Source organism: Metarhizium acridum (assembly GCF_019434415.1).
Source record: "Metarhizium acridum strain ARSEF 324 chromosome Unknown scaffold_1, whole genome shotgun sequence".
NCBI lineage: Eukaryota > Fungi > Ascomycota > Sordariomycetes > Hypocreales > Clavicipitaceae > Metarhizium > Metarhizium acridum.
The window spans coordinates 454,881-879,233 of record NW_027094015.1 but is presented as its reverse complement, the minus strand read 5'-3'; the positions used below and the strand labels follow the sequence as shown (position 1 = coordinate 879,233).

At 45.4% G+C, this 424,353-nt stretch overlaps 114 protein-coding genes and 1 non-coding gene across 128 annotated transcripts; 52 read left to right on the top strand and 63 right to left on the bottom strand.

Annotated features, from left to right (window-relative positions):
• Positions 1 to 34,234: 34,234 nt before the first annotated feature.
• On the bottom strand, positions 34,235 to 35,557 carry J3458_000214 (uncharacterized protein). The gene is made up of 2 exons (XM_066116011.1): positions 35,549 to 35,557; positions 34,235 to 35,469 (listed from the first exon to the last, which is right to left on the bottom strand). Exon 2 carries the CDS (start codon positions 34,719 to 34,721, stop codon positions 34,332 to 34,334), a length of 390 nt encoding a protein of 129 aa, XP_065977892.1. The 5' UTR covers positions 34,722 to 35,469; positions 35,549 to 35,557; the 3' UTR covers positions 34,235 to 34,331.
• Positions 35,558 to 37,543: 1,986 nt separating this feature from the next.
• Positions 37,544 to 41,936, top strand: YAT1_1 (carnitine O-acetyltransferase yat1). Its single transcript, XM_007813827.2, has 4 exons — positions 37,544 to 38,280; positions 39,133 to 39,540; positions 39,624 to 41,609; positions 41,665 to 41,936. Exons 2-4 carry the CDS (start codon positions 39,279 to 39,281, stop codon positions 41,814 to 41,816), a joined length of 2,400 nt encoding a protein of 799 aa, XP_007812018.2. The 5' UTR covers positions 37,544 to 38,280; positions 39,133 to 39,278; the 3' UTR covers positions 41,817 to 41,936.
• A 133-nt stretch (positions 41,937 to 42,069) lies between these two features.
• Positions 42,070 to 45,424, bottom strand: J3458_000212 (uncharacterized protein). Its single transcript, XM_007813826.2, has 2 exons — positions 43,500 to 45,424; positions 42,070 to 43,392 (listed from the first exon to the last, which is right to left on the bottom strand). The coding sequence occupies exons 1-2, from the start codon at positions 43,946 to 43,948 to the stop codon at positions 42,522 to 42,524; spliced, it is 1,320 nt and encodes a 439-aa protein (XP_007812017.2). The 5' UTR covers positions 43,949 to 45,424; the 3' UTR covers positions 42,070 to 42,521.
• A 213-nt stretch (positions 45,425 to 45,637) lies between these two features.
• On the top strand, positions 45,638 to 47,360 carry rhp57_1 (DNA repair protein rhp57; the record flags this gene model as incomplete). The annotated part of the gene is made up of 1 exon (XM_007813825.2): positions 45,638 to 47,360. The coding sequence occupies exon 1, from the start codon at positions 45,912 to 45,914 to the stop codon at positions 47,358 to 47,360; it is 1,449 nt and encodes a 482-aa protein (XP_007812016.2). The 5' UTR covers positions 45,638 to 45,911.
• On the bottom strand, positions 45,638 to 51,329 carry rpc2_1 (DNA-directed RNA polymerase III complex subunit Rpc2). Its single transcript, XM_007813824.2, has 4 exons — positions 51,145 to 51,329; positions 51,084 to 51,096; positions 50,910 to 51,011; positions 45,638 to 50,835 (listed from the first exon to the last, which is right to left on the bottom strand). The coding sequence occupies exons 1-4, from the start codon at positions 51,269 to 51,271 to the stop codon at positions 47,604 to 47,606; spliced, it is 3,474 nt and encodes a 1,157-aa protein (XP_007812015.1). The 5' UTR covers positions 51,272 to 51,329; the 3' UTR covers positions 45,638 to 47,603.
• A 5,659-nt stretch (positions 51,330 to 56,988) lies between these two features.
• On the top strand, positions 56,989 to 63,790 carry J3458_000209 (uncharacterized protein). Its single transcript, XM_066116010.1, has 4 exons — positions 56,989 to 57,641; positions 58,015 to 58,189; positions 58,792 to 59,656; positions 59,714 to 63,790. Exons 1-4 carry the CDS (start codon positions 57,265 to 57,267, stop codon positions 61,057 to 61,059), a joined length of 2,763 nt encoding a protein of 920 aa, XP_065977890.1. The 5' UTR covers positions 56,989 to 57,264; the 3' UTR covers positions 61,060 to 63,790.
• Positions 62,222 to 63,789, bottom strand: RPL15. Of its 2 annotated transcripts, XM_007813822.2 has the most exons (4): positions 63,732 to 63,789; positions 63,531 to 63,622; positions 63,051 to 63,207; positions 62,222 to 62,874 (listed from the first exon to the last, which is right to left on the bottom strand). In XM_007813822.2, the coding sequence occupies exons 2-4, from the start codon at positions 63,615 to 63,617 to the stop codon at positions 62,507 to 62,509; spliced, it is 612 nt and encodes a 203-aa protein (XP_007812013.1). In that variant the 5' UTR covers positions 63,618 to 63,622; positions 63,732 to 63,789; the 3' UTR covers positions 62,222 to 62,506. The 2 variants fall into 2 exon arrangements, with proteins under 2 accessions (XP_007812013.1, XP_065977891.1); XM_066116009.1 differs by having other exon boundaries at positions 63,531 to 63,789.
• Positions 63,791 to 64,232: 442 nt separating the features above from the next.
• rpl15 (Belongs to the eukaryotic ribosomal protein eL15) lies at positions 64,233 to 64,893 on the bottom strand (the record flags this gene model as incomplete). The annotated part of the gene is made up of 2 exons (XM_066116008.1): positions 64,233 to 64,710; positions 64,760 to 64,893. 2 exons carry the CDS (start codon positions 64,891 to 64,893, stop codon positions 64,233 to 64,235), a joined length of 612 nt encoding a protein of 203 aa, XP_065977889.1.
• Positions 64,894 to 64,937: 44 nt separating this feature from the next.
• J3458_000206 (uncharacterized protein) lies at positions 64,938 to 65,211 on the bottom strand (the record flags this gene model as incomplete). Its single annotated transcript, XM_066116007.1, has 2 exons — positions 64,938 to 65,095; positions 65,172 to 65,211. 2 exons carry the CDS (start codon positions 65,209 to 65,211, stop codon positions 64,938 to 64,940), a joined length of 198 nt encoding a protein of 65 aa, XP_065977888.1.
• Positions 65,212 to 65,466: 255 nt separating this feature from the next.
• Positions 65,467 to 71,143, bottom strand: J3458_000205 (uncharacterized protein). The gene is made up of 3 exons (XM_066116006.1): positions 67,526 to 71,143; positions 66,823 to 67,474; positions 65,467 to 66,749 (listed from the first exon to the last, which is right to left on the bottom strand). Exons 1-3 carry the CDS (start codon positions 68,898 to 68,900, stop codon positions 66,158 to 66,160), a joined length of 2,619 nt encoding a protein of 872 aa, XP_065977887.1. The 5' UTR covers positions 68,901 to 71,143; the 3' UTR covers positions 65,467 to 66,157.
• A 1,901-nt stretch (positions 71,144 to 73,044) lies between these two features.
• Positions 73,045 to 73,389, bottom strand: J3458_000204 (uncharacterized protein; the record flags this gene model as incomplete). The annotated part of the gene is made up of 1 exon (XM_066116005.1): positions 73,045 to 73,389. One exon carries the CDS (start codon positions 73,387 to 73,389, stop codon positions 73,045 to 73,047), a length of 345 nt encoding a protein of 114 aa, XP_065977886.1.
• Positions 73,390 to 75,748: 2,359 nt separating this feature from the next.
• J3458_000203 (uncharacterized protein) lies at positions 75,749 to 77,047 on the bottom strand. 2 transcript variants are annotated; one of them, XM_007813820.2, is made up of 2 exons: positions 76,069 to 77,047; positions 75,749 to 75,971 (listed from the first exon to the last, which is right to left on the bottom strand). In XM_007813820.2, exons 1-2 carry the CDS (start codon positions 76,651 to 76,653, stop codon positions 75,861 to 75,863), a joined length of 696 nt encoding a protein of 231 aa, XP_007812011.2. In that variant the 5' UTR covers positions 76,654 to 77,047; the 3' UTR covers positions 75,749 to 75,860. The 2 variants fall into 2 exon arrangements, with proteins under 2 accessions (XP_007812011.2, XP_065977885.1); XM_066116004.1 differs by having other exon boundaries at positions 75,749 to 77,047.
• A 314-nt stretch (positions 77,048 to 77,361) lies between these two features.
• On the top strand, positions 77,362 to 78,162 carry J3458_000202 (uncharacterized protein; the record flags this gene model as incomplete). The annotated part of the gene is made up of 2 exons (XM_007813819.1): positions 77,362 to 77,576; positions 77,640 to 78,162. 2 exons carry the CDS (start codon positions 77,362 to 77,364, stop codon positions 78,160 to 78,162), a joined length of 738 nt encoding a protein of 245 aa, XP_007812010.1.
• Positions 78,163 to 80,733: 2,571 nt separating this feature from the next.
• J3458_000201 (uncharacterized protein) lies at positions 80,734 to 81,321 on the top strand (the record flags this gene model as incomplete). Its single annotated transcript, XM_066116003.1, has 1 exon — positions 80,734 to 81,321. The coding sequence occupies one exon, from the start codon at positions 80,734 to 80,736 to the stop codon at positions 81,319 to 81,321; it is 588 nt and encodes a 195-aa protein (XP_065977884.1).
• A 3,772-nt stretch (positions 81,322 to 85,093) lies between these two features.
• On the top strand, positions 85,094 to 88,318 carry J3458_000200 (uncharacterized protein; the record flags this gene model as incomplete). The annotated part of the gene is made up of 7 exons (XM_066116002.1): positions 85,094 to 85,528; positions 85,614 to 85,669; positions 86,006 to 86,486; positions 86,679 to 87,006; positions 87,093 to 87,302; positions 87,364 to 87,564; positions 87,642 to 88,318. 7 exons carry the CDS (start codon positions 85,094 to 85,096, stop codon positions 88,316 to 88,318), a joined length of 2,388 nt encoding a protein of 795 aa, XP_065977883.1.
• Positions 88,319 to 88,403: 85 nt separating this feature from the next.
• On the top strand, positions 88,404 to 89,271 carry J3458_000199 (uncharacterized protein; the record flags this gene model as incomplete). The annotated part of the gene is made up of 2 exons (XM_066116001.1): positions 88,404 to 89,120; positions 89,182 to 89,271. The coding sequence occupies 2 exons, from the start codon at positions 88,404 to 88,406 to the stop codon at positions 89,269 to 89,271; spliced, it is 807 nt and encodes a 268-aa protein (XP_065977882.1).
• Positions 89,272 to 89,431: 160 nt separating this feature from the next.
• On the top strand, positions 89,432 to 89,770 carry J3458_000198 (uncharacterized protein; the record flags this gene model as incomplete). The annotated part of the gene is made up of 1 exon (XM_066116000.1): positions 89,432 to 89,770. The coding sequence occupies one exon, from the start codon at positions 89,432 to 89,434 to the stop codon at positions 89,768 to 89,770; it is 339 nt and encodes a 112-aa protein (XP_065977881.1).
• A 404-nt stretch (positions 89,771 to 90,174) lies between these two features.
• Positions 90,175 to 90,919, top strand: J3458_000197 (uncharacterized protein; the record flags this gene model as incomplete). The annotated part of the gene is made up of 2 exons (XM_066115999.1): positions 90,175 to 90,471; positions 90,683 to 90,919. 2 exons carry the CDS (start codon positions 90,175 to 90,177, stop codon positions 90,917 to 90,919), a joined length of 534 nt encoding a protein of 177 aa, XP_065977880.1.
• A 457-nt stretch (positions 90,920 to 91,376) lies between these two features.
• Positions 91,377 to 91,601, bottom strand: J3458_000196 (uncharacterized protein; the record flags this gene model as incomplete). Its single annotated transcript, XM_066115998.1, has 1 exon — positions 91,377 to 91,601. One exon carries the CDS (start codon positions 91,599 to 91,601, stop codon positions 91,377 to 91,379), a length of 225 nt encoding a protein of 74 aa, XP_065977879.1.
• Positions 91,602 to 92,265: 664 nt separating this feature from the next.
• MRPS5 (mitochondrial 37S ribosomal protein uS5m) lies at positions 92,266 to 94,006 on the top strand. The gene is made up of 2 exons (XM_007813816.2): positions 92,266 to 93,643; positions 93,733 to 94,006. Exons 1-2 carry the CDS (start codon positions 92,359 to 92,361, stop codon positions 93,951 to 93,953), a joined length of 1,506 nt encoding a protein of 501 aa, XP_007812007.2. The 5' UTR covers positions 92,266 to 92,358; the 3' UTR covers positions 93,954 to 94,006.
• A 269-nt stretch (positions 94,007 to 94,275) lies between these two features.
• On the bottom strand, positions 94,276 to 94,652 carry J3458_000194 (uncharacterized protein; the record flags this gene model as incomplete). The annotated part of the gene is made up of 2 exons (XM_007813815.2): positions 94,276 to 94,449; positions 94,560 to 94,652. 2 exons carry the CDS (start codon positions 94,650 to 94,652, stop codon positions 94,276 to 94,278), a joined length of 267 nt encoding a protein of 88 aa, XP_007812006.2.
• A 621-nt stretch (positions 94,653 to 95,273) lies between these two features.
• On the bottom strand, positions 95,274 to 101,349 carry J3458_000193 (uncharacterized protein; the record flags this gene model as incomplete). The annotated part of the gene is made up of 4 exons (XM_066115997.1): positions 95,274 to 96,370; positions 96,423 to 99,225; positions 99,275 to 101,087; positions 101,243 to 101,349. 4 exons carry the CDS (start codon positions 101,347 to 101,349, stop codon positions 95,274 to 95,276), a joined length of 5,820 nt encoding a protein of 1,939 aa, XP_065977878.1.
• Positions 101,350 to 102,864: 1,515 nt separating this feature from the next.
• YHM1 (high copy suppressor of abf2) lies at positions 102,865 to 104,959 on the bottom strand. The gene is made up of 7 exons (XM_066115996.1): positions 104,605 to 104,959; positions 104,465 to 104,502; positions 104,354 to 104,395; positions 103,996 to 104,243; positions 103,718 to 103,895; positions 103,394 to 103,648; positions 102,865 to 103,305 (listed from the first exon to the last, which is right to left on the bottom strand). The coding sequence occupies exons 1-7, from the start codon at positions 104,669 to 104,671 to the stop codon at positions 103,216 to 103,218; spliced, it is 918 nt and encodes a 305-aa protein (XP_065977877.1). The 5' UTR covers positions 104,672 to 104,959; the 3' UTR covers positions 102,865 to 103,215.
• A 224-nt stretch (positions 104,960 to 105,183) lies between these two features.
• RPC82 (RNA polymerase III subunit C82) lies at positions 105,184 to 107,972 on the bottom strand. Of its 2 annotated transcripts, XM_007813812.2 has the most exons (4): positions 107,741 to 107,972; positions 107,602 to 107,664; positions 106,817 to 107,521; positions 105,184 to 106,727 (listed from the first exon to the last, which is right to left on the bottom strand). In XM_007813812.2, the coding sequence occupies exons 1-4, from the start codon at positions 107,747 to 107,749 to the stop codon at positions 105,543 to 105,545; spliced, it is 1,962 nt and encodes a 653-aa protein (XP_007812003.2). In that variant the 5' UTR covers positions 107,750 to 107,972; the 3' UTR covers positions 105,184 to 105,542. The 2 variants fall into 2 exon arrangements, with proteins under 2 accessions (XP_007812003.2, XP_065977876.1); XM_066115995.1 differs by having other exon boundaries at positions 105,202 to 106,727; positions 106,817 to 107,972.
• Positions 107,973 to 109,213: 1,241 nt separating this feature from the next.
• On the top strand, positions 109,214 to 111,339 carry QCR2 (ubiquinol-cytochrome c reductase core subunit 1). Its single transcript, XM_066115994.1, has 4 exons — positions 109,214 to 109,529; positions 109,602 to 109,776; positions 109,837 to 110,681; positions 110,757 to 111,339. Exons 1-4 carry the CDS (start codon positions 109,272 to 109,274, stop codon positions 110,850 to 110,852), a joined length of 1,374 nt encoding a protein of 457 aa, XP_065977875.1. The 5' UTR covers positions 109,214 to 109,271; the 3' UTR covers positions 110,853 to 111,339.
• Positions 111,340 to 112,735: 1,396 nt separating this feature from the next.
• Positions 112,736 to 115,463, top strand: PBP1 (poly(A)-binding protein binding protein; the record flags this gene model as incomplete). The annotated part of the gene is made up of 3 exons (XM_066115993.1): positions 112,736 to 112,808; positions 112,870 to 113,242; positions 113,306 to 115,463. The coding sequence occupies 3 exons, from the start codon at positions 112,736 to 112,738 to the stop codon at positions 115,461 to 115,463; spliced, it is 2,604 nt and encodes an 867-aa protein (XP_065977874.1).
• Positions 115,464 to 115,990: 527 nt separating this feature from the next.
• Positions 115,991 to 116,317, top strand: J3458_000188 (uncharacterized protein; the record flags this gene model as incomplete). The annotated part of the gene is made up of 1 exon (XM_066115992.1): positions 115,991 to 116,317. One exon carries the CDS (start codon positions 115,991 to 115,993, stop codon positions 116,315 to 116,317), a length of 327 nt encoding a protein of 108 aa, XP_065977873.1.
• A 1,049-nt stretch (positions 116,318 to 117,366) lies between these two features.
• On the top strand, positions 117,367 to 117,693 carry J3458_000187 (uncharacterized protein; the record flags this gene model as incomplete). The annotated part of the gene is made up of 1 exon (XM_066115991.1): positions 117,367 to 117,693. The coding sequence occupies one exon, from the start codon at positions 117,367 to 117,369 to the stop codon at positions 117,691 to 117,693; it is 327 nt and encodes a 108-aa protein (XP_065977872.1).
• Positions 117,694 to 117,922: 229 nt separating this feature from the next.
• J3458_000186 (uncharacterized protein) lies at positions 117,923 to 119,591 on the top strand. Its single transcript, XM_007813809.2, has one exon. It carries the CDS (start codon positions 118,119 to 118,121, stop codon positions 119,037 to 119,039), a length of 921 nt encoding a protein of 306 aa, XP_007812000.2. The 5' UTR covers positions 117,923 to 118,118; the 3' UTR covers positions 119,040 to 119,591.
• Positions 119,580 to 123,554, top strand: J3458_000185 (uncharacterized protein). Its single transcript, XM_007813808.2, has 3 exons — positions 119,580 to 120,755; positions 120,832 to 121,143; positions 121,251 to 123,554. The coding sequence occupies exons 1-3, from the start codon at positions 119,994 to 119,996 to the stop codon at positions 121,830 to 121,832; spliced, it is 1,656 nt and encodes a 551-aa protein (XP_007811999.2). The 5' UTR covers positions 119,580 to 119,993; the 3' UTR covers positions 121,833 to 123,554.
• J3458_000184 (uncharacterized protein) lies at positions 122,178 to 122,987 on the bottom strand (the record flags this gene model as incomplete). The annotated part of the gene is made up of 2 exons (XM_007813807.2): positions 122,178 to 122,576; positions 122,664 to 122,987. The coding sequence occupies 2 exons, from the start codon at positions 122,985 to 122,987 to the stop codon at positions 122,178 to 122,180; spliced, it is 723 nt and encodes a 240-aa protein (XP_007811998.2).
• A 13-nt stretch (positions 123,555 to 123,567) lies between the features above and the next one.
• TUB1_1 (alpha-tubulin) lies at positions 123,568 to 126,154 on the top strand. Of its 2 annotated transcripts, XM_007813806.2 has the most exons (7): positions 123,568 to 124,196; positions 124,298 to 124,338; positions 124,407 to 124,433; positions 124,511 to 124,586; positions 124,666 to 125,196; positions 125,265 to 125,688; positions 125,755 to 126,154. In XM_007813806.2, exons 1-7 carry the CDS (start codon positions 124,172 to 124,174, stop codon positions 125,978 to 125,980), a joined length of 1,350 nt encoding a protein of 449 aa, XP_007811997.1. In that variant the 5' UTR covers positions 123,568 to 124,171; the 3' UTR covers positions 125,981 to 126,154. The 2 variants fall into 2 exon arrangements, with proteins under 2 accessions (XP_007811997.1, XP_065977871.1); XM_066115990.1 differs by having other exon boundaries at positions 124,139 to 124,338.
• Positions 126,155 to 126,333: 179 nt separating this feature from the next.
• Positions 126,334 to 127,922, top strand: J3458_000182 (uncharacterized protein). Its single transcript, XM_007813805.2, has 2 exons — positions 126,334 to 126,642; positions 126,738 to 127,922. The coding sequence occupies exons 1-2, from the start codon at positions 126,355 to 126,357 to the stop codon at positions 127,584 to 127,586; spliced, it is 1,137 nt and encodes a 378-aa protein (XP_007811996.2). The 5' UTR covers positions 126,334 to 126,354; the 3' UTR covers positions 127,587 to 127,922.
• Positions 127,923 to 128,123: 201 nt separating this feature from the next.
• VMA2 (Vacuolar ATP synthase subunit B) lies at positions 128,124 to 130,502 on the top strand. The gene is made up of 7 exons (XM_007813804.2): positions 128,124 to 128,446; positions 128,505 to 128,589; positions 128,643 to 128,662; positions 128,720 to 128,755; positions 128,817 to 128,978; positions 129,034 to 129,359; positions 129,434 to 130,502. The coding sequence occupies exons 1-7, from the start codon at positions 128,348 to 128,350 to the stop codon at positions 130,239 to 130,241; spliced, it is 1,536 nt and encodes a 511-aa protein (XP_007811995.1). The 5' UTR covers positions 128,124 to 128,347; the 3' UTR covers positions 130,242 to 130,502.
• A 1,111-nt stretch (positions 130,503 to 131,613) lies between these two features.
• On the top strand, positions 131,614 to 133,431 carry J3458_000180 (uncharacterized protein). The gene is made up of 2 exons (XM_066115989.1): positions 131,614 to 132,807; positions 132,868 to 133,431. Exons 1-2 carry the CDS (start codon positions 131,949 to 131,951, stop codon positions 133,275 to 133,277), a joined length of 1,269 nt encoding a protein of 422 aa, XP_065977870.1. The 5' UTR covers positions 131,614 to 131,948; the 3' UTR covers positions 133,278 to 133,431.
• Positions 133,432 to 133,496: 65 nt separating this feature from the next.
• Positions 133,497 to 135,231, top strand: DPH1 (Diphthamide biosynthesis protein 1). 2 transcript variants are annotated; one of them, XM_066115987.1, is made up of 2 exons: positions 133,497 to 133,952; positions 134,018 to 135,231. In XM_066115987.1, the coding sequence occupies exons 1-2, from the start codon at positions 133,736 to 133,738 to the stop codon at positions 135,163 to 135,165; spliced, it is 1,365 nt and encodes a 454-aa protein (XP_065977868.1). In that variant the 5' UTR covers positions 133,497 to 133,735; the 3' UTR covers positions 135,166 to 135,231. The 2 variants fall into 2 exon arrangements, with proteins under 2 accessions (XP_065977868.1, XP_065977869.1); XM_066115988.1 differs by having other exon boundaries at positions 133,591 to 135,222.
• A 181-nt stretch (positions 135,232 to 135,412) lies between these two features.
• Positions 135,413 to 136,418, top strand: J3458_000178 (uncharacterized protein; the record flags this gene model as incomplete). Its single annotated transcript, XM_007813801.2, has 1 exon — positions 135,413 to 136,418. The coding sequence occupies exon 1, from the start codon at positions 135,516 to 135,518 to the stop codon at positions 136,416 to 136,418; it is 903 nt and encodes a 300-aa protein (XP_007811992.2). The 5' UTR covers positions 135,413 to 135,515.
• A 151-nt stretch (positions 136,419 to 136,569) lies between these two features.
• Positions 136,570 to 136,911, top strand: J3458_000177 (uncharacterized protein; the record flags this gene model as incomplete). Its single annotated transcript, XM_066115986.1, has 1 exon — positions 136,570 to 136,911. The coding sequence occupies one exon, from the start codon at positions 136,570 to 136,572 to the stop codon at positions 136,909 to 136,911; it is 342 nt and encodes a 113-aa protein (XP_065977867.1).
• Positions 136,912 to 137,364: 453 nt separating this feature from the next.
• Positions 137,365 to 139,361, top strand: RPS6 (40S ribosomal protein S6). Its single transcript, XM_066115985.1, has 5 exons — positions 137,365 to 137,631; positions 137,841 to 137,927; positions 138,089 to 138,451; positions 138,763 to 138,930; positions 138,997 to 139,361. The coding sequence occupies exons 1-5, from the start codon at positions 137,626 to 137,628 to the stop codon at positions 139,090 to 139,092; spliced, it is 720 nt and encodes a 239-aa protein (XP_065977866.1). The 5' UTR covers positions 137,365 to 137,625; the 3' UTR covers positions 139,093 to 139,361.
• TOM1_1 (E3 ubiquitin-protein ligase tom1) lies at positions 139,316 to 152,994 on the bottom strand. 2 transcript variants are annotated; one of them, XM_066115983.1, is made up of 7 exons: positions 152,380 to 152,986; positions 144,690 to 152,270; positions 144,543 to 144,605; positions 144,296 to 144,472; positions 140,525 to 144,238; positions 140,114 to 140,458; positions 139,316 to 140,041 (listed from the first exon to the last, which is right to left on the bottom strand). In XM_066115983.1, the coding sequence occupies exons 2-7, from the start codon at positions 151,951 to 151,953 to the stop codon at positions 139,947 to 139,949; spliced, it is 11,658 nt and encodes a 3,885-aa protein (XP_065977864.1). In that variant the 5' UTR covers positions 151,954 to 152,270; positions 152,380 to 152,986; the 3' UTR covers positions 139,316 to 139,946. The 2 variants fall into 2 exon arrangements, with proteins under 2 accessions (XP_065977864.1, XP_065977865.1); XM_066115984.1 differs by having other exon boundaries at positions 144,543 to 152,301; positions 152,380 to 152,994.
• Positions 152,995 to 153,326: 332 nt separating this feature from the next.
• On the top strand, positions 153,327 to 154,551 carry J3458_000174 (uncharacterized protein; the record flags this gene model as incomplete). The annotated part of the gene is made up of 3 exons (XM_066115982.1): positions 153,327 to 153,746; positions 153,845 to 153,901; positions 154,015 to 154,551. The coding sequence occupies exon 3, from the start codon at positions 154,141 to 154,143 to the stop codon at positions 154,549 to 154,551; it is 411 nt and encodes a 136-aa protein (XP_065977863.1). The 5' UTR covers positions 153,327 to 153,746; positions 153,845 to 153,901; positions 154,015 to 154,140.
• A 1,292-nt stretch (positions 154,552 to 155,843) lies between these two features.
• J3458_000173 (uncharacterized protein) lies at positions 155,844 to 161,525 on the top strand. 2 transcript variants are annotated; one of them, XM_007813797.2, is made up of 5 exons: positions 155,844 to 156,372; positions 156,502 to 156,841; positions 156,898 to 158,117; positions 158,190 to 159,278; positions 159,358 to 160,101. In XM_007813797.2, exons 1-5 carry the CDS (start codon positions 156,283 to 156,285, stop codon positions 159,439 to 159,441), a joined length of 2,823 nt encoding a protein of 940 aa, XP_007811988.2. In that variant the 5' UTR covers positions 155,844 to 156,282; the 3' UTR covers positions 159,442 to 160,101. The 2 variants fall into 2 exon arrangements, with proteins under 2 accessions (XP_007811988.2, XP_065977862.1); XM_066115981.1 differs by lacking the exon at positions 155,844 to 156,372 and having other exon boundaries at positions 156,424 to 158,117; positions 159,358 to 161,525.
• Positions 159,823 to 161,533, bottom strand: RPS8A_1 (40S ribosomal protein eS8). The gene is made up of 3 exons (XM_007813796.2): positions 161,439 to 161,533; positions 161,125 to 161,199; positions 159,823 to 160,998 (listed from the first exon to the last, which is right to left on the bottom strand). Exons 2-3 carry the CDS (start codon positions 161,186 to 161,188, stop codon positions 160,442 to 160,444), a joined length of 621 nt encoding a protein of 206 aa, XP_007811987.1. The 5' UTR covers positions 161,189 to 161,199; positions 161,439 to 161,533; the 3' UTR covers positions 159,823 to 160,441.
• Positions 161,534 to 161,801: 268 nt separating this feature from the next.
• J3458_000171 (uncharacterized protein) lies at positions 161,802 to 164,587 on the bottom strand. Its single transcript, XM_066115980.1, has 2 exons — positions 163,133 to 164,587; positions 161,802 to 163,067 (listed from the first exon to the last, which is right to left on the bottom strand). The coding sequence occupies exons 1-2, from the start codon at positions 164,198 to 164,200 to the stop codon at positions 162,027 to 162,029; spliced, it is 2,109 nt and encodes a 702-aa protein (XP_065977861.1). The 5' UTR covers positions 164,201 to 164,587; the 3' UTR covers positions 161,802 to 162,026.
• Positions 164,588 to 165,672: 1,085 nt separating this feature from the next.
• Positions 165,673 to 166,751, top strand: TSC13_1 (3-oxo-5a-steroid 4- dehydrogenase; the record flags this gene model as incomplete). The annotated part of the gene is made up of 3 exons (XM_007813794.1): positions 165,673 to 165,706; positions 165,793 to 166,017; positions 166,087 to 166,751. 3 exons carry the CDS (start codon positions 165,673 to 165,675, stop codon positions 166,749 to 166,751), a joined length of 924 nt encoding a protein of 307 aa, XP_007811985.1.
• A 495-nt stretch (positions 166,752 to 167,246) lies between these two features.
• On the bottom strand, positions 167,247 to 168,074 carry J3458_000169 (uncharacterized protein; the record flags this gene model as incomplete). Its single annotated transcript, XM_066115979.1, has 1 exon — positions 167,247 to 168,074. The coding sequence occupies one exon, from the start codon at positions 168,072 to 168,074 to the stop codon at positions 167,247 to 167,249; it is 828 nt and encodes a 275-aa protein (XP_065977860.1).
• A 568-nt stretch (positions 168,075 to 168,642) lies between these two features.
• J3458_000168 (uncharacterized protein) lies at positions 168,643 to 168,990 on the bottom strand (the record flags this gene model as incomplete). Its single annotated transcript, XM_066115978.1, has 1 exon — positions 168,643 to 168,990. One exon carries the CDS (start codon positions 168,988 to 168,990, stop codon positions 168,643 to 168,645), a length of 348 nt encoding a protein of 115 aa, XP_065977859.1.
• A 178-nt stretch (positions 168,991 to 169,168) lies between these two features.
• On the bottom strand, positions 169,169 to 172,210 carry SOG2_1 (RAM signaling network component; the record flags this gene model as incomplete). Its single annotated transcript, XM_066115977.1, has 3 exons — positions 169,169 to 171,550; positions 171,627 to 171,738; positions 171,819 to 172,210. 3 exons carry the CDS (start codon positions 172,208 to 172,210, stop codon positions 169,169 to 169,171), a joined length of 2,886 nt encoding a protein of 961 aa, XP_065977858.1.
• A 22,939-nt stretch (positions 172,211 to 195,149) lies between these two features.
• On the bottom strand, positions 195,150 to 195,425 carry J3458_000166 (uncharacterized protein; the record flags this gene model as incomplete). Its single annotated transcript, XM_007817575.2, has 2 exons — positions 195,150 to 195,286; positions 195,335 to 195,425. The coding sequence occupies 2 exons, from the start codon at positions 195,423 to 195,425 to the stop codon at positions 195,150 to 195,152; spliced, it is 228 nt and encodes a 75-aa protein (XP_007815766.1).
• Positions 195,426 to 197,850: 2,425 nt separating this feature from the next.
• J3458_000165 (uncharacterized protein) lies at positions 197,851 to 198,408 on the bottom strand (the record flags this gene model as incomplete). The annotated part of the gene is made up of 1 exon (XM_007817576.1): positions 197,851 to 198,408. The coding sequence occupies one exon, from the start codon at positions 198,406 to 198,408 to the stop codon at positions 197,851 to 197,853; it is 558 nt and encodes a 185-aa protein (XP_007815767.1).
• Positions 198,409 to 199,339: 931 nt separating this feature from the next.
• On the bottom strand, positions 199,340 to 199,648 carry J3458_000164 (uncharacterized protein; the record flags this gene model as incomplete). The annotated part of the gene is made up of 1 exon (XM_066115976.1): positions 199,340 to 199,648. The coding sequence occupies one exon, from the start codon at positions 199,646 to 199,648 to the stop codon at positions 199,340 to 199,342; it is 309 nt and encodes a 102-aa protein (XP_065977857.1).
• Positions 199,649 to 199,763: 115 nt separating this feature from the next.
• J3458_000163 (uncharacterized protein) lies at positions 199,764 to 200,438 on the bottom strand (the record flags this gene model as incomplete). The annotated part of the gene is made up of 1 exon (XM_007817577.2): positions 199,764 to 200,438. One exon carries the CDS (start codon positions 200,436 to 200,438, stop codon positions 199,764 to 199,766), a length of 675 nt encoding a protein of 224 aa, XP_007815768.1.
• A 2,171-nt stretch (positions 200,439 to 202,609) lies between these two features.
• J3458_000162 (uncharacterized protein) lies at positions 202,610 to 205,400 on the top strand (the record flags this gene model as incomplete). Its single annotated transcript, XM_007817578.2, has 2 exons — positions 202,610 to 204,823; positions 204,919 to 205,400. The coding sequence occupies 2 exons, from the start codon at positions 202,610 to 202,612 to the stop codon at positions 205,102 to 205,104; spliced, it is 2,400 nt and encodes a 799-aa protein (XP_007815769.2). The 3' UTR covers positions 205,105 to 205,400.
• Positions 205,401 to 205,831: 431 nt separating this feature from the next.
• On the top strand, positions 205,832 to 205,903 carry J3458_000161. Its single transcript has one exon. It is a non-coding gene; the product is annotated as a tRNA-Met (tRNA).
• Positions 205,904 to 206,693: 790 nt separating this feature from the next.
• Positions 206,694 to 207,510, top strand: COA1_1 (cytochrome oxidase assembly protein 1; the record flags this gene model as incomplete). The annotated part of the gene is made up of 2 exons (XM_007817579.2): positions 206,694 to 206,946; positions 207,023 to 207,510. 2 exons carry the CDS (start codon positions 206,694 to 206,696, stop codon positions 207,508 to 207,510), a joined length of 741 nt encoding a protein of 246 aa, XP_007815770.2.
• Positions 207,511 to 207,774: 264 nt separating this feature from the next.
• On the bottom strand, positions 207,775 to 208,788 carry J3458_000159 (uncharacterized protein; the record flags this gene model as incomplete). Its single annotated transcript, XM_066115975.1, has 1 exon — positions 207,775 to 208,788. One exon carries the CDS (start codon positions 208,786 to 208,788, stop codon positions 207,775 to 207,777), a length of 1,014 nt encoding a protein of 337 aa, XP_065977856.1.
• A 337-nt stretch (positions 208,789 to 209,125) lies between these two features.
• J3458_000158 (uncharacterized protein) lies at positions 209,126 to 209,988 on the bottom strand (the record flags this gene model as incomplete). Its single annotated transcript, XM_066115974.1, has 2 exons — positions 209,126 to 209,549; positions 209,729 to 209,988. 2 exons carry the CDS (start codon positions 209,986 to 209,988, stop codon positions 209,126 to 209,128), a joined length of 684 nt encoding a protein of 227 aa, XP_065977855.1.
• Positions 209,989 to 210,203: 215 nt separating this feature from the next.
• J3458_000157 (uncharacterized protein) lies at positions 210,204 to 212,293 on the bottom strand. Its single transcript, XM_066115973.1, has one exon. The coding sequence runs from the start codon at positions 211,565 to 211,567 to the stop codon at positions 210,644 to 210,646; it is 924 nt and encodes a 307-aa protein (XP_065977854.1). The 5' UTR covers positions 211,568 to 212,293; the 3' UTR covers positions 210,204 to 210,643.
• On the bottom strand, positions 211,622 to 213,619 carry J3458_000156 (uncharacterized protein; the record flags this gene model as incomplete). The annotated part of the gene is made up of 1 exon (XM_007817580.2): positions 211,622 to 213,619. One exon carries the CDS (start codon positions 213,617 to 213,619, stop codon positions 211,622 to 211,624), a length of 1,998 nt encoding a protein of 665 aa, XP_007815771.2.
• A 294-nt stretch (positions 213,620 to 213,913) lies between these two features.
• SPC25_1 (kinetochore-associated Ndc80 complex subunit spc25) lies at positions 213,914 to 214,764 on the top strand (the record flags this gene model as incomplete). The annotated part of the gene is made up of 2 exons (XM_066115972.1): positions 213,914 to 214,142; positions 214,217 to 214,764. 2 exons carry the CDS (start codon positions 213,914 to 213,916, stop codon positions 214,762 to 214,764), a joined length of 777 nt encoding a protein of 258 aa, XP_065977853.1.
• Positions 214,765 to 214,994: 230 nt separating this feature from the next.
• On the bottom strand, positions 214,995 to 218,071 carry J3458_000153 (uncharacterized protein). The gene is made up of 2 exons (XM_066115970.1): positions 216,728 to 218,071; positions 214,995 to 216,670 (listed from the first exon to the last, which is right to left on the bottom strand). Exons 1-2 carry the CDS (start codon positions 217,793 to 217,795, stop codon positions 215,822 to 215,824), a joined length of 1,917 nt encoding a protein of 638 aa, XP_065977851.1. The 5' UTR covers positions 217,796 to 218,071; the 3' UTR covers positions 214,995 to 215,821.
• Positions 215,122 to 215,475, top strand: J3458_000154 (uncharacterized protein; the record flags this gene model as incomplete). Its single annotated transcript, XM_066115971.1, has 3 exons — positions 215,122 to 215,211; positions 215,270 to 215,347; positions 215,407 to 215,475. The coding sequence occupies 3 exons, from the start codon at positions 215,122 to 215,124 to the stop codon at positions 215,473 to 215,475; spliced, it is 237 nt and encodes a 78-aa protein (XP_065977852.1).
• A 1,879-nt stretch (positions 218,072 to 219,950) lies between the features above and the next one.
• Positions 219,951 to 220,772, top strand: PMT2_2 (Protein O-mannosyltransferase 2; the record flags this gene model as incomplete). Its single annotated transcript, XM_066115969.1, has 4 exons — positions 219,951 to 220,085; positions 220,158 to 220,291; positions 220,365 to 220,617; positions 220,671 to 220,772. The coding sequence occupies 4 exons, from the start codon at positions 219,951 to 219,953 to the stop codon at positions 220,770 to 220,772; spliced, it is 624 nt and encodes a 207-aa protein (XP_065977850.1).
• Positions 220,773 to 221,112: 340 nt separating this feature from the next.
• PMT2_1 (Protein O-mannosyltransferase 2) lies at positions 221,113 to 222,393 on the top strand (the record flags this gene model as incomplete). Its single annotated transcript, XM_066115968.1, has 1 exon — positions 221,113 to 222,393. The coding sequence occupies one exon, from the start codon at positions 221,113 to 221,115 to the stop codon at positions 222,391 to 222,393; it is 1,281 nt and encodes a 426-aa protein (XP_065977849.1).
• Positions 222,394 to 222,950: 557 nt separating this feature from the next.
• Positions 222,951 to 223,727, bottom strand: J3458_000150 (uncharacterized protein; the record flags this gene model as incomplete). The annotated part of the gene is made up of 1 exon (XM_007817584.2): positions 222,951 to 223,727. The coding sequence occupies one exon, from the start codon at positions 223,725 to 223,727 to the stop codon at positions 222,951 to 222,953; it is 777 nt and encodes a 258-aa protein (XP_007815775.1).
• Positions 223,728 to 224,565: 838 nt separating this feature from the next.
• Positions 224,566 to 225,455, bottom strand: J3458_000149 (uncharacterized protein; the record flags this gene model as incomplete). The annotated part of the gene is made up of 2 exons (XM_007817585.2): positions 224,566 to 224,778; positions 224,862 to 225,455. The coding sequence occupies 2 exons, from the start codon at positions 225,453 to 225,455 to the stop codon at positions 224,566 to 224,568; spliced, it is 807 nt and encodes a 268-aa protein (XP_007815776.2).
• Positions 225,456 to 226,571: 1,116 nt separating this feature from the next.
• On the top strand, positions 226,572 to 226,895 carry J3458_000148 (uncharacterized protein; the record flags this gene model as incomplete). The annotated part of the gene is made up of 1 exon (XM_066115967.1): positions 226,572 to 226,895. One exon carries the CDS (start codon positions 226,572 to 226,574, stop codon positions 226,893 to 226,895), a length of 324 nt encoding a protein of 107 aa, XP_065977848.1.
• Positions 226,896 to 226,945: 50 nt separating this feature from the next.
• J3458_000147 (uncharacterized protein) lies at positions 226,946 to 229,317 on the top strand (the record flags this gene model as incomplete). Its single annotated transcript, XM_066115966.1, has 2 exons — positions 226,946 to 226,958; positions 227,021 to 229,317. 2 exons carry the CDS (start codon positions 226,946 to 226,948, stop codon positions 229,315 to 229,317), a joined length of 2,310 nt encoding a protein of 769 aa, XP_065977847.1.
• A 1,015-nt stretch (positions 229,318 to 230,332) lies between these two features.
• On the top strand, positions 230,333 to 230,908 carry J3458_000146 (uncharacterized protein; the record flags this gene model as incomplete). The annotated part of the gene is made up of 2 exons (XM_007817587.2): positions 230,333 to 230,430; positions 230,509 to 230,908. 2 exons carry the CDS (start codon positions 230,333 to 230,335, stop codon positions 230,906 to 230,908), a joined length of 498 nt encoding a protein of 165 aa, XP_007815778.2.
• Positions 230,909 to 230,987: 79 nt separating this feature from the next.
• J3458_000144 (uncharacterized protein) lies at positions 230,988 to 232,876 on the bottom strand. Its single transcript, XM_007817588.2, has 4 exons — positions 232,867 to 232,876; positions 232,222 to 232,787; positions 232,042 to 232,134; positions 230,988 to 231,984 (listed from the first exon to the last, which is right to left on the bottom strand). Exons 2-4 carry the CDS (start codon positions 232,643 to 232,645, stop codon positions 231,791 to 231,793), a joined length of 711 nt encoding a protein of 236 aa, XP_007815779.1. The 5' UTR covers positions 232,646 to 232,787; positions 232,867 to 232,876; the 3' UTR covers positions 230,988 to 231,790.
• Positions 231,050 to 231,429, top strand: J3458_000145 (uncharacterized protein; the record flags this gene model as incomplete). Its single annotated transcript, XM_066115965.1, has 2 exons — positions 231,050 to 231,311; positions 231,371 to 231,429. 2 exons carry the CDS (start codon positions 231,050 to 231,052, stop codon positions 231,427 to 231,429), a joined length of 321 nt encoding a protein of 106 aa, XP_065977846.1.
• A 342-nt stretch (positions 232,877 to 233,218) lies between the features above and the next one.
• MET15_1 (o-acetylhomoserine) lies at positions 233,219 to 234,843 on the bottom strand (the record flags this gene model as incomplete). Its single annotated transcript, XM_007817589.2, has 6 exons — positions 233,219 to 233,317; positions 233,368 to 233,431; positions 233,494 to 234,449; positions 234,509 to 234,592; positions 234,656 to 234,710; positions 234,797 to 234,843. The coding sequence occupies 6 exons, from the start codon at positions 234,841 to 234,843 to the stop codon at positions 233,219 to 233,221; spliced, it is 1,305 nt and encodes a 434-aa protein (XP_007815780.2).
• Positions 234,844 to 239,147: 4,304 nt separating this feature from the next.
• J3458_000142 (uncharacterized protein) lies at positions 239,148 to 239,674 on the bottom strand (the record flags this gene model as incomplete). The annotated part of the gene is made up of 2 exons (XM_066115964.1): positions 239,148 to 239,533; positions 239,596 to 239,674. 2 exons carry the CDS (start codon positions 239,672 to 239,674, stop codon positions 239,148 to 239,150), a joined length of 465 nt encoding a protein of 154 aa, XP_065977845.1.
• Positions 239,675 to 242,348: 2,674 nt separating this feature from the next.
• Positions 242,349 to 245,267, top strand: FAA2_1 (medium-chain fatty acid-CoA ligase faa2). The gene is made up of 3 exons (XM_007817591.2): positions 242,349 to 243,110; positions 243,172 to 244,756; positions 244,822 to 245,267. The coding sequence occupies exons 1-3, from the start codon at positions 242,684 to 242,686 to the stop codon at positions 244,925 to 244,927; spliced, it is 2,118 nt and encodes a 705-aa protein (XP_007815782.2). The 5' UTR covers positions 242,349 to 242,683; the 3' UTR covers positions 244,928 to 245,267.
• A 16,028-nt stretch (positions 245,268 to 261,295) lies between these two features.
• Positions 261,296 to 264,944, top strand: J3458_000140 (uncharacterized protein). Its single transcript, XM_007808170.2, has 3 exons — positions 261,296 to 261,794; positions 261,874 to 262,008; positions 262,066 to 264,944. Exons 1-3 carry the CDS (start codon positions 261,507 to 261,509, stop codon positions 264,700 to 264,702), a joined length of 3,060 nt encoding a protein of 1,019 aa, XP_007806361.2. The 5' UTR covers positions 261,296 to 261,506; the 3' UTR covers positions 264,703 to 264,944.
• On the bottom strand, positions 264,945 to 267,131 carry YHM2_1 (Mitochondrial DNA replication protein yhm2). The gene is made up of 3 exons (XM_007808171.2): positions 266,121 to 267,131; positions 265,315 to 265,987; positions 264,945 to 265,259 (listed from the first exon to the last, which is right to left on the bottom strand). The coding sequence occupies exons 1-3, from the start codon at positions 266,344 to 266,346 to the stop codon at positions 265,205 to 265,207; spliced, it is 954 nt and encodes a 317-aa protein (XP_007806362.1). The 5' UTR covers positions 266,347 to 267,131; the 3' UTR covers positions 264,945 to 265,204.
• Positions 267,132 to 268,000: 869 nt separating this feature from the next.
• CIT1_1 (citrate (Si)-synthase) lies at positions 268,001 to 270,054 on the bottom strand (the record flags this gene model as incomplete). Its single annotated transcript, XM_066115963.1, has 6 exons — positions 268,001 to 268,016; positions 268,287 to 268,581; positions 268,666 to 269,409; positions 269,478 to 269,671; positions 269,806 to 269,873; positions 269,938 to 270,054. The coding sequence occupies 6 exons, from the start codon at positions 270,052 to 270,054 to the stop codon at positions 268,001 to 268,003; spliced, it is 1,434 nt and encodes a 477-aa protein (XP_065977844.1).
• A 439-nt stretch (positions 270,055 to 270,493) lies between these two features.
• On the top strand, positions 270,494 to 270,990 carry J3458_022424 (uncharacterized protein). The gene has a single exon (XM_066123010.1). It carries the CDS (start codon positions 270,536 to 270,538, stop codon positions 270,848 to 270,850), a length of 315 nt encoding a protein of 104 aa, XP_065977843.1. The 5' UTR covers positions 270,494 to 270,535; the 3' UTR covers positions 270,851 to 270,990.
• A 939-nt stretch (positions 270,991 to 271,929) lies between these two features.
• Positions 271,930 to 272,277, bottom strand: J3458_000137 (uncharacterized protein; the record flags this gene model as incomplete). Its single annotated transcript, XM_066115962.1, has 1 exon — positions 271,930 to 272,277. One exon carries the CDS (start codon positions 272,275 to 272,277, stop codon positions 271,930 to 271,932), a length of 348 nt encoding a protein of 115 aa, XP_065977842.1.
• A 938-nt stretch (positions 272,278 to 273,215) lies between these two features.
• On the top strand, positions 273,216 to 277,576 carry J3458_000136 (uncharacterized protein). 2 transcript variants are annotated; one of them, XM_066115960.1, is made up of 5 exons: positions 273,216 to 274,018; positions 274,100 to 274,345; positions 274,608 to 274,707; positions 274,842 to 275,847; positions 275,921 to 277,576. In XM_066115960.1, exons 1-5 carry the CDS (start codon positions 273,899 to 273,901, stop codon positions 276,282 to 276,284), a joined length of 1,836 nt encoding a protein of 611 aa, XP_065977840.1. In that variant the 5' UTR covers positions 273,216 to 273,898; the 3' UTR covers positions 276,285 to 277,576. The 2 variants fall into 2 exon arrangements, with proteins under 2 accessions (XP_065977840.1, XP_065977841.1); XM_066115961.1 differs by having other exon boundaries at positions 274,842 to 276,105.
• A 1,172-nt stretch (positions 277,577 to 278,748) lies between these two features.
• Positions 278,749 to 281,634, bottom strand: J3458_000135 (uncharacterized protein; the record flags this gene model as incomplete). The annotated part of the gene is made up of 1 exon (XM_066115959.1): positions 278,749 to 281,634. The coding sequence occupies one exon, from the start codon at positions 281,632 to 281,634 to the stop codon at positions 281,293 to 281,295; it is 342 nt and encodes a 113-aa protein (XP_065977839.1). The 3' UTR covers positions 278,749 to 281,292.
• Positions 281,635 to 283,220: 1,586 nt separating this feature from the next.
• On the bottom strand, positions 283,221 to 283,520 carry J3458_000134 (uncharacterized protein; the record flags this gene model as incomplete). The annotated part of the gene is made up of 1 exon (XM_066115958.1): positions 283,221 to 283,520. One exon carries the CDS (start codon positions 283,518 to 283,520, stop codon positions 283,221 to 283,223), a length of 300 nt encoding a protein of 99 aa, XP_065977838.1.
• Positions 283,521 to 283,866: 346 nt separating this feature from the next.
• On the bottom strand, positions 283,867 to 287,088 carry J3458_000133 (uncharacterized protein; the record flags this gene model as incomplete). The annotated part of the gene is made up of 2 exons (XM_066115957.1): positions 283,867 to 286,109; positions 286,160 to 287,088. The coding sequence occupies 2 exons, from the start codon at positions 287,086 to 287,088 to the stop codon at positions 285,395 to 285,397; spliced, it is 1,644 nt and encodes a 547-aa protein (XP_065977837.1). The 3' UTR covers positions 283,867 to 285,394.
• Positions 287,089 to 288,887: 1,799 nt separating this feature from the next.
• PMA1 (plasma membrane H+-ATPase) lies at positions 288,888 to 293,441 on the top strand. The gene is made up of 4 exons (XM_007808175.2): positions 288,888 to 289,699; positions 290,470 to 290,700; positions 291,048 to 293,145; positions 293,217 to 293,441. The coding sequence occupies exons 1-4, from the start codon at positions 289,295 to 289,297 to the stop codon at positions 293,261 to 293,263; spliced, it is 2,781 nt and encodes a 926-aa protein (XP_007806366.1). The 5' UTR covers positions 288,888 to 289,294; the 3' UTR covers positions 293,264 to 293,441.
• Positions 293,442 to 293,850: 409 nt separating this feature from the next.
• On the top strand, positions 293,851 to 296,890 carry J3458_000131 (uncharacterized protein). The gene is made up of 5 exons (XM_007808176.2): positions 293,851 to 294,097; positions 294,442 to 294,828; positions 294,939 to 294,993; positions 295,074 to 295,297; positions 295,445 to 296,890. The coding sequence occupies exons 1-5, from the start codon at positions 294,073 to 294,075 to the stop codon at positions 296,182 to 296,184; spliced, it is 1,431 nt and encodes a 476-aa protein (XP_007806367.1). The 5' UTR covers positions 293,851 to 294,072; the 3' UTR covers positions 296,185 to 296,890.
• Positions 295,949 to 299,769, bottom strand: NIC96_2 (nuclear pore complex subunit). The gene is made up of 3 exons (XM_007808177.2): positions 298,965 to 299,769; positions 298,653 to 298,859; positions 295,949 to 298,550 (listed from the first exon to the last, which is right to left on the bottom strand). Exons 1-3 carry the CDS (start codon positions 299,218 to 299,220, stop codon positions 297,292 to 297,294), a joined length of 1,722 nt encoding a protein of 573 aa, XP_007806368.2. The 5' UTR covers positions 299,221 to 299,769; the 3' UTR covers positions 295,949 to 297,291.
• Positions 299,770 to 299,824: 55 nt separating this feature from the next.
• On the bottom strand, positions 299,825 to 304,028 carry NIC96_1 (nuclear pore complex subunit). The gene is made up of 2 exons (XM_066115956.1): positions 300,696 to 304,028; positions 299,825 to 300,619 (listed from the first exon to the last, which is right to left on the bottom strand). The coding sequence occupies exons 1-2, from the start codon at positions 303,843 to 303,845 to the stop codon at positions 300,299 to 300,301; spliced, it is 3,471 nt and encodes a 1,156-aa protein (XP_065977836.1). The 5' UTR covers positions 303,846 to 304,028; the 3' UTR covers positions 299,825 to 300,298.
• Positions 304,029 to 304,200: 172 nt separating this feature from the next.
• J3458_000127 (uncharacterized protein) lies at positions 304,201 to 307,413 on the bottom strand. 3 transcript variants are annotated; one of them, XM_066115955.1, is made up of 5 exons: positions 306,800 to 307,413; positions 306,578 to 306,696; positions 306,278 to 306,403; positions 305,645 to 306,214; positions 304,201 to 305,588 (listed from the first exon to the last, which is right to left on the bottom strand). In XM_066115955.1, the coding sequence occupies exons 2-5, from the start codon at positions 306,647 to 306,649 to the stop codon at positions 304,512 to 304,514; spliced, it is 1,845 nt and encodes a 614-aa protein (XP_065977835.1). In that variant the 5' UTR covers positions 306,650 to 306,696; positions 306,800 to 307,413; the 3' UTR covers positions 304,201 to 304,511. The 3 variants fall into 3 exon arrangements, with proteins under 3 accessions (XP_065977835.1, XP_065977833.1, XP_065977834.1); XM_066115953.1 differs by having other exon boundaries at positions 306,578 to 306,593; XM_066115954.1 differs by having other exon boundaries at positions 306,278 to 307,413.
• An 837-nt stretch (positions 307,414 to 308,250) lies between these two features.
• Positions 308,251 to 311,968, bottom strand: J3458_000126 (uncharacterized protein). The gene is made up of 4 exons (XM_066115952.1): positions 309,877 to 311,968; positions 309,598 to 309,779; positions 308,640 to 309,529; positions 308,251 to 308,553 (listed from the first exon to the last, which is right to left on the bottom strand). Exons 1-4 carry the CDS (start codon positions 310,331 to 310,333, stop codon positions 308,463 to 308,465), a joined length of 1,620 nt encoding a protein of 539 aa, XP_065977832.1. The 5' UTR covers positions 310,334 to 311,968; the 3' UTR covers positions 308,251 to 308,462.
• Positions 311,969 to 312,093: 125 nt separating this feature from the next.
• On the bottom strand, positions 312,094 to 315,502 carry VTC2 (Phosphate metabolism transcription protein). 2 transcript variants are annotated; one of them, XM_066115951.1, is made up of 3 exons: positions 314,499 to 315,502; positions 312,827 to 314,424; positions 312,094 to 312,751 (listed from the first exon to the last, which is right to left on the bottom strand). In XM_066115951.1, the coding sequence occupies exons 1-3, from the start codon at positions 315,142 to 315,144 to the stop codon at positions 312,680 to 312,682; spliced, it is 2,316 nt and encodes a 771-aa protein (XP_065977831.1). In that variant the 5' UTR covers positions 315,145 to 315,502; the 3' UTR covers positions 312,094 to 312,679. The 2 variants fall into 2 exon arrangements, with proteins under 2 accessions (XP_065977831.1, XP_065977830.1); XM_066115950.1 differs by having other exon boundaries at positions 312,411 to 312,751; positions 312,827 to 315,502.
• Positions 315,503 to 316,631: 1,129 nt separating this feature from the next.
• Positions 316,632 to 318,201, bottom strand: GLT1_2 (glutamate synthase [NADH]; the record flags this gene model as incomplete). The annotated part of the gene is made up of 2 exons (XM_066115949.1): positions 316,632 to 316,767; positions 316,829 to 318,201. 2 exons carry the CDS (start codon positions 318,199 to 318,201, stop codon positions 316,632 to 316,634), a joined length of 1,509 nt encoding a protein of 502 aa, XP_065977829.1.
• Positions 318,202 to 318,520: 319 nt separating this feature from the next.
• On the bottom strand, positions 318,521 to 323,160 carry GLT1_1 (glutamate synthase [NADH]; the record flags this gene model as incomplete). Its single annotated transcript, XM_007808181.2, has 3 exons — positions 318,521 to 322,815; positions 322,885 to 322,925; positions 322,988 to 323,160. The coding sequence occupies 3 exons, from the start codon at positions 323,158 to 323,160 to the stop codon at positions 318,521 to 318,523; spliced, it is 4,509 nt and encodes a 1,502-aa protein (XP_007806372.2).
• A 5,524-nt stretch (positions 323,161 to 328,684) lies between these two features.
• Positions 328,685 to 329,589, top strand: J3458_000122 (uncharacterized protein; the record flags this gene model as incomplete). Its single annotated transcript, XM_007808182.2, has 2 exons — positions 328,685 to 328,720; positions 328,783 to 329,589. The coding sequence occupies 2 exons, from the start codon at positions 328,685 to 328,687 to the stop codon at positions 329,587 to 329,589; spliced, it is 843 nt and encodes a 280-aa protein (XP_007806373.2).
• An 868-nt stretch (positions 329,590 to 330,457) lies between these two features.
• BET1 (protein transport protein bet1) lies at positions 330,458 to 331,130 on the bottom strand (the record flags this gene model as incomplete). Its single annotated transcript, XM_007808183.2, has 3 exons — positions 330,458 to 330,664; positions 330,732 to 331,008; positions 331,120 to 331,130. 3 exons carry the CDS (start codon positions 331,128 to 331,130, stop codon positions 330,458 to 330,460), a joined length of 495 nt encoding a protein of 164 aa, XP_007806374.2.
• A 966-nt stretch (positions 331,131 to 332,096) lies between these two features.
• On the bottom strand, positions 332,097 to 332,261 carry CHZ1 (Histone H2A.Z-specific chaperone; the record flags this gene model as incomplete). Its single annotated transcript, XM_007808184.2, has 1 exon — positions 332,097 to 332,261. The coding sequence occupies one exon, from the start codon at positions 332,259 to 332,261 to the stop codon at positions 332,097 to 332,099; it is 165 nt and encodes a 54-aa protein (XP_007806375.2).
• Positions 332,262 to 332,443: 182 nt separating this feature from the next.
• Positions 332,444 to 332,599, bottom strand: chz1 (Chz1p; the record flags this gene model as incomplete). The annotated part of the gene is made up of 1 exon (XM_066115948.1): positions 332,444 to 332,599. The coding sequence occupies one exon, from the start codon at positions 332,597 to 332,599 to the stop codon at positions 332,444 to 332,446; it is 156 nt and encodes a 51-aa protein (XP_065977828.1).
• A 953-nt stretch (positions 332,600 to 333,552) lies between these two features.
• On the bottom strand, positions 333,553 to 334,002 carry J3458_000118 (uncharacterized protein; the record flags this gene model as incomplete). The annotated part of the gene is made up of 1 exon (XM_007808185.2): positions 333,553 to 334,002. The coding sequence occupies one exon, from the start codon at positions 334,000 to 334,002 to the stop codon at positions 333,553 to 333,555; it is 450 nt and encodes a 149-aa protein (XP_007806376.2).
• Positions 334,003 to 334,242: 240 nt separating this feature from the next.
• Positions 334,243 to 334,743, bottom strand: J3458_000117 (uncharacterized protein; the record flags this gene model as incomplete). Its single annotated transcript, XM_066115947.1, has 1 exon — positions 334,243 to 334,743. The coding sequence occupies one exon, from the start codon at positions 334,741 to 334,743 to the stop codon at positions 334,243 to 334,245; it is 501 nt and encodes a 166-aa protein (XP_065977827.1).
• Positions 334,744 to 335,137: 394 nt separating this feature from the next.
• J3458_000116 (uncharacterized protein) lies at positions 335,138 to 336,670 on the bottom strand (the record flags this gene model as incomplete). Its single annotated transcript, XM_066115946.1, has 1 exon — positions 335,138 to 336,670. One exon carries the CDS (start codon positions 336,668 to 336,670, stop codon positions 335,138 to 335,140), a length of 1,533 nt encoding a protein of 510 aa, XP_065977826.1.
• A 942-nt stretch (positions 336,671 to 337,612) lies between these two features.
• Positions 337,613 to 340,639, bottom strand: PHO80 (Pho80p cyclin). Its single transcript, XM_007808186.2, has 2 exons — positions 338,723 to 340,639; positions 337,613 to 338,597 (listed from the first exon to the last, which is right to left on the bottom strand). The coding sequence occupies exons 1-2, from the start codon at positions 339,409 to 339,411 to the stop codon at positions 338,120 to 338,122; spliced, it is 1,167 nt and encodes a 388-aa protein (XP_007806377.1). The 5' UTR covers positions 339,412 to 340,639; the 3' UTR covers positions 337,613 to 338,119.
• Positions 340,640 to 342,724: 2,085 nt separating this feature from the next.
• Positions 342,725 to 348,569, top strand: J3458_000114 (uncharacterized protein). The gene is made up of 3 exons (XM_007808187.2): positions 342,725 to 343,242; positions 343,344 to 345,079; positions 345,140 to 348,569. The coding sequence occupies exons 1-3, from the start codon at positions 342,948 to 342,950 to the stop codon at positions 346,133 to 346,135; spliced, it is 3,027 nt and encodes a 1,008-aa protein (XP_007806378.2). The 5' UTR covers positions 342,725 to 342,947; the 3' UTR covers positions 346,136 to 348,569.
• A 9,502-nt stretch (positions 348,570 to 358,071) lies between these two features.
• On the top strand, positions 358,072 to 361,740 carry VEL1 (velum formation- protein). Of its 2 annotated transcripts, XM_066115945.1 has the most exons (3): positions 358,072 to 358,719; positions 358,947 to 359,156; positions 359,334 to 361,740. In XM_066115945.1, exons 2-3 carry the CDS (start codon positions 359,003 to 359,005, stop codon positions 360,734 to 360,736), a joined length of 1,557 nt encoding a protein of 518 aa, XP_065977825.1. In that variant the 5' UTR covers positions 358,072 to 358,719; positions 358,947 to 359,002; the 3' UTR covers positions 360,737 to 361,740. The 2 variants fall into 2 exon arrangements, with proteins under 2 accessions (XP_065977825.1, XP_065977824.1); XM_066115944.1 differs by lacking the exon at positions 358,072 to 358,719 and having other exon boundaries at positions 359,145 to 361,668.
• Positions 361,741 to 362,102: 362 nt separating this feature from the next.
• J3458_000112 (uncharacterized protein) lies at positions 362,103 to 364,056 on the top strand. Its single transcript, XM_007808189.2, has one exon. It carries the CDS (start codon positions 362,406 to 362,408, stop codon positions 363,312 to 363,314), a length of 909 nt encoding a protein of 302 aa, XP_007806380.2. The 5' UTR covers positions 362,103 to 362,405; the 3' UTR covers positions 363,315 to 364,056.
• On the bottom strand, positions 363,447 to 363,845 carry J3458_000111 (uncharacterized protein; the record flags this gene model as incomplete). Its single annotated transcript, XM_066115943.1, has 1 exon — positions 363,447 to 363,845. The coding sequence occupies one exon, from the start codon at positions 363,843 to 363,845 to the stop codon at positions 363,447 to 363,449; it is 399 nt and encodes a 132-aa protein (XP_065977823.1).
• Positions 364,057 to 364,646: 590 nt separating the features above from the next.
• On the bottom strand, positions 364,647 to 364,988 carry J3458_000110 (uncharacterized protein; the record flags this gene model as incomplete). Its single annotated transcript, XM_007808190.2, has 1 exon — positions 364,647 to 364,988. One exon carries the CDS (start codon positions 364,986 to 364,988, stop codon positions 364,647 to 364,649), a length of 342 nt encoding a protein of 113 aa, XP_007806381.2.
• Positions 364,989 to 365,580: 592 nt separating this feature from the next.
• SPT23_1 (SPT3 Dosage dependent suppressor of Ty-induced promoter mutations-like protein) lies at positions 365,581 to 371,813 on the bottom strand. The gene is made up of 3 exons (XM_007808191.2): positions 370,284 to 371,813; positions 366,803 to 370,201; positions 365,581 to 366,744 (listed from the first exon to the last, which is right to left on the bottom strand). The coding sequence occupies exons 1-3, from the start codon at positions 370,941 to 370,943 to the stop codon at positions 366,586 to 366,588; spliced, it is 4,218 nt and encodes a 1,405-aa protein (XP_007806382.2). The 5' UTR covers positions 370,944 to 371,813; the 3' UTR covers positions 365,581 to 366,585.
• A 2,224-nt stretch (positions 371,814 to 374,037) lies between these two features.
• On the bottom strand, positions 374,038 to 376,304 carry J3458_000108 (uncharacterized protein; the record flags this gene model as incomplete). Its single annotated transcript, XM_066115942.1, has 3 exons — positions 374,038 to 374,547; positions 374,653 to 375,845; positions 376,148 to 376,304. 3 exons carry the CDS (start codon positions 376,302 to 376,304, stop codon positions 374,038 to 374,040), a joined length of 1,860 nt encoding a protein of 619 aa, XP_065977822.1.
• A 2,378-nt stretch (positions 376,305 to 378,682) lies between these two features.
• On the bottom strand, positions 378,683 to 380,496 carry J3458_022423 (uncharacterized protein). Its single transcript, XM_007808193.2, has 2 exons — positions 379,923 to 380,496; positions 378,683 to 379,842 (listed from the first exon to the last, which is right to left on the bottom strand). The coding sequence occupies exons 1-2, from the start codon at positions 380,089 to 380,091 to the stop codon at positions 379,004 to 379,006; spliced, it is 1,008 nt and encodes a 335-aa protein (XP_007806384.2). The 5' UTR covers positions 380,092 to 380,496; the 3' UTR covers positions 378,683 to 379,003.
• Positions 380,497 to 381,213: 717 nt separating this feature from the next.
• Positions 381,214 to 383,932, bottom strand: J3458_000107 (uncharacterized protein). The gene is made up of 2 exons (XM_007808194.2): positions 382,531 to 383,932; positions 381,214 to 382,437 (listed from the first exon to the last, which is right to left on the bottom strand). The coding sequence occupies exons 1-2, from the start codon at positions 382,800 to 382,802 to the stop codon at positions 381,408 to 381,410; spliced, it is 1,302 nt and encodes a 433-aa protein (XP_007806385.1). The 5' UTR covers positions 382,803 to 383,932; the 3' UTR covers positions 381,214 to 381,407.
• A 742-nt stretch (positions 383,933 to 384,674) lies between these two features.
• Positions 384,675 to 386,394, top strand: J3458_000106 (uncharacterized protein). The gene is made up of 3 exons (XM_066115941.1): positions 384,675 to 385,270; positions 385,329 to 385,798; positions 385,863 to 386,394. Exons 2-3 carry the CDS (start codon positions 385,731 to 385,733, stop codon positions 386,140 to 386,142), a joined length of 348 nt encoding a protein of 115 aa, XP_065977821.1. The 5' UTR covers positions 384,675 to 385,270; positions 385,329 to 385,730; the 3' UTR covers positions 386,143 to 386,394.
• A 1,341-nt stretch (positions 386,395 to 387,735) lies between these two features.
• Positions 387,736 to 391,572, top strand: PFK26_1 (6-phosphofructo-2-kinase). 2 transcript variants are annotated; one of them, XM_066115940.1, is made up of 4 exons: positions 387,736 to 388,243; positions 388,585 to 388,918; positions 389,082 to 389,934; positions 389,995 to 391,572. In XM_066115940.1, exons 1-4 carry the CDS (start codon positions 388,213 to 388,215, stop codon positions 390,850 to 390,852), a joined length of 2,076 nt encoding a protein of 691 aa, XP_065977820.1. In that variant the 5' UTR covers positions 387,736 to 388,212; the 3' UTR covers positions 390,853 to 391,572. The 2 variants fall into 2 exon arrangements, with proteins under 2 accessions (XP_065977820.1, XP_065977819.1); XM_066115939.1 differs by having other exon boundaries at positions 387,736 to 388,918.
• Positions 391,573 to 391,613: 41 nt separating this feature from the next.
• sof1_1 (Protein sof1) lies at positions 391,614 to 393,247 on the bottom strand. Its single transcript, XM_007808196.2, has one exon. The coding sequence runs from the start codon at positions 393,204 to 393,206 to the stop codon at positions 391,866 to 391,868; it is 1,341 nt and encodes a 446-aa protein (XP_007806387.1). The 5' UTR covers positions 393,207 to 393,247; the 3' UTR covers positions 391,614 to 391,865.
• A 324-nt stretch (positions 393,248 to 393,571) lies between these two features.
• Positions 393,572 to 394,788, top strand: rpb3_1 (RNA polymerase II subunit 3; the record flags this gene model as incomplete). The annotated part of the gene is made up of 3 exons (XM_066115938.1): positions 393,572 to 393,643; positions 393,737 to 394,305; positions 394,365 to 394,788. 3 exons carry the CDS (start codon positions 393,572 to 393,574, stop codon positions 394,786 to 394,788), a joined length of 1,065 nt encoding a protein of 354 aa, XP_065977818.1.
• A 499-nt stretch (positions 394,789 to 395,287) lies between these two features.
• Positions 395,288 to 396,453, bottom strand: DIC1_1 (Mitochondrial dicarboxylate transporter; the record flags this gene model as incomplete). The annotated part of the gene is made up of 4 exons (XM_066115937.1): positions 395,288 to 395,372; positions 395,437 to 396,137; positions 396,213 to 396,217; positions 396,291 to 396,453. The coding sequence occupies 4 exons, from the start codon at positions 396,451 to 396,453 to the stop codon at positions 395,288 to 395,290; spliced, it is 954 nt and encodes a 317-aa protein (XP_065977817.1).
• Positions 396,454 to 397,299: 846 nt separating this feature from the next.
• On the top strand, positions 397,300 to 398,834 carry MSF1_1 (phenylalanyl-tRNA synthetase alpha subunit, mitochondrial; the record flags this gene model as incomplete). Its single annotated transcript, XM_066115936.1, has 2 exons — positions 397,300 to 397,414; positions 397,483 to 398,834. The coding sequence occupies 2 exons, from the start codon at positions 397,300 to 397,302 to the stop codon at positions 398,832 to 398,834; spliced, it is 1,467 nt and encodes a 488-aa protein (XP_065977816.1).
• Positions 398,835 to 424,353: the final 25,519 nt, after the last annotated feature.

Here is a 424,353-nt window from a genome sequence, read left to right as displayed (position 1 = left end):
ATAATTACTATATACGTTATAGCTACTAGCGCGTTTATATTTTATATTATATATATTTTAATAATAGGGTTAAATTTATAATTTACCTTAAATAGTAATATCTTTATATTATTAATCTTAAAGCTATTATAAGCTTATTATACTAATAATAGCTATTTTACCTAATTATTCTATTAGTAGTTAATATAGCTTTATAAATATTATTTAAGTATTTAATTTAAGATTTTTATTTGCTTATTTAATTATAAGTGAAATGCTATTAATAAGCTTTATTTAATCTTTATAGTTTTTATAAGATATTTTTAAAAGTTTAAGGTAAATAATTTATTATAATTTAATATAAGCTTTATTAGTAATTTATATTATATAATAACTATTATAAAGAATATATACGCTAAGTTCTTAGTATTACTTAATTTCTTATATAAAATATAATAAGTATATTTTATAAGTTTATTTATAATAACTAAAATACTATTATAAGCTACTTCTATTATAGGTTCTTTTAACTTTAATAGTTTAATAATAAAGTCTATTATAATAGTTTATTATACTCTTTTAGGTAGTAATATTAGTTATAATTCTTTATATAATACGTGTTATATTAATTTTACTTTATTATACGTATCGTATTTCTTAATAACTTCTTATATTATTTTTCTACTTTTTAGAAAGTTATATAATCTTCTTAGCCTATTAATTATTTTTCTTACACCTTAATATTTATATAATAGGTACTTATATATTTCCTTAATAAGCTACTCTTAAAGTATATTAAAATATATTACTATTTATTATATAAGAAGATCTTACCCAGACCTCTAAATGTATTGTATTTTTTGTAGTTTTTACTATACTGTATTGTATTGTATTATATTGTAATATATTACAATACATTACAGGATACGAATACCTATAAATGTATTATAAGGCTATAAAATATCTAATATTATAAATAAATGCTTATATAAGCATATTATATATTAAAATAAAGCTAAAAATCACGTGATTTTAGATCTTTAAAAATTAACCTTAAAATGTGGATATTAAGCGAGATATTAAGCTTTAAAGTTATGTCTTAAAATAAAAAGTAAGTAAAGCGGGGCGAATTTTCAATTGCTTATAACTTTTTAACATAATAACTTAAAGTAATAAAAAGTGAAGCATTTTAAAGAGCTAATTTAGCTCTTTTTAATGATATAAAATTTTCCCTTATAACCCTTATAATTAGCCTTATAATCTTTAGTTTAAGAAAACAGGGGTTTTTTTTACTTATAATACATTTATAGGTATTTTAGTTATGTAATGTAATGTATTTAAATACGATACACGAAAATACAATACAATACAAAATACAATACATAATACACTTGTATTTACTATATTTGTAAGAGCTCTAATCTTACCTTTCTTAAATAAATGCGTTTTTATTTCCTAATTATTTAGGTAGCTATTATTCTTAATATATAATGTAATTTATTATATTTATATTTTATTTAACTTAACTTACTAGGTTATATTAATTTCTTAAGTGTTTAATATAAGATTCTTATTCTTAATAGCGCGTAATAAGGGTATATTACTTACTTACTTATTTAATTTTAAGTTCTCTTTTTAGTTAAGCGTATTTACTCTTTTATTTTTAAATTCTTTATAGTATATAATCTTAAAGTTATAATTTATAAGGGTTTTATATTATTTAATTTATCGTTTATTTAAATTCTTTATAATTAAGAATAATATAAGATTCTTATAGTTAATATAAACCTTAATTTAATACTTTACTTTTATAAGATAATATCTTTATTCTTTAAAGCACTTAATAATAGCTATAAGTTCTTTATTATAAATCCTATAATTAAGTTTAGGTTTATAGAGTTTCTTTAAAAAGAATATAATTAAGTGTAATCTTTCTTAGTTATCTTATTATTTAAGCTATTTGCTTAATATAAAGTTTAAGGCGTTTATTTTAAGCTTATAAGATTTATCTTAATTAAGTGCTTTTAATATAGGTTTTAATATAATTAAATCTTTTATTTTCTAGAATACTATAGCTTTTAGTTTATTTTATTAAAAGCTAACTTCTTTTTTTATTAAGTTTATAAAAGGTTATAAGATATTTTTATATTCGCTTAAAAATTTATGGTAAAAGTTTATAAATACTATAAATTCTTTAACTTTCTTTAAATTCTTTAATATAAGCTATTTCTTAATAGTTTTAATTTTATTTAAGCTTATTTATATTTCTTTATATATAAGTATATACCTTAAAAAGTATATAATATTCTAGTAGAACTAGTATTTTAAGGCTTTAACTAAGAGTTTATTATTTTATAAAGTTTATAGTACTTTATATACGTGTTATTTGTATTTTTTAAGGGTATTTAAGTAAATAAAAATATTATTAAGGTATATAATTATAAATACTTTTAATTGTTTTTATAAGATTATATTAATTATTCTTTAAAAGGTTATTAATACGTTAGTAAACCTAAAAGGTATTATTAAATATTTATAGTATTCTTTACTAGTTTAAAATACTATTATTTACTTATAGCCTTCTTTTATTTATATAAGGTTATAAGCTTCTTTTAGGTTAAGTATAATAAACTATTTAGCTTTTTTAATCTTATCTTTAATTTCTATTATAAGTAATAATAAATATTAATTCTAAATTATAATCTTATTTAAGTGTTAATAATTAATATATAATTATAGTTTTCTATTCTTCTTTAATACTTATAAAATTAAGTATTTTATTAAAGACTTTAATAATCTTATATATCCCTTTTATAGTATATTTTTTAAATACTTCTTAAGTGCTTTATCTTACTTAAGGTTCTAAGAATAAATTTTATTAAATATTAATTTAATATTAAGCTAAAGTTTAATCTTATAGTTCTAGCGTAAATACTCTAATAATCTTATTTTTAGCTCTTTATTAAATAGCTTATTATACTTTAAGTATTTCTTAAAAATCTCCGTTATTTTAGCTTTTAACTCTCTAGTAATTACATATATTTTTAAAGGCCTATTATAGTTTAAATAAGGTGCCTTTTATAGGCTACTCTTAGCTTTATAACTATATTCTAGTAAATCCTATTAAAGTTAGCTAATTCTTTAATTAACTCGTAAATTACTTACTTATAATTAAGGTATTCTTAATATAATATTATATTTTAAGATTATTATAATATTTAATATAACCTAGTATTTTATACCTTATATATTAACGAGAAGTTATATTACTTTTATATTAATTACTTTTTAGCTATACTTTACTGTAATTTCTTTTATAATTATAAGTTAATAGGGCTTATCTTTAAGTATTTAAGGTAATTATAATCTATTAATAAGATTTAATAAAATAAAATTTTCTTATACTTTACTATTAATTATTACCTAAATCTTTTATTTTATTATAGTTATATTAATTATAAGGTATATTATACTATTAATATTTATAGTATATAAAGACCTATTAAATCTCCGTTAAAAAATTAATTTTAATTATAATAATAGCTATTATTTCCTAATTTATTAATTCTATTCTTATATTATTCTTTAACGCGTTATTTTAAGCGTTATTATTAATAGTTATCTTTTAACGTATTATTAAAGCTTTCTTAATAATTACTTAATTTACTATTTATATTAATTAAACTTAAGCTAAGTGAGTTACTTATAATTATATAGTTTCTATTCTTCTTATATTATAAGGTTATAGTTTAGGTAATATATACGTTATTCTTAGTATAATATAATTTTCCGTTTAATATCTTTAAATTAATCTATTATAATTTCTGTTATATTATAAGGGTTCTCTTCTCTTATTATTCTTATAGAAACTATTTACTTCCTTACTTACTATTAAGGTACGTATAGTAATTATTATTATAATAAAAGGTTAATTAAGAAGTTTATATTTAACTTTAAGTTTATTTTTCTTAATCCAATAATTCTCTTTCTCTTAGATTAGCTCTAATAAAGATTCGCTTTTTAGTAAGAGTATTTAATATTTCTAAAAGTTATTAGGTATTAATTAAGTTTTAAATTTCTAATCTTTATTTAAACTAATATTATTTATTAATGTAAGGTTTTCTTTTTTACTTATTATATTAAGATTTCACGTAGGTAAGTCTTCTTAGTTTATAGTATAAAGTTTCTTACCTTTAGGAATTAGCTTTATAGCTTTTTTAAAGCTTTATATTTATTTATAAAGTGTTTAGTTTTACTATAATTATAATAAGTTTTCCCCTTTTTCTTATTTATAGCGTTAAGTTCTATAAGTTTAACGTAATATTTATATATAATAAAGGTTTATTATAATTTATTATTATTAACTTTATTATACTTAATATAAGATTAATAATTCTTATTATCTTTTCTTAACGTTATTTATATAAACGATTATTTACCTTAATAACTATTTTAATAAAGTTATTAAATAACTTAAGGTAATCTTCTTAATAAATATTATTCTTTACTTCTTCTTTAAGTCCTTAATAAAAAACTTTTATTTTAGGTTTAATATTTTAATTAAGTTCTATTATAATACGTTTAAACTTCTTAGTATAATAAGCTATAAATCTAGTTTACTTAAGTTAAGTAAGTTATTATATAGCTTTCTTATACTTATTAGAATTTTTAAATGTAATAAAAAGTTATTTCTTAAAGGTTTTATAATTAAAGAAGATATAAATAACTTTTACTTTAGCTTTAATATTATACTTAAAATATACGTAAAGAGTTAACTTTTATTATTTTATTACCTTTTTAATTAAAAGGTTATTAATATAAAGAATTTATAACTTAAGCGTCTTATAAATTTTCTTATTAACTTAAAAGTAAACTTAAGCTTATATAAGAAAGTTTCTTATATTACCCTTATAATTATTATATAGTTTTAATTTAAAAAATTTTAATATATTATAAGTATTTATAAAGGTTATAAGTGTAGTTCTATAAATTACTATAAGTTTCTCTTTTTACTTATTAATCTTTTTATAAAGGTTATTTTATTATTTAAGAAGCTATTAATTTTACTTCTTTATTTTAATAATCTTATTATAAAGATACTTTATTATCTCCTTAAAGTTAATAGTCTTTTTACTTAAAGTAAATATCTTAAAAGTTATTACTACTTAAAGTTTTAAGGTAACTTATTAAATAGAATTATTTAAAATATAATAATAGCTTAGATTTTAAGGTATAATCAGAGTATTAGAAGTAGTGTAGTTTTATAGTTTTTAGTGAATTTTAGTATAGTGTAGTGTAGTGTAGTTTTACTACACTACATTACATTTTAAACATTAGTGTAATATATAGTGTTAATTAATTTATAAGCTATTATTAGCTAATATAATTAGTAAGCTAAAATAGAGCTAAATTTACTTACTAATATTAGTATTAGTAAGCAGGGATTAGCTAGCTTAGATAAGCTAAAAACAGGGATTAAAAAACTAATAAAAATATAAAAATAAGAGAAAGTATAAGGGAAATTTAAGGGATTTATATTAGGTAAGTAGATATTATTTTATATTATAATTATAATTAAAATTTACTTAATTTAATAAAGGAAAAAAATCCTATTATTTACATATAAATATTTTATAAAAAAAGAGATTTAACTTATTACCCTATAACTTAAATATAAAAATATTAAATATAAATTTATATAAAATATAAATTTAAATAACTCTTTATATAGTTAACTTTAAATATTATTTTTTAAACTTTTATAAAGCTAAAATTTTGCTCTTTTACATAAAATAAAAAATAATAATAAAAAAACCCTTTTAATATTAAATTAAGTATTAGAATTATAAATATTTTCCTTCTCTTCTTCTTCTTCTATATCCTTACTAATATCTATATAATTAAACTTAGAAATATCCTTATTTTTATTAGAATTAGTTAAAACTTTATTCTAATCTTCTTCTTCCTCTTCTTCTTCCTCTTCTTCTTCTATTTTCTTCTGAATTTCCACTAGAATATAAAAATAAATTATAATATCTCTTATTTTCCACCCTTTTATTCTTATTTTTAACCTAGTTTTTTAATAATAAAATAATTCAAATATTTTCATATAATAAAGCAGTTCTTCGCTTGATAATAATATTAGTTCCCTGGTTAAAATTCCCTTCTATAGCTCCTAAAGTAGCTAGAATAGCTAAATATTTTCAAGCTATTATAGAAAGAATTAGGAAAGATTTAGTGGAATTAGCCTACTAAATAAATATATCTTGCTATTAAAAGTTAGCTTATAATTATAAATGTATAAATAATATTATAAAAGATTATAAAAGATTAAAAATACCGTATCTTCTTTAAAATTAAGCTTTAAATAACTAGAAATCTCATTTTTTCTAGTTTTTTTAATAGCTTTAGTTTTTTGCTTTAGAAATAAGTTATTAAATAAGCTAGGCTTTTTTAAAGCCTAATATTATTATAAGAAGCTAAATTAGCTAGTTATTATAAATTAACTTCAATTCGAGTATTATTCGTATTTTTAATTGATTTTTTAGAATTAGAAGAAATTTCTTCTAATTTTATATAAGGAATTGCTTTATTTTTAGGGTCTTTTATATATTTGTAATAGGTTCTATTATATAATTAGTTATTAAGAAATTTAAAATATATATTATATATAATAAATTATAACTTACTCTTTATATTTAGCTTTTAAGTCTCTTAATAGTTAATTAATAGTATTAGAATTAATACTTAATTGATTTTAATTGATTATAAATTAAGCCTAGGGTCTAATATAATAGCAAATAAATAAGGCTTTTATAAATTATAATTACTATTAATATTCTTAGGAAAATAGTAATTTAATTTATATAAGCCTTTTTTTAAAGCTAAAATAAAGACCTTAGCTAATAGATTATAAGTATTTAACTATAAAATAGTTAGTAATTTAAAATAAAATTATAAATATTATAAATATTATAAAACTTACATTTTTAAGCTAACTTTTTTAATCTTTTAATATATCTTAAAGTAAAGTATAAATTCTTATTAGAAAAAAACATACTAAACTTATAGTATTATAAGATTAGCTTTATAATTATGTTATAGGCTAATTAAAAATCTCTAAAATACTTGTTAAAGTATTTAAATTAGCCTATTCTTACGTAGTTTAGCTAGCATCTTTAAAAGCTACTAAATTCGTTTTTTTCTGTAATATTTTAATAGGTTCTACTAATAAAATAGCTATATGAAGCATTTTATAGGTTAAATTCTATCTTATTGCGTTTACTAATATAAGTAAAGTTAGTTATTAATACTTATTATAACTTATTAATATTAATAATAATATTTATAAGCTTTTAAAGCTTTAAATAATATTTATAATATAGAATTAATAACTTACTTAATAGTATTTTTATAAGATTACTATTTTTAGTAATAAATCCTTTATCTTTAGCTTCTTTTAAAGCTTTTAACTATTATAAATAAAGTTATTAGTTATTTTTAATAAGAATAGCTATTCTTTTAACTTTTCTAATAATTCCTATTTTATAATTAGCTTAAATTATATAAAATAACTTAAAATAAGTAATATAATAAATACCTGGAATTAAATTATTAAATTTTATTCTTTTTTTAGTAGATAAATCGTTGAATTCTTTGGTAGAATAATGTAAAAATTCGCTATTTATATAATCTTTAATATTTTCGGTATTTATTATTTCGTTAATAAATATAAATATTATATCTTTAGCTACTATATTTAAAATATAGGCTGTACAACGAATATCTAAAGGCTTTTTATGCCTTTTAGAATATAAGTTTAAAAAAGAAGATAAAAAGGTATTATTATTAGAACCGTTATCTCTAGTAAAGCTATAATTAAAAAGTTAGTAAATTAATATTATTTTATATATAAACTACTAACCTTATAATGTTTTTAGGGTTTATATTATATTTAGTTAATAATTCATTGAAAATTGAATTAATTAAATAACCGGTATAGCTAGTAGGTAAATATTCAAATCCTAAATATATAATTAGCTTTTAAATTATAATAATAATAATAATAATAATATAAATATAAGAATACTTACCAATTAAATAATATTCTAAGTTAAATTAGGGGTTTAACCAATTAGCTATAGCCCCTAAATATAATTTAGAATTAATAGAAGTCCAAATATTAAGTTAAATAGATATAAAACCTATTTTATTAACTTGATTTTAAATTTTATTTATTATATTCTTTTTTATATTAGAATGTAATATTTTCATATGAGATATAAGGCCTTTATAATGAAAAAAGCTAATATTATAACTAAAATAACTTAATATTAGTATAATATATAAGTTATATTATATATTAATATAACTTACTTGTAATAATAACTTAAAAGCTTTTTAAAGCTTTTACTAGTTATAGTAGTAAAAGATAGGTTATTTCAAAGCATAAATTTAAGAGCTAATATAAGAGTAGTATCCGTAGAAAATCTATTACTACTACTAGTAATAGTATTATTTCTAGGTCTTTTATTGCTTCTTAAAAAGCTAGAAAAGCTAGATTCGGTTAAAAAGTCTGAAATTAAAGGTAATTCTGTAATAGTAGGGACTATTTATAAGTATATTAGTAAATTATAAATTTATAATATTATAAATATATAAATTAATAATATAATAAGATATAAAATAATAAAAGAAGTAACTTACTAGTTATTTTATCGTTTTCTTCGGCTTTTAATACTGTAATAGTAGAATGTTTTTTCCTATAATATACTAAACTATTAAAGGACTAAAAACGGTTAGCTAGGCATGTAAAAGTAAAGTTATAGCTTAGCTAGCTGTAAAAAAAGGTGATTTCTCGTGGTTTTTCTAAATTAACTACTAAAACCTTATAAGAAAAAAGGTTATGTTAAATAATATATAATTTTATGCGAAATTAATAGCTCTTATTATTTGTATAGTCTTTTTTAGTTAAAGTTTACTAAGAAAAGCTTAAATTATTCGTAATAATAAGAGGTGTAATTCCAAGAGAATTTTAATCTATTATAAAGGTAGGTTTTAAATAATAAAAAGTTTTTATAAGATAGCTTAAATTTAAGGCTATTTAATAATAAAAAAAGTTTAAATAAAAGTTAAGTATTCGTAGAGTTATAAGGGTAAGAAGATTAATGTAGAAAAGAGAGGTTCTAAACTTTAAAGCGGGAGAATACAGTTAATATATAGAATAAATTTATAATACAAATGGTTTTAGAAACCTTAGAATTTAGGCATTTTTTTAATGTCTAACTTACCCCTTAAACATGCATATTCGTGTGGAAAATAATAGAATAGTTTTACGAGAAAATGTAACTATAGTAAAATAGTTAAAAAAGCCGGTGTGCTTACAATATATTAAAGGCGTTATATTGTGTGATAATATGCTGTTTTATCACTTAAAACATGCATATGTAGCTTACAGGAAACCTTTATATCTTAAAACTTTAACCGAATATAACTCCTAGAATACTAGACTTATAATTATATAACTAGTATTAGATTAAAGGGCTTTTTAAGGGCTATCAATTAGTTATAAGCTTATAAATTCTAGTTAAGTATTCGTAGAGATATTAGGAAATAGAAATTATAGCGTTTTTTATTAAAGTAGGGTAAAACGTTATAGCGTTTTACCCTAGTTAACTTACCCTACTAAATACCGCGGCTATTATCTTTATAATTAATGGGTGAAATTAAGTGAGGTTAATATTTTTAAATAGCTAAGATTATAGGCTTTAAAATGATACTACTCTTATTTTTAAACTCCTTTGTTTCATAAAGTTATATTAGTTTTAATATATAGAATAAAAAAAACTTAAGAATAAAGTTTTTAATATTTATATTAATCTTTATATATATAGAATTAATTATATTAAATATATATTTAAGCTTATAAAATACTTTATAATATATAAATTAATAATATATATAATTTTACTTTAATATAAATAATATATATTAATTAAATTAAAAAATATATATAATTATATATAAAATAATTTATATAAATTTTATTAAATATATATTAGATACAGTTATACGTTTTATATTAATAAGCTATTAAGATAACTTATATAAAATATAAAAATACTTATTACTTATTTTTATAGATTTATTTTAATTAAATAAAATATAAATAAAAACTAAAAATATTTTAAAATATTATTTACATATAATTAAGGTAAAAAAAAAATATTTTAAATTTTTATATTAATTACATATATTATATATATATAAATAACATTTAAAAAGCATTTATTTCTTATTAAATACTTAAAATAAATTAAGTTAATATCTTTATTTTTAGAATTCTTTAAACTTTAATATCTTACTTATTAATTAACTTATAAAGGATATTTTTATAGCATTATAATAAGCTAAAGTTATAGTATTTTATGGTTATTTTTATAAGCTTATAAGTCTACTTTTAAAGCCCTTATAATTACATATTACACTATAAATGTAGTTGTAGTGTAGTTAAACTACACTAAAACTATAAAAACTACACTACACTAAAAACTACACTAAAAAACTACATGTAGTGTAGTTTTTTTGTTAATGCTCTAGGTATAATAGATTTATTTCTTAAAAAGTAAGTTAAGTTAAATGCTATAAAGTAGCTTTTAAGTAGTATTATAATAAGGCTATTAAAAGTATAACTCTTAATAGTAAAACTATTACTTAAATTAATTAATAAAGAATTAAATTACCTAATTATAATAAAATATCTTCTCCTTAAGTACTCGTTTATTTCTCTATTATAATCTTAAATTAATTAGCTTAACTATTAATCCCTTTAAACCTTAATTAATTAACTTAAGGTTTAATTAGTTTAATTCTTTTTAATTAATACGTTTAAATATTAATCTCTTTAATTACCTTTTAGGTTACGTAGCTAATTACGTGCTTTTACCTTCTTCTTATACCTATAGGTTATACTTATCCTAGCTAGTGCGGTCCCGTCCCGTCTCTCATATAGTGTTATTCGTAACACCGTAGACTTAGGGAAGAATTTCTTAGTAAAAATATTAGCCTTCTTAATATACTTTATAGCTAATTACTTTATAGAATCGTTTAAGTCGCCTTAATATAGTAGTAGGAGGTTAGTCTACTCTAAGGGGGTGTAACTTTAAAGTCTCGCTTATCTTTCTAGTTTTTAAAGGCTTTCTTTAACTAATAATACCTTTCTTAAAGCGTTCTATTATATGCTTCTTCTTTCTTTAATTATAGTTTAGGTTTAAGCCTTCTTTACCTCGTAGTAAAGTTACTAGTTAAGCTTTATATATCTTTTAACCTAAGCTCTCTTTACTTTACGCGCGACTACTATTACCTTAATTACGCGGCTAGTTTACTAGGATTTCCCTTTAGGTTTACTCTTTCTCTTCTTTAAGGCTATTATTAGAATAAACCTAGGATATAAGACGATTAGGTAAGGAATTAGAAAAGAACTCTATTCTTAGGTCTCCTAATAATATAAGACTAAAACTTATTTAAATTATCTAATATTTAAACTAATTCTTTTATACTTATTTATTAAGGGTTCTAGCCCTAATTCGTGCTTGCTTCTCACGTAATAATACTTATAGGATTTAAACTAGAATTAGTGGGGATTTATACCCTATTTTAGGATATAAGCGGACCTAATTCGGTCCCTTTTTACAGGTAACTCCCTATATACGATACCCGATTCGGTTTCTCTTTATAGGTAACTCTATATACGCGTTATAATTATCCCTCTCTTTTAGTATAATCGTCCCTAATTATCGTTAATATAAGTGGGCTTTAAAGGTGTATTATTCTCATTAAAACCTAATAGGAAAAAGAGTAATAATACTATTCTCTTTAAGTTCTTATAGTTTTATTTCTATTCTTATATTTTAAGGCGTTATTTTAGGATCTTATACCTCTATTTTATTAGGTTATAATTATTACCCTTAATTAATTAATTGTAACGTTTACCCCGCTAATACGTGTTACTCTTATGTAACGGTGGCTTAGGTTCTAAGGCATAGTAGGTCTATTTCTTAGAAAGTAAGTTAGGTTAAATGCTATAGAGTAGCTTTTTAAGTAGTATTATAATAAGGCTATTAAGAGTATAACTCTTAATAGTAAGACTATTACTTAAATTAATTAATAGAGAACTAGACTATTTAATTATAGGAATACTTTCTTCTTAAGTATTCGTTTATCTCTTTATTATAGTTCTAAATTAATTAGCTTAACTATTAATCCCTTTAAACCTTAATTAACTAGCTTAAGGTTTAGTTAGTTTAATCCTTTTTAATTAATATATTTAAATATTAACCTCTTTAATCGCCTCTTAGGTTACGTGGCTAGTCACGTGCCCTTACCTTCTTCTTATACCTACGAGTCGTGCCTATCTTAGCTAGTGCGGTCTCGTCCCGTGTCTTGTATAGTATTATTCGTAATATTATACCCCTCTTTTATTAGTCTTATTCTTAAGGCTATTAAAATAGGCCGGCTTAAGTGTTATACGTTTTCTTTCTTCTATTATTATATGCTATTATATTAACTAATCGTATCTTAAAATAACGGTTTAAAGCTTTATTTACTTCTTTCCTTTACTAAAATAACCTTCTTTCTATAATAATTAATAATTTATCTTTATTCTTTATAAAGGCTTACGCTTATTATACTTATATAGAACTTCCTTAATATAAAGCCTCTATTTCTAATTTAAGTTATTATATAAAGTGTATAATAGATAAGTAAGGGAATTATAATATTATAAGGGTAACCCCTTAATAGCTTTATAGTATTACGAATTAATATTATAAGCTTAAAAGGGAGCTTAAAGAAGCTAAGAAGCGTGCCTTAGCTAAGAATTAAAAGGTCTTACGTTTATAAAAATAAAAGAAATTATAGTTTAAGAAAATAATACGTGTAATTACACGTAATATTAATAACGTTAAAAAGTTAAAACATGTAAAACGTAAGAAAGTAAAATAGCTTTAAAAGACTATAAGGGTTCTTTTTACTCCTTCTAAGAATTTAAATTCTATTTTAATTCGTTTCTTAAATGCTAAATTTAATATTAAGTTATTAAACGATACTTAAAAGATTAATTAGAATACGTTTCTTAGAAATAAAACTATTTAAGTAACGTTAAGTAATTCGTAAGATTTTTAGCTAATTTCTAGGTGTTTTTAGAGTTTAAATATCCTTTTTATTTAATAAGATAATAATAATTCTTTGTGTCTTCCCGTACTTTAAGTATTCGTTTAACTTTATATTCGTTAATATCTTTTATTATAATATTTATAGTAATTATAAATTTATCTAGTGCTTTCTCTAATAGTAATATATAAAATATAAGATAAATTCTTATTTTATTTAATAATAATAGTTTATAGTTAATATTTAAGATTTTTCGTTTAATAAGAAATAATTTAATCTTCTTTTAATTAAGTTTATTACTAGGTCGCTTAGTTTTAATGTTTTTATAAATAAGGTATACTTTATATCCCTTCTCTAGAATTAGCGCTAGTAATCTCTTTCTATTCGTATAGTATTTTATTTAGTTCTATAAAAATATCTATTCCTATTATAAGTGTTTCTATATTTCTATTATAATTACTATATACGTTATAGCTATTAGCGCGTTTACATTCTATATCGCATATATTTTAATAATAGAGTTAAATCCGTAATTTACCCTAAATAGTAATATCTTTATATTATTAATTTTAAAGCTATTATAAGCCTATTATACTAGTAGTAGCTACTTTACCTAATTATTCTATTAGTAGTTAATATAACTTTATAAATATTATTTAAGTATTTAGTTTAAGATTTCTATTTATTCATTTAATTATAGGTGGAATACTATTCATAAGCTTTATTTAATCTTTATAGTTTCTATAAGGTATTTTTAAAAGTTTAAGGTAAATAATTTATTACGATCTAATATAAGCTTTATTAGTAATTTATATTATATAATAACTATTTTAAAGAATATATACACTAAGTTCTTAGTATTACTTAATTTCTTATATAGAATATAATAGGCGTATTTTATAAGTTTATTTATAATAATTAAAATACTATTATAAGTTACTCCTATTATAGGTTCTTTTAACTTTAATAGTTTAATAATAAAGTCTATTATAATAGTTTACTATACTCTTTTAAGTAGTAATATTAATTGTAATTCTCTATATAATGCGTATTACACTAATTTTACTTTATTACACGTATTATATTTCTTAATAACTTCTTATACTATTTTTCTACTTTCTAGGAAGTTATATAATCTTCTTAGCCTATTAATCGTTTTCCTTACACTCTAATATTCGTATAATAGGTGCTTATATATTTTCTTAATAAGCTATTCTTAAAGTATACTAGAAATATACTACCGTTTATTATATAAGAAGGTTTTACCTTTCTTAAATAAATGCGTTTTCGTTTCCTAATTATTTAAATAGCTGTTATTATTAATATATAATATAATTTAATATATTTATATTTTATTTAGCTTAACTTACCAGGTTATATTAATTTCTTAGGTACCTAGTATAAGGTTCCTATTTTTAATAGCGTGTAATAAGGGTATATTACTTACTTACTTATTTAATTTTAAGTCCTCTCTTTAGCTAAGCGCGTTTACTTTTCTATTTTTAGATTCTTTATAATATATAATTTTAAAGTTATAATCTATAAGGGTTTTATACCATTTAATCTATTATTTATTTAAATTCTTTATAATTAAAAATAATATAAGATTCTTATAGTTAATATAAACCTTAATTTAATGCTTTACTTTTATAAGATAATATCTCTATTCTTTAAAGCACTTAATAATAGCTATAAGTTCTTTATTATAAATCCTATAATTAAGTTTAGGTTCATAGAGTTTCTTTAAGAAGAATATAACTAGGTGTAATTTTCCTTAATTATCTCGTTATTTAAGCTATTCGCCTAGTGTAAAGTTTAAGGCGTTTATTTTAAGCTTATAAGGTTTATTTTAATTAAGTGCTTTTAATATAGGTTTTAACGTAACTAAATCTTTTATCTTTTAAAATACTATAGCTTCTAGTTTATTCTATTAAAAGCTAACTTCTTTCTTTATTAGGTTTATAAGAGGTTATAAAATATCTTTATATTCGCTTAAGAACTTATAGTAAAAGTTTATAAATACTATAAATCCTTTAACTTCTTTTAGATTCTTTAGTGTAAGCTATTTCTTAATAGTTTTAATTTTATTTAAGCTTATTTATATTTCTTTATATATAAGTACGTACCCTAAAAAGTGCATAGTATTCTAATAGAACTAGTATTTCAAGGCTTTAATTAAGAGTTTATTATTCTATAAAGTTTATAGTACCTTATATATATATCGTTTATATTCCTTAAAGGTATTTAAATAAATAAGAATATTATTAAGGTATATAACTATAAATACTTCTAGTTATTTCCGTAAGATTATATTAATTATTCTTTAAAAGGTTACTAATACGTTAGTAAGCTTAAAAGGCATTACTAAATATTTATAATATCCTTTACTAGTTTAAAATGCTATTATTTACTTATAGCCTTCTTTTATTCGTATAAGGTTATAGGCTTCTTTTAAGTTAAGTGTAGTAAACTATTTAGCTTTTTTAACTTTATCTTTAATTTCTATTATAAGCGGTAACAGGTATTAATTCTTAATTATAATCTTATTTAAGTATTAGTAATTAATATATAATTATAGTTTCCCGTTCTTCTTTAATACCTATAGAATTAGGTATTCTACTAGGGACTTTAATAGTCTTATATATCCCTTTTATAATATATCCTCTAAATACTTCTTAAGCGCCTTATTTTACTTAGGGTTCTAAGAATAAATCTTATTAAACGTTAATTTAATACTAGGCTAGAGTTTAATCTTATAGTCTTAGCGTAAATGCTTTAATAGTCCTATTTTTAGCTCTTTATTAAATAGCTTACTATACTTTAAGTATTTCTTAGAAATCTCCGTTATCTTAGCTTTTAGCTCTTTAATAATTACATATATTTTTAAAGGCTTATTATAGTTTAAATAAGGTACTCTTTATAAGCTACTCTTAGCTTTATAACCGTATCCTAGTAAATTCTATTAAAGTTAACTAGTTCTTTAATTAACTTATAGATTACTCGCTTATAACTAGGGTATCCCTAATATAATATTATGTTTTAAGATTACTATAATATCTAATATAACTTAGTATTTCGTACCTTATATATTAACTAAAAGCTACGTAACTTTTATATTAACTACTTCTTAGCTATACTTTACTATAGTTCCTTTTATAATTATAAGTTAATAGAGCTTATCTTTAGGTATTTAAGGTAATTATAATCTATTAACGAGATTTAGCGAGATAAAATTTTCTTATACTCTACTATTAATTATTACCTAAATCCTTTATCTTATTATAGTTATATTAATTATAAGGTATACTATACTACTAATATTTATAGTATATAAAGACCTATTAAATCTTTGTTAAGAAATCGATTTTAATTGTAATAACGGCTATTATTTCCTAATTTATTAATCCTATTCTTATATCGTTTTTTAGCGCGTTATTTTAAGCGCTATTATTAGCGGTTATCTTTTAATATATTATTAAAGCTTTCTTAATAATCGCTTAATCTACTATTTATATTAATTAAACTTAAGCTAAGCAAGTTACTTATAGTTATATAGTTCCCTTTCTCCTTATATTATAAGGTTATAGCTTAGGTAGTATATACGTTATTCTTAGTATAGTATAACTTTTCGTTTAATATCTTTAAATTAGTTTATTATAATTTTAGTTATATTATAAGAGTTATTCTTCTTCTCTTTTATTCTTATAGAAACTATCCGTTACCTTACTTACTATTAAGGTACGTATAGTAATTATTATTATAATAAAAGGTTTAATTAAGGAGTTTATATTTAATTTTAAGTTTATCTTTCTTAGTTAAATAATTCTCTTCTTCTTAGATTTATTCTAGTAAAGGTTTACTTTTTAGTAAGAGTATTTAATATTTCTAAAAGTTATTAGGTATTAGTTAGGTTTTAAATTTCTAATCTTTATTTAAACTAATATTATTTATTAATATAAGGCTTTCTTTATTACTTATTATATTAAGATTTCGCGTGGGTAAGTTTTCTTAGTTTATAGTATAAAGCTTTTTACCTTTAAAAATTAGCTTCTATAGCTTCTTTAAAGCTTTACATTTATTTATAAAGTATTTAGTCTTACTATAATTATAATAAGTCTTCCCCTTTTTCTTATTCGTGGTATTAAGTTCTATAGGTTTAGCGTAATACCCGTATACTATTAATATTTAGCGTAGCTTACTATTATTAGGTTTATTAAACCTAGTATATAATTTAAATTTCCTATAACTTTTTTCGTAATATTACTTATATAAACGGTTATTTACCTTAATAACTATTTTAATAAAGTTATTAAATAACTTAAAATAATCTTCTTAATAAATATTATTCTTTACTTCTTCTTTAAGTTCTTAATAAAAGACTTTTATTTTAGGTTTAGTATTTTAATTAAGTTTTATTATAATACATTTAAACTCTCTAGCGTAATAAGTTATAGATTTGGTTTACTTAAGTTAAGTAAGCTATTATATAGCTTCTTTATACTTATTAGGGTTTTTAAATATAGTAAGAAGTTATTCTTTGAAGGTTTTATAATTAAAGAAAATGTAAATAACTTTTACTTTAACTTTAACGCTATGCTTAAAATATACGTAAAGGGTTAGCTTCTACTATTCTATTACTTTTTTAGTTAAGAGATTACTAATATAAAGAATCTATAACTTAAGTATTATATAGATTTTTTCGTTAACTTATAGGTAAGCTTAAGCTTATATAAGAAAGTTTCTTATATTACCCTTATAACTATTATATAATTTAAGCTTAAGGAATTTTAGTATATTATTATTATTAATAAAGAATATAAGTGTAAGATTTTAAACTACTATAAGTTCCTCTTCTTATACCTTAAGTTTCTCGTAGAGATTATTTTATTAGTTAAGAAGCTATTAATTCTACTTCTTAAGCTTAGTAATCTTATTATAAAGGTACTTTATTATCTTCCTAAGGTTAATAGTCTTTCCACTTAAAGTAAATATCTTAGAAGTTATTACTACTTAAAGTTTTAAGGTAACTTACTAAATAGAATTAATTAAAATGTAATAGTAGCTTAAATTCTAAGGTATAATAGGTTTATTTCTTAGGAAGTAAGTTAAGTTAAATACTATAAAGTAGCTTTTTAAGTAGTATTATAATCAGAGCTCTTACAAATATAGTAAATACAAGTGTATTGTGTATTGTATTTTGTATTGTATTGTATTTTCGTGTATTGTATTTAAATACATTACATTACATAACTAAAATACCTATAAATGTATTATAAGTAAAAAAAACCCCTGTTTTCTTAAACTAAAGATTATAAGGCTAATTATAAGGGTTATAAGGGAAAATTTTATATCATTAAAAAGAGCTAAATTAGCTCTTTAAAATGCTCCACTTTTTATTACTATAAGTTATTATCTTAAAAAGTTATAAGCAATTGAAAATTCGCCCCGCTTTACTTACTTTTTATTTTAAGACATAACTTTAAAGCTTAATATCTCGCTTAATATCCACATTTTAAGGTTAATTTTTAAAGATCTAAAATCACGTGATTTTTAGCTTTATTTTAATATATAATATGCTTATATAAGCATTTATTTATAATATTAGATATTTTATAGCCTTATAATACATTTATAGGTATTCGTATCCTGTAATGTATTGTAATATATTACAATACAATACAATACAATACAGTATAGTAAAAACTACAAAAAATACAATACATTTAGAGGTCTGATTATAATAAGGCTATTAAGAGTATAACTCTTAATAGTAAGACTATTACTTAGATTAATTAATAGAGAACTAGACTATTTAACTATAGAAATACTTTCTCCTTAAGTATTCGTTTATCTCTTTATTATAGTCTTAAATTAATTAGCTTAACTATTAATCCCTTTAAACCTTAATTAACTAGCTTAAGGTTCGGTTAGTTTAATCCTTCTTAGTTAATATGTTTAAACATTAACCTCTTTAATCGCCTCTTAGGTCACGTGGCTAGTCACGTGCCCTTGCCTTCTTCTTATGCCTATAGGTCGTGCCTATTCTAGCCAGTGCGGTCCCGTCCCGTGTCTTGTACAGTGTCGTTCGTAACATCTTACTCGTTTTCATTCTTAATAGAGCTCTTAATTAAGGTCTAGTATTTTTTAGGGAAGAGCTTTATAGGTTCTTTCCTTTATCTTAGTAGGTGTAATTACCTTAAGGGCTAACTCGTAGATTTAAGGTAAGAGTAATTATAAGTTTATTTTAGTATAAATTTTTAGTCTTATCCCTTATTTTTTTCTTTCTTATTTTAGCCTTATCTCTCTTCTCTTTCTCCCCTAGTAGCTTTATTTCTTATTATTTAAGTATAAATTCTTTTTCTAGCTCTCGTTTATTTTATATTTTTATTATACTCGGCTACTACCTAATATTTACGCTTATAATTCGTATACGTTCCCTAGCTTATAAACTATAGTAATACTTATTAGGCCTAAATTTTAAATATACACTTAATATAGTGCTTTATTTACATTTTCTTTTAGTATAATAAAGCGCTAACATTATAAGTTATATTTTTAACTTAAAGTTATATTAACGTTATAGCTAATTAATCGTTTTATTATTAGATTAATAATAGTTTATTTAAGTGTATTAAACTAAAATGTATTTTATTATAATTAGTAAAACTTTAGCGTAAAATACAAATATATATTTATTAATTTTAACCGTTTTTAGCTTAAATCTTACTACTATTATTATTAGGTTCCCTATATTAACTCTTATTACTTCTAGTTATATTTTATTCTACTCTTTTAATTATTATATTTAAATACAGCTATTTTAATTTATATAATATAATATACTATTAAGGGCCTTCTTATAGCACCTTAACTTAGCTTTCTTTACGCTCTTCTTTACCTTCCCTAATACGTACTTTTACATTTTAACTTTTACTTTAAATTACAGTTAATTTAAGTGTAAGTTACGTCTTTATACCCTCGTGCTTAAAAAAGCGCGTTTAGTTTAATAGTAATACGTATTAATATTCCCCGCTTATTTCGTAGGTATATATTTTTTAATAAGGCGAATTTAACCTAGTATTAAATTACCTTTTTAAATAATTCTATTAAATAGGGTAAGTAATTTATTATTATTCTCTTAGGTTTTAATTTTAACGTGATTTTCTAGAGAATATTATAATTATTATAAATACTATATTATTCTCTAAGCTATTAACTACTATACCTACGGTTCTATTAGCTTAAACTTTAACTTATAACCCCTTTAAAACTCTAACTAAACGTAAGGCCTTAAAGGGAAATATTATTAAAGTATTTAATACTAAATTAAAATAGGTTTTCGCTTAAAAGACTTTACGTTAACTTAACTTTACGCCTATTAACGTTATTACTTAAGTTTAAGCGATTTAAATAGTAAGAGGTAAGTTTAGCTTACCTTATAAAAGTGGTAGCGTAACGTTAAAGATTTAGGCTTACGTTAAAGCTTAATAAAAAGATTCTAATATACGTGGTAATAATTAATAGTATTACTATTATATAACCTAATACTTAGGTAAGTATTTACCTAAAATTAACTTTAATTTTAACTTTACTCCCTTAACTAAGATTAAGCTATATTATATTCGCTTTATTAAGAGGGTTAAGAATAATTATAATTATTATACCTTTTAGGGAGGTCTTTATATTCGCGTAAGTATTAAATTTAATTTCTTCTTAATTCTATTATTAATTAAAGATAAATATTACGTAGTCTTATAGCTAGGGATTTATTTAACCTAATCTAAGTCTTAGAGTTTATTTAAGCTACCTTTTTAAAGAAATAGCTTATAAGTGATTTTAATTATAATTATAATATACGTATAAAAATCTTTACCCTTTTACTTTAACTTATATTTAAGTTCCTATTAACCTAAAAGGCTTATTAGAGTAGTTATAGCTTATTTCTAGATAGTAAATTACGTAATACTATAGGTAATTCTTAGGTTTACACTTCCTTAAAATTATTTTTAACTTAAATTATAGGGTCTTCTTATTTATATAAAGAAGGCTAATAAAATTAGGTTTAAATTAAAAAAGCAATTTCTACTTTTAGTTAATATTATATATATAAGATTTAAATTCGATTTCTCTAGAATTTCCTTACTAATCTTTCTTATTTTAAAGTGCTAAGTATCATTTTAAATATACCTTTAAGCGTATTTCTTATCTTCTTTCTAAGAATATTTATTACTACCTTTAATATACTACCTTAATTAATTTTTATAATAGCCTATTTCTATACTTAAAGGGGTTTAAAGGTGCTAAGAAGGCTTAATAGGTTATAAAGACGTTTCTAATTAAGCTAAAATAGAATAGTATTACTAAGAGTTCTAAGAAGAAGAAGGCTTATAAGAGTACTAATTCTAATACTAAGGCCTAATTATCTAGTACCTAGTTTCTTCGTTTTAGGTCTAATATAGCCTAAAATATTTAACCTATTTTAGAGAGAGATAGGCTTTAATACTACACTTCTTACTTATATTATTTAGCTAATTTAATTAACATTTATTTCTTATACTTTTCTAAGCTAACCTCTCTTTTAAAGTTCTTACGTAATTTTATTTCTTTTTATAACTAAGAGTAACGTAATATAATTACGTATAATATTAGGCGTATTTATAAGGTCTTTACTATTAAGCTATTAGTTATACTTATATAGCTATCCCTTTTACTTTATAAGGTAATATAATTAAGCTCTCTTTTAAATATAATTCTTAATACTTTCTACCTTTTATTCGTTCTTATCGTCTTTTAGCTCTAGTATTAAGAGTGTTTTTAACTCGTTTATAATGCCCTTACACTAATACTATTATTCTAATAGGCTTACGTAAAAGACGTTATAAAGTTTCTTATATTAAGTTAAAAGTGCTAGATAATATACTTATTATTTAACTTAGTTAAGAATTTAAAAAGAGCTAATATACTTTAGAATTAATTTATTCTTTTTATACTTAAATCTTATATTCTTAGTTTAAAGTAGTATTAGACTTTTATTTTAAAATTATATTAGTTTATATTTATTATTATAGTATTTTACCTAAAATACTACCACTTACTTCTAATATTCTTTTATTTTTTATCTTACTTAAAGCATTTTTTTAACTTAATTTCTTGCTTTTAATACTCTCTCTCTCGTAATATTATCCCTAATATTATAATATATATAAGGCTTAAACCCTATTAGAAGTTAATTTAATAAGGTATTAATTATTAAATTAATAGTATTATTACACGCGAACTATACTATAAGTAATAGAAGTAATTAATATAATTAATTCTCCGTTATAAAAGCTTAAAGATAATATTCTAGTATCTAATTAACGCGTTTCGTTTATTCGTTTATTTAAGGGTAATACGCGGTAAAAAGTTATCTTTAAATCTTTACTAAATAACATAAATTCAACTAAAAATAACTAGTAAATAAAGATTCTCTATTAAATATAATTCTAGTAGGAATATTATAATTATATTTAACCCGTTTATAAAATAGCGTTATTAGTTTACTAGCTATAATCGTGTCTAATACTAGGTAAAATAGCAAGTACTTTATATAATAGTCTACTATTACTAGAATAGCATTAACGTTTTATTTATAATACTAGGTCTCTAATAATCCCGTTATAAAGTCTATTAATAATTTAGCCTATAAGCCTTAAGAAATTAATAGTAATTCTAGTTTACTATAAGGCTAGTGCCTTTACACTATAATTCTTTAATATACTATATAAGACTTCACGTAATCTTTTACATTTACATTTATATATATTTAATAGAACTTTCTTTTTAATAGCTTAATTATTCTTTTTATATTAAAGTGCCTAGCTAATAGGTTATTATAGTATAGCTTAAGTAATTCTTAAATAATAGCCTTATTTAACGGAACCTATATATATTATTAATATATTAAGATTCCTTAATTATTTAAGTGCTATTTATTAGCTAAATCTTAATTAAGATAAATCCTTATACATTTAGCTTTTATCTAAGAATCTCTTTTTTACGTATTTAAGATTATATCCCTTAGAGGTATATTCACGTTCGTTTTATAAGGGTCTTCTTATCTTATAGTATCCTAGATTTTCTTTTAAAGTAAGGGTAATTATAACCTACCTCTTAGTTTTAGGTTAAATTAGCAGCTTAAAGGGAGTAAATCCCCTTATAAAGGTATCTTATTACGCCTACTAGATTTTATAAAGACTTATAAACTTTCTTTTAGTAAAGGCTTTTTATTACGTCTCTTTTAATTAAATACTTTATTTAAAAATAATAAATTATATTTTTATACCTAAATAAATCTAATAAGCGCTTTATTTACTTACGTTATCTTTACACGAATTCCTTTAAGAATCGTAGGATTTTCACGTAATCTCTCCGCGTAATCTAGCTATTTTAATAGTATATTAGTAGGGTTTCTTTTCCTTACTTAATACTTAATTATAAAGTTAAAAGGGGTTAAGTATAAATACTATTAAAACTATCTCTTATTTAACTACTTATTACTTATAAACGTTTACAGGTTATAGTAGTCTATTAAGACCTTAATTAGCTTTATTATACCGTTTATATAATATTATTAATATTTAAATACGTTCTTAATTACTAGTATCTTCTAATTAAGCGTGTTATAACGGGTCTTTATATCTTATAATTTTCGTAACTAAAAGGTAATAAGATATTATTTCCTATTATCTTTAAATTATAATAAAATCGCTGTAATTATAAAGATTAATGTATTCGTTTTAATTTAAGTTTACTAATTAAAATTAAAATACTATAATAATAGAGCTTTTATAAAGGCGTTCTTTAAGGTATAAAACGCCTTTATTTCCTCTTAATTAAATTTTATACTCTCTAGTTTTCGCTTATTTTTACTCCCTTTTAATAAAGCTATTAGTAGAGCTATTACGTAAGAGTATACTTTAATAAAGTATTAATAAAAGTTATAAAACCCTAAGAATACTTATATATTATAGTAACTTTTAGGTTTTAGCTAAGACGTAATAGTTTTAATTTAAGTAGAATTTATAGAGATCCCTTTTACTAATAAGATAAACCCTAAAAATTCCACTTAAAGTTAAAAGAATTCGCACTTAAATAATTTAGCGTATAACCCTACGTTTCTTATTTATTTTAATACTTATACTAGGTGTTTTTTATATTTCTTTTTTATCTTAAAGAATATTAAGATATTATTAAGGTATATAATATAAATAATATTATTTAGGCCTTATAACGCTTAATTTATATAACTTTAAAATATAGTAGGTACGTTAATTAACCTAAAAGGTATTACTAAGTATTTAAAATACCTATATTATATTTAAAAAGCGGTTTTCTATTTATCCCCTTCCTTAATTTTAATCTAATAGTAAGCTTTCTTAATATTTAATTTTAAGAATACCTTAACTCCTTATATTTAATCTAGTATCTTAGTAATTAAGAGGAGTAAATATTAGTTCTTAATATTAACTTTATTTAATCTCTAATAGTTTACGTAAAGGTAAAGCATCCCATCCTTTTTTAGTATAAATAAGATTAGTACCTTTACTAGGCTTTTAAAGTATTAAATTTAGCCTACCTTTAGGTTTTTATCTAAATAATTTTATAACGTTACTAGCTTCTTTAATAAGAGCGGGTATATAGGTTTATATAAAGGCGATTCTCCTTTTATTAGGTTAATTATATAATTAATTAAGTGGTATAATAATAGTTCTCTTACCTTCTTATCTTTAAAAACGTTAGTATATTCCTATAATACTAGTAGTAAAGGCGTTACTTTTAAAAAGGGTTTAATACTATTTTCTTATAGTAGTATTACCTCTTTTACTTTAAATATAGTAAAAACGTATACACGATTCTACGCTTCCCTTTTAAACTTATATATTAGAATTACCTTATATTTACTTTTCTTTATATTATACTACTATTATTATAACCTTATATTTATAGTAATATTCTTATTCTTAAGAGCTAATATTCTAAGTAAAAGAAGATTCTTACCTATATTTAATACTATATAATAAATTTAAGTGAACTTTCTCTATTTCCCTTATAAATTTATAAGAGCTAAAGGTACCTTTTATACTTCTAGCTTTTATAAATAAATATTACTAGGTATCTTAAGGCTTAATAGAATCTTATTTAAGCGGTATAGTCTTATACATTATATTAAAGTAATACTAATTAAGTTCACTTTAACCCTAGTATTTAGGGTTACTTTAATAAGTATTAATTTTTATTCTTAAATTATAGCTTATATTATAAGGCTAGCTTTAACCCGAATATAGTTTTTATTAGTTATAAACTAGATATTATTTACGATTAATTCTCTTTTTTTACGGTATTCTTCTTATTTTCCCCCTTTTTATCTTAAGTTTTTATATTATTAATCTTTTCCCTCTTAAGGTATTTATTTTAAAGATATTTATTATTACTATACTTTTAACAGGTAAAATTCTTTTTCTCTTTACTATTAGCCTTCTTTTTATCTTCGTTTTAAAATAAGTTTTAGCGTGAAAAACACTTCTAATTAAGTTTTAAGAATCTTTCTTAATTACTTTCTCTTTTAAGGGAAGAGTTTCTAGGGTTTCTTTAAGACGCTTTAAAGGGCCTTTTATTTAGGTTCTTATTCTAGGGCCGCTTATTATTTTACTTGCCTTTTATACTATCCTAAAAACAGGTAATAAGAGCTATAATTTCCTTTTAAGTTTCTAGTATACTTAATATATATATCTTAATATAGTTTTAAAGGTAAGGGTAAAGTTTTATAAAGAAGCTAAGTACTTATTACGCCTTTAAGACGTAAGAAAAGGGCTTTTTTAACGAGTTTAGGTATAGGTAAAAGTCTTAAGAAAATTAATCTTCCCTTTAGTATATACCTTTTAACTATTATACTATAATTATATTTTAATTAGCGGAATCTTAAATAAGATTTAAGGTTTATACTTTAAATTTTTTCTAGTTAATATTTACGTTTAAATTATACGCCTTTACTTTCTTAATATATTAATTCTATTAAAAATAACATTTATTTTCTATTTATATAATCGTATATAAGATTTAAAAGTAATTCTTCTTAAACTTTCTTAGAGTACCCTTAAAAGTATATTAAAGGTTATTTAGCTAATTATCTCTCTTTCTTTAATTTATATTAAGGGATAACTTAAAGAGGTTCTTAATTTAAATCTTTAAACTTTAATTTTCTTTTAAGAAGAAAAAGTCTTATTATTTTAAGAACCTTCTCTTATTATTTAAGGATAAGTCTTAAAGTAACTTTTACTTTAAAGCTTTAAGTTCCTAAATTTACTTAAGTTTACGTAAGTGCTTCTCTAGTTACGCCTTTTACGTAATTATAGTAAAGTACTTAATAAGAGTTAAAAGGGTAAATAATTTACGCGTAAGGGATATAATAGGTATCTCTTCTTTTAATATATTACTATATAACGTATAGCTTTATTCTTAAGTTCTTATTATCTTTTTAAAGGTAATTATATAAAGAAGTTTTAGAAATTATTAAGATAAACCTAAGATATAAAATAATTAAGTAAGAAATTAAAAAAGAACTTTATTCTTAGATCTTTTAATAATATAAGACTAAAACTTATTTAAATTATTTAATATTTAAATTAATCCTTTTATACTTATTTATTAAGGGTTTTAGCCCTAATTTATACTCGCTTCTCACGTAATAATACTTATAGAATTTAAACTAGAATTAGTAGGGATTTATACCCCGTTTTAGAATATAAGCAAACCTAATTTAGTCCCTCTTTACAGGTAACTCCCTATACGCGGTGCCCGATTCGGTCCCTCTTTATAGGTAACTCCGTGTGCGCGTTACAGCTATTAATTAAGCGATTTCTTATAGTTACTTAATAAGCTAATCTATATATTTATTAATCTTTTAGCGGTTTTAAATTAATGCTAGAGCTATCTTTAAGTCAAAGTAGTATTATATTTTTACGGCTATTAGGTTATCTTTTATCTTCTTTTATATGTATCTTAGTAGTAAGGTATCTAATATAAGCTTCTTCTCTTTAGGGTTAACACTAATTAACTGTAAAATATAATTAAATTCAACTATATTTAGCGCGCTTAAGTATACTACTTTAAGGCTTCTTATAGCCTACGCTAGGTCTATAGTATTATCCCTATAACTATAGTATTATTAGGTGGGTTTCTTATATAGTGTAATAAGTGTAAGTTACTATTACTTCGTTATTTATAAAAGTCTCTTTACTCTATTGAATATTCTATTATAAGCGTTCTATAACGGGTGTTTTTAGTTAAAATTACCGATAAAAAAGCTCTAATTTAAAGGCTTTATTATCTCTAGTTCCGCTAATAGTATTTACTAGTTAAGGCCTAGTAGCTTTAAATAAAGTGAAAAAATATTAATACCTTTAAGCGTTACGTAGCTTTAATTCTTTTCTCCTTAGGCCTTTTATATATTAAGGCTATACCTTTTATTAATATATATAGCGTTTCTTTCTTTATAGTATACTAGGTAATATTTATTAAGCCTTAAGTTAAGGGGCTAGCTATACCTTATTATTTCCTATTTTTATATTATTATTAGGTTAATATTAAGGCTATATTATAATCAGACCTCTAAATGTATTGTATTTTTTGTATTTTTTACTATACTGTATTGTATTGTATTATAATGTAATATATTACAATACATTATAAGATTAGAATACCTATAAATGTATTATAAGGCTATAAAATATTTAATATTATAAATAAATGCTTATATAAGCATATTATATATTAAAATAAAGCTAAAAATCACGTGATTTTGAATCTTTTAAATATAACCTTAAAATGTGGATATTAAGCGAGATATTAAGCTTTAAAGTTATGTCTTAAAATAAAAAGTAAGTAAAGCGGGGCGAATTTTCAATTGCTTATAACTTTTAATGTAGTAACTGATAATAGTAAAAAGTGGGTCATTTTAAAGAGCTGATTTAGCTCTTTTAAATGATATAAAATTTTTTCTTATAACCCTTATAATTAGCCTTATAATTTTAAGTTAAAAAAACAAGGGTCTTTTTTCCTTAAAATACATTTATAGGTATTTTACTAATGTAATGTAATGTATTTAAATACAATACACGAAAATACAATATAATACAAAATACAATACACAATACACTTGTATTTACTATATTCGTAAGAGCTCTAATTATAATGCTATATATATAAGTGTATTTTTCTTATTAATATTCTAATAAAGGATTTTTATTATTATTAGGTGAAGAGTTAAATAATTATAATTAGTACTTCTATTAGGGGGGTACTAGCTAAAAGGTAGCTAGTATACTATAATATTTCGTTTAATTAGGACTTAGTAGCGTTATAGTAGTTATAGCTTTCTAGTAAATACTCTCTTTTCTTTATAGAAGGTTAGTTTTCCGCTAAGAATAGATTACTCTTAGCTCTTAGTTTTAAGCGGTATTTATTATTATAGTGTAGCTTAATAAACCTTATTAGGCGTTTTATATATACTTCTTTAGCTTTATTCTAATATTTCTTTAATATAAGGTAAAGGTAAAACTAGGTTAAATGCGCTTTAAAGTAAAGAATATACTTTTCTTTAATATTTAATATAATAATAGAGTAGCTTTCTTCTTTATCTTTATATTAGGTAGTAGTATACTAGCTATACCTTAATATTACCTTATAGTATTTAATAATATAGCCTATCTCGTAATAATTATAATATTAGCGTAGGTTAAGGGTTCTATTATAGGGTTTAATATTAAATATCTTAGCCTTATATATAAGTCTAGTTTAATATAGCTTATTCGCTTACTTTATCCCTTTAACTTTTAGAATTAAAACCGTTTATATTATAGTATTACTTTAAAGGTAACGCGTTATAACGCGTATAATCTTCGCGTTATTTTCCTTATTAAGGTTAATTATAAGGTCTTTTTTTCTAATATATTAAATAAGAAAGGCCTTTATTATAATACTAAGAATTCTTATGTAAATTATCGCTTTTAGCCTAAAGGTAGCTTAGGTTTAATTCGTATTTTTCTTAAAGGAGAAGGCGTTATCTTAAAATATAATAACTATATCTCTATTAGGTAATTTACGCGTAATTACTATTATATTACTTTTTAAAGCTTAGTTTATAGCCTTTATTATATCTTTAATAGTTTAGTTTTAAAGTGCTTTTATAATTATAATATCTTTAATAATAATTTTATAATGCTAGCAGTTAAGGACAACTAAAAGGGGAGGTTCTTAGGTTTACGCCTTAGCTAAGCTAGCTATAACGCTTACCTAAATTCTCTATTAGGTAGTATTATAAAGTGCTTCTTATACTATAGCTATAACCGTATTATAAAGTTACGCTTTCGTAATTAAGGTGTTATTAGTAATAGCCGTAACTTTAACGCGGTATTATACCGCTTTCTAGGTAGTATACTCCTTAAATAGTTTTTATACACGCTCTAGTAAAGCTACTAGAATAAGACTAATTAATTTATTATAAATAGCGCGTTTTTTATTATTAAGTTTATCTTAAATCGCGTTTAGCTTAAGGTTACGTAGTGCCTATTTCGTAAACTATTCTTTACCTACGTTTAGGTAGTAATAGCTCTATATAAGCCCCCTTTCTTCTTCGTTTATTACTATTAGCATTACATTCTCCGCACCACCCCTATCGCGGCCTTAATACGGTATTATAGTAAGAGGTAGTTAAGTGTAAGGAATTTAAATCTTAGGTTGTTTTCCGTTTTAAAGGCGATCTTAAGCTAGCGTTACGGTGTAACGGTAGCTTAGGTTCTAAGGCATAGTAGGTCTATTTCTTAGAAAGTAAGTTAAGTTAAATGCTATAAAGTAGCTTTTAAGTAGTATTATAATAAGGTTATTAAGAGTATAACTCTTAATAGTAAAACTATTACTTAAATTAATTAATAGAGAATTAAATTACTTAATTATAGCGGAATACCTTCTTCTTAAGTACTTGTTTATTTCTTTATTATAGTCTTAAATTAATTAGCTTAACTATTAATCCCTTTAAACCTTAATTAATTAGCTTAAGGTTTAATTAATTTAATTCTCTTTAATTAATACGTTTAAATACTAACCTCTTTAATTACCTTTTAAGTTACGTAGCTAATTATATACTCTTACCTTTTTCTTATATTTATAAGTTATACTTATTTTAGTTAATATAGTCCTATCTTATCTCTTATATAATATTATTTATAATATTATACCTCTTCTTTATTAGTTTTATTCTTAAAGCTATTAAAATAGGCCGATTAAGTATTATACGTTTTTCTTCTTTTATTATTATATACTATTATATTAATTAATCGTATCTTAAAATAATAGTTTAAAGCTTTATTTACTTTTTCTCTTTACTAGAATAATCTTTTTTCTACGATAATTAATAATCTATTTTTATCTCTTATAAAGGCTTATACTTACTATACTTATATAAAATTTTCCTAATATAAAGCCTTTATTTTTAATTTAAGTTATTATATAAAGTATATAATAAATAAGTAAGGGAATTATAATATTATAAGAGTAACCCCTTAATAGCTTTATAGTATTATAAATTAATATTATAAGCTTAAAAGGGAGCTTAAAAAAGCTAAGAAGCGTGCCTTAACTAAGAATTAAAAGGTTTTACGTTAATAAAAATAAAAGAAATTATAGTTTAAGAAAATAATACGTGTAATTACGCGTAATATTAATAATATTAAAGAGTTAAAGTATATAAAACGTGAAAAAGCAGAATAGCTTTAAAAGATTATAAGGGTTCTTTTTACTTCTTTTAAGAATCTAGATTTTACTTTAGTTTATTTCTTAAATACTAAGTTTAATATTAAGTTATTAGGTAATACTTAAAAGATTAATTAAAATGCGTTTCTTAAAAATAAAACTATTTAAGTAATATTAAGTAATTCGTAAGGTTTTTAACTAGTTTTTAGGTATTTTTAGAGTTTAAATATCCCTTTTATTTAATAAGATAATAATAATTCTTTATATTCCCTTATACTTTAAGTATTCGTTTAACTTTATATTTATTAATATTCTTTATTATAATATTCGTAGTAATTATAGATTTATTTAATGCTTTCTTTAATAATAATATATAAAATATAAAATAAATTCTTATTCTATTAAATAATAATAGTTTATAGTTAGTATTTAAGATTTTTCGTTTAATAAGAAATAATTTAATCTTCTTTTAATTAAGTTTATTATTAGGTTACTTAATTTTAATATTTTTATAAATAAGGTATACTTTATATTTCTCCTTTAAAATTAACGCTAATAATCTCTTTTTATTCGCGTAATATTTTATTTAATTTTATAAAAATATTTATTTCTATTATAAGTATTTTTATATTTCTATTATAATTATTATATACGTTATAGCTATTAGCGCGTTTATATTTTATATTATATATATTTTAATAATAGAGTTAAATCTATAATTTACCCTAAATAGTAATATCTTTATATTATTAATCTTAGAGCTATTATCAGAGCTCTTACGAATATAGTAAATACAAGTGTATTGTATATTGTATTTTATATTGTATTGTATTTTCGTGTATTGTATTTAAATACATTACATTACATTAGTAAAATACCTATAAATGTATTTTAAGGAAAAAAGACCCTTGTTTTTTTAACTTAAAATTATAAGGCTAATTATAAGGGTTATAAGAAAAAATTTTATATTATTTAAAAGAGCTAAATCAGCTCTTTAAAATGACCCACTTTTACTATTATAAGTTACTACATTAAAAAGTTATAAGCAATTGAAAATTCGCCCCGCTTTACTTACTTTTTATTTTAAGACATAACTTTAAAGCTTAATATCTCGCTTAATATCCACATTTTAAGGTTAATTTTAAAAGATTTAAAATCACGTGATTTTTAGCTTTATTTTAATATATAATATGCTTATATAAGCATTTATTTATAATATTAAATATTTTATAGCCTTATAATACATTTATAGGTATTCTAATCTTGTAATGTATTGTAATATATTACATTACAATACAATACAATACAGTATAGTAAAAAATACAAAAAATACAATATATTTAGAGGTCTAATAATAGGTTTATTTCTTAAAAAGTAAATTAAGTTAAATACTATAAAGTAGCTTTTAAGTAGTATTATAATAAGGCTATTAAGAGTATAACTCTTAATAGTAAAACTATTACTTAAATTAATTAATAGAGAATTAAATTACTTAATTATAACGAAATACCTTCTTCTTAAGTACTCATTTATTTCTTTATTATAATTTTAAATTAATTAGCTTAACTATTAATCCCTTTAAACCTTAATTAATTAGCTTAAGATTTAATTAGTTTAATTCTTTTTAATTAATACGTTTAAATATTAATCTCTTTAATTACCTTTTAAGTTACGTAATTAATTACGTACCCTTACCTTCTTCTTATACCTATAAGTTATACCTATTCTAGTTAGTATAGTCCCGTCCCGTCTCTCGTATAGTGTTATTCGTAACACGCGGTATAAGAGCGAGAGTAAATGTTTTTTTTTGTATTATAATAATATAATAAAAATATATTATTTTATATTTATATTAATATTATTATAAAAGTATTAAAATTTTTATATTTTTTAAAAAATTAAATATTTAATTTATAATAATATATAAAATTATAATTTTAATATTTTATAATATAATATAATTTTATATAATTAATATAATTTATTATTATATTATAATATTTTATTTATTTTTATTTTATTTATTATATATATATTTTATATAAGGTAGCTCGTCTTGGTAAGTAGCTCGTCTTGCTGTCTAGCACCAGTGGCAGTGGAAGTGCCAGAGCATTGGAAGTAGTGTAGTTTTGTAGTTTTGTAGTTTTTGTAGTTTCAAATATAAAAAATTATATTAAATCTAATAAAATACTTATAGAATTATAAGTTTTACGAATAACTAGCATAAATCTAAAATTATAAGCTTATAATAAAAAAAGTGGGTCCTTATATACTATTATAAGCCTAAAACTTTAAAAACTACATTTTGTAGTTTTTATAGTGTAGTGTAGTGTAGTAAGTTTTTAGAAAACTATATAATCTAGTTTTTAAGCTTACAAAAAGCTAAAGGGACCCACTTTTTTAAATAAGCTGATTGGCTATAATATTAGCTATTTTATGTATTTATTATTATAATTCAAGTATTTTATTAGATTTATTATTAATTATTTAAGCTTTTTTAAAAAATGAAAATGTAGTTTTCTTGTCAATGCTCTGAGCACCACCTTTAGGTGGTGAGTGAAACGAGACGCCTAAAATAGTGGGGCGGGCACGAGTACTCCGTATTGTAGAATTGACTTTAGTCCGCCCTGGATTCTGCACATACTACGGAGGTGCGCCTCAAAGGTCTCGCCGGCTGGGTCATGTGCTGATAATGATTAATCCCTGCAAGTACTTCCTGGTACAAGAGCACTATAATTTAACCGCTGAATAAATCTTCTCTTGGCGAAGAAGATCACTATTAAAGGTTAATATTAGAAGGTAATATCGCTAAACTCCAGGGACGTCTTAGTGGGAGTGGAAAAGCTATTATGTACTCCATGTATTCACCTTTAATGTTGTTATAGGTGCTAAGCCACAGGCAAGACTTTTTATCCCTGTACAAAATCGGTAAGGAGTAACGACAATTTTACACGCATAATAGCGGGACTGCATTAATATGCTCACTTCGTCATCTCCCAGAAGGTGGGTAACTATCGCTGTCTTCCTAGGTATCTATTGGGCATATGTTCGTGGAATGGTATCTGGTACAAAAACATTGAACCCATGTGCATGTGATGAGGCTGGGGTCTCCAACAACCCTGCAACTTCACATGTCAACGGTTCGTTTGCGAGAGCGCCCGTGGATAATAGATAATACTAGTTATTTGGCGCGACAACCTTGAGAGCCTGTTGTTTATCAATTAATCGTACCATTAGAACATTAGTAGCCGTTGGTCCTCGGCCAACTGCCGCCGAGTCAACAATTGCAGACATGTGGCTCCCGACACCAGTGTGTACGATAATTCTCTCAATTTGGTATTAAAACCGGTCTTGCCTCTTCCAAGCCCGATTGGTTCCGCCGTTCCGTACGTATGTCAATTGATCTCACCAACTTGACCTTTGCAGCTTAGTTTTGATGCCCCAAGGCACCCTGACTGAGCTGAATCGCCGAACCCAAACACGATATCCGCATTCTCCCTCCCCGATTCCATATTACTGTACTGATGTAAGAACTGTGGCAAGCCAATGTATGCTTGGGGTCCGTCGAAGCTTAATGGTAGGTCGAATGCATCTTGGACCGGACGATGATAGTAGCCCAATTCGGATTCTGCCAAGTCTGCGCATTCGTGTAGAGTATTTACACCCAAGCTTAGGAGCGCCACCGGAGGAACATGCTGGAGAAGCGTTGCATCCGACTCTGGCTGAATATCTTCGTTGGATATGCTGAGTTTCTTTTTTGATTGGTCGATGTCTTGACTAGCCATGCGATATACGGCCAGGGTGTTGAGAACGTACCCTAGCCTTTGGGGAATGTTAATAAGATGGCAATGAACGGCTCATCGTCGGTCAAGCCCGATGCGCTTTCCGTGCATGGCAGTGTTGATCGCAGCTCAATCCCTACGGCTTTCATAATGGCCAATGCCGAAGCATGCTTTGTGAGTCGTCAGTTTTGTTCGTGAAGCAAGAGGCAGCGCGATGAAATCTCACCAATGCTTTCGCCAGAGCTTGAAACAGAATCAATTTTCGAGAATCCTTAAATTCATGCACACCCCTTCAATTTCCATATTGCGGACGATGCCATCACCATGTCCCCGCTAATGCACCAAACCTCTTACTCGTTTTTGCTCGACAACGCGAAGCGCTCTGTATCCGGAAGCCCACAGAGTCCCTGATATAATGCCTGCTTGAAAACATTCGTGACTGCCATATAATTATCAAAGTAAGCGTTCTCAACTCCTTCAATAGAGTCAGCCTTTCCAGGTAGAAATTGGGAGGGCCTCAGATGCCGAATAGCGTAGGCCCCCCCACGCGAGTGAGGTCACGCGTGATCCGATGATAGATAAGCTGGAGAAGCATCGACGCAACGTACTGGTTGGAGACCTTGAGCTATTGAATACCAGATCTATTGTCCTACAGGCTCCTAAGGAGGCAATCTGCCGAGACTTGGAGACTGGCAAGCAAGAGAAAGTTCGGAATCGTGTGACCAGGATGGCTTGTTTTACGATCCCATGTCTATGTCGAGTTAACATTGTCATGCATTGTGGTGAGCTGCTCGAACAGAGTTGTACCACAGGCTTGGGATGAAACGCACTTGAGGACATTCTTGCGCAACTCAGTACGAGACTGAAAAGCGCTGTGATATCAAGCTCCCCGTTTTGAGAGATGTATTGCTCATCCAACGAAAACGCAGGTGCTGCAGTGATCTCTGCAGTTCCAGCGTGACGTTAGTCTCTTCGGACGGTAATCTGATTTCGATATTCTCGGCATCAATCCCGGTCGACTCATCTACACTACTGCCCGACCTAGAAATCTATGACATAGACGCTCTAGGTGATCCCATGGTAGGATCCGAGAAATGCTGCTCCCACCATCTGCAACTCAAGCTTTGGCTGGACCGTCATCAGCATTTAGTTGAAGGCCTCGAACAGGGAGGACTAAAGGACCAGTGATGACGAAGGTGGATGCCAATGCACACACCATTGGCACTACCACAATATTGTTACGTCCTCTTGAGGCTAATATTCGAAGCATTGCATCCACAAAGGGGGGTGGGTAAAGCCAAAAAGCCGAAAGGGGCGTATGAGTCTGAAACGAGTTGAGGTAGACGCATAGTGTCCTTTCACATGGCAGAGGTGTAGCAGAAAGATTCGGGGACGCGACGGCCGCCATCAAGTCCAAGATCAGAGGCTTTTCGTCGAGAGAGATCGTCCCACCAGGTCATCGAGTCTGTCGTCTCGCCGACTCTCTGCTCTCAACGGTTCCAGGGAACATCACAGCCATTCGTTGGGTCAGCTGCTGACTTCCAGCGTCTATTATCCCTCTTCCGAATGTATTATATTGCCCGTCTTCAATCGACTTATTCCTCTTCGAACAGTCCAACTTGAAGGCGTCGCGATACTTAAAGTAGCTGTACATACAGATGGTCGCAGGCCGAGAGTTTGCAATCTTGCGCAATTATTGCAGCCATGAGAACATTCGTCCCATCTCTCATGTCTCACGGCATGGACTTTGATGACTTCGGCTCGATATCACCGTAACTATTCACTTCACCAGCGCAATATTCCCAAAGGTGGCGCTAGGATATGGCGCCGGGTGAGGGTCGTTGGGCGGTACAGCTTCCAGATGGTTAACATATCAGAGCAATTCTGTTGATGAAGCCATGGAGTCAGCTCATACTGCTGCTTCTCGAAGAGTGTATGGGACAAGAGATGTATAAGTTAGGGTGCATGGGGAGAATCACCGGAGTATCACCCAGCACGCGATTTCATCCCGAACTCGCCTCAGCGCCAAATGGCCCCAACTTCAACTTTAAACTCCACTTAGCAGTCGAATTTTGACGCAACTATTCGAGATCCTTGGGTGTAGCAATCGATGATATCCGCCATGGTATGCCTCTAAGCCGACGTCTCGGTGAGACGAGAGCGTGAAAAAATCGCTAAATAGCCGAACCAACATTGAACAGTCCGAGTTTCCTCGGCTGGAACATGGAATCTTCTGCTGCCTTTGATTGGCCACGCGCCACATGGCTGTTCATGCTAACGAACTGGGGCCCCGGAATTGATAAATCCATGAAAATGAGCAACTGAGCAACATGTCTCGGCACAGAGCACGTAACTAGTATTCATCTACTCAAGCATTACGATATACGCATATGTGCATACTACTATATCCGTATATTCCCTTGGCGGGCCGAGGCTATGAACGCCATCATCTTCAGATAGTACGCGCACCGCTTCCTTAAACGGGAGCCAGGTTCACTCTCAATACGGAGTACAAGCTCGGAGAGATGGAATCATGCAGAGCGCAATGCCATGTCATAATTTGTAGTGGGTCACGTCATCGGAACATCAACGGTGCTGTCGGGCAGAAGGGGAAACTGTGGAACAGTGGAACAGTTGACCCCAAGCGCCGGACTGTGGTGGACTAGCGAACATGGGCAAGCATCAATGGCACATGGTTCGCCAGCACATGTCAACTGGTGCTTGATGACTGAGCAAAACTGGGCTTCAAATAACTAGTAGAACTCTGGGGGAAGGCAGCATCGGGTGACCATTCAATGTTGCTTAATTGGTTCATGGTTTACTGGCTAGCCTTCCCCGCTGGCTGCGTCCGCAAGGAAGGAGCAACCCACACGAGGTGCCCACTTTCGATCCCGTCGAGATTCCCTGCATCACATCTTGACCTCAACCGAAGTTCCCCTTCGTCCGAGAGGCACACCAACGGCACCCCAAGGGCCTCGCAGCAGCTCCGATGCCCCATCTCCAATCCTACGGGGGCGATACCGTCATCATTTTGCCTTTTCCCATCCTTGCCGAAGAACTGTAAGATGCAAGCATACTAATTACCTGGCAACGTAGGGCAGGTGAGGACGGCAGGACAGGAGAGGACAGTACTATGAGTACTACGTTGCGGTCCATACATCCATGTTGCATGTGAGTGAAATCTCAGCTGCACCATCTCCATCATCACCGAGACACCCTCGACATGAGCAACACCGTCAATCAGCCGCTCTTCGCACCTCTCCGCTGACACCTGTTCATCCATTCGCCGGTACATACGAGCAGTTGGGGCTGAGACTTTTGCTTCCACGCCCGTCATTTTATACGGGCTCATGTGCCTTGCGCGCCCAGATGCACCACACGCAACACAGTCAAACTCCAGCCTCCTTCTCTGCCTCAACTAACAGGCCAACGACTTAGACTCCTTGGCAAGGGACTTCTTTTGCTTTCTTCACCAAGAACCTGTCAAGCTTGCCCACCCGGCACCCTGTCAGCAATTTTGACAACCTACACTCTGGTGACACCTCGCAACCGACCACCTACAGTAAGTGGTGGCTCACATGAACCTGTTTTGCCTCACATCTCTGGGCTTTGCGGTTTTAATTTTATTTCGGCATTGGATTTTCCACGTCTTTCTTTCAAGGACAAAAATCACTTCACACATCTTGCATTCCCTGTTTTCTGCTTGCCAGCGCGCCCACAGCAACGAACGTCGTGCTCGCTGGTCCTTGGCCCACACCAGAACCTGCGGCTCCGGACACACGGAAGACAGCCCAAGATTGTTGCTAGTAACATCTATCATCCTGAATAATTCCCGCTATGCCCCTTACGCCTAGGCCCTACCAAGCTTTCCCCGGCCTCCACAAACGCTTCGTGCCTGCTCTGGAAGTCTCCAGTCCCCCGGTCGGCCCGCATGTTCGAGGGATAAGAGATCATACTTCTTTCGGTGTCGGCACCGAAGCCGATGCTGCAAATTCGTTACAACCGTTGCACAATTACAAATTTACATTGGTGCCCGTATCCCGGTTGGATGCGGGGATCCATGGTCCTTGACTTGCTGGCTGCCGGCCTCTTCCTCGTTCATACTACATGCATGTCCACGTTGTTCCGTTTCATGGACTTTTATATGAGTTCCCTGCCCTCCTGCTCCTGGCCATAACTTTTCTCTCTTCCTCATTAGCCTTGTTTTCTCATCACTGCTATTAGTATACCCGAGTTAATGCTCATTCCTCGCATTTCTTCATGTCTCAAGCGTGATATGCCATCCTACTATCTTCAGGACTGTCACTACTTCTACCGCACTGCCTTGCGCGGCCTCAACATTAGCACCAGTGTTTCACCACTATACTCTTAACCGGAAGACAGTGCTATAACTAACACATCATGATCGCCAAAGTAAAACGGGTCTTCAGCCCACCGAACTCTTTGGCAGAGAGGCTGGCCGAGCCTCTTCTCGATCCTGCCACACCTCGCAAGCTCCCGGAGTCACCCCCGTCCGTCGCAGCTCAGCTGCCTTCGAACTGGTCAGCCGCTTACACAAGAATGCCTATGGACAGCAACGGGGAGAGCCATCGTGATGGTGGCATTACCTTTGCTGCCCAGGACAAGCTTCCCAAGCTTCCTATTCCTAACCTCTCTAGTACTTGCGAAAAGTACTTGGAGGCGTTGCGGCCGCTTCAGACACCTAGGGAACGGGCAGAGACGGAACATGCCGTGAGAGACTTTCTCTCAACTGATGGGCCAGAGCTACAGGAGAAGCTACAAAGATATGCTCAGGGTAAAACGAGTTACATCGAGCAATTTTGTAAGTGACGATAGTAGAGATATTGGAATCAACACCCATCTCATGTGTGTGCATCGGGCGCCGTTTTCTGATTAGAAACATAGGGTACGATTCATACCTAAACTTCGACAATCCTGTGGTCCTCAACTTGAATCCCTTCTTCCTTCTTGAAGATGATCCAACACCAGCACGCAACAACCAAGTCACCCGTGCCGCGTCCTTAGTGGTATCAGCCCTTGAATTCATCCGAGCAGTTCGCAAGGAAGAACTTCCACCCGATACAATCAAAGGGAAGCCCCTATGCATGTATCAGTTCTCACGACTTTTTGGAACAGCCCGAGTGCCGACAGAGAATGGGTGCCAAATTGTGCAGGATCCCGAGGCCAAACACATTGTTGTCATTTGCCATGGCCAGATCTACTGGTTTGATGTTCTGGATGACAACTCCGACGTTATCATGACAGAGAAGGACATTGCCATCAACTTGCAAACTATCACGGAAGATGCTGCACAGACTCCTATCCAGGAGGCTGCCAAGGGTGCATTGGGTGTGCTCAGCACAGAGAACCGCAAAATCTGGTCTGGTTTGAGAGATGTCCTGACAAAAGACCATGGGTCAAACAATGCCGACTGTCTGAATATTGTAGACTCAGCTTTGTTTGCCCTCTGTCTAGACTACACGGAACCCCCTGATGTTGCTGCCCTGTGTCAGAACATGCTCTGCGGCACTAGTGAAGTGAAGAATGGCGTGCAGATTGGCACTTGCACCAATCGCTGGTACGACAAGTTGCAAATTATTGTGTGTAAAAATGGAAGCGCCGGTATTAACTTTGAACACACTGGAGTCGACGGCCACACAGTTCTACGATTTGCCAGTGACGTATATACGGACACCATTCTACGATTTGCCCGCACCATCAACGGGCAAGCTCCCACCCTCTGGACATCAACCAGTCCCGATCCCTCCAAGCGAGACCCTGAAAGCTTCGGAGATGTCAACACCACCCCCCGCAAGTTAGAGTGGGATATGATTCCCGAGTTAAGCATTGCAGTGCGCTTTGCCGAGACGAGGCTAGCAGATCTCATTGAACAGAACGAATTCCAGTGCCTCGATTTCAGCTCTTACGGCAAAAATTTTATCACCTCCATGGGATTCTCGCCAGATGCATTTGTCCAAATGGCCTTCCAGGCAGCCTACTACGGTCTCTACGGCCGCGTCGAGAGCACGTACGAACCGGCAATGACAAAATTCTATCTCCACGGCCGTACGGAAGCGGTTCGCACTGTTTCTCAAGATTCAGTCAACTTCGTACAGACCTTCTGGGCAGATAATCCTATCGAACAAAAAATTGAAGCTTTGAAAAAGGCCTGCCAGAAACATGTCAGTCGCACAAGAGAGTGCCTCAAGGCCGAGGGTTGCGATCGCCACCTATATGCCCTCTTTTGTGTATGGCAGAAATTTGTCAATGACGAAACCGAGAGTGGTATGAGCAGCATTGGTCAATCTAGCCCAACAGATGGCTATTCACCTGTCGGGAGCCCCGGAGGAGATTCGTCCGGATCTATGGATCAAGTTGTCGAAGTCAAGCCTAACAGGGAGCGTGGTAATAGTACAAACTCTAGATCACGAGACGCTCACCCGTTGCCTTTAATTTTCGCTGATGGCGGTTGGGACAAATTAAACACTACTGTTCTATCAACTTCAAATTGCGGCAATCCTTCCCTTCGTCAATTTGGCTTTGGTCCAACCTCTGGCGACGGATTTGGAATAGGATACATTATCAAAGACGATAGCATTTCTATTTGTGTATCCAGCAAGCACCGCCAGACGAAGCGCTTCGTCGACACCTTGGAAAGCTACCTCCTCGAAATTAGACGCATTTTGAGAATCACCAACCGCAAGAGCTCAACTGCAAAATCCAGCCGCGCACGAGAAGCAGAGGCCGCTAGACCAAAGCAAATGAGTAGATTAAAGTCGCGCGGGAGACTGATTGCCACTGACAGTGCGGTAAAGGGTCCTTCCAAACCAGAATCCGCGAGTCAATCGGAGGAGAGTCCCATTGTCAGCGATGATGACGAGTTGGGCGGATGTAAGTTCCCGTTTCCACATGTGGATTTCTTTACACTAGACGCTAACGTTTGCAGACGGCTTCTTCGATGCTGGCATGTTATTGCAAGCTTTGAAAGCGAGAGACAGGGCGGCAGATCCGGTAGAGAGCGCTAAGGCTTCGGAGAGGGCGGCAGTGCAGGCAAGGAGGAGGGACGTAGGTAAGAAGTTGAGATTGACGACGGAATAGGGAATTGCATAGTTTAATATTGCCGAGTACTTGTATTGGATGGATATTCGTTGATGGTTGTGGGTGTGTCAGATGAATAGAGATGAGCTTAGTGCACAATTCAATGATACAAAGGAGCGCAAACAAGCAAGCTACGAATATTTTGTCAGTGAAATTGTTCCCGTGTTGTCAATCTATGGTTCGGCACTGCCTAGGTAGTTTAGACGTATGCGAATGCCACAAATGAGTTGCACATGTTATGGCAGCAGATCGTGGAAATTATACTAGAACTAATTGCGTCGGCTCAGATTTTCTTTACATCTCCTCGTAATCATGTAAATTTCATATGAATATACAGTAGGTCTCAATCTCTTGTAACATATCCAAATGATCGTGCAGGCACTACGTCAGGTAAGGGCCCAGTAACAGTAGCATAATATACCTGGCCATGCCCAAGCCAGAGAACCGCAACAAACACACGATATGTATATATATGTATATACAGAGAGAGAGAGAGAGAGAGAGAGAGAGAGAGAGAGAGAGAGAGAGAGAGAGAGAGAGAGAGAGAGAGAGAGAGAGAGAGAGACGAATAAATTTAGATTATGCCAAAAACAAATCTACCCAAACTCCAATCCAATGAATGAATCAATGCCCTTGTAAACATCCCACCAACAAAACATTACTATTCCTTTCCCTTGTGTCCGCTTTCACCCTCGTCAATCAAGATTATGCCAATTCATGCATCTGACCACGATGATTCTCGCTAGTCTGGGCAGTGACTTCGTGCACAACTTCCTGAGGCTGCGGCTGCGGCTGTGGTTGCGATTGAGGTTGAGTCTGAGATTGTCCTTGAATAGGCGGTGTGCCCCCCATGGGTTGGAAGCCAGCTGGCTGCTGCTGAACCGGCGCCGTCGTTCCGTACGAGTTTGTCCAAGTCGGTGCCGGACTCGTGGCCAAATGGCTCATTCGAGGGTCCGTCGTGTGCGATTGCGTCGGTGAGCTGGGATCGACAGCGCCGCCAGGCGAGTAGTAGCCGACAGGAGGAGAAGGCGTGTTCTGGGGGTACGACTGTTGAGGAGGATATCCCTGAGGGGGAGGACCGCCGTAGTAGGATTGTGTCATGGGGGCGCCGGGAATAGCGTTTGGTGGCATGGGGGAATGGTCGGTCGAAGTGGTTTGCGACTTGCCGCTATTCTTCTTATTCCTGCGGAGGAAGAAAACAAGCGCGAGAAGACCGATGGCGATGGCGGCCACACCACCGACCACACCACCCACGATGGCACCAACGGGGGTCTTGCTGCCGCTGTCCCCTCCTCCTCCACCGCCGTCGTTGTTGTTACGGTTACTGCCAGTTTGAGTAGCTGAAGCCGATGCACTGGCGTCTGCACCCGTGGCGGTTGGGACACCGAGGGTGGCAGTACTGGGAAGCGTGCTGGAAAAAGTCTGGACAAAGCGAGAGTAGCTTCTGATTTCAGTTTGCCCAGCATAGGTGGTGTAGGCACCCTGAGCTGTTGAGTAGCTGACTGAGTTGCACCAGTAGTCGGTGATATTGCCAGGGAAGGCGATTGTATTGCAGTAGGGGTAAACCTTGTTCGTGCTGTTTGTTCTCGTGTTAGACATGGACACAATATCATGACAGTAGGTTTGTATAACCCGCACATACAGCCACGTGTTAGACTGAAAGACTGAATGGATGGAACTTACCACTTGACTATCTGTGTGTTTTCAGCACACAGATGATCGCAAGAGCTCGACTGGTACATGTTGTAATCGACGCATGCGAATCTGAAGTTGAATGCAACGCTATTATAGCACATGATCATTCCTGAGAAAGTTTTCTGAGCCTGCACGAGACCGCAAGTAGCTCCAAGACCACAGGTATACGGAACAGCGTAGCTGCCAGAGATCCAACCACAGGTATTGTCCGGGGCAATCATCACGGTCAGCGGCGTCTGAGTCGAAGTGGCTCGCCCGAACAGATGTTTGGGCTCGAATCTATCCCAACCAGGCGGGGGAGTAGGTCTTGGAGACATTCCATCGTCGGCCAAAGTAACAGATGCCGTGGCTCTGGCTTGTTTGGGAACCAGATTTCGAGCCTCGACACCTGTTGAGAGGGCCGCAACGGCACTCATCAACGCCGAGTTCGCCTTCATGATGGCTAGCTGTCGCTCTGGGAAAAGGGTTTTGATGTCGTGTAAGAGAATCGAAACCGCTAGAGACTCTGGCAGCGACACCGCAAACAGCCACTTGCTCCAACCACAATTGTGATGAAAAGGGGGGAAAACACAATCGAAGGAGGATTCCTTCTCCCACCGACAGACAGAACGAGGCTGGCGCTGCAAACAGTCTTATTGAATTGAGCTGGGAGTCGGGGCTCGTGGCCCATGGACCTTCTCCCGGGCACCATGCCCCCGACGGGACGGAATAGTAACGTATTCCTCTACAGATATTGGCAGAGCGTCTCCGTCTGGCCTGCCTGGCGCTCGACAGCCGCAGCATCCCCCCGGCGCAGGTCGTGTCCAGTCAGCCTTAAACTAGTGCTTGTTGTAGTGTGAGCAACACAACAAGATTGGCCTATTGAACATTCCGTGGCCCCTTGGTTCAAGTTGCATGGGGCTCGAGGTTGAAAGGAGCCATAGGTAGCCCTGCATCTGGCTGTGGCTTGCAGAAGCTGAATGCGAAATGGACCACGTCGCGCGCCGAGACCAAGTCGCTAATAATTGCTTCTTGACATGGCCATCTCGAGAGGTGGTCTTGTCTATTTGCTAGACTTTGTTCCACGGCCGTTGTCTGCCCAGCGCGCCGTCCATGACGAGAAGAAAATAGAAAACATCGTATGCAGCCTGAGCTACGCGTTCGACGCCCGCGCAACGGCGGACCAATGGTTTGTCGTGTTGGCGCAGCGAGACATTTAGCCGGCCTGTGGCGAGCTTCTTCAGCTACTACTTCTTTATTGCTGTTGTGTGACAAGCTTTGGCATCTTTGGCATAATCCTCGTCGTCATGGAGCATGGAAACAATTCCTCGTGTCGAGCAAGGGGGCCGAAATTGCACGTGGGGAGTGTGCGCCAAAAAGACGTCGTTAGTAGCTCCTTCGAGATTGTATCGTCGCGTTGGATACGAGACTCGGTCCATCGTCATCTCAGGGCACCAGTGGTACAGCAGGTAGTCTGCGCCTTAGCCGTACTGGTGAGCCAGGAGCAGGACTTGGTTGGATATCGTGAGACGCCTTGCCGGTTCGACTCCACGTGCAAGGCAAGTTGCCATCGATATCGAGGCACAAAGACCCCAGCGCCCCCCACGAAGAAGCATCACAGACTTTCCGGAGACGGATGGCAAGATGGGACGAAAGCTGACCTGGCACCCGGGGTAACACCAGCTGATCAGCACAGACTGGTGGCGGCCGGGTTGTCAGCATTGCACGAGGGTCCAAAAAGGATGCAGAAGATCCTAGCTCTTGGATGCTTTAGCCTGGAATTACTGACCAATTGAACAGTGTATTGTGAAGAAGAGAAACTGGTAAATTTGGACGTCAAAGAGCATGACATGTCGCGGTACAGGGTAGCTAGGATTTCTTGGGTTGCCCATGATGTTTGCGAATTTACTGGTGGTGCCAAATAATAAACGCTCTTTTTACAGTGTACGGGGGAAAGGAGAGTGTACAAATTAATGGAAGTCGTTCATGCAACATGACCGACATCTTGGTCTGTACAGTTTTGTACACCCAATTCATACTCGGGTTCTCGAGTCTTGACAGCGGAGGGTGCAGAATTAAATGTGGGGTCGCCATTGGGAACGACGTTCACAAAAACGTCACCAACGGCTCCTTCACCTCACTGCCGACGCGTCTACAACACCCGCACATCTTGCAATTAGGCCTCTCGATCCACGCCAAACTCCAATGCCATGGTCGACAGCTACGTCTAATGTCATCTCCTCGATGCGCCCCTATCCTCGAGACTAGGTTGCGTCTCTTCCGTCAACCTTGAGCCTATCATCTTACACGAACGCTTCACGCGCGCATGTACATCCTTTAGCATCAGACAAGGGTAAATCGGCCCTGGACATTCTTCAGCTCTCGTTTCTTCCCAATTGTCCTCTTTCACAAGCCTCACTGATGACCGACCTCCTCCATATCCTCCCCTCCTTCCGTACTGCTCCCTTCGGGGCATTGCTCCCCATCATCGAGCAACACGCTCTTTCGACAACAGACCTTCTGGCTCTCCACCCTGCAGATATATCTAAACAAACGAATTTGCCGCTACTGGATCTGAAACGACTCATTGCCACAATCCAAGTCTCTCTATCAGACGATCTCGTGCCACGCCACCCCCTACAGCAAATCGTGAGCTCCGCACCAGGACACGACCATTCTCACGACGAACAACAGCCCTCAGAGTCAAACAGCCAAGATGCCAGTAAATTGCCAACCACAGAACCCCAGGCAACTGCAGAGGAGACTGTGCAGAAAGGAAATCTCTCGTCGCCCTCGTTCATAAGCACCCTTTGTCCTCAAATAGACGCCGCCCTCAACTCGGGCATCCCAACCTCGTCCATCACAGAAATCACGGGCGAATCTGGCGCCGGCAAGACCCAATTCCTCCTGTCACTGTGCCTCGCCGTCCAACTCCCGCCACCCCATGGCCTTGGTAAGCAGGCCCTCTACATATCTACCGAATCAAGCCTCGCGACCAAACGCCTCTCTCAGATCCTCGCGTCAAATCCTCTCCTCCAGGATATCGATTTCGCGGACCGCCCGTCTCTGGACAACATCCTCAGCACAGTCACACCAGACCTGGAATCACAAGACCACATCCTGGAGTACCAAGTCCCCGTGCTACTGTCAAGACACAACATAGGCCTACTAGTGATTGACTCCGTGGCGGCCAACTACCGGGCCGAGTTTGAAAGGGCCGGCTCCTCGTACGGCTCTAACATGGCCGCACGCAGTGCCGAACTCGTCCGCCTGGGCGCGCTGCTGCGAGACTTGGCAAGGAGGCATGACATCGCCGTCGTCGTAGCGAACCAAGTATCCGACCGCTTTTCCTCGCCTGCACCTCTACCGCCGACAATGTCCTACAGGAGTTCTGTTGCCACGCAGGAAAGCCCCCTCGCGTCAAGAAGCATGCCGCCGCCCCCTCCGCAATCTACGCTCGCCAGCACGCCGTCATCCTCTGCACCGTTCTCCTTCTCGGACAACACACCGCCCACACATCCTGCGTTACGACTAGATCACCAGCAGCGTTGGTTTACAGGCTGGGGGGACGACCCTCGCTCGTCGCATTCTCTGAAAACACCAAGCTTGGGGCTCGTCTGGTCCTCGCAGATAGGGTGCAGGATAGCATTGTTCAAGAGGCCCGTGTATGGACGGCCACGGCAGATTGCGGCGCCCATAGAGGCCGATGATGACGATATTGATAGGGGAGCCACATTGAGGAATTGGCGGAGGTGGATGAAGGTTGTGTTTGCGGGACATGTTGCCGCTTCGGGTCAAGGGGTGACGGGGGCCAAAGAGTTTGAGGTTACGACGGGTGGCATTGCATATGTACCAGGGAAGAAAGAGTAGATGATTGGATCGCGACTTTGATAAGATATATAATATATATTGTGACATGGTCATAGGGAATTGGAGCTCTTGCGCCCTACCAAGACTCAAAAACACACACTACATTGGCCGAAGGGAGCGCTCCACGCCAAGATATCCACGCTTATACGGATCACGGTTATAAACATGCCATTATTACAACCAGTCACCATTTACCCAGAACCCATGTAAAAGTTACAAATCCCTCCCTTCTCTCTACATCCATCAACGAGGGTGGGGAAACTCATCTTCCAACTGAAGACGGACACCAACATTCATGCTAATCAACTCCTGAACAAGAAGCTTCGCCGCGTACGGCATCTGCATCTGCGTGACTTGCCTCGTGCTCTTACAAGTATTACAGTAGCCCTTGTATCCAAAAAGACCGCACTGCTGGCAAATATCGAGTGTGACACCGTCTGAGCTCAACATGAGACGCTCCAGTAGGAGCTGCGAGGCACCATACGCGATTAGGCAATCACGCTCCATTTCTCCGAGACGCAGCCCACCGTCACGCGATCGACCTTCTGTAGGCTGCCTCGTCAAAATGGCCCTGGGCCCGCGGGATCGAGAATGCATCTTGTCCTGGACCATGTGCTTCAAACGCTGATAGTAGATGGGGCCGTTGAAAATGTATGCTTCCAGCGGCTCCCCAGTCAGACCTGACGTGAAGTAATCTTTGCCTTCCCAGGAGAAGCCGTAGTCGAGGAGCACCTGGCTCATGTCCTTGACTGGATGTGACCTAAATGCATCGCCGAAGCCATAGTCTGGCCGGCCATCGATGATTGAAGCCTTGCCTGTTAAACATTCCAGCAGTTTACCCACCGTCATTCGAGACGGGAAACCGTGAGGGTTCATGATGATGTCCGGGCAAAGCCCATTGTCGGCAAATGGCATATCCTCCTGGTCCACGATAATACCAACGACACCCTTTTGGCCGTGGCGAGATGAAAATTTGTCTCCCAATTCCGGACGACGGGTTTGACGGGTCTGCACCTTGATGACAGTGGTATCCTTCTCTGTTTGAGAAATCATAACCTTGTCAATGTAGGCAGGATCGGGAATTCGATACGAGATAGCAGAGTCCCGGTACTCGCTTGGTCCGCGATCAAGCCCAATGCCTGTCGTCGTCAGGTCCAGAGGGGTTTCTTTCTTGACCATGACCTCTCCGCTCTTGACTCGGTAGCCAACTGTGGCTAACCCGTCGTCGTCCAGAGCCTCGTACTTCTCCTCGCGGCGTGTCGTGCCGCCATTAACCTGATTGACTGGATCGCCAATACGCTCCCGTCTGCCATTCGGGTACTTCTGCAGCTCCGTAGTGTACTTGCGGAAGACCTGGCAGCGTCCGAATCCTCTGTCGATTGAAGCCTTGTTCAAAACCAGAGCATCTTCAATATCGTACCCAGAGTACGACATGACGACGACTGTGGCATTCTGACCAGCAGGGAGTTTGTCGTAATGCACAAGCTGGATGGTCTTGGTGATGACCATGGGCCGCTGTGGATAAACCAGAGTATAAAGCAGCGTATCGATGCGGTTGAATTGATTGTACGCAATTGCTCCAATAGCTTGCTTACCCATGGCACATTGGTATGTGTTTCTGGGAGATTGGTTATGATGTGGGAATGGAATCAAACCGGCCACAGCTCCAAGGAGGGTGAATGGCTCAATCTCCAAATGAGTCGTGCTTTGCGTTATTTGATTTTCGTATATGGTAACGAGCGCGTCTTGCTCCTCGTTGACATCCAGGTACTCGACGATGCCCCTTGTCAAAAAGTCATCAAATGTAACTTTGCCTAAATGCAACAACTTCAGGTGCTCATCCTTGAGCTTTTGCTTTCCGTTCTTGACAATAATATATGGCCGGCAGATGCGCCCTTCGTCTGTCGCAATGTGGACGGCATTAAAATGGGAGTTGAGGTTAATGCTGACGAATGGTGATATCCAGCCTCGTCGACGCATAGCGCGAAATCTCGAGGCAAACCTCTTGGGGTACCGAGTAAGAGCAAAAGGTGTACCATTTACGTGAATAACCCAGGAGCCCTCCCGGTGCATTTCGGCACCTGAAAAGTTCCGGATAGGTTCAACGCCCGTGTCTAGTGTGAATATCCACCGTTTCACCGGAGCCTCGTCGACATTGGTTGTGATATGTGTCATGAGAGCCAAGTTCTTGACCAAACCACATGCTTCACCTTCGGGGGTATCTGAAGGGCACAGCATACCCCATTGTGATGGCTGAAGAGCACGAGGGCCAGAAACCTTGCGCGTCTTCTCAAACTGGGAGCTGATTCGGGTCATCATACCCAGGGCACTGATATAACTCAGTCGACTCAGCACGTGCGTGACACCGGCTCTGTTCATGTTGAACCGCTTCACGCTCCAGTTGCCTGTTTGGATTGCGCGGTTAATTCCCATTCCGATATTGTTGGCGTGGTTGCTGATCATGTGAACTGCATCGAGGGGGACCGCGCGATTATTCTTTTTCAGGAATTTGTCAATGGACATCTTGACTTCGCCCATGAATCGCTTGAATAAATCTTCGAAGAGTAGAGACAGGAGCTGACCCGCCAACTCCAATCGCTTATTACCGACAAAATCTCTGTCGTCGACGAGCTTGGAATCCTGTGAAGCCATCAAGACTCGTCGTGTCATCATGGCCACGTAAATTGCTTTAGGATAAAAGTCCAGACCTTCGATGGGAACATGAGCGATGATGAGGTTGGCCAAGGCATCAAGACCCTCTTCGACGTTGTTCCGACGGACCTGGGGTCCAAACATGGCTTTACGCGATCCCATCTTTACCCTTGCGCCAATGTATTCGAGAGCCTGGTGTTGTGTGAAGACTCCAGCTCTGGTTGCCTCATCAAAATTGATAACAAACTCATCCTGATATCGACCATCTGAGCCAGCAACAAGTTGCATGATTTCATAGTCGGACAACCCCCCCAGAGCCTTGAGAATAATGACAATCGGAATACCCTCCACGAGGACGTTGTGCGTCATGACGATCCTGTCCTTCTTGAGGGTAACGTACGTCTTTGACTTTCGTTCGTGGGTTGAGCTGGTTACCGATGCGGATATAATGTTGTTCTTTTCGTCGGCCTCGACAATGACTCGATTTTTGCTCAGCTGCTCTTGAATCAAAATGACCTTTTCTGTGCCGTTGATGACGAAGTAGCCGCCAGGATCAAGAGGGCACTCGTTCATTGCCTCCATCTGCGCGTTGTTGGCACCACTCAGGCGGCACCTGGAGCTTTTCAGCATCACAGGCATGCGACCCAGAGGCACATTTCTCCGTATAATTCGTTGCTTATCTCGAATGTATGCGATATCGACAACAATAGGAGCGGCATAAGTCATGTCTCGTAGCCGACACTCCATAGGAGTTACCTCGGATCGAGATTTGGCGTCGTTATGGTCCTGGCGACGAGGGCGATCGACGCGAATATCTGTAAATCTATAGCAAACAAGTGTGTCCTCTTAGCCTTGTTTCCTGTGAGAGCATGACAGTTGGCTTGAACGTAGACGTACTCTAACCAAAAATTGCTGTCGACATCGCTGCGAATGGTGCGATTGGCGCGGACGATATCCTTGATCTCCTGCTCCACGAAGAAGTTGTACGAGTCAATATGCCTAGTACGCAATCGAGGTTAACACTTTTCTCTCCAGAAATTGAGCCGCGTCGAGGTATGGAATTCCGCATACTGTTTTACAAGGCCTTGGAGAATGTCAGTCTAAGTTTGCAAGGCTGATTTGGGTTACTCACCCTTCACTTTGAGAAAGGCAGGGAGAAGCTGGAACTTGTCGTCCCTGGTGTTTACGGGATCCGTAAGCTTCTTGCCATTGTAGAAGGGCTCCAAGAGGGCCTCGAAGCCATCGTCCACCAGTGGCATCGTGTCCTTCACCGTATTCGTCACCGCAGAGAATTCATTTACGAGCTTGGGGGCCGGCGTTTAGTAATGCAAGTTTGGTCAAGCGGCAGCTTCCTGACGCAGTGCGGACCTCCGGATGCTTTCTCAACACTTTTTTTTTTTTGCGACGCCGAACGGTCGCCCCAGTGTGATGCAGAAAAGTCCTGCCCCGCGGGGCCGAGTAGGGGAAAAGTGGATACTACCGCAGGCGAATACAGGAATGTCAAGCTCCGTCAAGCTCTATGGTGGGGGACGACTGGCAAGTATTATGGCAACATTGTGAAGTATTTGACTGCAATTTGGCGCTGGGCTACGGCTGATTCATTAGAAGTCAGAGGGTACTCACAGAAGTGACTGGACGAGACCACTTGAACACGGAGCAATCGATAGGCCTGGAAGCAGAAGCACTTTGTCCAGCTCCGATAAGATAAGCCGCCTGCATTATGTACCTGATCTGTCCTAGGTACCTCTAGGTAGTAGTCTACGAACTCGCACTCCCGACCCTTCAACTGTTTTCTAAGTTGGCTAACGGCGACCTTGTCGGACTAAGTTACACATCGACATGACAGGTTGGGAGGAGAGTCTTTGAGTGGACTTGCAAATTCTGTGGCCAAGATGCATTCGGCGGCGGTCTGCCGATTAGAGCAACAAGGCTGCCACATAACCAACGTATCAGCAGCTTCATCACCCAGCGACCGTTCCAGTGCAGCCAGCCTCATGTCCAAAGCGAAAAGAAAAAGTACTCACACCCACAACCCCGCACCCTGAACAAAGCAGCTTGCTGTGTGCGACTCGAGTTTGCGCAGTACGGAGTACATGATATGTATGTATGCGCTGGTCCACGTCACCTTCATAACCCCGATCGTTCAATATGCAGGCATGTGTGGTGCCGTCATACAAGAAGACAAAAAAGGTCCTTGAATAGAGCTTCCAGCTTGTCAGAAAAGGCGCCAGCTCGATTGATGCTTGAGCATAGTGTACTGCAGTCAAGCAAGTTGAAAGCACCGTTGTCAGCAATAACCCCCAAGAGCCTCCGAAGGCAGCTATACTGTGCTCCCATCGAGGGGAGCCAAAATTATTTCAGTTGGCTTCATCCGCATCCACAACTCAAATCCGATCTAGGCAATCACCCGTGTGAGACGGTGTCAAAAGTGTCAAAACCTCCCCGAATCATGGCAATGTACATCAACACCATGGCAATGTACCTTTGGTCGAAGAGAAGGTTCCCCGCTCTCACACGGAACCATCCCAGCGGCGTGGCTTTTGGCGGGATCTGCACCAGGAAACTCCCTCTGTCCCTCAAATGGAATGGCAGATGGCTGATGCAGGTCAAGACACAAGACGACAGAAAAAGAATCGGCCATGGAGGGGCGGAAGGACGGAACGTCATTGTGGTGTGTGTCCAGATGGGTGTGGTGTCCGGATATCGGCCTCAAGTGCATCTTGGCCTCTCGTCTCTCAGCATTGAACCCCACATGGTCGCTGGCCAAATTCAACGACTACTGGATCACTCCACTCTTCGCAAGCCATGCAAAATGTCGGTGAGCAATACTGCGGACAGGCCACGGCCGTTTAAAAAGTGGCCGAACTGGTAGCTGGCAGAGGGGCCGACGCGGCAAACAGATACATATGACGGAAATCTAGACTTGGGCAGCCTTTGGTTGGGATCTTAGCAAGCAAATATCAAAGAGGGTGCCACAGAAAAGAGGGAGGTCGGTAGACTTACACGACAACGATGTCCTGCATGTGCCCTAAGCGGCAGGGTGTATTTTGTACAGATAGATAGATGTACAGGGAGTGCAGGAACAGATGCGGAACTTTCAAACCTTTAGTGGCCAGGGTTTGCACGGCTCTGCTCCTCAGAAAGGGCCTGAGGAGGAGGTGAAGAAGAAGAACAGAAGAAGAAGGTGGCGGAAGTCATCTTGCTGCGTCTGTGGCCGGCTGGTGTGAAAGAGTGAGTAGGTGATGGATTCTGGTGTGGTTGACAATAGGGCCGTCAAGAATTCATGTGGGTTCCAATGTTGAGTCGAGAGGTCAACAAAAAAAAAAACAAAAAAAAAGGCAACGCCGCAGCATTGCGGGGGTCCCATCGGGCCCAGCCAGCCTCTGAGGTCCCGTCTTTTTCGGTCTGGTCCGTTTCTGTCTTCTCGTTAACTCGTCTCGGTGGAGCTCTGGCATCAACTCCGTTTATTGTTGCCAACATTGAAGCACCTTGGCCACCTGACTCAAACCTCACTCAAGCCGCTGGGCTTCACCACTAACCGAATGCTTGTCTCTACCCTTGAGCCATTCAGTAACCAAGTATGACAGGCTTGGCAATGGTAGCTAATCATAAAGTCTAATTAACCGCACGGCGAACTTATCAGATAAAGTGGTTTGACAGAGGTGACTACCTCCCGGCCTGCACACCATCTCTGTGCGAGTTCCGACTTCCGACTTCTGACTTCTGGCTGTGAGGCAGCCCTCTGCTTTACCTACTGGTGCATACAAACTGTGTGCCTATTACTTTTTGGACGTCATGGTATTTGCATTTGTCCAGTCACCTAGGCGGAAGGAAACGCGTACTAGTTGCATATCCCGTTGGACGTGATAAGGTGCCGCCGCTGTAATAGCCCCATTTCTCTGTATTACTAAGGAGATACCTCTTTAGTAATAAAACTGGCCGTGTTAAAGGTCAAAAGGTGACAGGTGTAAAGTACCTTTTATAATAACTTAAATACATTTATTTTTATATAATTTTAAATAAGACTACGTACCTTTTTATTTAAGCTTTTTAATTGGTTAAAACCCTAGTCCGATACAAGAGTGGCACCTCATCACATTCAAAGGGATGGAGTTGCCCGCATCGTTCTTGACAACAGGAACTTGACATACTTGCTTGATTGAGACCCAGCCAACCCCTCTTCTGCTTCAACTCTTCTGCCGCAACTGATACGGGTCCAACGTGGGATTGAAATGTTGAGGCGAACGGCGGAACAACAAACGTTCGACCTGCCGACTTTCCAAGTATTTGCCGCAACATCTTGAGTTACAACGGTCAAGGATTTTACGGCCCCTTTCCAAGACCCTCTCCACTCTTTCCCGCCACCGCTTGCTGAGGTCATGTTACGGAGAGTATCGTGGTTGTACCCACTTAGATGTTCATGCAGACCTTGCTAGGCTAAGACTATATGTACATTCACTCTGATACGGAGTATGGAGTAGTATCCATGGATTTTGACCCCAAGCACTTAAAAAGCTATCTCCACCACATTGAGTCTGGAATGATGTAGTTCGTTTGCCATGACGAAAGCATGGTGTGGAACATGCAGGGTCCTGTTCAACTGATGTGCAGGTGCTTTCCCTACGTACACGTAACAACGAAGTTAGAGACCGTGAAATGTGACGTTGGCCTTGCACCACAAAACTGCTGTCTCCTGGTCTGAACGTCAAGGCTCTGTTTCAAAAACTCACGTGAGTATCGACAGAACTCCCACATCCGGATTCTGCGCGAGCCTAACTACGGAGTAATCCGTACTACAAAGTCGCTAGTTGGCGAAGCCCTCCAGTTGGCAGAGGGTTAGAAACCCAACCTTTGGGAGCAACCGACTCATCTGCCAACGGTGCCAACTGACCCGGCCTAGCTCTCCGACGAGTCCCGATTACCGATATTTGCAGAGGAGACAGAAAGAAGAGTTCTATCCATAAGAACTCTATACCCCGTACTTGGCGAACAAGGCAAAAAACACAACAGCCTTATGTGAATTGAAAATATGGGAACCTCGCCAAGGACAGGGTCGATATATTCCGTAGAGTGGTTCTTCTTGCGCTCGGAATAGGCGCCCACGAAGTCAACTTCGTGTGGCCTCAAAGCTAATGCCTAGCTGGCTGGTTTACGGTCTTCGTTGGCTTGCAAGCATACGTGACGTGCTGTGCGCTTGATACCCCCCTTTTTGATTTCGAGAAAAAGGACGCGCCAGTACACCAGATCAAGAGTGCATTTTGAAATATTAGTCGTCTGTACGACTTGTTCCGGCCAACTTGCCACCAGTCAGTCGGTCTTGTATGCCACCGATGGCATTTCACCGAAACCTGGCTGAGCCCTGCCCTCCCTAGCGCCTACCTGGGTAGGTACCTTTTAGCTAGGGCCAAGTACTGCCCGTACCGAGTCAAGTACTCCGTACCCTCAAAGTTGCTTCCTCCAGACCTGACGTTATAGGTGCAGAACTCTGTGCCTGATGGCGCAGCCTCCGGCTAGCAGAGACTCGATTAGGATCCCTCCACTCGCCCCATGCCCAAGAGTAGTATCCCCTCATGCCCCCCACTCCCTTGCGCCTGAAGCTGGGCTTCGTGACCCCGAGAGACACTGATGGACGATGTCTGAGACCCTAGCAAGCTTCGTTGGCGTCCGGTGCTCTGCCCTGACTGAGTGGCTCCCATGTACGGAGCACTTTTAGCCAGGTATGTATTATGCATTTGTCTGTGTTCTTTGTCGCCTGCTAGGTTTTCCTTCTTGTCTGGGGCTTTTTTTTGTGTTTCTTCTCTCTCTCGCCAAATTATTCTGTGGAGGGCTTCGGCAGCTTTGCTCGGAGCTCTCACAACTGGCATTTCGGGTTGCGACGCCTAAACTTCCTTTCACTATTCGTCTGAGTCGTCTTCAAATTTTGATTTTGTTTCCATTTTCCCCGCCGTACAAGATCTCACCAGCGTACCTTCGTTCCCGAGGATTGAGCAAACAAGGTAAGTACACTTAATTAAACGAGAGATTGCCCACTATCAATGTTACCACCCAGTCCTGTCATGTCGACCGTCCTCTTAAGGACTAAGCTCGCCTCCCAGGAGACCGTGCAAAAGGATTCTATTTCGGGGATATCAAAGGCAGCAGGCTCATTTCCCGTTCTTTCTTTCTCTCTCTCTGTTTTTTTTCTCAACATTTCGAGAACTTTACCCCTCGCGAAGCACAGGAATGATCGTTTGTCCTTAACTTCGGATGATGCTCATGGCTAGTGTCTTGGGTTGTCATGGCCTTGTGCTAGAGCTGGCGTTGGTTCCATCAACTCCCGACTTGGGGTGGATTGGTGCGCAAGTGCGGTACAAATCAGCGACGGTGTGAAAGACCAACCACCGCTAACTAGGCAGCACCCGAGCCGGGGCGTTTCGCGCTTGTGCCTGCCCCTGTTCACCATGGTGGTTTGGCCTAGACCCATGCGCCCATCAAATAATAGCATATGCACAGGGACTCCAGAGAGTGCGCGCCCGTTCATCCTGGCACCCCGCCTCCCAACGTGCTCCTCGTCGGATTTGCTTCTCGCTCTCGGCTTGCGACTTGGGCTGACCATTCCTGCTCTCTTTCCATGTCTGCAGGTGTATAGAAACCGATTTCGCTCTGCCAATCCGGCGTGTACGAGTCCCGCGTTTGCCGCTCACCATGGATGACGTACGCTTTCGTTCGCAGCACTCGCCGCGGAACGAAGCGTCGATGGCCAGTTTCGTCTCGCCTCCTCGCAACGGCGGTCGTATCCCCCAGCAAACCTCCCATGATCAACGGGGCAACATGCCACGAAGATTCACAACCGATTCTAGTCGAGTGCCGACTCTTTCGTCAATGACTGCAGCGTTGACCTCGCCTCCAAGAGGCCTTGGGTTGGATTCCACCCCAGACTACAATAACGTGAGTCTCTGCTGCTTTTCGCCGCCCATGCCATCTAGTCTCATGCTTCGTTCATTCTGCTATTTAGCTCGTGATGTCTGAGTTCATCTGCTAATCTAGTCGGTTATAGGCCTTGCACAAAGTGCAGCTTGTACGTAACCCTTGGACAACAGCACGTCCACCGCAGAAAATATCAAGCCATGTTTGACGCTGCTGGGCTGCTTGTGTAGCGCTCGCTGTTCTCCTTTCTTGAAACGAACCATCACTGAATATTTGTCCACAGATAGAGCAAAAGAAACTTGAGTATGAGAGGATTCGTGAACAGAGGAGGCGCTTCGAGTTGGAGATGCAAAGGCTTGATCAGCAGCAGCGCCGCGAAGCCCAAGAGTTGGCTCAGATGGAGGAGGAAATTCGAATTGCAGGACATCAGTCCGAACCGACAACACCTCCAGAATACCGGGATAATTCGGGTTTCCCATCTATCTTCTCGCGGCCAAACCGTTATTCGACTTCCAGCCTTGCGTCTCCCCCGGGCTTCAACCGTCCAGCTCGATCTGGATCACAGTTAACATCCCCACCATCTGGGTTGACGCAGCAAAGATATGGGTTTGATGAGAGAGCAATGCCCTCTCGCTCGGACCCGAATACGAGGCGTAACAGTGACGACGAAGAAAAAGAAGAGGCCGTGCGACAGGACCCGACTAGTCATAGGTCCACAAATGCGTAAGTAACCATAACTTCCAGAATATGTCTTGCGTTGGCATAGTCGCCCCGAGTTCAACCAAGATTTTTTGCTTTATAACTCTGGGCATCATTGTTGTTATACATTTGTCATCCGTTTTCTGCCTCGAGTGAGGTGATTCTCATGAATGCAAGTGCCCAGTCTATGCGTGGTTGCACCAGCCGGGCAACAGTGTCTCTGCTTGTCTGCAATTTGTAATCGGCTCGCTCCTGGCAATTCGTGTGTTGGGGCCATGATGTGCAATCGCCCACCGGGAGGCATACGTGGCACTCAACATACCTGTTGATTTAAGGCATCTATTCAGTGGACCATTCTCTTCTCGTCTTATGTGCTAATGCAATGATTTTGGGTCAGCTTGCATCGATACTCAATGCCCGTTACAAGGTCGCGTAACGGATTGTACGATATGAACCTTGACCAAACCAATACAACCCGTTTCCTATTTGGAGACGACGAGCCCAAGTCACTGCCTCGTGGCCGCACACCGGACGACAACTTCCCCACCCTCGTGCGTCGAGAGGATCAAATGGTAAGTGAAGGCAACCGTGGTTTTAAAATATTGCGTGTTCGCGAAGGACTTGCTGTCGGTGGCTGCGCAACCTGAGCGAAGAGGTGAGGCTTCGAGGCAGTTCGACAGGGCTCAGCCAGCATTTTAATGTAGAAACAGGGAGAATCAGCTGTTTACGAGCTCCTGGAGGTCTGAGGGTAGAAGAGGGAAAGGCGGCACACGACAACTGGCAACCCACAAGAGACAGCCGGCAACAGCTGGACAGCGGCAGCGGCAGCGGCAGCGGTAGGTACTTGCACTTAGATTTGCAGTTGCTCGCAATTGCTCATCATTCGAGTACTTTCGTGAGGGTGCTCAACATTTGGAGCGCCCAACTGCTTTGACTCAGCGTCAACCTGCCTGCTGCACCAGTCGGAGCCGCACGGCCTCACCAATTCCTCACCTCGCCTCTACTCTACGGTTGCCTCCTTCATAGTCGCTGTCGTGCCCTCACCGCGCAGTTTGTGCTTGCTTCTGCCTATCCCCCAGCAGCTCAAGAAATCCCTGTGACCATCCTGTGTATTTTTTTTTTCTCGTCCTTTTTATTGCTGCCTTGTTTTCTGACGTTTTGCGCTCTCTTTCAGCTTTCTGCATCTTCAGCTGCACTCGATCTTGCCTTGTCCCCGTCACCCAATCCTGAAAAGTCCAACGGCTGGAATCGTGTTAACCGTCATCGGCACCAACAGAGCATGTCAGCGATCAACGGATCATCGTCTAGCAAATCCAACGAAGTCATCACTATCGGTAATCGACCTCAGTCTTTACGTCATTCTCTTGATCTCAAGTACATCTCAGAGAGCCCAGCAGAGCCTTCATCTGTCGCTATGTCACCCCAGAGCAGCCATATGGCATCCCCTCCTCGCCTTCAGAGCTCTTTCTCAGCCAACGATGTGCCTACTGTTAAGAACACGTCCGGGTCGTCTATATTGTCAGGCAATGCCAATAATCACGCTCAGCAACACTTCCACAATCATAATGCCAACATGGGCCGGATCCCAGCTGGTGCAATGCCCTCACGTCATAATCGTGAGCTGTCGAGTGACAACAGCATGAATAATGGCCGCGAGCAGTCTAATGGCTTTCAGTCTATCCAGTCCGCTCTGCAGGCGAGTGCTGCACCCTTTGGCCCGAGTCTTACCACCGCAGTACAAGTTAGCTCGGCTACCGCCATTTCTGGCCCTTCGACCACGGCTACAGCCAACTCTTTTAGCACCTTTTATACACCAAATGGATATGGCTCCAATGCGACTGGTTCAAGTGGCAGCTTCGGCATGCCAATGCTTACGGCAGGGATGCAGCAGATGAGCATGAACGGTGTTAACGGGGCCACCTTGTATCCTGCTCAGAACTACACTGGATATGGCTCATTGTCATACAATCAGGGTGCTGGTCAGCCGCGAGACAGCCAAGCCCGCGTTATCCAACATCGGCGTCAGCTCGACAATGAAGGTATGTAGCTGTACTTGCAAATGGGTTGGCCTCCAATTATTGACGATCTTCCTATAGCCATGTCTCGCTATCAAAACATGCCTCTTGAATCCTTCCGAGGACAAATTTATGAACTGTGCAAGGACCAACACGGCTGCCGCTATCTCCAAAAGAAGTTAGAGGAACGCAATCCCGAACAGGTTCATATGATTTGGCTCGAGACCAACCAACATGTCATCGAGCTCATGACGGACCCCTTTGGTAATTATTTGTGCCAAAAGCTCCTCGAGTTCTGCAATGACGATGAGCGCACTGTTTTGATTCAGAATGCATCGCAGGATATGGTGCGTATTGCGCTCAACCAGCATGGAACACGAGCACTGCAAAAGATGATTGAATACGTTAGCACCCCTCAGCAGGTGCATCTTATCATTGAGGCTCTACGATTTCGCGTTGTTGAGCTTATTCAGGATCTCAATGGCAATCACGTTATCCAGAAGTGCCTGAACAAGCTTACATCGCTCGATGCCCAGTTCATTTTCGATGCTGTTGGCAACAACTGCGTCGAGGTAGGCACCCACAGACACGGTTGCTGTGTGCTGCAACGCTGCATCGATCACGCCTCTGGTGAGCAGAAGCCTTGGCTAGTCGGACGTATCACAGAACACGCACGTATCCTCGTGCAGGATCCTTTCGGCAACTATGTTGTTCAGTATATCATTGATCTCAATGAGCCAAGTTTCACAGAGCCCATGGTTGCCATGTTCCAAGGCTGCATCAGCCAACTTTCACGGCACAAGTTCAGTTCCAATGTCATCGAGAAGTGTTTGCGGTGCTCCCAGGCGCCATCCAAGGACATGATTGTTGAAGAGCTGCTTGCACCCCAGGAGATGGAGCGGCTACTTCGTGACTCCTTCGCCAACTACGTTATTCAAACCGCTCTTGAATTTGCCACGCCTCACCAGAAGTACCGTCTAGTTGAATCGATTCGACCCATTCTGCCACAGATCCGTACAACGCCTTATGGCCGCCGCATTCAAGCAAAGATTTCAGCTTATGATAACCGCGGAAGTGCAGCCTCCAGTGGTCAGGTTACACCTGCAGATAATACCCAAGGCCAGATCCCTCTCCGTCAGGGCCATAACCGTGGCATGTCAGGAAATGCTCCAATGTTGCCGAGCAATGGCATCACAAATGGAGGATTGACTGGGCTTGGAGCCAACCAAGGTGTTCGTCAGGGCGTGGCATCGTATCCTAACAGCTCTGTCCTGACAGTTCCTCCTCCATCCGGGTCAGCCCCTGTTCAGCAACCTCAAAGCCAGCAGCAACAGTCTCAGTTCAACCAAAGAGCACCAGGTAGTTTCACACCGTCACATTCTGCAAATGCGTCTGTGGATGCCAGCGGCGAGACTCGCTGGGTGTAAAATCTTGATTTCTTTCCTATCGCATCGCCATCTACACACGATCCACTTGTACCAACACGCGCCATACTCAAAAGTTCTTTTTGGTTCGTGTCCCTGGATGGCACACAGCCTCTCACGCAGCACGCTGATGAAACTGCCATGACTTAACGACTCTTTTTATTGTGCATCGTGTTTCATCGTCCGTAAATACAGCACGAGAACGCCATTGCCTTATTACTAGCTCAGCCTCCGATCTACACAGCACATACAATAGTGTGCTCTTTGTGTACATTACAAAGGAAGGGTGTTACAGAAAAAAAGGAAGAAGAAAAAAGAGAAACAGAAGAAAAACTCACTGACCGGCCTTGCCAGCACTGGCAACAGCAAAAGGTCATGTCCTGTATGCGTACCCTGATCGCCACGACGAAAGAGCTTCATCGATAGAGATGACTACCAATTCTTGCGGACCTGTCATATTTCGAGGTTTTTTTAAACATTTTCCCCCTTGTCATTTTTGTTATTCTATTTCACTTTTTTTTTTTTTTTTTTTGCACCATCTGTTGTGATTTCTACCATCAAGTTGCGTCTGGTGATTTGTTTCGATTCGGACTTGGTGGGTGACGACTACTCGTATTGCACATGAAGAACCGAGAGGAGAGCAGACAGGAATATCCCCGCGTTTCTTGCATGGCTTCTATGACTGCCTCATGATTGTATAGCCGCTCCATTCTCCTCTTCACTTTCTTGAATCGCCGGATCTGGGGCTTTGGCTGGATTGGTGAGAGGAGGGAAATGGATCATGGGACTGGACGGGCAGTTGGATGGTTGGGGAGGCTTTGCTTTGTTTGTTATGCATGACCCTTTGTATGATCTCGAGAGGCTCTTTCGGAAAATAAAATAAATACATGGCTTTTGCTCTTGTTGCTCTGTGTCAATTGCCCCACGAGGTGTATTGCCGTAATCAGCAAGCATAAAAGCGTACCTTTACCGCCAGTTCATGTAGATTGTAGAAAATTCTGTTCACGGTGGAGCCATAAGATCATGTCTCCTGCACCCGTCAATCCTAGACATCATAGACAACTCGGAACGACGCCAAGAGCAGAAGTGTCATGATTTGTTTTTCTTGGATATCCGGTTCTCCTATCCTGTTGGTTGCCTCGGTCGATTGGCATCCTCTCGAGAGTAAAGCGCCTTAGGCAAGCAACATCGACATCACAGAGGACAGGTAAGAAATTATCGTCATTATGGGAATCATTTCCATTCCAACATTGTTTTGTTTTGTATGATAAGCTACCAAGTCATAATGGCCCTTTTTTCCATCCTTGAGCCCCGTTGACCGATGATTCCAAGCAATAGCAACCACGCAATGCCAAAAACCACGCCCCAAACAGCCTCCCCAAGCTCCCTCGTTCCGTCACGCACGCCAATTTTCCATTCAGCGACACTATGCGATACACGGACGGGACATTTATCGGTAGCGCCACAGGGAAGTGGTGTTGTGACGCAGCCAGGTCTTTCTGCGGCCGGCCTGGGTCTTGTTGTACCGGTGGCCCTTGTTGAGGCCACGGGACTTCTTCCCGGTAGCAGTGAGACCACGAGCCTCGCGGTGCTTGTGAACGGGGTTGACGATCCAGTTGATGCGAGGGTCGATGCGGATGGCCTTGTGCTGGGGGTCGACGAGGATGACCTCGTAGTACTTGTAGGTGGAGTCCTGGTTGATCCAGTACGAGTTGAGGACGCGCAAGTTGGCGCAGCGGCGGCCGACACGCTCCTCGGCGGTGGCCTTGAGGGATCGCTGGTACTTCAGCTGGTTCACACCCTGGTTGGTGGGCTTGCCTGTTTGGATAATTAGCGCGAATGTTATCGAACCGCAGCGCCCGGTTGCCAAGAAATAGAGACGGGCAAGTAGAGTGCGGTGGGACAGGACAGTCGGGAGAATGCATATGCGTCTCTGCACAGCTCATGGTGCGAACCCCCCCGGTTTCTTCGACCTCAACTTATTTTGTACGTACCATAGGTGGCACCCTTGGGGACAGGGCGCTTGCGGCCGCCGCGGCGAACGCGAACGCGGTAAATGACATAGCCCTGCTTGGCCTTGTATCCGAGGCGGCGGGCCTTGTCGGGGCGCGAAGGGCGAGAGGCGCGGTGAATTACGTTCAACTGACGGTACTATATTACGCACTCTCAGCAAAAGTTCAACGAGTGTATAGCACAGATCGAGCGGCCGGATATTTCGAGTCTCTCTCTTCTCTCTCATTGCAGCAAGGAATGAAACTCCATCGGACATCCTTTGTTCCTCGCCGTTGCCAATCAAAGATGCGTAATTCTTTGTTTCCATGATTCGTTATCGAAGAGAAACTCAGCAAGGTTCGATGGCGGACGAAAACAAATCCCTGAATGAAGTTCGAGTAGGAGGAATAGAGAGACTTTGACTCCGTTTCGCTCGTCCACGATATGCCATTGAATGTTTTTGTAATTTGGACTCAACGTACTTCCCAGCAGCGCACTCGAAGAAGGAAGCGCATCACATCGGACTGCTTCTTCTTCTGAAGTTCCTCGACGTATTTGAGGGCACCCATCTTGGCTGTTCGAGTAGCAACAACGTTAGCTCAAATTCAAATTTGTATTTGCTCCCGAAGAGTATTCTAGTGTAGAAGGAATGCTGCCACCAGGAGAGTATTGGGATGACGAACCGATTTGTGAGGCAAGATTCCTGCGGTGGGTTAGTAGTAGTGGGAGCAGAGAGTCGAAATTTCGTTCGAGGAAACTTTCACAATATCCCAGGGCTGAGTGGAATTGAAAATTGAGAAGCAGTTTGTGTGGGCTAAGCGATGCGCTAGTCTGCTTTCAGGGTTAGCTGGTCACGTATTGCCCCGCAATGCCCTGGGTTTCTAACATGCACGTATTGACTGTTACGCTGATGAGTCAGCTCCCCAAGTGGGTGTTCTGGGGTTCAACGTTCCATAAAATTGCCGTCTGCAGTTGATCAAACTGCAGCCAAGGAAGGGTGTGTTACACTAGGAAGCCATCTCGACTTTCTTGATGTGATCTTTGTGTCTTCTAGTGTGGCAAGCTGGAACTGAGATGGCTCTCTAAGTTGACACTGGGTTGTCGTTTTTTTCAACACTATTATAGAACTCTTTTATTGAAGCATGAAACCCAATCTTCACGAGTAAATGCCAAGGCGCAGCCCTTTATGGCAGAAAAACAGCAAGTCCAAACAAGGTTTGTAAAATGCCCTCAGTAGTATTACCCCAAGTTCCGCCCATCTTTTGTGGCCACGTTTCTTGCAGTAATTCTGCGGCAATGTGGTCAATATCATCATTTCCGATATTTGTGGAAATCCTGGAGGCGTTCGGAATAATGTTTTGTTCAGCATATTTCATAGAGTGTCCCATGAGGCTTGCGCTAAGCAATTGCAAATCCATGCCATCTTGCTTCCACCGTACCCAGGAGGGCATCCTAATATCGCTCTCATGCTTGCTCAGTTCTTCGTAATCCTTCATTAAAACACGAAATCCGTCCAAGGTACGCATTGCTTTATGGTAAGGATCGTTTGCAATCCCGGACGTCTGTCCCGGGTAGGGGCTACATGTATGAGGCAATATCGAAATATCATCTGGGAAATTCTTGGTCATCAATTCCTTTATAGTTGGTAGTTGATGCAGGGAACTAAGAAATATTAGCATGTGTTTGAACTAGGTTGGTATAAATCTCTTACGATGCGTGGCAAATAATGCGGGTCTTGATTTGGGCCTGAAGGTCGCGAGCTGTGTTCTCCAAATCCCGCCTCGCATCCTGGGTATTTATTTTAGCCTTTTTAGCTACCCGGGAATAAGTTCCACTAGAAAACATAGGAGAATTCAGCAAAAAATAAACATCAGGAGCATTTATAGCCGTTAGAAAAACCTCGTTTGCAAAGGAAGCAAAGCTTCACCGTCCTGCGACAGCGTTGTCCGCGGGTTCTTGCCTCCAGTACACTTGAGCAATGATGGAAGAGAGGTTGAAGCATCCTGTTCCAAATCGCTGCCTGCTACAGCAGTGTCTTCAATTTCGTCTGGAAACAGATTAGTGTTCAAAATTCCGTATATAGTGACATACTTGAGCAAATTGGCGGCAGGGCTGAGACGCACCATGCTTGAGTAGCTTTCGTTTTCTTGTCAGAGGCGCCATTGCAGTCCTGGAAGATACGGTTTTCCAGCACTAGCTACCCCCGTAGCATATCAAAGGATAGCAGTTGAGGGTTTCTTAGGGTCTGAGTAGGTTGCAACATACAAGAGAAGATCGGAAGGCTGCGATAGATAAAGGAGAATAGAGGGAAGTTCACGGAAGGAGCTACCTCGCCATCCCAACAGCTGTCCAGGCAGCGTCTGACAGCTGGCAATGATCGCAACTCACACCACAATATTGGAAAAGGGAGACACTTTATACCAAGTAGTTGAACTAACATGAATGAATGTTTCCAGAGCGGACAGGGAAGTAACTAAACTGAAACGCCTTTCAATTTGTATGTACTCATAAATCATTGAAGTTGCTCTTAAGTTCTAAAACAAGCCCAAAAGCCACCTAATGCCCAGGAACCACGGTAGCAGAATAACAAAATATGATGTAACAAAAACTTGGAAGAGGACGGAAAAGAGTAAATCAAGAACAAGCATATCGCCCAAGGAGCCCAAAATTCGTTCGTACATGACCTCCGCCTTACCCAAGTCATGTCTGTCCCCTATTCGTTGCATATTAGTTACAGCGTGAGTCACCCTTTTTTTGTTTTTACTCAAGCATCTTTCTGTCTATGTCCGAACCTCAGCCTCTCTGGTGCGTGCAAGCAAGGAACCGTTGCCTTTTCTCTCTCCGGGCCATTGTTCCCCTGTCTTTCTTGATATAAACGCCAAATATCACATTCCCAGAATACTGTAAAAAGGAAAATAAAAAAAGCGGCCTAGTAAACTTGATGAAAAAGAAAATGTGGCAACTGTAAACAAGAGAATTGACCGCACAATTCAGCCAGCTACAATTCCTGAGCACTCTTGGCGATCAGCTGCCACCAGTGGTGCCTGTGTGCGTAATATATTCCTTGCCATTGCTTCCTTTTGTTTCCCTTTTGTTCGGTGAGCAATGATCAATGGGTGTTGAGGGAGAGACCCTGGAACGCGGTGTTCCAGTCGTTTTGTGCAGTTATGGGTGACACGCCTGCTGCGTGTGGAGTTGGACTGGGGAGATTCTGCGCTCCGGGAAAGCGCTGGCGAAGGGACTGGAAGTCTCCTTGCTGGCCAAATCCAGTTGGGAATCCATCTGCACCTGGGGAGAGGCTTGGAGCGTATGGAGCAGACGTGCCGCGGGCATTACCAAATACACCACCTCCATACGCATAGTTGTTCGGTGGATATGCTGACGTTGGTGGAACATTTCGATCACTACCAAAGGGCTGCGCAAATGTTGGACGATATCCCCGGCCGAAAGCTTGTGGCTGCTGCTGGTCTTGGCCTTGAGGATTCTGACGTTTTTCGCCTCCGGAGGCACGCCCGACACCTACAGCACCAGGACCAATTCCACTTGGTGCCTGAATGCCTAGGGTTGGGCTGGCGAATGAAGCCGGGTTGATAGCAGACATCCAGATCCTGGTCTTGTAGATTTTGAAGAGGTCTGTAACGAGAGAATTGAAGTTGATGTAAGAGTCAGCGAAGTAGTAGAATGTAAGCTTCTTCCAGTCCCTGTAATTTATAGTTAGCAAGCCTTCTTCCGTGTAGCCTTTGCCTCCGAGGATGAGGGGTGTCCAGAACCCACATTTGAAATTCCGCATCAAGGATTTCCATATTGAGGCCGTGCTCCTTGACCTTTTGCATACAAACTCGTTTTGCCTTGGCTTCCTGACCTTCTTTATCGCGTAGAGCTTGCATCTCGTGATTCTGTGCAAGGCGCTTAATAAGTTTTGGTCGAAGCTCTCCGGCGTTTGGCTCTTGTAGATGATGTTGAGTGGGCGGTCCCATGCCGCCGACAGCGCTGCCCTGAAGGACACTAGATGATGCCATCAAACCTCCGCCAGAGCCCTCTTGAGCTGCAGCAGCCCCTTGTGAATACATCATGAGCCACTTGTAGTGCTCCTCAGCGTAGTGCTCTTTTAGCTCCTTGGCAGTTTGCCAGTCAACGTTGTCCATGGCGACTGTCCCTAAATCGGTGCCTCGATCTGCCTCGACAATGACCAGGTCACCAGGCTTGACTGTGAGGCCCGTACCCTCCTGAATGTAGAACACGTCGGCTCTGACACACTTGAACAGAACCACGTGAAGGAGTTGGTTGTGCCTGGGCTGCGCCATACCGAAAACATTGCGGTGAGGAGAAGGCGGACGGTTGGTGAAATGGTTCTGAAGACCAAAATGTGGTGCATAGGGATTGCTAAAAGGAGGCTGCATTGTGCTTGGCAAGCCGGCCAATATTTCTGTCGCTGAACTCAGTAATTGCTCGTGGGAGTCTAACAAGAGTGACTTACGGTTATTGATGTTTGCCATCCCAGTGCCATCTCCGAATCCAGCGGGGAACCCCTGGGAAGACTGTCCCTCGCCCGCCCCAGGAGCATCGAGAGCAGATACTGAATCAGCCATGGAGCTGACAGAGCCTTGTCGAGTTGGCATATTGGCAAATGAATGGCGTCGGCTCTGTGAGATATCTCCACTGAAGAGTCCCGGAGAGCTCGACCACAGGGCAGCCTTTTTAAGGTTCATGTTATCCGCTTTTCGGTTGTCCAGACCCAGGGGAGTGCGGAATGCATTCGCTCCGTATTCACTCATACGCCGACACGAGGCTCGCCTGCCCAGCGAATCGATTGAATCAGTAGCCTCGTCCAGTTCATCAACCGCAAAATCCGACTCTTCTGGGACAGTCTCATATCCATTTCCGAGAAAGGATGCACCAGTGGAGGCACGAGGCCGGATACGGGAGTTGTTATATTGTTGCTGGCGTAGCATTGCATTTTCGCGGGTGAGCATTTCGATAGTTTTGGATTCGGACATCTGGTGGAATGAGCCTTGAAGGGATTCAGACGTACTTTCATCATCATCATCTTCCACTTCTTTGACCTTTCCAAGCATTGAACCATCATTTGCCATCTCACTCAGCATGCTAGGTCGAGAAGGTCGGTGCTGTAGGGCCGGGTGACGTGCTCGCCCCAAGATAGCAGATGAGCTCATTCCACCTGGTGGTGCCGTCTCGGGGTCCATCTGGCCAACTGAATATGATTGAGATCGGTAAGTTTTGGGAGTGGGGTGTAACGGAATAGCAAATGGGATTTGGGAGTTAGACGTGGAATCTCGAGAGCTTGGAGAAACTTGGTTTAAACCAGAGTCTGATCCAAAGAAGGAATTACTGCCTGCCCCTGGTGGAATTATAGAGGTTGGCGACGGAAGAACTTCGCTTAGCCTTGACGACGCATCCTTTCGGTCGGCATTCCAAATGCCGGCCCCCCAAGAAAACGCTGATGAGTTGGCTGAGCGGCCAACTGAGGAGACTGAATGAGAACCCCAAGGGCCGCTGCCAGCCTCAGCTGATGGAGTGCTGGGATGTGACCCTGTTGGAGACATGGAACTGCTTGCAAACGAGCCTTTACGGGGTCGATTTAACGGCTGAGAGGTATCGTTGAGCCACGAGGATCGACGGACGGGCTTGTGAGTTTGAACAGGGGCAGCCTGAGATGCTTCGTTGCGGTGTTCTCCTTCGTCATCCGAGCTTGCTAGTGCCTCTGAGTCAGGAGTTGATGTCCGGGCCTGAACTTTTTCCAAGAGCAGACTCTGGGTTGTAGCTGCCCCAGGAGGAAACGATCCTTGGCCAAGTTTCGACGGGGTCCCAGATTTGACGGGGTTGGAGCTCATGATGTCTCACGTCCCACAGGATATGCACCCCAAATGTCCAAAACAGCACTATATCGCAATCCAAAAGCCGCCAGGCGAGATTTTGAACACGGGCAGGAAAGTGCGTATGTTATTGAGCGACAAACAATGAAGAAGCCTTTTGCCTTGTACAGTTAGCAAACATTCCCCAGATGTAGCATTTTTGTAAACAGCAAAAACATGTTGTTCCCTGACGAGTAACCCTTCTCAATCGCAAAAGTACCAGCGCCGACATAGACTTACATTGGTGCTGGGATGCAGGAAACTTACGTTGGCAATAACAATGAAACAAGAAAATCTTTGTTGTATCTAATGCGTGACAAGAAGCTCTAGGTCGTCAATGGTCTGATGAAATTCCGGACTCAGAAGCGTCTTGTCTTGAGACCAATTCCAGTGCAAACGGGTAGTGATGAGTTGTATCTATCGGCACCTCGATGTCGATGGAAGTAATACAGGTTGTCGTATGTCGTCAAGGAAGATTAAGAATGAGATGTAGAGGGTATACCAAATTCTAAACCAGTGCGAGTCTAACCCAGAGCCCAAAAAAGGAAAACAAATTCAAGAATAAGAATAAGTTCAAAATCCAGTGCAAAAGAGCGTACCCATTCGCAGCGGAGGATTTATTCGCAGGATATGATGCGTTTCGGTGCTGCGTGAAGTGTGGTCCTACTTGATGCCCATGGTGGGATGCCAGGAGGCACGCAGTAGAGGTGCGATGCGGCTCTAGCTGTCGCGAAAAGCAGCAGGTGTCGCTAGACTGTCAAGCCTGCCTCGAAATCACGAAGAGTCGACAACGACGATTGAGCACGGCCCAATAGCTTCCCGAGAAGACTTGAGGCTTTAGGTTTCCGGGCAGCAGAGACACGCGTACGGCTTCTGAAATTTTGCACGCGGTGGCAAGTGGCGAGCGGGAGATGGTGGAGAGGTATTGTCTGGGCCGCTAGCGAGACGTCCGCAGGGCTAATTCGGGATGAGAGGATTCTTCTCTAGAAAGAAGAGCAGACGGGAAAGGACAAGCGTCGTCGCGGGTCTGATGCTATCGTACTCGTGTTCGAAATGTATTGAAGTCTGAGCCAGAAATTGAGCGCCACAATTGAGCAGTACTCTCAAAGCTGGCAGGTGGTGATGATCCAGGTCAAGAGTGGAGGAAGTGGCAGGTGACCAGGTGACCAGAGCGCGAGACACTTGTACAGCTAGGCGTGCGCGGTCTGGTGCGCCTCAGTAGTCTAGAGTCAAAGAAGACTGTGTTATCTCTCTCTCTCTTTCTCTCAGTTTTTTCCCGCTCTTTCTTTCCCTTTCCTCCCTTTTTATCGGCTGCCTTCTTTTTTTCTAGACCGCGTGCGAAATCTCTCACGACACCAATGTTTGCAGAGCCCTTATCGACAACAGAATTGGCTGCTTGTGAGATGATGGGCTTCAAGTCACAGTAAGTTTGGAGCTATTGCTGAGCTTCTGGGCAAAGCCTCAGAACCACGGACAGGAAATGCCAGTCCCTAACAGGTACCTGGGGGAGGCGCAAGAGCAAAGTCGTACCTGGCTACACGGTGCAACTTGGCTCTCCGCCTGGCGATGTGAGCGATGTGTTGGAGAAGGTGTGAAGTAGGCCCTTTGCGATGGTCGCAGCGTGAGGCCTTGGTCCTAGAACCAGGTGGTGTGTTTGAATGTGGCGTGGGGTCTCGTGTGTTGGCAGGCTTCCCGGTGAGCCTTTGTGTCCTTTGCGCGGTAACCTGGCAACCTTGTAAGTCTTGTAGTCTCGCAGTCTCGCAGTCTCGTAGTCTTGCCGTGTCTGACAAAGAAGCAACAGCAGCTTGACGAGAGCAGGTAGGCTGAGTCGGGGAGCTTGGCGATCCGGTAAGACTGGCCGCTACGGAGGGCGAAAGCTCAAATGCGCACGCGGGTGGGAAGAAGGGGGGCCTCTGGTGCGGCTGGTGCTGGTTGCTGGGTGCTGGTGTAGGGTCGATCAAGTATCGTATACTCCGTAATAGTCAGGGTGTCCCTCCGTAGTTACATATGGAGGGGCGCTTCGGCGTCTTGCTCAGCGTTGGTTGGGTGATTCTGGTTCGAGGCACGATCGGATGGGACCAACGGCTTGCGAACACCACCGCTGGAGCACCAGGCAAATGCGATCAGAATGATCAATGCAAGCAGGTGAGCTGCAACTGTGAGCTGGCCAACAGCACCAGTGGGATAGCAGGGTATGATATGCTTTTCGGAGCTGTCCTAAGAGGGGGATGCAATATGTATCTGGAGGCACCAACTTAGACGACGGGCCCTGCAAGTGGCCAGGAAATTAAGACGAGGAAAAGGAGACATGGGACGTGGGACGTGGGACGTGGGGAGGGGGGCGCCAGGCAAGGCAAGGCATTGACATGGCATGGCATGGCATGGTATGGGAGGCGGACGGGACAGGTATTAGTTAGACAGATGCAGACGCGGGGGAGGCTGTCCCAAATGGTCAAGCTCGACGGCGGCGCTACGATGCCGTCCGCGAGGGTGGGGATGGAATACGTACCCAGTACTGGGTACTCTCCATTCTTTAGGAGATTCCTGCGCTAGCTCAATGTCAGTCCAGCAAAACATGCAACACTCACTCTGCCGAGTACACCAGACACATTGGAGAGTTCCTAGGTACTTGGCCGACAGTGTAGCAGTATGGGGCTCTCGCGGTGAATGTGGATGCTTGGGTGGTCCCAACCTAGAGTGTGGATGCAAATAGTAGAACTGTCAAACTGGACGTGGATCAGCCTCTCTTTCTGCTCTTCGAAGTTGACGACTGTTTGTCAACGAATCACCAGCATGAGGGCACGACGACGCACAAATGAAAATGGATTATGGGTGAAATGGTGGGCAGCCGCGGGAGGCCACTTCGACTTGAGCTATGCCGATGGCCAAGAAGCGACGAGTGCGGCACATATGGTAAAGCACATTGGGCCTGCAGCTTATATCCCGTGAATTGACGAGAGCACCTAGCCTTGCCGAGTTCCTGTCGTGCTTGGTGTACCTCTCTACGGAGTCTGGTGCGCAGTTGCACGCACAGTCCCCGGACACCTCTCTCTTCATCATGGCCGGCTGGATACTAGGAACTGGCACTGGGATTGAGAACCAGGTAGAATGGGAGCTGTGCTGTTAAATCTCACCGTCAACAAGTTCCATCTCTTTGACGAATCCCAGGACTTGGCATCGGGTCAAGGCAGAGAGACTGGTGTGGATATGGAGGAAATGTGGCGCTGGCAAGTGGATGTCAGGGGACCATCCCACCCCCAGCTTGAAGGTTCTCGTCCTTGCGTTCTCAACCCATGTCTCCATGTCTGCAAAGCCACTCGGAGCTCAATTGGTGGCTTGCAACTGAACGCCCCCAGCTCGCAGGACAGCCTTGGAGGCGCTTGGCCAAGCGCACATGCAGCGGATTGGCTTCTGGGGTTACCTTTGGCCTGACTTGCCTGGGGTATGGAGCCATGCTCGTTTTACCTTGTCTGTACCGTCAATCATGCCATTGTATATCACAGTGCGTGTTGTGTGTGGACTTGCGAGATTTGAGACGAGATTTCGGTTGAGGGTTGCAGCCTTGGACCCTCCTCTACTCATCCTACACACAAATCGCCCTCCTCCAACCTCTCCTCAAATTGTGCCATTGTATTGGCCAATGGCTAGTAGTTTTGGCAAGCTTGCAAAAACACGGCAACGAGCACGCTTTCTGTTCCATGTGTGCCAATCGGAACGTGTGCTACTCTGGTAGTCAGGTCGTAGCGCATGGGCGGTCAGGCAGTGTAGGTCTAGGGGCATTGCGGACGGGACATCGAACCAAGTGTACGCAAACAAGCGCCGTCTATGAGCATTTCTAGTAGTTAGAATCAAGGCAGTTAACTGCATTGATGACGGTACGGTCGGGGCAATCAATGGGTTTGCCTCGCGGTCCAGGATGTGAAGAACAACCAGTTGACATCTTATCCCGGGCAGCGCCTTCCCAGACTACGGAATACCCACGACGTACGTAGGCAGATACATAATAGCTAAGCACCTACAACATCGAAAGCCCACCAGACATGAATCTACATATTCTTGGCCTGTGTTTGAAGAGCTCTCTCACTGGGCTCTGTTCTGCCTCCACATTTTCTAGCACCCAACCTCAAACTTTTGGATACTCTCCGACGCTGCAATCATTCACTGGACCTCGCGCTTGCTTTTTACTAAGCAAAATTTGGTGATGTGTGAATTGCGAAAGCTCCCGCGAGACCCTTGGACTCCACACCAAGTACGCCAACACAGCAGTCTCTTTTCGCGTCAAAAATAGCTGCGCTATGAACCGAGCCGGATTATCACCGGGGCCGAAGTATGAAGGCGGCTGGGCTGAAATTGTGCTGCTTTCATCTGTCGTCGTGGGGCGGTAGCTTTCCCCCATGACAACTGCCCATGTTTTTAACAGCAACCCCCTCTCCTCTTGGTGGAGTGTGGCAAATCCATGTTCATCCATAGCACGAGACTGATTCCAAACTCTCCCGACACTTTCGTCATGGCTAGCATGAAAACATTGCTTGTATCGACATCCAGTGAATCCGGATCTGGCACGGAGTACTTGAACTCTGTTGTTCGTCAGCCACAAAGGATAAACAATGCCATCTGTGACAGGACCTGCTTGTCTGGAGCAATGTGCTGTGCTTATTCAGCTGTGGCATGCCGTGATGTAGACTATTATTGTGGTGTGCAGATAGATGATGGCTATGCGATCATGAATCTCATTCGCGGCAGACTTTACATGACCGTTAGTTTCTCGCTCCAGTTGGTTATTATTGAATGGGGCCCGTCTTTTAAGTTTGTTACGAGAAGGACACAACTTGCATATCACGCAGAATTTGTTCGACATCGCAATCAGATGGGGCATCATGACCCACAACAGCTTTACGTCTCCTTACAGCCCCTTTCCTTGGTCTCGGTAATTCACTTTCGTGGCCAAGGTTGGTCAAATGCAGTTGAATGCGTTGCCCAGGTGCGGCTGGATGAGTGCACACAACCATCGACGATCGCCCTGCATTGCTGAAGAGCTCGTTTGTAGAAGCTGACGGGAACTCGGGACGTTGCACAACGCCTGCCACGGGTCTCTGACTGGTATGCCATTGAACATTGAACCTCCATCTCGATATTGCGTACTCGACACGACGTCTTGCTGTACAGTATGGCCACACGTGCGGGTGATCTATCGGGTAATACATTGCTAAGCAAAATGGCGCGTATGGTGGTTGTTATCAGACGATTTTTGTATCCATAGAGAGAGCTGTGAGCACATTGATCTTTTGGGTGAGGACTCGATATGCACCATTTGCTCTGATGCGGTCCAACCTTGAACGACGTTGTGAGTACTGAGCTTCAACAACACCGGACTCCATGTCGAGGTTCAATGTTGCCACCCCGCAATTGACCAACTCCGCAACCCCGCTCGGTCTGGTGGCTTGAAGTCACCTGGTGTACTCTGTACTGCCCGTTGAGGTCAATTAGCGTCTATGGTCTGGGGCTTTGAGGAAGTGGGTGGGCATTGTCCTGCGAACTCTGGAAGCAAACTCATTTGATTCGTGCCGGTCTTGATTGGGGACTGAGAGTCTGCTAAGCACCAAGGGCCAGAGAACCGGCTCGGTGCCGTCGATTGCTGGTGACCAACCATAAAGGTCGTGGCCATTCGGCGAACCGCTCCGGTGTAGTTGCTACTATCCGCGTCAGAAGTCGCATCGGACTGGTTTTAAGGCCCGGCTCTGATATTGCGACTCGATCCTACGGTCACATCATTCATGAAAATCAACTCGGGAGTTCTGCCAGTCAGCAGAGGCAGATGCATAGTCGATCACTAGGTCAGTTTCGAGACGCAAGGACCGTGCCGTCAGGTATGACCATGTGACGAATTTGTTGGCTTGTTAGGTACCTGGTAGGTACGGAGGACCTGTCTCCGTTGACATGGGTATGGAACGACTTTTGAGCTGGGACATTCTGAGCTGGGACATTCTGAGCTGCGGAAGGTTGATTGCCGTGACGAGGGGCAATTTGCTCAGCAGTAGCCTTATCATTTGACAGCAACATAAGGGGGAGTCATGCTGGTGTGCCCGCTGCCTAGTACCTACCTAGGTACCTAGGTACTTAAGTAGTATCAGTATTTTTGAGCACCTGTTTGGTACATTTAGGTAGACACGCTTGACCGGCAGGGGCGAAAAAAAAAGGGTCCTTGATTTAAAAGCTAAATCAGGTACCAGCGTATGACCCAGGTTGCCACTATAAACAGTTATGTACTCCGTACGGAGGGACAACATTGAACTACCTACTCCGTGCATGTACCGAGTAGTAGGCAGATATCTTGATACAGACTGCAACATCGCTTGGCGCTATCCCTTGTCCAGGCCATTGAACCACCTTCTTAAGGGTCGGGTAATTTTAAAGGACCAACGAACGGGACTGTCGCATTACCCCGGATTTTCCAAAGCCACTCCTTCATACGCCTGGCACGTGCGGAACGGTACTTCCACACATAAAGGGGATCCAGAAAAAGCTAGCCGCAGCTTCTGAGCCGATAATCATGTCCGGTGGCAGCACAGTGACCCTATTCGGGGTTGGCTGCAACTGCGCGCACCTAGAGAACAACTGCCGCATGACTACGTGTATTTGCATCATGTACCCATGCATGTGCGCGCCATGTTATCGCAATTCACATTTGATATCAGGGAGTTGCATGGACGGGAAGCTTGCTTATCATGTGCAAAACAGGGTCGTGTCACGCGTCAAGTTGTCGTCAGCGACACACCACCACACCGCAAACACAGCATATGGAGGATATGATTACAGCTACTTCAAATGCAGTGTCATTATACATCCTATCGTAGTATATGTCTCCTTGTGTTGCCACTCGAGGCGAGTATGCTCTAATATACATGGGAAACCCTGTCTACAATCCCTACTCCTCCCTTGTCACTGTGCAGCCTTTTGGTGCTTTAGCTTCTCTTCAAACTTGGCAAACTCTTCCATGGCAATTTCTTCCTCTTGGTCCAGAATTTGATGGACGCCCTTTACTTCCTCGATCTGTGGGACAAAAAACAATGCATTAGCCATTAGCCATCTCGTATTGACCAGTAGAACCACCCATTAGGTAGACGGGGATCGGGGTAATACAACTCACGTAGTGCATCAACATGCCCTCAATGCCATTCTTGAGCGTAACCGTACTCGAATCACAGGTTCTACACGCCCCGCGCAGCTTTAACTTGACATAACCGTCATCAAATCCTCTGTACTCGATATCTCCGCCGTCCTCCTGGATAGCAGGTCTAATCCTCGTCTCTAATAGCTCCTTGATCATACCGACAACCTCGCTGTCATTTTCGTTGTATGCCAAGCTATCCTCTTCGATGTCCTCGTCACCTTCCTTGCGCTCGGCGACACTGACAATGGTCTCCCCTGAGGTAATTGCCTCGGTAATCAAGGCAAAGATCTCTGGCCGGATATGGGCCCAGTTCGCATCTCCTGCCTTGGTGACAGTAATGAAGTCTGCGCCATAGAAGACGGACGTGATGCCATCGATGTTCATGAGCTTGGCGGCAAGGGGGGACGGATACGGTGGTGAGATGGTCGATCGGGGGTTAAGGTATTCGATGAACGGAGTGTTGATCTCTTCGGGAACAACGCGGTGGTTGGGCAGGAACTTTAGAGCGTCTGGGTTCGGCGTGTTTTCTGTCTGGATAAAGATGCTCCGGGTGCCGCCCATGGCAAGGCCTGGTAGAGCGATGCGCCGGGGGACGACCGGCCGCGAGGATACATTGATGTGAAAACCTGGGCTTAGTAGAGAAGGTGATCTTCCTGCGGTGTGCGTGCTAAGCAGGCGTGTCCAGCGCGGCGAGGGTCGTGATGAGCGTAGGGCGCAGGGATATGATCCTCGGCGCGGCAGAGGATGGCAGCGCAGACATTTTGCGCCCGGGTTGAATTTGTTGGTTCCTGGCCCGAAGCAAAAGAGAAAATCTGTGTGACTTGGTATAAAATTAGGGGAAAAGGCAATGTAGTCGTGTCGAAGCAATGCGTATATGGCGGAAGGAAGAATTATTCATCGGGGATCGTCGAAAGCCGGTCGCCGACCGTTTGGTGAAGAAACTAATGACCTAATGGCCGATTCCGGCTACTCGCGACTCTTGCAGGCATTAGTAATTGCAGCTCCGTGACGCACCGAACAGACCTGCCCGTGGGTCCTGCCAGTTTTTCCTTCCGCCCCCAAATGCACAAACAGCTCAAGGGCCTCATGCCCCACCTGCTCTTGGTTTTTTTGCCTTCTCGCAAACTGATAAGACAATTCGTTTGGCCGATAACTGCCCCGTTTTTGAAATGCCGCCATAATTGCAAGTACTCTCTTCAAGGGTCCATCATCAGAATCTAGCTGCATCAACCCTTTGACCTCACAGATTCAGGTCATTCACAGCATAAGATGGAGCGAGTGCCATCTGTGGCCACTGAGCCACGTATCGAACCGTCAGAGGAAAGAACGCAGGACCCGCAAGCAGCTTCCAAAGCTAGCACCAACGAGAGCTCCCAGCTGCGTGCCCAGCCAACTGCTCGACAAGCTGCAAAAGGCGTCACCATCTGCGGAGTTTGTGAAAAGGTGGCATCAAAATACAAATGCCCTCGGTGCTACTTGCCGTAGTAAGAGCGTTCATTTCTCCAGCTGAATACGTGTCACGGGATACACTTCTAATCTCATCTCAGCTGCTCTGTTGCCTGCAACAAAATTCACAAAGAAAACCATCCTCCGGATCCCGAGCCACAGCTAATTGCGAAACCTGAAAGTCCACAGCCACCGATCAATAGGTCTCCTGTCACTCTGTCGGACCCCGCCAATCCCTTCCGCGCACTTGATACATCAGAGCACCTGCAACGGTTATTTCGCAAGTACCCAGGCCTCACACAGCAATTACTCGACATCCATGCCGCCACACAACCTCCGCAAGAAGCTCCCGATAAAAGAATACCAGCCTCACTCATGCAAGGTGTACCAAAGAAAAGCAATTGGAACCATGACATTGGCATCAAGAATGGCAAGGAAGCCCTGCGAAGAGCTCGTATGGCGGATGGCGAAGCAGGCGAAGGTATTCGAGAGTACACCGAGTTGATTTTGCATCTTATTAATGCACGGGATGACAAAGACAAGGTTACAGCAATGCTACAGCAGCAGGCGTCCCAGGAAGACACTAAGTTGATTGAACAATTGATGGCACAAGAAAGACGGTGAGACGTTAGTTGTCATGCGTGACAACTACACGGCCGAAGAAAAAGATGAAAATTTGAGTATGCATTATATTTGTCGTGTTCTCGTCCTAAGCCAGTGCTATTCCGGACTTGGAAGCACTGCTTGACATCATATCATATCACCATTGTACAAAAGGGTATGTAGCTTCTCTCCTCCCCAGTATTTCATATCAGAACTAGCGTTTAAATCGTGAAAAGAAAACGCTAATAGGAGACTTCGATGACAGATTGTGAGGTGACTTTTCATCTGTAGGGAATAGCGGTTTATCATCTTTGGAATGTCGTCCGAAGCTTCCCAAACGACCCCGTAGAATCCACCTGGATTCTAGTTTCCGCAACTTAGGTTGCGACTGTTGCGGAGTGTTAATGGCTTTCATGGCCTTTACCTCATCGCTTTGGGTCCAGTCGACTCTGTGTTCACCTGGAGCCCCAGTAGCGACAGGCTTTGTCGGTGAGAACAACGCACCAGCCAACTCGAAAATGTCTATGGGGGGAGCGTCATTCCGCCCTAAGATGCTGCCGGTGCTCCTCCTTCTGGAATCCTTCACTTGATCCCGGTCTTCTCTCGACCTCGAATTAGTATGAAATGAATTGCGATTGAACAAATTATGGGAAAACTCATCGGCTTCGAAAGTCGGCGGTAAGGGCTGATAGGCTTGATTTCGCTCATACTGCCGCTCCCGCATGCTCTGTGTTCTCCTCAGCGCCTTAGCTTGTTCGCAGGGCGGGGCTGTAGGGGTTTTTGTTCTCATTTCTCGACTACCATTCGGGCCGTCGAGATGAAATTTCACGGCGACTTTGGACAACTTGTGTACTGGACCCTTCTCGGTGGGGGGTTCAATCGTTGTAGTTAAGGTAAATTGAGAGGCTGCAACCTGAGGGACATGACGGTAACTAGGCGAATGCTTTTGTTCCTCCTCACCACCTTTTTTGCTTGAGCTGTTCGACTTTTTGGAACTTGGCCGGTATAACTTGTCTTTTGGTGGCGATTCAACTTGTTGTGCTGACTTTGTCTCAGACTTTGGTCTCGGTGAGGAGTCCAATTTGTCGCCATGTTTACCTGCTGGTGGCGTAATATCTTTGCTCTCATGCTGCTTGCAAGAAGGCGAAAGATGCAGCCAGTTGTCCAGCCTCAGCCCGGGCTCGCCGCTTTCTTTCCGAGTGTGCCTTTTGCTCTGCAAGCACAACAAACAGCCTTCTCGTCAACTCTTCGGCGTCGACAGGTTGAGACTGAACTAGCCTTGGCCTTGTTTTCGAAGATCTTTTGATTCCATTGTATTTCGACTTTCGCGGCTATCCTGTGATCGGTTGGGTAAACCATAGTGACCAGCATATTGGTGTTTAGCCCGTGCAATTGCCGGGGTTGGACGCCCGGATGAAGGTCGAACATAATCGAAGACGAAAACAACTATAGTCCAATATAGAAGATAAAAGTCAAAACTTCGAAATCCGTGTTTGCAAATCAGTCGCGCACACTGCGGAATATTATCGAGTATTAGAGGCGCCTCGTCCTAGAGCGATATATATAGACGCGGAAAAGGAACACTACTCTCAGTCTTTCCCTTTTGGGCGGCACTGCGATGCGGGATCCTTGAGGTGGATCGCCCTGCAGTTTACGGTTTACCTGAAGTTAAATGCCAGCTCGAGCTACGCACCGTCCTGACGATACTGCTATAGACTCAAGGCTGGTACAAATAACGCAGAACTGCAGGAAAACAAACAGGTCGCAAAGTTTAGTTCGAGACCGCTGTCGAACTGTGCATCCTTTCTGCCGAGACGGGAGGTACAAGGTATTAAGGCCCAAGGTCGCATTGTAAAATTCATGGTCCTTAGTACCACTCGCGGCCAAGGACACCAAGGGCGCCTCGAGCGCCGACACGATCCAGTTGAGTGGACTGAAAACACAGACTGGGGCGGATGCCAAGAATGGCATGGTCTTAGGCAGAGGCCGACTCCGAACCTGGTCTGCTACTCCATGTTCCGGGTGGGCGTGGACTGATGACACGCGATTAGGCGACCATGCCAATCCTGCATGCAAGGCGTAACGCTGAGCGGGACGTCATTTGGCCATTTCTTAACCCTTGCCTCCCTTCGCATTCTTCCTCTCTCCACCAACACGTCCTCAAGAGGGGAAATAGGCAAAGCAGCCACTGCGGGCCAAAGTTGCTTTGACGCTAAGAATGTGTTTGCTCAGGCCATGTCTTGAAGGCCAGTGCCCAGGAAAGTCAGGAGTGTCAAGCTTTTGAGGAGGTAGCAAGAGGAGCCTCTATCCAAGCTACTGAACTGGTTGGTCAGGGAGCTGTTGCTACGCACGGAAAACATTGAACGGTGAAGTGCCCACTGGTTCGGCAACATGTGGATATTTGGCTCTCCCCAGCCGTCCACCAATCGCTGGTGCAGACCTTAGACCTTGTCGACTAGCTCCCCGGTCCAGGCCCCGGACTCCAGGGCTGGTCGGTTCTGCAACCCGCTGCATAGCGAGTCGAATAAGGTCACTTAAGCATGAAAACAACAGGGCCTGTCTCTTCGTACTTCTGCCACACACACACATTGGATGGATGAAGCCAAGAAGCCCACCAAGAAGAGAGTGCTTTACCACGGCCTGCACTGCTACAGAAGAGGAGACAAAGAAGGGTGCCAGCATCATTTTCTTTGGTCAGAGCAAAGTGATTCAACCTCTTCGCCAAAACAGCAGGTGCCAATAATGATCGAGGGCATCGTACGTGTGCACCAGCTCTTCAGAACAAAAACCACACGTCAGGTTGCAGTGAGCCTGAACGAACCACGGTCCGCAAGAAGAACAAGATCTCATCCTCGGCACATCTACCGTCCCCATGTTTTTGTTGGTAAGTTGGGTGTCTGGTGTGGCTCAACATGTACATTGGACCGAGTCACAGGTGTAGATTACGGTGACGACGGTGGGTGTAAAAGGATCTACCCTCTTGCACTGCATGGTTTACCTGACCCAACATCTAAGATGGCGGATTCGAAATTAAAAGTCGAGAATCTCAGAATTGCAGATGAAGATGGCGTCGCTTATGGACAACGTCGACTAACCTTGAGGGACAGAATTGGGAAAGGGTTGCTTATTCAAAGTTTTCCAGTCCGCGCACAAAGCAAAGCTTCTAAGCGTACTGAGTAGGAGTACTAGACTCGGAACCTCTGGGGAACGCTGACAGCCGAGCAAAGAGTCAGACGTGTTTCATAGACGGCATGAGTATGAATAGTAGTCGCAATGTTCGTTTGTTTTTGTTGTTGTCTTGGCGACGGCATATACAGCTGTATAGCGTCCATTCTTTGCGCACATGCATGTGGCATGGACGGATGGTGCTGAGTCTTATTAGAGGGTTCGGCCGCTGCACAAGCGGCATATTCTCGTGGGGTTCGTGTAAATCTTCTATTGGCTATTGAATGTAAAGTGTGGGCAATTAGAAAGACAGATGAATAACTACATCCGGTTGGAGGGTGAATGATGTCTGGCCTCGCCGAGGTCTCCTAGTATCGCATAATGCAACCAGCTCTAGACACTCTCCAAAACGCCAAAGGCAAGTATCCCAATGTGTTTGCAGCCCGCCGCGTACTTCCTAACAGTACCAGAAGGTTATACATGTAATCCCTATTGTAAACAGGTGACAAGATCTTGAGCCCCGAGAGTCGTATGTCAAGATGGAGTGATATAGCAGTAGTAATGTGGTCCATGTCTATGAAGTGGTGTTGCGTAATGGTTTTGTCCCCTCAAACATCCGGTATAGCCGTCACCAGGACTATGAACACGGAGTAAATTTGACGTGTAGCGGCACAAAACCGTCCGTTTAGCATGGCAATGCTAATAGGATTGCCGATACATGATCCCAGTCATCTCACTCTGCTCCATTCGTGTGAATCAGGACCTAGCATGTGCGGCCTGGATGCAATGTGTGTGCAGTCAGTTGCGACATCTTGTTTTATTTGGCCAAAACATTATGGGGCCACGGGTAGACATTTGCACCTGAATTACTCGACTGGTGAGCCCGAGGATCCTGCTCAAGTATATATTGCATGCAGCAGCGGCGATGGCTCAGCTTTCCCGACCTGGTAATGTAAATGCCTTGATAAGTGATTGTTGGTTGATTTCATGACTCCTGGGCCAGGCCGTGGTGTAGGGCTCTTTGAAACATGCACTTGCTGGCTGTAGAAATTGGTTCATGTCGAAGTGTTGCGGGATGCAGCGACTTTGACGGCGTGAATGGCTATCTTTCTTGATCAACAATAACAGAACATGCAGAATACATGAGCAACTGGTAGCTTGAAGAGGCCTTTTGCCAGTTCTTCTTCAAATACCTGCAGTCTCCGGACTTGAATGGTTCTGTATCGGCCCAATTAGTTGGTGGGCTGGCTTTGTCGTGTCTGTAGGCTGACTGTGAACAATGTTGCGCATGAACGGTATGAACAAGGGAGAAGCTTAGAATCCGAAGACAGCATTGAAGGGTTACTTCTGCTTTTTGCAGCACGCCTATTCCTTATATTGGTCTCGTGTAAGCGGTCTTGGTAAGAAGGAATGTCAACGCTTGAAAATACATGGCCTTTGGGGGTTGCGGTCTCCTTAATTTGCCGATTTGATATAGTCTTCTGGGGCTTCTTATGCGAAGAGGCGGGCGGCATTGGACACAATCACCCTATAAATAAATCTATAAAGTTGCAGGACTTGGGAAATGGAGGAAATAAGCAGGGCCGTTGAAGCAGGGCTCGTATACGGGACACTACACAATTTTTACCCGGTCTTATGGATAATTACAAATTACAGTCTGTGGCAGAATACACTTGCCCAATAAGAAGCGTACATCAATATACTATTAGTATATTTTAGTATGGAGAGCGATTGCTAGTTACCTGGAGTAGTCAGATACATTTTGCCTCCCACTGTATACGCCGTGGACTTCATTCAGACCAATGTGCTAAATACCCTGCTGTCATTGCATTATTTGGCAAGGCGGTGATCAACATTTGAGCAAACATAAAATCTACTCTTAAATGGCTTCGATTGTGGTCTGAAATTTGTATAAAGAAGCCGCTGGCGCCGATTAACTCAACACGTCAGACATATTGCGATTGCCACTTACATCATGCATCTATACTAGCGGCGCGTGGGAATAACTTGATGCCAGGCCTCTGCAAATTCTTCTCGACTGGTCTATCTTGACTTAGATGATGGAGTTGGACTCGTCTACCTTACTTTAATAGAGCTACTCGTTGGGCTATTCGATTACTAGCGCTTAAGGCGCGCTCGGATAGGCAATTTTGTTGAGTCCAAGGCAAAATGCGAGTCGTGTATTCTGCAGAAGGCCAACCACAGACACGGGTACAGCCGTGCTGGTAGAAGTTGAGAATCGGCAGCCGCATATGCGAGATGCTGTGAGACGGGTCCATCGTAGAGGATGTGTGTCAACTTAAAGGCGAAGATTTGGGGGGGGTTCAGAGATTCAGCCATAAACGAATATTCTGTGAGAAGTACAGGAATCAGTGAAAAGAGCTGGTTCTTTTGAGAATGCCTGGATGCGCACGCCTCTGTGGTTGGAAGTTCCAAGATTGACTGGCTTGAACGTTTAACCAGACATTTATTTTTGACCAGAGGAGTCTCGCACCTGTCTTGGGAGTTCGGACAACCAACAGCCAGGCTATACTCCGTTCAGTTGGAGGCGAAGGGGATTTGACTTGGACTTGACGGTACCACCATGTTGAGCGTTATCATATACAACGGAGCATAATAGCAGCATAAACTTGGCTACGGAAGACTGTGTATTGCCAGAGACTATAACTCCACCGTGGGAGGCAAGATGGTCCTCGGTTAATTGGGAGAATTATGTGGCCTGACCCTGAGCTGACAGGAGGACACGGAAGGGCGCTGTCGGCTGTCAAGTTGTCAAGTTTGACGGGGTGGCCATGACGTGGGGATGTTCCATGCTCGATGCGGATCATGACGTGAAATGACACCACAGACCGACTTTTTATTAGGCTCGTGAGCCGGGTGGAACACTTTCTTCATCTCGCCAGAGACAGCCGGATGGGGAAGTTTGAGAGGCCTCTCTGGACGAAATCCATGGCGGAAAATGGCGCTGGCCAAGACGACTGCTATTAATAACAGCGTTTTCTGTTGGGTTTGTGTGCTCTGAGCGGAATCCTCCGTAGCCAACAGTTTTAGAGTTGAATTGCCAGTCCCACACACTCAGATGAGAGGACGTCTACTCGTTCATGCATGAACTCGGGCACAAGCTGCCCAAGGACTCTGTAGAAGATCTTTTTATAGCTGACGGGGAAGGCAACAGGATTTTGGACGACAAACCCCATACACCTTCTGCCTCATCTGTGCTCATGCTCAGACTGCGAAATTCGGCATCAACTCGGGGATATACAAACAAAGCATCAACGGCCATGGCAGAGAGCTTCGAACTCGGACGCCGTGCACCGCTGTGTTTTGTTGCGCCTGCAGTATTGTATTATTCCGTCGAGACTCGCTTGGACGACCCGAGGCTGCTGAACCAACATCGAGGGGCCCGCCAACGGCAATCTACCCATTTCTCAAGCATGGTCACACCATGAGGAAATTGATGAACATGCGGACGATGAAGACCATCACTCACTGATATTTCGCCAAGGGGCATCTCGACGGGTCCGTAACACGGTTTATTGAAGGTCAGTAACGGTGGTGATGCAGTCTTGCTGTTCTCGCCGCCTCGGGCTAAGCCTGCGTACGCCCATGCGCACTGCAGGCAATGCTCGAAAATTGAGCCGCACAATTGACCACATGCATTGACCATTGGCCTTGGACTGCCACGAGTCGCACCACGACTGCACCCGCCGCGCCATTGCCGGGGCAGTTGCGACGTGCATTTGATCTTCCGCATTCAATGTTCTGACACTTGATCATTTCCCCGGCGATGCGGCAACATCGTCAATTCTGTGCCCGGGCCAGATGCTTTCCTCCCACCTTCAACCGCACAGCTCTTTTTCTCAGTTGCCCGCCCAGCCAACCACCAGGCGAAGACTCAACATTGAACGATTTAAACCGAGCCGGAAGCCCCGAGAGTCCCGTTCGCACCCGCGGTCCTGTGGCTGTTTGGGAACGGCACGCACCATCTGACGGAGCATGCCATGCCCCGCTGCATCACCAAGTCCCCTCGGCTCAATTCGGTTGGTTATACGGATTACGGACGAGTTCTGCCATTGGCATCTTTGAACGCAGCAGCCAGCTTTATCCAGCTCCAAGTTGTGCAGAGCTGACGCTGTGCGTGCGCTTCGCCTATCAAGGTACGGGAGTACTTCTTACGTACCCCGTGCCTTTGCACCTTGCAGTCCGTCCAGCCAGCACCAGAGTCCGTCCACCAATCGATTATTCCCTGCATCACCAGAAAATCCCCAGGTTTTCCATTTGAATCATTTTCATTGACCAGCGTACAGCGTACAGAGTACAACCGTAACCGCCGAATCTCCTCCCAAAGGGGTGTGGATATTAAGTGAGTGGCTCTCGTCCAGGCCGGCCCTTAGTGTCTTCGTGGCTGTCATCGACTATTGAGGTTTTCCCCCAACGGGCGACGGATGGTCACAGACGGCAACTTGTCCAATAACTCCTCAGCTGGCGCATGCATCTGCTCCGTAGTTACTCCCGAGCTGGATACCTGTATCTGTGAAACTTGGGAGCTTCAGACACATCGTCTCCGACAGTGCCTCGCAACATTGCGGCTGCTTGCCAACCTCATGTCCCCGACCTCGTCGCCATCGCGCCGATAGGCTGCGACCGACAACCAACATTTGCATACAATGACTTCAAAAAGCTCTAACACTTTTAGTAGTCGGAAGAATCGTAGGGTATCTGACGATAGCCCCGCGTCCTTGTCCAAACGCTTCTCTGACGCTACGGCTTCGACCCGGTCGACCCTGTCCACGACGACGCCGACGACGGCCAATACCGGCCGTAGCAGCAAGCGACGACAATCTAGAACCACTACGCGAGACTCGTCTCAGACAGACGTCAGCAGCAGTGTCTTCTCTCGAAGCTCCAACTCGACCGGCCTGACCGCCGTCTCGAGCTCAGCAAGTGCTCTTTTCCCCGTCGAGACTGCTGGTGCGGGTGACCGCGACTCTTTCGTCTCCATCGTCGACGACCCTTTCTTTCAGCGCTTCGATCCCGCCAACACCGCCCACGCTGAGCGTGAGGCGTTCGACGAGGGCACCTCGGCCGAGCCACACAGCGATAGCGATGACAACAACGAGACTCAGCATTGGCCACCTCCTCGTCGAGAATCTTTGACTATTGGGCCCTCACAGTACTGGGTAAGAATAGATTCTGTCCTGTCTTCAATGTTGCCCCACTTTAGCTCTCAGATTCCTTTCAAGCCCCCGGCTCCCACCACGGGGCACACAGGGGTGGATGGGTGGTTGCAGCTTGGGTGCGAGATATCAAGAGAATGCCTTCGGTGTCTCAAAGAAGATAATGTGCTGATATCTGTGCTCCCTTCCCCGCAGTCACACCATCCCATTTCCGCAATGGAGAGTTACAACATTGCCATTATCGGCGCCGACGCTGTAGGCAAGTCAACTTTTGTCCAGCGCGTGCTACGTCTGTCTCGCCCGCCAGTGACAAACACCTCCAGCGCACGCCAGGTGGTTGATTCCGTTACCCACATGGTCACACTGGTCGAGCTGGATCTTGAACATTTCGAGCTCAGCCCATCCCAGCCAATGCAATGGCCGAAACAAATTAACGGTCACATCGTTCCGCGAATGGATGCAGCGCTTATCCTGTACGATGTTACGACGGAGGAGTCCATTCGCCAACTGCCTCAAACTGTCGGTAAGCGACATCCGTGCTTCGCTCAAGATGACTTGTGATATAGTTCAAAAAAATATCGGGGGACTAATGGTGTAATGTGGTCTTAGCCGCTCTTACCAACTCGGGTCTACCCGCTATCCTTGGAGCATGTAAATGTGATAGCCCAGAGGACGACTGGGAGGTAAATGCGGACGAGTTGGCAAATTATCACCTGTTTAAGTCTTGTGTCGGCCAATACAAAATTTCGATCGATCGACCCGACATTTCTCAGGCATGTCTACAGGCGGTGATTCGGGCAGCTGTCGCGCATAGACGTGGTGTGTTCCTTGTATCTTGCGGTCGTTTTAAAATACGTTTGTGCTCACCACTGGCCCGCAGATGAGAATAATGAAACAGTTTCGAGGAGACGAGCGCAGTCTGCAGCCAACCTGGAAGCACCCGATCCATCAGCTGGCCGGCCACTGAGCGAACACAGCAAACACAGTAGAGCGAGCTCAGACTTCTCCATCCTCCGAACGTTACCCAACCAGCAATCCGGCGAAAACTACCGTACGCAAGCATCAAGAAGTCCCCGGCCAGGTAAGCTGGCCTTTGATTCGGCATTTTTCCTGCTATAAATGATTTTCCAAAACAAGGGCAAACTAACGCTTTCATAGGATTTCGTACTGACAAATCTGGATCCGACTCTTTTCTCGATATTGATGAATCCGATTCCGAATCTCACGGATACTCAGATGATATTCCTATACTTCAGCGTAATGACGATGTCATTATCGAAAAGCAACCGAAGCTTACGGGCGTCACGTTTGAGGAATTGGTAGACCGATTACTAGCCCCCCGACTTTCAAGAGTGGACAACAATTTTTCCGATATATTCCTCTGTTTATATCGAAAGTTTGCTGCCCCAGGAGAACTCTTCTCGGCCATCCTCGTACGGTTAGACAAGGCTCGAGACGATAAAGCGGCGCATTATCTCACCAGAACAGCAACTCAACTACGGATTATTGAGGTTGTAGCGAAATGGGTTTCACTGTATCCTGGTGATTTTGCTCGTCTCACAACGCGGCGCAATCTCGAAGATTTTATCAAGCACTTATCGACAGAGCCAATATTTGCTATTGCTGCACAACAAATGCGACGCAACCTTTATTTCAACGTTATTGAAGATGATGACACGGGTTGGGCGAATTCGGACAATTCCAGTGACGAGATTGCGAGCAAAATTCTGTCCAAAGACATGGACGAACTTTCTGCGGGAATCGGCGCGTTACAATTTAACGGCGAACCGGATAGTTTGGGAGGCTCAAGGAACCCTTCCACAGGACAGAGGTAGCAGGACGGGCACCCAATTTCAGTTCAATTCATTTGAGGAATATGAAAGAGAAGCCACATTATTGGAGCCATCAGATCACCTCCCGATGAATAAATTTCGATATCACATATTTATGGGCATCTCTGGTGACGACTTCGCCGACGAACTTACTCGTATTGATTGGATAATGTTCTCTTCGATACGAATCCGTGATTTTGTTCGGCATGTTAGCTTGTCAGCAGCACAGAAGGACAAGTGCAAGAGCTTGCAGAATGTGAACAGAATGATTAGTCACTTCAACCACATCGCCAAATGGGTGGCAAATATGATTTTACTGCGAGACAAAGCAAAACATCGGGCACAAATGCTGGAAAAGTTCATGAACATTGCGCTGGGACTGCGGCGGCTCAACAACTACAACGGCTTGGCCGCCGTGTTGGCCGGAATCAATGGAACTGCAATTCATCGCTTGGCACAAACTCGTGCTCTTGTGCCTGCAGATGTACAGAAACGGTTTGCACGGTTGGTCATCCTCATGGGAACGCAAAAGAGCCATTTTGCTTATAGGTTGGCGTGGGAAAACTCCCCGCTGCCGCGGATACCGTTCATTCCACTGCATCGGCGTGATCTTGTGTCAGCTGAAGAAGGCAGTAAGACATTTGTTGGACCAAACGATGACCGTATTAATTGGAAGAAATTTGAGGTGTTGGGAGAGGTGTTGCTGCCGATTATGAAGAGTCAGGGAACAGCGTACCCCAATCTGGCCAAGCATGAAACAGCGCGAGATTTGATCCTGGGGTGTCGCATGCCCACAGATGATGAGGTGAGCTTTGTAAACAATGTTTCGAGCCCGCGGTAGACCATATCTGACTTGTGCATTTCAGGAGATCTATCAACGTAGTCTGCAACTGGAGAGCAGCGCCTCTGGGCCAATAGAGCCGAGCAAGAAGAAATTTCCATGGTTTGCCAAGTAAGCTAGCACGTGAGGAGTTCAGGATGACAAGGGAAAGGAAGCGAGAGTTAGCGATTTGATATCTCTTTGTTTCTGGCCTCAGGTAGGCCATTTTGGGATGATTTTTATTCCTCTTTTGTTGCTTTAAAAGTTTGAGCATTGGATAGACTCCTTCAAGCAATATGAGACATGAAGACAACATGATTTCAGGTCCTGATACGTGGTATTCTACTTATTTTGTGGTATCCTCGTGCTGGCAGCCTGGCTGCATGAAAATCTGCCAACAAAGGGAGCTGCTGAGCCGGGACCGTTCCTTCCTCACAGACCCAAAGCAGGAGGCAGCTGGTCAGAATCTCCCCTATGCAATCGAATTCCGAACCCTTGAACTGCTGACGAACTTGAACCGTCAAAGCTCAATTATGCCTGGCTTTCCTGGCAAACCCCCTGTTTTGGGCCTTGCATTGTCGGCAGAATGCCACTTCATTCCATCTCTCTACCAGACTTTAGCATCGCCCACATGACTGAAAACATCAAACTCACAGTTACCGGGTGTTTGAAAATTGACATACCCCACTGTTGTAGAAGTGTGCGAACAAGCATCGAGCTCGAGGATCTGGTTCGTGCAGCCAATTTATGGATTGCGAGGACGGGCTCTTGCTATTTCAACATCGAGATATTAGTGGATGGATTCGGGGTACAAACAGAAGACCAGGTGAACCATATTCGAGACCTTGTGCTTGGATTTGAGGTTGCATGGACCCAGTCTCCATTGACAATGCACGCGATTACTTGCTAATCGGTGTAGGTTTTTGATCACTTGGGACTCCGACTTGTTACTGTCAACAGCTCGAACAGAAATCCGAATCGGATACGCTTGTCCATTCAGCATCCAGATCTTTCATCCGCTTTGGTACCTGATGCCGCAATGGTAGCAAGATTTCACTCTGTATTTTATTCAATCGACTTATTGAAGACTATGGAGGAAGGGAAGGCCCCGAAGAAAAAAGAAAAGGTGACCAAAGCCACAAGAGGTGCAGCTCGTCGTGGTTCGAAGACGGCGGGTGGCTTGAGAATGAGCGGCGATGTCGAATTTGACTGCTTGGCTTTGGACGACCAAAGAGCGGTTGACGACTTCATCAAAGGGATGAATCTAGACATTGCAGAGAGCGAAACTTCCCGAAGGCTAAAACGAAGGAGAAGTCGGCACAAAATCACCAGCGAGGTGATTTATTCTACTTGTACCAAAGAATTATTGGAGAGCTGCCTAGCAAATATAATGGTCGGGATCAAAAGATGCCCCAGGAATATGAAATTCATCGGTAGAAGCCCTGGTAAACCGCTCTCCCAGTTGGCTCCAGCAGTCTTTAATATACCATATCTACAGGTAAAGTCTTTTTCAAGAGGAAGGGAAATCAAACTAACCACAGCTTCAGGATATATCAGCCAGGAAGGACTCCTTGTTCGCAATTGCTACTTCTCTGGAGCGAATGAAGGCCGCAGAATCGCCGAGTCTTCGTAAAAAGGTGGAAGGATTGAAACTGGTCTCATACTTTCAGAGCGAGGATAACAGCTCTAAGGGAAATACCTATCGGGAAGATCTTGTTCGAAATGGTATTGAAAGCAGCCTTTGGAACCTGATGGCGTCTAACATACCGACTTCACGACATTAAGCGACGGCTCTGGCACACTCGGACGCGATAGAATGACAAGTGCAAAGACAAAGACATGCAAAGTTGGCCGCAATGCCCCGAATGAATGAACCAAACAAGAGATGTGTGGAGACTATTGTGTATATTTCAAGAGGTTCTAAGATTGCACTGAAACTTTCGATGCCAAAAGATAGCCATGATAATGAAACCGCAATATGAATTCAGACAAGCACTCTGCGAGCAATATGTTTGCGAGCAATACATTGTGGGTGTGCCACTCAAGGAGCTGATGTGTTTCAACGCCAACACAATATTAATGTTAAGAAAGTCCGCCCAAGACGAAATATAAATCAAATCAACGCCTAGCCCACCAGGGGAAGGTCGACCATATGCAATTGGCTGCCCAAACAATGAATGGCAAGTTGGGAAAAATCGGTGGAAAAAATACGAGTTGCTGACAAGATAAATAATGGTGTGCTTATTTTCGTCCCGCTCGGCCGCTGGCATTATCGCCGGCAGGCTTCTTCTTTTTCTTCTGCTCGGGCTTCAAAGTCGCGTAATGAATGTACCAAAGCAACAGACATTGCAAGCCAAGACCGACGAGAACGACGAGCAGGTCAGCGAAGAGGTACGGCTGATCATTGAGGACGGCGACAGCCTCCTTGGTGGCGCCGACCTTCTGGAGCCAGTCAAAGTTGGCCATTTTAACGTTTGACGAGTGAAGCCAATTCGCGGGGTTGTAGATTCGTTACTGTTTCGTAGGCTCCGCGAACCTGTAGCCGTGGATAGTTCGCAAGTGTAAGTGCGCCTGGCACATAGGAGACTTGCGGAGGTGAGGAGGACGGCGCGAGCAATGCAGTATTGGGGAAAGGACGCCGGAGGAAAGAAAAAGGACAAGAAGAATTTGGAAGAAACTCGGGTAGATGACGATATTAGAAAGGTATGAAATGCAAAAGAAGGAATGGTCGGGAGGGAGTAAAGTCTGGGCATAGTGGGATTATTGACAAATGTTGGTGGGCCGCAGACGAGGCCCCAGCACAGGAGGCTATCCTGAGACGGCCGTTTCATAGGATGCACCACGGAACTACGCATGCTTCACAAGAAGCCATGGTGCAAAGAGCGACACTTTTTGTGTGTGAAATTATATGTTACCTTTTTGAGTACATGGCAAGAAGGTGGCATTGCAGGCGTTCTGAGCACGCTGCAGATGCGAGTTCTCGTACGAGATGCCCACAAGCAAGATGGTGGTGGACCCGAGTGGTACACGTGAACCCCCACGTGTGTCTCTACCCCTGTTCGGAGACTAACTCGATTGGGCTGCGCAATTGAGGATTGTCCTTGGCCAGAAAAATCTCAAGCTCATGTGAGCGTCGACACGCATTGTTCACGATATACATACTCCCAACACTGCAGTTGACCAGCCTGCACACCGGGTCGTATCGGACGAACAGACCGTGGGCATGAGCGTGGCACGCCCGGCGCACAGCCTCCTGGGCAGGTGTATTGCCTCGACCCGATCCCGAGCTGGCTCTCCAACCGCGGCATCAGTTGTGCAATGCCAGCAATTCCACAGCTCGGCACCGCGCTTCAAGCGGCGGTCACGGTTTCGAAATGTCAAGGCCGAGGAAATGGGGCTTTTGAACCCCTCTGTGCTGTCAAAGTATCGCCAGGAGAAGTTCCCCGACTATACCAAGGAGGAGCTGGAGCTCCTGAAGCAAAAGTACACCCCCGAGCAGCTGGAGGCTCTTCGGGCCGGAGAGGAAGCCATCAACACAGATGACCTGGTTATCCAGGGCCGTCTCCGCGACGACCCCTACCGACCGAACTACATTGAGGACTTTACGGTGCTCGATCCGAGATATGATGTCAAGCCGAAGGTCGACGTCACTCCCAAAGAGCCGGAGTGGCTGAACCACAACGAATGGGTAGACCAGTACGGCTCGAAAATGTCACAAATGACGGCTAAAAAGACCAGTCACCAGCTCACGAGAGCCATGGTCCGCGCCCTGAGGAGGGTAAAGGAGAGCAGTGGCGCGGAATTAATAGACCTCACAGAGGACGAGCTCAAGGATCTTGAAAACGATCCTGAACTGCTCAAGAAGTATCTCACCGTAGAGGATGGGAAGCAGGAGCCGGATGCTAATGCATCAGGGCCGGACCTGTTGACGAGAGCGCAGGCTATGAAGCTCGACGAGGCAGTGGACGCAGAGTGGAAAAAGGAGCTGGACAAGCTATCGTCGATGACGGACGAGAGCGAAGTCGAGCCCTCCAACTTGGAGTTGCTGGCCGACGGTCCCGCTGGAGTCAACCGTGCCTACTCTGCCGAAGCTGCTGAGTTGGGCAAGGTCCCCGGCGTCGAGGGCCTGTACAAGTCGGCTGCGGATCCCGAGGACGAGGGCCAGGATGACGGCGGCCACTACCAGGAGATCAAGCGGCTCACAGGCATGACGCTCAAAGACATTCAGTCCATCTACCGCAAGGTGCTCGTCACGCGATGGGTCTCCAACCAGACCCGTCTGGGTAAAGTACGCAGCACATCGGTCGTGGCCATTGCGGGCAACGGCAACGGCCGCTTGGGTCTCGGCATCGCCAAGTCGACTGAGGCAGGCCTGGCCGCCGAGACGGCGCAGCTGCTTGCCATTCGCAACATGAAGCCCATCCGGCGCTACGAGAACCGCACCATTTTCGGCAACGCCAAGGCCAAGGTGTCCGGGACGGTTGTCGAGCTTTTCTCCCGACCACCTGGTATGTCTCTCCCCTGCCATGTCTCATGTTTTTATTCCTTTGGCCCAAGAGAGTCGAGTCGAGTGTGAACTAAAACCTTTTGATTGTAGGTTTCGGGCTTCGCGTCCCCCACCGCCTCTTTGAAATGTGCCGCGCCGCGGGCATCCACGATATCCACGGCCGCATGCCGCGGTCCAAGAACCCCATGAACTCGGTCAAGGCGGCGTACGAGGCGCTCACAAACCAGGTCGATCCCGAGGAGATTGCCATCGGCAGGGGCAAGAAGATGGTTGACGTGCGGAAAGTGTATTACGGGGGTGCTGTATACTAGAGGAGTCCCAGCCGAGCGTGGCGTGTCGTGTATACTAATTGTACATTTTATCCCCCCTAAACCAAATGTGCATCACGCAATGGCTGGAGAGAGCCACCGCGACACATGCTGCAGGCGTATTCAGAGCCGCCGCCATCATGATGCAGGGTATCATTTATGTCACTTACGCCCATCTATCCAGCCAGTCTGTTCCATGTCACGCATCCCATCTCCTCCCCTACCCTCCCGTCAAAACCGCGCCCCATCCCATCTCGCAGCAAAACACCAGCCAGTCGATCTGCAGCACTCGGCAAAGACAAAGAAAAAGCAAGCAAGGAACAAGTCACTCCTCCTCCTCCCTCCCGCCGCCCCAATCAATCTCCTGTTGCAGCACTATGCTGTACACGCTCGCCTTGAGCAGCGTAAACGCCAGGCTCGTCTTGCGCTCCAGGTCCCGCAGCCCATCCAGTATTTCCGTCGACGGCTTCGAAGCAAGGTCGTCCAGCACACTCGCCAACTACACACACCCGAAATCAGCTTTTCCGTCCACCGCCTTTCCTTCATCACGTCTGCCAGAAACGACCGGGGGGGGGGGGGGGGGGGGACAAAGGCGGCAGAGCCACACACCTGCTTCATATTGCCGGCCAGCCGTTCGTATTCCTCGAGGACCTCTTGCTCGAGGGGCGAGAGCTCAGGCGTGGAGAGGATAGTTTGCTCCATTGCGGGTGGTGAGCGTGCGCGGATGCTACCGGGTGACGGGCGCGCGACGGCGAGACGCGTTGGGGGGGGGGAGGTCTTTGGTGTAGAGTGGTTTCACTGCATCCCCACCACCACTTCCACTGAGTGGCCGTGATCCATCAACAAAAAGCCCACACAGTGCTCCGTACACGAACACGACTGTCATCAAATTCAACCCCGGATATTCCTCTAGCAAGTCTGCTCGGTATAGTACTCCGTTGGGCAGTAGGAAACACCAAACGCAGCAAGGTACTTCTCGGCAAAAAGCTCTATTGAAATCTCGATACATGACACTTGGCGTCACCAACGACAAATGACGCCAAACATGCTCCGTATAGAATAACTTCTCGCATACTCACCCCATTCCAAGCCGAGCCCATCCAAATAATACAATTATCTCATCAAGAAACTATGCACACGCTGTATTCACAGAAGACGCAAAGGTTGGGCACTTATCAATTGATACCTCCACAAGAAGACAAAACAAGAACGCTCAAAATTAACAATCTCTGTCCTGTAATCCGTACATCGTATCGAAAGAGTGCCGTGGGCCAAAACATCCCCAAATTGCACCTATATATCTATTGTTCACCGTCCTTGCCGCTACTGTTCATAAACAACCAGCCCGTTCTCGGCCCCGACATCCGTCCCAACTTGGCTCTCTGTCCAGTCGCTTTCCGTCCCATCGTACTCGCTATACCCGGCCTCCGATTCCGTGTATTGGCTCGACATGACCGTCGTGCCAACGCTACTTCTTCTCAGTGTCCCTGTATCACTGCCTTCACCGTCATCGTCCACCAGTGAGTCAAGTGCAGAGTTATCGTCGACTGTATACGCAACAGTGCTTGCCACTGGCGAGGGAGCTGCTGTATCTGGTTCATCAAGTTCCTCTACAGTCTCACCAACGCCAAGATTCTCCTTGTCTTCTTCCCCAAACCCCTTTGCCAAACCTCCGCCCCAACTTCGCTTCCGGAGAGCATTGCCAGCTGCTGTGCGTACGCTTTGGCTTCTCTTGACCAGAGCAGACGGCGAGCTGCTGTTCATCTGACTGAGCGACGCAATACGTCGCGCAGATCCGTTCTGTGAGGGAACCCCAAGGTTTCTTCTGGCGGCCAGAGCCATGTTGACGGCAGGACGGGACTTGGTACCGCCAGTTTCCCCATCTTCACCGACAGGCTTCTTAACGCGTTTCCGGTTCATGGCGTCACGTCCCTTGCTGCCCTTAGCCATCAATAGTACCCGAGAGTGGTCCATGACGCCCTCCACGATGCGTCGTTCCAGTCTCTCTGCGCGGTGTTCCATATCTGACAGCTCTTCCTTGCGCAGACGCAAGGCTGTCTCCAGAGAGGAAACATCGCCCGTCAATCGAGTCTTTTGTCTAATTAAGCTCTCCTGCTCTGTCCGCAGATTCAGAACACTGTTGCGAAGCCTCTCTTCTTCGTCCTGGAGGCTGAGAATAGCTGCTTCCACGTGTTCTCGCTCAGCAAGCTTGCGCTCCAATTCAATCACGGTATCCTGAAGAGTCTTTTCCCGATCCTCGTGGTCATTTTCGATTCGTTGTGTCTGGGAAGACAGGAACTGTGAGATCTCAGCAGCAGTGTTGACGACGGACTGATGGACCCTGTCCAATGTCTCCAGCTGGGCAAATGCTTGGGCTGTCGTGGTGCTATAATCTACGAGCTTGTCAAGCTTCTCATGGACTATGCTATCATCGTAGCGCTGTTCAACCAGTCTATCAAGCTTCTCATGAACTGGGCCAGTCGTCGTATCGCTGCTCGACCAGTCTATCGAGCCTCTCCTTGATCTCGGAATCGTCATACTTTTGTTCTGCAATGAGATTGAGCTTCTCCTGTACTGCTGTGTCGTCATACTTCTGTTCTGCAATGAGATTGAGCTTCTCCTGTACTGCTGTGTCGTCATACTTTTGTTCCGCAATGAGATTGAGCTTCTCCTGCACTGCCGAGTCGTCGTACTTCTCAGGAGGCGGAAGCATTGGTTGCTCGACGGGCTTTGCCTCAGCAATCTTGTCCCGAAGTTCAGTGGAGGCCGTTTTGGAGTGTTCAAAGTGCTCTCCAACCAGCAGGAGAATGTCTTTCACAACTGCCAGGATCTCGGGCTGGTGTTCCTTCATCTCACCCTGCAAGCTCTCGACAGCAGCGACAGCTTGTTGTACATGGTCACGAGTCTTCTGGTGTTCCGTTTTCCCCTCCGTCTCAATCTCGTCTGTACGGGTGGCGAGATCCTCGACCTTGGAGAAGACTGTCTTGGATGCTTCTTCCATCTTCTCCAAAGAGTCTGTGACAGTTGAGCCAAGGGTATCAATAAGAAGCTTTAAGTCCTCGGCAATAGCCTTGGTACCAACAACAGCAGCTTCGGTCTCGATTTCCCGAGCCTCGGTGGCTTCGCTTTTTTCGTTCAACGTGGCTTTGAACTCATCATACTTGGCATTCAGCTCCGTAATCTTGTCGTCAATCTTCGTACCAATACTGTCTACCGCCTCCTGAAGCTTCTCATTGGACTCCAGCCGGGCCCCAGCAACAACTTCCTTGTTCTCTTCAAACTGGGTCTTCATCGTTTCGAACATTTCCTTGACTTCGGCGCTGATGTTTTCATTCTTGTCGATTTTCTCTCCCATACCTTCGAGCAACTTTGTGACAGCATCAATTCCCGACGACCCATCTTCCAACTTACTCTTGATGGCTTCCTGGAACTCTTCCAACAAGGTCTTGACCGCCGTGACGCGATCGGCAACACCAACTATCTCCGCTTGACGGTCATCAAGTGCCTTGGTAGTCGATTCGGTATGTGCCTCGATCTTCTCTTTGGCTTCCTTCAGTAGCGTCTCCAAGTTGGACACGTCTTCCTTGTTGGAGATGCTGGCAAAATCAGTCGACGTCAAACCATCGAGTGCTGTCTTAATCTCCAGAACAACAGCTTCGACGGCCTCAAGACCAGTCTTGGTGGCCGTCTCTTCATCGGAGGACGGTGCCTTGTCGCTTCTTTCCTTTATTTCCTCCAGACCAAGGCTAAGTTGTGTAACAAGAGTCTCCAGCGCATTGAGGTCCTCCTTCTGTGAAATAGTGGCTAGCTGTTCGGTCATGGACGTCATAGTCTCACGCGTCTCTAGAATCAGAGTCTCAATGGCATCGAGGTGCTCCTTACGGACCGCCTGTTCACCCTCAACGAGATCGTCCAGACTGGCTTTGGTGTTCCGGAGAATAGTCTCAATAGCCTGGACATCGTCCTTGGAAGCGGCATCACTATTGGTAGCGTCACTGGCCTCATGCACTTCTTGAGCGGGCTCGGCAGCAGCAGGTGGCTCTCGAGTCGAGATTTCATTGACACCCTCCTGGACACTACGAAGCATTTCTTCCAGGCGAGCCAAATCATCTCGCTGAACAGTCTCCGTCTCTGGCTCCATTGCCTCAACTTTGATCCTGAGCTGAGTGATGAGGACTTCGAGATTCTTAATGTCATCTTGCTTCACCATGTCGGCAGGGATAATCGCTCGGCTGATATCTTCTTCTGTAGCAGTCGCAACAGCCGCAACAGCTCTTTCGTTGCTGCTGTCACGGAGGGTCTCAATATCTGACCTAACACCATCCAAACCGGACTTGAGCGCATCCAGAACCTCGTCGTTGGCAGTCAAGTCCACAGGTTTATTGATAACTCTTTCAAAGGCCGCGCGGAGGTCGTTCAGGCCATCCTGAATGGCATCCAAGATGTCGCCTGTCTCAGGTCGAGGCCGCAAGATTTCTTGTCGAAGGCTAGTCAATCCATTGTGAAGGGCTTCAAGGACTTCCTGATTATTGACACTAGGAGCTGTAGGGGCGGCTGCAGGGACCATAGAAGAGTTGACAACTTCGCGCAATCCCTCCAGCTGTGTTTGGAGCTCCTCGCGGGAGCTGTCGTTGGCCATGGATACAGCCCTGGAAACTTCCTTCTTGAACTCCTCCATGGTCCTTGACATGTTGTCCATAAACTCTTCGTGGCCAGCAACACCAGAAACCCTGTCGACGTAGCTTTCGATGGCGATGCGAAGATTTTCAAGTCCATCCTTGGTGGCGTCAAGAACTTGCTCAGTGTCTCGTCCATTTGCGGCCACATTGTCTTTGGCTTCCTCAGAGACAGCCTTAAATTCAAGCTTCATGTATTCCATAATGTCCTGAAGGCGAGAGACAATCTCATCAGTATTGGCGGGCACTGCCACAAGAGCATCGCCACGAGGAAGATCGAGCCCGCTAAGGCCCTCACGGACAGCTCGATGAACGTCATCGCGATGTGACTCAGAGGCGGCCTTGAATTCAAGCTTCATATACTCCATAATGTCCTGAAGGCGGGAGGCAATTTCATCATTGTTGCTAGGAGCCGCGATAAGGGCATCATTTCGAGGGAGATCAAGACCGCTGAGGCCTTCGCGCACGGCGTCAACGACATCACGGTGCGACAACTCGGCGCCAACGGCAGATGCGGCGACGGGGAATTCAAGTTCCTCAAGACAATCACGAACAGCATCAATGATTTCGTCTCGGGATAAGGAGGCTGGGGTTTCGACCTGGGGAGGGACAAAGTGCTTGAGCCCTTCCACAACGGCCTTCGAATACTTCTTCTCTGGTTGCAGCCTCAGGTCGTTCATCCCGAGGAGCATACTCCTGAAGGCCTTCTTTGAGGCAAGCCAAGACTTCATCTCGTTCAAGACCGAGCTGTTGCACTTCAATCTCGGGCTTGTAGTTTTCCCAAGCGTCTCTGACCGCCTCGATGACGTCTTCTCGGCTCAAGTCGGGTGTCTCATCGGTAGAGGCTTCGTTATCACGCAACGCAGCTCGCATGGCATTGTAGATTTCCTTATAATCAACCACCGTCTTTTGTGAAGACTGTGACTGGGCAGACTGGCGACGGTGTTCTCGCAAGACGTTATTGAGCTGTTCCTTCATTTGCTCCAAGCCTTCATCAATAACTCTGGAAACCTCGTCTTTACTAGGAGGCTCAGCCTCTTCAATTCCCCTGCTTCCGACCTTCTCCAACCTCTTGCCTAGTTCTCGCCCCATGCCTAGAACCTCACCCCTCAGTTCGCGCACTAGAGCTTTAACCTCTGCAGTCAAGCCACCACCCTGGGTGACACTGTCTTTGACGGATCGGATAATGTTCATAAGGTCTTCATTTACAAGCTCCGCGCCACGCCCAGATGGTGCAGATGATCTTCTATTCTCTCCATTGAAGAGGAGTCGGTCGACTCGTTGGGGCACAAGGCCACCCCTTTCCAGTTCCATGTCTTGAATGCCCAAACTCCCGCTTCCGGTTGCGCTTCCAAGTACGACAGCATTCTCTGATTGCGAACGAATGTACTCCGCCAGCTCGTCGACCTTGGCAGAGGTGGCTAGCCCAGAAAGCTTCTGGGACAACTGGGTAAGCAATCCAACCAGTGACTCTTGTCCTTCTTTAGTGCCGAGCCCATTCCAAATCTTCTCCAAAAGTATGAGTGAGGCAGATGTGTCGACTCCAGACAGAGAAGGTGTGCTGATGGAACCACGGTCAATTGACTCAGCAAAGCTCTTTGGTGATGGTATCCGGGGAAGTTGGAAGGCTCGTGAATGCGTGGGAGGTGAGCCAAAGGGCTTATTATCAAGATACGGGCCATTTAAGGAGGTGATACGACTGGATTGCTCGTTAATATTGCCCACAAGTTCTCTAAGGCTCCTCCTGACGTCCTCATCTCTGGACTTGGTCGCCTCCTTCAAGCTTAGTAAATCAGTAGCATTGTCCCGACTTCGCCGACTCAAAGCCGACATCTCCTTCTGCAGAGATGTCGCAATATTTGTGAGCGTAAGAAGTTGAGCGGATACATCATCCGAATAGGGAGGCTGCTTAGGCGTGGAGCCGTTTGTGATGTTAGACAGAGCAGGCTCTGCCTCTCTTGAAGAAGACTTGGTGCCCATATTTTGCAGAGCCAGCATAGTCGAGCTCTGCGGTGGCGTATTCTCGCCCAGTATGCTCTGGGGAAGCCGTCTGGCCGTCGGCCTCAAAATAGGCGTCAAGCTGGGTCCAGGAATCGGTGTTGAATTGGCAGAGTCTCTGTCAGACCTTGGCTCGGGTGGTAACTCTCGCGGTGTTGTGGGTGTTGCGGGTCTGAGGTCCGGTTTACTCCAGGTTCCTTCAATCATCAAGCTCAGGTCTCGTACAGAACCAGGTTGTAGCGACTGCAAACGGCGATGTGAAGCGCCCTTGACTAGGGCTCTCTCCGGTGATCCGTCGCCGCGCCTGACAACGGCACTGTTTTCCCGCGCCCGCTCGTTCAAGGCAGCATGCGCAGATTGAATGGCGCTCGACGTGCCGGCACGCGAGGTAAAGCCGGGCGACTGGGGATTGGGGTTCAATGGTAGAGGCGGCGGAGCTCGTTCTGGATCTGAGCTATCCCACCTACCGAGTGTTAGTCTCGCGTCGCCAAGGTGGACATGAAATTCTAAAAGAAGATGAACCTTCTTTGGAAAGAAAGAGGAAAGTGATGAAGCACGAAAGGGAAGGAGGGAATATTAATTTGGAAAGAAAGAAAAAAACAGGTCATAATTACGCACATAGGAACGAGAGCTCGCACGCCGTGGTCCGAAGAAGCAGAATGCTGGTGTTTTAGGTATCTCTCTCCATCTCGGGACGAATTCGAGTCCCAATCTGACAGTGACATATTCGAGGAATAACGGGTCCTCTGCTCCAAGAGACCCTTTATTCCGTGATGTTTTGTTGAGGAATGCGATGTGGACTGACGAGGAATGCGGACAGCAGCCGCTTACTCTTTTCGGGGTCGAATATGTCCACCAAGCATATGCAAAATTGGTATCGTGTAATGTAATCAAAACGGGGAAAAAAAAAACAGGACTCGCAAGAGGATAAAGTCAAAAATATCAAGGTCGTCTCTTCATAATCCTGTCTTGGTTCGCAAATCGATAATCAGAGGATGGATGCAGACTTGGGCACACCGGGGAGGAAGGAGCGGTAAATTGATCGCTTTGAAGGGCCATGGATTGTTGACGACGGCTGGGTAGCCCACCCAGTCATTGGGCTTCAAAGTAGGCGCCATGTTTACACATGGAGCTCTGACTGTTGCCGGGGCAACGGGCGGGAACGAGGGGTCATTGCCCAAGCCACGCGTGTAACACTCCATACGGCCTCGGCTGGGAGGTACACTTCAGAACTTTCATCTTTTTTTTTTCTTTTGTGAAAAGGATGCAGAAAATTTGTGTGACCCCGTGCACGCAGTTGTCGCGCGCCGATTTGCTACGAAGCTGCGGCTATTTATGACGTGGACGACGGACGGGAGCATGTTTGTCTTTGGGCTGGAGCTTGTCGACATGGAGTGGCGGAGAGGCAAGGACTCGATACCGTCCATTGTGCTCCATCTTGTATGTCATGTTGGTCCTAGGTGCTCGTACTCTTTGAGTTCTTTAGCGGCTCAATGACGTGAGTTGTGCAACGTGGAGGCCGCCTTATCCTTTGTTTACAATGGTGTTGTGTAGACTTTGTCTCCAGTGCATGAGACACTCCGCGGTCACGAAATCGTCTTGGCAATGTTTACCCAGAGGCACTGTCACGTAGAACCGTGGCCGCAGGAACATTCCAGATTCCGTCAAGTGACTGTCCTCTAATCAGAATTGCGGTGTGGCCCACTCCAAGTTCACAGCACTAAAAGTATGATGAATGGCTGTCGGAAGCCTGGCTTCTCTCCCAAGACTTTCTGACGCACCATGTTTGTTGTATGTTTATAAAGCAAGAAACTAAACACTTTGGACCAAAAAGTATACGGCTGGATTGCTTGTTGAGAACACGAAGCAGGCCGTGTAGTCTTGGGGAAATCTCCACATAGACCAGACGGTCAGCTTTGCGGAAGGTTGATAACGAAAAAGAAAAAGAAAATATAAATGGCCGCTTAGCGGCCCGAAAACATGCAAGTTTGAGTCGCCTTGCTTATGAGATCGGGGCGGCAATGTTCGCCATCCAGCATGAGTTCACTCCGAACCCTGATGGCACTTGTGATTGTGGCGGTATAAGCCTCGTATAAATCCTACCACTTTGCTCAGTCTTACCTATGTCTTTCCTCTTCTCTTTCCCTAGGTGCATCGAGCATATTGCCCAGTACAGAGGCGTGAGTCTCTGGAGTCCCCTTTATGCCCGTATTAAAAATGAGCAGAAGCACACGATTATACCCTTCCAGATATTTCAATTACAAAGTAGGCACAGACATTAAGATGGGTCTCTAGTGAGTGTTACATAGGCCTCGATAATCTCAATAGGCCATGATTTTTGGAGCTGAGTTATCTATCCACATTCGTAATTCCGAATCGTCCAACCCTCGCTCCATCTATTTGTAAATAGCCAAGAGCAGTAGTCTACCGTCATCAAATGCCAAACAAGCTTGTTTTTCCAACCCATCCAACTTTCCTCCGCCCAAAAAAATATATATATGTATATATATAAACTTCAGAATTCAGAAAAAATCCATTCCCATTACAAAACATTTCCAGATTGTAAAAGAGTAAGAGTGACATGCGGCCTATTACTTCTTGGAGAAGGCAACATCAAAAGCGGGAATGAGTGTCTGGGCAAGCCAGAAAGAGAAGACGAGCTTGGGACCGGTCATGAGCAGCTAATACAGATGTCAGCAATCGTTAGCGCTTTGGTAGAGAGCCAGCGGAATTCATGCATATGACACAGGCATCGAAGGGACCATTTACCTTGGGAACCAGGCCCTTGAAGAAGCTTGAGAAACCCTCTTTGCGAGCCATGTTGGCCAGGATGCGGAATCCACTCTCCGGGTTGTCAAAGTTGCGGTTCTGGATTCGAGTCTTGATGACATCGAGAGGAGCAGAGACAACAAGTGAAGCTGAAGCGCCGGCAATTGAAGCAACAAAGTTTTGGAACCACGTAGCCTTGTTGTAATCTTGGAGCTGGAACGCGTATTCCTTGGCAAAAGCAGAACCGCCAAAAAGCTGCAAAAGGCGCATCATCAGTCTACGAGCCAGGTGGCGCAAATAAAGATGACCCAAGACTCAACGTACCGCAAATGATCCGGGCGCATTACGGGCAGCCGTCCATCCCCAACCACGGTATAGCCCAAACCCTTCGTCAGCAACAATCTTGAGGACACCACGGCCCTTGAAGGCGTCGGGGTTTGTCTGGCGCTTGATCTTGAGGACATCGAGGGGTAGAAGGACGATTTCACCGATACCAATCAGACTGCAGCACAAACATGGTCAGTTTCTGTTATTTCTTTGCCTCTTCCGATGGCAAAAGTCATCCCAGCAACCTGGGAGATGTCGACCGGAGGTCCGCTCACCTGCCAGCAGTAGAATGCATAATGGCCTTGCCAGTCTTTTTGCCGAAAGCCGCCTCAAAGTCCTTTCCATAGTGTTTGGCCAAATAGTCGCGTGCAATAGGCTGACCGCCATACTTGTATATTCTTTGAAGGACTTTGTAACCGGCTGCGTAACCGAGACCCGGGAACAGCGAGATGAACTTTCGACCCAAAGGAGCGCTAGCCTTGTCCTTGAAAATAACCTGGTTCAACTGGCTCGCACTGGCAACCTGGGGGTTGTGAGAAATCGCATTGTCAGCTCGTCCGTGGCAAGTTTCTTTATCACCAGTGTAGGTGATATGCAGAGGTGCGCTGCATATTGTGTCAGAATTCTCCTTACTCGGGTCTGGTTGCTCATTAATCGCTTCGCAATCGTATCAACCTAGACAAATCATGTCAGCATGTTTCAGCAACTACCGTCTCTTTGCGAAGAGTCTGGATTTTGTCGTACAGGGTGAAAAATTGCCAACTCGGCGATACCAGCGGAGCCTGCGACCAGTCAGTATGCATCAGACCCTGAGTAAGCTCACAAAGCCTCGGGCACTCGAGTAGGGTGAGGACTTTGGAGCTTGCAAGTGGCGAATGGTGTACCTGAGCCAAGGAGTCTGGCCAAGTTGGACTCCTTTTCTCGGCCTGCATTTCCAGTCGGGGGCGACATTGTGAGAGATTCTGGGCGATGGGAATGCGAAGGGTCTCCCGCTGGCCGATTTAGTGGTTGAGGTTGTCACAATGAAGTGAAAGCAATGAGGAGAGAGAAGGGAAAAAAAGACGTCTCCGGGGAAACTGGGCTGCTGACGGATAGGGAAATTTTTTGAATGGCGTAGGCGTGCCTGGCGTGTGGTTCCCGAGATCGGGAGCTGGCGACAGCGGACGGTTGGGGTCGGTGCTTTGCCAGCTTTCAGTGCTCGCTCAACCTGGGGAATATTGGACCAGTTGACCCCTTGAGCCGACTTTTGACAGTTCCTGAGCTCAGGTGCTACCCTAGTGAGCTAGGTACCTAGGTACATATGTATGTACCTCTGGCCGGGTGGCCGGGTGAGGGGTCCAATCAGCGCTTGTACGTACGTACTGTATTGACCACATGTCAGTGATCGACGGTTGCGCCAGAGACGCGAGGCCCCGTTCTGGCTGCAAATGCATGGCGCAAGTAATTCGTCCCTCCATCATATGTTCATGTCCACTCCTCCTCGGCAATCTACGAGTTGGGGCCACCACTTTTAGGCTCACGCTGAAGGATTAATTACTAAGGAAGGAAGTGGCTAATAGTTCTATGTGACAATGTACTATAACCACTCCTCGCAAGACCACACGGAAATGGCGCGATGCATGTAGGCATGCCCAGCAAACCGACTACGACCCCAAACAACAAATTATCACACGATGCCCTCAAAATCTTCTCCACCCAAACATTGTTGAAGTGGCATATGGTACATAAGATATAGCCTACGCAAAGGGATATATATATCCATCCGTCTAGGGATAGTGGTCGTGGTGTAACAACGTCAAGCGTCACCCGCCCGCCGGTACCCTCAATAATCTCTAAACACTGCAACCATGTCGTCCAGCCGCATCACCTGGCCGAGCAGTTTTTGCTGGCCTTCCAAATGTCGGTTATATTTGTTATAATGCTCCGCAGTCATCACTTCTTCCTCTTTGCCCTTGACGTCCTTTCTCTCCACAAACGTGAGAATGTTGCGCTCCTTGTGCCGCTCCACATCCAACGTTTGTAGGCACCGTAACATACCCTTGTAGATATCATCCAACAATTGCGACTGAACTCTTTCGCCATCGAAAAACCAGAAAAACAAAGTTCGGTTGGCCAGTCTGCTGTTGTCCTTTGGCACCTCCTGAACATCCACCAGCCCTGCCATTTGCATCGCTAGCATTTTCCCTTGGACGTCACCTTTCTTCATGAGAGCAGCTGACGGGAGCATCTTCTCATCCAATTTCCCCTTCTCCCTCAGGATTCGTGTCAAACGAAGGCCATGTCGTCCGAACGACTGCTCAATATACGCGTCAAGCTCAGACTCACGGAGCCGGTCCATCAACAACTCAAAGTCCACGGTCCACTGACCCCGGCCCTGAGTTCCACAATGACGTACAAAACGATGCTTGCTCTCAGCCAGTAACAGAAGATGTTGCCGCAGTTGGTCCAGCCGACTGTCTTTAGCCATGGCCCCATCCTCGAATTTGACCTTGGTTGACCTGTCGCCGTTGGTATGTGTATGGCTCCCCTGGGCATCGATATCGTCCTCTGATCCCTCTTCTTCGCTTTCTTTGGCTGAGGCTGCGGCCGCGGCCGCAGCTGCAGCTCTAGCCAACCGTCCGCGAGGGACAGGAGCAGCCTTGACCTCTGGCTCGTCTTCTTCATCCGAGTCGCTGTCATAGGCATAAGGTCCCGATCTGATCTTCTCGGCACTGTCAAAGTCTATTTTGTCTTTTGGGGCCTTTCCGATACCGCCGAGAACCTTAACTTCGTCGCTCAAGTTTTCGTATATTTGCAATGTGGTGACGCTGGGCTGTGGTCCTTTGTTCTCTTCACCAACCAAAGGATCTGCTCGACATCTGGAGACCTTTGCTGTGAGTAAATCTAGCAGGGAGCGGTAAACATGGCCCGTAGTCTCGCCAAGCATATCTGCTGCAAAATCAGCCAATCTTTGATTGCGAAGCTCAACCAAGCACTTTTCATGATTAACTCGAACCACAACATTGGGCTGGTAGATATGGCGTTAGTAACTCTCTTGCTACACAATTTTAAAAAAGAAAGTGAGAAACAAAAAAATTGGAGTCGAGTTAGACGTACATTCAACTCGACATCATCATCAAAGGGGTCCGGGTGACTTGAGCCATTTTGTAGCTTCCTTCTCTTTGTAGAAGGTCCGGAAGTCTGATCTAGCTGCCGTTTCAGGGCCTTGCTCTGGTCACGGAATGTCTTGAAACGCTCCACAATCTGCATGTGCTGTTCTATTTTGTTCTTGCTCGCCTTTTCCCCAGGAGCTGTCTTTGTAACATCAGCTTCAATTTCCCGGTACACCTCAGCGGGATTGCGAAATGAATCGGGCCGAACGGTTTCCAATATTTCTGCCTGTATTAGTCGTGACAGTGCAGAGTTTAGATGGTCCTTGGACTCTATCAGGCCAGATGATGACTCATGTGATCCGTTCGTATGTCCATTGATCTTGGGAGCTCGAGACGTGAACGCGTGTGTAAGATCGGCTACTCTGGCATAGCCCAGTTGCATCAGGGTTTGAACGAGGTCTCTCTCGGCTGTACCGTATTGACTGTTGATGACCTCCAGTATTTTGCCAGATCGCACGAGGTTGTAGCAGGCATCCGAGTTGGCTTCATAGTTGGTTCCTCCCGTATCAGGGTCAGTATAGTGGTAAAGGAGATTCTGTTGAATCAAAACACCCAGGCCATTCCGGAGATGTCGTGGTCCGAGTGATACATGTTGAACGAGCTGTGCAAGTGTGCATCGGCCCTTGGTGAAGAGCGCGACCAAAATGCGCTGTTGGGGAAAGCGAAGATGAGTCAGCCCTGCGACAAGCACAGCACTGCAAAACCTGAAGTGGGTTGAGGAAAACCTACGGATGGGAGTTCGCCAAAAAGATCGTTGACTAGGAGAGCACAAAGCTCTGCGGCATGTTTGGTCTGTTGGTGAACATGTCAGCGTTGTCCCGCGACAGCCCATTTGACGACGCACGGCTGGAGCTCAGTGAAGACTAACGACAAGCATTGCTTTGCTCCTAGAGATGCTCTCACTATCTCTAGAGCTACCACTGTGACTACCTGTACGGCATTGAACTGTAATGTGTAATTTGATATAAAAAAAAAACGAGGCAGCCAAATTTAGTTGCGTTGAATTTCGCTTGTGACACGGGTAGATGAAAGGTAGCGTCGGGGTGCGGAAGGCTTTGTCAAAAAAAAAATCAGTCAATTGACGTGTTGCGGATTTGCCAATTTTTCCCAGGTGGTGAATGGAACGAACCTGTTACTGTGTAACTACTCCGTACTTCCGTACTCCGCACGAGAATGGGGTAATGTGGCTGAGCATCTAGGCTGTGGCGTCGTACGTGTATCGACTTGTTGCAAGCAACCAACCCTTTAAACAACCCCGATACCACGATTCGTCGGTGTTGCTGCTAGCTGCTCTAATTTGTAATTCAACCAAGTCTAGCGAAATCTCCGCGAAGGCGCCTATCACTTCAGTTGCATACTTCATATACCATCTTGGCTGCAAGAGGTACTCTAACAAACTACTCCGCATCGAAATATGTAGTTCTACATGCTCCAATACTCGTGTGTTAGTCTTCAGAACTCCCACAGAACTCAACAAACGCCACGCCAGCTAACCCAGCCAAGATCCTAGGCGTCGCCCAACCATCGGAGTAAGCTCACGTATATTTATCACCAATTCTGAGGATACAACGAACCAGGGACATCATCAGCAACGCCGAGGGCAGAGCTTACCTTCATCAAAGCAAGCTAGGCGCATGTTTCTATAGGGTAGCCGTTCTGGCCCTGGGTTCATGTCGTCGAATCAATGCCTCATTATTCGGCAAAAATGATATTGTGCCGGGCTTCAACCTGTGAGGTGTAGCTGGAAGCTGACGTAAGTACCCGTATACTGTGAGAACGATGTTGAGATACCGTACACGTCGGTTCCTGACAATGCAGTTTGGATTGTTAAGTAGATTCAAAAAGTACCAGGTAGGACACGGCACTGGGGTTGGAGCGCCCGAGTCAAGCCGTCATCGCAAGCAATACAAGCAATACACCAGACCACAATTGATATTAGTTTCATTGTGGTTTATTGTGCCAGTGGTTCAATCGAGCACCTGGCCACTTTAGGTACCTGAGACTTTCTTCATGTGGTTGGAGCTTTGAAGGCTGCTCCTCTCAATTTTGGAAAGTCCAAATCAGCACTACGATTTGGAAGTACCTACTCCGTACTCCGTAAGGTGACTGAGAATAAGGTACTTAGTAAAGACCAGTTTTACTCCGTACTTAAGTTAGGTAGGTATTTGGACGCGGTACTCCACCACCATCGGAACATGCATGGTGCTAGACTAATGCTTCGGCAACCAGTGGCAGGCTTAGAGTTGATCATCCAATCACGTGATCCCAAATCCTCCCCCGGGGCCGAAAATTAGACGGGAGCTGGTTCGTCGAACGAACGAGGCACTTCTTGTTGAGATCCAATTGCTTCAACACGACGGCCGAAGGATATCCAATTGCCTACGACCTAACCCTCGACAATGATCTCGAGATCATCTCTCGCCAAAAGTGCGCAGCAGGCCGTCCGTCGGTCCTGCAGCGTCCAGTCCTTGCAGCGCCGTGGGTTTGCTGCCGCTGCCGCGACGGGAGCCTTTCAGACGACGGATGTGTCCGGGTTGAAGGTTGCTTCAAGGGATGCTCATGGTCCGACTACCAAGCTTGTCGTTGTTGCTAAGGCTGGTACTCGATACCAGCCACTACCCGGCTTGACTGTCGGCCTCGAGGAGTTCGCCTTCAAGGCATGTCTTTCTGCGACGACCTGATACCCATGCCCAAAAATTGCACCCGAGCTAATTTGCCTGTGCTTTCAGAATACCCAACGACGATCTGCGCTCCGTATCACTCGTGAATCCGAACTTCTTGGCGGCCAATTGAATGCCTCTCATACCAGAGAGGCTCTTGTCCTTGAGGCCAGCTTCCTCCGCGAGGATCTACCTTACTTTGCCGAACTCCTCGCCGAAGTGGTCTCCATGACCAAGTACACCAGTGAGATCTTGGTCGCCGCGAATTACTCCTCAAAGTAATGTAGGCTAACACAAATTATAGCTCACGAGTTCCACGAAGATGTCGAGCGGGTTCTCCACCTCAAGCAGGCCGCACTCAACGCCAACGTTGCTGCTCTTGCCCTGGATAACGCTCACGCGGTTGCCTTCCACAGTGGCCTTGGTGCTTCAGTCTATCCCTCGTCCTCATCTCCCGTCCAGAAGTATCTCAACGAGGAGTACATTGCCAGCTACGCCGATGTCGTGTACTCTAAACCTAACATTGCAATTGTCGCCGACGGTGCCTCTACTGATGCCCTTACCAACTGGGTTGGCCAGTTCTTCGAGGACGTGCCTGCCAAATCTCTGAACGGCCAGACCCTCAAGACCGAGGCCTCAAAGTATCACGGTGGTGAACAGCGAACGAGTCATCCCGGCGGCAACGCCATGGTCATTGCTTTCCCTGGATCCGATGCTTCTGGCTCCAAGCCCGAGATTGCCGTTTTGGCTGCTCTGCTTGGTGGTCAGCCCACAATCAAGTGGTCCCCTGGCTTCAGCTTGCTCTCCAAGGCTACCGCTGGAACATCCGGTCTTTCTGTCTCTGCTTCGAGCCTGGCTTACTCTGATGCTGGTCTCTTGACCGTCCAGCTGTCCGGCACCGCTGCCTCTGTGCGCAAGGGTGCTGAGGAGACGGCCAAGGCCCTCAAGAGCATTGCCGACGGCACCGTCAGCAAGGAGGACGTCACCAAGGCCGTTGCTAATGCCAAGTTCGACATTCTGGAGAAGGCTCAGCTGCGCTCACCTAGCCTTTTACAGGCCGGGTCCGGCCTTGTCAACGGCGGCAAGGCTTCTGACCTTGCCGCTCTCGCCAAGGGAATTGATGGCGTCACTGCTGATAAACTGAAGACTGTAAGTTACGACTTGTTCTTGTATTACACTGTACAATGCTGCTAGGGAGAGAAACTGACGTCCATTGTGCTGCAGGCTGCCAAGACTCTCCTGGATGGCAAGGCTACTGTTTCCACTGTCGGTGACTTGTTTGTGCTGCCGTATGCTGAGGAGATTGGTCTTCGGGTATAACCGGAGTATTGCAGCAGTGGAAAGAGCTTGTACCAACAGATTTCAAAGTTGTCTAGAATGGGTGGGCCGGGGCTGCCGTATTTGTGAATATCTGTAGTAGAAATCCCCTTTGTTTACGTAGCGTTCCGACATGCTGTTCGGTGCCATGGTGATCCTGAATGTTCACGCCTGAAAGGTACACATCAGAATGGATGCGCCTGCATGTATGCCGACGTGTTTCGAGCCGGGCCTACTGCTCACACTAACATCCACGTTGTCTGGTGGCACAAGATATTGCATGCGAAGGGCGCTTTAGGCTTCTGGTGCTGTCATGTCATGCTACTAAAATGGCACCAACTTCCAACCACATTGAACATCGGTAGTCCGGGCGGTTGTTTGGGAAATCCACCGGCGGTTGGGTAGTGAAGAAGTACCTCACATAATCCCAACAATAAGTGCCCATGTATCAAACACCACCTACTTAAGTACCTAAAGTATACCAGTTGACAGTTACTAAGACCGGCGTCTGGTCATGTGGTGCTGTAATATTTTTGTCTGAGAGTTCATTGAGCGTCCAAAGCATGTACAAACATGCCGGGACATACTGTGACAAAGGCTCTATATTGTGAAAATGGTGCGAGACTCTGCTTAAAAGCAGGTCCCTATTGTTCAGCCGTCATTCTCGCGCAAGAAGACTCCGAGCCCTCCCCTTAGGACTGAACACTGTTCACACTTGGCCTGTTCTGGTACAGTGTAGGCCTCGTGTTTAGGGCACAGGACACTGTGTCTCATGCCTGGTTGGCTGCTGGTGCTGTGCCGCTGTACTCTGGACTACGCTACATACCACGTACTGAAATGCTAAATGTCTAGGTACTCAAGTACCTACCTAAAGACTTCCCCTAGCGGAGTACCTCCTGCCTCTACCCGCTCGCGCGTTTCGTCAGTATGGCTGCCCACTTACTTAAGTATCGGCTTGCGGCCCACCAACGCCTCATTGTAGTTTGGGCAAGTGTGACAGGGTAGGGGAAAACAAAGCCTCATCACCAACCTCCACAGACCAGATAACTTCTCCCTTTCTCGGCTTCAATTTTCCATCTTTCCATGTTCTCCTCGCCCATTGTATGGCAGTCATAGCACCGTCGAGCTGGACGGCACGCCGGAGACCCTTCCTCCTACCTTACTGTCTTTCGCTTTCCCTCTAGGTAAGCCACACGACCTCCTCTTTCTGCCGCGCCTTTTCCCCCGTCCTGGCGCTGCACCTACTTGACCAACGTTGTTCACTTGCTTTCTTTATTCCCAACCACGACGAGGCCTTTGAGTCTACCAAACAACGGCATCAGTCCGAGCGCCTTTGATTCACTCTTTGCTAATTTTTCCTATAATAGAAGCGGGGAAAGTCGTCGATAGCGAACCGTTTTTTGTCGTTTCTGGTTCTCGAGACGCTAGCCAAACCTCCATCCTGGACCCCGAGTTCGCGTGACACAGAGGTTCCTCATCACCATCCCGAGGTTCGTGTAGATTGTTTTCACGTTCATTGGCTCACTCTTTGGTCGTCTATTTGCATAGATGCCGCTGTGTGGTAACGTCCATGTGCGGTCAATTTCGACGTACAAGGTGCGATGATCATGGGACTCCGGCGGTTCTTTTAGCCCTCTGTGACATCGCTATATGAACTGCCACGTCTCCATCGTTGTCACTTTTTCGTGCCGACAACTAATCTTTTATTTCAGTAGAGCTTCTCCTAATTAGCCCTCCAAGCCATATCTTAGGATCGAGCGGTGCAAGATTACTCTCCTTCCAGGGACGAGCTGGAGAATTTCATTGGATGCTACATCGAGACCGCCTACGTTGGCCAGCACTGAAGTTGTATTAGCGATTGGAGCGTTTCATTCTTCTTTTTCGAAATGCCTGTCCCCAAGAAAGAGGGCGCGTTGAGTGGAGGTGGTGCCACCAGGGCGGATGGCCGCGGGCAAAATGGTATGCTGCATATACCATAACTCGTCTACCAGCAGATACTGACCTAGGTTTGAATGAGTAGGGAATCGATCAAACTTTCGCACAGACACAGCTATCTCCAACAGCCGCCTGGGAAACGAACGCACATTGCAGCCATGGGTTCCAGATGCGGCTGATGGTGTGGATGGCAGTCTGGAAGCTACAGCCACTAGTGGACACTGGGACCAGTTTGCGGCAAACGAGAAGCTGTTTGGCCTACGGACTGATTACGATGAGAGCTTATACACTACGGCCATCAACAAGAGCCACCCCCAATTCCGCGAGAGAGTGGCCGCTGCCGACAGGAAGGCCAAAGAAATCGAGCGTAGCGTTGCATCAACTGCCCATGTTGCTGAGGAGCGCGTAATGGACTATGCTGGTGGTACCGGTGCTGGGGGACAAAACGAAGAAGACAAGTATGTTTTAAGCTCTGTTACTATATCAAGTCACAAACGGGTTACTGACTACATTGACTACAGGTACAGTGGTGTTTCCCGCCAGGACTTCCCTCCCTTATCTGGAGGTAGCCGAGAAAACAGGTACACGCCTCCCGCAAAACGAGCACCTACATCTCAGTCGACCGTGAAAGGCGCACCTGTTGACCCGGCTATTATTTCATCACAACTCAAAGCTCCTGTCAAGAGACAGGCCGCTTCGACGGAGCAAACATGGTCACAAGCCTCAGAGGGGGTTAAGAATGGCGTTCCTGTGAGAGCAGAGCCTCCGAAGGCGTATACGCCCAAGACTACGGAAGAAACGCCTACGGAGTCCAAGCCTTCCCCTGCTTTGAACCTTCCTGCCGAATCTAAGACACCCGAAGCTAAACCCACGGAGAAGGTGACCACTACCGGTTCATCTTCTACTTCCTCCCGGAATGCGTCCTCCCAACCAAAGGAACCCACTCCAAGCGCTACAGCTACTGTCGAGCTTGACGTATTGAAAGAGTTCAAGAGCTTTGCGTCCCAGCAGCGCATCAATTTAGAGAAGGCTCGGAACAACAAGGCCCGAGCTGATAAGGAAGTCAAGTTGACCGAACTGAAGAAATTCGCTAGTAGTTTCAAGCTGTCAACCCCGGTCCCCACAGACCTTGTGTCGATTATTGCAAAAGACCCCGCAAAACAAAAGGAAATCCAAGCAAAGGCCATGAAAAATGCGGAGGAGATGGCTAAGACCAAGGCGGATTCTGGTATCAAGGATAAGGGCCAGTCCGTCAAGGACTCCGTAACGGCCAAGACTCCTGACACCAACACTTCTGCTAATCCAGGTGATGGTCGTTCGTCACGAAGTGCTGCGATACCACAGGCGTCTGGACCTGCTGGCAACGGTAGCAGGCATACTGCACCTCGCCAGCAATTTCCACAGCAGCCGTACCATGCCCAACCTTACCGGAACAACCGAGGTCCGCAACATGGCACCCCTCAGCAGCAGACCGGGAACCTTGCTCAAAGGCTTCGCAATGTCGAACAGCAAAGATATTCGCAGCCACCTGCCACTACGCCACATGGTCTCGGCCATGAAATGCGTGCTCCCCCTACCGGCCCATCTGGCAATGTCGATTCTGGCTTTAACAGGCGACTGAGCGGGGCTCCTGGTCAGATGGGCGCCAAGTTGAATCCCAACAGCCATGAATTTAGGCCTAGCCCCTTTGCTGCTGCCTTCAATCCCAATAGCCATGCCAGTGCTGGCTCTAGCCCACGGACTTCGGTCAACCATGTGGCTGAAAGTCCCGTTCCCTCCGCACCACAAACACCCGTTATCCGCCGTAAAACGAAGAAGGTGGATGTGAGTAAGTGCTTGATTCTGTCACACATCAAAACTGTGGCACCTCCCGCAGGTCGTAACTGGGACGACAATGGCGGATTACGTCCATCATTCGATACCTTACCAACTTGGCGACAGTTGAAGGATGATGAAAAGCCCGAATCGACCATGCATCTCACATATACGGAACACTTTGACCGACAGCCCTTCAACGGCCCCTCGCTGGCAGCGACCCCTAACCCCACACATGTTGTTCCTCAGATGCCACACCAACACCAGCTTCCATTTCACCTTCAGCATGGTGCTCATGGCTTGGGAACTCGACAGTCGCCACATATGGCACCTATGCAAATGCACGCACCACAGCATGGCCCGGTGGCCCTTCCGCCGTATGGTACTGAGGATCATCGGATGATGCCGTCTAACTCAGCTCAGTCGTTCGCCTCTCCGCGTATGGGCCAGCTTCCAGTTGCGTATCCCGGCCAAGTCCCATATCAGCAGCCGGTTTTCATGGGCCCAAGCAACCCACAAATGGGACAATACCGCAGTTTCTCCAACAATCCTCATTACGTGCCACCCCAGCAAAGCCAGATGGCAGGCCCCATGATCATGCAGCCGCAGTTCATTCATCCCCAAGGAATGGTTGCGGCTCCTCAGATGATGTACCATGGTGGTCATCCACAGTACATGCCGCCAACTGGGCCACCACAGCCAGGTCCAGGCGGTAGTGGCTATCCCAGCCCAGGACGCCCAACTGCGCCGGTCATGATGCATCAAGGCTCCCAACAGGGCCAGCCAGTGTATGGCATGAGCCCCAATGTGCAGTACAACCAGCCTGCATACGGTCCAGGGCAACCCAGTGGACCAAGTCAGTGACGACTTCTTCCATATTGCCCATTTTCGATGTTTTAACGCGTGGCATGGCGTGGCGCTGCTGGCCGACCTTTTCCTAGTCAGAGGCTACCACGGCTATGTGTAAGTAATATGGTTCTACTATCACGTTTTCCGTGATGAGCGAAGGAATCGTCAGCCGAGATTGCCGACAGGCATGAGCCGACTAGGTTAAGAGCTATCACATGTTATGGTCGGTTTTTACAGGATTACTCCGTTGGCCATTGCGAGAGCATCGGCTGATTCATCTAACAACTTGCGACATGATACAACGGAACTCGCTAAATGTTGCACCAGCTATATGCAACAGCAACACAAACAGTTTAGGGAATGTTTATCACAATCCAGGCGGCACTATTTTCATCTTTTATCTCAACTCTCTGGATTGCATGTGACGGAGGCTTTTCCCGATGAATCCTATCATTTGGTTGCGATATGGAGTATTGGTATACGCCATAGCAGGGCGCGGATAATATCCCTGCCTACTTTTGGGTAGAGCAGTTTTTTATCTGATGTATCTGTGGTTTGGCAGCTTCGCGGCGGCTTTTCTTGTAAAGTCGGCAGCGTGTCCCTTCTCATCACAAGCAATGGCAATGGCGACTTCTCGTTGCCTTGCTTGTACCTCTATCACGGGATGGGGCTTTGGTCTTGGACATTGGGCTGTGGAGGGTAGGGCAGGGGGTTTATATGAACAGCTTACCGCTCAATCAACTATTGTTTTGCTATCAGAAGTACATCTTATCGGGGTAAGGTTGGGAGTTGAACGCCTAGGCGCCAACGACCCCGGACGTGAACATGGAGATATTGGCTTCTGCAGCAGCTGGGTCAAGCTAGGATAGTTGTATGGTGGACGCGGTGAGTAGGCAACAGAGCAAGGGATTGATGACGGGTAGCTGGACCCTGGACCGGTAGACAGTAGTTGTACACTCAAGAGGGAAGTCGCATGAAGCTCTGAGGCTCCAACTCCCAGGCACAAGCATAGGCACAAGTTGAATGTGAAGCATATATATGAGAAACATTTAAGAGAGTGATGATGGGTGTCTGCTAAATTCTGGCAGTCTTTCTCGGAGATCGAGGTGACATGTAGCGGCTGACAATAAAGCGAGCCCTGTAAAACGCAGGGACATGGATGACGGGATAAAGGGACGATTCACTGGTTCCTGGTTCCTGGTTGCTGGTTGCTGGTTGGCGGTGGGCAGTAGGCTGGCCGGCGTTTCAAACCAGCAATTGATGGCGGCAGACGGCGGGTTAGCGGCGGCAAAGATAGGCGGCGCGGGACCGTTGATTGGATGGTGAGGAGTCTGCTTGGGGACCGGCTGACCTCCCCAAACATTGGCCCAAACACAATGTTGCCACAGGCGTTTGCGCCAAACATTTTGAACCAGTTGACACCTGATTGACTGGGAGGCGCAAGCCACCGCTGCAACTGTTCAGCGATTCAGCGACCACGGACGATGAGGATTGGAAGAAAGGAGTGCCCCTGCTTCCGCGGCTCGACCAACCAGATTTGCATACACGATGCGGCCGGCAAAATGCAACGCATCCGAACTTGTTCAATGTTGGCCGTGCCTGGCCTAGTGTTTCCAACCTGCCGTTAGACAGAGACCAAACATATCCACGCCGTGGTGTTGCTTGCATGGAATTGCCAAACACTTTCTTTTGGGTCTTGTCGGGCTTGGACAGAGCTTGTTCTCAGAAATGCGGAAACTTGGACCGTTTAGCGGCCATCTGGCGTCGTCGCCGGATTACGGCACGCAGCGTTGTTTGATTCGTCTCGGTGGGTGAGAGATTTCACGAGTCAGGCTATGGATATTGGTGAATATAGCCACTTTGATTTGTGTGTGTGTGTGTGTTTTTTTTTTTTTTTTTTTTTTTTTTTTTTCCCCTCATGTCCTCGGGACAAGGACAACAAGGATGGTACGCGATGTCCTCTTCAACAGACGCTGGATGTACTACAATGATCCACAAGATGCCCACAGGCCGCACGCCCCCTGGGGCCAAGCCTGTTGATCGTCTTTCCATCGACGAGCTCCTGGACAGCTCCTGGACAGCTCCTGGACCAGCAGTGCGAATACTCAAACGCCACGTCTCTTTCAAGACCCTTAGACGTCCGAAGTGCTGTCGTCGTGGGTCGACGATTGTCGTTGGTGATTCGGCGCAACGAGGGGTGTGGGAGGACAATAGACACTTCACGCCAAGTCCCACAGTTTGTTGATTGTCTGTCGTCGGTGTGAATAGTCAATGGCATTGAATTGGTTGTCCGTGCTTCGTTAACGGTTTTCCCCCTGACTGACCGTCCAACCCTGGTTCACATTTTTGCAGGACCAGACGGTTCACAGCACTTATTCACGCAGCCCCCCTTTGAGATAGTTATCAGAGGAATATAAAAGGTCGGCCGAGTCCTCGTCCACAATGGAAGCGTGATCACATTCATCTGCACCTCACAGCTCCCGGCACATAGGATCCTCAGTCTTTGACAGACTTTTTCTTCTCTTGTCTTCTCTTCTCTTGTCTATAAGTTTTCCACTTTGGCACCACGAGCTGGTTTCTCGTCAAATCCAAATTCAACACTCCTTCTCCCCTCAAGCTCAAGCATTTTGTTTTAGAGAGAAAAAAACAACCACCCCAAAAGTAGCCAACATGAAGACGTTTCCCGCTGTCATCGCCGCCATTATTGGACTTGCATCCTGTGGCTCAGCTCACATGCAGATGAAGGATCCTCCTCCTTTCCTCTCCAAGTACAACAAATTCACCCCCCAGGGGAAGGAGGACAATAGCATGACGAGTCCTCTCTCGGCCAGCGGCTCCGACTTCCCTTGCAAGGGACACCACAGTGTCTATGGCAGTCCTGAGGGCCAGTCTGTTGCGACTTGGACTCCAGGTCAGTCCTACAAAATGACCATCGTCGGCACTGCTTCCCACAACGGAGGCAGTTGTCAGGCGTCTCTTTCATTTGACAGCGGAAAGACGTGGAAAGTCATCCACTCGTACGTTGGAAACTGCCCTCTCCAGGGCGAGTCGAGCTTCGACTTTACTGTGCCTGCTGACACACCCGCCGGTAATGCCCTATTTGCCTGGTCTTGGTTCAACAACCTAGGCAACCGCGAAATGTACATGAACTGCGCCGCCGTGACCATTGGAGGCGGTGCCCCCAAGATCCGCAAGGCTCGTGGTGATACCACCCCCTTCAGCAGCCGGCCTGCCATGTTTACTGCCAACATCGGCAATGGTTGCTCAACCGCCGAGAGCAAGGACGTCGTCTTCCCCGACCCCGGCCCCGATCTCGATACGAAATCTGACAAGTCTGCTCCACCGGTTGGAAGTTGCGGCACTAAGGGATCCGGATCCGCATCTGCATCTGGATCCGCTTCTGCTCCCGCTCCGGCTGCCTCTGGGGCCGGCACAGCTCCTCTGAACAACAACAACAACAAGAACAACGCTGGAAACTCCAGTGCTCCTCCTGCTGGTGCCAGTACTCCTCCACCCGCACCGGTCGCTACTGCCGCAGCTACAAGTACACCTAAGCCGGTTGGTAGCGGAGGATCTTGCCGTGCCAAGTAAACAAAGGATGCTCCCATCAAGCGTTAGTCAGTTTGGCCTCGCAGGTCGAGCGTCGCAACCTAGGGTTGTGGTTTGAGATGTGTCGTTTTAAGCATATGCCTGCTTATAAGTTATTGGTGGGCGTAAAGACGTGCCATGTGTATAGAGCTGAGTGGAGTTCCGATACATGGTAAATAAACTTGTTTTGAAAGCAGCAGATGGTACCGTTTCTTCCCACCCCTGAACGAAGCTTCTCAAGATGTTCAACGCTGTAGACTAAGGATGCCACGAAATAAATATGCCTAGATATTGGCATCAACCCCATACAGTATTGCTGCATGCCCGATGAAGCTGACAAAGCTCCTAAAGTACTTACCCTATGTAAGTGCGTGCCTGGTGGCATAGTCACAAGTTCGACCAGCCTTTCCCAGACGCTGGGCACTTAGGCACGCATAGGCAGTCTGAGGCCATTTGGGCGAAAACGTCGATTATTAGTCGCTGGTCACAAATCTCTCAGTCCATGACCCATGGTGGGTTTGATGGACCGAGATGGACATGGAGCTGTAATGGCGGGACAGTTCGAAGTTCAAACTGTCGAACATGGAAGTCAGTGAGGCCGCCAATTGGCGGCTCCAGTCTAAGCTGAAGCCGGCCAGCCCCGCCGCGTTGGACTTCAATGCTAGGAGAAGGATTGCTAAGTCCAGAACATTAAACGGAGCGGCCACGGCGAGAATGTCAAAGCCGACCAAAAAACAATGGAACACGGCGCCGGCACCGCTCTGGGATTTTTTTATTTATTTTTTTTTTTTTTTTTTTATAATTTTCGCAGAGACAATAGGCGATAACCAGCAGGCTGAGTTGCATGTAGTGCAGACTTGCGGATGCCCAGAGCCTTGACCATCTCGACCCTCTCGACCCTCTCGAAGCCCATCGAAGCCCCTCCGACCAGCAATAGAACAGAGCCCAAACTTACATATGTATTATTACTACTGCCACCTGCGCGCTCCATCATTGCAGCCAAGTCCGACCAGAGTTCAAGCGAGCCCCTACCAGGCGCTCACTGCCAGGCCCAAAGGCTCTAGTCCTGCCTGCGTCGCCATATTAGCCTTCAACCCAGCAGTTTGCCCCCCACCACATTCCCAACTCTACTCCGTACCGAGTACAACTCTCCGCAACAACACCAAGCAGAACTGCTTGCGCTGTTTCGCTCGGGTCCAATTTCTTCTTCGTTCCCCTCTGTCTGGGATTGCGAACCCGCCCACCTCCCACCCCCCTTTCCCGCCATATCACTTATATTCCTCTCCAATCTCCCTGCCCCTCCCCCTCCCCCTCCCCCTCACCCTCATCCTCATCCCTCGCATCTCCAACGAAAACCAGACAGCCATCGTCAAAAAAGGGCCCATGGCTGGCCCAACTTCGCCGAGCAACGAGGGTCCCTCGTTTGCCCCTCCTCAACTTCCGCCCGGCTGGATTGCGCAATGGGACGGCGCCAGTAAAAAGTACTACTACGTGCAACTCGCCACGGGCGTGTCGCAATGGGAGATTCCCACCCAGGCCGCAAAGACCGGCACCACACCTGGACAGGCTGTTGACCATCCCTACGGCACGCCGCCGCCCGAGCTCATCACCCATCCCGATGGGTCGCAGACGGTCAAACATCCCGACGGTACCATGGAGCCGATAATGGCGGACGGAACCAGAGGCGTGGATGGTCCGTCCGGCGATCGAGGTCTTGGTGTAAGTAACCTCTTCCATCCCACCTTTGCTCATCCGCAGAGTAATGCTGACAGAGCTTTGCCGTTATGCATGACAGACCATGGCTATGAATGCCCTTCTTGGCGGCAAGAAGCAATCATCGGGCGGCAGCGGCATAGGAGGCTTGGCGAGCCAGTTTCTCGGCGGGAGTAGCGGCGGCGGCGGCGGCCACAGCGGTGGAAGCAGCGGCATAGCTGGGAAGCTAGCCGGGCAGCTCGCGTCAAACTTGTTCTCGCCGTCAGACAAGCCGGAGCCGCCGCAGAACTATCACGGCGGGCAGAATTCCAGCAAGCCCAGCCACCAGGGCGGCATTGCTGGCGCTGTATTTGGCGGCGTAGCTCACATGTTTGGCGGCAAGGAGTCCTCAGGCGTAAGTCTTTTGCAATGTTCATGAGAGCCGCTCAGGTGTGGGCGGGTTCTTGTTCCTCTCTTTGCGCTGGTGTGCTAACACGGAGATGGGCGCGGGGGGTTAAATAGAACCACAACTACGGATATTCCAACACCGGGGCTGGATCATACGCTGGCGGTGACGCGCCTACCTACCACCCGCCTGGGAGCTCGGCTCCCAGGCCGCCGTCCAACACATCTTCGACGCCGAACCAACAACACCACAGCCAGGGCTCTCAGGGCCACCAGAGCCAAGGCCACCAGTCGCAGGGCCATCAGTCCCAGAGTCATCAATCCCATGGGTCGCAATCGTACCCTCCTCCACCGCCGCCTCCTCAAGGCCACTCTCCAAACCAGCAATCGAATTACCAGAGTCAGCCGCCTCCTCATGACACCTACCAAGGCGCTTCATTTCCCGGCCAGCAGCAGCATAACCAGCCTACCTACGGCCAAAACTACCCCAGCAATTCGAGCAGTTCCGGTGGGCAATATGGAGGTCAGCATGGCGGCCCGGGGGGTTATTCTGGCGGGCAACATAGCTATGGTGGTCAGCAGCAACAGCATCAGGGATATGGTCAACCTCAACACCAGGGTGGTGGCTACAACCAGCAATATTCTGGCGGCCACCAGCCCTACCAAGGGCATCAACAGTATCAAAGCGGCCATTATTAACCGCTCGAACAGGAGGAGTGTTCATGGCACCACAGTTTGTCATCGGAACGGAAGCACATAATAACAAATTTTCGGACAGTATGGAGCCGGCATCTCTTTTGGACCTAGCATCGGTTTGAGTTCTGGCGAAGATGGCATCGGTAGACGGGAAATGAGTTACGACGGGTTCTTAATGCTCTTTGCATGCATGTGATATTTTTTTTGTGTATCTAGAATTGCGCATTTGATTTCATGACTCAAGTTCCTCATGCACGGGAACGCATGTAAGAAAGAAACAAACTGAGGCATTCATATCATCGCTGAACCCTTGTCTGACATAGTGTCTGAAAAATGAAGCAGCACTCTTCAATTCTGCTTCTTGGATGGGGTTTCCATCAAATCAGCTACAGATTGGAGGCTAGATGCGACCCATCGCGCTGCAAACCAGGTCACGATGCCGAGGAGACTTAGATAGCCTACTGTGGGCAGCAGCGACTTGGGAAGGACGTTGAAAAGAAACGGGTCTAGGATGAGATCGACCAGGACGGGTGGAGGGTTGGTCATAAGTTCCGCGTTGTCGGTGAAATAATCAGCCGCGGAGTGAATTTCGACAAGAAGCGAAGAGCTATCTGGAATGATAGTAGACTGCCTTGTTGTCTGGATATTTGGCCTCGACGCCGCGTAGGCACTCAGAGAGTGGAGGAGCTTGTCATTCTCTAGGACTGTATCTAGGGTGTAGGCTTCCATGTTGAAGCGAGTTGGTTCCTGATCGAGCATGAGACTGGGCCAGGGCTAATATAGCTTCTCATGATACAAAATGTAGATGATCTCTGGGTGATCGATTGTACTTACCAATGCTGACCAGCAGACTCTCAACTCGTATCTCTTATTCTCAGTCAGGTTTGTGAGCAGAATCCAGGACGACTGTCCCTGAAAACTCGTTTGCTCGGATGCAAAAATGCGATCCAAATTTGTCCGGACGGATAATTCATCCTGCGTCAGGGTGTTGATGTTGAGTGATGATAGTGCAGGGTTGTTGCTGCTGGCTGTGGCGGAGGGGGGAGGGCCGATGAATATAATTTTTTCAACATTCCCGACGACACACTTGACAAGTATGCATAGGAGGAGTATTATATAGACCAACGTCTTCACGGGGCTTGACGTGGGAGGCATCATGGCGGTGGTTCAGGACTCCAGGAGGTTGCGTTGATGTTACGAGCACAGCTTCCCATTGGTCAACCACTGCGAGTGAAGCTTCAGCTTCAGATTGATCACCACAGCCTCGAGTCAAGCTGCGACATATAAAGGCCAATCCGATTTGGTTGCATGTGCAGTGATGGGACAGCTTAGCTGATACTGTCTGGTGTTCCGTAAATGACCACACTGTCAACGAGACTCTGGAATGGAGGGGTTTTCCGGCTCCTAATCGATGAGCTCGAGGGTCACGAATGGGCACCGAAATTCAGGATTACGGCCGTCAGTGTATTGTTCCTTTCGATCAGCCTGGCGTGCTTGGGATCACAGGGAGTAACTGGTCGGATGTTTAATTAGTTGCCTTTCGGGCCCCATCAAGAACGGCTGCCTGTGTGGGATTGATGGGATGATCGAGCCGCTCACCACGGCAATGCAGCATCCAAGGTTGGGGTCCTCGCCATGGGTCTGGCCGGAAGAGTAGGAAGCGTGTCCCGGTCTGCTGTCTCGTACTGTATTACCCCGTCGAAACAACTTGGGCGTGGTTGCTTGGCCTCGGGTAGCGTGGCGGACGTGTGAACGAGGTGGATTCTCGTCAAATGAAGCAATACGTAAACAGTGCACAGAGTTTGCCATAGCGCCATCTGGGCAGGGGGTTTTGCGGGCCCGGGTTACGAATTGTAGCCATCCACAGGCCATCCGGGAAGCATCTGGAGCCACTCGAGCAGTCGATATCAGCCAAGCCGAAGACTGCACTTTGAGTGGTGAACTGCTCAGCCTAGAGCGGTGAGGGACGCCCAGTGTCAGGGACGCGGCAGCCAGAGACACCAGTTGACACTCGGGTATGGCGTAGTCAGTTTAGACGGTTGGCAGGGACCTCAGAGACGCGCTTACCTCTTCGAGCCACGACCAGGAAATCAACAAATCCCTGGACAGCAACGCATCTCCCTCGCTCCCTCGCCCCCTCCCCCCTGGACACCCAAATTTCCCCCACCTATTTTCCTTCGCCCGTCACGCACCGAGACTTCTTAACCTCACACGCACCGGATCCCGTGGACCAGAGAAGAAAAAAGAGCCTCGTCTCGGCTTCGACCCTTCCCACTGTCTCCTTTCGTCCTTTTCATACATACCCTTCTACCCAAACTTGTGTTGTTGTAATATTCGTCACCATGCGTGAGGTTATCAGCATCAACGGTAAGGAGCTTTAATGCCCCTCCTTTGGCCTTCCCACACGCGTCGCTGCTCACCGCATCGTTGCCCCGAGCTGTTTGGAGACGCTAACACTGCGAGCATAGTCGGCCAGGCTGGCTGTCAAATCGCCAATTCTTGCTGGGAGGTATGCTTGACTAATGATTCTTATCCCTTGATCCATGATAATGTTGCTAACTTGAATTTGGGCTGTAGCTCTACTGCCTCGAGCACGGTATTCAGGTAAATGACCGTTTGCCGTTGACAAATCTCCACCCACACCCGAACGATATGGCTAACGTCCACAATTGTTGTGACAGCCTGATGGCTATCTCACCGAGGAGCGCAAGGCTCAGGACCCGGATCAGGGCTTCAGCACTTTTTTCTCCGAGACGGGTACGGCCTCCCCCCTCTTTTTGTGATCTTGATGCTAGCCCCTGAGCCATGTTCAACGGCTAACACTCGCTCAATCTAGGTCAGGGCAAGTATGTACCTCGCGCCATCTACTGCGATCTCGAGCCCAATGTCGTCGATGAAGTCCGTACCGGTGCTTACCGCAATCTTTTCCACCCTGAAATGATGATCACTGGCAAGGAGGATGCTTCCAACAACTACGCTCGTGGCCACTACACCGTTGGCAAGGAGCTCATTGAGGGTGTCCTCGACAAGATTCGCCGCGTTGCCGATAACTGTGTTGGTCTTCAAGGCTTCCTCGTTTTCCACTCCTTCGGCGGTGGTACCGGTTCTGGTTTTGGTGCTCTTTTGATGGAGCGTCTGTCTGTCGACTATGGCAAGAAGAGCAAGCTGGAGTTCTGCGTTTACCCGGCGCCCCAGACTGCCACCTCGGTTGTCGAGCCATACAATTCGATTCTCACTACCCACACCACCCTTGAGCATTCTGATTGCTCTTTCATGGTCGACAACGAGGCCATCTACGATATTTGCCGCCGCAATCTGGGCTTAGAGCGCCCCAACTACGAGAACCTGAACCGCCTGATTGCCCAGGGTAAGCTTGATAACAGGCTCGGTTGACCTTGAAGGTGGGACAATGCTGATTTTTAATTTTTTTTGTAGTCGTTTCTTCAATCACGGCCTCTCTTCGTTTTGATGGTTCCCTCAACGTCGATTTGAACGAGTTCCAGACCAACTTGGTGCCCTATCCCAGAATTCACTTCCCTCTGGTCGCCTATGCCCCCGTCATCTCGGCTGCCAAGGCTGCTCATGAGGCCAACTCTGTGCAGGAGATCACCATGTCTTGCTTTGAGCCCAACAACCAGATGGTCAAGTGTGATCCCCGTCACGGCAAGTATATGGCTACCTGCCTGCTGTACCGCGGTGACGTCGTCCCTAACGACACCCACGCCGCTGTTGCCTCCCTTAAGACCAAGCGCACGATTCAGTTCGTTGACTGGTGCCCTACTGGTTTCAAACTTGGTATCTGCTACCAGGCTCCTGAGAACGTTCCTAACGGTGACTTGGCAAAGGTCAACCGCGCTGTGTAAGTCATCTACTCATCAATTATGCACTGACCAAAATTATGACCAAGGTTGCTAATATTATATAGCTGCATGCTGTCCAATACCACTGCCATCGCTGAAGCGTGGAGCTCTTTGTCTATGAAGTTTGATTTGATGCACTCCAAGCGTGCTTTCGTGCACTGGTACGTTGGTGAGGGCATGGAGGAAGGTGAATTCTCTGAGGCCCGTGAGGATTTGGCTGCTCTGGAGCGTGATTACGAGGAAGTTGCTGCCGACTCAATGGGTGAGGAGGAGCTTGAGGCCGAATACTAGACAGTGTTGCACGAAAGGAATGATTAAGCGCCAGTGGCCACTGTTTTCTAATTCTGGACTCATACCCTAGCCCCTTGAAGGGTTTATTTTTTCTTTATAAACTTATAAGCCAATCCAGCTGCTTTAATGTCCTAAAACTCTGTAGATTCAAAATGTAAGATGTCCATTATACCATGTTGAACTGTTTAAATGATACGGCTAGTCCCAGTTTCGGCCATTCCTGTAAGCTGTGAACTCGGTTTGACGCGGGGGTGGCTTCATTGCGGTCGGCTGATTGCCGGGCCGAGATGGAAGCCGACGCTACGCGACGACAGATGAAAGTCCAAGACGGCCGACGAGCTGGCTCTCCTCACGTCTCCTCATCCTTCCTTTTTATGAGCTTTGTACTGACCGCCAGCATGACTCTCATCCGATCAGTGGTTTGCAGGGCCTGCAGACGGTCTCAATTCCGGCTGCGACGGGGTTTTGCGACAGCCAACAGCCAACAGGCTACATCGAATAACAAGGTCAAGCTTGTCGAGGTTGGTCCTCGCGATGGATTACAAAATGAGAAGAAGGCAATTTCGCTTGCAACCAAAATTGATCTGATTGAGCGGTTAGCCAGGACTGGTGTTTCTACGATTGAGGCCGGGTCTTTTGTCTCGCCGAAATGGGTTCCTCAGGTGTGTTGATCGTTGTCGCAGGAGGGATGAGGTTTGAGGTTTTGGGGATTAGGAAGCGTACGCAGGGCGATTATGCTAACAGTGCTGCGGTATAGATGGCAAATTCGAGTGAAATTCTTGAGCACCTGCTTCAGAAGAAAGTACAAGCACCTGTTCCCATGACTTATTCCTTCCTGGTACCCAACACCAAGGGGCTCCAAAACTGTGCCGATATTCTGAAAGCCAACCCCGAAACCTTTTCCACCCAACTCGACCCTCGAGCCGATAGCAACGGCGAACCTAAGCCTGCAATGGAGGTCGCCGTATTTGCGGCAGCCACCGAGAGCTTCTCGCAAAAGAATCTCAACTGCGATATCCAGACGTCCTTGGAGCGATTCAAGGCTGTCATCCAGGACTCCAAGGCTCTAGGTCTTCGAGTTCGTGCATATATCTCTGTTGTTCTGGGGTGCCCCTTTGAAGGATTCGACGTTGACCCCCACAGGGTCGCTGAAGTCGCCACAGATCTTCTCGAGTCGGGAGCCGATGAAATTTCCCTGGGTGATACTACCGGCATGGGTACTGCGCCTCGCACCAGTGCCTTGCTGAGGTGCATGTCTGCTGCGGGCCTTCGCACCGAGGACATCGCCATGCACTTTCATGACACGTATGGACAGGCATTAGTCAACACTGCGGTGTCGTTGGAGCACGGTATTAGAACGTTCGACAGCAGCGTAGGTGGACTTGGCGGCTGTCCTTATAGCCCTGGCGCGACTGGTAATGTCGCCACGGAGAACATGGTATACTTTATGGAGACGCTGGGCATGGATACTGGCATTGACTTGGATGCCATGGCCGATATTGGGTCGTGGATTACGTCGGAGTTGGGCAAGCCGAATGATAGTACTGTTGGAAAAGCGGTGCTGGGGGCGAGGGCTAGAGCTACGGCCGAGGCTGCCAAGGCTTAAGGTTTGGAGGCATTGGGTAGATGGTACCGGGAGGGCATACCCATACTGGAAGACACATTGTGTGATCTCATGGCGTTTAGTCATCTGAACTCGAACTTGGAGTGTAGCCTCATGTGGTGGCCAGTAAGATTCACTTCTATTGCCCTCATGCAAGGGCCTTCAAAGGCTATATATGTAATGTGCGAACCTGACGATTATGTGATATATTGCTATGAAAAAGCTCTTTGTTCTTTGTCGCATTTCGCCCGCCATGTAGTCGCAATATCAAGCCCAAAGTCTCACACCTACACCACCACTTGAGGTTAACGTTGACTGATCTCGAATGCTCAATCTGGAGGGGCAGTTTCTGGGGAATTCACCAAGCTGCCAGTCATGTGATGCCACTAACGTCTGTGTGAACTCTCAGGTAGGCCAGCATCTTGAGAAGCAAGCCGGGCCCGCTTTCAAGCCAAATCCTCCGTGGGCGTGGGTCCTGTACTGGCTTCAGGTTGCTGCGGATGCTCCACTCGATGCCAAGCAAGCTCAACCTCCTCCAACCTCGTCTTGTCACAGTTTCATGGGTTCTTAATCAGTTCGCTTTCCGTCAAAGCTAAGGCCTCATCTCAACCGCAACAACTCGTCCCCCCTTCCAAGGAGAGCCGTTGTCACCACCAGAATTGGCTCAGCCGGCTTTTTCTTTCGTCTTCTGCGTACCCTAAGCTGACGCCTTTATCCTGCCGTACCCCCACTGGACTTTGCCATAGCTTCTTGCCGTCATCATCATGGGGGACCCTCGCGAGTCGTCGTCGTACTCGGTCGTGCCGCGAATCCGATACAACACTGTTGGCGGTGTCAACGGCCCGCTGGTCATTCTTGAGAATGTAGGAGGACCAAACAAGCTGGATAGCCGGCCGTTCATACTGACAATGGCGTCATTAGGTCAAATTCCCGAGATATAACGAGATTGTGTCGCTGACACTCCCTGATGGATCTGTGCGATCTGGTCAGGTTTTGGAGGCTCGAGGTTTGTCATCACATGTTGCTGCAGTGACGATTTTGCTAACGGCCTTTGGACAGGTGATCGAGCTGTCGTCCAGGTACGTGATGCACGAAGGGATGATCCGCCTTTGATGGTTGCTGACGCAATTCGATAGGTTTTTGAGGGTACTTCTGGTGTTGATGTTAAGAAAGTAGGCTGATGAAATTTTCCTCATGCGACGAATATCCACGATGGCTGACAGCTCTCCATAGACACGAGTTGAGTTCACTGGCCAGAGCTTGAAGCTTGGTGTCTCTGAGGATATGCTTGGTCGTATCTTTGACGGATCCGGACGTGCCATTGATAAAGGACCCAAAGTCTTGGCCGAAGAATACCTCGACATTAACGGAAGTCCCATCAACCCATACTCGAGAGTACGTGCATCCTATATTCTACGTTCCACAGGAGTCAAGTGCTCACAGTCGTCAGGAATATCCCGAGGAAATGATCTCTACCGGTATCTCTGCCATTGATACGATGAACTCGATTGCCCGAGGCCAAAAGATTCCTATCTTCTCCGCATCCGGTCTGCCACACAACGAGATTGCCGCCCAGATCTGTCGACAAGCCGGTCTGGTAAAGCAGCACGGCGTGACCAACAAGGGTGTTCACGACGCTCACGAAGAAAACTTCTCTATTGTTTTTGGTGCCATGGGTGTCAACTTGGAAACCGCTCGATTTTTCACACGCGACTTCGAGGAGAATGGCAGCTTGGAACGCACCACTTTGTTCCTTAACCTTGCAAACGATCCTACGTAGGTTCTGATTGCTATGTAAATGCCGCTTGCGTTGCCTGGGAATGTGCCTGCTGATAATTTTTGCCTTTTAGTATTGAACGTATCATTACACCTCGTCTTGCTCTTACGACAGCCGAATACTACGCCTACCAACTCGAGAAGCACGTCCTCGTCATCTTGACGGATTTGTCTGCATACTGCGATGCCCTCCGCGAGGTTTCAGCCGCTAGAGAAGAAGTTCCAGGGCGACGTGGTTTCCCCGGTTACATGTACACTGATTTGTCCACCATTTACGAACGTGCCGGCCGTGTTGAGGGACGTAATGGCTCCATTACTCAGATTCCTATTCTGACCATGCCCAACGACGATATCACTCACCCTATTCCTGATTTGACGGGATATATTACCGAGGGCCAGATTTTCGTTGACCGTCCTTTGCACAACCGTGGTATCTACCCGCCTATCAACGTGCTCCCGTCGCTGTCTCGTCTGATGAAGTCGGCTATTGGTGAGGGCATGACTCGCCGTGATCACGGTGATGTGTCCAATCAGCTGTATGCCAAGTATGCCATTGGCCGTGATGCTGCTGCCATGAAGGCAGTCGTTGGTGAAGAAGCGTTGTCTGCCGAAGACAAGCTGTCTCTGGAGTTCTTGGAGAAGTTTGAGCGTCAGTTTATCAGTCAAGGAGCCTACGAGTCACGCACTATTTTCGAGTCGTTGGATCTCGCATGGAGCTTGCTGCGTATCTACCCCAAGGATCTCCTGAACCGAATCCCGGCCAAGGTGTTGAACGAGTTCTACCAGCGTGCACAGAAAGATGCCAAGTCAAAGGGCAAGGCTCGAGAGGATGTGGCGACAAAGGACCAGCAACAGAGGGAGGAGAACTTGATTGACGCATAGGAATATGTTTGCGTCTGAAAGTGACGTTGTTTGCGGCAGATATATACATATCTATGCATGTTTTTTTTTTCTTTTTTGCTTGCGGCCAGTATAATAGACAAAGTATAAGGAGGGGCCAGAACATATGGTACAATGCAAGGTGGCAAAGCGCTGCCCTTGTTGCGTATGTGTATAAATGCGGCGGAGGGCAGCCTTGTTGTGCGATATTTGATATTAGTTCTGTGGGAGAAGGTAGCAATTTCATGGTTATTTGTATTAGAATATGAGTCTCAGTACGTGAATGTCCGGAGTAGCGGCTGCAGCAGTTGTGCCGATTGAAGCAGAAAGATGGCCCCTGGAATCAAGTGGCTATCTATGACGATGAAGGATGAAGGAGAAGAAACGAACACCCAATTGTGCAAGAGCGTCATAAAAACGCATGTTGAAGGTCGTAGCTCAATGTGTGATGCCATGGCACGTCCCCTCGGGTTAGTGTAAGCCGCGCGAGCAAGGGCCTAGGTACCTAGTAGGTAATGAAGCAAGTTGGTCGGTGGACTGGTTCGCACTTGCAGGTCCCAGTCATGATGATACTGTTGGTGTCGACAAGGCAGGCATGCGGAGTGCCGGTCATCTGGTCCATGGGCTTGTGTGGTGTTTTCGGGCCTACTTGGGTGCTGCAGCATGGCAAGGTGGCAAGGTCAAGATTGAAAGTCGTACGGAGTACGGAGTAGCCCGCTGCAGTTAGTTTCGTTGGTGGCGTAGTTGGGCGCGCCGCGCAGCTCAATTGCTGGCCTGGGTTGCTGAGTAGTTAGTACTCCGTACAGGTGCCAGCCTGCAAGGCGCTGGGGCCCAGAATTGCCCGAGTAACTTGGCTGGCTACGGCCTGTGTGCACTGGTGACAGACATGAGCTGTCATTCAATGGACGGGGTGTTGGCGGTGCAGCTGCGGATGAATGGCCAGCCAAGGAAGGATCTGGCAGCCCCATCCATCCCCGGTCTATTGCATGCACATACCCCGTACCCCGTACTCTGTAGTGGAGAGAAAAATGCCCGTTGTTGGAAAGTTTGGGGATGAATCTGAACGCTGATGGGTGCGGATATGTCTCTCTGCATCTCATTTGCTTGGAAAATTGGCACTTATTACTCTAGACGGGTGACATGATGCGGAGATGGGCTCTTTTACTTGTACTTTGCCCAAGTGCCAACCTCTTGGCAAGATGATCGGCGTCGCTACGTATTCCTGACCCAACGGGCCAATTAGTGCCCTTGACCCTAGGCGTAAACAGCGTCTCCTTCGGGTTGGTTTGTCGGGGTGCGTGATACCTACCTGCAGGGAGGGTTACATGAGGAGGAGAAAGCACGTTGCTGAGCGTTCTGATCTTGCAGATGGGAGGAGGAATTGACCAGCAGCACGGCATCGTGGGATGGGGGATCCGTCCATCAGCAGCGTTGCACTGGGCATTTTATAAACGCCCGTTGGGCCACCAATTCATCCAATTGTCTCAGTGTTTTAGTAGCTGTTTGTGCAACAACTCGTGCAAGTCCTTGAGTGGGACATTTTCGGTTCTTGTTTTTGTTGTTATTCCAGATCCAGAGCATTGCGAGACACGCGCATCTGAATCAGACCAGGCATCTGTCTGCTGCGCAAAGAGTTGCTGAGATAGTGACGGAGTCTTGACTGGCCACGAAATCAATTGGACTTGACTCTCAGCCCAGGAATTCGCTGCCATGAAGTCGACTTTGCAGTTCTTGGCATTCGCTGCGCTCGCGGTGCTGCCGTCAACATGCGCCGCCGACGCAGACGCCAACACCAACAACGAGCCAAAGCCTGACGAGGACGGCAAGTACTGGATCTATGGCGACGGCATCTCTGCCGCCTTTGTTGCCTACGGCGCCTCTGTTTCCAACTTCATGGTCAAGGACCAGTACGGAATTGAGCGCGACATCGTTGCTGGCTTCGACAACGCTTCCTACTACGGCATTGACAAGCAACACCCTCACTTTGGTGGTGTTCCCGGCCGCTATGCCAACCGCATCAAGAACAGCACCTTTGAAATCGACGGGAAGAAGTATCACGTCAAGGCGAATGAGAATCCCACCAAGAGCCACCCCGACGGTGTCGATACCCTCCACGGCGGCCCGGATGGCTGGGACTGGCGCAACTTCACCGTTGTTTCGCACTCCAACCGCAGCATTACCTTTTCCCTGGTTGACCCCGACGGCAAGGAAGGATTTCCCGGAGAGGTCGTGACTGTCGTAACGTACAGTCTGAACGGACGAGACTGGGATTTAAAGATGGTCGCCGAGGCGACGACTAAGAAGACGCCCATTATGCTGAGCAGCCACACGTACTGGAACCTGGATGGCTTTGCGAATAACCAAACGAGCAAGGTGTTCAACCATACGCTGCATATGCCGTATGCCGGTTTCCGTGTGGGCGTGGACAACATCCTCATCCCGACGGGCGAGTTGTTGCCAAACAAGAAGGGCGGCGTCAATGACTTCTGGAGCGAGCCCAAGCAGGTTGGAGCCTCGTTCGGGGACGAGGGTATTGTGAACAACTGCGGGTTCAACTGCACAGGCTACGGTGAGATTGATGAAACGAACAGACAGGCGTTATTCGTTGATGCTGACAATGTCCTCGCAGATAACTGCTTCATCAACAACCGCGGCGCCATCGGCCCCTACGACTGGCGCAAGCAAGGCCCCGTCACCACCTTGTCGTCCCCCTGGTCTGGCATCCAGCTCGATGTCTTCACTGACCAGGACGCCTTCCAGATATACTCGTGCAACGGGCAGAATGGCACCATGGCCCTCAAGAGGACGCAGGGCGTGACGGGGGACAACAAGGACAGGTTTCCTCGCACCATTCCCAAGTATGGATGTGTCGTGCTCGAGGTCCAGGATTACATTGACGGCATCAACAACCCTGAGTGGATGCGTGGAAAGAAGCAGATTTATGAGCCTGGCGGTGATCCGTATGTGTTACAGGCCAAGTACAGGTTTAGTTTGGTCTCTGATCATGAAAAGAAGAAGTGCAAGACTCCGTCGTCGTAGGTGGCGCGGGGAGGATGGGTTGGTTATAACTTATGGTATATACTTGCGCCGGTGGTGTGTTTGGTACTCGTTATGCTAATTAATGAACTGTGATATGAGGAATAGGCTGGTGTGACTTTATTTTTGTTGATTTCTCTTTTTTGAAAAAAAAAAAAAAAAGAAAAAAAGGAAAAAAAAATTAGTCTCCGTGCTCGGAAGTGTCACGCAGAAGATTTCAGAGGATTTACATTCACGGGGCGGCAGAGCAAGAGAAGCCACGGCTTTGATCACTAAGTTGGGTAACTGACACTCCAACCAATCGTAAAAGCGGAACCAAAAAACTCACACCTGCACCTGGTCACGCAAGAGTTGGCAACACCTATACGTGGACGATAAAAACGCCAATTTTGGGCGATATTAGATTTTGACGGAGGGTACACACAGAAAATTTCCCCAACAACCACTGAATTGTGTGCTCCATGGAAGACGACCGGGCGCAAGTCGACCTCGGCATCGCCGCAGACATTGAGGAAGCCCAACTCACCCAGGCTCATCAACCTGAACCCACAAGCGACTACACTCCTCAATCCACCACCAAGCAGCCCAAGAAACGATTCGTAGGCAGAAGGGCAGCCGCAGAGGCAGCAGCAAAGAATGGGACGACAGGCGCCGACGGCGAAAGCGGCGCCATTCAAGGTTCGTGGTTTGTCACCAGCAGACGCTATTGTGAATATTCATCAGTCTTGACGCAATTTCACCAGCCGCCAAGCCAAGACGAGCACCCCGTCTTTTGAACAGAGTCCCCAGGGAGATCCTCGATGATCCAAACCTCAAGGAAGCCATCGCCCTGCTCCCGGCCAACTACAGCTTTGAAATCCCCAAGACCATCCACAGGATCCGAACCTCGGGAGCCAAGAAGGTGGCTCTCCAGATGCCCGAAGGCCTCCTGCTCTTCGCCACCACCATCTCGGACATTCTCACGCAGTTTTGTCCTGACATTGAGACCCTCATCATGGGGGATGTCACCTACGGCGCATGCTGCATAGACGATTACACGGCGCGAGCCCTGGGGTGCGATCTGCTGGTACACTATGCGCACAGTTGTCTCATCCCCGTCGACGTGACCAAAATCAAGACGCTCTACGTCTTCGTCGACATCAGCATCGACACGGCGCACCTGCTGGCTTCCCTGGAGCGCAACTTCGCCACGGGCAAGACCATGGCCGTCGTGGGCACCATTCAGTTCAACGCCACCATCCACGGCGTGCGGAGCAATCTCGAAGCAGCAGGCTTCAAGGTGCTCGTCCCGCAAATCGCGCCCCTCAGCAAAGGTGAAATCCTGGGCTGCACATCCCCCCGGCTCAAGGACGAAGATGCCGTCGACATGATTCTGTACCTTGGCGATGGCCGCTTCCACCTGGAGAGCATCATGATCCACAATCCTTCGATACCGGCGTACAGGTACGATCCGTACTCGAGGAAGCTTACGCGTGAGACGTACGGCCACGATGAGATGCAGTCTCTTCGGCGGAGTGCGATTCACACGGCTAGAACGGCCAAGCGGTGGGGGCTTATATTGGGTTCGTTGGGCAGACAGGGAAATCCACATACCATGGCTCTTATTGAGAAGAGGCTCAAGGAGAAGGGCATACCGTGGGTGAACCTGCTGCTGAGTGAGATTTTCCCGGGGAAACTGGCCGTGATGAGTGACGTTGAGTGTTGGGTGCAAGTGGCTTGTCCACGGTTGAGTATTGACTGGGGGTATGCATTTCCACGGCCGTTGCTGACACCGTATGAGGCCTTGGTTGCGTTGGGGGTAAAGGAGGAGTGGGATAAGGGGAGTGTGTATCCGATGGATTATTATGGCAAGGAGGGCTTGGGGAGGGCGAGACCTTTAGAGGCAAGTTGAAAAGGGGAAAAAGAGAAAAATAATTTTTTTTTAGATCAAATAAACTAGCGAATGAATGAATCATCATCACGGTGCTCGTCCAAATATGCAATGGATGGGATGGGATGGAATGGGATGGATGCTCATGGCATTCACGTCCTGCAGTTGGGATGGTGACGCACCAAGTCGTTATGGCAGCGCATTCTCCTCGCGTCCAACTTTACCTCCTCCATCACTCGCACGATATTTACAGCACGACTGCCCGTATAATGTCAGCAAAACATGGTAATAAGAAGAAAGTAGCGTCGATATCGAAAAGGATCTCGTTACGATAGCAACTCGGCAGTAGCTCAAGGCCTCGTCAAGTTACAATGAACCGCGCCCGCGCCCCAGCACATCCCTTCGTCACCGCCGCCCAGCTGACAGATGTCGAATCCGTGGCCGAGGGCCTCGAATTCCTTGTCTACAAGGCGCAGTCACCACATTACGGTCCTGTAGCCCTCCGCATTCCCCAGCACAAAGTCTTCCAAAACGCCAATGACCCAAACAATGACTCCAGAGAGCTCCTCGCCCAAGAGCTAGGCATCTACAAACTCTTACACGGCGGCCCGGTCCCCGTACCTCGGGCATTTGAACTCCTCGAGACCAATGGCTATCCCGCCATGCTGAGCGAGTTCATCGAGGATGACGGAACTCAAGCATCGCCCGCCGAGGTGGGCCGTGTGGCCGCCCTAATACACACCTCCCACGTGCCAAAAGATTGGGATACTCAACTCGTAGCCATGGAGGACGGCGATGTTTTCACAGCCTTGGTCAATCGGATGGTCCGGCGATTTCAGCAATTCTTGAAACATGAACCCGCCTCCAAGAGCTGGGTTCCGGAAAGACATGTCCTGCAGGGGATTGCCGAGAAACTGCGACGGTTTCCTCTGCGTCTCTTACACATGGACCTTCGGGGCGTCAATCTCCGCGTGAGACGGGGCCGAATAGTGGCCGTTCTAGACTGGACCAACTGCCTGGTTGGGCCGACGGCCGTGGATTTGTACAGAATCATGGAGCTGGAGAAGCCCGGGAGCGAGTTTCTGGAGGCGTATTCTGATATTGTGCCGCTGCCGCAGGTTACGGCGGAGGAAGGGACCTTTTTGAGACTTGACGCGGCCTTGATGATAGCACTGGTGTTTATTTCAGAGGCCCCTGATGAAGCGTTGAGGGGACCGGCTGTCAAGAGGGTGCAAGAGTTGGCCGGCATGTTGCAATCACCACGGAGGGCCTAGACGCGGGATATGTCCCTAGAATAAATGCCATACAATCGTATATAAGGAAAGAAAAAAGATAGCAAAAACAGACCCCGCTATTTGGTTGCAAATACACCATGCCGTCTAAGACGCATTCGTCGTCCCCACGGGCTCCGGCCGGTTTGAAAACATGATCTTGTACTTGACAATCTCGACAACCTCCAAGTTCTCCCCTTCCTCCAGGTACGTCCCTGCCGAATTCTCTAGTACCCTGTTCTCGCGCCGACTGATGACGGCAATGGCCTTGGGCAGCTTCTTCATCCTCCCCCGTCAGGCGCTGGTGCTGGCCGACGTACATGTGGACGCGCTTCATCCACGCCGAACCCTCGGCGTCGGGTACGTAGTCCGGGAAGTCAATCCTGCCGATTTCGATGCCGCTGAGTGCTTGGCCGTCTTCGGACTGGGGCAGATTGATGGTGCCCTGAAGTTCGAGAAGGGCGAGGCCAGAAGGGGTCTGGATGAGAGGGGGTAGAGGATTGGATTTTGGTTGTAATGGTTTCGATGGGGGGTGAAGCTTTGCTGACATTATTGGTGGAATTTTCTCTATTTTGGAAGAGCGTGGTGGTGTGGGTTTGGGTCTTCCCTTGTTGTTGTCTATGCTTATAATTTGAAAGGCTTGGTGAGTTCTTGGGGTGGTGCACTGAGTGAGAGTAGGATAATGTCATGAAGTGTCGTTTGACTTGGGTGTGCGAAGAGCTTCGCGCGTGAGAAGACGGAACATGGTGGCATTGGAGTTTTGTGGCAGGGCGCACCACCGCCGCCGGAGACGTTGACTTGCGACGACAAAAGGAGGGGGACCATCTTTGTATGTCACTACATGCTTGCTAATCAACAGATATTTACGAACTACAAATTGAGCTTGATGTTGCTTCATTGCTAATATGACCGACCAAGACCAGAACTTAGACGGCGAGGTGGGGGAGAAAGAACATCGAATGTGGCGCAAACCGCTTCTTATGGCTAATGACTGTGGCAGAGAACCGCTTCTCAACCGAGCCCCGCTCGCAAATTATCATTGGCCACTTCTCTTTTTTCCACACACAGAAGAGGCAGAAGAGGGAACCCTAGCGGCACACACTTTCTCGAATTCGTTCGTCAATTTTTCCTGCTCTTCCATCCCTCTGCATCCATCACAGACTTCACACGCGCCAGGTCAAGTCAACTTGCACCATCCACAACTGGCAAGATGAAGGTACGAATCCGCATTCTCAGCTGCAAACGCAAAAGAAGCGACCTCGCCGACGATCAATGGGAAACACTGGCGTATCACACTGGCATTTCAACATGTCCAACACCTTGCACATGTCGAGAGAAACCATCATCGTCGCGCAGAGTCGAATCTTTGAATCGATCAAAGGAAAAAAAAAAAAAGAAATGGTTGGCTAACACGCTTCTGCACAGTTGAACATTTCCTACCCTGCCAATGGCAGCCAGAAGCTCATCGACATTGATGATGAGCGCAAGCTCGCCGTCTTCATGGAGAAGCGCGTACGTCCGAATCCCGAACCGTTCCACCCCTCGACCAAAAACCCGATGCTGTTCCCTCCACTTCGACTGTCCGAGAGATGCTGGACAACACGAAAGGGGGGAGACAGCCTCAGGCGGAGTCCCGAAGCAATCAAGCTTTTTGAGCTAACCATATGAAACAGATGGGCGCCGAAGTTGCTGGCGACTCTGTCGGCGACGAGTTCAAGGGCTACATCTTCCGCATCACTGGAGGAAACGACAAGCAGGGTTTCCCTATGAAGCAGGGTGTCATGCATCCCGGCCGTGTCCGCCTCCTGCTCTCCGAAGGCCACTCCTGCTACCGCCCTCGCCGCTCCGGCGAGCGCAAGAGAAAGTCGGTCCGCGGCTGCATCGTCGGCATGGACCTGTCCGTCCTGGCCCTCAGCATCGTCAAGCAAGGCGACAACGACATCCCCGGCCTGACCGACGTCGTCCACCCCAAGCGCCTGGGTCCCAAGCGTGCCACCAAGATCCGCAAGTTCTTTGGCCTCACCAAGGATGACGATGTATGTTACACCTCCTACGATCCATACTCGGTCATCGCCTACTCGGAGCTGCGGCGTTGGTTATGGCAGTCCGGGTAGAGAGTGAGATGAACAAGTCCGTGGGTATGAAGCTCTGAGGAGGATGGAAAGAAACGGGGACACAAAAAAACGCCATTAACGGGGAAACCAAAAATAATGGCGTTTTTTTTGTGTCCATGGGCAAAATTCCACCGTCCTCTGTTCTTCTCCCTCCCTCTGCTTTATACCCACCGGAACCAGAGTACAACAAAACTTGTGACTAGAGACTAATGTAGCACCCCTCCGGATAACAGGTCCGCAAGTACGTCATCCGCCGCGAGGTCCAGCCCAAGGGTGAGGGCAAGAAGCCTTACACCAAGGCCCCCAAGATTCAGAGACTGGTCACCCCCCAGCGTCTCCAGCACAAGCGCCATCGCGCTGCCCTCAAGCGCCGCCAGGCCGAGAAGGTCAAGGACGAGGCCGTAAGTTCTTTTTTCCATCTCGGCGCCCCGTTGTAAAGACTACAAATTTGACTAATGCCTCCATAGAACGAGTACGCCCAGATCCTTGCCAAGCGTGTCGCCGAGGCCAAGGCCCACAAGGCCGATGCCCGTAAGCGCCGCGCCTCTTCTATGCGCAAGTAAAAGCGGGTTGACATGGCTCTGGCGTTGCGTTTTCGTATAATGACAAAATAAAAAAGTGGAAAAATTCACCTTGGTTCCTGTGGGGAAATTTGCATGCATGCAGTTGGGAGTGAAGGTTTCTTACAATCAATATCCCTAGGGCGAGGGGGTTTTCATGTGGTTTTGAAAGTACCAGTCCTCACCAATTGATCACGAATGTATTAGAGAGCATTTTCTGACTTCATCAAAATGCATTCTTGATGCCACGTTCAAATTAACTCTTGTTCCAATCGTGTGACCGCATCTAATAGTACTTTGTATCTGTCTTTGTGATGATACTGGTCTGCATCGGCATCGACTGCCAAGATCCTCGTACATGGTAAATATGTCAACCGTCACTAGCCCAAGTGCTGGCCAATATCATCACATCACATTTTCCTCCGTCACGTCCCTGCTCAGCCCATGCATATAAAGTCCTATAAAGTAATATTTACTCTACTTGCGAATTTCCATACTCTACACGCTTTTGTTCCCCTTCATGTGACATCAATCTCTGAATGACCATTCCAGTGAGACCTGCACTTCTCCCTAGTCTGACCAATCCAGATACTTTGTGTAGCGGCAATCTCCATAGAGTCCAATCACCTGAAGGGCACTGGGCCGCCCGCTCATTAGCCACTCTCTAACCGATATGCACTACTCGGAAATGAAACCAACGGAAACCCCCAAAGGCAAAAGTACAAGACCAGCGAATCGTAAAGCCATGCGACCAGGGCCTGCTGATTTACACTTCCAACACCATGACGCCGTTGTTTGGTCTGACCACGCTATGCTTCGGCGTTCTTATTATGTTGTTGCGTCATCACATGCATTTTCTATGCAAATCCGAAATACTCGCTGCCTTGGGTAATGGCTTTGTGAAGTTGAGCTCGCAACATGTCATAGCTTTCGTACTCTGGGAGATCAAGTTCTGCAGCACTAGTCAGCTTACACAAACCGCAAAAATTTCCGGACCTTTGCACAATTGCTAATGGATACTTACGATTGAAGCAAGTGTGAGATGAGGGTAATCGATCCTTGTCACCATAATCTCGATGAATGTTGAAACGACTGATGCCATTCATGCCTTCGAGTTCCTTGAATCCGTTGAGGGGGACTTTGCTGGTACCGGTCACAAACTGAAGCAACTTGGCGCGTTCCTCTTTATCAAAGGACCTAACAGCTCGCCAAAACCATTGAATCTGTTGAGATGATGGTGTATAATTCTGATATTCCGTATTACTCTTCCAGTCATCAATGTCAATATCGGGAAGACCAGAAATGAGCAGCTCCAGTTCTTGCTCATTAAAAATGGAGATCAACTCGGCAGGAATGATATCATGGAAGCCTAAAACGAGATAAACGTGATTAGAAAAGAGACAAAAAAATCTATAAATGCCTCGAGAGATCCTACCTTGCAAAAATTTCTCCATCTGTTCCTTGACGGATGAGAGGAGCTTGTGTTCAACCACCAGTCGTACATATTCGTGCTTGTTGTCCTCAGTGACAGCAACGTCTCGGCCATTGGGAACAAGATCGAAAACATTCGTAACGCCAAATTCGTCGTCCTCAACTGAGAATGTCTCTGTGATGATGTCCGTAATGTCATTGTCCAGCATCCAGCAGAGTGACTTGTAATAGTCAGGATCAAAGGACTCCATATCCTTCACTGATACGGATTTACCCAAGATTCGCTTGTAAACTGCTCGGCTGAAGAAACAATCAAGCAGACGACCTTCGTAAAGGGCCTTGCCAATGATGCGTCCAATGAACTTGAAGAACATCAGATGCTCCGGGTTGATTCCACTGAGCTTGTTGGGGTGGAAAGTAGTACGATCTGACGACACAGGGGTGAAAAGCGCGTAGTTGGGGTCGAACATCTGTCGAGCGAGCACTTGGAACCACTCACGTGTGACACCACCCGCGTCAACGCCTTCCTCTCCATGGAAGCGAATGTTAAGCTTGCCGAATTTCATTTCGTCACCCGACTTGAAATAGAGTGATCGGAAGGAATCGTGGAATACGTGATCGCGACGGACTGACAGTTGCAGGGGAGGATAGGATGGGCGACTATTTTGGTTACTTCGCGAGTGAACACTGCGATTGAAGTAGTTCCGTTTATTGTCAAACTCCAAAACTTTGGGGTTCTTAACCAACAGCGCAAAGGTTCCAGACATGAGTTTTGGGTTATTGCGCACCAGTTCGTTCAGAATGCGTCGATGATCTTCCGTAAAGGCAAAGAACAAACTGGCAGTCCGGGCTTCTGGTGGTGGGCTAGAAAGAACCATGCCTCTGCTCGCCTGGCTCTGGGACAAGTCATCGCTTGCCGTCGTGTTCTTGCATACAACCATCAGGGATTCGATCAGTGGGAGTAAAATTGTAGCGACATTCAGCATATTCTCTCGCTCTCGAATCGCCTTTAGGCAGGCACTGAGTTTCTCCCACATAGCAGAGAATGTAGAGTTGTGGTAGAGAGAAGTGACTAGGTGCTGCTTGTCGTGCTCTTTAGACTCCTCCGTCTCGCCATCACCACCCTTCTTGCGGCCATCGAACAGATGATCCAATGCAGTTAGAACGCGGAGTAGCTTGTTTTGCTCAGATGCTCCTGGAGAAAACTTGGCAAGTGCAACGCCTTGGATTTCAGTACCAGAAGTGGCCCGTTCGATATGGGGAAGAAGGTCGTCTAGGTCTGAGACGATATTTTCACTCAGGAGACGGGCTTGCTTCACAAGCTCCTGTCCGAAAACGGCCTTTGCGCCCGGGATAGCCGACAAGTTTTTGATGGTGGAGATGGTGTTCTGAAATGTCTTGGAACTGCATTCTCTAGCAACGAATATTTTCACAACAAGAGTGAGGTTTTGTGGTGGAATGACTGGTGGCTGCAACTGTCTCTGCTTCTTCAATCCAGGTTCTTTCTTCTGTTGATGAGGCTCTCCCTCCGCAGCGTCGGCATTTTGTTCAGAAATTGGTACTTGCCCTGCGGGAGGCGCGGTAGAGGTACCTGCTTCAGGTTGTTGATGCTGTTCAGCCGAGGCAGACCGCTGCTCTCCTTCAGTAGCGACAGGAGCATCCTTTCTGACCTCCTCTGTGGTATCTTTGCGTTTGCGGTCGAGGCTAAGAAGTGGCAAAGTAACACGGTTCAGCAAATCGGCGAGATGTGTCATCACAACAGAGCTCTCAATGACAATCTCACGATCCAGCAAAGTCAAGAGAGAGTTGATTGCGTACTTGTGAGCCTTAGAGTCCTTAATCTTTCCTTTTCGGCTCAATGCCCTCTTAAGAGTAGACCCCACGACCTCGTGCTCGGTCAAGAATAACCATGGTATGTGTTGACTCCTCGTGCACAGGTCCACCAGAAGGTCCAAGCACTGCTGCACAATCAAGAGCGGCGAGGTTTCCGAGTTGGTCTGTTGAACATGTGTGGCGGTGGTTCCCAAGTTTGTCAGTGTTTTCTTAAGACTCTGAGGTGTTTTCTGGTCGGTTTCACGCTCCTTGTGCTTCCTTGCCTTTATCGATAGCTGCCCAAAGCTTCGTTCAACCGCGTTCATATCTGTGCTGCCTTCTTGAAGAATCTGGAGGATCGTGCTCACCACCTCGAGTCGGTTTTGGCGATTTTCGCAAACATCAGCAAAGACACTGAACAAGTAGTTTCGGATGGAACCTTGCTGAGCGATGAACATCAAGCGCAAAAGAGTCGCTACCCCAGATTTGTCCAGTATCTGTACTACTGCTCGGCGTTGAGCTTTACCTTCGCTGTTGTCACGGGCACCAGATTGAGGGGGTCCTTGTCCTGGTGTGACAATAGATCGTACGCCTTGATGCTGAGGCATCGGGGGGTGGTGTTGACTCAAAGCCCGCGCCTGGGCAGCCATCTCCGGTGTAAGCTGGTCCATTATGTCTTCGCCTTGGTCCATGAGAACTTGTTGACGAAGAGCAGGCGGAAAGGTGAGCAGAATACTAGCCGCGTCCATTTCAGCAGGAGGCGGCTGTCCAGATGGAACAGTTGCCTGGCGACGAGCCTCTTCCCGATTCCGTCTGCGTTCTTCCTGTCGTTCTTGCTGGGCGATTTCCTGTCGGAGTTCGTCAGGAAGAGCGTCAAGAAATTCTTGGAATACGTCTGTTGACTCTCCGGCTGCGGCCTCCTCGCGAGCTTGAGATCGCCGCTCACTGACTGTCTGAGCAATCACCTCTTCTCTGAATTCTTCAGGTAGGGCGGCCAGATACTCAGGATCAATGCCCAGCTCCGTAACGTCAACTTCTTCACCCCTGATAGTAGTCATGACACGGGGTTGTTCAGCGGCAGCGGACGCAGACCCTGGTTCTACTGCGGATTGAGGCTCGCTTGATGGCCCAGATGTCTCGATACCTTCCATCACTCCTCCGCTGGAACGATCCGGTTGCTCGTTTTCTGTGGTTTCTGCTGTGACCAAGCGTTCCCGCGCAAGTCGTTCCTGTTCTTCACGTTCCTTTTCCTCCTTTTCTCTAGCAGCCTTCTCTTCCGCCGCTTTCGCTTCCTGGGCAAGACGTTCTTCTTCCTCCCTTTTCTTTCGTTCCTCATCTGCACGTCTCTGATGCTCTGCTTCCTCGGCCTTGATCTTCTTCTCAAGCTCCATTGCAGCGGGAGTAAGCTGCGCGGTAATAATGTTGATGAGCTTAAACGCTTCAGTGGTGTGGTTGACCCCAAAAATCATTCTGGCCTCCTCCTGGTAGCGGTCCAAGGTTGATTCTGGGGTGAAGGAAACTGCTTGGTGAGGCTCCTGGGCTGTTGCGTCGCGCCGGTTATCAGTCCTTACCCACCGTGCCGGGCCAAGATCTCTAAATTCCCGTGGTGCACCAGGTCCAGTGATGTGGAAATGAAAAGCCTGTTGGCCATTTCCGCTCTGGCTCATCATTGGCAGAAATTCCATGAGTTCTCCCAACAAGCCCATAGGACCCTCCATGGAGTGGCGACCGGCGCCGAGCAAACCAGGCGGAATTCTTAAATCTAAAGCATGAGTTTGGCCAGGCCGAGGCAGGCCTTCGTTTGCTTGATCGCTGCGACGCAGGAGAGGATTGAGACCATCCTCCGCGTTAGATTGTGCCCCCGTAGATCTATGGTTTCGTGACGTAAAGTAGCTGCGGAACTCTCCTGCTGCAGAATTAGCAAGGGTTGTGATGGAAGCATGTATGTAGATCAAGAGCTTACCCAGTTGATCACGATGAGATCCACCGAGGAAACGGCCGGGAAATGAACTGCGGTTGTCCATTCGAGCCAATACGGGTCGTCTGTGGCCATCAACGAGGAGCATATTACGATGTCGGTCATCCATGTCAGGGTTGACAGCATCCCACCCCAACGATGGCATTGGGGGCAGTTGGTCATCTAAGGTAAGCCACGATTAGTATCAAGACCATGCTACTCAACTGCTATAAAGAACTCTTCACAAGCTTACCTGGATAGTCCTCGTCATAGATGTACTCCTCGTCATCAATATCTTCATCTTCGTCCTCATCTTCTATGGTTGTGCATATATTAGTAGCTGTATTTTCGCACCCGGGCTTGCTTGAAAAAGAAATGGAGGGGGGGGAGCTCAGCATACCACCATCTTCATGGTCATCGTCGAGATAATGGTCATCCAGACCTAGATCCGGATCATACCCTCCATCATCCCCCATAATAGCCCGAGCCATATTATCAAGCAAGTCGCCTGGGGCCATGCCATGCATATGAGCTTCTCCTTCTTCTTGGACCTCTGCGTCGTAGTCCAGGGCATCTTGGTCTGGGTCGTCATCCTCTTCAACATCGCTTTCGCTTTCCCAACCAGAGTCTCCATCCTCCTCGAGGGGGTTTCCATCCTCGTCAACTATTTCTACTCGGTCATCCACATCTTCCATATCAGCAGAGTCCATGTCGTCATCCTCTTCATCGTCGCTGTCTTCTTCGTCATCTTCATCTTCATCCATGATGACTTCAACCACGCCTGGTTCACCGTGAAGACCCTCAATTTCTCCCATGCCACCAAGTTCTTCGTCATCATCACTGATGTCATCCTCGCCATCGGTAATATCATCCTCACCGTAGTCCATCTCGTCGTCGTCATATTCATCGCCATACATGTCCTCATCGTCGTCTTCATCACCTTCATCGGACTCGTCATCTTCTCCTCGAGGTTCCAGCATTCCTAGTGCGGAATTACGATACAAGTCTGGAGTCTCTTCTCTATCATCGTCGTCCACATCGGATAGTGATGAAGATGATGCGAATTCCTCGTCACTGTGGTCACCGGCAGGATCTGCAGGTAAAATACTTGATTGGCTCAGTTCCTTTGCGGTGCCGGTTAGAACACGCAGAACACGGAGAATATATTTGATAGCCCGCTTCACGCCTGGATAGCTGAGGCTAATTTCGGCAATTGATGACGTGAGCTTGTCGACGTAGCCCTTTTCGTACATCAAGCGGCGGAGCTGCGCCTGTGAGCGGGACTGAAGACTGTCGCCGCCTCTTGCATTTGGATTTTGGTCCCTATCCCTCTCACCAATCATGTGATTCATGAGTTCGGCCAGGCACTGCATCCGGGAATATCGGGTTTCAAGAGGCTCCTCAGTGAGCGGCGCCTTCTCGTAAGCCTTCAATATTGTGTCAAGAACAAATTTTCGGACAAACAGCAAGTCAGGCTCGTCATCGTAGACAAACTTGTCGGCTCTACGGTCTGCAACCTTTTCATTAGTCTTAGACACGAGGGCCACCAGAACTTTTTGAGTCAGCGACGATGTCGCCGCCTTCTTCTTAGAAGCAATGGTGTCGGTAGTACCGTTGAGGTTCCCTTGGCACAGTAAATCGTAAATCAGATAGTTCAAGATGCTTGTTCGCGGCTTGATTGGGGTTGTGGTCGACAAGGGTGGCGCGCTACGCTTGAAGTTGATAAATTCGACCTTGGTTCGTGTGTAGCTCTGCAGGAGTTCTGCCAAACAGTTCAGCAAAAAACATCTGTAAACAAATATAGGATGCTCTTCTGCCTTGAACAAAGGTTTCGATTGTTTTTTATCCTTTCCGTCAGCTGCTGAGATATCTTTGGAGCTAGTATCTCGCAAGTTTGCCGCTCCAGTAGCCTCCCTGTTGAGGTCAGAAGGCGCAGATGGCTCCTTGTCATCTACTTCGCGATAGTTGACTAACTCGCATAGCAGGAAATGAATGACTCCATCGGGATTCTCTACGACTGGTCGCTTCATGTCATGGTGTGCCTTTGGGACGTCAGCCATTTCTTTGTCGGCAAGCTCTGTTGAGGGTTTTACGGTATCACTCGAAGATCCATCTGCGGTTGGCTTCTCCTCTTCAGTTTTGGAGTCGGATTGCTGGTCTTTCCAAGCCAAAGACTGCGATCGGTTCGAATCTCCGGATGGTGCTATCCATCTTTGAAATCGAAGCAGCTCGTTTGTCACTTCCACAAACAGATCCGGAGCGCGAAGGGCAACAGGTGCCATGGCTCGGAGGAAAGATGATACATCAGGGTGACCCCGTTGGTTCCTAAGTAGATTGGGAAAGTCCGCTTGAATCTCTGCGCGCATAATTTGTTTAATTATATCCTCATCTTCAATGACGTGCCTTAAGATGGTGATGATATGTGCAGTAAGCCTTGTTTGCTTCAGACGCTCAGAGCCGGAGCCAGAGAGCTGCTTGGCCATTAAGAATAATCGCTGCAGGTTCTTCTTCTCGCCCACGACCTTTGCGAGGCGTCGTTTCCGAGTCAGGATCAAAAGCACCCTCAGTACTGCAGTAGCCAGGATTTCCTCCTTGCCAATACGAGGCAGCAAGTCAAGTAGTGATTCCAGAATTTTGTTACAATTCTGATCACCAACCAGTGGCAGACCTAATCGAATGACAGGCTCAGAAACGGGATCTTCTAGAGACTTTGGCGGCTTCCATTGCACCGGGACCGGCCGTTCATCATGGCAGAGAAGAGCCTCCAGAACAAGCAAAATATAAGGAATCCAGGGTGGCAATTCGTCGGTGGACGACGAAAGTGGGACTTTCAAGAAGCCAACATACTCGTCTACCTTATCAGCGAGATTTTCCTTATTGTGCTCAAAGAAATTCTCGTCCTGGAGCAGCAGAGCCAAGAGGTGAGCGTAGGCCGCAATACATTTGCCATTTCGCCGCTTCTCATCCTCGTCCAGAGACAGAGATGAAAGAGCAAATGTGAGCGTGGAGGCAACCTCCTCCTGGGCTTCCTGATTCTGCCGTCGCAAAATGGTGGCAGATACCAAATCTGATACTTCAATGGCTGTCTCGGGATGGGTTCGAATCACGTCCAGACACTGGTCAATTAATTGTGCGCGGATCTTGGAACGCATGTGGTCCAGATCGTCCTTGACCACGTTGAAATTTACAACAAAGGTCATAGAAGGAATTTTGTCAGTCGCGTCATCTCTGTGATTGGATGACGTTACACCCGTAGCTTCCGATGAAATATCATTATCGGCCTGGATATTGCCGATATGTCGATCGACATATTCGACCATGTCATCAGCAGATATATCGGGGAGAGCATCCAAGATCATTTGGTCCGAGTCAGGGGCAGTAACCGTATTAGATTGATCTTCTTGGCCTGCTGACGATTCTTGTTGTAGAGCCGAGATGTCTGCATCCTCAGGAGGAATGGGATTTCGTGGCCCTGCGAGACCGTCTGTATGGGCGCGGCAATATTCGATAGCGGGTGCAGTGTTCCCATTGGCTCTGTAGACTGCTTCGTGAACAAGATCCTCCTCAAAACCTGTGTCTATGACCTCTTTCACCACGCCTTGAACAGAAGCCCAGTTAAATCTGGCATCAGTGTATTTAAAAAGCATCAAGGGCGCCTTGGCATCTTTGGGGATAGATTGGGGTTCGTGCTCAGCCGCACACACAATCTTGAGAATATCCAGTAGTCTCTTCACCGTGGCATCGGGAACCTTTTCGATGAAGTTGGACGTCCAAAGCTCCATGATGGCAGGCAGAATTGCCGCACGAAACTCAACCACAATCTGCTGGGCTACGTTTGGAATATTCTGTGACCGATCGGCCTGGCGATGAAGGTTGAAGTGATTGCTGCTTTCCGACAAGTACTTTCCGTTCACCAGGATATAGTAAAGATCAAGGACTTTCTTGAGTCCAAATGCCGCAACCTTGACTTTTGACGTTTCATCGGTGTTGCTATCTGGCCCTGCCTTGACAGAGGATGCCAAGATCCTGAGCATGTAATATAGCACGTCGAGGCCACCTTGCTCTTTGAACGCAAGCAGAACTGGCATGATAATCTGTACATTGGATCTGTCGCTTTGTCGGGGTGACGGGTGGTCAATTAGCATTTCATGAATGGTGTGGAGCATAATAATCCAATAATGGAAGACTTTAGATGTCGGCTCAGCCTGGCCAACTGACGGACCAAGATGCGATAAGACGGTGTCCGCCAAGGCCATCGCAATCTCCAACTGTCTAGGACGAGGGAATGGATCAAGATGGTTTTGCTCTCTCCTAGGCAAGAGAGCTTTGCCTAGAGATTGGAACAAGGGGAAGGAGGTGGGGATCATGGGATGCAAAAGTGTGTGCAAGATCTCGTAATTCATGAACCGGGCGCTCGAGCGTTCTTGTTCTGTAGGTTCAACGGGTGCAGAAGTGTCAGTGCCATCAGCAGAGGGCCAGCTTCTGGCAGCATCGCTGAGCACATCTGGAATTGAGGTTTCGTCGCTGCCCACAGCATCACGTCCCTCACTTGTGTTGGTCACGCCGAGAAAGCCCTGACGACGCAACGACCAATGCTGTGGTACAACGGAGAGCTCGCCTGCTTCCTCGGCCAAAATACCTCGCAACAAGGGTCCGATAGACTTTACGAGCTTCAAATAGTAATCATAAACGTTCACGGGGTAGAACTGCAGGGCATTAGACCTCGACGTGGTGAAACAGTCGGAAATGATCTTAATCAAATTTTGGGCGTTCAACAGTGCCTTAATCTTTTGCGTTGCTTGTAGAACAACCTTCGATTGCTCGGGATCATCGCTCCAGACATGCAAATCCGTAGCAAGGAAAGGGCCAAAGTATGGAGGGAGAGCCTCGGTCTTGGCTGCAAGAGGTTTCAACACATCGATGTTTGACTGCGCGCGGCGCAATAATGAAGGCAGACCCCGAACAGGGGAGTGCTCAACTAACTGGGCGATGACCTGATTAAGAACTCTGGCGGCAGATGAATCACCAAATGTTGCGTCAAGACTTGGTGACTCGCACAAGTCGAGAAGGAGCTCAATGCCACCTTTTCTCACAAAGTTCACCTTGAGCAGTGTATTGGACAAATAGCCGGTCAAAAAATTAGCCAGACCATGAATATATGGTGTAAGTGATTGCGCGGGAGCGAGTTTTTGAGGTTTCTTGTTCTTCTCGGTGATAGTCTCGTTGGTGGGAGCTGCGTCAGACATGTCCTCGTCTGCTTCTTCGGTGGCAGTACCTTGTCGATCAGGGGCAGACTCTACCGTTGGTGCTTTCATGAAGTGTTCGTTCGGATGAACAGTGACGACAGTCCCCTCTGCAGTGGTGACGTACAACCTAGCACCCCAGTCAGACTCCATTCCTCTCTCAATTCCCAGCCACCGTACTCTGGCAACCATGTCGATGACTGCATTGGAGATGGACGTCCGTAGCGGTGGATGGTGACGGGCAAGCTCATCAAAGTTGGCGCCGACATTGCCCGCCAAGTCGCTGTCTGCCTCCATGCACGATACATGCTGAGAGCTCTCAAAGATTTCAAGGTAGCTATCAAAGGCTCGAGAGGCGACAACCAGCTTCATGCCCACATTGTTCAGGCAGATAGAATTCAGGACCTGAGGAACAATATTGATCGCCTCTGAAGAGGCCAGAATACCCTCGGCAGGTTTGTTGCGCCTTGTGCGGCGAATATCATCGTCTGAGGGAGGATGCGGCCTGTCATCTTCGTCTGCAATTGAGGCGGCGGCAGCAGACGAATCTGGAGACTCAGCATCATCTTGGTCTTGTTGGTGTTGTTGTTCAGTTTGCTTCGACTCCCCGCCTTGTTGCTGCTCCGGCACTGGCTGACCGGTAATCGCCTCGAGGTATGTTTTGATCATGCCCGACTCAGATATGGCGGCAAAGCTCGTTGGGTCATTATTGATGAAATCACTCAGAATTGTGACTGAATTAGTCCACACCACTGACCCAAAACTCTGCTTATTAGCCATGATTTCTCGCAGACTGTGAAGCAGGTCCGACTTTTCTGCTAGATTTCTCAACAGGCGGTCTGTATTGCCACCATAGCTATAAGAATTTGACATGATGTGATGGACAAATTTGAGAAGCCATTTAAGCGTCTGCTGCTGGTAGTAAGGGATCTCGTAGTCGACCACCACAGACTGTTGGTCGGGCTTGACACCTTTAGATGATTGTAGCGAGGATTGAGCCTCTGTAACGGTGTCTACTAGCAGTTGTGCAACGGCGTCTAGGCCGCTCGCGTTGAAAAAGGCGGTGAATGCGTTTTGATACGTCCAAATAAGGCCATCTAGAAACGCCAACACCATCGAATGGTGCCGTTGAGCCACTTGAGACCGAATGTGGAGGATCTCAACCAGGATATCCATAAGACCGGCCGAAACCATTTCACTTCCAACGCGGGTGGCCATGGACAGATGCAAGGTCAAAGAAAAGAGATTGTTACGCCAGTCGTCTGCTTCGCTCGCCTGGTCACCAATGTCGGTCGCATCATCAACCTGCATGCCCGCTACAGCCTTTCTAATGACGTAGAGCAAAATTCCGTGGTTGACATTGGCGTTCAAGGCAGACAGAACATCTTGGCATCTCGCATGGAATCCCGAGACAGCCTCCAGGAGAGCCAGGGCAAACGTCTGAAGCCATAGCGGTATTTTTGAATGTCCGTCAGCCGAGGGGCGTATCAACTCCGCAAGTTGGTAGACAAGCTGGTATCTTCTGGTCTCGTCAATATCGTGGCGAAGAACCTTGTCAACAAAGTTTGACTCAGTATGGATGTAGGCCAGATTAGTAATCGCAAGTAACCGGATCGCGAGTATTTTCTGACGCGACTCGAGCGACTCAGTGAGTGCCTTTGCAACTCGGACTCGGTGAAAAAGTTCATATTTTGCAGATGACGGCATGTCATCGGGGCATCGCTTAACAAGGTCGTAAATAGATGAAGTGGAGACCACAGACTTGGGCAGTTCAAATGACTTTTGACCTGGGATGGCATGTTCCTCCGAAACAGCTGGAGTTCGCGGTAAAATAGGAGATGAGTCATCGGCACCGATATTTCGGGCTCGGGGAGTGTTCTGCTGGCTACCAACGGTATGGCTGCGGCGTAGGGGAGTCGGTGTTGAGGGGAGTGATGTTCGGCCAGTGTCATTTGACACGTCAACGCCGACATGGCTGTCTTGTGGATAGTACAGCACTTTCACGTCGCCCCATCCCTGCCACATTGCATCGTCACATGTAGCAATTGCAACCAGGTCGTTGGCATGGGTCGGAATCGAGTTTCTGCTACTACTCCCATGTGCCTTTTCCTTTCCCTTGGTCGAGACCGGGGTCATGGATGACGCAGGGTCAGTTAGATTTACTATTGGAGTTTTGACAAACGGTAGCGCAATTTGTTGGACTCGCTCGATGTCGATGTTGTAATGGTTTGCTAACAGTGCTGCGCTTATCTGCCTGGAAGCATTGCCGATCCTTTTGACGGAAGCTTGATACCGCTGAGCTAACTCTGAGCCCACCTCCAATGTTGAAATGAGAACAGACAAAGCGGTGCTGTTTAGAAGGTCGTTGAGGTGCGGGCTGCTGGCATAGATGCTGCGATTGCCGCAGTGCTCCAAGAGCATGCGAGTGAATAGCAGAACAGCCTCTATCAGCACCCTGTCACCATCGGCCGAGAAACCAAGTTCTTGAAGCTCCTCATATGTCCACTGTTTCTCGCTGCTGAATGTCGAATCTTTTGCACGGTTGAGGAGCACGTCGGTGGCGAAATCTCGAGACTGTGGACCCTCGTTCAGGGCATAAGTTTTGTTGAAATGCTCCAAGATACTATCAAATCGGTTGAGAAGCGGTATCCAGTGATACAAATCTCCACGTCCGAATGGCCATCTCGATGGGAATTTCGACAGGTGTCTCGGCAAGGATGGCAAATCTATGGTGGAGGCTGTTTCGACGTAGTTTTTCAGCCAAGGAGACTGGCAGAGACATGGGGTTAGAGAAGCCGCGTCAAGAGCGAGTCCAGACACTGGGTTGATTGAAGGAAAGAAGCTTACCAAAGTCTCTTTGTGCTTGGACTGCATCGTCTTGATGATTTTGCCCATGGTGAAGAGAGAGGCGGCAGAGCCGCGGAAGCACAAGCAAGCTCCCCCTCCACTACGATTTGGCTACGAGCCTGGACGACAATGCTGCTCTGCAAGGGCCCGGAGTGCCCTTTAACGGACAGCTCCGAATATCTCGCTCAACAGAACCCGTAGTCTGTGGTGTAATATTGACGGTGATACGGACAAGTGCCACTTTATCCCGTCAGGCAGCTGCTCGGCGAGGGGAGCAAGAAGCCGGCGGCAGCGGAGTCTAACGGACCAAAATATAACCGATAGTCCCTTTTAGCAGTACTATTATATTCGCGCCAAGCCTTTGAAACGAGGTATATCGAAGGCGGGACTAGTTTTTGGTTGGTGGCCGTCCGGTTGGTTTGGTAGATGAAGCTAGAGAGCGGGTGCAAGGACGGGTGCAGGACGTCCCAGATTAGCTTCCCCAAAACGTTAAACGACAATAGAGCGGATATAGAAACAGTAGATACAATCTACTACGCGGCCCTCAGCAATTCGATATAGGTTCTCCTAGATGCAAAGGGTGTGTCGGAGGGTTGAGGAGTAGCTGTGATGTTGGGTTGGAAAAAGATGGAGGAGTTCGGATGTCAAAAACGTCAGGTTCAGCAAGAGAGTGGGCCTCTGCGTAATAGGCTTCCGAGTCTTGCGGCTTGTGGTGGGCGTCAACTTGGTCCGATCATGGCTGCTTGCTTGGGGCACGCTAGTACCTAGTACTTGGTAAGTGCCTAGGTACCGATGTACTCTGTAGCTGGTAGGCTGCGGCAGGCGACATCAAATTGACACTTGAGGCAGCTACGACCTTAGGTACCTACCTACTCGTAGGTAGTAGCACTGTTGGGAGCGCTCGACTCTGAGCCTTAAATATCTGGTGCACTTTGACTGGCTGCATGCAAGAGTCCAATGACTACATGCAATTGAAGACATTTTGAACCAGGTACAGACGGTTGACATTGAGGGCCAAGAGCGTCCAAGTAGAGGCACCTACCGATTGACGTCTTCGGTAAGAAGCACCGTCATCGCATCAACGCTCACACTCCACCAGAAGTTCAACTGGTCTCTTGCTTCAGTTCCTGGTACTTGGTATAAACAAAGCAGCACAGTAAATGTTGCTAACATCTCCCGTTCAACAAATGCTTTAACTACTCCTGCGCTCCTCCTCCTGTGGCTGCCGTCCAGATAGCAGAACTCCTTCCCCCTACCACTTAGTCGCTGACGGATGACATTAGACACCTTTTCATTTCAGAAACCTTTTTTCGATACTCTTTTTTCTCTTCAGAAACTTTTTGAAAACGCATATCAGGGAGCTTGAGGTTCGTCCTCGCAATTCTCAACCTTTTCACTGGGTATATATATAATCTGTGGCAGAATATATATTTACCCATTGAGAAGCGTAGACTAATATACATAGTATATCATAATATAAAGTGAGATTGCCGGGTACCTAGCGTGATTAAATACTGCCTAGGTAGGTACTTTCTTTTCACCTCCCACTGTAAGGCTATCTCAGAATCCTGCCAGCCTTACAGTTTTCGCATCAAGTGTTTACTAATAAACTGTGGTACACCTCTTCAAAACAAGGCACCATGCCACCATTTTCAGATTCAGAAGCTGAACTCGCTTCCATTCGATCTGACATCGTGCTCTGCGAAAAGAGTTAGAGGAGGTATTTGAGCAGACTTGGATGAGACCGATTCCCCAAAGCGGATGCAGAAAATCGACGATCTTGAAGAACAGCAGAAAATAAGTGAGATACTGGAAACCTATTTCACTCATCAAGCTGAGTGGAAACAATTTCGGAGCAAAAATCCAGGAAGGGCTCCGACATTTCCGCTTCTGATTCCATCGAGGGCTGGTCTGAACATCAGGGATACCGGTGCTGGACAGCGCGATCCTCCAGGAGCTTGTGTCGTTGATTCCAACGGCGCTCGGCCAGGCTTGGCGTGCGAATGGAGAACATGTTCCTGGATCCTTATGAGCACGGTGCCATTGCCAGGCCCTCTTTTACGCTCCTGGTTGAGCAAAGAAAAATGGGCAAGTGGTGACATTGCGGCAGCCAATCAGCACACCGGATTTGAGGCTGTGGTCATGGTTACATTCCAAAGGCCTGCAGGGTGAGCACATGCGCATGGCCACCTACAACATACTTGATACAGTCTGGTATAAACTTGAGTTACTAGGATTGTATTTACTTTGGAGCACTCTCAATACGGCGGATCAACCACGTTCTCTAGGTATAGGCCCGTATATGTAATGTGGTTCTTGACGACACCGCCACCGTCACCAGTGCCAGAATAGCTCAAGTCAATGCGGCAGGTGCAACTTAAAAGTTAACAGCAGCAGAAACGGGACATCTGGAGCTTGGAGACTCCGAGAGACCCCGGCCAAATCTGCCTTTGGAAGCGGAATACTACAAATATCGAGCTGTCATGGTAAAATTGGACACGTTGACTTGGCTTTGACGACCTATGCCTCGCAACGTGTACACTAGTACTGGACGTCGTACATGGCAACATTGAAGTTAAATGTGCGGCTAAGCGGCGCTGTTTGGGATATCTTCCTCTCCGCACCTGGGGAATTATAGAGTTTTCTCCTGGACGGTTCCCCCTGACAATGTGGGCAAAGCAGAGTGGGAACATGTTGCTCCTCCTCAGTATTCAGAGGTTCACAGATGCATGTGGTAGTACGTAGCAGGACCAACAAACCGCTTGATTAGTGTACGCCAATTAAAGCAACATTTGAGCCTTTGAAGCGAAAGTCCCTGGCCCCGGTGAACAAAGTGGTGGACACGCGATACGAGCACAGGGCAGAGGGCACAGGGCTCAGAGCACGGATTGCATGCTGGAGCACCTGGAGAGCAATATTGAAGTTCATAGTTCATGGCAGAGCAATCCTGGGCACCAACACTGCCATCTATCAACCTCGCTTCACTGCCCGCCTTTCTGATGAATTGATGCCATGTTTATGAATGTCCGAACATTGAATGTTTATGTGGTCTGCCACAGGTGGGCCCACCAGCCGACCTCTGAAACCTGAACTTGGACCCGGAGCCCCATCCAAGACCCAGTCTGGCGCTGCGAGTCGAAGGGTCGAGGGTCGAAGTCAGCGGCCAGAGCTCCCCAGGGTGGGCCTGCCTCCATGATGCCCCAGCCACTTGAGCACATGTGCACCAGGTGCTGGTTGCTTAGTACTAGTAGTTAGTTACCACATACTATAGTCTGGCAGGTTCAATGTTGCCAGTGCTGTCTGGTATCTGCCAGGCGTCGGGAGCCCCTATCTCGCTTCCAACTAGGCCCAAGTGCCTGTTCCTGGGCTAGCAAGCTTGCGCATTCAATGCCAGCGGGAAACATTCAAGCCAGCCGCCGCGAGCCATTGCACACATGCACATTCCGCCAACTAACCGCGTGCGCCAAACTCCACCAAGTATCTCTTCGGTCTTCAATGTTCCACTTCCCGCTAAGAAACCAGGGGGACGAGACCAGTGCCAGTTTGCCAACTCACCAGCGCCCTCTTTATTACTCCCTTCTTCTTGCTTCTACTCTGTAACTACTTTTCCGCATTCTTGAGAATTTTGTTCCTTTTCTAGCCGTAATTGCGACGCTGCGCGGCACGCCCCTTCCTTACCATCCTTACTGTATGAGACGCAATAGCACCCAACCCAGGATAGTCGACAACTGAGCAGACAAACAACCTCATTTCCCCTTGCCCTAGGTTCGAAGTCACACGAGCAGTCGTCACCTCATTCGGTGCTGGTGGCCACGAGCGGAACTGCTCCAAACTACGAGCTATATATACTGACATATACAACCATCGCATCACGAAGGCGCCCTGCGCTTACGCACAAGTACAATGTCGTTGCAGGGCGGCGACGTTTCCTCTCCTAATCAGGAGGAACAGAAGCCAAGGCCCTCCTCGGCCGCCAGCTCGAGCCCAGATACGGTACGTCAGGGCTAAAAATTACTTGCTTATGCCTCTTGCTTCTGCCCGCAAGTTTTATAAATTAATTACGAGCCTCCATTCCCATACCGTCCCCTCTTGGGATGTTTGCTGACCTTCCATTGTTTGCAGGGCGGAGACGGGGACTCGTTCGAAGATGCTGTAGACAATGCAGATACTACTGCAGATACAGTTGATGCAGGCTCCGTACGCTCATTGACAAAGAGATCCGTTTCCCTTTCGAAAAGGGCTTCGCGACGAGACGGAGAAGATGAGGAGGATGAGGGAGGCGAGAAAAGCGACAAGGACGAGGAAGACAAGGGGACTGCCAGTGATGAAATGGTGGACTCTGGCAAGGCGGAAGTAAAGCCAGTCCCGCGCAGGACGTCTTCACCGGTTTCGCGTCGCATTTCCAACACATCGAACCTCGATAATGTGAACCTGGATGACGAGACACCTGCCAAGGCAGAAGGTGTGTTAAACAACTGACCCCTAAAGTTCTTGTCCACTAAACGAGTATCTTGGTAGCACCCCCAATCCCACCCGAAAAGGACCATGCCAGCAAGACCTTGTCTCTGAGCAGCATTACCAATGCTCTCCCATCTATGGCTTGGTCTCCTTCCGCCGAATCACCCTCGAAGAGCCCAGGCCCTTCATCCAATGCAGTCGCCGCTCCTCCACCGCAACCGGCTCCAAGCCCTCCTACCCGGAAACGCTCGTCTCCATTTTCCTGGTTTTCCACAAACAAGGATACCTCTACGTCTCCACCGGCTCAGCCTTCTGGGAGAAGAAACACCGCAAGCTCCATTGCTACCCTGACAAGCAACCCAGAAATGATGCTCAGTACGCTCACGGAGGAGAATCAAGTTACGAATGGCGTCAATGGTAACCATAGGAAGAGTCTCAAGGACAGGTTCAAAGTCCTGCGAATGCGTGAGGAAGCTGGTATACAGTTAATTCCTGGCGATGGTGACGGACAAGAGGATGCGCTTGGGCTGGTCAGCACAGACGGTAAGACTGTGTCCGGTGACAAGAGCCCAGTGCCTCCAGTGCCGAGTCCCAACCACGAATTGGCCCCTGGCACTGCATCTGGAGTCAATGCAGGGCCTTCAGCGATGCAGGAAGCCCAAGTAGACTGGGATCTTTGGCAGTCTGTCGTCTATGAAGGTCCGGCCGCGGTAGCCCGAACCAGTCCCGAGGAGTTGAACAGGGCCATTGCTACGGGCATTCCCAACGCTATTAGAGGAGTCATCTGGCAAGTCCTTGCGCAGAGCAAAAATGAACACCTTGAAACGCTGTACAAGGATCTTCTCACCCAAGGTACCGACAAGGACAAGCAGAATATCCGCAGCACAGCTACTAGTCCCACTCCCAGTGCCAGTGGCATCGTTGCCTACACGAATAGTGACGGCGTGAAGTCGTCTGCATCATCTATTCACTCGAATAAGTCGGCTGGCAATGGCAGCACGTCACCTAGGAGCGAGAAGAGCCAGGAGGCGATTGCAAAGGCACAGGCTGCATCAATCGCGGAGAAGCAAAAGAAACAGAAAGAACGGGCAGCCAAAATTCAGATCCTCGAGAAAACTATTCGACGTGACCTTGGGGCGAGAACGAGCTTTTCCAAGCATGCCGCTGCTGCGGGGCTTCAAGAAGGTCTGTTTGGCGTCTGCAAAGCGTATGCTCTCTACGACGATGGTGTTGGATACGCACAGGGCATGAATTTTTTGATCATGCCATTGCTGTTCAATGTAGGTAGAAACACCCCCGTCTAGCCAGACCACGGCGAGAACGTGACTGACACTGACACACTTCATATTTAGATGCCTGAGGACGAGGCATTCTGTCTGCTCGTTCGTTTGATGCACCAATATAAACTACGGGACTTGTTTATCAAGGATATGCCGGGATTGCACATGCTTTGCTACCAATTCGAGCGTTTGCTGGAAGATTTGGAGCCAGCACTGTACTGTCACCTACATCGCCGCGATGTGTCCCCACATCTTTATGCTACGCAGTGGTTTCTCACCTTATTCGCCTACCGCTTCCCGCTTCAGCTCGTTCTCCGTATTTACGACTTGATTCTGTCCGAAGGCCTGTCTGCTATTCTGCGATTCGGTATCGTGTTGATGCAAAAAAATGCTAGCACGCTACTGGGATTATCCGACATGCAACAACTTACATCATATTTGAAGGACAGGCTTTTTGATGTGTATATCGACAAGGATCCCAGCCAGGGCAGTATCCTCGAAAATGGATTCTTTGGGAGCTCCAGTTCCAGCATAGACAAGGAGGTGTATAGAGCGGACCAGCTTGTCCGAGATGCATGCGAAGTCAAGATTACGCCTGAAATATTGAAGATGTATACCGCGGAATGGGAGGAGAAAACTCAAGCTAGGAAGAAACAAGAAACAGAGTTGCAAGATCTGAAGATGGCTAAAGAGAACCTGACTGGCCAAGTGCGAAAGTTGGAAGAACGGATTCAGGCTCATGATGCCGAGCAAAAAGATCTCTGTAACAAGCTTGTTCATTGCACGGTGGAGAGCGATCAGTTGCGAGAGGAGCTGGAAACGCTACGGGCTGAGAACGAAGAGCTAGGGACCGAGAACGAAAGGCTGCGGAAAGAGAACGAAAGGCTGCGGAAAGAGAACGAAAGGCTACGGGATGAAAACGACACGCTACCGGGTGAGAACGACAGGCTGCGGGACGAGAACGAGGGCCTCCAGGGTCAGGTTAAGGAATTGAGGAATGTGATTCAGTTACAGCCTGAGGAGATCGAGAGGAAGTGGAAAATGGAGCGCAGCGAAATGGTGAAGAAAAATGCAGACGTCTACCAAGAAAACGTAGATTTGCAGAATGAATTGCATAGACTTGCAAAGGAGCTGGCGGATTGCAAGCTGCGCTATGCCCAGGTACGTCATTTGCAAACACTGAATGGCAACCACATTTGGTTTCTCACTGAACAACTAACATGTGCCTGTATCACTACAGATCAACGATGAACACGAAAACCTGAAAACCAAATGGACCGATATGGGTCGTCAATTTCGGCAAGGCCCGGAAGGTCGCACATAACACTGGCTCTTTTCTGCACATTTCTTCCACATTTTGTACTAGTGGAAAACAATGCGTACAAAATTTCTGTTCTTCCGTCTTTCTGCTTCTCCTGTTATTGGAAGCATTCGTGTACAAAAAAAAAATAGCTGTCATAAGCTACCGCATGGCGTTACAAGACCTCTCCTTGTTTACCTGGATACAAGGGGGTAGAGGAAGGAAACCATAGCTGACTTGATGTATGATGATATCGGCGGGCTTGCATACTATATTCTTGGTTCTTGGTGTATTGATGGATTTTTTTTGTGGCGGGCTGGAACTTGACATGACAACGATATGGAGCGGGTAATCACAACGATAGGATCAGTACTTTGTAGAAAAAGTGTCACAAGAGAATAAGCTACCGCACGTTGATATCGAACATGACTTATCATTGGTATTCGACCACCCGGTAGCGTTGAGCAACTTCAAAGGGTCGAATGCCTACCTAGACCCCATCCAGTCTAGCCAACACCTCGCCCTCTGGTACCTTGAGAGCCCGCGAAAACTGGACTAGTTGTGATCCTGATGCAGGAGAAAACAATGAAATATCAGTTGAATCTTGTGGGACATGCTAAATTCCCCGAAACACAGCAACACCTCGTCCACCGGGGTCGCAACTCTACCATGTGAAATTGTCTTCTCCACCTACTGCTGTGCGCATGGCCACATGGTCCAGGCATTCATGCGTCATGTACAACAGATAAGTGTAATTCAATTGTACAGTGACATTGCACAGTAAAAAAAAGGTTTCTTTTGTTTTCATTCCCTATGGACCCATTCCGATGCTTCATGTCAAGCTCTTCATGCCCTGAAAAAAAAAATGCCCAAGACAATTGAAAATCCCTTGAACACCATTCCCGTGAGGGGATTGATTTCTGGACACCAGCGGATGGGAGCCGCCATGCCGACTGGATCTCCAGCTTCCCGAGCACCACCCTTCCCCGTTCTCCTCGGCCGATGCACGCACAAAAAACACACTTTACTTGTGCAGCTTGCGCTGGTAGAAAGCAAGCTCCTCGCCCTCCAAGATGTAACCGTCGCAACGACCAGACTGACCGGGACGGCTGGAAATAATGGCGTACAGACGACCGGCCTCAAACTGCTTCTCAAGAACGGCGTCGACCTTGCCGCGGGCAGCAAAGCGCTCGGCCTGCTTCTTCTCGACGGCCTTGCTCTTCTTGGTCTCCTCCTCGACCTTGCCCTCCTTGGCGGCCTGGGCCTTCTGGCGTCTACGGCCGAGGGGCTGGCCGTAGTGCGCCTCGTACCATTGTCGGAAGGGGGCGGCGTCGACCTGGACGACGGCGCTGCGGGTCAGGGTGTTGGTACGGACGAGCTCGTTGTTGGAAGGGTGGTATGCGACCACGATGACACGCGTCTTGCGGGTGCAGCCCTCAGAGGCCCAGGCGAAGTTGCCCGAGTCGAGACGCAGGGCACGGTACTTGTGGTTCCCGCCGCGGGTGCGGACGGTGTGGATGCGCTTGGCGCCAATACGGGTGTTGGCACCCTGGCGGCCAGCTTCGAAAGCGCGCTTCTTCCCTGTTGAAAAGGTCAGAACGTATGTTTTTTATTGACGAGCAATATCATACGGGCTTTCGATTGTAGAGGCAAAAAAAGAACATGTATGTATATGTTGTTCAAGGGGTTATTATTGTCTGTACGCACGGTAGAAGGCACGCTTGGCACCGGAGGCGGAGCGCTTGTGGCGGGAGTCGCGAGAGATACCCATGATTGCGAGCTCTAAGAAAGCAGAGGGTTAGCGGATTGATATTGGACAGAGGCGTATATTGGCAGAGCACATCAGGAGCAGAGGTCGGTCGGTGATGCTCATCAAATGACGGAACCACACGCCGGGCCACCCCTTGGAAATTATTCGAATTTGAGCCATCGCTTCGAGTCCAAGACTTGTATTCGTCGTCGTTGTGGTTCATCACCGACCCCTCATCTCCTGTGCTGCGTGTGTCATTTGCCAGACTCACCTGATGATTATGCTGCTTCACCAGTGCAATCGAATTGGCGGCGGATGTGAGAGGAGGGAACTTTTTTTCGGCGGAGTGCTCGATGAGGGCTGAATTGGCAATCGAAAAATTGTGGTTGTGGGTTTTCGCTAGCCCCGAGGTACGTATCCGCCTCAGGGCTTCGGAAATTCACGTTCTTCCGGGACAGTAGCGAGAGATCGCGCCGTGGAAACTGACCTACGGAGCCAGGTTTAAACAGGGAAATTGTGGGCCGGTAAGCTGCAAAGTTGATTGGGCGCTTATGTGTTTCATGTTTCCAACGGGAAAGAATCGTCTCCATGATTCTACGATTTTATTCCTGAGGGGAGGGGGGGATTTTTGGTCGTGTTCCATTGCTTGATATTAGTCTATATAGAGAATTCATTGGTTACTCATGCTAGTGCTCTGCCCATGTCTCTCCTCGCTCTTTGTATCTCGCTCTTTTGTTGGCGCAAGCTCCCATTCTGCAGTATTACGAAACGGTTCTCGTCTTTCTTTGTTCACAATGAACAAAGTGCTGATCGTGTAGACAAAGCCTTGCTGTCGTTGAATGGCCGCTGATCAACCCGTTCATAAGCTATTCGAAACACCAAAGCCGTCTACAGCATCCAGTTCTTTCCCCATGTCTTCTATCGCCTTTTGTAGATAACTTGGCAGCTCCTCAAGAGCCAGTTCCGTCGCCTGCGGGAAAGGGGGCTCAGTGGGAGCACTGGGAGGGGATATAGAGGGAATGAATCGAGTGTCAACTTTCAATTGCCTCACCCCGCCAAAGTCTGTCCTGTCTGCCCAATAACTATGCTCGTTCTGATACGCCGCGTAGCCTTTGACATCGATTCTCAGCTTTGGGGGAGGAAGGTATCGCTCATGTGCACCCGGCCGTTTGTCGCGCACCTCCTTGAGCTCCGCCAAAGAAGGCCACCTTGCCCATTGAGCATCGTGGTGAGAGATGTGTTCTCTGAAGCAATTTCGCGACGCAAAAACCGTCGAGAGATTGTCTGGGAACTTTTTCCCTTGAAGAAACTGCACCATCTTTACGTGTTGCTCATCTGGGGCCTCGGCAATCGCTTTTCTACGCTCCCGTGCTGCCTCTAGCCGTCCCATTTTTTGTGAACACCGTCTCTTTTTCCCCTCTGCCATATCCACGCAAAACTGTAGCAGCTCGGTCGTGCTTTCTGGTAAAGACGGGGAGCGATCAGCCCTAATATGGCGTAAATTTTGTATCATCTTTCGAAACATCTTGAGCTTTTCAGTCAGCGGGCTCTCCCATCTGTTAGACTGGGACCATGACACTTCGCCTACTCTACTTGCAACGTCGAATTGCATGGGCCCTTTTATTGCGCTGAAGGCACCTTTATGCGACATCTTGTTGGCCATATTTGTAGGGGCTCCGTGTTCAGATATCGATCGCTTGATCGCTATGCCTGCATCTATAGATACGTTTCGGTGTATCTGTGGTTTTGAATGCAAACTTCTCAATATCGCTGGCACAGAATCTGTCCAGCCCTGTTTCTTGAGACGTGACATCTCGTCGTCACTCGCATAGGAGTCGAAATTCCGAATATAAATCTGACTAGATTCCGCTTGCTTCGAATGTTCGACAGCCGTGGTTTTCTGAATGGCGTGTCTTAGTATTCAACTATAAGTCTGCTGTGTTGAGGAGTACGAGGTACACTCACACGTTTTGCCTTTTCCGAAGTAACCGTCTGAAAGGATTGAGATTCCTTCGAATCGCAACTCCTCACCTTAGCTCTAAGTAGTGGCGCTTTATCTTGGGATGGTATTTTACATGGCTTAGAGGTACCTGGCGAAGCAGCATTTTGACAAACCCCGCGGGGCGGCAACTCGGACTCTTTATAGCATTGATGTTGGGGAATAGAATCTGCATCCGCATCAAGTGAACATTGTTGTCTAGCATTGTCAGTCGTATTGCCGATTTGTATTGCAAAGGCGTCGGAGAACAAAGGCACAACGCTTTCAGACCAAGGCGGGTATGATGATGTTGAGCATTCAGAGCTTTGTTGAGCATTTGATGAAAGGCAACTGCCGAAATCAAGATGCGAACAGTCGTTGTGCCGTAGGAATCCGTGAGTACTTTTGGCAGACACGGGCGGTTGTTTCAGGACACACTCTCTGCTCTTCCATGACTCTGGCTCTCCCATAACGTTTGAGGCTGTAGCTTGCAGTAAGTCTGAGCTAGATACGAGACTCTGTGATGAGATCTCTCGGTGAGGGTATGCATAGGGCTCACTGCTAGTCTTGTTGGCAATCCTCCGTCTAGGCTGGGTCCGAGTCTGGGTTTGTTCAATGTCAAAGATATGCCCGGACCCAGGTCTTGAATTTGCCGCCACAGTGTGAAATGCTTTATCTGCATATGCTAGGCTGGGAACAACTGGGCCGTATATAAAAGAGCCCGGATGGGGATGTGGAGATGTAGGACAAAAAGGCCCTGCGACTTCGACTGGGTTGTACCATAGAGGCATACTCCAGCCAGGCTGCGGAACGGCATGGTCTCTCAAGTGAATACCGGGATATAATGATGAGAAGCCACGGAATGGTGTCTGGCGAGGAGTTAAGGACTGATTAGGATGATTGTGTAAAGGAACAGTAGTCTGAATCGGGATCTGTTCTGATGGAAACCTCTCCAACGTGGGTCCATGATGGTCATCGTGCAAGGCCAATGTAGATGAAGATGACCCCAATATGGGAGTAGAAAGAGGAGTGAACTTGTTGGCACACGGATTCATTGTTGGGCTGTTCTTTCAAGGAGAATGTTGTACACCGAGTATTAGCAGTGTCCAGTATGAGTAAAAGAGCAGAAGGCAAGAAAGAAGGCGGATAAGACTTTTTGAGAATGTGAGGGTCTAGTTCGTCGAAGCAGCACAAACGAGAGCCCAGAATATGCCCAGAGGCTGATGATATGAATCAGAGAAGATTTGGTCAAGTGACTTGGCTTTCATGTTGATGTGCGGCGGCGTAGAGTCGGCGCTTAGACGGCAAAAGTTTGTTGGCACCGCTGGTCGGATTAATGGACGTTGAGGGCGCACAAAAAAAAGAGGGAAAACAGCGTTATGAATCCTGCGATTAAAGAGAAGCTCCGAATGACGGTACTGTTTCGTGAATCAAAGTATATGAAAAAAAAAAGCCCGTGACGCAGATCAGGGCAGCGGCTTGACAAGCTGAAGCAAAAGGAGCCCGAGGGTATTTAGCTGACAGCCGGGTTCCCAAGCAGCAAAAGCGAAGATGCGGCGATTCACAGAACCAATACATGAGTAAACGAAGAAAGCAAAGAGCTGACAGGCAGCCGACAAGGTGTTGGTTGGATTTGTTAGCACTTTGGAGCAGTGAATCGGCACCTGGCAGTTGAGTAAAGCCGTGGTCTATGTTTGGAGCTGCCCAACCTTGTCGAAACGTTATTGCTCACAAACAGACGCTTTTGGCTGAAGATGACCTGGCAGGCTACATAAGCCTACAGCCAGGAGTACATTTCCTGGCTGCGCGCATTGGCATATCCCATGTCGCAAGTTTCGGTTGCTGGATGTAATTATAGCCCAAGTCGAGGCTTGATGGCTACGGCACGGCGGACGGCGCATTGTTACACTCTCGTCACCAGCGTAAATCGAATAATGGCACTGGGTGTTTTTCGGCGTGTCAAATGGGATCTCGATTCCACCGTGTTGTAGGGTTTTATACAATGCTCGTCTTGAGGTGTAGGATGACGTGACAACTCTCTAGAAGTCGACACTGCAGCATCTGTTGACGTAAACTATTAATAGCCCTGGGGCCCCAGCCGCGAAAGGAATGCTAACGAGCTAGAGAGGCCATGCATTATGTAAAGCACGATCCTTGTTCGTGGGCAACTGACTTTTGCCAAAGATTGTCATGGTATAACTGTGACGCGCAAAGATATTGTGGTTGTAAATTCATGCATGTACACCCACCCCCCTTCGGGCCCTTCCCCCATCTTCGACAATGCCCAGGCGTGGTTGCACCTGCCGATAATGCCACAGTACTCCGTAGGCCGAGCATGGAAAGTGCAAGCACCAGACTGCACCGCACCTGCAGCGCAGTGCCTGGGAGACCCACAGCCATACCGCGTGGAGCGATGCAATGAGCAAGGGCCGGTCACATCCCATCACTTTTCCCAACAGCTTTCTTGTGATGGTGCTAGCGCATGTGTCTCCTTCACCCATTGCTAGAGACGAGGCATCTACCCACAATGGCTAACACGACACTCAAACTCACGAATCGCTGTACGTGTATTGTCTTGCAGTTCTTCTGGCCAACCCGCAAAACCAAGCCATTGGCACTTCTGCTAATCACCAATCCCCATGCCCAGCTCCGAAGCAGCCCATCAAGAGGCTTCCCACAACGGTTGACCTACCTGCCGATGCTACCGTCGACGACCTGAAGGCTCTGATCGCCAAAGAAGCCAAAATTTCCGACTTTAACCGTATTGGCATCTATGATCCCACTACCAAGAAGACCTTGAAGAACCGTAAAGCTCGCGTGGCAGACGAGCCAAACGTGACTGCCGCCAACGAAGTTCTGGTCAAGGATCTCGGTAAGTCGAACCTGCATCCACGCCAGGGAGTCGCTGAAAACAACGGCGTCTAACAGGCAATTCGCGCAGGCCCCCAGATTGGTTGGAGAACTGTCTTCGTCATCGAGTACTTTGGACCTATTTTGTTTCACGCCCTAGTTGTCGCCGCCCGTCCCTACATCTACAAGAATGGTGATGGCGACATGTCCACAACCCAGTGGCTGGCCTTTGGCATGATTGTGGCCCATTTCATCAAACGCGAGATCGAGACTCTCTTCGTTCACAAATTCTCCGCCAACACCATGCCGGTTTCCAACGTTTTCAAGAACAGTTTCTTCTACTGGGCTCTGTCCGGCCTTCTTTGCGCCGTGTCCATCTATAACCCCAACTCCCGTGCCGCTCGTGCCGATAAGCCTGCTTTCGACCTCGTTGGGCTTGCTCTTTACCTCTTTGGCGAGACTGGTAACGCCCTGGTCCACCTGTACCTGTCTTCTCTGCGCTCTGCCGGTGGGACTGAGCGCAAGATCCCCTCTGGTTACGGGTTCGCTATTGTCACATGCCCCAACTACATGTACGAAATTTTGTCTTGGGTCGGCATCATTGTTGCCAGTCGGGACTGGACGGTGGCGCTTTTCATCAGCATTGGCGCCGCGCAGATGTTTACCTGGGCCAAGGGTAAGGAGAGAGCATATCGCAAAGAGTTTGGTGACAAGTACAAGAAGAAGCGTTTTGTCATGTTGCCTGGGCTGTTGTAAGCCGACGACAGAACCTTCGAATAGAAAAACTGTTGCACAAACCAGCAACGAGGCATACTTTTGTTCACAAGAGCCTCAACTGCTGGGGCTGGGGCTCTAGCAGGCAACTAGAAACGGACAAACGCACATCGGATGCTGGGAAGCAGGGATATTAAGAAAACCTAGTATAGTAATGCCATCTGATGAGCGATGATGAGGATCAAGAGTTTGAGTTGGGGGAGAATGATTCAAAGTGAGGACGCCGTACGATATATACTAATGTAAATTGGCGGTTGTATTCAAGCTGCTCGTGTATCAATTTCCATACATACAAAACTTGCAACGCCTTTACATGCTAGTCACAAAACATCATTGCATTGCATTCATACCTCGTCAGATGGCCATAAAAATCATAGTCATGTCTCATAAGATGCCCAGGTGACATTAATCGTTCCCTCTTCCTCCCCCTCCCCATCGCCAAAATCAAGAGCCCAACATGCTCCCATCAACTTCCCTCTACGACTCCGTCGACAAGCTCGCCGTCTCGGAGCCCTTGGCCATCCCCGTGCCAGTACTCGAGTCCGGCTCCATCAAGCTCCTGCTCGCGTCCGACCAGGTGCTCCTCCCTCCGTCCTCGGCCTCGGGCTCCGTCGTCGCCATATCAACATCCGCACCCACCGCCAACCCTTCCCTCGCCCGCCCCTTGGCCTCCAAGCTCACCTTATTCCCATCCCGATGCAAACTATTCGCCAAATCAACATCCACATCCATTATGCCCTCCTCGCCATACTCCCCGTCGTCGTCGTCGTCGTCGTCGTCGTCGTCGCCGCCGCCGCTGCTCTCATCGCCCCCACACTCACTACAACTACAGCTCCCGCTCTGGCTCCCGCCATCCTGCCGATTCGCCAACCGCACCGTCTCCTCGAGCACCAGAAACCCTCTCTCCAGAACCTCAGCCCAGTTCTGCACGTTCCCCAGCTCCTTGACCTTTCTCGCCGCCGCGTCCGCCTCCCGGGCGAGCTTCTCCGTCTCGCGGCGCAGGCCATCCGTCGCCCGGACCACGTCGCGCTCCTGCTTGTCCAGCGCGGCGGCGTTGTCGTGCAGGATGCTCGCGCGCGACTGGAGCTCCGAGTCAATTAGGTTGCCCATGGAGGCGACGACGGCGGCGCGGGCCTCGGCGACATGGCGCTGGGTTTCCTGCGAGGGAAGCGTTTGCTGGAGCGGCGCGGGGGAGGCGTGCGCCGTGACGGCATGAGGCTGCGTCGGGGCGGCCGTGGACGGCGCGATGGAAAGCGATGTTGGTGGAGAGGCGTGGCGGGGTGGTGAGGATGCTGCCGTTGACATCTTGTGTGGAATTATTTTTTCTTTTTCTGCCTTTCTTTTCCCGCGGATGAATTGCTTGGGGTTTTATGTAGCCTTCTGCATGGCTGGGATATGCCGTGTTTTTTTTTTCTTTGCGACGCCGGGTAGATGGTTTTGTGAAGACAAACGGTTGGCCGGGGTGCGTTGATGGATGATGTGCGTGTGCTCGAACAACATGCGGCCCCTTGCGCCGGCCCGCACGTCATCGTGTGCACCTGATGCGACAGCAACAGACGTCGTTGGAGACTCTCGACTGAAAAAGAGTCTTGGCCAAAAAAGAGAGAGGGGGTGGGGTTAAGATTTTTCGCAGCTGCGTTTTGGGGAAACGAGCGGCCATGACCTGCATTAAATCGGTGAAGTGGACATGAGAACCAAAAGAGGGGGAGATGGGATAAGTTGAAATAACAAAACCCCAGATAATGGCAAGTGCTCTGCATGTATAAACCGGACCGATGCAATTTCATGACGTGCTAGTTGTTGGAGACGAATTTCTGACAATATATATATATACGTATATATATATTTATTTATTAACATAGCAACATGATGATTATTTGTACATGAGTTGTTGACCTCGTCGTCCTTCTTTTTTGCCCGTGTCCGTGCCTGATGCCTCACTTACAAAGTGATCTAGCATCTTCCTTTTTGTAAAGCCTTTGTATAGTTGCATTATAAGCTCCCTTCCCATTTCAGTTCCCCAAAGAAAATTCACGAGATAAACGCAGCCCCCTCCCTTGGAACGCCGGGATCGAAACGTCAAACATTGATGCCCTCCCTCAAGAATAAATACGGCATGACGGAAGAACACAGAACAAAAAAGAAATCGAATATCCTTGATTACATTGCCATGATTCGCGTCATCGTCGAGAGCACATTCTATAGCACACAGATTCCCCATAACGCCGGGCTATGCGGAATATTGAAAAGAGTGAAGCCGGATGGTTAAAAATTACCATCCCCAAAAAATCAAAAACTGGCCCAGAAAAGGTGGCCAGTCTGTTGAAAGTTGATCGTGTATCATTCCCAAACCATCATCGTGGTCGAGATTCTGATAATGTTTGTTGCCCATGATGTCGTTACAAAGCCAACCTCCCACCGTTTAGTCGAGAGAGCCCCAAGCCTCCATTTGGTGGGCTAAAGGGTGTTGAAATTGACGAGATTCCGTCCGAAGACATTGACGAAATAGACGAGAGGGAGTTGAACCCAGAATGACCTCGCGACATTGTGCCACTGCGAGACATGGATATTCCAGGGTTTGCCATGAGAGCATCCGCACGATCAAAAACGTTGCCATGGAATGCCGCGGCGAACGAGGCGCTATGCGGTGTTGTAGAAACGGTCGCCTGCATGGCAGGTCCAAGAGCAGCACTTTGCGGCGTAATCGGAACCTGGGTTGTCGGCGAGGCACTCTGAGAAAAGTGACCGCCCAAACTCCCATTAGGCCCAGAGGATCGCATGAGATGGTGCCAGGGTGATTGTACGATTATGTTGCCAGTTTCCTTCATGCATTGCTGAATGGGTCGCAATCGCATCCTTGTATCGGGCGGCAACGGAAGGCTATCGATGGACTTCTTGATCTTAGTGATCAAGGACCACCAAGAGTTGACAAAGTTGTTACACAAGGTCCAAAATCCGGGGTAGGAGCGTACACTTGGGTCGTTGAGTTTAATCAATGACAGTCTGTTGCGGAGGATTTCTGTCTGCTGTATGGTATAGCCACACATGGCAATTAAATGTTTCCAGTCCTGGACAAGTGCCATTGGGGCGCGGCGCTGCATGGCCGTCCTCAAATCACCCTGCAGCTGGCCATGGAAGCTTGGCAGCGTGCGGAGGACTATGTCAGTGGACTTTTGTAGTGATAAAAATACTTTGTCAAACTGTGCATCCTCTCCCGTGTAATCATTGGCAAGATCTCGGCTGCCCGTAGAAGAAAAGGATCCGCCTGACCGTGGTGTTGCCGAGGTGAGTTTGGCGGTCCGAGTTGAGCCATTGGCGTAGTGAATCGGGAGGTCTGTTGCAACGCGCAGGCCAGCAGGATTGTGAACGACGGTTCCATTACGATTGCGTAAAAGTCCAGTCCTATCTGCCGTCGGAGTCGCAAAAGGTTCCCGTTGAAATGGTTTTATCGTCTCGCTAGCGTCTGGCATGCTGCGATTCGATGATTGAGATCCTGGCCGCGAGGCACCGACAGTGGCTAAAGTTACACGAAGTTCCATGATACTATTGTAGAGTAACATCAAGAGCGTGCGGATATATCGCGCGTCTCCGTTGTTGACGAAGGTATCAATGTTCTCGGCCAGAAGGGTACAAACGTGGCCGTATGCGCTGACAAGGGTATGGCAGGCTCGGTGCACGTTTTCATTATCTACGGCAGAGTATTGGCCATTCTCTAGGAGCGTGGTGTCGTGTCTCTGCACCTCTTGTTCGAGCTCCTCAACATGCGAGTTGGTGTTGTAGAAGACGATCTCTAAGCTTGACCGTTTTGCTGATCCGTCACTTGTCAGGGTCATGAGCATCTGTATCATGGGGTGAATCTGAAAGACGGAGTAGAGAATGCCCTTGGCTGCTTCAATGATAGGGTCAAAGATCTTTGACTCTCGTCGACGTTCAGGAAGGACAGATAATCGGCGAACATAAATGGGTCGCTGGAGGTATGGGTCACTGGGTGTCGCCGGACTCTTGACACCCTGGGGTGTTCCTTGCATGGCAGAACCGTGGCTCAGGCCACGGTAGTGGCTAAAGCGATTATTTGCCTGCGTCTCATCTAGAGTGCCTAGCTCAGATGCCTTCCTGGATACGATTCCCATGCGTCGACTGCGGCCGTCCGGTCCTCGGTCAGACCGCAGCAATGTCTCGGAGTTGCTGCGAAGTCTCTCATTCACATTTCCAATAGTTAAAGGCATAACGCCCGGCCGACGCATCGCAGTGCTTTGTTGCGATAAGCCACGGTAATGCGACCTCGTCGGGATTGGGGGCGGACGGGATGCACCGTTAGGAGACCGCATATCAGGTACGTCGGCGCCATTAACCTTGATGGGAAATCGACCGCTCGCGGCTCGTCTCAAAGGGAACCGAGGTACGTCGATACCACCCTCGCTGGACTCATCACCAGTTGCATCGCTTTCCATCCGTCCCGTGATGGCATAATGCCGAAGAAACTTCTTAATTATGGCCGTTACGGCGACCTCGGTGACTTCGGTCTCTCTCACTATGCCATCATGCGGCGGGCTTCCGGATTGTGGTCGTATGGCGTCCTTAGGTGGGAAGCTAATGGGGTTGCCTTCGAATTTAAGCACTTGAAGAGATCCCATATCGGCGAGGCACAGTGGCAATTCACGAATTTGGTTCTTGGGCACAGACAAGACCTTGAGCGACGATAACCTTGCAATGTCTTGTGGCAGTATTCGAAGCTGATTCCGTCCGAGGTCGAGAATTTCGAGAGATGTCAAGTCACACAGCTAGACAGAGTTAGGATTTAGTTCAAAACGGAAAGCGAGCAGCCAGGGGCTTTAGGGAAGGAATAATAATCTTTACCGCTGTCGGGAACTCTTTGATTTGGTTGCCTCTGATATTTAGGTACCGCAAAGACGTGCATTCGGAAAATCGAGACGGTAAAGTTGACAGTTGGTTGTGCGACAAAGCAAGTCTAGAATGCCAGAAAAAAAAACAGTTCACGTCAGTCACAATTGGGGGTGCTTGACGCAGAAAGAGAAGCAAGATGCATACCGTTCTAGTTGATCCTTGACAATATCTATCACTTCTTCGGGTAGTTTTTGGATTCCCTTTCGACTCAGATCGACGGTGACGCCAGCCCTTAATGCAGTGCCGACAGCACCAGCCTCAGCAGCCTGACCCTCGCTCTCCAGGGCCGTCTGCATAGCCTCTCGAGCCAAGCCAATAACCTGAGCCGGGCTAGTGATGGGACTGGACGCCGACAAGGTCGCGTTGGAAGACGTATTTCGAAGACTTGGAATCGGGGGCGGCGGCGGGGGAGGACCATTTGAGGTGGCTGCGGAATTGGGAACAGGACGTCGGCCTTGAGCAGGATTGTCGGGCAATCCACGAACAGACGACGATGCTCCCGGATTGCCGGCAGGCATCCGCTCTAGCCACTCCATGGTGGAAAATAGAGCAGTGCTGGCACTTGCGAGAGAAGCGAGGGGGGTTGATGCTTCTCACGCGTATACGTCGCGGATGGGGAGAAGCGAGAGGTTGTCGGTCGACACGCCGACAAATAAATGGACAGCGCAGCAGTCGTATGGCCGTGTAGTCGTGTGATGTGCTGGACCTTGTGGTTCGGCGGTTTCCAGCAAAAAGGTTTCAGAGGCCCCTCGCGCAACCCAAGTCAGGGCCCTGAGGGTCTCAAACGTTGAAGCCAATATGCTGGGGTCGGGGGGTTGCTGCTGCTTCAAGCCGATGCTGGCTGCGACAGGATGCTGCGCGAAGCACACAGGTTCATGATGGTAGTGACAACAGCGGAAGGGGGGCTTCGAGTGGTCAATCCGCGAGGTGATTGTTGGGCGAGGAGGATTGATCACATTATCCGAGTCGACATGCCAGGTCGGGGGATGGAGAGGGAAGGCTGGGCTGGGATGGGTTGGGCCGTGTGTATGTATGTATGTATGGATGGATTGACCGTTTACGGTATTATATTAGACGGTGGACGGTGGACGGTGGACTGTGTGGACTGGACCCCAAGTGCTGTCTGGTGGGCTGTGGGCTGTGGATTGGTGGTGACAGGGGCCAGACTCGACTCGACTCGACCAGTCCGTCAATGGCAGGGAGCACTGCTGCCGACGTCTGGCCTGCAGAAGACTGACTGCTCATGTGGTCCTGCTCGACTTGGCTGTTTCTGAACAGCAACAGCCAGGGGCTATTATGGAGTACACAAAATCTCAGAGCCAGTTTGGTAATATTTGATGGCTGATGACTGATGGAAGGATGCAAAACTCTGGTTGGTGGTGGTCAGGCACACCGGTTGACCCCAGCCAGACAAGACCCTGCTTCTGCGCCGTTGAAGCCCTGCGCAGCCAAGCCAGCTTGTCGACATGGAGGAGTCTGTTGGTATTAATCGTGCCTCGCCCCACATTTAGTACTGGTTCGCAAGGCCTCACCAACTAAAGTTGGTGCTTATTAGCAACGCGGCCACATCAGTAACGCGGCCACGTATATGTAAAAATATTAATAAAAAATATAATAAATTAAATAATATTTATAATATATATTTATAAAATTATAAAAATTATAATTATAATTATAATATTTTTCTTTTTTTAAATACTTTAATAAATAATTAAAAAACATATTAAATATAAAAATATAAATATAAATATAAAAATAAAAAGCTTTTTTTAATATATAAATAAGTATAATTAATAAAATATTATTTTAAACGAAAGGAACCCAATCTATTACGACGGCGAACTACGGCCTAAGGCCGGACCTAGCCCAGAGCATTGACAAAAAAACTACACTACATGTAGTTTTTTAGTGTAGTTTTTAGTGTAGTGTAGTTTTTGTAGTTTTAGTGTAGTTTAACTACACTACAACTACATTTATAGTGTAATGTGTAATTATAAAGAGAAATTTTTAATTATAAATATAACGTTAATTATAAGACTTATAAGGTTATAATTATTATACCTTAATAGAGCTAATTTAGCTCTTTATAATGCACTAATTTTTATACGTATAGCTTATAAATTAAGCGAGTTATAATAGGTTAAATCTTAGCTAAAAATTAAGATCCACTTTTTTTAAATAAGAGACTAAAAGCTTAATATCTCGCTTAATATCCACATTTTAAGGTTAATTTTTAAAGATTTAAAATCACGTGATTTTTAGCTTTATTTTAATATATAATATGCTTATATAAGCTTTTTTTTAGTAAAACTTTTTTATAATAAAATTTAAAAATAAAAAAGTTAAGTAAGAAATATAAAATCTATTATAATATAAGAAATAATATATATAAAAAGAAAGTATAAAATATTATTTTATATGAAAAATTTTAAGGTATTTAAATATATTATTTATAACTTTAATATATTTCTTATAACTTTAATATTTAATATTTTATATTTAAGTTATAGGGTAATATTATAAATATTATTATTTTATAAGATATTTATATATAAATAATAGAAATTTTTAAATTTATTATATTAAATATATTTTACTTATAATAATAATATAAAATAATACTTGCTTACTTAATATAATTCCCTTATAATTCCCTTTTATTTTATTTTAATTTTATTTTTATTAGTTTTTTAATCCCTGTTTTTAGCTTATTTAAGCTAGCTAATCCCTGCTTACTAATATTAATATTAGTAAGCAAATGTAGCTCTATTTTAGATTACTAATTATATTAGCTAATAATAGCTTATAAATTAATTAACACTACACATTACACTAATTTTTAAAATGTAATGTAGTGTAGTAAAACTACACTATACTACACTACACTAAAATTCACTAAAAACTACAAAACTACACTACTTTCAATGCTCTGACCTAGCCTAATAGCGCGGTGATAGAAGAACTCGGTTAATAATACTAGGCTATATTATTCTCCTTTAAAGCATCCTTCCCCTTAAACGATAAATCTAGGCTTAAAGATAAGCTAATAGCGCTTCGCTTACTACTTAGCACCTTTATTAAATTGCTTACGCTTAGATTATAATTCTTAAGTGAGTATTAACTTTAATAAGGCTATAGATAATAATATAGGAAAATAACGGGGAAGACACACTAGAGATAAGCTAGTACTACTATTAGCTATAGTAGCCTTCTTTATAATAACGAGTAATTACCGTAATAAATTATTTATCTTCTCTTAGATAATACTTAAGGCTAATATTAACTTAGTAACGCGCTTTATAATAGCTAGTAACTCCTTTTAATTACTACTATTATAAGTAGCTAGGGCTAAGCTAATAGTAGCCTTACCCTTAAGCTTATTACGTAGTTTTTAAAGAATAGCTATATTAGCCTTTAATTAAGCTAAAAACTAAAACCAAATTAAAGCTAAAGTTAAGGGTATAATAGGGGTATACACTTAAGGCTTAAAAGTATTAATAAGCTTAGTAAGCTTATTTTAGAGTTAAGGTAAAATTAAATGGGTCTTAATATTAATAAAATCCTAAGAAGTATAGGTTAACATATAAGAATAATAAGATTATAAGCTAGGGTTAAATTAAACTTAACTTACCTTTAGGTAAAGATAATTATAAACCTAATAATTAAAGTAAGTAATAATACTAAATTCTATAAGAGTTAATAAAGCTAAGCTAAAGCTAAAGTATAAGAATAATCTTATTAAAGATAATATAATAAAGATAAGCTTAGCTCTTCTTTATATTAGTAATAACTTAAGCTATATAAGATAAGTATAGAATTTAATACTAAGCGTTAACCTATATAAATATTAATATAATATTAGGTTAGAGTAAAATAGGGGTACTTATAGTAACCTTTTACTTAATAGCCTTTTTCTTTTAGGTAAGTGTAAGTATCTTACCCTTAAAAGAGCTATTCTTTTATAGTTAAGTTAATATTACTATTAAATTAAAGTTAATTAATTAATTAAGACGTACCTTAAGAGTAACGTTAAGTATAACTATTTTAAAAACGATAAGCTTTTACGAAATATTAATAAAAAGATATTAAGATTAAGCTAAAGTTAAGTAAACGTATAAAGTAAAATAAACTAATATACGATTAAAAATAGCGAATAAGATAAGAGAGAGAGACGCTTAGTATTAAGCTAGCGTTAAATAAAAACTTACCTTAAATTAAAAAAAGCTTATAAAAGCTATATAAGACGAGAAAAAGCTTAAAAAAATAACGCGCGTTAACTAAATTCACCTAAGAAACGCTTAAAAAATAAGCTAATATAAGTATAGCTTTAATAAGCTTATAAAGAGAGCTAAAAGCTATTATAAGGCTAGCTTAATATTAAAGGCTATAAAAAGAGGTTATACGTATAAAAATTAAGGGTTTAAAGAAGAAAGAAAGAAAGGAAAATTAATAGCTTAATTTAAAGCTCTTATAAAGGCTATAATAAGCCTTAAATAGCTAATAATAGTTAGCTAAGCTTAATTAAATAGCCCTAAAAGCAAGGATAAAGTAAAGTTTATTATAATATATTAATTATACTAGAAATATTTAAGATATAGTATTATACTAGGCCTAAAATAATATAGTATAATATAACGCTTAAAGGAAACTACGTGATAGCCTTAAACACCTAAATACTAGAATAGTTACTTAATTAGCGTATTAAAGTTAACCTAAACTTAGCTTAAACCTTTACTATACACGCTTTAATAAACTATTACTAGAATAGCTAGCCTAATAAGTACCTTTAACCTATACGATTGTAACGCGCACACGGAGTTACCTATAAAGAGGGACCGAATCGGGCACCGCGTATAGGGAGTTACCTGTGAAGAGGGACTAAATCGGGTCCGCTTATATTCTAAAACGGGGTATAAATCCCTACTAATTCTAGTTTAAATCCTATAAGTATTATTACGTGAGAAGCGAGTATAAATTAAAGCTAAAACCCTTAATAAATAAGTATAAAAGAATTAATTTAAATATTAAATAATTTAAATAAGTTTTAGTCTTATATTATTAAAAGACCTAAGAATAAAGTTCTTTTCTAATTCCTTACCTAATTATCTTATATCCTAGGTTTATCCTAATCAGAGCATTGACAAGAAAACTACATTTTCATTTTTTAAAAAAGCTTAAATAATTAATAAATCTAATAAAATACTTGAATTATAATAATAAATACATAAAATAGCTAATATTATAGTTCATCAGCTTATTTAGAAAAGTGGGTCCCTTTAGCTTTTTGTAAGCTTAAAAACTAGATTATATAGTTTTCTAAAAACTTACTACACTACACTACACTATAAAAACTATAAAATGTAGTTTTTGAAGTTTTAGGCTTATAATAGTATATAAGGACCCACTTTTTTATTATAAGCTTATAATTTTAGATTTATGCTAGTTATTCGTAAAACTTATAATTCTATAAGTACTTTATTAGATTTAATATAATTTTTTATATTTGAAACTACAAAAACTACAAAACTACAAAACTACACTACTTCCAATACTCTGATCCTAATAATTCCTAAAACTTCTTTATATAATTACCTTTAAAAAGATAATAAGAACTTAAGGATAAAGCTATACGTTATATAGTAATATATTAGAAGAAGAGATATCTATTATATCCCTTACGCGTAAATTATTTACTCTCTTAACTCTTATTAAGTACTTTACTATAATTACGCGAGAGGCGTAGCTAAAGAAGCACTTACGTAAACTTAAGCGAATTTAAGAACTTAAAGCTTAAGAGTAAGAGTTACTTTAAAACTTATTCTTAAATAATAAGGGGAGGTTCTTAAAATAATAAGACTTCTTCTTCTTAAAAGAAGATTAGGGTTTAAAGATTTAAATTAAAAACCTCTTTAAGTTATCCCTTAATATAAATTAAAGAAAAAGAGATAATTAATTAAATAACCTTTAATACACTTTTAAGGGTACCTTAAGAAAGTTTAAGAAGAATTACTTTTAAATCTTATATATAATTATATAAATAAAAAATAAATATTATTTTTAATAGAATTAATATATTAAGAAAGTAAAGGCGCGTAATTTAAACGTGAATATTAATTAAAAAAAAATTTAAAGTATAAATCTTAAATCTTATTTAAGATTTTATTTATTAAAATATAATTATAATATAATAGTTAAAAGGTATATATTAAAGAGAAGACTAATCTCTCTAAGACTTTTACGTATACTTAAACTTATTAAAAAAGTACTTCCCTTACGTCTTAAAGGCGTAATAAGCACTTAACTTCTTCATAAAACTCTACCCTTACCTTTAAAACTATATTAAAATATATGTATTAAGTATACTAAAAACTTAAAAGAGAATTATAGCTCTTATTACCTGTTTTTAGAATAATATAAAAGGTAAGCGAAATAATAAGCGGCTCTAAAACGAGAACCTAAATAAAAGGCCCTTTAAGGTGCCTTAAAGAAACCTTAAGGACTCTTCTTTTAGGAGAGAAAGTAATTAAAAAAGGTTCTTAAAACCTAATTAAAGGCGTTTTTTACGTTAAAACTTATTCTAAAATAAAGATAAAAAGAAGGTTAATAGTAAAGAGAAAAAGAATTTTACCTACTAGAAGTATAATAGTAATAAATATCTTTAAATTAAATACCTTAAGAGGGGAAAGATTAATAATATAAAAACTTAAGATAAAAAGAGGGAAAACGAGAAGAACACCGTAAAAAAAGAGAACTAATTATAAATAATACCTAATTTATAACTAATAAAGACTATATTCGGGTAAAAGCTAGCCTTATAATATAAGCTATAATTTAAGAATAAAAATTAATACTTATTAAAGTAACTCTAAATACTAGGGCTAAAGTAAACTTAATTAATATTATCTTAATATAATATATAAAACTATACCGCTTAAATAAGATTCTATTAAGCCTTAAGGTACCTAATAATATTTATTTATAAAAGCTAAGAGTATAAAAGATACCCCTAGCTCTTATAAATTTACGAGGGAAATAAAGAAAGTTCACCTAAATCTATTATATAATACTAGATATAAGTGAGAATCTTCTCTTACTTAAAATACTAGCTCTTAAAAATAAGAATATTACTATAAATATAAGGTTATAATAATAATAGTATAATATAAAGAAGAGCGAATATAAGGTAATCCTAATATATAAGTTTAAAAGGGAAGCGTAAAATCGCGTATACGTTTTTACCGTATTTAAAGTAAAAGAGGTAATACTACTATAAGAAAATAGTACTAAACCCTTTTTAAAAGTAACGCTTTTATTACTAATATTACGGGAATATATTAACGTTTTTAAAGATAAAAAGGCGAGAGAACTACTATTATATTACCTAATTAATTATATAATTAACCTAGTAAAAGAAGAATTACCTTTATATAAACCTATATACCTGCTCTTATTAAAGGAGCTAGTAATATTACAAGACTATTTAAATAAAAACCTAAAGGTAGGCCGAATTTAATACTTTAAAAGCCTAGTAGGGGTATTAATTTTATTTATACTAAAAAAGAATAAGACGCTTTACCTTTACGTAAACTATTAAGAATTAAATAAAGTTAGTATTAAAAACTAATAGTTACTCCCCTTAATTACTAAGATATTAGACCGAATATAAGAAGCTAAGGTATTTTTAAAACTAAATATTAAGAAAGCTTATTATTAGATTAAAATTAAGGAAGAGAATAAATAAAAAACCGCTTTTTAAATATAATATAAGCATTTTAAATACTTAGTAATACCTTTTAAGTTAATTAACGCACCCACTACATTCTAAAGTTATATAAATTAAGCGTTATAAGGCTTAAATAATATTATTTATATTATATACCTTAATAATATCTTAATATTCTTTAAAACGAAGAAGAAATATAAAAAACACTTAATATAAGTGTTAAAACAAATAAGAAACGTAAGGTTATACGCTAAATTATTGAAGTGTAAATTCTTTTAACCCTAAGTGAAATTCCTAGGGTTTATTTTATTAGTAAAAGGGATCTCTATAGATTTTACCTAAATTAAAACTATTATATCTTAGCTAAAACCTAAAAGTTACTATAATATATAAGTATTCTTAGGGTTTTATAACTTCTATTAATACTTTATTAAAGTATACTCCCACGTAATAGCCTTATTAATAGCTTTACTAAAAGGGAGTAAAAACGAGTGAAAACTAAGAAGTATAGAACTTAATTAAGAGGAAATAAAGGCGTTTTACGCCTTAAAGAACGCCTTTATAAAAGCCCTATTATTATAGTATTTTAATTCTAATTAGTAAACCTAAATTAAAATAAATGCATTAATCTTTATAATCGCAGCGATTTTATCGTAATTTAAAGACGATAGAAAATAGCACCCTATTACCTTTTAGTCGCGAAAATTATAAGATATAAAGACCTATTATAGCACGTTTAATTAGGAGATACTAATAATTAAGAACGCATTTAAATATTAATAATATTATATAAATAATATAATAAAGCTAATTAAGGTTTTAATAGACTATTATAACCTATAAACATTTATAAGTAATAAGTAGCTAAATAGAAGATAGTTCTAATAATATTTATACTTAACCCCTTTTAACTTTATAATTAAGCACTAAGTAAGAAAAAGAAACCTTACTAATACGCTATTAAAATAGCTAAACTACGCGAAGAGACCGCGTAAAGATCCTATAATTTTTAAAGGAATTTATATAAAGATAACGTAAGTAAATAAAGCGCTTATTAGATTTATTTAAGTATAAAAATATAATTTATTATTTTTAAATAAAGCACCTAATTAAGAGAAATATAATGAAAAGCCTTTATTAAAAGAAAGTCTATAAGTTTCTATAGAATCTAATAAGCGTAATAAGATGCCTTTATAAGGGGATTTACCCCCTTTAAGCCGCTAATTTAACCTAGAACTAAGAGGTAGGTTATAACTACTCTTGCTTTAGAAGAAAATTTAAGATATTATAGAACGAGAAGACTCTTATAAAACGAACGTAAATATACCCTTAAGGGATATAATCTTAAATGCGTAAAAAAGAGATCCTTAAATAAAAGCTAAATGTATAAGGATTTATCTTAGTTAAGATTTAGCTAATAAATAGCACTTAAATAATTAAGGAATTTTAATATATTAATTACATGTATAGGTTCTATTAGATAAGGCTATTATTTAAGAATTACTTAGGCTATATTATAATAACCTATTAACTAGGCACTTTAATATAAAAAGAATAGCTAAGCTATTAAAAAGAAAGTTCTATTAAATACATATAAATATAAATGTAAAAGACTACGTAAAGTCTTATATAATATACTAAAGAATTATAGTATAAAGGCACTAGCCCTATAGTAAACTAGAATTACTATTAATTTCTTAAGGCCTATAGGCTAAATTATTAATAGACTTTATAACGGGATTATTAGAGACCCGATATTATAAATAAAACGTTAATATTATCCTAATAATAATAGACTATTATACGAAGTACTTACTATTCTACTATTACAAACTAAGGGTACCTAAAGCAGTTAGCCAGCGTTATAAGCCGCTAGCATACAGACAAGAATGGGGCCTAACGGGATCGCAGGTTACGTGAGGGGATTAAATAGGATTAGTTTAATTTAACTTAATAGATTAAAGGGGATTAACCTAATTTAATACGGGGAATTAACTAGGATCTATTTAATTTAGAACTATAATAGAGAGATAAACGAGTACTTAAGGAGAAGGTATTTCTATAGTTAAATAGTCTAGATCTTTATTAATTAATTTAAGTAATAGTTTTACTATTAAGAGTTATACTCTTAATAGCCTTATTATAATACTACGTAAAAGCTACTTTATAGCATTTAACTTAACTTACTTCTTAAGAAATAAACCTATTATACCTTAAAACCTAAGCTATTATTACATTTTAATTAATTCTATTTAGTAAGTTACCTTAAAACTTTAAGTAATAATAACTTTTAAGATATTTACTTTAAGCGAAAAGACTATTAACTTTAAGGAGATAATAAAGTACCTTTATAATAAGATTATTAAGCTTAAAAAGTAGAATTAATAGCTTTTTAACTAATAGAATAATCTCTACGAAAAACTTAAGGTATAAGAAGAGAAACTTATAGTAGTTTAAAATCTTACACTTATATTCTTTATTAATAATAATAATATACTAAAATTCCCTAAGCTTAAATCATAAAATAGTTATAAGGGTAATATAAGGAACTTTCTTATATAAGCCTAAGCTTACCTATAAGTTAACGAAAAAATTTATATAATACTTAAGTTATAGATTCTTTATATTAGTAACCTTTTAATTAAAAAAGTAATAGAATAGTAGAAGTTAACCCTTCACATATATCTTAAGTATAGCGTTAAAGCTAAAGTAAAAGTTATTTATATTTTCTTTAATTATAAAACCTTTAAAGAATAACTTCTTACTATATTTAAAAATTCTAATAAGTATAAAGAAGCTATATAATAGCTTACTTAACTTAAGTAAACCGGATTTATAGCTTATTATGCTAGGGAATTTAAACGCATTATAGTAAAACTTAACTAGAATATTAAACCTAAAATAAAAGTCTTTTATTAAGAACTTAAAGAAGAAGTGAAGAATAATATTTATTAAGAAAATTATCTTAAGTTATTTAATAACTTTATTAAAATAGTTATTAAGATAAATAACCGTTTATACGAGTAATATTACGAAAAAAGTCACAGGAAATTCAAATTATATACTAGGTTTAATAAACCTAATAATAGTAAGCTACGCTAAACATTAATAGTATACGGGTACTACGCTAAACCTATAAAACTTAACGCTGCGAATAAGAAAAAGGGGAAGACTTATTATAATTATAATAAGACTAAATACTTTATAAATAAATGTAAAGCCTTAAAAAAGCTATAAAAGCTAATTTTTAAAGGTAAGAAGCTTTATACTATAAATTAAAAAGACTTACCCACGCGAAATCTTAGTATAATAAGTAATAAAGAAAGCTTTACGTTAATAAATAATATTAATTTAAATAAAGATTAAGAATTTAAAACCTAATTAATACCTAATAACTTTTAAAAATACTAAATACCCTTACTAAAAAGTAAATCTTTACTAGAATAAATCTAAGAAAAAGAGAATTATTTAATTAAGAAAGATAAACCTAAAATTAAATATAAACTTCTTAATTAAACCTTTTATTACGATAATAATTACTATATACACCTTAATAGTAAGTAAAGTAGTAGATAGTTTCTACGAGAATAAAAGGGAAGGAGAATAACTCTTATAATATAACCGAAATTATAATAAATTAATTTAAAGATATTAAACGAGAAGTTATATTATACTAAGAATAACGTATATACTACCTAAGCTATAACCTTATAATATAAGAAGAAAGGGAACTATATAACTATAAGTAACTTACTTAGCTTAAGTTTAATTAATATAAATAGTAAATTAAGCGATTATTAAGAAAGCTTTAATAATGCGTTAAAGGATAATTGCTAATAATAACGCCTAAAATAACGCGCTAGAGAATAATATAAGAATAGAATTAATAAATTAGAAAATAATAGCTATTATTACAATTAAGACTAATTTCTTAACGGAGATCTAATAGGTCTTTATATACTATAAATATTAGTAATATAATACACCTTATAATTAATATAATTATAATAGAACGAAAGATTTAAGTAATAATTAATAGCGGAGTATAAGGAAATTTTATCTTACTAAATCTCGTTAATAGATTATAATTACCTTAAACACTTAAAGATAAGCCCTATTAACTTATAACTATAAAAGAAACTACGGTAAAGTATAGCTAAGAAGTAATTAACATAAAAGTTACGTAGCTTTTAGTTAATATATAAGGCATAAAACATTAAGTTATATTAAATATTATAATAATCTTAAAATATAATATTATATTAGGGATACCCTAGTTATAAGCAAGTAATTTATAAGTTAATTAAAGAACCAGCTAACTTTAATAGAATTTACTAGAATACGGTTATAAAGTAAAGAGTAGCCTATAAAGAGCACTTTATTTAAACTATAATAGGCCTCTAAGAATATACGTAATTACTAGAGAGCTTAAAGCTAAGATAATAGAGATTCTTAAGAAATACTTAAAGTATAGTAAGCTATTTAATAAAGAGCTAAAAATAAAACTATTAGAGTATTTATATTAGGATTATAAGATTAAACTTTAACTTAATATTAAATTAACGTTTAATAAAATTTATTCTTAAAACCTTAAGTAAGATAAGGCGCTTAAAAAGTATTTAAAGAATATACTATAAAAGGGATATATACGACTATTAAAGTCTTTAATAGGATACTTAATCTTATAGGTATTAAAGAAGAACGGGAAACTATAACTATATATTAATTACTAATACTTAAATAAGATTATAATTAAGAATTAATACCTATTACCACTTATAATAGAAATTAAAGATAAAGTTAAAAAAGCTAAATGGTTTACTATACTTAACTTAAAAGAAGCTTATAACCTTATATAAATAAAAGAAGGCTATAAGTAAATAATAGCATTTTAAACTAGTAAAGAATACTACGAATATCTAGTAATACCTTTTAGGCTTATTAATATACTAGTAACCTTTTAAAGAATAATTAATACGATCTTATAAAAATAACTAAGAGTATTTATAGTTATATACCTTAATAATATTCTTATTTACTTAAATACCCTTAAGGAATATAAATAATATATATATAAGGTATTATAAACTTTATAGAATAATAAACTCTTAATTAAAGCCTTAAAATACTAGTTCTACTAGAATACTATATACTTTTTAGGGTACGTGCTTATATATAAAGAAATATAAATAAGCTTAAATAAGATTAAAACTATTAAGAAATAGCTTATATTAAAGAATCTAAAGAAAGTTAAAGAATTTATAGTATTTATAAACTTTTACCGTAAATTCTTAAGCGAATATAAAGATATCTTATAATCTCTTATAAACCTAATAAAGAAAGAAGTTAGCTTTTAATAAAATAAATTAAAAGCTATAACATTTTAAAAGATAAAAGATTTAATTACGTTAAAACCTATATTAAAAGCACTTAATTAAAATAAACCTTATAAGCTTAAAATAAACGCCTTAAACTTTATATTAAGCGAATAGCTTAAATAACGAGATAATTAAGGAAGATTATACCTAGTTATATTCTTCTTAAAGAAACTCTATAAACCTAAACTTAATTATAGGATTTATAATAAAGAACTTATAGCTATTATTAAGTGCTTTAAAGAATAAAGATATTATCTTATAAGAGTAAAGTATTAAATTAAGGTTTATATTAACTATAAGAATCTTATATTATTCTTAATTATAAAGGATTTAAATAAACGATAGATTAAATAGTATAAAACCCTTACGAATTATAACTTTAAAATTATATACTATAAAGAATCTAAAAATAAAAGAGTAAACGCGCTTAATTAAAGAGAGAACTTAAAATTAAATAAGTAAGTAAGTAATATACCCTTATTACGCGCTATTAAGGATAAGAACCTTATACTAAGCACCTAAGAAATTAATATAACCTAGTAAGTTAAGCTAAATAAAACATAGATATATTAAATTATATTATACATTAATAATAATAGTTATTTAAATAATTAAGAAATGAAAACGCATTTATTTAAGGAAGGTAAAACCTTCTTATATAATAAATAGTAGTATATTCCTAGTATACTTTAAGAATAGCTTATTAAGAAAATATACGAGCACCTATTACACGAATATTAGGGTGTAAGGAAAACGATTAGTAGGCTAAGAAGATCGTATAACTTCCTAGAAAGTAAAAAAATAGTATAAGAAGTTATTAAGAAATGTAACACGTGTAATAAAGTAAAATTAACGTAACACGTATTATATAAAGAATTATAACTAATATTACCACTTAAAAGAGTATAGTAAACTATTATAATAGACTTTATCGTTAAACTATTAAAGTTAAAAGAACCTATAATAAAAGTAGCTTATAATAGTATCTTAATTATTATAGATAAACTCATAAAATACGCCTATTATATTCTATATAAGAAATTAAGTAATATTAAGGACTTAACGTATATATTCTTTAAAATAGTTATTATATAATATAAATTACTAATAAAGCTTATATTAGATTATAATAAATTATTTACCTTAAACTTTTAAAAATACCTTATAAAAACCATAAAGATTAAATAAAGCTTATTAACGGTATTCCACCTATAATTAAATAGGTAAATAGAAATCTTAAACTAAATACTTAAATAATATTTGTAAAGCTATATTAACTACTAATAGAATAATTAGGTAAAATGGCTACCACTAGTATAATAGGCTTATAATCAGACCTCTAAATGTATTGTATTTTTTGTATTTTTTACTATACTGTATTGTATTGTATTGTAATGTAATATATTACAATACATTACAAGATTAGAATACCTATAAATGTATTATAAGGCTATAAAATATCTAATATTATAAATAAATGCTTATATAAGCATATTATATATTAAAATAAAGCTAAAAATCACGTGATTTTAGATCTTTAAAAATTAACCTTAAAATGTGGATATTAAGCGAGATATTAAGCTTTAAAGTTATGTCTTAAAATAAAAAGTAAGTAAAGCGGGGCGAATTTTCAATTGCTTATAACTTTTTAATGTAGTAACTTATAATAGTAAAAAGTGGAGCATTTTAAAGAGCTGATTTAGCTCTTTTAAATGATATAAAATTTTTCCTTATAACCCTTATAATTAGCCTTATAATTTTAAGTTAAAAAAACAAGGGTCTTTTTTCCTTAAAATACATTTATAGGTATTTTACTAATGTAATGTAATGTATTTAAATACAATACACGAAAATACAATACAATACAAAATACAATACACAATACACTTGTATTTACTATATTTGTAAGAGCTCTGCTTATAATAGCTCTAAGATTAATAATATAAAGATATTACTATTTAAGGTAAATTATAGATTTAACCCTATTATTAAAACATATACGATACAGAGCATTGACAAAAAAACTACACTACATGTAGTTTTTTAGTGTAGTTTTTAGTGTAGTGTAGTTTTTGTAGTTTTAGTGTAGTTTAACTACACTACAACTACATTTATAGTGTAATGTGTAATTATAAAGAGAAATTTTTAATTATAAATATAACGTTAATTATAAGACTTATAAGGTTATAATTATTATACCTTAATAGAGCTAATTTAGCTCTTTATAATGCACTAATTTTTATACGTATAGCTTATAAATTAAGCGAGTTATAATAGGTTAAATCTTAGCTAAAAATTAAGATCCACTTTTTTTAAATAAGAGACTAAAAGCTTAATATCTCGCTTAATATCCACATTTTAAGGTTAATTTTTAAAGATTTAAAATCACGTGATTTTTAGCTTTATTTTAATATATAATATGCTTATATAAGCTTTTTTTTAGTAAAACTTTTTTATAATAAAATTTAAAAATAAAAAAGTTAAGTAAGAAATATAAAATCTATTATAATATAAGAAATAATATATATAAAAAGAAAGTATAAAATATTATTTTATATGAAAAATTTTAAGGTATTTAAATATATTATTTATAACTTTAATATATTTCTTATAACTTTAATATTTAATATTTTATATTTAAGTTATAGGGTAATATTATAAATATTATTATTTTATAAGATATTTATATATAAATAATAGAAATTTTTAATTTATTATATTAAATATATTTTACTTATAATAATAATATAAAATAATACTTGCTTACTTAATATAATTCCCTTATAATTCCCTTTTATTTTATTTTTATTTTATTTTTATTAGTTTTTTAATCCCTGTTTTTAGCTTATTTAAGCTAGCTAATCCCTGCTTACTAATATTAATATTAGTAAGTAAATGTAGCTCTATTTTAGCTTACTAATTATATTAGCTAATAATAGCTTATAAATTAATTAACACTACACATTACACTAATTTTTAAAATGTAATGTAGTGTAGTAAAACTACACTACACTACACTACACTAAAATTCACTAAAAACTACAAAACTACACTACTTCCAATGCTCTGATTACAATACATTACAGGATACGAATACCTATAAATGTATTATAAGGCTATAAAATATCTAATATTATAAATAAATGCTTATATAAGCATATTATATATTAAAATAAAGCCAAAAATCACGTGATTTTAGATCTTTAAAAATTAACCTTAAAATGTGGATATTAAGCGAGATATTAAGCTTTAAAGTTATGTCTTAAAATAAAAAGTAAGTAAAGCGGGGCGAATTTTCAATTGCTTATAACTTTTTAAGATAATGACTTATAGTAATAAAAAGTGAAGCATTTTAAAGAGCTAATTTAGCTCTTTTTAATGATATAAAATTTTCCCTTATAACCCTTATAATTAGCCTTATAATCTTTAGTTTAAGAAAACAGGGGTTTTTTTTACTTATAATACATTTATAGGTATTTTAGTTATGTAATGTAATGTATTTAAATACAATACACGAAAATACAATACAATACAAAATATAATACACAATACACTTGTATTTACTATATTTGTAAGAGCTCTGGTTATAAGCTAAAGTTTAAGCTAATAAGACTATAGGTATAATAGTTAATAGCTTAAAGAATAGTATAATATTTATAATAATTATAACGTTCTCTAGAAAATCACGTTAAAATTAAAACCTAAGAGAATAATAATAAACTACTTACCCTATTTAATAGAACTATTTAAAAAGGTAATTTAATACTAGGTTAAATTCGCCTTATTAAGAAATATATGCCTATAAAATAGGTAAGAAATATTAATACGTATTACCATTAAATTAAATACGCTTTCTTAAGTATAAGGGTATAAAGACGTAACCTATACTTAAATTAATTATAATTTAAAGTAAAAGTTAAATATAAAAGTACGTACTAGAGAAGGCAGAGAAAAGCGCGAAGAAAGCTAAGTTAAGGTGCTATAAGAAGGCCCCTAATAGTATACCGCGTTATACGAATTAAAATAGCTGTATTTAAATATAATAATTAAAAGGGTAAAATAAAACGTAATTAAAAGTAATAAGAGTTAATATAGGGAACCTAATAATAATAGTAGTAAGATTTAGGCTAAAAACAGTTAAAATTAATAAATATATACCTGTATTTTACGCTAAAGTTTTACTAATTATAATAAAATATATTCTAGTTTAACGTACCTAAATAAACTATTATTAATCTAGTAATAAAACGACTAGTTAACTATAATATTAATATAACTTTAAGTTAAAAATATAACTTATAATATTAACGCTTTATTATACTAGAAGAAAATGTAAATAAAGTATTATATTAAGTATACATTTAAAATTTAAGCCTAATAAGTATTACTATAATTTATAAGCTAAGAAACGTACACGAATCGTAGGCGTAAATATTAAGTAGTAGTTAAGTATAATAAGAATATAGAATAAATAAGAGCTAAAAAAAGGATTTATACTTAAATAATAAGGAATAAAGCTACTAAGAGAGAAAGAGAAGAGAGATAAAGCTAAAATAAGAAAGGAAAAAATAAGGGATAAGACTAAAAATTTATACTAAAATAAACTTATAATTACCTTTATCTTAAATCTATAAGTTAGCTCTTAAGGTAATTACGCCTATTAAAATAAAGGAAAGAACCTGTAAAGCTCTTCTCTAAAAAATACTAGACCTTAATTAAGAGCTCTATTAAGAATAAAAACGAGTAAAAGTAACACGTATTAATAGGGTAAACGTTATAGTTAGTTAATTAAGGGTAATAATTATAACCTAATAAGATAAAGGCATGAGACTTTAAAATAGCGCCTTAAAATATAAGAATAAGAATAAAACTATAAGAACTTAAAGAGAATAGTATTATTACTCTTTTCCTACTAGGTTTTAATAAGGATAATACACCTTTAAAGCCTACCTATATTAACGATAATTAGGGACGATTATATTAAAAGGGGGGGATAATTATAATACGCACACGAAGTCACCTATAAAGAGAGAATAAATTAGGCACCACGCATAGGGAGTTACCTGTGAAGAGGGACTAAATTAGGTTCGCTTATATCTTAAAACGGGGTACAAATCTTTACCGATTTTAGTCTAAATCCTATAAGTATTATTACGTGAGAAGTAAGCACGAATCAGAGCATTAAAAGTAGTGTAGTTTTGTAGTTTTGTAGTTTTTGTAGTTTCGAATATAAAAAATTATATTAAATCTAATAAAATACTTATAGAATTATAAGTTTTACGAATAACTAGCATAAATCTAAAATTATAAGCTTATAATTAAAAAAGTGGGTCTTTATATACTATTATAAGCCTAAAACTTCAAAAACTACATTTTGTAGTTTTTGTAGTGTAGTGTAGTGTAGTAAGTTTTTAGAAAACTATATAATCTAGTTTTTAAGCTTACAAAAAGCTAAAGGGACCCACTTTTTTAAATAAGCTGATTGGCTATAATATTAGCTATTTTATGTATTTATTATTATAATTCAAGTATTTTATTAGATTTATTATTAATTATTTAAGCTTTTTTAAAAAATGAAAATGTAGTTTTCTTGTCAATGCTCTGGCACGAATTAAAGCTAGAACCCTTAATAAATAAGTATAAAAGAATTAATCTAAATATTAGATAATTTAAATAAGTTTTAATCTTATATTATTAGGAGACCTAAGAATAGAGTTCTTTCCTAATTCCTTACCTAATCGTCCCATATCCTAGGTTTATCCTAACAACAATCTAGAATACACTTTATATAACTATAGGTTATAGCGGGGTAGGGATAGCTTAAAATAAAAGTGAGGGGGTTTTTCTTCTTATATAAAGGGTTTTCCTACTTAAATTACATGTAAAAGTACTAGAATAGCTATAATAGCTTTAGGGTACTTAAATAAATAAATAAATAAATAAAATATTATTTATATTTTAATAATATAAATATAAATATAATATAATACATTTTAAAATTATATATATATAATATAAAAAATCTTAATAATTAATTAATTTATAATTATTATTAAGTTATTTTTTTAATTTAAAAATTAAAAAAAATATTTAAAATAAATCTATTACTAAAAAATAATAATAATTATACATTATATTATATAAAAGCTATTTGATATATTATATATATTTTCTTTAATTTATTATAAAATAATTTACTTTTTTAAGAATTATTTTATATATAAATTTATATTATTTAAAATTTAATTAAAAAATATATAATATAATAATATATAAAATATTTTTATCTTATAAAATATATTAGATATATATAATTATTATAAGATTTCATAAATATATAAAATCTATTTATTTAATATTTAAATTTAATATTTTATTTTTTATATTAAATTTTATTAAAATTTAAGAAGCTTTATATTTAATCAAATAAAATATATAAAATTATAATTATAATATTTTATAATAATACATAATTTTACTTATATAATATAATTTATTATATAATTTTATATATTTTATTTAATTTATTATATTTTTTATTAATATTTTTACATATACGTGGCCGCGTTACTAATGTGGCCGCGTTGCTGATAAGCACCACCTTAGGTGGTGAGAGCTTTGCCAGCCGAACCATTTAAGGTGGGGCGGGCACGATTATTACATTATTACTCCGACCTTCAATGTTGGGAGCAGCACAAGCTCCCGCTGCACCAATCGACGGCGCCTGCATGCTGCGGCTCGGGAAAAACAGACAGGGACCAGCCTCCTGACGTGCTTCCCATTGACTCCGTGCCGGCCCTTGTTTATCTTTATTATTTGCTTGGCCATAAGGACACATGCATTTGCCAGAGGTTGCAAGTTGAACTTGCTTCTGGCGCCGCCTCGGCAGCCTTACCCAAAACACTAGCTGCAGTGAGACGCCCGCAGAGGCAAATTGGATGGTGAGTACCGAGTAATGTCAACTGCTCCTGCGTTCCCTGCCCCTGAATGATGACCCTGGTGACGGGACGGACAGACATGGATACTACTTGACGTTTTGCAGCCTCGAGTTGCAGCTCTAACGTGGCAGCCACCGTTGTCGCGCCATAAACAGAAACACCGTCATCATTGTTTCTTCTGTTTCTTCCCTCTTCCCGCCATGGTCCTTGGGCCCGTTTCGTGTGATGCAAACGAGTCAAAACCAGAAGTGCCTCGGAGGTTTAACTTTATTTGGAGCCCTACGGCGACGACGTCGGCGTTTGCAACGTCGAATGTTTTAGGGGCTTGCCGAGAAATGTCCTTACTCGGGTCTATGTACGGAGTATTGGGCTACAGAACTAAACAATACGGACTACGGAGCACGGAGTGGTTCACGTCTAGTAATAATATCGTCGAGCAACCCACGGACCACGTTCATGCTTCCTCCCAGCCTTCTAGATTCAGCACTCCAGGATTCGCCTTCCATGACTGTTTGTGTCTGTACAGAACGGCTCGAGCCGGCCAGGCCGTGAAATGAACACCTACGGAGTACCTACACCCACTGTAGGTAGGTACTTTAGGTATACAGCATGCTGCATGTTTCCATCAGCAGTGCATTGGAACGCTGGGGACCCTGGAACTATCCGGGTATCCTGTGTTATAACCAGGCGTCTCCCTCCTGCACCACGTTTGGTGCAGTATTAGTGAATAGCTCTGCGGAAACTGTGCTCGGCCACGTCGTACACATTTATTAGGTCCTTGACGGAGGTTACACACACCGAGTGAAATATCAAGTTTATTCTAGCGGCTCCACCACTCACAGAGGACAGGGAGAAGACTAACCAAGTCTTGCCTCTCATTTCGGCCACGATAAAGTACAACGTCGGCCCGGTTCTAATTTCTAAACCCCTCATACTACTATGACTCTATCTGAGTGGACTTGTTGGCTCGAGTGTCGCCGGCACGATACTCAATTAATGTCTGGTCTGGTTGGTGGGTGGCGCCTGCTATCTCTGGAAGGAGCACTGCACTTGCCTTCTCCCCCGCTGGGTCATACCTGGCTCACCTGTGCACCGTGAACCAGTCAAGAAACGTCAACTGCTACTCTCTCCAACAAACCCCGACACGATGTCATCAATATGCTCGTGACAGACTACGACATCCCTGGGCCTCCATATTTGGTCCTTCCTGTTTGCCGCTGTACTTTGCCACCTATCCCACCGCGTCTCATCTTTGACATGGTTGAAACCCAAACACTGAGCCTGATTCTTCCGCATCACGACACGTCCGACAGTGTCTGCTCGCCCTTGCATCATGCCGGCTCTGCAGCGAACTAATTCATACACAGACATTGGGTTCACCCTCCGACGGCAATTTCACAAGAATGAGTTCAGGTATGTGAGATTGTTGGGAAGCGATAAAAAGGAATATTCAATAGAGCCCTGATGTGCGGACGAAATACATCGTATCCGCTCAAATTGCTGGCCCCCTGGCGTGTACTTTGCTAACGGCCCGGCGTGAAGACCATACCAACGTGAAATCATCGAAGCCGCTCTCAGTGGACACGATGTTTATGTTCAGGCCGCGACCTCTTTCGGAAAGAGCTTGTGTTTTCAACTTCCGGCCGTGATAGACCAAGGAAGTATGTTGATAGTTCAACGTCGTACGACCACCCACTGACCCTGATTTCAGTAACTCTGGTTATCTCTCCTCTGCTGAGTCTTATGGTACGGTCATGGGGGTCGCTTAGAACAGAAGGGCTCTTCAGCTGACATGCAACCAGATAAATCAGGTCGAAGCTCTGAGGGCATCAGGCGTCGATGCCAGCTCGCTTAATAGCAACACGCCGTATCCTGAGAAGGACCGCATACAACGAGATCTAGAGACTGGTCACCCAAAAACGCGTCTTTTATACGTCACTCCGGAGCTTTGCTCTGGTTCTAGATTTCGTGAACGACTACAATTGGTCCACAGGCAAAAGGAACTGGCTAGAATCGCTATCGATGAAGCACACTGCATTTCTGAGTGGGGGCATGATTTTCGCAAAGACTTTAAACGGCTTTCTTGGTTCCGGGAGACTTTTCCCGATGTACCCATTATGTGCCTTACGGCCACCGCAAATCCTCAGGTAAGGGAGGACGTGCTCCGGATTCTGAAGCTGGACGAAACTCCCGACAGGATTAGAACATTTCTCATGAGTCCGCGACGGCATAATCTTCATATAGAGATTCGATACACTAAAGACCAAGAAGACAATCGTCTTGCAGATTTCTTGAAGTGGATACGAGCCGTCTATGAGCGGCGACGAATCGAGTCCAGGAGAAAAGAACTGCAAGACGCGGGTGAGCGCCCGGAAGGCGTCCCAGGTATTATTTACACCATATCACGAGACGAGTGTGAATCCCTCGCAGCATCTTTACGCGAAGAGGGAGTTGGAGCCCGCCCCTTCCACGCAAAACTCACCAAGGAAGTGAAAGAAGAGACTTTGAATCGCTGGATCAATAACGAACCTGGCTATGATATTATCGTGGCTACAACGGCATTTGGCATGGGTATCGACAAGAACAATGTTCGATTCGTTGTCCATTGGCGTATCCCAAAGTCTTTTGAAGGGTACTACCAAGAAGCTGGTCGCGCAGGGCGCGATGGCAATGCCAGCTATTGCTTCTTATACTACAGCCGCGAAGATTTAGAACGGGTCATGCGAATGATTCGCAGCGATTCAAAGGAAGGTTCGAACCTTGAGGCTAGGCTGCGTAGCCTTCAGGCCTTGGCTGCTTATTGTGAAAACATAGATTCTTGCCGTCATGCGCAGATATGCAAATATTTTGGTGACAGTTCTTCGCCGGCTTGCGATTTTGCTTGTGATTGGCATAAAGATGCCCATGACCTGGAAATGAGATTTCTGAAGGGTTTGGCGAGCCCGGACTGGGTGAGCACGCAGGCGGGCCAAGGCACATATGATGGCCACGATTACTACGATGATGATTAACTACAAAGCCAAAGATGCAAGATGTCACAAAAATCTTTCAATTTCTTTTTTCTTGGGCAGCTAGAAAGTCAATAAAAAAATAGAAAAGAACAGATGTGGCTGCAAACTTCCAGGGGGAGTTGCTCCCGAAAGCCACCCTCTGCTTAGACTGGTGAAGCTAACAGCATTGTGAAGCTGAGTCGGCCCCAGCAATAACTATAGGTTCATTAGCTTTAGTAACAGTCTACATGATGCACTATGGGATACTTGAGGGCCCAGTAATATATAGTCTTTGGTCAAATTTCACACTACTTAATTCCAGGCTAGGTGGTGTTCAACTCGATAACCCCAAGACACGGTCGACCAGCCGACGTAGCATTCGCAACATGTTTTCTCGCCATTCCAATTCCAAATAAAGGCACGGCCCGGTTCGAAATTGTGCTCCTCTAAGCAGTGGGCTTTGCCCCATCCGTCGGTACCCCTTCCTTCTTCTTGCAAAAGCCCGTCGCCCAACCCTCCTGGATGTAGCAGAAGTTTTCATTCGAGTTGCAGCAGGTGGCACCGTCGAGGTTGCACCCGTTGACTGTGTTATCATTAGTATTGGTCCACTACGGGACAATGAGATGCTTACATCCTGGGGAAATGCAAGTTTGCGTGCCAGGGCCATCAGCCTGGGCTCCAAGAGCCATGGCGACGGTAACGGCGACGGCGAAGAACTTCATTGTGAATCTTGAGTTGGAGGTAGTAGAGTTGAATAAAGTGAGGAGAGAAAGGTTGTGTGATGCTGTTGTTTCTGTTGTTGTTGTTGTTGTGAATGATGGGAATGGAAAGGTCTGAATTGGGCAGGGCAGAGTCGAGCTTTTATAATCATGGACAAGGCCGGCGATGACTTCATGTCAAGCAAGAAGAGGCCGTGAGAAGACAGGCAGGAGCAACGACGCCACGGATCTGAAGCGTCGACTGATGGGCCCAGATCCGTCAGAGCTACCTACGCATGACCCTGAGCCAAGCTTGCGGCAATCGACTTTTACCATGCACATTACACGACGCCATTGACACCGCCCAAAGACCGAGCCTTGGTAGACATAGCTCGTGCTTTGCCGTGTCTTGGGCAATCATTGTGTCTTTGCCGTACCCTCGTGTTTCGGTCTCTCTGTGTATACAAATATATCCGTCTTGGGGATAGTCATCTTTGTACAAACCCTAGTAACCAGCGCTCCAGCTTTTGGGAATCGACGTTTCAAGCACAAATGCGGTCAAATGCCGATGCGAGATGGGAGTGATGCTGAGTTGGCGCCAAGAAGGAGCAATGCTCGCCTCGCAATGTCTCTGTGCGCGGGCGACGTGTGACGGAGTACCTGGCGGGAACGGATGGCCTGTGTGCTGTCAGGGCATCCAGATGTCCCCGGATGGAGGAGGCCGAGAAACGACAAGAAAACTGACAGTTTATATTTTTCTAAAACTGTTTCGCCAACTTGTTTCTTCTCGTTGCAGTTAATGTCGAGTGCCGGTATCTGTAACTACTGAGCCGCATGGTCTGGGACTGGCTTGGCGCTTGCTTGGTCTCCAAGAAGTAGTTTTTTTTTTAAAAAAAAAAAATAATAATAAAATAAAATAAAATAAAAAGGATGTACGGGCTAAACTTGTAAGAGTGCACTTCTCGGCGTCACTAGATGGGGTTGCCAAGCTCAACCGCTACAAAGAAGAGTGCCACGGGTTGCGTCTTGGGTGGAAATTGGCTCAACCAGTGTGGATATATCTCACTCTTCTTCCCTCTTCCTTTTCTACGCCCATTCCTCACATACTCCATTCTTTCGTTCGGGTAGCATAGCAACAAGGCGACAAATGAAGCTGCAAGTCAAGATCGGTGAGCATCTTTACGAGATGTATTCCCCCCAAGTCACTTCCCATCACCGTCTGGTCGGTGATTCTGCCTCGCCCGACATGTACTCAAGCAAGTCAACTGCGAAAGTCAGACAGACATGTCCTGCTCCTCTATCGTCTTGTCGCCAGGCAACGTATCTTGGTGCATGGCGCGGCGCCAGAACACACGCCTGAGCCCCTGGCTTGGGGGCCTCTGCTCCGTATGCCGCAAACAGGCAGAAAACATTGCAGTCCAGACGGCTGACGTGAGATTACTCACCGTTCATTCCCGCCTTTTGGGGGGGGCTTGGTATCCTCAGTCGACTCAGGCCGCGGTCCATGCACAAACTCTCACGCAAAAGGCACTTCTTTCAAGACGATGTCGGCGGTGGAATACTTGCCATAGCACCACCATGTGAAGATTGCACGCAGAATGTTTCTGGAGGTATAAGACCTTGCGCATAGGAGGTCGAAAAATAAGCCCAGAACCCATGCGTGTGTTTCCAGATATTGGAGCCCGGAGCCACGTAAATGGCAGCCTACTTCCAGTGTAAGCAAGCAAGTCTCTTGTAAACAGAATTCTGGAAAGTATTTAGCAGCTGTGTCTGCCAAACCAGATCCCTTCAAGACACAAGATAATTTGTCAGTTGACGAGTGTGTAGAGGGAGCAGTTTTTGGGGGTTGGGCTTGAAAGGAAAGGTCTCGTACAGGGGTCCGGAGCATTTGTGCCCGAGGCTATGCTGCTGACGCATTCACGGTGGATTGCCTTTTCAGTGGTGACGTGTGACGAGACTTAATATGCTATAGGAGTAAGTCTTTCTATGTTTAGATGTTTGGCGAAGAGGTTGGCGAACGCGAGGTCCGGGGGGTTGATGATATGTGATACTTTGGGTGAAATGTCAGAGCGACTTCAACAAGGTGTTCACCGACGGTTCGAGTGTCTATTTTATCAGGTATGTGGGTTTCAACACTTTTGTTGTTTAGCTGAATATGACAACGACTGAGCAATTCCGCTGAGCACCACTTCTCAAAAAATGCTACTCGTAGCGACTCTGTAGGCTGGATTTAAATACAACGTCGTCTAGTATAAAGTCTAATGAATGGCCAAAGTCTAGATACTCGCTCTGCAGCACAAGAAATACGCACAGTAAATAAATTCCACCAACGCAAAGCTCAACATCGCAAAGTCCCGAATTCCAGCAAAAAGGGGGGGGAGGGAAATGCCACATCCACCTCTATCACGCCATGCATCTAAACACGTCACATCCCGCCGCTTTGTATGCTTTAAAACCCGCCGTTCGGATTGGGGTTAGGAATGACCTTGCCAACGTTATTCACCGCGGGGATGACGCTCGTGCCCGTCAAAGCCGCCACCTCCTTGTACCTCCTCAGGCTGACATCGGGATAATCAAAGTTCTGGTTGATGACGCCGGCCATGCCCTGCTGGCAATGGCTGCCCGTCTGCTGGGGGCAGTAATACCAAATGGGCTTCTTGTCCTTGACTTGGAGCTGGAAGACGTTGGGCGCCTGGCCCTGCTTCGTGGCGAACTCGAAGCCGGGGAAGAAGCCGGTCCCGTCGGCGAGGGGCTTGCACGGCTCGGCAAAGGAGGACTGCACAAGAGAATGGTTCAGGGGGAGGAAGTGCCATTCCACAATGTCCCCAATCTCGGCGACGACGTTGTCTGGGTCGAATCTGAGCCCGCCGAGGCCGGCGACAACGGAGTGTGTTACTCCCGTGAGGGTGGTGGTTTTGGTGGCGTCGCTGGGGGAGGTGTTGCTGGGTGCTGGGGCGGCAGAGACGGCGGCCGCCAGAAGGAGGGTTGCGATGGCTTTGAGAGACATTTTGTTTTGGATCTTTGTGTGATGCTCTTGTGAGGAGATGGGAATATTTGTATGTTGTATATTGGGATGTGTAGACGGCTGTAGTAGTGAGCTTGCTGAATGTTGAAGTGGATGATGAAAAGGACCTGGCAGCGAGGATAGCAGCCTCTTTATATATTCCTCCAACGTGTCTTACAATGCTGTCCCAACCTTGAATACTTATTTTTATTCTGTCCCCATCTCATGACGTTCTCAGATTCCACATACCGCGTGTAAGCCGACAAGCGTGGCCGTCGGCGCCCCATCCAGCCTTACGTCCCAGGAAACTTAAAAGCTTGGACGAATAAACCAGGCACGGTCGCCGATTGGCTGAATTGGGCTGTTTCTTACCAAATGGAATTATTCTGGCGTACGGACCAAGCTGTCGCCGTTAGGGCTGTACTGGCTGTTCGCTGACGTTGGGACCTCTTTTTGGCGGGTGATCCTTCAAGCCAGAGTGTGTTGTTCCGTTTATAGGCAGCGCCCCGGTCAGCGCGGCGTAATGGCACAGCCCAACTTGGGATAAGCGGCCAATCAGGACGAATTTTGTACCTGGGCGTGGCTTTGAGCACGGGGATGTGAGTATTTTGGATGAAAGCCATTTGGCCCGAGTGGTCAATGGAGTGGGTAGGCGCTGTTGGTCATCAACGGATGAGTTTGTCCTGGTCGCCTTACACGTGTGTTGGTGGCGTTGGTGGAATGCTCATGGATGTGATATGTCGATGTTGATGGTACAGAGTCGTTTGAGCTTAACGAAGCACACATGGATTTCGCCTCTTAGCAGAAACGTGGTGATTGCTCGTCGAATCGCCTTGGCATTGACATGGCTGTGCCTCGCTGTCTAACTAGAAGCGTCGTGAGCTTTCTCTTAATTTCCCTCAAAACGACCCGATCGTTCGCCTTGATACCGCAATCATGGGGAGCGGAAAGGAAACAGACGCCCAGGATGATAAGGATGTATTCGTCTAAGCTGCATCACCCCAACACACACAAGGATTGTCATCACAGCCCAAATGCGGTCCATTCTGACAAGTCTCTCCGTTCTTGTGACAAGGCCATTCTGCCACATCATCAGCAACTTTTTTCCTGGCTTTTCCGAGCTGGCAGCCAGGTTAATTATAGAGTATCCATCGCCTTGAAGGATTCGCGAGTGGGAAATCGCTTCAACGGCGGCCGGAAATGACGCAGCTTGAGACCGGCATACATTCAGTCCCATGTCCATTCGTGGCCACTACGACGGAGTATTAGCTACAGAGCACCTCTAAGGGAGTCAAGCGTGGACATGTTCACGAACATAATCCATGTCCCCATCAGCCACCTCCTATACAGGCTCTTACCTAGTGCTTCTTCGCTTCCTTCTGGGCCCTCTTTTCAGCAATCACGCGATCAAACCTCTTAAACACCATGATGCCCTCAAAGAAACAACTCACTACCCACATCCACCACTGGCCAGACCACCTATCCACACCATGCTTCTGCAGCCTCGTCACATCCAGCACCATGGGCTCAATCAAATGGATGGCAAGCACAGGGTAGAAAATAAGCTTGACGGTCCAACGGAACATTTCCGGTCCACCGGGGAAATAAGCAGTGAGGATACTCCAGATGGAAGAACCGGGCACGATCCAGGGCAGGGCGAGGAAGGAGACAAAGTAGAAAGCGACTGCCGCAATGACAAGCGCATCACCGAACCGAGGAGCCTGGTATCCCGTCATGTAGATGTCGCTGATGCCTAGGCTCTCGCGGGCAATGGCATCCATTTCAATGACTCGGGGGCGCACGTCGTTCCACGACTGCAGAGCGGGCTTGAAATGGACGACGTAGTCGGCACCGCCGGCGCGGATGCGCATGCCCTGAAGGGTGACGTCTCGCAGGGAGGCTCCCTGGGCCTGGCTCGGGGTGAGGCCGCAGTAATGGCGTAGGTAATGGGTGAGTTCGCGCGTGTGAGAGGTGTTCATGTGGCTGAGGATGCGGTCTTGAAGACCTTGGTCTGCGGGGGTGGGAGCAGCCATTGTACCGGGTAGTTATTTGAAGGTTGACAACTCGGCAATCGGAATCATCAGAAGGCAATGGTTAGAGTTTGTAAGAGGATTGCCCCGTCGTTACGGCGGTGTTTTTGGCTGAGAAAGAATGTCAAGAGATGGAGAGCTGTAGCCGAGGGAACGAGGTGAGACGAGCCTGGTGGCATGAGGGCATCAAGTGATGGTGGGAAGCTCAGAAGCTTGGGCAGCAAATCACATTTGAAAGTTGGTGGGGTGCCGGTGCCGCGGGACGGGATTGTCAGAAGCACCGATGCCGTCTGCTTTGATGTGCAGGTTGTGTGTGCATGGTAGTGATGGGATAAACTGGTCTCAATTGTGGTATACGGAGTGCCCCGCGCAGAGGAACAATTGAACAAAGGGGTGGCACTTGAAATACACCAAAGGACATGAACGAGTACGGCCGTGGTGAGCTAGGACGGCTGCAGTAGGTGCCTACGGAGTACCTAGGAAGTAGTTCTGGTAGTTAATTTTGCCTACGGCGTGACGGCCCGCCTGATGCTCCGTACATTAGGTACTTTTGTGCTTGAGTACCTGCCGCTTTTTGCTGATTCCCAGTCACACTAGACATGACGCAAAAAAGAAAAACGAAAACCTTGAGCAATTTCAGGGAGTTGCAAACGCACGAAACGTGGTCCTGGGCACGCAGTGATGAACCAAAACCCCATAAACCCACCACACCGCAAAATCCTGAGCCCCTTTGATCCATCGAGCATCATGTGAAAGCGAGGGGGTGCCACTCAAATATCAATGCTCGAGAAAAGGTTGTGGCGGGTTGACGGGCAGCACAGGTGGTCCAATAAAACAAGTCCCTCAGCGTCCCCCTCATCTTGTTGGCCTCTTGGCACAGCTGCCATGCGTTTCGAGGCGCACGCAAAAATGAAGCCGGTGTGGATGCTTCCCTTATCAATCAGTCACATCTTCGACCCTCATCTCCACCCCGACCTCATGCAGCTCCTCAACGGTCCCATGTGCGAGTCCACAAAGCGAGAAGGACTCCAGGCAAAATGCCCACCATCCCTGCCGCGATAATCTCGTTTCCGGTCAGGAATGGCTGTTGCCGGCATAATGAGACCATTTTCGGCAAGCGAACCGAAGCCATGGAAGGAGGTCCGCTCTCGGGGAGGCGATGCCGATTCTTATCAATCAGTGACGGAGGGGAGATACCTTTTGGCCGTGCAGACGCCGCGGCGAGCGCCATGTACCTGGCGTGAATGGGGCCGTGTTGGCGCCATCATAAGCCTTCAATCGGCGTTTGGCGTCGCTGATCCTGTCCGATGCCCGCACCCTTGACACATTCAGCCTTCCAATCGGCCATATTTATTCTCTGGATCCCCGAAAGATCCGCAATTTTTATGAGTCAACGCCTAGGTTTCAGGGTGGTTGGCAGACACACACATTGATCAAGTCTGGTTGCAATTGGCATGGCCGGACACTTTGCATCTGGGTGGATAGGGAGAGGGAAAACAAGGACCATGTATTCTCGGTTTTGAATCATCGGCTTCTGTCAAAAGAAGGGAAACTGAAAAAAAAAAAAAAAAAAAAAAAAAAAAAGAATAGAACGGTGTACACTAGAGGCGTGTTAGTCCAACTTTACATTTCAAAGCTTCACCTGTCTGCAGCCGGTCGTAAGCAACGAGCTAAGCCCTGCCATTCCTGTTGTGGGAAACGTTGTCAAAACGTGGTGCGGTTCGCAATGACACACGTAGGCCAGCGTCTATTTATTTAAAGCAAGAGGCCCGTCTCTGTTTCCCCTGTGGAAACAAATGTTCCTAGGATTATATTTCCAACGCTCAATTCGGTCTTGGCCCCACCACCAACTCGGCGTCTGAGCTGCACATCTTCATTGGCTCGTTATCGTACGCCTCGTAAGTCCGAGGCCCTCGACACCGTCGCAGGGCGCTGAGTCAGCCGCGCTCCTACCCCAACCAGCGGCCACTTTTTGGACCGCCCTCGTATTTCCGCTCGGTGTTTACCCCAAACAGGCGCAAGCGCAAAATTCTGCACCAAGTTTTATCAGATCAGATTGATAAAGATTCCTTTTACAAGCCCCAAAGCCCCCCTCCTCATTTTAAAGCACTCGCTCCAAGCTTGGCCGCAAGGTCGTAACTCCGACACGCATTTGTGCATCCTGCGTACAAACAATGCCTGAGAGAAGCGAGACCCCGGATTCCGACGCAGGTTCGCGCACCAACGGCGATGGCGACCAACCACCGGCGCGCAAGCGACAGCGCGTCCGCCTGAGCTGTCTCGAGTGTCGGCGCCGCAAGCTCTCATGCGACAGAGGCTTCCCGTGTGAGCGGTGCATCAAGAGTGGCACCCCGGACCGCTGCAGCTACGAGTCGCGGAACGGAGAGGTCGTCAATGCCTCCTCCGGCATTCCGCCGCCCTTTACGCAGCTGGATTCTCGCCGCTTTGGAATTGGCGGTGCTGACGGCCCGTCCGGGTTCTCGTCGAGAGAGGACCATGAGAGGATTCGGAGGCTGGAGCTGGAAATCGCCCAGCTCAAAAATCAACTCGCTAGACCTGGCGGGACCGGCTCATTCGATGGCAGCACCGTCGCTGCCACCGACTCACCGGCGACCAGGAAGGATGAAAACTTGACTGAGAGTGACGGAGTGCCGCGGCCCGACGTGCAGGAATGCATCGAAGCCGGCAGCATGAGCGGTGACAAGGGCGAGCTTCGCTTCTTCCGCGGCAAGGGCTTCAGGACTCGCTATTTCGGCCCTCACAATGCCAGCATGGCATTTGTGGAACTGACTGGGCTGTGTCCGTTCATGAGAGAGACGGCAGATGAGTGGCTCAGGCCCGTCATTCTTCACGATCGCAAAGATCGCAAGCGCCGCATGGAGGATCGCGAGGCCTTATTCGCGAAGCAGGACCCAGAACTCGAGGCCTTGCTGCCCACAAAGGAGGAGACAGACGCCCTGGTTTCCGTGTACCTCGACCAGTTCGAGCAGATTCACCGCATTGTGCACATTCCCACTTTCCGCAAGGAATATGCCGAGTTCTGGAAGCCCGGCAGCAAGCAGCGATATGCGGCATTTACAGCTTTGATCCTGGCCATGATGGCAGTGACCAGTTGTGTGCATACTCATGACAGCCTCAAGTTCATCGGTATGATGTCCAATGCGCGCCACTGGGCCGAGAAATGGATCTGGGCTTGCGACGCCTGGCTGTCACGGCAGAGCCAGAAGCACCGCAAGCTCATCCACTTCCAGATTGCCTGCCTCTTATATCTGGGGAAGCGAGTCAACACCATGAAGAAGAAGAGATTCTGGACCAGCTCCGGCGCTCTCATCCAGGATGGTATTTCCGTTGGTCTTCACCGGGAGCCCAGTCACATGGGCGGCAAGATCACCGTGTACAATCAGGAAATGCGCAGGCGGATATGGACGACGGTGCAGGAGTTCGACATGCAGGCGTCGTTTGATCACGGCCTGCCCACGCTGCTCAGCCAGCTTCACTACGACACCAATGCCCCGAGGAATCTGGACGACGAGGACTTTGACGAGGAGACGACTACGCTGCCACCATCCAAGCTGGCCAGTGAGTACACCTTCAGCTCGTTCCAGAACCTGGCTCGACAAAGTCTGCCACTGCGGCTGGAACTCAGCCGTCTGCTCACGGGACCGCTGTCAGACATCGACTACGACCAAGTGATTCGGTACACGAATGACTTGACGCAGGAGATTGACGCACTGCCCTCGTGGGACATGAATATGGAGGGCTCCAAGGAGAAGAAGAACCCCCTGATTGCCTACACCCTCCTTCACGTCCAGCTCCGTCAGTACATCATCCCGCTTCACCAGCCGTACCTGAAGCTGCGCAAGCAAAACTCCAAGTACCAATACTCGGAGATCATCTACTACAACGCTGCGCGTGACATTGTCCTTCTCCACGACAAGCTCTACGAGCAAGGCATCCGGTCTCTCAACTTCCTGCGAGAAGACGCCCTCACCACAGCCATCAACCTCTGCAGCGTGACGATGCTGCAGCCACGCGGGTCCACCAACATGATCATGATCAACTCGCACCACACTCTCAAGCTCATTGAGAAGTGCATCGCCATGAAGGAAGACCGCCTCCTGCGGTGCGGCAATAACGAACCATGGGGCTACTCCATCATGTGTGCCGCCCTTGGACTCCTCGAAGCGCACCTGGGCACCAAAACCACCGAAGTAGCCAAGTCGACGTCTGCAGAGCGGTTCGTCAACCTCCACTACAGGCTGCTGGCAAATCAGGAACCCCCCGTGCCATCTGAAAACATGCCCGAGACGCCCATCAGTGGCACTACGACCCTGTCTGCTCCTGGTCTGGGACCCAGCCCCGGCCTAGAAGTGCCTGACCGGCCCAAGGTATGTCTCTCCCATGATGTTTTACACGACAACCCCACTCACTCTTACATTCTACCGAGTATATGAAAACAAAAATGCTGACATTGGAAACCCAGTCTGTTACACCATTCATCTTCCCACCCTCCATCCCAACCGTGCCCGTAGACCCAACCACGACCCCCGCAACGGCATGGATGATTGGCGCGGGCGACCAAGCACAACCCTTCAACATGGATCCAAGCCTGGAACTCCTTGGCCTCAACCTAAATGAGCTCTGGGGCGAGTCGTGGGAGCTCGGCTAGAAGAGTGATGGGGGAAAAAAGACAAGGGTCGTCTCGTTTATTCACTGATTTTATCTTTTCATCATTTGTGCATATTTCATATATCTGGGCACTACACAGTCTCGGCGACGTACTTATAAAGGGAGGGCGGAGGATAAAGGAAACCCTCCATAATGATAACGACATGTTTTGTGAGATGACTGGGCAAATTTACTGTACAATAGAGATACCAAGACATATACCTGGCGGCTCCCATTCTCAATGCCACGAGTGCATATTGAAAAAAAAAAAAAAAAAGACTACATGTGCAATTCCTGCGCTGTGAAATTGACACATCTTTTGCATATGTGGATTTGCCAGTAACTTGGTTTTTATAACTACACGAGTAGTCCGTATGCAGTTAGAGGCGAGGGGGTGGAAAGCACGCGACACCCCACATACACCCATGTTAAACGCTCATCCGATCCACCTAAAAAAGGAACCACTTGTGCAAAATTACGGCCATCAAAGAAAAAAAAGCGCGGTCTACTCCGTATCGAACATTACAAAATGCGTGTAGACGGGGCAATTTGCCGTTTGTTTTCTTTGAGTAAACACGTAGAGCCCCACTTGGCACCAACTGTGGGTGCCGGGGCACAATGATCCGTACAATCATGACTCACAAGGGGTCTCCGAAGACGCAGAGCAACAGGCTAGGACCCTTTATATGCCACATTTGCTTCGTCTGTTTCCAACAACAGGTGTTCAAAGCAACATAGCTCAGTGGAAGAGCGACGGGCTCATAACCCGTAGGCCCCTGGATCGACACCAGGTGTTGCTATCTTTTTTGGACTTTTGCGATTTTTTCTGAGGGTATGTTTGTTGAGGTGGTGTGTGATGGTGTCCTGTGTTTAACTGAGCTTTTGTATTTTTTTTTTTTTTAAAAAAAAAATGATTAGCGTAACTTGATTGTGTTCTTTCTTCTTGTCTTGTATTGCTATGTGCTCGTGATATCTATAGAGTGTTTCTTGGTGTTTAGGTCTGGTAATGTGAGGTGACGAGACATGTGAGTCACGGGCTGTTGATGTGCATGTTTCGTCTGAACTTGCAGCTTCCTCTGGGGCTGTTCGACTTTGCCGGCTTCATACCCAGGCCATGCCAACAAGAGTCCATCAATCCACGCCATGTAATCCATCGAGCCAGAATACAGTCTCGGCACCCCATTATTGCACATTTCATCTCGCACCAAACAAAACCATCACGACACACCCGCCCACCCTATACCCGCCAACAGAAAAAAAAGACATCACGACAACAATTCCCAGCACCATCAAGCACGCCCAAAACCGTCACAACATGCTCATGCCCATCATTCACATCCACACCAGCATCAACCAATCTCCCATGGCATGGGCTGGCATCTGGACGCGCCGTCGGGGACTTCATGGGCCGTGTGGGAGCGAGACGAGCTTGATGCGTTTTTGTAGACTATTTGATAAAGTCTGTTATTCATGTAGACTCGAGATATCTCATGTCTCCTCCTCGTTTTTTTTTAAGACAATACAAGCCCAGCGGCGGGCACAAGTAGACGCAAAAGCCACACGCTGCATCCCAAGACCACGGAGTCGGCAATGTGGAACCCACCAGCTCAAAAAACCTCCCACGCAGCGACATCACCTCATCTCACCTCACCCTGCCACATCACCAACACAACCATGCTCTCGCGCCTGGTCCAGCGCAGGCTAACTGCCTCGCTGCGCAACTGCAAGACGCCTTCCTCCCCATCTGCCAGCGGCCGGTCCATCCAACGACGATGGATAACGCCCGCCCCGAAACCCGGTGACGGACCTCTCATGTCCCGCCGAGCAGACCGCGAGCTCCCGGGTACGGCCACACCACGCCCTCCTCCTCTCGTCCCTTCTCGCCAGCCAGTCGGTGCAAGATGCTAAACAGTCTGCAGAAATCAGCCAAGTTCGCTTCCGCTGGGGCCGCACCCTCCCCATCTTCCTCGCCATCGTCTCCGTCTGCTCCATCTCCATCTTCAACTACCAAAAGACGTCGTCGCCCATCGTGTCCTCGACGCTGTACGCCCTGCGCACCAATGCCCGCGCCCGCGCCATCCTCGGCGACGACATCTACTTCAAGCACCAGATTCCCTGGATCAGGGGCCAGATGAACCAGATGCAGGGCAAGATCAACATTTACTTTACCGTCAAGGGGACCAAGGGCTGGGCCACGATGCGCTTCTCCAGCCACCGCCCGTCGCCGAGGTCACTGTTTGAAACGACCGAGTGGAGCCTGACGACGGCCGACGGGCAGTGGGTTGATTTGCTGGACGGCGGGGATCCGTTCCGAGGGCTGCTGGGGGATGATGGGCTTGCCGCCATTGAAGAAGACGACTTGCATGTCACGAGGGGATATCGACAGCAGGGTGCGTTGAATAAGTGATTGGCCCGTGGTGGGAGAGGCGGCAAGAAGGCTGAGCCTGGAATCAACGAGAGCATATAGTGAGCGGCCATCCATCACATTGTTTTTTTTTTTTTAAGAGGCGGCGCCAATGGAAGCATCTCATTTTTGTACAATATAATTTGCAACGGTAGCCTGTACAGTACTCGAAAAAAAAAAAGGCTTTGGTGTATCTATATATTACACATGTCCGCTTCATTCCATAATCCCCTCTCCTCGTCCTTTCTTCCAAACATTGAAAAAATCTCACAACTCGGCTGCCTTTGACTGTCGCTGCTCTTTCCTCTCCAAATGTCTCTGTCTCGCCGCTTCCAGCTGTGCCTCCCCGTTGGGATGCCGCTCCAGCATCGCCTTCAGGACCCTTTCGCGATGCGGCAGCGCAGGAGCCTTGCGCTTCTTCGAGTCCTGCAGCTTCACCGTGCGGCCCTTGGGTCCCGGGACGGCGCCGCTGACAAGGACGACGCCCAGCTCGTTGTCGACCCTCATCACCTTGAGGTTCTGCACAGTCACCCACTCGTTGCCCATTCGCCCGGGCATCTTCTTGCCCGGAATGACACGACTACCGCTTCCCTGCGAGGGGCCGGTCGTACCAATCGTCCGGTGGTTCTTGGAGTTGCCGTGCGACGCCTCTTGGCCTGCGAACCCGTGGCGCTTCATACCGCCTGCGAAGCCCATGCCGCGAGACTTGGCACGAACGTCGACGTTCTGCCCGATTTGGAACCAGTCCGGCAGCAGCTGGGAGCCGACGGGCAGGAGACCTTCTCTGCCGCGGACCATGAACTCGGCCAGTTCGCTCTTTGGTGCTATCCCTTTGGCTTCGTAGTACCCCAGCATCGGGCTGGTCACGTTGCGAGGCTGCCGCGACCCGGCGCCAATCTGGACAGCCCAGTACCCGTGCTTCTCTCTCGTCTTGTTCGCCACGACCTGAACCTGGTCGAGTTGCAGAACCGTGCAGGGGATGCGCGTCTTGCCGACAAACATGCTCGTCATGCCCTTCTTGGTGGCGAGGACGCCTGCTCGGAGGGGCGTTGTGTTCTCCCGGCGCTTCAAGGCTGCCGCAGGGCCGGTCGTGGGCGCGGGTAGGCCGGCATTGGGCTGGTTGAAGCGTCGGTGCTTGGATCGTGGTGGTGCCGTTGACCAGCCGTACTGAATGCCGCGCTGGGCGGTCAGGGGGAGGAGGAGAAGGCGGCGTGGTGCATGGTGGGCGATTATGGCCGATGGCCGGGGAAAGGCCACCCTTGATGAGAGACTGGGCGGCATGACCGTGTGTGTCGTGTTGGCGATGTTGCCCAATGGAAGAATTGAATGGGATATGGGTGTTTCGCGGCTGTGGAGTTTTCCGAGTGCTTCTTGATTGTCGGGTATACTACGGATGATGATGACGAGGGTGGGGTTACAGGGTAGGGCGTTTGACGAGGGTTCGATATTCCCGTGTAGTTGAGCTTCCCCCAACGTACCTGATGCCATAAAGGTGGCTGATGGTAAAGCCACGGGCAATGTCAAATTATATAATATGTTGTTTTCGTGATAATCTAGACTCGGCAATTTTGACCCTCATCAACCCTGTAGGCTCCAGGCTCCCAAATAGCTTCACGATCTACACATCCGATCCTCTGCCCCCAATACCACTTCCCATCTGATTCACACTTGTCCCCTTGATTTTGTGATCCCCCGGTTGCGCCGCGGCCTCGTATAAAATGTTTGTCGGCGCCTTACCTAGCTTTGTCCACTCGCCCTTGAATCCAATATAACTAATCCGTGAAACATCTTCATCGCCATCCCCAAAATTATCCACAAAGAAAAGCACCAGCCGCTGGACTTTGCCAAACAGCGCCCTCTTGACGGGAATCTCTTGCACATCAGACGTTTGGGAGAGCTCAATCTTTTGCACGGGATCCATGTCTTCTGCGGTTGAAAAGTCCAGATTGTCGTGGTTGACGTAGAGATGGAGGGTTTTCGGGGCAGAAAGGGATGGGGATGTGCGGATGAGGATGGAGTGGAGTTTGACTTGGGCTGCGAAGCTGCGTTTTTGTCAGCTGTATGCTTTTTTTTTTTTTTTTTTTTTTTTAAAAAAAAAAAAAATTTCAAAAAAAAAAAAAAAAAGAAAACATATTGAGTGAAAGCCAGACGACTGTATTTGATGAAGAATGTGAAATACAGAGGGGGTTGAGTGTTGCTGGCGGTGAGAGAGGAAACGTACGGTACAGTCATGAGCAGCTGTTCATCGGCATCACTTGCTAGCTCGGGCTCGGCACTTAGTCTCTCTGCCCACGTCTTCTTGACGATGGCCTTGCCGGCGTCTCGTACCGATTCATTGAGCGTCGTGATTTCATCAAAGTTGATTTGCTGGTAGAGCGACGACTGCAGGGCTGGGGTGATGTCGTCTGAGTGGTCGTGTTCATGGTCATGGTGGTGGTCGTCTGCGCCGTGGCCGACGTGTTCGTCGTGGCAGTGGGACATGGTGCTGGCCAGGTCTGAGACTGTGTTTCACGTTGTGAAGAATGTAGCTGTCCACTTTGAGAATGGGGGGGATTGATGTATATAGTTTTCCTGGTGATGGGTATGGTTGAATGAGTTGGAGAGAGCACAGGGTGCTGGTGGTGGAGATGAGAAAATGCCCCGCCGAGTTGATGATGTTTGTTGCGGCCGGGATAATGGTGAGTATAGAGATGCCCCAAAATTTTACAGTCCACATGTTTTCAGGTTCTATCTTGTTGTCGAAAATTTATAAACTATAGCTATAGCTGCAGTTTTGAACGATTTTCCTCCATACCTTGCAGTAGACTGGTCTGTCCCGGCTGCTGCAGCCACATTAGGACTCGTTCATTCAGTGGTGATCTATGTTGGTTGTCCTAACGCCATGCATTCGCTAATGGATCCAGCATCTCATAGTGTAGCGCGATATTTGGCGGCATAGCAAGCGATTTTAGGTACGAGCCTTGTAACATTTTTCAAGCAACTTGGCCTCCGTCTTGGGTCCATGGTAATGAGTGTTGGAAAACGTTGGCAGTGACTCCCAGAAAACCAAAGGTCAGAAATATTTCTTTGCTGCCAATTTCCTTCAAACCATGTATAAACGCCCGGGTATCTTAACAAACAAGTTATGCAAACCGCGTTATCTGAACCCACTTTTCCTTTTCCCCTTCTTAACCTTCTTTCTATCTCCAAAAGCACCAGAAACCGGCTGACTCATTGTCACAGAGGGCCCCGAAACACCAAAAGACTGCGACGAGTCCGGGATGCGCTGCTGACTAGACATTGCTTGCACTGGGGGCGGTCGCATGTCCATACTTGAGGCATCTTCGCCCAGGCCATCACTGGCTGGGAAGCCTTGTCGCATGAACGCAGGGCGCTTGAACTTTTCAGACTGTGCCTTTCTCTTGGCTTCGATTCTCTGCAGGCGCCGTTTGGCGTGAGAGAACTTCTCCTCTGTTGCAACTGCGACACTAGAAACGTAGTTTTCAGTGTCGACGCCACGCTCTGCAGGCCAGTAGGAAAGAACCTTGGGCGGTTTGAGCGAACCCAGGGTCCCTTCTTTGATGGTTGGCGTGAGAAGCTTGAGCCGCTGGAAGGAAGCATCGGGAACATCATCTGCTGAAACAGAGGCTTGCGATGATGAGGCAATTTCTTGGCTGGAATACGGTAACTGACTGGAAGAACGTGGCGTGACACTGTCCATATGACTCTCTTCCACAGGCTCGTATCCGCTCGGTCCCATGAGGGGAACATTCTGCACCATGACGCCGTAGCTGGACAAGAAAAAGGCTCTAGCAATTTCCGCCACCCAGATTTTTCGAATCGCTTGCATCTCATCTGGTAGGGAGTCTGCTACCGCCGTGAGCCACAGTTCAGAGAATTCTTCCATTAATAAGGGATAACCAAGAAGAGAACCTGGTGGTTCATCTGCATATTGTCTCCTCAGTTGCGTCACAACCACACGTTCATCTGTGTTACCCAGTATACCTTCAATCTCAGCTTCCATCCCTTCGCCAGGCTCCCCATAGTCGAGCGGTTTTTCGAGCGTCGAAACTATCTGCATCCTGCAGCTTATATTAATATTTTTTCCCCAGTACAGAACCCGGAGTCGTCGAACTCACCACGATGTTAGAGACAAAAAATTCTCCTCTATACCATGCTCGATCATACGCTGAACAGCATCAATTAGCTGCGTCGGTAGACCGCTCTCTCCTTCAGAAATCGTAGCTTGTAGGTGTGACGCAATTCTTTGAGCTATGGAGGCAAATTTTAACAATACAGGCCGAGCCTTGCTTACTATGACTTCGCTAGAGGTGTTGTCATCATTTGGTCTGGATTTCTGCTCCTGAAGCACAGAATCCAAGTCGTTGTCCGTCATGCCGTCGGGCAGCACGAAGGCTTCCATCATGTGGTGCAAGAAACGATTTCTCCTCCGCTTCCAGCGTCGACGATTTGCTGATTTAGTCCAACCAATACGGAAGGTAGGCAGACTTATTTCAAGCGACGGATCAATGGAGGAGGCGCATATGCAGTATCGCACACCCAAGTCTCTATCAAGGACCGTGATCTGATAAAACTTTGTGTCTGCATGGGCATATTCCGTCCCTGGCCCAGGTTCATCACCTGCAGCCGATAACTCAAGCTCTGCAGGCTGCACCCTAATAGACTGCGCTTTGCTTAGTGACCGCTCTTTGCTTCCTGCGGACAAAGAAGTGATGTGACGGTGCCATTGCGGGAGCTCCGTATCTGGAGAAAAGTTGAACCAGTACACGGTCAGCTGATCTGCGAAAGGTGAGAAAACAAAGACCATGCTGCCATCTGGTTCATTTTCTGACACCTTGCAAACAGACATCTTGCAGTCTGCATTCCAAAAGCCGATATGAGAGCAAGCGAGTAGAGTTTTCGGTTGAGCGGTAGTTCCGGGCTCTGTACCCTCGGGAAGTAAATCTAGCCAGATGACCTGACGAGTGGTCAGGACGAATACGTGGTTTTCGTTGCTTGGGCTTTTCTGAATGTCAAGAATACAAATTGGCTTTTTTCTTGACTGCGATGACAGGATGTCTGAAGGCGGCAAAACGGAGTCGCTATCTAGGTCCAGGAGGGAGATGCGTTCCGAGTTCCACACTAGGACATGGTGAGAATGACCAAGAGTCGGTTCGATGTATTCCGCACGCCTGGAGGTGACATTGGGCGATTCGTCTCCATCGGTTCGTCCAATTTGTAGCATGCCATGCCTCTGAGCTTGATAACTGGACACACTCGGGATTGTTCCAATAACACCCTCACATATGTGGCCGCACTTGTACAATGACAGCCGCAGGGTCTTCTTGGCTACTTGCCAAGTACCTTGTAGACTCCAGACACTCCAATAACCACATTCGTCAATGATGGCTATCTGTGGCGGAGATCCAATGGATGGCGGATTGAAGCAAACATCAGAGAAGGCATTGCCACCTGTCTGATGATGATGCAGTGTGATCAAAGGATTTGGCGCAATAAAAGACGGCGGCTGTGACTGAGAACCCGATCTAGTGCTATCTGGCAATGGGTTTCGATGATATTCAGGACTCAAGATGGTAACGGAAGTTTGGCTTTGGACCAGAAGCCACCGCACCGAGCCTTGTTGCCAGTAAGCTGTAGCAAATTTGATCTTCATAATGGGTAAGCCGTCGCCTGGCCATATCGTCTCCTCCTCCTTATGTATAGAGTCAACAACTGAGAGATTGAGAATCGCATCCTTGTTATCACCCCACCGCCACTGAGACTCGACCATCCTCGTCAGCCGCAGCCGTGCACCGGATTCTCCGGTGGCCACTGCCAGCAGTGGTGTTCCCTTGAGCCTGGAGGGAGTTCTCACATCGTTCATCTCGCCGACAGCAAGAAGAGGTCCGTCATTATCGCTGTCTTCCGATTTCTCAAATCGTTCCATATCCTCTTTCAGGTAATCACCCAATTCTGTAGCACCACCTACAAAGGCTTCGGGGTGGGAGTTTAACAGCCATCTCTGTTGGACCCGGCGCTCTTTCCACAAGGCAGTTGAAGACTCTGGGACTGTCTGCTTCGATGCCGGATACAACTCTGCCAATGACCCGACAATCCTAAAATTCGGAGCCATCGATATTGGGGCATTTCAGCTTATCATTGGGATAAAAAGACAACGACGCCTTGCCTCTTTTTTTGAAGCAACGTGCCCATCGGCAAAAAAATAGTTGGAGTTCGAAGTTCTTCAAGACGGTGCACGTGACCGCGTCTCGTGGAAGTGGTCACAATCTGTCAGTCGCGTCGACCCAGCAACAGCCCACACGAGGTAAACACCCAAGAACCCAGTTGTCAACTCAGAGATTGTCCAACACGTCAATCAGCTGCCGAAATTAAAACAACGAGGAGAACACGCACGCGCACAACGGAAATGGCTACAGCATCCGAACCTTCATTTTCTGCCAGCGGTAGCCGGCCAACTATGGGCCCCGTCGGGCCATCGGTCGCCGACTCTCTCCCAAGCATCAATTTCGGATTCGACGATTTGCGGGATCGCATGGCCAAATTCACCGCCAAGTTCGACGAATTCATCGAACAAGGTCGAAAAAGAGTGTTGGAGGAACGCAACAAATTCCGCATCAATGTCGTCGAGCTTCAAGGCATGACAATTTCCCTACGAACACTTATTTTGCTTGCCATCAAACAACAGCCCCCAACTAACTTGACGAAACAGAGGACCAACGCATGAAGAAAAGAGACATAGAAATTGTCCAGGCCAAAACATCATCCTACCAACAAACTCTCGAAAAGGAGGACGCCGAAACGCGAGAAATGGAAGCCGCCATTGCCTCGCTCTCCGCCCAGCGCGACGCCCACCTCGCTACTCGAGACAGCCTCAAAAAACAAATCGCCCAGACGCAAGCAGAGATAGAATCGCGGCTTGCGGCGCAGCGAGCGCACGCAGCGCAGCAAGAAGCGCAGCAGAGGTTCAACGTGCCGGAGCTAGATTTTTGGATAACGAACTTGTGCTTGCGGATCGAGGGCGCGGGGCAGGCTGACCGGTTGAAGTTTGTTTATACGCACATCGATGAGAAGAACTGGGAGAGAGAGGCGTGGTTTGAGCTGGTGACGAGCTCGAGAGATTACGACGTCAAGCACTGTCGACCGAAATTGGAGAGGGACGACGTGGAGAGGGTGCTGGAGAAGGTGAATGAGAGTAGAGAGTTGGTGGTGTTGTTGAAGGGGATGAGGGAGCTGTTTGTGGAGGCTATGAAGTCATAGTCGAAACTGTTGCTCAATGATTAAATGATTACTGTATTGGATCGGCCATGTTTGCATGCTGCGTGGTGTTTGGGGACTTTCTGGGCTGTGTTCGGGTATGTTGGGCTACGTACGGGGCGATGTATTTTTCCCAGGGCCTGTTTGAATCTTCTGAAATACTGAATTTTTCACCGTCGATTAAATCCTAATGAAATTTTCTCATGTATACAAGTCATCCGCTCAGCATATGTGCCAGATACTGGAGGGCAATACATGCTCTGCCATACAATCCACACCCATCAAAACCCACCGCGTCCACCGCGTTCCCCACCACATGGCCCAATCTCAAACCTCCCACCATCAACAACATAATTCGCCATGCCCGAGCCAGGCAGGAAGCCCGAGCCCGACAAGCGCGCGGCCGCCCAGCAAGCGGTCGACATTCTCCACGAAATATCTACCCTCCTGGTCCGCCGCCCCCGTCTTTCTCCTCATCCCCCCGGCTACAACGTTAACACGTCGGTAGAACTGCCACCTGGATAGAAGAGCCATATCGATCTGTGTGTCAATGATCGAAAAGGGCGTCAACCCTGAAGCCCTGGCGGTAAGAGCAGGATCTGGATACTTTTATGCACCGGAGAACTGACCTTGGCGTGTTTGTAGGGAATAATCAAAGAGTTGAGGCAGGAGGCTCAGGATGTTGAGAGGCAAGTAGCTAGCAGACGGGCATGACTTGCATGACGTGATGAAGTGTGATTTCCTCAAGGGCAATATATATCGGACATTGCTGGAGTTTGGGACAATGAACTTGACTTTAATGATGTGAATATATGATATTACGCTGTTCGTAGAATGTAGTTCCCAATGCTCACTCTGATCGCTTGTTCCTTCTGTTCCTCGTAATGCGAATGAATACCACGATGCGCCATGTTGCGTTAATTCAAACATGAATACAAATACCCTTCATTGAAAAGCAACCCTCCAACTCCAAATGTCATGCTGAACCCTCAAAAATACACACTGCTGTCGGCATATAGTCATTCCTCGTGGTTGCTTGATAAAAATACTGCGAAACTCTTCACCTGTGTCCGATGAGAAGAATGTCGTCGTCGTCATCCTCATCCTCATCTGTACTAATGACACCGTCACTGTCCAGATCAGAATCGGACTCTTCTTCACTGAGATCATCGTCTTCATCCTCGGGCTGATCTTCTTGACTCCTATTTCCTCTCCAGAACCCCAAAATATCGTCTTCGGAGTCGACATCAGCGGCAATTTGAGTGAGGTGGTAATCGATGCCTGATTCAAGGGGTGACAATGATCGCGCGAACCTATCCGGGGCATGGTGCTGAAGCTCAATTCCGTGTGATGAGTGCCGTCTTCTATTTGGAATCCAAGTCCCTGCTCGGGATGAAGTCGCTGGAGGAGTCATGGCCGGGCGTTGAATGTCGGGTGAGGGCTGCTGCGCGCTTGCAGCTGCCTCAGCTCTCTCCGCGGCGGTCTGAAGTTCTTGGCTGCCTTGCCCATGTATTTGCAACTCCACAGTGTTGTATGACTGACATATCGAGCATTTCAGGCCAAGCCAGTGGTAGGGAACAATACATTTCCCAGAGCAATCATTGCAGAGGACAGTCGCTTTCGTATTTCGAAATTCCGGGGGCATAGGCTGGTTTATAATGGCGACATCTAGATTGCGAAATTGGGTTCCCATGTTGGCTAGGCTCTTATTGCAGATTGGACACTTGTATGAGACTTTCATGTGTTGGTCATAGCACCTCTTATGTATGCTATGTCCGCATGTCATGAAGACCACTGGCTTGGGTGACGTGAACATATACTCTCCGCAGATTGGGCAGTCGCAGTCAGTGGACCTTTCGATACACTTGTGAGAGCTCTGAATAGACGTGGTTATACACGCACGGCAGGTCTTGAAATGAATGAGTAAATGTAATGATATCCGGACGAAGACGTGCTCTATGCTTACCTTGCAGTGGAAAAAGTCCTTGCCCAGACCAAGCCCTCGGCGGCAGATACCACAGTCATTACAATGGTAGATTGGTTTGCTCTTTCGATTCTCCCACAGTTTGCAAATATTGCAGTAATAGTGAGCGGAAACTTCGCCACAGTTGATGCACATATCGGAAGCCTTTTGTGGTGTTCCACAGAGCATACACAACATGTTTCTCGTTTCCCTTCGAACTAGGCCGTGGTCTTCAGCAGCATCGTGACAAAACCTGCAAGTGTACCATTTTTTGCAAGTAAAACACTGCAACTTGACGTTTCGTTCATAGTGTTGACATCCCAACGGCGCCTGAGATTCAGTTGGCGTCGTGGAACCTTGGCCTTGCAGCTCTACATCCGAGCCCTTACGTGGACGTATCGGCGCAAAGGTCGGGGCAATGTCGCTGTCGCAGAGGATGAACTTGTCCGCCGTTGAGGGTTGATCGGTACTGTGATTATACCATGATTTTAGAGACTCCAACGGACCTGGGGAGGTTGAAGGCTCCCATTCATGACTCAATGCTTCTTCCTCCATATGGGGTGTAGGTTTTCTTCGGTTGGTAACTTGCGAAGCCCGGTAGTCTTCGAGAAGTAATTCATGCATGCGCCTGGCTTTCTCGGCTGAGGGGGCATCTTCAGCATTTATAGCCTGAATGCGTTTCCTCAACTCGTGCATTCCGTCGTCCTCCGGGATCGCTCGGCCCCTCCTCGGGGACAGAGGAAACCCCAAGTGGTCATGAGTGGTATTGCCAACTGATGGAGGAGTTTCCGGGGCGTCTGCTACTCTGGTTTCCTGTGTCGATGTGCTCACGGCTGGTGATCGGGGTGTCTCTGGCCGCCTCGCGATGGGTTCTTCTGCGGGTGTCTCAAGTTGCTCATGTGCTTCATGTACGACGCCCCCGGCAATGCCGGAGTCGCTCACTGCATCAATATCCGACGGAGGAGTGGGTTCATGGTCCTCGCCAGTTAGAGTCGTGCGTGATATCTCAGAAAAGCGGCGAGCTTGGCGTAGGACGGGGTTAATAATGAAGTCGGACACGAGAGAAGACATCGAGTTTCGCCGCAATCACGGGAAGCAGAGAGCAGCGAGGGCCGTTCAGCGTGATAGACGGTAGAGAGATTGGAAGCGGGCTGCGGGCGAAGGTTTCGTTCTCTCTCCTCTCGGAATAGAAATAGGTCTTTGCACACGTGAGAGAGAACTGTACGTGAAGCACCAGACAATGCGACGAAAGCAGAGGAAGGGCCTCTGTCGACATTTGCTGCGATGTATTATTAAATCATGTGCTTCGGCGCTCTGGGTTCCGCTGTTTCATCACCAGCCGGTCCATTCAGCAGCTAGTTTGTGTGGCTTCTAGCGGACTGCAGGCAGCGGGATAGCGATCGACTACTACCTAGTAGGAGATGTACCTAATAGGTAAGTGCCTGCCGTAATAAGATGCTACCCACCGGGTACCTAGGTACCTAGTAGGTGGTGGGAGGCAAAAAGTATTTAACCAGGTCAGGTACCTGGCTATCGCGCTGTAAACCATAATATACTACAGTATATTAACGTATACTTACTTGTTGATAGGTAAATATGTTCTCAAGTGCTCCCACAGACTGTACATAGCATGTGTTCTCTGTATTGAGCCCGTAGCGCCTGGCACCTCCAGGCTGGTTGTAAAGGACAGCGGAGACTGGATGACATGACACCAGACGAATCGTATTCCGAGAGGCGTCAAAGTGTCCCTTGTCGATTAGGGAAGAGGCCGTCGCCTTGGACGGGAGTCACTAGCAGTCGGGCTCTGGTGGGTCCCTTTCATGTGATAGCCGGAGAGAAATTGACAATCTGGATGGATGCACCCAGGCTCTGAACTCGTCAGCATTTAACCAACGTTCATTAAACATCATGCCAAGTACTCCATACTCAGAGAAAAGCAGAGGCAATGTGGCTCGTTGGCTCCAGGGCAAGGTGGGAGGATGTGGCCTCCTTCTTCATCCCTCCCTTGGGATCCCTTGTGCCCTACTGAGTACTCTGTCCCATAGTGTGTCCAAGCGTGCCGTCTCTACGCCGTAGGTGGCCAGGTACTTATCAGAGCGCAAAGGGGGTTGGCTGGTGCCCCATTTCGTGGGCAATCCGTCGTTCGACGGAAAACTTAGAAGTCTGGCGATGCAAACGAAGTTGGACAGCTATGGAGTATACTACGAACGTGCCCCTTGCTAGAGCATGTCTGGCCGTGTTCTAGAGTCGTCGCCCTCTGTCCGAGATGCAGTTTTGTTTTCGTCAAGCTGAATCCATCGATCCTTGTTGCCATGGCACAACTCGGCCTGTGATTGGACAGTGCCGGAAGCAGCTGTAGTCAACGTCTCATCTTTCTCCCGTCAAGGCATCCGAAATCTACGGCGTACTCCGTGCTAATGGCTTCATTGTCCAGTGCTCATCGAGCATTTGGTGCAGTTCAGGACCCGCAACTGCACCAAGACGGCATCCAGGAACCATCAAGGGCCGCCTTTGATTAGGGACATCATCTGGATGTCGGTGTCAGGTCTGAAGACTGGAGACCCGCCTTTTCTGGAGCCACGCGTTCAGCAAGGGTTCTGGTTCGCTGCGTGTTTCCCTGGACTAGTTACAGTGGGGGGCAATAAGTATTTGCCCACTGTACCTTGTTTGCTGCCCGCATTTCGTCCAAGCACCGGAGAATGTGTGGCAATTTTAGCGCACTCAGCTGTGATATCTGGGGGGCTCCAGTGCTCAAGTGCTCCCCAGCAGCCCAGCGTGGCTTCCCCCGTGCAGCCAAATTCGTGCCGCCCGTGTAGCCGCAGCCAGCCAGGGGGCCGCAATCGTATTCTTAAGAATTGCCCTCAACATCAAAATGCCAGCTTGGCTTCTCCTTGCCCTTCACCTTGCCCTTCTTGGTAACCTTGCCATCTCCTGAGCATCGTTTCCCCCTTCTTTCTCGGGACTTTTTATTCTTTTCCCATTGACGACGAGCCTACCATCGTCGATCAACAGGGGTCCTTTTTTCATAGTTTTGAGTTCTCCTAGCTCGTCCCGTCGTTTACTCTTCCTCGAGGCCACCTTCTTCTCCCAATACCTTGTTCCCATTTCGCTTCGAAAACACAATTGGCACTTTGGGCTTGCCAACGCCCGATAGTGTCACTTTTCCCTGTTCCACGTCGAATGAGTCACGTCGAATTTTTATAAGTCTTATTTTAATCCATTTACCATGGCAGGCGAAAAGGCCGCCGTCGCCTCCGGCGCTGACGTCGGCGAGGGGCTGAGGAAGCGTCCTGTGAATAACGGCACTCCAGTTCCCGTGGCACCTCAGCCCGCGGATAACAAGAAACAGGCAGCTCAGAAGGTGAGACCGAAGCAGGAAAAAACTGACTACCGAAGATGCTTACGGCGGATTGAAAACTGACCATTAAAATAGGCAGAAAAGAACCTGGTTGACACCTTCGTTGAGTGGGAACACATCATCGCTCCGCTCATCTTCACGGCCCTCGCATTCTTTACGCGATTGTGGAAGATTGGTCTGAGCGACATTGTTACCTGGGATGAGGCTCAGTAAGTTTGCTCTGTGTGGCTTCGTGCCGCATTCTTCCTCCCAGCTATGATTGCTGATCTTGGGGAATCATAGCTTTGGTAAATTCGGCAGCTACTACATCAAGCATGAATATTACTTCGATGTCCACCCCCCTCTTGGAAAGATGCTCGTTGGATTGTCTGGCGTTCTTGGTGGATACAATGGATCTTTCGAGTTTAAATCTGGCGACAAGTACCCCGAGGATGTCAACTATACCTTCATGCGTGCCTTCAATGCCTTGTTTGGCATCGTCTGCATTCCCATGGCTTACTACACTGCCCGCGAGCTTAACCTCCGCCGACCTGCCGTCTGGCTTGTTACACTGATGGTCCTTTGCGAGAACTCATACACCACTATTAGCCGGTTTATCCTCCTCGACTCGATGCTGCTCTGTGGTACTGTGGCTACTACCCTTTGCTGGGCCAAGTTCCACAATCAGCGCCACAACAGTTTCGAGCCTGAGTGGTTCTTCTGGCTCTTCATGACTGGTTTTAGCATTGGTTGTGTCTGCAGTGTTAAGCTGGTTGGTCTATTTGTCACGGCCCTTGTTGGTCTGTACACTATTGAGGACTTGTGGAACAAGTTTGGCAACACCAGGATGCCCATTGTAAGCGCCATCTGAATCATTCATTCATTCGTTCCAAGTCTGCCTTCAGTATGCACTGACATCATTTAGACGACCCTGGCTGCCCATGTTGGCACTCGTGTTGTTGGATTGATCGTCGTTCCTTTCCTCATCTACCTCCTCTCCTTCGCCCTTCACTTCGCCATCCTCGATCGCACTGGTCCCGGTGATGCCCAAATGAGTTCTCTTTTCCAGGCTAACCTGAAGGGCACAGAGGTTGGAAAGAACAGCCCATTGGAAATTGCCTACGGCTCTCGTGCTACTATAAAAAATATGGGTTACGGTGGCGGTCTGCTTCACTCCCACGTTCAGACATACCCTGAAGGCTCTCAGCAACAGCAAGTTACTTGCTACCATCATAAGGATGCCAACAACGATTGGTTCTTCTATCCTAACCGCCGGGAGCCTGACTACGACGCCGAGTCCCCGGATCTTCGCTTCATTGGCGACGGTAGCATCATCCGTTTGATTCACGCCCAGACCGGACGTAACCTGCACTCTCACGATATCGCTGCGCCAATGTCCAAGAGCGACAAGGAAGTCTCTTCCTACGGCAACCTTACTGTTGGCGACGAAAAGGATCACTGGAAGGTTGAGGTTATCCGAGACGTTGCATCCCGGGATCGTAGCCGAATCCGCACTCTGACCACGGCTTTCCGCCTCAAGCACGAAGTTTTGGGTTGCTATCTGAAGGGCACCAATAAAAACCTTCCTCAGTGGGGTTTCAAGCAGATTGAGGTTTCCTGTACCACGGAAAACAACCCTCAGGATGCTTACACCCACTGGAACGTTGAGGCCCACTGGAACGACAAGCTGCCTGCCGGTGACCCTGGTGTCTACAAGTCTCCTTTCTTCCACGACTTCATTCATCTCAACGTTGCCATGATGACATCCAACAATGCTCTGGTTCCCGACCCTGACAAGCAGGATGACCTTGCCTCGAAGTGGTGGCAGTGGCCCATTCTTCACGTTGGCCTTCGCATGTGTGGCTGGGATGACAACATTGTCAAGTACTTCCTTCTCGGAAACCCTCTAGTCTACTGGGGTTCCACCATCGGCATCGGCATTGTCGGCCTTGTTGTGGTGTGGTACATTTTGAGATGGCAACGCGGCTTCACCGACCTAAATAACAAGGAAATTGACCAAATCCACTACTCTGGCATTTACCCTGTTGCTGGCTGGTTCCTGCACTACTTGCCATTCGTCATCATGGCTCGTGTCACCTACGTGCACCACTACTATCCGGCTCTGTACTTTGCCATCCTTACTTTTGGCTTTCTCGTGGATTGGACCGTCAGAAACCGCAATACGACTATCCAGTGCGTCACATATGGTGTCTTGTATGCTGTCATCATTGGTCTCTACGTCCTCTTCATGCCTATCTGCTGGGGAATGGTTGGCCCCAACCAGCAGTACAGCTATCTGAGATGGTTCGATAACTGGAGAATCAGTGACTAAGCGGTGTTGTCCATGCAATATGCTGCGCCGCAGAGAGTGAACGCCAAGGCACTCTTTGCTCGTGATGACGAACGCAAAAACCAAGCTCCTCTCTCTAAACACACAACTATGACATTATGGCTCGCAGCTGTGCCATATTTCAAATGACGTAGGTAATTTCACCAAAATATTGGCATGGATATGCCCAAGGCGGTTTGTTTCATGATATTTGGGCCGGGCTGGGAATGTACAAAAGAAATGGTGTGTGTGTGTAGAATTACCGCAGAGAATAACTCTGCGACTAATGCAATCGTGATGGTTCTCCTTTTTGAACACAAGTGACGAGTGGGTTGAAATGTGGTGAGCGAAGCAATTACATTATGCATTAATTTCTAATTCGAATGCAATTTTATCCAGTGATGATAGTAATGACGCGCCCACAATCGAAGCGATTGCGCAACAGAAAAATGTTTAATGACAGGGGTATCATGCATACATGCTCTGGTGTATTTGCGTCATCAAGAGTCTCAAACCACCACCGTCCAGACAAGCATAAAGCCATTCCCTCGACATAATAGTCAGCAACAGCCACCACCGGCAGATTTACTGTCTCCGCCCAACTTCACCTGTCGGTTACCACCCGCACTCGGCCCCTTGACGCCAGACCTCCTGTCATTCAAATCATACTTGCCCGCCTGGATATTGTGAAATATCCTCTCCGCGACCCTCATAAACGCCTGCTCGACATTTTCTCCGCTCTTGGCACTCGTCTCAACATACTCCAGCAGCCCGTTTCTCCTCGCCCACTCCTCTGCCTCTTCCCGCGTAACCTCCCTCTTGTTCTCCTCCTGCTGCGTCAAGTCGGCCTTATTCCCCACGAGGACGACCACGATATCCGGCTCCGCAATCTGCCGCAGGTCATTCAGCCAGTCTGTCACGTGCTGAAACGTCTGTCTGCGGGAGAGGTCGAAGACGAGGAGGGCGCCGCTCGCACCGCGAAAGTAGGAGCGCGTGACGGACTTGTAGGTCTCCTGGCCGGCCGTATCCCACAGGGACAGCTTCATGTGCTTCTGGGGCGTTTTGCTGGTGTCCCGGGGCGGCTCGGGGAGGCCATCCGTGCCGGGCGCCGCCGCAGCCCCTGCAGAAGGGGTAATGGAGGAGGACAGGAAGCTGGAGGGCTTGGTGTGTGGCGGGCCGACGGGGACGACGCGCGAGCCGAATTCCACGCCGATGGTGACGTCGTGATGGGGGGAGAAGCGGCCTTCGCAGAGGCGGATGGTTAGACTGGATTTGCCGCATCCCGAGTCGCCTATGCAGACGAGCTTGGCGATGTAGTCCCACGGCGAGGAGGCCATGGGGATTCGCGGCCGAGGAACTGGGATTGGCGCCGGCGGATGGGATACAGTGATGGTGGGATGAGCTTATCGAGAGCGATGGGCGGTTGAGCACGTGTGGCTGCGTCGGGCAGCTGGCAGCTGGCTGTATACCAGTAATTCGACGGGAAGACGGAAAAACCTCGCTATGATAAATCAATGGATTGGGAGTGTTTCTGAGTTGGGGGCCCGGCACGTTGACGGCTGGCAATAGAGGTAAAGGTGGAAAAAACCGCAGAGTGACGGAAAAGCAATACAGATGATGTCGAAAGCCACGGACCTAGGGCGGGTCTTGTAGTTGTCGTCGTGTCGTCACGCGGCTCATGGGGCCCGATGTCTCTTCTGCGACGGACTAAAGTGTGGGGACCTGCAGTAGTTGGATTGGCCCAGCGGCAAGTTGGAAAGCTTGGTTGACGAGTGGGCGTACAGTTTATTTTTGAGAATTTTAATTACAGGAAACAGAAGAGCCCTTTTATCTCCATATGTGTATCTGGTGCTGGTGTGTCCGGCGCATCGCGATGCGTTGGTGGTGTATTGCATGGTTAGTTACGGTTCCCCTGGCCTAGGTACGGCTAAAATATAGTGTTACTGCATGTCTTGCATGATCATCTGCCTCATTTTTTTTATTAACTTAATATGTGTATTTGGGGAAGTGCTTGCTTAAGATGGATTGAGCTATATCGTCATGGTAAGGCATGATTTGCGCGGCAGTATTTTTCCAGAGCAGATGGCTCAAAGGATGCCCCTGGAAGAAAAGGCTCTGTTGTGTTTGAATCCAGATATCACGAAGCCGGAGTCTTCCCTTCTTGGTGGGATTCAACTAAGAGCTGCTACGGGAGCTTATGTACGAGTCAAACTCGTCCATATTCCGCGTCTGCACATAGATAGCGCCCGGTCCCGTGAAGCGACACACCAAGCCCTCTCCCGTCTTCAAGCTGCTCATGGCACCACCGCCAGCCTTTTCGATTTTATAGTCGCAGCTCCAGGCGACGAGGTGCCCATTGTCAACAATATGCTGTTCGCCAGGTGGGAGCTTTCAAAGGAATGTTAGCCCCCCGATAATGATACGGCCCGTCATGAGTCATGACAAAGGGTGCGGAGGCGGCGACGACTTACATCCAGACGATCCACGGCCCCAAAACTCGTCAGCCAAAGCAGACCCTGCCCGCTCACTCGATACACAAACAAGTCCTCGCCGGAAAACATGGACTTGCTGACTCCCTGGGCCTTGGTTTCCATGACCACGTCGGGGGTACAGGCGAGAAAAGTGTCCTTGCCCACGGTCCAGCCCGTCCGGCCGTCGACGTGCAGCGTGATGATGTCGCCCATGAGCGTGGGGCCGAGGGCCAGCCTCCCCGGACCTGTGTAGGTCGATTCCGACATCCTGCCGCCCGTGAAGAGCTTCTTCATGGAGAACTTGATGTTGCCCTGGAGCTGGATGGTGCCGGACATGTGTATCATGGCGCCGGACTTGGAGCGCACGGTGCCGCCGGGCTGGAGGTTCACGTTGAGGATGGCATTGGTGTCGCGGTGGGCGATGTTGTAGCTGCCGCCGGGGAACGAGCCGCTGTCGGTCGAGGGCTGTTGCTGCTGCTGCTGTTGCGGATGATGATGTTGTTGTTGTTGTTGTTGTGGCGGTTGAGGAGGATGGGGAGGAGGTGGCGGGTAATGCTGTTGCTGCTGGTGGTATCCTTGAGGTTGGTACGACATGATGCTGAGGGGGTCGCTATGTTGCTGCCTTTCCTTCCTACTGAGCACGTATTCGGGTTGCTGCTTGTCCGTCACTGGTAGCTGGGCAGACGCAGACACGCTCCCGTCTCGTGATATTTATGCATTTCCGGCTCGTAACAAAGCCTGCCACTTGATACCCATCTTCCTCCACAATCAGCACCCGAGGGGATCAGCCCATACAAATCGGGCGTCGCTACTCCGTAGACTCGGACGAACCAGACAGCATCTCAGCCGCATTCCCGCCGAAATAGCAGCCGCTGGGCTGATGGGCGTCCCAGGATTGATAACTACTAAGAAATAAGCTTAACCGTTTTGGAGAATCTTTATTATTACATGTCGCCTTGCAACCCACCCGGCATATTGCGATGTACATAGAATAGCACTTTGGAATCGTTTCAGTCAATGGCGCAGGTTGGCGTTGAATGGAGTTTAATCTATTGATTCCCGACCTGAATTGATAACTACCAGGTACCTACTTAGGTAGGTACGTCACCCCATGCACAGACTGCGGCTTGTCCCAGATCGGTGCACAAAGCGTGATAAGAGGGCCGCAGGCTTCACAAGCTTCACTGTCCAAGCCGCATTGACCAGACATCAATTGATTCTGCTGTGTGAGTTGAACAATCGCCCAGCGGGAGTCTCGAGGGTCTCTTGGTCCATTTGTAAAGCATTGGCGGTGATTCTTAGCGCCTCCACTGTGATCACTGCTCCACCGAGTCTGGTGCTCGAGTCTGGTGCTTGAGTGCTCAAGCGTGATTGTCCAGCAAGTGGCCAGCGAGTGGCCAGCGAGTGGCCAGCAGCCGGTGGGGCGTGTGACTCCCCGCCTGACGTATTCTGCTGACCGCCTGGCCGACTCGACTAGCGTGCTTGAGTCGTCACCCAAAACGGCACCCATTCGTGACATTACAATGCAGGGTACATTTGTTCCTACCAAGCCATCACGCCGGTCTAGGTAACGAACTGCCAGAGGTATCCACCATCCCATCAGCCTATCAGCCTGACCCGTTGCCCGTCCAGTCACTTATCGTACCTGGTAGTAGGCAAGTTACCTAGGTACTTACCCCAGGACCTCCGACCTCATCCGCCTCACGTCGCATGACCAGAACTCCCGACACTTCGGCGTTCGGAGCTTTTGTTATCATCATCTTTGTTCTTTCCCTCGTCTCCGAGACCTTTCACCAGAAGCCTCACTCGTCTGCTATTGCATCCCGTTTCGATACCCTCAACCTAGACTACTCGGGGGCTGCGGTCGTAGTCGAGAAACGACGGACTCCACATCATCGGCACCCAGCACTTGAGCCCAGCACCTCGAGCACTCGAGCTCCGGAGGCGAGCCTGGCATCAGTTACCTCTATCACCGTGTTTGCCCAACGACACTACTCGTCAGAGTCGTCGTCGGAGAAGGCCTCACAGCATTAGGGGCCTGTGGGGGTGGATGGTGAAATAGGGGATACAAGACACGCAGCACCATGTTTTCAGAATGTTTGTTATTGACCATTTTACATTGCTGTTGTGATTGATGGAACTAATCTCGGGTTTCACAGATGCGTCACGGTTCTTGGCACAGTCACAGTCAAGGCTCTCGGGTTTTGCTGGGCAGGGCGATAATGATAACCCCAGATCCAACGAGTGGCCGCCATCAAGGCCAGGCCGAAGCCAACGAGACGGCGGCAGGGTAGGTACAGCGCATCGGTCATTTTTATCGAGGGGATATGGTGGCAATCCTTATCAACAGAACGGCAGTGGCTCGAGATTTGGGAACATAGGATTTGCCTCGCGCATATCGGCAGCCCAAGACGCCCCGCTCTTCCACAGTACCTTTGACGAGTTTCGAGAGGACGACGACGAGGACGAGCGGGAGCGGGAAGCCGCAGACTTGTTTGCCTTGCAAAGGTCCCGGCGGGTAGCTGCAGCTAGTAAACTTGCAGAGAGCACCGAGTCTGCCAATAGTCGCGGATCTATTGAAGACAGCACGGGGGATGTGGACCATCCGTATCAAGATCGCATCTTTAGCCGAGGCATCAGAAGTAGTTGGAACGGCACGAGGAGCTCGCACAAGCCACCTTTCGCCGGCGATACATTGTTCGAAGAGAACGAGGAACTTTCGAAATCGGGCGAAGAGCAGCATCAGGATGCTGGTAGTCATCCACAGGCAAAGAGCAAGATTATGGTCGATGTCGGGCTGGATTCCCAGGTAGAAGGAGATGAAGATCCGCCCGAATCCTTGCTGGGAGGTGAAGCACCAGCTGACTCTAGTTCGCCACCGTTTCAAAGGTTCAAGTCTCAATCAGAGCGAGAACCCTTCATCTTGAGGAGGACATCTACAACAGAGTCCGATGTCAGCAGTGTCCGGAGAAATGACCCGCTGGAATACGAGGTCGCCCAACCAGGGAATTTATTGACCGAGGGCGAGTTGTTCAAGCATGATCCTTTCTTTGCTTGGATATATCTCATTAGCTTCGCGGGAATGCTGTCGACATTTGTGCTGGTTTGGCTGCACACCTCACCGCAAAAGAGTCCAGTTGGTGACACGATATATGCCACGCTTCAAAAGTCGTTTGACATGCTGGCAGTGGACACGGTGGTTGCCATATTTGTATCTTTCATATGGCTTGCCGCGCTGCGATCGTTTGTTCGCCCGCTCGTCAGCGTAATTCTGATCGCAGTGCCGGTCATCATGCTGTCATTTTCGCTGTACTCATTTATTTCATCATTCCAGGGAAGAACACACGGATCCAGTTTCCAAGATTCCGTCATGCGGTGGGTATCGCTGATTCCCGCTGCATCTTGCGTGTTGTGGCTCTGGATGGTTGTCAAGGGCCGTCGGGCCATCCAGCAGGCTATTGAGATTTTGCAGTTTTCGTCCAAGATTCTGGCACAAAACTCAGGTCTGCTCCTCATTGGGTTTGGCTGCCTTGCACTGATTGTTCTGTGGACGTGGGCTTGGCTGGCCATGTTCACGCGCGTCTTCATGGGTGGCTACTTTTCAAAATCATTGGTGAGATTCGTTATTCAAATGTCAAGTTGGTGGCTTGGGGCTGCCTTTATCTTCATGTACATGTGGACTCTGTCCGTCATCAATGCTGTTCACCGTGCAACAACTGCAGCTACGGTTTCGCAGTGGTATTTCCACCGCAACGCCGGTCCCGTTACGCCATCCCGAGAAATCGTTACGGCAGCCCTTGGCCATGGGACTACGATAATCTTTGGCAGTATTTGCCAGTCTACATTACTCTCACTGTTGATTCGAGCGCCGTTGCTGTTGCTTCCCAGGCGGATCGGTGGAGCGATTACCAACTTGGCGGGATTCTGGATTCCCACGCCGATTGTTGCTCTTACAAATCCTTTGACAATTACATACTGTGCCATTCACTCGCAAAGTCTTGCTGTTTCGGCGAGAGGGCTAGACCAAATGGAGATTGTGTCGCCCGCAATTCCCACGACGACACTAACACCCCGAGCACTGCGTCTTCGAGGCCAAGCCAAGGGACTACTGCCTTATCGACTAGCAAAGCTGCTTCTCGTGGCTACACGACTGATTATGGCCACAGGTCTTGGGTTCGCAGGATGGGTTATTACTGCGAAGCAGCTCCGAATTCAGCTACCCGACGGCATGGGCGTCCGCGGGTCAGCCTACGCGTATGTTGTTGGCATCATGGCCAGCTTCATTGGATACTCGGTTATGGGTGCCATGGAAGGTATTTTGAGTGGCATTGTGGATGGGGTTCTCATATGCTACGGCAGCGAGAGACGTATGGAGAGGGGACATGGGCGATATTGTCTGGAAGCGGCGTATCTATTCGGGGAGCGGCGAATTGGCGAGGACCTGGGATATGTTTAAACTGACTAGCGATTTGTCTTTTTGCTCTTTTGTATATTGAGAATACATGGGAAAGATAGAATGGTAGAAGCGGGCGATGTTGCCTGGTGAAACTTGTAGGGGATAGGCATGATACACTTTTCTACTGGACGCATCTGACCCTGGATGAGTGTGTTTGCGTGTGGGGACGAATTTGGAAGCACGTAGGTTGATGAGGGTACTGCGTCAGCCCCAGCCACACTTTTGATCGAATACAAGTTTGCCACGCGAGGAGATTCTGGGGGCGAGCCCGGCTAAGTATGCGATGGAATATTCTCGTCAGCGAGGCTGTGGCTAGAAGTGGCCGAGGTAAAGCATTCAAGTGAGGTGAGGAGACGCTGTGTGGCGATTTATTATTTACGTGCAGACTAGGCCTCCTGCAGACCTGAGCACCGGGGAGAAAAGCGTGGCAGTGCAAGCGTACCGAGGACTCCGTAGAAGCTTTCTCCCGCGGCCAAGCAATGAAGGGTCGCCTGGTATGACGACAGCCTTTCCAAAACAGGCATCGTGGTTTAGCGGAGGTGGCTCCCTCTTCCTTGGCCTGGTTCCTTGTGGCTCTTGCGCGCGGGGTCCGTCTGATGCGTCCCGATCATGCCAGCTTCTTCCAAGTGTTTTGCCTGCATGCGTGGCCTCTCATTCATAAACGCGTCCAAGAATCATGCGCGTTTATCTTGCCCTTAGATCCTTTCTTCTTCTTCTCCTCCCCCCCCTCCTCCTCCACTTTCTTCCATATTCTTAATTGTACTCTGTCAGATACACACCTGCGACGGAATCTCTGAGCGTGCAGAATTCCTGGCTCCTGCCTATCCGTGACTTACCCCTCCCCGGGTCGATTTATTACCCACCCTCTTCTAAGTCGCAAGTCTCATTCGGCGCTTTGCCTCTTCCCTCATCAACACAATCCCGCAATTCGACATAATTCCCACAGGGTCCTTTTCGCTTCCACGTCACCAGAAAAAAAAGAACCGAATCTCTCTCCTTTTTTTTGGCTCTAGTAATGCAAGACTACGCCCCGCCGTCTGGGCCGCCGCCGCCGAAGGCTCCAGAGGTACCCGCTGGCTGGGTGGCGCGCTGGAACGATCAGTACAAGGAGTGGTGAGCTGCGCCTTTTTTATCGCCAGGACTCGATGCAGGTCTTGGTTGGGGAATGCAATGCTTACGCGATTGCCCCAGGTTCTATGTTAATGTGTACACCAAGAAATCGCAATGGGAGAAGCCCACCGCGCCCGTCTTCCCCGTCGACGAGAATACACCCGATGACCCCCACCGGGGTATGAGACTGGCAATGGGCCCGCACCGACAGATACCAAGAAGAACCCTTACGAAGATCGGTCGGCTGACAACAAGCATGCCGGCTCATCCTCAACCCAGGACGAGGATGCGAAGCTGGCGGCGAAGCTTCAGGCCGAGGAGGATGCAAAGGCCCGTGGAGGCCCGACACCACCCGCCGGATATGCTACCGGCGGCGCGGCCGATTCATATGCCCAGGGCCATACTGGACAGTCACAAGGCTCGTTCCCCACGGAGTTGCCTCCCAGAGACGATGCTAGGGGCAAAGATCGCGGCTTCTTAGGAAAGCTGTTTGGCAAGGGGAAAACCTCACAGAGCGGACAGGCTAACCACGGCGGTAGGCTATTATCCCCAGCAGCATCAGAACTACTATTCCAGCCCGCCGCCACAGCAGTACGGCGGATACGCTCAGCAGGGCCCTCCTATGGGAGGATACGGCGGAGGATACGCTCAGCCCCCGTACGGAGGTTATCCTCCCCAGGGCGGATATGGTGGTGGTTATGGTGGCGGATACCCGCAAGGTGGTTATCAGCAGCAGCCGGGAAGGAGACCCGGTGGTGGTATGGGCGGTATGGGAATGGGCCTTGCGGGCGGTGCTTTGGGTTTGGGTGCTGGTGTTTTGGGCGGCGCGTTGATTGCCGACGCTATTCACGACCATGACCAGGCCGAGTATAATGAGGGATACCGTAAGTTTACCTGCCTCCTTGCACCAGTTTCTTTTGAGATATCGCTAACATGTTTACAGAGGACGGCATGGATAATGATTACGGCGGTGGCGGTGATTTTGACGGCGGCGACTTTTAAGCAGAATGGGGGATTTTTCTATGAGGAACGGCCTTGGGTATGGGAAATTTATTCTATTCTAGAGCGTAGCATAGCTGTGGGGGGGTATATAGAAGTTGATCTATCTTGTCCCCCCGCCCCAAGTCGAATGTTTGTGTAATAATAGTTGCCGAGTATTGTCGCTCGTAATAGTCGTAACCTCGGTTCTCAGTTGTTCCCGTGTACAATGTTGGCTGTTACAAACCACATCAGCTATACGTAAACAGATACAAAGTCCACCTTTACCATTCATATGCCAGGTCCTTTTTACTCTGCCCCATCTCCACGGCACAGTCCCCGCCATTTCGCATCGAAATATGTATACGCCATCCCGGCAGCAAAATCACCGTCTAACAGGCTCGTTCCTCCCATCGCTGACGCTCCCCGCACCACCACCACCACCCTCCTTCTTCCCCGAGCCCGCCAAGAAAGCAGCCATGTCAAAGTTGCCCAGAGGATTCTGCTGCTGCCCGCTCATAGCAGCCATGGGGCCTTCGCGCTGCCGCGCCTCGAACTCGGCCTTCAAGTCGGGGTCCACTGCACGCCTGTCAGTATTGTTCCGGCCAACGCGCGCTCCGTCGTTTTACCACGCACTGTTGTCCACGAGCTTCGGCATGCCAAAGAAGATGAGCATGCTCACGAGGCCCATCAGGATCATGGGGTTCTTCAAAATACTCAGCGCGGAAACTGGCAACCCCGTTAGCCAAGCTCACCCGCAGACCTCGGGGGGGGGGGAGAGCAAAAATTTGAGCAAACACAAAGTAGCCAACTAACACTGCGGTCTGTCCACAAAGTACATCTTCTTGCCCAGGCTCTTGACCTCGACGCCCCATCCTGCGCTGCCGTCCTTGACGGCCAGCGCCTCGCCCTTGTTGCCCCATTCGTTGCCGCGGAAGGTGTCCCACGCCTGGAACGTCTCTTTGCCGTCGGCGCCGCGGGCCACGTCGATGCGGAGGGGGCGGAAGCCGTCTGTTTTGCAGTGGATGTCGGCTAGGTACGAGCCGGGCGTGACGTTGTGGAAGACGAACGTGTTGAGGGCGGATATGGGTGCTGAGAAGGCGCTGCCGAGCGTGGACAGCGTTGCGTGCGTCGAGGCTGGCAGTGTGAAAGGGTTGGGAACGGGCGGCAGGTACAGAGTTATCGAGGCCGTTAGGGCCGGCGCCGCGAGGGCCGGGACAGCGAGGGCTGGGAAGCGCATTGCGGCGAGGTCGTCGTGATGGTCGGTTTTGCGGTGGTGAGGTTGGAGGGACGGGGGGAGCTTGGATGAGGTGAGGTGTGTCTGTTGGAGCTGGTGGGCCAATCAGAGTGGGCGCGTACGGCCTACGTATGGCGTGGATGTACTGATGCCGACGGTAGAGCACGTGAAATTTGTCAATTAATGTGATTTTGGAGGAGGTTTGGTTTGGAAGGCCAATTTACATTGTGTTACGCTGCTGGGCTTTTTCTAAAAATATATAAATAAAAAAAATAAGAAAATTACTATATGTGATGCGCATATTGGTGCAGATTGCTCCCCAAGATGCTCATGGCAGGACTTGGAGTTTCTCAAAATTTCACAAAATACCTGCCTACTAGCACCTTGTAGGAGTCACGAGTCTCGATAAGGACATATGTTTGACTAATATTAGGAAATTGACTTCTATTTTTATTTTTTTTTGGGTGGGGGGGGGAGGGGGGGTTAATGCCCCAACATAATCCGATACATGTAGTTTCAGTCAAATTCATTACTGTCGTTCAATCCACGCTAGATCTAGTTTAAATCCAATCCAGCCTATGACTTAGTGGCGGCGGTGGCAGCCTTGAACGACTGCTCGAAATCGGCAATAATGTCATCAATGTGCTCGATACCGACCGAGATACGGATGAGATCCTACAACATGTTAGTCCATACTCAATCAGAGCACGCATATGTACACGTACCTCTGTGACACCAGAGCTGGCCTTTTCTTCGTCTGAGAGCTGCTCATGGGTAGTTGTCCAAGGGCTGCAAGTGTTAACAACTCACACCATGAAAAAGACGCAAAAATGGGAATATCAAAAACTTACTGAATAGCCAGCGTCTTGGCGTCGCCGACATTGGCCAAGTTGGAAATCAGCTTGAAGCCATCCACGACCTGACTGCCGGCACCACCGCCCTTGACACCAAAGCTCAGCACACCACCAGAGCCCCTTTTGAGGTACTTCTTGGCAGCCTCGTGATACGGGTGGCTTTCTAAACCAGGGTAGCTGACCCAGCTGACATAAGGGCTCTTCTCGAGGTACTGGGCCAAAGCCAACGCATTCTGGGCATGTCTCTCAGCACGCAGACTCAGTGTCTCAGTGCCAAGCAGTAGCTGCTGCGCAGCAAATGGGTTCAGCGCGGCGCCCAAATCTCTCAAGATCTCCACCCGCGCCCTGATGATGAAGGAGATGTTGCCAAAGGTCTCGAAGAACTTGAGGCCATGGTAGCCCTCAGCCGGCTCGACAAATTGCGGGAAACGCTTGGCATGCTTGCCCCAGTCGAATTTGCCAGAGTCGACGACAACGCCGCCGATGGTGGTGCCGTGTCCTCCAATCCACTTGGTGGCAGAGTGCACCACGATGTCGGCGCCGTGGTCAATAGGACGGATGAAGTAGCCGCCGGCACCAAAGGTGTTGTCCACAATCAGGGGGACGCCCGCGTGATGGGCGACTTTGGCAATGGCCTCCAGGTCGGGCACGTTGTACCGCGGATTGCCGATGCTCTCGACAAAGACGGCTTTGGTATTGTCGTCGATGGCGGCAGCAATGTCCTCGGGCTTGTCGCCGTCGACGAACTTGGTCTTTATGCCGAGACGCGGCAGGAACACCTTGAACTGGTTGTAGGTGCCGCCGTAAAGGTTAGATGTGGAGACGATGTTGTCGCCGGCGTGGGCAAGCGCATTGATTGTGATGAACTGGGCGCTTTGGCCGGAGGAGGCGGCGAGGGCGGCGACACCACCTTCAAGAGCTGCAATGCGCTTTTCAAAGACATCGACAGTGGGCTTTGGAGAAAGTTAGCAGATTTCCGCTAAAAGAAGTTGAGTGTGAGGAGTGTGCGTACGTTCATGATACGGCTGTAGATGTTACCAAACTCCTTGAGGCCAAAGAGCCTCGCGCCGTGAGCAGAGTCATTGAAAGTGTAGCTCTGCCCTCGTTAGCTTTCATTCCCAAAACTTCGATGGAAGAGGTGTCATCAGCAATTTCTCACGGTAGTTGCGTAAATAGGCACAGCACGCGCCTTGGTGGTCGGATCAGGTTCCTGGCTAATATACAACCACATCAGCTGTTGTGCAATGTCTCACAAGTTTCACCAGTCTCACCACCCGCATTTGGAACCATCCCGACTTACCCAGCATGAAGCTGCAGCGTCTCGAATTTTTGGTTCAAATCGGCCATTTTCACGTTCCTAGACAACAGGAGAGAAAAGAAGAAAAAATAAGAGGAAGATCACGAAGGAACAGAACCTAGGCGTGAAAAGAACAAGAGGAATGGTTTCTGAGGGAGCAGCACTTGAAGGCGGGGGAAGGTACGGGAGGGGATGGCAGTTGCCCGATCTCTCGTGAAATCAATAAAAACCACCGGCGGCCGCAGGCTTCTAGTCCGTTTCGCTTTCCACATCACATAACACGCGGAGCTCTCCATGACTGCCAATTGCGTTTTTATAGACAGGCCTCACGCAAGGGGAACCGCAAACTGCCCAAATGCCACCTAGGCCTATGGGCGGCAACGAGCTGCAGCTGCCCCTCCTCCAGGCTCATTTACTATCCGTGTGTTTTAACCTGATTTGGAGATTCGGACCCTGGCGTCGGACGTGGGCGTGGGGTAGCGAGTTGGAAACGCCACGAAAAGCTACTTGCCGCCCGATACAATAACTCCAGTCTATCGAGCACGCCATCGCTCGCCGAGGTTGGGTGCTAAATTCGCACGCCATCGCTGTCGATTGGTGGCCGGTACGTGCTTTATTGGACAGCTGCCCATCGTGGGGTATCGACAGAGGCCTGGTGCCTGAAGCTTCCATGACGCCGGTGTCGCTACGTTGCAGAGTGCACGGTTGTCAAGCGTCGACCGACGCCCGTCTATGGGACAAAGGACAATGTCAATGTGTGTAGCGTCAAGCATGGGTAGGAAGCGCCGAATGAGGGTGAACGAAGCGTGCTACTAGATGATGATGTTAATTTTTTTTAGTTCTGACTCAGTAAGTACCTCTGTAACCTCGTTTTTATCTACGACCTAACCTCATGTAGTTCAACGAAGAAGGCCATAAGTTTATTACATGCTTTTGTTTACGATCGCTCAGACCAGTCACTCAGGCTGTGAAGCCTTGTACGAAATTCATGGCTTCTCCATTGACGTTAAGCCCTCGCTGAACGAAACCTGCATAGAAAAGTACGCATGTATCCAGAAGAGTGGACTCGCTGATTCCAGGCTTTGAATCAAATAGTGCCTGAACAGCACTCGTGTTCTGTCTGCTCCGCAGGTCAATGTTCCTTTTCAAAGCTCTGACATTATGTAAACTATCAATGCTGAGTATCTGAGTACAAAGACTTTAAAGACTACTAGTTCGGAACGTTGTTCGGATAACTGAAACATATAATTAACATAGCTTCACATTGTCATCTTTTCCTTCGAGCCCGATGAGTGCCCGAGTCTTCCTACATGAGCACATTGACATTTCACTTCTTTCACATGAGAACAATCTGCAGGACATGAGTCCTCTAATCAGATATACAAGAATTAGCTACATCAGGACTACATCCATCAAAGGATTTGTATGACCCATTATCAGGTCTTGAAGCATCGCTGCAGCGGTGTGAAAGGGTGACACAACAGTAACAGGTGCCGTTGCCGCAGTGTATTTTCCTCGACAGTAGCACAAATGACAATCATATTGAGAAGATTATGCTCCGCCATTGGGTTAATATTGTCATACTATCTATGGTGTTCACTACCATCGCCAATGGTCGTCTTCACCAATGTATCACACATGTCAGCCTTGCCCCCTTTCGATGACATTAGGCTGCCAAACCGCCTCACCTGGCTTTTGCGGAACATTTATTTCAGAAAATACATCTCTTTCAAATCATTCACATCAAATTATTTCCATGTAAGCTAACCATTCACCCTGTCAACATGGCGGATGCACTCGGTCTCGTGGCCAGTGTCATCACACTTGACGAAGTTGCGACTAGGGTCATTGCGTTAAAGAAGCTTTGGGAGAAGGTTCAAGATGTGCCTCGGTCTATCTAAGTGGATCAGATTGAAGCCCTGAATTCTGTGATGGAAGAGGTAGAGGCTCAAGCCAAACGAAACGCCGTTTTGGGCGTCCGCACTGGAGTCCTTAGCATGAGGTCTTGTAAACAAGCCGCAACCGAATTAGATGAAGCTATCCGAGAACTTCAACAGCGAATCGAACCGAAATCACAAATGCGGAGGACGTTTGCCAAAATTAAGGTGGTTTTGGAGCAAGACTCGATCTTGCGCGCCCAGAACCGGCTTCAAGGGGCACTGCAGATGATGCAATTGGCACTCACGCTTCGTGCATGGTTCATAAGGCACGATCAATACTTGCACAAGACATTTTACATGAATAGAAGCTGATTAATGGGATATACTCGGGTTACAGTTCTCTAGCGGAAAGTGCGCCGGAGCGCACGGCGTCAATCTTCTTTGCTAGACAGGCCGAGTCCAATGCAAGGGCCAGAACAAAACCAATATCACGCACTATTCAGACAATGGAAGAGAGGCAGGCCGCGGGTTCCATGACTCTAGCTGTAGAGCGGTCCCTACCATGGATGTCCAGTTCCTTCTTCGGAGGTATCACGACCGGCTATCATTCTGGCATTCACCATAAAGGGCATGATAATGACAATATCCAATGTGGTAAGTCTCTTGGGCAAATCACTGAGGATGTATTTGATCTAACTGCGCATGTCAGTTGTAACGGCTTGTATGAGACTCCCCTCATGGCTCTCAAACAAAATCTGGGATGCTATCGCTTACCGACCGGGGCACGGATTCACCTGGAAGCTGTCGAGCTGGAATTTGCGCCCACGGGATAGTCCCATCTTCGGGGCTGTCAGGCGGGGATCAGTCTCCGATCTGATGGAGTATTATCCGCTGGTAACGGCTCTCTATATGGTCGAAATGGGTTCGGCTATAGGCTGCTTCACGTATGCTTGGAAGGAATTTTGAAATATCGAATGCTTTAGCTAATATGTTCATAGATGGCGGCAAGCTGCCACCGATACGACATGGCTACGTGTCTGATCAAGATGGGACACCCATTGTTCGAAGAAACTTCACACCATGAATTGGCTCCTCATATACCAGATATTGGTCTAATGTATAGATCTACATCTGGTGTGCTCGAATTTTTGGCCAATTACATCAATCACGAAGGCTTTTGTTCCGACATTGCATTGCTGCATGGCCAACAATATGGTAACTGGTGGCGACATATCATCATCTATTATATTTGGAACGTTCCAGGTCTTGCACAGTATATTGATAACGGCATGACTACTAAACTCAGGAATGTTTCTCCAAGGTATAAATTTGTTGTTCTTGGCTAGCCTTTTGTTGATCCAGGGGTCTTAGCTTCTGCCATGCCCGGGATCGGAATAACGTTTGATGACCTACGGATGAGCATGTATTACTCAGGTCCCAGTTCGATGCATTTTTTCCTTCTAGCTTCTTTCCGATTTCCTTACCGATTCTTCCGTAACAATAATGCGGAACCTGATACGGACAAATATCAGTCCAAGCGTTGGGAATATAAGGAACTCGCCCGATGCCTAGTTTCAGGCATGCAGCTTGACTGCCTCGTGAGAATGGAAAAGATATTATTCATCACGGAAACCGTCTCTCGTCACAAAATCCACCTCCACATAACACCACTATTATATACCATAATGGAGTCTATGTGGGACGCCAGTAGAGCTGGAAGGAGCTAGCGAAGGATATTACGCTGGCAGCTCAATAGTGCAAGGGATTTCTTGGACGATGTATCGAGGGCCGGAATAGATCTCCAAGAGTACGGACGGGAGGAGCGGGCCTTGTTTTTGAATAACGAAACCGTGAGGAGGCGTAGATTCACCAGCCGGGTCTATTCTTATTGTCCATTTGACAGTCCATGCCTTGTGTCAATTTCACACGGGCCAAACCCCAACGACTGGGAGTTTATCTGGGATCATTTCACCGAAGAGTTTGCAGGGGAGTTTTGGGAGATGGAGGAAACGTCTCTGAGAATACCTGGCGCATGGGTCGACTAATGGGTCACAAATGCAATATCGGAGCACCACATGAAATCACTTCACACCCATGTATACAGTCAGAAACAATCACGTATCAAGAAACGATGCATATCAAGCAACCATGTCTTGCCCATGTTCGCGTCCTAACTTGTACCCATCCTCGGAGCCCAAGCAAGCTCACTCACTCGACGTTTGATGCGTATAGATAAATATCCAGAATAGCCCCCCGAGTTCCCAACCCGTTGTGTCTCTGTGTACGCCGTATATTTCATCAAACCTACAAAGAAGTCCCATTCGTGTACATCAGGGTATACCCTTTGGCCGTCCATGTCTCATACCGACCATGGCACTGCCGCGTCGGTCCCCGCAAGAAGAGTAAAAGATTGCATTAAATTATTCTACGTTTCAGCCTGAAAACAGAAAATCCCCATCTCACAGGGATCTAGTCTAAGCCTTGCCCATCGGGGCCGCCTTGTGCCTTGCCGCGGCGCCTCCGACAATCATGTGCTTGGCCGTCAAAATGGTGGACGCGATCCACGCGCAAAATGCACCCGCCGCGACAACGGCGTCGGCCCGACTCGCCCTGCAGACGGAGCCCTCGCAAAAAGTCAGGTTGCCGACATAGACAGCGAGGGCGATGAAGGCGGCAAAGTAGAGGGCGGTGTTGAGCCCCTGGACCGCCAGCGCTGCGTAGGGATGCGCGAGTCGGCTGACGAAGCGCGGCGCCAGCTCCAGGTACAGAATCGACAAGATGGACATGACGGACGCGGCGAGGAGGAAGCTGACGGAGCCGTCTGCTGACTGAGACGTTAACGTCCGGTACCAGTTTATGACTGCCGCGGTTCTGTTAGCAATTCGGCCATGCCCCGATTCTCCAGCAGCGCTGATGACGCACCGTACGCAGAAAGGCCGAGATTTGCCGCAGCCAAGATGCCCTGGAGAGCCCGGAGAGAGACACTGCCTACTCGGCTCATGCTGGGCAAGGGATCAGTTCGAGGGTTTTGCTGTAGAGATGATGCTGGCTGGCAGGTTGGCAGCCGTACATGCGATGTCGAAAGGAAAGAAAAGACATGGGAGACGACGGATCAAACGAGGCAGAAAAAGGGCGACAAGGACCCCTCCCCAAGCCAAAGGATGCTACACACGTCTACAAACGCACACGTTTCATTCATACGCAGAGTCTTGGTGTCCTATATTGGAGATTGCAAGCAAGGAGGCGGTGGGAGGGCCGTGCAAAAAGGGGATCATCGCTGCGTCACTCGGATCGTCCCAATGCGGTAAATGAACCTTTGTGCATTCGATTCGACGACACAGCCGGCTTGGCTACGTATTTGCGGGATCAAATTGGCTACTTGGGCCATTTGCTGCTTGGCTACCGAGGGGGTGGTTGGGGCATTGCAACATGACGGTCGATCCTGAGACTCCCGAGAAGATGTCTGAAACAAGAGGGTGGAACCCGCCGTCGACAATGCCACGGCCAAATTGAGCAAAATACTAGCAACATGGGACTGTGGAAAGATGGAAAAGAAGATCCCAGCTTGTCGCAAGCAGAGGGAGGGACAACTGTGACGGAGCTCAAATCCCCGTCGACATAATTGCGGACAGGTCGCCCCAAAGTGGCTGAAGAAGTAAGGCGAGTCTCTCTCGGTATTCCTGGGCTCGTAATTGAGGTCTTCCTCTTCCTCTTCCTCTTCGATTCCGTTTTTCCATTGTCGTCTGTACCAGACCGGGTTCGTCTGCCGAGACTTGCATCACACTTGCTGTTCTCGGCGTCTCACCAGGACTCTGGCATGAGCCGAGGACTTGGTCGTGCATCGCGAGAAGACAAACTGCCGCTGCACAAACATGTTCAAATACGAATGACGCTGTGTAAAGCTCCAATGTCTGGCCCAAATTTACACGTGTAATTTGCAGCCCTCTGCTGCCGCTGCAAACTTCTGAAACAGCGTCGGTGTAGTGATTATACCTCAGACTTACTTTGGGCGGTATCAAGGGACATTGTTTTGAGGCCGTGTGCTCGACCTGACAGCTACCTATTATTAGAGCCTGACCTGCAAAGCCTGTTCACGTAGAGTAGCGTCGGTAGACTCTCCACGACCAAGTATTGCCAACGAGACATCCATCTCACTTCGCACTTGTGGCCGTGTACCTATCATGCAGCCCAGCAAACACATTGAAGGCGTGGTCATGTTCCACCATGATGAGGTTGCATCATCCTTCGCAGTCGCTGGCCCATGTGCCGACTGATGATACGAGACGCTTCATGGTTGTTGGCTGGAATGCTCTAAATAACGGCGACAATCCTCATCCCAACTGCCAGCATGGCCATACTTGGCCGTCGTATTTGTCGTGTAACAGTATAGACTTACAGCCGAGTCTGTTATGCATGAGCACGACTATATTTTGCCATGCCTCTACGTGAGGAGCTACTTGATACGCGCATAGCACAATCGACAAGGAAGAGCGACGAGATTTGTAACAATTCGAATAGAAACGTGGGGTTGGGTCACGCTGCTGGAATAGATGACGATGACAAATAGAGAACGCTGCTCTTTCGCAGTATGGCAACATGTCATCGGTCGGCCTGGGATATTGCTATTGGTGTGCTTTGTATGCGTGTTTGCTGCCTGGTAATAAGCTTCCGTCTCATCGTCAGTCTCCTCTCCCATCTCTAACTTGATAGGGCTGGAGACGCCGGCTCATGCTCGAATCTGGAAGCTCTGTCAGGTCTCCTGTGACCAGATCGTCCAAGTGTCAACTCGGTTTGAATTGCAACAGCCAGCAAGTAATGTAATCAGTCATCCTTTGAGCTCAGTGAAAGTCTGGATTACGGTTTCTCCATGAGAACCCCGATGGGGGTTGTCTGTGAGGTGCCTTTGTGTGTCTAGTCATCGTCTTCCGTCTGCATCACATGTTGCGCCCGTGGAAGAGACATTTGCAGAGTGAGCGTTGGCACCCATTGGTGCAGGCACGCACAGGACAAAGTTAGCTGCTGGATAGGAAGGGTCGCATTGATCTCGGTCAGATGGCGTCTGTCTCGGCCATCAAAGTGGCACCGTCTTGGTCTGGTGCTGGTGTCCGCAACAGGTTGCCACCAATCCCAAATCGCGGTACGAATTGGTCCTTGGCATCAATTCACATGTACGTCGAAATATTGACGGAGAATTGATGTGGTGGCTGACGGCGCGGATGGTTTGATGGGATGACGGCCAATGGGAACCAATAATGCATGCGTAGGCGCTGTTGATGGAAGGGAGAATTGCCGGGAGGCGAAATCACAACGAGACGTCAGACTCACTGGGAAATGCCCAACTGGGCTTTGGCAAGAGCGCTGGGGCCAAGCAAGCGGGCCAAAACGTGAGGGAGAAGTGCTCAACCCCTGTTGTGCTCAACCCTAACCCTGGAACTATGGCTCCCCGCCGCTGTGCACAGCATGGCTCTCCGAGAGCTTCACCACCGGCGGAATTGCTTCCACAACAACCTCAGGTCGAAAATAGCCTTGGCATCCGTATGCACATGTGCGTCAGTTGGCAGTGGGTTAGGCGCCCTTGTGCTACCAACCTCGCGCCGTCACTGGCCCCTGACCACGTTTCCAATGTCCGTGTCAACATTGAAAATCTGGGGCTGCCGAGGTCCCGCCGTACCTCGGCCCAGAGCACACCTAGTGATAGCCACGGACATGGATCAATTGATGACGACCTACCGATGCTGTCGTTACTCCGTAAAATCCCCCATCGCGTTCGGCGTCATGCCCCAATCGAGTGTCTGCGCGGTCGTATTGGCTTGAAGCTTCCTCCTTCCCCCTTCTCCCCCAGCTTTTTACCCCAGAGCCGGCTGTTGCTCTGCTCTCTTCTTCTTCATCCTTCCCAGCCAACCTCGCCCCAGCGTCTCCTTCTTTGACTCTCGTCTGCCCGTTGCCATCCTCCCGCCCGCGCCCGCGACACAATCGGCATTCTTAGGTCCGTTGGTTGGGAATCCTCACAATGCCTCCCGCACAAGATCCCGCCGCGCTCCAGGCCGAGCTTGGCGCTGTTCCTCCCGCCGGCTCCCCCTACGGTGTTCCCGTCCCCGGTTCTGAGCGTCCCGGCCGCAGCGCTGTCTACAGAGGCTGGAGGTTCCGCGACAGAGAGCTTCTGACCACCTTTGACCCCAATGTGCGCTCTGTACACGACTTATTCGAGGCTTCAGCCCGCAAGTGGCCCAAGAAGCGGTGCATGGGCACTCGCCAATGGAATCCCGCCACCCAGACTTGGGGAGACAAGTTCGAATGGATGACGTACGGCGAGGTTGCAGAGCGAAGAACGAACTTTGGCGCCGGTATCGTTGAGGTCCATAAGCGCATTGGGTATACCAAGGACAAGTACGGTATTGGCGTTTGGTCCCAGAACCGTCCCGAGTGGCAAATCGCTGGTACGTCTTTCGCCAAGTTTATTCCCGAATGAGATATATCTAATCACTTACCGTTGCTTAGATCTCGGTGCCTCCTCGCAATCGCTTTATACTGTCTCGCTGTACGAAACTCTCGGCCCCGACGCTACCGAGTACATCATCAACCATGCCGAGCTGCCTAGCGTTGTGTGCTCGCTTCCTCACATCTCCAAGCTCATCAAGCTTGCACCGCGCATTCCGTCCCTCAAGCTCATCGTATCCATGGACCCGCTTGAGCATGGTGAGCTTCCTGGACTGTCCAAGGCCGACGTTTTGAACGACCTTGCGGCTCAGCACGGCATCAAGATCTACTCCATGAGCGAGGTTGAGAAGATTGGCGTCGAATCTGGCCGTTCCATGCGCCCTGCTGGCTGGGATGACATTGCCACCATTAACTACACCTCCGGTACTACTGGCGCTCCCAAGGGTGTCGTTCTCACGCACGGAAATGCTATCTCTGCCAACGCCGCTGCGCGTCTGGGTGGTCACGTCAAGGAATCCGACATTCACATGTCATACCTACCCCTTGCGCACATTTATGGTCGTCTGATTGATCACATTGCTCTGTCAGAAGGCGCCGCCGTTGGTTTCTTCCGTGGCGATGTGTTGGGTCTCGTCGATGATCTCAAGATCCTCAAGCCCACAGGCTTCATTTCTGTCCCACGTCTGTTTAACCGATTCAACTCGGCCATTCGTAGCGCTACTGTGGAGGCTGAAGGCTTCAAGGGCGCTCTTTCAAGGCATGTCGTCAACTCCAAGAAGGCTGCCATGAAGGCTGCTCCCGGTCAGGCCTCCAACACCCACTTCTTTTGGGACAGAATCTGGACCCGCAAGGTCAGAGCTGCTGTTGGTTTAGACAATGCTCACACCATGATCAGCGGAAGCGCTCAGCTTGACCCCGACGTCCAGGAGTTCCTGCGCGCTGCTTTCGCCAACACTTTCCAGCAGGGCTGGGGCATGACCGAGACATATGCCACCGGCACTGTTCAGATGAAGGGTGACTTCTCTACCGGCAACGTTGGGCCCCCAATGGGTGACGTCGAGCTGTGTCTTGAGTCCGTCCCTGAGTTCGACTACACCGTCCACGATAAGCCCAATCCCCGTGGCGAACTACTCGTCAGAGGCCCTGCCGTCTTTAAGGAGTACTACAAGAACGAGGAGGAGACTAAAAAGGTCCTCGAGGCTGATGGCTGGTTCCACACCGGCGACATTTGCGAGATTGATAAGCTTGGCCGCTTCAAGATCATTGACCGCAAGAAGAACGTCTTGAAGCTGTCTCAGGGCGAGTACATCTCCCCTGAGCGTATCGAGAACGTCTACTCTGCCAACACCAACCTCATCAACATGGGTTATGTGCACGGCGATGCCAAGGAGTCTACTCTGGTTGCCATCTTTGGCGTCGACCCTGAGAACTTCCCTGCCTGGGCCTCCAAGGTCCTGGGCCGCACGGTCTCCAATGACCCCAGTGACATGCGGGCTGCTGCCAAGGACCCCAAGACCAGGCAAGCTTTCCTCAAGGTTCTCGACAACATTGGCCGCAAGCACAAATTCAACAGTTTTGAGAAAGTCAGGGGCGTTTACTTGGATGTTGAGCCCTTTAGCATTGACAACGAGCTCCTCACCCCGACGTAAGTTTGCATCCTGCAGCAGCGTACCTTTGGTTCAGGACAGATGGCTGACTAACCCATGATAGCCTCAAACTCAAGAGACCCCAAGCCGCCAAGAAATACCGCGCCGAAATCGACGCCATGTACGCTGAGATTAACAACGCCCAGCCTGCTGGCTCGGCTAAGCTGTAAAGAGGAGAATTATTATTCATTTTAGATTATTAACTTATTCAAAAAAAATTTAAAAAGAAAGGCTAGATGGAGGGCATCTAGTAACACTGTATTTTGGCCGTACCTAGGCCAGGGAACCGTGACTAACCACGCAATCATTTTAGAATGTAGTGGTTTTGGCGTGGAATCTGTAAATCTAAGGCCGTGTAAGGTGGTTGGGGAACCCCGCCTACCTGTAACGCGATTAATAACGTCACGTGGAACGGGGGCTTTAGGACTATATCCCCTATATCTCGTATAATTAAAAAATAAGATAAGCTTTAATTATTATAATATAATTACCCTTACTTTAATTACCTAACTTTTAGTCTCTCTTATAACCTTATAATTTTTAAAGCTTCTTAAAAAGTTACTTAATTAAAATAGTAAGGATAAGCACTTAAAGAACCCTTATTTTATAGGCGCCTTTACCTCTAATAATAGAGAATCTAATAGAATTATTAAGTAATTAAGAGAATATAATAGCCTTAAGTAAAGGGAAAATACTTAAATAATTAAATAAAGCTATTATAGCTCTTTAAAATTAAATCACTTAATTAAAGAAGTTATAAAAGCTTTAAGAAAAGAAAAAGAAGCTATAAAAATTAATTCTTAGAATCACTTACTTAATAATAAAAAAGAGGCGTAACTTTTATAATTTAAAGAGAAGTAATAATTAAAAAGTATAGGTTAAGAATATTAACTCTTTTTATTATTTAATAAACCCTTAAAAGTATAAGATTTAAATAAATAACTTAAATTATACTTTTAATAAAGTAAAACGTAAGTATTATAAGAATTACTAGAAAATTCTCTTTACCTTAAATTATATAAACTTAAAATATAAGGTAAGATAAGACTAATACCTTAATAAATAGCTAGTAAATTAAAAGAAAAACCTTAAGAATAATTAAAATACGTTTTAAGATTAAACCCTTATACTTTTAAAAGACATAAAAAATTATAAGGCTTAAATAGCTATATAATTAAAATAAGTAAAGTAACGCGAAAATTAAAGCTTTATAAACTTTAATATTTACTTAAATTTATTAAAGAAATACTTAAAAAAAGCTAGTGAAAAGTTATAGGTACTTACCCTTTTTATTAAGCTATAACTTAAACTTTAAGATTATATAAACTTATATACCTTTATCTTTAAAAAAACCTAAGAAGAAGTAATTTAAATTACCTAATCATTTTAAAATATTATATTAGGGAGAAATAAGCGAAAGGTTAACTTATCTTAATTAAAAAGCTTTTTAAAGATACCTTAATAAGAAAGAAGTAACTTATTAAAGGCTTACCTTAATAATAAGAGGTTCTTATAATTAAATTCTTATAATTAAAACCTAAACTTAATTAAATAAGAAAGGCTATATTATTATAATTATAATAGTAAGAATTACCTTTAACTTACTTATAATAAATTATTTAAAAATAATTAAAATAATTAAGAAAACACTTAAAGGTTAAAGTAATTACCCTTACTTTAGCTTTAAGCTAAGAAGTATTAATAAGCTAATACTTTAATATAAAGGTTATTATATATAAGTGTAATACTATAAAAACCTACGTTAATCTTAATAGTTATATAATACTTAACCTTATTAGTATTAACTTTATAAGGTAATAAGAACTACGTTAAGTAAAGGTAATAGCTCTTATTTTATAATTAATTAAAACCCTTATAATTCCCTAATATAATATATATAAAGTACCCGTTTAAGCTATTAACTCTTATAAGTGTAAGCGTACCTTAAAATTATTATATATTACTATTAAAAGGGACCTAAACCTAAAGGGAAATCTTATCTTAATAGAAATATATATATTAGTTAAATAAAAGATACATATAATTATATATAGCTAAAAATAGTAATATAAGTCTTAAAAAAGGGGTTTCTTACTAGATAATCCCTATAAATTTACTAAGAAGTACTAGAACGTAGCTTAAATTTACGCTATTATTAGTATATTTAAGAAAGACTTTCTTACTCTAAGGGGTAAAGAGCTAATAAAAGGGTATAATTCTATAAATAATATTTTAATAAAGCTTTATAGCTTTAAGAATATCTTTATAGATAATTATTTTAAGACCTTATTATTATATAAGAATACTAATTATAATATTAACCTTTTACTTAACGTTACGTTACCTTATAAACTTATTTACCTATTATCTTAAGCTAAGTTAAAGAAGTTTTATTAGTATATTAACGAAAACCTAATAAATAAATAAATAAGACTCTTAAAAAGCTTAATTAAAGTATTAATTTTATTTATACCTAAGAAGAATAAAACCCTAAGATTATATATAAATTATAAGGGATTAAATAAGATAATCTAAAAGAATTACTATATATTACCTTTAATCTTAGAGTTACTTAATAAATATTAAGGGGTTAAGTTCTTCTTAAAGATTAATATTAAGAATACCTATTATAAAATACAAATAAAAGAGAGAGATAAGTGAAAGATAGCCTTTTAAACCTATTATAAGCATTATAAATACTTGCTTATACCCTTTAGCCTTATAAACGCGCCTATTACTTTTTAAAATTATATCTATTAAGCCTTATAAGGGCTAATTAATATTATTTATATAGTATATTTAAATAATATTTTAATCTTCTTAAAAATAAAAGAGAAATATACCTCTTATATCACCTAAATATTAAAACGAATATAAGTAGCTAAGCTATTTATAAAGCTATTTAAATATACCTTTTACTAAACCTTTATAGAATTTCTAGGGTTTATTCTATTAATTAATAGCCTTTTAATAGATTTAAAACAAGTATAAATTATTTAAGAATAAAAAAAATTAACCACGTATTATAAGGTATAAGTATTTCTAGAATTCTATAACTTCTATTAATAATTTATATAGGGTTACTTTAGAATAATAATACCCTTAACAGAGCATTAACAAAAAAACTACACTACATGTAGTTTTTTAGTGTAGTTTTTAGTGTAGTGTAGTTTTTGTAGTTTTAGTGTAGTTTAACTACACTACAACTACATTTGTAGTGTAATATGTAATTATAGAGAAAAATTTTTAATTATAAATATAACGTTGATTATAAGACTTATAAGGTTATAATTATTATACCTTAATAGAGCTAATTTAGCTCTTTATAATTCACTAATTTTTATACGTATAGCTTATAAATTAAGCGAGTTATAATAGGTTAAATCTTAGCTAAAAATTAAGATCCACTTTTTTAAAATAAGAGACTAAAAGCTTAATATCTCGCTTAATATCCACATTTTAAGGTTAATTTTTAAAGATTTAAAATCACGTGATTTTTAGCTTTATTTTAATATATAATATGCTTATATAAGCTTTTTTTTAGTAAAACTTTTTTATAATAAAATTTAAAAATAAAAAAGTTAAGTTAAAAATATAAAATCTATTATAATATAAGAAATAATATATATAAAAAGAAAGTATAAAATATTATTTTATATGAAAAATTTTAAGGTATTTAAATATATTATTTATAACTTTAATATATTTCTTATAACTTTAATATTTAATATTTTATATTTAAGTTATAGGGTAATATTATAAATATTATTATTTTATAAGATATTTATATATAAATAATAGAAATTTTTAAATTTATTATATTAAATATATTTTACTTATAATAATAATTTTAAATAATACTTACTTACTTAATATAATTCCCTTATAATTCCCTTTTATTTTATTTTTATTTTATTTTTATTAGTTTTTTAATCCCTGTTTTTAGCTTATTTAAGCTAATTAATCCCTGCTTACTAATATTAATATTAGTAAGTAAATGTAGCTCTATTTTAGCTTACTAATTATATTAGCTAATAATAGCTTATAAATTAATTAATACTACATATTACACTAATTTTTAAAATGTAATGTAGTGTAGTAAAACTACACTACATTACACTACACTAAAATTCACTAAAAACTACAAAACTACACTACTTCTAATGCTCTGACCCTTAAATACCTTATTAAAGGAAAGTTAAAATAGTAAAAAGCTTAATTACCTAACCTTTATAAGTAAAGAATAACTAGCGTTTAACCGTTTAAAGAATACCTTTATAAGAGCCTTTCTCCTTTAATATTATAATTTAAGTAAAGTAGTTTAAATTAAAATAAACGCGTTTAACTTTATAATAGCTAGAATTCTCTTATAATTAGAGCATTAAAAGTAGTGTAGTTTTGTAGTTTTTAGTGAATTTTAGTGTAGTGTAGTGTAGTATAGTTTTACTACACTACATTACATTTTAAAAATTAGTGTAATGTGTAGTGTTAATTAATTTATAAGCTATTATTAGCTAATATAATTAATAAGCTAAAATAGAGCTACATTTGCTTACTAATATTAATATTAGTAAGCAGGGATTAGCTAGCTTAAATAAGCTAAAAACAGGGATTAAAAAACTAATAAAAATAAAATAAAAATAAAATAAAAGGGAATTATAAGGGAATTATATTAAGTAAGCAAGTATTATTTTATATTATTATTATAAGTAAAATATATTTAATATAATAAATTTAAAAATTTCTATTATTTATATATAAATATCTTATAAAATAATAATATTTATAATATTACCCTATAACTTAAATATAAAATATTAAATATTAAAGTTATAAGAAATATATTAAAGTTATAAATAATATATTTAAATACCTTAAAATTTTTCATATAAAATAATATTTTATACTTTCTTTTTATATATATTATTTCTTATATTATAATAGATTTTATATTTTTAACTCAACTTTTTTATTTTTAAATTTTATTATAAAAAAGTTTTACTAAAAAAAAGCTTATATAAGCATATTATATATTAAAATAAAGCTAAAAATCACGTGATTTTAAATCTTTAAAAATTAACCTTAAAATGTGGATATTAAGCGAGATATTAAGCTTTTAGTCTCTTATTTTAAAAAAGTGGATCTTAATTTTTAGCTAAGATTTAACCTATTATAACTCGCTTAATTTATAAGCTATACGTATAAAAATTAGTGCATTATAAAGAGCTAAATTAGCTCTATTAAGGTATAATAATTATAACCTTATAAGTCTTATAATTAACGTTATATTTATAATTAAAAATTTCTCTCTATAATTACACATTACACTACAAATGTAGTTGTAGTGTAGTTAAACTACACTATAACTACAAAAACTACACTACACTAAAAACTACACTAAAAAACTACATGTAGTGTAGTTTTTTTGTTAATGCTCTGCTTATAATTAAATAATAAAAGGTAATATTACTTTATTACGTTTTAATCTTAAAAGTTTATTAATATAAAAAGAAATTATAAAATATTAAACTAAAAACTATTTATTATAATAGAATTATTTAAATACTAGTAATATTATATAAAAGGGGTAATAAACCTAGTTAAGATTCTATTAGATTATTATAACCAGAGCATTAACAAAAAAACTACACTACATGTAGTTTTTTAGTGTAGTTTTTAGTGTAGTGTAGTTTTTGTAGTTTTAGTGTAGTTTAACTACACTACAACTACATTTATAGTGTAATATGTAATTATAAGGGCTTTAAAAGTAGACTTATAAGCTTATAAAAATAACCAAAAAATACTATAATTTTAGCTCATTATAATGCTATAAAAATATCCTTTATAAGTTACTTAATAAGTAAGATATTAAAGTTTAAAGAATTCTAAAAATAAAGATATTAACTTAATTTATTTTAAGTATTTAATAAGAAATAAATGCTTTTTAAATGTTATTTATATATATATAATATATGTAATTAATATAAAAATTTAAAATATTTTTTTTTTACCTTAATTATATGTAAATAATATTTTAAAATATTTTTAGTTTTTATTTATATTTTATTTAATTAAAATAAATCTATAAAAATAAGTAATAAGTATTTTTATATTTTATATAAGTTATCTTAATAGCTTATTAATATAAAACGTATAACTTTATCTAATATATATTTAATAAAATTTATATAAATTATTTTATATATAATTATATATTTTTTTAATTTAATTAATATATATTATTTATATTAAAGTAAAATTATATATATTATTAATTTATATATTATAAAGTATTTTATAAGCTTAAATATATATTTAATATATTTAATTTTATATATATAAAGATTAATATAAATATTAAAAACTTTATTCTTAAGTTTTTTTTATTCTATATATTAAAACTAATATAACTTTATGAAAAAAAGAAGTTTAAAAATAAGAGTAGTATCATTTTAAAGCTTATAATCTTAGCTATTTAAAAATACTAACCCCACTTAATTCCACCCATTAATTATAAAGATAATAGCCGCGGTATTTAGTGGGGTAAGTTAACTAGGGTAAAACGCTATGGCGTTTTACCCCACTTTAATAAAAAACGCTATAATTTTTATTTCCTAATATCTCTTCGAATACTTAACTAGAATTTATAAGCTTATAACTAATTAATAGCCCTTAAAAAGCCCTTTAATCTAATACTAGTTGCATAATTATAAGTCTAGTATTCTAGGAGTTATATTCGGTTAAAGTTTTAAGATATAAAGGTTTCCTATAAGCTATATATGCATGTTTTAAGTGATAAAACAGCATATTATCACACAATATAACGCCTTTAATGCATTATAAGCACACTAGCTTTTTTAACTGTTTCACTATAGTTACATTTTCTCGTAAAACTATTCTATTGTTTTCCACACGAATATGCATGTTTAAGGGGTAAGTTAGGCATTAAAAAAATGCCTAAATTCTAAGGTTTCTAAAACCATTTATATTATAAATTTATTCTATATATTAACTGTGTTCTCCCGCTTTAAAGTTTAGAGCCTCTCTTTTCTACATTAATCTTCTTACCCTTATAACTCTATAAATACTTAACTTTTATTTAAACTTTTTTTATTATTAAATAGCCTTAAATTTAGGCTATCTTATAAAAATTTTTTATTATTTAAAACCTACCTTTATAATGGATTAAAATCCTCTTGGAATTACACCTCTTATTATTACGGATAATTTAAGCTTTTCTTAGTAAACTTCAACTAAAAAAGACTATACAAATGATAAGAGCTATTAATTTCGCATAAAATCATATATTATTCAATATAACCTTTTTTCTTATAAGGTTTTAGCAGTTAATTTAAAAAAACCACGAGAAATCACCTTTTTTTGCAGCTAGCTAAGCTGTAACTTTACTTTTACATGCCTAGCTAGCTGTTTTTAGTCCTTTAATGGTTTAGCACATTATAGGAAAAAACATCCTACTATTATAGTATTAAAAGCCGAAGAAAACGATAAAATAACTAGTAAGTTACTTCTTTTATTATTTTATATCTTATTATATTATTAATTTATATATTTATAATATTATAAATTTATAATTTACTAATATACTTATAAATAGTCCCTATTATTACAGAATTACCTTTAATTTCGGACTTTTTAACTAAATCTAGCTTTTCTAGCTTTTTAAGAAGCAATAAAAGACCTAAAGATAATACTATTACTAGTAGTAGTAATGGATTTTCTAAGGATACTACTCTTATATTAGCTCTTAAATTTATGCTTTAAAATAACCTATCTTTTACTACTATAACTAGTGAAAGCTTTAAAAAGCTTTTAAGTTATTATTACAAGTAAGTTATATTAATATATATAATATAACTTATATATTATACTAATATTAAGTTATTTTAGTTATAATATTAGCTTTTTTCATTATAAAGGCCTTATATCTCATATAAAAATATTACATTCTAATATGAAAAAGAATATAATAAATAAAATTCAAAATCAAGTTAATAAAATGGGTTTTATATCTATTTAACTTAATATTTAAACTTCTATTAATTCTAAATCATATTTAGGGGTTATAGCTAATTGGCTAAACCCCTAATTTAACTTAGAATATTATTTAATTGGTAAGTATTCTTATATTTATATTATTATTATTATTATTATAATTTAAAAGCTAATTATATATTTAGGATTTAAATATTTACCTACTAGCTATACCGGCTATTTAATTAATTTAATTTTCAATGAATTATTAACTGAATATAATATAAACCCTAAAAATATTACAAGGTTAGTAGTTTATATATAAAATAATATTAATTTACTAACTTTTTAATTATAGCTTTATTAGAGATAACGGTTCTAATAATAATACCTTTTTATCTTCTTTTTTAAACTTATATTCTAAAAGGTATAAAAAGCCTTTAAATATTCGTTATACAGCTTATATTTTAAATATAGTAGCTAAAGATATAATATTTATATTTATTAACGAAATAATAAATACTAAAAATATCGAAGATTATATAAATAGCGAATTTTTACATTATTCTACCGAAGAATTCAATGATTTATCTGCTAAAAAAAGAATAAAATTTAATAATTTAATTCCAGGTATTTATTATATTACTTATTTTAAGTTATTTTATATAATTTAAGCTAATTATAAAATAGGAATTATTAGAAAAGTTAAAAGAATAGCTATTCTTATTAAAAATAACTAATAACTTTATTTATAATAGTTAAAAGCTTTAAAAGAAGCTAAAGATAAAGGATTTATTACTAAAAATAATAATCTTATAAAAATACTATTAGGTAAGTTATTAATTCTATATTATAAATATTATTTAAAGCTTTAAAAGCTTATAAATATTATTATTAATATTAATAAGTTATAATAAGTATTAATAACTAACTTTACTTATATTAGCAAACGTAATAAGATAGAATTTAACCTATAAAATGCTTCACACAGCTATTTTATTAGTAGAACCTATTAAAATATTACAGAAAAAAACGAATTTAGCAGCTTTTAAAGATACTAGCTTAACTACGCAAGAATGGGCTAATTTAAATACTTTAACAAGTATTTTAGAGATTTTTAATTAGCCTACAATATAATTATAAAGCTAATCTTATAATACTATAAGTTTAGTATGTTTTTTTCTAATAAGAATTTATACTTTACTTTAAGATATATTAAAAGATCAAAAAAGTTAGCTTAAAAATGTAAGTTTTATAATATTTATAATATTTATAATTTTATTTTAAATTACTAACTATTTTATAGTTAAATACTTATAATCTATTAGCTAAGGTCTTTATTTTAGCTTTAGAAAAAGGCTTACATAAATTAAATTACTATTTTCCTAAGAATATTAATAGTAATTATAATTTTTAGAAGCCTTATTTATTTGCTATTATATTAGACCCTAGGCTTAATTTACAATCAATTAAAAATCAATTAAGTATTAATTCTAATACTATTAATTAACTATTAAAAGACTTAAAAGCCGAATATAAAGAGTAAGTTATAATTTATTATATATAATATATATTTTAAATTTCTTAATAACTAATTATATAATAGAACCTATTACGAATATATAAAAGACCCTAAAATAAAGTAATTCCTTATATAGAATTAGAAGAAATTTCTTCTAATTCTAAAAAATCAATTAAAAATACAAATAATACTCGAATTAAAGTTAATTTATAATAACTAGCTAATTTAGCTTCTTATAATAATATTAGGCTTTAAAAAAAGCCTAGCTTATTTAATAACTTATTTCTAAAGCAAAAAACTAAAGCTATTAAAAAAACTAGAAAAAATGAGATTTCTAGTTATTTAAAGCTTAATTTTAAAGAAGATACGGTATTTTTAATCTTTTATAATCTTTTATAATATTATTTATACATTTATAATTATAAGCTAACTTTGAATAGTAAGATATATTTATTTGGTAGGCTAATTCCACTGAATCTTTTCTAATTCTTTCTATAATAGCTTGAAAATATTTAGCTATTCCAGCTACTTTAGGAGCTATAAAAGGGAATTTTAACTAGGGAACTAATATTATTACTAAGCGAAGAACTGCTTTATTACATGAAAATATTCGAATTATTTTATTATTAAAAAACTAGGTTAAAAATAAGAATAAAAGGGTGGAAAATAAGAGATATTATAATTTATTTTTATATTCTAGTGGAAATTTAGAAGAAAAAGAAGAAGAAGAGGAAGAAGAAGAGGAAGAAGAAGATTAGAATAAAGTTTTAACTAATTCTAATAAAAATAAGGATATTTCTAAGTTTAATTATATAGATATTAGTAAGGATATAGAAGAAGAAGAAGAGGAGGAAAATATTTATGATTCTAATACTTAATTTAATATTAAAAGGGTTTTTTTATTATTATTTTTCATTTTATGTAAAAGAGTAAAATTTTAGCTTTATCAAAGTTTAAAAAGTAATATTTAAAGTTAACTATATAAAGAGTTATTTAAATTTATATTTTATATAAATTTATATTTAATATTTTTATATTTAAGTTATAGGGTAATAAGTTAAATCTCTTTTTTTATAAAATATTTATATATAAATAATAGGATTTTTTTCCTTTATTAAATTAAGTAAATTTTAATTATAATTATAATATAAAATAATATCTACTTACCTAATATAAATCCCTTAAATTTCCCTTATACTTTCTCTTATTTTTATATTTTTATTAGTTTTTTAATCCCTGTTTTTAGCTTATTTAAGCTAGCTAATCCCTGCTTACTAATACTAATATTAGTAAGTAAATTTAGCTCTATTTTAGCTTACTAATTATATTAGCTAATAATAGCTTATAAATTAATTAACACTACATATTACACTAATTTTTAAAATGTAATGTAGTATAGTAAAACTACACTACACTATACTACACTAAAATTCACTAAAAACTACAAAACTACACTACTTCTAATGCTCTAATTATAACCTTTAAACATTTATAAGGTAACTTAAGTTAAATAAGTATTAGGCTTATTAGTATATATTCTTATTACCCTTTAACTTTATTATTAAGTATTAATCTAGTAAAAGTAACCTAATAAATAGGCTATTAAAGTAATTTAATTATAAAGGTAAAGCTATATTTAATAGGGAGCTATTATTAAACTTATAAAAGAAGCTAATAATTACCTAAGAAAAAGTAAAGAATACTTTAAGAAACTATAAAAACTATAATAAAAAGCTAACGTTTAATTAAATATATAAAGCTTTAAGGCCTCTAAGAGAGAGGTATTTAGCTTATATAAGCTAAGTAACCGCTATAAGTCTAGCAATTATTACCTATTTTATTAATAAATTTAAGGAGAAAGTAAGTGTAATAAGTATAATTACGTAAAGTTAAGTAAAGTATACTATAAGATAATAATTAATTTATAAGAATAAACTAGCTATATTACTTAAAGAACTCTTACTTTAAGTTTAAAGCTATAACCTAAATATATAAAAGTAATTTATTAATAAGCTAATAATAAAATAAGAAGAAAAGAAGAATTAAATAAGAGATAAAAGTAATTTTTTATTATATAAGAATAAAGTAATTATACCTTAAAATTTAAAGATACGTTAAGAGTTACTTAAGCTATATTATAATAATTTATTAATAGGTTACTTTAAAATAAAAAGAATCTTAGAACTATTATAACGTAACTTTTATTAGCTATATATATAAGGTAAAGTAAAAGATTATATTATAAGCTATATAATTTATTAAGAGGTAATAACTTAATAATATTACTTATATAACGCGCTTAAATTACTATTAATTTCGTAATAATCTTAAATTAAAATATTAATAGACTTTATAATAAAGCTATTTAAGATAAAGTACCTTAAGTAAAGCGTTAATATAATACTAATAATAGTAGATTAATTTATTAAGTATTCTCTTTTCTTAGTAATTAATACTACTATTAATACTATAAAACTAGTAAAACTCTTTTACTATAAGGTTAAACTTTAATTTAGCGTATTAAAAGGTATTATCTTTAATAAAGGGCTAGTATTTACTAGTTAATTCTAGTTAAACCTTTATTACCTATTTAAGATAAAAAGAAGGCTTTTAATAGCTTTTTACTCATAAATAAATAAGTAAATAAAAAGAATAAACTAAACTATAAAGTATTACCTATATTATTTTATTATAGGTAATTAATTAATATAAGCGTAATTATTATTATAAGCTTAATTTACTTATAATAATATAAAGAGTAGTATAATAAGCTACTTACTTAATTATAGTTTAATAGAGTATAACCTAGAGTTTTACTTTTACTTTAAGGCTAAGGCTTATTAAAAGAGAGTATTTACTATAAAAACCCGTATAATTAAGCTTAAGAAAGTATAAAAATAACTTTAAATTAACTAATAAAAAGCTATAAAATCTTAAGTAAAGTACTATAACTAATAATATATACCTCTTACCTTATATAAGGGGAACTTAATAGGCCTAGCTATAAAGAATATTAAATTTAAGGTAAGAAAATAAAAGCTTATCTCTTATTATATTAAACCTTTTTAAATCCTAAAAACTATTAAGAAATAGGTATATTACTTAGCGCTATTAGAATAATATAGCTGCCTTTATAACGTCTTTTATATTAGTCTATTAAAGCTATAAAAAAAGCGGGGAAATACTAGTAAAAACTCGCTTTTAATACTAGACTTTAAAGAGAATAATAAAGAGTATTAAGTTAAAGAAGTTAAGAATTAAAGAGAGTTTTAAGAAGGTATTTATTACCTAATAAAGTAAAAGAGATAGCTCTTAAAGTATAACTAATAAGTAGCTATTAAAGATATAGTTAATACGCTTAAGGTAATTATTATATTTTAACGAAATAAAAATAAATGAAAAGCTAATAAAATATTATAAGAAAACTATAAGTAAAAGATTATTATACGAAAATTAAATAATTATACTCTTATTATTATTAATTTTATTTATATTAACTTTTAAGTTAATAAACTATTAAATAAAAAATAAATGAAACGGCGCTTAAAGTATAAGAAGAACTAGTAGAAAAGCACTTAAAGCGCTATTTTTAAATAGGTTATTATTAAATTTATTAATAGTAATTTCCTTCTTTATACTATTATAAAGGCAATAAATTATTATCGCTTAAGTAGTATAACCTAAGTTAAATAAACGTAAACGTAAGACTTAAGTTACTTTTTATTTACTAAAAACTTAATTATAATTCGCTTAATAATAATTAATAAGCGAAATAATAAGAAGTTATTAGTAAAAAAGTTTACTTATATTATTAAATTATAAAAAAGAAATTTAAGTAATTAAAAGCTACTTTTAAGCTATTATATACTAGTAATAGATACTTTAAGCGAATTAAAAGAAGAGAATTAGCTAGCGAATATATTATAATAAATTAAGGAAAAACGTACCTATAAGCTCTTTATTATACTAATTAGCTTATAAGCGATATAATAGGCGGTTCTAATATAATTAAAGCTACGAATAATTTCTAGTAAAAGCTAGGTAAAGCGCACGTAAGTTACGCGCGAAAAAATATAACTAGTATTATTATTATTACTATTATTTTTATTCTTTAAAATTAAGGTAGTTATAAGCTATTAAAGGTAGCTTAAAAGGCGTAAAAAATTAATTATATCTTTAATTATAATAAGAATAAGCTATATAAACGTTAATAAAGATATAATAAAACTATAAGAAAACCCTTTAAAGTTATAGATTGATTAAATTACACGTGTTAACGCGCGTAATATACTATTAATAGCGCTTAAAGAGGCTAGTATTTAGGCTTAAGTTATTATTAAAAGTATAGGGAATTTAAAGGAGTTTAAGCTTCTTTAAAAAGCTATAATAATAAGCGTTTACTATTATACGTAGGTAATATATATAAAAATAACGCTTAATACTAATATTTATTATTTTAATAGTAAATAATAGGCGATTAGCTTAATAAAATAAGATTTCTTAGGTGAAAAAAGGGGATTAAATAAATAAGATAAGGAAGAATAAGGTAAGTAATAATATTTAAGGGAGAAATAATTAATAAAAGTGTAAAGAGGTTACATTAATTTATATATACGGCTAATTACGTGGTAATATAATTAACTTTAATTAAACGTTTAAATTATTTATATATTAGTTAATAATACACTATTATATAACTAGTAAGTAATTATTAAGGCTATTTAGCGCTTAGTTAAAGTAAGGGGAGATAATTGTAAGGTAATTAGAGAACCTCACCTACTTATAACGCGATTAATAATATTACGTGAAATAAGGGCTTTAAAACTATATCCCTTATATCTCGTATAACTAGAAAATAGGATAAGCTTTAGTTATTACAATACAGCTACCCTTACTTTAGCTACCTGACTTCTAGTCCCTCTTATAACCTTACAGGCCGAGACTTGTGGTTATTTGGTCCTATTTGTTTTTACATTAGCGTATCTTGAAAAGAATCGCAGTTATCGAGAGGACATATCTATTAGACAAAGAATAGAGTCAGATATAGCTGTTATATTGTAAGTCGTCGTTTTGGGACCATAAATTGACACTGGCCGCCCCGCTTTGTGCAGGTTATGCGTGGTCAAGTCTACGGCTCTTTAGCCCGATAATTCACGCGCTAACGGTAATATTGGACATGAAATTATATAGTTATCTAGTAAGCTAAAATGTATTAATTTTGTTCAACAATTTTTTTCTAAAACTATCCCAATATTCGTGCCAGCACTGCATCAGGTAGTGCGCAATTGTACAAACAGCGTGTGCCTGGTCGTCACAGAAACGGTAATTTTATTAAATTCATTGAAAAAGTAAAAAAAGGGGGGGGCTAAATGCAGGACATCTAGTAACACTGTATTTTGGCCCCTAAAAACAGCGAAGACTACAACCGGGTCACGGGATCCACAACGCCCCTGTTAGCAACTTAGCAGCTGGTGACCTCGAGTGACATTGGTAATAGGCTAATAGCCCAAATCCAGCCACACCAAAACATCATACAACATATTTCGTGAAGCTACCAATGAGTCTTGACCAGAGCATTGGAAGTAGTGTAGTTTTGTAGTTTTGTAGTTTTTGTAGTTTCGAATATAAAAAATTATATTAAATCTAATAAAATACTTATAGAATTATAAGTTTTACGAATAACTAGCATAAATCTAAAATTATAAGCTTATAATAAAAAAAGTGGGTCCTTATATACTATTATAAGCCTAAAACTTCAAAAACTACATTTTATAGTTTTTGTAGTGTAGTGTAGTGTAGTAAGTTTTTAGAAAACTATATAATCTAGTTTTTAAGCTTACAAAAAGCTAAAGGGACCCACTTTTTTAAATAAGCTGATTGGCTATAATATTAGCTATTTTATGTATTTATTATTATAATTCAAGTATTTTATTAGATTTATTATTAATTATTTAAGCTTTTTTAAAAAATGAAAATGTAGTTTTCTTGTCAATGCTCTGGTCTTGACACACTAGCAGCCTCACAAAGCTCTCAAAATCCGTTGAAGCCGATGACCCAAAATGCCCTCAATAGCAGGGGAAGGGCCCGGACCCGGGCCCGTCAATCGCGTTGGGGTTGTGACGTGTGTGATGTAGCTCTTTGAGACTCGAAATTATGTTAGTACTTCTATCATCATATAAATCGCTAGGAAACTTAGGTACCTCTAGAAATCAGGCTTTTAATTGGATACTAATCCCTATAGCTACCTAATTGTAGTCTTTGCTGTTTTTAGAGGATACGCTTAAATAGGCGGCTAGCTTGATTTGTAACGTTTTATAAGAGGGCGAGTTAGGCATGCTTGCGCCTACTTTCGAGAGGGCAGTTATCAAGCAAAGATACCCTAGATACGTAGCTAGTGCGATGTGCCAGGAAGGTGTGCCTGACGCACCAATGATGGTAGAGCCAACAGATCCACCAGTACAATCTGACCACCCCGCTGCGGCACACACAGCTCCTGGCAGCTAGAAACATCAAGAATAGACTGGTTGCTAGGTTAGTTGTAGGGGCCTAGATCCAGTTTACTAGTTGTTATTGTCGGCTAACCCCTCTTATATCCAGCAGTTGCACGACGGAGGCATAGGGATGTCGATGCTCACGTTAGGGCCCCTCCGTCGGTCAGACCGTTTGCCAAGGCCTCCTGTGTTGGCACAGGTTTCCGAAGTTAATTAATGATAAAGAGCATTAAACTTTTTGCGACTCTGGGTAATAGTTGACTAAGTAGTCGGGAGTAAGATTTTAGTGTTTGGTAGCAATAATTCGTTAAATTGATACTTTTAGCAAAAAAAGTTGGGAAGACTATTAACTCTTCACAATGCATACTTAAGTATGAAGCATTTTCTAATTCCATTCAAGGCCTAGCGCTCATTAGAATCCGGTTGGGGGGGGGGGGGAAAGGGGGGTCATCGGCTTTTAGATATTCCGGCCGGCATAGGGCCTTTAGTTACCTAGATAATTAGGAGGCCGAGAGCTAAGTTGGACAACTTGCCTTATTATTACTCCCTCCACGAGGCAAACCACAGTGTGCACCAACCTCTCTACGCGAAATATCACCACCAGAACGCGACCTTTGTCCCAACATTATATTGAGCTGATGACGCCGCGTGTCTAGTGGAAACTCGTGTCAAGGTCTTTTCATCTCAAGGCTGTGCTCTGAGCACGCTTTGGGAAGGAAAGACACAGTCATTGTGACTTCTCCGATGAGTATCGCGTTAACAGCCACGGCTGCTCCAGTCGTTATCGACCTGACACTCGACACGCCAACGACGCTTGCGCCTTTGGCGTCCCCTTATGACCATGGCGACCCTACGCAGCCGTTGCAATTGACTTCGCAACAGCCGCCTGCGAAGAGGCGACGCGTGGAAAGTGACGGCCCTGGGGCAGAGGATGTGGAGATACGTATGCGGGACTATCTTCTTCCACATGTGCGAAAAGCTGTTGATGAGCTGTCACGGGATGCTTATCTTGTAGACAATATTGTAATCGAGGTAGGTGGCTGTAGGGGGACATTGCTTGCTGGCAAAGAGTTTCTATAGTGAAGAAGACGGTCTAACAAAGTGCCCGTAGGCTGTCACTACTTTGCTTAAGAGCACAAGATTTCGAGAAAAGGTTCAACTTAACAATGGACTGCTTATTGCGGAGGATAGAGCGGATATCGAGGGACTAGTTTCCCAGGCTGTCCGGCAACTGGCAGGTCTTCCTGTAGGTTTATTGGAGCCAAATGTGCAGGACCCAGTTCAGCCACTGACATTGTCTTAGCAATACAGAAGACCGCAACCGCAACCGATCAAGGAAGAAGCTCCATCGCTAGCACCGATCGCACCCAAACTCACACTCGCAGCGAAGCAGAGGGTTTTCCAGCGTCTCGAGTCCGCTCAGCCGATTTCGAAACCCGATACAGGCCCAACGCGGGTTCCTAGGCCGCGAGTTGGACGACGATATGTCGTACCGAATTCAGGTGACGACTTGCCAACTGTCAGTACATGGTCCCAGCTTCCACGGCGGCCGTATTTGCATTATTCGGCCCGGCAAGACATTGCCCAAGGGGTGAACCGTCCTGTCAATGTAGCACGTGACAGGGTGCAGTTACCTGCAGTTTATCATGCCGACTTTTCCTCGCTTGAGATTGCAGAAATTGTGAAAATTGTTGGACAGCACCTTTTACAGCACATTCCGCGGACGAGGGAGGGCCTAGAGCAGATATTACAACATCATGATGTTCCCCTAATTATCGGGGACTCAATAAGCGGACGAACAAGGCAAGATATTTACAACTTGTGCTCCGACATGTATGCTGGCAAAGCCAACCAGCCAGGTAATTTACGGGTGCTGTCTCTGGATGAAGTCAGCCCCGAGAGAAGAGCAAGGAACCGACGTGCCAATCGCTTGCCAGCATTGCTCTTGGCTCGGGAAATGGAGGGAAACATTGGGTTCGGCCGAATGAGACGGTATGAGAATTTCCAAAATGAGTTTCAAAAATGCCATGAAGACGGCCTGTCACTCATTGCCGAGTTCACCAACTGTGCGGGAGACATTTCCGCCTTGTCTTGGGTGCCTGATGGTAATATTATATGTGGTACCACGGCACATTCGGATGCACATAACCAGCAGTACAACAAGCCAGGAAATCTACTACTCTGCTCCACAGAGGGAGGTACGCTGCGCGCCTTTCCGGACCATCGAATACCACGGCCAGTTGTGGAAAAGGGAGAGAATTCGACGGAAGCCATGCGCCAGAGCCAAGACCCGTGGCTGTACTCGTCTGTCGTGTCGACAGACTACGACGAGAAGAATGGTCGAGCCTTCACCTCGAGCTTTGACAAAACCGTCAAGGTGTGGAGCGTAGCTGAAGATGGAACTTCCATGGAGGCCATTGCAACTTGGCACCACCAAGGCAACGTCAATTTCGTTGTTGCCGCCAAGGACGGGTCCGGACGAGTGGCTACTGCTGCAGATGTCCCTACCCAAGCAATTCGCATTTATAATGTTGATCCGAACAACGTACAAGACAGTAATTACTACACCATATCTTGCACTCGAACCGACGCTGATGGATCAGACAAATGGGCTTATTGCCCTGCTACTATGCAATGGGGACAAACACCTGGAACGCACCATCTGCTGGCCATTGGCTACTCCCCTCGCAGCTTTACCGGCGACGACGCCGATATTCCAGTGGACAAGATTCACAGTGGCGAGATTGTACTTTGGGACGCCGAGCGACGATGCCGAGTTCCTGTTCTGACCGTCACAACGGCCAACGTTTTCGAAATCGTGTGGCATCCCACCCTTCCCGTTTTCATCGTTGCTACCTCGCCGTCTGGACTCATTACCGAGCACGGCGTGCGCACACATGTCCACATCTTTCAACTGGACAGGGACCGCGAGGATGGTGCGTACAGCGAGTATCAAAAACTCGATTGCTACGCCTCTGATATCAACGAGCTCACCATTATGCCAAATTCTTTGTGCCACTCCTATATCTCAGCTGCCTGTACAGATGGACGCGTCTACATCTGGGACACGGCACAGGGCGATCGACCCATCCACATCCTCAAGCACGGGGAACCCCTGGGCGCCGTCATCTGCGACCGAGAAAAGGAAGACGAAGGCGTCAAGTTTACCGCCTGGGGAACAACACCAGACCGCTTCTACACAGGCTCAAGTGATGGCATCGTCAAAGTGTGGAACGTGCGACGGAAGCGCCGTCCGTTTGTAAGGAATCTCCTCGAGGCACCCGGCCCCATAACGTGCGGCGTCTTTTCGCCAAACCACAACAAGCTCGTCGTCGGCGACGCAACAGGCCGCGTCTTCGTCTTCTCCGTAGATGACCGAGACGAGATGGACCCGCACTTCATCACAATCCCAGGCACGAATCGCCGCGTTCGCCGTCCAAAGCCGTTCATCCCCCACCCAGAACCCGAACCTCCAACGACGTCCTCCCCCTTCCCCGCTTCCACTCCATCAGATGTTTCCATTGCTCAGTACTCGCGAGACCGATACCTGTCTTCAAATAGTCTCATCCTCCATCCAAACCCGGTCATCGGCGCCGTCCAAGGCCCCGCGTACCACTCCACAGGACTCTTCCGCCTCGACGCCCACGCCTACTTTGACCCGCAGGGCCCTTTGCTCCCCGAATTCGAGAGGAATCAACGCGCAGCGATGCAGGCCAGTCTCGGTCCTGAAACAAGGTCTATCCGCAGGTTGAAAGAACCTCCTGTGCAAACGTGGGTTGAAAAATCGCTTCATGATGAGAACGTGGCCAAGGATTTTGACTCGCGTTCCTTGGACAACTGGTCCTTTTGCCAGTTGGTCAATCTTGGAGTCCGCTTGAATATGGATGGACATGAAGGGTGGGAGTTTGTGTACGAAGAGATGCCTGTGGACACGGATTGATTCCACCAACCGATTGATGGATCGATGTTGTTTAGCCCCGACTGGTGCTTGTACTCAAATATACAGCTGGAGTTGTAGGCCTCATATCCCTTGATTTAGAGGTAGCTATGGGTAATGATGCTATTCCGTGCACAAACACTACATGAGCAAAAGCTGGGAGTATACGTGACGCGCTGACGATGCTCATGCTTTGTATGCTGGAATCACATGGGTTCAGTCATGGTTACTCACGCAAAACGTACACACATTTCGTCTATTTATGCGCCCAACGGCGCTTCTACAACTAATAAACACAAGATAAAAAACTCTAGCTTCAAGGTCCATGATCATACAGATTCTTGTCCGTTTAAGCACAACCATTTACCCTTCTTTTGCATCGCGTATTTTCATCAAGTGTAAGAGAAAAAAGACCTTGATTCGACATCCATGGAAATCTGTTGCGGAATAACCCCGCGTAGCAAGATTCTGCTGATACTAATGAAAAGCCCTGAATTAACGCCGCTCAATGCTTAGCTGAGACCGAGTCACCGGTCAATTTTTCAACATAAGTCTTTGCCCTACACGATGTTAGTACAAGCTAGTGAAAGGATTTGTAGACTGCAGACGACTTACATGTCACCAAAGGCAACCATGCAAATGGTTTGCCAGACACCGAGACCAATTCGTGGAGTGACACCGCGGTACAGGCCCTTGATGCCGTTGTTGGCGTAGATGTATCGGAAGGTGTTGCCGACCGTCATCTTCTTGGGTCGGTTAGGATCCTCCTTTTTGCTCTGCATCTCAACGCGGATAACCTCAATGGGCTGGTTCCAGGCGCTGAGACCACCACCGAGACCAGAGGCGATGACCTTCTCCACGGCAGACAGCTTGTCCTTCTCGGACTTGCCAGTGGCGGAGCGGATCCAGGTCTCGGCCAGACGGCTGAGACCGAAGCGGGAGCCCCAGTTGGTCATTTGACGAATGGCGACGGCGTTGACACCCTTGTTGATACCCCGGATACCTTCCTTGCGGTAGATGTCCATAAAGGTCTGGAAGGTGGACTGCGGCTTGACGCCGGCAGCCGCCATCTTGTGCTTGGTGATCTCGACCGTCTTCATGCAGGTGCAGAAACCCATGGTGGCATAGGCCTGGGCAACACCGCCAGTGATGCCGCCGAGGATACCACCGCCGAACTCGGAGGCGCCAGCAGCGCGAGCATAGTACTCGGCCTCGGAGGCGACGAAGAGGAGAACGGCGCCCTTGGTCGAGGCTTCGATCCAAGCCCAGGGGATGAGGCCTTGGTAGACTATGTTGCGCAAAGAACCGGCCGTGTTAGCATGTGATTCGGCGAGATGTATGGGGGGTCGACGAGGGCATCGACATTGGCTCCAAAAAGGGGCAGAGCAAAGTAGAGAAGAGAGAAAAGGGAACAAACATACAGCCGAAAGGACCGCCACGGGCCCAGATACGTCCCAAAGCCGTGGCGAAGCCGTCACCACGATTGGCGGCCATGGTGGTCTTGACGACCTCGAGAGGCTGACCGAGGGTGGTGACCTCGAACATGTTGAGGCCGGCACCGAGGAGCAAGTTGGAGAACTTGATGGGTTTCTTCTCCAACTTTTGGGGCTCCCCGATGGAGGCAGGAAGAGTAGCGCTCGCGACCATGGCTCTGGGAGTTTTGTTTGATTCAAAGGGGCCCTGACCAAGGGAATAGGGTGCTTCTTCGCGGAGGAGAGGTTGGAGAGCGGGCGGGAAGATAGATGGTAGGAAGGTGGAGAGAGACGGAGAAGCGCGAGTTGGTGGTTATGCTGAGTCAGAGGGACTATAACTCAAGCTATTACCCCGTACGGTTGCGGCTGCGGCTGTGCTGCTGCTCCTATTGCTTCTGACCGAACGGGACCGGGCAAAGACGACGTTTAGACAGGGCAAAAAGTGGAGGATGCACCTCCGAAGATCGAACAGCGGGATTGGATGGAGAATGTACGGAGTAGATAGACTTGAGATGCGCGCAAGTGGATTGCGAGATGGGGAAGGCAATGTTGGAAGGTTTGGGATGACCGAGGCATGGCGCGTTGGCGGCCCGTGAGTGGCAGGTCCGTGAATGCCCGGAGAGCGAGAGAGACTGGCCAGGCCCAAGTTAGCAGAGATGGCCCTGGCCCAGGGATCCATTCTTGATCCATTACTGTACCTGCTGACTTCAGTAGTACTCCGAAGAGAGGCCTTATCGGTCCGTGTCTTGTTGGAAGGGAAGGAAGGGGGCGATTCGAGTGCGACGACGAGAAGAGTATCAGGAATGACAAGACAGCAATGTGGCAATGCAAGTAAAGGGGAGAGATAATTCGAGAGCAAATACGGAGTACGTCGTAGTAGAAAAACAGATGAACAGGCGACCTTGTCAGATCCGAACTCGGATAGTGATTTTTGTTGACGGGGCCCAGGACCAAGTACACAGAACGGGTCAGCAGTACGCAACAAGATGCAGTATATACACACGTACCCCGTACCCGGTACATTGTTGCTGCTGCTAATGTGCCTGCCTCTCAATTGATTTTATCCGCCAGCAGCCACTCCCGTCCGCACCTGTCTTCTAGCTCAATTCAATGTTCACAAAAAAAAAAAAAGGGTCGAGGCGTTCTTCTCTCTAACAATGACAGCGACGTATGAATCCGCATATCCCCTCCACCAATTCCATCGCAGTCATCCCAACAACCCTCAACGCTGGTTCAACAGCCAGGTGCATTAACTGTGGTGGACCCCTCCCGTACCAGCCATGGGGCTCCCCAATGTCTCAACCACTCGATTGTTGAGGAAAAGTTGCAAGGCACCGACTGTCAATGTCAACACTATTTCGGAGTACTACGGAGCACGAACTTTCAAGTCTCAATCCCAGAACCCGCACGTGTGTCGCAATCGGTGAGCATTTCACATCTGCGCTGCCCTTGCGCAGTTGGCTCGTATATGTGCACTTCTGCTGTGCTAAGAGTGCAGGGCAGTCCCCTACAGCCATGATAAGTTACTTGTAGGGCTACAGCTCCCTACTCTGGAACAGTCGTGCGCAAAGCGCCTGGCGCAGACAAGCAAAGACGCTAAGGGTGAGCCAATCAAGAAGCGATCTGGCGCGTGTTCTCTTGGCTCGTCCGCGATGCAGCTCAGCTCGACAAATGCACCAGACGTAATCATCATTCTGGAGCGCGTATTGTCTCCCGCTACTCCCTACTCCGCAGCTGTGCTCAACCCCGTCGCTTCGGCTCTTTGGCGCAGCTGCATCTAGACTTACACGTCATGATTGCTTCATCACATTAAGCGGCACAAGTTGCCATCAAAGGCATGTCAATCTCATTATTTCTAGAAACTGTCCCAATCATAGTGTACAAATAAGTCTAGCGCCAGTGGGGTTTTGGTATCTGCCGAGAAGCCTCGGCGCGTCTATCACTCCCCTTGGTTTTGTTCCCTCCGACACGCTGCCGTGCCCTGGTCAAATTAAACAAAGGCTCCGTTTAACACCGTCAACTCGTATTCCCCCTTTTTAAGCCTGTTCTGACATCCTCCGACCCATCGTTCGTTTCCGCGAACCTCGTCCTCGTGTTGCCGTGCAAGGCATTTACAGCTTCTTGACAATCTCAGCCCACTTGTCGGTGGAGAAGGACTTGGGGCGCTCAATGGGAGCACCAACAGCGCGGTCGATAATCAGCTGGGGCAGGACACCGATGGCGCGGGAAACACCAAACAGCACGGTGTAGTAGCTAGCTTCAGTCAAGCCGTAGTGCTGCAGAAGAACACCGGAGTGGGCGTCGACATTGGGGTAAGGGTTCTTGGTCTTGCCGTGCTCGGTCAGGACACCAGGAGCAATCTTGTAGACCTGGCTGACAAGCTTGAACATGGGGTCCTCAGGCATCTTGGCTGTAAAAGAATTAGCTTATATACTTGAAAAGAAAATAACCTTTTATATCCCAAACGTCCAAGACGCGTGTGAACATTACGTACCGAGACCAAACTCGCGCTGAGCCATGTATCGGGGGTCAGTCTTGCGCAGAACAGCGTGACCATAGCCAGGAACAACGCGACCAGCATTGAGGGTAGACCACAGGTAGTCAGTGATCTTCTTGTCAGAAAGATCATCACCAACAACCTTCTTCATCTCGGTGAGCCAGAGAAGCACCTCCTGGTTAGCCAGGCCGTGCAGGGGACCGGCAAGACCGTTGAGACCGGCGGCAAGAGAGAGAAAAGGTGAGCTGAGGGCCGAGCCGACCAGGTGAGTGGTATGGGCAGAGACGTTGCCACCCTCGTGGTCAGTGTGGATGGTCAGGTAGAGACGGAGCAGCTCTACGAAGTCGGCATTATTACCGAAGCCCAGCTGGTTGGCGAAGTTGAAGGAGTAATCCTTGTCCTTCTGGATGGGAGCAACCTTGCCACCCTTGAAGACGTTCTGGTAGATGCGAGAAGCAATATTGGGCAGCTTGGCAATGAGGTCCATAGAATCTTCAAAAGTGTAGCCCCAGTACTCCTTCTTGTTGACACCCTTGGCGTAGGCCTTGGCGAAAGAAGAGGTGTGCTCGAGAGCGGTGACGGCCAGAGAGAACTGAGCCATGGGATGAAGGTCGGTAGGGCAGTGGTCGATCAGCTCCTCGACGAACTTGGGGATGTCGGAACGGGCAGCCCACTCAGCAGAGAGATCGCGAACCTGCTGCTCGGTAGGGACCTCGCCAGTAAGGAGAAGCCAGAAGAGACCTGCGAATCCATCGTCAGACACGACATTTTCCGTTCAAAGCTCATTGTATCTGCAGCGATCGACTTGCCTTCGGGAAGCGGCTCCTTGCCACCGGGAGCCTTGGGGAGAAGCTCCTGGCACTCAGGAATAGTCTTGCCACGGAATCGGATACCCTCCTCAGAGTCAAGGACGGAACCCTCCCAGACGAGGGCCTTGATGCCACGGGCACCACCATAGACCTGGTCAAGGGTGACCTTGTCAACGACCTTGGAACCGTGCTCCCTGGAGAAATTTTGTGTTAGCAAATGCTAGGCGCATGCCATATATCCCCGTACCCAGCTCGCTCGAGTCCCTGGAGAAGTGAAGCCTAGAGCTTCTAGGGGCGCAGAGACATGGTCGGCAGGTTCGGTGCTTACTTTCGCAGGGTCTTGATCTGCTCAATCTTCTCAGGTAGGAGCTCGGCGAAGCGCTCCTTGAGAGTCTGCTGGGTGAGTCGTGTTAGTGTACGCGAATCCACAGCAGCGCCATCTCTGATAAATCAAGCATACCTGGGTCTTCGCCGAGTAGTAGCGGGCGCCATTGAAGGCTACGGTCCTGCCATTGAAGGCTTGGGACTTGAGCGAGGCCCGGAGGGCAGAGTTGCCAAGGCGAGAAACGGAGGCCATTGTATGACGACTGTGGGAGATGGAGGTGGGTAAAAAGAAGAAGGAAAGACGGAAAGTGAAGAGAGGAAGGAGAAACGGATAATTATTTGGGTATGGGTCTACCGGAAGTAAAAAGGCCGCAGGATGAGTGCCTGGCGTCTCAAGGCTAATTAGGTTCCGTCGCGTTTGGTGTCTCGGCAGGAGCAGAACAGCGAAAGAAAGGAAAAAAAAATTATTGCTGCGCACTACTAGCATGGGCCGGCGATCCCTGGGGCCTCGGAGAGCGCGGGCCCTTGCGTTCACGTCCATGTTGGGTCAAGTGTCTGGCATGGGGTGGCTGTCACCTAGGAAGCCCGGCGGAGAGGCAACGCTCACCTTGGCCAACTTCGGGGTACATGGCCTTCATCTCAAGCTTGAGCTTCCATCGATGTTTTCCCCCGATCGGCCCCAACGCGCGCAACCGGCGACATTGCCAACGCAGCACGCAGCGCCGGCAGTATCCATGTCTTTTTCCTTGCCAGATCAAGCCTCGTTGATGGCATACCAATTCGACACTCTGTGCCAAGCCGTGCACCTCGGTATTGCCTTCAACTCGGGAGAACGGAGCACTAGCTTTTGGGTTCCTTCCATGCCTACCGAGTACTACATGTATGTACATCTACCCCAACAGCTCCGTGATTCCGACGCCATCGGGCCCACTGGCGGGGCTCCGCTTATCTCTGCAGCTGAGCACGAGAACCAGTTGACGTGGGCACGAGAACCTGACACGGAGCACGAGAGGTACCTACCTAGGTACCTAGGTAGGTGGGGGGAGTAGTCTTTATTATCGTTAATCCTATTGCACAGTCTCTCCAATCTGTCTGGCGTGGCCCAGGTTACTATTGGAGACCACAGGCAACTCGAACAGCAAGGCCAACATGTAACACCAACTAAAGGACCGATGACGGATCCGAAGTGGAAGTGGTTGTCGGCCCCAGATCAATGCCAGGTGATATACCAATGGCGCAATCATGACTACAAGCCCCTGGGCGTACAAGCTGTGACGGAGTAACTGTTCCTGCGAATCTGTTACGGGCCAGCGGCTGCAACGTACTCTCTGCCACTCCATAACACGTTAACTGGTAATTGAACTAATCATGGTTTGTTCGACGGCCTAGTATCGTGGTCCGCCCAGTATAAACCGACCGAAGCCAACCCTCCTCTTCTGCAGCGTGTGCCACTCCCGCGCACACTGCCGGTGCATCAACCGTTACAGGTTCCTCGACCCACAACAACTTGCAGGTGCCTCGGGAAAAGGCAGTCACCCGGAGCTGGAGTCGTTAGAGTCGTCGGCCAAAATTGACTTCGAATATGGAGCTGTGCATGGGCGGCCTTCCGCAAAGGCCCGGCCATGCCCCGGCAATAGAGTTGTTGCTGTCAAGTCCAAGAATACCCTACTGAACCAGCGGTTCATGGCTCAACAAACCGGAGGAAACGAACTGCTGCCGAACAATCCAGAATAGAGAGCCAGGGGCTTCAGTTCAGTTCTTTGTTGGGAAGATTCGAAGGCATACGGAGCACTCTTCCGTCAGCGAGCGGACCACCCTCACCTTGTCTTGCTTGGCCAATTTCGCTTCCCAGGCTCGGTGGCTGTGGATTATTAGACTTGGCCCCTTTGCTTCGTTTGGGACACACTCCTTACATAATAACTACCTAGTACACAGTCTTCTCCCGGCATTCACTCCGTCATGTTGCAGCACTAGCCAACAAGTACTCCGTATTCCCGTGCTCTAGTGCGTATGGCATCTTACGTATTTTAGCCCATGACGGAGTGAGCCGTAACAAATTAGTAGTCGGTTAGCCGCGGGAACAGCCGAGTCCATCAAAACTAGACCTTCTCGGACACAAATTGCACCACTAGATTGATAGTGCGTAGTTGGTGTTGATGATATAACGTGATTCATCTCCCACAGTTGCTTTGGTTCTGTCTCCTTGTTCGTGTGTAATGGCTTGAAAATCGACTTTATTTCTATTGAGTCGTCTTGTCAGAGGCGGCGGGCGGATGAACGCTACTTTTAAAACAGAGCAGGCCTTGGAGCCAAAAGATGCGCCAGTACAAGCGGCTGCTTGTATTGCGTTCAATGTTGACCTTGCATTGACTGACAAGACCTCTGTCCGGCCGAGCCTCACACAAGCTGCCATTGACATGGAGTCAACAACTTTTCGTTGACATTGCTTCGGCTCATAGTAGAATGCGGCAGCCATAACACACGAGGGTCGCCTGAAGATACCAAGACCCAAGCTAAGCGGTAGGAGAACCAGTCTCGCCCTTAAGCAGGTCGTCTGGCCAGTGGGATAAGTTTCAAATGCTTATTTCTTAACATATATGTCGTGGTTTTAAAGAAAGGGTTAAAAGTCAAGCATCTTGATGACCATCTTAAATGAGTGAATTCCATCTATAAACGCAGCTTAGCTGCGGTGACAAATGCAAGAATCAGGAAAACATTGAACGGTCAAGGTGTTAAATACACCTATCATGAGGGTTTTCACGGCTTGGAGGGCTACGCAGGCAGCTTCCCACCTGACCTAGTAGGCACGGGTGCCCAGCATCCGAAAGTAAAGGATGCAGGAACCAACAGGAATCATACCGTAACGTCATCAATGTCGGTGACCGTAACACATGCTTGTTAAATCGGGTTTCATTTTCTTTTTCTGTATCTAGGAGATCTGTGACTTCTCCCAGTGCCGTGGATGTGAGTATGCCGTGAACAAAGTAAAGCCGATGAACAGACTAGAACTCCAGACCTTGGTTCGGCCACTAGCAGACAAAAAAAGTCAAAAGGAGCACTTGAGTTGCTGTGAACACATGCTGCCGTCAACTATTGACCAATCGGCGCTCCCAAGCAGGGCGCTACCTGACCGCGGTTCAAGCTCTGTTTTTGTTTCGGGGGCTGTTCAAATGCTGTGGCTGGTACCAGCAAGAGCCACGCGGACTTTGACTTTGCGCCGGAGAGGCACTCCAGGAATGGTACGTACCGCCTTGCCAATGCCTCGCACCCCACGCCAGACACGCATTGGCTGCTGCAGCAAGTCACGTTTTTTGGCTTTTTTCTCGCACCTGACTGGCCCTTTCCTGCTTTGAGCGCCTGCTGGGTAGAAAAATGCTCCTCCCCTGTCCTGTGCCTTCTTTCGCATCCGCATCAAATTTTCCCTCCTTCATTATCATTTCCATCCAAATCCATCGTCGCGACCCAGACATTATCAGCCGGATTTCGAAATCATCCTGATACTCCCACTTCCGACAGCATATTTGCGTTCCTCACGCCTCGACGACTTTTTTTCCGCTGTTCGCTTTCTGCTTTTTTTTTTTGGCCCACCACCTGGCTTGATTGTCGTACTAAGCAAAAAGAGAGTCCCTTCTACCTTACTGACCAGCCATCTGTGACCACGTCGCGCCTTCTTTTCATCACAGTAGAAGCCGATTTTGATAATCCGTGGTGCACACTTTTCGCCACTATAGGGAGGTCGTCGCGTACTCTGTCTCTTTTTAATATCAAATCCACCACGTACACCCGACGCGTTTCCGCCTGGTCGTACAATATTTCGAGCCTTGTAAACTCTTCGTTTCGTTGATATTGGCCTCTCAATTTGCTGTAAACGAAAAGAGAACAGCCAGGCGTCAAACCATCCGATAGATGTAGGGGCTTGTCGTGTATCTGCTCCTCATTGCATTCCGATCAAAAAGAGAGAAGAGAGTTCACAAGAGAGGTGATCAGCTTCCGTTTCCTTCCAGTGGCGGCGCTCGACCGCATCACTGCCCTTAACTTTCGCAATCCTCTAGAAAGTGGTTCTCGCGCAATTCTGCATCGCGAACGTGCAAAAAATCATGGCGTCCGCAGTAACAGACTTGGAAGCCGGCCTTCAGGCCATGCTGAATTTGAAGCCGCCCGGTGTTTCTGGATCTCGTATCACTAGTCTAACATCACTCTGCGTCGCCAACATACAGGTATTACCATTCCGTCACCTAATGCTAGTTGTTCGTCGTTTCCGTTTCCCCTCATGAAATACTAACCACAAAACGGCACAGTCTGAATCCGTACTTATTCAGAAGATCTATACACACTTCAAAAAGGCGCCTGGAACACACAAGTTGGGGGTTCTCTACGTAGTAGACTCTGTAACCCGAAAATGGCTCGAGCAAGCAAAAGCTCAAGGACAAACAGTAAACAGCTCTGCGCCAGACGGTACATATGCCGCCGGGGTACACCGAGTGACCGAACTGATGCCCGTATTGATGAATGACATTCTCCAAACCGCCCCAGAAGAACAAAAGGTACGCAAATTTTTGAGTCTGCAAAAAAGACCTTCACCGAGAAAACCCCCCCTACGCATCTCTTCATGAATTACTACAACGGTTGTTGGGTTGTGACAATGCTCGGATTGTTGCCAAGAAAACACCACAGCTAGAAATGAGACTGCGCTGCCCTTTTCGCAGGCACTGACATTATCACATCCACTTCGGTCATCGAAGCAGTGCATCATCCATGGAGAAAATCGCGACCTGAACAGTAGCTTACCGTACACTCACCTTGTAGGAGAAAATTAAGAAGCTCTTAGACATCTGGGAGAAGGGTCAGACCTTCCCCACCCAGATGATTGAGTCGTTCAAGGCGAAGTTGACCGCTCCCTCGACTAGTATGTTTTTCCCCTTGAATATTCGGCGCTCTTGTTCAGAAGTGTTCGTCGTGAGGCTTCGATCAATCCTGGTCTGGCCGATACACGAAGTGACCATAGAACACCTTGTTTCTAACAAGATATGCTTCTCTCAGAAACCTCGACAACTCCCCCCGGCAGCCCACCAGCGTCAGCCTTGGCTGCTTTGCAAAGTCACATTCCCGCCTCAGCTGCACCAGCTCCAAATGGATCTTCTATATTGGAAGCCCTTGCGAATATGGCCAGGCAGAGTTCAGCTCCCGGTAGTGCCAACAATAATGCTTCCAACCCGCCGGCACCAGTAGCATCAGCATCATATAGCATACCGCCTTCAGCCCTTCCGCAGCCTGTGTCGTCCTCGACGATACCGCAACCGCATCATCAAGCACAGCCATCGTATCCCCCGACATCACAGCCCGTAACCATGCCGTCCCTCCCCTTCTCACTTCCTCAGGTGGCCGGCCAAACCCCAGCGTTGCCTAACAACGCTAGTAATCCTCCCAATCCTTATGCTGCTGCAACCCCAGCTGCTCCTGGTGTTACCGGTGGAGCCTTAGATCCGGCTGTGCAGCATCAGATTATGTTGATCAAAGCCCTCGCAGACCAAGGTGTTCCATTTGATAAAATTCCTTCTCTAATCCAGAGCATGACAAACAACAATAACACTGCCGGCAACAGTGCTGCAGCTCCCCATACCGGCTTCCAGCCACCTGTTCCAGCGGCACAAGGGACTTTTTCCACCAGCGGTCAACAACCTTGGGGTGGCCCTGCTCCCGTATCTGGCGATGGGCGTGACCGGGCATATGAGGACGGCATCAGGTCGCCTAGATATCGTGGCCGATCCAGGTCTAGGTCTCCTGATCGAGGCTGGGGTTCTCGTGACTCCCCCCGTGGCGGACGAGGTCATGGACGTAACTCTCCCCCAAGCGGTCGTCATGATCGGGACCGCAATGGTCGTGGAGGAAACGACTACCGTCAGCGTAGCCCTCCAGGTCGCCGTGGCCGAAGTCCCACTCCTCCCGACAGTCTTCCCCATGTTGAACGATGGGTTGACTATGATTCCAGTGTGCCGTCGGGTCACATTAAAGTCTACAGTCGAACCCTTTTCGTGGGTGGTGTAACGTAAGTGTTTAATTTACTCAAGTCGGGTGGTTCCAAAAAGCTACAGAATCATAATCTAATGCTCTATATGTAGATGCTCCGAGGCTGAGCTTCGGCGGGTATTCAGCCAGTTTGGCACTGTTCAGACTTGTATCGTCAACAAGGACAAGCGACATGCATTCGTCAAGATGCTGACCCGCAAGGACGCTGCCGCCGCCAAAGAAAGCATGGAAGATAGTCGCAGTAGCGAACTTCCACTAAGGGTACGTCGCACTTCACATCACCGTCCTTTTTTTTTTTTTTGGTTATTTTTTTTCGTGGAATTTGGCCATGCTGACTATGTTTTCAGACCCGTTGGGGTGTTGGTTTTGGTCCCAGGGACTGCAGCGATTACGCGACTGGCATCAGCATCATCCCCATCCATAAGCTCACCGAGGCGGATCGTAAATGGATATTGACTGCCCCCTATGGTGGCAGCGGTGGTCGCCCCATTGAGTCTGGTCTCTCTGTCGAAGAGCCCGACATCGAAATCGGCGCAGGCGTCTCATCCAAGGCCATTAGCCGTCGTATGCAAACCGACAAGGGCGGCAGCAACGGACCCAAATCTACCAGAAACCGTGAGGACGACACGGGCAGAGGCGGCCGTCGCGGCCGTGATCAAGGAAACGGCGGCGGCCAAGGCATGGCCTCTGGGTTCCCGTTTGGAATTGGAACCCTGCCTAATGGAATGCCGAATTTCCCTTCAGGGTTTCAATTCCCCGACCCGAGTGGACGCTGATTATGGTGTTGTCGCAAAAATTTGTGTGTCGTGAGATCTTGATACCCAGGGACAATGGTGGTACGGGGGCGGATGGAAATGTATACTTGGAGTGTTGGGAGTCTTAATGAGCAGTCGTAGCTGCGAGCGTCGCCCTTTTTTTTGCCTAGGGAAATGTATGGGGTGGATTAATTGGTTAGGGGATTCATCGTTATTCAGTGTCTCAAGGGCCATGATAGCTATTAGACACGTTGCTCAGAACTTTTCCTACAGTTGTGCAGTGAATGTTATGTAGCCTGCTCGTAGGTGTGGATGCTTGCCGTTGTTACATGTTGAATGGCTTGAATACCGTGCGACGCAGAACTAGTGCTCAACATTATATTTCTACCAGCTGTCTCGTTGGGTCCGCGGCTACACTCGGCATACAATCGCGACTCGTATATTGCAAACCAAACGACACCCTTTGTTGAAAATATGTGGTTTATATTTTGATCTTGAAAGACTTAGAGACAGCCACTTGATTCGTGCGTCGTGTGAAAGAAAATAATCAGACGACTGGCATGAGTTCTCATCGTGTGTTTTTTTGGTTCGTGGCTACCCTATATAACCATAGTCTTCTGTGGTCTATGCGCCATATGGTAGTGCGCTTTGGCATTTGACCAAGCTTGCATTGTCTTCGTAAATTGATTGGTGGGCTAATTTACTCTCCATTGCGTGCCTTTAACTTTGGTAGACGACTGGTAAGAGAAAGGGATTGGGGGTTGGTATGTTTATGTGCATCTTCTCAAGACTCGGGCAAGTATTTGCTTGTTGCCCCTCTAGTATCTGCCATGTATGTAGCTCGCACCCGATAAATAAACGGCTGCAAAACAACTACAATTGCAGCCTCGAACGAGGCACTTGCCACGAGATCCCCCATCGGTCTGCGACAATGTCGGGCATGGAAAACATGCACGTCGTCGCGATTGGACCCGCAGTGCCCTGATGAACGCAGTACCATGTTGGATGATAATATCAAATTAAAAACATACGTCATTGTTTGTCCCTCCCTTGCTTTAAAATCGTGAACTTTGGCGCAGCCTCCGGTTCCGGTGGACAATCCTCAGCCACGTATCACGGTCGGCCAGCAGGGCGGATCGAGCGGCGACAACGGTCGGAAGTGACGTTTTGCCAGAGTCATTTTCTTCGAATCGTGCTCCGTACCAGTGCCCGAAAGGGACATGGGAATCTCCGGTCTATCCATACGTAAACCGGGTAACGAGAATAATCTTAAAAAGAGGCCCCAAAAAGTCCGGTGGACACGAGCCGGTTGCACCAACCAGAGACAACGGGAACTGCGGAATCCACGGGCCTCGCCTTTGGTCGGCGATTATTCTGACCGACTGACCGCAACCAGCTCGGCCGGTTTATCTCGTCCCAATCAATACATACCATTTCGGAGGGGCGTGCAAGTTACAAGGACGGGAATAAACAATAATTGATCCATTCAATGAAGGCGCCTCGTTTCCCAGCCTTGCCGGCAAGATTTCCCGCACCCCTTTTGCCTAGTGTTTTCACATCTTGGAAGCACAAACCAGGGCCACTTTATTCTGGAGAAACCTCTCTGAAACTGAATCAAATGGTGATCCGGGAGCGAGTGTTGGAAGGAAGATTCAAACATAATTCGGTAGGGCTGCGTCGTGAAACTGGATGAAACGAAAAATGAAACCATGACAATTAGCAAATCCAGGTACCATTCGTACGGCCTGGTCACTGGTGACTGGACTCGACATGCCAGCCACGGGAGTATCCTATCTTTTTCTTCGATGTGTGTGGAACGGCCATGGTGTTTCAAGGCTCACTGAATGTGGCGCTCGGATGACTTTGTTCGAGATGTATGAATCCCTTGGTTGTCTCCTGGTGACATCTTCTACTAGGTCCGTGAGCGTTTAACGAAACATACCTGTGCGGCGCGGTCCACCTTATCCCTCATCCTTGCCAGATCATGGCATATCGGAAAAGGAAGGGCTTATCTCATTCTAGTAGAATGAGCATCAACTGATCGCTAGACCGCGGACCTTTATCATCAGTTACCGGCTGGTTTTGTTGTTTTCAGTCCTAGGGCCAGGCTCGTCGGCAATAGCGGCAGAGAACAGTACGTGGAGCTTTGCCATATTTGTTGTTGCCAACGCTCTCTTGTGGCTAGGCTGAACGGAAACTGGAGCCTCATCAAAATTATCCTGCATTGCATATCGAGGTCCACTGAATCCAGCGTTTATTATTGCCGAGACATGTGCATGGGGTAACGGGTTACTCACGACAACCGTTCTATCAAGCCACCAAGTTTCAATCGAGCCGCCAGTGCGCCGATGGTGGAACCCTCTAGACCCATGCCACTATTCAACGCGCGATGGTCGTGAGGAAACAGATGGTCTGGTCTTGTTCCATGCCTGGCACGCCGGCTAATATGAAGACAGGTGATCTTTCTGCTCCGTAGCTATTTTAATCGATGTGAGGCAAGGGAAACAGAAGCTTTTACAGCAGAACTAATACTTCGTCCCCACGTATAAGTAAAGGACCGAATATTCATGCGCCGCAGTGGAACTCAAATGTAGAATGATGCCTCGAGAAGAACCATAGTGCCTAGGTTACTTTTGCTCGAGCACCTGCGCAAATGTGATGATGGTTTCTAAACAGAGCGTCAGCGTTACTTTCCTGTCTCGTCGCGTTGTCATGACTTTATGCCAACATTTGACTTTCCTAGCGGCAGGTTGTTTGGCGGTAGGGGCAGTAGTCATTAATTTGAACGTCAAGGCAAGCGGGACAAGTGCGAATTGGCAAAGCACTGTGTTATTCTCCGATACGCGATTTAGCTCCCGTGGAGCATGTCTGGATATTTTGCAGCGATGGAGAGATAAAAGATGGTTCATCTACATATGTTTTGGACCTCTGCACTAGAGTCACGGGATTGACATATGACACGGCATTCACCACCTTGGCATGCGTGATTGAGATGCGGTCCATGGTTCCTTCCAGTTTATATCATCTCGCCAAAGGGCACCCGACTGGCGAGCATTACGTGGCATTTGCATTGAGATTCAGTACCGCAACCCTGAGCCGCATTACTTCATCATCTATTTTCTGAATCCTGGGGCGTATGATTTTGCGCATAGCTAGCTGAGTGACTCGAGCTACTGGGACCAGTGCGAACCCTGCTTTCCCATCTTGCATGTTTCCCCCTGTATCAGGATTTGGGTTTTTTTCTGTGTCATCCTGACGATCTGGAAACGGCATCAAGGCTTTCCGCAGAGCAGGCCGAATTAACTTTGTCCTAAATTTGTGTCTACCAGTGGTATGATTTACTTGTAACACACACCATTGCAATTTCTCATATGCTTGGTTACGGATTAAAAATAACAAGCTTAGAAATTCTGCTAACAGGTACGGCTCTAGTTCGATGTAGCCAGGTCACCAAAATTAATGCAATCCTACATCTGGCACTGGAACACACTCCCAATCCAAGTTGAGAAGATAAAATACCCCAGATTGTTTGTCATCCCGCTGGTATTTGACATCAACCCAAATGCGCTCGCTGAGATGCTAGGCCGCAACTTGGAATAATGCTGTCGAGCGAGACTCACCAAGACGTCCCGCCTCACAGAGTTGTTGCCCCCATCTTTCTGCTCAACCTTTGGGCGATAGGATCGGACAAACCGGCCAATGTACGATGATCGATACGGCCTAAATGCTGCATAACAGCTTCACCCGTCTCGAGAAGCTAGGGAGGCCCTGGCTCCTGATATGAATGATGGATTGCGCTGTGACGTGGCATTTTAGGGCTTACATAACTTGAATGGCAGGCTGAAGTCTTCAGCACGGAGATTGACTACCAGTTTTGCTCGGAGCTGGAAGCCTCCCCTTACGAATAGCTGTGCGTGCGCGGTCAACTGGGTATACAAATAGAGGTTGATATTGAAACAAACTCTTGGAGCGTCACAAGCACAGCCCGGAAGGGCCCTGCATTTGCTAGTTACGGAGCCGAGAAGCCCTTTTTATTCTCTGTTTCTGTTTCTACGAACTGTGATGGAGAGGCTGAGTCGCCAATGGGTACGGGTCTTCGAATGACGGGGCATTACAAGGAAACCGAGGACCACTTTACCCCATATAGACATGAAATGGTCTTGAAAGGGACTATGTACATACGTACATGCATTGTACAGTACTACATGCACACAAAGAGACGGGGTGTATCAAGAAATGCCTCGGGGCCCACGCACGTCCACGCGACCAAATGACACCGATGTTCTGTCGGTCAGAGAAAGTGGACAGCTCTACCTGGCAAATTGCTTCTATGATACGGAATACGGCTCGGCTTTTGCAAAAGAGTGAGCGGTTTTCACAATGCTAATCGGGCTGGGAATCATTGCCACAAGAGCCTGGAATAGAAACCAAAATCCAATCGACGACAGAATTACAACACACTTCTATTCCCTGGCCAAGGTCCAAGCAGTCAAGGAATTATCAATAGGCATGACCGAGTGGTTTGTGGCAACGACGGCTGGTGTGGACACTGTCCGAATGGCGAGCCGATAGCAGCGGCCGGGCGGCAAGACGGCAAAGATGGCCAGAACCACACCAAGCGGTGGCCAGGAAACGCGATTCATTTACGCCGATAGATTGTCATGCAGGGTTCTACTTTGCCATCTGGGAGGGACCCAGTTTTAACAGCACTAGACGAACAGGAGGTCCGGAAGGAAGACGCAGAAAAAATGCTCATTTTCTATGGAAGAATTTGCGGTACCCACTGCGGGAGCCAGAAAAAAAGTCGTCAAGCCATCCCCAGCATACATGCAGGGCTCGACCGAGAGTATGTACATATGATTATGAGTTACCGGATTTGTATCCCAATGGATAGCCAGACTAGATTGCGTGAGAAGCTTGTACTGGATGGCACCCTGTACATGCGTGGTGGCCAACGAAGGTTGCATCCCCACGGGCGGCGAAGCCGAACTTGTCCTGGATGGGTCATAACTTGGCGCAACCGATATCTTCTCTTTTTCTCGCCCTCTCATTGTCCGATGGAGCAATCACATCGCCGTCCCAGAGCGACAAGAAAATAAGCATTGAGGCCAATTGGCCACTCCGGATTATGCCTGGTCTGGGGAATGCATGAATCCCAGAGCATCCACACGGAAGTAGGTAGGCTCGTTGCAGGAGCTGGGATGGCACCGTCCTTCGCGAGCCATTCCTATGACGTAGGAAAAAAAGCCGGGGCGACGCAGAATGCTGCATCGAACGCAGCGAAGGTGAAGCTGCATGCAGACACAGACCCAAGGGCACCGAGGCACCGAGGCACACCCACACACAACAGTCGAGCACACCACCCCCGCGTGGAGGCAGCGCCTAAAGGGTACCAACAGAGCTCTGACACGCCGCCCAACGTATCAAACAAACTTGCTTGGGGAGGTTTTACACGACTGTGGCTCAATCTACTGTCTTGTGGAGGCAAAATTGAAACATCCTCCATCTGCGTTAAAGACGAGAGTGAGGGACTCATTTGGTAGTGGTGAAAAAGTTTTGGACTTCCATCATTTACTATGTCGGGTCACCCCCAATTGAGAGTGAGGCAAATGGGAGATGGGAAAAAGAAAAAAAAAAAAGAAAAAATCATCAAGGGCGTGGCTGCCGTGACTACGGGAGGCAGACAAACCTCAATTGCAAAGTAAACAACCTACCGCTTTGTGTAGTTCTCCAACTTTTTTTCTCCATTTTTATAGCTCGACTAGCTAGCGCGCCGCGGAGTGTGCAGGACAATCACGGATGACTTGACGAGTCAGGAGAGGAAGAAAAAATTGCCTACCGCAGCCGCATTCTGAGACGGACAGGCTTGAACAGAGCCTGCATGAACTAGGGCCGAGAGGGGCGTGCGCGATAACAAGATGGAGTGAGATGGATAGAAGCGGCAGGTACCTTTCGGTTTGCTATCGGCGCCGTGTGGCACACAGTGCCTCAATTACGCTCAAGTGCTCCAGATGCGCCAGTGGTCCAACCCAAGGAGAGCCTGAGCCTTGGAGACTGTGGCGCCTCATTTTCTGCTCATTGTTTGTTGTTTTGGACAAGAGAGAGCCACATTTGCGTATAACAACGATATATCATTCACACTGATGCTTACCTAGCATGATACAATCAGTCACGGCATAATCACGGCAGGCCTTCGCTCTGGGCAAGACTGCTAAACGGAATGCGCTAGGAGACAGCGACGTGCATGGATATTCTTCTGACACATCTCCTCGTGACATTGCCCCCAGCCGATCACGCGAATGTCGCATCTGAACAGGCTGAGACTCCCTACATACATGTTTCCCGATCGTAACACGCAAGGACTGATATCCGAGTGTGGAAGAGAAGGGCGCGATGCCAGTCATGCTCCCTTTCCAGCACAGATGTCCCTTAGACATGGCTTGGAATAGAAACAACCTTGAGCTCAACCTTAATCCAACCTTGCTATTGTCAGACCAACAATGATCAATATGCAATCAGAGGTGTAAGACAAGACAAATTGAAATGGATGGCCCGTGATCAAACGGTCACGGACACGACTAACCGGTTACACGCTCTCGGAGGGGGAAGGCCTTTTGCGATGCCAATGATATTGCTTTTACATGCAACATGCTGACATGTGTCCTTTGTTAGTACTCGGGAATGTATTGTGCTGGGATTTGTCCAGTTGCAAAACTTGGCTTGCACACACTCTATGGCTTTTACGCAGCATTGTTTGAAGTTTGTCAGTGGCTTTCAGCGCTCTGACAACATGATACAGCACACGGACGACGGGAATGATGAAAAGGGCATCGATCAGAGGCCCATATTTCGCCGTGCGTTGCGGCCGTGTCAAGCTACTAGACGAGAGAGCTGTAAGATCACCAACGACGGGCATGTTGAGGGCCAATAATGGCATGTCCTCTTTCAGTGTGACCACAACCGCCCAGTGTCGTCATCATGGGGCCTGGATTTCAGAGGGTCTTCAACAAAAAATAGCTCCGACATAAATGCCTCAGCGTGGGCCAAGTCTAGAACACAGCGAAGACGAGGTATGTACAAGCGCAAGTGTTTTGTGCGTGATGTGCGACCTGATACATAATAGCATACGTTTAAGCGCAATTCGGAATCAATCGGACATCACGGAAATGCATCACTCTACCGACAGCGAACGCATGCATGCCTCTTGCCTCCTGGCCAAAAGTATTGATAGGTACTCTCGATTTGAGCAGCCAAAAATAGAAGGACATACATACGGCGCAAGGGGGTGAATAGTCAAGTCTTTCCCATGTGGAAGCTCCATATTGTGATGGCTGAATGGTGAGCCAATGTCTCTCTCTTCTTGCCAATGTATTACTAGTATTCTCAATCCTCCGTTTTGCTGCCACTGCGGATGATGGGACGTGCATAGCTATCTCTTGGCGTTTTGGGCAAGGCAACCCTCGGTCGGGGTTTGTGCAGGGTTCATATTTGAGATTGGAGCAGACGAAACGACAGAAGACGATGTTTGAAACACAGCAACAGGGTGATGGCCTCGAGGTAATGAAGAGACGAGCAGAGCCCGGATGCCGCACAGGCATTTGTTTCCCTTTGTCAAACAAGCCGCTGATCCTGTTATCCCCAGAAACTGGGGATTCACCACCCTCTTGTTGGATAAGCTTGTGCCGCTGACCGCCAAGCTTTTAGGCGGCGAGCCCCGACTGGAACCTTTGACAGGAGATTGGAAGCCATATCGCAACTCTGCGGCTATAATAAAACACACAAGGGCAAAGGGGCTTACCAGTTGCACGCTAAGATGCGGCACTTGCCTGCCATTGGAGCTAATACATATGCCATTATGAGTACCTAGTCAAGTACCAGGCTGTGGGCTAACAATCCAGCGGGCGAGTAAAAATGACTGCCAAGTACGTACTATGTTGCCGGCCTCTGTGGCGTCCTGGCGGAATGCCAGGTGAGGCTTGCCGCCAAGCTTTTGTGTCTTATTATGACAGAAGAGACCAGTCATGAGGCGTTTGGACACCCAGGTCAGCGGTTGGGAGGGTAACAGCAGTCCTGCGACGATACCTGCATAAAAGGCAATGCGGATTGGCACGAGTGCAGAACGTACTCGTACCTACATGGGAGTCGGACACAATTTGCTGGCAACTAGCTAATATTAGCATTAGCATTACTAGTATGACGGCATTCGGTTCATCATTGTTCCTGGCTATGAGCGCCGATGGACTTGCGTAGATGAAGCCAAGATCGACGACGCACTAGCTTATATCCCCATGGTCCATGTTTCAATTAGACCTGACATAATTCGTTAGTCGAACTCGCTGACGATTTCTGACTGCATGGACTCATTGTCTATTGGAAATCATGTCGCCACAAAACGCCTGCTCACTTGGCTTTGTTTGTTTCCCACACTTCCAACCTGCATCTCATTGCCACATTTGAAATGCTCTCTTCCAAAAAAGTCTATCAAAGCAGACGTCGATACGTGCTGCCAAATGCAAGCATATTCGCCACATATGTACAATCCTTATTTTTTGCCCATCTTTGCCAGATATGCATCCACATCAATATCCCTCAATGTGGTGGCCTTGTCTTTGACCTGATGCTCCATCTCCAGCTGATACTTCTTCATCTTCTCCAGTAGATCGGGAATAAAGGCGCCAAGAAATCGGATGGCGAGCAAGGCAGCATTAGTGGAATTGTTGATTGCCACCGTAGCAGTGGGCACACCGCGCTTTGAGGTGTCGGTGTCAGCAACCAGGCTGTTGTCTGCACATGCATATAAGAGAATGAGGGCTAAATGTTACATACCGGCATCTGGACAATGCTAAGAAGGGAGTCCAATCCATCCAGGTGCGTAGCCTTGACTGGCACACCAATGACAGGCAGAGGTGTGTATGCTGCCAACATGCCGGGTAAATGAGCTGCACCCCCAGCCGCTGCGATTATCACTTTAATCCCGCGATCCGCCGCATCGATGGCAACCTGTGCCATCTTGGCAGGCGTTCGGTGTGCGGAGGTAATATCAACTTCCCAGGGAACGCCAAACTGATTTAGGATGTCAATACCAGCTTTGAGCACGGAAAGGTCGGAATCTGAGCCCATAGTAACCAAGACAAGAGGGTTTCCCTTTGCTACCTTTGGCTTGCCTGGGGTAGGAGCAGCCTGAGGACGCAATGCTTTGCTTGATGCCTGAAGTCGTTCCTGGCGAATGGCGTCAGTCATTTTGAGCAATGGCTGAGCGAACTCCTCTAAATCCGTAATTGAACCGAAACTAGTGACCGTAATGTGTCCGATCTTACGGCTGGGCTTGGACTCTTTGCCGTAGAGATGCACATAGACGGCTGTCCGGCTGCCATACATGGACTTGGCTTTCTCGACAAGAGGCAGGTGAGAGTCTGGGTCAGCGCCGCCTAGAATATTGATCATGATGCTGGATGAGACGTGTGGTTCTAAAACCTCGGGAAGGGGCTCATCGAGGATTGCAGTCAGCTGAGCCTTGAACTGGGACCTATTGCAAGTGAGTTACGACTCTAAGCTACTACAAGTGGGTTCACTTACATGTATGGGACAGACTCGATGGAGGCGTGGCCGCTATTATGAGGTCGAGGGGCACACTCGTTGAAGATGATATCACCTTCCTTTGTCAAAAACATCTCGACGGCAAAGACACCTCTGCCCCAAAGCTTCTCAACCACAGATGTCGCAACCTTCTGCGCCTTTCTGCACACATTCTCGGACACATTTCGCGGAGGCATGAAGACCTTGGAACAGATATTATCCTCGTGGACCGTCTCGACAACGGGATAAGGAATAACACGCTTCATCTTGCCGCTATCGTCTTCTGTTCGGATGACCATGGCCGCTAGTTCCAGCTCAAATGGGACCCATTTTTCGGCATAGCATGATAAGTTGCCGAATTCCTTGACTGCCTGCTCTAGGTCTACTTTGTTGGAAATCTTGAAGTTGCCACGGCCGTCATAGGAGTCCTTTCGGGCTTTCAGCATCCAGGGAAAGCCAAACTTTTCGGAGGCTTCCTCCATCGAAGCAAGCATAGCATCGCCAGATTCGATTGCCATTTGTTCAGCGATTGGTATTCCTTGCTCCTTTAAATACTCCTTTTGTTCGTACTTGTTCTGAACAAGACGAAGAGTCCTCCATGAGGGGTGAACGGCGACCTTCTTGTTTGTCGTGGTCCCGTCAGCGTGACGGACTTGTACGCCATTGGTGTCAATTTCCTCGAGAACCTCGGTCTCAATGTGCTCAATCTCAACGGTAAGAACGTCGCAGTTCGCAGCGAGCTCTTTGATCTTGGCAGCATCTTTAAAAGAACCAGTGACATGATGGCGATTGTTGTTGATTTGCTTAGCCGGGCAATTTTCCGCGTCGAGCACGGCAATCTGAGCATCAAGAGGGGCCCCACTTTCGCAAAGCATTCTCCCTAGCTGCCCGCCCCCGAGGAGGCCAACAACAGGAGACTCTGGGCTCATTTCAAGCTATGAGTGATTGCGTGTTCGCCAGAATTGGATTTATCCTGACAAGACTTGGACGGATGTGAGTCGCAATTTGTATCTCAAAAATTTTTATGGGGCAGCTCCGATTTGGGCAAGAGGGGTCTAAGGCCCACTTTATCTGCCACGCGCTCACACCTAGTGCCGTGTTCCTGTAGGTGATGGGAAGCATCAAATATTACGTCTCGGAACAAACTACCTAGCAATAGGTTCCATCCATTGAATTGTACTCCGTAAGAGTGTGTCAAAGAGCTTACGAGCTTAGTCAGTGTGCTATATCAAGGCCTTGGCCCCGCATGCACTAGACAGTCGAGCTAGCAACAGGCTCAAATACCGAAAGACGCACAGAGCGAGGACCAATAACAACAGGCCTGAGCCGTCAACTCGACTGAATCGAGAGGCGAAGGACCCTGGCCTCCAGAGCAGCATTGAGAGCAGGGGGGCCATTGCCGAATGTGCGAGTCACCGACACCGCCCGTTTACTCAAGTGGAAGACGAAGAGTGATGAAAAGAAGACCGACGAAGCCACCCAGAGCATGTTCATCTATCAATCCGTGGGCGAGACATGGGTGCCAGTGTTTGCGCGCTTCAGCGCAAAACAAGGCGAATGGAGAGGTTCTGGATCCGCCAAGTGACGCACTTGGACACGGCAGGCTCTGAGGACTGGCTAGCAGGGGGCACCTGGAACCTGACTACCGAGTAGGTATTACGAAAAGAACGGAGTAGAACTAATAACTCTCCCGCCCTGGGTTAGCATCTCGAGGAAATACTTGGAGGTGCCTGGTATCATGCCTTGTGCGGTTTCGCCAGGGAGACACTGTGAAGAGCGGCCGCAAAACACTGGACGGGGACCGTGTGCAGCTGTAAAAATGATGCGCACTTCCCGACGGCTTGGCAATCCCGCCTACAGCAAGGACACATTTGCTCCAAGTTTCAATCCAAGCTCTGCGACCGCGACGAATCATGACGGACTTGTTGACCAGATGTGCTAGAACAGTTTCCGAAAGCTGGAGTAACTACCGATCCCAGTAGGCTAGGTTAGGTAATCACACAATCGCTCGACGAGCATGACAATGGCCCCTATGCGTCACGAGACAACATGCAGTGGTCCCAGGTGCCGTACTCCGTATTCAGTCATCAACGCCCAGTGTCCTCCGGCGTCCGGCGCCGCCAGCTACCAAGTACCCACGTACCCAGGTACCTGCTTTGCTGGGTCAAGCTAAAGTGCGGGACACGCACTGTGCGGCCGAAACTCAATTCGTACGGCCGGGTGCTCAGGTACACATGTACCCACGCACTCCAAGTTCGCATGCCGTCACAATTGCCCAAGCCCAAGCCCACGGCCACACCCTCCACTCTCTTGCGCGCTCTTGCTGGTCGAACTGGTTCCTGGGTCGGCCGGCGTGACTTTTTTTTTTACTCGGGTGGAGCCAGGCCAAGCCACACCCCTCCCCCATGTCCCCCCCCAATGGAAAATTCGACATGGAGCGAGCGAGCCAGCGAGCAATCGCAACCAGGTTCCCGAGCCCACAGGGCCGGAGTACGGAGTACGTAGCATTGGCATTGTATTGTATGTACATACGGTGCTAGCTTTTTGTAGCTCATATTGCCAGCGCCAGCATCCCAGTATGAGCGACTTGATGGCCAGAGACAAGAGACGTGAGGCGACAAGGCGACAACAGGGCCCGGAGAAGCCAATTGTGGCCCATGCTGTCTGGATTCTAGCTTTCGCGGGTGCGCCAGGAAGACGCAGACTCAGACCCAGAGTGGGTTCCCATGTTCGAACCGGCTCTGCATGTTTGATGGCGTCTTGCTGGATGCTTTCCTTGGTGCTTTCCTATGTGACGGTCCTCTCTGGCCCAAACGCTATTGGAATCGTCGCACTCATTGAAATAGTCCCTCCCACCCATCCCTCCAGATTCCGACTTTCTTCTCCCCCTTCCTCTTTTCTCAATACCCACGAATGCGTTGCCCCTAAGTGACCATTACATGTCCTTCGTGTGGTGCTTCGACACTCACTCTTCTCTCTCATCCCCTCTCCGCCCCTACGGTGATTTACACCTTGCGTTCTTGGGTAATTTTGTTATTTTTTCCAAGACTGGCGACATCAACCTTAAGACTCTACATCTCCAACTAGACCTAATAATACCCTCAAAAAAGATTTTGATAATCTGCACACATCGCCATGGCTGACGACAAGGTCGGCGCACCTGCGCTGGACACCAACATTGAGCCGGGCAAGTTCGACGAGAAGGCCCAGCAGCACCGACAGCAGGCTCCTGCTGCGCAGGTCCCCAAGAATGTTGCTGCCGAGGACGACGAGGATGAGGACATTGATGCCCTGATCGAGGACCTCGAGTCACAGGATGGCCACGAAGGCTTCGACGAGGAGGAGGAAGAGGGCTCACCCGGTGGCGGCCGCGTCGTTCCCGAGGAGATGCTCCAGACTGACAGCCGTGTTGGTCTTACCGAGTCCGAGGTGGTTGCCCGTCGCCGCAAGTACGGTCTCAACCAGATGAAGGAAGAGAAGGAGAACTTGATTCTTAAGTTCTTCTCCTACTTCGTTGGTCCTATCCAGTTTGTCATGGAGGTGAGTCTCACACATTGTTGTGTTTTTTTCCATTTGACACTGTTTGGCGCGGCAATGGCTGCTGCGTTTATATTTGCATTTCCAACCCAGGATGCCTTGGCTCGCAGCCAGTTCTGTCTGCTTGTCCGTGCGCCTTCATCACCATATTATTCCTGTTCAATTCCGCTATCCTCCGCGCTTGTTTTCTTTTTTTTTCTTATTTCACTTCCATTCATGTACCCGTCATCGGGGCCACTGCGAAGGGAAAAAAACAGACAATGTTTTTCTTTTGGCAGCGATGCAGCGACATTCCCAATGGCCATTGTTTTTGCCCACACTTGCATTCTTTTTCGCGCGTTTTTTTGGTCTTCCGTGGCCGGCGCAGATTACTAGCCCCATAGGAGCTCGGGTGGGCCGGCAGCAATTGGCTCATTACACTGGCTGGCTCCAGGTGGGGACGCCCAGTGGATAGACGTGCGAAAGTGGGTTTTGATGGTTTTTTGATGCCGACCAGTCCAAGCCGATCCATCCGACACATTCGCCCGTTCCGCACGTTCCCACGGCCTGCTGCTCGCTCCCTCGACTGGTCTTCTGGCTTGTCTTTTGGGACCTGGCCTGGGGCCTGGCTCCAGCCTTGGCTCCATCGGTCCTTTTCTGGACTGGCTTGTGTCATGGCAAGCTTTTTTCTCTGCGCCGCGCCCGTCCGCGCCGATCGTTGTACTGTTCTATTGTTACCATCTGATTTGTTTGTGTTCGGTGGGCTAACCGGGGTCTCTTTGTTTTGTTTATAGGCTGCCGCTGTCTTGGCCGCTGGTCTCGAGGACTGGGTCGATTTCGGTGTCATTTGCGCCCTGCTGTTGCTTAACGCTGGTGTCGGTTTCGTCCAGGAATACCAGGCCGGATCTATCGTCGACGAATTGAAGAAGACTCTCGCTCTCAAGGCCGTCGTCCTCCGTGATGGCACCCTCAAGGAGATTGAGGCCCCCGAAGTCGTTCCCGGAGATATCCTCCAGGTTGAGGAAGTGAGTTCCAATACGTTCCCAAAACCCCCCGGGTCGCTTTGTTGTGCTTGTCGCGCCATCAGCTCCACCCAAGTTGCCCGCCGGCCCGACTGCCACCAACACGAATCGCCATGGCGTAATAGCACACATGCCAGTCTCTGCAGCGCAATTGTTGTGTGCGCATCCGGTCACTTGGCAAATAATGCCATGCATCTCGCGCTTGGCGCTTGGCACTTGGTACTTGGTCGGCGGTCCATTTGGTGGCAGCAGACAGTCTGGTGCAAGCCTGCAATTCACGACTTGTAGAGAAGAGACTCTGTGTAAAGAATCAAATCAATTGCGTACTGACCGCCTTCGTTTGTTTGTAGGGTACCATTATTCCCGCCGACGGTCGCATTGTCACTGAGGATGCCTTCCTTCAGGTTGATCAGTCCGCCATCACTGGTGAGTCGCTGGCTGTCGACAAGCACAAGGGCGACAACTGCTATGCTTCCTCTGCCGTCAAGCGTGGTGAGGCCTTCATCGTCGTCACTGCCACTGGTGACAACACCTTCGTCGGCCGTGCCGCTGCTCTCGTTTCTCAGTCCGCTGGTGGCACTGGTCACTTCACCGAGGTCCTCAACGGCATTGGTACCATTCTGCTGATTCTCGTCATCGTCACCCTCTTGGTTGTCTGGATCTCTTCCTTCTACCGATCCAACCGTATTGTCGAAATTCTCCGCTTCACCCTGGCCATCACCATCGTCGGTGTCCCTGTCGGTCTTCCTGCTGTCGTCACCACCACCATGGCCGTCGGTGCTGCCTACCTCGCCAAGAAGCAGGCTATTGTCCAGAAGCTGTCCGCCATTGAGTCTCTTGCTGGTGTTGAGATTCTCTGCTCCGACAAGACCGGTACCCTGACCAAGAACAAGCTCTCACTGTCTGAGCCCTACACCGTCCCGGGTGTTGACCCCGATGACCTGATGCTTACTGCCTGTTTGGCCGCCTCCCGCAAGAAGAAGGGTATCGACGCCATTGACAAGGCTTTCCTAAAGGCCCTCAAGTTCTACCCCCGCGCCAAGTCTGTCCTGTCCAAGTACAAGGTCATTGAGTTCCACCCCTTCGACCCCGTCTCCAAGAAGGTCCAGGCTCTTGTCGAGTCTCCCCAGGGCGAGCGCATCACCTGTGTCAAGGGTGCTCCTCTTTTCGTTCTCAAGACTGTCGAGGAGGACCACCCCATCCCCGAGAGGGTCGACAAGGACTACAAGAATTGTGTCGCCGAATTCGCTACCCGTGGTTTCCGTTCTCTCGGTGTTGCTCGCAAGCGTGGCGAAGGTGCTTGGGAGATTCTTGGCATCATGCCTTGCTCTGATCCTCCCCGCCACGACACTGCCCGCACTATCAATGAGGCAAAGCGTCTCGGTCTGTCCATCAAGATGTTGACTGGTGACGCTGTTGGCATTGCCCGTGAGACTTCCCGCCAGCTCGGTCTTGGTACCAATGTTTACAATGCTGAGCGTCTCGGTCTCGGTGGCGGCGGTGACATGCCCGGCTCTGAGGTTTACGATTTCGTTGAGGCTGCCGATGGTTTCGCTGAAGTTTTCCCCCAGCACAAGTACTCCGTCGTCGAGATTCTGCAGCAGCGTGGCTACCTCGTTGCCATGACTGGTGACGGTGTGAATGATGCTCCCTCTTTGAAGAAGGCCGATACTGGTATTGCCGTCGAGGGTGCCTCCGACGCCGCTCGTTCTGCCGCCGATATTGTCTTCCTTGCCCCCGGTCTCGGTGCCATCATTGATGCCCTCAAGACTTCTCGCCAGATCTTCCACCGTATGTACGCTTACGTCGTCTACCGTATCGCCTTGTCCTTGCACATGGAGATCTTCCTCGGTCTCTGGATTGCCATTCTCAACCAGTCTCTCAACATTGAGCTCGTTGTCTTCATCGCCATTTTCGCCGATATTGCCACCTTGGCCATTGCTTACGACAATGCTCCTTACTCTCAGACCCCCGTCAAGTGGAACCTGCCCAAGCTCTGGGGAATGTCCGTCCTCCTCGGTGTTGTCCTGGCCATCGGAACCTGGATTGCCCTCACCACCATGTTTGCTGGCAGCGAGAACGGCGGTATCGTTCAGAACTTTGGTAAACTCGACGAGGTTCTCTTCCTTGAGATCTCCCTTACTGAGAACTGGCTGATCTTCATCACTCGTGCCAATGGCCCCTTCTGGTCTTCCATCCCCTCGTGGCAGCTCACTGGTGCCATCTTGGTCGTCGATATCCTCGCCACCTTCTTCTGTCTCTTCGGTTGGTTCGTTGGTGGCCAGACCTCCATTGTCGCTGTGGTCCGTATTTGGATCTTCTCATTCGGCATCTTTGCCGTCATGGGTGGCCTCTACTACTTCATGCAGGGCAGTGCCGGCTTCGACAACCTTATGCACGGCAAGTCCCCCAAGAAGGACCAGAAGCAGCGATCGCTGGAAGACTTTGGTATGTTTATGCTTCCCCACCATGCTTTCCATGTTCATCACTGTCAAGGTCACTCGCTAACAATTTCGCAGTCGTCTCCCTCCAGCGTGTGTCGACTCAGCACGAGAAGTCTTCGTAAATATAAAACGGCTCTACAATTACATACCCGCATGGCCTTGCGCCTGCTCTTTCGCTTTCACTATGTTTAAATTTGCATTGTATGAGTCTTGAACGTGAGCATCAACGCGGTGTGGATGAGGAGGCCACTTTTCTTTTTTTTTTTTACCCCCTAGAGATACCGTCTTCTAGACACCTAATGAATAAATTAAAAAAATAATTACACTTGATGTGGCTTCGAGTGATGTCGACCATGCGGTCACCATATGGATTTGTGTTTACAGAATTTGCTTGAGTGCAATTCTTCCGTGTAAATGGTCCCAATGACCAATTCTGCAGGGGATGATGACGTGGGGACTTGATTCTATCCTAGCATCTGTACGATGTGTAGCGCAATGCCCGCCCCTGGGGAAATAAGTGGTACGTACTGCATGCAAGTAAGTCTGAAGATGTTGCTTTTTGGCCATTGCCAAAAACAGACGCGGTCGATGCCGTGTAATCGTGGCTGGAGTAAAAGCTTAAAGTCACATCACGTGATTGAAACCTGCTACTCGGGTCTCAGACTCGACGGACTCCTCCATGGCCTTGGTGTGTTTTCCTGGGTTTGTCAACGAAATACCATGATTTCGAATGATGCTTTTTCATTTTCGCCACTGGAAAGAATCAATCGTCGTTGCGCAAATAGTTGGAAAGGGGATTACGAGAGAGAGAGTTTGCTGATGGCCTTGTGGGACTCGGACTCGGGATTTGGTTCATGAGGTCTTGGCATTACCGTTGTTTTCCTGGCGGATTTTCAATGCGAATGAAGGGGCAAGAGAGCCTGTGGAAGTTATGGAGATTCCGGGGTATTATTACGGTACGTTGATGTTTTATTTTTTTTTTATTTCTCCTCCGCTAGCTGGTTTTTGGATGAGTCGGTTGAGGGCGTGGGGGTGAGAGGAAGCAGGACAGAGATGTGAGAGAGGTGAGAAACGAGGGGGCGGACCATGAACCACAGGTGTGAGCGAATGGGAGACAGAGGCAAAGAGGGTGGTGAAAACAGGAAAAATTCAAAAGCGAGACGGACAATCAGAGATAGCACACGGACTTGAGCAAGGGGGAGAGTAGCGATATGGGGGCGAATAGGAGTGTTGTGGAAGAGGCAAACTCGGAAGAAAGGAAAAATCAAATGGAGAGGACGGCGTGCTAATCGGTGTACAGATGCTTCTAAAAAGAAATACTTCAAGGTGGAAAGCGGCTCGACTGCCTTGTCGGCAACCTACTCCTCTGGCGCTGTCAAACGGCGCAAGATCCACGACGCGGCTCGGCAGGAGGCCAGCCGTCGGGCCGACTTGGTAAAGAGGCACATCAAACGACACGGGCTGCAGAAGGATGTGGTTTCTGGGGGTCTATTGAGCCGGGAGGTAGAGTGTACTCGTGTTGCGGAGGATGGGCGAGGCAGGAGGTTTGATGAGGACATTGGTGCTGCGGCGTGGGCTGGCGGCCTGCAGAGCAAAGGGCGCGTTCCGTTTATGCCGAGTTTCGGGAGAGGAAGGGAGGTGAATATGAGTTGCTTTTGGGTTGGGAGTACAGGAGTTGTGTATGCGAGTGAGTTTGTTTTTTTTGTTGTTTTCCCAGCCTCCTTTTTCCTTTCCCGTTGCTTTACTTTTTTGTTTTGGAGAGACAAGATACGAATGGGCTGCTGATCTTTGTGCTAGCGTTGGATGAAGAGTCACTGCTGGGGACGTATACCTCTACGGATGATGATGATGTGTATGTTTAACTACTTCTCTTTGGGGTGTTTGCGACGTGTGTCTGTTCGGAGTCTCCTGGGGAACTGACGTGCCGTATAGACTGACGTTTGGGACGGATCCGGTGACCGGCGAACGACGCCGAGCCCCCCGGTTCCGAACCGAGATGATACGGTGCCCGCAGATGTCGTCCATCAAGTACCATGAGCCGTCGCACAAGATGTTGCTGACGTCGCGGGAGCCGGATCATAGCTGCGGACTGTACTTGTTCTCGCCGCTTGTTTCGGAGGAGCCCAGGACGAGGGGGCAGTGGTTGTTGGGAGAAAGTGAGTCCCTTTGCCTTTTGTTTCTGGACTCGTCTTTTGCCGTGTTTCACCCCCCTTCCTTTCCCCAACTGTATGGCGTTGATGTCGAAAATGTATTCAGGGCCTACGTGGCAAGAATCCCAACGCAGTACAACTGACCTCACATAGCCGACCACTACCAACGCCTCACCATCCAGCGCCGCATCCGCGACGAATGGCTCGTCCACCAGAGCACGCCCGCGCCGCCGTCATCCGACCTCCTCTGCGTGATGGGCACCAACGCCGGCGTCGTGCTCGTCCGCTCCGACGACTCCATGTCCTGGGCGGCGCCGGCCCAACCCCCCAAAGGCACGCAGCTGCCGCAGGAAATCTTCGACCAGGACTTCCAGCCCTCCAACCACAACGTGCTCCTCGCGGGCGGCCGGCAGCCGCGCCTCTGGACGACGGACCTGCGCACCCCCGTGACGGAGTGGTCCTGCGCCCGCCAGCCCAGCTCCGTAGCGCACCTGCGCAGCGTCAACGAGCACCACGTCCTGACGGCCGGGCTGCAGGACAAGATGGGCCTCTACGACATGCGGTTCTTGAGGAAAGGGCCGAATGGGGCGGCGCCGCTGCTCTCCTTCCCGGGGTACAAGAATGCCGCGCACTTCCACACCGGGTGGGACGTGAGCCCCGACCTGGGCGTCGTGGCGGCGGCGCAGGACAATGGCACGGTCAGGTTGTTCTCGCTACACACGGGCAGGACACTTGGGAGCAGGGCACTGGGCGCCGTGAGCACCGACACTCCCATTCGGGCGTTGATGTTTCACAGCATGACGGGCGACAGACTCCCGAGTTTGTGGGTGGGCCAAGGGCAGACGTTGAGGAAGTTTTCCTTTGGGGCAAGGGCCTCTAATGACCAGGTCTGATGGCTGTTCTCTTGCGTCGGTTGGATGAGATGTTTTGACATTTTTGGAGTACGGCGTTGCGAGGTCGGTTTCTTCCCAGTCAGTTGGCTTCCTAGGTACCTTGGCTCAGCATACTGCTCTTTCCATTGATATACACGCAAAGAACTGCCCATGATACTAGCTACTGTTTAACGTGTCGTCGTCACACGCGCGGAAATACCCACTCCGATTTGGCGCCCTGTTTCCGTCTCACATCTGCATGGAATATAGCCCTCTGTGGCTATGTGTTGAACACGTCCTGCAAGGAGCGGTTCCATCCAGGCAATGCCAACCTCACTCATGGTCACCAACTAAACAGCCACGTGTAACATATCCCATGACAAGATCCTAGAGCGTCCAAGAAGCAAATAGCTTGCGTGCTAAGAAGCTCTCGTCTGGCCACAGACGAGAAGTTTAAAAAGAGGAAACCCGCAGATGCCTCTCACCACAGCAATCCGCAAACCCCCCTCACTCGCACAACTAACACAGTGTCACCGTCAAAAAAGGAAATCCCATCTAAATAACGAAGCGGAAATAGAAAGATATTGCGTGATCTGGGAATCGAACCCAGGGCTCCCCGACGTTGCTCGGATGGCAACGGAGAATTTTACCACTAAACCAATCACGCCATTTGCTGAATCAGCTGCCATTGAGGAGAAGTCGAGGTAATGCGAATTAATAAGATTGGATGGAGCAAAGGGAAGAGGAATGGCGGCTGGGAAAGGGGAAAACGAAGGATCTGTGGTTGTGGATGTACATGGTGGGAATTTTGTGGATTGAGCCTTCTGGCGTTGAGGGTTTGGTGGGGTCAGTGGGACGAAATGAATGCAATCATTGAGGCGGTCCGCGTGTGGATAGAGAGAACGGGGCGCAAGAGATTGTTGTTTATGGGTTTTGGTGGGATCGTTCCTTGCGGATACTAGTGGTAATATGTGAGACTCACTAGTCTGCAGAGGATAACTGGTCAATAGACGGCTGCAATTTATGGCATAAGATATAATACCCCCAGACGACTCCATCACGTCCTTGAATATGTACACCGTGCACCATACACCAGCCCCACCCGCCAACAAACAGCCGGTGATTATCCTAGCAATCTATCGAGGGATCCAACGCATATGTGCCTGTTAATTCTGGGAATGCTCTTGCAAACCTCCTTCCGAGCTTCCAGTTGTCGGGATTCCGTATATGCCGCTCAAACACTGGATTTATCACGACTTCGTCCGAGTCTGGAAGCATTAAAAGCGCATCCGCCTCCTCATAGGGCCAACTAACTCGTAGTGACGTCGTAAAGGGGATGAACCAATTGTCCAGATCGTATTGACGAGGGTTCCATATTTGGGTTAGTCGTTCTCTCATGGTAGGGAATGGTAACATGTCAAGCCATGCCGGGTGAGCATAATCCATTTGCGGCTGTTTGGGAACCAAACATTCAGGGATGAGCTCGAAGTTCTCGCGAGTGGGTGAGATTTGCCAGCGCATTAGGTGAAACATGACGTAGAGGCAAGCGACGCGTTCTGGTAGCCGCGATATACCGGGGAATGTGGAGAGAATGTCGGTGAATACTCGAGAGAGGGGATGGCTATATACGCTGTTGGACGGATTGAGAAGTGATGACACAGACGGGTATCGCGGACCAATGACTTCTCGGATGGGAACACCATCGGCAATGCGTTGGCGGCGTTCCGAGAGGAAGTTGAGAAGCAAAGAATCCAACGGACACGAAGGATGACTATGCTTGAGTTGCTGTGCGTAGAAAGGAAGGCCGTTGGGGTTTGTTTCTGAATTATGTTGTTGCAGTGCCCCAGGGTGATGTGGTATGCCGGATGGACTGCCTGCCTGTCGGTACCCGTCGGATCCTGAGGACTCGGGCAGTTGGCCGGAAGGGTCTGACGAGGCCCAGGGGTGATGGCCTTCTTGCTCGTTCTGGCTGGCCGCCCAGTCGTGCTTCATGGGAACATGATGATACTGCGGCGAGTCTTGAGCACCGTTGGCGCCAGCCTGAATCCTACTCGCACGCTCACCTGGCCGTAGCAAGAAGTCCAGTCCCAGCCGTTCTCCACCCATATTGAGTCCTTGACGCAGCTGAAGCTTCTGGTTGTGCAATTGTGCCATATACGAGCCCGTGTGGGCATCTGGCGGCCCAATCAAGTCATCGCTGAGACCAGGTGACACATGCTGTGGGTGATTTTGCAACTGTGGTTGGATTTGATCCAGGTTTGCGGCAGGAGAAGCCGTTGTTGCGGGTGTAGTAGCACTATACTGATGAATGCCTGGGCTTGGCACCGCCGTTGTTGGCGGGGAAAATGTATCAGTTGGTGGAACATGTGTGGCTTCTCCCGATGTTGCTGAACAGGCCGTTAGCTACGCAGTTCTTACACAACCGAGTCCTGCAGGTTGCCCGTAGAGGGCAGGTGTCGAAAGGTGGCATGGGACAAGTTTTCACGTACATGAACCAACAATTGGTTTCAGAATGCTAATAATGTTTGCCAACTGACGTTTGATATCAGCATTCTCCTGCTCAACTGCCTCCTTGGCCCCGACAACAGCCTGAAGTTCCTGATAGGGCTTCTGGTTTGTCAGTTCCCGGATGCGTTTTTCCAGAGCTTCAATCTGGTTCTTGGTTCTTTCGCGAATGGCCCGCTGTGCCTCCCGGTCTGAGCATCGATATTCAACGTTAGCCAAGTATTACCATTGGGATATCGTAACATTGCGCATGGGGTGTCTTGTAAGTCAGCACTGCAACCCAGAATATCACGCACCATTTGCCCTTTTCTTGGCTAGTTGCTCAGGTGTCAAATTGGCCACGCCTCGACTCCCAGGCCCCGTCTTCTTCTTCTTCACCCCAGCCACGCCATCACTGGTGGCCTTCTCATCACATCTAGCCTCGCCGTCTAGGCCGCGTTTGATGCCAGTTGCCCCGGTTCCAGGCCCAGTACCACCAGCGCCAGGAGTGGCAGCGGTACTGGGCGACCTCGCATCTGGGCTATCGACCACATCGCTTGCAGCAGAGGCCATTCCGAGCCCTGATGGCCAACGGCCACCGGATTGATCGTCCGTGTGGGCCAAGGATTGCCGATGACAAGCTCGCTAGCTAGCTGTTAGTTAGCTGGTGTCCCGGCTTGCCCAGGCACCGGACACAGCTCCGTCCGAGGGTATGACGGTATACACGACGCGCGCCGCCGCCGTGCGTCTGCAACGGCAGGGACCCGGGCAAATCAGACCAAAGCAAACAGACAACAAAAGACCAGGCCTTCCTGCCCTGGCTCCAGGGGACGGGCACAACTGCGGCTAGATAGTGCTGCACAAGGGCAACCCAGATCCAGATCAGGGCGGTCATGCTCGGTTGGACGTCACACGATACGCCATGGATGGAGAAGGTCGAGTGGGGAAGTAATTCTTGGGCAAAACTCTCGCCTATGGGATGAGAGGCTCTGAATCAGAAGGAGCGCCGTGTTCTCGTCCTTCCTGAGTCATGGAGGAGTACGAGTGCAAATTGGCAAGAGGGGCTCGAGCCATTGGGCACATGTTTTTGTTGTCTCGTCACGTGGATTTCAACTCTGCGAGAGTTATACGACACATACCGAGTAACAAGGTACGGAGTAGGCATGCAACATGGGAAGTTCTGTTTCATCGGTTGCTCTCATCATCTCGAAATCTGTTTCCTAAGCCCATAGCCAACAATATCCAAAAAGCTGCAAACAAGTGCAGTGTCTGCTGATCCAGCGGCCCCACTACGGGGTGTTCCCTGCCTTCCTTGCCCGTCAAGAAATGCTCAAAGCCAGGTTTCTCTCCGGCTAGAGTAGACACGGCACGTTGCTCCAAACACTCACAATCATCTAAGCCAATTCCATTCTGTCTCATGATGCCTTGCAGCAACGCGACAAGTCTATCTGGCACCTGAACGATACGCCAGCATGACCATATTCATCCCATCAGTGTCTAACCGTACCTCACGTCTCACCAAACATAAACAAGGCCCACATAGAACTGCCTAATTCCCAATATAAAGCATAATATTCCACAACGACTACCTGATTTCCAAGCACTCATCTCAATAGCCCATCATACAAGACAACCTGCCTCAGCACAACAGCTACTCCGCCGATGCCCTCGCCAACGCCTCGTGCAAATGCGGCGGAAACCTGTACCTCAACTGACTAGTATACGTCGTCAAATCTAGCGTCATCTGCTTCAACTGCTCCACCATCATCTTCCTCGTACCCTCATTGCCACTAAACTGCCCATTGCTGAGCTGCTCCCTCTGTCGAACGCAGCATATAATCGTCCACATAAGCAGGTTGGGAACATTGATGGAGACGGGCTGCGATAGACCCGAAAATTTGGATGCGTAGGCACGAATGGTGCTTGCGTCGCCGGCTGCGTCGAGAGGCAGGATTTCAAGGCCGCGGATTTTCTGGGGGGCAAGTGTTAGAATCTTAAACTTGCATCATTTTTGCAGGATAGTGCAGATAGGGGAAGCGTAAACTTACATCCAGTGCCTGAGCCCATTGGCCGGCCTCAACTAGCTTCTTAATGCTGCTCATTTCTAAGAGAACACGGCATGCCGTCTTGTTCTGGTCCTGGATCTTGCGGTAGAACATGACCTCACGCTCATACATGGTCATCATGGTCCTTGCTAGCTCAACGGGGTCGTCGATTGACGCTAGGCTGAGACTGCTGCCCTGCTGAGAGTCCGCTTCTGCGCCGCCGGCTCTGGGCTTGACAGGCATGAGACGCATTGGGTCTTCACCAATCTCCAGAGAGATGGCCTCGCTGAGTGCCCGGCTGACAATGGCCACCACGGTATCATACTCACCAGCCAGGTGGTACAGGAGGACTGAGTCGGTGGTGCGGCCGCTCTCATCTGCAAAACTAGCCGCCTGCAAAGTCACCGTGTTGACAAAGTCTGTCTCCTCTGTGAGGCCAATCAAAGCGCCGCGCTCTTCAATGATGCCACGAATAGCGCGGCCGTCTGGTCGAATATCGCCAATAAGCTTGCTAAATTCACGAGTCTCGAGCACCAATTCGCGCAAAGCCTCGTGGCACAGGTTTCTCTGGCGCTCGCCAGCCTCGCCGCCTAGGTCCTTGTTGAGGCAGATAAGAGTGAGGTAATCCACAGCAGACACTACGTCCGCAGCTCGGAAGTCTCTCGTATAGTACCCAATCATGCGACCAAAGTTGATCTGGGGCAGATTCTTGACACTGTAGCTGCGCAAATCGTTTGATGTGGACATGGGATCGCTTGGACGAAGCAGTCCGTAGTACACCAGTGCCAACGCAAAGTGGACAGCATCCACATACGAAAACGGATACAAGTATGCGATGGCATCCTCAAACATGCCTGCTAGGATTTGCAGATAAAAGAACATGCCGAAGCTGCCGTTCGTAGTATCCTCCGAAGTCGACTTTGGAAAGTGTTTGAGTCCAATTTCCTTGATGCTCGATTGCAGCTCTGCCAAACCGTATGACTCGCCAGCCATCTCGATTGTCTTGTCCCCTTCTCTAGCGAGGTTGAACTGCAGCCAGATCCAGTCGTTGATATCGGTGTTTAAGCCATCCAAATTACGGTTGCTCAGCTCAATTCGTCCAATGACCTTGTAACAAGCCATGCGGAACGGATCAATAGAGTTCTCGGGAGCATTTCGCGATCGCTGGATATACTCATTGGTACATCGGTCCAACAGCTTTCTGTTTGTTATCCGCCGGTCCTCGCTGGCGGCGTAGTTGTTGAGGTATGTCGCAAAGGTGCGATCAATTCCCCTGAAGTGGTTGCTGTTGTCGTTGACATACTGGGCTGCTTCATTCACATGGCCAGATCTCAGCAGGTAAAATACCACAGCCCAGACAAACTCGCCCTGGATCTGCTGAAGCTCCGTATTGTCAGGCACCAAGTCTTTTCTGGCAGAACGAAGACGGATGTACGCCTTGATTTTGCTGGTGATGTCTGGCAAGCCACCAAGCTTCGCTTCATGAGGATGCTTGGCAATCAGAGACTCGACCTCCCTCAGGAACTGCTTCTCGAGGAAGGCGGTCGAGCCGTGGAGTATTCGTTTCTTCATCGAGATAGAAGCCGCAGAGTTGGGGTTTTCATCCAAGTACATGCCGGCAAACTGGCGCTCCTTGGCTGTCGCACTATTGATTGTTGTTTCAGCCTCCGGATCTTCCCCTACAATCTCAATCATAGCGCGGTAAGCCTCAACTACATGCGACGCATGTGGCTCGTGAGACTTCTGTTCCACCTCACCCAGTTCCGTAAGAATAGGGAATGGATGCTTTCTAACACGAGCAACGTTGAGCGTGCGAACCTTCTCCGCCAACTTGGCCTGTCTTTCACGAAGAACTCGGTCTTCAGTAGTACCGCGTGATTTGAGGGATCCCGATGCATCAGCGGAACGATCCATGTCAGAAAACTCCGACTGGTGAGTGCCAATTCGGCTGGGAGTGCCAATAACTGATCGTTGGAGCATGGTGTTACCCAATACACTGTTTCGGCCGGTTCGAGCACCAGCAGCCTGCGACTTTCTCCTAGAACGGCCAAACCCACCCTGGGACTCCCGAGCAGCAGCGGCCGAGTCCTCTCGTGGCCTGATGCCAAAGTGCTGATAAATACGCTTGCGCTGGGCGTCCCACTCCATGGCCACGTTATCCTCAAGAAAGGTATCAAAATCGCGGATGGATCGTTCCAAGCCATCAGAAATCATGTCGAGTGTCGTCTTCGTTTGTAAGTTGGACAAGTACGTCTCAACGTCGATCTCACTAGGGGCATATCCATGTGTGCGCTCAACCCGCCCGCCCTGAACGTCTAGCAGGCCAAGGTCCTTGGCAGCCGCGGCAGGATCTACTCCCGAGGCAGCGAGCAAATAATGAGCTTTACCGTCCAGAGGCTTCTCGTTCTGCTTGGACTGAAGTTTCCTCAGACGATGTCGCAAATCACCTAGGCCGAGCTCGAGGCTAGGGAGGTCCTCCATATTGGTCTTGGCGCCACCCTCTTTCTGTGTTTTGGCAAACAAACTGTCAAAGTAAGCACCCGCGGGTTGCTGCGATTGGGAAGCTTGAGGCTGAGCTGTCTGAGTCGAGGCACCCCAGAGACTACCACCTAACAAACCAGCATTTTGCTGAGGCTGCTGCGTGGCACCGACAGTCGCTGTCGAGCCAAACGCAGAGGGCTGGGCTGAGCTTCCTACCAAAGTACTACCTCCAAAGACGCCCGTCTGTGGTGCTGCAGAGGCACCGCCAAAAAGTGAAGATCCGGTTGTTCCTCCGAACAGAGAAGGCTGCTGCTGCTGCTGAGCCTGAGGCTGTGAGCCAAAGATGCCGCCTCCAGTCGTGCCCGTCGTTTGGCTTTGTGGTGTTTGCCCAAATAACCCGCCACCCGTAGTTCCAGTCTGCTGCTGTCCGCCTCCAAAAACCCCCCCCGTAGCGGGTTTATTCTGTTGTGCAGCGCCAAAGATGCCTCCTCCAGTTGTACCAGTTGTAGGGGTCGTGTTCTGCTGTGTCGATTGTCCAAAAAGTCCTCCACCCGTAGGTTTGTTTGCAGCAGCAAAAATGCCACCGCCGCCTTGAGCCTGCTGTTGATTCTGAGCAGGCTGCCCAAAGGGCGACGAGCTAGCGCCAGTGTTCGACTGGCCGAAGAGAGCCATGGAGGCGGGTCTGCCGTGGGCAAGAAAGCGAGGGAAGGAGCTGGAATTAAAATGACTTGGTGAATAAATCAATCGATCAGTTGGTCAGTCAGGTAGAAATTGAAAACAAAAAAAGGGCGTATGAGCCGCTAGCAGGTGCGTAAAATAGTGCGTTGGCGAGGCAATGCGACTGAACCACCACCGCGAGCGTGTATGCTTCAGAAATTTGGTGATGGACGAGGCTGGAGGTTTTGGCCCGTTTTTCTGGGAGCTGCCAGCTTGGACCAATAAGCGCTGGCAGCGACGTCCTCTAGCAACCCGTCATTGGCTGCTAGGGCAAGGCGGAAATATTGGTGCAAGGCAGATTCTACTCACACCTTGATTCATCATACTCTTCTCTCATGTCTTCAATTTCTTCCATTTTCCATCGAATTGCAGAATTTCGTACAATTCCTCCAGAATTATACATCACTATACCATTGACAATCAAATACGTCTGAAGAATTTACCATCTATGTACGAAGTACTTCAGACTCCACCTTAAAATGATAAAACGAATATCTATATGCAACCACTTCATGAAAAATATCCCAAACTCGATACCCAACCCGTGTGCATCTCCCAATGTCACCTTATCAACAACCCTGCACTCATGCTATTTGATATGGTATGCTCGTCTACCCTCGTCTAGTCGCCGCCAAACTCGGCGCTCCATTTCTCAACGGCCTTGTCAATCTTCTTGCGGTACAGCTGTTGCGATTGGCACATCTCCAGGAAGACTTCATACTTGGCATTGAGAAGCGCCTTCTCGCCAGCATCAGCACCCGGCTCGACCAGCCGGCCGCGCTTGCTCATGCGGTCCATGATGTCCCAGAGGGTCTCTGGCTCAGAGCCATCCTCTTTATTGTGACTGGCTGCCTTGGCACCTAGCATGGCTGCTCCGTGGACAACGGCAGCATGAACATATCGTGGAATAAGGACTGGCATGCTGCAGGTTGTGGCAAGCAGATTCATCAGCACGGGATTCTGGCACTGAGAACCGGACATGAAGATGGATGAGATTTCGTGGCCGGCCGTGTTCATTTGCTCAATGATCTGGCGGGTCTGCATGGCAATGAACTCCATGGTGGCATAATACCATAAAGCCATGTTGTCGGTGCTCTTGTCGCTGTCAAGGCCGATCATTGATCCCTTCATGTTGGGATCAGCGATTGGGGACCGGTTCCCCCACAAGTCACCGTAGAAGAAGTGATGCCGCCCAAGGTAAGGAATGCCAGGAGCATTTTGCTTCTCGGCCATGTACTCTAGGTGAGCGTTCAAGAAATCGTAAATGTGCTTGTCTTCGGCCTTGGCGAGCGCGCAAGTCTCGTTGTACGCCGGGTGAATATCCAACATGTGTCGCAGAAGCTCCCCAGTGGCAGACTGGCCACCCTCAGCCAGCCAGTAGCCAGGGAGCAAAACATCTCGGTATGGGCCCCAAACGCCAGGAACAAAGACAGGGTCTTTGGACATGGCCAAATGGCAAGTTGAGGTACCTGCTACGGCAGCCAAGCGAGTGAAGGCTTGTGAAAGATCGTTGTGAGGGACATTGGCATTGAGTTCATCATCACCAAGGTCGACCTTGGCACCAACGGTACCAATCCAACCTGCGTAGGCATCAATGACGCCACTGCCTACAGCAATGCCCATGGGAAGACCCAGCTGGTAAGCGGCCTGGCGGCTCAATGTGCCGACAGACTCACCGGCACTGAAATATGCTCCATTCTGCAGATATTCGTCAGGATGAATTGGCATCAAGGCTCGCGGATTATTCAACTCACCACACCATGAACACCTCCCATTCTCTCAAAATCGTTCTTGGACAACTCCCCGAGGCCAATAGTCTCGAAAAAATCCTCCTGCCAGCCCTTCTCGCTATTATCAACGCCGATCGGGACATATCCCTGCTTGCAGACTGTGCTGCAGAAGCTACGGGCCTCATTACCAGTGGCCAAGTGAGTAAGGGCGTCGCCCAAATCGTAAAACTTGCAGCGCGCAAACTGCTCTGCAGGCATATTATTCTTGAGCCAAAGAATCTTGGGGATCTCCATTTCGATGCTCATCTTGCCACCAACATATTTGAGGAGCTTGTGCTTGGTGCTGTTGATCAATGCAGTCTCGTCAACGGGGCGGTGGTCGAGCCAGAGAATAACGTTGCGGTCTTGGCCATCGTTGGTGAACTCTGGGCCAGTGACGGGTACGGGTTCATCCGTGTCGGCGGAAAAGACAGCAAGCGAGCAAGTAGCGTCGAAGCCAACGCCTTTAATGAGGCTTGGATCTACGTTCGAGTCAATCACAACTCGCCGGACGCACTCGCAAATGCACTGCCAGATATCTGTGGTAGATTGCTCCTGAGCGTTGTTAGTGGCGGCGAAAATACAAGCTTGGGGGGGGGGAGAGGCAGGATCTCATACATAGTATCCCGTTTCGGGCTGCCACAGCTTAATGTTTTCCGACGCCAATGCTTTAATATCGCCAGTTTCGTCAATGATACAAGCACGGGCAGAGCCAGTACCAACGTCTACCCCAATGTAATAGTCCTATGTAAGCAACCCATGTTAGTCGACTATTCGTGATGCTCCCGAGACTAGCTTCTTCAAGTCGTCAATCTGCAATATTTGAGCTCTTCTCAACATCCGCAAATGCAGGCTGAAGCTACAGAAAGCAGCAAGCCCTAGTAGTAGAAGCTGTTGGATTAGAAGAGGGGCAATTACCGAGACACTGGGCGGCCTGCTCACGGGTGGCAATCCGTCAGTATTAACGATTCGAGTAGCTGAAGTGTCCATAGCGGAAGCTTCTACAGTACAAGAGTGTCCAGACTAGTAACGTATAACTGGTGAAAATTCCCAGTTGATCATTAAGAAGCTCGAACAATGAAGAGATGTCGAAGAAGATGTAGCAGGTTGGGAGGGCAGCAAACAGCGGTCGAGACTCACTCCATGGCCTTGATGGGCTTATTGTACGCGTACATGATTTGTCCCAATCGAGCAAGCTCAAGCTCAACAGCTTCTGGGTGACAAGCGGGAGGGTGGCAATCGGTGGCGTTCCAGATGGATTGGAGCTGCGTCGTCTGTGCAAATAGAACTCCGTGGTTCTATGCTTGCTTGTTCCTCGCCCGTCGGCAGCCTTCTGACTTCGCCGAGATACTCCGCACACCGAACCGAGAAGGGACTTGGCTGCGTCTTGCTAGACTGAGAATTTGGTGGCTGATTTCGCCTCGACTTGTGGCATGTATGGCGGATGGGCGCGGAAGAATGCAAGACCACCACCACGTTGTTGGCTGGGGGAGGGTGTGAGAGTGAGGGGCGGAACAGAGGTGATTCAGACGCTTCGTGCGGTTCGGACGCAAAGGATGGGGGAGAGAGGTGTGACGAATGCAGTTTGGGTTTTGCTGGCGGATAACCTGGATGGACGAGATTTAAAGGGTCAACAGCATTACTCTGGGTCTGGCTGATTCTTTCTCATGGTCGAGTGGAGGACAATGACGGCACTGGGGCAGAAACCCAGAGAGAGCTACTCCGGTGTAGATCACAGCTTACTTGGTCCTTCCTTACGGAGTACTGATGGATTAATTGACATGTTCTGAGTCGCGGTTGCCGGCCAGGGGAGTCCCGACATGGAGCGCCGGAAGCCACCGTTGACCCGAAACCATCCGGAATTGAAACATTGAACCATCATAGCGAACTACCACCGCCAATCCGGCCCTGTGCAGCCCTGGAAAAGCCCTGAACAAGGCCCCCCAACCCTTCTGCAGGCCGCCCCACCACCAGCGGCCCAGCGGGTCACAAAATTCTGGGGCCGGGGAAGCCGACTACTCTCAGCGATCATCTGAGACTTGCCGACATGAACGAAGATGTTTTCGTGGTGCCAAGTTTTGCAAGTGGACAGTCCGGGCCACTACCTAGGTAAGTACTGTTGTAGGTAGGTTGGTACTTACAGTAAGTAGGTAGGCACCCAAGCAACCAAGTCGAAGGTGTCAACTGGTCTGTCTAGAAAGTTTTCATGCTCTACTTGATCCTCCGATTGCGGCCAATGGGTTCGCCGCTGTTGAAAACGACTGCCATGGTCTCAGACTTGGGATCGCCATTGAATGACAGTCTATTGCCGCCCGAGCACAGACCTCTCTCGCCATGCAGATATTCGCGACTGGACAGCATTTTCCAGTGGCAAGATTATCAATTGTCCCGGATTTTACTCTGTACGTGAGGACTGAACAGGGGGCAGTTTTGGAGATGGAGAGATTGACGGCACGGCTTCCGTCACCGAACTCCCCGTGGGTCCACTCCAACCCCACTGGAGCCTCAGCACAATCAAGGGGATACGCCAGTGGGCTGCACCCGGCAATTTTTGGCCACCAGACCAGCTAGTATGACCTACACCAACACGAAGGGGTCGGGGTCTCCTTGAACTTCCCAAGGCCCAAAAACAACCCAGGTAAATCCATACCTCATCAAAAAAAAAAAAAAAAAAAAAAAAAAAAAAAAGCACATGTTCACATGACCTTTAAATCAGGTACATTTAATCCGTAGAGCTAGTAATATTACTACAGATACGCTTCATCATTCATTCGTTCACTCATGGCCTCCGTCTCCCGTCGGTTCACGCCTCCGCATCCCCATCATACCGCGAATCAACCATAATTACCACCGTGATAGTAGCAGCATATGCTTCTCGAATGGCACAAGCCATGCTATCGCCCAAGTCAGCAACTCTATTCCCGTCACTCGATAGCTTCGAAATGGAATTGACAAGCAAGCAATCAGAGCAAAAACTCACCACGTCTTTCGTATATCAGCCACCACTGCACTCAGTCCCCAGTGTGAGCACCAAGCTCTAGCCAGAACCTCATTATCCGCCACGCCATATGCCTCCACCACGAGCACTTTCTCGTCGTCCCCATCGTCGTCAATGAAGTCGAACTCGTCATCGTATCCCATGTTGTAGAACGGCGGCGCAGGGCTGGACCGCGCGCTAGCGGAGCCACTCCTCAGACTTTTGTAATACAACCCTCCCCAGTCCCGGACGCGCACCACCTCATCCGCCTTGACGACGCGGTAGACGTAGTCAAAGAACAGCGGGTGTGGAGGCAGCGAGCACGGCCAGGCGGTTACAAAGGAGACGTCGTACATGAGTCTCAGCGGCCAGGACATGCCGTCTATGGCAAATTGCACCGTGGCATCGAAGACCCGCGGGCCGGGGTTGGCAATTGTGTCTTCTTCCATTGCGACGACAGGCTTGAAGCCCAGGAGTTCGATACGGACCGTGTCAACGGCGAAGGAGTCCTCGTCGGGGACGACGAGGGTGTATTCGTCCACCGGGTAGGACTGAGCCGCGGGGCCCAGAGGGTCGGATCTCTCCTTCATGCTCTCAACGTCTTCGGGGCCTATGCGGCGATCCATTTGTTTGGGCCGCCGCGTGCGAATGCGTGCGATCTGGGACCGACCGAGGTCCAAGGTTGGGCGTCCTGGGCCGACCCAGCCAGCTACGCAACAGCATGTCGGGGCGATGACTTTGCCGACAATACAGCTTGCCGACCAGTACGTATGACTATTACAATACTGGAAGCCGCATTGGGGGTTGATATGAGAGAGGAGAGCAAGCTCGTCGGTGCCGGAGTCGGGGTCGAGGTCAATGAGGGTGTTCATAATGAGAAATGGGAATGTAGGCTGTCGTAGTGTCAGTTGATGAGTTTCTAATGCTGTCGTAAAGAAAAAGGCGTGTGAAGACATCTCACCCCTGGGAGTACAAGACCGCTAAAGAACGCAAACGCATCCGAACTAATCGAATCAAGTCGAAATTCTTCGTCATGAACTCTCAGATTCTCCATAGTAGGGTCCAAATTCGGCCACTTCATTGCCTGCGCAAACCGTTTGAGAACCTTGACCTGCCGCTTCTTTAACTTGTACCGCAGATTTGCTTAAAACCCATTAGCACCAATGACAACATATTGAGCGTAAACCAAAGGAAAGGGGGCAAAGGCCAAAGGCGACATGGAACAAAGATACAAACTCACTCTGCTCAGGCATTGACCCAAATCCATCCACCCTCACATGTTCCCTCCACCTCCTCGCCAGCGCCAAATTCCACCGTATAGTTGGCGGAATCTGGCCCAACAGCCTCTCCCTTGCCCATTCCCCATGGCTTCTCGAATGTATTCTCAACTCCAGCTCGAGGCTCAGAAGCAGCTGATGGAAAAACTTGCGATATACGTCCGGGTTGATTTCCTCGGGGTTGAATATGAATCGCGTAACGACCTGGTTCTTGGGCTCCGTGAAATCAATCCAGTCGGGCCGTGACAGGACGAGCAATAAATCCGTGATTTGTTTGTCAAGTGTTTTGTGGGGGTTTAGAATGCGTTCCGGGTCACGGAGGATTCTTTTGTACAGTATCCTGTAAAGTAGGCCTTCATCGTCGTCTTCCAGTCCCGCCTGAAGCTCCTTTAGACGCTCTAGGATGTGAGATAGGCCCATGTTGCGGGGGAGGACGCCTGAGTCTCGGAGGGCAATGGTCGGCGGGAGTGAAGAGGATATTGAGACCCAATGGTTCAGGGTTATAGTTCCAGGTCGTTGACCATAAAGGAATGCGCAGCTGGGTTGCTCTAGGGAACTCCCAGGGCGTGGCCGGTCGTCCTGGACCTTGGAGACGAAGCGTCATGAGTGGTGTCATGGAGTCGTGGAGGCTCATGGCATCAGTGTCGTCGGATCGACTACTCGAAGTTGTCGAGTACAGAGCGTAATAATAGTCCGGTGCATGTGGGATGGCCCTTCTGTGTCCTTTATGTAACGGTGCCCCCCGGGTAACAAGCTCCATAGCATGCTGAGGCGTCAATTCGTCATCGTTGGACAGTCCCGGGGGAGGCCATTCTGTTAATGTCGGCGGCGGAGGCGTTTCAACTCTATCCTCCCCAAAAGTCTTCCTGCTCTGTCTGTCCTTTGGATCAGCATGTCCGTCATCACCTTCTGGTTCAGGTTTCGGTCGTCGAGGCCGTCTTCTCGAAGATGGCATTGGGTCATCTGCCAACGGCGCGGCCGTATGTTTACTCGTCCGGGTGTTCTTGCGCGGTATGCTACTGTTCCCGTTCACTTTCCGCGATGAATGTTCTTCTCCGTTCCGGGGTGTGTCGTCGATTATGACCCGTCGTGGCGCGTCACCTCCATTTCGCTGCCCGGCATCAATCTTGGGCCGTCGCGGCGCCTCATTGCCATTGACCCTGCGCTGCATCTCACCCCCATTACCGTACTCTCTTCTTTGTACATTTCTTACCTTCGCTGGCGCTTGGTCAGGCGGTGCCTGTCTCGTCGTCGTCGTCGTCGTCGTCGTCGTCGTCTTATCCTGCTTCAGCTTATCGCCGTTCGAGGGCGAACCGCCCCGATCCCGAAATGCCTTCAGCCCCCGTGACGCCAGGCTTTTTGTGCGCAAAATACCGCTAAAGAATCCCTTCTTCTTTTTCGTGGTCCCCTTTTCATCATCCATCTTGGCATCGGAAAGGAAAACGAGGTCGCCTTCAAAACAGTCCCGCACGCGCTCAACTCATGGGGCGCAACGCGCAATGGCTCCGACTCACGGCTCCGGCGCCACGCTCCGCTGTGGTTTCCGATATCGTACTCTGTTGCCAATCTTTCCTTGCCTTTAGAAAAGATATTGAAATAGGTGAAATACCGAGCCAAATCGCTCATGGACTCGTAGGCGTGTGCCAATTGCTTGTTGCAAGAGTATCGGCTTCTTGTGGCGACCAAAAGGCAGTGCCACCTAATATCTCACAAATATACCCAATTTCATGCTCGCATGAATAACAACCCCAGTCAGTGCTTCGCTTGGTCGTGTAACAAAAAAAGAAAAGCAAAAGAACGAGAGTAATGAGCAGGCATCAGATAGCCGCATTACCCTATTATGCTCATGGTCCAAGAACAATAGCGGTAAGCCTTCGACCCGCAACAAACAATGACCAGAGTATGAAAAGTAAGCAAGAAAACAAAAAGACAATCAGAACGCCCAGAAGTCGACAGTCAACTCTTCATGCAGGAAGGACGAAGAATCGGCATGTGTCGTTTTGGGGATCCGGACAAGCCCGCGAGGAGGCTGGTTGGATCTGTCTGGTACATAAACCAGACTTGACATGGAGAGCACACAGCACGAGGCTGGGGGAAAGAAGGAGCGTTTGAAAGGGGGGCCAGCGCTGCAGCTCTCGCCCACGACCAATCGCCAACAACATCCCTCCTGCAAAGGATGGGTTGCCGTTGGCTAAATTATGGACCACGTCAACATGCTTCTTACGCAATGCAGATGCGTGCACCAACAAACTTGTTCGAATTTGTATTCGAACTTTTAGCTCAAGAAGCACTTGTTGACCAAGAATCCTCCCTATGCGAATCTGACTGGCCGCCTCGTCAATACCCCGTACTCCGTCTTCAAGTACTGCACTGGAGAAGCATCCGCCCGCTCAAGCATGTTTCACTGTCGCATGACCGAGTCGTATTGTCGTCGTGTCGTTCGCGTCCGTTCAATGGTCAAGGAAAGTTTGGCTCCAGAACGTTTCAAGACTCCATTGTCCAGCTATTCAATTGGCTAATCCAAACTATACAAAGTGCTTCAACCCAAAAATCATGCTTTCAACGAATCCTTCTTCTTCCTGTTACTTGCAACACGTTCAATTATAGATACAGGCCTGTCCAAAAAGCTTCATCTTATACAGCCAGCAGCTCTCAAAAGCACAGGCCTTACTTCGACTCCCCATAACGTGTGCATCGAGTTCGCCTGCGCACAATGCATTGTTCCACGGATCTCTTGTTCCGCCGCAAAGCAGCACCCGGCCCCAGTCACCTTAGCTCTTCTGAGATCACGCCCGTGCTATGGTTACCGCGGTCCAACTTTGAAAACGCCTTCTGGTACTGCAAGGAGATGGTCAGTCAGTTGAGCAACACCTCCGGCCGCCAAAAGATGTGCGTTTCATGTGAAATACTCACCTGTAACACAAAATTCACAATAAGCGCCACCATCAGCGCAACACTAATTATCATTGGCCCAAGTATATTATCAAAGTCCTTTCCGCTTCTCTCCACAATCATTTCTCTCCGTACCTGATGCATATAGTAGCCCCAGAGTCCTGCAAACGCCGCAATGATCACGTAGACAATGCCCATCGTCTCTGCAAGCAAGCTTTCGCCAGCTGCTGTGTAAAGTGCCAAGGCCAGACTGCCCTGGAGAATGGCAATATTCTGCCACTTGAGAAATGTTCTCTCATTCGCCAGCCATACTTTGGGTTCGACCTTCAGCTCGCCCATGTTTTTGATCCATTGCTTTGGCTCAACAACACCCTCGGGAAGCCGCGCCTTTTGGGCACGTTTAGCCTTGGCATACTTGGACAGCGAGAGACCGGGCAGCACAGATGACAAGGTGCCGTAGCCTCCACTGCTCTGTGTTTGTTCTTCTAGCTGCTGTGGGGAGTTGCTGGATTCGCCCTCTTCTTCGCCATTGGTAATGCCGCTCTTCCTCCGAAGGGAAGTGGACAAGGCTGCCTTGGAGTCTGCAGCCATTCTGTCAGCCAAATACGACTTGCCCACGGGCGAGCTCTGCGCGGCCCTATACGAGCTGGGTACTGTGCCAATCAAGCTGCCCACGGCAATTGCGTCGTCGGCCCTCTGGGCTCGTCTCTGCTCCTCTTGTTCGAACGCCGTCTGAGGATCCTTGCGAATGTCCGTCTCGAGATCACTGAGCCAAAAAGGCAGGTTGTTCACATGGTCTTCGAACAGCGAGGCAACACCATGGACAAACTTGGAGAACCTCGGTGCCGGGTGAACAAGATGGGAGGCCATGAGATCCTCGATCCACGCGGGTCGCTTACGATTGCTATCTTCCTTGAGTTTGATATCTAGCACGGCGAACGGGAACTTGGAAACCTCGCTCTGGTTGATGTTTCGGAACGGATACGTCATGCTGCTGTTGTCGATATCGGCTCGGTGCCAGTCTTTCGGGTCACGGCAGGGACGTTCAGAGTCGAGAGTATCTTCTCGGATGAATGCGAGATTCGTATCAATGGAGATGCGGACGCGATCGTCCAGAGGCTTCTGGAAGGCCGTTCGAGCGTAGTTTGCTCTCAAGACCGGAGACAGCCGCCTCTCCTTGACAAAGTCCTGTATCTTGGCCACAGTTGCCTTGTAGCTTTCAATCTTCTCCTCGGGCTGGCCTTGGCGCTCCATTTTTTGCACAGCCTTCTCCATAGCATATTCTCCATCAATAAACGGCTTGACGTATTTGTCCTTGATGGTGAACTTGTGCTCCTCACTGTTACCGGAAGCATCGGCGGCCTTCTGCTCCACGAATATTTCGGGCCGGGTGTTCAGCTGGCCGTACCAACGCAATCGGAGAGAAGACGTCGTCTCCGACTGACGGTCAACTTTGTCGGAGTAGAGTTCAAACTTTTTATTGTCGAAATAGAGGGAGGTAATGGCAGGCGAGTCATTGCCATCGACCTCCTTGGATGCCTGGTCGCTGTACACAAGAGCGGGGAGTCGGCGAAGAATCAACGTCTTGACCTCGAGTAAGTTATCGGGATGGACCCAGACTTTGTGTGCGACTTTGGTCAGCATACGTTGGACAAACAGAGGGCTCCAGCCTCAAGTCAATAGTTCCACCTACACTTGTGAGCAGTGTACCGCTCCCCATTATGCGTCTCTCCCTGGGTATCCAAATTCAGCACGGTCTGCTCCGCAGAAGCACCTTCGAGTTGCTGTCGAATAGCAAAGTACATGATGGACAGTTTGTTCAGCAATGGCGAGTAGCCCTGCTCCGAATTGAATGGTCGCTGCGACAGACTGAGCTGCATCATGGGACGGACCTTGTATCGGTCCCCCCGCTTGCGGTCATGCTTCTTGACGATCTTCAAGAATCCAGTGTAATTGATGCTGCTGTACTTCTTGAGCTCCTTGACTTCGTTGGTGATGTTGTCAAGCTCCTTCTCCAGCTCCTTCAACTTGGACGTCTCTTCCTTTGTACGTGTGGCAGGCTTGTCGCCTTCAGCCGGCGACAGCTCCTTGAGCTTCTCAAAGGCAGCGTCGACCCGCTGCTTGAGGGCATCGAAACGCTCCTGCTGGAAGCGTGCGACCTTCTCAAGCTGGACATTGAAGATCTCGTCGCAAAAGCGGTTCTCGTCGTCCTCGGTCCACGGCACAGTATCGTCATTGAACTTGTCCTCGTGCAGCAAGGTCTTGAGCTTGCCATAGTCGATGTACTTGTCCTTCCATGGTTTGTAGACGGCCTCGCGCAGAGTCTTGCCGAACCGCATCGTGTCGTGTCGTGCTCGCGGGTGTTGGTCGGCTCGGAGAGGGGGGAGAGGGAGGAGGGGCTGTCAATGGCGACGAGTCTTCAAGGAGCAATTGATGAGGTGTGCTAAGGCCGTCTCGTCTAGAGAGGTGCTACCGTCACACCAGCCCCAAAGTCAAACGCAGCAGACGCAGAGAGAGTGAGTGAGAGCGCGCCTCCCTAGAATTAAAACAGTTGGCAAGAGAAAATTTTAGCGAAAAGCCTCACCTCCACCCCGACTAGACAAGATTTACAACGGTCTGCTAATACTGGGACCAGCTATCGTCACAGTCTAGACAGCTGGGTGACCCATCAACGTTGCCCTGCTGCTTGGTTCGGTTGGAGGTTGGGAAGCAGGGAAACATTGAACCCAGACGGGGACCAGACCCCACCACACTCTTTCAATATAGCACCGGGGAACCCACCTGGGAGGAACCCTGGGCCGCCGGGGGATATTGAACCACTGGAACAGCTCCTATCAACGTCATGGAGGCGGCACGTGCTCCCTGGGGTCAAGCTCTGCCAGCTCTGCCAGCCCTCTCGCTCTTGTGCACCGTGATGCGTGGCTCTGATGCATCGGCCAACACATGTCATCAACCCATGCTCATGCCATCTTCATCAGATCATAATCAACCTCGCTCTCACTCACCCGGGAATTTGCGCCTGGTAGGATTCCGAAGTGGCCATACCGCCAGCCCTCAACCTCCCGCTGCGACAAGTGAAGCTCAGTTCCTTGTTAGTCCCTCCATTCAGTAGCTCATCACCCAGTCTCAACTATCTCCTTCTACTCTTGCTTACTCCTGCTATTAAACTCTATCTTCTGATCGGTCCCGCCGCCACTTCAGTTCGTATTACAGTGTTGGAATGTAAGAACTGCTGAAAATGGCAGCACGTGCAGCTGACCCCGTCAGCTTCAGGGGGAAAAAATTTGCCCTACCACAATGGTTGACCACAATTCTTTCCATTGAATCGGAATGCTGCATGTCATATGTGAGAAATAAGCATCAGAAACTCGGCATATTGGGCCTCCCGCATGACGTGAGTACATGAGCACATCGGCACATGCAGGTGCAAGGATTGGGAGGGGGGGGAATTCTCCCATTAGGCACGTATTCGTGTCGATATGATTATACAATACAGGAAATTACTGTCATGGTTAGCGATTATCGAACACATCTTGCCAGAATCGGATTGCTGCACAGGGCAGCCCTTGGCGTACAGAACTACAACATCGCATAGGGGTTAGGAAAGCGGTTGGTTCAACAGGCTATATATACGTAAAATCGCCATGTACTCATTATATACGTGCTCCATCATCAATGTAAAACATCCTTCTCATACCCCGAGGTCAGCTGCGTCTTGTGGTATCAATGCCATCATACACAGGAACAAGCAAAACATAACCATAAATCATCATTTTGAAAAAAAAAAGTGCCTCAAAGCTCCACTAAAATGAAGTAGTTCCAATCTTTAGTTGACTTCGACGACACGGCCCAGAACCTCCTGAGCGGTGCGCTTCACGATACCACCAGTAACGGGAAGGTTAGTGCTCTTTTCAAGGTACAAATCAACCTCGCGAGCAGCCATGCGGCCTTCATTGATACCCCTACGCAATGAATGTTAGCAAAGCAATCCAAACCATTCATGGAAAAGAACACGAGACTTACCAAACAATGAGAGACTGTCCACGACGGGCATCGCCGGCAGCAAAGACACCCTCTACATTGGTGCAGTACTTGCCGGCAGGCGTCTTTACATTCTTGCGAGCGTCCTTTTCAATCTCGTCTCCCAGAACACGGGCCTCGGGTCCCAAGAAACCCATGGCCAAGAGGACGAGGTCAGCAGGGAAAAACTGCTGAGACCCCTCGACCTTCTTCATGTCCCAACCACCACTAGGAGACTTGGTCCACTCCACACGAATGGTGTTGATACCCTTGACCTTGCCGCTGCCATCATCGACAAACTCCTCGGACATGATGCAGTACTCTCGGGGGTCCTTGCCAGTGTGCTGGCGAACCTCAGTATGACCGTAGTCAACGCGATAGATGCGGGGCCATTGGGGCCAAGGGTTATCGCTAGCTCGCTCGGGAGGAGGTTGAGGCAGCAGCTCGAAGTTGGTGACCGACTTTGCACCGTGACGAACCGATGTACCAATGCAGTCGTTACCAGTGTCACCACCACCAATGACAACAACATGCTTGTCTTTGGCAGAGATGTACGCATTGTCGACGAGCTCCGAGTCTAGGAGAGACTTGGTGTTCTTGTGCAGGAATTCCATGGCGTAATGGATGCCGCCCAGCTCACGGCCCTTAATAGGCAGATCACGGGCGACCGTGGCACCAGTAGCAATGATTACGGCGTCGTTACTTGCGCGAAGGTCAGACAGTGACGGCTGACCCTCCTCACCGACGGCAACGCCTGTTTTGAAGTTTATGCCCTCCGCGGCCATAAAGTCGGTACGGCGCTTGACGATGCGCTTATCAAGCTTCATGTTGGGGATACCATACATCAAGAGGCCACCAAGACGGTCGGCACGCTCGTAGACAGTGACACTGTGGCCAGCACGGTTGAGCTGATCGGCCGCAGCAAGACCAGCGGGACCAGAACCAATAATGGCAATGTTTTTGCCGGTGCGAATCTCAGGGGGGCGGGGGACCATCCAGCCCATCTCGAAACCACGGTCAATGATGGCGCATTCGATAGACTTGATACCGACGGGATCTTCATTGATGCCCAAGACACAGGCTCCCTCGCAAGGAGCAGGGCACACACGCCCGGTGAACTCGGGGAAGTTGTTGGTCATAAGAAGGCGGTTAAGAGCATCCTTCCACTGGTTGCTGAAGACCAGCTCATTCCACTTGGGAATGATATTGGAGATTGGGCATCCCGTCTCAGACTGGCAGAACGGAACGCCACAGTCCATGCAACGGGCTGACTGATACTTGAGCTCATCCTCGTCAAGACGAGAGCTGAGTTCAGCCCAATCTTTAGTTCGGGTCGAAGCAGAGCGGTACTTCTCAGAGCGGCGAGCATACTTCATGAAGCCCTTAGTCTTGTCAAGCACCAAAGCTCTCTTCTTTTCGGCCTTGGCATCACCAATAGCCTCCTCCAAATCCTGCAACTTGGCAGCCTTCTCTTCCTTCTTGTGCTTCACTCCAGAAACAACGGGGAGGTTGTACTCAGCACGCTTAGCCTCAGCAGCTTTGGCAGCCTCCTCCTCCAGGACCCGCTTGTAGTCAACAGGAAGGACCTTGACAAAGCGAGGGAGGGCACGGTTGAAGTCAACCAAAATACGGGCAGCAAGCTCGGATCCAGTGTAGTGGTGGTGATCCTCGATGAGGCCACGGACAAAGGCAATTTCAGAGGGGTCCGTGATCGGTTCCAGCCTCAACCATTTCTGTATTGAGCTTGGATTGGAAGTCGCTGTGGATATCGAGCACGTAGGCAATACCACCAGACATACCAGCAGCAAAGTTGCGTCCAGTACGTCCCAGAATGACAACACGGCCACCAGTCATGTACTCACAACCATGGTCACCAACACCTTCAACAACTGCCGTAGCACCAGAGTTGCGGACGGCGAATCGCTCAGCAGCAATACCGCGGAAAAAGCAAGTTCCAGTGGTGGCACCGTAGAGACAGACGTTGCCAACCAGAATATTTTCTTCGGCCTTGAAAACGGCATTACGAGGAGGGTAGACGATCAAACGACCACCAGAAAGACCCTTACCGACATAGTCGTTGGCATCACCCTCGAGTTCCAGTGTGACGCCAGGTGCGAGGAAAGCGCCGAAGGACTGACCTGCAGAACCCTTGATGTTGACGTGAACAGTGTCCATAGGCAAGCCAGCCTCGCCATATCTCTTGGAAATCTGATACGATAGCGACGTACCCATCGCTCGGTCAGTATTGACAATGTCACATTCGATTCGGGATGGGAGACCCTTGTCAAGAGTCAACTCAGCTTCTGAGATGAGCTTGTTGTCGAGGCGAACATAAAGCTTGTGATCTTGCTTTCGGACGTTGAAAGTAGCCACACCAGGTCGAAGTTTATGAGCAGGTGTCAGGAGCAACGACAAGTCAATATTAGCAGTCTTGTGCGTGCGGAGATCATCACGCATCTTGAGGAGTTCGACGTGGCCCACCATTTCATTAATGGTACGGAAACCCAGCTGAGCCATGATGGCTCGAAGCTCATTGGCAATGTAGTAGAAGAAGTTGATGACATGCTCAGGCGTTCCCTGGAACTTCTTTCGCAGCTCAGGGTCTTGAGTGGCGATGCCAACAGGGCAGGTATTCAAATGGCACTTGCGCATGAAGATGCAGCCCATTGCAATGAGAGGCGCAGTGGCAAAGCCCCATTCCTCAGCACCGAGCAAACAAGCAATGGCAACATCACGTCCGGTCCTTAGCTGACCATCGGTCTGGACAACAACTCGGCCACGGAGGTCGTTCAAGACCAAGGTCTGGTGGGTTTCGGCCAGACCCAATTCCCAAGGGAGACCAGCGTACTTGATACCAGTCCATCGAGAGGCACCAGTACCACCATCGTGTCCAGAAATGAGGATATGGTCAGCCTTGGCCTTGGCCACACCAGAAGCAACGATACCTACACCAACCTCGGAGACGAGCTTGACGGAGACTCGTGATCGTGGGCTAGAACACTTCAAATCGTAGATGAGCTGCTTGAGGTCTTCAATAGAGTAAATATCGTGGTGGGGAGGAGGAGAAATGAGGCCGACACCAGGAGTAGAGTGACGGGTGCGAGCAATAGACTTGGAGACCTTGTGACCAGGAAGCTCGCCGCCCTCGCCAGGCTTGGCGCCCTGTGCCATCTTGATTTGAAGCTCATCAGAGTCGGCTAGATAGGCGGAAGTAACACCAAAACGGCCGGAGGCAACCTGCTTAATGGCAGACCGCATAGTGTCACCATTTGGCAAGCGCTCCGATCGCTCGGGATCCTCACCACCTTCACCAGTGTTAGACTTGCCACCGAGTCTGTTCATCGCAACAGCCAGGGTGGAGTGAGACTCCATGGAAATAGAGCCGTAAGACATAGCGCCAGTGCAGAATCGTCTGACGATTTCAGTCCATGGTTCCACCTGGTCGATAGGCACAGGGGTAGCATCCTCAAAGTTGAAGTCCAAAAGTCCTCGGAGAGTGCAGTTCTTGATTTGTTCATACTCGGCTTTAGAATAAGCCTCGTATGACTTATCGTTCTTGTTTCGAACAGCGTCTTGGATATTAGCAATGGCGGCAGGGCTGTTGATGTGGGGTTCACCACCATCACGCCAGTGGTACTCTCCAGACTCTGGAAGGGCCTTGATATCAACAGTGTACCGCGACGGGAAACCACGCTCGTGGAAACGGAAGGCATCCTCAGCGATGAGTTCAAACGTCAAGCCCTGGATACGTGAAGCTGTTCCCTTGAAGCAGCGTTCGACAACGGTCTCATCGAGACCGAGAGCCTCAAAGATCTGGGCACCCTTGTAGGAGGCAAGTGTGGAGATGCCCATTTTGCTCATGACCTTCAAGATGCCCCCATCGCAAGAGTGGATGTAATTACGGATAAGGGCCTCATCCGAAAGCTTCTTTTTGATCAATCCCTCCCGGTTCAGCTTAAGTACACACTCCATGGCAAGATATGGGTTGATGGCGTCAGCGCCATAACCAAGCAGGACACACATGTGGTGGACCTCGCGAGCCTCAGCAGTTTCAACAACTAAGGCAGCCATGGAACGCCACTTGTTGCTGACAAGATGATGGTGTACCATGGCCGATGCTAGAGCAGCAGAGACGGGAACCCGGTCAGCTGAGGTCTTGCGGTCGGAAAGCACAATAATTCTGTCACGTGCCTCGATGGCAGCAGTGGCTTCGTTGCAGATCTCATCCAGATGTTTGATATAGCCCTGAACTCCTTGGGACTTCGGGAAAGTCAAGTCAATAGTCTTGACGGTCCATTCAGGGTGAACGGTGGACATGTTCTTGATGGCGTTGAACTCAGGGATGGAGAGAATGGGGCTGGGGAGTAAGAGGCGGCCACATTGAGAGGGATCCATCTCCAAAAGGTTGCCCTGGGGGCCAACATAGCACTCCAAAGACATGACAATGGACTCTCGAATGGGGTCAATCGGAGGGTTGGTAACTTGGGCAAAGAGCTGACGGAAGTAGTCATACAGCAGGCGAGGTGCTGGGGTTAAGCAAGCTAGAGGAGCATCATTGCCCATGGATCCCAGTGCCTCCTTTTCGTCAGCAGCCATGGGAGCAAGCAGCAAACTGACCTGCTCATGAGTATATCCAAAAGAAAGCAAAAGAGGGTCCTCTTGTAGGAGCGTAGCATTGGGCTTAGCAGCGAGGTCCATAGCAGACTCGAGCTTCTCGAGAAGCTTGGGCATGGTAAGAAGCTCCTTGCTAAGCCATGAGCGGAAATCGTGGCGGTTGGCAACAGCAGCTTTGAGTTCCTTGTCGTCGATGATGCGACCAGCTTTAGTATCCACCAGCAGCATTCTTCCGGGTTGCAATCTACCCTTCTGGATAACACTCTCAGGCTCAACGGGAATAGTACCGACTTCAGAAGCGCAGATAATGCGATCATCGTCCATGACGTAGAATCTGCAAGGGCGAAGGCCATTCCTGTCCAAATTGGCACCGCAGTAGCGGCCATCGGCAAATGTGAACAAAGCAGGACCATCCCAGGGCTCCATCTGGCAGGCTGCCCATTCGTAGAAAGCGGCCTTCTTGGGGTCCATCTGGTCATTGCCTTGCCAGGCCTCGGGAACCATGAGCATGACGGCTTCGGGCAGGGAGAGCACGCCATTGATGGTCAAAAGCTCGAGGACGTTGTCAAAGGCGGCAGAGTCAGAGCCACCATCCTCGACAATTGGATACATCTGCTCCAACTCTTCCTTGAAGATATCAGAGTTCATTACACCCTCCCGGGCGCGCATCCAGTTCTTGTTGCCTCGCAGGGTATTGATTTCACCGTTGTGGGCGGCCCATCGAAGAGGCTGCGCCCTGTCCCATGAAGGGAAGGTGTTTGTGGAGAATCGAGAGTGAACCAGAGCAAAGTGAGCCTCATAATCGGCATTAACCAGATCATGGTAGTATGAGTAGACCTGAACAGGAGAGAGTTGACCCTTGTAGACAATGTTCTTGCTGGACAAGGAGCAGAGGTAGAACCAATTCTTGAGACCTATAGTATGAGTGGCACGCTTTCGGAGAACATAGAGCTGTCGCTCGAACAATCTCTCGTCAAACTTTTCCGGATCAGTCATCTCCGGAGCGACACCAGAGCCATAGGCAGAGGCAAGGACGACAAAGGGTTGAGCAATGATGGGCTCACGAGACTTTGCCGCGGGGCCGAGCAGTGTCGAGTCGACGGGAGGCCTTCGCCATCCCAGGACCCGAAGGCCCAACGACTCGGCAACATCTTCCAGCTGCCTCTGAGACTCTTCAAGAGTCTCCTCGTCGGGCTTGAAAAACAAGTTTCCTACAGCATATTGGCCAGGAGGGGGCAGCTTAATGTCCTGCTCCTTTTCAAAGTTTTTGATGAAAAACCGATGAGGGATGGATGTCATGACACCAGCTCCATCGCCGTCTCGTGCGTCAGATCCCACGGCTCCACGATGGGTCATGTTGCACAGCAAATTGCGAGCTGTCCACGCGTTAGCTCATGAGCAAATGTTTCCAGCGGGAATGGAAGGCACCCATGCGAGCTACTTACCATCGCTGACAATCTTGTGGCTGGGCTTGCCCTTGATGTGACTATACTCCTCCGTTAGCCGTTCCACATCTTTCATAGGAGGCTGATCGGTGTCACAACTCACCAAGCAAAGCCGACACCACACGCATCTCGTTCATAAGCCGGGTCGTACAGACCCTGCTTCACCGGCAAGGCACCAGCCCATGAGTCATTGTTGTCAGTTTGATACTCATACGGGTGGTATTCTTGCTGTTCAGCTTCGATGTGTCGATCGTCGAATTCAGGGAGCAGGCCCATGCTAGGCAAGGCTTGCAGGTTGAAGTCTGGGGCTGAGAGTTCTGGCAATATGATAATGCAGGGCAGGGTCCGCTGAGGCTTCGTGCCTATAGAGGACTGCTATGGCTAGGTTTGTCGAAAGGGGTGAGAGCAGCGCCGAGGGCTGCTCTGGAACAGATCTATCTGAAGGGTGAGGGCGGTTAGTAAAGTTGAAGCGAATGGTATGAGTGCTTGATACGTAGAAAGAAGTAAGAAATGAAGAGAAAATCATCAAATAAAAACTATTCACAGCTGTGCAATAAAGGCATGTGAAATGAGCAATGGGCCGTAAAAGGGTTTGCCCGAAGCACTTGGACAGTAGGCACGCGGATTGATGGCCGACAGGTTGATGGTCCATCATCCAAGAGCCTGTTCGGCGTCGCAGATGACGCAGGGTAGGGTCCAGATACCCGGTAACATCGAGGTGCTGGTGGAGACAAAGTGGCGTCGTGGATCCATTCGCACCTGCATTGGCTGACACGACTCCCACGAGGTTTGACCCTTTCTTTTTCCTTTTTTTTTTTTGCCTTTTTTTTGCCTTGGCCGGGAGAGATCCGGAGCCGGGTCATCGCCCCACGAGCCCCTCCAAGTCCATCTGCAGACAACAGACAAAGCCAGTGCGCTTGGTGATCCTTGCAGCCCGTAGCCGTCGCAAACCCAACCATGCCAGCTTCTGAGGGTTTCCAATCTGGTTGCATTGACTTTTGGCATGCGTTGTAGGGAAGCCCAGCAATGACGCATCATCGAGTCGAAAACTGCCATCGATTCAAATCTCCAGTCAAGCAAGGCTGGTCAGACCAGAATAGTATTCATTCAGGTTCTTCTTTCGAGCTCTCCTTTCAGCTCTCCTCAATATATCCAGGTTGCAGCCTTGATCCGTGGTGATGAGCGGCATTCGTTTGCATGATGCAACAGCAGGAGCGATGCAGATGTCAGCGTGCAGAGTGCGGCGTGCAGCCAATAGCAGTCCGCTGATTGCGACCCTGCGCCTGCCCGCCCAAGTCCAGGTCGCCTGTCCCTTGTCCTTGCGCATGTGTCTTCATGGCGGCCACATATTTTACCGACATCGCCAAGCTGCTGATCATGATGTTCTTTGTTATGCCTGCTTCACTCCGTCTATTTCGTCATCATATCTTTTTTTGCTGCCGATCAAATTGCCTCTAGGCCTATTATTGAGGATTTCGCGAATTTGTCGTCTGCCATTGACGGCCACCACATTTGCTTCGTGTCGTTGAACCAGACCAACAGTCACTGAAATGTTTCCAGGAACCATGGCATGACCAGCATATGCCAGCAACTTTCGAGGTCGAAGCTCCCTGCTGCCTATGTTTCACTCTCGTGACAGTCGGTATCCCCCACTTGGTCGATTCGACGGCGCAACGGAACATAAAAGTAAAAAAAAAAGGAAGAGAGAGGAGAAAGAGAGAGAAAGAGAGAGAGCGGGGTTAACTCAATCAACTTACCAGGAGGATGAGAATAATTTTTCGGCTTGATAGATCAATGAGGGGTTTCAAAACAACTCGCTACAAGTCAAATGCGGAGAGAGGGCAAGACTTCAAAAGGAGAGAAAACTCAGTAAGATGTTTGTGGGAGGGGGGAAAGAGCCATGCTTTTATTGTGCCATGGAGTCGTTCTCCGGCCTCGCCCACTCACGCTCATCCATCATCTTTCAAACACAACCCACAATAGCCAAAAAGTCAGACGAGTCAACCGGACGCCAAGCCCAGGGCCAAAATCCCAGCACCTTACTCTGTGCTGCAGAAACGATAAACCTTGGTGGTGGGCATCTCTGCTTAGACGAAGAAAATGGACGCTCCCCCACCAGCGGCTATTTGGGTTACCGGGGGCTTGATTAGCTGCGACTTTGTGGAGTCTACTGGGATCATCTCAACGCCATGGACGGCCCTACACAAAATTGCCCAATGTTGCATTGATTTGCTGCTGGAAAGCTCACAAGCTCGGTGCTTCGTGTAATAGCAGCGTGGCCTGCCTGGTCTGCGGGCGGTCCTGTCATGTCCGCCCAAGCAACTGGGCAAGGCGACAATCCGACCGAGAGGCGTCCGGACCGATGAGGCCAGCAGGGCAGCAGCAACCAACCCCTCCACTCTCCACCACCCAAGAAGCACGTGTCAGAAAACACCTCAATGAACAATGATCTGTTTCACTAATACTTCCACGCAGATTGGTTGAGCCGAAACGCGAAGGAAGAGGACCTCCGTGCTGCCCTTCTCTCCGTCTGCTGCGACCTTTACGCCTCCGATGCCGCATATCGTTCTATGCCCACCGTATTCAGACTTTGGAGCTAACACTGGTGTTTGACAAGCCCCCAATTCGCCCGTCTTGTGGCATGGGAGAAACTAAGAACTTTTTTTTTCTGTACATACATTCCAACCACGACACTGGGACCAGTGGGAAAACGTCCAGCTGGGATCCCGATCTATCCCGTCCCAGGATCTAGCCACACGCTGCAGGTCCGTACGTAATAAACTCAGATGATGCTGGGCATGGTTTCTGGGGGCATTGTCTATTGCGTCTGCCGAGCGAGATCTGATTACCCCCAAAAAACTATTCCATTACCCCGAAAAACCATTTTATTACCCCCCCCCCCCCCCCCCCCCCCCCCAAAAAAAAACCTAAATTACCCTCACAGAACCGCACCCCGGCTTGTCACCACAGAGATGCGGAGCAGTGGCAGTGGCAGTGGCAGTGGCATCCGTAATAGCAGACGGAAAGAATGGTCTCATTGTCTCCCCGCCCAGGTCAATAATTTACTGGGGAGGGGCCCAGACCAGGAGCAAGGGGCAAAGTTTCCGTGCAAGAAAAAAAAATACGCGGATGGTTGTGTTGTTTTGCAACCGTAATATGTATGTGGCTTTCCACATTCGTCGGATGTATGTATATCTCTGACCTCACATCCGTGGTAATCATGAAGCGGTTTGCTACTACATTTTTGTAACAGAAATCTGGTGCCAGAATCTCCGAATGCGGGATTCATGGCCCCACATGTGCCTCCAAGGATGCAGCCAACCGTCATGGTTTGCCTCGGAAGAGCAACATCAAGGGTGCTGCATCTCACTAGAAGAGAAAACTCTCTTGCGCCAATCATGGCCTGGAATTTCAAAGCCTCACGCCGATGTCGCGCTGGTCCCGGAAGACACCATCACTCTAAATTATTTCAGACAAGGATCCTGCATGGGTGTCGTCACCGCGACGCGGGGGACGGGGCTGCTGCCAGCCATTCTAGCAGCAATATTTCCGCCTCGTTGCATCGTTGCAGTGGTTGGTCAAGGAGACAAGACGCTGCTTATTGCCCTACTGGTCAGTTTTTGTTCCCAGTCTCAACGTGGCTGCAGGTGTGTTCGTTCCGCGAGATCTCTGCTTCACAGGCAGACACATTGCACGGTCTAGCCCTCGCCGACCATGGAGGGCTGGCCGGTGCCATTGCGGATGTTGGTTATACTACATGTACACGACATAACTTTTATTTTCTTTGTCCTTCATCATTGTGATGCATGGTGCAAGGGCGGCTGACCATTTATCCCCGGTTGGATGATGGTCTGCTTCGAACACATAGCGAATGGTGTTTTGTGGCATCTCACGAGTCATACAGGGAAATCGGCACCGACACAAGCATCAGCCGTCGGAGTTTCTGCGCAGTGGGCGGAAAAAGTAACGAAACGGCGCTTGCAAGTTGTCACCAACAATCGGTACCAGTTCGGGCATGCCAGTGTTATATTCCAGCCATGTTTCGTTGTTGTAACCCACAACCTCGGTCTAGCTGTTGTCTAGCTGTTGTCAATGAATCGACAACAGAAAATGAGCAGGGTGAACCAATCATGGAGCTTCCGCCCTTATCTCGACGTGGAGCAGGCTGCTGGGCCGTTAACTCACAGTGTTCGCTAGTGCCGCATTATCCTGCCTGAATCAATGGCCCGGCAGTCCGTCAGAGTCGGTCATCAGCCTGGGAGAGTTCGATGGCGCCCATCCAGACATTGACATGCGATTTTGGTGGCAAATGGAAATGACCAATCTGACGTTGCTGTCACAGCCCCTTCTGAAGCCTGTAGATCAACGGAGGGAACGCGCACATCCTGTGGCTGCGACCGTAGCACAGGCCAGAACGACTGGGACAAAATCCAGCCCCGTCTGTCAAGGTGGTCGTATGTTCGTGGCAGGATGAAGCTCAGAGTCATATATTCAATTAATGGTGAGATTTCAGAATGGACAGTGGCTATTCACAGCTAGGTCTGCAGACTTCAACAAGCGCTCTCACTGATAATCAGCTTACAGAGTAGTAATTGAAGTACCTCCCACGATGGCACATGCCTGCCCACATGTTATTTCCGACCCGGAATTCTGCCACATTGCAAGTTGGTGCCTACTCCGTAGTGTGGCTGCAGATGATTTCGGAGTCCAACCCCGAGTCCAACGTCAGTTGCTGACCGCCAGCACATGCTGAGGAACATGTGTCTCACGCGGTCCATAATTCCAGAACTCTCTGGTGCGAGGTTGTCAGGACCCTGTTGCCTGTCAATCCCTGCGGTGAGGGTCCAGTTTGGTGCGGTTCGGGCACAACAGCGGCCACTTGATGGAAAGCTGTTCTTTGTTGAGGTGAAGGATCCCGGAAAATCCCGATCATCTCTTCGTCCTGCCGTCGAGGATGCAGCTGCGGCAAAGCAGTAAGAAAAATATGCACCGCCAATCGCCAACGTGGTCGGCTGCCCTAGGTAATAAGGTGCCACTCTTGTATCAGACTGTGATTTTAACCAATTAAAAACCTTTTATAAAAAGGTACTAAATCTTATTAGGAAATCATATGAAAATAAAAGTTCTTAAGTTATAAAAGGTACATTACACCTATCATCTTTTAACCTTTAATACGGCTACTTTATTTACTAAAGAGGTATTTCCTTAGAAATATAGAAAAATGGTGCAGCTATAGCAGCGGCACCTTATCACATTAAAAGGGATACATAATCATATTGTGGCCATTCACAGCCTTCTATCCAAGATGAGCAGGCTTGGGGTACGGCTCAGGGCTGCAGACTCTATGGAGTTCCAATCTGCACAACTGTAGGGTAGTCTTTGGGTTGCAGAGGGGGCTCCTGGGAAGGCATGACGTGCGGCTTGCCTGGGACCTTGTCAATACTAATCTCTGGAACGGACGGAAGTGACGTTGCGTTATCTGTGCAGTTCAAGAGTCAACATGGCTGAATGATTGGTGGTTCCATCTGTACCATGTGCCCATCGCATGCGATAGATCTTGGTCTGCCATAATATACATAGGTACCTACCTAGGTAGGTACACATCTAGGTACATTAGGAAGGTCAATCTTGGACCGCGGCTGTTTAAGCGCGCCACGCGCGTCAGCTGCGGGTCTTTTGGCCCAGGAACCATTTTGATTACGACCGACCCCTTCAACCCTCAACGTCGACAAGCATTTAAAGCGCTATTAAGCTCAACCATATTACAGCACGGTGTGTTTTTTGATACTTGCTGTGTGAAATGTTGACAACTCTCCCCGACTTTACCCCACGAGATGTAAGATTGGTGTTTGCACCATCATCAGATATTATTTGACTTGGCTGACAATCAGCTCCTAGTCCCATTCGCTGTGGTACACGTCGTCCAGAGGAGGGACCTCGCAACCGCAGGGACTGCACGATACGCATCATGGAGACTCACCAAACCATAATCATGGTTCTGGCCAATCAAGGTCGAGGGGTCACATTATAGAACGAACAGCACTCGCACGTCTCGCCGCCGACGAGCAGTATATGCATCGACGCCGAATACAGGTACAAAACTTTGGAAGCGGCTGGCTACGACCGCCTGGTGTAGCCAAGACCCTACATCAGATGCGTGAGGAAAAGCGCGAACAGGAAGAGCACCAGGAAGCCATGCGTCGAGAACAGTTAGCTCAGGAACTTGCCGAAGCAGAAGGAGGCGGAATGCCGGAAGAAGGCATGATGGATGATGTACAACTAGACGGCGCACATGATCTCGACGATGATATTCCTGAGGCCGATGACCACTTTGGCATGGGAGATGACTACGAAAGCGACGACGGGGATGAAGAGGGACTCGAAGCAGAAGACTCGGAAGAATTAGATGATGAAGCTCTGCGCGAAGAACGCCAAAACGACCTAATGGCAGCACGTATGCGCATGGCCGACGACGCATTTCGTGAAGCTCTTGTCCGCGGGGACCCCGACGGCGATGACATGTACGGCGGAGTAGAGGAGCTCGAGGAAGAGCACCAGGGCCACATGCTCGACGAAGAGGACTTTGCGCACGATGATGGCATGGAGGCAAATTTGGACGATGATATTCCCGAAGCTGAGAGCGGTCTGTACGAACACACGGATTCCGAGGCTGAATTAAGCAGTAGCGACGACGGAAGAGCGTGACGGAGAGCAAGAGGACCAGGGTATTGGATTCGTGCCAAGAACGGCACAGATGGCACCGCCTCAGAGTCCGACATTACGGGGGAGAAGGGTTTCGGGGAGGGAGAGTTTGGACTTGAGCAACATCCTGAGTCAGGACGAGAGTAGTTTTATGGACAGTAGCCCTGTCCAGAGGAGACGGCATGGATGAACGAATACGCGAGTATGAATATGATACCCATGGTGAGGAACGCTACTTGTTGGTTGATTGGTGGTAGATGAAGAGCGGTCGATACCCTGATAGTGGGCGACGCAAGTGTACAACAGGATTACTTTGTATTGTCAAGTACAAACCATTCAGTTTATGCTATACCGCACTGGAATTGCCCGGAGCGACTGCATATGCAACCTTGGACTGTCTATGATTATTGGCCTATGCTCCACCGTGACTTAAATGCCGTGAATTGTGATGTAGTAGACTGACATAATCGAGGCACCTATTCCAAGTAGATGGTGCCGGTCTTATTTCTGCCGCAAACCACTTACTTTGCCGTATCAAAGGCAATATAACGTTCAACTCAAAGCCACGGCATGTCCAGTTAATGACTTTCGTTTTATAGGCCCAAACCCGGTCCTCGCACACACCAGCATCTCAAGTACATGCCGTACCGCCAGCAGAAATCCAAATCACACCACTCTATCAACTAAACCTCACATTAAAAAAAAACCATTCTCCTCCACCATGCAAGAGTAAGAAAAAGAGAAAAACAATACCCCAAAAGAATAACGCCCGCCATATGCATTTTTCAAAGCTCAGCCGCCAGAAAACCACCCATCCACTTAATTCACCTCGCCAATATTAGCCCCCCCCCCGCGGGTGCAGCCCAGCCCGTCAGAACAACCACACGTAAAAGAAGAGCATGCCGACGGCGGCAAAGAACAGCAGCCACAGCCTCCACCCCACGCCCGTCCGCTCGGCCATAATCTTCATCCTATTCATGGTGCCCCTGACGCGCATCCTCGCGTCGTCAAAGGCGTCGTTCATTTTATCCGCCAGGGCGGAGGACTCGCGGATTTCGTCGCCGATAGCCACCGTCATCTGCGCGTCGTTGCCGTCAGCACACTGCCTAATACTCTGCGTTTGCGTCCCAGGGGCCACCACGTACATGCTTCAGGGTGCGGACCTTGCCCAGTATCCCGGCGACCTGGTCCTCGTTCTGGCTCTCCAGCTCGTTGAGCACGGCATCGCTGTACTGGCCCTTCCTGTTTGGCGTGGCGGCCCTGTAGCCGTGTCGCTCGCCGTAGCCGCCGTTGGGGTATGCCGCCGCGTAGCCCGCGTTGTAGGGGTTGGGGCTGTGGCCGCGCGGAGTGTGCTCGCCGCCGGTGTAGCCTTCGAAGAGGGCGGAGCGGGAGTCGCGCTGGTGAAGAGACGACGCGCCGAACCTGGATGCCAGTTAGCTTGGCTGTCTGCTGCGAGGGAAGCTGATTTGGGGCCTTTGTTTTGTTTGGTTGAGGCGCTTGGGGGGAGGATCTAGAAATAGGAGGTTGACGGACCGCTGGGCCATAATGGCAAGAGGGCTATTTTCCTGGTGTGCGGGAACGGACTAGAGGGAGATGATATCAAAGGAAAATGGCGGGAGGCAAAACCAGGAGGAGAAAAGGAGGAGAAAAAATGGAGGAAATGAATCTTAAAATGTCATCTTCCAAGGTCGAGTTATGGCGTAGGTGGTCTTGATGCAAGATGCAAGTCTGGAAGATGGACGCCACATGTGTGCTTTTGGGACTTGGAACTGCGAGTGAGTGAGAAGCTTCGTGGCATGCGATTGGTAGGCTGGTTGGCGACAGGTGGTACGTACCGCGGAGTGCCGACTTGCGTTGGAATTGTTAGCCGCGATGTATCGCGGGCATTCCTAAAGGACCTAGGTGTGTTGGCTCCGCGTTTAATTGTTTTCTGCGGAAGTAATATAAAATCATTGCACGGCTTTTGGACCGTCTCAAGTTTTCTTCAAAGTCCTTTGATGGCTAGCTCGTTAGCTTAGCATCCATCATAATGCCGCAAGCTACTAGGCACCTATCACGAGAGGTGAAGCTTTACCTCAACAGTAGGGATTGAGACACCCCGTTCTGGGTTCCGATTGAAGAGGCCTCGAACTGAATATTGGGCGTGTAGCAGGGAACTATATTTTGTGCTTCACCTAGCTGACCGCCATCTACACTGCTGAGAGCACAAGCAGCACAGTATAACACATCACACTAGAATTTGAACGGCAATGCTTTCATTTAACTGTGCTCCCCCCCAAACGGCTCACTATTGCCTCCCTTGCGTTTATATCCATCCACGCGTGAACCATACATGTAGATCCAAAGACGGCCCACCAGCAAGCAAGCGAATTCCCGCAGTCATAACATATCCGTTCTTGTTGTTCCAATTGTTTTTGGTAGAAACCCATGCCCGTCAGAGCTATGGGACCATGCTTTCGCTATCGTAGCTCATACGCAGGTTCGCCTCTACCCCCATTCATGGGGTTCATCTAACCCGACATCTCAGTGTCCTCAGCAGGAGGCTGGAAGTCATCGTCATCTTCGTCTTCATCCTCATCCGCGGGGTGCTGCTCAGCGGCTTTGGCAAAGTCGATGACAGTGCCGCGCGTGCGGCGGCCACCCTCAACAATGTTGTTCAGATCAATCTCCTCCATGCCGTCTTCCTCGTCGCCTAGAAATAAGTCATTAGCAAAGTTGCGCTGTTCGCGTGTCAGAGCCACCGGCTGCTGCGCTTACCACCCTCGCCGTTCTAGGTATCCGTGTTAGTTGGCTGAGCAGAACTGAGAAAGCCAGTTAGCAAGATTGGGTGCATACCTCTTCCTCCTCCTCCTCGTCGTCAGTCATCGTCCTCTTCTTCGTCCTCTTCATCCATGGCAGCATCCTCAGTGTGAGGAACGCCCTCAGCGGCGGCCTTGCCCTTGCCCTTGCTCTCAGCAAAGCCGGTCTCCTCAGTGGAAGGGTTGGTGGGGAGAGTTGTGCCGTTCTCAGCCATGGTTGAAGTGATTGAAGTCGAAACGATGCTATTTGAAGGGGTTTCGGAGCTGTAGTGAGATGATGAGAAGGGCAATTAGAAAAGAAAAAGATTGGGAGTGAGCGTGAGTTTGGCGTATGAGATGGGGGTGAACTTCAGTTCACTTTTCTGCATGGCGCTTGGCAGGCTCTTAAACCTGGCAGGTGCTGTGGCTAGCAGAGAATAGCAAAAGCACGTCTGTTTGTACGTAGCAACGGCGCTAGTGCAAATTTGGCTAGCGCAATTCGAAAAGGTAGGTCACGTGCGCCCCCCGAGGGATGGGCTCCGTTGTTGCAGCTGTTGCAGATGGGACAAAATGCAGCGTGCTTAGGCTGTGGTGGATCAATGATTGTTTGTTAGAATGGAGAGGGACCGATTCGTTGCCCTGGCGGAATGATAGGAATTATTAGAGTCTCTCGGTTGTCGTATCGTACGTAGGACATCGCCTATGCCGCATCCACAGGAATGAATCCGACGCATAAAGTAAATTGTATTCTAGGAACTCGACGAGCTCAAAATACCGAGACTCTCGAGTCGTTTGGTCCTTGAACCCGAATGGAGCCGTACCCATAGCGATTGAGTCACAATCTGTAGCTCCAGTGCCAGCATCGTCACCGTCGCTTACAGAGAGAGTATTGTCACGCCTCACGAAATAACCGCCCAACCAATCATCAAATCCATAGAATAAAATCGATTAGCATGTCTATGTCCCATCACCTTCTCTTCTATTTCCCTTGCTCTCCACCGCCACCACTCAACGCTATGAAGCACTGCAATGCCAATCATCCACCAGTACCTGTAAATGGTCAGCACGTCCACCTTTCATATACCCATCATACTCAACTCCTAAAATCATGGATATAACGTACTTTTGCAAGAAAGTCTTCTCAACCTCCTCCTCGACCTTCTTCCCGTCCTTTGACACGACAACCGGCTTATTCAGAACCTGGCTGCGGCCCCCTTTCCTCGGTCAAAACCACAACCTTGGGGCCGAAATCCCTCGTCTGCCCGGCGTCAATCTGTACGCCCTTCAATGCAGCACTTAGCACGTCCCCCCTCGAATTAACGGAGACTGTGATGGTGGGGGAGTACCCCTTGGCGAAGTTCTCTGTGGAGGCGACCGTAGTTCCCGAGAGCCAGGACTTGACTTTGGGGTCGTAGACGCCAATGCGGACAAGGGAGGATGAGTCGGGGATGTCGGGGGCGTCGTAGGATGTTATGGTCGAAGAGTCGAGGGCGGCAAGGTCGTAGGATATGGAGGCGAATGGGAGGGGGGCTTGAGGGTGGGAAGAGGAGATGGGTTGGATGGAGATTTCTGCGATTTGCGGGTTGGCGTGGATCGTTAGGGCGGCGCAGAGCGCTGAGAAGAGGATTGTTGTTCGCATGGTTGTCGGGAGGGAGGCGACGAGACTTGACCGTGGTGCTCTGAGAGCTGGGTGATGACGAACCGACTCTGGTGGTTGAGCGCGAGCTGGAGCAGGAACCGCACGTGGAGAAACGTATTAGGCAATAGTGGGTCTCGCCGTCGTGAACGTCTGGTCGATTTCAGACCTCAAACCAAGCACGAAACCGGGTGCATGTCTCTTCATTCTGACGTTCCTTCGCCCCTGTGCTAAGAATGCTCTTCACTTTTCCATCCAGCACAATCGCACTCGTAACCAATCATTCGATCCTGCACCTTTTTTCTTCCTTTCATAATTCTCGAATATCTCTGGAACTCGGCTGTCGGCGCTCGCATAATCTCTGGCTAATGAGTGCTTATCTTTGTCGCGTATCGTGGCATCTGCACCACGACAAAGTAGAAACGCGACTAGCAAAGGGTACGAATCCTCTGCCGCGTAATGGAGCACCGTTTTGCCATGCGTATCCAAAGAGTTGATATCAGCTCCGTAATTTTGCAGAGTCTTCATCATCCGTCTGCTACGTCTCGCTCTGTGCAAGAGATCCATGCGATCGAAATCTGCCTTTGTAAAACCAAAATCCTGTATCAAATATTGGACAATCTCGACTTGGTTTCTTTGCACGCCATTCAGCAGGATGCCCTCAATGCTGTCACGCGACAGATACGCCTTGCCTCGCTCAAAGAGAAATCTGAGCATGCCGAGTCCCGCCTCGACCGCGACCATGCATAGGCTGTGCCAACTATCTCGGTCTCGTTTTGACTTTGATATGTCTGCTTTGCCGTCAAGCAACCATAGGACCATTTCTATATGCCCTCCAGCAACGGCAGCCTGAAGTGTCGTCCACGCTCGGGGATTCGAAGGTGATGTCCCTTCTTCATCATTCTCAACTATAGCTCCATGATCAAATAGTTTCTTGGCGATGTCCTTTCGCCCGTGGTAACATGCCAGAGCCAGAGGCGAGGTTATCTGCGAGGGTATTTTATCAGTATATTCTTGAGCATTTCCTTCAGCATCTTCTCGGGCATATTCTCGCGCATCCCCTTGAGCATCGTCTTGAGCATCGTCTTGAGCATCTTCTTCAGATGAACTCGGGTCTACTCCCCCTTTCAGCAGACGCTCAACGATACTGAGTTTGACTTGTGAGTCCCGCATCACAGTATCCAATAGCGTTCTCGCCACATCCTCTGTGTATCTGTTTAGTCGAATAACCAGTGTTGAAAACTCCCATTAATTCCTCCTCCTTTATGCTTGCCGCCTCTACCTCTTTCTCCAGGATTTCAAAGACTGAAAGGCATAAGGGCGGGCCCTCCACAAGCAGAGTTTCAAGTACCTCCCATCTTCTATGGTAGATAGCAATGGACAAAGTTGTGGCGATTTCGTCATTGCCAGCTCCGAAATAGGCACCATACTCAAGAAGCTTGCACACCAACTCGACATCTGCCTTTTCTACGGCCACTTGTAAGCACCTGCGTCCATGTTCGTCTCTGGTTTTCACATCTGCATTTCGGCAAAGTAGGAAATTGGCCATCCCAAAATTGTTTTGATGACAGGCTTTGATCAGCGGAGTTTCGTCTGACGGTGAAAGAGCGTCGATACTAATACGGTCACCGAAAGGACCGAAATGGTAACTTCCAAGGAGTAGTCTCTCAGCAGCGCTCGGTTCTCTGATGTAATGCAAGAGCGTATCTCCCTTTATCGTCTGTTTTGCCGAGTCATTGATCGCAAGGACCTTATTAAAAAGGACGGCGGTATCGTCAATTTGTATAGCTCTGTCAAGAATGGCGGCTTGGGCTTTACATGATGCTGTGTTGGGTCCTATGGAGCGAGAAACCCTGGGGAAAGCACCGAGGAGATACTCAACCACATCGCGAGACTGCTCATCCAAAGCGTTGCCCAGCAGTTTGTCGTACACTTCGCCGCATTTGAGGGCCAGCAGAGAAAGCCGCTCCCTGTTCCCGGTGTTGCAAGCCACCATGAGCGGCCATTCATGCCCAAGAACTCCTCCAGGGTCGGCACCCAGCGCAATAAGTTTTTTGACCAGTTCCAAGTTGCCAAAGCGGCACGCCACAAATAAGGCTTGAGTGAGGCGATGGGCTCCTTCGGCGTCACCACATGATTTGTCAATCTTGAGAAGATCAAGAAGAGCATCAACAAGATCGTTTGCTGTGGGCGGCTCCATGGAAAGCTTCAGTAGATGATCAAACATTTGGCGTTTCTTGCTCCCCAGGCCCAGGTCTCTAAACTCCTCCCATTCTTCCTTAATATTGGTTTCCCGGGCCAGTCGCGATATGATGCTGCAGTCCGCAAGTTCCACGGCCAGCCAAAAATGGTCCAGCTGCAGTGCCCGACGGTTCCAATGTAGAATGTAGTTGATCTCAGATTCGGCTGCAGCAGTGTTTTCCTCGGGCTTGTCGTTGTCCGGCCTCCCCTTGGCCGCCTTCTCTTGGATGAGCTTGTTTTTGAACGCCCATTTTCGGATTTCCTGGGAGAGTGCAGCGCTGGCTATCGGATCTGAGCGCCTCAAGATGATACCAAGGAAGTCCCAGCGATTGACTTTGCATGTTCTGGTAAAAGCGTAGATGTCTCTGAGTGGCAGGAGACCAAGCACCATGAGTTTAATCTCGTTGGGCAGGAGGATGAATTTACCCATGGTGAAAAGAATTTTCTCCAAAATTTAAAAGAAAAAATAGAAAAACAGAATAAGATAACAAGATGCATGTATGGTTAGATTTCCATTTCGTGAGTGTAGAGCCAGGCAATGCCAGGCACTATATATATACTTCGGTCCTCCTCAAAACGATACAAAAGCCTCGCGCTTCACTTGTTCTAAACGTGAACACGCCGTCAAACAAATTTCATGCCGCTCACCCAGCATTAAAGTGAAAAAGCCCGCGTCAAGGCAAGCAAACACTGCCCGAATAATAGCACTCAATAAAGGCCAACCAGGTGCTGAAAGAGTGACGGAACCAAGCCCGTGGACAAACAGCAACTGCTTACAGGCGACAGACATGGTGAACGTCGAGCCTGGGTCTAAGAAAACCGCAGCGGGAAAAGGAAAAAGGAATGAAATAATAAAACTCATCTGTTCGGCCAGAGTACGACTGCGTACTTTCGCGCGGTCCTTTACATCAAGGCTTCTATTCAGCTAGAGGTACAGATGCGAACTTTTGCGTGCTTCCTCACGTCAAAGCCTCTGCGTGACATTAGCCTTTATGAGCGAGTGCATTTGCCTAGTTCAGCGAGTGTACAGCATGTGAACAGTTCGGCTTGAACCATTCGCAGAATGCGACGCTGCACAGGACCTTGGTGAACGAGGGCTCACAAAGGTTTGGAATAAATACTGCGTTTGCAACTCATAATGGTGATACCTGACAGGACGGAGAAGCTGGTGAAAAGGTCGAAGCGGTCTGGTGGGTTCAGCAGGTGGAACATTGAAGCAGGTTACCTGCCCCTTTGGATGTCAACCTGGTGATCTGCACCAGACCTCTGGGCCTAGGTACCTAGGTACTTGATTAGGTACTTGAGTACCTAGAGGTACTACTAACTTTAGAATCTATTGACCCGACCCAAGTAAATAGCAAAACGGTGTCGGGTCACGTCAAATACGCTGCCTGTCCAAGTACATAAACGAAAGGCACACGAAAGGCACCCAGCTGCAAGTCCTTCTGGTGATTGATCGTCAAGATGGGAACTCGTCCTCGTATATTCAACTGTTCATGTCCTATCTGCAATAGCCCGCCCCTTTATTTTGATCAAAACTCAATCCCTTTCAACAACCCTTGGCTCGAACAAAGCGCAACGCCGGAACCATACAACGCCGGAATGCAATATGCTCCAGGATGCAAGGAGAAAACAAAAGGAAATGAAAAGGGTAAAAAAATGTGAGAAAAAAAAAAGAGACAAAGCTCCAAGACAGCCGCCCCGCTTCTAATCATAGCCGTGTCCTTCTCAACTCCAATGACAGTGATGAAGACATTTGTACAAATTTTGAACACCCAACAGTCGTGCATCGTCGTTTGTCATAAAACTTCCAGCAATTCACCCCACATTTAGCCGTGCGTTTCCATTCGGTCGTCTAATTGGGTATCATCCTTGCATCCTACTCCTGCCAGGTTTGAATCTCCTCTTTCTGCTGCCGCCTCTCTTCCTCTTCACCAACATCTTCGTCATCGCCAATGGACGAGTCGTCTGAGGAACCGTCAGACTCTAGTGCGTATTGCGGTGTCCGCTCTACCAAACCCCGATAGTATGCAACGAGCACCTCTGGATTAGGCACGATTTTCCAATCCACCCTATAGAGAAACTCTAGCTCTAACATCTTCAACTCGGCAACCCGGACGCCGCCAACCCTAGCGTAAGTCGTGTTGTTCCAGAATGAATCGGAAAGCCCCTTGGCAGCTACGGTGGCTGCTGTGATCAAAAATCGATGAACCGTGAGAGTGTTTATCGTGAATTCGGCATACAAGGCGCATAAACGATCAATGTAATACACCATGGAGAGAAGTAGAGGAGGTGTAAGTGTAGCGTGTCTCGCCAGGCGGTGAAGGTAGTCTCGTACAGATATGCCTGGCGCAGTCCTATAATCTTCATGTCAGAGGCACCATGCATGAGGCAGAAGACAGGTTCTTTTTTTTTTTTGGTGTAGATTGGTAAAAGTAGGGGTTCCATCAGCCCGTGGCATTTGCAGCCTTGGGAAACGCACCTGGAATGAAAACGTGTTAAGCCTCCGCTCGATATTCGAATGGCGTCATTTGTCGCAATCAACTCAGCCAACATGTGAGCTATCAGCTCCACGATGTCTTCTACTGCACAAAGCTCGTAGCGCTGAGGCAAAATTTTTGGCTCCCCACTAGTCCTTGCTCGCTTCGGCGCAGTTGTTATTGCAGATGACGGCGCACGACCCCCAATGCGCTCACCAGTCTGTGAGGTGGCGGGCGTATCATCACTCGGGCCACCAGGAGACACCCTTCGCTTGTTTGGTGACAAGAGCTTCTGAGCCTCGTTGTCAGATCCGGTTGATGGTTGAGGGTGCGCAGGTGATCCGCTTGGCAGAGAGCCGGAAGCCGCAGGCGTGACAATGTGTTGGGGTCGAGCCTGAGCCTGAGGGTGCGGTGATGGACTGAGTTGATTGATCTCCTGGCGCGAATTTACACCGTCATGTTGCACACGGCCGTCGATAGCCGATTCGGTTGGTTTCGCATGCAGGCGGCGAGGGGAGTTGGAGGTAGCCTTTGGCGAAGTCGTAGTCGCTGACTGACGCAGACGTGCGGTCGAGGTTGACGATGTCAATCGAGGGGATGCTTGGGGCGACGGAGGAGTTGCATGACCGCGGCGAAAGCTGGTGGGCGACGCATTGGCAGAGCTGGTGAGAATTGGAGATGTTTTCAACATGGTGGGCAGCGCATCGTCATCTGCATCGAGACGATGCGTTTAGGCCCTGTGTCCGGCGAATGCCAATTGGTTGCTTGGGATTATGGTGCTTCCGTGCGGCAATGCGACAATGAGATGCGCTTGGTTACGGAAGGACTCTAGGACCTCGTCGCTTTGGATCGACTGCGCGGACGGCACCAAGACAGCCAAGACAATTCATTGAACAACAGGATGAGGTGGTTCCCTGTCCTGCAAAGGAAAGAATGCCCTTGGCTGTGGTCGTGGGACTCGATGTTTCCGCAAGGCAGCGATAAGGGAGCTGGGCACAGCGAGTACAAGGAGTGCGATGAGGACGACGAGCACGACAAGTACAACGGCGTTTGTACTTGAGGGCTCAGTGCCCGAGTAGATGAGGCGGAAGGGCCTTTCGACGGCGACGGCGACGTGTTGGTTGTTCGCAGGTCGAGATTGATCAGATGGACTTGTGTCTGCAGAACTCGGTACTTGGCACGCAAGTTGCAGCTCAACTTGAGAAGCGAGCGAACGTCCCGACTGCCAGGGTCAGGACAGGGCGATTGATCTGTGGATGATGGATGACGGTCGAGCGCAAGGTGGCGGAAGTTCCAACGTTGCTAGCAGCTGAAGACGGCGGCTGTTTGGTTAGGCGCGAGGCCGACGAGTGGTTAGAGTACACCCTCTTCAGGACGTGCTCAAGTGATGCAATGGCAATGGTGGAGGATAGTTGGTGGCCTCACAGTTGCCTAATCAAGGACAAAAAATAAATAGATAAATCAAGATGAAGACAGCATGGCGGTGACTGGGGTGAAGCAAGGAAACTTGCAACATTTGGAAGTGTCGGAGAGGAAGGCAAATGAGGGAAACTGCCACCACCAGACATGATGGTGCCAAATGGTCAAATGGCCGCTCCAACTGGCGGCAGCTGGTGCCAGCGATGCTCTATGTGCCCCCTGTGGCCCCCTGTGGCCCCGTCAAGTGCCTCCTGTGCGCTCTGGTCCACTCAAGTCTGCTGCTGGTTCGAATTGTCATCGCTAATAATAAAGGTTAACACTTGCACTCTCAGGCCCCCCGGCCGGCGGGGTCTGCGGGCTCCGACAAGTCAACGTTCAAAATGTTGCCAACTTCACGTGGGGCAACATGCATCAGCAAGCCACCTTCTTGACCCCTCAGCCCCTCCGCTCGGCCAGCCCGCGAACTGCATTCGAAGATGAAGCCAGCAGGCAGACCAGGCTGTAAAGGGGCTGTGGTACAAGCAAACACGAATGCTCTCCGACACACCACGGACGCTCCTATAACTTAACTCTTTGACTCCGCCAGTGGGCAAAGTGGGCCTCTCTTGCGAAAGAAAAAAGAAGGCTGTGTTTCCGCTCTGGAGGTTTCCGCATCAGATGCTGGGCGAGTCAAGCGCAATTTGCGGCCGCCTGTTGGCATGATCGTGGTCTGCCCTGCTCATGATCGCACAGTCCATTTTGGTCTTGTCAGTCAGTGTATCTGTAATTGTGTAATGCCTTTGTATAGGAGCATATAGCGAAGTATATGCTAACTTCTCGGTGACTCCAAGCTGACAATGCCCAGATTGGCTTGCCCAAAAGAGTTCTTGTGCTATCGGATCGAACTTGTCCATGGGAGCCACACCGGTTATCGGCAAGATTCCCCAACATCAAAGAATCCTCGGGTTTCCCAAAAGTTTCCAAGTTCTACCCCAGAGTACATACGTACATACCCAGCTAGTGTACACAAGCACTCGCTGCACCCCAGACCAAGCCTCGAACAGGTTTATACGGGGAAATTGGTCACGCCATGCTAGTCAGTGGAGGGGAGAACAAAATAGCCAAGCGAGGGGAGAAGAATGCACATCCTCGGTCGTCTCAATAAACTACTATATTCATGTACCACGACGCACGTCACAACAGAGACATTGGCCATCAACGCGGAGAGCAAATACGTTACCCTGTCCCGACTAACCCTCGTGTCAGCATAGGGCTACCTGATTCGTACCTGCAGCTGTATGGGCCCGGCATGCGCGTTGTCTCATTTTCGCCCGGTTTGCTGCCTGGGTAGTCTGCAGTCGTCAAATGAGTAAAACCGACTCCTTGCAAAGGCAAGATTTGCTGGGGACTGCGGCCCGACGGGTTCTCACGCATACGTACATACATAAAAGGAGGTTTTTGCATCGGGTATTGCTTGATAACAAGTACTCGTTCTGCGGAGGTCAGACCTCAGGTCCTCATTGTCCAGACCTACCCCCGAGGCCAGTGTTGAATGGTACGGAGTTTGCGGCCTCTGCTACCATCTCGTCCACCCTGTCTGTATAAATGGATCCTATCGTACTCGTTGCGGATACATACGAAGCATTTGCCATCCGAGACCGAATGCATTAATCGGACCAGTATCAAATCAATTGCAAACAGGATTTCCTATTTTGGTCTCCGATGAGGGCTTGCCCGATGTGGTGGATGTTGAGTTCCATCGATCACGCCTCCTGGTAGTTCTAGTGTGCGTGCCTTCTTTGGGATGGCTCTCGCGGAGGTCCGCGGTCAACTTGTCCTCGGTTGGCCGTGAGTTAGATGCTCCTGAGAAGCTATTCGGAAGGGATACCAGGTTGCCGATTGTTTAGACCCAGTGCCTTCTAGGAATACCCATGACCTTGTATTATCACAATTCCAAGGTAAATCACGACTAGTGGGATAAATATCGAACCCCGACGTAAAACCCGAATTCGATCCAATGGTAACCCGGAGGAGACTGACCCATTGGCTTGGTACATGCTGTTGTACTGGTATCTCAGCAGAAGGCATGATTCTTTGGCCGTAGTCGGCTAACCAAAATTTCGGCCCAGAAACCCCAATATCTTAACTGGGACACACGGGGTTAATGTTGACACAAATCCAGAGAGCGATGACAAATAAGCATATATATATGCTCAGTTGGAGGATCGTGTTTCTCCAGGGTAGCTGACGGAAATGCTTGCACCTAATCTTATTGTTGTGAGTCCTCGGCTAATCGTCGGTCTTGGTCGGGTCTGTTGAAGTCGTGTTTGCACAATATTTTCTAGCACTGAGCAATTATTATTTATTTTTTTTATTGCTCTTCTGTATGCTTCTCGTATTATATTATACAGAGTACCATACTGTCCGGGTACACTCAATATCATGTCTCGTTACTACCGGCTGGCGAGCTTTGCCCACTGCATGCCAAGATGCGCGGAGACAGACTTCAGCCGATAAGATAAACAAAATGCACGTGCCCCCAACTAAATGTCACCAAACCCTTTACGACAACAATGGGCATCATTGAGCTTCGTTGCGTTGTAGATTCACAGCTTTGCTCCCCCGACATCGAATTCCCGCTTGCCATCGACACTGCATTTGGGACTGTCATCTTGCTATACCGATCGATCATCCTCCATAGACTAGGCGCAGGAAACCCGGGTAGGACCTTGGGAATCGGGCGTCACGGATATCCGCTTCCTCGTGATGCCGATGCGCCAACAAACGAGGGCAACATCAATTGTAGCTCCGTTTAGTTGAACAGCTCCCATGGCTCGACCGCAGAATTCGCCGATTCTAGCACAGCTGCGGAATGCAAAGTCACTGCCCGAGCAGGCGGCAGCCCTGCAGGCTCTCAAGAATGAAATAGTTGGTCATGTGCAGAAGAAGGAGGCATGGATTGGCCTCGGCGTTCTTGAACCCATAGTCAGAACTCTGTATTCCAGCCGTTCACCTGCGAAATTGAACGGAAAAGATGCTACTGTCCAGCCTCTGTCGCGGCCTCTATCCGACGACGACTCGGTCAAGCTCCAGGCCCTGCAGCTCGTCGCAAGCTTTGCTAACGGTACGACAATGATTTCCCTCCCGGCGGCGGCTTGTCGCTTATGCGTCCTCGGCCATCCTTTACCAATTCTATTTGCCCGTCTTCTAATTCGTTGCCTCTAGGTGGACCCGCGTTTCTTCACCCTTTACACGCAGCTCGTGTCGTACCGGCCATTTTGGGAAACATTTCGCCCTACACGAGTCCCCCACAGGTGGTCGTTTCTTCTCTGAGAGCGCTCCTCGACATCACTTCTGCCGCCCGTCTGGCCGTTTCGCCGTCACCTCTCGATGTACAAACTCTTGCCGATGATGTCTTCACTTCCCACCATATCGAGTCGCTCAATGCGATGCTCTCGATGACGTCCTCGAAATATATCCTCCAATCCCAGGTTGTCCTCGCATCGACCCTCATAAGTCGCCTGTGTCGAGAAGACAGGCACCAACATGCCCTTACCATGGGCGGTATTTTGGACTCCTTGGCTGCTCAACTAGCAAGGTTTGCAGTTGCAGATGGCCTTGTCATACCAGGTGCAGAAGAGCTTGCGCTCAGTGATGGGCTTCACGAGGTGTTTCCCGAACCGGCCAACCCTGGTGCCCAAATTGGACCTATTCTTGAGGCCATCAGTTGCATTATTGGTGACTCCAAATACCGGGCGAACAGACTGATCTGCTCGCCTTCCTTGCTAGCAATTTTCCCAAGCGTCAAGTTTGAACCATACGGGGATCCACGGGATTCACCGCAGGCGCTGCCACCGAGGCACAACGGAGTAACTGCTATGGAGTTTATTCTCCCTTCTCTTCCCATCACGACATCGAGAACGCCGTCAGCCGTTGCATCGTCTTTTCCCACTCCAGATCGATCCGACTCTAGGACATCTAGCAGGACATCGCTGAGCAAGTTTGGTTCGTCTGCTGTGTGGGACTCGCCTCGATTCCAAGCATTGGGAAATACCGTCGACGTCTCTAACGAAGATATTGAAAGCCCATTCATCCCATGGCTCATCCATCTAGTGCGATCATTGAATGATTACGATCGATTGATGGCAGCCGCGGTTCTTGCCGCGCTTTTCAAGGCCGGGCTTGGTAGAAAGGGCGTTCGAGAGACCAGCATTGGTTTACTTGTGGTCCCCATTCTTGTAGGCATGATCGCAAAGAATGACAAGGACGGAGTCGAACTTCTAGATTCCTTTGATACAAGCCAACTTCAAATCTTGGAGAAGGCTCCGGCGATTCTTGCCAGAACCATTACAGACAGTGAATACCTACAAAAAGCCGCGTTTGACTGCGATGCTGTCAAAGTCCTCACAAGGCTGCTCAGACGGGCATACCAGCCTGTAGAGGACATGAGCCAGCCCAAGTACTGGTCGCCGAATCCGGATACAGGAATGGATGTTGAGAGCACATCGTCTCTTGCACAGCTCGGGGAGAATGGCCAGAATCCCTTGCTCGCTCATCGAATTCGCCTCCGTGAATCTGCGCTGAAGGCTATAGGTGCATTGTCTGCAGGCAAAGAGGATTATAGAAAAGCTCTTATCGCAGAAGACTTTGTCCCATTTGTGGTCGAGTCTCTTAGCGAATTTCCTAGAACGCCGAAGCAGGCAAAAGACAAACCGCTCAACGAGACTGCACGGTCTGGCCCAGTGTCGAGTTACGGCACAAACCCGCAGTCCGTCATCATTGCTGGCTGCCACGTAGTGAGGACATTAGCTCGGTCAGTTAGCATCTTACGGACAGCCCTGGTGGATCATGCAGTTACCATGCCTATATTCCGCTTCATGCGTCATCCAGACATCACCATTCAGATTGCTGCCACGGCCACTGTTATTAACCTTGTTGTGGAGGTCAGCCCGGTCAGAGAGGTTCGTTTCCCCTCCATCTAGAAGAACTTGGCGATCCGACGCTGACAATCTTCCAAACAGCTTCTTACCGAAAGCGGAGTAATGAAAGTACTATGCGAGCATGCTCACTCTGATAATCACTCTCTCCGGTTAAATGCTCTATGGGCATTAAAACATTTCGTGGATGCCGTGGGACCAGATCTGAAGAAAGCATGCCTAGAGCAGCTTCAGCCAGGGTGGTTGATGCAGTTGATTTGCGACGACGACCAAGAAGCTTCTTTCTTTGCTCCGAAAGCCAAAGAATCGTCAGCCGACGATTTGGACGAGGACATGGACATGCAACAGTCTGACGAACCTCTGCGATGGTTCTTCGGAACTAATGGGACTATACGAGAGTTGGATGCTTCTCGATCGTCAAGGCTACGACAGGTGGAGGACCGGCTGGCTTCTGTGCGTGAGGCAGAACTCAATCCAACTAGAAAAGCACGAAACGACAGACTGGCGATTCAAGAACAAGGCTTAGATTTTATAAGAAACTTCATCGGAAGACCGGAATCTGGCGTATCATCAGAGGCTCCCAGTGAAACGACCGAGATGATTGATCACTTGTTTAGCGAACTCGGGCAAGATCGACTCTTCGAGATTCTGGCCTCAAAACTACGGTCAAAGGTTCTACATCCGTTCTCAAGAAGAACTCCGGTCAGTGGTAGGGAGACTCGGGTCCTCCATCCGCAAGCCAGGATTATTGTGGCCGTCATATGCATCCTCGTCCACATGGCCGCTAGTATCCCCCGACATCAGCAGCTCGTCATTGCGCAAACAGAGCTTTTGAAGCTCCTCGCCCAGCAAGTTAACAGCAAGGACCGAGGCGTGCGGGCATCGCTGTGTTACCTTGTTATCAACCTGACCTGGCAGGAAGACGACGCCGAGGCACAGGCCTGCTCACAGCGGGCACAGGAGCTGAAAAAGCTCGGTTTCTATTCCAAAATGGAGACGTTGAGGCAACAAGATCGGGACTTGGATGTGCGTGAGAGGGCGAAGACGGCTACGTGGCAAATAGAGCAAGCGACCTATTAAGGGGCCGTGTGAAAGAAGAGCGACTGAAGACAAGCATGCTTCATCATTGCGGCGACAGTGGCAACAGCTGGTCACTTGGGGCGTTGAAGTCGAATTTCTTGGTCGTGATGGCGGGACATGCGCGTTATCGAGGGTTCCGTAAGACGGTTTCGTGGCGGTTCGTTATGATTGAGCTGAAGCATTCAAGAATTCACTCCTGTAGGTTAGCCTACATATTGGTGAGTAGGCGCCGGCTTTGTGTATAATTGTTGACGTTGCGGCATTCATATTCCGTCTTGATAGGGTAGTCCCAAGCTGTATAGTCTAAATCAACATATCCTTCGTGTATGTACACTCCCAACGCCGCACCAGTCTCGCAAGCCTCGCCTCACCATGACGAAAGCATCTCAAAACCACATATCGAAGCAACCACATACCGGTTCGTCGTGCACGGCGTCTCCTATGCGGCCGCTGCTCAATACCGTCAGCCGAATTGCCTACAACTCCCGGACATGCCCTGGCCACGCGCAACCGTTTGAAGTCTGACTCCCGTTTCCAACGGCCCGCCATGTCTCCACCCCACGAGCATCACATACCTCCCGGAGTCGCACACGAGGGAGAAATCCCCCCGGTCGGGGACCAAAAAGAACCCGCAAACGCCGGGCCGCAAGGAGAAACTAAAGGGTCCTAAGCGAGGCTGGTGTACGGGAGACTCCGGATATCATTTCTAGTACCACATGGGCATGAGGGGATCAAGGCGGCACGGGGGAGCGGTGCCGCAGGGCTTCCAAGGTGTATTTACCTGGTGGATACATTGCACATGGCGAGGCAGTCATATGACGGGTGGGTTGACGGCATGTCCGGGGGTTCCCTGAAGAATCTTAGCAAAGCTGAGTTTTCCGTGTGACATGAGCTGCTCCTTGCTGTAGCAGCTATTCGTGCAACTGGATCGGAGTGTAGAGGATCCATCACATGTTTAGTTGTGATACCGCGAGACGGGCGGACATGCGCAGCCGTAACCGCATTGTCTGGCTAGGAATGCCCAAGGAGCGAGTTGGTCGGCTGGCGCGGTGGTTGGGGGGGAGAACAAGACGCAATATCTACGGAGTAGTACCTATTCGTACGATCAAACTCTTGGGTGGAGAAGTGTTCTAGTGTTTGAGCGTCAAAAAAAAAAAAGGAAGAGAAGAGAAGAAAGGAAAACAAAAGAGCAAAACGTTCAACGTGGCAATGCTGCATGCCTCTTGAGCGGATGGTCGCCGTACATATCGCCACGAGGAAACGAACCTGTGTGACGACAGCTTCTTTCCCCCCCTTTTTTTTTCAAATTCAACCCCGGTAGCTGCACGATGCACGAGCAATCTTGCGTCGTCCAGAGGAAATTATGACGATGCAAAGATGACGGAGGGTGGACAAAAGCAACGGGCATGTGTTTGTCTCAGACTGCTTCACCGAGAAAGCCACGTTCCACCCTGCAGACATTTGAACCACGCTCCCGTTTCTTTTTGGTCCGCCAGATCTGGGCTGTCTCGTACTCCGTACTTGGTAATCTACTAATGTCGCTGTTCCCGGTTCCTTGTCGTATCCAAAACGCTTTTTGAGTCATGATCGACGTCGGTGGGGATAATGAATGTGTTCGGCTGCGCGTGGTGTCGGGTTATTTTGCCAAGTTGATACTGGACCCTGGATCCCAAACAGGTGTGTTGATGTCTGTCTTTGTTGTTTGCGTATTTTGCTTTTTTTTTATTGGACCTGTTTGGAATAACCTTGCTAGACATGTGAGCATTCGTTTTGCGCAGACCGGTCACTGGGAGTCATGACCTCTTGGCCACCAAATTCCTTGATTGTGAGGGATTGGAGAGTAGTACATGATTGCGTCGAAGGGGAACCTGCTATTGGGGGTGCAAGCGCAGGACGTGATTTGGGACATTTCGGGCTGCTGGGAAACTTGACATGTTGCAAAGGGGGACCATCTCACCATCTCCTAGTTTTTGACATCTCCAGCCTAGCAGAGATGTTCTCGTCTGGCAACTCTGAACTCGTCGAGGTAGCTCATCAAAAAGTTTGCTCTATATGAAACAGACCAGATGAAGCTGGAAACTCTCTCGCATCCGCCAATACAAAAATGCGACACGTGCTATGCAAGTCCGGACCGCAAGTCTGTGTCAAAGCCCGGTTATTAGACGAAATGCGCGCTACAAACGGATGCTCACAGTAACGTAGTTACATGTTTCTGTCGACGCGAGCATGGGCATTGCCCGGACTGCTCGGGAGGCAGTTCGCCCTGAATAAAACACCTCGACGTACCAATCTGCTCTGCTATACTCTGTACACGGTCGTGACAAAAGAAAAGAGCAAATGAGACGCTCGCCACCCATTGGACGGTGTCCGGGTCAGCACAGGACAAAAGACGGCGAGGTTTCGAGACAAAATGCTCGTGGATGCATCACTCGGCTTGGCATCATTCCGCGGTAGAATTGTGAACTATGCTGGTCTAGATAGATGACACTGAGCTGGACGGCTTCTTTATTGCGGTTGGGACTTGCATCGGACACTGAGTCGGAGGTATTGTCGTAAACAGACTTGTTTCACAGGTTGTAAGCATACATTTAACTGAGCCGTAGATGAGGTGTTTTGTTTCATCATGAATGCCCTTGGGAGAAAAGCTTTGCTTGGCCGCTCACGTCTGTCAATCGTCCAATATCATCATTGCTCCCCGAGAGACCCTGATATCCATTCCAGGTGAAACATCCACCTTATTGGCATGGAACCTTGACTGCTCTCACCGGAGGACATCGTGGGATCGATCCAGTCTGGATTCTGCCAATACGAGCAGCGACGGGTGAAGAGAAACTGGATTACTGTTGTGTTATTTTGATAGCAACGTTTAGGCACGACCGCTGCAACCTGGTACATACTTAAGTACTTGAACAAGCGTGAAACACTGTCTACTACACCAACCTAACACTTTCCCTTGTGAACGGCGGAGCGACGTTGCGACGAGTACTCACTTCTCACTTGGGGGCCTACAATCGCCACTGGACGTAGTCAAAGACAAAAAGAACAACCAAAGGGCACCTTGCACGAGATTGTAAACCGCGACTACCTCCTCAAACCTGCAGCAATCTTTTCGCTTTTTAGGGTCACCCGACTAGCGGCACATGATGACTTGCATCGGATCGACTTGGTGGATGCTATTCTCGATAAGATGAAGATCAAATTATACATACCTACGGAGGTACCTAGTAGATAGACAACAAGTACGTACTTTGCACTCAGCACATCTCAGCATGGACTAATCCGTATTCTCTGCGCATCAGTACTAGAGTTCCAGTAAACCGGCAGCTGCCAAAAGTGTTGCGCCACGGTAGTACGTCATGCTTTTGACGAGGTTACACTGGCATCGCCCCAGTTCTTCGTGGTAGAAGAGTGGGCTCGAGTTTCTGTGTACGATACGCACTATTCCATACCTACCTAGTTACCTAGGCACCTAGGTAGGTATGTACACAAGAGAAATGGTACAGCACCACGTATACTGGCGTAGTTGATCCATTTCGCCAAGATCTGGTGTGTTTGACAGGTTGCTAGACAAAACCCCTCCTCTTCCATGAACAGAGGTCGAAACGACACCTCTTATTCTTGACGGGGGGCGTTTTCGTTTCCCAATCACAAGTCAACGTGCCCCAAAGTAATGTTGCCATCCCTCTGCTCGACAAGGCTTGCAGCCCCATTGGTCCCAGTGCTTCGGGGCTGCTGTGCTTTGTATTGTCCTTGTGCGATGTGGCAAGTCTTATTGAAGTCAAATAGCGCACACTGCCTTGAGGTTTGTTATGAATTGCGCGTGAGAGATCATGCAAAAAGCCCAAAACTTGAACTTGATGGTTGGCCAGTAATTGTTCTTGGGATAATAATGGGTGGCCAGATGTGCTATACGTCTCGTCGTTGAAGCACTCGCTCTCTTCAGTCTCTTTCCTCTTCCAGGGATGGAGATGCACCGAGATCGACTGACAGGCTTGACATCCCCAACGCATTCTCCATCTTGCATGTGGTCCCCTTCCCGTGACGTGCGGAGCTGGTCGCTGCAAACGCTGTGAGCCAATCTCCGGACAAGCGAATGCATGATCGCTGCTAGTGCATCGGCGTATGATGATTTGATGGCATGGTAGCAGTGGAGGGCGTCTTGGGCGTTTCTCGGCGACCTGTCAGGTTGCCAGTACCCAAGGAACATCTGCTGTCTGGTACCGCAGCGCTCCAATTGCACTTAGGTAAGGATCTAACTACCTAGGTACTCGGAACCATTGCTTCGTACTACGGAGTACAGTACCAGTCAACACAAGACAAGATATGATTGGTCTTTTACAGAGTACTCCGTGGCGTGTGGAAGGAAGCTGAGTTGGGCAAGATGAGCTTAACTAGAAGTGAAGTCGGCCCAAGTTGCTAGTACAAGGGGCAGCCACGCGCATGCCCTTGTCTACTGTCAAGTCTCCGACCGTTCTCCGACCATGCCTAGGAAGTGGGAGTGGGCTAGCTCGAGGTGTTGGATGGGAGCTTGGGGTGCCTGGTTGGCTGGTCCAGGGTGTTGGAATAAGAGACGCCTCTGCCTGAGGGATGGTGTTTCTTGGCCAAACGTCTGGAAACCGTCCAACTTCCATCATTCAGTGGCCAAGACTCACTAGTTATGTCTTAGCTTAGGAGAGGCCCACGGGACGGAATGGAAGGCCGACCGAAGGAGAGGGTGTAAGGCATGTTGGCATGATAGTATCAGTCCAAGCCAGCTGCGGAACTAATAAGGAGCTGACGGACCTTTTGTTAACGGCCAGCCTTGGGGTGAGCGGCGCCTACAACAGCACTCCATATTCCGTCGTGGTGATGGGAACTAATAAGGAGCTGACGGACCTTTTGTTAACGGCCAGCCTTGGGGTGAGCGGCGCCTACAACAGCACTCCATATTCCGTCGTGGTGATGGGAACTAATAAGGAGCTGACGGACCTTTTGTTAACGGCCAGCCTTGGGGTGAGCGGCGCCTACAACAGCACTCCATATTCCGTCGTGGTGATGGTCCAGCTGAGGCTCAGCCAGCATCAAGCGCGCATTCGGGAAGACATTTTGCATCAGTTGAGATGCCCGGCTGGACTCCATGTCCTCTTTGAGAAACATCAGGCCACAACAACGCTTTTTCCAAGGGTCGTGACGCAACCTGTCAGGACAGAAGATGCAGGTGTGGATGCTGACGCACGTAGGGACGGAGGGAGCTGCTCTTCTGAGGCAAGCATGCAACCAAGTTGGGAGTGTGATCCTGTCGGCTGTGTGTGACCCTAGGGGCTATCTTCAAAAAGTGTGCGGCATCTCATGAAGCCCGAGCCGTGTGTGCCATGGTGCTGGGTATTGAAGCCGCATGGTGCAAGGACGGACGCTGTAGCCTTATCGGACGAACGGAGTGCAATTCGTAGAGAACCCGAATACTGAATGCGGAAGAAGAAGAAGAAGAAGAAGAAGAAGAAGAAGAAGAAGAAGAAGAAGATGATGATGATGATACGTGTCCTTTCCGTGGTACTCCGTACGGGGCGGTCCGGCAATATCTCTCAGCCTCAACCATCTTGACTCGCGGGTTCTGAGGCACGGAGAAGGTAAATTGTAGTTCAGTTGGACAGGTTATTTGGTGATTTAGAAGCATTGTCTGGGCCTGCCGCCACTTAGCTGAGGCGAGAGAAGATCTGTTCTACCGTGTCCGCATAACATGAACACTGTGTGTTCTTGCTGACCTGCGCTAGGTCAGACGCACAAGGACAGGGATTGTACAGTGCACACGCCTCTCATCTGGAATCTCGGTCACTTGCCCGCCAAATGGGTCGACATCCGGTTTTCTGGCCAATTGCAAATCGGAATAAGCGACTCTCGGCCGGGCATTCGGCTCCACGGCGGGAAAGCAAGGGGTAATTCTCCGCAAAGAATTTGGCGAGTCATGACAAAACCAAATGAATCTGCGAAACCACAACTCCGAACAACCCATGCATCTGCCCAGCCGGCTTTTCTCAACAGCCGCGATTCGCTGGCCCAAATGCCTACTGCCAGAGTTGGACAGGTTCGAAATGCCGAAATAGAGTGAACCAGAGCGGTGGGACGTGCTCAAGCAAATGACGGGACGTCTCAAAAAAACAGTCAGTTGCAACGGACAGGATTTAGAGGAGCGATATCACACGGCAGCTTGAGGAGCTGGGGCATGAGAATCACAATACATAAGAATACCAGTTCAGTACCTGACGATTCGCGTTTGCTGCAGCAGCTATTTGGACCACACGACGAACAGCGCGGCACCAGGTCAGGTGGAACGGTTGCCTGTGCCGTTAATGGCTTTTCACCAAGGCCATATTATCCGGAGATCCTGTCTAGATGACGATTTCCTCAAGCCACACCCCTTAGATAGCGCTATTTTACCTAACACGGCATGCGACGACGAAAAACGAAAAATGCGCAATTTGGACGGAGCATGTACACGACATGACTGTGACCGGAGCAGTCCATTTTTGTGTTCCGTCTTGTACATGGCGCCGGAAATAGTCTGGGATGGGTTATAAGCTGCGGCTCAGAATACTTCTTGTCCACGGTGATTTTGTCACATACGCATGAAGGCTTGTGAGAATCCTAGGACGGTCCGCATGACAAGCAAACAGAGCAATCGACTCCCTCTCATCAGTTGTTGACGCGATGCCCGGCTTGCCAGCTCCACACAACGTGTGTTTCTGTGCAACAGGGTCAAACGTTCGTTTCATGGTCGATGAGTAGTATTGACAAAGCGGGCCGCCTTTCAACATCCTCCCGCGCCTTCCCACAACCGTTCTCGCGGATGGAGGGGACCCACGAGCAAACATTTGTGCAGCTGGTACCACAGCGACTCGCCCTCTTGGGACCGTGTTTCGCCTCCCTGTCATCTGGATCACTAGTCACATGTATCTCACATTAGCGGGCACGCTAGCAGTAGGGTGCAGGTGACAACAGCGCGGGATTGGGTATGGCCGGGGACGGGAGAATCGTGATGGGTCGTGATGGGACGTGCAGGGCCATGCCCTCCACTCTATTTTCTAAAGTTGGGCTGAGGCGTTCGGTACGCAGGGGTTTGGCTGGGACAAGCTCTTCTGGTGACATTCGATGTTCGGTTCGGCCCCGGCTTGTGGTTAGACTCATCATATCTCGTTTTGCGACCTGCACTTCCCCAGTGCAAGTAGAGCCTGTGAGACTCCCTGCTCCGGGCTGGTGCCCAGCAGAGAAAGAAGCTCACTGGCGATGCCCTCAACATCGGATCTGATTGGAGCCAGCATCGTGCTTCACTGGTAACATTGCTTATGCCTTTGGAGGTCTTGGATACCACATCAGCGCTCAACACTGTTCCTGTCAGTATACACTGGACGCGGTAAGATGGAGAGGGGAGTTGAGCTTGCGCTCGCCCGACTCTGGTACAGAATGGGCAGTCGTCTACGTCAACATTTACGGCGCGTTGGTCGCCGTGTGAACATGCGGCATGCAAAACCGTCCACAATGATACGATCCATCCAAAGACGGGGTGTGTGGCGCTTACCGTTGGGTCCTTTAAGCTTTTATTGTCCTCCGTACAGAGTACAATACTAAAGTTAGAGTTCTGGCGGTTCTTGTTCTGCCACGGACAACCCGACCCAAGACCGGCTTTTAGTGCGGGCAAACGCCGATGTGGCACTTACTAGCACTTGCCGCCGCCCCGAAGGACTGGACCAGCAGAAGCAGAATCAGCGCCAGTTTGCCTTGGATTCTTGCTGCCTGGTCTTGCTGGTCTCCACCAACTGGAGTGGGTGATGCATCAGATTTGCTTTTCCTTGTCTATTTGTGGCTTGGCCGGGACATGGTCAACATGCCCCCCCATGCCCTGTTTCCGAGGCCCTGGCTGGCCCTCTCAGACGTCAATTGCTCGGGGCGCTCATCCATTTTACTCGGGGCGCTGACGCCCCAATTTTTCTGCGGTCAACCCCGCTGCCAGACCCCATAGTACATTCTCAGTAAAAATGCATGGCAGCTTTACTCAACACTAAAAAGCTCTATTAAAAATTAACGGATTTTTTAATAAAGCTGCAGCCGTATGAATTTTTCAGCGGGCAGCAGCGTTTTTCCTTCTTAACACCACCTCGGCCTGAAAGTGTACAGCGGCTTAAAAAAAATCATGTAAATTACCCAAGCACCTTATCATTTAATTGAGGTTATTTACTGCCATGCATTTGAACTGAAAATGTACTGTGGGGTCTGGAATCGGGGCCGCTAGACCAAAATTGGGGCGTGGTGGGGTATTGAGCGCCCCGAGTAAAATGGATGAGCGCCCCGAGCAATTGACCTCAGACCTCCGCTGCGCTCTTTTGCCAGTTCAACGCCGTCAAGCTGGTTAACAAGAACGGAGTATGGAGTATTCTGTAAGTCTGCTTGGCTTAGGATTCACTGAACGCGGCCCTGCTGCTTGTACGCAGCAAAATCCCCAAGCTCTTCCAATGGGTTTTAGTTTGGGCATTTCGCTTCAGAAGCCGGTCGCAATGTTGTCATTACTGGGTACCGAGTATTGTACAAAGAGCACCCGTGTCGATATGCACTGACATGAGCAATCAAGCCGCCAGCCACAATTGTTAGTTCCTAGAATCCTAGGGGCGTTCTAGCTGCCGGGATGGAGAAAGCACCCCAATGTTGCAGATCGCCTCGTGGCATGCTACTATCTTTTTTTTGCTAAAATGGCATGTCTTGGCATTTTCACACTCTTGTTGGACATTGACAGGCCGGGTGATGATGGGCATTTCAGAAGCAACCCGGCATACGAAGTATATACAATACAATGCAAAGGGTTGCACAGGCGAGGATCAGACGATGATACTTTGGACGAAAAGGAAGACGCACCGGCGCACACGCACACGCACACGTACACGCATACGCACAAGCACAAACACAACATGTGGTCATACTCGAGTTAACAATGGAGGAGATGAGCGTACGTGAAGAAGACAATTTTAAAAGGTGCAGACGCGCAAGTACAAACAAGGCCGGACCAGCTTCAAGAAAAAGTGCACGCACACACACATTGCATGCAAAGAGGAAAAGACGCTGGCCGAGTTTTGACGCCGTCATGGGAGGATTGAGGCTTCAGGATCCAGCAGCTCGGCCACAGCCGGTCTCACTGTCGTGCACCCATGCTCTACATGGACATGGGCAAGGTCATGGACGTGTAATTACCAGGCCTCATGCATTTGAGGCCTGTTGCACACAAATAAAGCTGTTGGCTCTCACCTACAGTACTGGGTACAACATGATGCAGTGGACGCTTTGACAAGTTTAGAATCAATTACCGCTCGGTATGGCAAGTCTAAAACCAACGACTTGGAGAGGATGGACCACGGAGTGGTATGAGTTTGGGCTCTTGGCTTCCCATACTCCGTACTCCGTACTCGATGCTCCATAACAAACTCGGCACATACTAGGTACTACATACAGACATAGTACGATGCATGCTCCACGGCCTTGGCAGATTCTCGGTACGAAGAGAGGAGGCGAGTTGCATCGAGCAGTGGAAGTCGGCGACCAAACTAAAGCAAACGGCTCGATATTGACGCCGACACTGGTGTTGAACCCTGACGATATCAACCCAGTCCCAGACTTCCGGTGCCCCAGAGCTGGGAACTAGAATCCTGGACGGGCCTGGGTCAGCCGCAGAGAAGTCGTCTGGTTGCCAAGCACCTACGAGGTACTTGGCGAGGGACATGTCTGGTATTGTACTCGGTACTTTACGTTGTACATGATTACTGCCAAGCAAGACGGCCCCCCGGTGTCAGTGCAAGCTGTCAACCCGGTGTGTGTTCTGTACTCCGTACCCCGTACGTGTTTTTGCCTACATGCGATACGATAGCACATGTATCGGAGCGCAACACCGGTCATCTGGAACAACTTGATCAATTTGATCTTGCTGGTCTCGTGCAGTGAGAAACTGTGCCTTTAATATGGGCACGTAGTTTATTATTATTGCGGGTAACATGCCATGGACTGATGCATTGATCCATGTTGATTGACTGCGCACACCAGATGCTGTGCCGAGCACACCACACTCGCGAGACGGCACACCCTCAAGAATCAAGACCCCCTTTCGCTCGTCGAGCCTAAAGCCTCAAGCCTTTGGGGAAAGGGGGTGGATTGTGGGACGGGGGCACTTTGTTCACTTGGTCACTCCCCCTCGGTTCCTGTGACAAGCATTGATGAGTAGTTAGTGTTGGCCCATCGCCTCAATCCGTGATCAATGAACTGCATCTTGCCATGTGCCATCAGCCCACGAATGCCACGCCAGCGTGACAGCAGCCGGGCCGGCATTGTACTCGGCACCCCCTTCTGTCGAGACCATTGTACATAGTACATACATTTGTGCTGCCAAAAAAAACCCGCTGCCATGTGCTCTCAATGTTGCCATGCAATCTTCCGCATTCTCAGACCCGACCAGCCGCCTGCTCACAGTCTAACCTGCAGTCTGACCTGATTGGCTCCGCTCCGAGAGTGCTGGGACCGGGCGGGCAGTGTCGATTGGCGGGTCAACTGTTGCAGCAGCAGAGGTTACCAACTACTCCGTACGTACCTAGGTACTTAGGTACCTAGGTAGTCAGGTAGTTGAGCCAATGCCTGGGGCAGCGCCTAGACCACAGCCTCCGACGACCTGCACTGGGCTGCACCGGACTACACCCGCCTGTACGTACCTAGATATGTATGTACGGAGTTGTTAGTGCTCGCCGCAGCAGAAAGATGAAAGGTTGCTGGCGACCAGCAACAGCCAAGCTCAACCAGGCACTTGAACATTGAACGGATGAACGGTGCGGCGCTGCAACGATGTAGCACCACCCATGCCCCTAACGGCCCAAGCCAAGGTCGCTGCACCTGCGCTGCACTGCGCTGCGCTGCACTGCTCTGCAACCTGCACTCTGCAACCTGCACTCTGCAGGAGGAGGCATGTCTGGCGCTCGCCCGCCCCGACGCCGCTGCAACCGTCTGGTGCACGTGTGTCCCGCTATCCGGTCTCTCGGGGCTCGTCAAGGTCCATGTCTGGTGCAGATGTTCTGGTGGCTCTCGGGGTCCCTGGGGGTCCCTGGGGGTCTCCGGACATTGACTCAGGTGCTCTGGGCGCTGGACAATGGACATTGGGACCAACACCCAGACTACTGTGAGCCTGGAACAAACATCCAAACTTGACCTGACTTGACATTGGACGGTAGATAGACTAATACCGTTTGACAACTTGCTGCCCACAGAGCCAGCCATCCCGAGTGGGAAGCTATCCTGCCTTCGGTCTAGCTTGGTGGCCCTCATTTTCTTCAAAGTTTTCAATAAAATGCTGGTGCAGACTGGTTGATGGCCGAGACGGCTTGGACAAATCACAAACCCCACGCCATGCCTGGGGCGTGCCATATGGCAAACGCCATTAATCAATTGACGGAGCTGTCCATCGATCGGTCGCCTCAGACAAGACTAGGTTTTTTCCTGGTTTGGACTAGCGAGCCGGTTGACGTCTGGCTGGGGCCCGGTGGCCCGGTGGCCACTGCCCTCTAGGCTCTGGCTATTACTACGTGCCTACCTCCTGGCTCTGACTCTAGGCTCTAGGCTCTTGGCTCTTGGCTCTTAGCTCTTGGCTCTTGGCTCTTAGCTCTTAGCTCTTGGCTCTTGGCTCTTGGCTCTTGGCCTCCTGGCACTTGACTTGACTGAGGTTGCGCACCGGTGGCGCCGACTAGTTCTAATGGAGTATTTTATTTTCCGTGGTGTACATTTTGTGCATATTGCATCTCCGTGTACAATACTCTACTCTGTACCGTAGCTGCTCTTGATTGCTCCCGTTTGCCTGCCGCTGGCCGGCTGGCACTTGCTCGACTTGGCTTCTTCTGGCGTCGTCGTCTCTGGCTCGTTTGTGGTTCCTCACTCTCCCCATCCTCCATCCTCCCCATCCATCCCCATTTCCCCCATTCTCCTCCCCTCCCCTTGGAACCTGGTTCATGGCCCTTGGGTCCCTGCCAGCCCACCAGTCCGTCCTCGGCTCTTGGGTCCTTGGGTCCTCCTGGCTTTTTGGTTCTTGGTCCTTGGTCCTGGGTCCAGCACCACACCCACCATCCCGTTCATTCGCTCTCCACGCTCGACTCTGATTCGCTGCTTTGCGCGCCTCCGTTCCTCGTTCCTCTCTTCAACTTGATGCACCCTCCTGCCTCTCTGCTTTTGCTTCTTATCTGGCTGTCTTCCTGCCTCTGGCTCGAGCTTTCGGCTGTGCATTTCTGCATCCGTCCACTCCTCGCCTTCTTTCTCCTCTCCAGCCATCACGACAATACCCCGATAATTCCACGAGCGAATTCCTCCGCCCTGACTTGAAGAGTTGGATCCCTTCCCACGCGTCCTTGTCTCTTCGCCTGGGTCAAAAAGTCGACTGCTTGCATATCACGACACCTGGTTGCACCGAGCCGCTGAATGCCGGAACACCAGCTTCTCAACACTCTGGGTAGCTCACTTCTCACCAACACTCGCCGGCGTATCGCCCAAGGCTTGTCAGTCCATTAGCTGACTGCCTCGACCGTACACGAGCCGTGCCAGTGAGTAGTTGACCTTTTTTTTTTCTTTCTCTGCACTTCATGACCTCTGCCTACTCCCATGTACACACCTGATATCGAGGCTTTTCTGCCAAAGGGCACAAGTCAAGCAAAGGCGTTGCCGTGACGGGTCATACCCAGGGACAACTTGTTGCCATCAGGAGTACAGACTTCATCTCGTTTTCTCAACGAGCTACAAGATGTTACATTATTAACTGACATTCCTTCAGCTTTTTCTATTCTATTGCTTTCTGAACTTTTTGAACCTTGAAACTGCTACAACAACATGGCCGCCTCATCTGTACAAATACCTACCAACCCGTCGCGGGATTCGGTGCAGCGCATTCGCCGAGTCACGAGAGAGAATCGTACTCTCTGGTATCAGTTGACCGTCCTCCAGCAGCCAGAGCGAGCCAGAGCATGTGGCTCGGGCATGAAAGGTCAGGGCGATTTCCTAAAAGCATCCCATTGATGATCGTCGTTTATAGTTGGATATCGAAGTGGCTGTTTTTCTTTCTTTTTATGGGACCGGCCCTTGGGAATCTGTCTGCAAACGACGCCATCATGCATATCGCTGCTATTGACCTCTAGTTATCCCATGCTGACACTTTCCATAGCCAATAGCGACAGACGGCCAGTTGATCCTCCCCCAGTTGTGGAACTACGCATCATCGAAGGCCCTTCGGTGGATGAGGGCAAGGATATCACCTTTGATTACAATGCCAACTTCTTCTTATATGCCAGCCTCGAACAGGCTCGCACAATGGCCCACGGGCGAGTTCAGAGCGCTGCCGCTACTAATCCTCCTATTCTGACTGGCGTTCCCGCCTCTGGCATGGCCTACCTGGACCGCCCTGCCGAAGCTGGTTACTTCATCTTTCCCGATTTATCCGTTCGACACGAAGGGTATTTTTGTCTTTCGTTTAGCCTATTCGAGACTACCAAGGAGGAAAAAGACTTTGATATGGAGCCTGCCAATTCCGACCTGCCGCCCGGTGTCGACTGGCGGATGGAAATCAAGACGAATCCATTCAACGTCTTCAGTGCCAAGAAGTTCCCCGGCTTGATGGAGAGCACCCAATTAAGCAAGACGGTTGCGGATCAGGGATGCCGAGTTCGAATTCGACGTGATGTGCGAATGAGGAAGCGCGATGGGAAATCGAGTGCATTCGAACGACGAGAGGAGGACTTCCGCCGCAGAACCGTCACACCAGCTCCCGAAGACCCTCATGGCATCCGAAACCGATCCCTCAGCAACTCGAGCGAGCATCGGGTACCCTACGCACCTGAGCCGCATCGACGACCTTCTGCCGTTGATGCCTATCATGCTCCTTCGCCACATCCTGGTTATGATTCTGGTCCTCCGCCAAGCCGTAGTTGTCACTTGTCATTTGGAGAGCATCCGACTTCCCAATACGCCACTCCGCGACATTACACGGCGCCTCCTCCTTCGAATGGACACGTCCAACTGCCGGCCGCCGCACCATATCCTTCGCCTGGTCAGGCAACGAATTACGTGAAGCCGGAACAGAGCAATTACGGATACCCTACTCATACACGCAATCCGAGCTCGACCTGTCCATCTCCTGTTCCGTCAGTCAAGCATGAGCCTTCCTATGACAGGGCACCGGGAAATTATGTGTCACCCTCCCCATCGAGATATTCGGAGACCTCGAGGCGGGACTCGCATCATTCATACCCGCTTACGCCATTACTGCCACAACCACCGCACCGGACGTCGCAAACGTCCCTTGCACCGCTCAAGATTGCGGCACTGGTATCTCCTTCACCTCTACCCCCTATCGAGGCCCAGACAGAGCCTGTGCCCGCGTCTCCTATTATTCCCACGGGGGGCAAACGAAAACATCAAGACGTCTTTATGCCGGGTTTCCATAACGGGCAGCGCCAGCAGGATACACAATATGGCCGCTTCAAGGGTCTCAGCCCTGAGCCCTACAAAGGCATTTATTCGCGGGCCAATGGCAAGGTTGATGTGATTCAGTTCAACCGGTACCAATAGGGGCTGGTTTGATGGGGAGTTGACGGCTTGTGTGAATTTGCTCGGGTCCAGGCCCGAACCTCGCTCTGCTACTTTGCCTATACCCTTTGGCGTTCTTGTTGGTGTTGAATTTGGCTAATGTACGTTTTGTCGCTGCCAGTGGACAGTGTGGAGAGAAATATATGGAGACATGGGAGGAGTCGGCGTCGGGAGCAAATACCATTTTCTCTTTTTTACAACCGAATCTTTTTTCAGTTGGTTTTTTCCCCTCGGCTAATGCCGTACGATATCTGCGACACCGCTAACAGAGCCCGTATTGCGGCCTTTCTTGTTGATCTACAGTGTGCTTTTACTATCAACTTATATGTCGACTTTTTACGCTTCATAGAGATGGCAACTTTGGGAACGGGAGATGGGAGATACTACACTGAGCTGCCCAGATGGTACAACTCTTTCGGCTTTTGTTTCCTCAGCTCCTCGGCCTCAACAACGGAGCAAAAGTCGACAACCGGGCTCGCCACTCCCTGCGACATTATTTCTGTTTATTATTCATTTCGGATTGGATTGACAGAAGGAACTACCTTTCACGACGTGCGTCCAATTCGTGGCGAGCCATGTGATTGATGTTTTGCAACCATTGTATTTGTTTGGAGAATTTTGGGAAGCTTGGGCCCTCTGCCGTGCATGGCTTTTTACGTTGGAAAGGGGACTTTGGATTTATTATTATTATTTTGCGGCCGTGCGCGGCAACGCGACACATACGTTTGAATGAAGCGTGCACTGAGTTTGACGGACAAAACAAAGCTGGTTTATTATTGTCATTTTTTCTTCATTTCGCCTGGGCTTGCACGCTCATGCCCAAAGTTTGCGAGGGCTGATCAAAAAGCCGGCTCTTGGGAGGCCGGACAGGTACTCCGTAGTTACAATTGAATTAACGCTTCAACCAAGACAAAACTGTGTAGGTGTGACGGCGGGAGCGAAAGGTGCCATACGGGGGGCTGGATGAATTATTATGTGACTGGGACGGAAGTGATGTGGCAGCAGAACAAATTAGAGTCATCATTTTTGGATGATAGGAGATGAACAAGGGTCACTGACAGTTGACGGAACCGTTAGTGGGACCAGCCATGTTGAAACGGTCGCTTTGTTTTTTCAACCTTGAGGGTGCTGTTGGTTTGACGAAGGTTAATATTAACAATGGCCGGTTTTGTCGCGTCCGAGGTCATTGGCTGAAGACCAAAAGTGGGTCGGCATGCCTGTGGGGGTCTTTGGCTGGAGAGAGCAAAAAGAGGCACGGAGAAGAAGTGGGGCACTCGGTTGCCATGGCGAGATCACGTGTGGGGTGCAGGGGTTCCAGACAAGAAACAATGAGTGTAAGTCAACAAACGGCCAAACACAGATGGGGATGTCAGCGCAGACATACATACGGACGTCTTGCTTGCATCTCAACTATCTCAACCATCTTCTTTTTTCCCGCATTGGCCCTTTTCTTCGAGATTGGCCTTGAGACACGGGCCGGTTTCAGGGCGCCATTGCCCGTACCAAAGAGTTGAAAGGTAGCAGACACCACACGAAGTCGGTAACGAACAGAAGCCAACTTGAGCGACCATTTGTTTACCGGCAAAACCGGCGCGCACTCATACAAAGTAATTCACAGACCCTTTTCATCCACCAGGAAGAAGACTTGTCCATGATGGGCCCTCCCAGAACGAGAGCCCAGCATTTTCTTGCCCAGAGGGGCAGGTTCCAAGAAGGCTCAATGAAGGACCGCGTGTCGGCCGCGCCGCCAGTGCACTTTCTTGGTCCGCAGGAGAGAGAGGTGCTCGAGCGGCCTGCTTACACGGAACGGTCTGCATTTGCTGCCTTTGAGCCGGCTAACTTTGGGGGACGTGAGGAGAGGCAGCCCCAACCGCGGCTGACGGCGCGCAAGTCTACGACGAAGATGAACATCTTGGGCCAGGTGTGGGAGGGAGTCTGCGGCAGGCTCCGGCTACGGAGGGACGCAGACGACAAAGAAAAGGCCAGGGAGAAGAAGGACCCCGCGAGCAGTGACGCACAAGACGACAGGCCCTCTCGGGACCAAGTCTTTGCCAGCTACCAGCAGCTCGTTGCCTCGGGGTTCTTCTCGTCCCACGCCATACAGTCCACCCGCCACGGCCCGCCGCCCAACTGCCGGCCGTCTACATCCCACGGGGCGCCTGCCAGGAACGCCGGCAATCCGCCGCAGTGGCCGCTTGCCCCCAGACCGCTTACGCCGCAATCCCAACCCAAGGCGCAGGAGCCCGCGCCGCAAACCGTCTATTCCCCCGCCAGCGTGGCCTCGTCGCGCGGAACGAAACGCGCTGCCGAGTCGCCTGAGCCCAGCGTCCATGGGGGCGGGGAGGAGGGCGGGGAGGACGAGGAGCACGACGACGGCGAGGATGAGTCTACGCTGGCGCATCGCTTCCTCCCGAAGCGGCCTGCGTATATCCGCTTCGCGGGACATTTCGCTCCCCAAGTTGAGGAGCGTTGCGTCGAGGAAGAGTATGCGTGCGGCGGTGGCCTTGGCCCGGAGGAACGCCTCTGTGGGCGCGCAGGAGGAGGACAGCAAGGAGCGTGAGCCGAATAAGCTCACCAAGAGGATGTTGTGGGCTCAGCAGCAGCAGCAGCAGCAGGGGCAGCAGCAGGGCGAAGTGCCTGTTGCGAGAGCGTCAATGGATGTGCTTCCCAGGAGGCGCAACTCGAGTGAGATTCACGGGAGCGTGACTCGCAGGATCCGACGGCCTACTAGTGCTAGGAATCTGAGGTCTGCGGGGATGAGGGACGGCGATGGGGGGCTGAAGGTGGTGCCGGATGTGAATAGGGGCATTCCGAGGGTGCCTGACATTCCGGCCAAGTTTACGTACGGGGAGGATAGGGAGAATGGGGTGCCGTGGAGGGGGCTGAGGAGATAGTGGGTGGGCAGCGTGACTTGACGAGGCCTGGCTGATGAATCACTTGTGTTGTGCCCTTGTGGGTTTTCGAAATGGAGGGAGCAGTGCTGCGGTACGTAGCCTGGTCTTGTTGGGATGAGGTCATGGTGATGTGTTGTCGAGGTGCGCTTTTGAGACTTTTGTATGGCATCTGGAGTTGGGTCGACAACTTGGGGCATGCGGCAGCGTCATGAGCTCTGCATGGCGGTATGGATCTAATGATTTCCGTGGCTGTACGGAGTATACGGGATATGAGTTATGTCGGTATGATGACGGGCGTTGATGCACATGCGCATTGGAGTGTATACTGGTCTTTGAGCTTTTCGCCGTTTTTCATTTGGGTTGCTTCTGGGTAGGGGAAATATGATGGATGGCCCGGCTCTTCTTTGCTCCGTGGTTTCTTTGTCTGCCCAGATACAGAGCACTACCCAGGCATGTAGTTGAAGCTCGGGGCGTTGCACAAAGCAGAGACGTTGATTGTTCGTTTTGTGATTACTTTTGAGACGCCTTCCCTCTTGGACCCAAAGAGAGGACACAGTTTTTTGCCCCCTCGCTCCGCCACAAGACTCGGTCCGTCCTAAGATACGCCAGGCCTCGGGGCCGCCTCTATGGTCTCGTCGACCGACCGAAGCGGCAGCGGCAGCGGCAGCACGGTGATGCTGGCGGTCCACGTCGCCCCGGGCCCCTGGGACCGAATGCTGGGGATGCTCGTCAAGGCCAGGACATCCCGCGGCCCCTATTATACAAGTGGTTAGATCTTGCGCAGGGCCGGATTGCGCCAGAAAGACTCTACCACTCTCGCTCCTCGCCGGAGCACATTCCACCGCGAGGGCGGCGACGGCGCGGGCAGCGGTGGCGGGCAGCACGGAAGCGGTGCCACTCTGCCGCGGCTGCGTTTGCGCAAATTCCTCGCCCACGACGCCGTTAGCTTGGGGGGCTGCTCATCTCGGTGCGCGTGTGTACGTGGCATGTGCGGCGTATTACCAGAGGGGGCAGGTGCGCGAGTGTCCCAGCAGCCAGGGGTCGACGCAGGCGCTGTGAAACTCGTGTCCGCAGGGCAGCCGGCGCAGCGGGGAGGGCGGCGCTCGTGTCCGCGGCTCGCCGCAGATGGAGCACCCGGGGACGTCGTGCGTGGCGTTTTGCCCCGTCGCGGCCGTGCCGTCTTGGCTGCCGCGCCGGGAGGGCGGTTCCGGGGCGGCGCTCTGGCCTTTACTGCTCTCGGCGAGAAGGGGAGACGTCGTTGCGTGCGCGGCCGAGGGGGCGTGTTGGCTTCCGGGACCGGCCGCCGCGTCGGGGGACGGGGAGGACGCCTTGAGCTTCATGGCGTGCATGTGCGCCGAGGAGGAGCAGGGTGCGCGACGGTGATGGCACAGCAGCCCGGGACAGCTCGCCTTTTGTGTCGGGCGCGAAGAAGTTGCATGTGTACATGGCTATATATCTGCGCATGCACATATATATATATATATAATACAATCCTCCTTGCCCGCCGTCGCATCCTCGAGCTTCAGCCCTCTCCCCCTCCCCCTTTTTCCCTTGTCCCATCCAGGGGAACCGACAGACACGGCCTCTTCCAGTCAAGGAGATTGCTGGGCCTACACGGCATGGCATGCCGATCTTCCGGATACCGCTTGCTTGAGGCAATTTTCTCTTTGGCCAGCATCTGGCAGGCCACAAGGGGCCTTCCTTCACCGCGTCATTTGACCGTTGACCGTTTGTGCTACCCATACTCCCACAACCTGGGATATGCCATTCCAATACTGTGGCCCAGCTGCGGCGGTTTTTTTTGCACATGTTGTTGTATGGCCCGCAATTTGGGGGGGGGGGGGGGGGGGGGGCATTGGCCGGCGGAAAGCAACGCTCGTGTGGTGTCAATCTGGTCGCAGCGAGGTTGACGCGCATCCAGCCATCCATCAGCAGCAATCTTCTTCACTGGCGCCAACCAGAGGAAAAACTGCTGCTGCAAACGGGAAGCGCGGACTCTGCTTTCCCCCCCATGGAGCTTCCACGCGTCATCTGCGTGGACTGTGACACCGTGATGCACAGCCGACAAAGCGACAAGTCATTCTCCCGCACCACGGGGTGTCCGTCCCTCGACACCCACGAGCCGATATGCCCGTCACCATCGTTGTACAGCTCCCGAGCGCTCTCAAAGCCAGTCAGTGCTTTCAACTCTCGCATTTTGCGCCTCGTCATTTCCCGTCATCGCCACCACCATTATCCAGAGCTAGAAACACCCTTGTTGTAATTAAGCCAGTCAGTCCAGCTTTGAAGGAGTAGGACGCGTCACAATCACAGGCACACAGGCACACAGGCACTCGGCGATGCAATCGCTGTACACAGTACAATTGTCTACCTAACGAGCACCCAGTCCAGCAAAACCAACTGACAACCATCCATCCCACCTGCAAACGAATAACGTCAAGGCCCTATACTATACCTATTTCCTAGTAACCCGTAATTGTCCGTCGCCAACATCAGCGAATAAGCATCGGAGCAGAAACCTCCGTATGAGAAGAAGAGGGGAAAAGAGAAAAATGTATGGAAAAAAACAAACATCCGCTGCAACAAGGCGGATCTTATCCTACTCGCCGTCCCATCCCATGCATGGCTCCTGCGAAGCAATCCATCGCCCTCCAACATCCCCCCGTGTACAAACGTTCTCAAAACGTACATCTGTAGGTTCATATTGCTGCCACAATTCTGTTCCCTCAAGAAACGCTGCTTCGTGCAAACAGACGACCCCGTGCAAAGAATGTCTAAATCAAAACGAATGTCGATGCAACTTCCATAAGGGTTACAGCATCTGAAAAACGCCAGCCCCCAAAAAGCCCCATGTCGGCTCAAAGTTTCAACGCCCAACGCACCCTGCATCAAAACTCCTTCTCTAGCAGCAAAGGACAACCACCATCATCATACGTGTCATATTTCTACAACGCGTTCAGGTGCTGTGCTCACCAGCCGAGATGCTCGATTGTGGCCAGCCTGTACCAGGGCTCGGACCGAGGTCCAGAGGAAAGGGAACAGTGAGGGAAAATAGCTGTAAAGCATGGCGCACACTACTACCAGGAGGAGAGGAATCTATTACAATGTTAGCAGAGCTTGTGTCACATTTCGGTTCGTCTCGAGTGATGCTTACCCAAACGAAGAAGAGATTCCGGTCGCTGCGGAGGCTCTTCAGCTTGATCTCACGTGCCCGCAGGAATTGCTCCTGTTGCTCCCTGGTGATGGCATTTTTGCGCCCAATCTTGAGAATCTCGGGAGCTTCGGCTTTGGCAAGAGTCGTGCCTGTCGTCGTGGTCGATGTGGTCTGATCGTACAAGGTTGCACACTTCACATCAGCCTCGGCTTCCGCAGCGGCTCGCACAGCGGATTCCTGCTTCCTGTCCACATCTTGCTGTGGGAAGATATCTTCATACGCAGGAGGTGGCAGTGCGCTTGCATTGTTCATGTAAGAGCTGATATCCCACCAGCGGCCGTCCATCTTGCCTTGGTTCTCGCCGGTCGATCCAGCCGATCCAGGGCGGGCACCAGACATGCCTGGCATGAGCTGCTGCACACGCTGGAAATATGCCTGATAGTCGGGGAGCATCGCCATTCCTGGTAGGGCGGGCATCTGAGGGAAGTGGGCAAGGTTCTGCAGATGCAGTGTCATGGACTGTTGGAACTGTTGGAGCTGCTGCTGGACCTGATCCTTCAAGGCAGCCGCAAGTGCCGTTGTGGGAGAAGCCATTCCACTGTCAGGCCGACCTGGCTCTTCGATATGCTCGGAAGATTCCTCGTCTTGTCTCATAGAGCTGGCGCGTCTCATCGTGAGGTAAACGTCTTCATCGGGGTCTTCATCCTCAAAATCCCCAGACGTGTATTCAGGGCTCTCCTCGCTTGAATCAATCGAGATGGGCTCATCGTGAGTGTGTGCTCTTGTCATCGGCTCCCACAAGGAACGCAGCGAGGTAGCACTGCTGGTTCGGCTGTGGAGAGAGCCGCCGCTTCGAGATCGTACGTGTCGCTCAGAGTGGCGGATTGCACGCAGAACGGCTCGTGATTGGGCTACATCAGCAGGCGTGAGGCTGGATAAGCTTCGAATCGTCGGGTCTGCGCCAACAAGCATCAGGCGTCTCACAATCTCGGGGTGATTGTGGATGGCAGCCATGTGCAATGGCGTGAATCCTCCCTTGTCGCGGGCATCGGGGTTGGCGCCGCGGGCAAGAAGAGCAGCGACAAATCTATGATAGCCCAACGAGCAGGCCAAATGCAGCATAGTATGGCCTGTGGATCTCTTCAGATCGAGACGTGTCTTGTGGGTGCTGTCATCAAGGTTAATGAGATCCAAGCACTTGAGAAGCTGCGACTCGAGGTGTTCACGAGAGGTGGCGGCGTGGTTGAACATTGGACCACCAGCTGATGATGATGAGCCACCCCCACTGGCCCAAGTCGAGTTTCCGTCATTGAGAATTCGGCGCGCCAAGTCACTAACGTCCACCATTTGGCCAGACATTTTGTGTCCGAGCACAGACAGAGCTGTCCTGATGAGCTTGTCCTCGTTGTCGTCAATGTACTTGAACGTGGGCGGTTGCTTGCCCATGGCGAAATTTTGAGCCCCAGGCATGCCTTGATGCTTGAAAGTCACCGCAACGGTGCCGGCAACGGGTGACGGGGGCAGCAAGCAGACGAGAGAAGAGTCGCCCCAGTATGTTGTAGTGGTAGCCTTCTGATCACCAAAGAAGACCTCCAAGCCCTGGAAGAATGCAGCACCCAAGACAGTAACCTCGATGCCCCCAATTTTGGGTCCCTCATTTGGGATGATTTTGTGAATAGTTGGAGGCGCTCGTGCTTGGTTGACGCCGAGAGGCAGGGGATACAAGTTGGCTGCCAGGCTTTGCGTGAACTGATTTTGCATGCCGCCGGCAACACTGTTTCTCAGACCATTGGGGCTAGGGGCACGACTAGGGTGGCTTGATGCAGGCGCAGAATACAGCTGAGCCATTGCCAGGTTGTCCATGCTCGCGGAACGGTTAGAGAAGAACGGTACTTGGTCGTTGCTACCCGGAGTCGGAGGTCCATTGGCCAATGGGGCTGGGCCATTCATGGGCCCAAACATCTGCTCTGGTTGTTGGAATGGACTTGGATTGGGAGAGAAAGGAGATGTCACCGTAGAGATCTGTGCTGAAGTTACTTGAGAGCCTGGCGGCGGTGAAGTATCCAGCCTCGTCATCGTCAAGCCGTTGGGTACCCTCGAGCTGCTTGACTTTCTCTTCTTGGCCGGGCCGCCTTGATTCGGTGAAGAAGGTCGAGAAAGAGTCCGTCCAGTTACTGCTGGGGTACTCATGGTGGGAGTCATCTTCCCGGAAGCGACAGAACCCGAGTACGGCGACTGTCCACCTTGCTGGGGTTTACCGTCTGCATTATTCGAAGACACCTGGAATGTTCCGTTTTGAACGCCAGGCGCTGGCGCAATGTGATTGCTCTCCATAGGCTGGGGCATGTGGATGGGGATTGTGGTTGAGCTGACCGTCTCTGATACTTGAGGATTTGAGGCTTGAGCCATGGGATGAGTTTTGTGGTCGTCTGTAATCATGATTGGGTTGGACATGGCCTGCGCAATAAGACGATCTCGAAAGTCCTTGATGGTGAAGATGACGTTAAAGCCCATCTTCTCGCTATGATGCCTGCAGTAGCAGGCGATTCTCATGGGAGCATCGATTTGCATAGCGCGAGTGACTACTGCATCAGGTCGTCCGCTGGCATCCAAGACGCCGGTCAGGGGCTGCCATTCCTTGACTTCCTGGGTATTGAAGACAATGACACGTCGCTCCTCGTCTTGACTCCAAATCTTCTCCTCCTCTGGCTTCTTGATCTTCTTTCGCGCTGCTCGTTTCCGCTCTCGCGAGATACACCCAGCGCAAATCCGAACATCTCCTCCGTTTTGTGGCGAGTTCTCTTCATCATCCAGCTCTGGCAAGTATCCCTGTGGTACGACTGCGGCTCTCTCCAACGCCTTCTTCTTGAAATCCCCTTGCTCCATCGCACTTGTGCAAACCAAGTTGACGTGTAGTTCTAGGGTGTCTGGAGATCGTTCAGGGCATGGCCGAGCGAGTAGCTTAGGTTTAGATATAGTGTGGGTAGGCAAATGCAACTTGGTTACGCCGGGTGGCAAAGGCGACAGTGTCATTTTGATAGGAATTTGCGTCTCAACACGCGATTTCAGAGGCGTGGGCAATATTCTCAACTCATAGCCGCCAGTAAAGTTATAAACAGGGGTGCTGTTGTAAAGTGGGATATGTTGAGGCATAAGCATCGGCTGAGGCATCTGGTTGCTAAACTGCGTGGGAGTGGGCAACCCATCCGGTGCTGTGGCCGCCGCGACATCTGCTCTGTTAGGCCAGATGGTGTTTCCGTTGATGTGGTTGCCAAGAGGAGAAGGTGAGTTGAGAAAATTGGCCGCTGGAGATGAATTGTGGCTCGTCACCATGGCCGACATGGGAGAGACCTCCCTCGAACCTGAAGTCCTGACGCCGTTCGAAGATGTTGAATATTGCTGTTCAGGGTTAGAGGTCAGATTCCAATAAAAAACTTGGGGCGTTATAGTACATAGAAGGGCCCAACAACAATTGACTTACTGAGCTTTGCTTCTTGTGATTTACCGTCTTGGGCTTGTTATTGGGTTTGCGTGCAGCCTTTTTGGGGCTGTTATTCGTCTTGATGACGGGCATGCCCGGCGACGTCATGGCGGTTTGGCCAGAATTTTGTGCCTCGGGGCTACTTGAAGCGCTCTCAAAATCAAAAGAGCGGTCCATGAAGCTGTCGTCCTGCTCGCCAAACCCGTACAACCCCTCCATGGCGGAAGAATCAGCCTCGCGGCCGAAGGTGAATGCATTCTCATCGTCGTCAAAGGAAGAATAATTGGCGGCGCCCCAGTCCATCTTCATATCAGCGCCGTCATCCATAGTGCTATCGACGGTGGTAATAGGCGTCTTGGTCGAGTCGGAGCTGCCAGTCCTCTTTGAGGACGACGCCGACTCCGAAGACGAGTCGTGATAAGAGTCGTTGGGTGAATCAGGAAAGGGCCCTGCGGTAGTCAGTTCCTGAGGGTTTAAAAAGGATTTCTGGTCACTGGAGCCAATGGCGTCCAGGCTCTGTAATGTGTCGGGGCTGTTTGAGAAATCGAAGAGGTTGGAAGCCGCAAGTTCATCTTCGGAGAACTCGTGAAATTCGCCGCTGGACATTCCTGCTCCCGCTATCAAAGGGCCTCCAGCGACGCTGCCTCCTGCGAATGTCATGACCAGCAGGCCAGGCCGCGCGCGATCCGCCTCACGCGGTAGGAAGTCGAAGGCTCAAGCCCAGTCGCCCTGGTAGGCAGGAGGTTTAAATCGCGGCCAAGTTTGTGGAGTGGAGGGGAGATTCGCAGAAATGGAGGGGCTGAAGAATCCGTAGGGCCCAACCGCGGTGTATTTAGACTCTGCTTAGGCGAAGAATAGGCGTGGTGAAAATGGCAGTGGTCGAGTTACGTCTCTCTAGGCCTAGCTTGTTGCGCTAACTCAACATCAGAGGGAGATTAAAGAGTAACAATATCGAGGTTGAAAAAAAAAACGAGTAGTAATGATAATAATAAATAAATAATAGACCAGACAATAGCGGTGTCACTGCCCGGACGAAAAAGAAATGTTATGGCTATGACGATAAGTATCGGTTGGACAGGTTTCGCCGTCGACGGTGGTGACAGATATGGCGAGCGACTGAATCAATCGAGCTAGACTGCAGGAAAACCTGTCAATCAACGCCACGCACTCAACGTTTTTTCGGTATCGTGGGCTCGTGGATTGCGTTCGGTGCGTTCGGTGTCGGAGCGAAAAGGGGTGTCTGGGCGAGCAAGAAGCGGGACGAAATAGAAATGACGGAAAGCAACGTCGGAGAGATAGAGAATCGACAGACGAGAGACTGCGAGGCCGACCAGACGAGACAGAGGAGAGTTGCGAGTTGAGGGAGTGGACGATTAGTATGGCTGGACCTGAAAGGCGACAGCAAGAGGAGGGTGATGAATGGCAACCAGTCGACAACTGGACCAGTCCTGGCTGGCTGGAGGCGCTCGCTGCCTTGGACGTCGTTTGGTGTCAGGCGGTGGGCAACATGGACCTTCGTCTGGACACGGGCCTGACAGGAACCAAGACCTGTGGTGCACCCAAGGGCTGGCCAAGCTAGCGTCTGGTCCCTTGAATTACCACAATGCAGACTTTGACTGATCAATGAATGGATATGTTGCCCGCAGCCAAATGGAAAGGGTAAAAGGGCCCGCCCTTTTCTCCTCACTCCTTCTCAGGCTCCCGCTTCTTTTCACTTTCGATGGCTTCGTCAACCCGTTTTTCCTTCTGCGCATGCGGCCAAGCCATGTGCACCCAGGGTACCTACTACTTCATCCAGTAACCTGGCCTGGGCACTCGCGACCTGGTCGGGCAATTTGGCGTGGCGTGCGGGCTTCGCGACATGTGGGTCCGAGGGTAAGGGGTTACTTTGGTCGCCCATTGAGGACGCTGACAGACACCGACTGTCGGCGACGGACAGCACTCCGTATGCAAGGGGACGATCTGATATAGTTCACACTGTAAATAGACGTGCAATTTCCCACCGCGGATACAGTGTCCAGTGCCGCCACCCCTCCAGCCAGGCGAGCGGATGAACCCTCCCCGTCACCCCGCTCCCCTTCTGCCCTTGGGACCAATAAAAGCACGTCCGGTGGTCATGACTCTTCAGGCGCCGCTAAGCCCTCACAGCCTCTCCAACATTCGAAGTCTCTTCCTAACAGCTCTGATCAACAGTGGCGGCCCATGGAAGACTGAAGATTTAAACCTGCAGGCACCCAACCGCCAAGCTTAGATAGGCGTCAAGCCCAGAAGTCAATTCACCAGACAACTTGCCAACGTTGATTCAAGTACTCAGCCCTCCTAACGGGGGCCCCCCAGCTGTCACAGACAGCACCTGCCATCGCTGACGCACTGCCTGACAATGTCCCACGGCAGGGCACGCGGCATGTATAAATCTCCGACCGCTACTTTTTTGTTGATTATCTGTCCCGTTCAGTGCTTTCCCCATGCATCATCTTCCCCAACATAACAGACGGGGACCATCATCGTCGTCAGTATCGTCCCTTTTCCCCAGCTTTTCCAGCCCCCGGGCCACCACCACCTCCTGCGGACTTGTATTGTCATCACGCCCAGTTCGAATGGAGAACTCGGCGACAGCCATCATTGCCAAGGGGTTCATGGCACGCACAGACCACGCAGTTGGTTTGTGCTTCGTGGCTTCACGGCTTGACCGCGCGCTGTCCATTTTCGACAGAGGCCGAGATATGCTGGCGAAATGGCGCCATAAGACTTGTCTCTGAGCCCTGATCAACAAGGACGGCAAACTGCAGCACACGGATTGGCCTGTCCTACTCGAGCACCAAAGTATGATTTGATCAATCGATGTCTCGCCGGATCTCCAACTGATCGCCAGCACCCGACGTGATGGAACGTAGAATAACTGCAACTAGTTCCGGCAGTCTCCGCAAGAAATCGCCGAACCAAAACAACTTGCCTACATACCTAGTACACAAGGTCACGTCTTGACCAATTGGACGCCATTCATGACCCAAATCCGCAGGTTAAACAAACATTGAATTTCGGGAATCCTCGTCATCTCGGAATGCAGCCCAGAAGGCATGGCGTGCACTGTGACCCGCTTCCTCTCGTCATCTTTCTCAATTGATGCATAAATATTTCGCCTTCCAATGCGTGATATCCTCAGTCCCGAGTCCTGACAATCAACCCTACTTAGCCACTCTTCGCCTGAGAGGGTGTGCAACGAGAACTCTCGGCCAATCAGGGAAATAAAACACCTGCCCGCTGCTTATCAGGCACGCCTCGAATCAAGCCCGTGCCGTTGCTTGCGGGCGTTCTGCGCCGGCTGTGCGGTGGTTTCTCCGTGGCTTGTGATCCATTGCCCTGCGAGTGCGAGAGTGTGGGTGCATCTTTGTTGAAGAATGCATGTGCCGTCTTGTCGGACCGATGCGCCAATGGGAACTATCGAAGCCACTATGATCTGCCTTTTACGACATCGTACTCCGATCAACACCGCCCTACCTATAAAATGCTATTTACGTGAATAAAACACTGGCTTTATCTGGATACCTCGCCACCTATACGCCATGCTCTCTCCGACTGGGAGTCGTCTTCACCAAACTCATGCCATGAATACACCATCATCCTTCCCTCCCTCCCTTCCACACACCTTTGCCACCACATATGAAGATCCTGAGAGACGGTGATAATGGTCCCGTACGGACAACATTTGTGGCTTGCCCGCCATCCACGATCGCCGCCATCATCGACCATCACTCTACTTGGAGGGAGTTGGTGGGCTCTTTGGCACTTCGTCGGAGAACTGGATTTCCCTTCTTACACTTCGACCAGGAGTGCTGGCTTCTGACTTTCCGGCTTCAGTCTCGTCAAAGGATTGGATCTTCCCCTTCACCAGAGTCCACGCCCCCGAGACTCTGGCCTCAGCCTCAACATCTGTTCGAGTTCCGGAACTCTCAGCATCATGGCTGCTTGGGCCTGCAGCTGTTTCTCCCCGGGAGTCTCGTTCTGGCTGTTTAATCTTGGAAGGTACAGGTCCCTGTCCCGTCCGACAAATCGGCGCCGTGCCCTGACGCACTTGCGCCGCAAGGTTTGCCTCAACATCCTCCGGTGCCCTCAGGAACCTGCCGAAGAAGGGAATACGTCTGCGAGCCTGGATGCTGAACCGATCAGTGCTAATGGTTTCGCTGAGACTTTCACTCAGCACACGATGGAGTCTTGGCGCGATATACCCCAGCTTGCCGAGGGGAATGCTCAAACCATGGACAACCTGCGAAAGATGACGACGTTAGCGGCGTTGACGGGAAAAGAAAATGAAGAAGAAGGCACTGCAGCGATGCTACTACAAAGAATATATCACCGCGACACAACTTACAATACTACACACGACGAGGAACCAAACCACAACTGTAATTGTCTCGGTAAGATCCTTAACATCTGATCTGGGAACGCCGTTCTCATCACTTAAATGCTGCTGGATGAATTCTATGCCAATGTAGAGATAGAACACTGCCGACACACCAATTGGGCCAAAAAAGCCCACAAAGATAGCCTGTCGGACCTGACTAATTTGATGGATAGCTTTGTGCATGCCAAATATCCACGGTAGACGTCGTAGAATTAGTACCAGAAGTCCAAGGGGGATCAATCGACTCAATGGAATAATGGAGTTGTGGCCGAAATCACTCCACGGAAGATAGGCGCCGTACCATAGGAAGATGGTGACGTTAAGAAGCATATCAATCGTCGGCTGTAACGAGTCATCTTTTGTGTGTAGGCGGAACCAATCGTCCCAGGTGAAGGCATTTCCGGCAATGAAGCACGCCAACACATCATCTGTGCCAATCAACCCACAGGTGCCTAGAACAAATAGAGCCAAGGCGACAGCGAAGACGAGGAAACTCTCACGATCAACATAGTTACGTTGTTTGGCAAAGTAAAGCAATTCTTTGCCTATCCAACCCACTACAGCGCCATAGATGATGCTGAGAATAATGGTGTACCCCCACGTGAAGGCAAACCAAAGGCCCATAGCATCCGCAGCACCGCCTTCTGTTGCCCCCGATCCTATGTATTTGATAAGGTAGAGGGCGACGAACAAGAATGGGTACCCCAGGCCGTCGTTCGTTCCGGACTCGGCGACAATAAGGTCCTGCAAATCTTTAGGGATGTTATAGTCGGCAAACTTTCCCTTGACAATGACGGCAGACAGGACGGGGTCGGTAGGAGTGACGCATGCCCCGACAGCCAGGGCATGCAAAAAGCTAGGTGTGCCGACCAGTCCCCAAACAAGAAGACTTGTAGCCATCCACATACAAGCCATGCCGGGGCCGACGAGTAGCAAGATGGGTTTCAGCTCTTTCCAGAGGTATTTGCTTGGCAACTGGATTCCAGCGAGAACCAGCTGCACACCAAGTACCAGTCTGGAAAAGTTGAGCGTAATGGCATTCAGCCGGTCCTGACATTGCGCGTCCGTGAGGCCATCGCGGTGACAAGCTGCATAAGACCACGGCCGAATCCAATCGGCCGCATACGGCCCAAAGGCCACACCAACCAAGAGCGAGATGACTGTGCCATTAATGTCAGAATCCAGCGTAAACCAAAGAGATATATTTTCTAAACGTCTCAACTGCTTCCCGGTTTGAACGTGATATTCGGCGTGGGAACAGAACGAAAAGAAACGGTGTTACACAATCCCCTGTCCCTTGCACGTCTGCCCCGGATATGGTTCCTGCATCATTGTCTCACGTGCTTATGCACCACCAGTTCAGGAAAAAAAAAAGCAAATCATAGCCCAAGGACTATGAGACGTCGCTCGGGTAAGAGTAGAGGGGTAAATGGCTTAAAGTGACAAACTGAAAGGTACTCACGGGCTTCAGATAGGTAAAAGGTCTCCTTCAAGAGATATGACACTAGCCCAAACACCGAAATGAATCCACCCAACAGAGCAACCAAGATATTGAAGTCGGTGATTTCCAAAGGTATGGCCCAAATGCCCTTGTTCTCCTGTAGAGTGTAGTTAGCCATTGCGGCAAAAGCTGGCGTTAGCAAGCTTCAGAGCAGGCGGCTGTAGCGAGGAGGAGAAGGGCAGACAGCATTCTCGGATCGGGTGAGATCATAGAAGCGGAAGATAAAGATGTGCGAAGAGACACAGGTAGAGCGAGTGTTTTTCCCTGTGTGCCCTGGAAGTAAAGCGTGGGTTGAAGCTGTGGCCTGTTGTTCATGTAGGAAGTTCCCGAACGGGTAACAGACAATGCTGGACTGGGGCAGAGTAGAGCGAAACGGTTCGAATCCGTAGAGTCCGCGACAAGATGGATAGATATATTAGTTAGGTGGATGCAGGTGCAGAACCGAGACGTCGGCACCAACCTAAAAAGTGGTTTGGTTCCGCGCTTCATCCGCGCCACGGCAAAGCTATTGGGGAAGTCACGACTGCGCAGCCTGGAAACTGCCAACCTTGGCTGCCGAATTTCTTACCTTCCAGCCCAGCTCTGCCAAGTCCATACTGATTGAGGACAGACGCCGTATTAATATATTCATATCTCGCTGGCAATTTTCTCCCATCCCGACGTGCTACCAGGCCGCCCAACTCTCGATGCCAATCTCTCCCCGGAGTGCAGAATGACGTGTTCTAGAGGCAACTTCATCGCCCGTTCTCCTTCTCGACCCGCCGCCTTGCTTACAATATGAAGCCACAACATTGAATCCAGCCCAACTGATGGTCTGTACAAGGCGACGTTTTAGCTTCATTGGGTGTTATTATGTCGGTACCTAGGTTTAGTGTGTCCGGGGGCCAAACCGGCCAGCACCACATCGTGGGCCAAGCCTGTCAAAAGCAACCAAAGGACATAGCAACCGCTGAGAAGAACAGCTGTCTCTCTTGTAAATCCTCACCCGATCCTTCATTCACACTGAGTTTAGTCAGCTCTTTCCGAGTATTGCAGACGCCACCGGGCGTAACCGCCATGAATTCCATGATCTTTTGTGATCGACTTCAGCACTGAGCAGAAGTTGGGTTATTCCTAACCCCCTTCCTTCTCAAACATCCACCATCTCGCCTCATCGCTATGCATACACAACACGTCGGGAGATGAAAGCGAAATGCAGGTGTTGCAGGGTGAAGTTGACTTGTCAGGCGACACAAATATTTCTCCCCCTCCTTTGTGCCACTCGCGTACTGAAAGCCTACCCGCCAATGCAACGACAAAAAGAAGAAGAAAAGGATTGGCCCATGCCTTGATACCCTTCTTGAATGTACTGTATGAGTTGCCGCCTTATAACCAATTGGGATGCCGTACTCATTCCATTGGTTCATCCGTCCCCAAAGGGAGATAACAGGCCGCGGATGCAACCTGCACGTTTGTCCTGATACGGATAATCCGGCACTATGAAATAGATGCAAACTGGGAATAACCTCTCTTTACGAGATGTGTGGGCTTTGTGCGCATAATGTTGTCCAGGTGAGATTTTCCAAGTTTACATGATCTTGGTCGTGCAGACGAGTAAAGTGGGATTAGGTGTCAAGTGGATGAGACTTAAGGTGCTATCAGCGACTTTCTCGGTAGAAGTTAGGCGAATGAGAATTCAAAGACAAAGAACTGTTCTTCATGTTATATGTGACAGAGTCTGATGGCTGCAAGAGTCAAAGCACGTGGTGTGTGTTCGGTTGTGTACCACAACCTCCAAGAACTGGTCCCATGGAGGTGAATGGACGGCAAGGAAGAGGACACCTGCGAGGTATAAAGGACAATGATCCGAGTGGAAGAAAACCACCCAGATAATGACCTCGCAAGTCGCCAATCTCTTTATGCCTCGGAAAATCATCCAAGATTTCTGGGGGCTGTTGACCATGAACAGGAGGCAGGGGACGAGGAGAAAAACGCGACAGAATCGACAAATCACGCCGTGCCAGAACTTGCGAGAGCGTAGACATACCGGGCGCTATTTGAAAAGCAAGCCTGCAGGATAGACCTCGCAGCTCCAACGCAATCCCACAGAAATCTCATGCGCATGACGTTGCCGCCAGCAAGACATGACCTGCGCCCAAGACATCGGAACATCACAATCTCTCACTGGCCCCCACGGATCGAGCTCCGGAAAATTGGCTCGAATAAGCTGTCAACATGAAAACGTAGCTATACGATGATATCATCCCCATCCAAGCCAGGAGCCACGGACAGAGTGCGCCGGAATTCCGTGGTATGGCTGATCAATGGCAGCGGCCGCAAGCAACAATACATTTCAGCGCGACGCCCTCGAATACTCGAATAGCAACAGCCGCCACAACATTAATCGGTTGAAGCGCATTCTGCAAGTCACTTGCGGTTACAACACGTCACGGCGATAAGTCGACCGTGGTGTAAAGACAAAAGGCCAATATAGGTATCATAAGAACAGTCCTCCATCATTGTCGGATGAGGATCAAGACGCCACCAGCCATTAACGTGGACTCGAATCACAGAAAATTGACAAAATCAAAGAATTCCCTTTTTTATCCCGTCCTCAAATATCCCAAGTCTCGAACAGAAAAGAACATTAAAACACTCCGTAACACATGCATATGCTCCTTAGCCGCTTCCATGAGATGCAACCCTACCCTTCCATCCCCCTGCTAGTATCACAAAAGTCCGACACAGACACGGGCTCTTGTGTTTTTCCAAGACCTTCGAGCCTGACATAGTTCCAATACCCAACCTCCGACTCAACTCTAGCTCACCACACCCTCCTCAATAGGCCATTTTCGCTCCCCGTACAGCTAACCTGTCAGCAGCCACATTTCCTCTATCCGACGCATGTCCTTTAACCCAGTGAAAGTAGGTATGAGCGCCGGTCTTGGTCCTCTCGTCCATCTTGTCCAGGACAGCCCTAATGATATCCTGGTTCTTGACATTCTCGCCTGTTGCCGTCTTCCACCCTTTGTGTTTCCATCCAATAGCCCATTGCGTCACGCAGTTGATCGAATACTGACTGTCGCTGATGATCTGCACCGTCTGATCGAGGGGGGCAATCTCTAATGCCCGAAGCATAGCCATCAACTCAGCACGCTGGTTAGTCTGCGGATCGCCAACCAGTCTTTCAGAAACATTTCGGGGGTCCCCGTCTCCGAAATAGACACCCACGCCTGCTCTGGATCCGGCTTTCCCGTTTGCAAGGCTACTGCCGTCTGTGTAAATTTGCAAAACGTCTTCAGCTGGACGCTGCACCCCCGGTTCAGCTTTCTTTGCGGCCGTCTTGGACGCCGTCTTTTTTTCAGAAGCTGCTATTGGCGTTGGGGACACAGGTAAATCAACTGGCGCCGCTGCACATGTTTCCCCGAGAGCTTCAATGGCTTCCCTGCTGCCGAATTGTTTAATATAGACGACCGCCTCCATACGTGACCCAAATCGCTTGTACTTGGGGCCCTTGACGCCCTTGATAGCCAGCGCCGCTTCATTCCAATCTGTGTAAATGCCGGTTGGATTGCCTACAGCCACAGCGTAAAATCTCTCTGGTTCATCAGAAGATGCTGCGACCTTCTTCCCCGCCGCAAATGCCTCTGCATCGGACCGGGAGGTGAAGGATTTGACTACAGCAGCCACCAATTAGCTTAACCATGCTTCATTTGGCATCTCAAAGTTTGCGACAAAAACCTTGGAGCTGACTCACAAACAGCACCCTTGAAACCAGCTGTTTGGGCTGAGCATTCGGCATATGTCATATACACCCCAGGGCGAAATCCAGCTTGCACTGCATAGAACTTTTGCACATTATCCGTCTTTCTTTTTTTAGGGGGGCTAGCCGTTGCGTTCACCCCCGGGGCGGCTCTCTTGTTCATTTCGTCGTTTTGCGAGGCCGTCTTTATGATACGGTTGAGGAAGCCAAAAACGGACCGGGTCGACGCTGTAGAGAGCAGTTTCGTAGGCACATGTACTCGTATTCTTGCTTCTTTCGAGAAGTAATGGTTTCTTACGACCGCTTGGGTGAAAGCGGGAGCCGTAGCCGGAGGAGAGAAGCAGCAATGCCTTGGAAGCCAGCTTGGCGCAGTTGGCGGGTGTCGCGCAAGGCTGAGTTCTAACCGCAGGCAGTCAGAACGATTGGCATTATCCTACACATTAATGCAAATGCAACAATGAGAGGCTCCACGCGCAGGCAAAATTTGAACAACGTAAAATCGCGATAACGGGCTTGAGAATGGGTTGGAAGCAGACGTTTGCCTTCGCACTGCCAGGGGGGGGAGGAGGGTCGTCGTCGGTACAAAGAAGTAAGACCATTTGAAGAAGAGAAGGGGGGGGTTGCTTGGGTCGGGCCAGGCACGGCGCCACACCCCAACCCTCGTGATGAGTACCGTTGAGAGGGGCACGCAAGCAGAAGTCAAACGGGTAGTCTGGTGCTCCGGCACACACAACTTGACGGCTACAGTGATACTGTAATCTTGCAATCGATGTGGTTCGCAGACACGTCGCCCTAGCTTTGACCTATTGCCCTTTGATCGCAGCAAAAACCTCATGATGAATGAAAAGTGACCAAAGTCCCCTTTAGCCCATGCCAAGACTTCTTCTGTGTTGGGCCAGTCATTCAATGTTACCGAAAAGCTCCAGCATTGCTATTGCATAATCAAACATTGCCCTGCATTCAATGTTACCAAGTCATGAGCCAAGTAACAACATGTCGCCTATAGCCCCTGGTCTCTACTTCACAACCGAGCTTTATATATGTATATCTATATATCTACAGTAAATTACACAAAACCTAGCCATCCGCCTCGTCATTCCGGCCTTTATGCCCCAGTTGCGATCAAAGATATAATTAATCCACAACAGCCATATCTTCTTGCCAGTGAACGTGGACCCTGGAAAGGATAGCCTAACAGCTCTCACTTTTGCGCCGCATCTAGAATCATTATCAATGTTCCACCAAGCCGTAAATGCAAATGTGCTACTTCGTCAGGAATGAGGTAGAACCATACAAGTAGTCCGTTTCGAAGCGAACTTCGTCCAGTCAAAACCCCCTAGCCCGTAACGATAAGACTGCTCTAGGTCACCCGCCGTCTAATATGTCGTTCCTCGAGCAAGCCTTGTATGTGATTGCGAACAAAAAAGAAAATAAGCACCAAAATGGCAGAGTTCTAGGTAGACCTAGGAGGTGGTAATCCTAAACATGAGTAGTTGGGTCGATGGGCGGGAGGTCGGGTACGTTTTCACGTTCCCATGCCCAAGCCAGTAAACTCCAATTGAGCTCCCGTCTCCAGAATAATCCCAACCCTCGTCCACCTCCATCCGGACGATCATCCGAACTCAATCCACCAGTGCGACCCATGTGATGGCAAAAGACAGCCTTGCCCATGCGGGAATGAAGAATACCCATAGAACAGGCAACGCATGGCTCGTGAGTGACATACAGCTCCAATCCATGGCAAAGGTATCCGTCCTTGTTTGGATGCTCTTGCTCAAAACACCGGCGTTCCAGCTCAATCAAAGGCTTGTCTTGAAAACAGTCGTAATATAAATTTGCCGCTTCAGCAGTTATGCCAGCCTCCCGGTGCTCGTGCCTTACAAGCTTTTGGGCCACCATACTAATGGCCCGAAGCACGCAGTGTGTCACGGTGTTGTTGAGGACTGCTCCGTTGCATTCTTGATGTTTTCGGGCATCGCCAGCAAGACCAACCAACTCGGTTCCGTTTTCTCCTCTCTGAACAATCACAGCTCCCATAGCCTCCCCGATTCCGGCCTCTTTTGCTTGCAAGGCGACTCGATGGGCCAGGGCCATCCACAAGGATGCATCCTCCTTAATCTCATCAGTTCCACGACCCACCATGCTAGGATGGGGACCGAGGGGGTTGTTCTTGCGGTAAACTGTTGGCCAATACTGAGACGACCACAGCGCTGCTTGCACTTGGGATGTAGGTGCCAGCAATGGAATAGTGATGGTGGCGATGAAGGGGTCGTTTTCTAACGCGTCCACTGTCGATAAAGTCTTGATGAGGTCTGATTTGCTGATCTCCCTAACCTCGCCTGCAATAATGTAGATCCACGTGGACTTGCTGGTATGAATCTGGCGGCCTACAGGATCATCATTCATGAATTGCGACTTCAGGTGCGCAGGCAAGTCTGTCGGCTTTGCGCAGGTGCGAAGATGGGGTAGGGGATTAGCGCCACCCTCTGGTCGTAATGTTCGCAAGGCTCTATGAACTAGTCAGGAAAGATTGTTCGTCTCATTTTTCCGGCTGAAGGTGGTGCTTTTACACCATATTGGTAAATAGGAAAGAGGTTCTTACGATATGACGTCGTTAGCAGACTTTGTCGGCGCCCGAGTAATGTATGCATAAACGGTTGTATGGTCCTGGCGGACTTCTTGGGTTGTCTTAAGTGGGATCAAGACCCCCTTATTCAAATGACTTTTCTTCAAATCGTCCACGATGGGGTTTGGTTTGAGGCCTGGTGTTGGGAGCGGTTGGCTCTGCGAATCATCCCCAGATACGTCCCCGGAGACAGGACAAGAATTGCCACTGGTTTCGTCCGCCATTGTGCTTTGCTTCAGAGATGGCATTTTGTGTGTGTCACTGCTCGCAAAGGTGCCAGGGAAATAGATTGCCGATGGGCTTATGCTAGCCAATTCCAAAAAGAAGAGAATTAACAGGTTTATCTGACCGGATCGAGCAAAACAAATATCAGGTATCAAAGACAACCCTGGTTCCACAATTCAGCAGACGATGGCTCCGGAGAGACAATGGCCCGAGTAGATGTCGTCAGAGTGTTAGAGCGATGAGGATTGTTATGGTTGACTGAGAGCTCTCCTGGGTGAGTAGGAGGATTGTAGGCGAGGCGGGGCGGGGCGAGGCAAGGGCGGTTCTTTCTTGAGAGTCGAAAATATGAGGCAAGTAGGTGCCCTTTTGGCTCTAGACCTCGGCCACTTGAGCAGCGACTCTGCAACACGTAGGCAGTAACGAGAAGCGATGTCCGGAACCAGCCCTTCGGAAAAGAGGGTGTCAGCAGCACCCGATACAGGAGCGTAATATGCGCTTCCTCGCACTTTTATCTGACGGCATGTAGGACCGGGTCGTAAGTCAACACGACGATAGACAATATCTTATCATCACGTTGTGGTCTAATTGAGTTGACAATGAAGATCAGATGTGAACGCCACGGGTATTTTTGTTTTCTGCTGTATCTTGACGGCGGGAGAGTGAAGTTTTGGAAACAAAAATCGAGCAGTATTTGGGTAAGGACTGCTAGATCATATTTAGAAACGTTTGGTTGAGTTGACATCTGGCGACGGCTGGCAGAGCTGGCAACCCAAAACTATTGGCTGTTGGTATAGTTTATCGGTGTTGATGTCGCGAGAAGCTCAGTGTCTTGCGTTACAATTCTCTGGCTGTCAACAGTTGAGTCATTAAAAGCCAAACCTTGTTGCTGTTGGAACCAAATAGATGCGGTTGCGATGTTCTTGGACCATTGTCGATTACTTTGTCAAACAAGCTGATCGACTCGTTTGTTGAAGTTGGAAAGTTTAAGTGCGGCTGGTGCCTGTGGCGGTGATTGCCAAGCCACATATTCTAAATGCACCTTCTGAGCGAGGGCTGTGGCGGCGAAGCATCAAGTCAAGAGTCCCCAAGTATCAAGACGTGGTCGTGAAGCAGCGAGACCATGGCATTATCAAGCTCCGGACCTTGACCATGGGGTGCCGTCGTCATCTCGTCCATAGTCAAGGCTCGTGCATCGGCAGTTTGATCTGCTATCTGTCGATATGTCACAAGTGGCCGAGATCCACCGACTTGGTGACATGTTTCAACAGCACAATGTGAAGTAACGCTACGTTTTCGTCAACCCCCGTCCCTGTCGATAAGATCAATCGCAAGACGTATTATAAAACGCCAGACTGCAACCCATCCCCGTCTGCTCCCTGGTCTGCCATAGTCAATGACGGACTGAGGCAAAACATCACTGCGTGCTATTTCGGGCTGTCCGCCTTACTAAACAAGAGTTTGATAAGTTATTGTTTTCCCAGTACTGCAGTTGCCACCATAGGCTGGAGTGCACATTAGTCAACCTGAAGACGAATCTACCCAGAGTTTCGCCGCCATCTCACTCATCCTTGTTTGCTTGGTTGGGGCCCCGAGCTGCCCATGTCCGCTCCACTCAGGCTGTTGCAGCTGTGCATGATGTTGCGCTCAAACGGGCATCCGTATCAAAAATGAAAATAAATACCGAAAAGTGGCCTGAAAGTCATCGATAGGCTTCTGATGGTTCATTATTTCTCCGCGTTGGTTACAAGAATAGAATCTCAGCAATGACAAGCAGGCCCGGGACCGGACACAGATATCCGCATTTCCTGGACGAAGCTGCTCTGCCCTGCCCTGTTGACGAGCTCGGTGGTGCAGCCCCAGACTGCCCAGGAATTCGGCCTCTTTCTATTCATAACGCAAGGACATTGGCAGCTTGAAGACAGCAATCCGGCTATCAGGAGCATGTCAAAGTGCGTGCTACCCAACTTGGCATGAAGGAGGGGCGGCACCTTCCCTGGTCATGTGTTTGGTCAACAAGATCAATATTTGTTGAGCAGCATCAAAACAACACACTGTCAACACCGAGCCAAATCTCACTTGACCCAGTGAGATTTTTATTTCCAGCGTCCAAACTCCCCAATGAAACAAAGCAACGGCCAACGCACCGACAACCCGGCCTGAGCTGCAACACCACTGGGGGCTGTAATTTAAGCTTACTACTACGACCTTCTGAGTGGTTTCACACGAATACTGCCAAGCCAGACAAGCTTACTTAGCACGTACATTCTACGACTTCTGTTGAGACGATTTCCTGTCTCATCTTTTCTTCTGTGCTAGGATGGAGATAAGCTATTGCAAGACAATTTGAGGTGCTAACCAAAGGGGTCTGAGAAGCTGGATCTAGGGGGGACAAAACACATCCGACTTGTCTCACACCCGAGCGACGTCTCCAAGCACGCAAGCAAAGTCACTTGGACCAACATTACCAGCATGCAATACTACTACCACCACCGTAAGAGATGATCAGAGGTCACTTGGGACTAGTACTGAGGTGCTGAGGTACAAGCTAGACTTGTTGCGTTTTGTTGCAAGCTGCAAATCAACCGAACGCCAACGAACCACAGCTGCGTCAGAGCGATGGTCCGGGCCCTAAAGCTCCGGCTTTCTTGATTATTGTATTACGTGAAACTGGAGGGTAACAAGCACAGCTCTATCTTTGATCGACCTAGGGGCCACTCGACGGCGGCACGTCCCAGCCCAGGCACGGAGGGATCTGGATCTTCACAGGTGGAGTCCGATGTTAGTCTTGTAACCTCCGCAGACGGCGACATCGGAACCCCTTCCGCGCGGCTTGTTAGGAAATTAGCTGCCTAGGTAAACAGGCTGAGGAACAAGGCCAACAGCACAATCAGGCTAGACTTGGCTGTGTGCCTCGCGCATTCGTTCTTTCAACAAAATTCCGGGAGGATGCGATGGAGAAAGGCCAAGTTTTCGTGGGGCAAACGGATTGCAGAAGGATTCCAACTACCTTGGCAACTTGGTATGTATCATGACAATCAAAACAGACTGGTGATGTACAGCAAGAGAGCTCAATTCCTCCGAAGTCCGGTTTCCAACAAGGAGGATATGAAAGCTGCCCTTGAACCCCAAGATGATGAACGGCACTACAATAAGGTGAACAGCGTCCACTTACTCCGTACGCGCCATCAAAAAGCAGAAGCAAGAGGTGAACCACCAGTGTTGTTCCAGACAGCCAGGTTGCGCCTGTCAGCAGAACCCAAGGTTGATGGTTCCATTGCAAAGAGGAACAAAGGGGCCGCACACAATAGTAACAGGTCTGAACCCTGCCTGGGTATATGGATATTCAGTGCTGTTTTGAACTGACAATGCGTGGTGATGACTACATGTACTGGGGGGATCTTGGGGCACACCACAGTACCAACTTGGAAGGCAATCGACAGCCCGGGTTGCTCGGACCAAGTCCGACAGTGCCATGGGACGATTGCGACGCGCCGCGGGCCTTCCACCGTGCTGGGGAGAGCACTTGAGGCTCTGAAACATGCTGTGGAAGTTTGCGAACTGAATCGGTATTTATGGCGGTGCAGGAAGGAAGTGTTTGAGGTATCTTTAGAATCATGGCATAATATGACCCATGTCTCGGTATTTGGCAGTTGTTTCGCGACGGTGCCAAGGCAAGATGCAGGACATATTGGGCATGTTACATCTCCAAAGGTGAGCAGCTCTGTCTGAATCGGGGATACTGGATGCTTTACATGTATGGAGAATCTCAGTGTGGATGGTCTGTTCAGTGGGCTAGAGTGTTATAAAACGACAAGGTGCGCCATCAGATTGCTTTACGTCGTTGCTCAATATTTCTCAAACACAAATTCACAGAGGTGAAAAGGTACTTTTACGTCTGACCAGCTGCAACGAGGCAATTATAGGAAAGAATTGGCCCAGATCTCCTCACAAAAGAAGAAGACCATCGGCTTGACGAGACAACTAGAGAGCGCCACAAGTTGACAGACTCGGAACTTGTTGGTTGGGTCTGGTGGGGTTTGGCCTAGCCATCGAGCCTGTTGAAGACAAGCTTTACCGGACGGTATCGATTTGTGTCCCTAAACAGTCATCGCCAATCTAGAAGCACATACAACATTTCTCTCTTTCTTGTTCCCTTTTTTTTATATCTCTCCTTCATTTCTTTGGGTGCCTCAGCCGTCCTCTTTATCGTGCTCATCAACCCTGGACGAATTCGCTTGATTTAATGCTCCTCGCTGGTGTCTGTGATTTTGTCTGTGGATCAAACCAGAACCCAGACAAATACAACTTGACCCAAGACCGAAACCCTCAGCTTTGGCTTTAACTGATTGAGGTCCACTGCGCGGCACCTCTTCGGCGGTGCTGGTACAAAGCACTCGGGAGTGGACAGAACTATTTGCTGGTAAGCCTCCGCTTTGCGCGCACACAATGAGAATTGCTTTTTGGGAAAAAGAACGAGTATTAACTTGTGAATATCCAGCTTAGATTATTTTCTGCGACGGGTGACTCCTCTGCTTGGTACCAAAGTTTGCCGTCATCGCACATTTGTTGGAGGGCGAGTCAGACGAACTCGGTCCGCCCTTAGCGCACGACACCAACCCACGAGCGGGAAGGAAGTGCATCAATTGGGTCGTTGGGAGAGACTAACAAACCAGACACCAGGCAGTATTTTGCAAAGTCTTGAGGCGCCTCCACGGGGCAGCTCCGTACTAGGGCAGGTAATTCCAGCTTGACGGCACAAGTGGGCCAGGGTCCAGTCTTGTGCTTGACTTGGTTTATTCTGGAGCACAGACAGAATCGCTTAAAGCGTGCTCCCTTGATCTCGCTGCGCCGACTGCTGGACCTCTGATCTCCCCCACGAGCCGGTTTCGCTGGCTGCTGGCGCCCTGCAGACTGTCAACGTCATTGGGCAGGCGACAAGGCCACTCGGCGACCAAGCATCTGAGCAATCGACCCATCGCTTCCAACTGGTGGACAAGGTGAGGCGCATTTGCAGCGTTTGTCTTGGACTGACTGACCTCGAGTCTTGGCGTTTAGCTCCTCGCGCAACAAATCGCCAGGTTGTTGAGTCTCGCTGATACCACACCTGATTCTGTCAACAATCTGGCTGACCGGGGCCGGGTAGCAGGTACTTTTCTGCCCAGCTGCTGCGCACTACTGCGTACAAAGTTACTCAAGTACCTGATACTTCGCGAGTGAGTTTGGGAGCTGGCACACACACGCCAGCCCACGCCAACTCACAACTTGACTTGACAAGCTCACATCCAGCTCACGCCATCATCATCCATCCTGCCAAAGCACTGGGTGCTGAAGTGCTGAGGCAGCCACACCAACCGAGCTCAAGTCGCGCCTGCCTGCGCCGGCTACTTCTTCTTTTTCCGGCAGCCCATTGCTTTTTCCTTTTTACATCTCGCAATGCCGTCTGCCGTAGCTCTTCCCAGACAAGGTGTGTGATACGTACCCATCTCCGCGTGCAAGTCTCCCATTTATTTCATGCCTCTTTGCCCTCTATTACGTTGTGCACTCTTTTTCTAGCCGTCTTCACTTCTACTCCTACCCTGTCTCGTTCTGTCATTCTGCCACTCGACAGACACTCCACCCGCTACCACCCAAGCACCCAAGCAGCCCAGTACTTGAGTATTGTCTATTGTCTGGTCCAGTCTGGTAGGCTACGCAGACTGCAGACTGCAGACGGCAGACTACTACTTGCTCTGCGCGTGTCGCTGCTGCTTTCTTATCAATCAACGACCCTTGCTAACTTGCCTCTCTTTGCTTTGTACGTCTTAGACGCCAGCGTGCGCCTCCACCAAGCAAAACAGTCGGAACTAGCCAAGCTTGTCATGCAAAACCAGTTCGGTGTCGCCTCGTCTCGCTCTTCTACCTCACCTACGTCCTCGGAGCCTGAGCAGCATTTTGCTGTTCAGCCTCCTTCGCACTCCTCAGATGTCGCCTCTTATTCTCATTCTCCGCTGCAGTCGCATGGCACCACGCAGTGCTACTCCATGTCCGCGCCTGTAGCTATACCCGCCATCGCTTCCGCAGTCAGGATGATGAAGGACTTAACCGACACACCTCCGTTATCGCAGAGCGTCAACTCCACTGCCCCCAGTTCACCACGCATGTGAGTCTTGTCATCTTTTCGGTGCCGCAGCGCGCGCCAGCCTCGTCTTGTTCCTTGCGCATGTTGCTCGCTGTGAATACCGTCTTGTTCAGTCTTTGCATTGCTCATTCCAGTTTCTGTGCCAAATGACGACACTTGCTGACTGCTCTTTGCCACTGCACAGCCCACCTTTGCGCCAGAACTCAGGCAGCCAGACCCCTAGAGTGCGCCCTCATGCAACAACCCTCAACATCCCTGGTATGACCAGGTCCCGTGTCTCCCCCGACGGCAGAATCCCACAACGGGATGTTGCAGCCAAGCTCGTTATTGTCATGGTGGGGCTTCCTGCCCGTGGCAAATCATACATCACCAAAAAGCTTCAACGGTATCTTTCGTGGCAACAGCATGAATCGCGAATCTTCAACGTCGGTAACCGCAGACGCAATGCGGCCGGAATCAAGTCTTCTGCCCGCGCCAACTCTGGCCAGGAGCATCAGGCCCTGGACCCTCCAGTTGAAGCCGCCACTATCCTGTTGAACGGCGTGCCAGCTACCAACAACGATATTCCTCCCGACCAAGCAGAGCCTACTACCTTGAATTTAAACTCGACGAATGGCGAGCCTCAGGAAGAAGTTGACCAGTCCGCCAAGTTTTTTGATCCGAATAACGAGAAGGCGGCAGCAATGAGAAATCAGGTGGCCATGGAAACCCTGGACGAGCTGCTCGACTATCTTTTGAACCAGGGCGGCGCTGTTGGCATTCTCGATGCTACAAACAGCACAATTAAGCGGCGCCAGCAAGTAGTCGACCGCATCAGAGAGCGTGAGCCCAAGCTTGGCATTCTTTTTATAGAAAGTATATGCAGAGATCCTCATCTGCTCGAGGCAAACATGCGCCTAAAGCTCTCTGGTCCTGACTATCGCAACAAAGACCCCGTCAAATCGCTGGAAGATTTCAAGGCTAGAGTTGCGGCGTATGCTAGCGCATACGTACCTCTGGGCGAGTATGAGGAGGATAACGACTTACAGTACATTCAGGTAAGCAACTATTGTGTGCCCTAGTTTGGTACGACATCACCTTGCTGACACATCTGCTAGATGGTGGATGTTGGTAGAAAGCTTATCCAGCACCGCCTGAAAGGTTTCCTCAGCGGTGGTATCAGCACATACCTGTCAAGCTTCAATCTCTCACCTCGGCAGATTTGGATCACTCGCCACGGGCAAAGCGTGGATAATGAGCTCGGCAAGCTCGGCGGCGACTCTATCCTCACTGAGCGAGGCCATTGTTACGGCCTGGCGCTGTATAAGTTTATGACGCTCAAACGCAAGGAGTGGCTTATGGAGCAAAAAAGCAAACTTGCCCAGGCAACGTTCCCACCTCACCCGGGCGACAACACACCTCCCTATCCGGACATGCACAAGGACTTGGACGAGAAGAACTTTTGTGTCTGGACTTCCATGCTTCAACGCAGCGTAGAAACTGCCGAATACTTTGATGCCGATGATGACTACGACGTCAAGAATTGGGAAATGCTTAATGAGTTGAACACGGGGCAGTTTGAAGGCATGACCTATGACGAAATTGCTCGAAAGTATCCAGAAGAGTTTCACAAGCGCGCTGCGGATAAACTCAACTACATCTACCCGGGTGTCGGTGGCGAGGGTTACCTCCAGGTTATTAGCCGCCTACGCGACATGGTCAGAGAGATTGAGCGCATCACTGATCATGTGCTGATCATTGGGCATCGTTCAGTTTGTCGAGTGCTGATGGCCTACTTCATGGACCTGACACGAGAGGACATTACTGACATGGATGTCCCTCTGGGGATGCTCTACTCTATTGAACCCAAGCCATATGGCATTGCCTTTCACGCCTACAAGTACAATGAGGCGAATGGCTGGTTCGACGAAATGCCCAACTACAGGCCTCAAAAGGCTGCCCGCGGAAGTGTCTAGCCATCAACCGACGTCTTCCAAATGTACCAAAATTCCACAATGGCCGCAGTCACGACTGTTTTTTCCTTCTTCTTTTTCTGTCCTCTTTTCAGCGACATTGGGTTTCGCAGTCCCAGTGAGAATGTACAACACTTTGAAAACTCCAACGCCAGAAGGCGAACGGATGGCAACTTTCCTGGTCAAATGAAGGCGTTAGAATAACAAAATGACAGGTGCGGAGGATCTAGACGTCGATTTCCAAAAGCAAACGACCAAAAATGTTTCCAGACCATTTTTGTGACTACTTCTTTCGAGTTTGGTGTTTTTGGCGAAATGAATGAATACCCTACACTGGTACTTACGAGTCGAGTGGCGACGAGCATCCCTCTCGTTTATCTTTAAGAGTTGTGTTTTGTGTCATATAACGATTGTATTTGGCGGGGCTACGAATGGGTAAACATCGAAATGTGTGTTGGGCGTTGATGGGCGGTTTGAAACGATGCATACTCTGGGTTTGTCAAACGGTTTAAAATTTCACAGAAAGACTTAAGGGGTGTGTTAGAGACTGGTCCAAGGTAGACGTATGTAGCCCTTGAGAAGCTCGAGAGACTGGTTATAATTGACCACTTTGAACATTGTGTGTAATGTGTCAATCTTCATGTGTACACGTTCACTCCATGCAGTGTGGGGTTAATGGCATGAACCGTCTGTGGCCGATTTCAGACAATGTCAAGCAAAAGCACATGTCACAAATTTTGTGTGGTATACGAGTCACTAGCAAGCAGGTGCAATAAACGCTCCACGACGACACGAGAGCATATTTAAAACATGTGATCATCATATTACATAGGCCATCCGACTTCAAGGGTGTATGAAATTACCAGTTGATAACACCTACCCAAATCTAATCAAGACACGTGTGCACGAGGCTGATTCCGAAATAACGCCATGCCATGCTCGCAACAAAAACTCCATACTTTTTACGTTCTCGTGGTTCCCACAACAGAAATGAATAGCCAAAGGGGGTAGGAAACCTACTTCTCCTTCGCCAACACCATCTTCTCTCTTTCGCTCCTCCTCCTCTCAAACTGTTTCTTGGAGTGTCTGCGTTCATTCTCCTCCTTCCTCTTGATGCTCTTGAGCTCCTGGCTCTTAATCTCGCCTGCCTTCTTGACGACATTGGGAATATGTCTGTGCCTCTTGATGCGTCGAATCTCAGGCATGTGGGCGAAGCGACGGGTCAGGGCGTCGTTATACTCGAGTGCTTGGCGCTGCCGGGCGGACTTGATGCCCTCGCTCTGGGAGGCGTTGGCGCGCCAGAGACGAATGTTGCCGTCGTCTGAGCCGGAGAGGATGTACTTTGCGTCGGGGGTCCATTTGGCGGCCATGACGCGCTGCATGCGCTTGGTGTGGTAAATGTCGCGCGAGTGGCCGCGGTCTCGGTTCCACAGGCGGATGGTGCGATCCCACGAGGCGGAGACGAGCTCCTCGCCGGTGGGGGAGAATTCCACGTCCATGACGGCGGCGACGTGGTCCTTGAGGATGTTGAGTGCGCGGTCCATCTTGCGCATGTCGAAGAGGTAGATGTTGTGGTCTTCGGAGGCGGTGGCGAAGTTGAATGCCTCCATGGGTGACCAGGCGATTTGGTTGCTGGCGAAGCTGAGGATGGTCTTGGCGACGGGCGTGGAGGTGCGGAGGTCGTAGATGACGAGGGAGCGGTCGTTGGAGCAGGACGCCAGGATGGACGTCTCGACGTAGTTGAAGGAGACGTTGGTGATGGTGTCGGTGGACGTGGGCCACTTGAGCACCTCGGGCGCGGCCGTGTGTCGCTCGAGGTCGTAGATGGATATGGCGCTTGATGCGGCAGCGAATGCGTTGCGGGAGCGGTGGTGCGAGAGACTTGTGAATGCTCCGGCTCCGAGCCATGACGAGATGGGTTTTGAGTCGGCTCGCGTGTTGTAGGGGTCAAAGAGCTTGATAGTGCGGTCCGCAGCGCAAGTGAGCAGTTTCTGGTCCCGCGTCCATGCCATCCCCTTGACGATGTTTTCGTGCGCCGTCGTGTGCCAGATGGAGTTGTCTCGATCGGTGAGATCCCATACTTTGACGACGCCGTCGCCGCTGCCGCTGGCAAATCTCTGTAGGGAGTTGGGGTCTTTGGCAATTGAGTAGACGCCGTCGACGTGGCCTCGCCCAAGTTGGCCGATGAAGGGCTTGGCGTGCATTCGCTCTAGTTTGACGGCATTGAGGGCTCGTTGGTATTCTCGTGCTCGCTCAAACGGGTGGAGCGCTGAATCGAGATTGCGAGGCAGTTTGGCGGCGTCGGAGCCGGGCGGTTGATGATCCGCCAAGGAGCGGTTAAGGGCTTTGATCTTCATGGCTGAATTTCTGGCCCCTTCCCTTGACTTGTAATTGTCAAGGAGATGGCCGTCGTTGGAGCTTGACCGGAGGTTTTGGCGGCGGGGAATTTTTTTGCTTATCGTAGTTGGAGCCCCGAGGGCGATAAGGAGGTTTTGCGGATTATCGCTGATCCGGTGGCATTTGCTCGAGCGCTAAGCAGAATCGCAGTTTATTGTGAACTGACGGGCCGGCCACCACCACTGGTTGTTTGCTTTCGACAACGCAGCTTTCGGCCATCTCGTACGATCCCAGCGAAGCTTCGCCTCGGTAGTCTGGGAATACTTTGCGATTCGTGAATAGCCGTGTCCCGCGCAGGCAGGCGGCCGCTGCCGACTTGGCCACGATGGACGGCATGGACTACGACCCTATGGTGATGGATGGCGAGCCCGAGCAGCCCCAGGTCACCATATCAGCTGTATGGCGCCCCGAGTTCAAAGCGGTGTGGTAGCCCTCTGCTATGGTTCAAATTTCTAACTTGCGTTCTTCTTCTTCTTCAACCTCTCTGTAGGCCGACAGCACGCGCGTTGACTTTGCGCTCTCCAGAACCAACCTCTCATTTGCCAATTCGATACGGCGAATTATTCAGGCCGAAGTGCCCACTATTGCCATCGACCTCGTCGAAGTCGAAGTCAACACATCAGTGCTTGCCGACGAATTTATCGCGCACAGATTAGGTCTCATTCCTCTCAACGCCAAAGGCGTAAACGAACTCAACTATTCCCGAGATTGCGACTGCGAGCAGTACTGCGAGCAATGCAGCGTTACCTTGACCCTACACGCAAGATGTACCAGCGATGAAATTATGAAGGTATACGCGCGGGATCTGATCGTCGACGGCCGTCATGCCAGCCAGGTCGGGACGCCCGTTATTAACGACCCCGAGGGGATGGGATGCTTGATCGCCAAGCTACGCAAGGACCAGGAGCTGAAGCTCACGTGTATCGCGAAGAAGGGGATAGCAAAGGAACACGCCAAGTGGATGCCAACGTCGGCTGTGGGCTTTGAATATGATCCTCACAATAAGCTGCATCATTTGGATCTGTGGTACGAGAATAACACGGATCCTCAAAAGGAATGGTATGTCTTGTTCTCTCTTGCTTGAATTGGGTAATTACTCTAATACCGGTAATACCCAGGCCCAAGAGCAAATACGCAGAGTGGGAAGACCCCCCTCAAGATGGCGAGCCATTCAACTACGATGCGGTTCCCGACCGATTTTATTTCGAAGTAGAAACATCAGGCAGCATGGAGCCGGATCAAATTGTGCAAGGCGGCATCCGCGCTCTCCAGCAAAAGATCGGCGCGCTCCTAAAGGGTCTCGATCCAAAGAAATATGGTGGTGAGGAGCCAGCAGAGTTTGATGGCCCCAGAAGTCCAGATATGAATATGGACGGCGGCACTACGCCTTGGCAGGACGGCGGATATACCACTCCCTATGGCGGCAACATGACTGCTTACGGGGGTGGGAATACCACATACGGGGGAGGCAATAACACTGCGTATGGAGGCGGTGCTGGCGCATATGGTACCACGCCATATGGCCAGTCGTCGTGGCAGTAGATAAAAACGGCGTTTCATGGGATGTTTGGGAGGCTACAGGCAAACGGACCATTTATTGAAAGTATTGGTTTCGTGATAAATTTAGGCAAACATTTACGTAGAGGTGTCGTTTTAGGCTTTGTACAGTATTTCATTCCGTAGCGCAAACGGAAAGTGGCGGCAATTGGGAAACACTTGAGCCGTGTATGGGTTGTCAACAATGGGCTTGTGTGAGGTGCTATCACTATTTGATGTTTTACTCTAGGGTGGGATGTGAATGGTGCCGTTCTGTGTGTGGTATGTCTATAAGTAAACTGCCGAGCCGCCGGTCTAGAGTCCGTGCCCGTATCCCGTTTCAAGCAAACAGTTAGGGGGATTTCAAGTAGCCGATTTATAATCAGAATGCTGGTAGAACAGAAATCAAAAATATGCAACCGATAACCTCCCCCCATTCTAAATGTAACGCCTGCCGGTTGTTGATGGATTTTTTTTTTTTTTTGGTACACGCGCAGTCTCCAGTTTATAGATTCTTCTCATCTAGTCCTTTGACTTTTCTATATGTCTTGCGGTGCATCTCTAGGAAGACGAATGTACAAATGGTGTGTCTAACACGGGTTCGTTAGCTAATCTTGCAGGAATCGCGGGCGCGGGAGGCAGGCGAGAACGTACGGTCCTAGTCGCAGGAAGCTGGGAACCCAGCCTTTAAACATCCATCCCAGACCGTCGGTCTTGTAGATATCTCCCACTATTCGAAGGATGCCCTGCTTCTGGGTCGACGACATGACTCTTGTCTTGACGACATCAATTGGACTCGTGGCCGTCGCAGCCGCCAACCCAGCCAAGAAGGATGCGGAAAAGTGCGTTGTCAAGGTGTCGCCCAGCGGAGTGTAATCAATGAGCAGCCTCTTGAAGGTATCGTAGGTGGCTAACTGACCGGCCGTCATGACCGCCGCGCGACTGCTGTTGGGAAGCCAGCCCCTAAACCAACTAAGTGCGCCTTCTTCCCTCGCCATGCGAGCCATGCCGTCAACGGCATGCTTGTAGTTCCTGCGCTCGTTCACGGGGAGCGCAGCGTCATGCTGCATACGCACGTTGAGCACGTCGGCGAAGTTGCCGGCGATGCCGCCCAGGAACCCGGATGTCATGGCCATGGCGGTAAGAAGGGGGAATGAGGGCTCGCGGCCGGACTTGGTGTATCTCGACTTGATCTCTTCGTAGACGCCGAACCGGACGGTTGAGTAGGTCAGCTGGCGGAGGAGAGAGGCAGATATGCCGCTGTAGAGGGCGAGGGGACCGTCCGTCTTGACAATGTGGACGAAGGTGCCGCTCATGGATTTGGGTGCGTCGCCTTTGCGCATTTGTAACCGCACCTGGGTGTGTCATGTTAGAGACTTGTACTTTGGATTACAACCATGTTGTGACAGGGGATATAGAATAGTTCATACTTTTACTATTGGTGAGTTAGCAACAAATCTACACGTAATGGGACAAATCGGCTGCCCGGGGAAAAAAACTTCACGTACCCAAGTCCAGGGGATGTGTCACGCAGGCAGCCATACTACTCGCGCTTCCTCCAAACCAAAAAGGATATCGGATCGGAGGCCCTATCTTCTTTTTGCGCTGCTCAGCCCGCTCCTCCTTGGTGAGTTTGCGGGCCGGTGCCGACTCTTCAGCCGATGAGGCCATTGTGTGCAGGTTTTGCGGTTGGCAGCTGGAGCTTATAGACGCATCGCACAACTGTGACAAGACGACCTCGTTTTCCTTTTTTTTTTTTTCCTTTTTTTTTCAGCAATTCAATTCGCGAGTGCGAGCTGCAACTCCCAATTGCAACACGGAGGTCAAGACACAGAAGTGATGTGAGTGAGAGACATGCCGGGGTACCGCGGTGCTTAGAGTTCGGCTTAGAGTCTCGGCGTTGATATCGGCTGCTGTGGCAGAAAAATGGACCCGACGGTAGGCGGTGACGTAGTTGGTCAGGCCCCGGCAGCGTTTGATGTTGCTTCACCAGTTGACCGGTTTGGCGCTCACCGTCTTAAACTTGTCAGGTTCGAAAGGGCGTCTGTATGTCCTATGTGTATCTTTTCCGTCTTGTTCGACCCGGTTGTGTCTGGATGTGGAAGAGCTGGGCGGTTGTTGAAGATGTCTGAACACCAGTGGCGCTCACAAAATCATAGCGCAGCGATAACGGTCTGTGAGAGCTCTGGATGACGTGCAACGGCCACATGCCATGGCGGGATCTTGCATCTACCAAAGTCGACAGCTTATTCATAATATATGATGCAGTCACATCCTGGTGTTTATTCTATTGCACGTGCCTTCTTGAATGGGAGGGTGGTTGTTAAACAACGGGCAACATTGGCTATAGGGTAGCCTGTGCTAGCTTAAATCCAGGGTCCTGCCTAACTTTTGAGGTTCGACCCGACAGCTTCGACACATCACGGCTTAAGCTGCCCGTGACCAAATTGGCACCGAACGCATCGACAAGGTGCCGAATTATGGGAACGGAACTACACAGCGAGCCAGACTACCAACATGTCGGTACGAATTGGGGCTATGCGCGGCCTCTTGAGGTGCAGCCGGCAGGTTCGCTCTTCTCGACACTGCTCTATCCGACCATCACATGCAATTCGACAGTTTTCCTCTTCAGGTTTGTCATATAGTTTGGCATCAATTGAGTAGATCGAAGTCATGTTAATCCTCGATTCCTATACACAGGAACCCTGCTCTCCTCGAAACCAGCGAATGCCTCCAACAGTTCTGTGTCAATTCGAGGCGGCACCTACAAGACTGATCCCGCATGGTTCAATGTACCGTCAAATGTATTAGACGCCACGTCTCGGAAGCTACACCTCCAGAAAGACCACCCTGTGTACATAACTCGACAAATAATAGAGTCGAATTTCCCCCCGCCCACGTACAAGTACTACAACGAATACAACCCGGTTGTGTCAACTCACCAAAACTTTGACTCTCTCGGCTTCCCGCCAAACCATCCAGGGCGAGCCTTGTCTGATACCTACTACATCAACGATGAGACTCTCCTCCGAACACACACGAGTGCGCACCAGGCCGACACTTTCCGAGCGGATGAGAGCGACGGCTACTTGATTTCTGCGGATGTATATCGACGAGATGCCATCGATCGAAGCCATTACCCCGTCTTTCACCAGATGGAAGGAGCCAGATCCTGGGACCGAAACAAGGTTCACAATGGAGATGTAGCTGCCGCTGTGCGGGCCGACCTGGAAACGCTACCCAAGCACAATGTCCAAGTCGAGGACCCCAACCCTCCCTACCATGATGAACGCAATCCTCTGCAAGATTGCCACTCTGCCGCTGAAGCCCAAGCAATCGGGGAGCATCTGAAGAGGTCGCTGGAGAACATGGTGGTTGATGTCTTCTCTAGGGCCAAGGCCGCAGCTCTGCGGGAGGATCCTACCTTTGTTGACGAGCCGCTACGTATGCGCTGGGTGGAGGCATATTTCCCATTCACGAGTCCCTCATGGGAACTGGAAGTTTATTATGCGGGAGACTGGCTGGAGGTTTTGGGATGTGGCGTGGTTAGACAAAGTCTCTACAACAATGCGGGTGTGCCATCGCAACTGGGATGGGCCTTTGGCATAGGCATCGATCGCATCGCTATGCTGCTGTTCAAGATTCCCGATATTCGCCTGTTCTGGTCACAGGATCAACGATTTCTCTCTCAGTTCACCGGCGTGTCCGATAACCTCGATAAGCTCAAGAGGTTTGCGCCATTCTCCAAGTACCCTCCTTGTCCCAAGGATGTATCTTTCTGGCTGGCGTCGACATCACCCGCTGGAGGAAACACAAAGGGCAACTTCCACGAGAATGACGTCATGGAAATTGTGCGCAATGTAGCTGGTGATGTTGTTGAGGATGTCAGACTTATTGATGAGTTTGTGCACCCCAAGACTGGTCGCAAGAGCATGGCTTATCGCATTGTGTACCGCAGCCTGGAGCGTACCCTGACAAACGAAGAAGCCAACAGCTTTCACAAAGGTGTGCGAGAGGCTTTAGTTAGGGAACTGGGTGTTGAGCTTCGCTGAGAGGCTTTTGATTTTTCAGTTTGGGCGCCGACGTTGGCCTTTGCGAAGGGTTGAGGGGATGGATCGAGTTGCGATCTATTGTACACTCCAAGTAGACCGCATGGTGTTGTAAGATTATGTATATTACCTTGTAGTTTTCCGGATGAGCAGTGCAGAGCGCAAAAAGTGTTTTGATAATCTAGACACAGCCAAGGAAAGCATCATTCTGTTCACAGATATCTGCCAGCTACATAGCATACTATTCGAATTGCTGTGCCTGTATGAGACGTTGTGCTTCATTAGTATCCGGATAGCTTACCGCCAGGAACAATGAACCGGCTTCAATGTTTTCAGAGGGCTCCTGCTATGCTGAAAGTCGCCAGCCAGTAGAGCCAGCCATTCACGAGCAGCCGGTTTGAACCGATGCCGTCATTTCATGCTGGCCGCTCTGCTCCGCACTTCCTCTCTGCATCCATGTAAAATGCACAAAGGATTCGTTTTGACAAATGCCGAAAGTACACAGCCTCTTTTAGTCGGCACTGGCGGCCAGAGCCAATACTGCACCGTCATCCACTTCGGAGATTGGAGCTTGACTTGTCAGTCTCGAAAAGCTATCTGCGAAAGAGACCGGAAGAGCGGCAACGAGATGCATGATTACCGCTGCATTTGAACGGTGTGATGAGCCAGCCGCACCACATCTTTTCATCTCACGGTTCCGGCAGGAGCTTTGAAGCTATTGGACATGTCGACTATACAAGGGTGTTTGTGGCAGAAGATCCTGAGAGATTACTGAGGCGGTGTTTTTCTTGGCGCCGATCCTCGTCGTCTCATGTCGTTTTGGCGACTTGGATTCATTCGTTGGAAGCGCATGGGCAATTACCGCCGGGTGGTTGAGCACTCGGAGCCACATTGCCATGGTGCCAGGTCAATAAACAAAGGTTACACAGGATTTCAAACAACTCCAAAGCTCGGGCTTACCATGTGTAATTGCACCGAGTAGAGTACTGGGAAAAGAGGACTCTCGAGACGAGGCCTTGATCGACTCGGCAACCTGTATTTTCGTGATTGGCCACCTTGCAGATTGGACATGCAGCCACCTGCATCAGTCGTGCAAAGCTGCAGCCAGCACAGCTTGTCCCCCGATCCGAAGCCGTTTTCTTGTGTCGATATCAAGCTCTTGTTACTCTAGTGGATCAGGAAGCTCACTCAGTGGGACTGTTTCGCCGACATTTGAACGCTGGACGGAGAGACATCTGGACGATCCAAGATCTGATGCGCAAAACGCGGCAAGAATTGCTCCGTACCATGAAGCAGGGATGCTGTACCCGATGACCGGATAAATGGGCCCGAGGACTAGTTACGTACTAGTAGTACTATCCATCACCGGGCTATTTTACAGCATCAATCTTATACACGGAACCATTGATTCATCCCAGAGGAACGATGCAACAGGGATTTTCTAGCCCTTGTACCCTACCCCGAATGACCGACATTTCATGGACAAAACGACATTACCCGTTGACAACTAAGTGGGCCAGCCACTTAGTTGACCACAAAATTCCGGGACAGCCACAAAACTCCGGGACACTTTCTTAATCTTTAAAATATTAATATTATTAATAATAAATAAAATAAAATATAATATAATATATAAATTATATATATAATAAAGTAATTTTTAAGTAATTTTTTTAAATATAAATTATATTTTCATATATTTTATTATATTTAATATTAATTTATTTTATTTATTTTTAAGAAGTTTAAAATATATATTAATTTATATAAAATATATTTTATAAAATATTTTTAATATTATAATATATAAAATATAATAATATTTTATATAATATAAAATATACTATTTATAACTTATAATATCATATAATTTTAAGTTACCCTCCTTTCCCTCTCTAAACTCTCTTCTCTCCGCTCTTTTCTCTCTACTTTTTGCACCCCCCTTCTCTTTTCCTCTCTTTCCTCTCCTCCCCATTTTCACCTCCCCTCTTTTTTTTTCTCTTTTCTCTCCTTATTCCCCCCCTTTTTCATCTTTCCCCTTCAAAATTTCTCTATTTTTTATAAAAGTTTATTTCTCCAAACATAGTTTCTTAGTATAAGTCGTACTTATAGAATTATAAGAAAAGTTCTTTAACTTTAATACTCTTGTAATAATAAAGAAAATATTTTATTAAAAGTATTTTATTTTAATATTTATAAATTATTTATTATATTTTTTAAACTTTTAAAAATATATTAACTTATAATAATTATAATAAAATATATATAATTATATAAAGTACTTTCTTAAGCTACGTGTATTTTATATTATATATTCAAGTATATAATAGAGTTTTATATATTTAATATATATTTAAATAAAATATATATTTATTTTAATATATTTATATATATTTATTAAGTTTTTTTATTAATAATATAAAATATTTAAAAATAAAATAAAACGTTAATTATATATATAATAGGCGGGGCTACACACCTAAGGCTTGGAAGCACTAACGAGCTTAGCAAGCTCGTCCCGGAGCCGGGGCAAAATCAAACGGGTCTTAGCGTTAATAGGAACCTATGAAGCACTGGTTAACACACAGGAACGGTAAGATTACAGGCTAGAGCCGAACCAGACTTAACTCACCTTTAGGCAAGGGGAATTATAAACCTAGCAATTAAAGCAAGTAGTATGTAACGGTGGCTTAGGTTCTAAGGCACAGTAGGTCTATTTCTTAGAAAGTAAGTTAGGTTAAATGCTATAGAGTAGCTTTTAAGTAGTATTATAATAAGGCTGTTAAGAGTATAACTCTTAATAGTAAAACTATTACTTAGATTAATTAATAGAGAACTAGATTATCTATTATAATGGAATACCCTCTCCTTAAGTACTTGTCTATCTCTTTATTATAGACTTATAATTACCCTAATTATTTGTCTATCTATTAATCCCTAACTTATAGCAATTAATAAGTAATCTAATAATCACTTAGCTTATAGTAATTAATAGGTGATCTATTAATTACTTTATAATCACGTGACCTAGCACGTAACGTCTTAGTTCTCCCCTATTATAGCTTTACCTTCCCTAGTATAGCCTAGTCCTTCCCGCGTTTAGTAACGTTCATAATATTATGCCTCTCCCTTATTAGTCTTATTCTTAAGGCTATTAAAGTAGGCTGTTTAAGGTTCTAGGGTAACTTTCTTCTTCTATTATTATATGCTATTATACCCGCTAATCGTATCGTTAAGTAAAAGTTAAAGGCTTTTAAGGTATTAATTCTTTGTTATAATAATCTTCTAGTAGCTATTCTTACGAGTCCTTTTCTTTTAATTATACTATTTTATTCCGCTTATAAGGGCTATAGTATCCTTAAATGTTAAGTTTCTTCTTCTAACTTCTCTTAATATATAGAGTGTATTCGTTTAAACTTATTACGGTATAACGTTTAAGGAGTGTCTTCTACTTAATTACGAAATATTACGTCTTAATATATTAAGTTAAAGCGTAAGCTAAAAGAGGTGGAAGAGAAGGTTCTTTGTCTTTAAAAATAAAAGAAATTATAGTTTAAGAAAATAATACGTGTAATTACGCGTAGTATTAATAACGTTAAAGAGTTAAAACGTGTAAAGCGTAAGAAGGCTAAATAGCTTTAAAAGACTATAAGAGTTCTTTTTACTTCTTTTAAGAATCTAGATTCTACTTTAGTTCGTTCCTTAAATACTAAGTTTAATATTAAGTTATTAGGCGGTGCTTAAAAGATTAATTAGAATGCGTTTCTTAAAAATAAAACTATTTAAGTAACGTTAAGTAGTTTATAAGGTTTTTAGCTAGTTTCTAGGTGTTTTTAGAGTTTAAATATCCCTTCTATTTAATAAGATAATAATAATTCTTTATATCTCCCTATACTTTAAGTATTTATTTAACTTTATATTTATTAGTATCTTTTATTATAATATTTATAGTAATTATAGATTTATTTAATACTTTCTCTAGTAGTAATATATGAAATATAAAATAGATTCTTATTTTATTTAATAATAATAGTTTATAGTTAATATTTAAGATTTTTCGTTTAATAAGAAATAATCTAATCTTCTTTTAATTAAGTTTATTATTAGGTTACTTAGTTTTAATATTTTTACGAATAAGGTATACTTTATATCCCTCCTTTAGGATTAGCGCTAGTAATCTCTTTTTATTCGCGTAGTATTTTATTTGGTTCTATAAAAATATTTATTTTTATTATAAGTGTTTTTATATTTTAATTATAGTTACTATATGCGTTATAGCTATTAGCGCGTTTACATTTTATATTGTATATGTTTTAATAATAGGGTTAAATCTATAATTTACCCTAAATAGTAATATCTTTATATTATTAATCTTAGAGCTATTATAAGCCTATTATACTAGTAGTAGCTATTTTACCTAATTATTCTATTAGTAGTTAATATAGCTTCGCAGATATTATTCGAGTATTTAGTTTAAGATTTCTATTTATCCATTTAATTATAGGTGGAATACCGTTAATAAGCTTTATTTAATCTTTATAGTTTCTATAAGGTATTTTTAAAAGTTTAAGGTAAATAATTTATCGCGATCTAATATAAGCTTTATTAGTAATTTATATTATATAATAATTATTTTAAAGAATATATACGCTAAGTTCTTAGTATTACTTGATTTTTTATATAGAATATAATAGGCGTATTTTATAAGTTTATTTATAATAATTAAAATGCTATTATAAGCTACTCCTATTATAGGTTCTTTTAACTTTAATAGTTTAATAATAAAGTCTATTATAATAGTTTATTATACTCTTTTAAGTAATAATATTAGTTATAATTCTCCGTATAGTACGTGTTACGCTAATTTTACTTTATTACACGTATTACATTTCTTAATAACTTCTTATACTATTTTTCTACTTTTTAGGAAGCTATATAATCTTCTTAACCTATTAATCGTTTTTCTTACACCCTAATATTCGTATAATAGGTGCTCGTGTATTTTCTTAATAAGCTATTCTTAAAGTATACTAAAAATATACTACTATTTATTATATAAGAAGGTCTTACCTTCCTTAAATAAATGCGTTTTTATTTCCTAATTATTTAAGTAGTTATTATTCTTAATATATAATATAATCTAATATATCTATATTTTATCTAGCTTAACTTACTAGGTTATATTAATTTCTCGGGTATCTAGTATAAGGTTTCTATTTTTAGTAGCGCGTAGTAAGGGTATATTACTTACTTACTTATTTAATTTTAAGTTCTCTTTTTAGCTAAGCGCGTTTACTCTTTCGTTTTTAGATTCTTTATAATATATAATTTTAAAGTTATAATTCGTAAGAGTTTTATACCATTTAATCTATTATTTATTTAAATCCTTTATAGTTAAGAATAATATAAGATTCTTATAGTTAATATAAACCTTAATTTAATGCTTTACTTTTATAAGATAGTATCTTTATTCTTTAAAGCACTTAATAATAGCTATAAGTTCTTTATTATAGATCCTATAATTAAGTTTAGGTTTATAGAGTTTCTTTAAGAAGAATGTAATTAGGTGTAATCTTCCTTAATTATCTTATTATTTAAGCTATTCGCCTAGTATAAAGTTTAAGGCGTTTATTTTAAGCTTATAAGGTTTATTTTAATTAAGTACTTTTAATATAGGTTTTAACGTAACTAAATTTTTCATTTTCTAGAATACTATAACTTCTAGTTTATTCTATTAAAAGCTAACTTCTTTCTTTATTAGGTTTATAAGAGATCGTAAAATATCTTTATATTCGCTTAAAAACTTACGGTAAAAGTTTATAAATGCTATAAATTCTTTAACTTCTTTTAGATTTTTTAGTGTAGGCTATTTCTTAATAGTTTTAATCTTATTCAAGCTTATTTATATTTCTTCGTATATAAGTATATACCTTAAAAAGTGTATAGTATTCTAGTGGAACTAGTATTTTAAGGCTTTAATTAAGAGTTTATTATTCTATAAAGTTTATAGTATCTTATATATATATCGTTTATATTTCTTAAGGGTATTTAAATAAATAAGAATATTATTAAGGTATATAACTATAAACACTCTTAGTTATTTCTGTAAGATTATATTAATTATTCTTTAAAAGGTTACTAGTATATTAGTAAGCCTAAAAGGTATTATTAAATATTTATAGTATTCTTTACTAGTTTAAAATGCTATTATTTACTTGTAGCCTTCTTTTATTTATATAAGGTTATAAGCTTCTTTTAAGTTAAGTGTAGTAAACCATTTAGCTTTTCTAACTTTATCTCTAATTTCCGTTATAAGCGATAATAAGTATTAATTCTTAATTATAATCTTATTTAAGTGTTAATAATTAATGTATAGTTATAGTTTCTCGTTTTTCTTTAATATATATAGGATTAGGTATTCTACTAGGGACTTTAATAGTTATATATATCCCTTTTATAGTATATCCTTTAAATACTCCTTAAGCGCCTTATCTTACTTAGGGTTCTAAGAATAAATCTTATTAAACGTTAGTTTAATACTAGACTAAAGTTTAATCTTATAGTTTTAGCGTAAATGCTTTAATAGTCTTATTTTTAACTCTTTACTAAACAGCTTACTATACTTTAAGTATTCCTTAGGAATCTCTATTATCTTAGCTTTAAGCTCTCTAGTAATTACGTATATTCTTAAAGGCCTATTATAGTTTAAATAAGGTGCTCTTTATAGGCCGCTCTTTACTTTATAACCGTATTCTAGTAAATTCTATTAAAGTTAACTAGTTCTCTAATTAACTCGTAAATTACTTACTTATAACTAAGGTATCCCTAATATAATATCGTGTTTTAAGATTACTATAATATCTAGTGTAACTTAGTGTTTCGTGCCTTATATATTAACTAAAAGCTACGTAACTTTTATGTTAACTACTTCTTAGCTATACTTTACCGTAATTCCTTCTATAATTATAAGTTAGTAAAGCTTATCTTTAAGTATTTAAGGTAATTATAATCTATTAACGAGATTTAGCGAGATAAAATTTCCTTATACTCCGCTATTAATTATTACCTAGATCTTTTATCCTATTATAATTATATTAATTATAAGGTGTATTATACTATTAATATTTATAGTATATAAAGACCTATTAGATCTCCGTTAAGAAATCGATTTTAATTACGATAATAGCTATCGTTTCCTAATTTATTAATTCTATCCTTATATTATTCTTTAGCGCATTATTTTAGGCGCTATTATTAGCGGTTATCTTTTAACGTATTATTAGAGCTTTCTTAGTAATCGCTTAATCTATTATTTATGTTAATTAAACTTAGGCTAAGCGAGTTATTTATAGTTATATAATTCCCTTTCTTCTTACATTATAAGGTTATAGCTTAAATAGTATATACGTTATTCTTAGTATAATATAACTTTTCGTTTAATATCTTTAAATCGGTTTATTATAATTTTAATTATATTATAAGGGTTATTCTTCTTCCCTTTTATTCTCGTAGAAACTATTTATTACCTTACTTATTATTAAGATACGTGTAGTAATTATTATTATAATAAAAGGTTTAATTAAGGAGTTTATATTCGATTTTAGGTTTATTTTTCTTAATTAAATAATTCTCTTTTTCTTAGATTTATTCTAGTAAAGGTTTACTTTTTAGTGAGGGTGTTTAGTATTCCTAAAAGTTATTAGGTATTAGTTAGGTTTTAAATTCCTAATTTTTATTTAAACTAATATTATTTATTAACGTAAAGCTTTCTTTATTACTTATTATACTAAGATTTCGCGTGGGTAAGTCTTTTTAGTTTATAGTATAAAGCTTTTTACCTTTAGGAATTAGCTTCTATAGCTTTTTTAAGGCTTTACATTTATTTATAAAGTGTCTAGTCTTACTATAATTATAATAAGTCTTCCCCTTTTTCTTATTTATAGCGTTAAGTTCTATAGGTCTAGTATAGTACCTATATACTATTAATATTTAGTATAGCTTACTATTATTAGGTTTATTAAACCTAGTATATAATTTAAATTTCCTGTAACTTTTTTTGTAATATTACTTATATAAACAGTTATTTACCTTAATAATTATTTTAATAAAGTTATTAAATAACTTAAGATAATCTTCTTAATAAATGTTATCCTTTACTTCTTCTTTAAGTTCTTAATAAAAGACTTTTTTTTAGGTTTAGTATTCTAATTAAGTTTTATTATAATACGTTTAAACTCCCTAGTATAGTAAGCTATAAATCTAGTTTACTTAAGTTAAGTAAGCTATTATATAATTTCTTTATACTTATTAGGGTTTTTAAATGTAATAAGAAGTTATTCTTTAAAGGTTTTATAATTAAAGAAGATATAAATAACTTTTACTTTAGCTTTAATACTATACTTAAAATATACGCGAAGGGTTAGCTCTTATTATTTTATTACTTTTTTAGTTAAGAGATTATTAATATAAAGAATCTATAACTTAGGTATTATATAGATTTTTTCGTTAACTTATAGGTAAGCTTAGGCTTATATAAGAAAGTTTCTTATATTACCCTTATAATTATTATATAATTTAAACTTAAGGAATTTTAGCATATTATTATTATTAATAGAGAATATAAGTGTAAGATTTTAAACTATTATAAGTTTCTCTTCTTATACCTTAAGTTTTTCGTAGAGATTATTCTATTAATTAAAAAGCTATTAATTCTACTTCTTAAGCTTAGTAATCTTATTATAAAGGTACTTGATTATCTTTCTAGAGTTAATAGTCTTTTCGCTTAAAGTAAATATCTTAGAAGTTATTACTACTTAAAGTTTTAAGGTAACTTATTAAATAGGATTAATTAAAATGTAATAGTAGCTTAGGTTTTAAGGTATAATAGGTTTATTTCTTAGAAAGTAAGTTAGGTTAAATACTATAAAGTAGCTTTTAAGTAGTATTATAATAAGGCTATTAAAAGTATAACTCTTAATAGTAAAACTATTACTTAGATTAATTAATAAAGAACTAGATTATCTATTATAGCGGAATACCCCCTCCTTAAGTACTTGTTTATCTCTCTATTATAGACTTATAATTACCCTAATTATTTATCTATCTATTAATCCCTAACTTATAGCAATTAATAAGTGATCTAACGATCACTTAGCTTATAGTAATTAATAGGTAATCCATCGATCACTTTATAATCACGTGACCTAGCACGTGACGTCTTGGTTCTCCCTTGTTATGGCTTTGCCTTCCCTGGTGCGGCCCAGTCCTTCCCGCGTTTGGTGACGTTCGTAACATAGTAGTACTAGATTCTATGGGAATTAGCGGAGCTAGGCTAAAGCTGGGGTATAGGAATAATCTTATTAGAGATAGTATAACAGAGATAGGCTTAGCTCTCCTTTACGCTAGTAGCAACTTAGGCTATATAGGGTAAGTATAGAATTTAGCGCTAAGCGCTAACCTACACGAATATTAACACGATACTAGGCCGGAGTAAGATAGGTGTTACGAACGTTACTGCACGAGACGCGGGAAGCTAGGCCGCACTGGTAAGGGTAGGCATAGCTGCTAACTAATAAGAATATTAAGTCACGTAATAGCTTATTAGATTATATAAATAATCTAATAAGACGAGATTATTAGGATTATTAGGCGATTTAAATAATTTAGGATTATAATAAAGAGATAAACGAGTACTTAAGAAGAGGGTATTTTTATAGTTAGGTAGTTTAAATCTCTATTAATTAATCTAAGTAATAGTTTTACTATTAAGAGTTATACTCTTAATAGCCTTATTATAATACTACTTAAGAGTTACTTTATAGCATTTAACTTAACTTACTTTTTAAGAAATAAACCTATTATACCTTAAAACTTAAGTTACTATTACATTTTAATTAATTCTATTTAATAAGTTACCTTAAAACTTAAAGTAGTAATAACTTTTAAGATATTTACTTTAAGCGAAAAGACTATTAACCTTAAGAAGATAATAAAGTACCTTTATAATAAGATTATTAAGCTTAAGAAGTAAAATTAATAGCTTCTTAACTAATAGAATAATCTCTACGAAAAACTTAAGGTATAAGAAGAGAAACTTATAATAGTTTAAAATCTTACACCTATATTCTCTATTAATAATAATAATATACTAAAATTCCCTAAGCTTAAATTATATAATAATTATAAGGGTAATATAAGAAACTTTCTTATATAAGCTTAAGCTTACCTATAAGTTAACGAAAAAATCTATATAATACTTAAGTTATAGATTCTTTATATTAATAATCTCTTAACTAAGAAAGTAATAGAATAGTAAAAGCTAACCCTTTACGTATATTTTAAGTATAGTATTAAAGCTAAAGTAAAAGTTATTTATATCTTCTTTAATTATAAAACCTTTAAGAAATAACTTCTTATTACATTTAAAAACCCTAATAAGTATAAAGAAGCTATATAATAGCTTACTTAACTTAAGTAAACCGAATTTATAGCTTATTATATTAGGGAGTTTAAACGTATTATAGTAAAACTTAACTAAAATATTAAACCTAAAATAAAAGTCTTTTATTAAGAACTTAAAGAAGAAGTAAAGAATAATATTTATTAAGAAGATTATTTTAAGTTATTTAATAACTTTATTAAAATAGTTATTAAAGTAAATAACCGTTTATACAAGTAATATTACGAAAAAAGTTATAGGAAATTTAAATTATATACTAGGTTTAATAAACCTAATAATAGTAAGTTATATTAAATATTAATAGTATATAGGTACTACGTTAAACCTATGAAACTTAACGCTATAAATAAGGAAAGGGGAAAGACTTATTATAATTATAGTAAGACTAAACACTTTATAAATAAATATAAAGCCCTAAAAAAGCTATAAAAGCTAATTTCTAAAGGTAAAAAGCTTTATACCGTAAATTAAGAAAACTTACCTACGCGAAATCTTAGTATAATAAGTAATAAAGAAAGCCTTACGTTAATAAATAATATTAGTTTAAATAAAGATTAGAAATTTAAAACCTAACTAATACCTAATAACTTTTAGAAATACTAGATACTCTTACTAAAAAGTAAACCTTTACTAGAATAGATTTAAGAAGAAGAGAATTATTTAACTAAAAAAGATAAACCTAAAATTAAATATAAACTCCTTAATTAAACCTTCTATTATAATAATAATTATTACACGTACCTTAATAATAAGTAAGGTAATAAATAGTTTCTATGAGAATAAAAGGGAAGAAGAATAACCCTTATAATATAACTAAAATTATAATAAATTAATTTAAAGATATTAAACGAGAAGTTATACTATACTAAGAATAACGTATATACTACTTAAGCTATAACCTTATAATATAAGAAGAAAGGGAACTATATAACTATAAGTAACTCGCTTAGCTTAAGTTTAATTAACATAAATAGTAGATTAAGCGATTACTAAAAAAGCTCTAATAATACGTTAAAGGATAATCGCCGATAATAGCGCTTAAAGATACGCGCTAAATAATAAGAGAAAAGGAATAATAAATTGGGAAATAATAGCTGTTATCGCAATTAAAACCAATTCCTTAACGGAGATCTAATAGGTCTTTATATACTATAAATATTAGTAGTATAGTACACCTTATAATTAATATAACTATAATAAAATAAAGAATTTAAGTAATAATTAATAGTAAAGTATAAGGAAATTTTATCTCGCCGAATCTCGTTAATAGATTATAATTACCTTAAACACCTAAAGATAAGCCCTATGTTACGAACGACACTACACAAAACACGGGACAGGACCGCACTAGCTAGAATAGGCACGACTCGTAGGTATAAGAAGAAGGTAAGGGCACGTGACTAGCCACGTAACCTAAGAGGCGATTAAAGAGGTTAATGTTTAAATATATTAACTAAGAAGAATTAAACTAACTAAATCTTAAGCTAATTAATTAGGGTTTAAATAGATTAATAGTTAAGCTAATTAATTTAAAACTATAATAAAGAGGTAAACGAATACTTAAGGAGAAAGTATTTCTATAATTAAATAGTTTAGTTCTCTATTAATTAATCTAAGTAATAGTTTTACTATTAAGAGTTATACTCTTAGTAGCCTTATTATAATACTACTTAAAAGCTACTTTATAGTATTTAACTTAACTTACTTTTTAAGAAATAAACCTATTATACCTTAAAACTTAAGCTACTATTATATTTTAATTAATTCTATTTAATAAGTTACCTTAAAACTTTAAGTAGTAATAACTTTTAAGATATTTACTTTAAGTGGAAAGACTATTAACCTTAAAGAGATAATAAAGTACCTTTATAATAAGATTATTAAGCTTAAGAAATAAAATTAATAGCTTCTTAACTAATAGAATAATCTCTACGAAAAACTTAAGGTATAAGAAGAGAAACTTATAATAGTTTAAAATCTTATACTTATATTCTTTATTAATAATAATAATATATTAAAATTCCTTAAGCTTAAATTATATAATAGTTATAAGGGTAATATAAGAAACTTTCTTATATAAGCCTAAGCTTACCTATAAGTTAACGAAAAAATCTATATAATACTTAAGTTATAGATTCTTTATATTAATAACCTCTTAACTAGAAAAGTAATAAAATAATAGGAGCTAACCCTTTACGTATATCTTAAGTATAACGCTAAAGCTAAAGTGAAAGTTATTTATATCTTCTTTAATTATAAAACCTTTAAAGAATAACTTCTTATTACATTTAAAAACCCTAATAAGTATAAAGAAACTATATAATAACTTACTTAACTTAAGTAAATTAAATTTATAGCTTATTATGCTAAGGAGTTTAAACGTATTATAATAAAACTTAACTAGAATACTAAACCTAAAATAAAAGTCTTTTATTAAAGACTTAAAGAAGAAGTAAAGAATAATATTTATTAAGAAGATTATTTTAAGTTATTTAATAACTTTATTAAAATAATTATTAAGGTAAATAATTATTTATATAAGTAATATTATGAAAAAAGTTATAGGAAATTTAAATTATATACTAGGTTTAATAAACCTAATAATAATAAGCTACGTTAAATATTAATAGTATATAAGTACTATATTAGACCTATAGAACTTAACGCTATAAATAAGAAAAGGGGGAAGACTTATTATAATTATAATAAGACTAAACACTTTACAAATAAATGTAAAGCCTTAAAGAAGCTATAAAAGCTAATTTTTAAAGGTAAGAAGCTTTATACTATAAACTAAAAAGACTTACTTACGTGAAATCTTAGTATAATAAGTAATAAAGAAAGCCTTACGTTAATAAATAATATTAGTTTAAATAAAGATTAGGAATTTAAAACCTAATTAATACCTAATAACTTTTAGAAATATTAAATACCCTTACTAAAAAGTAAACCTTTACTAGAATAAATTTAAGAAGAAGAGAATTATTTAACTAAGAAAAATAAACCTAAAATTAAATATAGACTCCTTAATTAAACCTTTTATTATGATAATAATTACTACACGTATCTTAATAATAAGTAAGGTAGTAAATAGTTTTTATAAGAATAAAAGGGAAGAAGAATAACCCTTATAATACAATTAAAATTATAATAAACCAATTTAAAGATATTAAATAAAAAGTTATACTATATTAAGAATAATATATACACTACTTAAGCTATAACCTTATAATATAAGGAGAAAGGGAATTATATAACTATAAGTAACTCGCTTAACTTAAGTTTAATTAATATAAATAGTAGGTTAAGCAATTACTAAGAAAGCTCTAATAATATATTAAAAGATAACCGCTAATAATAGCGCCTAAAATAACGCGCTAAAGAATAATATAAGAATAGAATTAATAAATTAAGAAATAATAGCTATTATTATAATTAAAACCGATTTCTTAATAAAGATTTAACAGGTCTTTATATACTATAAATATTAATAGTATAGTATACCTTATAATTAATATAATTATAATAGAATAAAGAATTTAAGTAATAATTAATAGTAAAGTATAAGAAAATTTTATCTCGCTAAATCTCGTTAATAGATTATAATTACCTTAAACACTTAAAGATAAGCCTTATTAACTTATAATTATAAAAGAAACTATAGTAAAGTATAGCTAAAAAGTAGTTAATATAAAAGTTACGTAGCTTTTAGTTAATATATAAGGTATAAAACATTAAGTTATACTAAATATTATAGTAATCTTAAAACACGATATTATATTAAGGATACCCTAATTATAAGCGAGTAATTTACGAGTTAATTAAAGAACCAGCTAACTTTAATAGAATTTACTAGAATACGGTTATAAAGCTAAGAGTAGCTTATAAAGGGCACCTTATTTAAACTATAATAGGCCTTTAAAAATATATGTAATTACTAGAGAGCTAAAAGCTAAGATAATAAAGATTCCTAAGAAATACTTAAAGTATAATAAGCTATTTAGTAGAGAGCTAAAAATAAAACTACTAGAGTATTTACGTTAAAACTATAAGATTAAACTTTAGCTTAATATTAAATTAATATTTAATAAGATTTATTCTTAGAACCTTAAGTAAGATAAGGCACTTAAAAAGTATTTAAAGAATATATTATAAAAGGGATATATAAGACTATTAAAGTCCCTAGTAGAATACTTAATTTTATAGGTATTAAAGAAGAACGGGAAACTATAATTATATATTAATTACTAACACTTAAATAAGATTATAATTAAGAATTAATACCTATTACTACTTATAATAAAAATTAAAGATAAAGTTAAAAAAGCTAAATAGTTTATTACACTTAACTTAAAAGAAGCTTATAACCTTATATAAATAAAAGAAAGCTATAAGTAAATAATAGTATTTTAAACTAGTAAAGAATACTACGAATATTTAGTAATACCTTTTAGGCTTATTAACGTATTAATAACCTTTTAAAGAATAATTAATATAATCTTATAAAAATAACTAAAAGTATTTATAATTATATACCTTAATAATATTCTTATTTATTTAAATACTCTTAAGGAATATAAATAACATGTATATAAGGTACTATAAACTCTATAGAATAATAAACTCTTAATTAAAGCCTTAAAATATTAGTTCTACTAGAATACTATATACTTTCTAGGGTATATACTTATATATAAAGAAATATAAATAAGCTTAAATAAAATTAAAACTATTAAGAAATAACTTATATTAAAGAATTTAAAAGAAGTTAAAGAATTTATAATATTTATAAACTTATACTATAAGTTTTTAAGCGAATATAAAGATATTTTATAACCTTTTATAAACCTAATAAAAAAAGAAGTTAGCTTTTAATAGAACGAACTAAAAGTTATAGCATTTTAAAAGATAAAAGATTTAATTACATTAAAACCTATATTAAAAGTACCTAATTAAAATAAACCTTATAAGCTTAAAATAAACGCCTTAGACTTTATATTAGACGAATAGCTTAAATAATAAGATAATTAGGGAAGATTACACCTAGTTATATTCTTCTTAAAGAAACTCTATAAACCTAAACTTAATTATAGAATTTATAATAAAGAACTTATAGCTATTATTAAGTGCTTTAAAGAATAAAGATACTATCTTATAAAAGTAAAGTATTAAATTAAGGTTTATACTAACTATAAGAATCTTATATTATTCTTAACTATAAAGGATTTAAATAAATAATAGATTAAATAGTATAAAACCCTTACAAATTATAACTTTAAAATTATATACTATAAAGAATTTAAAAACGAAAGAGTAAACTATAACGGTGGCTTAGGTTCTAAGGCACAGTAGGTCTATTTCTTAGAAAGTAAGTTAGGTTAAATACTATAGAGTAGCTTTTTAAGTAGTATTATAATAAGGCCGTTAAGAGTATAACTCTTAATAGTAAGACTATTACTTAAATTAATTAATTAAGATCTAAACTATTTAACTATAGGAATATCTTCTTCTTAAGTATTCGTTTATCTCTTTATTATAAACCCGAATTATTTAGATTGCCTAATAATTCTAATAATCTCGTCTCGTTAGATTATTTATATAATCTAATAAGCTATTACGTGACTTAATATCCTTATTAGTTAATAGCTATGCCTACCCTTACTAGTGTAGCCTAGCTTCCCGCGTCTCGTATAGTAACGTTTATAATATAATACCCCTTCTTTATTAGTCTTATCCTTAAGGCTATTAAAATAGGCTAGCTAGAGGCTTAGGTAATTTTCCCTTCTTTATTCTCCTCGTGTATTATTATATTAGCTAATCGTGTCTTAAGACCTTTCGTTTAATCCCGTAAACCTTCTCGTAAGATAAATAAGCGAAACGCTCTTCTTAAGTTAATAATTAGGAATCTAATTAATATACCCGCTTGTTTCTTTTACCGAGATTAAGGCCTCTAGAATTATAAGGCGTTTAACGTGAACTTATCTCGTTATTATAAGTGTATTCGTTTAAATAGGTCTTACTATAATATAAATCCTTTTACCCCGTAGTAGTTACGTTATGTTAGTACTTAATACTAGAAAGTTAAGTTTAAGTTAGAAGCTACTAAGAAAGAACTTAAAAAGGCGAGCGCTAAGGTGCGTTACTTACGAAAATAAAAGAAATTATAGTTTAAGAAAATAATGCGTATAGTTACGCGTAATATTAATAACGTTAAAGAGTTAGAACGTGTAAAACGTGAGAAAGCGAAATAGCTTTAAAAGGTTATAAGGGTTCTTTCTACTTCTTCTAAGAATTTAAATTCTACTTTAATTCGTTCCTTAAATATTAAATTTAATATTAAGTTATTAAATAATGCTTAGAAGATTAATTAGAATGCGTTTCTTAAGAATAAAACTATTTAAGTAACGTTAAGCAATTTATAAGATTTTTAGCTAGTTCCTAGGTGTTTTTAGAGTTTAAATATCCCTTTTATTTAATAAGATAATAATAATTCTTTATATCTTCCTATACTTTAAGTATTCGTTTAACTTTATATTTATTAGTATCTTTTATTATAATATTTATAGTAATTATAGATTTATCTAGTGCTTTCTCTAGTAGTAATATATAAAATATAGGATAAATTCTTATTTTATTTAGTAATAATAGTTTATAGTTAGTATTTAAGATTTTCCGTTTAATAAGAAATAATTTAATCTTCTTTTAGTTAAGTTTATTACTAGGTTATTTAGTTTTAATGTTTTTACGAATAAGATATACTTTATATCTCTCCTTTAGGATTAGCGCTAGTAATCTCTTTTTATTCGCGTAGTGTTTTATTTGGTTCTATAAAAATATCTATTTTTATTATAAGTATTTCTATATTTCTATTATTATTACTATATACGCTATAGCTACTAGTGCGTTTACATTTCGTGTCGCGTGTATCTTAATAATAGGGTTAAATCTATAGTTTACCCTAAATAGTAACATCTTTATATTATTAATCTTAGAGCTATTATAAGCCTATTATACTAGTAGTAGCTATTCTACCTAATTATTTTATTAGTAGTTAATATAGCTTCACAGATATTATTTAAGTATTTAGTTTAAGATTTCTATCTATTCATTTAATTATAAGTGGAATACCGTTAATAAGCTTTATTTAATTTTTATAGTTTCTATAAAGTATTTCTAAAAGTTTAAGGTAAATAATTTATCGCGATCTAATATAAGCTTTATTAATAATTTATATTATATAATAACTATTTTAAAGAATATATACGCTAAGTCCTTAGTATTACTTAATTCCTTATATAAAATGTAATAGGCGTATTTTATAAGTTTATTTATAATAACTAGAATGCTATTATAAGCTACTCTTATTATAGGTTCTTTTAACTTTAGTAGTTTAATAATAAAGTCTATTATAATAGTTTACTATACTCTTTTAGGTAGTAATATTAATTGTAATTCTTTATATAATACGTATCGCGCTAATTTTACTTTATTACACGTGTCGTATTTCTTAATAACTTCTTATACTATTTTTCTGCTTTCTAGGAAGTTATACGATCTTTTTAGCCTACTAATCGTTTTCCCTACACCCTAATATTCGTATAGTAAGTACTCGTATATTTCCTTAATAAGCTATTCTTAAAGTATACTAGGAATATACTACCATTTATTATATAAGAAGGTCTTGCCTTCCTCAAATAAATGCGTTTTTATTTCCTAATTATTCAAGTAGCTATTATTCTTAATACGTAATACAATTCGTTATATTTATGTTTTATTTAGCTTAACTTACTAGGTTATATTAATTTCTCAGGTACCTAGTATAAGGTTTCTATCTTTAATAGCACGTAATAAAGGTATATTACTTACTTACTTATTTGATTTTAAGTACTCTCTTTAACTAAGCGCGTTTACTCTTTCGTTTTTAAATCCTTTATAGTATATAATTTTAAAGTTATAATTTATAAGGGTTTTATACCATTTAATCTATCGTTTATTTAAATCCTTTATAGTTAAGAATAATATAAGATTCTTATAGTTAATATAAACCTTAATTTAATACTTTACTTCTATAAAATAATATCTCTATTCTTTAAAGCACTTAATAATAGCTATAAGTTCTTTATCGTAAATCCTATAATTAAGTTTAGGTTTATAGAGTTTCTTTAAGAAAAATACAATTAAGTGTAATCTTCCTTAATTATCTTATTATTTAAGCTATTTACCTAGTGTAAAGTTTAAGGCGTTTATTTTAAGCTTATAAGGTTTATTTTAATTAAGTGCTTTTAATATAGGTTTTAACGTAATTAAATCTTTTATCTTTTAAAATACTATAGCTTTTAGTTTGTTCTATTAAAAGCTAACTTCTTTCTTTATTAGATTTATAAGAGGTTATAAAATATCTTTATATTCGCTTAAGAACTTATAGTAAAAGTTTATAAATATTATAAATTCTTTAACTTCTTTTAGATTCTTTAATATAAGCTATTTCTTAATAGTTTTAATCTTATTTAAGCTTATTTATATTTCTTCATATGTAAGTATATACCCTAAAAAGTGTATAGTATTCTAGTAGAATTAGTATTTTAAGGCTTTAATTAAGAGTTTATTATCCTATAAAGTTTATAGTACCTTATATACATGTTACTTGTATTCCTTAAGGGTATTTAAGTAAATAAGAATATTATTAAGGTATATAACTATAAATACTCCTAGTTATTTTCGTAAGATTATATTAATTATTCTTTAAAAGGTTACTAATACGTTAGTAAGCCTAAAAGGTATTACTAGATATTTATAGTGTTTTCTATTAGTTTAAAATACTATTATTTACTTATAGCTTTCTTTTATTCGTATAAGGTTATAAGCTTCTTTTAAGTTAAGTATAGTAAACTATTTAGCTTTTTTAACTTTATCTTTAATTTCTATTATAAGCGGTAATAGGTATTAATTCTTAATTATAATCTTATTTAAGTGTTAGTAATTAATGTATAATTATAGTTTCCCGTTCTTCTTTAATACCTATAAGATTAGGTATTCTACTAGAGACTCTAATAGTCTTATATATCCCTTTTATAATATATCCTTTAAATACTTCTTAAGCGCCTTATCTTACTTAGGGTTCTAAGAATAAATCTTATTAAACGTTAGTTTAATACTAGGTTAAAGTCTAATCTCGTAATCCTAGCGTAAATACTCTAGTAGTCCTATTTCTAGCTCTCTACTAAATAGCTTGCTATACTTTAAGTATTCCTTAAAAATCTTTGTTATCTTAGCTTTTAGCTCTCTAGTAATTACATATATTCCTAAAGGCCTATTATAGTTTAAATAAGATGCCCTTTATAGGCTACTCTTAGCTTTATAACCGTATTCTAGTAAATCCTATTAAAGTTAATCGGTTCTCTAATTAACTTATAGATTACTTACTTATAACTAAGGTATCCCTAATATAATATTATGTTTTAAGATTACTATAATATCTAGTATAACTTAGTGTTTCATGCCTTATATATTAATAAGAAGCTACGTAATCTTTATATTAACTACTTTATAGCTATACTTTACCGTAGTTTCTTTTATAGTTATAAGTTAATAAGGCTTATCTTTAAGTGTTTAAGGTAATTATAATTTATTAACGAGATTTAGCGAGATAAAATTTCCTTATACTCCGCTATTAATTATTACCTAAATCTTTCTTTTTATTATAGTTATATTAACTATAAGGTATATAGTACTACTAATATTTATAATATATAAAGACCTGTTAAATCTCCGTTAAGAAATTAGTCTTAATTATAATAATAGCTGTTATTTCCCGAATTATTATTTCTCTCCTCTCGTTATTATTTAACGCGTATCTCTAAGCGCTATTATTAGCGATTATCTTCTAGCGTTTTATTAAAGCTTCCTTAGTAATTACTTGATCTACTATTTGTGTTAATTGAACTTAAATTAAGTGAGTTACTTGTAGTTACATAGTTTCCTTTCTTGGATTATAAGGGCGTAATTCGAATAGTATATACGTTATTCTTAGTATAATATAATTTCCCGTTTAATATCTTTAAATTAATTTATTATAATTTCGGTTGTATTATAAGGGTTATTCTCCTTTCCTTTTATTCTCGTAAAAACTATTCGTTACCTTACTTACTATTAAGGTGCGTATAGTAATTATTATTATAATAAAAGGTTTAATTAAGGAGTTTATATTTAATTTTAAATTCGTTTTTCTTAGTTAAATAATTCTCTTCTTCTTAGATCTATTCTAGTAAAGGTTTACTTTTTAGTAAGGGTATTTAATATTCCTAAAAGTTATTAGGTATTAGTTAGGTTTTAAATTTCTAATCTTTATTTAAACTAATATTATTTATTAACGTAAGGCTTCCTTTATTGCTTACTATACTAAGATTTCGCGTAAGTAAGTCTTTTTAGTTTATAGTATAAAGCTTCTTACCTTTAGGAATTAGCTTTTATAGCTTCTTTAAAGCTTTACATTTATTCGTAAAGTATTTAGTCTTATTATAATTATAATAAGTTTTCCCCTTTTTCTTATTTATAGCGTTAAGTTCTATAGGTCTAATATAGTACCTATATACTATTAATATTTAGCGTAGCTTACTACTATTAGGTTTATTAAACCTAGTATATAATTTAAATTTCCTATAACTTTTTTCGTAATATTACTCGTATAAACGGTTATTTACCTTAATAATTATTTTAATAAAGTCGTTAAATAACTTAGAATAATCTTCTTAATAAATATTATTCTTTACTTCTTCTTTAAGTTCTTAATAGAAAACTTTTATTTTAGGTTTAGTATTCTAGTTAAGTTTTACTATAATACGTTTAAACTCCCTAGTATAATAAGCTATAGATCTAGTTTACTTAAGTTAAGTAAGCTATTATATAGCTTCTTTATACTTATTAGGGTTTTTAAATGTAACGAGAAGTTATTCTTTAAAGGTTTTATAATTAAAGAAGATATAAATAACTTTTACTCTAGCTTTAACGCTATACTTAAAATATACGTAAAGGGTTAGCTCCTACTATTCTATTACTTTTCTAGTTAAGAGGTTACTAATATAAAGAATCTATAACTTAAGTGTCGTATAGATTTTTTCGTTAACTTATAGGTAAGCTTAAGCTTATATAAGAAAGTTCCTTACATTACCCTTATAACCATCGTATAATTTAAGCTTAGGGAATTTTAGCATGTTATTATTAATAGAGGATATAAGTGTAAGATTTTAAACTACTATAAGTTTCTCTTCTTATACCTTAAGTTTCTTATAGAGATTATTCTGTTAGTTAAGAAGCTATTAATTCTACTTCTTAAGCTTAATAATCTTATTATAAAGGTACTTTATTATCTCCTTAGGGTTAGTAGTCTTTCCACTTAAAGTAAATATCTTAGAAGTTATTACTACTTAAAGTTTTAAGGTAACTTACTAAATAGAATTAATTAAAATATAATAGTAGCTTAGGTTCTAAGGTATAGTAGGTTTATTTCTTAGAAAGTAAGTTAAGTTAAATGCTATAAAGTAGCTTTTTAAGTAGTATTATAATAAGGCTATTAAGAGTATAACTCTTAATAGTAAGACTATTACTTAGATTAATTAATAGAGATTTAAACTATCTAACTATAGGAATACCTCCTCCTTAAGTATCCGTTTATCTCTTTATTATAAACCCGGATTATTTAGATCGCCTAATAATCTTAATAATCCCGTCTTGTTAGATTATTTATATAATCTAATAAGCTATTACGTGACTTAATGTCCTTGTTAGTTAGCAGCTATACCTACCCTTGCTAGTGCGGCCTAGCTTCCCGCGTCTCGTGTAGTGACGTTCGTAACATAAACGCGCTTAGTTAAAGAAAGAACTTAAAATCGAATAAGTAAGTAAGTAATACACTCTTATTACGCGCTATTAAGAATAAAAATCTTATACTAGGTACCTAAGAAATTAATATAACCTAGTAAGTTAAGCTAAATAAAATATAAATATATTAAATTATATTATATATTAATAATAATAGCTATTTAAATAATTAAGAAACGAAAACGCATTTATTTAAGAAAGGCAAGATCTTCTTATATAATAAATAATAATATATTTCTAGTACACTTTAAGAATAGCTTATTAAGGAAATATATAAGTATTTATTACACGAATATTAAGGTGTAAGAAAAACGATTAATAGGTTAAAAAGATTATACGACTTTCTAGAAAGCAAAAAAATAGTATAAGAAGTTATTAAGAAATACAATACGTGTAATAAAGTAAAATTAGCGTAACACGTATTATACGAAGAATTATAACTAATATTATTACCTAAAAGAGTATAGTAAACTATTATAATAGACTTTATCGTTAAACTATTAAAGTTAAAAGAACCTATAATAGAAGTAGCTTATAATAGCATTCTAGTTATTATAAATAAACTTATAAAATACGCCTACTATATTTTATATAAGAAATTAAGTAATACTAAGAACTTAGCGTATATATTCTTTAAAATAGTTATTATATAATATAGATTAAAAGCTTATATTAGATCGCGATAAATTATTTACCTTAAACTTTTAGAAATACCTTATAAAAACTATAAAGATTAAATAAAGCTTATTAATAGTATTCCACTTATAATTAAATAAATAAATAGAAATCTTAAATTAAATACTCAAATAATATCTGCGAAGCTATATTAACTACTAATAGAATAATTAGGTAAAATAGCTACTACTAGTATAATAGGCTTATAATAGCTTTAAGATTAATAATATAAAGATATTATTATTTAAAGTAAATTACGAATTTAACCCTATTATTAAAATATATATAATATAAAATATAAACGTGCTAGTAGTTATAACGTATATAGTAACTATAATAGAAATATAAAAATACTTATAATAGAAATAAATATTTTTATAGAACTAAATAAAATACTACGCGAATAAAAAGAGATTATTAGCGTTAATTTTAAAGGAGAGATATAAAGTATACCTTATTTATAAAAATATTAAAACTAGGTAACTTAATAATAAACTTAACTAAAAGAAGATTAGATTATTTCTTATTAAACGAAAAATCTTAAATACTAACTATAAACTATTATTACTAAATAAAATAAGAATCTATCTTATATTTTATATATTATTACTAGAGAAAGCATTAAATAAATTTATAATTACTATAAATATTATAATAGAAGATACTAATAAATATAAAGTTAAATAAATACTTAAAGTATAAAGAGATATAAAGAATTATTATTATCTTATTAAATAAAAAGAATATTTAAACTTTAAAAACACCTAAGAATTAGCTAAAAATCTTACGAATTACTTAACGTTACTTAAATAATTTTATTTCTAAGAAACGTATTCTAATTAATCTTTTAAGTATTATCTAATAACTTAATATTAAATTTAATATTTAAGAAATAAACTAAAATAGAATTTAAATTCTTAAAAGAAGTAAAAAGAACCTTTATAATCTTTTAAAGCTATTTCGCTTTCTTACGTTTTACACGTTTTAACTCTTTAACGTTATTAATACCACGCGTAATTACACGTATTATTTTCTTAAACTATAATTTCTTTTATTTCTATAAACGTAAGACCTTTTAATTCTCGGCTAAGGCACGCTTCTTAGCTTCTTTAAGCTCCCTCTTAAGCTTATAATATTAATTTATAATACTATAAAGCTATTAAAGGGTTACCCCTATAATATTATAATTCCCTTACTTATCTACTATACACTTTATATAATAACTTAAATTAAAAATAAAGGCTTTACATTAAGAAAGTCCTATATAAGCGTAGTAAGCGTAAGCTTTTATAAAGAATAAAGATAAATTATTAATTATTATAAAAAGAAGGTTATTTTAGTAAAGGGAAGAAGTAAATAAAGCTTTAAACCGCTATTTTAAGATACGGTTAATTAATATAATAGCATATAATAATAGAAGAAAGAAAACGTACGATACTTAAGCCAGCCTATTTTAATAGCCTTAAGAATAAGACTAATAAAGAAGAGGTATAATATTACGAATAATACTATATAAAATATAAGATAAGACTATACTAGCTAAAATAAGCATAACCTATAGGTATAAGAAGAAGGTAAGAGCACGTAACTAGCTACGTAACCTAAAAGGTAATTAAAGAGATTAATATTTAAATATATTAATTAAGGAGAATTAAACTAACTAAACCTTAAGCTAATTAATTAGGGTTTAAAGGGATTAATAGTTAAGCTAATTAATCTAAAATTATAATAGAGAGGTAAATAAATACTTAAGGAGAAAGTATTTCTATAGTTAAATAATTTAATTCTTTATTAATTAATCTAAGTAATAGTTTTACTATTAAGAGTTATACTCTTAGCGGCCTTATTATAATACTACTTAAAAGCTACTCTATAGCATTTAACCTAACTTACTTTCTAAGAAATAGACCTACTATGCCTTAAAACCTAAGCCACTATTACACCCTACTAACTTACAACTATAAAAGGAACTACGATAAAGTATAGCTAAGAAGTAATTAATATAAAAGTAGTATAGCTTCTCGTTAATATATAAGGCACGAAATATTAAGTTACATTAAATATTATAGTAATCTTAAAATATAATATTATATTAGGGATACCCTAGTTATAAGCGAGTAATTTATAAGTTAATTAAAGAACTAGCTAACTTTAATAGGATTTACTAGGATACGGTTATAAAGCTAAGAGCGGCCTATAAAGGGCACCTTATTTAAACTATAATAGGCCTTTAGAAATATATGTAATTACTAGAGAGTTAAAAGCTAAGATAATAAAGATTCCCGAGAAATACTTATAGTATAGTAAGCTATTTAATAAAGAGCTAGAAATAGGACTACTAGAGTATTTACGCTAAAACTACGAGATTAAACTCTAGCCTAGTATTGAACTAACGTTTAATAAAATTTATTCTTAGAACCTTAAGTAAGATAAGGCGCTTAAGAAGTATTTAAAGAATATATTATAAAAGGGATATATATAACTATTAGAGTTCTTAGTAAAATACCTAAT

What these genes read in the sequence shown, in the direction of transcription:
- J3458_000127 (XM_066115955.1), bottom strand. Translation starts at nt 306,649, where the DNA reads ATGGACACTTCAGCTACTCGAATCGTTAATACTGACGGATTGCCACCC. An exon ending in AGCCCGAAACGGGATACTAT is followed by an intron (nt 306,215 to 306,277) that starts GTATGAGATCCT and finishes AACAACGCTCAG; the next exon opens with GAGCAATCTACCACAGATAT. An exon ending in TGGGAGGTGTTCATGGTGTG is followed by an intron (nt 305,589 to 305,644) that starts GTGAGTTGAATA and finishes GAATATCTGCAG; the next exon opens with AATGGAGCATATTTCAGTGC.
- RPL15 (XM_066116009.1), bottom strand. Translation starts at nt 63,617, where the DNA reads ATGGGTGCCCTCAAATACGTCGAGGAACTTCAGAAGAAGAAGCAGTCC. An exon ending in TTCGAGTGCGCTGCTGGGAA is followed by an intron (nt 63,208 to 63,530) that starts GTACGTTGAGTC and finishes TGCGTAATATAG; the next exon opens with TACCGTCAGTTGAACGTAAT. An exon ending in CCCCAAGGGTGCCACCTATG is followed by an intron (nt 62,875 to 63,050) that starts GTACGTACAAAA and finishes TTATCCAAACAG; the next exon opens with GCAAGCCCACCAACCAGGGT.
- J3458_000114 (XM_007808187.2), top strand. Translation starts at nt 342,948, where the DNA reads ATGGCTCGACCGCAGAATTCGCCGATTCTAGCACAGCTGCGGAATGCA. An exon ending in CGTCGCAAGCTTTGCTAACG is followed by an intron (nt 343,243 to 343,343) that starts GTACGACAATGA and finishes CGTTGCCTCTAG; the next exon opens with GTGGACCCGCGTTTCTTCAC. An exon ending in AGGTCAGCCCGGTCAGAGAG is followed by an intron (nt 345,080 to 345,139) that starts GTTCGTTTCCCC and finishes TCTTCCAAACAG; the next exon opens with CTTCTTACCGAAAGCGGAGT.
- YHM1 (XM_066115996.1), bottom strand. Translation starts at nt 104,671, where the DNA reads ATGTCGCCCCCGACTGGAAATGCAGGCCGAGAAAAGGAGTCCAACTTG. An exon ending in AGTTGGCAATTTTTCACCCT is followed by an intron (nt 104,396 to 104,464) that starts GTACGACAAAAT and finishes TGATTTGTCTAG; the next exon opens with GTTGATACGATTGCGAAGCG. An exon ending in ATGCATTCTACTGCTGGCAG is followed by an intron (nt 103,896 to 103,995) that starts GTGAGCGGACCT and finishes TTTGTGCTGCAG; the next exon opens with TCTGATTGGTATCGGTGAAA.
- J3458_000112 (XM_007808189.2), top strand. Translation starts at nt 362,406, where the DNA reads ATGATGGGCCCTCCCAGAACGAGAGCCCAGCATTTTCTTGCCCAGAGG.
- PHO80 (XM_007808186.2), bottom strand. Translation starts at nt 339,411, where the DNA reads ATGTTGAAAACATCTCCAATTCTCACCAGCTCTGCCAATGCGTCGCCC. An exon ending in TTAACACGTTTTCATTCCAG is followed by an intron (nt 338,598 to 338,722) that starts GTGCGTTTCCCA and finishes TGAAGATTATAG; the next exon opens with GACTGCGCCAGGCATATCTG.
- J3458_000205 (XM_066116006.1), bottom strand. Translation starts at nt 68,900, where the DNA reads ATGAGCTCCAACCCCGTCAAATCTGGGACCCCGTCGAAACTTGGCCAA. An exon ending in GATGGCAAACATCAATAACC is followed by an intron (nt 67,475 to 67,525) that starts GTAAGTCACTCT and finishes GTTCAGCGACAG; the next exon opens with AAATATTGGCCGGCTTGCCA. An exon ending in CTTGATGCGGAATTTCAAAT is followed by an intron (nt 66,750 to 66,822) that starts GTGGGTTCTGGA and finishes TATAAATTACAG; the next exon opens with GGACTGGAAGAAGCTTACAT.
- J3458_000136 (XM_066115960.1), top strand. Translation starts at nt 273,899, where the DNA reads ATGGCGTCCGCAGTAACAGACTTGGAAGCCGGCCTTCAGGCCATGCTG. An exon ending in CCGCCCCAGAAGAACAAAAG is followed by an intron (nt 274,346 to 274,607) that starts GTACGCAAATTT and finishes CTCACCTTGTAG; the next exon opens with GAGAAAATTAAGAAGCTCTT. An exon ending in GTTGACCGCTCCCTCGACTA is followed by an intron (nt 274,708 to 274,841) that starts GTATGTTTTTCC and finishes TGCTTCTCTCAG; the next exon opens with AAACCTCGACAACTCCCCCC.
- VTC2 (XM_066115951.1), bottom strand. Translation starts at nt 315,144, where the DNA reads ATGCGGTTCGGCAAGACTCTGCGCGAGGCCGTCTACAAACCATGGAAG. An exon ending in GCGGTACACTGCTCACAAGT is followed by an intron (nt 314,425 to 314,498) that starts GTAGGTGGAACT and finishes TCGCACACAAAG; the next exon opens with TCTGGGTCCATCCCGATAAC. An exon ending in TTGTGAATTTTGTGTTACAG is followed by an intron (nt 312,752 to 312,826) that starts GTGAGTATTTCA and finishes ATCTCCTTGCAG; the next exon opens with TACCAGAAGGCGTTTTCAAA.
- J3458_022423 (XM_007808193.2), bottom strand. Translation starts at nt 380,091, where the DNA reads ATGAACAAGAGAGCCGCCCCGGGGGTGAACGCAACGGCTAGCCCCCCT. An exon ending in TGGTTTCAAGGGTGCTGTTT is followed by an intron (nt 379,843 to 379,922) that starts GTGAGTCAGCTC and finishes TGGCTGCTGTAG; the next exon opens with TCAAATCCTTCACCTCCCGG.
- J3458_000144 (XM_007817588.2), bottom strand. Translation starts at nt 232,645, where the DNA reads ATGCGCTTCCCAGCCCTCGCTGTCCCGGCCCTCGCGGCGCCGGCCCTA. An exon ending in CTTTGTGGACAGACCGCAGT is followed by an intron (nt 232,135 to 232,221) that starts GTTAGTTGGCTA and finishes CGGGGTTGCCAG; the next exon opens with TTTCCGCGCTGAGTATTTTG. An exon ending in GCCGAAGCTCGTGGACAACA is followed by an intron (nt 231,985 to 232,041) that starts GTGCGTGGTAAA and finishes ACAGGCGTGCAG; the next exon opens with TGGACCCCGACTTGAAGGCC.
- VMA2 (XM_007813804.2), top strand. Translation starts at nt 128,348, where the DNA reads ATGGGGGACCCTCGCGAGTCGTCGTCGTACTCGGTCGTGCCGCGAATC. An exon ending in CCATCAACCCATACTCGAGA is followed by an intron (nt 128,979 to 129,033) that starts GTACGTGCATCC and finishes CACAGTCGTCAG; the next exon opens with GAATATCCCGAGGAAATGAT. An exon ending in AACCTTGCAAACGATCCTAC is followed by an intron (nt 129,360 to 129,433) that starts GTAGGTTCTGAT and finishes TTTGCCTTTTAG; the next exon opens with TATTGAACGTATCATTACAC.
- TOM1_1 (XM_066115984.1), bottom strand. Translation starts at nt 152,427, where the DNA reads ATGGGCAAAATCATCAAGACGATGCAGTCCAAGCACAAAGAGACTTTG. An exon ending in CTATGACGAGGACTATCCAG is followed by an intron (nt 144,473 to 144,542) that starts GTAAGCTTGTGA and finishes GGCTTACCTTAG; the next exon opens with ATGACCAACTGCCCCCAATG. An exon ending in ATCTCACACTTGCTTCAATC is followed by an intron (nt 140,042 to 140,113) that starts GTAAGTATCCAT and finishes CTAGTGCTGCAG; the next exon opens with AACTTGATCTCCCAGAGTAC.
- RPC82 (XM_066115995.1), bottom strand. Translation starts at nt 107,704, where the DNA reads ATGGGCTGTCGCGGGACAACGCTGACATGTTCACCAACAGACCAAACA. An exon ending in ATGATGATGTCGAGTTGAAT is followed by an intron (nt 106,728 to 106,816) that starts GTACGTCTAACT and finishes CATATCTACCAG; the next exon opens with CCCAATGTTGTGGTTCGAGT.
- J3458_000209 (XM_066116010.1), top strand. Translation starts at nt 57,265, where the DNA reads ATGCAAAGGCTTGATCAGCAGCAGCGCCGCGAAGCCCAAGAGTTGGCT. An exon ending in TGCGTCGAGAGGATCAAATG is followed by an intron (nt 58,190 to 58,791) that starts GTAAGTGAAGGC and finishes GCTCTCTTTCAG; the next exon opens with CTTTCTGCATCTTCAGCTGC. An exon ending in GCGTCAGCTCGACAATGAAG is followed by an intron (nt 59,657 to 59,713) that starts GTATGTAGCTGT and finishes ATCTTCCTATAG; the next exon opens with CCATGTCTCGCTATCAAAAC.
- sof1_1 (XM_007808196.2), bottom strand. Translation starts at nt 393,206, where the DNA reads ATGAAGATCAAAGCCCTTAACCGCTCCTTGGCGGATCATCAACCGCCC.
- TUB1_1 (XM_066115990.1), top strand. Translation starts at nt 124,210, where the DNA reads ATGCCCCTCCTTTGGCCTTCCCACACGCGTCGCTGCTCACCGCATCGT. An exon ending in GCCTCGAGCACGGTATTCAG is followed by an intron (nt 124,434 to 124,510) that starts GTAAATGACCGT and finishes TTGTTGTGACAG; the next exon opens with CCTGATGGCTATCTCACCGA. An exon ending in CACTTTTTTCTCCGAGACGG is followed by an intron (nt 124,587 to 124,665) that starts GTACGGCCTCCC and finishes CGCTCAATCTAG; the next exon opens with GTCAGGGCAAGTATGTACCT.
- RPS8A_1 (XM_007813796.2), bottom strand. Translation starts at nt 161,188, where the DNA reads ATGGGTATCTCTCGCGACTCCCGCCACAAGCGCTCCGCCTCCGGTGCC. An exon ending in TGCCAAGCGTGCCTTCTACC is followed by an intron (nt 160,999 to 161,124) that starts GTGCGTACAGAC and finishes CCTTTTCAACAG; the next exon opens with GGAAGAAGCGCGCTTTCGAA.
- J3458_000203 (XM_007813820.2), bottom strand. Translation starts at nt 76,653, where the DNA reads ATGGGCGGCACCCGGAGCATCTTTATCCAGACAGAAAACACGCCGAAC. An exon ending in AGGGCATGTTGATGCACTAC is followed by an intron (nt 75,972 to 76,068) that starts GTGAGTTGTATT and finishes TTTGTCCCACAG; the next exon opens with ATCGAGGAAGTAAAGGGCGT.
- J3458_000131 (XM_007808176.2), top strand. Translation starts at nt 294,073, where the DNA reads ATGGAGATTCCGGGGTATTATTACG. An exon ending in TACAGGAGTTGTGTATGCGA is followed by an intron (nt 294,829 to 294,938) that starts GTGAGTTTGTTT and finishes TCTTTGTGCTAG; the next exon opens with CGTTGGATGAAGAGTCACTG. An exon ending in GCAGTGGTTGTTGGGAGAAA is followed by an intron (nt 295,298 to 295,444) that starts GTGAGTCCCTTT and finishes GACCTCACATAG; the next exon opens with CCGACCACTACCAACGCCTC.
- J3458_022424 (XM_066123010.1), top strand. Translation starts at nt 270,536, where the DNA reads ATGTCTTTTTCCTTGCCAGATCAAGCCTCGTTGATGGCATACCAATTC.
- PFK26_1 (XM_066115940.1), top strand. Translation starts at nt 388,213, where the DNA reads ATGCCGTCTGCCGTAGCTCTTCCCAGACAAG. An exon ending in CGTAGCTCTTCCCAGACAAG is followed by an intron (nt 388,244 to 388,584) that starts GTGTGTGATACG and finishes TGTACGTCTTAG; the next exon opens with ACGCCAGCGTGCGCCTCCAC. An exon ending in GCCCCCAGTTCACCACGCAT is followed by an intron (nt 388,919 to 389,081) that starts GTGAGTCTTGTC and finishes GCCACTGCACAG; the next exon opens with CCCACCTTTGCGCCAGAACT.
- NIC96_2 (XM_007808177.2), bottom strand. Translation starts at nt 299,220, where the DNA reads ATGGCCTCTGCTGCAAGCGATGTGGTCGATAGCCCAGATGCGAGGTCG. An exon ending in AGCCAAGAAAAGGGCAAATG is followed by an intron (nt 298,860 to 298,964) that starts GTGCGTGATATT and finishes ATCGATGCTCAG; the next exon opens with ACCGGGAGGCACAGCGGGCC. An exon ending in GAAACCAATTGTTGGTTCAT is followed by an intron (nt 298,551 to 298,652) that starts GTACGTGAAAAC and finishes CGGCCTGTTCAG; the next exon opens with CAACATCGGGAGAAGCCACA.
- J3458_000180 (XM_066115989.1), top strand. Translation starts at nt 131,949, where the DNA reads ATGAAGTCGACTTTGCAGTTCTTGGCATTCGCTGCGCTCGCGGTGCTG. An exon ending in GTTCAACTGCACAGGCTACG is followed by an intron (nt 132,808 to 132,867) that starts GTGAGATTGATG and finishes ATGTCCTCGCAG; the next exon opens with ATAACTGCTTCATCAACAAC.
- YAT1_1 (XM_007813827.2), top strand. Translation starts at nt 39,279, where the DNA reads ATGCCTATGGACAGCAACGGGGAGAGCCATCGTGATGGTGGCATTACC. An exon ending in GAGTTACATCGAGCAATTTT is followed by an intron (nt 39,541 to 39,623) that starts GTAAGTGACGAT and finishes TTAGAAACATAG; the next exon opens with GGTACGATTCATACCTAAAC. An exon ending in TGATGACGAGTTGGGCGGAT is followed by an intron (nt 41,610 to 41,664) that starts GTAAGTTCCCGT and finishes TAACGTTTGCAG; the next exon opens with ACGGCTTCTTCGATGCTGGC.
- FAA2_1 (XM_007817591.2), top strand. Translation starts at nt 242,684, where the DNA reads ATGCCTCCCGCACAAGATCCCGCCGCGCTCCAGGCCGAGCTTGGCGCT. An exon ending in TCCCGAGTGGCAAATCGCTG is followed by an intron (nt 243,111 to 243,171) that starts GTACGTCTTTCG and finishes ACCGTTGCTTAG; the next exon opens with ATCTCGGTGCCTCCTCGCAA. An exon ending in AACGAGCTCCTCACCCCGAC is followed by an intron (nt 244,757 to 244,821) that starts GTAAGTTTGCAT and finishes AACCCATGATAG; the next exon opens with CCTCAAACTCAAGAGACCCC.
- J3458_000212 (XM_007813826.2), bottom strand. Translation starts at nt 43,948, where the DNA reads ATGAAGGCGAACTCGGCGTTGATGAGTGCCGTTGCGGCCCTCTCAACA. An exon ending in AACACACAGATAGTCAAGTG is followed by an intron (nt 43,393 to 43,499) that starts GTAAGTTCCATC and finishes GAGAACAAACAG; the next exon opens with CACGAACAAGGTTTACCCCT.
- J3458_000185 (XM_007813808.2), top strand. Translation starts at nt 119,994, where the DNA reads ATGTATTATTACTACTGCCACCTGCGCGCTCCATCATTGCAGCCAAGT. An exon ending in CCGGCGATCGAGGTCTTGGT is followed by an intron (nt 120,756 to 120,831) that starts GTAAGTAACCTC and finishes TATGCATGACAG; the next exon opens with ACCATGGCTATGAATGCCCT. An exon ending in GCGGCAAGGAGTCCTCAGGC is followed by an intron (nt 121,144 to 121,250) that starts GTAAGTCTTTTG and finishes GGGGTTAAATAG; the next exon opens with AACCACAACTACGGATATTC.
- YHM2_1 (XM_007808171.2), bottom strand. Translation starts at nt 266,346, where the DNA reads ATGGTCGCGAGCGCTACTCTTCCTGCCTCCATCGGGGAGCCCCAAAAG. An exon ending in CCGTGGCGGTCCTTTCGGCT is followed by an intron (nt 265,988 to 266,120) that starts GTATGTTTGTTC and finishes TGCGCAACATAG; the next exon opens with TCTACCAAGGCCTCATCCCC. An exon ending in ATGGTTGCCTTTGGTGACAT is followed by an intron (nt 265,260 to 265,314) that starts GTAAGTCGTCTG and finishes AACATCGTGTAG; the next exon opens with GGCAAAGACTTATGTTGAAA.
- J3458_000214 (XM_066116011.1), bottom strand. Translation starts at nt 34,721, where the DNA reads ATGGCTAGTCAAGACATCGACCAATCAAAAAAGAAACTCAGCATATCC.
- MRPS5 (XM_007813816.2), top strand. Translation starts at nt 92,359, where the DNA reads ATGAGCGTGGCACGCCCGGCGCACAGCCTCCTGGGCAGGTGTATTGCC. An exon ending in GCTTTTCTCCCGACCACCTG is followed by an intron (nt 93,644 to 93,732) that starts GTATGTCTCTCC and finishes TTTTGATTGTAG; the next exon opens with GTTTCGGGCTTCGCGTCCCC.
- J3458_000182 (XM_007813805.2), top strand. Translation starts at nt 126,355, where the DNA reads ATGAGCTTTGTACTGACCGCCAGCATGACTCTCATCCGATCAGTGGTT. An exon ending in CGCCGAAATGGGTTCCTCAG is followed by an intron (nt 126,643 to 126,737) that starts GTGTGTTGATCG and finishes GCTGCGGTATAG; the next exon opens with ATGGCAAATTCGAGTGAAAT.
- J3458_000106 (XM_066115941.1), top strand. Translation starts at nt 385,731, where the DNA reads ATGGAGAAAGGCCAAGTTTTCGTGGGGCAAACGGATTGCAGAAGGATT. An exon ending in CCAACTACCTTGGCAACTTG is followed by an intron (nt 385,799 to 385,862) that starts GTATGTATCATG and finishes ATTCCTCCGAAG; the next exon opens with TCCGGTTTCCAACAAGGAGG.
- J3458_000186 (XM_007813809.2), top strand. Translation starts at nt 118,119, where the DNA reads ATGAAGACGTTTCCCGCTGTCATCGCCGCCATTATTGGACTTGCATCC.
- rpc2_1 (XM_007813824.2), bottom strand. Translation starts at nt 51,271, where the DNA reads ATGCCACTGGTGGACGATGGCTTCGAGGCCCTCTTGGAGCCCTTCTAC. An exon ending in GACAGCAATTTTTGGTTAGA is followed by an intron (nt 50,836 to 50,909) that starts GTACGTCTACGT and finishes TGTTTGCTATAG; the next exon opens with ATTTACAGATATTCGCGTCG.
- J3458_000157 (XM_066115973.1), bottom strand. Translation starts at nt 211,567, where the DNA reads ATGCAGATAGTTTCGACGCTCGAAAAACCGCTCGACTATGGGGAGCCT.
- J3458_000126 (XM_066115952.1), bottom strand. Translation starts at nt 310,333, where the DNA reads ATGGGCCTATCTCACATCCTAGAGCGTCTAAAGGAGCTTCAGGCGGGA. An exon ending in TGGGTCAATGCCTGAGCAGA is followed by an intron (nt 309,780 to 309,876) that starts GTGAGTTTGTAT and finishes ATGGGTTTTAAG; the next exon opens with CAAATCTGCGGTACAAGTTA. An exon ending in GCGGTCTTGTACTCCCAGGG is followed by an intron (nt 309,530 to 309,597) that starts GTGAGATGTCTT and finishes ACACTACGACAG; the next exon opens with CCTACATTCCCATTTCTCAT.
- SPT23_1 (XM_007808191.2), bottom strand. Translation starts at nt 370,943, where the DNA reads ATGACATTCGCAGGAGGCAGCGTCGCTGGAGGCCCTTTGATAGCGGGA. An exon ending in ATCACAAGAAGCAAAGCTCA is followed by an intron (nt 370,202 to 370,283) that starts GTAAGTCAATTG and finishes AACCCTGAACAG; the next exon opens with CAATATTCAACATCTTCGAA. An exon ending in GGAATCTCTTCTTCGTTTGG is followed by an intron (nt 366,745 to 366,802) that starts GTAAGCATCACT and finishes ACATTGTAATAG; the next exon opens with ATTCCTCTCCTCCTGGTAGT.
- J3458_000140 (XM_007808170.2), top strand. Translation starts at nt 261,507, where the DNA reads ATGAGTATCGCGTTAACAGCCACGGCTGCTCCAGTCGTTATCGACCTG. An exon ending in TAGACAATATTGTAATCGAG is followed by an intron (nt 261,795 to 261,873) that starts GTAGGTGGCTGT and finishes AAGTGCCCGTAG; the next exon opens with GCTGTCACTACTTTGCTTAA. An exon ending in GGCAACTGGCAGGTCTTCCT is followed by an intron (nt 262,009 to 262,065) that starts GTAGGTTTATTG and finishes ACATTGTCTTAG; the next exon opens with CAATACAGAAGACCGCAACC.
- VEL1 (XM_066115945.1), top strand. Translation starts at nt 359,003, where the DNA reads ATGGCCGCCTCATCTGTACAAATACCTACCAACCCGTCGCGGGATTCG. An exon ending in ATGTGGCTCGGGCATGAAAG is followed by an intron (nt 359,157 to 359,333) that starts GTCAGGGCGATT and finishes CACTTTCCATAG; the next exon opens with CCAATAGCGACAGACGGCCA.
- QCR2 (XM_066115994.1), top strand. Translation starts at nt 109,272, where the DNA reads ATGATCTCGAGATCATCTCTCGCCAAAAGTGCGCAGCAGGCCGTCCGT. An exon ending in TCGAGGAGTTCGCCTTCAAG is followed by an intron (nt 109,530 to 109,601) that starts GCATGTCTTTCT and finishes CTGTGCTTTCAG; the next exon opens with AATACCCAACGACGATCTGC. An exon ending in CTGCTGATAAACTGAAGACT is followed by an intron (nt 110,682 to 110,756) that starts GTAAGTTACGAC and finishes ATTGTGCTGCAG; the next exon opens with GCTGCCAAGACTCTCCTGGA.
- DPH1 (XM_066115987.1), top strand. Translation starts at nt 133,736, where the DNA reads ATGGAAGACGACCGGGCGCAAGTCGACCTCGGCATCGCCGCAGACATT. An exon ending in CGAAAGCGGCGCCATTCAAG is followed by an intron (nt 133,953 to 134,017) that starts GTTCGTGGTTTG and finishes CAATTTCACCAG; the next exon opens with CCGCCAAGCCAAGACGAGCA.
- PMA1 (XM_007808175.2), top strand. Translation starts at nt 289,295, where the DNA reads ATGGCTGACGACAAGGTCGGCGCACCTGCGCTGGACACCAACATTGAG. An exon ending in CTATCCAGTTTGTCATGGAG is followed by an intron (nt 289,700 to 290,469) that starts GTGAGTCTCACA and finishes TTTTGTTTATAG; the next exon opens with GCTGCCGCTGTCTTGGCCGC. An exon ending in ATATCCTCCAGGTTGAGGAA is followed by an intron (nt 290,701 to 291,047) that starts GTGAGTTCCAAT and finishes GTTTGTTTGTAG; the next exon opens with GGTACCATTATTCCCGCCGA.
- J3458_000173 (XM_007813797.2), top strand. Translation starts at nt 156,283, where the DNA reads ATGTCGTTGCAGGGCGGCGACGTTTCCTCTCCTAATCAGGAGGAACAG. An exon ending in GACACCTGCCAAGGCAGAAG is followed by an intron (nt 156,842 to 156,897) that starts GTGTGTTAAACA and finishes GTATCTTGGTAG; the next exon opens with CACCCCCAATCCCACCCGAA. An exon ending in GCAAGCTGCGCTATGCCCAG is followed by an intron (nt 159,279 to 159,357) that starts GTACGTCATTTG and finishes GTATCACTACAG; the next exon opens with ATCAACGATGAACACGAAAA.
- J3458_000171 (XM_066115980.1), bottom strand. Translation starts at nt 164,200, where the DNA reads ATGAATCCGTGTGCCAACAAGTTCACTCCTCTTTCTACTCCCATATTG. An exon ending in CTTCGGAAAAGGCAAAACGT is followed by an intron (nt 163,068 to 163,132) that starts GTGAGTGTACCT and finishes CACGCCATTCAG; the next exon opens with AAAACCACGGCTGTCGAACA.
- NIC96_1 (XM_066115956.1), bottom strand. Translation starts at nt 303,845, where the DNA reads ATGGCTCTCTTCGGCCAGTCGAACACTGGCGCTAGCTCGTCGCCCTTT. An exon ending in AATGGGCTCAGGCACTGGAT is followed by an intron (nt 300,620 to 300,695) that starts GTAAGTTTACGC and finishes CTTGCCCCCCAG; the next exon opens with AAAATCCGCGGCCTTGAAAT.
- RPS6 (XM_066115985.1), top strand. An exon ending in CCGTCTTCATGGAGAAGCGC is followed by an intron (nt 137,928 to 138,088) that starts GTACGTCCGAAT and finishes CATATGAAACAG; the next exon opens with ATGGGCGCCGAAGTTGCTGG. An exon ending in GCCTCACCAAGGATGACGAT is followed by an intron (nt 138,452 to 138,762) that starts GTATGTTACACC and finishes TCCGGATAACAG; the next exon opens with GTCCGCAAGTACGTCATCCG.
- J3458_000153 (XM_066115970.1), bottom strand. Translation starts at nt 217,795, where the DNA reads ATGTCTTCTCTCGTGTCCGACTTCATTATTAACCCCGTCCTACGCCAA. An exon ending in AGGACTTTTTCCACTGCAAG is followed by an intron (nt 216,671 to 216,727) that starts GTAAGCATAGAG and finishes ATTCATTTCAAG; the next exon opens with ACCTGCCGTGCGTGTATAAC.
- J3458_000107 (XM_007808194.2), bottom strand. Translation starts at nt 382,802, where the DNA reads ATGCCATCTCTGAAGCAAAGCACAATGGCGGACGAAACCAGTGGCAAT. An exon ending in TCTGCTAACGACGTCATATC is followed by an intron (nt 382,438 to 382,530) that starts GTAAGAACCTCT and finishes ACTAGTTCATAG; the next exon opens with AGCCTTGCGAACATTACGAC.